The sequence below is a fragment of the Mobula birostris genome, chromosome 7 (assembly GCF_030028105.1).
Source record: "Mobula birostris isolate sMobBir1 chromosome 7, sMobBir1.hap1, whole genome shotgun sequence".
Classification (NCBI taxonomy): domain Eukaryota; kingdom Metazoa; phylum Chordata; class Chondrichthyes; order Myliobatiformes; family Myliobatidae; genus Mobula; species Mobula birostris.
This window is the reverse complement of record NC_092376.1, coordinates 152,823,319-153,331,287: the sequence shown is the minus strand read 5'-3', so window position 1 is coordinate 153,331,287 and position 507,969 is coordinate 152,823,319. Positions and strand designations below refer to the sequence as shown.

Here is a 507,969-nt window from a genome sequence, read left to right as displayed (position 1 = left end):
CAAGTAAATAATGCACAAGTAGAATTTACTATAGACTGCTACCAAGTCAAGCAAACATTATTTATACACAAATTTTGTCAAGATTATCAGGAAGTCTTTCAACTGTAGATGTCCTCACAGCTGACTTTCAGTATTCCAGAATGCCAGATTTGGCATGGGTCAGCAGCAGTGTACAAGAATGCTGTGGTTAATTATAACAGCCACACTTGCCATTACTTTTGAGATCACCCCAGGGCATTCTAGTTTGTCTGACTTTAGAGGGGCAGTGACTTTAATTTTTATTATTCACTTGTAAAATAGACAATACAGGTTTCCTATGTCTGTGTTCTTTCTTAACTGGATTTTATGGAAAATGTAGAAGAGATCAAATGCTAGTTTTTTAGCTCAACTTTTTTTGTTTAGTTTTGTGAGATCTCTTAAAGAAAGAATTTTTTGCTCCCCGTACAAGGTCTGAAGTGGTACACCCCAATACAGATTCTCTATTGCACCCCAGATGATATGAAGCTTAGTCGGTACTGAAAGGGTAGCTTGCAACTGCAGGAGAACAAATTAAAATAGGCAATGGCTCAAAAGGCAAAAAAAAATTGTCCTTGTTACTTGCTACTGGGATTGTTTGCATCTTTCTCCTTAATTCTCTTGGCTCTACCCTTGAGCATGTTGACTCTTGTCAAGATCTAGTTACAGTTCACTAATATTTTGAACATATGAGCCTTTATTGTGGATAATTATAGGTTCTTTAGCCATGGGAAATTATCTAAGGCAGGACTAAAACTGTCTTCGTGGAGATTCTAAAGAAGCACTATTTTCCAACATTGGCCTCTAACATTTTTTAAGATGTTTATTTGTTTACAAAATATTATCTGCAGTGCAGAATGATTTTAAAATGCATTTTAATTTTGCACAAATCAATTAACATTGGTAGCAGATATACAAAAAACATACTAAAATTATTTAGCCCTGATAAAATATCTTGAATGTTGGTTAACTGGTTTTATAGTTTCAAAACATAGTTACTGGGGGAAAAAAGAGGAAAAGGACTTTATAGTTGACTTTAGAGCATGGAATGATCATACGAGGACATGTTGGTTACTGTGGATATCAACTGTTGGGGGGAAAAAATGAGACTGTCAGGATAATTATTAGAATAATGGAAGATTTAGACGTGCAATCTTCTTGTCATGGATAACATATTAAATCACAAAATGCTATGCTTAAAGATTAAAGAACAGGAAATAGAACATGATCGAGCACTTTCTTTTAAAGAAACTAGTAGGGTGAAAGGTGTATGGAAAGATCACCCATAGAGGAAATAGGAAAGAAGCTTTCAATAATTTCCTCCTCCCTGCAGGTAGAGTGAATCTGGTGTACCAACTGAAATTTGTTCAAGGTAAGCTTATTATCAAAGTACATCAACCCTGATGATCATTTTTATGGGCATATTCAATAAATCCATAAAAGAATAATAACTATAATAGAATCTATGAAAGACTGCACCAACTGGGCATTCAACGTGTGCAAAAGATGACAAACTGCAAAAAGAAAGTAATAATAAATAAGCAATAAATACTGTGAACATGAAATAGAGTCCTTGAAAGTGAATCCATGAAGTTATCCCCTTTGGATCAAGGGCATGATGGCTGAAGTGTATTAACTATTCTTGAACCTGGTGATGTGAGTCCTGAGGCTCCTTTACCACCTTCCTGATAGCGGCAGTGAGAAGAGAGCATGAATCGGGTAGTGGGGTCCCTGATGATGGATGCTGCTTTCCTGCAACAATGCTCAGTGTAGATGTGCTCAATGGTGGGGAGGGCTTTATCCATGATAGAATCAGCTTTATCCATTAATTTATGTAGGATTTTCCATTCAAGAGCATTGGTGTTTCCTTACTAGGCTGTGATGCAGCCAGTTAGTATACGCTCCACCACACATTTATAGAAGCAACGCTCTCAAAATGCTGGAGGAACTCAGCAGGCCAGGCAGTACCTATGGAAAAGAGTAAGTAGTCAATGTTTCAAGCCAAGACCCTTCATCAGAACCTGATTTTAGATTACTACTATAATCTTGTGCCTTCTCTAAAAATGTTCTGAAGAAGGTTCTTGGCCTGAAATGTTGACTGTTTACTCTTTTCCATAAATGCTGCCAGGCTTGCTGAGTTACTCCAGCATTTTGTGTGCATTGCAATGGATTTCCAGCATCTGCAGATTTCCTTGTGTTTATGATACATTTAGAGGTTGGCAGATTTTTAGATGCTATGTCAAATCTTTGCCAACTCCTGAGGAATTAGAGGCACTGCTGTGCTGGGCTATGCTATGATGCCTCTGCATTTGATGCAGAGCCTTTCTGTTGTGCCTTGAACAGTTGAAGCACACAAAGGAAATCAGCTGTATCCTGAAGCAGAGACAGCTACTCCATAATTTAAAGCAAGTACTAGCCTTGTACTTGCCCAGAAATGTCCCATTTATCAGGAAAGTCCAACAGAAGCGAGGTATTCAGTTGCTGCAAACAGAACGAGTCAGCCCAACACAAGGGGAAAGTGTCAAAGTAGCATGTAGACCTGTATATTTCCCACTCTGCTTTATCTTGTAGACTCACAGAGAAACCCAAACATTTACTTTAATGGCCAATACAACTGTGAGGCTAAGCATAGCTCCAACAACAGATTTAAGTTAGCTGACAACACCAAATCTAAGGTGGTGCTGAATCAGCATATCGGAGGGGGTTGAAAATCTGGCTGAGTGGTGCCACAACAACAACCTCCCACTAAATGTCAGTAAGACCAAGGAGTTGTTCATTGCCTTCAGGAGGAGAGAACTGAAGGTAAATGAGCCAGCCTTCATCAGGGAGTCAGAGAGAGAGAGAGAGGGGGGGTTAGCAACTTCAAAGTCCTTGATACTATCATTTCAGAGGACCTGTCCTAGGTCAAGCACGTAAGTGCAGTTATGAAGAAAGCATGGCAGCACCTCTACTTCCTTAGAAATTTGCAAAGATATGGCATGACATTTAAAATTTTGACAAACTTGTATAAATGTGTGATTAAGAGTACATTGACTGGCTGCAATATGGCTTAGTATGAAAATACCAAAGCCCTTGAACAGAAAGTCCTACATAAAGTAATGGATAAGGCCCATTTCACCATGGGTAAAGCCCTCCCCACTATTGAGCACATCTACACTGTCACTGGAAAATGGCATCCATCATCAGGGACCCCCACCACCTAGCCCATGCTTTCTTTTTGCTGCTGCCATCAGGAAGAAGGTACAGAAGCCTCAGGACTCACACCACCAGGTTCAGTAACAGTTATTACCCCTCAACCATCAGGCTCTGGAACCAGAGTGAATAAATTCACTCAACTTCACTTGTCCCATTACTGAACCACTCACATTACCCATAGTTGAAAGTTCAAGGTTCATTTTATTGTCAAAGTATGCGTGTACAATACAACTCTGATATTTGTCTTCTCCAGATAGCCATGAAGTACACATGAAAAAGTAAAAGAAACAAAACTTGCAGACCTCAGAATCTCCCACTTGCTCCTGGCAGGAAAAAAACAATAGCAGCAAATTTTCCCCCACCCCCCACAGAGAAAGAACAGCGGCAATAACAATCACTGACCTCCGCAGAAAAAAAACCGGCAATAATAGTCTGCTCCACCATTTCATCACGGCTGTCCCAATTTTCCTCTCATCCACAGTCTCCTGGCTTTCTCCCTGTCCCATCCCTTCATGTTCTGACCATTCAAGAATCTACCAACCTCTGCCTCTATATATATATATATATATATATATAAAGACTTGGCCTCCACAGCTGCATGTGGCAAAAAAATTCCACAGATTCACCACCCTCTGGCTAAAGAAAATCCTCATCTCTGTTCTAAAAAGACAGCCTCTATTCTGAGGCTGTGTCCTCTGGACTTTCCCAAAATAGGAAGAGTCCAGAGTCCTCTCCACATCCACTCTTTCAAGGCCTTTCTCCATTCGATAGGTTAATAAAGTCATCGCTCATTCTTCTGAACTCTGGTGAACACAGGCCCGAAGCCATCAAACACTCTTCATACCACAAGCCATTCAATCCAAGAATCATTTTTACGAACCTCCTTGGCACCCTCTCCAGTTTCAGCACATCCTTTCTAAGATAAAGGGCCCAAAACTGCTCATAATATTCCAAGTGAGGTGAGGCCAAATGACATTTTTTGAATATCAAATATTAAAAAAGTCCTGACGAAGGGTCTCGGCTCAAAATGTTGACCTCTCCATAGATGCTGCCTGACCTGTTGAGTTCCTCCATCATTTTGTATGTTGCTCTGGATTTCCAACATCTGAAGAATCTCTTGTGTTTATGATTTTGTTTTATTGTCTGAGATGCAATGTTAATAATTTTATATGTGTCTTTGAGGAAATTCAAACACAAGTTAATATATAAAGGCCTGAGCAGCAAAATGAAATGCAAGCAAATGGATATTATGAAATTTCATATATGACATACACCTTCTGTCCATGAATCTGTCATTTGTCATCATTTTGATATTTCCTCTAAACATTTAAAATAAAAACTGCTGATGTAAATATTTAAAACATATCTGTACATAAACAACTGAGTGTCGCTGAGTTAAAGCCCTCCTGCTGTTAAGTAATGCTGGGACTGGTACATTTGAATCAGTTGCTTCTTTGATTTCCTCAGTTTTCTTAATGCTCTCTGGAAGAAAACAACTTCATTGAATTTTTTAAACTGTGGTTAACCACATTTTCCAGCTGTGTAACCTGGTTCTTAGACCCTCCTGAAATTTCCATCCAGTTACGCATGTCAAACTCAGTTGTTCATCCGGCCAATCTCTTATCCAGAACTGGCTTGCCCACAGAAGGCAAGGAGTGGTTGTAAACGGGTCATATTCTGCATGGAGGTCGGTGACCAGTGGTGTGCCTCAGGGATCTGTTCTGGGACCCTTACTCTTCGTGATTTTTATAAATGACCTGGATGAGGAAGTGGAGGGATGAGTTAGTAAGTTTGCTGATGACACAAAGGTTGGAGGTGTTGTGGATAGTGTGGAGGGCTGTCAGAAGTTACAGAGGGACATTGATAGGATGCAAAACTGGGCTGAGAAGTGACAGATGGAGTTCAACCCAGATAAGTATGAAGTGGTTCATTTTGGTAGGTCAAGTATGATGGCAGAATATAGTATTAGTGGTAAGACTCTTGGCAGTGTGGAGGATCAGAGGGATCTCGGGGTCCGAGTCCATAGGACACTCAAAGCAGCTGCGCAGGTTGACTCTGTGGTTAAGAAGGCATACGGTGTATTGGCCTTCATCAGTCATGGAATTGAATTTAGGAGCCAAGAGGTAATGTTGCAGCTATATAGGACCCTTGTCAGACCACACTTGGAGTACTGTGCTCAGTTCTGGTTGCCTCACTACAGGAAGGATGTGGAAGCCATAGAAAGTGTGCAGAGGAGATTTACAAGGATGTTGCCTGGATTGGGGAGCATGCCTTATGAGAACAGGTTGAGTGAACTCGGCCTTTTCTCCTTGGAGCGATGGAGGATGAGAGGTGACCTGATAGAGGTGTATAAGATAATGAGACACATTGATTGTGTGGATAGTCAGAGGCGTTTCCCCAGGGCTGAAACGGTTGCCACAAGAGGACACAGGTTTAAGGTGCTGGGGAGAAGGTACAGAGGAGATGTCAGGGGTAAGTTTTTTACTCAGAGAGTGGTGAGTGCGTGGAATGGGCTGCCAGCAACGGTGGTGGAGGCGGATACAATAGGGTCTTTTAAGAGACTTTTCGATAGGTACATGGAGCTGAGTAAAATAGAGGGCTATAGGTAAGCCTAGTAATTTCTACGGTAGGGACATGTTCGGCCTGTATTGTGTTGTAGGTTTTCTATGTTTATTCCAGTCTTCGAAACCTTTTTGTATTTAGGAGCTCTGATTTGACCCCTTCCTGAACTGGGAAAATAAGCTGTTTTTTTTAAAAAAATATAATCAAGGGGCGGTTTTACAATTAAGAAAGCCAATTGGCATTGATGTGCAGTATTACAGCTAAGGAGATGACCGACAGAGGGAATGATGGATTAAAGCATGATTTTTTCCTGTTCAAGTTAAGCAATGGTTGAGAAGGGCTGGTTTTCGAGACTCAGATTGAAAGATGTCTAAGGGTCAGCAGTATGATGTGGGTGAATGGGTTGGGAAGAGAGCACAAAATGTGAAGAGCCTTAGAGGTTTTCACACAAACTGTGGGAAAGCAGCTAAACAGAGCATGTTAGTGGGCGGTATCTGAGCAGCAAGTAGTCATGGAAGAATGAGGAAGAGAGTAGTGTCAAATAAGGTAATAAAATGACAAAAGAATTGATCATCTGACTAAAAGGCAATAGGTTTACAGCAAGAGCCAAAGTTTTTTTAAGAACCAACAGTGAAAAAGGAAAGGAATCACAACTGTAACACGAGGGATTTAGCTTCAGCACCAAACATGAATACAAGTGAATAATATGCAAAGAAAACAGACACAAAACACTAACTGAGAAAGAAACAAAAGGAAAGAACAAGTGAAGAGCAAACTACACAACCCAGGCAACATTGAAAAGACATACACTATATCATTCAATTTACAATATCATGTAAAATGTAAAGAGTGCTTCTTCTCCAAAAACATACATTACTCGTGAAAAATGGGACATTTCCATGTCTTCATTCACTCTACCAAGTCCATCATTATATTTAGTTACACAATTTACAAATGTCAACATACCGTCAGTTTTTCAATTCGTCACTGAAGTGGTTTACTGTACTGTCAGGAAGGAGATGCTGGGAACCAGTTAATACAGCATGAGCATTGAAGGGAATGATCGCAGCTTGCAAGGGGATGAGTATGTGAGCCAACACAACAACGTGCCTGGTGCAAGCTCAGCAAGCTCAAAGGACTCAGACAGACTTCACTAAGTCTTACGTACAAACAACCCAAGGACATGCACGTGTCAAAATGATGAGGTCCTAGGCAGGATAAATTACCCCAGGTGAAATACAACAACTAGTTGTGACGTAATGAATAGTGATTGAGGATGAACAAGCAGAGTAGTGTGTAGCATTTTGAATAGTTGCTAATGTTATGCCAGGGGACTTGTGACCTGTACTTTCAGGAAACGATTTCTCAGAACACAGGAAAAGTCATCCTACTAGTGGTGTAATCTGAAGACTGACTGAGATTTGATTAAAAGGCCATGTGCTAGGCATCGGCGCAAAGTGCTCCACAGCAATCTGGAGAGAGGGATGGGATCTCACTGAGGACTGTGGAAGCAGACGAGTATGGGCCGCGCCACCTTGTGAGTACCTTTTAAGCTGCCATTCAGGGTTGAAGAGACAGAATCGCCAGGGTCTGCTACCCTGGGTTCGTTTGAGTCAGTTAGCAAGGGTGTGGATGAAACCGGCACCGCAAGGTACTACTCAGCATGAGATGATAGTGACACACTCACTTTGGGCGGGTCTTAAAGAGGTGGACTCCCAACAAACAGTCCAAACCTACTGAGGCACAGTGAAAAGCTGGTCTTGAATACTGTTCGTACACACCATTTCATTGCGCAGTGCATTGAGGTACCACAAAGTAAAATAACAACAATGTAGAATACAGTGCAACAGCTATAGAAAAAGTCCAGTGGAGGCAGACAATAAGGTACAAACTTGTCATGAGGTAGACTGCAAACTCAAGAGTCTATTTTGTTGTAAAAGAAATTTCCCTTCCCCCCTCTTCTATTCCGTGCTCTGGCCTCTTACCTCTTCCCAGCTGCCTATCAGTTTCCCCTTATACTTCCTCCCCCCTTTCTCCTATGGTCCACTCTCTTCTCCTATCAGATTCTTTCCTCTCCTGCCCTTTACCTTTCTCACCTGCCTGGTTTCATCTATCACCTTCTAGCTAGCTTTCTTCCCCTCCTCCCACCTTTTTATTCTGGTGCCTTCCCCTTACCTTCCACTCCTCTAGAAGGGTCTTGATCCAGAATGTTGACTGTTTGTTCATTTCCATGGACGCTGCAATTTGGTGGAGGAACCATTATAACAGTGGTGTAGAAGCTGTCCTTGTGTCTATGCATGCGGGCATTTGTATTTTCTGCCCAGTGGGAGAAGGGAGAAGAGAAAATGTCCAGGGTGGGATCTTTGATTGTGCTGACTGCTTTACTGAGACAAAAAGTATGGAGGGAATCCATGGAGGTGAGGTTAGTTTCCATGATGTGCTGAGCTGTGTCCACAACTCTCTGCAGTTTATTGCTATCACAGGCAGAGCAGTTGCTCTATCATGAAGTGATGCATCCAGAATCATATTTATTATTACTGACGTGTCATGAAATTTATTGTTTGGTGGGCAGCAGGACCTAATAAAAACACTACAAGTTACAATAAAAATATAGTGCAAAAGAGGAATGGTAAGGCAGTGTCCATGAGTTCATGGACTGCTTAGGAGTTTGGTAGTGTGTGTTATAGAGTCATAGAAAAGTACAGCACAGAAGCGATCCCTTCAGCCTATCTAGTCCAAGGTAAACCATTCAAACTGCCTACTCCCTTCAACCTACACCCAGACCATAGTCTTCCATATCCCTACCATCCATGTACCTATTCAAACTTATCTTAAATGTTCAAATCAAGCTCGCATGCACCACTTGTGCTGGCAGCTCAGTCCACATCCCTCATTAGTGAAGAAGTTTTCCCTCATGTTCCCCTTAAGCTTTTCACCTTTCACCCTTACCCCATGACCTCTAGCTGTAGTCCCACCCAACCTCTGCGGAAAAACCCTACTTGCATTTACCTATCTATACTTCTCTCAATTTTGTGTACCTCTAATAAATTGACTGCGCCCTTGTGCCATCACTATGATGCGTCCAAACAAAGACCTATCTGCTTTCAAGAAGATCACCCTCCCATTTGATTTCACTTCTCTCTTCTTACACATATCACTGAATATTTTCAGCTTGTTGCTTTTCATTGGGTCATGGAATTTCTTTGCTGGAGGGTCTTCCTCTAGTCTCTCATCCTTGAAGTTTGCATAGCATTGCTCACCTGATGAAGGCATATCTCATATGCCTTCATCAGGTCGGAGGCAATGTCCTTGGGGGCTGTCTTTGCCGTAGAGATGCTAATGAGGTCCCGCTCCTCTGCAAATAGGTTGACCCATTCATATATGAGGCTAACTACTGCTGAAACTGCTTCCTCATCTTTCTGGATTCTTGATGCTGTAGTTCCGCGTGACAAAGCTCTGATTTGTGGCCTTGCACCATCTCCCCTAACTGTTCCAGAAATGCACTGCGGTGCTCAGCTGTTATGTAGTAACGCTTGATAGCTCCAGCATTCAGGTTGAACCGTGATGTGCCTCCAGGAGTCAGTGTGTCTTTGTTCACTGTGGCTTCAATAGCCTGGTCCACAGGGATCTGCCCAAAGGTTTGTCACTTGACAGCTGCACTGAGAATTGGACTGTCTTAAAGGCCTCATACACAGAAGGATTCTTCTCTGGGAGGTTCATCATCTGAGCAAAGTAAGGGGACAGGTATCTGGCATAATTCATCTTATCATAGACAAAGCACCATGGGATCATGGTTCTTATAGCATGGAGGTGCAACTCCCAGTGCCCCTCACAGAAAGCTACCACTGCTGCAATACTATCACATATTTTCTAGCACTAGGGGTGTATACCTTGCCAAAAATCACTATAAGAATTGTCCCCCCAGATGGTACCAGTGGCCCAAATTTGGGGTCCTGGCTCACGGACTATAGGTCCCTTGGAGGAGGAGAAGGGGGAATTGATTTGGGTAATGAGGAAATGGCAGAGGCTTTGAATGATTACTCTGTGTCGGTCTTCATGGTGGAGGACACATCTAACATGCCAAAGGAAGATGTTATGGATGCGATGGGAAGTGAGGACCTCGATACAGTAGCTATCACTATAGAGGTAGTGCTGATCAAAGTTTTGGGCCTTAAGATAGATAAACCCCCTGGTCCTGAAGGAATGCATCCCAGTGTACTGAAAGAAATGACAGAAGTAATAGGAGGGGCTTTGGTGATAAATTATCAAAATCCTCTGGACTCTGGACAGGTCCCAGCAAATTCAAAGACAGTGAATGTCACTCCACCGTTCAAAAAAGATGTAGGCAAAGAGGCAGGTAACTATAGGCAAGTTAGATAAACATCTGTAGTTGGGAAAATGCTTGAAGATATCATTAAAGAAGAATAGTGGAATCTGGAAAGAAATGGATCCATCAAGCAGACATAGCATGGATTCAGCAAAGGTGGGTCCTGTTTGACAAACTTACTGGAGTTCTTTGAGGATATAACGAGCGCAGTGGATAGAGGGGAACAGATGGACATTGGATTTCCAGAACACGTTTGATAAGATGCTGCATACAAGACTTATCCATAAGATAAGGATGCACAGAGTTGGGAGTGATATATTAGCATGGATAGATGATTGGTTAGCTTATAGAAAGCAGAGAGTTGGGATACATGGGTGTTACTCTAGTTGACAATCAGTGGTGAGTGGTGTGCCGCAGGGCTGCTGGGCCCACAACTGTTCACGATATACACATTAACGATCTGGAAGAGGGGGCCGAGTGCAGTGTATCTAAGTTTGCTGATGATACTAAATTGAGTGGAAAAGCAAATTGTGCAGAAGATACAGTGAGTCTGCAAAGCGATATAGATAGGTTAAGTGAGTGGGCAAGGTTCTGGCAGATGGAGTACAAGGTTGGTAAATGCAAAATCATCCACTTTGGAAGGAAAAATGAAAGAGCAGATTTTTATTTAAATGGTAAAAAAATTGAAGCATGCTGCTGTGCAGAGAGACTTGGGAGTGCTTGTGCATGAACTACAAAAGGTTGGTTTGCAGGTGCAGCAGACTATCAAGAAGGCAAATTGAATGTTGGCCTTCATTGCTCGAGGGATTGAATTCAAGAGCAGGAAGGTTATGCTGTACAGGGTACTGGTGAAGCCGTACCTGGAGTACTGCGTGCAGTTCTGGTCTCTTTACTTAAGGAAGGATATACATGCTTTGGAAGCAGTGCAGAGGAGGTTCACCTGGTTGATTCCAGAGATGAGGGGGTTAGACTATGAGGAGATATTGAGTCACCTAGGACTATACTCACTGGAATTCAGAAGAATGAGAGGAGATCTTATAGAAACATATAAAATCATGAAAGGGATAGATAAGATAGAGGCAGGAAAGTTGTTTCCACTGACAGGTGAGACTAGAACTAGGGGACATAGCCTCAAAATTCAGGAGAGTAGATTTAGGATGATGAGGAGGAACTGCTTTTCCCAGAGAGTGGTGAATCTGTGGAATTCTCTACCCAATGAAGCAGTGGAGGCTACCTCAGTAAACACATTTAAGACAAGGTTGGAAAAATTTTTGTCTAGTTGGGGAATTAAGTGTTATGGGGAAAAGGCAGGTAGGTGGAGATGAGTCCATGGCCAGATCAGCCATGACCTTGTTAAATGGCGGAGCAGGCTTGATGGGCCAGATGGCCAACTCCTGCTCCTATTTCTTATGTTCTTATGTCTATCCAAATACTCAAACATCCAGTTTCATAGAAACATAGAAAATGGGTGCAGGAGTAGGACATTCGGCCCTTTGAGCCTGCATCACCATTTATTATGATCATGGCTGATCGTCCAACTCAGAACCCTGCACCAGCCTTCCCTCCATACCCCCTGATCCCCGTAGCCACAAGGGCCATATCTAACTCCCTCTTAAATATACCCAATGAACTGGCCTCAACTGTTTCCTGTGGCAGAGAATTCCACAGATTCACCACTCTCTGTGTGAAGAAGTTTTTCCTAATCTCAGTCCTAAAAGGCTTCCCCTCTATCCTCAAACTGTGACCCCTCGTTCTGGACTTCTCCAACATCGGGAACAATCTTCCTGCATCTAGCCTGTCCAATCCCTTTAGGATTTTATACGTTTCAATCAGATCCCCCCTCAATCTTCTAAATTCCAACGAGTACAAGCCTAGTTCATCCAGTCTTTCTTCATATGAAAGTCCTGCCATCCCAGGAATCAATCTGGTGAACCTTCTTTGTACTCCCTCTATGGCAAGGATATCTTTCCTCACATTAGGGGACCAAAACTGCACACAATACTCCAGGTGTGGTCTCACCAAGGCCTTGTACAAGTGCAGTAGTACCTCCCTGTTCCTGTACTCGAATCCTCTCGCTATAAATGCCAGCATAGCATTCGCCTTTTTCACCACCTGCTGTACCTGCATGCCCACTTTCAATGACTGGTGTATGATGACACCCAGGTCTCGTTGCACCTCCCCTTTTCCTAATCGGCCACCATTCAGAACTTCACATTTATCCACATTAAATTGCATCTGCCATGAATTTGCCCACTTACCTAACCTATCCAAGTCACCCTGCATACTCTTAGCATCCTCCTCACAGCTAACACTGCCGCCCAGCTTCATGTCATCCGCAAACTTGGAGATGCTATATTTAATTCCCTCATCCAAGTCATTAATATATTTTGTAAACAACTGGGGTCCCAGCACTGAGCCTTGCGGTACCCCACTAGTCACTGCCTGCCATTCTGAAAAGGTCCCGTTTATTCCCACTCTTTGCTTCCTGTCTGCTAACCAATTCTCTATCCACATCAATACCTTACCCCCAATACAGTGTGCTTTAAGTTTGCACACTAATCTCCTGTGTGGGACCTTGTCAAAAGCCTTTTGAAAATCCAAATATACCACATTCACTGGTTCTCCCCTATCCACTCTGCTAGTTACATCCTCAAAAAATTCTATGAGATTCGTCAGACATGATTTTCCTTTCACAAATCCATGCTGACTTTGTCCAATGATTTCACCGCTTTCCAAATGTGCTGTTATCACATCTTTGATAACTGACTCCAGCAGTTTCCCCACCACCGATGTTAGGCTAACCGGTCTATAATTCCCCGGTTTCTCTCTCCCTCCTTTTTTAAAAAGTGGGGTTACATTAGCCACCCTCCAATCCTCAGGAACTAGTCTAGAATCTAACGAGTTTTGAAAAATTATCACTAATGCATCCACTATTTCTTGGGCTACTTCCTTAAGCACTCTGGGATGCAGACCATCTGGCCCTGGGGATTTATCTGCCTTTAATCCCCTCAATTTACCTAACACCACTTCCCTACTAACATGTATTTCACTCAGTTCCTCCATCTCACTGGACGCTCTGTCCCCTACTATTTCTGGAAGATTATTTATGTCCTCCTCAGTGAAGACAGAACCAAAGTAATTATTCAATTGATCTGCCATGTCCTTGCTCCCCATAATCAATTCACCTGTTTCTGTCTGTAGGGGACCTACATTTGTCTTTACCAGTCTTTTCCTTTTTACATATCTATAAAAGCTTTTACAGTCAGTTTTTATGTTCCCTGCCAGTTTTCTCTCATAATCTTTTTTCCTAATTAAGCCCTTTGTCCTCCCCTGCTGAACTCTGAATTTCTCCCAGTCCTCAGGTGAGCCACTTTTTCTGGCTAATTTGTATGCTTCTTCTTTGGAATTGATACTATCCCTAATTTCTCTTGTCAGCCACGGGTGCACTACCTTCCTTGATTTATTCTTTTGCCAAACTGGGATGAACAATTGTTGTAGTTCATCCATGCAATCTTTAAATGCTTGCCATTGCATATCCACCGTCAATCCTTTAAATGTCATTTGCCAGTCTATCTTAGCTAATTCACGACTCATACCTTCAAAGTTACCCCTCTTTAAGTTCAGAACCTTTGTTTCTGAATTAACTATGTCACTCTCCATCTTAATGAAGAATTCCACCATATTATGGTCACTCTTACCCAAGGGGCCTCTCATGACATGATTGCTAATTAATCCTTCCTCATTGCTCAAAAGCCAGTCTAGAATAGCCTGCTCTCTAGTTGGTTCCTCGACATGTTGGTTCAAAAAACCATCCCGCATACATTCCAAGAAATCCTGTTCCTCAGCACCTTTACCAATTTGGTTCACCCAATCTACATGTAGATTGAAGTCACCCATTATAACTGCTGTTCCTTTATTGCACACATTTCTAATCTCCTGTTTAATACCATCTCCGACCTCACTACTACTGTTAGGTGGCCTGTACACAACTCCCACCAGGTATTTCTTAGAATACCTTCCAATAACTTCTCCACGACTGACATCAGGCTCACCGGTTTATAATTTCTTGGTTTATTTTTAGAGCCTTTCTTAAACAGAAGAACAACATTAGCTATCCTCCGGTCCTCTAGTACCTCACTTGCCGCTAAAAATAATTTAAATATCTCTGCTAGGGCCCCTGTAATTTCTGCACTTGCCTCCCACAGGGTTTGAGGGAACACCTTGTCAGGTCCTGGGGATTTATCCACTCTAATTTGCCTCAAGACAGCAAACACCTTCTCCTATGTAATCTGTATAGAGTCCATGACTTCACTGCCGTTTTGCCTCACTTCAATAGATGCTATGTACGTCTCCTGCATAAATACAGATGCAAAAAAAAATCCATTTCCAACTTCCCCTTCTTAAATTCCACAATTAATTCCTTGGTCTCACTGACCTTGAGCAGAAGGTTTTTGTTATAACTTACCTCACACTTGTACGCCTCCTCGTCACCATCTTTGATTCTGCCTGCAATACTAGTGTCACTGCAAAATTTATAGACGACTTTTGTGCTGTGCTTATCCACACAGTCATGACAGTAGGGAGAGTAGAGCATCCAGATAGGATGCTTTCTGTTGTGTGTCGTTAAAAATATTTAAGCGTCGATAGAGACATGGCAAATTTCTTTATCCTCCTGAGAAAATAGAAGAGTTGGTGAACTTTCCAATATGGTGAACATCTATACGGTTGGACAAGGACAGTCTGTTGGTGATGTTCACTCCAGGGGCTTGCAGCTCCCAACCCTCTCCACCTCAGCACCATTGATGTAGGCAGGAGTAATGCGCACTTCGTGAAGTCAATGACCAGTTCTTTTGTTTTACTGACATTGAGAGTAAGATACCAAATTATTAAGCTCTCTATCTCCTTCCTGTACTTTGAAACATCATTACTTGGGATGTGGTGGTATCATCTGCTGACTTGTGGATGAATTGCACAAAGAAAAAAAATTTTTGGGAAAAAGCAAAATGGAAATACTGAAACACTTGAGCCTATAGACATTAAGAAAGAGGATGTGCTGGACCTTTTGAAAAGCATTAAGTTAGATAAGTCACAGGGACCAGAAATACCTCCAGGCTACTGTGGGAAGTGAGGGAGGAGATTGCTGGGCCTCTTGCAATGATCTTTGCGTCAACAATAAGCACGGGAGAAGAACCGGAGGAGTGGAGGGTTGCAAATGTTGTTCCCTTGATCAAGAAAGGAAGTAGAGATAACCCCGGAAATTGTAGACCAGTGAGTCTGACTTTAGTGGTGAGCAAGTTGTTGGAGAAGATCCTGAGAGGCAGGATTTATGAGCATTTGGAGGGACATGATATGATTAGGAATAGTCAGCATGGCTTCGTCAAGGGCAGGTCGTGCCTTATGAGTCTAATTGAATTCTTTGAATATGTAACAAAACACATTGATGAAGATAGAGCAGTGGACGTAGTGTATTTAGATTTCAGTAAGGCATTTGATAAGGTTCTCTATGCAAGGCCCCTTCAGAAAGTAAGGAGGCATAGGATCCAAGGAGACCTTGCTTTGTGGATCCAGAATTGGCTTGACTACAGAAGGCAAAGGGTGGTTGTAGATGGTTTGTATTCTGCATGGAGGTCGGTGACCAGTGGTGTTCCTCAGGGATCTGTTCTGAGACCCCTCTTTTTTGTGATTTTTATAAATGACCTGGATGAAGAAGTAGAAGGGTGGGTTAGTAAGTTTTCTGATGACACAAAGGTTGGGGGTGTTGTGGATAGTCTGGAGGGTTGTCAGAGGTTACAGTGAGACATCGATAGGATGCAGAGCTGGGCTGAGAAGTGTCAGATGGAGTTTAACCCAGATAAGTGAGATGTAGTTAATTTTGGTAGGACCAATTTGAAGACAGAATATAATATGAATGGTAAGACTCTTGGCAGTGTGGAGTATCTGAGAGATCTTGGGGTCTGTGTCAATAAGACACTTAAAGCTGTTTCGCAGCTTTTTCAAGTATATAAAGAGTAAAAGACAGGTGAGAGTAGATATAGGACCGATAGAAAATGATACTGGAGAAATTGTAATGGGAGATGAGGAGATGGCAAAGGAACTGAACAAGTATTTTGCATCAGTCTTCACTGAGGAAGACAGCAGGATACCGGACACTCAGGGGTGGCAGGGAAGAGAAGTGTGCGCAGTCACAATTACGACAGAGAAAGTACTCAGGAAGCTAAATAAGCTAAAGGTCGATAAATCTCCTAGACCAGATGGAATGCACCCTCGTGTTCTGAAGGAAGTAGCTGTGGAGATTGTGGAGGCATTAGCGATGATCTTTCAAAAGTCGATAGATTCTGGCATGGTTCCGGAAGACTGGAAGATTGCAAATGTCACTCCGCTATTTAAGAAGGGGGCAAGGAAGCAAAAAGGAAATTATGGACCTGTTAGCTTGACGTCGGTGGTTGGGAAGTTGTTGGAGTTGATTGTCAAGGATGAGGTTACAGAGTACCTGAAGGCATATGACAAGATAGGCAGAACTCAGCATGGATTCCTTAAAGGAAAATCCTGCCTGACAAACCTATTACAATTTTTTGAGGAAATTACCAGTAGGCTAGACAAGGGAGATGCAGTGGATGTTGTATATTTGGATTTTCAGAAGGCCTTTGACAAGGTGCCACACATGAGGCTGCTTAACAAGATAAGAGCCCATGGAATTACAGGAAAGTTACATACGTGGATAAAGCATTGGCTGATTGGGAGGAAACAGAGAGTGGGAATAAAGGGATCCTATTCTGGTTGGCTGCCGGTTACCAGTGGTGTTCCACAGGGATCAGTGTTGGGGCCGCTTCTTTTTACATTGTACATCAATGATTTGGATTATGGAATAGATGGCTTTGTGGCTAAGTTTGCTGACGATACGAATATAGGTGGAGGGGCCGGTAGTGCTGAGGAAACGGAGAGTCTGCAGAGAGACTTGGATAGATTGGAAGAATGGGCAGAGAAGTGGCAAATGAAGTACAATGTTGGAAAGTGTATGGTTATGCACTTTGGCAGAAAAAATAAACGGGCAGACTATTATTTAAATAGGGAAAGAATTCAAAGTTCTGAGATGCAACGGGACTTGGGAGTCCTCGTACAGGATTTCCTTAAAGTTAACCTCCAGGTTGAGTCGGTAGTGAAGAAGGCGAATGCAATGTTGGCATTCATTTCTAGAGGAATAGAGTATAGGAGCAGGGATGTGATGTTGAGGCTCTATAAGGCGCTGGTGAGACCTCACTTGGAGTACTGTGGGCAATTTTGGTCTCCTTATTGAAGAAAGGATGTGCTGACGTTGGAGAGAGTACAGAGAAGATTCACTAGAATGATTCCGGGAATGAGAGGGTTAACATATGAGGAACGTTTGTCCGCTGTTGGACTGTATTCCTTGGAGTTTAGAAGAATGAGGGGAGACCTCATAGAAACATTTCGAATGTTAAAAGGCATGGACAGAGTGGATGTGGCAAAGTTGTTTCCCATGATGGGGGAGTCTAGTACGAGAGGGCATGACTTCAGGATTGAAGGGCGCCCTTTCAGAACAGAAATGCGAAAACATTTTTTTAGTCAGAGGGTGGTGAATCTATGGAATTGTTGCCACGGCCAGCAGTGGAGGCCAAGTCATTGGGTGTATTTAAGGCAGAGATTGATAGGTATCTGAGTAGCCAGGGCATCAAAGGTTATGGTGAGAAGGCGGGGCAGTGGGACTAAATAGGATAAAATGGATCAGCTCATGATAAAATGGCGGAGCAGACTCGATGGGCCGAATGGCCCACTTCTGCTCCTTTGTCTTATGGTCTTATGGTCTTATGTTGTTAAGAAGCCGTATGGTGTGTTGGCATTCATCAACTGTGGGATTGAGTTCAAGAGCCATGAGGTAATGTTACAGCTATATAAGACCTTGGTCAGACCCCACTTGGAGTACTGTGTTCAGTCTGGTCACCTCACTACAGGAAGGATGTGGATATTATAGAGAGAGTGCAGAGGAGATTTACAAAGATGTTGCCTGGATTGGAGGGTGTACCTTATGAGAATAGGTTGATTGTATTTGGCCTTTTTTCCTTGGAATGATGGAGGATGAGAGGTGACCTGACAGAGGTGTATAAGATGATGAGGGGCATTAACCATGTGGATAGCCAGAGGCTTTTACCCAACACTAAAATGGCTAACGCGAAGGAACATAGTTTTAAGGTGCATGGAAATAGGTACCGAGGGGATGTCGGGGTAAGTTTTTCACACAGAGAGTGGTGGGTGCATGGAATGCACTGCCAGTGGCGGTGATGGAAGCGGATACAATAGGGTCTTCTAAAAGCCTCTTAGATAGGTGCATAGAGCTTAGAAAAATAGAGGGCTATGCACCAGGGAAATTCTAGGCAGTCTCTAGAGTAGGTTACCTGGTCGGTACAACTTGTAGACCAAAGGGCCTGTAATGAGCTGTAAATTTTTTTGTTCTATGTTCTATGTATGAAATAATCCAGCAGTTACATAACCTGGATATAACTAACCTAATGTGGCACATTTGTCCAATTCCTTGCCTCATAAGGGTTATCTGAAAACTGGAACAGTCACCCTTTATGATACCACATGTACATTAAAACATACAGTGAAATGTATCATTTATGTCAAATCAAACCAGCAAGGATTGTGCTAGGTAGCTCACTAGTATGGTTACGCTTCTCGTACCAGTGTAGCATGTTCACAAGTCCGTAACCTTAAAGGTAGGTGTTTGGGACGTGGGAAGAAACCGCAGCAGCCAGAAGAAGCCCAGGTCGTTACAGGAAAACTCCTTACAGACAGGGGCAGGATCACACCCCGAGCTTACTACTAGCACTGTAAAGCTTTTACGCTAACTGCATATTTTTAAAGCCGCAACGGCCACAATCACAGGAACAGCACCAGTAAACCAGGCCATGGGAGTGAGACAGAACAAAGGAAAGCCAGCATAAGAAGACCAAGATAGCAAGTGGGTGTGCCAGCAACTTAAACAAATGACACATTTTTTCAGGCTGTTGATGGATAATTTCGGCATAGTACTCCAGAATATTTTACAAGACAGAACTGATTAAGATGGGAAAGTTATGAAACCTTACACAGACAACGAAGGATTAAAACAGTCCAATAGCCATAGCAAGGCAATGGGAAATTCAGAAATCTGCTTCAACTGTAATCACACAGCAGTTGTGATCATCCATGGCCAAAGACGGACAACATCGGGAAATGTGGAAACTCCATTAAACCTGGATGTGAAGTTAAGATCTGCTGAGGGCCAGGATGAGAAAATGCAAGGACTCAGGCAACAGCAAGCCTTCCCAAATGAATGCTTCATCATCTGAGGAGACACATTAAAGAACAATTGATTAAGGTAATCATAAACTAACAGAAACAAATCAGCTGCAGAGGCCCTGGGCCCATTTGATAGCACTGTTAAGGGCCTGCCAGAGTGATATCTAAATAGACACTCAGGCATCAGTGTCCATGAATGGGGAACAAGTTATGACTGATAAAAGTGAGTCATATGTCTTGTAACTAGGCTGTATAATCCTTTCAGTACTGTTATGGATATATGAAGAACTTGAAGGTATGATTTTGGAAATAAATACACAGTGTGAGCTGAACTTGCTGATAAATGTTTAAAAATCTGAACCAATGCAAGGAAAATGACCCAGAACCCAAGCATCACACACAAAACGCAGGTGGAGCTCAGCAGGCCAGGCAACATCTATGGAAAAGAGTACAGTTGACATTTCCGGCTGAGCAGGACTGGAGAAAAAGAAGATGAGGAGTAGAGTCAAAAGGTTGGGAGAGGGGAGGTAGAAACACAAGATGAAACTGAGAGGGAGAGGAGTGAAGTAAAGAGTTCAGAAGTTGATTGTTGAAGGAGATACAGGGCTGGAGAAGGGGGTATCTAATAGGAGAGGACAGAAGGCCCTGGAAGAAAATAAAAGGGGAGGAGCACCAAAGATGGGCAGGCAAGGAGATAAAGTGGGAGAGGGAAAAGTGGATGCGGAATGGTGAGGTGGGGGGGGGGGGGGGGTTGAGCCATTACCGGAATTTTGAGAAACCGATGTTCATGCCTTCAGGTTGAAGCTACCCAGACGGAATATATTCAGAAGAGTTCATACTATTCATGAAGAAAAATGGCATCAAATATTTCAGGTCAGTTCCTCACCACCCAGCAACGAATGGGTTAGCTGAAAGGTTTGTCCAAATGTTTAAGAAGTCCATTAAAACTATGGACAAGCAGGACATTTCTCTACAACACAAGGTGGACAATCTCCTTTTTGTGTATCAGAATTCTGTTCACGCAATGACAAATCAACTACCTGCAATGTTATAATGAGCAGGAATCTGAGATCTCATGTGGACTTCCTAAACCCAGATCTACGGAGCAAAGTGCAAAATAAACAGTTCAGCCTTTTGCCAAGTGAATCATCTAGGAGCTTCAAGTTTGGACAGGAAGTCCTAGTGTGTGATTACTGAGAAGACAAGTGGACACCCAGTAGGATGGCTAAAAGAACTGGACCTCTGATGTACACAGTAGATGTTTGAGATCCGACATGGAGATGTCATGTGGAGCAGATACTGGATGCTCAATTGAAGAATGCACCTGAGTCAACTGCATCCAACAAGATGGACACGTTACAGGCACTGGTGATGATCATGTCACGAACATCAATGTGACACCTGCAGCAGAGAAAAATTTTCTTTGACAAGACACCTGACAAACTTGATGCCACTTCAAAGGCCCAAAGGCACTATCCTGAAAGAAACAGAGCACCATCCAAAAGACTGATTCTTTAGGACAGCAAAGTTAGTTATGGACTATTATTGTGAAAGCATATTTATTTGAGTATGGTTTGTTAAAGGGAAACTGAGTGTTTTGTTACAAATGCAGTTTTATGTTATATTAATCTATAAGGTGTGGAAGTGTAATGTATGGATCTATTTCTTTTAGAGCAATGACTCTCCTTAGCACTACTCATGGATTGATCAATAATCTATTGTCTATGCACATGCATCAATCTGCTCTCTCTTTCTCTCTCTCTTGCTGCAATGTGAATACACCAGTTAAAGCCAATGTAGACAAGTATGCCGTATGCCTTGTTTACAATCTTATTCATTTGTGTAGCCACTTTCAGTAAACTATGGACCTGGACCATAAAATACCTTTTTACCTCAATGCTGTTAAGGAGTCTACCACTAACTTTAGACCTCTTCCTTTCATTTGACATCCCAATGTGTAATACCTAACATTTGTCCAGATCAAACTCCATCTGCCCCTTCTCTGCCCAAATGTGTAATTGATCTATATCTCATTGTAGTCTTTGCTACTGTCCACATCTCCACCAATCTTGGTGTCATCCACAAACTTGCTAATCTACCCAGCTACATAATTACATTGAGGTCCTAGGACTAATTTTTGTGAAACACCACTAGTCACCGACCTCCAACCAGAATTATTCTCCCCGGAATTCAGGCCCTCTAATTCTGGCAACATCCTCATAGATGATTCTGCACTCTTTCCAGTTTAATAAGAAACGGCTAGCAAATATAGTACTCAAAAGTGTTATATCTTAATCCGGAGGGTATAAGAAATAAGGTGCATGATCTTGTTGCACTTTTACAGATTGTCAAGTATGATGTTGTGGACATCACTGAGTTGTGGCTGAAGGATGGTTATACTTGGGAGCTGAATTTTCAAGGCTACAATATTAAGATGGATTGAAAAAAATTTTTTCAAGTATATAAAAAATAAAGGAGAGTTAAGAATGAATATACGATCACTAGAAAATGAAACTGGAGAAATAATAATGGGGGACAAGGAGATGACAGATGAACTAAATGAGTACTTTGCATCGGTCTTCACTGTGGAAGACACTAGAAGTATGCCAGGTGTTGAAGGGTGTGAGGGAAGAAAAGTGAGTGGAGTCACTATTACAAGAGAGAAGGTGCTCAAAAAACTGAAAGACCTGAAGGTACATAAGTCACCCAGACCAGATGAACTGCACTCTAGGGTTCTGACAGAGGTGGTGGAAGACTTGTGAAGGCATTAGTAATGATCTTTTAAAAAATTATCGGACTCTAGGCCAGGCAGCATCTCTAGGAAGAGGTACAGTCGACGTTTCGGGCGGAGACCCTTCATCAGGACTCGGCCCGAAACATCGACTGTACCTCTTCCTAGAAATGCTGCCTGGCCTGCTGCGTTCACCAGAAACTTTGATGGGTGTTGCTTGAATTTCCAGCATCTGCAGAGTTCCTCGTGATTGGACTTTAGGATGGTTTTGGAGGACTGGAAAATTGCAAATGTCACTCCACTCTTTAAGAAAGCAGGAGGGCAGCAGAAATGAAATTATAGATCTGTTAGCCTGACCTGAGTGGTTGGGAAGAAGTTGGAGTCAATTGTTAAGGGTGAGGTTATAGAGTACTTGGTGACACAGGATAAGTTAGGACAAAGTCTGCATAGTTTCCTTAAGGGAAAATCTTGCCTGATGAACCTGTCGGAATTCTTCTGGGAGATTATAAGTAGGATAGATAAAGAGGATGCAGAGGAGGTTGCATACGCGGACTTTTAGAAGGCTTTTGACCAGGTACCATACACGAGGCTGCTTACTAAATTACGAGCCTATAGTATTACAGGAAAGTTACTGGTATGGTTAGGGCATTGGCTGATTGGTAGGAGGCAGTGAGTGGGAATAAAAAGATCCTTGTCTTGTTGGCTGCCAGTGACTAGCAGTGTTCCACCTGGGTGGTGCTGGGACTGCTTCTTTTCATGCTGTATATCAGTGATTCAGATGATGGAATAGATGGCTTGTTGCCAAGTTTGTAGATGATATGAAGATTTGTGAAGGGGAAAGTAAAGTTGAAGAAACATGAAGGCTGCAAAAGGACTTAGACGGATTAGGAGAATGGGCAAGAAAGTGGCAAATAAAATACAATGTTGGAAAATGCATGGACATGCACTTTGGTAGTAGAAGTAAATGTGCAGACTACTTTCTAAACGGGGAGAAAATCCAAAAACCTGAGATGCAAAGGGACTTGGGAGTCCTTGTGCAGAACATCCTCAAGGTTAACTTGCAGGTCGAGTCATTGGTGAGGAAGGCAAATGCAATGTTAGCATATATCTTAAGAGGTCTAGAATACAAGAGTAGGGATGTGATGCTGAGGGTTTCTAAGGCCTCACCTTCAGGACTGTGAACAGTTTTGGGCTCCTCACATCTAAGAAAAGATGTGCTGGCGTTGGAGAGAGTCCAGAGGAGGCTCACAAGGATGATTCCGGAATGAAAGGGTTATCATACAAGGAATGTTTGATGGCTCTGGATCTGTACTCACTGGAATTTAGAAGGATGAGGGAGGATCTCATATAAACCATTCAAATATTGAAAGGCCTAGACAGAGTAGATGTTTCCCATGGTGTGGAAGTCTAGGACAAGAGGCCATAGTCTCAGGATAGAGGGGTGTCTACTTAAAACAGAGATGTGGAGACATTTCTTTAGCCAGAGGGTGGTGAATTTGTGGAATTTATTACAACAGGCAGCTGTGAAGACCAGGTCGTTGGGGTGTATTTAAGGCAGAGATTGATAGGTTCTTGATTGGACATGGCATCAAATGTTAGAGGGAGAAGGCGGGTGGGGGGCTGAGGAGGGGAAAAAAGGGATCAGCCATGATTGAATGGCAGAGCAGACTTGATGGGCCAAATGGCCTAATTCTGCTCCTATGTCTTATGACCTTATGGTCTTTCCCATAACTGGAAGACCAAAACAGTGCACAATACTCCAGGTGTAACCTCACCTACAACTTGTACATAATATTCCAATTTAGTGCACGACTAATGAAAGCTGTCATGCTAATAGCCTTTTTCAGTATCCTGTTTTATTGTGATGTTGCTGTCAATGAACTCTGCACTTCTAGATCACTCTGTTCCATTACACATCCATTACAGGTTTGGTTGTCCAAAATGCAAAACCTCATACTAATCTGTTCCTTACTCCATGACTCACTTCCCTAACTGATCAAGATTTTCCTGTGACATGCAATAAACTTCATCACTACCAACACCTCTCAATTTTGTTCAAGCCTTGTGTATTCATATGCAAATCACTTATATAAATAGACAAACAACAAAGGTTCAAAAATGAACTCCCTGCAGCACACCACTAGACACCAGTTCCTATTCTATGTAACAACCTTCAAGCACCACCCTATCCTTCCTACCTCTGAACCAATTTTGAATACACCAGACTAGTTCTTCCTGGATTCCATGGGACCTAACCTTCTGGATCAGCCTACTATGCACAAGCTCAATGAAGAGCGTGCTAAAGTCCACATACGCAACATCCATTGCCCTAATCTGATCCACCATTTTGGTTACCTCTTCAAAGGAAAACTAAAAGATACATCAAATACTATTTCCCATGTTCATAGCCGTGTTGATGTTTGCTAATCAGACTCTTGTCAATCCATACGTTGGTAGATACCATCCCTCAGAATTCCCTAGAGTAGCTTCCCCATTACTGATGTCAGGCTGACAAGCTGTATCTTGTCGGCTTCTCCTTGCTGCTCATCTTAGACAATATCTTCGGGAACTTCACCTGTGGCTAATGGTGAAGTATCTCTGCAATGGCCTCTGCAGTTTCCTCTCTAGTTTCCCACAAAGCATGAGGGTGGACTTCAAAAATCAAAGTAAATGATTAAAGTACATACATGTCACTATATACTATTCCAGAGATTCATTTTCTTGCAGGCATTCACAGTAAATATTGTTGGATCTCTGTTTAATTCTGATCTTAGAATTCTTCCAGGAGTCAAAAATGGTGAGCAGTCTTAATTCCAAGGTTTCAGTTAAAATTAGAGTACAAACAAAAATCAAACTACTAAGCAAACTAAATAAAGAGCAGAGAAACAATGCTAAGAGTGGAACTGACGTTAAGGTGTTTAAGACAAAGGAATAAGAGATGAACTTTTGAAAAATCCGTCACTTTTATTGACAAGATAAAAGAAATTCCTTAGATAGGAAAAAATTAGTTAATAGGCTACATAGTTAAAACAACTACATCACGTGGGCCATGTGTTAATACTTAGCCAATGAAAAATGAGAAAGGTAATAAACTATTAATTCAGCTGCTATACTGCTTTCTGCCAGTGAGTGTGAAACATGAGTTTGTTGAAAAGTACAATTCTTACAAAAACTATTATTAAAGAAAACAGTGGTTTCCAACAATACAAAGAAACACAAATAGATCCAATGAAATCAATGAAAACCTGTACACAAACGAAGATGGACAAACAACCATTGTGCAAAAGACAACAGATTGTGTAAGTACAAAAAAAGAGAAAAAACAACAAAATAACAATAATAAATAAATAAATATTAAACATTGAGAACCTGAATTGCAGAGTCTTTGAAAGTGAGTCCATAGGTTGTGGAATCAGTTCAATGCTGGGGTGAGTGAAGTCATTCACTTTGGTGCAGGAGCCTGATGATTGAGGGGTAATAACTGTTCCTAATTCTGGTGGTGTGGGACCTAAGGCTCCTGCACCTCCTTCCAGATGGCAACAGTGAAAGGACAGCATGGCCTAGATGGTGGTTAAGCCCTGAAGATTTTCCACCTTAATGCACTGTAAAGCTGCAACTACCTCCTCCTTGGTAATAATGAATGCTCAAAGGTTTCAAAGGTACATATAATGTCAGAGAAATATATACAATATACATTGTGAAATTCTTCTTCTTCGCAACCATCCAGGAAAACAGAGGAGTGCCCCAAAGAATGAATGACAGTTAAACGTTAGAACCCCAAAGCCCCTCCCAGCTCCTCCCTCCCACGCATAAGCAGCAGCAAAGCAACGATCCCTCCTCCCCGCCAGCAAAAAAAAGCATCAGCTTCCCCCACCGAGCACTCAAGCATGCAGCAAAGCAACAATAAAAATACAGACTTGCAGTACCCCAAAGACTACTCGTTTACCCAGTAATTCAACTTAACACAGGCTCTCTCTCTCTCCCTAATAAGGGAAAAAGGGGTGTCCCTGTTTCACAGCGAGAGGGGAGACATAACAAACAACTCACTGATATACGATGTTAAAAGTCTGTTGTGTCATTTTTTCCAAGCTCTGTGCCCAAAGAACTCGGGTCTCTGGGCACACAGTCAGCAGCCAGCTTGCTGCTTTCGATCTTCCATCTCCCACGACACACCAATTTCCTGCAGAGGCACCAACCCTAAGTCTGCTTGCCTCCAGAGCCACGAAATCCCGGAACCCTGAAAGCGCACTAGTCTTCTAGGCCGTGTCCTTGGTATATCAAATAGCAGCCAGTCGTGAGACTTGGAGAACAGGTTCCGTTCCTGCAAAGAACCGAAGTCAGCGTTTAACTCCAGTTCAAAAGAATCCTGAAAGGGAAAAATAGAGATATTAAAGATAGAAATAGAGCTGTTTCTGATGATGCAAGCAAAGCAGTCACTGTTAGCCACCATCGTCCTCCTAAGTTCCAAAATATCTCCACGTGTTTCCCGTATCTCTTGAGCAATCATGATTTTTTGCTTAATAAATACCAAAGAGAAACATACATTAAAAATCCCACCCACTTCTTGTGTCTTGAGATACAGGTGAACCTACTCTCTCCCTAACCACCCTTTTATTCTTAATATAGACAATAGACAATAGGTGCAGGAGTAGGCCATTCGGTCCTTCGACCCAGCACCACCATTCACTGTGATCATGGCTGATCATCCACAATCAGTATCCAGTTCCTGCCGTATCCCCATAACCTTTGATTCTGCTATCTTTAAGAGCTCTATCCATCTCTTTCTTGAAAGCATCCAGAGACTTGGACTCCACAGTCTTCTGGGGCAGAGCATTCCATATATCCACCACTCTCTGGGTGAAAAAGTTTTTCCTCAACCCTGTTCTAAATGGCCTACCCCTTATTCTTAAACTGTGGCCTCTGGTTCTGGACTCACCCATCAGCGGGAACATGCTTCCTGCCTCCAGCGTGTCCAATCCCTTAATAATCTGATATGTTTCAATAAGATCCTCTCTCAGTCTTCTAAATTCTGGAGTATACAAGCCCAGTCGCTCCAATCTTTTGGCATATGACAGTCCCGCCATCCTGGGAATTAACCTTGTGAACCTATGCTGCACTCCTTCAATAGCAAGAATGTCCTTCCTCAAATTTGGAGACCAAAACTGCACACAGTATTCCAGGTGTGGTCTCACCAGGGCCTTGTGCAGCTGCAGAAGGACCTCTTTGCTCTTATACTCAATTCCCCTTGTTATGAAGGCCAGCATGCCATTAGCTTTCTTCACTGCCAGCTGTACTTGCATGCTTGCTTTAAGTGACTGATGTACAAGAACACTTAGATCTCCTTGTACTTCCCCCTTTCCTAACTTGACTCCATTTAGATAATAATCTGCCTTCCTGTTCTTACCACCAAAGTGGATAACCTCACATTTATCCACATTAAACTGCATCTGCCATGCATCTGCCCACTCACCCAGCCTGTCCAAGTCACCCTGCATTCTCATAACATCCTCCTCACATTTCACACTGCCACCCAGCTTTGTGTCATCAGCAAATTTGCAAATGTTACTTTTAATTCCCTCATCTAAATCATTAATATATATTGTAAACAGCTGTGGTCCCAGCACTGAACCCTGCGGTACCCCACTGGTCACCGCCTGCCATTCCGAAAGGGACCCGTTAATCACTACTCTTTGTTTTCTGTCAGCCAGTCAATTTTCAATCCATGTCAGTGCTCTGCCCCCAATACCATGTGCCCTAATTTTGCCCACTAATCTCCTATGTGGGACTTTATCAAAGGCTTTCTGAGAGTCCAGGTACACTACATCCACTGGCTGTCCCTTGCCCATTTTCATAGTTACATCCTCAAAAAACTCCAGAAGATTAGTCAAGCACGAATTCCCCTTCGTAAATCCATGCTGACTCGGAATGATCCTGTTACTGCTATCCAGATGTGTCGTAATTTCATCTTTTATAATTGACTCCAGCATTTTTCCCACCACCGAAGTCAGGCTAGCCGGTCTATAATTCCCTGTTTTCTCTCTTCCTCCCTGCTTGAAGAGAGGGACAACATTAGCCACCTTCCAATCCACAGGAACTGATCCTGAATCTATAGAACATTGGAAAATGATTACCAATGTGTCCACGATTTCTAAAGCCACCTCCTTAAGTACCCTGGGATGCAGACCATCAGGTCCCGGGGACTTATCAGCCTTCAGACCCAACAGTCTATCCAACACCATTTCCTGCCTAATATAAATTTCCTTCCGTTCATCCATTACCCTAGGTCCTTTGGCCACTATTATATCTGGGAGATTGTTTGTGTCTTGCCTAGTGAAGACAGATCCAAAGTACCTGTTCAACTCATCTGCCATTTCCTTGTTCCCCATAATAAATTCATCCGTTTCTGTCTTCAAGGGACCCATTTTGGTCTTACCTATTTTTTCCTTTTCACATACCTAAAGAAGCTTTTACTATCCTCCTTTTTATATATAGTGATAGAACTTATTAGGACTTCCCTTAAATCAGCATTTCACGGGGGTTTCATAACAGTTCTAATAAGCCACATTGCATAATAAGCCAAGCACCAAAGGACAAGAATTAACCTCAGAGGATGAAGATGGACATACAGATATTCTTCTATGAGTGTGGAGGTATTGAAAGAGGCAGGTTTCAAAGTAAAGCCCAAAAGTGGCATGATTGGAACAATCACAGACTATAGACACAAGATGCAATGTTAACTGAGGAACTTGTTTTTGGAAGACATGCTTCATCCCATGGCAGGCCAAATGAAGGGTCTGAACCCTAAATGTCAACTGTCCATTTCCTTTTACAGAAGCTGCATCACCTGCTGAGTTCCTTCAGCAAGATTTTGCTCCAGATTCTAGCTTCTGCAGTCTTGTGTCTCTGTCAAGCTATGTTTGAAAGATTGATGAGGAATTGGTGGTGGAACGGCTTGGGAAGTGATTTGGTTAAACTTTAGCAATGATGCATTCTACATGGTCAGTATAACCTTTGAGAGCCAATTAAGGTCAAATCAACATAACAACCAAAATGGCAAAGACCAGAGAACTTGCAGATGGACTTTACTGGAACTCTTACAGTGAAGGAGCAACAAGGTTACTGTTTAGTCATGATAGGTGGGTGGGAGGATTTCGCACTATGGTACAGGACACAATGTATGCATTCCTACACCACACAGCCTTCACTTAAACTAAAGACAAGATGTACAATGCGTGTACCAGTGGGTACAACTGGGTAGCAATTAAATGAGAATCGTAAAGGGCTATATTAGGAAGGACAACTCTAAGAGCTGAGAAAGCAGGACAGGGCATAAGACAACTGACAGCAGTATAAAGAACAAATGGATTAGTGTCCAAGATATGACCCAAAATGGATTGAGTTTTCCCCTTTGTGCACGTTTATATGAAGTGTTATTGATCTGTGTTACATTTGATTATGTGCATATTAAAAGGGAAAGGCAAAAGGAAACATCGATCACAATGAAAACTGTTCACTGATCCACAGGACCAAGGATCTAGCTCAATATAGGAAGAAGAAGTATAATGTATTATGTGTGTATTAATTTGTTTTACGGATTGGTGATGACTAGAATTGTGCCTTTTCTTAGATAGTGTGGCTATCATGATGGTGCTACGTGATGAACCTAACGATCAGAACAACTCACACAGAAAGAACTATAAAACAGAGAAGGAAGGAATGTAGTTTGTACACCTCTTACAAGAACACTGGCTGGGTTTGTTTCTTTCAAATTGCTATGGATATCAAGAAAAGGGGCGTTAAACATTTGATGTGTGTAAATGTGAGTCCAGTACCATGTGGAATGGCTAAAATCTCTAATGTAAAGAAATACATAAAATCAACAGGTAAAAGGCAAAGTAGTGGGCGTATATATTTTGACATGAGAAGACAGTACTCCAAGATAGACTAATATAAATGCCGTTACTACACCTGGTCTGTTGGCAGCGGAGGAACCCACATTTTTGACTAAGGCAGAGAACCACAAACCTCACATTGGAACTGTCATGTGTTGAAAATCAACAATGCATCCAGGAAAAGAACTGCTATAAATTGTTGAGAGGAAGCAGCCATATGACAATATAAAACATTAAGTTGTACCAGTGTTGCTGAATTTGACAGTGTTGCAACGGCCAAAGTATTGCAGTGAATTTGACAGTATTGAGAATTTGATTGTGACTGGCTTTGTGGTTGTGGACTCACTTTCATGAACTTCAGTTCTGAATGTTATTTGCCCATTTTCCTTGTTTGCACAATCTGCTTTTGTGTCTGCACATTGAACGTTTCTCGTTCTTTTTAAAATGGGTTCTGTTGGGTTTCTTGGTTTTGTTGCTGTCTGTAAGGAGGTGAATCTTAATGGTACATGTGCTTTGATAATAAAGGTACCTTGAACCTTTAAAACAGAATAAGTAAGCCATTGATTCTAAAGGTCCACAAAATTCAAAGTGTTTGCTGCATTCCATCACAAGTGTAATCAATCATTCTTATATTGGTAGGTACAGGAATGTGGAACACCTTCATGTATGAATTAGATAAACAAACTGTGCATTTTAGTGTGGAATAGTTAAAGGAGATAACTGGTGGTTAATGGTGATAGGAAATCAAATGTGCAGACAAGGGTGCAGTTACATACCCAGAAAGTTACACAGCTTTTAAAGTGACTAAAAGTAATGGAAAGCAATGTGAAGGCTACTAAATGCTCGTCAGATGGTGACAAGAGGGCGTACAGGAGTGAGATATGCCAACTAGTGGAGTGGTGTCGCAGCACTAACCTGGCACTCAACATCAGTAAGATGAAAGAGCTGATTGTGAACTTCAGGAAGGGTAAGACAAAGGAACACATACTAATCCTCTTAGAGGTATCAGAAGTGGAGAGAGTGAGCAGTTTCAAGTTCCTGGGTATCAAGATATCTGAGGATGTAACCTGATCCCAACATGTTCATGTAGTTATAAAGAAGGCAAGACAGCAGCTATACTTCATTAGGAGTTTGAAGAGATTTGGTATGTCAACAAATACACTCAAAAACTTCTACAGATGTACCATGGAGAGCATTCTAATAGGCTGCATCACTGTCTGATATGGAGGGGCTACTGCACAGGACGAAAAGAAGCTGCAGAGGGTTGTAAATTTAGTTGGCTCCATCTTAGGTACTAGTCTACAAAGTACCCAGTACATCTTCAAGGAGCAGTGTCTCAGAAAGGCAGCATCCATTATTAAAGACTTCCAGCCCCAGGGCATGTCCTTCCCTCACTGTTACCATCAGTTAGGAGGTACAGAAGCCTGAAGGCACATACTCAGCAATTCAGGAACAGCTTCTTCCCCTTTACCATCTGATTCTTAAATGGACATTGAACCCTTGGACACTATCTCACTTTTTAAATATATATTATTTCTGTTTTTTTTGCATGATTTTTAATCTATTCAACATGGGTATACTGTAATTGATTTACTTATTATTTTTTTTCCTTCTATATTATGTATGGCATTAAACTGCTGCTGCTAAGCTTTACAAATTTCACGACACATGCCAGTGATAATAAACCTGATTCTGATTCTGATTCTGACTGAACGATCAGGACTTAGAACAGAACAAAACAGGAATAGATGAATCTTGTGCCATGCTCATGGTCAATAGGCAATAGGATATTGGGATGTAACCTGGCTCAAATCCAACACCATGAGGTGCCCTAATCGATCAATAATTCCTACCTCTGTATTCCCACACAACAATGAAGTTCAGTCTCAAAGGGATCCTCAACACTGCATAGTACGTTCTAACCTGATGTGAAAGTAGTGTTTTATCTTAGCAGTCTTATCAGGTGCTCAACAATATCCCTGTATCAGGTGGCCTGGTCTGAGCAGAAATCCTTTACAAGCATGTTCTGATGGACATCCATGCTATTAAGAAAAATGCTACTGTTATAGGCTATTCCTAAGCAGTTATCATAGAAGGAGCTGTGTAACCATATGCCCACACCATGTGGGGGGGAGATATGAAGGATGAATATGGTCTTATAAGACAGAGGAATGTGAGTATTAAGTACCAAAGTCAAGGACAGTACTATGCTATCAGCAGATTGGATATCAAAAAGCAGATTTAATACAAATTTACAATACCAAATATTTGCTTTATAACATGGGTCCCTGATATTTTGGGACAGACTGAATTAGCACATATTGGCACATCCCATTTGACCCTCAGGTTTTCATAGATGCACCATACAGAGCATTCCTATCCTGATGAAGTACAGCTTGGTATAGCAACTGCTCTGCACATGACTGCAGAGCAGTTGTAGAGACAGCTCAGCACATCACAGAAGCCAGTCACCCCTCCATCAACTCTTTCTACATGTTGCTGCCTGTGTAAAGCAGTGAACATAATCGAAGAACTCAGACATTCTCTCTTTACCCCACTCCCATCAGGCAGAAGATACAAAAATCTAAAAACACATACCACGAGCTCAAGGGCAGTTTCTGTCTCACTACTATAAAACTAATGAATGGTCCCCAATACGATCCGATGGGCTTTTGACATTACAATCTATTTTGTTATCGTCTTGCACCTTATTGTCTGCCTGCATTGCACTTCCTCTGTTACAAATTATTTTGCATTCTGTTATTGTTTTCCTTTGTACTGCTTCAATGCACTGATGTGTTAAGATAATCCGTACAGATGGCATTTTGCATGTGATACTAATAAACCAATTTACCAATTTATAGAATTTCAAAAGCAGGTCAATATAACTGAAGTTGAGCAAGTACAAAGATCATTTCAGGGCATCTTATTCTCCACCTGCTGGCACACTTACAAAAAGAAGATTATATGCAGAGTCATACACGTGAATATACTAAACAAAATACATTCTGCAGATGCTGGAAATACAGAGTAACACTATGGAGAGGAATAAACAGTTGTTGATTCAGGCCAAGATCTTTCATCAGGATGGAGGAAAGGCCCTGATTAAGTCTCTCAGCCTGAAACAACTGTTTATTCCTCTCCATAAATGCTACCTGACCTGCTGAGAAAATCCAAAATTTTATGCGTTACTTCTACAAGTGAAACACTACCCCTCACATCAGGAGGGGTTGTCTTTCTAAAAGATAGTGCTGAAATGCAACTTTCTTTAATGCAATGCCACATCAACATAATCAATAAATATGTGTAGATTTGTTTACTTTCTTGCCTTCTTAAATTCAATATGGGCAAGTTTTATTTTTTAATCTCAATTTTTCTGGTTTGTGATTTGTGAGTTCCGTAAGGGTAGATTTCCATAACCTCTGAATGGCCATAATATGGAAGTTGTCTGTACAGTGACACTAAGTTTTGAAACAAAACCTGAGTGTTTAAAGAATAATATATTTAAAGAAGAATACATAAAATGTGAGGAGAATAATTGTGGAACTGTGGTCTGAATAGTGAGATCCATTCTTAGATCCAAATTATTTCCCATACCCTGGTAGAGTTACAATTATTTTAACTGTCATTTGGGGAACTGCAGCACACACTGTGTACAAGTAGGAAAACAAAGAAATAGCTAAAGCCTTCATGAAAAGCTGTTATTAGTGCAACATACAAAACACTGGTGAAGCTCAGCAGGTCAGAGAGCATCTATGGAGGGGAATTTGCAATCCACATTTCAGACTGACACCCTTTATAAGGACTGGAAAGGAAGGAGGAAGAAGCCAGGAGCCAGGTTATTATTACTACCATGTCTATAATTGTTACAGGTGCTTGCGTCCCTCTAGCCACATCCCTGATTAATACCAATGTTTAGGGAACTCAGGATTTGTTAATGTTGGTTTACTTAGGCCTGAGTGCAAGGTACCAGAGGTGAGGGAATGAAGTGGGTTAAATTTAATATTTTACAACATCAACTTGCAAAAAGGGACAAACTGTACAAACCAGCCTTGGTCAGATGATGAAAAATAGCTAAATAGCTTAATTATCACAACACACCAATGAATAAGAATTTGAGCGGACATAATTCCAGATGACTGTCTGTAGGTTTAATTTGGTCAACGGGCTCAGACCAGAGTTAACAAGGTCAAAGACCTTGAACCAGAGTTATTAAGTCTTAAATACGAACACCCAAGAACACATGTACTTCAGTATAATAGTCTCAGAAATGATAAGCTACTCCATGAGTTAGTAAAGAAATGTAATTACTACTTGTAATGAAAAATAATCAATGAAAGCCACAGAGAGTCATGGAAACAGGAAATATGGAAAATATTTATTTTATATATAGAAAAATATTGCATATAAAATATAGAAAAATATAACATGGAAACAGGCCCTTCACCCCTCAAATCCATGCTGAGCATTGAGCACCTGCTTCTACAGTAATATTTATCCCATATTCCCACCAGCCCCTCTCCCTGATACTACCTCTCATCTACACACTTGGGACACTTTACTTCCTTTACTACTTTTCCAACTTTAAGAATCATAATATTTGTTATTCGCTAACTAGTAATAATGTCACATGGAGAATACTCTCAATTGAAGAAAAATAAATTAATCATTCACCTTCTCTAGAAATGATTCTCCATCCAGTAACATGCTACTCATATTATACTACTGTTAAATATTCTCTGACAAGCAATGCAACACCTCCCCCTCTTGCCCCTCTTATTCTATCACACCTGAAGCAACGAAATCCTGGAATATTTAGTTGCCAATCACACCCCTCCTGCAACCACGTTTCACTAATAGCTACAACATTATATTTCCAGGTTATCAATCCATGCTCTAAACTCATCCACCTTTCTTATAATGCTCCTAGCATTAAAATAGATGCATTTAAGAAACTCTCCATCTCCCACTCTTTGTTTACTCTTAATGGAGCAAACTTTGTTATCTTTTTCTTCCTTTTCCCCTACATCAACCTCCCCTCTCCTAGTCTCCTTAATTTGATTTCCTCCCCCCAACCATTCTAGTATAAAGTCACCCCAGTAGCCCTCGCAAATCTCCCCGGCAGGATATTCGTCCCCCTATGATTCAAGTGCAACCCGTCCCCTTTGTACAGGTCACCCCCTGTGCCAGTAGTGGTCCCAATGATCCAAGAACCCGAATCCCTGTCAATTCAACTTCTTTACTCAGAGAGTGGTAGCTGTGTGGAACGAGCTTCCAGCAGAAGTGGTTGAGGCAGGTTTGATGTTGTCGTTTAAAGTTAAATTGGATAGATATGTGGACAGGAAAGGAATGGAAGGTTATGGGCTGAGTGCAGGTGGGTGGGACTAGGTGAGAGTAAGAGTTCGGCACGGACTAGAAGGGCCGAGATGGCCTGTTTCCGTGCTGTAATTGTTATATGGTTATATTAATGTAATATGTATCAAAGAATGAATAGTAGGCCAAATGGAAATCCTAATGGAACCACACAGTGCATTGAACACCAGTTTATGGGAATGAATTTCAAGCCACTGATATCGATTTCACTTATAAGCTATGTAGTTATCAAAATTTATTGAAACAATTTTTTCAAGTGCCATTAATACAAAGTAGTGACTCAAATGGGACAGAGGTGATTCTGTCACACAAACATAGTATGGATTCACAAAGGGCAAGTCCTGTTTGACAAACTTACTGGACTTCTTAGAGTATATAATTTTAAGTGCAGTAGATAGAAGGACAGGTGGATGTTGTGTACTTGGATTTCAAGGACAAGCATTTGAAAAGGTGCTGTATAATATAAGAATGCATGGAGTTCACGGGTAATGTATTGGCATGGACAGAGAATTGGCTAGCCAACAGAAGGCAGAGAGTAGGGATAATGGATGTTCCTTTGGTCAGCAATTACTGGTGAGTGGCGTGCCACAGGGGTTGATGCTGGACACACAACTGTTCATGATATACATTAATGATTTGGAAGAGAGAACAGAGTTTAGTGTATCTAACTTTGCTAATGACACTAAATTGAACAGGAAAGCAAATGTGGAGAGGATATGGAGATTCTGCAGAGAGATATGGATGGACTGAGTGTGCAAAGGTCTGACAGATGGATTACAATGTTGGTAAATGCAATGTCATCTACTTTGGAAGGAAAATAGATCAAATTATTATTTAAGTGGTAAAAGATTGCAGCGTGCTGTTGTGCAGAGTCATTTGTGCATGAGTTGCAAAATGTTGGTTTGCTGGAGTGGAACAGATTATTACATGGGTAAATGGAATGTTGCTTCATTGCCAGAGGAACTGAATTTAAGAGCAAGGAAGTTATGCTAAAACTGTGCAGGGTACCGGTGAGGTCACAACTGGAGTACTGCGTGTAGTTCTGATTCCCTTACTTGAAGAAAGATAAAGGAATTTTTGGTGGTGTAGAGGAAGTTCACCAGTTTGATTCCTGAGATGAAGAGCTTAGCCTATGGGGAGATATTGAGTTGACTGGGATTGTACTTGTTGAAATTGAGAAGAATGTGAGGGGATCTTATAGAAACATAGAAATATGAAAGAGATAGGTAAGATAGAGGATAGTGGTTTCTACTGGTAAGTGAGACATATCCTCAAAATTTGGAGAGACACTGTAGCGTTGTGGTTAACACAATGCTTTACAGTACCAGTGAACTGGGTTCAATTCCCACCACTGCTATAAGGAGTTTGTAGGTTCTCCCTGTGACAGCTCGGGTTTTCTCCAGGTGCTCTGGTTTCCTTCCACAGTCCAAAGACATACCAGTTGGTAGGTTAATTGGTCATTGCAAATTGACCCATGATTAGGCTCAGATTAAATCTGGGGATTGCTGGGCGGCGCAGCTTGAAGGGCCAGAAGGGCCTATTCCATGCTGTATCTCAAAAAATAAGATTGGGCGGAATAGATTTAGGATGGAGATGAGGAGAAACTGCTTTTCCTAGAAAGTAGTAAATCTTTGGAATTCTCTGCTCAGGAAAGCAGGAGAGGCTACCTCATTAAATATATTTGAGATAGATAGATTTTTGCATAGCAAGGGAATTAAGGGTTACTGGGAAATATGTGGACTAAGAATGTAGTAGTGGATTATAGAGGTATTGCAGCAGGGAACAAAGAAGTGGGTTCTAAAGAGCAATTTAAAGGAGGAAAGAGGGAGTAAAGCAGGACTTCGGAAATCCAGAGTTGTCAAAAGCATTCCTGCCATTGAGACAACTGTCATAAGAATACAGTCCTGATGAAGGGTTCCGGCCCGAAACATCGACCGATCTTTTCCATGGATGCTGCCCGACCTGCTGAGTTCCTCCAGCATGTTGTGAATGTTGCATAAGAATACAAAAATGTCCAGAATGAGAATAATTCATCTGACCCAACAGAACTATCAAAAACAATGTTCAGACTACATTATTGTTTAATAATGAACTTCGCCACATAGTTCCTTGACTGTGGTTTCCTGTTACTGTCTGCCAGGCAATAGTTGCCTTTATAAGATGAATGACAAAAATAGATAATTTGATTCTTCTTCTTCCTTCTACACAGATGCTAACTATTATACTAAGTATATATAGCTTTCTCCATTTCAGTTCAAATTTCCAGCACCTGCAGTAGTTTGCTTTTGGATTAATTCTAATGAAGCACTGCCATTCAGGCTGACAAAGCCTCCACATCCTATGTTCTGTTTTCAAAGTCAGCATTACTGAATGGGTGCAGTGGAAACTGAAAATCTAAAGGGCAAAATGAAAATGCTGTAAGTATTCAGCAAATTGGGCAGCATTTCCTGGGAAGCTGAGTAAAGGTGTCAGTTCAATGATGCTTCTTCAAATCATAACATTAGAAATAAGTTTTAAGGATGGAAAGTAGGAAAGGTGTGGGAAGGAAAGCATAGTATATATTAATTTTTTCAATATGTGTCTCTTTTTCAATTCCCCACTCTGGCCTCCTACCTCTTCTCCTCACCTGCCTATCACCACCCCTGGTGCTCCTCTTTTCCTTTCTCCCATGGTCCTGTCAGATTCCTTTATCTCCGGCCCTTTGCCCCTTCCACTTCTTCCCAGCTTCTTATTCACCCCCTCCCCCCACATAGCCAGCTTCATGTATCACCATCTAGCTTGCCCTCCCTCCTCTCCCCTCACCTTCTTAATCTGGCATCTCCCCACTACTTTTCCTGTCCTGATGAAGGGTTTCAGCCTGAAACATTGACTGTATATTCATTTCCATAGATGCTGTCTGGCCTACTGTGTTCCTCCAGCATTTTTTGTGTGTTGATATGTATGAAAGATAGGATTCATTGAATACCAAAAGGGTGATGGTGCATAGCGGAAGTAGGTGGTAAGAGGACAAGAAAAGAAACAAAGGATGGGGTTAGAGGAAGTTCAAATGGAAATTTTCATCCTGAATTGTTTAAATCAATATAGGATCTGAAATATGTGTGTGTTGAAAAAAATACACTGAATGAATGTAGCTGAGGTTTTTTCATGCTGAACTAATCCTGTTTTCATCTTAAACAACAGGAATTCTGCAGATGCTGGAAATTCAAGCAACACACATCAAAGTTGCTGGTGAACGCAGCAGGCCAGGCAGCATCTCTAGGAAGAGGTGCAGTCGACGTTTCAGGCCGAGACCTTTTTCATCTTGCTTGTTCTCTCTGCGAGGTTGTCTTGTAACATTTTCACGAGAGCACTTTCTATGCACAGGCTCAGATATTGGATCTTAGTGGGTATTGTAGTCAAACTTCCTTTTCCCCCATGATCCCAGAGGTGAGTGCATTTTTGGAGATGTTGCTGAAAAGTGATTCCTCAAGCAGAGTGGCATCTTTTTATTTCCCCAATGCTGACATGCACCCACATCTGCAGGGTTTAGCCACAGCACCAAACAAGCATCGATTTCTACACCTAATACTTCTCAATGAGCTGGTTTAACCCAATAAATCACTCGAGATTGATCTTTAAATCATGTTTGAGAGAAAAACATTAGTATACCCTGGAGCGTAGGAAAATGAGGGGAGATTTGATAGAAGTATGAGAAGTATAGATAGTGCAAATGCAAGCAGGCTTTTTCCACTGAGGTTGGGTGAGACTAGAATGAGAAGTTGTGGGTTAAGGGTGAAAGATGAAATGCTTAAGGGTAATGTGAGGGCGAACTCCTTCACTCAGAGGGTGGTGTGAATGTGGAATAAACTGCCAAAGGAAATGGTAGATGCAGATTTGATTTCAGTATTTCAAAGAAATTTGGATAAGTACATGGATAGGAAGAGTATGAAGGTCTGGGCGCAGATCAATGGGACTAGGCAGGATAATAGCTCAACAGAGATTAGATGGGCTGAGAGGCCTGTTTCTGTAGCATTCTGTGTTTCTATACTTTGCAAGTAATGTATTGCTTTTTTTACTTCAGTTGTCAGTAGTTAAATGTAGCTTGAACTACTGAAACAAAAAAAAACAAGAAAATCTGCTGGAAATCCTGATACAGTCCTGATGAAGGGTCTCTGCTCAAAATGTCCACTGTTTACTCTTTTCCATAGCTGCTGCCTGGCCTGCAGAGTTCCTCCTGCATTTTGTGTGTGTTACTGAAACAAAAACCTTTTTTTTGCTGGTTGAGAAGAATACATGAGAGTTGAAATAAGGTGTCAATAAGGCTCACAATTATGTAAAATTAGCAGCGTGGCAAAGGGCAGAAAATTGGAGAAGGCTTGATTGGCCAGATAGCCTTCTTTGTTTTTTTTTCAGGAGCTAAAATAGTTCAATGAATCTCATTTAATAATTTGTAAAGTGGATCAAATTTGCATTTAAGAGTAATAAGTCAGAATTATTGTGGAAGAGTGCAAAGGACGCTACAAGCTTGATTCCATTGTATTTTATCACCTTTGATGGGTGCTGGCAGAAGGTGGTAAAAATTCTTTCTGATTTGCATTGTTGTTTTGTGCCTAAATTACCAGCTTAAAAAATGGGCCACTTTGCACACAGCTTCTCCAATAAAACTGTGGCAATATGAACAAGAAGCAGGAGAAATCCCAGAAAGATGAGGTGATATTGTTTTCATTATTTGAATGTAGCCCACAGAACTTTGCTGTGGTTCACCAGCACCAATTTGAAAGGGACACAACAACAACCTCCTACTCAATGTTCGCAAGTGCAAAGAGCTGATTATTAACTTCAGCAGGAAGAAACCGGTAGTCCATGAGCCAGTCCTCACTGAGAAACAAAGGGTGGAGAGGGTCAACATCTTTAAATTTCATGGAGTTATCACTTCAGAGGATCTGTCCTGCGCTCAGCACATCCGTGCAATTATGAAGAAGGCATGGCAGCGCCTCCACCTCCTTAGAATCTAAAATGTTGGCGAACTTCTATAGATGTGAGGTGGAGAGTTTATTGACTGGCTGCATCACAGACTGGTATGGAACTGCCAATGCCCTTGAACAGAATATTCTACAAAAAGTAATGGATATGGCCCAGTCCATCACGGGTAAAGCCCTCCCTGTCATTGAGCACATCTACACAGAGTGTTATGCAGAAAAGTAGCATTGATCAACTGGGGCACCCACCACCCAGATCATGCTCGCTTCTTGCTGCTGCCATCAGGAAGAAGGTACAGGAGCCTCAGGACTCACACCAGCTGGTTCAGGAACAGTTATTACCCTTCAATCATCTGACTCCAGAACCAGAGAGGATATCTTAACTCAAACTTCACTTGTCCCATTACTAAATTGTTCCTACAACCTATGGACACATTTTCAGGGATTCTTCATCTCATACTCTCAATATTTATTGCCTATTTATTATTATTATTTCCTTTCTTTTTGTAGTTGCACAGTTTGTTGCCTTTTGCACACTAGTTGTCTGCCCAGTTGGTGCAGGGTCCTTCATTGATTCTATTATGGTTATTGGATATATTGAGTACGCCCAAAAGAAAATGAGTCTCAGGGCTGTATATGTACTTTGATAACGAATTTACTTTGAACTTTGATTTATATCCATGATTTCTACAGATCCCTGCTGAGGTCACAATATTCAATATTTTTAATTCCTATTTCCAGTATTTTTCCCCAGAGACATTTCTTGGTTGACAAAAAAAATTACAGAATACTCTTAATCATATTAACAAAAGCCAGTAATAAAACATACAACAGCACAAAAGGTTGACAGACATAAATTGTGCTTCCTGTCCTGTTGAAGGATGTTGGCCTGAAACATTGACTCTATTTCTCTCAGTAGATGCTGCCTGATCTACTGAGTTCCTCCAACATTTTGTGTGTGTTATTCTGGTTTTCCAGCACCTATGAATCTCTTGTGTTTACTAAAGAGTAACAAGCCATTTGGTCCATGACATCTATGCTGACCATGACACCAACTTAAACTGCATATTTGCATACACATGACATATATCCTACCATTCCCTATTCACATGTCTGTCTAAATGTCTCTTAAATCTTGCTTTTATCTGCTTTCACCACTTCTCCTGGCAGTATGTTCTGGGCACCAACCACCCTCTGTGTAAACAAAAGACTAGCTTCATAATCGTCTTTTAAACTTTCCATTACTCGCCTTGAAGTTATGGCCTCTAGTATTTGACATTTTCATCTTGGGAAAAAGACTGATTATCCATCCTATCTAGGCCTCTTTTTTTTCCAATGTACTTTTATTAGATTCCCCCTCTTGGCCTCTAATTCTCCAGAGAAAACAATCCAAGTTTGTGCAAACTCTCCTTAGAGTGAATACCCTCTAATCCACACATCTTGGAGCGCCTCTCCTGCTCCCTCACTTAGCTTTTACTTCCTTTCTGTAATGTAGGAGCCATAACTACTCTCTGCACTCCAAATGCAGTCGAATCAATTTTTAAATAAACCCTACCAATGATTTATACAAAATGCACAACATGATGCAGACAGAAATGACTTCCGTTAATTGCAATACACACTGTTCACTGAAACTGCTGCTATCAATAAGTACTCTATTCATAACAGATGTGCAAAGTTTTAAATAAATGGCTACATTAACTCTAGTTTGTGTGCGTGTGCAAAGTATATCTACAACTTATGCTTTAAGCCTCAGAAGAGCGCAGTTATTAATTGAGAACATATCATGAATAAGTTGGAGAAGCAAATGGGCAACTCATTATTGATCTTGCCCATTTTTATATTAAAATAGTTCATGACCACTCATTAGAAAGTATTTCGAAGAGGGGTGAGGACAGTCATGATCAATGTTGTAAAAATAAGAACATGTAAAATAGAAGCACTAATCCCCTCATTCTCTTGTCTCTGCTCTGTCATTCAGTCAGAGCACAGCGGACCTTTTACCTCAGCATCATTTTCCTCTGTTAAACTCAAGACTTTGGAGCTGAAAATGTTGAATGGCCGAATCCCCAAAATTTACTTGCTTTACAGAATTCCAACGATTCATTCAATTCTACAGATTTGCAGTAGATTCTTCTCATTCGCTCTCCTGGTTCTAGAAACCCCAATGACTTGAAACATTCTTTCTCACTATGTCATGCTCCAGAAATTTTGCATATTTCAGTGAGATTACAACTCCTCCTTAATTCTAGAGAGCAGAAATCCAGTTTGATCAGTCTCCCCCTTCGATCAACAATTCACCCCTCCCAAGAATGCATCCAATTCTTTATACTTGTATCAATTCCTCTCACAACAAAGAATATAATTTACTTCCACAATTGCTTGCTCTATTGTAAGTTACTTTTCTATGACCGTGTACAAAGAAACCTAGGTCCTCGTGAAATTCAGCAGGCCAGGCAGCATCTATGGAAAAGAGTACAGTTGACCTTCCAGGCCGAGGCCCTTCAGCAGGTCTTGGCCCAAAACATTGACTGTACTCTTTTCCATAGATGCTGCCTGGCCTGCTGAGTTCCTTCAGTGTTTTGTGTGTGTTGCCTGCATTGCCAGCATCTGCAGATTTTATCTTGTCACCATGAAATTGTCAAATTGCACTATTTAAAAAATATTCTACTTTTTGATTTTTCTATCAAAGTGAATTAGCTCACATTTGGCATGTTCTCAACCATCCTTAACCAAATTCCGTGCATCCTCTTATAACTCACACTACCTTCAGTAAACTTGTAATGCACTGGATTCCCTCAAGTAAACTGTGAAGAGAGGGAACCACAAAGCCAATCACTGCAGCAGTTGTTAGTTTCAGCTGCTGTAGCCAAAATGTATGATTATTCCTACTGTTTTCTGCCCATTATCCAAACCTCAGACCGTATCAGTGTAATTACCTCAATCATAAATCCTTTAATTTTGTGAAATAATCTCCTCTCACTTCAGCTATCCTAACAGCAGTCTACATCTCAACACTGGTGGACATAAAGCCTGCACTCAATGACCCATCATCTGTGGTCAACTGCTTTGAAAGTTGATACCTTGAGGTCCTTTTCATCATTGCTGGTGAAACAGGCCAACTTCAAGAATGCGTTCCTCAAGTTCTACCAACAGTCCCACCAAGGTCCCAAACACCTTCAATCATGGCTACATAACAATCAAAGATGCCTACTGAGCAATTTTCTCACTCACACTTTGGCAACTCAGACCACCAGACTGTGCTTCAGGCTGAAGCTGAAACACGAAGATCCAGCACAGAAGGTCATTCGGTGCCATTCTCAGGATACAGATGAACTTCTACATGATTGCTTAGAGTCAGTAGTCTAGACCATGTTCAAAGATTCAATACTCAGCCTAGATGAGAATATCACCACTGTCACAGATTTCAATAACAAGTATGTTGAGGACACCAGAAGAAACAGGGAAATCCGGGTGTTCCCAAACCAGAAACCATCGATGAACTGGGAGATGCACTCCCTACTAAAGTCTAGGACCAGAGCACTCATATCAATTGACCCTGACCTTTAAGGAAATCAGTATTCAACCTCTGTAAAGCCCTCAGAGATGCCAAGAGTCAATCCCAGACCAACTGTCAGTTGTGGCAGGGCTTGCATCCTTAACAAGTTACAGGACAGAATTACTGACAACACTGCATCCTCTCCTGGTGAGCTTAATACATTTTACACAGGTTCTGATCAGAAGGGGATTGGGATGTCATCACCCACTTCCACAGTCCCTTTGCAGCCATGATTTTTCTCAGCACTGGCTGCATCCCTAGTCTCCCTACTCTACTCCCTATACACTCACGACTGCACGGCCAGATTCTGTTCGAGCTCCACCCACAATTCCCAGGTGATGCAAATGTATCAAGGTTCAAAGTTAATTTATTACCAAAGTACACACATTTCCATATATAACCCTGAGATTTGGTTTCTTGCCTGCATACTCAGTAAATCCAAGAACCATAATAGAATTAATGAAAAACCACACCCAAAAGGGCAGACAAACAACCAATGGGCAAAAGACAACAAACTGCAAAAACAAAAGAGAAAAATAAATAAATATCGAAAACATGAGACGAGGAGTCTTTGAAAGTGAGTCTATAGTTTGTGGGAACAATTCAGTGATGAGGCCTGAAGTTGTGAAGTTATCCCCTCTGGTTCGGGAGCCAAATGGTTGAGGGGGAATAACTCTTTCTGAACCTGGCAGAGTGAGTCCTGAGACACCTGTACCTTCTTCCTGGCAGTAGCGTCGAGAAAAGAGCATGACCAAGGAGGTAGAGGTCCCTAATGACGGATGCGGCTTTCCTGCAACAGCGCCCTGTGCAGATGTGCACAATGGAGAAGAGGGCTTTACTCATGATGGACTGGGCCATATCCACGATGATTCAGAGTACAGGAAGGAGACAGGGAGCCTAGAGACATGGTGTCATGACAACATTCTTTCCTTTAATGTCAGCCAAAGCCTCTCAGAGTCAAACCCTACATCCCCATTGTGAAAGCTGGAAATGGGTAAGGCTAGCCAAAAGAGATCAAGTGAAGTTGTATAGGTCAATCCCTTGTACAATAGATGCAATGGATTACAGAAACATTGATGAACTTCAACCATAACATTGACTTTAGATAATGGAGATGGGAGGTCATCAATGGCCTATGCTCCACTATGAGCCAAGGACCCAAGAAGAAGAATGTCAGCAAAACAAAAGAGCAGGTCATTGACTTCATAGAAGGGACAGTGGCAAATTCACTGAGAGAGGAACAGCTGCTGCAAGTCACTTTAATTCTCCATTCAAATCTTTCCAACCTTGACCTCTTAAGATACTCTATCATTAAAGCCCAATGTTAATTTAAGGAAGAGCATCTCATTTTCTGACACCACAACACAGTGCACATGACTCAACATAGATTTCAACATTATCAGATTATCTTCAATGTTGGATTTCCTGTAACTGCAGTCAGGAAAACATCACAGTTCTTGCACTGTTTATATTTTGTCTTTCCCAAGTTAATCATTCTACTTCACAATACTCTAGCCAGATCAGTTGTGATTAACAAAGTCCTCGCCATCCTCTCAGTTGTTCCACCCCCACCAACCATTATACAACTTTGCATGATCTCCACTTTATTACACACACCACTTTGTCCTCTTTACCCCAACCCTTTAACTGTAAGTTAAAAATATTGATTTCTGATTTTCCAAGTCTTGATGAAAAATTATCATAAAGCTGGCACTGAAGCAGCTCAGCTCTGTGATCAGCAGTCATGAAGCAGTGCACCCTGATGCCTTCCAGAACATTGTGGTGTCTTCAGCCAGGATAGTTTGAAAAAGTCTCTGACAAACTAGCACCAACACGTCACCCGCAGAATCAAAAGGAACCAACACTCGGTCACTGTTACACCTCCATCAAGAACGCTAATGGGGTCATCCCACTCCTAAACTTTGGCAAATCCAAATCAGCTGGCAGTACTTTTACTTCCTGCATAAAGGCAGTACCTAATGACTGCAGTACCAGTGGTGAGAAGCACAAAGGTATGGTCAAGGGAAGCGGATGAGCATTTACAGGACTGCCTTGAATTGGTTGACCGGACCATATTCATGGATTCATCTCTAATCTGAATGAATATGCTATGGTCATTGCCATCTTCATCAAGACCTGAGTGTATGCTGAGTTTTTCCAAACCAGGAACACTGGGTGGATACTGAAAACCTGTGCCAACCAACTGGCTGGAGTTCGCAAGGGCATTTTCAACTTCTCACTGCTGTAGCTGGAGGTGCCCACCTGCTTCAAAACTGCATCAATATACTGGTGCCCAAGAAAACAGGGTAATGCCCAGTATCACTTACACCTACCGTGATGAAGTGCTTTGAGAGTTTATTCAGGGCTAGAATTAATCCTGACTGAGCATGGACCCGGATCCATTGTAATCTGCCTACCAGCACAACGGATCTACAATGGACATGATCTCACCAACCCTCCCCTCAGTTCATTACACCACAGCATAATAATTCTATTTATCGATTACAATTTGGCATTCAACACCATAATCCCCCCAGTATTGATCAACAAGCTTCAAAACCTGGGTCTCTGTACCTCTCTGCAATTGAATCTTCGACTTCTTTCTTGTGAGACCACATCATTGTCAATCCATAATAACATCTCTTCCTCACTGATAATTAATAGATGCACTTACAGGATGCGTGCACAGCCCACTGCTCTACTCTCTCTTTTCTTATGACTGTGTGGGTAGGCAGAGATCAAATGGCGTCTATAAATTTCCCAATGACACTGCAGTTTTGGCACAAAGCGATGAGTCAGCATATAGTTGTGACATAGATTGGCTAGTGGAATGGTGTCACAACAACCTTGCACTCAGTGTCAGCAAGACCAAGGAATTGATTGTTTACTTCAGGAAGAGAAAGTTTGAACAACACACTCTAATCCACATTGAGGGGCCAGCAGTGGAAAGGGTGAGCAGCTTCAAGTTCCTGGGTGTCAACATCATGGTGGATCTATCTTGGGCCCACCATATTGATGCAATTATGGAGGGGGCCTGCCTGAGGCTCTACTTCATTTGGAGTTTGAGGAGGTTTGGTATGTCATCAAAGACTTGAAAATTTTTACTGATGTACAGTGGAGAGTATTCTGACTGGTTACATCACCACATAATATGGAGGCACCAATATGTAGGGTTGAAAGAGGCTGCAGAGAAATGTGGACTCAATCATCTCCATCATGGGCAAACCCTTCCCACCATTGAGCACATATTCATGTGGTGGTACCTTAAGGTGACATTCATCATTAAGGACCCTCATCATATGTGATATGTCCTCTTCTCATTACCATCAGGAAGAAGGCCAAAGACCCTCACTCACCATTTTTGGAACATCTTCTTTCTCTCTGCTATCAGATTTCTGAATGGTCCATGGATACTACCTTGTTAATCGTTTTTGCACTACTGATCTAATTTTGTAACTGAAAGTATTGTTTATATCCTGTGCTGTATTGCTGCCGCAAAACATCAAATTTCAAGACATAAGTCAGTGACAATAAAACCTGATCTGATTCCGCTCTTCACAGATGCTACCTAACCTGTTAGCTGAATATTTACAGCACATTGTTTTTAATTTGAGTCGATACCAAGCCGGCAAATAAGCGAGGAACAGACGCTCCCGCCACGGCAGGCCTGGAACGGCAGACGAGAGAAATCAGCGCAGAGAGACCTGGCGGGCGGGTGCCCGCCATCGCGCCGCAGTTTGATTGACGGGAGGTGAGGCCCCAGAGCGCGCATTGCGCGTGCTGTCGGCGCCCGAAGTTTGTGCTGGAGTTTGACAGAGCGGCGGACGGAGAGCGTGTGCAGCCGCGGCGGGCCTGCTGAATGCCCCTCGGCAAGATATGCAGCCGCACCGCAAAGTGTAAACCGTCGGGCAGAAGTTTCTCCGAAGGTTACGGATAGAAGCGGGCGGGTTCTCTCGTTTATCGCCGCACGGGAATCGGTCCAAAAATCGTAAAGTGAATTCTGGCTGTGAGTCGGTCGCCGTTAAAAATGTGTGGCAACGGGCTCCGGAGTCTGGATTGTGCCCTGGTCTCTTACTCAGCTTGTGAACTTTGACGGAGGCGTCGGTCGGGAGGATATTTAACGCAAACTTCATTGAAGGCGGCTTTCCCAGTCTGATCTCCCTTTTTACCCCCCTCTCTTTCTCCTCTTTCTTTCGGGTTTCGCCGCTCCCGGAGACTTTGCTTTCAGGTGGTAAGGGAGCCCGCGGCTCACAGGGATAATGACTTCCTACGTGGACCTACTTTTCAAGCAGGTTTTGATGAAAAACCCGTCAGAAAGAAGCCAGCAGGTAATTCCTTTAAAATACAACCAGTATTGTTACTTTTGAAGAGAGATATCCTACTTTCGACAGCACGCGCTGGCCGCTTAAAGGGAGTGTCCCTCGGGCTTTAATTTTGAATGTGCCGACTAAAACGTACGATTTGGCGGGTGGGTGGGGATATAGATTGACCTTCGTGTAATCAGTGTTTTGCGAATGAAACTGCTATTTGCAAAATATAGTTACACAATCCAATTGGGGAAAAAAAAGTCCTCCAAGATCAGGAACATTGTTTGTTTCCCTGAACAATCAGTATTTTGCAAACATGTCGATTTAAGGAGTTCTGTTGTGAAAATCAAACCATTGTTAGAACTTATTAAACCCTGGAAACAATACTTCGAAGCTTAATTGTTCTATCCACATTGTCAAAATTTATTTCTGTGCAGTGTAACTGTCAACAGCACAAGTTTATTTTCTTTTATGTGGGTAGAGGTTACTTGTAGCTTTTGCTTTTGTTTGCCGTTCTGGTGAATGTGTTATACTGTATACTAGTTCATTCTTCCTGTGTGAAATTTGCCCTTCAAAGGTTAAACTTTGTGATGCTTGGTTTAATATTAATAATGTGTACTACCACAAGGTTGACATCAGTTCTCCTTTTCTATGATTGATTAATGATTTTTCCAGCAATATGATTCAGTTGCAATAAATTTAGAACTGAATTATAAGTTTATCTTTATTGAACTGCTTTCTATTCCTGCTCTCCAATTAGTGATTGAGGCTGTAATGCAAGTAGATGTGTTTGTGATCCACTATTGAGTTGACTTAATTTCATACTTTAAATCCGTATAACAATACAAACTAGATCTTCAGCAGGTATAATAGGCTAAAAGGCTTCTAGGCAGCATTACAACTTCTAATAGTAAAGGTGGTACACATTATAATTATTTAATCATATCTTTAACAGTTGTAAAGCTTTTATATTTTGTCCATTTAATTTGAATGCCCATCTCCCATGAAAAGTTACATCTGGTATTCAGAATGAAATGAGAGAAAATCTGCAGATGCTGGAAATCTGAGCAACACACACAAAATACTGCAGGAACTCAGCAGGCCAGGCAGCATCTAGGTAAAGAGTACAGTTGACATTTTGGGCCAAACCCCTTCGGCAGGTCTCTCCATCCTGTGTGTTGTTCAAAATGAAATGCTTTTGGTAGGAACATTTTGAAATGACGTAAGGATACTTTCCTTGAGGTAGGAAAGTTTTAATATCTAATTTTTCCTTGGTGTTTACTTGGTGCCAAAAGAAATGAAGGTAATAAGTGAGGTTTTGGATCATACACTTATTACAAGGAAGAAGATGTTTGCAGATTTGAACATATTAAGGTTTTAGTCCCTGGGTCCTGACCAGGTGCACCCTTAGACCTTATGGGAGGTTAGGCAAGAAATCGCAGAAGCTCTTATAGAGATATTTATTTTGTCATTAGTCACTGGTGAAATTCAAGAGGCTGGAGGGTGGCTAATGTTCCACTATTCAAGTAGTGTAGTAAGGACAGCCGCAGAAATTAGAGGCCGGTGAACTGATTTTCTAACTTTTGTAGGGAAGTTACTGAAGGAAATTCTGAAAACAAGGTCTATTATCTCTTGGATAGTCAAGGCCAGATCAGGAATAGCCAGTAAGGTTTGTGTCTTTGGGAGTTTTTTTTTTGAAGAAGCAACTAAGGGGGATAGATGAAGATAGGGTAGAGAATGTTGTCTATATGGACTTTAGATCTGGAAGGTTAGCGTTATATTTTGTAACTTCAAACTAATTCAAAGGAAAACATGGGAATCCAGGAATGTGGGACTAACTTCAAGATTATTTAAAGCAAGGTCTGTATGTATCACGTGGTAGCATGATGATGTATGCAATTCATGTATTTATACATATGAATGTAATGAATTATTCAAATGAACAAGAATGCTTAATTAAACAATATTTATACAAGATCACTTAAATATTAAATACATGACAGTTGCATGAGATTCGGTAGGGAATGGTGAAGCTAGGGAGGTAGATTCACAATTGGGCCTGATAGGAAGCAGAAGATAATGTATTGTTGATTCTTTGACTGGAGGCCTGTGACTAGTGGTATGTCCCAAGGTTTGATGTTATTCATTATTTAGGTAAATGTTTGGATATGAGTGTACATGGCATGATGAGCAAGTTTGATGATACTAAATGGGGCACAATGGTAGTGTAGCCGTTAGCGCAAGGCTGTTATAGCTTGGGGTGCTCAGAGTTCTATTCCGGTGCTGTCTGTAAGGAGTTTATACATTCTCTGCATGACCACATGGGTTTCCCTTGGCTGCTCTGATTTTCTTCCACAGTCCAAGGACATATGGGTTAGGAGTTTAGGCTAACGTTAATAGGTGGGTTGCTGGACAGTGCAGTTCGTTTGGCCGGAAGGGCCTTTTCTGCACCGTATCTCTAAATAAAAATAAATGAGATCTTGTTGTTAGTAAAGCAGATGACATTCAGTTACAAAGAGATCTTGATCAGTCAGGGAGATATACTTGGATACATGTGAGGTGATGCATTTTAGATATTCAAACCAGGGTAGGGCTTATACCGTGAATGGCTTAGACAGGTTAGGAGAATGGGCAAAGAAGTGGCAGATGGAATAAGGTGTGGGGAAGTGTATGGTCAAGCACTTTGGTAGAAGAAATGAAAAAGTTGACTATTTTTTAACTGGAGAGAAAATGGCAAGAGCATTTGATGGCTCTGGGCCTGTATTCACAAGAAGTCAGAAGAATGAGGGGTGACCTCATTTGAAATCTATTGAATGGTGAAAGACCTTGATAGAGTGCATGTGGTTTCTATGGTGGGAGAGTCCAAGACCAGAGGATACAGTCTGAAAGCAGAGGGATGTGTATTTATAGCAGAGGTGGATAGATTCTTGATTGGTTAGGGCATGAAGGTATATGGGGAGAAGGCTTGAGATTGGAGCTGAGGATGAAATGGCAGAACAGACTTGATGGGCCATATAGCCTCATTCTGCTCCTATCTATATCTTATGGTCTTACAGCTACAGAACGGTCTCCTTGTAGTTTACCAGAAGGCATCTCATTACCAGGGACTTCATAAACAGCCTCATCCCAATGAGCAAAGAGCTTTTCCCTGAATTGTAGTTAGGATTTTGTCTATGTAGAGCCTGACACTAAGTAGTCCTGTGAGAAACCAACAGCTAAACGTGACTTTTTCTGGCTTGGCTAAAACCTTGTGACTCTGCTGGGAGAGACTGTAGAGCACTCTACTGAAATTTGATGATCTGCAGAAGTTATGAATGAACCAGGTTCCATTTTCTTCATGATAGCATGCAGGCCATGATCTTAATGAACAGGTCTACATTTGAAAGATTTCAGTGCAATCTGGTGACAAATAAGGAGATGTCTTGTTGTATAAGATGCTGCACCTCACCCCCAACAAGTTTTGTGTTGAATTCACGTACAGATATGGAAAATCTCAACCCACATCACTTGCATTTCAGAATCATGGTTAATGTAATCTCAGTAGTCAAGCGATAATATGTAGACAGTGTACGAGGGGTGATTGATAAGTTTGTGCCTAAGGTAGAAGGAGTCACTTTTAGAAAACCTAGCACATTTATTTTTCCTACATTTGCACACTTAGTCCAGCGGTCGTGGAGCATACGGATCCCCTCTTTGTAGGAGTTGGCACCTTGAACCTCCAGAAGCGTCCACGGCAGGGGTGATTGATAAGTTTGTGGCCTAAAGTAGAAGGAGATGAGGAGAAACTTCAATCTTCCTGCGTTTACACTCAAAAGAGTTGAACTGCACGTGCATGTAACGAGAGCTGTATAACTCATGTCTTTCTACCTTAGACCACGAATTTAGCAATCACCCCTGCTGTGGACCACCTGGAAGTCCAAGACACTCTCGTTACATGCACATGCAGTTCAACTCTTTGAGTGATAATGCAGAAAGTTTGAAGTTAATAACTCATCTCTTTCTACCGTAGGCCACAAAGTTATCAATCACCCCTGCTGTGGACCACTTCTACAAAGAAGGGATCCGTATGCTCCACGACCACTGGACTAAGTGTGTACATGTAGGAGGGGACTATGTTGAAAAATAAATGTGCTAGGTTTTCTAAAATAGACTCCTTCTATCTTAGGCTACAAACTTATCAATCACCCCTCATATTTGATGTTGACAAAATTAAGTATTCTGCCAATTTGTTTTTGCTCTCAGCCAGTAAAAGTTTTAAGGCACAGAAAAATGGAGATGAATTTCCATATTTCAGGATGGATTTGCTGGAGGTGTTCTCTTGTTCTTGTTCCTGCTGCCTTCCATGGTGACAGAAGTCACAGGTTTGTGAGAAGTTGGAGTCGTTGATAAAATGGTTGTTTGTAGATTTAAGAACAAGAAACTTGACATGATCCCAACATTCCTATATGTTTCTGGGACATGGATAATCAGCATGAGATGTTAAAAAGCACGGAGAGATAGATAACACTGGAGTTATTTCATGTCTACTGGTATGATTGGCGAATCAGCATCAATAGCCTCTATCAGGCCAATTTCTCTAATACTGAGATGCTAATCATGCACGTTAGGTTATTTTGGGCAACCAATGCATTAAAGTACCTAACATCAACCTCTTGAAGTAGACACTCTCTTCCAAAGTAAGTGGACAGAGTGAAAGATGCAAGATGTCCTTAAACAGACCTTAGGATATGGGTGAAGGAATGTAGCATTCTCACTGACTCTCAGGAACTATTGGCCTATGATTGCTCAGAGTGTAGGAAAAACATTCAGAAGGCCATGAGAACTTCAATTCCATATGCATAGAAGCTTAGCAAAAATAGCTAAGGAAATGCAGCACCTCCCAAACCACCCATTTCACAAAGCACTATCAGCCCCACCTGCAGCAAAATTTGTGGGTCCTACATTGGTATCATCAGGCATCACATTACCCATCTATTTGCAAGTTAAAACTTATTTTTCATCACTGTTCTCCATTATGAAGAATGGTCTTTGACTTGGAAATGCTAAATCTCTTCCTTCCCCAGATGCTGCTTGAATTCCTTAGTGTTGACTTGCTGAGTGTTGCAGCATTTTTTGTTTCAGATAAGAGTGCAAATTTTAAAAATATGTATCACATAAAAGAATAAAATGTTTTTCTTTTGATGGAAAGTTAAGTTTTTTTTCCTAAAGAAATATCTGATTTTTCAGTTTTATGTACCTATCTGTCCAATTAAACTTTAAAGTTCTGAGGCATATCCTGTGACAAGAAGTCAATGACTGACTGATCAAAAAATGACAAAAAATGTTTCAAGTGGTGTTGTATATTCAAACAAAATCATTAAAACTGGATTGCTCTTGCATTCTTCTTGCACATAAAAGGATAACATTAATAAATATTCTTTATAGTGCTTTGCCAATAGCAGCCTTTGAGATGTTAAAGTTTTAAAAAAATTGTGGAATATCCAACTAGCTAACATAAAAAGTTAAGCCATTGGAACACTCTTTAAGAGTTTTAATATTAAGAATGTTATTTGAACAATATTTAATAAGGAGGGTATAATGAACAGGGTGAAGCAGTGCATGCTTTACATTTGTGAGATAGGATTTGAAAATAGGCTTGGACATATTGGGGCAAAAACCTCTTGTTCTTTTCACTTGTGGGGTTATGTGGATGCTGTTACTGACAAGCACGTATGGTTCAATCGGGTTTGCTAGTTTAGATTAGATTAGATTAGATCAGGTTAGATTATGAGGTCACTTTCAGTCATTTTGAAAATATAAGCTGTATCATGATCCTGAATCTGATGAGAAGTACCAATATTCATTTTACAACATAGTGTGACTGAGTTTGATAACTTGGCTATCTGTAAGGATACATATTTCACAAATTTACTGTATTTCCCATTCTCTTTCACTCAGAATCTGAATATTTTGTACTAGATAAAATGCATTTTATTCAACTGGGTTTGGTGATTTTTAATTGTTGGCATTCATTGACGATTTGGCATCAGCGAGTTTTTGATACATAGATATTTGTCTCTTGACAGTTAAAGCTGTAAAAAACATTCTAAGTTGCTGCGTTACATTTGTGGCACAATAGAATACTATCAGTGATTGACAGAAAGCAGCAATGGTACCAATAAACAAATATTTTGACCAAATACCTAAAGTAGGTTGGCTGTTAAAAGGTGATATGTAGCTGGAATACAAACCTTGCAACGATCAATATCTTCCCACTCCTTCAAGCAGATTGGTTGCCTATATCTTCAGGGGGCATGATGATTAAACTAGATGAATTAATGCTTGTGGACATGGGTCTGTAGTCGTGGAGGACTAGGAAATTTTGCCAATGTAGCCCAATGTTTGTAGCACTATTTGTTAAATGCATATTCACATGATTTAATATAAGATCTCAAAATATGTGTAGTTTTATCTTTAGACACTCTTTTTACAAAGAAATTTATTCCTTATTTGCCTCATATGTGCACATATGATTTCTTCGTTCTTGTTGAGCTGTGATGCAGAGAGTATCTTTTGAGCATCAGATTTGGCACTGCTTATTTTCCAACAGAATTTAAAATGTAATTGGCAACTCTGTTACCACTTTGTTCTTGGCTACCTTTGAGGCAGCTAAAGCTCTACTAAAACAATCAATTGCTGCTGCCCTCTGTATCATTCCATTTTTTACGCCTCAGATAAACATTCTGATATCAGGGTTATAATAAACTTCACTTAACTGAATCATGTTCATGCTTAGTTCTGTCTGGGAAAAGATAGATTCAGAACTTGCAAATAATGTGGCAGGATGTCTGGAATTATTTGCAGTTTGCTGGGAGTGTTGAATCAAACTGCTTCATCCCATTTGAATTTATTTCAAAATAAGCACATTTTTCTGAAACTTGATGGAAGTAGACTCCTAAAGGTAGGTAACACACACAACACACTCCTGTAGGTAGGTGCTTATTGGGTTAATTCAGGAGTCTGTTGCCAGCTATTGGGTTTCATTTGTCAGCATTTTCATTTGGGCAATTGTGAGAACTATGTTTTATGTTGATTTTAAAGAACTGATGAAACAAAAAAAAAATGTACATTAACTACTAAATTAACTACTATGTTTTTGGAATTGTCACATACCCTGCGACGGGAGTCCAGTACTGCTATAAACTAATAATATTTATTAGTAACCACAAAATACAGTAATATAAATGTAGATAAATCAAACAGATAGCAATGATATATATATATATATAAGTATATCAGTAAGTGTGGAAATATAGGTATGAAAAACCAAGCTTCTTTAAGTTTAGGGGTAAAAAGATACAGTCTTACGATGATGAGTAAAGTTCAGTTTGCGGTATTGAGTTGAGTAGTAATGGAGAGAGAGAGGGAGAGATTTGAGTCTTCAGGTGAGCTGACGCCGTCGATCTTCTCATCGCCCTTGTCACCAACTGTGACTTTAACAAAGGGGACTGGTTTTCTGTGGTGGAGCTATCCCCCAGGCGAGGGTGGACACATGGACAACTTCCCACCAGTCAACCCTTTTCCTCTTTCCACTGCAAGAGCGATGGATCGATCCGCCTGATTGATCCTTCAAAACCCACTTTTTCTGCGGGCACAACAATGCTCATTCAGTGTCCAAACATGTGTCTGAGGTCTGTATCATCTGACCTCCTATTTATCTCACCGTACTGGGTACCACCTGTCATTGAAATAACTCCTCCTTCCTCCCTCTGTGAAGAAATGCAAGCAGGCAAAAATCCTTGAAGAAAGTGTCAACAACCTGCAGAAAATCATAACATTGAGTGTCCATTAAATTACACCGCCTTTGGTCACCGTAGCAACTTATGAGCTGCTCAGTGCTGTCTCAAACTCCAACTCAGTAGAAATCCAAAGTTACTTCCAGTGCCTTAAAGTGACAGTCCAACCGTTAGTCTTCATCTCTCTCTCTCTTTTACAAACAAGCTGTTGGTGTTAAATAACTCTCTCTTTTCAAAAGCACAGTTCATAGGGGTACTTCGGCACTAAGATGGACTTTAAATGATGAACAATGGCAATTCTGGAAGATATGTGTATATAACTAGAGCATGCACTTAATATGATATTCTGTTAATACGAAGTTGTATGGAGTCATGTCTTTGGCAGGAGACAATACCTACCAACATGGGTTTCATTGACAGTTGTCTGCAACGTAACATAATATGATTGAGTTTGTAATGCTTGCTTTTGTATATTTAAGACAGCTTCAGAGTCAGTGGATTGCTAATGAAGTATAGCTACTTCTTTTGTAGGTGCACTGGTAATATTAACTAAGAGGGGAATTTTACTGGAATTCCTAAAGCAATGCTTGATTGTTGACTTATGCCATGAGATTTTGTGCAGCAGAATGAGCTCTGATTTTAAAAACTCATTGAAGCTCTACCTGTGAATGTAATATGAAATGAGACTGGATTTATTTTCCAGAAGTTAAGGTGGGACCGAAAAAATATAGCCAGTGATACACTTGGAGATCCAAGACAAAAGGCAGAGTATTCTTTGCAGTAATATTTACAACCAAGAAGACAGTGTATTGACTTAATCAAGAATTGTATTAGCTAGGAATCCAAAATGAATTAGTTTTGAAATTCAATACCTTAATTTCAAAGTATCAAAGTTAAATCTTGAATCATTTAGAATGTAAATCCTTTGAAGTTATTTTTACATTTTTAAAAACCACTCATTTCATTTTCAATTAATGTTTTAATTGACATGTGCACCATTTATATTCCCTTTTGTTTGAAAGCCCCCCAAGGATCAAACATTGGTAGGTGTTTATTTCTGTCTAATTAAGCTCCATACTAATACCTTGTAGGAAACCGCTTTCTTCTTTCAGTTGTTATTACTGGTATACTTGGGCTTATTTCATTAACATGAAGGAATGGGGGAAAAAAAATGAAGACAAAAGAAGCCAGACACCTAATGATTAATATGGTTCTATACTGGCCAAACAGAGCATGAATTATTGTAAGTGCTTCACATATCGTACACTTATTTTAGTTAGTTGAGTTAGTCTGTCCCGAGCCTTATAGGCTCATCAGGCTGGTGCTTATGCCGGTTTCTGTGGCGTGAAGTGACTGAGAGTACGAGACTTCCCCTCGGATAGGACGCCAGTCTATCACGAGGTTAACCCCCAGCATTTTGCCGGTACCCATTTTCAGCTGGGTGGACTGGAGCAGTGTGTGGTTAAGTGCCTTGCTCAAGGATACAACATGTTGTCTCGGCTGGGGCTCAAACTCACGACCTTCAGCTCGCTAGTCCAATGCCTTAACCACTTGGCCACGCGCCGCAACACTTATTTTGGTAATGGACCAATCGGGGGTGGGGGGGGGGGGAAGCTGCTCTAATGCTATATTTCTGATCGTGTGAGACCACATGAATTATTCACAGCCTGGTATGGTAACACCAATGCCCTTGAATGGAAAACCTATAAAATAAAGGAGTGAATACAGCCAGTCCATCACAGGCTAAGCCCTTCCCACCATTGAGCACATTTACAAGAGTCAGAATCAGGTTTATTATCACCGGCATGTGCCGTGAAATTTATTAATTTCACAGCAGCAGTTCAATGCAATACATAATATGGAAGAGAGGGGAAAATAAAGTAAATCAATTACAATATAAAAAAATGAGATAGTGTCCAAGACAGGGGTAGGTAACCTACGGCCCGTGGGCCAGATCCGGCCCACGAAGGTATCTTGACCAGTCTGCGAGCAAATATTGGGATACTATGCTTATCCGGCCTCCGAGCGATTTTTCCTTATTCTGAGTGTTTCACCCGACTACACTGATGGACATGCATGGCGTCTTGTTACACTGGCCCCAGGTTCCATTTCGTTCCAAACCAAACACTGGTATAACAGAAAGGCAGATTACCTTATTAATATGTATTAGATACTCTCCGTGCACGCGCAAGTTTTTAGATGGGATCGTTCAAATTTGTAAACAGAAACAGTGTCACTGTGTTTTAACAAGAAATCCACACTAAATATCCAGATATTTACATGTGATATGATACTTGTTGAATAACTCGCATTTTGAAATAAAATCAAAGAAAAAAATTCCAATGGCAATGAATGCGAAACGCAGCAAGGTAGATGCTGAGTGCCGAAAAAGCCGTGAAAATGAAGGAAATACCCGTGCCGGCTACGAAGTCTCAAAACAGATTGCAGAAAAGATCAAGCCTTTTACAGATGGACAGTTTGTCAAAGAATGTTTACTGGCAGTGGTGGATATTGTTTGTCCTGAAAAGAAATCTTTATTTGCATCATCAACCTGTCAGCAAGAACGATCACACGGTGAGTTGAAGAAATGTCTGCAGATGTTAAAAGTTGTTTAATGGATGCCTGCAATGAATTGCATTTTTTTTCAATTGCGCTTGATGAGAGTACAGATTTGAGAGACACTGCTCAACTTGCAGTGTTTGCGTGAGGAGTGACCTCAACTTTTCAAATTTTTGAAGAATTTATTCAATTAATTCCTATGAAGGACACAGTTACTGGAGCAGACATTTTTGAAGCTTTGTTGAAAATGATGTCAGAAATGAAACTTAATGTGTCGAAGCTAATTGGCATCACAGCTGATAGGGCACCAGTAATGGTGGAACAGAAAAACTGAACTGAGTTTGTTGATTACTAGTTGGCATCCTTGGTTAAGCACAAATGATTTTCTAGCATGTGTTATTCATTAATTTGAGGCAAAACATAACTAGATGTATTTAAATGGATAATTCCCATATTTCAAGTTTTTTATGGCATATATCTTGCCCACCGTCTGCTCATTAATACGCGATCCAGCCCACAGAGGCAAAAAGGTTGCCGACCCCTGGTCCAAGGATTCAATGTCCATTTAGGAATCGGATGGCAGAGGGAAAGAAGCTGTTCCTGAATCACTGAGTGTGTGCCTTCAGGCATCTGTACCTCCTAACTGATGGTAACAGTGAGAAAAGGGCATGCCCTGCGTGCTAGGCATTCTTAATAATGGACGCTGCCTTTCTGAGACACTGCTCCCTGAAGTATCCTGGGCACTTTGTAGGCTAGTACCCAAAATGGAGTTGACTAGATTTACAACCATCTGCAGCTTCTTTCTGTCCTGTGCAGTAGCCCCCCCCCCACCCCCACCATACGACACAGTGACACAGTGAGTCAGAATGCTCTCCACTGCACAACTATAGAGGCTTTTGAGTGTATTTGTTGACATGCCAAATCTCTTCTAACTCCTAATGGAAGTATAGCTGCTGTCTTGCCTTCTTTATGACTACATCAATATGTTGGGACCAGGTTAGATCCTCAGAGATCTTGACACCCAGGAACTTGAAACTGCTCACTCTCTCCACTTCTGATCCCTCTATGAGGATTGGTATGTGTTCCTTTGTCTTAGCCTTCCTGGTCCACAGTCAGCTCTCTTGTCTTACTGACATTGAGTGCCAGTTTGTTGCTGCGGCACCAGGTGTGTTGTTGTTGGAAAGCAGCATCCATCATGAAGAACCCCCACCATTCAGGTCATGCAGTCTTCTGCTGCTGCTAACAGGAAGCAGGTACAGGAGCCTCAAGTCTCACACCACCAGGTTCCGGAATAGTTCTTGCCTCTCAGCTATAAGGCTGCTGAACTAAGGGGGATAACTTCACTCACCCCAACACTAAACAGATTCCACGATTTATAGTCTCACTCTTAAGGACTCTACAGCTTGCGGTCTCAGTATTTTTTTGTTTATTATTTTTTGTATTTCCATTTTGTTTTTTGAACATTGGTTGTTTGTCTTTTTCGTGTATGGTTTTTCATTGATAATATTGTGTTTCTTTCTATTCACTGTGATTGCCTGTAAGAAAATGAATCTCAGGGTAGTATATGGTGCCATATATCTACTTTGAAAATAAACTTACTTTGAACTTTGTTCTACTGATCCCTCCCTACATCTTTGCCCCTGAAATTAACTTGTATTCTCTCTTTCTCAGGTTTGACAGATGGTCTTCGATCTAAAATTGTAATTTTTCTTTTTCTACAAATGCTTCTTGATTGAGTGCTCCAGCATTTTCTGATATTATTTAATACTTAGTTCATCTATTTTTCCTAGTATTCACTGACACAGTAAAGATAAGGGCCTTTTATCTTGGCATAACTTTAAAACAATACACTTGTAATTATGTTCCACAAATGCTGTTACAATTATTTTTATTTTAAACAGAAAGCTAAAATCAAAGGAGTTCCACTTCTGAGAAATGTTTTGTATTGATTGTGCCCATCCTGATATTGCTTTTAGATACTTATAAACCCATAGTTAGTTAAAAGATAATAGAATCTATTTGCATGTTGCATTTAAGCAATTCACATTTTTCATAATTGAAATTCACTTTATACAGAATCTGGTATTTTTTCTCCACCTCTACTGTGTCACTGTCTCTGCTGTGTCCTCCTATTTTGCCAGCAATCTGCATCTATTATTTATCACTTGAAGTACTTGAATCTCTTTCCCATCAGGCAGAAGGACTGTTCAATTGTAGTCATATTATAAATAAACTGGGGCATTTAAACCTTGTTAAGTTTCTATCATTTGCTGAGCATCAGCTCTGAACTGAAGCCTCATCCTGATTGTACAATTGAAATGAAAACCCAAACCTGTTTTACCTTTCATTCATTTGAACAGCTGAATGACCTTGCAGCAACGTAACCTAACTGACAGGCGAAGGTGGGCCAGAGAGAAGTAAACCACATAGAATAGAAAGTGTATTGGTAGATTAGGCACACCAGTCTGTATTTGGATTGTTGTGCCAGAAAAGCTTAAGTTACTGTTTTTTTCCCCTAAGCTAAACAAAAAAATTGTGAAAGGAAATGCAGGTAGACCTGGGTTACATAAACATTCTGTCCTGAAAACTATCTGTAAGTCAATTTCTCCATTTTTCAGGGAAGTCCCTTTCTTATAGCTACCTGTCGCTCTAAATACATTAGCTATAGTTTAATCATTGAATAATCAGCCTAATCCTACCCATAACTGAACCATAAGATATGTACAATATTGAGTTATTGTAAATGCTATTAAACATTTTATTATTGCTGCCTTGTAATATACTAAAAAAGCATGGGAGATTTCCATAAAGTTAGATTACTATAAATCAGGTTTTTCATAACATGAAGTTGTGTATGTATAAAGGGTACAGGTCCTTCTCAGGGTACAAATGCCTAAATTATGGACACCATAAGCAACCATTTGACAAACCAGTAGAATGGGTGAAGGTGGATCTGCTGTGCAGCTGCAGGCATCTTTTGGGGACGTGGGAATGGGACATTTCCAAGTGCCTTCTCTCCCAACCTCCACCCCAAGCGCCAACATTTGGGAGCTGGGCTGAGCTGAGAGAGCTTGCATTACTGAGACTCACTCATTCCCTGAGTCAGTGAGGCCAGATGGCAGCTGTTCTTCCTGTGCTTGTTCTGTCCTGTCACAGTTGGTTTGGTAATCCTCTCCCACACATTGTATTTGTTCATTTACAAATTATAAACAGTTTGGTTCATGAACAATTCTTGGCAATGTAACCTGGGAACTGCCTGTACTTGATGAATGAAATGTAAATTGTAGTTAATGTTTTACTGTAAAGATACGGCAATAAATTTTGGATGCATTGGAGATTCAGAAGCCAAGAGTGGATCAATGTGTACATTTAGGTTTGTTAAAGGGAATTATTAAATATTAATTATGTAAAAAAATCTTAGATTTTTTGTACAATATCCAATGTGTGTCTCTGTCTATCAGATTTTGATTTTTCTTACAGAATCATAGAATTTTATTGCACAAAAATGGACCCTTTTTGCTCACCTTGTCCTTGCCAATTATGATGCCTATCTACTCCAATCCTGTTTGACTGCATTAAGCCCAAATCACTTCAACCCCTTCCCATTGAAGTACCCATCCAAATGCATTTTAAAGTTGTAAATATGCCTACGTCTACCACCTCCACTGATGACTCGTTCCCGATAAACAAGAGCCTCTGTGTGGCAAAACCTGCCCTTCAAGTCTTTCCTAAATTTTTCCCGTCTGTCCTTAAACCTATGCCTTTAGTATTCCACTTCCCTGCCCTGGGAAAAAGATTTTGACTATTTATCCTATCTGTGCTCCTCAATTTTATAAACTTCTATAAGGTTACCCCTCTGTCTTCTCTGTTCCTGTGGGGATAGACCCAGCTTATTCAATTTCTCCTCCAACCCTCATTGCAGCATCTTGGTAAATCGAAGTCAGGGCGTTTTAACAGCATGGAACCAGGCCTTTCAGCCTGGTTCATCCATGCTGGTCAAGGTGCCTTCTTGAGTTTGTCCAATTTGTCTGCGATTAGTTATCTCATTAAGCCCTTCCTATCTGTGTACCTGAACAAGATGGAGTCCTTACCTCGCAGTCTATCTCGATATGACCTTGCACTTCATTGCTTACCTGCATTGCACTTTCTTTGTAACTGTAACACTTTATTCTGCATTCTGTTACTGTTTTACCTTGCATTATCTCAATGCACTGTTGTAATCAATTGATCTGAGTGAATGGTATGCATGACAAATATTTCACTGTGTCTCTGTACCAATTTTGATTTACTAAAATCTTCTGCACCCTCTCTGTTGCTACCACATTCTTCCTTTAGTGTGGTGACCAGAACTGTACACAGTAATCCAAGTGCAGTGTAACCACTGTTAGGTACACCCCAACTTTTAGCCCATGAAGGCAAACATACCAAATGTTGACCTCATTACTTTGTAACCCGTGATGCCACTTTTAGGGAGTTGTGTACCACAAGGTCTTTCTGTACTCCAATGCTCTTTACTCTATATGTGGTACTATAATTTCACCTATTAAACCACATTACCTCACATGTCTGTATTGGATGCCATATGCTATCACTTTGCCGAATCTTGCAGCTGCTCTGTGTCTAATTGTACTATTGGACAACTTTCTTTGTTAGCTACAATTCCACCAATTTTGTCTTTTGCACATTTCAAGAATCGACAGATTCTGACATTGTACCGGATGACTGGAAAATTGCAAATGTTACTCCGCTATTTAAGAAGGGTGGGAGGCAGCAGGAAGGAAACTATAGACCTGTTAGCCTGACATCAGTGGTTGGGAAGTTGCTGGAATCGACTGTGAGGGATGAGATTACAGAGTACCTGGAGGCGTATGACAAGAAAGGCCAAAGCCAGCATGCTTTCCTGAAAGGAAAATCCTGCCTGACAAAGCTGCTGCAGTTCTTTGAGGAAGTTACAAGCAGGGTAGACAAAGAAGATGCAGTAAATATGGTGTACTTGGATTTTCAGAAGGCCTTTGACAAGGTGCCAAGACTTGGATAGTTTAGGGGAATGGACAAAGAAGTGGCAAATGAAATACAATGTTGGAAAGTGTATGGTCATGTACTTTGGTGGAAAAAAATAAGTGGGCAGACTATTATTTAGATGGGGAGAAAATTCAAAATGCAGAGATGCAAAGGGACTTGGGAGTCCTTGAGCAGGATACCCTAAAGGTTAACCTCCGGGTTGAGTTGGTAGTGAAGAAGGCACTTTTTTTTTGTTTGTTAGTTGGGTTTTTTTTGTTTTAGTTAGTAGGGGTCCTTTTTTCCTTCTTTCTTTTTTCAAAAAAAAAGCTTTAAATTTTTGTTTTTTTTAAATTATTATTATTGATATACTGTTTAGTTTGGTTAATAGTTTGACTTATTATACTTATTGATATATTGACTTGATTATTTTAATGTATTTTTCTTTGTCAATTTTCAATAATTAATAAAAAGATTTAAAAATGAGAAGGCAAATGCAATGTTGGCATTCATTTCTAGAGGTATAGAATATAAGAGCAGGGATGTGATTTAGAGGCTCTATAAGGCACTCGTGTGACCACACTTGGAGTATTGTGTGCAGTTTTGGGCTCCTTATTTAGAAAGGGTATACTGACATTGGAGAGGGTTCAGAGAACATTCATGAGAATGATTCCAGGAATGAAAGGGTTACAGTATAAGGAACATCTGGCAGCTCTTGGGCTGTATTCCCTGGAATTCAGAAGAATGGGGGGTGGGGGGGACGGAATCTCATATAAACATTCCAAATGTTAAAAGGCCTGAACAGATTAAATATGGCAAAGTTATTTCCCATGGTAGGGGAGTTTAGGACAAGAGGGCACAACTTCAGGATTAAAGGATGTCCACTTAGAGCAAAGATGCGGAGAAATCTCTTTAGTCAGAGGGTGGTAAATCTGTGGAATTTGTTGCCACAAGAGGCTGTGGAGGCCAAGTCATTGGATGTATTTAAGGCAGAGATAGATAGGTTCTTGATTAGCCGGAGCATCAAAGGGTATGGGGAGAAGGCAGGGGAGTGAGGATGACTGGAAGAATTGGATCAGCCCAATTCTTCCCAAATGGTGGAGTAGACTTGATGGGCCCAATGGCTTACTTCTGCTCCTATATCTTGTGGTCTTAATAAGACCAGCTGGCCTATGTTCATATATTTACAAGGAACAAATGTCCCGGTATTGATCCTTGCAGTACACTGCTTGTTACAGACTTCTCGTCAGTAAAGCACTCATCTAATGCTACCCTCTACCTCCCATCACCAAGCCATTTTGGTATCCTGTTTGCCAACGTGCTACTGATACCCTGTGTCTTAACCTTCTAGATCAGCTGACCATGTGGAACTTCAGCTTTGTTGACTGCTCAGTTATCATCAAATTTCTTAGTAACCTCCTCAAAATCTCAATCAGCTTTGTGAGGCACGATCTTCCTTCCACTTAGATTTACTTGCTAACGGACTGAATTCGTATAGGAGGTTTTGTGTGTTTAAGATCGCTTTAACAAAATTGTTTTATATGTTCTTACGATAAAACAGCATCGACAAATGAATGGCTGTGACTCTGCTGCTGGAAGCACTTGGTTGTACTGCATTTTTTTCAACTAGCCTGAACATGAGCCATATGATCTCCTTTGTAATCAGTTTTCTATGATTCTACTTATAAACTAGTTATAAGTATAGTTAGTTTTGTGTAAGCATTTGTTTAAATTCTTATTCCACTTTGGGGTGCTACAGAGTTCCTAAACACTTTGACAAAGAAGAGCAAGGTTAGTTATTGAGCATGTCTTGATTGCCATTCTTTGAGTCTTTAGGGGGTTAGTGGGCTTGAGTGTTCAATAAAATTAATTTTTGGCTTGTTAGTGGTTTTGGTTATTGTAACCAATATTAGTTTTTTAAAAAAATTCCAATGGAATACAGCATAGGTAACTGTGAGTTTATGCACTTTGGTGGGAGTAGTAAGGGTATAGACTATTTTATAAATGGGGAGAGAATTTGGAAATCAGAAATGCAAAAGGTCTTTGGTGTCCTAGTCCTCAAGTTAACTTGCAGGTTGAGTTTGTAGTAAAGAAAGTAAAAGTAATGTCAGCAGTCATTTCAAAAGGATTAGAACATAGGGATGTACTATGTTGGTCAAACTATTTGGAATATTATGAGTGGTTTTTGGGGCTGTATCAAAGGAAGGATGTACAAGCCTGGAGAGGATCCAGAGGAGCTTCACAAGCATGAACCCAGCAATGAAATGCATAGTATGTGAGGAGTGTTTGATGTCCCTGGGCCTGTACTTGGAGCTCAGAAAGATGGAGATGGCCAATCTTAATTGAAGTCTACCAGGCACTGAAAGACTTGGATAGAGAGGAAGTTTCCATTAGTAGGAGAGTCTGGGATCTGAGGGTATAGTATTAGAATAAAGTGGTGTTACTTTAAAACTGAGTTGCAGAGGAATTTCTTCAACCAGAGGATGATTAATGTGTGGAAATCGTTGCCATTGAGGGTTATGGAGGCCAAGCAGAGATTAATACATTCTTGATTGGTAAGAGGGCTAAGGGTTATCGGAATGGGGCTGGAAAAGAAGAGCCAAAATTGAATGGCTGAGAAATTGGGGATATATATAAAAAAAAATCATTTTGAACCTATGTAACCTTTGGCTAAATGAATAATTGGGACTGAATAGGAATCTTTGAACTGAAGTAAACTCTGCCTTCAGCAGCCAGCTAAGATAGGCTCATTACCAGTTCTCCTCGGCTTGCAAAAAGACATTGAGAGTTTGATAACTTTTTACATTGTACCCTCGTTTGAGTAGGGGGAGGAGGGCTCACCAATAAGGACTGGACAGCACATCCATGTGTAATTAAGCCTTGATCTAGCAGACTCTCTTATCTGTAACTAAGTTTCGCACCAACAGACTTGGTGGGCGTACCAGTTCAAATGACATGTTGCAACAGTAATGTATGGAACTTACTATGTGTAAACATACAGCTGTAACCAGAGAGATGGGGCCCACCTGTCGGATGGTGGCAGTACTTACGTGCCTTCCCTTTGACAACTGGGTCTCAGACTGCTGCAGGAGGGTGCGCAATAAACTGTGGTAACTATAAGAGGCTGGTCTCCGGAGTTTTATTCAGATTCGACTTTAACATGGCAGTGCAGATCTGATAGGTTGAATGGCCTAATTCTGCTCCTATATTTTGTAGTCGTGTGGTCCCGTTTGTTTAGTGAACTAAATTTGGAATTTTTAATTTATTTGTTACGGGTTTGATCTCGTGCTCCAAAATTTTGGAATAGGTTTCCAGATCATATACTCATTTAGCTACTGTGTGCCACCTTCTATCAGACTTCCAGAGCCCAAGGCTTTGTGGAGTTGCACAGAAAATTGGAAAACTCCTGAACAGTTTCTTTTGCTCCTAGAAAGGAAAGGCACTTGAGCATTTCTAAATAAATCTGGGACCTAAAAGTATATTTCAGATTTAAAACAAAATCTTACTGGGTGGTTTTTGTGTAGCATTGCAAAATGATGGAGAGAGCATGTATGTTATCTTTTCTACTGAGCTGATCTATTGCACAGGAAAGTGAAAATAATGCCAATGGATTAATAATTCTTGCAAACTGGGAGATTTCGAAGTAATTTGATTGAGGAGTCAAAGATCCTAATCTCTTTCTATTGTAATCACTGATGGAGAATTTATGATGAGGGATTCTTCCTTGAGATTTCAAAGATGAAGTTAGGGAATAATTTTAATTGTGAAGGGTGGTGGAAGTTTGGAATTCTTTTCCTGCACATAATTGCTGTCGGGCCTGTAGTAAGTTTCAAATCTGATGTCTATGTAGTTTTTAGCGACAAAAGTCTTATGGAATGATATGCAAAAACAGGAATATTGCAAGAAAGTTAAATGTTCTTGTAGTAGTGCACATGCACCGGTCGTGTATGCAGCCTGTTACAGCCGTTCTGACTAGTTTTTTTACTTTTTTAACTTGCGTTATTTGTTGTATTTTTTTTCACGGTAACACGTTGAAGCTGCACCCTCTCTAACATGCTGGTGGAGAGAGTTCTATTTGGGTTTTTAGCACTGGAAATAGTTACATTCGGACACATCTCATTAGCGGGGCAGCAGTATGTTCGCATTGTTTATTCCAGGGACCAGTTGATTGCGCTTAGGCCGAGCGGTTTAGCGAACAGAGCGGCGGACACCCCTGCTGAAATCTGGAGGAAAACACAGAGGTTGCAGAGGGGGATCACAAAGGCGAGGAAAGAGGACCGGGTGGAGACAACAAGAGACTTATGGAGAAGAGGAGTTCGGTGGGTAATAAAATGGACGAGTTGACGGCGCTAGCCAGGCGTCAGAGAACATTTCGGGAGTGCAGTGTTATGTGTTTTACTGAAACGGGGCTGCACGAGGACATACCCGACCAAAACTTTTCCATGGAGGGCTTCCAGACCGTTCGGGCTGACCGGAAGTGCACTGAGAGCGGTAAGCATAAAGGAGTTGGGGGCTTGCTGTTCTGGTTAACAACGGATGGTGCAATCCTGGTCATATTATGATCGAGGAATGTGTTTGTAGACTGGATATTGAACTTTCTGCTGTTGGACTCCGGCCATATTCCACTGAGATACAACACTGGGCGTCATGGGAAGTGGTTCCTGCCTGTGGCCATCGAACTTTGCAGCTCTTCCCGTGGAGGGTCAGACATCCTGAGCCAATAGGCTGGTCCTGGACTTATTTCCATCTGGCATAGTTTGCATATTGTTGTTTGATTGTTTGTGGTTTTTGTATTGCTATATTTATGCTCTATTCTCGGTTGATGCAGCTGTAACGAAACCCAATTTCCCTTGAGATCAATAAAGTATATCTATCTATCTGTAGAACTGTGAAAACTATAGGAACAGAAAATAATTAAAATGTGATACTGGTATTAAATTGTCTACTGCTATTCCACTATTATTTTGTTCGGTGAGATATTTCTTTTGTAAATTGATTAGCTGATTTTTAAAGGAAATCTTTTCTTGCATTTCAATTTTCCGACTCTTCCTCTTTCTCACACTCATCACAAAATGTAAATGTTACCCAAGAGATTGGTTTGGCTGGTGTAGTTTATTGCTTTTGAATACTGAGGTGTATAACAATGATTATGGCTAATATTTACAATTATTTGCCTCCTACCTAATTGATCAATCTTTTCACCCTCCTGTTTTTTTTCATAGCCTACATACGATACACAAGGATTGTTTTCACTGCTACTGTGCTATTAATTAGTTCATTTTTGTGCACTGTCTCTGAAGATAATATACTTAAAGGTGGGCTTAGAGAAAGAGCTGTACGACATGATCTTAAAATGATCAGAAGAAAAGTTAAATTGGATTCATCCGGGAGTTATATGGGCTGATTACATTGCTATAATATTAATTGAAACAAGGTTCACCTTGCCCTGAAACAAGCCCAGTCTTGTGGACGTAATGTTGCTCTGTACTACCAGTATGCATGCTAGGTATTGCCAGAATTTATCCTGCAGTTAATATCAATATGGCATTCAATTATTGTTTTATTTATAATAATGACAACCAGTGAATATTTAAATTTCTGTTCAGTTATGTTTCAAATTCTCTGGAGAACCTTTGGTTCTTGCGTATCAGCAATAGAAGATCAGCAAGGATGTTAGTAGGTGATGAATTTTAATATAAAATTGTCGGCTATGTTCAACGTGAGTACATAGCAATTACAATAGAAAATCACTCTGAATCAAAAGAAAATTACCACCGGGGGGGGGGGGTTTGAGACTAACTTTTGTATCCCAGCTAAACACAGATCAGAGTTTTGAAACTTGTTTGCATTAATCTAAAATGCTCTGTTTTATATTGGTCAGTATGTTAACTAAATTGTTTGATGGGTAATATGAGTAATGCATTTCCTACTTGATCTGATCTTGAGAGAGAAAGCTTGTAGGATGTTTGGTTTTGCTTTTCACATGATGTAGTTTCTTTGATTTGCAGAGCGAAGAGGTTTAGCGTATGTTTTTCATTTATTTTTGGCAATAACCACCACTGTTTCATTCCAACTAACTTATTTTTAGTCTCAATAAAATAGTGCCAATTTTACAGAATGATAGAACCACATTTTCTGGTGCTTATGCAATAAGTGGAATTTTATTGAATATGAAGTTTATTTCTGGAGGCTGTAGATAAAAAAAAACTAATCACATTCAAGTGTGGAACTGCATTGAAGAATTTTGTATTCAAGTTTTTTGGTAGGGTTTCCGATTGAGATATGTTATACTTGTATAGAAAGACAGGACAAAACAAGAGAATAATTTGAGAAATTGCAACCAGGGGGATCCCAGGCTGCCAAAACAAAATTCACAATTGTGGGTAGTGAACTCTGACAGAAATTGAAAAATAACATTTGACTTCACATTAATTTCAATGGCATAAGCACAATACTGGGTATAATAATGACCAACCAACTCTTTGAAAGACCTTGATAGCTACAGTTCCCCATGTGTTTGCTCTGATCTTCAAAGCTGTTGCCTTTAACTTAATCAAAAAAAATCTTACCACCTTTGTCCTTATCTCCAACCAAAAGACATCAATTTCCATGTGTCCTTTGATAATATTCTTTGATAATCAGGGATGCTTTCCCTGACCATCCCCTGACTAGGTCCTTTCATTGTCTTTAAATTGCAAGTCTGCATGGCGAACATCTAACAGAGTATTAGTAGTAATTTTATTGACCCTAAGTACTTTTGTCACTGTCACCAAGTTTGTTGCTTGGTTACTGAGAGCATCCCTATTCCTAGTGAATGTCTGAAGCTGCATCAGATGGTTTATAACGGTTGCTGATTTAGCCTCAATGCTATTTGACCTCATATTGCAGCAGCAGGAAGAGCATTGATTGCCATCTTTATATTACTTTGTTTTGCCTGTGAATTTGTTTAGTTGTATTTGAAACCTTTGCTTATGCCTTTGCATTGTGTCTGACCTGCTGAGTTCATCCAACATTTTGTCTGTGTTACTTTAGACCAGGGGTCAGCAACCTTTTTGCCTCTGTGGGCTGGATTGCGTATTAATGAGTGGACGGTGGGCCAGATAAATGCCATAAAAGAACTTGAAATATGGGAATTATGCATTTAAATACATCTAGTTATGTTTTGCCTCAAATTAATGAATAACGCATGCTAGAAAATCATTTGTGCTTTACCAAGGATGCCAATTAGTAATAAAAGAACTCAGTTTAATTGCAATTTATTTCAATCAAGGCATTTTGTGAATCTATTAAAAGAACACAAAGAATCTTTAAACATAAAGTATGAACATGATGCATTGAAAGGTGGTAAATTAAGTATAATGCAAACAGTCGATAAATCAATGTGAAACTTGACACTGTTTGTTTCTTGAAAGCTTCTCAGTATTGGGTGTAGACTTGTTGATGCCAAGAGCAAGACATTATCCAGGTGGGCAACAGTCAATCTTGTTCTCAAATGGTTCTTGGTGTGCTTCATTTTTGAAAATAATTGCTCACACAGATTCGTGCTGCCAAACAATGATACCATCTTTTTTGCAAGGTCCACTAAGCTAGGATACTTCCCACTTGAATGAATATATTCTCTATAGAAGTCAAGCACTGACATATCTTCAGAATGAAATTTTGATCTCAATATGTCGTCACACTGCATCTCAATCAATTCCATTTGAAAAATTTCTGATGCAGTGTCCACTTCCACGTCAAATGGGGTAGCAAACAGCTTGAGCTCATTTGCATGCAAGCGAAAATCAGCAAAACGAGATGAAAATTCTTTTCTCAATTCTTGGACCTTATTCACAAAAATGCCTGGATCTTGTGCTTTACTTTTTTTGAAAAGTGGGAAAATGTGCACAATTTCCTTTTTGAAGCTGGTATTCCCACAATTGCAGCTTTCTTTCAAAGGCCACAATATGACCATACATCTCATGTATCAGCTGATTTTTTTCCTTGAAGTTATAAATTCAAGTTATTTAAATGAGATGTAATGTCCACAAGAAATGCCAAGATTGCAAGCCAATCAGGGTCATGAAAATGTGAAGCATCCTCATTTTTGCTTTCAAGGAATATTGCCACCTCTTCATGCAATGCAAATACTTTTTCCAGCATTGACCCTTGGCTAAGCCAGTGTACATTGCAGAAATAAGCCAGGTCCCCATGTTCTGCCTCCAACAAACACTGCTGAAACTGGCGACGATTCAATCCATGGGATAGGATCAGATTCACTGCCTTCACAACAATGTCCATGACATCCTTTAATTTCAAAGACTTGGCACATAATGCTTCTTGGTGGATAATGCAATGAATTTTAACCAGTTTCTGTGTGATTACAAGGTTTTCCATTTGTCCTTGCAGCAATCTGATGATGCCTTTTTTCTGTCCCACCATTACTGGTGCCCCATCAGTTGTGATGCCAATTAGCTTCGACACATTGAGTTTCATTTCTGACATCATTTTCAACAAAGCTTCAAAAATGTCTGCTCCAGTAACTGTGTCCTTCATAGGAATTAATTGAATAAATTCTTCAAAAATTTGAAAAGTTGAAGTCACTTCTCGCACAAACACTACAAGTTGAGCAGTGTCTCTCAAGTCTGTGCTCTCATCAAGTGCAATTGAAAAAAAATTGCAATTCGTTGCAGGCATCCCTTAAACAACTTTTAACATCTGCTGACGTTTCTTCAACTTGCTGTGTGATCGTTCTTGCTGACAGGCTGATGATGCAAATAATGATTTCTTTTCAGGACAAACAATATCCACTACTGCCAGTAAACATTTTTTGACAAACCCCATCTGTAAAAGGCTTGATCCTTTCTGCAATACGTTTTGAGACTTCGTAGCTGGCACGGGAATTTCCTTCATTTTCACTGCTTTCCTTGGCAAAAAATGATGTTTGTTTCCCGAAACTAGCCTTCATTCGCTGAACTTTATCTTTCCTTGCTTGCCCAGTAAACTTGTTAAAATTTCTGCTATGGTGGGTCTCATAATGTTGCCTGATATTTTCCACCTTCTTCACAGCAACACTTTCTAGGCAAATGAGACAAACTAGTTTCCCAGTGTAAGGGGTTTCTTTTTTTATGTTACTGCTAAGGCTAATAAAAATGGCTTCTTTGTTATGTTAACTGCTGAGAAAGTGCTTCTCTGTAACAGCTTGTTTGGGTTATAATTACTGATAGAGAAAATTGTATTCATTTGCTAACCAATTGGGATAGATGTTATTCTTGTGTGTAAGCTATTTTCGCGGGCTTTGGAGAAGAAGGCGTGATGGGGACAGAGAGAGGAGACGTGATGCTGTAAGCTGGGTGACTGAACGGACCTCGAGTGGGAGTCCAAGACCCAGGGTTTTCGGCAAGGAGAAGAGACAAGGACAGACTTGTGTGGAGCGTCTGGTCGACCACCGTGGTTGGTCCTAGGTGGTGGGTCGAGGAGGTCGGAGGGGATCGAATGGTGGAAAGAAGACTCCGTTAATTGAGCTCCAACGGTTGTGCACGAAGTGGTTGAACTTTGATAAGCTTGGTGCCTTTTACTTTCCTTTTATATTGTATCTCTATTAATTACATAGATCCAGTAAGATCTATAAAGTGTAATCATTTAATCGCATATGGTGTACTGTCTGATATCTGGCGTGGTGGGGTACATCACACAGCATCTACACAAACTTGATTACCCAGTTTGGTGGGGCCAAATGCTGCTCCCCCTAGATGAAAGCGAGCTGAGCAAGCCTAAGGCTTACCAGGGGCTACACCAGCTTGCTCGACGAAGAAGTAATCTAGTGTCCAAGCGTATCGGAAATTTGGGCTCTCAGTGTCTACCTTCCTGCATTTTGCATTCATTGCCATTGGAATTTTTTTCTTCGATTTTATTTCGAAATGCAAGTTATTCAACAAGTATCATAGCACATGTAAGTATCTCGATACTTAGTGTGGATTTCTTGTTAAAACACAGTGGTGCTGTTTCTGTTTACAAGTTTGAACGATCCCATCTGAAAACTTGTGTGTGCACAGAGAGTATCTAATACATATTAATAAGGTAGTCTGCCTTCCTGTCATTCGTATATACCAGTGTTTGGTTTGGAACAACATGGAACCTGGGGTTAGTGTAACAAGACGCCATGCATGTCCATCAGTGTGTTTGGGTGAAACACTCAGAATAAGGAAAAATCGCTCGTGGGCTGGATAAGCATAGTATCCCAATATCTGCTCGTGGGCTGGATGTGGCCCGTGGGGCGTAGGTTGCCTACCCCTGCTCTAGACAAGATACAAAGGGTTTCTTTGTTTCCTATCAGATAATATCTTCCATACTATTTAATCCTAAACATATGTCCTGAATTGAACTAAATCCTGATCACCCATCACATAGATATTGCTTTCCCACATTACGTCCTGGTTAATTATCACATTTTAAACATAGTTTTTAGGTCCCTCAATGGGTATTCTTTCCATAATATCCTAGCTGGACAATCTCCAAGATAGCTGCGTTCCTCCAATTCTGAACACTTGACCATCCCCAAAGTTTATTCATACTTTTGCTGACTTGTGCCTTCAGTAACATAGGCTTTGAGCTCTCAATTTCCCTTTAAATCTGACAGTTTGTATACCTCTGTTTCATCTCAACAATATTTCTAAGACTCTGCCTTCAATTTGGATTTGGTGGGATTTTCGGTCAAGATGGCGCCTGCATACAGTACTCCTTTGGTTAATGTCTGGATAGATCATGAAACCATATATCTCACTTTTATGTCTTTTACATTTGATTTTTGTCTTGAATGTGATTCTGGAACTATTGGAGCCTGTGATTTGCCATTTGGAGATTGTTTGGGTGTTTCAGTGCTCTGCGGTCTCCAAGAGAATTCTTGGAGACAGAGGCAGTGTGCACGAACCTCGAGGCAAGATGACTGCTGGATGGGGCATGAACCGATGTTCAACTCCATTTTGCCAATTGAAGCTTCCATTATTTGCTGATTAAAGCCATGAAGGAAATAAAAAAAAATTGAGGCGATTGTGGACGGTGAGCGTCAGCTGCCTACCTTTTGATTGCTGGTGGGATCAAGCTGTTGCCGAAAAGGGGAGACTGCCTTTTGATCGCTGGTGAGATCGCTCTGCTACTGGAGAGAGGAGACTGCCTTTTGATCGCTGATTGGATTGCTCTGCTGCTGGAGAGGGAAAGACCAGCTGCTGTGCCTGGAGAATTTTACTCAGGTTCTCTGTGTTTTGGATATGGACTTAGACTATAGACTTTTTTTTCAGTCTTAAAGTATTTTTATATTTGGCTGATCTTTCTCATTTTTTTTGTATGTTGTGGAGGGGGATTGGGGAGGGGTCGATTTGTTTGTTCAGTTTTTTGTGCAGAGAGGAGGGATTTGGGAGTTGATGATCATGCTGCCGTCCTTTCCTTTCTTGGTTTCATGGCTATCCGGACAAGAAAAATTTCAGAGTTGTATACATTGATAGACAATAGACAAAAGGTGCAGGAGTAGGCCATTCGGCCCTTTGAGCCAGCACTGCCATTCACTGTGATCATGGCTGATCATCCACAATCAGTATCCAGTTCCTGCCTTATCCCCATAACCTTTGATTCTGCTATCTTTAAGAGCTCTATCCATCTCTTCCTTGAAAGCATCCAGAGACTTGGCCTCCACTGCTTTCTGGGGCACAGCATTCAACCATTCTCTGGGTGAAAAAGTTTTTCCTCAACTCTGTTCTAAATGGCCTACCCCTTATTCTTAAACTGTGACCTCTGGTTCTGGACTGACTCATCAGCAGGAACATGCTTCCTGCCTCCAGCGTGTCCAATCCCTTAATAATTTTAGGTGTTTCAATCAGATCCCCTCTCATCCTTCTAAATTCCAGTGTATACAAGCCCAGTCGCTCCAATAATAACTCAACCTTTGAATGTTTTACTAATCAAGCTTTTGGTCATGTGCTTTAATCTTCTCAAGGGTCTTGCTGTCTTGATTTTGTTAGATGCTTCCGTAAAGCACCTATTGGATGTTTTACCATGTTGAAAGCACTAATTGTTGAAGAGATTCATGGCCCACTGCAAAGCACATTTGGAATACTTGCTAAAGGATTACTACAATTTCATTAATTGTGAAGGTTTAGGGGAAGAGATAATAGAAATATTTATTCTTTGTGTCAATAGAAATAACCTTTTAGTTAATTTCAAAGTTCTTGAGGGCTATATCTCAACCACAATTGTTTTCCGGTGTACAATAATTATACTGAGACTTGAGAAATATGAATGGAAATCAGAATAAAGTTTAATATCACTAGCATATGTTGTGAAATTTGTTGTATTGCGGCAACATGACGTTATAATGCAGAAAATCTATAAATTACAATAAGAAGTATGTATAGAAATTTAAATTAAATAGGTAGTACAAAGAGAGGGGAAAATACTTATGTAGTGTTCATAGTTTCATTATCCATTTCGAGATCTGATGGCAGAGGGGAAGAAGCTGTTCCTGAAACGTTGTGTGTGTCTTAAGGTTGATAGACAATGAGAAGCGGACATGTCCTTGATGACAGGGGTCTTTAATGATGGATGCTACCTTTTTGAGGCATTGCCTTTTGAAGATGTCCTGGATGCTGGGGAGGCTAATGCCCATGATGGACCAGGCTGATTTTACAATTTTCTGCAGCTTTTCCAGATTCTGTATGGTGGCTCCTCCATACCAGACGGTGATGCAACCAGTTAGGATGTGGTTGTTATGGGGTAAAGGGAATGACTAGAAATATTTAATCAACGGTACTGATGAGAGGTTGTATCTGGTGTCCGGTCTTCAAGTGGTGTTGTAGTTGGGAGCCGTGGAATTATTTTCATGAAGTGTGCAGCATGAAATAAACAATAGTTGTGAATGAAGGTGTTATTAATGTGTCCAGCATTTATTTTTCTTTATTAATTGTTCCCTGATTTAGCATTGGGTGATTTTTGAAAGTAGGGTCAATTATAATGTCGGGACTAGCGTCATGTACAGGGCAAGTATGGATATTAGTGAACTGGGAAAGTTTTCAGTGATAACCTGGTTGTTTCCTGGTAATGCTTACAGATTTATTTAATAAAATATCCATTTGTATAATGGGATTTGAATTTGTGTCTCAGGAACGCATTATGCCATAACCGTCTTGCCTTCCCTATCACCTCAGTCTTGGTTTGTAATATTAATTATTTGCATCTGTTGGAAAACAAATCAATGGAATACTGTCATTGATGTAAGTATTTTCTGACTTGCAGCTTAAAATCAAAATCTTGGAACAATTGAATTGAAAGCAGTTAAGTTGTCACAGAGGATGCAATTGTAGGAATGTGATTTATATTCTTTGCTGCTAACCATTAGTTAATTAGAACTTGTAGATTTTGATCCATGTGGCTAAGCTTGGTTCTGAAATAAGAACAGAAATCGCTTTTGTGTTTGCACGCCAGGAAACATCTGCTCAAAGAGAAATGGGGCTAACTTTTCTCACTTTGAGAGTCCATTGGAACTGGGCCATAAAGTTGGATGTAAGGTTTGTAATTTGCAGGAAACTAGGAATGGTAGAGAAAATTGAGTGACAACAAATTGGAACTAAATGTGAGGATTCTTCCTTAATAAATGTTATAAAATGTTCTTAGAAACTGTCAGCAGCTAACTTGTCTACTCTTGACTTCTTGCCATGAATGCAGAACTTATAGATACTTAATCATTTTGTAAAAGAAGTGATTAAATAGTTAAAAATAGTTTAAAAAGTGCCAAATTTCCCTTGGTTCTTAGAACACTAAAAAGTGATCTGTTAAGTACAAATAATTTCTTCTTTGTTAATGTGTTCGAGCATGGTTTACCCATAAATTGCTAGTCCCCAGCACTCCAAGCTTCATTTCAAAGGCACAAAAACATGTTACCATTTGCGAGGGTTTTCAAACTGTTATGTCTTGCAACCTTATCATCCTTACTGGTAACAGTGATGTCATCCAGGTAACACTGAGTGCCTGGACAACGTCGCAACACCTGGGCCATAGCTTTTGCCAGAGTACTAGTGCTGTTGCTGCTCCAAAAATAAGCTTATTATAGCGTTAAAACCCTTTGTGAGTGCTTATGGTGAGAAACACTTTTTACATCTCCATCTGTAGATAGTCCTCAGCTACTCCACTTTACTGAAGTATTTTTCTCCAGCAAGGTTTGCAAGGATATCCTCTTTTCTGGATAGAGGGTATTGAGCTGCTTTTAGTACTGGGTTGATGCTTACCTTAAAATCACCACAAATCCTAACAGACCCATTCTTTTTTGGTTACTATGATCACTGGCATTGTCCATGGACTCCACTTAACCTTGGAGAGAATTCCTTCAGTGTCTTTCTGATCTAGCTCACTGGCTACTTGATCACGGATGGTATAAGGAACCAAACGGGCTTTATAAAACATGAGTGTGGCATTTTTATTTAACACCATTTAAGCCTTGATATGTTTGAGTTTTCCAATGCCATTATCGATCACTGTGACATCATCTTAATTCACTTTCTGTTGACTCTATTGCAGGGGATCTGAAATGCAAATGGTGGATGAATCTTCAGTCAAGTTGTAGTTGTCTCAGCCATGCGCACACCCCTCCCCTGCCAGTTTTGGTCCTCCCAGTGTGGCTTGATGGTTGTTGTATTTCAATGTTACAAATGTCATTCCAACCAGAATGATCTTTTCTCAAGTATAAGTTCTTAGTTGGATATCTGCAGGCTTCAGTTCAGTATCTTGCCATTCAAACTCACTTTTTGTATTGACTGAAACAGCTGAGCCAGTGTTGAATTAAATTTTAGTTAACTTGCTGTTCACTTCTGGTGTAAGCCATATTGCTTGTGTATTGTTATTTTTCACATTGTAAATCTTAAGGCTACCTAGTCCTGTGTCACTCTCATCATGGTCAGAATTTTCATCAACAGCTTGCATATTGGTGCTCTTTTTGAAACTGCAACTTTTATCTTTTTTCTTCCCTGTGCAGTCCATTTATTTTTGTTTGCCCATCATGCTCTTTATATGTGGCCTACTTTGTTGCATTTTCTGCAAGTCTTGCTTTTAAAACCACATGAGACCATAAGACATGAGTAGAATTAGGCCATTCAGCCCATTGAGTCCGCTCCGTCATTCCACCATGGCTGTTCCCGGATCCCACTCAACACCATACACTTACCTTCTCACCATATCCTTTGATGCCCTGAACAATCAGGAAACTATCAACTTTCGCTTCAAATATACCCATGAACTTGGCCTCTACTGCAGTGTGTGACAGAGCATTCCACAGATTCACTACTCAGACTAAAAAAAAAATCCTCCTTACCTCTGTTCTAAAAGGTCGCCCCTCAGTTTTGAGGCCATGCCCTCTATTTCTGGATACCTCTGCCAGAAGAAACATCCACTCCACATCCACCATATCTAGTCCTTTCAACATTTGGTAGGTTTCAATGAGATCCCCCCACATTCTTCTAAATTCCAGTGAGTACAGGCCCAAAGCTACCTAACACTTCTCATATGTTAGCCCCTTCGTTCCCGGAATCATCCTCGTGAACCTCCTTTGGAATCTCTTCAATGGTAGCACCTCCTTTCTGAGATATGGGGCCCAAAACTGTTGACAATACTCCAAGTGTGTCCTGACTAGTGTCTTATAAAGGCTCAGCATTATCTCCTTGCTGATATATTCTATTCCCCTTGAAATAAATGCCAACATTGCATTTGCCTTCTTTATCACAGACTCAACTTGTAAATTAACCTTCTGGGTGTCTTGCATGGGGACTCCTAAGTCCCTCTGCACCTCTGATGTTTGAACCTTCTCCCCATTTGGGTAATAGTCTGCACTGTAGTCCCTTTTACCAAAATACATTATCATACATTTCCCAACACTGTATTCTATCTGCCACTTTATTTTCCCATTCTTCCAATTTGTCCAAGTCCTCCTGCAATCACATTGCTTCCTCAGCACCACCCACCACTCCACCTATCTTTGTATTATCCACAGACTTTGCCGCAAAGCCATCAATTCCATTATCCAAATCATTGGCAGACATTGTGAAAAGTAGCGGTCCCGATACTGACCCTGGAGTACCACCGCTAGTCACTGGCAGCCACCCAGAAAAGCCTCCCTTTATTCCTTTATTCCTTCTCACTGCCTCCTGCCTGTCAGCCATTGCTCTATCCATGCCAGTATCTTTCCTGTAAAAGCCATAGGATTTTACGTTGTTAAGCAGCCTCATGTGTGGCACCTTATCAAAGGCCTCATGAAAATCTAAGTAAATGACATCCACTGCCTCTACTTAGCCCACCCTGCTTGTTACTACCTTGAAAAGCTCTTAACAGAGTTGTCAGGCAAGGGTTTGCAGTGGTCTGGTGTATGTGAGCCCCTGCCACAATGCTAACCCAATTTGTTTGGCCAGGCTGGGCTCTGTTTAGATGTTGCAATTTTGTTCACACTCACTTTCACTCCTGACTGTAACTCAATTGTGAATCTGTTTGCTGTTTCCATTGATACCACAATTTCAACTGCTCTTTTAAATGTAAGTTGTGCTTCAGTTAGGAGCTGTTTTTGAATGCTTTCTTCTAAGATTCCACAAACTAAATGATCTTTCACTGCATCATTAAGCCAGTTACTGAACTGACGATGTTCAAACAATCTCTTCAATTCAGCCATGAATGCTGAAAGGGACTGCTGCTTCCTTTTGATTCCTCTTATAAAGTGTCTTGCAGTCAACAATGGTTTTGGTTCCAAATGTTCCTGCATTATTTTCACAATATCAGCAAAGCTCATTTCGCCTGAGTTTGGTTGGAGCAGTTGAAGTTATAAGCAAATTGTATGCTCTTCCACCCAATGCACTCAGCAAAACTGGCACGCACTTCTTATTGTTTATTTAATTTACTTAAAAATACAGCTCAATTCGCTCAGTATATATATTCCAATTATCTGTTGTGCAGTCGAACGTGTCTAACCTTCTGATGTAGCCCACCATTCCACCATTTCTGCTTTTTCATAAATAGTACTCACTGTTTATGAACTTGTAAATTTTGTGTTTTCTGCTTTTTCTTAAACTTGAACGTCTTCTCTTGTGAAGAAAGTGCTTTTTTTAAACTCCAGTGTGTTGCTGCATTTATACAGGTAAGTAGTCATCTTGGGTTTGTTTTAAAACTTACTTGTCGCCGCTGTTATGTGTTGTAACTCCATAACATAAACATAATTGAAAGAAAAGCAAGGGAGCTGAGAAATGCGTGTAAACTTCATTTTTACTTTAAGCGAAGGGTGCTGTATGTTGTGGCGTGATGAAGTGTGCCATTCATGTACATTTACATATAATCTGTAATGAATTATTTAAATGAACAAGAATGCTTAAACAATATATTTAAAATATTACCCAAATATTACTGAAATATTAAATGTACAACACCAACTACTTAAGCTGCAGTATGACTCTCTAGGCTATATATGGTGTATATGATTTGAATCACAACATGTAAGAGAAGTTTTATGAGTACAGCGATGGGAACATTGTGGATGGCTATAGTTCAGGTGTGAGTTGATAGGTCTGGGCAGAATAACAGTTTGGCACTGACTAGGGGTGCTCAGTGCTTTATGGCTATGGTTAAGTGATTCATTTCCATTCACTTTAAGGGTATATATTAGAGTACTTTGTGTACTTTAAGGATTTCTTTAAGGTTTGATCGAGGGACGACTGCGCAAGCGCATGGACATCAGTTAGACTGGCGCAAAGAGTTTAAAAGGAGACAGATTTTTCTTCAGCGGTTTGATTGAGGGAAGACTGTGTAAGCACATGGACGTCAGCGACTAAGACCGGCGTGAAGAGTTTAAAAAGGGACAGCTTTACAGAGCAGGAGACAGTAGGAGGGCTTTGGTTCAATGGGGCTTCAGCGATAATGGATCGAGGCCAGGTACATTATCTGTGAAGAATAGAAACAGGAAGTATGTCTGTGAGGCCGGTGTTCTGTACTGGGTGTTAGATATGGGAATCCAGAACCCAGAAGGCCACATCTGTGCCAGGTGCATCGAGTTGTGGCTCCTCAGGGACCGGGTTAGTGAACTGGAGATACAGCTCAATGACCTTCACCTGGTCAGGGAAAGTGAGGAAGTGATAGAGAGGAGTTATAGGCAAGTAGTCACACCAGGGCCTTGGGAGACAGGTAATTGGGTAACAGTCAGGATAGGAAAGGGCAAGAGGCAGATGCTAGAGTGTACCCCTGTGGCTGTCTCCCTTAACAATAAGTACACCCGTTTGAGTACTGTTGGGGGTGACTGCTTACCTCTGGTACAGAGTCTGGCCTTGTGGCTCAGAAGGGTAGGGAAAGGAAGAAGACAGCAGTAATAAGAGACTCTATAGTTAGGGGGTCAGACAGGCGATTCTGTGGACGCACGAGAGAAACACGGATGGTAGTTTGCCTCCCAGGTGCCAGGGTCTGGGATGTTTCTGATCGCGTCCACGATATCCTGAAGTGGGAAGGTGAACAGCCAGAGGTCGTAGTACGTATTGATACCAATAACATAGGTAGGAAAAGGGAGGAGGTCCTGAAAACAGACAACAGGGAGTAAGGAAGGAACTTGAGAAGCAGGGCCTCGAAGGTAGTAATCTCGGCATTACTGCCTGTGCCACGCAACAGTGAGTATAAGAATAGACTGAGGTGGAGGATAAATGAATGGCTGAGGGATTGAAGCAGGGGACAGGGATTTAGATTTCTTGATCATTGGGACCTCTTTTGGGGCAGGCATAACCTGTACAAAAAGGATGGATTGCACTTGAATCTGTGGGGGACCAATATCCTGGCAGGGGGGTTTGCTTAGGCTATTGGCGAAAGTTTAAACTAGAATTGCTAGGGGGTGGAAACTGAACTGAAGAGATGGAGCAAGGGGTTTTTGGCTCACAAATAGAGAAAGCTTGGAGGGAGTATAGGCAGGTGATAGAGAAGGGATGCACTCAGACCAAAGGTTTGAGATGTGCCTATTTTAATACAAGAAGCATCATGAGCAAGGCAGATGAGCTTAGTGCGTGGATCAGTACATGGAGCTATGATGTGGCCATTACAGAGACTTGGATGGCTCAGGGGCAGGAATGGTTACTTAGAGTGTCAGGCTATAGATGTTTCAGAAAGGACAGGGAGGGGGGCAAAAGAGGTGGGAGCGTGTCACTGCTGATCAGAGATAGTGTTACAGCTGCCGATAAGGAGGTAGTCATGGAGGGATTGTCTACTGAGTCTCTATGGGTGGAAACATGGAAGTTAGAAACAAGAAGGGGTCAATAACTCTACTGGGTGTTTTTTGTAGACCACCCATTAGTAACAGGGACATGGAAGAGCAGATAGGGAGACAGATTCTGGAAAGGTGTAATAATAACAGGGTTGTTGTGGTGGGAGATTTTAATTTCCCAAATATTTACTGGCACCTCCCTAGAGCAAGGGGTTTAGATGGGGTGGAGTTTATTAGGTGTGTTCAGGAAGGTTTCCTGACACAATATGTAGATAAGCCTACAAGAGGAGGCTGTACTTGATCTGGTATTGGGAAATGAACCTGGTCGGGTGTCAGGTCTCTCAGTGGGAGAGCATTTTGGAGATGGTAATCACAGTTCTGTCTCCTTTACCATAGCATTGGAGAGAGATAGGAACAGGCAAGTTAGGAAAGCATTTAATTGGAGTAATGGGAAATATGGAGCTATCAAGCAGGAACTTGGAAGCATAAATTGGGAATGGATGTTCTCAGTGATATGTACGGCAGAAATGTGGCAAATGTTCAGGGGATATTTACGTGACGTTCTGCATAGGTACATTCCAATGAGACAGGGAAAGGCTGATAGGGTACAGGAACCGTGGTGTACAAAGGCTGTTCAAAATCTAGTCAAGAGGAAAAGAAAAGCTTAGGAAAGTTCAAAAAACTAGGTAATGATAGAAATCTAGAAGATTATAAGACTAGCAGGAAGGAGGTGAAGAATGAAATTAGGAGAGCCAGAAGGGGCCATGAGAAGACCTTAGTGAGCAGGATTAAGGAAAACCACAAGTCATTCTACAAGTATGCGAAGAGCAAGACGTGAGAGAATAGGACCAATCAAGTGTGACAGTGGAAAAGTGTGTATGGAAGTGGAGGAGCTAGCAGAGATACTTAATGAATACTTTGCTTCACTATTTACTATGGAAAAGGATGTTGGCGATTGTAGGGATGCCATGGAGCAGATTGAAAAGCTTGAGCATTTTGACATTAAGAAAGAGGATGTGCTGGAGCTTCTGGAAGGCATCAAGTTGGATGTCTCTGGGACCAGATGAGATGTACCCCAGGTTACTGTGGGAGGCGAGGAAGGAGATTGCTGAGCCTCTGGCGATGATCTTTGCATCATCAATGGGAACGGGAGAGGTTCCAGAGGATTGGAGGGTTTCAGATGTTATTCCCTTATTCAAGCAAGGGAGTAGAGATAGCGCAAGAAATTATAGACCAGTGAGTCTTAATTCAGTGGTTGGGAAGTTGATGGGGAAGATCCTGAGAGGCAGGATTTATGAACATTTGGAGAGGCATAATATGATCCAGAATAGTCAGTATGGCTTGTCAAAGGCAGGTCATGCCTTACGAGCCTGATTGAACTTTCTGAGGATGTGACTAAACACATTGATGGAGGTAGAGCAGTAGATGTAGTGTATATGGATTTCAGCAAGGCATTTGACAAGATGCTCCATGCAAGGCTTACTGAGAAAGTAAGGAGGCATGGGATCCAAGGGGACCTTGCTTTATGGATCTAGAATTGGCTTGCTCACAGAAGGCAAAGAGTGGTTGTAGACGGGTCATATTCAGCATGGAGGTCAGTGACCAGTGGTGTCCCTCAGGAATCTGTTCTGAGAACCCTTCTGTTCATTTTTATAAATGCCATGGATGAGGAAGTGGATGGATAGGTTAGTAAATTTGCTGATGACACAAAGGTTGAAGGTGTTGTGGATAGTGTGGAGGGCTGTCAGAGGTTACAGTGAGACATTGATAGGATGCAGAACTGGGCTGAGAAGTGGCAGATGGAGTTCAACCCAGATAAGTTTGAGATGGTTCATTTTGGTACGTCAAATATGATGGCAGAATATAGTATTAATGGCTAGACTCTTGGCAGTGTGGAGGATCAGAGGGATCTTGGGATCCGAGTCCATAGGACACTCAAAGTACTGCGCAGGCTTGACTCTGTGCTTAAGAAGGCATATGGTGCATTGGGTTTCATCCACTGTAGGATTGAGTTTAAGAGCTGAGAGGTAATGTTACAGCTATATAGGACCCTGATCACACCCCACTTGAAGTACTATGCTCAGTTCTGTTTACCTCACTACAGGAAGGATTTGGAAACTATAGAAAGGGTGCAGAGGAGACTTACAAGGATGTTGCTTGGATTGGTGAGCATGCCTTATGAGAATAAGTTGAGTGAACTTGGCCTTTTCTCCTTGGAATGGCGGAGGATGAGAGGTGACCTGATAGAGGTGTATAAGGTGATGAGAGGGATTGATCATGTGGATAGTCAGAGGCTTTTTCCCAGGGCTCTAATGGCTAACATGAGAGGGCACAGTTTTTGAGGTGCTTGGAAGTAGATACAGAGGAGATGTCAGGGGTAAGTTTTTTACGCAGAGAGTGGTGAGTGCGTGGAATAGGCTGCCAGCAACAGTGGTGGAGGTGGATACAATAGGGTCTTTTAAGAGGCTCCTGGATAGGTGCCTGCAGCTTAGAAAAATAGAGGTCTGTGGGTAGCCTTAGGTAATTTCTAAGTAAGTACATATTTGGCACAGCGTTGTGGGCTGAAGGGCCTGTATTGTGCTGTAGGTTTTCTATGTTTATGGCACATTGCCTAGATAGAGGCTTTCATTTACATCCCAGAGGTAGTCAGATATCCTGTTAGCCCCTTTTGTGCATTTCCTTTTTAGTAGTCTGAGTATTGAAAGAAATTGAATAGAAGTATCACTTGGAAACTGAAATCCATCAGAGACTCATTTTGTTCATTTTCAGTATAGGCCCAATTTCTTGCCATTTCCCCTTTCCTGCACCCAGCAAAGAATATCCTTGAATTTCAGGAAGGGTGTTAACTCCTGGTTGTACTCAAGTGTTGTGAATGTTTGATGAACTCTTTTATTTTAGCCAAGTTGTTTATTGACTTGAGTGAATGTGTGAAGTGAGTCTTGGTGGATTTTTTGATCATAGTGGAAGAGTGTTATTAACTTTTTTTTAATATAACCTAATCACCACCTCCAGTAAAAAGAGCTTGTAAATAAATTTCCACCAGTTTCCCAGGATGCCACTTTAACCTGTAGCCTGCACTCATTTACTATCTATAAACTTGAATCTGAAAGTGATGAAATTGCCTCTTTCATGGTCTTCTAACATCTGAAACAAAGGCAGTTGGAGAGGGAGCATAAACAGAGAAATATAAAACAATCACAAACTAGAGAAAATCTGCAGATGCTGGAAATCCAAGCAACACACACAAAATACTGGAGGAACTCGGCAGGCCAGGCAGCAGCATCTGTGGAAGAGAGTACAGTTAAATGTTTCAGGCCGAGACCCTTTGGCAAGATTGGAGAAAAAAAGGCCAGGAGTAGATTTAAAAGGTGGGGGAAAGGGAGAGAGAAACACTAGGTGATAGGTGAAACCTGGACAGTGAGGGTTGAAGTAAAGATCTGGGAAGTTGATTGGTGAAAGAGACAGAAGGCCATGGAAGAAAGAAAAAGGTGGGAAGAGCACCAGAGAGAGGAGATGAGGTGAGAGGGACAAGTAGATGGGAAATAATGAAGGGGGAGGGAGTGAGTGCATAACTGGAAGTTTGAGAAATTGATATTCATAAAATCAGATTGGAGGCTACCCAACCAGAATATAAATTGTTGTTCCCCCAACCTAAGTGTGGTCTCATCACGACAGTGGAGGAGACCATCGATGGACATATTGGAATGGGAAGTGGAATTAAAATGGGTGGCCACTGGGAGATCCCACTTGTTTTGGCGGAAAGAGCGTAGATGCTCGGCGAAGTGGTCTCCCATCTACATTGGGTCTCACCAATATACAGAAGGCCACACTGGGAGCACTGAACACAGTAAATGACCCCAACAGACTCGCAGGTGAAATGTCTCCTCACCTGGAAGGACTGTTTATGGCCCTGAATGGTAGTGAGGGCGGTGGTGTAGAGGCAGGTGTTGCACTTGTTCTGCTTGCAAGGATAAGTGCCAGTTAAGAGATCAGTGGGGAGGGACAAATGGACAAGGGAGTTGTGTAGGGAGTGATCCCTGCAAAAAGTGTGGAGTAGGGAAAGATGTGCTTGGTGGTGGGATCAAGGAGGTCGCGGAGGTTTTGGAGAATTGTGCTGGACGCGGAGGCTGGTGGGGTGGTAGGTGAGGATGGGAGGAACCCTATTCCTGGTAGGGTGGCGGGAGGATGTGGTAAGAGCAGACGTGCGTGAAATGGAAGAGATGCGGTTGAGAACAATGTTGATGGTAGAGAAAGGGAAGCCCCTTTCTTTGTTAAAGGAGGACATCTCCTTCATTCTAGAATGTAAAGCCTCATCCTGAGAGCAGATGTGGCAGAGATGGTGGAATTGAGAAAAGGGGATGACGTTTCTACAAGAAGCAGGGTGGGATGAGGTGGTACAAATAGCAGGGTAAACATAATAACAATGAAATGTAGAGCTCTAGAAAATGTCCAGGAAGTCAGGTAATGTTGTGGGGAAAAAGAAAGCTAAGTCAATACTGCATCTGGATTTGTGCTCTATCCTCAGGGTAATGAGGAAAGGAAGTGGAAAAATGAAAGACAGTACAACTACCATTTAAATCTATAGATGGATCAGCTGTGAATAGTAAGTCTTCAACATTCTCAACCAGCAACACCACCAATTTGTCTTTGTCATTCTTTGTCTTCATTTTATCACTTTGGTCTCCCTACTACTCCTTTGCCTTCTCTGCAACTAAAAACTTGAGTTCCTAATTTTGATGTACAGTCATCAACTGAAATGTTAATTATATTTCATCTCCATAGATATGGGCTGATCTGAATTTTATGTTGAAGCGAAAACGTATCTCGCTCAAACAATTTATTCGTAACCCTTTCTGCTGATGTAGTGCCTAGGAAACACCTACAGATGAATGACCTTCCATAATATTAAATTCAAAAGCACTACATTTATATCTACTTGCACTCTCTCATGCTCTTTTTGTACGCTCAGCTTTTACAGTCTGCAAAAAGTGGGGTAGGCATTTATTAGCCAGGGCTGGTCTGTATGCTAAATGGGGGGGGAAAAAAGCTTTGGGACGTGTCCTTCCATGAGAAATTTTCTTTTCATTTATTTTGCAGGATTTTGTATTACCAGATTGAGATACCTGGGACATTCTTTTAATTTTGTTTCTTTCCATGAGAGACAAATTATTATATCTCTGTATATGTGAACGTTAATGGTTTATAATTTATTTCTTCCCATTTCTGTCCATTTTCTTGAAGGCTATGATGCATTCTGCAGCTGATATGGACCTGGGGATAGGATCAGTTTGCTGCTCTGTTAAAAAGAAGTGTTGCTAATATGAGGCAAGGGTATAAGTCGATGTGCATGACTTGTCTTTCTTTTTTTCACACCACCTTCCCAGGACTAGAAACAAATAGATTTAAGTTATTTTTCAAATGACCTGGTTGATCTGTGCGCATCATGTGAATGAATTGATGACAGCGGTTCATAACTTCCCTGTATTTTCCTGTAGTCCCGTAGTTCGCAGTATTTCATTCTGACTGGTCCATGTTATTTTGTTAGATTTAGATTATGGAGGCACGTAGTCCTCTTTTATTGTCATTTAGTAATGCATGCATTAAGAAATGATACATTATTTCCTCCAGTGTGATATCACAAAACACAAGACAGACCAAGACTGAAAAAACTGACAAAACCACATAATTATAACATATAGTTACAAACAGTGCAACAATATCTTAACTGGATGAAGAAGTCCATGAGCACAGTAAAGTTCAAAGTTTCTCAAATGTCCCACATCTCACGCAGATGGGAGAAAGAAGAAAAACTCTCCCTGCCATGCCGACCACAATCCGACTCTGAGTCTTCGGAAAACTTCGAGCTCTGATCAGCTCTCCGACACTGAGTACTGAGCGCCATCTCTGTCCGAAAGATTCGACCTCCTTCTCGGTCGCCAAAAGCAGGCAAGGCCGGGGATTTTGAGGCCTACCCTCCGAAAGATTCCTGACCACAAGTAACGACAGCAGCGAACGGGCGTTTCAGAAATTTCTCCAGATGTTCCTCTGTGCTTTCACGTCCATCTCCATCAAATCAGAATTGTCCACGGCCCCTATTTAACAGATACGATATCATTTTTCACCAGAGGACTGTGCACACGCAGGCGCGCTGCCATCTTCTCCTCCCACCTTATTGTTATTGTTTAATAAAAGGAATTTCATGGTAATTATATGTTTAAGGTCCTGCTCCTATGTAAACGTATAAACATGACTCATTGCCTAATTGTAACAACGATTTTGATACCTTATTCTTACATGTGGCCTCCTATAGCAAGCGCCTCAAGGCACTGGAAAGATACTATCAAAATTATTATATCAAAATCTTCAAGTTCATTAGAGAAATAAATAATCAACATTCCAGGCACTCTTCCTGCATCCCCAGTGTTGAAGTCCTAATTTCATCCATTATAATTTCGCTTATTAGGCTATCTGCTACGCAGGTTATGCCGTTTGTATGCTTAGTATTAAGCTCCCAAAACAATACTCTATTCCAAGCCTCGGGGTGGGGGGGTGGTGGAGGGTAGCAAGGGTAGCAGGAATGCACTATTCTCAGTGAATCCTGATAATCTTAGGCTATCTGCTACGCAGGTTATGCCGTTTGTGTGCTTAGCATTAAGCTCCCAAAACAATATTTTAAGCCTCGGGGTGGGGGTGGGTGGGTGGAGGGTAGCAAGGGTAGCAGGAATGCACTATTCTCAGTGAATCCTGATAATCTTATAATTCTTTTCCCATGTCTACTCAAAGTGGAGAAGGAACATTCAGAATGGTTTTAAGAACCCAGAGGGCATGTATACTTGTTCTATACAAACCCAGCATAAGCGGTGATGGGACAGCTTCCTCACAATAATCTACTTCTTTTCCCCCACTCACCTCATTGGACACCAACAACCCCATTTGTGGTAGAGTGTCTGGGTCCAGTCGGTCACCTCAGAATGCACAGGATGAGGATGAGTGCAAGTCATCCTATATCCAAAGGGTCTGCCAAAAAAGGAGCAAAAGAAAGAAATGGGCATGTTTCTCTTCTCTACCAGGAGTTAACCAGAACAAAAACATGTGTGACTGGTTTGTTCTCATGTGCAACAAGTTCAGAGTTAGTTCAGTTTTCACTTTGGAAGTTGAACAAGTATACCTTGAAGCTAAAATAATTTTTGACTTTTTAAAAATGCACTCTGTTCTTCAGTGCCTTTTGTATTATCTAAAGCATTTGCAATCTTGTATGAGCATTTCATTTTAGCTGAATTGTTTCATATCCTTGTCAGGTTGCAGAATATATTTATGTTGCAAGTGTGACTGCTTGGATTTTTCCCCGGGGGAAGAGCTTGTGGAGAAAATGGTAGCAAAATTCAACTGATGTTGTTAGACCCGTTTTTAATTTCTCTGTCATACTTGCACATCAGATATGTTGCTGAACAAGCTATTCAGCAGAGGGTGGACACTGCATTTTTAGCTACTTATCCTACAGGTTTGTTTAGTTTGTTGTTTTGGTCTTTTGGATCTGCCTCTCCCACAGCTGTTCTCATAATGAGGCATTCCATTCAAGGACGTTTGGGGTTTCCTTTTATTTTTACAGAAGACTGGTTTCCCCCGCACTGCTTTCAATGCAGCCCACACTAATATCTCCTCCATTTCCTGAACATCTGCCTCACCCATTCACCCTCCTCCCAATATTACAGGGATGTGGTTCTCCTTGTCCTTCTCTACCAGCCCACGGGCCTTGGCATCCAACATATCATTCTCTGCGATTTCCAGCATCTCCAGTGAATCCAACCATCAGGCACGTCTTTCTCTCTGCCACCCTTCCCTCCCTACTTTCTGCAGGGATCACAGTCTCGGTGTTTCCTTCGTTTGCTCCTCTCTCTCTATTGATCCCCCTCCAGACACTTATTCCTGCAATTGCACCTGTTCCTACATGTTCTCCCCTCATCATTGTGGGCCTATGAACAGTAGTACCAGGTGAAGCAGCACTTCACTAAAGAATGCATTGGTGTCACTTCATGTAGTGCTCTTGATGTGGCCCCCTCGCCTTCATTCCATCTGTCATAACAGCCAGGATCTTTTGGTGGTTAGTTATTTCAATTCCACTTCCCATTTCCACTTCACGTTTCCACATTGACGTGTTTGTTCATGGCTGGCTCTGCTGCCAAGTTGAGGCTAAACACAGAGCAGAGGAATAATATCTCATATTCTATCTTGCTAGTCTCCAATTTGATGGCATCAACATTGATTGCACTAACTTTAGGTAACCATTCCCCACTGTTTTTCATCCCTCCTACCTCTGTTTTCTCTTCTCACTGACCTCATTACCTCTTTTCCTCTCCCCTGTCCTTGTGACTTGCCTATGATCCACATCTTTGTCTGGTTCCCCACCTCCTTCCCTTATATCATGGTTCATTGTCCTCCCTGTCAGATTCTATCTTCTGCACTTTGCTTCCTCCAGCTATCACTTCCCAGCTTCTCATCATTCCAACTTCTCTCTCCCACCTACGTATTTCCCCCCTTCCCCCCCAGATTCTGTTCATTTCCCATCACAGATGCTACTTGACCTGTTGAGTTCCTCTTGCATTTTTTGTGTTTCTGAACCCTGTGTAAACCTGTGTATTTAACAATCCCATTTTTGAACAATTTACAGGCATTATTGCCATCTGAGGAAGTGAAATAATATGGAAGCCTGTGCTGATTGTAACCCATTCTATTCAAGAAAATGGACACAAATTGCGGGGCAAGAAATGGTCAAATGTAAACAAAAGTTTATTTATTTAAAATGATATGCGACTGTGGCTAAGTATCACTTGTTTAAAATTGCTTCGAAAGAAACTGAAGGCATTTTGCATTGAAATTGAATCATACTGGTAAAGTCAATACGTAGTAGGGTCAAATAGGTAGGGGTGTTTGACTAATTAATGAGAGTGAATTGGCAATCAATGACAGAAGAGGAAGTGTGGATTGATAAGGAGGTCAAAGGGACAGCAGTTGTGAGGGATTGCTATGTTACTTAAATAGATCTCCCTTTCCCAGTGCTGGTCTCCCCTTTGAGTAATACAATATCAGGTTTTTAGTATTGTGGTGTGGGTCATCCACATAAAATTTAAAGATTACTGAAGTGTTATCCAGACATGTACTGTATATTGTTGGGTGGCACTATGGATATCTGTGGTCCTTCAAGCCTTGGACACATAAAAAGGAAAAAAGAGAATTGTGATGATTATTCAATTGTTGCTGATTTTCCAGTACAGTTGTTTACATTGAAGTGAAATGAAGAGTATAATAAAATATGGCACTGTTTTGATAATATAAAATCTATAATACAGAGTAATGCCATTTGGACCATTGATTATGTGATATTGAGATGGAGAATTACATGTAAATGCCTTTGAAAATTCGAAGTGGCTTTTAATGGAAATAAGCAAATGGAATGGTATAAGTTTTAAAGTATGTTGTAATTTCATTGCCTAATTAAATAAGGGATGATTGATTTGGCTATTTTCAATAATTGATCTGTGAGATTATTTTGAAGTTAGTTTTGAAATCATGTCTTAATATTGATCTTTCTGTGATGTACATTTTCTGGATGGTTATTAGTGTGTTAGCAGACTTGACATGCTGGTCTTGGAGCCACAAGCTAGAGCACCTTGAAGTGATTAACCCTATGATCCCTTGTCATCTTTTTGAATTTCCTAGTTGCCATTAGATTATTTGCAAATGTGCTTTGATGATGAAAAGGAACTGACCTGAAATGCCACAATCCCAGTTTGATGAGCTTCCATATGTTTTTGCTGGTTGTTGTATTTTATAAAAGAAAAGCAGCTGCTTGGTGTGAAATTTTTAATTTTATACATTAATATATGATAATTAAGTACTTGGTCTCTGAGAAGTTATAAATATTACTTTCAACTTAATGAGTGTGATTGTTTAAATTGAAGACTTTTGAGAATTAATTTTGCATCTGATGGAACTATTTAAGTTTGAAGTTTAAGTGTAAATAGTAAAGGTGCAAGGAGAGGTAATACTATTCAAACAGGCTATTTTAATTTGGACAAAGAATGGAAAAGGAGAACAAGTATACAATTTACATGTTTTGCTTGGTTTGAGGTTAGTTGAATTTCTTTTCACCTTGTCTAGAGTAATGATTGTGTGAAATTGACCAACTTAAAAACAGTCATGCTGAAGATTTCAGTGAGTAAAGGGTTTGTTGGTTGTTAACACAAACAAAACATTTCACTATGTTTTGATATATAGGTAACAAACTCAAATCTTGAGTAATGGCACTATTAGAAGATTTATTGCGAGCACAACTATTGAAAGTGAAATCGAAATCACTTCTGAGCTGCTGTAATCGCAGGTATTTTTTAAGGGCATCATATAACCTTGTGCATATTGTAAAGTTAAATGCTGCTTAATTTGTATTTTGAAAGAAGAGGCTGATTTACATTAGGCATTTGAGGGTGATGGGATGAGATAGGTTATAAGTGATTTGGGGGAATGAAAAAGAAATGAATGATTTATTATGTTTAAAATGGAATAAAGGTGAGTAACTTCAGGGGAAGAGATGAAAGAATCTATGAATAATCTTATCCAGTGGAAATCTAAATTGTAGGCCATTGAGTCGGTAATGATTCTTGGCCTTGCCAGTAAGGAAAATTGACTGCAACTTGTTGAGTGGATTTTTCTAGCATCATTACTGCATAGGAAACCTTCAATATGTTTTTCTTTTCTGGCAAAAACTTACACATATTCAAAGATTTAGATTAAGTGAGGTAATGCTTTTTGTGAGCATATGGAAACAATCAGCTTCATGGCTGAGGCAGACCATTTATTCTGCCTAGAGGGTGAATGGCACTCACTTCACATCTGGAATAGAGTTCTGACTGGAAATGGCATTCCCATGTCTCCCAACTAAGTGGGAGCTAGAGCTTAGATGTTTTTTAAAAATTGGATATCAAAGCTATTCTGAAAGTAACAACCACTCTCTGTATTTTATTCACCTTTGTTGTGGCATTAAGAGGGTTCTCATAAGCATGACATTGACATAGAAAAGAAAGACCTGCATTTTGTCATGGCTTCAGGCCAAATAAAAAAAATCCTCTAAGTTAGCAAATGTGGATTAAAAAAAATAAAGGCATGGCAGACTACTCAGTCTCTGCAGTGTATCTTATGAAAGTGGCACTTTTTTTGAGTGTTGGACAACTACTGTGTATGTGGAAAAAGAAATTGTCAACAGGAAGAGCTCAAGATCTGGACCTTGAACAATAGCTGTGTGATTGTAATGTGTTTGTGAGGGTGAATTTTGCAGCTTAATTGTTAAGCAGGTAGTAAGGGAATGGGTAACCACTAAACATTTCAGGAAAACCTGGTACTTCGTGCAGGGCCTCACTGAGTGCATCAAGCCCTCTATCTGGTTTTCCTTTCTTGATATTGGAGAAGGCTCCTAAAATGAAAACAGACAGGGTTAAGTTCATAGCACCGTAGTTGACTGAACTATGTGTTGTTAAAAATGTTAAGGTGTAATGAAGGGGGATTTGGAAGTTAAGGGGATAGATATGTGTTCCTGATGATGTAGAGCAGTGAATAAAATATAGCAAGTGCTGAATTGCTGATCAATTTAGACTTTCTCCTGAGTTTCTCACTATTACGGGAGCCAGAAGACACACGCTGTTTTAGGAACAGCTTTTTCCCCTCCACCATCAGAATTCTGAATGGACAATGAACCAACCCATGAACACTCATTATGTTGCTGTCTACTTGCATTATTTATTTAATACATTAAAAAAATATATTTTTAATTGTAATTTATAGTTTTCTATGTATTGCACTGTACTGCTGCCACAAAATAACAAATTTCATGACAAATGTCAGTGATATTGAACCTAATTCTGATTCTAGTCCAGACATCATAATCGTAAATCTTTTCTGCACTCTTTCCAGTTAACCACATCTTTTCTATAACAGGGTGACCAAAACTGCACAGTACTCCAGGTGTAGCCTTACCAATGACTTGTGCAATTGAATTGCAACATAATGTTCTTACTCCTGTACTCGGTGCCATGACTGATGAAGGTCAGCATAGTAAATGCCTTTTCCACCATCCTGGCTGCCTGTGATGTTTTTAATGAACTGTGCACTGTGTCTCTCTCTATCATTACCATTCAGTGTATACAGTACGTACTATGCCAGCTTGACTTACGAAATTGCATCATCTCACACTTGAATGTATTGAAATTCATTTGCTGCTCTTGGGCCACTCCCCTTACTGATTAAGATCCCCATAACCTATGATAACTTCACTGTCAACCACAAACTGGCTGATCATGCCATGTGTATTAGCATCCAAATCCTTTATATAAGGGATAACAAGCATTACAACACTGACTCCTCCGGCACACCACTTGTCACCAGCCTTCATTCTGAGAAATAACCTTCAACTACCACCCTCTGCTTCCTATATCTGAGACATTTTGAATCCACCTTGCTTTGAACCAGAAGTAAGATTATTCATCTTTTCTTTAGTGGGCAAAGGCAACTGATTAATTCAAACCAGACGGTTTGAGGCTTGATTCTTGGGCTAAACTGATTTAGTGTTACCCTATCTAACCTATTCTTTAACTTAACAACACACTCAAAATACTGGAGAAACTCAGCAGGGCAGTCAACATCTATGGAAAAGAGTAAGCAGTCAACACCAACTGTATGCTCATGTCCACAGATGCCACCTGGCCTGCTGAGTTCCTCCTGACCTTGTGTGTGTGTGTGTGTGTGTGTGTGTATTGCTTGGATTTTCAGCATCTGCAGATTTTTTTCATGCCTGCCATTCTTTAACTTGTCTATTTGACAAGACATCCAAGCATGGTCCTTGTCTGTTGGCATTACAAAGGAACTTCAAAGACCATACTTGAAGAAGAACAAGGGAATTCTCCAGATGACCTAGTACAATTTTTCCTCAACTATAACCCGTTCTTAATGAGCTAATAACTTGATAAAGTTAATTTTTTCTGAAAAAAAAGATATATGTGCACAGATTAACTGTTTAGAATGCTTTCATTTTAAAGGGACCAAAACTCAAGTGTACTTTAAGGGAAGTAAATCTTTAAGATCATCCTGTGATTTTTGAGATGGGAATTTTTATGTATGTTACTCTTTTCAGTAAATTTATTTTGAATTGAATTGACTTTATTACTTACATTCTTCACATACATGAAGAGTAAAAATCTTTGTCTCCGTCTAAATGTGCAATCATAGTAATTTATAATAATTTATAATAAATAGAGCAGTTATTGTAACATAGAAATACACTCAAATCAGCGTGAGTTAATCAGTCTGATGGCCTGGTGGGGGAAGCTGTCCTGGAGCCTGTTGGTCCCGGCTTTTATGCTCCAGTACCGCTTCCTGGATGGTAGCAGCTGGAATAGGTTGTGGTTGGGGTGACTCGGGTCCCCAATGATCCTATGGGCCCTTTTGACACTCCTTTCCTTGTAAATGTCCAGAATCATGGGAGGTTCACAACTACAGATGCACTGGGCTGTTAGCATCACTCTCTGCAGAGTCCTGCGGTTAAGGGAGGTACAGTTCCCATACCAGGCAGTAATGCAGCCAGTCAGGATGCTCTCAATTGTTCTCTTGTAGAAAGTTCTTAGGATTTGTGGGCCCATACCAAACTTCCTCAACCATCTGAGGTGAAAGAGGCAGTGTTGTGCCTTTTTCACCACACAGCTGGTATGTACAGATCATGTGAGGTCCTCTGATGTGGATGCCGAGGACCTTAAAGCTGCTTACCCTCTCAACACCAGATCAATTGATGTCAATAGGGGTTAGCCCACCTCCATTTCTCCTGTAATCCACAACCAGCTCCTTTGTTTTTGCGACATTGAGGGAGAGGCTGTTTTCTTGACACCACTCTGTCAGGGAGATGACTTATTCCCTGTAGGCCACCTCGTTATTGTTTGCACTAAAGCCAATCAATGTAGTGTTGTTGGCAAACTTAGATAGCAGATTGGAGCTGTGGGTGGTGATATAGTCATGGGTATACAGGGAGTAAAGGAGGGGACTCAATACACAGCCCTGAGGGGCTCCTGTGTTGAGAGTCAGAGGTGTAGAGGTGAGGTGCTGGTGATCTGACAGGAAGACCAGGATCCAGCTGCACAAGGCAGGGTCAAGGCCAAGGTCTCTGAGCTTCTTGTCGAGCTTGGATGGAATTATGGTGTTGCATGTTGAACTGTGGTCCAAGAACAGCAACCTCAAAGAAGCATCCTTCTTCTCCAGATGTGATAGGACGGTATGTAGAGCAGTGGCTACTGCGTCGTCTGTCAATCGGTTGTGTCGGTAGGCGAATATAAAACTAACAGTTATTATTTGTATCTTTACGGTTAAAACTTAGCTAATATCCAATCTGCTTTACTTGTGATATTATTTGGTTCTGCTATGGATGAGTGACAGAAGAACTGAGAGTCACTTGGGTAGTTATTTGTTTCTTAGTTTGTGGAGTCTGGCTCTGAAGAAATTGGTTTATGTAGTTGCCTGGGGTAGGTTTAATTATGTAAAGTGCTGCATACTTTCAATGCATACAGTGGCATGCAAAAGTTTGGGCACCCCGGTCAAAATTTCTGTTACTGTGAATAGCTAAGTAAAAGATGACCTGGTTTCCAAAAGGCATGAAGTTAAAGATGACACATTTCTTTAATATTTTAAGCAAGATTACTTTTTTTATTTCCATCTTTTTACAGTTTAAAAATAACAAAAAAAGGAAAAGGGCCCAAAGCAAAAGTTTGGGTACTCTGCATGTTCAGTACTTAGTAACACCCCCTTTGGCAAGTATCACAGCTTGTAAACGCTTTCTGTAGCCAGCTAAGAGCCTTTCAATTCTTGTTTGGAGGAATTTTGCCCATTCTTCCTTGCAAAAGGCTTCTAGTTCTGTGAGATTCTTGAGCCGTCTTGCATGCACTGCTCTTTTGAGGTCTATCCACAGATTTTCGATGATGTTTAGGTCGGGGTGTAAACGTAACTTTGGTAGATCAAATAACGACAGCATAAAAAGATCATTACTTATCTTTTCACCCGTTTATTTCTTCAAGCTCAGCCGGCAAGTGAACTTGGGCCCGACATCAGGGAGAGACCCTTTCTCATCTCCCCGGCGGTTCTACAAGTTCACTGCCCGATGTCAGAATTGTCAGAAGTTATAAGACCACCGATACAAAAGAACAATCAGTTTGATAACCATTCCAGTCAAATCAATGGACTATTGATACAAAAGTACAATCAATTTGTTAGACACTCCAGCCATCTTAATTAAAGAAAAGAATGTCCTACCTGGTTTGCTGGAGACACAACTTAATTACAAAGATAAGAACATCCGTCAAATTTGTGCTTTAATTAAGAAAGGAATGTTCTGTCTAATTTCTATCAGGTACTGCTTTTTGTCAAAATCAAAAGGTGTGAAAAGCCCAGAGACATCTGATGTGGATCTGGGCGAACTTTTATCATCTTGCTCCAAAGAAGGCAGCTGTGAGACATTATTCAAACACACTGCAGTCACAGACATAGTCAGTACTTAATCCATTGTGTACAGGAATCTGAGAATACCCCATTCCCTTAAACTTTATCAGGGGGACTGTGAGGGCCATGGCAAAACCTTCAGCTTGCACCTCTTGAGGTAGTCCATTGTGGATTTTGAGGTGTGTTTAGGATCATTATCCTGTTGTAGAAGCCATCCTCTTTTCATCTTCAGCTTTTTTTTTTTACAGACGGTGTGACTTTGCTTCCACAATTTGCTGGTATTTAATTGAATTCATTCTTCCTTCTACCAGTGAAATGTTCCCTGTGCCACTGGCTGCAACACAAGCCCAAAGCATGATCGATCCACCTCCATGCTTAACAGTTGGAGAGGTGTTCTTTTCATGAAATTCTGCACCCTTTTTTCTCCAAACATACCTTTGCTCACTGCAGCCAAAAAGTTCTATTTTAACTTTGTCAGTCCACAGGACTTGTTTCCTAAATGCATCAGGCTTGTTTAGGTCTTCCTTTGCAAACTTCTGACACTGAATTTTGTGGTGAGGACACAGGAACGGTTTTCTTCTGCTGACCCTTCCATAAAGGTCATATTTGTGCAGATGTCGCTGCACAGTAGAACAGTGCACCACCACTCCAGAGTCTGCTGAATCTTCCTGAAGGTCTTTTGCAGTTAAACAGGGGTTTTGATTTGCCCTTCTAGCAATCCTACGAGCAGTTCTCTTGGAAAGTTTTCTTGGTCTTCCAGACCTCAACTTGATCTCTACCGTTCCTGTTAACTGCCATTTCTTAATTACATTACAAACTGAGGAAACGGTTACCTGAAACTGCGCTGCTATCTTCTTATAGCCTTCTGCTGCTTTGTGGGCATTATTTATTTTAATTTTCAGAGTGCCTGGCAGTTGCTTAGAGGAGCCCATGGCTGCTGATTGTTGGGACAAGGTTTGAGGAGTCAGGGTATTTATGAAGCTTTGAAATTTGCATCACCTGGCCTTTCCTAATGATAACTGTGAACAAGCCATAGGCCTAACAAGCTAATTAAGGTCTGAGACCTTGGTAAAAGTTATCAAAGAGCTGAAATCTCTTGGGGTGCCCAAACTTTTGCATGGTTATCCTTTCCTTTCCTTTCACTCTAAAATTGTACAAAACAAAATTAATACACTAATCTTGCTTAAAATATTGAAAAGAATGTTTCATCTTTAACTTTATGACTTTTGGAGATCAGTTCATCTTCTACTCACTTAACTATTCACAGTAACAGAAATTTTGACCGGGGTGCCCAAACTTTTGCATGCCACTGTATTACATTTCCCAACCTTGAAGCAGGTTTTGGATGGTGTTGCAAGGGTAGGGAAGTAAATTGTAATGAAATAAAGTATAGCTGATTTCTTTAGTAGATGAAAATATGTTAAATTGTTAAACAGCAAGCAACTGTGGACAAAGTTTTCCATTTTTCTGCTTCATTTGATCCAATGAAGTTTCAAAATATGTATTCACTGTTGCTTAGCAACAGACGTGGAATTCTTATATATACAATTTGAAAATGAAGTCTCTGACTTGTTTTTGATTTTCTAAAAAAAAGAACAATCTGAGTAATTTAATGTGGGCAAAACTTACAAGTCAGCATTTATTGAAATCCTTTTATAATTTTGGCAGTGATGTTGCAGAGAAAATTCTAATTTTTGACTAAGCTATGATGAAAGAACAGTCTTGGGCGTTCCAGCTCACCTGGTGTATGAAAAGGAGTGGAAATCAGGGAGATTAATTGCTAAAACAAATGAAACAAAAAAGCAAAAGATTATTTGGGAGCAGCTGCAAAGAGAAAGCTTTTAATCTGAAATTGAACTCCATACTGAGTTAGAGAACAGTGTAGTTAATCAATACACTTTGCAAAATTCACTGTTTTTATTTTGTAGCATTATCCTGTTCTTACCTCATGATGTTCATCTTCAAGCCTGTCATCTCAAGTTGGATTCATACCATTGTTTTGATTTTTTTAAATTGCAAATTTTGTGTACTAGAAGGGGGCAAGTCAAATATTAGACCATAAGACAAAGGAGCAGAAGTAGGCCATTCGGCCCATCGAGTCTGCTCTGCCATTTTATCATGAGCTGATCCATTTTATCCTATTTAGTCCCACTGCCTCGCCTTCTCACCATAACCTTTGATGCCCTGGCTACTCAGATACCTATCAATCTCTGCCTTAAATACATCCAATGACTTGGCCTCCACTGCTGGCCGTGGCACATATTCCATAGATTCACCACCCTCCGACTAAAAAAATTTTTTCGCATTTCTGTTCTGAAAGGGCGCCCTTCAATCCTGAAGTCATGCCCTCTCGTACTAGACTCCCCCATCATGGGAAACAATTTTGCCACATCCACTCTGTCCATGCCTTTTAACATTCGAAATGTTTCTATGAGGTCTCCCCTCATTCTTCTAAACTCCAAGGAATACAGTCCAAGAGCGGACAAACGTTCATCATATGTTAACCTTCTCATTCTAGTGAATCTTCTCTGTACCCTCTCCAAAGTCAGCACATCCTTTCTTCAATAAGGAGACCAAAACTGCCCACAGTACTCCAAGTGAGGTCTCACCAGCGCCTTATAGAGCCTCAACATCACATCCCTGCTCCTATACTCTATTTCTCTAGAAATGAATGCCAACATTGCGTTTGCCTTCTTCACTACCGACTCAACCTGGAGGTCAACTTTAAGGGAATCCTGTACGAGGACTCCCAAGTCCCGTTGCATCTCAGAACTTTGAATTCTTTCCCCATTTAAATAATAGTCTGCCTGTTATTTTTTCTGCCAAAGTGCATAACCATACACTTTCCAACATTGTACTTCATTTGCCACTTCTCTGCCCATTCTTCCAATCTATCCAAGTCTCTCTGCAGACTCTCCGTTTCCTCAGCACTACCGGCCCCTCCACCTATCTTCATATCGTCAGCAAACTTAGCCACAAAGCCATCAATTCCATAATCCAAATCGTTGATGTACAATGTAAAAAGAAGCGGCCCCAACACTGATCCCTGTGGAACACCACTGGTAACCGGCAGCCAACCAGAATAGGATCCCTTTATTCCCACTCTCTGTTTCCTGCCAATCAGCCAACGCTCTATCCACGTATGTAACTTTCCTGTAATTCCATGGGCTCTTATCTTGTTAAGCAGCCTCATGTGTGGCACCTTGTCAAAGGCCTTCTGAAAATCCAAATATACAACATCCACTGTATCTCCCTTGTCTAGCCTACTGGTAATTTCCTCAAAAAATTGTAATAGGTTTGTCAGGCAGGATTTTCCTTTAAGGAATCCATGCTGAGTTCTGCCTATCTTGTCATATGCCTCCAGGTACTCTGTAACCTCATCCTTGACAATCGACTCCAACAATTTCCCAACCACCGACGTCAAGCTAACAGGTCTATAATTTCCTTTTTGCTTCCTTGCCCCCTTCTTAAATAGCGGAGTGACATTTGCAATCTTCCAGTCTTCCGGAACCATGCCAGAATCTATCGACTTTTGAAAGATCATCGCTAATGCCTCCGCAGTCTCCACAGCTACTTCCTTCAGAACACGAGGGTGCATTCCATCTGGTCCAGGAGATTTATCGACCTTTAGCCTATTCAGCTTCCTGAGTACTTTCTCTGTCGTAATTGTGACTGCGCATACTTCTCTTCCCTGCCACCCTTGAGTGTCCGGTATCCTGCTGTCTTCCTCAGTGAAGACTGATGCAAAATACTTGTTCAGTTCCTCTGCCATCTCCTCATCTCCCACTACAATTTCTCCAGTATCATTTTCTATCGGTCCTATATCTACTCTCACCTGTCTTTTACTCTTTATATACTTGAAAAAGCTTTTAGTATCCTCTTTGATATTATTTGCTAGTTTCCTTTCATAGTTAATCTTTTCTCTCTTAATGACCTTCTTGGTTTCCTTTTGTAAGGTTTTAAAGACTTCCCAATCCTCTGTCTTCCCACTAATTTTTGCTTCCTTGTATGCCCTCTCCTTAGCTTTAACTTTGGCTTTGACTTCTCTTGTCAACCACGGTTGCATCCTTTTTCCACTTGAAAATTTCTTCTTTTTTGGAATATACCTGTCTTGCAAATTCCTCATTTTTCGCATAAACTCCAGCCACTGCTGCTCTGCCGTCTTTCCCGCCAGTGTCTCTTTCCAGTCAACTTTGGCCAGTTCCTCTCTCATGCCACTGTAGTTTCCTTTACACTGAAACACCGACACATCAGATTTCGGCTTCTCTTTTTCTAATTTCACAGTGAACTCAATCATGTTATGATCACTGCCTCCTAAGGGTTCTTTCACCTCAATCTGTCCAATCACCTCCGGTTCATTACACAATACCCGATCCAGTACAGCCGATCCCCTAGTGGGCTCAACAACAAGCTGTTCTAAGAACCATCTCGCAGACATTCTACAAATTCTCTCTCTTGAGATCCAGTGCCAACCTGATTTTTCCAATCTACTCGCATGTTAAAAATCCCCCACAATTATCATAACACTGCCCTTCTGACAAGCCTTTTCTATTTCCTGTTGTAATTTGTAGTCCACATCCCTGCAGCTGTTTGGAGGCCTATAAATAACTGCCATCAGGGTCCTTTTACCCCTGCTATTCCTTAGCTGAACCATAAAGATTCTGCACCTTCCGATCCTATATCACCTCTTTCTAATGATTTAATATCATTTCTTATCAATAAAGCCACGCCTCACCCTCTGCCTACCTTCCTATCCTTCCGATACACCGTGTCTCCTTGGACGTTCAGCTCCCAGAGACATGCATCCTTTAGCCAGGTCTCAGTGATGGCCACAATATCATACCTGCCAATCTGTAGCTGTACAACAAGATCATCCACCTTATTTCTTATGCTGCGTGCATTTAAGTACAACACCTTAAGAACAGTATTTGATACTTTTTGCTTTGATTTCACTGCAACTTTATTGCACTGCAACTCATCCCAATGGCTACACATTTGCCCCATCACCTGCCTGTCTTTCCTGACATCTTTACTGCTCACTATCTTAGATTTATTTCTGTTTTCCCCTTCCTCCGCTCTATCATTCCGGTTCCCATGCCCCTGCCAAATTAGTTTAAACCCTCCCTAACAGCTCTATTAAACTTCCCCGCCAGGATATTGGTCCCCTTCGGGTTCAGGTGTAACCTGTCCTTTTTGAACAGGTCATACTTCCCCCAGAAGAGATCCCAATTATCCAAGAATCTGAAGCCCTGCCCCCTACACCAGTCTCTCAGCCAGGCATTCATCTGCCTGATCCGACTACTCTTGCCCTCGCTAGCACGTGGCACAGGTAGCAATCCCAAGATTACTACCGTGGAGGTCCTGCTTCTCAGCTTCCTTCCTAACTCCTGGAAATCTCTCTTCAGGACCTCCTCCTTTGTCCTATCTATGTCATTGGTACCAACATGTACCAAGACAACTGGCTGCTCACCCTCCCCCTTTAGAATATTCAGGACCGGATCCGAGGCATCCCGTACCCTGGCACCTGGGAGGCAACACACCATGCGGGTATCTCTGTCAGGCTCACAGAACCTCCTGTCTGTTCCCCTGACTATGGATGTTTTTCTTCAAATCCAATTTATTATCCTTTTCAGCTGGAGGTCTGAAACTTTAAATTGTATTATACCTAGAAACAAGTACAGGTGAGTTCAAAATAATTTATTATCAATGTACATATAAGTCATATACAATTTTGAGATTCATTTTCCTGAGGGCATACACAGCACATCTGTAGAATAGTAACTATAACAAGATCAATGAAAGTTCAGAGTGTAGAAGAGGACAAGCTGTGCAAATGCCAATATAAATAAATAGCATTAAATAACGAAAACATGAAGTAATGATTTAGAGTCCTTAAAGTGAGATCATTGGTTGTGGGAACATCTCGGTGGATGGGCAAGTAGGTATAGCTATCCCCTTTTGTTCAAGAGCCTGATGGTTGAGGAGTAGTAACTGTTCTTGAACATGGTGGAGTGAGTCCTGAGGCTCTTGTATCTTCTACCTGATGGCCTCAGCGAGAAAAGAGCTTACTTTGGGTGGTGACAATCTCTGACGCTGCTTTCCTACAACAGCATTTCATGTAGATGTGCTCAGTGGTTGGAAGGGTTTTACCTGTTGTATACTGGTCCAAATCCACTACCTTCTGTAGGATTTCCGTTCAAAAGCATTGCTGTTTCCATACCAGTCAATACACACTCCACTACACAACTATAGAAGTTTGTCAAAGTGTTAGATGTCATATCGAAACTCTGCAGACTCCAAAGGAAGTAGAGGCGCTGCTGTGCTTTCTTCACAATTGCACTTGTGCTGGGTTGAGGATGGATCCTCTGAAATAGTAACATCCAGGAATTTAAAGTTGCTAACCCTTTCCTCCTCTGACCCTCTGATGAGGACTAGCTCATGGAGCACTGCTTTCCCTCTCCTGAAGTCTACAACCAGTTCCTTGGTGTTGCTGACATTGAGTGACAGCTTTTTGTTATGACACCACTCATCCAAATTTTCAAGCTCTTTCCTGTATGCTGATTCATTACCTCCTTTGATTCAGCCCTTAACAGTGGTGTTATCAGCAAAATTGAATATGGGGGTATTGGAGCTGTGCTTAGCTACACAGTTATAGGTGTAAAGTGAGTAGAGCAAGGGGCTAAAAGCACAGCCCTGTGGTGCAAGCGTGCTGGTGGAGATTGTGGAAGAGATGTTGTTGCCAATCTGAACTGACTGGAGTCTATAGGTGAGGAAATCCAGGATCCAATTGCACAAGGAGATATTGAAGGCAAGATCTTGCAGCTTATTGATTAGTTTGAGGGAGTGATAGTATTGAATGCTGAGCTATAGTTGATAAGGAGCATCCTTGTATGCATCTTTGCTGTCCAGATGTTCCAGGATTGAGTGAAGAGCCAGTGAAGTGGCATCTGCTGTGGACCTGTTGTTCTTGGAGGCAAATCAGAGCAGATCCAAGTCGCCTCTCAGTCAGAAGCTGATATATTTCATCTCTAGCCATAATGGCATCCTATATGGTGCAGGGCAAGCTGTTCATATGCTCTATTGACCAGCAACTTAAAGGGATGATCATTTGATGAGCCTGCTGCATGGATTTTTCTGTTCATTCCAAATGGTAATGTAACTGTTGGCATGATGAGCTTCAGATCCAGATGCTTACTGTTGATTGGCACAGAATCAGTTGCTTTACTTGACCTCACTTTGCCATTTACTTAGGTGGTAAAACAGTAGCCCTTTTTATTCTTTGATTTGTTTGTTAAGTTTGTATGTTTCCTCAACCTCTGCAATCCTAGTGCAATTGGGGGGGGAAAAAGAGAAGCTATTTCCATTTGTGGTTTGCTACATGAACTTGTGATGAATGTGTCAGCATAAAATTCTTGCAATTTTGACCTTGAGGGGACGAAAGAAAATAGGAATTGTCAGTGGGAAAGTGGATTTGAGGCAAGATCAGCCATGTGGGACAGTAGGGCCTCCTACTGCTTGTACTGTTGAGGCAAAAACAGGTAGAGTGGAAAATAGAAATATTAAATTAGAGTACTAAGAATTTCTCCATGTTGGATTCTAGCATCCGCATTTTTTAAAAATAAAGTTTCCCCTTTGCTTATCTGAAGTGTAGAACCTGCATTTTTGATTTTATTATGTTTTTCTAATGTTAATGATATTGTGATTGATTTTACAATGGAGTTGTTGATAGACTCTGCATTGAATCTATGTTGCATATAGTCTGAGGAGCAGTTATTTTTGGATGAGACATTAAACCACACACCCTTGCACATTGAACCCTTGAACACTGCCTCACTTTTTAAATATATTATTTCTGTTCTTTTGCACGATTTTTAATCTATTCAATATACGTATACTATAATTGATTAATTTATTTACTATTACCATTTTTTTCCTTCTATATTATGTTTTGCATTGAGCTGCTGCTAAGTTAACAAATTTCATGACACATGCTGGTGATATTAAACCTGATTCTGATTTAATTGATTATAAAAGACCCTATTTGATGGATTTGAGCCTATACTTGGAGTTCAGAAGAATGAGTGGATCTAATTGAAACATATTAAAAGGTCTAGACAGAGTGGACATGGAGAGCATGTTTTCTTTTGTGCAGGGATTCCCAACCTTTTTTATGCCATGGACCCCTACCATTTATCGGAGGAGTCTGTGGACCCTAGGTTGGGAACCTCTGCTATATGGGAGAATCTAGGAGCAGAGAGCACAACCTCAAAGTACATGCTGTCCTTTAGAATAGAGATGAGGGGGAATTTCTTTAGCCAGAGTGTGGTGAGTTTCTGGAGGCCAAATCATTGGGTATATTTAAAGTGGAGGTTGATAGTCTCTTGATTAATGAGCGTGTCAGGTTATGGGGTGAAGGCAGGATAATGGGTTTGAGAGGGAAAATAAATCAGCCATGATGGAATGGCAGAACATACTCAAGAGCCATAGATAGTTACAGCACAGAAACAGGTGCTTTGACCCATCTAATCTGTGCCAAATCATTTAAAGTGCCTCGTCCTATTGACCTGCGTCTGGACCATTGCTCTCCATATCCCTCCCATCCATGTATCTATCCAAATTTCCCTCAAACGTTGAAATCAAAATCACATCCACCACTTGTACTCACAGCTTGTTCCACACTCTAACTTCTCTCTGAGTGCAGACGTTTCCCCTCATGTTCCCCTTAAGCATTTCACCTTTCACCCTTAACCTATGACCTCTAGTTGTAGTCTCACCCAACCTCAGTGAACACCTCATAATTTTGTATACCTGTATCAAACTTTCCCTCAATCCTCTGTGTTCTAGGGAATAAACTTAGAACCTATGATGACACAAAAGTTGTAGGGTGTTGTGGATAGTGTGAAGGGCTGTCGGAGGTAACAGCGGGACATTGATAAGTTGCAAAACTGGGTGAAGAAGTGGCAGACTGATTTCAACCCATATAAGTGTGATTCATTTTGGTAGGTCAAATATGATGGCAGAATATAGTATTAATGGTAAGACGCTTGGCAATGTGGAGGATCAGAGGGAGCTTGGGGTCTGAGTCCATAGGATACTCAAAGCTGCTGCACAGATTGACTTTGTGGTTGAGAAGGCATATGGTGCATTGGCTTTTGTCAATTGTGGGATTGAGTTTAAGAGCTGAGAGGTAATGTTACAGCTTTCTGGGACCCTGGTCAGACCCCACTTGGAGTACTGTGCTCAGTTCTGCTCACCTCACTACAGGGAGAATGTGGAAACTATAGCAAAGGTGCAGAGGAGATTTTCAAGGATGTTGCCTGGATTGGGGAGCATGCCTTATGGGAATAGGTTGAGTGAACTTAGCCTTTTCTCCTTGGAGCGACGGAGGATGAGAGGTGATCTGATAGAGGTGTATAAGAGGATGAGAGGCATTGATCGTGTGGATAGTCAGAGGCTTTTTTTTCAGGGCTGAAATGGCTAACATGAGAGGACATAGTTTTAAGATGCTTGGAAGTAGATACAGAGGAGCTATTGGGGGCATGTTTTTTACACAGAGGTTGGTGAGTGCATGGAATACGCTACCGGTGACTGTGGTGGAGGCGGATACGATAGGGTCTTTTAAGAGACTCCTGGATAGGTACATGGAGCTTAGAGAAACAGAGGGTATGGGTAACTCTAGGTAATTTCTAAAATGAGTACGTTTGGCACAGCATCGTGGGCCGAAGGGCCTGCTTTGTGCTATAGGTTTTCTATGTTTCTATTCAATCTTTCCTTGTAACTCTGGTCCTTCAGTCCTGGCAACATCCTTGTAAATTTTCTCTGTACTCTTTCAACCTGATTTATATCTTTCCTGTAGGTAGATGACCACAACTGCACACAATTCTTCAAATATACCTCACCAACGTCTTATACAGCTTCTACATAACATCTTGTCTCCTGTACTCAGTACTTTGATCTATGATGGCCATTGTGCCAAAAGCTTTCTTTACGACCCTATCTACCTGTGGTACCACTTTCAATGAATTATGGACCTATAATCCCAGATTCCTGTGTTCTACCGAAATCGTCAGTGCCCTACTGCTCACTGTTTAAGACCTACCCTGGTTGGTCCTTCCAAAGTGCAACACCTCACACTTGTTTATATTAAATTCCATTTGCCATTTTTTTTTTTTTTAAGCCCATTTTTTTCCTACCTGGTCCCCATCCCTCTGTAAGCTTTAATGGTCTTCTTCACAGTCGTGTTGTCATCTGCAAATTTGCTGATCCAGTTAACCACATTATCATCCAGATCATTGATGTAGATGACACACAACAATAAACCTAGCACCAGTCCGTATGGCACTTCACTAGTTCCAGGCTTCCAGTCAGAGAGGCAACCATCTGCAACCACTCTGGCTTCTCCCACAAAGCTAATGTCTAATAATTCCTTATAATCCTCAGGTTCCTACCTCATTTGTTCCTATCTGCCTATACCTGCTATGCAGCTCCTTTTGTTTTTCTTAATCAGGATTTCAATTTAGAAACATGGAAACATAGAAAACCTACAGCACAATACAGGCTCTTCAGCCCGCAATGCTGTGCTGAACATGTACTTACTGTTGAAATTATCTAGGGTTACCTATAGACCTCTATTTTTCTAAGCTCAATGTACCTATCCAAGAGTCTCTTAAAAGACCCTATTGTATCTGCTTCCACTACTGTCACCTGCAGCCCATTCCATGCACTCACCACTCTCTGCGTTTTAAAAAAAAACGAACAACTGACCCCTGACATCTCCTCTGAACCTGCTTCCAAGCACCTTAAAACTGTGCCCTTTCATGTCAGCCATTTTAGCTCTGGGGAAAAAGCCTCTGGTTATCCACACAATCAGTGCCTGTTATCATCTTATACACTCTATCAGATCACCTCTCATCCTCTGTCGCTCCAAGGAGAAAAGGCCAAGCTCACTCAACCTATTCTCGTAAGACATGCTCCCCAATCCAGACAACTTCCTTGTAAATCTCCTCTGCAGCCTTTCCATAGTTTCCACATCCTTCCTGTAGGAACATACAAGCTTTGAAGTCTCAAAATTTCACTTTTGGTGGCCTCTCACTTTCTAAGTATATCTTTGCCAGAAAACAGCTTGTCTTGATCCACACTTACCATATCCTTTCTGATATCATCAAGATGCATTTTAAAATTCAGGATTTCAACCCGAGGAGCAGATCTATCGTTTTCCAATATTATCTTGAAACTAATGGTATTATGATCACTGGATGCAAAGTGTTGCCCTGCACAAATTTCTGTCACCTGCCTCCTCGCATTCCCAAATAGGAGATCAAGTATTGCACACTCTCTCATTAGGACTTCTATATACTGATTAAGGGAATTTTCTTGAGCACATTTGTCAAGCACTGTCCCATCTAATCCTTTTACTGTATATGAGTCCCAGTGATTGTGTGGAAAGTTAAAATCACCTACTATCACAACCTTATGATGTCTCTTGGAACAGTCTGCGATGTCTCTTAAAATTTGTTTTTCTAAATACCTCGAACTGTTGGGAGGTCTACAGTATAACCCCATTAATGTGGTCTCAGTTCCACCCATAGAGTCTCATTAGATGAGTTCTCCAGTCTGTCCTAACTGAACACTGCTGTGACATTTTCACCAACTAATAACTCCACCCTTCTTCCTTTAATCCCTCCCGTTCTGTCTTGTGTATAACAACAGAACCCTGGAATATTGTGCTGCCATTCCTGCCCCTCCTGCAATCAAGTCTCAATAATGGCTACTATATAATTCCAGGTGTTGATCCCTGCCCTGAGCTGATTTGTCTTTCCTTCAATACCTCTTGCATTGAAATACACACAACTCTGAGTGTTAGTCCCACCATGCTCAACCTTTTCCTTCCTAACTTTGTCTGAGATCTTAGAAACGTATGTCTCTACAACCATTCTATTATTTGTTCTGGCAATAAATGGGGCTATATCGTACACTTCCCAATGGTCAGAGGGTTTTAGAAGAACAAATTTTAAGAGACATCAAAGACTGTTCCAAGAAACAGAAGGTTGTGATAGTAGGTGATTTGTTCCCACCGGCCTGTAACTCTAGTTTTACCCCCCCCCCCCCCACCGTGTAGTAATAGCAGACCTTCCCACGATATTATTCCTCCCTCCAGTTTATGTGCAAACTGATTCTTCTATACAGGTCCTACCTGCCCTGGAAGCGAGCACAATAATCCAAAGCTCTGAAGCTTTCCATCCTACACTAACTCCTTAGCTATGTGTTAAACTGTATGATCTTATTTAGAGCCTCTCTAGCACGTGGCACCGATTGCAATCCTGAGATCACAACCCTGCAGGTCCTGTCTTTTAACTTGGCATCTAACTGCCTGAACTCACTTTGCAGAACCTTGCCCTTCTTCCTACCTATGTCACTGGTCTGGTGTAGCCCACGACCTCTGGACCACCCTCCTACCAAGATGTCCTGGACCCTGGCACCCAGGAGTTTACATCCTGTCCAAGAACCTTGTTCTTGTCCACAGAATCTCCTTTCTGTTCCCCTAAATAATGAATCTCCTATCACCACAGCTCACCTCTTTTCCCCCTTCCCTTCTGAGCCATAGAGCCAGTCTCAGTGCCAGAAACCTTACTGCTTTGATTTTCCTCTGCTCGGTTATGCCCCCAAAATAGTATTCGAAGTATTCCTGTTAAGGGGGTTGGCTCTGTACTGGCTGTTTAACCTTTTTCCTGCTTTTGACTATCACCCAGTTTCCTGTATGCTGCACCTCGAGTGTAACTACCTCCTATCTATAACCCTGTCAGCTTCCTGAATGATCTGGTGTTCACCCAGTTTGCATGCCAATTCCTTAACGCAGAGTGAATGCACTTTTTGCAGGTAAGGTTGTCAGGGACACTGGTGGTCTCCTTGCCTTCCTGCTTACCACAAGAGGAGTATTCAACTATCATGCCTGGTATCCCTACTGCTCTAACTGTGCAACTATAAAGAAGAGAACAATAAATAAACTGAAAAATATCTGTCTACTACAACTTTTTACCTTCTCTCACTCGAGCCTTTCCTCACTGAAGCCTCAAAGAGCTCAAGCTTCAAAATTCCCATTCCATCTCTGCTTCAACAAAGATTGCTGCGCTTGCCCCTGCCTTGTTTTAATTTGCAAACACAAAATAATCTGCAGATGCTGGGGTCAAAGCAACACTCACAACACGCTGGAGGAACTCAGCAGGTCGGGCAGCATCCGTGGAAACGATCAGTCAACGTTTCGGGCCGGAACCCTTCATCAGGACTGTAGAGGGAAGAGGCAGAGGCCCTATAAAGAAGGTGGGGGGGAGGGTGGGAAGGAGAAGGCTGGTAGGTTCCAGGTGAAAAACCAGTAAGTGAAAGATAAAGGGGTGGCCTGGAACCTACCAGCCTTCTCCTTCCCACCCTCCCCCCCACCTTCTTTATAGGGCCTCTGCCCCTTCCCTCCACAGTCCTGACGAAGGGTTCCGGCCCAAAACGTTGACTGATCGTTTCCACGGATGCTGCCCGACCTGCTGAGTTCCACCAGCGTGTTGTGAGACCTGTTTTAATTTACAATTGCTAATGAATCCCCTGTTCAAACGCCGAAACTCCCGCGAAGTGCTGCTTTTTAATACACACTTGCTAACTTGAGTCACTCTTGCTCCTGATCTCTGATTTGATGGGCCGAATGGCCAAATTCTGCTTCTTTGCTTTATAGGATTATTTGGAAAAGCTGAGTTTTTATCCCTGGTATTCTTGTTAATATTTATCCCTTCAGTCAATATCACTAACAATACTGCAATTGTTATCACCTGCAACTCTTTGTTGTGTTTCCTGTATACAGTGTGAAACTGTTTTCCCAAAAGTTTTGGATTGCAAATCTTTTTTGGGACTCTGAGGTTGAGAAAGGTACTGTATAACTACATTTTTTTAAATTGATGAGTTTTCTTTATAAAATGGGAGTCAGTAGTATGTTAAGTGAAATAAATCCACAAAGTATTATGTATCTTTGCCTTGTGAAACATTAAAAAGGCCCAATAAATCATTATTTCTACAATAATGAAACTTTTACATTACTAAAATCCCTTTAAAGTATGAAAACATCCATGCACAGAACTGGGATCTGACATAACAGTGCAATTGGGAGATTGGTTAAATAATGAGTGACCATGGAATTTTATTGAAATTGGTTCATTGACACTTGTACCGAGATACAGTGAAAAGCTGTTTATTCAGATGAAATTATTGCACAGTGCATTGAGGTAAAACAATGTAAAGCAATAACAATGCAGAGTGTAACAGCTACAGAGAAAGTGATGCTGGTTGTTGGCATCCGTCTGTCTTGAAGGACAGTTGGTTGATGATCATCGCAAGCCTGGACGGAAGGTATGAAGATCCTGAGATGCCCTGTCATCAAAACCCGCCTCTCGGCCTCTCCAGTGTAGTCCAAAGGAAAGCTTATGAAGTAATATGTTTGGCACCGGCTTGTTGCAGGAGTCGCCAGAAAGATGTTCATTGACGTCCAGCTGCCTTATGGGCTCCACTCCGGATTTGCTAGGGATCTGGTTCATGAGCACCAGGGTGTGTCCAGAGTGGCCTGTGTGCTACATGTGCCTCCCCGTCCTTTGTAGTTTAGCCCGAGTCCGAAAGGAGTTCAGTTTCCGTGTGTTGCCAGCGAGGATGTACTACATGAGGCTTGCTGTTAGAGAGGCTACGTACTGGCAGAGTGACACTTATACATTCAGCTCTCCTTTTTGCAAGACTGCTTGCCGGCAGTGGAAGCTGAAGGTGAGCGTACAAGCACTACCCAGTACACTACCATACTAGATGTATCATAACCATTTTGACACCACAGAGAAAGTGGTGCAGATAAATAATAGGATGCAAGGGTTTGTAATGAGGTAGATTATGCGGTCAGGAGTTCACCTTGTGGTACAAGGGACCAATCAGTAGTCATATAACAGTGCGGCAACAACTGTCCTTGAGCTGTCTTTCAGGCTTTTGAGTTTTCTGCCTGATTGGAGAGGGGAGAAGAGAGTGTCTGGGGTGGGTGGGGTCATTAATTATGCAGACTGGTTTATAGAGGCAGCACAAAGTATTGCTTCAGTCGATGGAGGGAGGGATGCTGGTTTCTGTGATGTGTTAAGCTGTGCTCACAACTCTGCAGTTTCTTGCAGTCACATGTCGAACAGTTGCCATACCAAGCCATGATACATCCAGATAGGATGCTTTCTATGGTGCATCAATTAAAATTGGTAATAGTCGATAGGACTTGTAAATTTATTTAGCCTCCCAAGGAAGTCAAGGCATTGTTGAGCTTTCCTGGCTGTGGTGTCTACATGGTTATACTAGGTGATGTTCACTCCTAGGTACTTTGAAGCTCTTAACCCTTTTGACCTCAGCACCACTGATGTAGACAGGAGTATGTGCACTGTTCCCCATTCTGAAGTCAATGACGAGCTATTTTGTTTTATTGACTTTGAGGAAGAGATTGTTTTTTCATTATACCATGTTGCTACTCTTCTCTATCTTTTTGTACTCCAACACATTTTTGTTTGAGATATGGCCCAGTATGATAGTGTCATTTTCAGACTTGTAGATAGGTTAGAGCAGAATCTGGCCACGTAGTCATGAGTGCACAAGGGAGTAGAGTAGGCTGCTGAGTGTGTAATCTTGTTGAGCATCCGAGTATAAAATAATCATGGTAGAGGTGTTGCTGCTAGTCAGGAAGTCAAGAATCCAGTTCCAGAGGGAGGTGTTGTGTTTCTTAGTGTCTGGAGTTCAGTGATAAGTTTGCTTGGTAATCTAATGTGAGAGGCAGAGCTCTAATCAATGAATAGTAGTTTAGTGTAGGTGTCTTTATTACTCAAATGTTCGAGAGATGACCAGGGAGGTGGCATTCTTCACTGAACTGTTTTGGTGAATTGCAGAGGGTCAAGGTTGTCTGAAAGACTGGAGTTAGTGTGTGCCATGACAAGTGTCTGGAAGCATTGCATGATGATCAGTGTTTGAGCCAGTGATTAGTATTCGTTAAGGCACCTTATGTTGGGTATCAGGGAGATAGTGGTCATCTTAAAGCAGGTGGGACCATTGATTTACTCAGGGAGGGATAAAAATGCCTGCAGATAACCCTGCCAGGTGACCTGGACAGGATTTGAGGATATGGCCAGGGACACCATCTGTGCTAGAAACTTCTGCTGGCTTACTATCTTGTAGACTGATCTTGTATCTGCAATGGTGAATTTGGGTTTGGGTGCTTTGGAGAACATTGAGGTAACTGGTAATGTATAATTTTCTTCTGTTCAAATTGTGCATAGAATGCAATAAGCTCATTGGGAGAGGATGTGCTGTTGTTGACAAACCTTTTATAGATGATCCAAAAGGAACATGTTTGTGAGCAAAGATCTTTCAGAGTGGAATGATAAAATGTGAGTTTGACATGGTGGAATGAGTCTAGAGATGGATGACCAGTCAACTTGCAGCTTCTGGAAGGGTGTATGACCAAATCTGATAGCAGTGACAGGCTGAGTTTAGACTATTAAGGGATTTAAATACAGGGATGAAAATTATACAGTGGAGATATTGAGGAGCTGGGAGTCAATATAAAGTCCCTGCTGCAAGATACAATGAAGACAGTAGTGTCTGTAAAGAGAAGCTCTTTAATAAGGATGGAGGATTTAAACTAAAGATTCTGATTCAGTTTTGAGGAAGTGAGATAGAATTATTGGAAATAGTATAATGCTGTGATGAGAGCTGAAATTGATCATTTCAGCTTTTCCAGTTTTTAATTGACTGTGACTACTGGATATTGAAAATAAAATTGTTCATTGTGTAGTAGAGAAAATTGGTTGGGATTGAAATTTTGTGCAAGAAAATTGAATGGTATTTATAGAATTATGGGTAGGAGAATGAATAACCAATAGTTTGCTGGACTTTGCAATGTCCAGTTTATAGTTCTGATCTGTTCTGACACTGAAATGTTAACTTTTTTCCTGTAATCCTGCTTAAGCTGCTAAATATTTCTTGCAAAATATTTCTTTCAACAGTTTTATTGTTTGATTTTTTAAAAAATAAGGGAAAGCAAAATAAACTAGACGGTCTGAATATTTTTAGCCTTTTAAAAACCTGAGGCATGTTCAGAACTGGATTTATTATGGTTAAAAATGCTTCTGAAATACGCTGACAACAGAAATGAACAAAAGAATTTGGGAAGGAAAACTGATGTGAAAACAGAATTTTGGCAGTTTCGTGTATTTCTTGTGACAGTATGATCAGCTGCTGCTGTAGTAATCAGCTTCACTTCTGTATTTACAGCATTAGATGAATGGTATTTGTGATACTTTAAGTTAGTTCAGAATATTGACTGATCTTGCATTAAATCAGTTGCACATATTGGCAGAGGAAGAGGTCAGGTTTTGCGATTTATACTTGATGTGTTGACCACGAGAGGAATCATGAAACCATCTTTTGTCATTGATTTATATGGCCAGAATATCATTTCTTGAAATGACTTGTAAAGAAATTACACATTTTTATCACCCAGGATCTCTCCAGGCAGATCTTGTTTCTATGTTTTTTAACATCTTAAACAAAATTGATCAAATTCTGATACTGGTCGGTGTGAAAAAGTTGCTGCTCCCACAAATGTATTATTCTTCTGATGAAAATCATTTGGAGGAATGATCTTTATTTTTGTTGAAACAAGTAACTTCAGACAATGCTACACAAATAATTGCTTCAGCCTCAGTGCAATGAAGAATGGAGTAAATGTCGCCGAGCGGCGAGCAGGACCGCCTTGCCCCTCCCCTCTCCTCCAGTCCCAACACCCTGCCTTTTCAATCCATTTGGCCCAGCATTTAAATCATCCAAACATCGGTTCATCTCTTGCTCTACGATCTGGGCCCTATCACATAGATAAGCTCTGAACCTGGACCCCACAGCCACGTTTTGGCCCATACCCACCCTTTCCAAATAGGCCTAGTGCTTATATTGATCAAACCTTGCTCTCAGTTTGGTTAGATGGGCCCTGAATCTCCTCCGCTCTGACTTTGCTCTGCATGCCCCAACTCTGTCTCTAATGTTCCTCGTCCTCACTCCAACTTTCCATCTCAAACACACGCTTTGACCCTCGACTGAGCCTCGCCTTTGCTCACATCTTCATTATTCGTGGTGATCGTTTACTATAATTTTTTTTACAGAAAAAATGCTTTTAATAAAGTATTTGTTTGTATTTCTTGCATTGAAAACTGCCAGTAAGTTGTTGCTTGCCCTCAGCAGCTTCATCTTAAACAAAAGGTCTAATGAAAGTAATTGAAAAAAGTCTGTCTGTGATTAGGAGTACCAAAGCCATGTGAGCTGCTACTGTTAAAGAGGAGGACAGAACAGGGATTTGGGGAATCTATATGGAGAGAGTGAGAAGTTCAGGCAAATTGCAAATCATTAGACTGCAATTTTAATAGATTGCAATTTTCTTGAACTTTCCTGAGCATGATGAAACAAGATGAAGCTTGAAATCACTGAGAATGCAGTAGCATACTCAGTGCAGGACTGAAAGAAGGAAACAATGGCAATATCTAAGTGAGGAAGTTCTCATGGATCCTGGCATAGAAAATGAGGAACTTAATAGTCAAATAACCTGGAACAGGGTCAGATGTTGAAAGCAAAAGATGGTGAGAAATGGAGAGAATGATAAAGTGATGGGGTTGGTAAACTGTTGCTGTGATGGGGTTAGAGAAATGAGCTTTAGTGGCATTTGGCACGTTTACTGAAACAAATTTTAATGTAATGTTTGACTGTTTATAAATACTGTTGTACATTTCTTCATGGAATTCTCGCACCTTGAAGTGCTTACTTACCTTTATTGAATTGGATAAAATCTGCAGTAACATCTTCAGCCATAAGCCTGGACGAGCTTGCTTCTAGGCTACCATGCTGCTTTTCTACATGTAAAGAAGAGTTGCGTGAAAGTGGAATTGAGTTGTTGTATCATTTAATGAGTTACAGTAGGAACTAGGACATACTTAGCTTAGTGCATAAGTGAGATGATTGTAGTTTTGGAGGTTTGCCATCCAGGCGTAAAGCATTGATTTCAGGGAGGGGGTGATGCAATGCACTTGCTGCTGTCTACATCAATAGTGCTGAGGTTGAGAGCTTCAGGGTCCTAGGAGTGAATGCCAATTATAAGTCCTGGTCCAACCATTTAGACTCTTTTACTTCCTCAGGAAATTAAAAACAACTTGGCATATCCTGCTGACCCTTATCAACTTTTATTTATGCACCATAGAAAACATCCTATCCAGATGCATCACTGCTTATACTGCAAGAAATGCAGAGGATGGTGGATACAGCTCAGCGCACCACTGACTCAGCAAAGCAGTCAGCAGAATCAAAGCCCCCACCCACCTTAGACATATTCTCTTCTCCCATCATGCAGAAGATATAAAAGCCTGAAAGTATGTACCACGAGGCTCAGAGATAGCTTCTATCCTGTTATTAAATGGTTGTCCAGTAAGATATGGATTCTTGACCTCTCAATCTACCTGGTTATGATCTTTACCCCTTATTGTCTACCTGCACTGTACTCTCCCTCACTGTTAAGCTTTATTCTGCATTCTGTTATGTTTTATCTGGTACTATCTCAGTGAACTGTGTAATGATTTAATCTGTATGAACAATATTTAAGACATGTTTTCAGTACAGCTCAGTACATGTGACAGTAATATTTCAGGCTCCCTAAGATATACAAGGAGGGTTTCTCTCCCCCCGCCCCCACCAAAGGCCTGTCATCGTTGTGATAGATTCTCCGACTTACTACCTCGCTAAGCATATAACGACCATGCTGTCACCCTTTGTTGGGAGCTCTGAGCTTCACATCATGAATTCGACCAACTTCGTTAAAATGATGACCAACACCTAGCTACACCCAGAAGACATTATGGTCAGTTTCGATGTGGTGTCCCTGTTCATGAGAGTTCACATTAAGGACAGCTTGGTCCTCCTGCGGTTAAGGCTTGGTAAGGGTACCATTGACCTTTTTGAACACACTCTTACATTGACGTACTTGCACTATAAGGGGAACTACTATGAACAAACAGGTAGAGTGGCCATGGGATCGCCTTTGTTGCTGGCTATTACTAATTTTCTACATAGAGGACTTCGAGGAGAGGCCTCTGAGTTCATTACCCAAGTGCCTCAAATCAGTCAGTCAGTGGGTGCCGTCCTGAATCCAGGGTTGGCAACTATGCACCTCCATCTTCTTTGATCTTGTGCTCCTTTTCTGGCCTCAGCATAACTCAGCCCAGTCCATTGCCTCACATTATTGTACCAAGTGGTTCGCTGCCTTCCTCTTCCCTCTTTTCTTCTATCGTCCCTTCCAATAACAATTTCTGCAGTCCACTACCTCTTAACAAGTGCCTGGCTTATTCCAGCTTCCTTTTCTGCACATTCTTCAGCAACTCCTTTTTTCTCCTCGCTCTCTTCAACACTTCCATATTACTGACCTTCATCACCCATCTAATTTTCTGCATTCTTCTTAAACACCACATTTCAAATGCCTCCAGTCGTCGTTGCACTTCTTTGCATAAGGTCCATGATTCGACTCCATCAGCAGACTGCTCCAGACATAGCATTTCCAAATTCTACAATGCAGCCCAAAGTCCAACCTCTTGCCACACAGCTTAGGCTCCAGAACGTTGATCTTACAATCTCAACTCTTCGTCTAATTTCTGTATCACATTTCCCATCCTCTGTGACAATCTGTCCCAAGTACACAAACTTCTTGACTTGCTCTATGCCTACGTTGTTAATTTTGATACTGATTTTGGAGATTTCTTTCTTCCGTGATACTACCATCATCTTCGTCTTTGCAGCATTTATTTTCATTCCAAATCATTCACCTTCAGCATTTATCTTATCTTCTATTCTGAGTAACTCGTCCTCAGTCTCGGCTAACAACACTGAATCATCTGCATACCTCAAGTTGTTCACCATCACTCTACCAATTTGGACACCAGCTTCATCGTTCAACACCCTGAAGATTACCTCTGAGTAAATGTTAAATATTAAAGGGGAGATAATGCAGCCCTGGCGAACCCCTTTTTGGATCTCAACTTCCGGTGAATTCCCACCACTAGTTCTTATCACTGCCTTCTGATGCCAGTACAGACTTGCAATCAGTCGAACATCTTTCCCATCCAGTCCCAGTGAGTTCAGACAATTGACCAGCTGTTCATGATTGATTCGGTCAAAAGCTTTTTCATAATCCAGGAAGCACATGTAAATGTTTTTTTTTTCTCTCTAGACCTCGTTCCACAATCATTCGCAAATTGAAAACCTCTTCACGAGTACCCTTACCCGGTATAAATCCGCTCTGGCACTCATTAATTTCATTAAGAACTGTCCTTTTCATTCTGCTTAGCAGTATTAATAACAAGATCTCGGCGGCGTGACTTATAAGACTTATAGTTCTAAAGTCTGAGCACTTCGTGCTCTTACTTTTCTTTGGGATCATGACAATCTCTGACACCACAAAATCTGTTGGCCACTTTCCTGTTGAGTAGATTGTATTTTGAAGCCTCGTGATCTCCTCAACCTCCGAGTCGCCAAGGCATTTCAATATTTCGGCTGTAATACCATCTACACCACAAACTTTACTAGTTTTTAACTTTCCAATGGCTGCTCTTACTTCCGCTACCAAAATTTCCGGACCTTCCGTGTTCTTCTCACTCACTTGATCATTTCCACCATCGTAGTACAATTCCCTAATGTATTCTATCCATCTACTTTCCACCTTGTCATTCTCAAAGAGTATGTTCCCGTCCTTGTCCTGAATAATGCCAGTCCTTGATTGTTTCTTGTTCCTGTTGATCATCTCTGCAATCTCCGTGTGCATATCCCTTGAATGATGTAACATGTCCATGGTGTCTATCTTTTCATACCATTTGATAAACCATTGTTCTTTAGCTTTTTCACATTCTGCTCTTACTTGTTTGTCCAGTTTCTTGTACTTGGATGTGTCCTTCTTGTGCTTCCTTCTCTCTTCCATGAGCTTCAGAATGCCTCAAATACTACTACAGATACGTTGATGACACCTTTGTAGTGTGGCTTCATGAAGGCCAGGAACTTCAATAGTTCTGTGACCATCTGAATTGTATATGTTGAAATATTCAATTTACGATGGAGATGAAGAAGAATGGTTTTCTCCCATTCCTGGACATTCTAATATGACGGAAACTGGATGGTAGCCTCGGACATGGCATGTATCAGAAACCTCCTCACACAGACCTATACTTCAACAATAACAGCCACCACCATGCCTCCCAGCATAGAGTTTGATTTCTACTTCGATTGACTGTGCAAAAACTATTTCGGACCCGGAGACCTTCTCTGAGGAAATAAGACAATTACGCATGATGTTTCTACAGAATGGCTACATGGTGAAGGAAATCAGTTGGACCCTTAAAAAGTCTGATGGAAAAACCAGGAAACCTAACGACGAGGAGGAAAGTATCGCTACTGCCTGTCTTCCCTATATTTCCACAGTTTCTGGAAGGATTGCCAGGATCCTGAAGAAATACCGGATTAATATCATCCACAAACTTGTAAGGAACTCAAGTCACAGCATACGTGGGTCAAAGTTGACCTGGGACTGAAGTTGACTGGCGTTTACAGAAGTCTTTGTGAATGTGGAGCAGTCAACATTGGCCAGTCGGGACGCACTGTGGAAATGTGTGTCAAGGGGCACATGAGATGTATCCATTTCGGTTACCTGAAGAAATTGGCTTTCACAGGTCACTGCACTTGCAATGGCCATAGGATTGACTTCAATGGCACAAAATTACTGTGCTGCGCCAATGGTTTTTGGGCTGCCTGGTAAAGGAAGCCATTGAAATGAAATGAGAGGAAATTAATTTTAACAAAGATGAAGGTCTCACTCTTAAGTAAGAACTAGAATTCGATTATAAACAAGGTGGGAGAGTGGAAACCTGATTGGATGAGGATTTAATGAGAATCAGGAGGGACAGACCACAGGGGTAGATATGCCACCAGTCTAGACATGCCCAAGCATCATCCCTGAAGAAGATGACAGAGTTTGTCATCGAAACGTTGGTTATAATCGATACCTGTACCCGACGGGAAGCCTGAGAAGGGTTTATTTATAGTAATATTCCAATTCCACAGGTGGACTTCATATTTTTGGGTGATCTTCCCTTTATAGTTTCTAACTTTTTAGTATGCCAGCCCTACAGAGCCAACTTGTAACTTCTGCCAATATCCATAAATAAGACTGTCCAGACAGACCTGTTCTTTCAGATTGCTTTTGCCCCACTGACTTTGTTTCTTCCTGCATTAACTCTTTTCATTCACTTCTGTGATGCTTCAAATGTTCTTTACCTAATCAGCAGTTTTCAGTTTCCTAGTCCCAACCAAGTCATCTTCATCATGGGTTAAAATCCCTCTACACTTCCATATCTCAGCAGGAAGGTGTGAGGACTATCAAATCTTCCTTGACCAGAGGCCCAGTGAGTCACATCCTCTTGCCCCCATCACCAGCAAATTAATATGGCTGAAATTCTCCTCAGTTTAAACAACTGTATAACTTGAATTCTACTGTGCAAAGCAAACTTGTAGCAATGGGTTCTACCATGGGTCCAAGCTCTACTTGTTTTTTTGTATGGGATAAATGGCAGTCTTGGTTTCAGTCCTACTTGAGCCCACTCCAACTATTTTTAACAGTATATGAATGACTATAGTGGTGCTGTTTCCGGAACTCGTGCAGAACTGAAACAATTCATGTCATTTGCTGTCATTTTCCACCCTGTCCTCACCTTCACATAGTCTGTCTCTGACTCTTTCCTTTTGAATCAGTGTCTCGGAGGATAGACTAGTCACAAGCATCCCAGCCCACAGACTCGTGACTATGCCTCTACTGTCCTAGCAAGGCTCCATTCCATTCTGTGATGTCATTTGCTCTGATGATTAGCACCCGCCTTTTCTGTTACTAAAAACTAATTTACTTTCTCTTTTTTGCCAGTTCTCATAGTAAAGGATCTGAAAGATTTTGCGTAGAAACACAAACAAAATGCTGGAGCAACTCAGCAGGTCAGGCAGAATCTATGGAAATGAGTAAACAGTCAATGTTTCAGGTCAAGATCCTTCTTCAGGACAGGAAAGGAAGGGGGAAGACGCCAGATTAAAAAGGTGGGAGGAGGGGAAGGAGGATAGCCAGAGGTGATAGGTGAAGCCTGGTGGGTAGGAAATATAAAGAGCTGGAGAGGAAGGAATCTGACAAGAGAGGAGAGCGGACCATAGGAGGAAGGGAAGGAGGAATGGATCCATGGAGACGTGAATGGCTGATGAGAAATGGTAAGAGTCCAGAGTGGGAAGTAGGAGGGAGGGGGAATTTTTTTTTACTGAATGGAGAAATAAATATTCATGCATCATATTGGAGGCTACCCAGACAGAATACAAGGCATTGCTCCTTCATCCTGAGGGTGGCCTCATCTTGGCATGGGGGGAGGCAATGGACTGACATGGTGAAAAAGGAATGGGAACTAAGATGTTTGGTCACTGGGAAGTTCCTGTATTGGTGGATGGAGCAGAGGTGCTCGATGAAGCGGTTCCCCAATCTAAAATGGGTCTCAGCAATGTAGAGGAGACCGCATCAGAAGCACTGGACATATTAGACGACCCCAGCAGATTTGTAGTTGAAGTATTGCCTCACTGGGAACGATTGTTGGGGTCGTAAATGGAGGTGACAGAGGAGGTGAATGGACAGGTATAGCACTTTGGCCACTTGCAGGATTAAGTGCCAGGAGGTAGATTTGTAGGCAGGGACAAGTGGACAAGAGAATCATGGAGGGAGTGATCCCTGCGGAAAGCGGAGTAAGGTGGGGGCATAAAGATATGTTTGTTGGTAGGATCCCATTGGAGAGGGCAGAAGTTGTGGAGCATGATGTGTTGAATGCGGAGGCTCATGGGGTGGTGGGTAAGGCTAGAGGAACTCTATCACTGTTAAGGTGGCACGAAGATGGAGTGAGTGTGGAGGTTTGGGAAATGGAGGAGATAAAGACAAGGGCAACATCAGTGATAGATGATGGGAAACCTTGTTCTTTGAAGTCAGAGGACTGCTCTGATGTCCTTGAAAGCAAAGCCGCATCCTGGAAACAGATGCAGTGGGGATGAAGAAATGGAGAAAAGGGAATAGCATTGTTACAGGAGACGGAGTGGGAAGAGGTATAGTCAGGATAACCGTGAGAATTGGTGGGTTTATAAAAGATGTCAGTCGACAGTTTGTCTCCAGAAATGCAGACAGAAGTATTGAGAAAGGAGAGGGAGGTGATAGAAATGGACCACGTGAACTTATGGGCAGGGTGGAAGTTGGAGGAAAGGTTGGTGCAATCCACGAGCTCAGCATGGGTGCATGAAAGAGCACCAATTCATTCAGAATCAGGTTTATTATCACCAGCATGTGATGTGAAATTTGGTAACTTAGCAGCAGTAGTTCAATGCAATACATAATCTAGAAGAGAGGAAAAAAAATAAAAATAATAACAATAAATAAGTAAATCAATTACAGTATACATATATTGAATACATTAAAACAAAAATGCAAAAAACGGAAAAACTGTATATTTAAAAAAAGTGAGGTAGTGTCCAAGGATTCAACGTCCATTTAGGAATCGGATGTCAGAGGGAAAGAAGCTGTTCCTTAATCGCTAAGTGTGTCCCTTCAGGTTTCTGTACCTTCTACCTGATGGTAACAGTGAGAAAAGGGCATGCCTGCATGCTACACGTCCTTGATAATGGCCACTGTTGATTGTCAGCAAGGAGGAGATGTTATCACCAATCTGCACAGATTGTGGTCTTCCGGTTAGGAAGTCAAGGATCCAATTGCAGAGGGAGATACAGGGGCCCAGGTTCTGCAACATCTCAATCAGGATTGTGGGAATGATAGTATTAAATACTGAGCTATAGCCGATGAACATCATCCTGACATAGATATTTGTGTTGTCTAATTGGTCTAAAGCCATGTGGAGAGCCATTGAGATTGTGTCTGCCGTTGACCTATTGTGGCGATAGGCAAATTGTAATGGGTCCAGGTCTTTACTGAGGCAGGAGTTCAGTCTAGTCATGACCAACCTCTCAAAGCATTTCATCGCTGTTCGGTGTGAGTGCTACCGGGCGATAGTCATCAAGGCAGCTCACATTATTCTTCTTAGGAACTGGTATAATTGTTGCCTTTTTGAAGCAAGTGGGAACTTCTGCCTGTAGCAGTGAGAGGTTGAAAATGTCCTTGAATACTCCCGCTAGTTGGTTGGCACAGGTTTTCAGAGCCTTGCCAGGTACTTCTTCGGGACCTTCTGCCTTGCGAGGGTTCACTCTCTTTAAAAGCAGCTTAACATCGGCCTCTGAGATGGAGATCACAGGGTCATCAGGTACAGCGGGATCTTCACTGCTGTAGTTGTGTTCTCCCTTTCAATGTGAGCATAGAAGGCGTTAAGTTCATCTGGTAGTGAAGCATCACTGCCATTCATGCTATTGGGTTTCACTTTGTAGGAAGTAATGTCTTGCAGACCCTGCCAGAGTTGCGTGCATCTGATGTCACCTCCAACCTTGTTTGAAATTGTCTCTTCACCCTTGAATAGCCCTCCGCAAATCATAGATGGTTTTCTGGTACATGCTTGGGTCGCCAGACTTGAATGCCACTGATCTAGCCTTCAGCAGATGATGTACCTCCTGGTTCATTCATGGCTTTTGGTTTGGGAACGTACAGTAAGTCTTTGTCATTGTAGCAAAGGAAGGGTTGAGGAGCGTTAGAAAAATGCTGCTGTACCTGCTGTTTTTATTTCAGATTTTCTTCAACTGCCTTTTTATGGCCAATGTGGTGCATTACCTTGCCAGCAGAGATATATTTTCCCTCTATTTTTGCTGTTGAATATAATGCATCACATAATGATTTTACTTTATGGATATAATCTTCTAATATGCCATGTCAGTTGTCAGAGTGAACATTCCCCGAGCTTTCTGAATGGCAATGAGATACTTCTGCTGAAAGTAAGTGGCATGATGCCACACATTAGGAATTAGTTGAAAATTGTCGGTAAACTAGGCCTTTGTTAACGACAATGTGATTGAAACTGAGTATTTCCCATGTAATAAAGATAATTAATTGTTTGAATAAGCCTTGGAATATATTCTTGCAGATCATGAAACGAGTTGTGCATTTTTTGCACTCAACATTGAAATGGTCTGAGAGATGTTTACTATGTTAAAATTGCACAGCAAGGAAAGTCTTGACACTAAAGTAATAATCTGCATTTACTTATAGAAGTAAATCCAGTGCCTTTACTTCCTGAGAAAGCTAAAGAAATTTGGCCTGTCCCCTAAGACCCTCACTAATTTTTATAGATGCATCGTAGAAAGCATTCTTCTGGGGTGCATCACAACCTGGTATGGAAGTTGTCCTGTCCAAGACCGGAAGAAGCTGCAGAAGATTGTGAACACAGCCCAGCACATCACACAAACCAATCTTCTGTCCTCGGACTCACTTCACACCGCACGCTGTCGGAGCAGTGCTGCCAGGATAATCAAGGACACGACCCACCCAGCCAACACACTTTTTGTCCTTCTTCCCTCGGGGAGAAGGCTCAGGAGCTTGAAGACATGTACGACCAGATTTGGTAACAGCTTCTTTCCAACTGTGATAAGACTGCTGAACGGATCCCGACCCGGATCCGGGCCGTACCCTCCAAATATCCGGACCTGCCTTTCAGTTTTTTTTTGCACTACCTTACTTTCCCTTTTCTATTTTCTATTTATGATTTATAATTTAAATTTTTAATATTTACTATCAATTTGTAATCCAGGGAGCGCGAAGCGCAGAATCAAATATTGCTGTGATGATTGTACGCTCTAGTATCAATTTTTTGGTGACAATAAAGTAAAGTGGGTAATTAGAATATTTAACCATTTTTCATCTCCTCTTCAAAGTAAATGCAGTTTGAATTTGAGTTCTGAGTATTTGTCTTGTGATGATGCAGCAAAATTGGATGCTGTCATAAATTATTTAAAATCACTGAGTTCTGATGGTGTAATTGCAGCCTGAAACAGCATTTTTCAGCTTATGGAATTCGAACTCCAAGATGCCTTTTCATTTTTGTTCCTCTGTAATTATGGTCTACGATGTTAACTTACCAATACAATTCAAGAAATTTATTACCAAAGAATGTTTAAATTATATAACCTTGAGATTTGATAGCTCACAAGTAGCCACAAAGTACGAAACCCCAAAGAACCCAATTAAAGAAAAAAATAGAATGAATCTAAAAGACCACCAGTTGGTGCACAAGAAAAATTTTAAAAAAACGATTAATATCATGTAAATAATTCAAGGGAACAACAGTATTCCAAACCAAATTTGAGTCCTCAGATCCAAAGCCTCACTTATCAATTCATCATATCAGCGGACACAGAGCACAGCACCTGGGCAGTCTTCATAGCCTCAGCAATGTGGAGATGACCATTGTGGAGAACAAGCAAAATAGGCTCTCATCCCAACCTACACCCTGGGGCAACGGTTAAATTGACCCAACAACAGAACAGTGAAAGATTCTGTGTCCTGGAGAGAGGAGTGAAGATTGTGGAGAGTGAACAAAATTGGCTCTTGCCTGTGATCTAGGCTGGTGTTTAAATCATCTAATTAGCAAATCATACCTCGCACTTGGACCTGGCTTCTGTGAAAGGCTCTGGGCCAAGACCATGTCGTCCAGAGCAATCAATCCTCGCTCTTGGGCCATCTGTATGCGCATCAGAACTCCATCTGCAACGATTCCGCAATGCACCATCTCAGTTCATCCCCTGAACTTGCCTTGCCAATGCTCACTCCTTACTGTTTGCGGTGATAATTTAACATAATTTATCTCAGAAAATGTATTTTCTAATGATGCTTTTTGTCGGATTTCTTAGCTTTTTGACTACCAGAGAGATTTCACACACATTTGGTAGTACCATCTTTCTTAAAGTATAGACTCTTCCTGAACTGTATTAATTCGACCTATGTTATAACGTGTTTCTTTTGCATTATTGACTCTGTCCTTGATTGAGCACAATACACTATTGCATTAATGAAGTCTTAAGATTTTTATGGTTGAGTAAGTGAGGCTTGTAACCTTGTCTGTTTTTTTTAAAATTCAAGGTAACTGTTGAATGTTGATCAATTGGCAAGAAGTTAAGAGTATTGATGTAAAAAGTAAGAAATTAGCATCTAATCATGTTGAGAGCCAATTTCTAAATAATACCATAAGACAAAGGAGCAGAAGTAGGCCATTCGGCCCATCGAGTCTGCTCCGCCATTTTATCATGAGCTGATCCATTTTATCCTATTTAGTCCCACTGCCCCGCCTTCTCACCATAACCTTTGATGCCCTGGCTACTCAGATACCTATCAATCTCTGCCTTAAATACACCCAATGACTTGGCCTCTACTGCTGCCCGTGGCAACAAATTCCATAGATTCACCACCCTCTGACTAAAAAAATTTCTTCACAGTTCTGTTCTGAAAGGGTGCCCTTCAATCCTGAAGTCACGCCCTCTCGTACTAGACTCCCCCATCATGGGAAACAACTTTGCCACATCCACTCTGTCCATGCCGTTTAACATTCGAAATGTTTCTATGAGGTCTCCCCTCATTCTTCTAAACTCCAAGGAATACAGTCCAAGAGCGGACAAACGTTCCTCATATGTTAACCCTCTCATTCCCGGAATCATTCTAGTGAATCTTCTCTGTACCGTCTCCAACGTCAGCACATCCTTTCTTAAATAAGGAGACCAAAACTGCCCACAGTACTCCAAGTGAGGTCTCACCAGTGCCTTATAGAGCCTCAACATCACATCCCTGCTCCTATACTCTATTCCTCTAGAAATGAATGCCAACATTGCATTCGCCTTCTTCACTACCGACTCAACCTGGAGGTTAACTTTAAGGGAATCCTGTACGAGGACTCCCAAGTCCCGTTGCATCTCAGAACTTTGAATTCTTTCCCCATTTAAATAATAGTCTGCCCGTTTATTTTTTCTGCCAAAGTGCATAACCATACACTTTCCAACATTGTACTTCATTTGCCACTTCTCTGCGCATTCTTCCAATCTATCCAAGTCTCTCTGCAGACTCTCCGTTTCCTCAGCACTACCAGCCCCTCCACCTATCTTCGTATCGTCAGCAAGCTTAGCCACAAAGCCATCTATTCCATAATCCAAATCGTTGATGTACAATGTAAAAAGAAGCGGCCCCAACACTGATCCCTGTGGAACACCACTGGTAACCGGCAGCCAACCAGAATAGGATCCCTTTATTCCCACTCTCTGTTTCCTCCCAATCAGCCAACGCTCTATTCACGTATGTAACTTTCCTGTAATTCCATGGGCTCTTATCTTGTTAAGCAGCCTCATGTGTGGCACCTTGTCAAAGGCCTTCTGAAAATCCAAATATACAACATCCACTGTATCTCCCTTGTCTAGCCTACTGGTAATTTCCTCAAAAAATTGTAATAGGTTTGTCAGGCAGGATTTTCCTTTAAGGAATCCATGCTGAGTTCTGCCTATCTTGTCATATGCCTCCAGGTACTCTGTAACCTCATCCTTGACAATCGACTCCAACAATTTCCCAACCACCGACGTCAAGCTAACAGGTCTATAATTTCCTTTTTGCTTCCTTGCCCCCTTCTTAAATAGCGGAGTGACATTTGCAATCTTTCAGTCTTCCGGAACCATGCCAGAATCTATCGACTTTTGAAAGTTCATCGCTAAAGCCTCCGCAGTCTCCACAGCTACTTCCTTCAGAACACGAGGGTGCATTCCATCTGGTCCAGGAGATTTATCGACCTTTAGCCTATTCAGCTTCCTGAGTACTTTCTCTGTCGTAATTGTGACTGCGCACACTTCTCTTCCCTGCCACCCTTGAGTGTCCAGTATCCTGCTGTCTTCCTCAGTGAAAACTGATGCAAAATACTTATTCAGTTCCTCTGCCATCTCCTCATCTCCCACTACAATTTCTCCAGTATCTTTTTCTATTGGTCCTATATCTACTCTCACCTGTCTTTTACTCTTTATATACTTGAAAAAGCTTTTAGTATCCTCTTTGATATTATTTGCTAGTTTCCTTTCATAGTTAATCTTTTCTCTCTTAATGACCTTCTTGGTTTCCTTTTGTAAGGTTTTAAAAACTACCCAATCCTCTGTCTTCCCATTAATTTTTGCTTCCTTGTATGCCCTCTCCTTTGCTTTAACTTTGGCTTTGACTTCTCTTGTCAACCACGGTTGCATCCTTTTTCCACTCGAAAATTTCTTCTTTTTTGAAATATACCTGTCTTGCACATTCCTCATTTCTCACATAAACTCCAGCCACTGCTGCTCTGCCATCTTTCCCGCCAGTGTCTCCTTCCAGTCAACTTTGGCCAGTTCCTCTCTTATGCCATTGTAATTTCCTTTACTCCACTGAAACACCGACACATCAGATTTCGGCTTCTCTTTTTCTAATTTCACAGTGAACTCAATCATGTTATGATCACTGCCTCCTAAGGGTTCCTTCACCTCAATCTCTCCAATCACCTCCGGTTCATTACACAATACCCAATCCAGTACAGCCGATCCCCTAGTGGGCTCAACAACAAGTTGTTCTAAAAAGCCATCTCGCAGACATTCTACAAATTCTCTCTCTTGAGATCCAGTGCCGACCTGATTTTTCCAATCTACTCGCATGTTAAAATCCCCCACAATTATCATAACACTGCCCTTCTGACAAGCCTTTTCTATTTCCAGTTGTAATTTGTAGTCCACATCCCTGCAGCTGTTTGGAGGCCTATAAATAACTGCCATCAGGGTCCTTTTACCTGTGCTATTCCTTAGCTGAACCCATAAAGATTCTGCACCTTCCGATCCTTTTCTCAACTCTTTCTAATGATTTAATATCATTTCTTACCAATAAAGCCACGCCTCTCCCTCTGCCTACCTTCCTATCCTTCCGATACACCGTGTATCCTTGGACGTTCAGCTCCCAGAGACATGCATCCTTTAGCCATTTCTAAATAAATGTTTTAAATCATTCTCTTTGTGTGTACTGCAGGACACATGATAGGGAGTTCCTGGTATTGCTGGTTTTGTTTTATGGGCCATCATGGAGGATCCTCTGATGTTGAGGAAGCCAAAATATCTCTGGTCCAGCATTTTTTAGTCCAGATCTGAAATAATTAATTAATTCTAATTAAGATTTGAAATCAACTAAGATCTGTACTAATGCAGCTAATTAATCGACCAGTGCAACTTTTTGATTATAACTGACAGTTTCTGAGCTTTGGGAAACTTCAGTTACAGGTAGTAGTCATCCATCTTCCATTTCCCACAACTGTGTCACCATACCTAAATGACCACAACAATAAAATGTGTTACTTAAATCTTACAGGCAAGATGAACTACCTTTTGTAATACCTATTTAAAAAGAAAAGGGAATGCTTTATTCAAATAATTAGAGCAATACAAAAGTTATCCTTTGCCCATAGCATGAAACAGCCCAGACTTGACATTAAGTTGGCTAACCAGCTGAGAGAAGTCTGAGAATAGCTGCTATCAGACAAAAGAATGTTAATTTGGTGCAGGTGGATATTGCTGTTTATCTGTGAGATATAGCTTTCAGGATGCACTCTGACGAGTGATTGTGGGCCATTTTTGAGCACTAACAGCAGCTGCCCATGTGTTGGCAGACTGGCTGGAACCTACTATCTCAGCGCCACTTGCCATTGGACATCTTTCCCATTTTTTAAATATATCAAATAGCTCTTCCCAGTTTGACGTTTGATGTTGGCACAAACCATAGCAAAATCTCTGGGCAGGGGAGAGTTGGGGAGGATGTCAGCATTTATTACATCTATCAGGATGTGATGGGAGATACTATGGATCTCTCAACACATGTAGTGCACTTGCAGAGGACATGGATTTGAGGATGTTCTCTAGTACAGTAAAGGGCAGCTTGAGAACAGAAATTGTCATCAGGTTTTGGCTTATTGATGTGCAGCACAAGCAAATGTCTTCCTTTAAAGTTCACTGATATACACAGCTATGAGTGGTCAGACAGGGTGACAAATGAATAGCACTAAGCAGGGTGCCAAGATGGGAATGAATTTGATACTGGATATAAGGCAAATAAAGAGACTGAAGGGTGGTTTCAATTTTAAATATGTAAAATATTGAAGGGATCAAAAATGAATGAAGTACTATTAAGCTTAGGTGATCTGTTATGGGTTAACTTGCAGATAAAGAGTGGGTAGTACTGAAATAATTATGTGTCATAAAAATCTGTGTATCTATAATAAGCAAAGGCAAGTGATATAGTTAAGTAGCTATGATCAAGAATTCAATTAAAGAAAATGCAAGGATACATGAGAATCCAGCTGACTGGGGAGCCATGAAAAACCACAAAGCATGTATTGTGCTATCAAAAATATCAATGGTGATTGTAAACTTTACATAAATATTGAGAAGTGCTTCAGAATTTGATGGCTCCATTCCAGCATATCAACAATTATAGTTTAGAAAATTGTTGCAGTATTAAATATAGGGTGCAGAAGCAGAGTAATTATGTTACACGCTGAGTACTCCTAGCTGCTGGATTAATAACCTGGAAACATTCAAATTCCAAATTTGACATGAATATGCTGCTTGTGCCTATTCTGATCAATACTTGACACTAAATTCTGTGTAACATTTAATAGTGTCAAAAGTAAAAGTGGACATTCCATTGACTGTTGAATTTGGACTTGGCACAGGCATTCCTAGTCCAGTCAACTCCAAGATGTTTTCATTGTTAACATCAGAGGTTTGTGCCAATATTAAAAGCACAGCTTGAATTAGTCATGATCACAGTCCCAATGCTCCTTCATGCCATACGTGCTTGGAAAAACCATTGAAGTTAGCAAGGATGTATAACTTGATCTGGCTTTCATGCCTATCACGAGAATATTCAAATAGTATTACTTCTGGAAATACTTGGAAAAACATTGTAGTGACCATAATATGATGAGCTTTAATCTACAATTTGAGAGGGAGAAGGGAAACTCGGAAGTGTCAGTATTACAGTTGAACAAAGGGAACTATGGTGCTATGAGGGAGGAGCTGGCCAAAGTTCAATGGAACAATACCCTAGCAGGAATAACAGTAGAACAGCAATGGCAAGTGTTTCTGGGAATAATGCGGAAGGTGCAGGATCAGTTCGTTCCAAAGAGGAAGAAAGATCCTAAAGGGAGTAAGGGGAGGCCGTGGCTGACAAGAGAAGTAATAGACGGTATAAAAATAAAAGAAAAGAAGTATGACATAGCAAAGACGAGTGGAGGATTGGGAAACTTTTAAAGAGCAACAGAAGGTAACTAAAAAGGCAATATGCGGAGAAAAAATGAGGTACGAAGGTAAACTAGCCAAGAATATAAAGGAAGATAATAAAAGCTTTTTTAGGTCTGTGAAAAGGAAAAAAATAGTTAAGACCAAAATTGGGCCCTTGAAGACAGAAGTGGGTGAATTCATTATGGGGAACAAGGAAATGGCAGACGAATTGTACAGGTCCTTTGGATCTGTCTTCACTAGGGAAGACACAAACAATCTCCCAGATATAATAGTGGCCAAAGGACCTAGGATGAACTGAAGGAAATTTATATTAGGCAGGAAATGGTGTTGGATAAGCTGTTGGGTCTGAAGGCTGTTAAGTCCCCGGGACCTGATGGTCTGCATCCCAGGGTACTCAAGGAGGTGGCTTTAGAAATCATGGATGCATTGGTAATCATTTTCCAATGTTCTATAGATTCAGGATCAGTTCCTGTGGATTGGAGGGTGGCTAATGTTGTCCTGACGTCAGTGGTGGGAAAGATGCTGGAGTCAATTATAAAAGATGAAACTATGACACATCTAGATAAGCAGTAACAGATCGGTCCGAGTCAGCATGGATTTACGAGGGGGAAATCGTGCTTGACTAATCTTCTGGAATTTTTTGAGGATGTAACTATGAAAATGGATAAGGGAGAGCCAGTGGATGTAGTGTACCTGGACTTTCAGAAAGCCTTTGATAAGGTCCCACATAGGAGATTAATGGGCAAAATTAGGGCACATGGTATTGGGGGCAGAGTACTGACATGGATTGAAAATTGGCTGGCTGATAGAAAACAAAGAGTAGCAATTAACAGGTCCCTTTCAGAATGGCAGGTGGTGACCAGTGGGGTACCGCAGGGTTCAGTGCTGGGACTGCAGCTGTTTACAATATATATTAATGATTTAGATGAGGGAATTAAAAGTAACATTAGCAACTTTGCCGATGACACAAAGCTGGGTGGCAGTGTGAAATGTGAGGAGGATGTAATGAGAATGCAGGGTGACTTGGACAGGCTGGGTGAGTGGGCAGATGCATGGCAGATGCAGTTTAATGTGGATAAATGTGAGGTTATCCACTTTGGTGGTAAGAACAGGAAGGCAGATTATTATCTAAATGGAGTCAAGTTAGGAAAAGGGGAAGTACAAGGAGATCTAGGTGTTTTTGTACATCAGTCACTGAAAACAAGCATGCAAGTACAGCAGGCAGTGAAGAAAGCTAATGGCATGCTGGCCTTCATAACAAGGGGAATTGAGTATAAGAGCAAAGAGGTCCTTCTGCAGCTGCACAGGGCCCTGGTGAGACCACACCTGGAATACTGTGTGCAGTTTTGGTCTCCAAATTTGAGGAAGGACATTCTTGCTATTGAGGGAGTACAGCATAAGTTCACAAGGTTAATTCCCGGGATGGCGGGACTGTCATATGTCGAAAGATTGGAGCGACTGGGTTTGTATACTCTGGAATTTAGAAGGCTGAGAGGGGATCTTATTGAAACATGTAAGATTATTAAGGGATTGGACATGCTGGAGGCAGGAAGCATGTTCCCGCTGATGGGTGAGTCCAGAACCAGAGGCCACAGTTTAAGAATAAGGGGTAGGCCATTTAGAACGGAGTTGAGGAAAAACTTTTTCACCCAGAGAGTGGTGGATATTATGGAATGCTCTGCCCTGGAATGCTCTGCCCCGGAATGCTCTGCCCCAGAAGGCTGTGGAGTCCAAGTCTCTGGATGCTTTCAAGAAAGAGATGGATAGAGCTCTTAAAGGTAGCAGAATCAAAGGTTATGGGGATAAGGCAGGAACTAGATACTGATTGTGGATGATCAGCCATGATCACAGTGAATGGTGGCGCTGGCTCGAAGGGCCGAATGGCCTACTCCTGCAGCTATTGTCTATTGTCTATAACATTGCTTCAGAGTATTCAGTCTAGTAGCTGTAAGAGCATCGTGAGGAGGGGAGTAAGTGTACCAGTTATACGACTCTTCTGTACTACTTGTGGCATTGAGAATTAGTAACAGGAGTTCACTTCGTTCTTTGAAGCTGCTATCATTCAATAAAATAGGTAATTGCCTTTGGCTACCTGAATACATTGGAACTTGAAATGCTAGTTAAAGCCACTAGGGTGTGCTATAAACATTAACATCTTTGCTTCAGTAACAAGTCACTTTGTTCTACTGGTTATGTTAATATGTTTAGAGAATTTCAAAGAATAAATAAAACATTGAAAGGGCATGTATGATAAACTATATATACTGCTTTATATATATCCTTTGTGGTTGAGGCCAGTATTAAATGCCTGATTTTATTTTCCATTTCGAATTGCCTGGAAAGTAGTTGACATAGTCATGGTGCTCCACAATTTTCAAATACCAACTTAAAAACAAATTATATTTTGCTCATAACCTGATATCAGTGATGTGCTGTATCATAGCACAACGGTAAGTATTTCTAAAAGACTCATTTTTTTTTGAGGGCCAGGCTATTTTCCTTCCTCCACTCCCTATCCATAAGGTGAAGTGGCACGGTAGCGTAGTGGTTAGCCCAACACTTTACAGTACAGGCAAACTGGGTTCAGTTTTTGTCGCTTCTTGTAAGGAGTTTGTATGTTCTCTCCGTGACCATGTTGGTTTCCTTCGGGTGCTGAGACTTCCTCCAACAGTCCAAAGATGCACCGGTTGGTAGGCTAATTTGTCATTGTAAATTATCCTGTGATTAGGCTAGGATTAATCTAGGGATTCCTGGCGGCATGGTTTGAAGGGCCTATTTTGTACTTTATCTCAATAAATAAATAGAATTGAGTAAGTATTGCAATCTGTACCATTTACTGATTTATAAAATTGAGACCATTGGTGAGGAAAACTTTTGTTGTTGCCATGATACATATTTTTGTAAAGTGATATACTCCATAATCAAATTGCAAGTAAATAACTGAATGTTTAAAGTTCAAAATAAATTTATTATCAAAGTACATACTGTATATGTCACCATATACAATCCTGAGATTCATTTTCTTGTGGGCATTCACAGTAAGTACAAGAAACACAACAGAATCAGGGAGAGACTACACCCAATAGGATGAGCAAACTACCAATGTGCAAAGGCAAAAAGAAAGAAAACAATAATATTAAGTAAATAAGCAATAAATATTGAGAACATGAGATGTAGAGTCCTTGAAAGTGAATTCATAGGTTATGGGAACCTGGTGCTGTAAGTACTGAGGCTTCTGTACCACCAACATGACAGCGGGGAGAAGAGAAAGTGGCCTGGATGGTGCATGTCGTTGGTGATGGATGCTGCTTTCCTGCGACAGTGCTCCATGTAGATGTGCTCAATGGTGGGGGAGGGCTTTACCAGTGATGGACTGGACTGTATCTACAACTTTTTGTTGGTTTTTTTGTTCAAGGGTATTGATGTTTCCATACTAGGCTGTGATGCAACCTCTCCACATTCACATCTATAAAATCTATCAGAATTTCAGATGACATGCTGAATCTTTGCAAACTTCTAAGAAAGTAGAGGTGCTGCTGTGCTTTCTTTGTAATGGAACTTCCAGATCCTCTGATGTAATAACACAGAGGAATGTAAAATTGGTGCTTCTCTCCACCTTTGATCCCCTGATGAAGACTGGTTCATAGATCTCCAGTTTCCTCCTCCTGAAGTCAATAATTAACTTGTTTTTCTTGCTGACACTGAAGAGGTTGTTGTTGTGGCACCACTCAGCCTGATTCTCAATCTCTCTCCTATATGCTGGTTCATCACTGAGTTTGATTCTGCGAATGACAGTGGTGTCGTCAGCAAACTTTAGTATAGCATTGGAGCTGTGCTTGGCCTCACTGTCACAAGTATTGGATAGAACAGTGGGCTAAGCACACAGCCTCATGGTGTACCTGTGCTGATGGTGATTATGGAGGAGAAGTTGTTGCCAATCTAAATTGACTAGGGTCTGCAAGTGAAGAAATCCAGGATCCAACTGCACAAGAAGGAATTGAGGCCTAGGTCTTGAAGCTTATTGATTAGTCTGGAGGGGATGAATAGTACTGAATGCCAAGATACGGTCAATGAAGAGCATACTGATGTATGCATCTCCAGTCCAGATGTTCCAGGATTGAGTGAAAAGCCAATGAAATGGCATCTGTTGTTGTCCTGTTATGATTGTAGGCAAATAGGGTTGGATCCAAGTCACTTCTCAGGCAGAAGCTGATATGTTTCATCACCAGCCTCTCAAAGCACTTCATCACCAAGTTCTGGTAACCTGTCCCAGTGACTATAATTGAGGCACTGGTATAATTGTTTCAAACCTGTCTCAAAGGCACTGGTATAGTTGAGACAAACTTGAAGCAGATGGGTACCTCAGACTGATACATGAGTAAAGTTCTGGATCTTTGTTGTACCAAACAGATTTTACGTTGCACTTCCTCTTTAAGTTATTAGCTTATGTGTCCTTAGTTTTTCTTTGCTTATCTTCCAGTTACTTATAGCTGAAACAGTTTATTTTAAAAAGAAATAGCTAGCTTGGGTCCATTTACTGGACTGAAAGGATTGTTTTTCATTTGTGAACAAAACAGCTATTTGCAGTTACATGTTAAATGATGTGAGAAGGAAATTCCATTGTTGTCTGATGATTTTAATCTTGATTTTTGGCTCCAAAAATAACATTATGTAATTAATTTCTTGCAGCATTGCGTTTTTTAGTACAATGCAGTTCCTTGAAGGGTCATTTCTTGTTTTCAGAGCATTTTACTCACTGCAGCTGATACTATCATTGTTCTCTAGCTCTCTTGTCCTCACAAAGGTGCTGTATTAGTCTCCATTAAATTGTCTCTAGTATAAATCAAGGTTGTGTCATTGCTTCAACACACCACTCAATCTTTCACAATGGAATACTGCATTTCACCTCAAGCAAACTTCTTGCTGGAGTGAGCTAATCTATAGGAAAAATGGAAAACTGAAGCTTCATAACTATGTAACCTACTGTAGCAGCTGACTAGAATTTCCTTACCTCCTAGCCCTCTATTTTTCTAAGCTCCATATAACTATCTCAGAGTCTCTTAAAAGACCCCATTGTATCTGCCTCGACCACTTTCGCTGGCAGTGCATTCCACGCACCCACCACTCACCCGTGTGGAAGAACTTGCCTCTGACATCACCCTTATACCTACTTCGAAGCACCTTAAAACTATGCCCTCTCATGTTGCCATTTCAGTCCTGGGAAAAAGCCACACAATCAACGCCTCTCATCATCTTGTACACCTCTATCAGGTCACCTCTCAGCCTTCATCGCTCCAAGGAGAAAAGGCCAAGTTCACTCAACCTATTCTCATAAGGCACACTCTCCAATCCAGGCAACATCCTTGTAAATCTCCTCTGCACTCTTTCTATAGTATCCTGTAGTGAGGTGACCAGAAATGAACACAGTACTCCAAGTGGGGTCTGACCAAGGTCTTATGTGGCTGTAATATTACCCCACGGCTCTTGACCTCAATCCTACGGTTGATGAATGCCAACACACCATACGCCTTCTTAACACTGTCAACCTGCACAGCAACTTTGAGTGCCCTATGGACACGGACCCTAAGATCTCTCTGATCCTCCACACTGCCAAGAGTCTTACCATTAAAACTATATTCTGTTTCAAATTTGATCTACTAAAGTGAACCACTTCACACTTATCCGGCTTGAACTCCATTTGCCATTTCTCAGCCCAGTTCTGCATCCTATCAAACTCACGCTGACAACCCTCCAGACTATCCACAACACCCCAACTTACTAACCCATCCTTCTACTTCCTCATCCAAGTCATTTATAAAAATCACAAAGTGAAGGAGTCTCAGAACAGATCCTTGTGGAACACCACTGGTCACTGTCCTCCATGCAGAATACAAACCATCCACAACCACCCTTTGCCTTCTGTAGTCAAGGCAATTCTGGATCCACAAAGCAAGATCTCCTTGGATTCCATGCCCCATTACTTTCTGAATGAGCTTCGCAAGGGGAACCTTATCAAATGCCTTACTGAAACCCATATATACTACATCCACTGCTCTGCCTTCATTACTGTATTTTGTTACATCCTGAAAGAATTCAATCAGGTTCGTAAGGCATGACCTGCCCTTGACAAAGCCGTGCTGACTATCCCTCATCAGATTATGTCTCTTCAAATGCTCATAAATCCTGCCTCTTAGGATGTTCTCCAACAACTTGCCCACCGCTGAAGTCAGACTCACTGGTCTATAATTTACTGCGTTATCTCTACTCCCATTCTTGAACAAGAGAACAACGTTTGCAACCTTCCAATCTTCTGGTAATTCTCGGGTCCTTATTGATGTAGAGATCGTCGCCAGAGGCTCTGCAGTCTCCTCCCGTGCTTCCTGCTGTAGCCTGGTGTACATCTGGTCATGTCCCGGCAATTTAGCTAACTTAATACCCTTTAAAAGTTCCAGCACACCCTCTTTCTTAATGTCCATACACTTAAGGGTTTCATCCCCACAATTGCCAAGGTCCTTTTCACTGGTGAATACTGAAGCAAAGTATTCATTAAGTACCTCCGCTACCTCCTCCGACTCCATGTTTCCACTATCGTACCTGATTGGTCCTATTCTCACATGATTCATCCTCTTGCTCTTCACATACTTGTAGAATGCCTTGGGTTTTCCTTAATCCTGCTCGTCAAGGCCTTCTCATGGCCCCTTCTTGCTCTCCTAATTTCATTCCCGAGCTCCTTCTTTGCTCCCTTGTAATTTCCTGGAGCTCTAAAAGTACCTAGTTTCTTAAACCTTTCACAAGCTTTTCTTTTCTTCTAACTAAATTTACTACATCCTTTGTATACCGTGGTTCTTTTACCCTACCATCCTTTCCCTGCCTTAATAGAACATACCTATGTAGATGTTCCCTGAACATTTACCACGTTTCTGCCATGCATTTCCCTGAGAACATCTGCTCCCAAGTTCCTGCTTAATAGCATCATATTTCCCCCACACCAATTAATTGTTTTCCCAAATTGTCTGTTCCTATTTCTCTCCAGCTCTACGGTAAAGGCGATAGAGTTGTGATCACTACCTCCAAAATGTTCTCCCACCGAGAGATCTGACACCTGACCAGGTTCATTTCTCAATACCAGATTAAGTACAGCCTCTCCTCTAGTTGGCTTATCTACATATTGCGTCAGGAAACCTTCCTGAACACACCTAACAAACTCCACCCCATCTAAACCCATTGCTCTAAGGAGACGATAGTCAATATTAGGAAAGTTAAAATCACCCATCACAACCCTATTTTCGCACCGTTCCAGAATCCGCCTCCCTGAATGCTCCTCTATGTCTCTGTTACTAATGGGGGATCTATATATATATATATAAAAAACACCCTGTAGAGTTATTGTTCCCTTCCTGTTTCTGACTTCCACCCACAATGACTCAGTAGATAATCCCTCCATGACTTCCTCCTTTTCTGCAGCCGTGATACTATCCCTGATTAACAGTGCCACTCCACCACGTCTTTTGCCTCCCTCCTTGTCCTTTTTTTTAAAACATCTAAAGCCCGACACACTCAGCAGCCATTCCTGCTCCTGAGTCATGCAAGTCTCAGTAATGGCCACAAATCATAGTTCCACGCTTTTCAGTTCATCCACCTTACTTATGATACTCCTTGCATTAAAATAGACACATCTCAAACCACCTAGCTGAGTGCTTCTTTGCTTTATCATCTGCCTATCCTTCCTCATAAACTCCCTACGAGCCATCGCTACTTTGCGCCCAAGGGGGTGTTTCGAATGGATTTCAAAGTTCAAAGTAAATTTATTATCAAAGTCTGTAAAGTCTCTATTACTATCTTAAGATTCAGTTTCTTGGAGGCATTAACAGTAGAACAGATAGGTACAATAGAATCAATAATAAACTACGTATAAAATCTGACAATCATTGTGCAAAAAGAAGACATTGTACAAATAATAAAAACATGAATGAATGAATAGTACTGAGAACATGAGTTGTAGTGTCCTTGAAAGTTAGGCCATAGGTTGTGGAATCATATCAGAGTTGAGGTGAGTGAAATTATCCTCACTGGTTCAGGGTCCTGATGGTTGAGGAGTAATAACTGTTCCTAAACCTGGTACTGTGAGACCTAATCTCTTGTACTTCCTTCCCAATGGCAGCAGCAAGAAGCGAACGTGTCCTCAGTGATGAGGGTCCTTGATGATGGATGCTGCTTTTCTGTGGCAGTACTGCATGTAGATGTGCTCAGTGGTGGGGAGGGCTCTGCTTGTGATGTACTGGGCTGAGTTCACCACATTTTGTAGGCTTTTCCATTCTTGAGCGTTGGTGTTTCCATACTAGGCCATGATGCAACCAGTCAGGATACTCTCCTTTATGAACCTCTGAAAGTTTGACCAAGATTTTTAGATATCATGCCAAATCTGCACAAACTTCTAAGAAAGCAAAGGTGCAGTTGTGCCTTCTTTGTAATGGTTCTTACATGCTGGCTGGTCCCAGAATAGATTCCCTAATATGATAATGCCAAGGAATTTAACCCTCTCCACCTCTGATCCCTTAATGAGGATCGGCTCATGGACCTCCAATTTCTTCTTCCTGTAGTGAATAATTAGCTGTTTGGTTTGCTGTTGTTGAGTGCAATGTTGTTGTTCTGGCATCTTTCAACCAGATATTTAATCTCATGTATTCATCACCACCTTTGATTCAGCCAACAGCATTGGTGTTGTCAGCAAACTTAACTATGGCATTGGAGCTGTATTTATCCAGAGTCATTAGAATAAAGTGAGTAGAGCAGTGGGAAAAACACAAAATCTTATGGTGCATCTGTGTTGGTGATTATAGAGGAGATGTTGTTGCAAATCTACACTGACTGGAATTTGTAAGTCGAGGATCCAGTTGCAAAAGGAGGTATTGAAGCTTAGGTCGAAGAGTTGAGTCATTAGTTTCAAGGGAATGATAGTGTTGAATGATAGGCTATACTCCGTGAAGAGCATCCTGATGTACTGTATTTATCTGCATTGTCAGAGTGTTCCGGAACTGAATGAAGATCCAATGAAATGGCATCTTCTTGACCTGTTAGTACAGTAAGGTAAACAGGTCAGGATTTTTATGCAAGTTTATGTTTTAAAACATCAAATTTTGGTGTAGTCAGATAAAACATGAGTGAGAACCAGCATCTCCATACACTGCAGCAAGTATTGCTGAATAAACATAAATATCCTTGTTCTTTATTTGTAAGGTCCTTCCACCACATCTTGTAACCTGTCTGGAGAGATCTCAGTAGTAATAATAGACATTTTCATACTACTACCAAATATGATAAACAGTTTAATATTAAAGGGCAGTGTACATTTGTTCTTTGAACTATAGTCCATGCTAGATGAGTCTACTGCATTTAAGACTATTATTTTCTGGTCATCAACATGAGAATCTTGCCTAAGGCTTAGTACTGTATTTGATATATCTTCATTCTGCATGTGTGATGCCTGAAGTAGTTACAGTATTTAGATAAATGGCAAACTAGTTTTGAAGGGAATTTATGCAATGCCATTGTCTGTAGTGACTATATTCCTGTTACTTTTCTCTTGAATGACAATTCTCTCTAACCAATTTCTTGATCCTGCTCACTGCTCTGATTCCTGACTTTGTCGACTGGATCCGAGTGGCCTCTCTTGAGAGCAGTCCATGTAGTCATAATACACCTTTTCTTTTCTGTGAAGCGGTATTCAGCTGGCTTCTGCTGAGAAGCCTCATTGAGGGAGATTAACTTCTATAGTCAAAACTTCAAATTGTTGTTAACACAAAATAATCCGCAGATGCTGGGGTCAAAGCAACACTCACAACACGCTGGAGGAACTCAGCAAGTCAGGCAGCATCCGTGGAAGAGATCGGTCGACGTTTCGGGCGGGAACCCTTCGTCAGGACTTTGAAAGGTTGGTCATGACTAGACTGAACTCCTGCCTCAGCAAGGGCTGGACCCATTGCAATTTGCCTATCGCCTCAATAGATCAGCAGCAAATGCAATCTCAATGGCTCTCCACAAGGCTTTAGACCACCTGGGTAACACAAACACCTTTGTCAGGATGCTGTTCATCGATTATAGCTCAACATTTAATACCATCATTCCCACAATCCTGATTGAGAAGTTGCAGAACATGGGCCTCCTTACCTCCCTCTGCAATTGTATCCTCGACTTCCTAGCCAGAAGACCACAATCTGTGTGGATTGGTGAATACATCTCCTCCTCGCTGATGATCAACACTGGTGCATCTCAGGGATGTGTGCTTAGTCCACTGCTCTACTCTCTATATACACATGACTATGTGGCTAGGCATAGCTCAAATACCATCTATAAATTGCTGATGATACAACCATTGTTGGTAGAATCTCAGGAGGTGATGAGATATGCTAAATAGTGGAGTAGTGCTGCAGCAACAACCTGATACTTGACATCAATTAGATGAAAGAGCTGATTGTGGACTTCAGGAAGGGTAAGATGAAGGAACACATATCAATCCTCATAGAGGGATCAGAAGTGGAGAGAGTGTGCAGTTTCAAGTTCCTGGGTGTCAAGGTCTCTGAGGGTCAAACCTGGTCCAAACATATCGATGCAGTTATAAAGAAGGCAAGACAGTGGCTATATTTCATTAGGAGTTTGAAGAGATTTAGTATGTCAACAAATACACTCAAAAACTTCTATGGATGTACCGTGGAGAGCATTCTGACAGGCTGCATCACTGTCTGGTATGGGGGTGCTACTGCACAGGACCGAGAAAAGCTACAGAAGGTTGTAAATCTAGTCAGCTCCATCTTGGGTACCAGCCTACAAAGTACCCAGGACATCTTTAGGGAGCGGTGTCTCAGAAAGGCAGCGTCCATTATTAAGTACCTCCAGCACCCAGGGTATGCCCTTTTCTCATTGTTACCATTTAGGTAGGAGGTACAGAAGCCTGAAGGCACACACTCAGCGATTCAGGAACAGCTTCTTCCCCTCTGCCATCCGATTCTTAAATGGACATTAAACCCTTGGACACTACCTCACTTTCTTTCTTACCTATATAATTTGTTTTTTGCACGATTTTTAATCTATTCAATATATGCACTCTGTGTAAAGTATACTGAATAGGATTTACTTATTTTTTTCTTCTATATTGTATATTGCATTGAACTACTGCTAAGTTAACAGATTTCACGTCACATGTCGGTGATAATAAACCTGATGCTGATTCTGAAATGTACCAGCAATACAATATCACATAAAGCATAACAGTGAAGTTTCAAGTTCAATCCTTGATCTTTGTTAGACATTATAAAATAGGCTGCAGTGATGGTATAATGTTGACCAAGCTGCCCTTGTCAGAAGAAAAAGATAGAGCTTCTCATCAAAATTAAGTGACTAATCATGCAAAGAGATGTTTTGCACATTGGTATGTACTTTGCCTCATCAGATTTTTTTCAATGAAAAGTTGTGTCTGGCTGTGAGATCCATATGTTTTTGTTGGCTGTGAACGCTGAGTAGATTATACGGTATGAAGGCCATGAGCCCGAAAGTGAATAGGATGTAGGGAAATATACACCATATTGGTCAATACGCTTTGGAGAACGGAAGTGAAAATTTAAGCAGGAAAAGGATTTCAATTCTGTCACAACACATTTTTGATTATAAACTACTTTATTGTTAAATAGAAGTAATGCTGAACCTCATCCTGTTTTGACTCTTCTCCTTTCTTGTTGAAAGGTTAGTGGTTCCCTATGTTTGATGTGAAAATTGAAGTAAAATTTTACTTCCGTTTCTTTGTGATAAATCCATTTGATTTATTCCCCAATTTTCTAAGATTGAGCAAATCAATACCAGTGTTTTAAATATTGAATATTGTAAGGTATGTTCGTACAGAAAAAGGAAATTAAACTAAAGCACAAGAATATTGCTGATGTGTTTGTGAAATGGTATCTTGAAGTATCCCATTTAATTGAAGATACTTTTTGGATGAGATACTATAGTGAGATCCATCAGCTTAGAATGGATGGACAGGAGTAAAATGCTGTTCTTTGTGTCCTAGACATAATCTTTTTTATCAGTTTGAAATGAGACACAAATTATCAGATCATAATAACAATACTTGTATTCGATTCTCTGGCTTGTTAAATTCTTTACTCCTTTCCCATCTAATTTTAATAACTCTATGAAATACCAATGTAGCCCTTGGCTACATTGGAATGAAGTGATGAACTGTAGGAATGTATTAAAATCTTTTACAACTTGCCAATAAAGAATATTGGAGTTGACATGAGATTCTAGTACTTAAGAAAATTTCTGATTTTAAAATACAGCTTTGTTTTAAGTTGAGAAAATTCAGTGTTGAAGCAAATAGATGAATGGACAAGGATGTGTTTCTTGTTGCCCCATAAATGCAATATATCAACAAATACAAGGTATAGTCACTGATTTTTCATAGAAGTAATGGGAGGTTTACTTGTTTTCCTTTTGGAAATGAAGGGTGGGAGGTGAAGGAGGTCAGGAAGAAAACAAACAAGTTGCTAATGTTTCATTGAGTGACCCAATAGGCAGTGGAGTGTGGATTCTTGCACAGCTGGCAACATTGCAAGAATCAGTCATTAAGTAAATTCAGGTGCAAAACAGGAGTAGTTGGTTCATTATGTGGCAAAGGATGATGGGTTAAATTTCGCTCAATGCATTCAATTTTAAATACGTAGACAGATTTTGATACTTTATGATCAAGTGTTCTTGCACTAACAACGTACAGAGAGGAGGTAGAGCAGCTGGTAGAATGGTGCAAGCATAACAGTTTGAGTCTCAATGTGGACACGACCAAAGAGATGATTGTGGACTTCAGAAGGTGCAAGGTGACCGCTCCTCACTGCACATACACAGCTTTTCTGTAGAGGGGGTTAGGAACACAAAGTTTTCGGGAGTGCAGATAATGGACAATCTCACCTGGTCCCTCGGCACCACCTCTTTGGTCAAGAAACTATAACAGCATGTCTACTTCCTGAGGAGATTAAGGTGAGTGAAACTCACATTCATTTTTATAGGACCACCATTAAGAGTGTCCTGACCAACTATCCGGTACACAAATTGTAAGGCACCTGACTACAGGTCCCTACGAAGGATTATCAGGACTGTTGAGAGGATCATTGGGTTCTCTCTCCCACCCATCAGAGATATTTATCAGGAGTGCTGCATACGTAAGGCCCTTAGTATTGTCAGTGATCACTCCTGTCAGTCCAACAATCCCCCAGGCGATAAGGCGACTGAACTCCCTGCCACCACCCAAGTCTCATCACACATAAAACTGCGCTGTTTACTTTTTAATTCGTTGTAAATGCACCTTATTCTGTGTTAATTTACTTGTGGTGATATTACTTTATATGTTATGTGTTTGAGTTGTGTGTACTGTGTTGTGCACCTTGATCCGGAGGAATGATGTTTCATTTGCTGGTATACATGTGTATGGTTAAATGACAATTAAATTCTTATTTAATTGTCATTTAACCATATACATGTAATTGTTGAGTCCTGATGAAGAGTCTTGGCCCGAAACGTTGACTGTATCTCTTCCTATAAATGCTGCCTGGCCTGCTGCGTTCACCAGCATTTTTTGTGTGTGTTGCTTGAATTTCCAGCATCTGCAGTTTTCCTCGTGTTTGCGTTTTTAAATTCTTATTATATGTTTATGTTTAACTTGTTTTTTATAAATGGTTGCAGAAAGCACTTGGATTCAGAGTCATAGAATACTATAACACAGAAACAGGCCCTTTAGTCCATGCCAAACTATTAATCTGCCTAGTCCCATCGATCTTCATATGGCCCATAGTCCTCCATACCCCTCCCATCCATATGTCTATCTTAATTTCTCTAAATGTTGACATCAAACCAGCATCCACCACTTCTGCTAGCAGCTTGTTCCACACTCTCTCCATGTTCTGAGTGAAGTAGTTCCCCCTTATGTTCCCTTTGAATAGTTCACCTTTCACTCTTTACCCATCTCCAGTTGTAGTCTCACCCAACCTCAGTGGAAAAAGCCTGCTTGCATTTACCCTATCGATACCCCTCATAATTTTGTATACCTTTATCAAATCTCCTCTCATACTTCTATGCTCCAGGGAATTAAGTCCTAATCTATTCAACCTTTCCTTATAACTTAGCTCCTCAAGTCCTGCCAACATCATTGTGTATCTATTGATAACTTTCATGCCAGTAGGTGACCAAAACTGCACACAATACTCCAAATTAGGCATCACCAAGGTCATATGCAACTTCAACATTACATTGCAACCCCTGTACTCAATACTTTGATTTATGAAGACCAATGTGCCAAAAGCTTTCTTTTACAACCCTATCTACCTATGGTGTCCCTTTCAAGGAATTATGAATCTGTATTCCCAGATCCCTCTGTTCTGCGGCTCTTCTTAGTGCCCTACTGCCTACTGTGCAAGACCTATCCAAGCGCAACACCTCACAATTGTTCGCATTAAATTCCATCTGCCATTTTTCAGCTCATTTTTCCAGCTGGTCCATATCCCTCTACAAACTTCGATAGTCTTTCTCGCCCTCTACTACACCCCCAATCTGAGTGCCTTAGGCAAATTTGCTGATCTAGTTAACCACATTATCATCCAGATCATTGTTACAGATGACAAAGAACAATGAATCCAACATTGATCCCTTCAGTTGCAACATGTGCAGCATACTAGATACAGGCCTCTAGTCAGAGAGGCAACCATCTACTACTGCTCTCTGGCTTCTGCAAAGCCAATGTCTAATCCAGTTTAATATCTCATCTGGAAAGCCAAGCGACTGAACTTTTTTGACCAGCCACCCATGTGGGCCATTGTCAAATGCCTTGCTAAAGTCTACGTAGACACCATCCACTTTCTTGCCTTCATCAGCTTTCCTGGCAGCATCCTCAATAAATTCTGTAAGATTAGTTAAATACGACCTATCCCTCATCAGTCCCTGAACAAACAAATGCTTTTATATCTGGTTCCTTAGAATACTTATAGTTTCCTGGTTTATTCTTGGAGTCTTTCTTAAACGATGGAACAACATTAGTTATCCTCCAATCCTCTAGCACGTCACCCATGGCTGAGGATATTTGCATGATGTCTTTCATGATTTCATATCTCAAAGTACTTTAAAGTGACTAAGGTGAAATTCTTTTCTACACGGACCGTCTAAACTTTTCAGAATTTACTGTAATCAGAACCCATTGTTTTGACCCCATTTTACTTAGGGAATTTCATATTTGTATGGTTTCTGCTTTAGTTTTTATTCACCTTGATTCCAATTAAAAGCATCCCTGGCTTAACAGTATCTAATCATAATGCAGCTTCTTTTGCACTGGGAATGGTGTCATACATTTTCCCTGTAACTGCTCGAATGCAATTGCAGGCTTCCAGGATAATATTCCATTGCTTATTTTCTTATTGTGTATAACTCCTGCTATTATCGCTTATGCCATTTTTGATATAATTCGCAAACATCTCAATCATGTCTTCTGTCAGTAAGTCCAGATCATTGATACACACTACAAAAAATAAGAGACTCCTCCTCATTGGGCTGTGCGGAACTTTAATACTCTCTGGTACCATTATATCACACCTTCGACCACAGCGTTTTGCTGGTAACAGGATGAGTTTGTAGGTGGGAAGAAGTCAAAATTAACTTTAATACAAATGCCTGATAATAATTGGAAATTAAGTTTATGATGTAATATAGATAGCTATGCAAATTTAGTTGGATAGGTCAGAAATAGCAGTCCCTCTGTAAAATTTTCCTGAACAACTTCAACATCTGGCAGGACTGGAAGCAATGTGTTACAAGGTTCTCAGCTGTGGACAGGATTAAGCTGGCTCTGAGATCAGGGTTAACAACCTTTCAAATTCATTGGCTAGAATATGGCTGAGTTAAGCCCCATGCTCGCACTTGTCACCGGATTACATGTGCTTGCCTTGTTTGTATCTGGAAGGATAATTTTGTTGGTAGATAGTAATACAAGAGCGGAGTATCAAATGGCTCGTAGCACCATTGCCTTGGATAATGTAACTGATATATAGGTTGGGCAAAATAGTCTTCTGCCACTCTGGATAAACTTTGCCAGCAATGCTACACTTCCAGCTCTGCAATCTTATGACCGATGTCAGCATTTTTTCAGTGCTTCTAAATGAACTCAATCCTACGGTTCATGAATAGGTAAAATAGGCACTTAAAACATACTTTAACATTCAAAATGAAGTAAATTGGGGGACCAATATCCTGGTGGGGAGGTTTGCTAATGTATTTGAGGAGGGTTTAAACTAAATTTGCAGTGGGGTGGGAACTGAAGTGAAAAGGCAGAGGATGGGGCAGATGACGCACAAATAGAGACAACTTGTAGGGAGTTTGTGAGGAAGGATAGGCAGAAGATAGAACAAAGATGCGCTTACCCAGATGGTTTGAGATGTGTCTATTTTAATGCAACAACTGTCATTACCAAGGTAGATGAACATGGAGTGTGGATCAGTACATGGAATATTAGACTTTGCTCTCTGAGAGGCCGGAATGGCTGCTGATTATGCAAGGCTTTAGCTGTTTCAAAAAAGACAGAGAGAGGGGTAGATGGGGTGAGGGCATGGCATTGTTTATCAGGAATAGTGACACTGTTGTAGAAAAGGTGGAGGTTATGGAGGGATTATCTACTCGGTCAGTATGGGTGGGAGTCAGAAACAGGAAGGGGGCAATAATTTTACAGACCCCCCCAATAGTAACAGGGACGTCGTGGAGCAGATAGGGAGGCAGATTCTGGAATGGTGCAAGAATAATAGGGTTGTTGTGATGGGAGATTTTAACTTTCCTAATATTGATTGGCACCTCCTTAGAGCATGGGGTTTTAGCACGAGTTTGTTGGGTGTGTTCAGGAGGATTTCCTGATGCAGTATGTAGATAAGCCACTAGAGAGGATGTACTTGATCTGGTATTGGGAAATGAACCCGGTCCATGTCAGATCTCTCAGTGAGAGAGCATTTTGGAGGTAGTGATCATAACTCTGTCTCCTTTACCATAGTTCTGGAGAGGGATTGGAGCAGACAATTTCAGAAAACAATTAATTAGGGTAGGAGGAAATATGATGCCAATAGGCAGGAACTTGGGAGTAGATGTTCTCAGGGAAATGCACAGCAGAAATGAGGCAAATGTTCAGGGAACATTTACATGGTGTTCTGCATAAGTATTTTCCATTGAGATAGGGTAAAAGAGCCATGGTGTAAAAAGAAAATCTAGTTAAGAAGAAAAGAAAAGCTTATGAAAGGTTCAAGAAACTGGGTACTGATAGAGTTCTAGAAAATTGCATGGTTGCCAGGAAGGAGGTCAGGAATGAAATTAGGAGAGTTAAAGGCGAAGTAAGAAAGCCTTGGTGAGCAGGGTTAAGGAAAACCCCAAGGCATTCTACAAGTATGTGAAGAACAAGAGGATGAGCCATGTGATGATAGGACCAATCAGGTGCAATAGTGGAAACATGGAGTCGGAGGAGGTAGCACAGATACTTAATGAATACTTTGCTTCAGTAGTCTCCAGAGGAAAGGATCTTATCAATTGTGGGGACGACTTGCAGCGGACTGAAACGCTTGAACATATAGACATTAAGAAAGAAGATGTGCTGGAGCTTTTGAAAAGCATTAAGTTAGATAAGTCACCAGGTCCAGATGAGATATACCTCAGTCTACCATAGGAAGCGAAGGAGGATATTGCTGAGCCTCTGGTGATAATCTTTGCATCATCAATAGGGATGGGAGTATTACAAATGTTGTTGCATTGTTCAAGAAAGTGGATAGGAATAGCCCAGGAAATTGTAGATCAATGAGTCTTACTTCAGTAGAAGGTAAGTTGTTGAAGATCCTGGGAGGCGGGATTTATGAGCATTTGGAGAGCATAATCTGATTAGGGATGGTCAGTATGGCTTTGTCAAGGGTAGGTCATGCCTTACAAGCCTGATTGAATTCTTGGAGGAAGTGACAAAACACATTGATGAAGTGGATATGGATGCAGTCTCTTTGGATTTCAGTAAACCATGATAAGGTTCCCCATGTAAGGCTCATTCAGAAAGTGAAGAGGCATGGGATCCAAGGAGATCTTGCTTTAAGGATCCAGAACTGGCTTGCTCACAGAAGGCGAAGGGTAGTTGCAGATGGTTCATATTCTGCATGGAGGTCAGTGACCAGTGGTGGTTTGCAGGGATCTGTTATGGGACCCTTTGGCTGTGTGCATTTTTTTTATATAAATGACCTGGATGAAGAAGTAGAAGGGTAGGTAAGTAGGTTTCCTGATGACACAACGGTGTTGTGGATAGTCTGGAGGGTTGCCAGAGGTCACAGCGGGAGGTAAGTAGGTTTGCGGATGACACAAAGATGTTGCGGATAGTCTGGAGGGTTGCCATAGGTCACAGCGGGACATCAATAGGATGCAGAACAGGGCTGAGAAATGGCAGATAAGTGTGAAGTAGTCAAATTGAAAGACAGAATATAGTATTAATGGCAAGACTGTTGGCAGTGTGGAGGATCAGAGAAATCTTGGGATCCGTGTCCATAGGACATTCAAAGCTGCTGCACAAGTTGACAGTGTTAAGATGGCGTATGGTGTGTTGGCATTCATCAACCGTAGGATTGAATTCAAGAGTCCTGAAGTAATGTTACGGCTACATAAGACCTTGATCAGACCCCACTTGGAGTATTGTGTTCATTTCTGGTCACCTCACTACAGGATACTATAGAAAGAGTGCAGAGGAGATTTACAAGGATATTGCCTGGTTTGGAGAGTGTGCCTTATGAGAATAGGTTGAGTGAGCTTGGCCTTTTCTCCTTGGAGCGATGCAGGTTGGGAGGTGACCTGATAGAGATGTACAAGATGATGAGAGGCATTGATTGTGTGGATAGCCAGAGGCTTTTCCCCAGGACTGAAATGGCAACATGAGAGGGCATAGTTTTAAGGTGCTTGGAAGTAGGTATAATGGGGATGTCAGAGGCAAGTTTTTTACAGAGAGAGTAGTGGGTGCATAGAATGCACTGCCAGCAAAGGAGGTAGAGTCAGATACAATGGGGTCTGAGATAAGTAGATGGAGCTTAGAAAAATAGAGGGCTATGTGGTAGGGTAATTCTAGGCAGTTTCTTTAGTAGATTGCATGATTGGCACAACATTGTGGGCCGAAGGACTTGTAATGTGCTGTAGATTTCTATGTTCTATGTTGTAAATGTAAAATAATCAATTAAAAGTATGAAAACTTTTTAGCAAACAAATTATTAATAAAACCTTTCTTTCTGATAGTTGTAATATTGACTAACCTGAAGTATACTGAGGGCTACCATAAACCACCTATTTCAGGAATGAAGTAAGCGTGCAGAAGGAAATCACTGGTGGAAAATTAGGGATTTCCATAATCGCAGAAAAATATGAATTTTCTCAATTAGTACGACATGGGTTCACTTATGGTCTCTAGAGTGACCTGTTTAGACTTAGTACATTTCCCCCATGATTGCTAGGACTTCTCTTGAATACTTCGGTGTCAACTCACATCTCACATAAGTCTCATGTATCAGTATCGCGACAGAATGAAGAGAATTACAGAGGGATGAGAGAAGAGCTTGCCTAGGTGGATTGGAGGAGGATACTGCTGGGGATGACGGCAAAGCAGAGATGGCTGAAGTTTCTGGGAATAGTTCACAAGGCACAGGATGGATTATCCCACAGAAAAAGTTGTTCTGAAATGGCGACTGTAGTTGATGAGAGAAGTTAAGGACTGCATAAAAGCCAAGGCAAAGGGCATATAAAGTAGCAAAAGTGAGTGAGAGGTTGGATGAATGGGGAGCTTTTAAAATCCAACAAAAGGCAACTAAAAAAACTATACGAAGGGAAAAGATGAAATATGAGGGCAAACTAGCCAATACTGTAATGTAAAGTGGAATACTAATTTTTTTTTCCCCCAGTTATATTAAGAGTAAAAGGGAGGTAAGAGCTGATATCGGGCCACTGGAAAATGAGGTAGTAATGGGAGACAAGGGAATGGCAGATGAACTTAATAAGTATTTTGCTTCAGTTTTTACTGTAGAAGACACTAGCTATATGCAAGAGGTTCATGAGTGTCAGGGAGCAGCAGTGAGTGCCATTGCTGTTACAAAGGAAAAAGTGTTAGGCAAACTGAAAGGTCTTAAGGTGGATAAGTCACCTGGACCAGATGGACTACATCCCAGAGTCCTGAAAGAAGTTGCTAAAGAGATAATTGATGCATTGGTCATGATCTTTCAAGAATCACTAGATTCTGGAATTTTTTTGGAGGACTGATAAATAACGATCTTTAAGAAGGGAGGGAGGCAGAAGAAAGGGAATTGTAGGCCTGTTAGCCTAACCTCAGTGGTTGGGAAGATGTTGGAGTCTGTTGTTAAGGATGAGGTTATAGAATACTTGGCGACACAGGACAAGATATGACAAAGTCAGCATGGTTTCCTTAAGGGAAAATCTTGCCTGATGAACCTGTTGGAATTCTTTGGGGAGATTACACATAAGGTAGATAAAATGGATGCAGTGGATGTTGTATATTTGGACTTTCAGAAAGCCTTTGACAAGGTGCCACACATGAGGCTGCTTACCAAATTATGAGCCCATGGCATGGTTAGAGCATTGGTTGATCGGTAGGAGGTAGTGAGTGGGAATGAAAGGATCCTTTCCGGTTGGCTGCTAGTGACTAGTGGTGTTCCACAGGGGTCGGTATTCTGTATATCAATGATTTACATGATGAAGTAGATTAGGAGAAAGTGCAGGAGAGTGGCAACTGAAATATAGTGTTGGAAAATGCAGTCATGCACTTCGGTAGTAGAAATAAATATGCATACTATTTTCTAACCGGGGAGAAAATTCAAAAAATCAGAGATACAAAAGGACTTGGGAGTCCTTGTGCAGAACACCCTAAAGACTAACTTGCAGGTTGAGTCAGTGGTAAGGAAAGAAAATGCAATGTTAGCATTCATTTTAAAAGGTTTAGAATGCAAGAGCAGGGATGTGATGCTGAGGCTTTATAAGGCACTGGTGAGGCCTCACCTTAAGTATTGTGAACAGTTTAGGGTTCCCCATCTTAGAAAAGACATGCTGGCATTGGAGAGCATTCAGAGGAGGTTCACAAGGTTGATTCTGGATTGAAAGGGCTATCATACGAGGGATGTTTGGAAGCTCTGGATCTGTACTCGCTGGAATTTAGGAGGATGAGGGGAGACCTCATTGAAACTGAAACCTTTTGAATGTTGAAAGGTCTAGACAGAGTAGATGTGAAAAGGATGTCCCCATGGTGGGGGAGTAAGGCAGCGGTCCCCAACCACCGGGCCGCAAAGCATGTGCTATCGGGCCGCGGGGAAACGATATGATTTGGCGATATGAGTCAGCTGCACCTTTCCTCATTCCCTGTCATGCCCACTGTTGAGCTTGAATGTGCGCGAGGTCATTACCTACGCGTCATCCATGTTAGCATGGGAAGAAGATCAACTCCTCAAGCTTGCAAGTGGCGGCAGGCTGAAAAGTATGTTTGACATAACATCTCTGCTGGCATTCCAGATCAAAGTCAAGGCTAAATATCCTGAGATAGCCACAAAATCACTGAAAACATTGCTTCCATTTCCAACATATCTCTGCGAAGCGGGCTTTTCTGCAATGAATGCAACGAAAACTAAATTGCGGAATAGACTGGACATAAGGAACCCCCTTCGCGTATTGCTGTCTCCCATCACCCTTCGATGGCACCGTCTCGTTGCATGGAAACAAGCCCAGGGCTCCCACTGAGTCAGTGTGTTGCAATGATTTTATATGTTCATACGGGGAAATATGTGCTGTGCGTTTAATATCCAAATGTTACTTAAAATGTTCTGATGCTATTGACTTATAAGTGACTTATTAATTGACTTATCACTATATTCATGCACTGTGTTACATAAAACCTAAAATAACACTAACATATAGTAAAAGCAGGAATGATATGATAAATACACAGCCTATATAAAGTAGAAATAATGTATGTACAGTGTAGTTTCACTGAACAGAATTGCTAAAAACGATTTGTGGACAAAAATGGGCATGTACACGCATGTGCACATAGGTAGTCTTTCTCAGGGTAAACACAACGTATTTGACTGCTACTCTTGTCCGTTGGCAACCCTACCCCTCCAATGCCCCCCCCCCCCCCGGCTCTGCTGGCCCGCAAGAATATTGTCAATATTAAACTGGTCCGCAGTGCAAAAAGGTTGGGGACCCCTGGAGTAAAGGACAAGAGGGCCAAGGGTAGAGGGGTATGCACTTAAAACAGCGTTGCAGAGAAATTTCTTTAGTCAGTGGGTGATGAATTTGTGGAATTTATTACCACTGGCAGCTGTGGAGGCCAGGTTGTTCGGGGTATTTAAAGCAGAGCTTGATAGGTTCTTGATTGGACACAGCATCAAAGATTATGGGGAGAAAGCTGTGGAGTGGGGCTGAGGAGGGGAGAAAATGGATCAGCCATGATTAAATGGAAGAGCAGACTAGATGGGTCAAACAGCCTAAGTCTGCTATGTGTCTTATGCTCTTATGATCTTTTTGAAACCTACCAAATGATGAATGGACTAGATAAGGTGGATGTGGAGAGGATGCTTCCTATGGTGGGGGAATCCAGAATTAGTGGGCACATCCTCAAAACTGAAGGGGGAATGAGGAATTTTTTTAGCCGGAGAGTGGTGAATCGGTGGAATGCTCTGCTGCAGACTGCAGTGGAGGCCAAATCCATGGGCATTTTTAAGGTGGAAATTAATAGTTTCCTGATCGATCTGAAGATCAAAGGATATGGTGACAAGACAGGTGTATGAGGTTGAGCGGGATCCAGGATCAGCCTTGATGGAATGGCAGAGTAGACATGATGGGCTGTATGGCCTAATTCTGTTCCTAGGTCTTATAGCCTTATCCCAGAGAAGGGTGGGTTGGTTAATTGGCCATTGTGGATAAGTTAATGATAGTGAAGATGGGAATGTGAGAACGTGGGAAGAATTAAAAGAAATTCGCTAAGTGACTGCTCAAAGGCCCAACAAATCCACACTGACCAAAGAGCCTGTTTCTGCACTGTATGACTCTATAACTCTAATTGTCTACGTGTGGATGTTAGATTAACTTTGCTTCACTGCATTTTGAACGATTGAGAGAAGAGTAGCACCAGCAAAAGCAGCAAGTGTATATGTTGGAAATGTATGGAAGAGTGGACCTTCTCAAGGAGGTGTATAGCAGGTATAGGCGGGTCGGAACAAACGAGGTAATTATGGAGTATAAAAATGGAAGAAAACACTTCAGAAAGCAATCTGGAGGGCTGAAAGAAGACATGAAGTTCCCCTAGCAAACAAGGTGAAGGAAAATCTTAAGGGATTCTACAGAAATGCTAAAAGCAAAAGGATTGCAAAGTACAAAATTGGTCCTCTAGAAAATCAAAATAGTAATCTACACGTGGAGCAAAAGGATGAGAGAGATCTTAAATGGATTTTTTTGCGTGTGTATTTACTCAGGAGACATACACAGAGTCTAAAGAAGTGGGACAAAGCAGTAGTGAGGGCATGGACCCTATACGGATCATAGAGGAGGACATGTTTGCTGTCTTAAGGCAAATTAGAGTGGATAATTCCCCAGGGCCTGACAAGGTGTTCCCTCGGACCCTGTGGGAGACAAGTGCAGCAATCGCCAGGGCCCTGACAGAGATATTTTACTTGTCTTAGAAACAGGTGAGATACTGAGGATTGGAGGATAGCTAATGTAGTTCCACTGTTTAAAAAAGGCTCTAAAAATAAACCAGAAATTATAGGCCAGTGAGCCTGACAGCGGTAATGGGAAGAATTATTGGAAGGGACTGGATATATGAATATTTGGATAGACATGGACGGATTAGGGATAGTTGGCATGGCTTTGTTCATGGTAGACAGTGTCTAATCAATCTTGTATAGTGTTTTTTGAGGAAGTTACCAGGAAAGTTGATGAAGGCAAAGCAGTGCATGTTGTTTACATGGACTTAAGCAAGGCATTGGACGAGGTCCCACAAGGGAGGTTGGTCAGGAAGATTTGCTTGGCATTCTAGATGAGGTAGTAAATTGGATTAGACATTGGCTTTGTGGGAGAAGCCAAGCAGTGGTGGTAGATGGTTGTCTTTCTGACTGAAGGCCTGCAACCTGTGGAGTGCCGTAGGGCTTGGTGCTGTGTCTGTTGTTGTTTGTCATCTGTATCAATGATCTGGATGATGATATGGTTAACTGGATTAGCAAATTTGCAGATAACACCAAGACTAGTGGTGTAGCAGACAACGAGGAAGACTGTCACAGCTGGCAGTGGATCTAGACCAGCTGGGAAAAATGGGCTGAAAAATGGCAGGTGGAATTTGATGCAGACAAGTACAAGGTGTTGCACTTCGGTAGGACCAACCAATGTAGATCTTACACAGGGAACAGTGGGGCACTGAGGAGTGTGGTAGAACAGAGGAATACAGGTCCATAATTCATTGTAAGTGGTGGCACAGGTAGATAGAAAGCTTTTGGCATGTTGGCCTTCATAAATCAAAGTATTAGGTACAGGAGATGGGATGTTATGTGAAGTTGTATAGGACGTTGGTAAAGCCTAATATGGTGTATTGTGTGACGTTTTTGTCAGCTACCTACAGGAAAGGTTGACAGAATGCAGAGAAAATTTACAAGGATGTTGCTGGGACTGGAGGATCTGAGAAATTAGGCAAAATTGAATAGGTTAGGACTTTATTCCTTGGAACATAGAAGACTGAGGGGAGATTTGATAGAGGTATGCAGAGTTATGAAGGGTATAGATGCAAATGCAACGGTAAATGCAAGCAGTCTTTTTCAACTGGGGTTGGGTTGGACTTGAACTAGAGGTCATATGTTAAAGGGGAAAAGTCAAATGTTTAAGGGGAACGTGAGGGGAAACCTCTTCAGTCAGAGGGTTGTGAGAGTGTGAAATGAATTGCCAGTACAAGTGGTGCATGTGAGCTCGGTTTGGTGGTGTATGGGAAGAGTAATGAGGGATATGGTCTGGGTGCAGATCGATGGGTCTAGACAATTTAAATGGTTTAACGTGGACTCGATGGACTGAAGGGCATGTTTCTGTGCTGTACACTTGCTCCTCAGAAACTTCAATGAAGTGCCTGTCTGGTTCCTTGTAAAACAACTGTACATGAAATTAATACCATGATCCATTTCTATTCCAATTTCTTCTATTCCTATAAATTTTATTCCGGTGTTTCAGTTAGTGCAAGATAGTTATGTAAATAATGTCTGACCATTCGGTTATTTTGTATATTGACACTGCACTGCAGGTGCACAAGTGAAAAACCATCATGTTATTTTCATGTTGAATGAATTTGTTAAATGGGACAAAACGTAACCAGACATTCCAAAAGTTAACAATATTAGACAGTTTTCTTGGTAATTTTATTTGTGCTTGAAAATGTATGTCATGATATGATATTTTTGAGAGATCCTTGAAAGTTGTAATCTGTACTTGAACTGAATTGGTTTATATCTTTTTTGAACAGGATTTAGAAATCATTTACTCACACCTCCATGGCATGGATGTACTTTCTAATTTGAGGGAACACCAACTCAGGTAAGCATTAACAAAAATACTGCATTTAAATGTGTAGGCCATTTGTCTTTTCATGTTCTGTGAATCAGTTGACTCCAGCTACATCTCCGTTACTTGGTTTGATAGATTATGGAAGGGCATTGGACTGAAAGCAAAGAAGAGCAGTGTAAATCAAAGAATTCAGGGCTGATGGAGGGCTAGGACCATGGAATTCTTAGAAATACAGATACTTAAAATTTTATACCAGTAACATTTGTTAATTGTCGGAAAAATAAAAGTGCAGGACTATGTGTTGGTGAGGCATTTGAACATTTTTTTTAGAAATCATGTCTTGGAATATTTCAGGCTACTGTTAGGAGATAGGAGTAGTCAAGAGGTGTAGAGTTTGGAAAGTACTGTATGCATTCTGAGGTGTAGAGTTTGGAAAGTACTGTATGAATTCTGAAGGTGGTTCATAAGGAAATGTCTGTGTCTTTGGTGAACAGGCTAATGGAGTCTCAGGGAAATGGTTGAATAGCTGTTATTGACCTTCAATGGTTGGAGCTGGGATCTGGTCCTGTCTGGTTTATCTTTTATTTTTCAGTCACTTACATACTGTATAATCATGTACAATTATGCAGTATAAAATGCAGCAAGTTTGTTTTTGTGCTGTAAACTTCCGGGGTGCCTAGGCGCGACTCGAGTAGCAGCAGTACTCTCAATGGATACGATTAAATATTCCCGTTTCAGCCTGTTACAGCTAAAAAGCACAACTGCTTCCAAGGTCAGTACAGTCAACAAAGATGTCTTAATGCGTTTAAACAAACTATCGCTGCTTAAAACCGATGGAAACTACACTGTTTGTGGTCAGAGGACACCTTGGAGGAATTGTGGGCGTAGATCACGATTACAAGTGCGTTTAAGGAAACAGGGTTTTAAACTCCCTATACCGACTATCTTGCTGGTGAACGTGCAGTCTCTGTTGAATAAAATCAATGATCTCAGAGCCAGGGTGCTGAATCAGAGAGACATTAGGACCACGTATGTCCTTTGTTTCATGGACCTTCTGTACCAGATGCAACGATTCAGATTGACCATCAGGTTAGATCTATAGAGTCTTTCAAAAGCAGAGGTGGAGGAGTATGCCAAATGATCAGCTCTCCTTGGTGCACAAATATATCAGTGCTGTCCCAATTCTGCTCACCAGACCTGGAATATCTAGCAGTAAATTACCTAGCAGTTTTTACCTACCATGGGCGTTCTCTGTGGTCATTCTGGTAGCAGCTTACATTCCACCTCAGGCCAATGTCAAGCAGGCTTTAGATGATCTGAGTAATGGGATCAACATGCATGAAACAGCACACCCTAACACCTTCACTATTGTTTTGGGAGATTTTAACAAGGCCAGTCTGAAAAAAATCACTAAGCAACTACCATGAACAGATCACTTGTAATACCAGAGGAAACAACACACTGTGACTAGACCATTATTACACCACCATCAAGAATGCCTGCCGTGTTATTCCATGCCCTTGCTTTGGGAAGTCTGATCACCTGGCTGTACTTCTGCTCCCTGAGTGTAGGCAGAGCCTGAAGTCTGCAGCACCAGCAGTGTGGACCAAGAAAATTTGGACAAGGGAAGCACAAGAGTGTCTATAGGACTGCTTTGTATTGGTGGACTGGACTGTATTCAGGGATTCATCTTTGAATCTGGATGAGTATGCTGCAGTTGTTACCGACTTCATTAAAACCTGTGTGGATGAGTGTGTGCCTACAAAGACTTGCTGTACATTCCCAAACCAAAAGCTGTGGATGAACCTGGAGGTATGTCATCTTCTGAAGGCTAGATCTGTGGCATTCAAGTCTGGCAACCCAGGCCTGTACCACAAAATCAGGCATGATTTGTGGAGGGCTATTTCAAAGGCGAAGAGACAATTTCGAACAAGGTTGGAGGTGATATCAGATGCACGGCAACCCTAGCAGGGTCTACAAGACATTACTTCCTATAAAGTGAAACCCAATACTATGAATGGCAGCGATACTTCACTACCAGATTAACTTAATGCCTTCTATGCACATCTTTAAAGGGAGAACACAAATATAACTGTGGAGATCGCTGCTGCACCTGATGACCCTGTGATCTCCGTCTCAGAGGCCGATGTTAGGCTGTCTTTAAAGAGAGTGAACCCTCGTGAGGCAGAAGGTCCCGATGGAGTACCTGGTAAGGCTCTGAAAACCTGTGCCAACCAACGGGAGTATTCAAGGACATTCTCAACCTCTCACTGCTACGGGCAGAAGTTCCTACTTGCTTCAAAAACGCAACAATTATACCAGTGCCAAAGAAGAATAATGCAGGCTGCCTTAATGACTATTGTCCAGTAGCACTCACAGAGACAGTGATGAAATGCTTTGAGAGGTTGGTTATGACTAGACTGAACTCCTGCCTCAGCAAGGACTTGGACCCATTGCAATTTGCCTATCGCCACAATAGGTCAGTGGCTCTCCACACGGCTTTAGACTACCTGTACAACACAAACACCTACGTCAGGATGCTTTTCATCGACTATAGCTCAGCATTTAATACCATTATTCCCATAATCCTGATTGAGAAGTTGCAGAACCTGGGCCTCTGTACTTCCCTCTGCAGTTGGATCCTCGATTTCCTAACCAGAAGACCACAGTCTGTGTGGATCAATGATAACATATCCTGACGATCAACACTGGCGCATTTCGGGTGTGTGCTTAGCCCACTGCTTTACTCTCTATATACACATGACTGTGTGGCTAGGCATAGCTCAAATACCATCTACAAATTTGCTGATGATACAACCATTGTTGGTAGAATCTCAGGTGATGACGAGAGGGTGTAGAGAAGTGAGATGTGCCAACTAGTGGAATGGTGCTGCAGCAACAACCTGGCACTGAACGTCAGTAAGACGAAAGAGCTGATTGTGGACTTCAGGAAGGGTAAGATGAAGGAACACATACCAATCCTCATAGAAGTGGAGAGAGTGAGCAGCTTCAAGTTCCTGGATGTCAAGATCCCTGAGTATCTAACCTGGTCCCAACATATTGATGTAGTCATAAAGAAGTCAGGACAGCGGCTATACTTTATTAGGAGCTAGCATGTCAACAAGTACTCAAAAACTTCTATTGTATACTGTGGAGAGCATTCTGACAGGCTGCATCACCGTCTGGTATAGAGGGGCTATTGCACAGGACCAAAAGAAGCTGCAGAAGGTTGTAAATCTAGTCAGCTCCATCTTAGGCACTAGCCTACAAAGTACACAAGACATCTTTGAAGAGCGGTGTCTCAGAAAGGCAGTGTCTGTTATTAAGGACCTCCAGCACCCGGGACGTGCCCTTTTCTCACTGTTTCCATCAGGTAGAAGGTACAGAAGCCTGAAGGCACACACTCAGCGATTCAGGAACAGCTTCTTCCCCTCTGCCATCCAATTCCTAAATGGACATTGAAGCTTTGGACACTACCTCACTTTTTTTTAATATACAGTATTTCTGTTTTTGCACGTTTTTAAAAAATCTATTCAACATGCGTAATTGATTTACTTGTTTATTTATTATTATTTTTATTTTATTTATTTGTTTTTTCTTTCTGCTAGAGTATGTATTGCTTTGAACTGCTGCTAAGTTAACAAATTTCACGTCACATGCTAGTGATAATAAACCTGATTCTGACTCTATCTTTAATTTGAAGTGTTTTAGATAATTATTTTATCTGCGTTCATCTTAAATGGATTGTTTTGTTTTACTGTATTCTCACTCTGCGTTGAGCAAATGGGGAAACTATTCACCACCACTCTGCATTGAGCAAATGTGGAAACTACTCACCAGGGATACACCCATAGAATTCACTAACATCGGCTTAGAAGAGTTGGAATAACCAGTTTGTTTCTTTTAATAACAACCCCGCACACAGAGATCCGCCAATACTGTAGGAACCCCAGGGGTATTCTTCTGTTCCCTTTCATATAGTGCATTCGTGCACCATTTCATTGGATGATCAGATTGGTCTCAGTTGTTTTTTGATCTGCTTCAGGTTTCACAATTAATAAACCATGTTTAGGAACTGGGATTTGTTTTACAGAAATAATCTGAAATTGATTTACTAGTTCTGTGATCTGTTGGTCTAACTTTCGGGAAGATGGGTTTGTCAGCCTTGGACAGCAGCCCGCCTAGGAGAAGGAAAACCCTGATTTTAAACCTCCGCTGCCTTCCAGCCATACCCATCCATGGGAAAAGCTTCGGGAGTACACCCCGAGAAAGAAATCCGGAGCTGTGGTCCCTAAGGCAGTTTGATGTAGTTTACAACTTCACTCTGGCAACTTCTGTGACGACGCTGGTGCCGAGCTGTATCGGCACTTACCCTTTCCTTGGACTACATCAGTGATGTGGAGAGGGGGAACCTGCTGCATGGGCAGCAGCCGGTTCTTCAAATCTTTCCCCCAGGCTAGCGCCCTGGAAGAGGGCACAGTCCACCAGAGGCACAAACCTAAGATCCCCTGGGATCACAGGCTGCCTATTAGTCTAGCTATGTGGGATTACTGCAACTCAGTGGTGTAAATCCTTTCTGGAGATTTTGTTGATTTTGGTTTTAGGAAAAAAAGAGAAAGCTAATGTTTAGAGATCCTAATTGGAATCCCAAATGGGATGTTGAGAATATATCTGATGCCTTCTGAGGCAACCAGAGCAACTTATTTGAATCTCTTGGTAAATGTTACATTCTTAGTGATCATCCATCTGTTGTGTTCTTCCAGACTGAATATTTGTAGTTCTTGGATATCCAAGTTTCACCCATGAATGCCAGTTCTGAAATGTAGAAGTAAACTGCAATTAGAAACAAAAATGATCAGTCATCTTTTGGACTTCCTCTATTGTTGACCCTGAATTTAGTTTGAAACCATTTATTAATTTATTTCTGGTGTTTAGAAGTTAATTTTCCTCTACAGAAGATTCAAATGTTATCATCTAGCAATGGTATTTACAATAGAATAATGTTAGACCTTCACTATGCTAATGCTTGTCTTTCAGGTTGATGTGCACGACAGTACGTTATGAAAAGCATGACGCCAATGAAGTCTTGTTCTAGTAAGTAGTTGTAATGTCACGTCTTTCGATGTGTTTCTGTCAGTTTTAAACTCACACTTATTTCTATGTTGCAATGTTTCTTCCTGTCCTTGCAGAAACATCCACTGGTTTCGTTGTTACAGTGCAAATAATGCTGAATTATGCAGAATTCACTAAAAAATGCTAATGCTTTCTAGGTGCTTGGGTGAATGTTTGATCTTGAAATATCAATAGATATGTTATTTCTATTGCTATTTCAAGATGTAAAATTAACAGTAGAAGATATAGCTTCCCTCATTGCAGCACTGTGAAATCTGTATTACAGTGGTCTATGAAGTAGCCGCTCAGTTCAACTGATTCCTGTCCAGTATTCGGTCACTCCTAATGTTGTGGGAAATTTGATTTTTGATTATCGACCAGGACTGATGCAGAGGAGTCTTGATTCACCACACTGAGGATTCTGTTGACTGCTGATGTTTAATGTGTATTTTAGGTTTTTAAGCATGATGAGTTTTTGGATTGATGGAAGGAGAAAATTGAACATTAGCCTAACAGTTGGAGAAACAAGGTCTCTTTCTAGTTGAGGAAAGTGTTCTGCATTAATACTTATTCTCATGTAAACTATTTTGTCATAAGAATTACTAAGATTATAGGAGTACAGTACATAGTAAAGTTGCTGTAGTGATCATAGAAACGGAGTATTGAATTCTAGAGCATGAGTGGCAGCTAGCAAAGTTAAATTTGGGTGGTATCAATGATAGACAATGTGATAGACTGGCATCCTATCCGGGGGGTGGGGGGGGGGCGGCGGAGTCTGGTACTCTCAGTCGCTTCACGCTATCGAAACCCGCATAAGCACCGGCCTGATGGGCCACAAGGCTCATGACAGACTTTAATTTAATGATAGACAATCTAAAACTTCAACGTTATTGTAAAATAAAATCTTGTTTCTTAATGTGTCTTTGAAGGTAAGCTGTCATCCTTCTCCAGTCTGTCTCATTCCTCCCTCACGGGTATGATTCGCCCTTAACTATCCTTTGAAATGCTGTTCAAGGAATGGTGAAGGATAGATAGAGCTGCCAGTCTTATCCTCTGACCTCTATTGTCACAAAGTGCTTTGAGAGGCTAGTTATGGCACACATCAACTTCAGTCTCTTAATCAACCTTGACCCTTGACCCATGACCCATTGTGATTTGATCACTGCTAAAACAAGTCCACGGGGAATGCAATCTCCCTGGCCCTATACTGATACCTGGAACATCTGAATAACAAAGGCACCTGATTTATTGACTATAGTTTCAGTACTGCAAACTCCTAGACCGAGGATCCTGAATCCCATTGAAGACCCCTCCTGGATCCTTGACCTTCCGCAGTCAGGAAGGATAGCCAGCAATAGCTCTGCCACTATTATTCTCAATACTGGTGCTCCATAAGGCTGCATCCTTAAAGCCCCTCTACACCCTATAGACTCACGACTGAATGTCCAGATTCTGTCTATACTCCATTTAGGAGCTTGCATGTGACACCACCATAGTGGGCAGATCTCAAACAGTTCTATATCTATGATTTAGTTCTGCTTAAATTTATCTATGTAATTATTCTGTTTCTTTGACAGACTATTTACAAATTTATCAAATCATTCTACAGATTTTCTTTTGTCTTTTAGTGTTTTGTACAATATACTTTAACCTGTTTTCTCCTTTTTGTTTAGTCCTGATAGTATTGCAACCTGCTGGTATATCCTCCTTTCGGGATGTGTATTTATCAAAGAATCAATGTTTCTCCCACGTTGCAGGTAATTTATGCACCTTTCTTTATGTAAAAGACAACCATGTTTAGATTTTGACACTCAAATAATTGCCAGTGAAAAACAAGTGTATTGCAGGATTTAAGAAATATCCACTTTTATTCACTTGAACTACATTGTAAAGGGACCATTGTTGCAATGAAATCTTAACTCGTTTTGCTAAGTTCTGTCTCAGTTCCCATTGCTGTTTATTAGTGTTTTCCTGGTGACCTTTCTCAGGTGAGTTGTCTGAATTTTAAATTAACTAATAAGCCAGAACGGAATTAAAATTTTTGTGCGGGAGAAATGCAGTACATTTCTAACAGCTGGTCTTTTTACCATTTAGTTGCATAAATAGTTGATTTATAATCTCAGTTTTAACTGTTTGTTATTGATGCACGTTCCTTGCTGCAAAGCAGCCAAGGTTTAACTTCCTTACCCAGGTGTCTTCAGTTTATGCTTTATCCCATGGTTATTTATTTGGTTAACACAACTTTTTTTTTGCAGAAAGAGCCTAAGGTACAATCCAAACTATAACAACTCAAAGTACATGCATTTTAATTTAACATGCATAATCAGATATTGATATGTTCAGTCATGTTTAATGGCAATAGTGAACTAGTTCTCACCACTGCTTGCCAGCCCTCGCCACTTCGTTTGCCACCTTTGTCTGGCGCTGTGTCATTCCATTTGCTATGTGTCTGGTGTTACTGTTCACCTTGCCAGTGGCTTACTGTCTTACAGTAAACAGAAAATTATGCAAATACTTAAATTAGGCAGCATCTATGGAGAGAAGAACAGAGGAGATTAAAATTTATTTTTCATTATAAATTAGCACATTGATGTAAATATTACTATCAATGCCAGTATTTATTGCCTTGCACTAAACTGTCCCTCGAAGGTTTCAACCCTAAAGGTATGAAGTCATTCACTTTGGAATGTTGAACTTGAAGACAGAACACAGAATTAATTGCAGGATTCTTAACAGAGGGATCTTGGAATACAGAACATGTCTTATGAGGATAGTTTGAGCAAGCTAGGACTATTCTCTTTAGAGCAAAGGAGAACGAGAGGTGACTCGATACAGGTGTACAAGATGGTGAGAGGCAAAGATTGAGTGGATAGCCAGATACTTTTTCCTAGGATGATATGGCTAATATCAAGAGACGTGATTTTAAGGTGATTGGAGGAAAGTATAAGGGGGATGTCAGAGGTAAGATCTCTACACACAGTGGTGGGTGTGTGGAACACCCTGCCAGGGTTGGTGGTAGATACATTAGGGGTATTTAAGAAACTCTTAGATGGACATATGGATGATAGGAAAATGGAGGGTAATGTAGGAGGGAAGGGTTAGGTTAGTCTAGGTGTAGGTTGAAAGCTCGGAACAACATTGTGGGCTGAATGGCCTCTACTGTGCTATAATGTCCTATGTTTTAAAATTTCATTTCTTTCATTTGTTAACTTATAAACACAGAAAATTATGTGTTGAGAGCCTGAAGTTTGCTTTGTTGCACCCTAAAGAGAGACAACTTGTGGAATTGAGTAGATACTTTGTAGTGTCACAGTAGCATTACAAGTGCACAGATATAAATGTTAGAATAGAAGTAGAAATAATTTTTAAAAAAGTTACCACAGTCATTAATCACTGAATGTGGAAGTCTAAACATAAGGAAGTGAACCTTATTAGAAAAAAAAGGAACATTAAAAGTACCCCAACTTTTGTTTTATTTTTATAATTAAAGTAATGTGAAAATTATTAGTATCTTATTTAATAGTGGAAAAAGCTCTGGTGTATTCCTGATAGCGGAGGCAGAGATGGGTGCCGTGGTAGCAGAGCAGTTAGTTCAACACTGTTACAGCTTGGGGCTTTCCGGAGTTGAGAGTTCAATTCCAGCGCTGTCTGTAAGGAGTTTGTATGTTCTCCCTGTGAATCACGTGGGTTTCCTTCGGGTGCTCTGGTTTCCTCCCAGGGTCCAAAGACATACCAGTTAGTAGGTTAATTTGCCATTGTAAATTGTCCTGTGATTAGCTAGGTTGTGTGGCTTATTTGGGCAGAAGGGTCTGTTTCAGGCTGTATCTCTAAATAAATAAAGGTTTTAAATGATCTGTTGTTAGAATAGAAGTTTTGTTTTTAAGCATTAATGATGATTGTAACAGCATCTTCTGCAACCTGATTTAATTGACCCCTTTTTGACACAGTGGATTCTGCTTATTTGGGACAGTATATTTTTGCCAATTAAGTGGCTGCCCCAATTATGCATAGTTTCGTGGAAATAGTTAAAAAGGTATAAAACTGAGTGTTAGTCCCTAATAGTTATTAACAGATGAATGCATTCAATGTACGCTGGGAGTCCTGATGAAGGATCTTGCTCTAAAATGTTGACTGTTTACTCTTTTGATAGAAGCTGCCTGGCCTGCTGAGTTCCTCCAGCATTTTGTGTGTGTTGCAAAATCAGACACCTAGTGTAGATAATGGACTGCCTTCATACATTACTTTCAAAGATTGCTACCTCCAAATTCTAATTTTCATTGCAACAAATGATTGTCGATACCTTCAAATTCTTCATAGTTCCTAACCTGCTGAAGTAGTGAAATTGCTTCATTTTCACTCTTGTCCATTTGTGGCATCTCCAAGCCTGAACACTTGAAACTGCAGTATTGATGTGAGTAGTTCAGCTGCTGTGTGGTAATATGTGGGCCTCAGGGCTCAATACTGTTTCCATGCCATTCCTTGGGTCTGGCAGTAATATCTCTGTTGGTTGACATAGCATTTGAATCAAGTGATTTTTCTCATCACCTCCATTTGATGGAAGCCACTTTCTCCCATTATTAATAGCCTATCCCAGTCCAACTGCATAGATTCCATAGCCAAGAAAGCTTACCAAAATCTCTGCTTCCTCAGGAATCTAAATAAATTTGGTATTACCCCATTGACCCTTACCATTTTTTATCGATGAACTGTAGAAAGCATCCTATTTGGATGCATAACAGCTTGGTATGCCAGCTATTGTGCCCGAGATTGTAAGAAACTGCAGAGAGTTGAGACAAAGAAATATATCACAGAAACCAGTCTCCCCTCTGTGGACTCTGCCTATACTTATCGTAGCCTCAATAAAGCAGCCAGTAGAATCAAAGATCCCACCACCTGGGCATTCTCTCTTCTCCCCTTTTCTGTCAAGGAGAAGATACAAAAAGCCCAAAAGCATGTACTGTCAAGCTCAAGAAGAGCCTCTATCCCAATAAGGTTCCTTAGTATGATAAGATGGTCTCTTGAACTCACAATCTACCTCATTATGGTCTTTTGGGCAGAAAGTACAGAATCTTGAAAGGGCATACCACCAGACATAGAGTGGTGTAATAAGACTATTCAATAGTTCCCTAGTGCAATAAGATGGACTCTTGATCTCACAATCTACCCCATTATGTACTTGCACTTTAATGTTTACCTACACTGCACATTTTTTTAGCAGTAGCACTTCATTATGCAAAGCTCTTGTTTTGCCTTGTTCTATCTGAATGCATTATGTAATGAATTGATTTGTATGAACAGTGTATAAGACAAGTTTTTCCCTGTATCTCAGTACACGTGACAATATAAACCAATTTTGATTCCATCGATTTTTGGCTGAACATGCTTAAAGTCCTGTTACCATTGCTGAGCTTGTTACTATAGTGAGATCACTGGGGTGAGGAGAGCTTTGCAGTTAGATAAAGAGAGGGGGAGACAGCAGGTTTCATTACATCCATTGGGAGGTGAAGGGAGAGAAGTTGGGATCTGGTCAGTCATTTAAAACATGAAGTAGGTGGTGCCAGTCCCTAACCGTGCACCATCTTGTGGTTCTGTGCAGCCGCAAGACTTATCTAAACCTGCTGGATACCACCCTTCACTGACTTCCTCTCCACATGTATTCATGTGTGATTTGTTGCTTGATCTGCCCAAGTTCCTGGGGCAGAGTAGGAAGGGGAAGTTTCATACCAGGTACCCAATATAACAGTGCTGATAATATGAATGCCTTCTTTTAGACCTTTAATATATTCATCTGTTGGAATGCATCCTGAGCACATGCTGTATCAGTATATATGTGATAATATGGTAACATGAGTATTTGCATCCTGAGCACATGTTTGGATGCCACTATGATATTAAAGTAAGTCAGGAATTAAAAAAAAAAATTGTATATCAATTACAAAAACCATGAAGTGGCTTAGTAGCGTAGCGGTTAGTGCATTTGTTTTACAGTGTCAGCGATCACTGATAGGGTTTTGATTCCCGCTGCTGTCTGTAAGGAGTTTGTACGTTTTTTTCTGTGACTATCGGTTTCTTCTGGGTGCTCCTGTTCCTCCCATATTCCAAAGACATACAGTTAGAATTAGTGAGTTGTGAGCATGCTATGTTGACACTAAAAGTGTAGCGACACTCCAGGACTAATTGTTGTAACAAATTATCTGATTTGCTAATATAGTTCAGGGAAGATTTATCTGGTTTGGCCCATCCATGACTCCAGTTCCATTAACATGATTAATTGCTATTGCCTTGAATTGAGGAGCATATGGGGATGTTCAGATGAATTTGGGGATTTTCATGAAGTTCACATTGCCATGAACATTTTAAGTGAAGTAAAAAAAATTTCAAACTTATCGTGCCTCCAACATGCATATTTTAGCTCTGAATGCAGGTAATCAAGTGCAAAGCTTGTTTTGCCAGTACTTGCAAAATACCCAGGGTGAACCACCAAGTAAGGAGAAATCATTTCAGCCAATTTAAAATCTGCTGCTATATAATTTAGCTATCTGGCAGCATTTTACTTTGAGGTACAGTATCTTATCAATTACATCTAGAAAGCTGAGTAATCAAGATGCAGAATCCTAGGTGACTTTCTTCCTTTATCTTCCACTGCAATCCTTGATAACTTATGGTTGTTAAGGCCACTTGGAGAGTCCCAGTACTTTTCCAGTCGGGCTTTTTTTGTTCTGCACAGCACTATGTCACCAGTAAATTCTTATAAATTTTTAAATAAAATGTTACGGGGTTCTATAGAGACCTGTTTGTAAAAGATTCTACTTGTTTCTGTATTTTAAAGGCAGATTGGGAAATAAGTGTCATTGCATTGGGAATTGTTTTCTTTGAAACTGATTATCACATCAAGAAGGCAGGTGGCGGACTATCATTTGGAAAATAATATTGTATTTTGAAGGAGTTTTGTTAGTTTAAAAATGTATTTTGATAGTAGTAGGACATATTCACACTGAATGTTTGAGTTCCTGGTTTTGAGTAAGGTAAAGAGAGGTTGCATAGAACCTATCCTTCTCTAAGAGGACAGAAGAAACATTGAAACCCAGAGAAATGCTCCAGCACTTTAGATTAGATTAGATTATGAGGACACGCAGTCCTCTTTTATTGTCATTTAGTAATGCATACATTAATAAGTTATAACTTTTGTACTTGGGGAATGACGTGGGAGGTCGCGACTTGATCAGTGTGCTGTTGTATATAAGTGGAGGCAGAAAGTACAAATTGGAAATTCGTTGAAGCAAAAAGGGATAAATTTGAACTAATTAAAGCCTTGCAAGTATTGACTGAATTCAGCAAAATATTTTTTTCTTTTTGTAAATTTGCACATTTAAAATGCAAATTATTTAGTTTGTATTAGGCACCTGGAGTGTAGGAATGAAAGCCATATGTAATAAACCCCTATGCAGGTACCTCCCAGAAATGCAAAGATCCTATAGGAACCTATGTTTCAGTGATTTAAAGCATTTCTTTGTTTCTCATGTCCTTTTGTTTACCAAACAACTCCCCTCCTATAAAGCTCTCTGAGGTTTGACTTTATGAACTTCAGTAAATTCTTCTGTTTTCCTTTGTAACTAGACTGACTTGTAAGCTTATTGACAATGAACTGCAGATCATAAGACCATAAGATGATAAGACATAGGAGCAGAATTAGACCATTCAGCCCGTCAAGTCTGCGCCGCCATTCCATTATGGTTGGTCCTGGATCCCACTCAACCCCATACACCTAACTTCTTACCATATCCTTGGATGCCCTGACTGATCAGGAAACTATCAACTTCCATATTAAATATAGCCACGGACTTGGCCTCCAGCGTAGTCTGTGGCAAGGCATTCCACAGATTCACTACTCTCTGGCTACAAAAATTCCTCCTTATCTCTGTTCTAAAAGGTTACCACTCAGTTTTGAGGCTGTATAATAATAGATTCCAACACTTTCCCAAACACTGAAGTTAGGCTAACTGGCCTATAATTCCTTTCTTTTGCCTTCCTCCCTTCTTAAAGAGTGGAGTGACATGTGTAATCTTCTTGTCCTTCAAGACCGTGCCAAAATCAAGTAATACTTGAAAGAGCATGACCAATGCATTTGTTATCTCTTTAGCAACCTCTCTTTAGGTTCTGGGATGTAGTCCATCTGGTCCAGGTGACTTATCGACCTTAAGACCTTGGAGTTTAGCGAGCACTTTTTCCTTTGTAATAGCAATGGTACTCACACCTGTTGCCTCACACTCATGGACCTTTGGCACCCTGCTAGTGTCTTCCACAGTGAAGACTAATGCAAAGTATCTATTAAATTCATCTGTCATTTCTTTGACCCCCATTACTGCTTCATCACCATCATTTTCCATGGTCCAATATCAACTCTCGCCTCCCTTTTACTCTTTATATAACTGAAAAAAACTTCTGATATGTTGCTTTATATTGTTGTCTAGTTTGCCCTCATATTTTCTCTTTTCCCTTCGATAGCTTTTTTAGTTGTCTTTTGTTGGATTTTAAAAGCTTCCTAATCATCCAACTGCCCACTTACTTTTGCCATTTTATATGACCTTTTCATGGCTTTTATGCAGTCCTTAACTTCTCTTGTCAGCCACGATTGCCTACTCCTGCTGTTTGAGAACAACTACTTCTGTGGGACATATCTATCTTGCGGCTTTTGAACTATTCCCAGAAACCAGCTGTCTCTGCACTGCTGTCATCCCTGCCAGTATCCTCCTCCAAAATACCTGGGCAAGCTCCTCCCTCATGCCTCTGTAATTCCCTTTTATTCCATTACGATACTGATACATGTGACTTGCGCTTCTCCCTCTCAAATTGCAGTATTCAGTTCAATCATATTATCATCAATGGCTCCTAAGGGTTCCTTTACCTTAAGCTCCCTAATACACAACACCCAATCTAAGATAGCCTTTCCTCAAGTAGACTCAAGCACAAGCTGCTCTAAAAAGCCACCGATTAGGCATTCAACAAATTCCCTCTCTTGCAATCTGACACCAACCTGCTCTTCCCACTTCTTTTGCATATTGAAGTCCCCCATTACAATTGTGTCATTACCCTTTTCGCATGTCTTTTCCAGCTCCCTTTGCAATCTCAACCGCACATCTTGGCTACTATTTGGAGGCCTATATATAATTCCCACAATGATTTTTTTTTTACCTTTGCAGTTTTTTACCTCCACCTTGAAGGTTTCAACATTCTCTGACTCTGTCACCTCTTTCTAAATATGAAATTCCATCTGTTACTAACACCACCACCTATGCCTTCCTGCCTGTCCTTTTGATACAAAGTATATCCTTTGATGTTAATCTCCCAACTATGGCCTCTTTTCAGCCACAATTCAGCGATGTCCAACCTCTAATTGCACCACGAGTTCGTCCACCTTATTCTGAATGCTACGTGCATTTAAGTACAGCACCTTCGGTCCTGCATTCTTTGTCCTTTTGGATTTTGCCTTTGTGGTACAATTTAACTCTTAACCACATGACTTGTTACTTGTCATTTCTTCTGGATTCATCCAAGGATCTACCTTTGACTCTTTCACTTCTTTCCATCAAAAATCTCTGTGATAATCAGCTAAAGGTTGGAAGTGACTTTCAACAAAGTGCTATTGGTTTTCTTTTGCTTTGTTTTTTTTTGTATGTAGTTCTCTCCTTCGCAGCATTAGTTGATATGAATTGAAAGTTGCCTTCCCAATGAAGGAGAGAATATCATTCAAAATTAAGATTAGATTAGGCTAGTTTAATGTGAGGGGCAGGTGAAATTTCTTGCATACAACTCAAGAGTAAATACTATACATGGTAATAATGAATACTAATACAAAAGTAATGAAATTGTGCTGAGTGTAGTTGTGCAAACTGGGATGGTACTGTCTTGTGCCTTTTGGACTCCAGAGGTGCATTTTAAGATGAGACACTACAAAATCACTGAAACTGAGAAGTATAATCCAGGATTTTTTCCATATTCTTTCTTAAACTTAAAAAAAATATATATGTATATGCAAAAGGTGCTTTTGAATAGTAGAGAGCTTGGCTTGAATATTTGACTGATTTGGATTTGGGCAATTTCAATATCAATTACAGGTGGCCCCCGTTTTCCGAACGTTTGCTTTACGACACCTTGCTGTTACGAAAGACCTACATTAGTTACCTGTTTTCGCTAACAGAAGGTGCTTTCACTGTTACAAAAAAAAGGCAGCACGTGTCCAAACAGCCAAGCTCCTCCCCCAGAACTGCATTCTAGCTGCCATTGCTTAAACACATGCTTTATTTCGATTTATTTTGTGCATCCGTTAGCAAGATGAGTTCTAAGGTATCGAAAAAGCCTAAAAGACCTTGTAAGGGTGTTACACTTAGCGTAAAACTAGACATAATTAAGCGTTTCGATCGTGGTGAACGAAGTAAGGACATTGTCCACGCATTGAACCTGCCTGTGTCCACCGTTCGCACTATTTATATGCAGAGAGAAAGAATTTTGAAAGCTGCCAATGTTACTGTTGGTTCTGCTTGTAGCAACATGGTCTCTCTTAGTCGGCATCCAATAATGGATAAAATGGAAAGTCTTTTGCTTGAGTGGATTGATGGGTGTACAAAGCGTGGTGTTCCGTTAAGTTTTCTTATACTTAAGGAGAAATCGGTCTGTCTTTTTAATAAGCTGAAACAGAAAGCACTGGACGTTGGTGATGAAAGTGTTGCGAAAGTGGAATTTAAAGGTAGTCATGGGTGGTTTGATCGGTTTCTGAGGCAAGGGCAGCTTCATAGTTTAACGTTTACTGGAGAGGGTACTTTGGCTGATACTGAAGCTGCCGAAAAGTTCCCAGCAGAACGGAAGAAAATAATCACAGAAGGTGGTTATTCGTATAAGCAAATGTTTAACTGTGACGAAACTGCAATTTATTGGAGTCTTCCCGATTCCGGTAAGTGAAACTACACTGTACATACATTATTTCTACTTTATATAGGCTGTGTATTTTTATGTGTAATTTGGTATGATTTGGCAGCTTCATAGCGTAAAGTGTTTCTGCCAAGAGCGTTTGCACTGTGTTTCTGCCGAGAGCGCTTCCGCCGAGAGTGCTGCTGTGAGATTTTCACTGCGCTAGGTAGTGCTGCAGAAAAGTATTTCTACTTTATATAGGCTGTGTATTTATCATATCATTCCTGCTTTTACTATATGTTACTGTTATTTTAGGTTTTATGTGTTATTTGGCATGATTTTGTAGGTTATTTTTTGGGTCTGGGAAAACCCAAAAATTTTTCCCATATTAATAAATGGTAATTGCTTATTCACTTTATGACATTCCGGCTTACAAACCGTTTCATAGGAACGCTGTACCTTCGGATAGTGGGGGAAACCTGTATTTAATTGCTATTATTGATATCAATCAAGTATTCACTCTTGGATATTGGTGTTGCTTATTATTGGCAAACGGGACAATTGTTGTCCTTTCTTAGTTGCCTTGATCATTGCTTGGTTTGAGACACCTACTTTCTGAGGAAAGCTGATGAGAGCTGGACTATACATATCTATACTCACGTTATTCTACATATGCGCAGTAGAGAGCATCCTAAGCAGCTACATTAGTGTATGATATGGAAACTGCACTGTGCTGGACAGGAAGGCTCTGCAATGGGTAGTCAAAATTGCTCAGTGCATCCCTAGCGCCAGTCTACCTGGCATCAAGTATAAATGTACAGAAAAATGCCAGATTAAGGGTTAGTAACATCATGAAAGATCATAGTCACCCTGCTCATAGATTGTTCGTGTCACTTCCATCAGGGTGTAGGCTACATAGTATCCATTCCAGGAGCACCAGACTCAAAAACAGTTACTTTCCCCAAGCAGTAAGACTGATCAACACCACCACCCAGTAACCCACCCCTCCATACCCCCAACCACCACTACTTTATCATTTCCTGTCAGTCATCTTATGTTCAGACATTCCCCTGCCGAGTATTACTTTATGGATATACAATCAATATATGTATATAAGATATGTATATGTATATATATTTATTGTTGTTTAAGAATTCTTATTGTGTTATTCTTATTTTGTTCTCCTTTACACTTATGTACTGGAAATGACATTAGGAAATCTTGATAACAATTGGAGGAGAATTTTTTTGATGTAAGGGTAAGGAAAACCAATCTCCTTGCATAAAACTAAATGCCATTAGGTCATGTTAAACAAATTGCTTCATGATTATTTAAGCTGATTCCAGTTTGCAAATCCAGAATATTTTAAAAGCTAAATTCAAAATTTTGATTTGAGTTCCTCTAGCATTTTGTGTGTATTTTTCAAAATTTGAAGTTGACTTGGTGGGATTTGAACTTGAACTTTCTGGATTATTTGCCTATGTTTTAATTGTCATTTGCTAGAGAGGAGGGAGGATGGATTCTATATTCTACATTGTGTTCTGCGTGAAAAATATTTACTGAAAATGATTCCCATGCAGAGGTAATGTCTCTGGAATATCAGCTCTACAAGTTACCACAATATTGTAGTACATCAGAATACTTTTACTGCTTCAAATTCACTGAATTATTTAAAACTAAGGCAAGTTAGCACAAACTAACTTGTTTAATTGTCTGTCATTGTATTTGTCCTAATATGCAATTGTGTGTTTGCTTAGAGATCAATATATTTTGGAAAATATTGATGTAAATTTTGTGGTAAAGTAGTTTAAGAATGGCTTTGTTTACTTAGTACATGGGAGAGTAGCTTAGCACTTACACACCAGAAACCATGGACAAAAATATGTATAGATGACAGATTTGATTTTATTCGCAAGAATAACCTATTGGGTTAGCTTAAAATGTTCACAGAATTGTGATATCTTTAGTGTTTAATTTAAAAATGCTTCTCTTCAAATTGAATAAATTGTATTGAACGTTATTTCTTCCCAATAGAAAGGTTTATTTTTAGTGTAACAGTTCAGAATCATAGTAGCAATGTATTATTAATACAAAAGTACACATGTTAAAGCATCTTACAAATGAACACCAAATTTAATGTACATGATTAATTTCAGGTCACTAGCTTTTCTTGTGTTTGTCTAAATCCAGTGCATGAGAGAGGAGAGCAGAGCAAGTGCACTTGTTAATTCTGCAGTCAATGGTTGATCTATACAACTTTCAGTATTTTTTTAAGCATCTGTTTATTTTTCTCTTAGTAATCTCCCTGTGTGTGACTCACTGAATTTGGGCTATTATTTCTTGTGTTTAATTACCTTTTGTTGAAAAAAGCAGGGGTTTCTACAAGACAAGGCAAAACACTTACTTGTTTAGGCAACCTAATTTCTCAAGTTTAATATTTTGTTTTTTTTTTCATTTAATCTAGGCATGGTTGGGAAAAGAGGTCAGGCCGTGGGTTGAAAGGGCGTGCCATCCTGCTTTGGAAAATTTAAATCATGGTCACAGTGTATTTGTCGTCTACATTGTATTGATGAGCTGCAGCTGCCAGATAGCAGTTGAAGTCTCAAGCTGGTATGCAGGCAAAATTGTCGACTTCAGAGCAATTTAACCATGTTGTTTTTGAGTCTGTGAGATAATTTTCAGCAGGAAATGCACATGCCTTGCTCCTGGTGAGCAGAGAGCCAATTTCAATGCTGGCTTTCACATTCAGAGAATGGAAGGGGAAAAACTGTAAAAGAGGAAGCTCAAGTCTGGAAAAGAAACAGAGGCAAACCGTGTTTCTGGCCTAAAGCAAGTTACTCAGTTGCAAATGAACTTTCCTGCAACAATTTTGAAGTGAAATTTTATATTCACTTCAGTATTTTTTCCCAAGCTAGTTTTACTTGGACACTCTGTTTTGTCTTCTTAATTCAGCTGGGCTTAATACAGAGTTGTACTATAACAGCGATATTTGCTAACCAAGACCTATAGTACAGTTTGATCTTGGTGAGTTGGTGGTGTACTTCTGCATTCATGAATGGAAGTTATTTCGGAGGAAAATGGTGCTTTAGACGAGGTAAAGAAAATTTACACAAAGTCATCCAGCTAATGGTATGTTTTACTTTATCCTTTTTCAGAGTCCTGTGTGTTGTTTGTAGCTGGAATTTTAATCAAACAGATTCTTCCAGTAACTATTTGCAGTTAATTTGAAAAATTCTGGTTTTGTTAAAATATTTAATGGATCCATTAATGATATATTCTTTTGTAAGATTGACTGCATTGCAGTGAGGATTTATTTTTAAGCATCTGTAACTTTTTATAACCAGAGATTGACTTTGATATTAAAAGAATCAAGGAATAAGGGATTAATGAAGGAAAATAGTGCTGAGGTAAAAGAACAACCGTGATCTTACTGAATGATGGGACACACAAGAGACTGAATTGTCTACTCATGTTCTTAATTAGGATTTCTTTTTGAAGTCAGTACAAATTTTATGAACCTCCATGTGTTGCAGGAATTGCACTCAATGGAGTATTGCTTTTATTTGGGAACCTATTTAATGATTCACATGTGCTTTAAACATAAAGCCATATTCAGAGGTTAGGGTCCTTTTTGCAGAATCTGGTGTTGAGTCACAGGTACAGAATTCTGGATAGATTTAGTAATCTGATAGATTAGTTAAAATGGTTTAAATAAGTATCTTTCATTTGTGCACACAACTTGCCAGTCAGTGTTAGCAAAGCAGTAAGAGTTGTTTGAAATGTTGATACTGCCTTTATAAAGACATTTTCTCATGAGAGAGAGAGAGAGAGAAGAGAACATCTTTCATTGCAAGAATGTCTTTACCTGAATATTTTTCAAACTAATTATCCTTAAAAGGGTACAGGAAAGGTTCACAGGTGTGATGCCTGGACCAGATAGCCTGAGTTATTAGTAGAGATGGGATAGTCTGGGACCTTTCCTTGGAGTACAAGAGGCTGGGGGGTGAACTTATAAAGATTAAAAAAATGGGCTACATAGTCTGTCTTTTCCCCAGGATAGCAAAGTTTAAAACCAGAGGGCATACACTGGTATGCAAAAGTTTGGGCACCCCGGTCAAAATTTCTGTTACTGTGAATAGCTAAGCAAGTAAAAGATGACCTGATTTCCAAAAGGCATAAGGTTAAAGATGACACATTTCTTTAATATTTTAAGCAAGATTACTTTTTTATTTCCATCTTTTACAATTTCAAAATAACAAAAAAGGAAAAGAGCCCAAAGCAAAAGTTTGGGCACCCTGCATGGTCAGTACTTAGTAACACCCCCATTGGCAAGTATCACAGCTTGTAAACGCTTTCTGTAGCCAGCTAAGAGCCTTTCAATTCTTGTTTGGGAGGATTTTTGCCCATTCTTCCTTGCAAAAAGCATCTAGTTCTGTGAGATTCTCGGGCTGTCTTGCATGCACTGCTCTTTTGAAGTCTATCCACAGATTTTCGATGATGTTTAGGTCGGGGGACTGTGAGGGCCATGGCAAAACCTTCAACTTGCGCCTCATGAGGTAGTCCATTGTGGATTTCGAGGTGTGTTTAGGATCATTATCCTGTTGTAGAAGTCATCTTCTTTTCATCTTCAGCTTTTTTACAGATGGTGTGATGTTTGCTTCCAGAATTTGCTGGTATTTAATTGAATTCATTCTTCCCTCTACCAGTGAAATGTTCCCTGTGCCACTGGCTGCAACACAAGTCCAAAGCATGATCGATCCACCCCCATGCTTAACAGTTGGAGAGGTGTTCTTTTCATGAAAGTCTGCACCCTTTTTTCTCCAAACATACCTTTGTTCATTGCAGCCAAAAATTTCTATTTTAACTTCATCAGTCCAAAATACATCAGGCTTGTTTAGATGTTCCTTCGCAAACTTCTGACGCTGAATTTTGTGGTGAGGACGCAGGAAATGTTTTCTTCTGATGACTCTTCCATGAAGGTCATATTTGTGCAGGTGTCGCTGCACACTAGAACAGTGCACCACCACTCCAGAGTTTACTAGATCTTCCTGAAGGTCTTTTGCAGTCAAACTGGGGTTTTGATTTGCCTTTCTAGCAATCCTACGAGCAATTCTCTCGGTAGGTTTTCTTGGTGTTCCAGACCTCAACTTGACCTCCACCACTCCTGTTAACTGCCAATTCTTAATTACGTTACGAACTGAGGGAACGGCTACCTGAAAACGCTTTGCTATCTTCTTATAGTCTTTTCCTGCTTTGTGGGCATCATTTATTTTAATTTTCAGAGTGCCTGGCAGCTGCTTGGAGGAGCCCATGGCTGCTGATTGTTGGGACAAGGTTTGAGGAGTCAAGGTATTTATAAAGCTTTGAAATTTGCATCACCTGGCCTTTCCTAATGATGACTGTGAACAAGCCATAGCCCTAACAAGCTAATTAAGGTCTGAGACCTTGGTAAAAGTTATCTGAGAGCTCAAATCTCTTGTGGTGTCCAAACTTTTGCATGGTGCTCCTTTCCATTTTTTCACTCTAAAATGGTACAAAACAAAAATAATACAGTAATCTTGCTTAAAATGTTGAAAAGAATGTTTCATCTTTAACATTATAACTTTTGGAGATCAGCTCATCTACTCACTTAACTATTCACAGTAACAGAAATTTTGACCAGAGGTGCCCAAACTTTTGCATGCCACTGTAGGTTTAAGTTGAGAAGGGTAGAACTAAAAGGGAATCTGAGGGGCACACTTTTTTTTCACATAGTGTGTCCATATACAACATTTAAAAGAGATTTGGATGGGTTTATGGATTGGAAACATTTAGAGAAAATGGACTAAATACAGGCAAATGGGATAAGCTTAATGAGTTGGGCCAAAGGGCTAATTTCTGTGCTGTATAACTCAGTCTATAAAATGAGCCGGCATTTCCTCATGGCTTCTCTGCTCTATGCCTATATATCTTGCATTTAAGCAGGACATTTGCTGCACTTCTGACAAAGTTACGGTGTTCTAAAGCACTTGTGGTTTTCTGAGTTGTGACAATTCATCTTTATGCTGGTATTGCCTCTGAACAGCAATATGGATTATCCATATAATATGCAGGCAAACATCACATATATTTGTTAATAAAATCTTTTCTGACAACTAATTCTCAGCAAAGCATTGTTAAAATGAACTTTTTCGTGCTTATTCATATTGAAAATATTATTAGGGAACTACAGAAGGTAAGGCCAGTCAAATTCCAAGAAAAAGTTCAAATTTCCAATGAAATGAAAAATACAATGTTGTGTGGTTTAAACATCGACATTTTCTCCCTAATACATCAATATGTGAATTTTCCAGATGTAGGGGGTCCCCATGTTATGAACAACCTGACTTACAGAAATCTGATTATTACACCAATTTTGCCATATACTTTGGAGGAGTTTTCAAACTACTATTTATAATAAAATGTCGTATTCATTAATGATACATTATATTCAGTTGACTTGAGTTGAGGCCTCCGTTGCGTCCTAGTTGTCCAGATACGCAAGCCTGGGCAGTACTATATGAGGGCAAGTTGTTGCCCATACAGAACGCTCTCCCTCTCCACCCATCTGTTGAGCCCAAAGGAATGGCAGATGCTGATATAGTTTGGTCCAGCAGTGTGGCAGGAGTTGCCAGTCAGCATTGAACTGCATGTAGGATTGCCTTAAGGACTCCAGCTCAAGAGTACATTATATTATTCATTACTTTAATTACGTGTATTGTTTGGGTCTTATTCAATAAAATGAAGGAAGTGCCTGTAGAACAGTATAATATAGATAGATACAGAAAATGAGCATTTCTGATTACAAAGAAATCGGCTTCAGGAATGGAACCTTTGCGTGACTGGGTGTTGCCTATATTGTGATAATGTTATGGGTGTCAACCATTCTTGCTGCTTTTTGTAAAATTTTGGTGCATTTCTGGGTTGCTGTTTTGAGTTGAAGTGTCCAATTTCTACCTAAATTTAGGGTGAATGCTCAACTTTCTATAACTAAGGATTTTGATCACCTCAAGTTAAAGGCTGACATTTCACTTGATAATTACTGATAATAGGAAGTGAAATGTCATGCTAGGAAAATAGGAAATTTAAAGATTTGCTTCCTGTGTTGCAAAAAAAAATACATGAACAATGAACTGCAAAGCAAGGTGAAAATATTTTAAACCACATTCATAAAATGTCACCTTCGGGACACTTTCTTCACCGTCTGTAATGGTCCTACCCGTTATTTCATCCTCCGTTGGATTCACGCCTGCAATCGCCGTTTTTTTGACTTTGTCATGTTAGGCAAAGATGGCAAGATCCTACATCTACGGACTCCAGAGCCTGCCGGCCCCGACACTAGCAGGCATGAACTTCAGATTGCGGCCCCTGCCACTGATCTCGGCGGCTCCAACACCTCAGGGCATATTCAAAACCCGGACTCCAGCAACGACCATGGACACCTTCACAGCGATTGCGCAACCACCAACTGCGACGCCAGCCTTGAACTCCAGGCCAGGTCTTTATGTGCTGCTGTTGTGACTCCCGTCTCCCCTACCCCCACCAATACTCTGCAACCCCGTCTCCTTCAGATCCCATCGTCAGCTCCTGGGTCCTCAGAGGCTCCATCTTCCTCTCACCCCAACCCTCCCCTCTCCAGTGACACCCCCAGCCTCCCCCCTCCCCCCTCTGATCCCAGCTCTCAAGATTCCAGCCTTGAACTCCAGGCCGGGTCTTTATGTGCTGCTGTTGTGACTCCCGTCTCCCCTTCCCCCACCACCACTCCACAGCCCCGCCTTCCTCAGATCCCACCGTCAACTCCTGGGCCCTCGGAGGCTCCATCTTCCTCTCACCCCAACCCTCCCCTCTCCATTGACACCCCCAGCCTCCCCCCTCCCCCCTCTGATCCCAGCTCTCATCCGTGCCGGGTCTTTACCATCCCCTCTGACCTTCAACTGTCGGAGGCAGAACGCTCTGTTCTCAGTAAGGGCCTCACATTTGTCCCCCTTCGCCCACACCTCAGTGAGTTCCGTGTTCGCCACGATGCAGAACTTTTCTTCCGCTGTCTCCGTCTCCGTCTCCGAGCCTACTTCTTCGGCAAGGACTCTTCCACCCCCACCGATGACCCTTTCTCCCGTCTTCAACCCTTCTCTTCTTCATGGACACCCCGCTCTGGTCTTCTGCCTGCTCTGGATCTCTTTATCGCTAATTGCCGACGGGACATCAACCGTCTCGACTTCACCGCACCTTGTCCCCATTCCAACCTCACTCCTTCCAAACGCTCTGCTCTCCACTCCCTCCGCACTAATCCTAACCTTATTATTAAACCCGCCGATAAGGGGGGTGCTGTTGTAGTCTGGCGTACTGACCTCTACCTTGCTGAGGCACAGCGACAACTCGCGAATACCTCCTCTTATTTACCCCTCAATCGTGACCCCACTAAGGAGCACCAGGCCATTGTCTCCCACACCATCACTGACTTTATCCGCTCAGGGGATCTCCCATCCACTGCTACCAACCTTATAGTTCCCACACCTCGCACTTCCTGTTTCTATCTCCTACCCAAGATCCACAAACCTACCTGTCCTGGCTGACCTATTGTCTCAGCTTGCTCCTGCCCCACCGAACTCGTTTCTGCAGACCTCGACACTGTTTTATCACCCCTTGTTCAATCCCTTCCGACCTATGTTCGTGACACTTCTCACGCTCTTAAACTTTTCGATGATTTTAAGTTCCCTGGCCCCCACCGCTTTATTTTCACCATGGATGTCCAGTCCTTATATACTTCCATCCCCCATCAGGAAGGTCTCAAAGCTCTACGCTTCTTTTTGGATTCCAGACCTAATCACTTCCCCTCTACCACCACTCTGCTCCGTTTAGTGGAATTAGTCCTTACTCTTAATAATTTCTCCTTTGGCTCCTCCCACTTCCTCCAAACTAAAGGTGTAGCTATGGGCACCCGTATGGGTCCTAGCTATGCCTGCCTCTTTGTTGGGTTTGTGGAACAATCTATGTTCCGTGCCTATTCTGGTATCTGTCCCCCACTTTTCCTTCGCTACATCGACGACTGCATTGGCGCTGCTTCCTGCATGCATGCAGAACTCGTTGACTTTATTAACTTTGCCTCCAACTTTCACCCTGCCCTCAAGTTTACCTGGTCCATTTCCGACACCTCCCTCCCCTTTCTAGATCTTTCTGTCTCTGTCTCTGGAGACAACTTATCCACTGATGTCTACTATAAGTCTACTGACTCTCACAGCTATCTGGATTATTCCTCTTCTCACCCTGTCTCTTGCAAAAACGCCATCCCCTTCTCGCAATTCCTCCGTCTCCGCCGCATCTGCTCTCAGGATGAGGCTTTTCATTCTAGGACGAGGGAGATGTCTTCAGTTTTTAAAGAAAGGGGCTTCCCTTCCTCCACTATCAACTCTGCTCTTAAACGCATCTCCCCCATTTCACGTACATCTGCTCTCACTCCATCCTCCCGCCACCCCACTAGGAATAGGGTTCCCCTTGTCCTCACCTACCACCCCACCAGCCTCCGGGTCCAACATATTATTCTCCGTAACTTCGGCCACCTCCAACGGGATCCCACCACTAAGCACATCTTTCCCTCCCCCCCCCCCTCTCTGCATTCCGCAGGGATTGCTCCTTACACAACTCCCTTGTCCATTCATCCCCCCCATCCCTCCCCACTGATCTCCCTCCTGGCACTTATCCGTGTAAGCGGAACAAGTGCTACACATGCCCTTACACTTCCTCCCTTACCACCATTCAGGGCCCCAAACAGTCCTTCCAGGTAAGGCAACACTTCACCTGTGAGTCGACTGGGGTGATATACTGCATCCGGTGCACCCGATGTGGCCTTTTATATATTGGCGAGACCCGACGCAGACTGGGAGACCGCTTTGCTGAACATCTACGCTCTGTCCGCCAGAGAAAGCAGGATCTCCCAGTGGCCACACATTTTAATTCCACATCCCATTCCCATTCTGACATGTCTATCCACGGCCTCCTCTACTGTAAAGATGAAGCCACACTCAGGTTGGAGGAACAACACCTTATATTCTGTCTGGGTAGCCTCCAACCTGATGGCATGAACATCGACTTCTCTAACTTCCGCTAGGCCCCACCTCCCCCTCGTACCCCATCTGTTACTTATTTTTATGCACACATTCTTTCTCTCACTCTCCTTTTTCTCCCTCTGTCCCTCTGAATATACCTCTTGCCCATCCTCTGGGTCCCCCCCCACCTTGTCTTTCTTCCCGGACCTTCTGTCCCATGATCCTCTCATATCCCCTTTGCCAATCACCTGTCCAGCTCTTGGCTCCATCCCTCCCCCTCCTGTCTTCTCCTATCATTTTGGATCTCCCCCTCCCCCTCCAACTTTCAAATCCCTTACTCACTCATCCTTCAGTTAGTCCTGACGAAGGGTCTCGGCCTGAAATGTCGACTGCACCTCTTCCTAGAGATGCTCTTCCTGGCCTGCTGCGTTCACCAGCAACTTTGATGTGTGTTTCATAAAATGGAGGTTCTTGAGCTAGTTGTGCCACAACTGCTTTAGAACACCACCTAGTGGTTGACCTTTAAATAGCATTGATAGAGATTTAGAATCAGAATCAGGTTTATTATCACCAGCATGTGACGTGAAATTTGTTAACTTAGCAGCAGCAGTTCAATGCATTACATAATCTAGCAGAGAAAAAAAAACAATAGTAATAAGTCAATTATGGTATACGTATATTGAATAGATTAAGAATATGTGCAAAAACAGAAATACTGTATATTTTAAAAAAGAAAGTGAGGTAGTGTCCAAAGGTTCAAAATCCATTTAGGAATCGGATAGCAGAGGGGAAGAAGCTGTTCCTGAATCGCTGAGTGTGTGCCTTCATGCTTCTGTATCTCTTACCTTACGGTAACAGTACGAAAAGTACATGCCCTGGCTGCTGAAGGTCCTTAATAATGAGGCACCGCTCCCTGAAGATGTCCTGGGTACTTTGTAAGCTAGTATCCAAGATGGAGCTGACTAAATTTACAACCTTCTGCAGCTTCTCTCTGTCCTGTGCAGTAGCCCCTCTATGCCAGACAGTGATGCAGCCTGTCAGAATGCTCTCCATGGTACAACTATAGTATTGAGTTTCCATGATTTTTCTGCTTAACAATCCCAGTCATGACATTTGGAAGAAGAGGTTTGATGTGTCCATGTTCAAAATGCTTTGCAGCTTCTACAGAAGCTAAGTGATTATTATTGTCACAAATGGCTATAAAATTGTGCAATGTAATAGTTGTTAATTTTGTTTCAAAGTGATCAAAGTCATGCTGGATAGGTTAATTGGTCATTGTAAATTATTCCACCATTAGGTTTGGCTTCATGGGCTGGGAGGTACTACTTCACACTGTATCACTAAAAAAAGATTGAATATCCCCAAGATACTTTTAGAATAAAAGAAAGACAATATTAGAAAAGGCCTGATATTAAATTATGGGATAGAGAGAAAATGTTGCTTAGAAAATCAAGAAATAGAATCAGTGGGAGTTGTACATAAGGCTTTTCATTCAATTCCTCCGTCATCGCCGCATCTGCTCTCAGGATAAGGCTTTTCATTCCAGGACGAGGGAGATGTCTTTCTTTTTTAAAGAAAGGGGCTTCCCTTCCTCCACCATCAACTCTGCTCTCAAACGCATCTCCCCCATGTCACGTACATCTGCTCTCACTCCATCCTCCCGCCACCCCACTAGGAATAGGGTTCCCCTGGTCCTCACCTACCACCCCACCAGCCTCCGGGTCCAACATATTATTCTCCGTAACTTCCGCCACCTCCAACGGGATCCCACCACTAAGCACATCTTTCCCTCCCCCCCTCTCTCTGCATTCCGCAGGGATTGCTCCCTACACAACTCCCTTGTCCATTCGTCCCCCCCATCCCTCCCCACTGATCTTCCTCCTGGCACTTATCCGTGTAAGCGGAACAAGTGCTACACATGCCCTTACACTTCCTCCCTTACCACCATTCAGGGCCCCAAACAGTCCTTCCAGGTGAGGCAACACTTCACCTGTGAGTCGACTGGGGTGATATACTGCGTCCGGTGCTCCCGATGTGGCCTTTTATATATTGGCGAGACCCGACGCAGACTGGTAGACAGCTTTGCTGAACATCTACGCTCTGTCTGCCAGAGAAAGCAGGATCTCCCAGTGGCCACACATTTTAATTCCACATCCCATTCCCATTCTGACATGTCTATCCACGGCCTCCTCTACTGTAAAGATGAAGCCACACTCAGGTTGGAGGAACAACACCTTATATTCCGTCTGGGTAGCCTCCAACCTGATGGCATGAACATCGACTTCTCTAACTTCCGCTAGGCCCCACCTCCCCCTCATACCCCATCTGTTACTTATTTTTATACACACTTTCTTTCTCTCACTCTCCTTTTTCTCCCTCTGTCCCTCTCACTATACCCCTTGCCTATCCTCTGGTTCCCCCCCTCCCCCTTTTCCTGCTCCCTGGGCCTCCTGTCCCATGATCCTGTCATATCCCTTTTGCCAATCACCTGTCCAGCTCTTGGCTCCATCCCTCCCCCTCCTGTCTTCTCCTATCATTTTGGATCTCCCCCTCCCCCTCCCACTTTCAAATCTCTTACTAACTCTTCCTTCAGTTAGTCCTGACGACGGGTCTCGGCCTGAAACGTCGACTGTACCTCTTCCTAGAGATGCTGCCTGGCCTGCTGCGTTCACCAGCAACTTTGATGTGTGTTCCTTAATAATTGTTGTGTTTCGTGCAGTGTAAATCATGAAATTAGACGTTTGTGTAACAAGATTAATAATTAATTTACAAGAGAGTAAGACAACTTAATTATAGTTTACATATGAAGGGGATAAACTGAATTCTTTGTAATAGTTTGGAGGATGGAATATTCATGGACTTTTATGGTTTTGTAAATAACTATTGTGGATGCACAAAGGAGGAAACAGCTATTTCTTATATTGTATTATATAATGAGGAGGCTTGATTGATGCTGTGGAAATCAAAGGGCCTTTATGGAACAGAGATCAGAATATGATATAATTTTACATCAAAATCAGAAGTAATTTCTAACTGAAATCAGTTTCTCAAATCTGAATAAAGCAAACTATAAGGGTATGAAGTGTCAACTGGCTGCAGTAGATTAGGAAAGAATGCAGTTACTATGAATGGCCTCTGAAAGCATCTGAAGATTTACTGAATGGTTTACAAGAAAATATATAAGATTAAAAGAAACAGTGAGTAGTTCTGCTGGAGCTATCAAGAGAAGTTAAAGAAATATTAGATCAAAGAGTTTAACATGTGAGATGTGTGCTTGATGACTTCAATACTTAATCATGGACAATGTAATAACTATTGCTATTTGGACAGCCTTGTCTTTGCAGTGTTTCTAATAAACAGACATGTTGCATTTATAGTCACTGCATGTACAGTATGCCTTAGTTTCACCACATGTTTTTGGGCAATTTTGTGACCAAAGATCCTTGTAATAGGCAATAAAAACACCAGGATGTGAATGAATTGCATATTAGTTGCACAACCCTTGATTCCTGTCTTGCTTTTAAGTATTGTAGTTTTAGAACTATGCAGAAATGAAAGTTGAATCAGAATCAGGCCAGTGTGTGTCGTGAAATTTCTGAATTTAGCAGCAGCGGTGCAATACAATACATGATAATACAGAAAGACAAAAAAAGTAATCAATTACAGTAAATACATATGTCGCTGGTTGTGTGCTTTTAGGCTTCTGTACCTCCTTCCTGATGGTAACAATGAGAAGGGGTCATGTCCTAGGGGATTGGGGTCCTTAATAATGGATGTCACCTTTCAGAGGCACTGCTCCTTAAGGATGTCTTGGAGGCTGATACCCAAGATGGAGCTGATTTAATTTTACAACTTTCTGTAGCTTTCGGTCACATACAGTAGCCCTCCCACCACCCCCTGCCCCGCCAATACCAGATAGTGATGCAGCCTGTCAGAATGGTCTCCATGATATATCTATAGATACTTGCCAGTGTTTTGGGTGACAAACCAAATCTCTTCAAACTCCTAATGAAATATAGCCTCTGTCTTGCCTTATGGCTGCATTAAATGTTGGGATAAGGTTAGATGCTCAGAGGTCTTGACATCCAGGAACTTGAAATTGCTCACTCTCTCCATTGCTGATACCTCTATGAGGATTGGTTTGTGTTCCTTCGTCTTATTCCTTCCAGAAGTCCACAATCAGCTTTTTCATCTTACTGACATTGAGTGCATGGTTATTGCTGTGACGCCACTAAACTAGTTGGTATATCTTGCTCCTGTACACCTTCCCAACTCCATCTGAGATTCTACCAACTATGAATCAGAATCAGGTTTATTATCACTGGCATGTGACATGAAATGTGTTAACTTAGTAGCAGCAGTTCAATGCAATACATAATATAGAGGAAAAATAAATAAATAAGTAGATCTTATTGTTTATTTTATACAATATACATGTATTGAATAGATTAAAATTGTGGGAAAAAAACAGAAATACTGTATATTTAAAGAAAAGAAGTGAGGTAGTGTCTAAGAGTTCAATATCCATTTAGGAAATCGGTTGTCAGAGGGAAAGAAGCTGTCCCTGAATCGCTGAGTGTGTGCCTTCAGGCTTCTGTACCTCTTACCTGATGGTAACAGTGAGAAAGGGGCATGCCCTGGGTGCTGGAGGTCCTTAATAATGGACGCTGCCTTTCTGAGACACCACTTCCTAAAGATGTCCTGGGTACTTTGTAGACTAGTACCCAAGATGGAGCTAACTAAATTTACAACCCTCTGCAGCTTCTTTTGGTCCTGTGCAGTAGCCCCCTCATACCAGACAGTGATGCAGCCTTAAAGAATGCTTTCCATGGTACATCTATAGAAGTTTTTGAGTGTACTTGTTGATGTACCAAATCTCTTCAAACTCCTAATAAAGTATAGCCGCTGTCTTGCCTCTGTTGTATCATCAGCAAATTTATAGATGGCATCTGAGCTACACCTAACCATACAGTCATGGGAATGGAGGGACTAGAGCAGTGGAATAAACACACACCCCTGAGGTGCGCCAGTGTTGATTGTCAGTGAGGAGGAGATGTTATTACCAATCCACACAAAATGTGGTCTTCTGCTTAAGAAGTCGAATTGTCCAGGTGATCTAAGGCCGTATGATGAGCCATTGAGATTGCGTCTGCCGTAGACCTATTGTAGTGATAAGCAAATTTCAGAGGGTCCAGCTCCTTGTTGAGGCAGGAGTTCATTCTAACCATGACCTACACCGCAAAGCATTTCATCACCATAGATGTGATTGCTACTGGGCGATGGTAGTTAAGGCAGCTCACACTTCGCTTCTTAGGCACCATTATAATTGTTACCTTTTTGAAGCAGGTGGAAACTTCTGATCGTAGCAGTGAGAGGTTGAAATGTCCTTGAATACTCCCAGCAGCTGATTGGCATAGATTTTGAGAATCTTACGGGGTACTTCATTGGGGCTTGCTTTAAGGTTCACCCTCCTTAAAGACAGTCTGACATCAACCTCCAAGACAGAGATGATAGGGTCACCAGGTGCAGCAGGGATCTTCACAGCTGTAGGTATATTCTCCCTTTCAAAGCGGGCACAGAAGGCACTGAGTTCATCTGGTGGTGAAGCATTAGTGCTATTCACCCTATTGGGATTTGCTTTGTAGGAAGTAATGTCCTGAAAACTTTGCCAGGGTTGACATGCATCCAATGTTGCCTCCAAATTTGCTCAGGGTTGTTTCTTCATTCTTGAAATAGCCCTCCGCAAGTCATACCTGGTTTTCTTGTACAGACTTAAATGCCACAAAATTAGCCATTAGCAGATGACAGACCTCCTGGTTCATTCACGAATTTTGGTTTGGGAATGTACAGTAAGTTTTCATAGGCACACACTTATCCACACAGGTTTTAATGAAGTTGGTAACACCTGCGGCATATTCATCTAGATTTGTAGAGTAATCACTGAATACAGTCCAGCACACTGATTCAAAGCAGTCCTGTAAGTGCTCCTGTGCTTGCCTTGTCCATACCTTCTTGGTCCTCACTCTCTGCCTATACTCAGGGAGTAGAAATACAGCCAGGTGATCAGACTTTCTGAAATGAGAGCGTGGAATAGTATGGTAGGCATTCTTGGTGGTGTAGTAGCGGTCCAGTATATTGTTTTCTTTGGTACTACAAGTGATTTGTTGATCAAGCTGGCCTGGTTAAAATCCTCCCAAAATGACGGTGAAGGTGCCAGGGTGTGCTGTTTCATGTATGCTGACCCCATTGCTCAGATGGTCTAGAGCCTGTTTGACATTAGCCTGAGGTGGAATATACACTGCTATCAAAACAATTGCTGAAATCTCCTGCAGCAGCTAAAATGGACAGCACTAATTGCGAGATATTCCAGCTGTAGTGAGCAGAATTGGGATATCACTGATGCATTGTGCACCAAGAGGAGTTGATCACGCGGCATACATCTCCACCTCTGTTTTTGAAAGACTGGACAGGTTTATCCTACATAATGAACATTGCATAATGAACCAGTCGATCTGAATTGTTGGTCCGGTACAGAAGGTGTTATCCAGGATTCTGTGAAACAAAGGACACAAGTGATCGAAATGTTCCTCTGGTACAGCACCCTAGCTTTGAAGTCTTCAATTTTATTTACTAGAGACTGTATGTTTGCCAGCAAGATAGTTGTATTGGGAGTCGAAAACACTGTTTTCTTAAACACACCTGTACCCCTGATTGGCAGCCACATTTCCTTTGAGGAGTCCGATAAGAAGTACAGCCACAATTGGCATTGTTTCTGGCAGCTTTAAGCAGCGATTATTCAAATGCATTGGGGCATTTTATTAACTGTACAGACCTTCGGAGAAGTTTGAATTCTCAGCTTTATCAGGCTGAAATTCGAATACAGGTGTCCCCCACTTTTCGAACGTTCGCTTTACAAAACCTCACTGTTAGGAAAGACCTACATTAGTACCCCATTTTTGCTTTCAGAAGGTGTTTTCACTGTTAAGAGAAAAAATTCAGCGTGCGATAAAAGCCAGCGCGCCCCGAGCAGCTGCTCTCCCCCAGATTCTCAGCGGCATTGCTTAAACACGAGCCTGTCCCTGTGAGCAGCCATTTGCAAGATGAGTTCTAGGTATCGGAAAAGCCTGAAAGAGCTCGTAAGGGTGTTACACTTACGGTAAAACTAGACATAATTAAGCGTTTTGATCGTGGTGAACGAAGTAAGGACAACGTGAGTTTGGCTTGTGGAAGTTGATGAAGATGATGTTGAAGAGGTTTTGGTATCCCATCACCAAGAACTGACAGATGAAGAGCTGATGCAATTGGAAGAAAAAAGGATAACAATCGAAACTGAATGAGTAATGATAAAGTACGACTTTAATTTTGAAAGGGTATGTCGGTTTAGGGGATATTTGCAGGATGGTCTGAGGCCTTATTAAAGAACTGTGTGATAGAAAAATACGTGAGGCTCAGCAGTCTAGCAAGCCTTCCACATCAGCCACAGCAGACGACGAACCTCGACCTTCGACATCAAGGCGGGCAGTCAGAGGAGAAGATGAGCTGCTTGCTCTACTAGAAACAGGCGACGAGATGACACCCCAGTGTCCCACCACCCCAACCCCCAGGCCACGGACAGATACCGATTCGTGGAGAATGCAAAGGTAGCCGGGAGGCACACAGCACATCTTTAAGAAAAACGCCGAAATAAACATGCTAATAATTAGGTGACGACGCAATCGGAAATCGGCACTGATCTGAGCCGATAATTACGGGCGGCACCTAATTAATTAGCATGTTTGTTTCGGCTTTTTTCTTAAAGATGTGCTGTGTACCTCCCAGCTACCGCTGGACCCCTGCGTTCTTCGTGGCAAGGTATCGCTTAGTGGCCTGGGGGGTGTGGGGGCCACTGCCACCCAAACTCCAACGACTCAGTCTAACACACCATCATCAGTGTGCTCGGCGCTGAAATAATTCTGGTAAGTGATACTACACTGTACATACATTATTTCTACTTTATATAGGCTGTGTATTTTTACGTGTTATTTGGTATGATTTGGCAGCTTCATAGCTTAAAGGTTACTGGAGAGCGCTTGCGCTGTGTTTTTGCCAACAGCGCTTGCGTGAGATTTTCTGCCGACGGCGCTTGCGTGAGATTTTCGCTGCAGAGAACAGTTCAGTAATGATTGTGGAAAAGTATTTTTACTTTATATAGGCTGTGTATTTATCATATCATTCCTGCTTTTACTATATGTTACTGTTATTTTAGGTTTTATGTGTTATTTGGCATGATTTGTTAGGTTATTTTTGCGTCTGCGAACGCTCACAAAGTTTTCCCATATAAATGGTAATTGCTTCTTCGCTTTACAACATTTCGGCTTACAAACCGGTTCATAGGAATGCTCTGCCTTCGGATGGCGGGGAAACCTGTATTTAATCATATCTATTGAGCTGCGCTGCATGAGATCACCTTCAAGGTGCCCTGGAAGTAGATAATTAAGGTGGATGTATCCAATTTTGCAAACTTTGCTAAGTGAAGTATCTGGTACAAGAATGTATCAGAAGTCACAATATAATTGACTTGGTTGTTTAAGGCATGCAAAATTAATATATTACACTACTTTCATTTTTTATAACTTACCAAAATTAATGAACTGATCCAAGCCGTCAACAGTTTGCACCAATAAAATAGAACTTAGTGTACATGCACCCAATGTGTTCAGTCTCTATGTCTTACCTGAGTTGTACTTAATGTTGTTGAACAACCTGACCTTGGGTGGCTCTTTTGTACTCATTCAGTTCTCTATATCAGTTTCAGTGACATCTCTGTTCATTCTTCTGAACTCTATTTGTGGATTGTGAATAGCTGAGACCAAGCACTGATTGCTTTTGCTAATCTGAAATAGATCTGTTTTTGTTCCAAATCTTTGCTTTCTGTTTGTTTAAACCGTTTCTTAGTTCATGCCAACATATTGCCCACAATGTGATGTATTCAAATCTTACTGACAATTCTCCTGCATGGGACCTTATTGAAAGCTTTCTGAAAATCCAGTACACCATATCAACTGGATCCCTCTGATCTATACTAATTACATATTTTTTAAAAATCCAATAAAATAGTCAAATATGGTTTCACAAGTCCTTGGAAATTCTGTTCAGTCCTAATATTTTCAAGCTGATCTGGCACTTCAGCAATTTTCTAGCTCGACACTGGGCCTCTCTATTTCTGGCAAGTTTTCCTTAAAATTGTTTAATTTTTCCTCCATTTCCTTATTCCACATTCTGCCTCAGGATGTAAGGGATGCACATTTTTACACCTTGTGATCCATTTGATTTCTTGCCTTTTTAAAAATCAATTTATTGACTGTCCTCTGCAGAGTTCTAAAGTGCTCCCAATCTTAAAGCTTGCTGCTTTTTCTGATAACATTACATTTCTCTTCAGTAAAAGAAAATCGAAAAGTTGCATATGCTGAAAATCTGAAATAAAATCAATGTTGGAAGCACTCTAGCATTTGTGGAAAGAAAAATTGAGTTAATGACACAGGTTGCAGGTGAAGAGACTCTTGTTAGCTTGTTCCAATCTGATTCTAATTAAATATTAAACCATTGCCCATCTTGTTTTTCTTTTTGGCTATCCTTGCTAAATGTAGAACATCCTTGAATATTCTGTTCCCTTGCAACAACATGTGAGATGGTTGGAATTGCTGCCGCCCATTGTTCTAATCGTGGTAGCAGTGTCTTCTTTTAAGCAACAATAGCAGTACTTACTTGAATTTTTCAATCCCAGTGTCAAGTCAAGTTTATTGTCATTTAAGTATACACATGCATACCACCAAGCAAAACAGCATTTCTCCAGACCAGAAAGCACAGTAGTAGACATCACACGTGTACAACACACAATGGCTTAAGAAAGTAAGAATTAGATCTAAAAATAAACAAAGTAAGGTGCATAAATTAAATATTATAGGGTACATTATAAATTATCCCGTGTCACTTCAAATACTCTATGCAAGGTGTTCAGAAGCTGAATGGCTTGAGGGAAGAAGGTGTTTTCCATCTTAACCGTTTCTTGTCTTTATGCAATGGAGTCTCCTGCCTGATGGTAGAATGTCAAAGAAATTACTTACAAGTTTCAAATAATTTCAGGAAAGTTTCACTAATCTTTACAAAGTTGTGCCGAAGCTGTATAATAAATGCTTTAGTAACTACTAATATGTATTTTTATTTAAATGCCTTGAAAATCTGGCTGAGTGCTGCCACAACAACAACTTTTCACTCAATGTCAGCAAGACCGAGGAACTGATTATTGACTTCAGGAATAGGAAATTGGAGGTGCTCATCAGGGGAATCAAAGGTGGAGAGCATAGCAACTTTAAATTGCCTGTTGTTATCATTTCAGAGGACCTGTCCTGGGCCCAGCATGTAAGTGCAATTATGAAGAAAGCACAGCAGCATCTCTACTTCCTTAGAAGTTTGCAAATGTTTGGCATGATATCTAATACTTTGCCAAACTTCTCTAGATGTGTAGAGAAGAATATATTTACTGGTTGCCTCACAGCCTTGTATGGAAACACCAATGCCCTTGAATTGAAAATCCTACAAAAAATATGGGATAGAGCCCTGTCCAACAGGGGTGAAGCACTCCCCTCCATTGCATGAAGCATTATTGCAGGAAAGCAGCATACATCATCAGGAATCCCCACCACCTAGGTCATGCTTTCTTCTCATTGCTGCCATCAGGAAGAAGAATGTAGGAACCTCAGGATTCTCACTGTCAGATTCAGGAAAAGTAATAACTGCTTATCCATCAGGCTCTTGGACCAGTGGGAATAACTTCATTCAACTTCACTTGCCCCATCATTGAACTATTCTCACAACCTATGGACTCACTTTCAAGGACTCTTCATGTAATTTTCTTGATATTTATTGGTTATTTATTATTATAAACTATCTGTACAATATGAGTTAGTCCTGACGAAGGGTCTCAGCCTGAAACGTCGACTGCACCTCTTCCTAGAGATGCTGCCTGGCCTGCTGCGTTCACCAGCAACTTTTATGTGTGTTGCTTGAATTTCCAGCATCTGCAGAATTCCTGTTGTTTATCTGTACAATTTGGTGCCTTTTATGCATTGGTTTGTCGACCCTATAGGATGCATTATTTCATTGGTTCTATTATGGTTCTTGGATTTACTGAATACGCCAGCTAGGAAACGAATCTCGGGCTCATACATGGTGACAAATATGTACTTTGACAATAAATTTACTTTGAACTTTGTAATATTGATCACATTGTAGAGTTGTAGATCTTGGAATAATGGAATTTGACGTATAAAGCTATATGTTCATCATTTCGATTGGATTTGCAATTGTTAGATTAACATAGTTCATTGTATACTAAACACTTAATTAAGTCATAAGCTTTTATTTTGGATTCAGAAAATGATCACTTGCGTGCCACACTTTCCATTCACACATTGCTGAATCTCTTGCTCTTTGTTCTTGTCATTCATAAAATTCATTCTATTTTAAGGACTTTTTGTATCATACAGTTTATAGTAATTATGATTATAGGGTAAACTACTTTTATTTTGCACCTGTTTTGGAAGTTGAGTCATGCTTTTATATTGAGAGCAATTGCTTCCTTTGAACATATTTTTGTACTAATTAAATTTTATGGTATATTTTAATATCTGCATGTAATAGGAATAAGTTCATCACTAAAATACTGCCAAATGTTCAGTACCTGATTTCAACAAAACTGCTGTAAGATGAAGTGGAGACAGAGGCTGTGTTGTGTCCTACTTTCCTGCAGTACTTACACAGAAAAGAGGATAGCCATCTGAATGATAATATGACCTGCAATTAGCTGTGCTTTTCATACAGTCAAATAACCAATAGGAACATATCAAATGAAGCCATATTGACAGTATATGGATATGTAGGAGAAACAAATAAAAGCCTAATCAAAAGTTTTATTTTTAAAGAGGGCTGTAAAGGTGAAGGGAAGAGAATGCTGAGAGGTTTAGACTTTCAACACAGAGATCTGACCCTCAACACAGTTGCCTCTCAGGGTTGTGTCCTAAGTCCCTCCTTTACTCTCTGTATACCCATGACTGTGTCACCACCCACAGCTCCAATCTGCTAAGTAAATTTGCTGATGATACTACATTGATTGGCATAATCTCAAATAATAACGAGGCAGCTTACAGAGAAGAAGTCATCACCCTGGCACAGTGGTGTCAAGAAAACAACTTCTCCCTCGATGTCGTATGAACGAAGGAGCTGGTTATGGACTACAGGAGGAATGGAGACAGGCTAACCCCTACTGACATCAATGGATCTGGGGTTGAGAGGGTGAACAGCTTCAAGTTCCTTGGCAAGCACATCACTGAGGATCTCACGTGGTCTGTACATACCCGCTGTGTGGTTAAAAAAAAAGGACAACAGCGCCCTTTTCACCTCAGACGGTTGAAGAAGTTTGGTATGAGACCCCAAATCCTAAGAACTTTCTACAGGAGCATCCTGACTGGCTGCATCACTGCCTGGTATGAGAGCTGTACTTCCCTCAATCGCAGGACCCTGCAGAGAGTGGTGCGGACAGCCCAGTGCATCTGTAGATGTGAACATCTCACAATTCAGGACATTTACAAAGACGGGTGTGTAAAAGGCCCAAAGGAACATTGCGGACCCGAGTCACCCCAACCACAGACTGTTCCAGCTGCTACTCTAGGAAACGGTACTGGAGCATAAAAGCCAGGGCCAACAGGCTCCAGGATGGCTTCTTCCACTAGGCCATCCGACTGATTAATGCACGCTGATACAGTATATTTCTATATTATGTAGTATGTACAACAGGACAGTCAATATATTACAAATTACTATAAATTGCAAGTTGCACATTTAGAGGGGATGTAACCTAAAGACTTTTACATAGAAACATAGAAAATAGGTGCAGGAGTAGGCCATTCAGCCCTTCGAGCCTGCACCACCATTCAGTATGATCATGGCTGATCATCCAACTCAGAACCCTGCACCAGCCTTCCCTCCATACCCCCTGACCCCTTTAGCCACAAGGGCCATATCTAACTCCCTCTTAAATATCGCCAATGAACTGGCCTCAACTGTTTCCTGTGGCAGAGAATTCCACAGATTCACCACTCTCTGTGTGAAGAAGTTTTTCCTAATCTCAGTCCTAAAAGGCTTCCCCTTTATCCTCAAACTGTGACCCCTTGTTCTGGATATCCTCAAACTGTGACCCCTCGTTCTGGATATCCTCAAACTGTGACCCCTCGTGATTTACTCATGTATATGAACGATGTAAGTTATAGTCAATTCAATTCAGATGTCTTTTTTTGATTTGCACATTTTAACCTCAGAGTTAACATTGTCTTCATCCATTTTAAATACCAGCCTTTTAAGTTTCTCTTGGATCCAGTGTGAAGAATCATTAACTGAAAATGTTGGTTCTGATTTTCTCCCCCAAGTGCTGTCCTACTGAGTATTTCTAGCACTCTGTTCATATTTCAGATTTGCAGTATCTGTTGTTTTCTTTCTAATTGTTCCAGCACTTTTAAATCTTTCCCTCTCTTCTTTTGCATTCACGCATTCATGCATCTCCTTCTACATCAGTTCTAGGTAGGAGTTCTGTGAATAACAGGCCTTCACCATTTTCACAGCCAGCTCTACCACCACTTGTGTTGTTCTTTCTCTTTTGGTCTCCAGCCTACCACAAATGTTCCCTTTGTTCTCTTCTTACTTCTGCCTGTCTGCAGCTTAAAATGTTTAATTTATAACTTGCCTGTCCTAATGAACAGTTGTCAGTCTGTTTTCTTTCTCCTCCCCCCCCCCCCCCCCCCCGCTCCCCATGCACAAATGATGTTCAATATACTGAGTATTTCATACCTTCTGTTTTAAGGGCTGGGCTGCAAAGCATCTTTTGAACTGAGTAGGAGCAAGAGGCTAAAATTGCAAGAGTGCAGAGGTTGAGAATTATGAAGAAGACCAATGCATACCTTTTCAATAGGGGGAAAAATTGTTTCATTGCTCTTAAGTGATGTACTGCACTTTAAGCCAGCCATTTATAGTATATTTTGAAGACAAATTTTGCTGATTATTGTGCCGGCTTACAGAATGTCTATTAAATTTTAACATGTTTGTTTCGTGAATGTTAATTATTTTAATATTTTATTCATTTGTTGCTTCGTGTCAAATGAAGGTTTTGATTGGACTTAGTATTAATAGAAAAATCACGGTCTTTAATAGTTTATGTTCAAAAATTTGCCTTTTGATGGGATGTTGGCTTCTCATCTGTGAAAAATTTTGCTCCTCGGGCTTGTGCATATTGTAATAAGAGCACCTGAATGAAAGCAACCTGATATTAGTAATGTCAGTAAGGTGACTAAATAACCCTGTAAATCTAGAAATGTGATTTGTTGTTTTGTATCTGTCAATTCTGCTCAACATTTTCAATCACTTTTAGTAATTTTTGTGAATTTTTATTCTGTTTTGAGAGAGTGTATGCAGAAGTGGTAGTTTCTCCAGACACCAAGCTTGGGCTCTTGCGTAACATAAAGTGGTAAATATGGGTTAACAGCAGTTGAGTACAGTAGAATATTTTCCAGCCAGCAGGTGGCGTGTAGTCTAGAAACCAGCATTGTTATTAACCCAGGGCAAGATATTTGGTCTCACTTTTGTAAGTAGAGATTTTGGGTTTGTATTTATGATTGTATTCTTGTATTAAGATGGAAAACTAAAACATTCAACAAGTACACAAATATTATACAGTGGTTTCCAGTTAATTGGGCCATCGGTTAATCGGGGCAGCTGCTTATTTTGGGACAACTCTTAAAGAACAAAAATTAATTGAGAACGTTGCTGAGATTCCCTTCATTTATTTGGGACTCTATTCCGCTTAATTGGGACAGGAAACTGTTGCCAAACAGATTCTAACTAGTGTCAGTCGTGTGCATTTGTGTGGCATTTACATACCACACTGTGCTTTGAGTGAATAGTTGTTCATTGTAATTGGATGAGGTGCAGGTGTCAGTGGACCAATGTTTAATAAAAACAAGCCAGAAGAACTAGCTAAGGAGCTCGGTCACAAAGATTTTAAAACAACAGGTGATGGTGTCTTGATGGAAATATAGGTACCATTAAATTCGAGAAGACACACAGTAGGAAAGAGGGTGCTGACGCTGTAAGTGTAGAAACAGAGAAATCTACAAAACTCCCCGAGTTGCTTTGAACATTTTGTGTAGATGATACCTACAATTATGATGAAACATGATTTTTGTTAAAATCATGCCACACCGGATGGTTCTGCACTGGGTGTCTGCTGTGATTTTGTTCTTTCACAGTCAATTAAAACAACACATCAGCATACAGGATGAATTTCTCTGTCGATAACTCTTATGAACTAATACCCAGCTTATAGTACTGTAGTAGTTATAGCAGTATTCTAATTTGTTCTGTTATTTCATTTAAATACACAACTTGTTACTCAGTTAAATAGTAGTTTGTCTTTCTTATACTTAAAATTTTTTTTTCCATGAAACTCTGGATAATTAAAGCAGCCACTTAATTGTGCCACTGTATTTGCAAATTCATTTACATTCAATTTTTAATGATTGGGGCAAAATATGTGTGTGAAATAGCAAATTATTGCTTGAGCAAATAAGTGAATTTAACTATTATTCATCTTCTCAACCACCTGTCTGTTTTTTGGGTGATCCATTATCTGATATCAATGCTGATATCTTCATAACACTACATTTGCTAACACCCCATTGCTGGATGGATCTTGTAGTTTTAATGTGAACAGTGATTGGAATTGTGGATACGTTAGTTTTGATACATATACACTTTTACTTTTGATCAAGAGAGAAGTTTCTGAACATTTTGTTGTTCTGTAATCGGTGTCATTCTGCACACACTATGACCACATCCAACAATTGATAAAAACGGTCGAGAAATGATTGAAACCTTGACCTGGAGATGATATATAAATTAGCATCAAGTTTTCCTATCTGCTGTCTTTGACTTTAACAAATATTCAAAAAATAATTATTTTGTCTCAGATTTTGGAGCTTTTTGATCAGAACTGTAGTAGGAATGATAGTATTAAATGCTGAGCAGTACTCATTAAATGGCAACATGATGGAAGTATTAGTGTTGTTCAGGTGATCCAAGGCCGCATGAAGAGTCAATGAGATTGCATCCACTGTAGACCTGTTGAGATATGCACATTTCAGTGGGTCCAGGTCCTTGCTTAGGCAGGTGTTGATTCTAGACATAACCAAAGCACTTAATCACCATAGATGTGAGTGCTCATAGCTGTATTTTTATTCTCCTTTTTAAAAGCATTGAGCTCATTTAGGAGTGAAAAATTACTGCCATTCATATTAGGTTTTGCTTTGTAGGAAGTAATGGCCTGCAAACCCTGCCAGAGTTGACATCCATCCGATTCCACCTCTAATTTCAATCGGAATTATTCTTTTGCTCTTGTGGTTGCCCTCTGTAGATCGTATCAGGCCTTCTTGTACAGTATTGGATCACCAGACATGAATGCCATAGATCTAGCCTTCAGCAGGCTACAAATCTCCTGGTTCATACACAGCTTTGATTTGGGTATGTACAGTATGTTTTCAGAGGCACACCGTCATCGACACAGGTTTGAATGAAGTCACTGACAACTGTGGCATATTCATTCAGGCTCAAAAATGAATCTCTGAATATCATCCAGCCCACCAACTCAAAATAGTCCTGTAGGCGCTCCTCGGCCTCCCTTGTCCATACCTTCTTGGTCCTATCTACTGGTGCTGTGGTCTTCAGTCTCTGCCTGTACTCAGGGAGTAGAAGTACAGCCAGATAATCAGACTTTCCAAAGTGTGGGCATGGGATAGCAGTGGGTCCAGTGTGTTGGCTTCTCTGGTTCCACAAGTGATATGTTGGTGGTATTTATTTAGAGATATTTTGAAGCTGGCCTGGTGAAAATACCTCAAAATGACGCAGAAAGTATCAGGGTGTGCTAGTTCATGCCTATTGATTATGTTGCTCAGTTCATCGAGAGCCTGTTTGACATTGGCCTGAGATGAAATGTACACCACTACCAAGATGATGGCTGAAAACTTCTGTGGCAGATAAAATGGGCAACAATTGATCGCAAGATGTTTGAGGTCGGGTGAGGAGGACTGGGACAAACCACCACGTTTGTGTACCACGAGAAATTAATCATAAAGCATACTCCAACTCTTCTGCCCTTGAAATAGTCTGCAGTCCTATCTTGGTGATGAATCATAAGGCCAGCAAGCTGTATTGCTACATCTGGAATTGCGGGGATATCCAAGTTTCCGAGAAACAAAAAACAAAACAGTCTCTGATCTCCCTCTGGTATGGCAATCTTGTTTGAGGTCTTCAGTTTAATTTCCAGAGACTGTATATTTGCCAGCAAAATAGGCTGACGAAAGGTCTCAGCCCGAAACGTCGACTGTACCTCTTCCTATAGATGCTGCCTGGCCTGCTGCGTTCACCAGCAACTTTTATGATCTTGCACTTTATTGTTTACCTCCACTGCACTTTCTCTTTAGCTGCCTTACTTTATTCTGCATTCTTTTCTTGATTTGACTTGTTCTGCTTGAATGCATTGTGTAATGATTTGCTCTGTTTTGAGTAGTGTGCAAGGCAAGCTTTCACAGTATCTAGTGCATGTGACAGTGATAAACCAATTTCAATAGAACTCCATGGTCACTTGTTTAACCAAATTCCCTATTTCACTTCCCTTGGTTCATTGCTCAGTTATGTCACATCACAGTTGCAAGGTAATGTTTTCACTGTATCTCAGCGCAATAATAAACTAATTCCATTTCCACCTACATAGCCTCCCTTGACAATCCTCTTAAGTACTGCAGCATTGATGATTTTAAAGGAGATTGTCCAGTGAAATGATATGGGTGCAACTCTCCTCCTTCCTGTCTTTCACCTCTGTAACACCATAGAATTGTACCCAGAGCTGTCTGTCCTGTCTCAACCATGTTTATGCAATAGCTATAATATCCCAATCCCGTTACCTATCCATGCTCTGAGTTCATGTATCTTACCTGTCAGGTTTTTCTTTAAAGTAAATGCCATAGATTGGAGCATCCTATCTCCCTGCCTGTACTACCTACTGGACTTGCTTGAATTCACTTCTATCTTTGCCATAATTTTATTATCCACAACCTCTTTGCTCTGTGTTTCTTGTACAAGACACTTAAATCTTTCTCTATTTAAATAGTTTTGTTTCTTTCATCTTTTTGAAGAAAACAACTTCATGTTTTCAGACATCCAACCCTGCAAAAACTCATTTCAGGGAGGTAGCACCATCAATTTGCAAGAGACTTCCAGGAGAGGTGGGATGTCTGCAATAGAATAGCTCCTTAGCAGCCATCCAGCTAGTTTAAATAACGTTAGCTATGCTAATGAACGAATGACACCTGTTAAACTCACCTCAACATGTCTTTTACATTTTAACCCACCGTGGGGAATAGAAAAGTCACTGTTGCAAACAGTGCATCGAGAAACACTGTCATTATTTTTGATCCCTATTAGGCAGGGGTACACATTAGTGTAGTCTGGGGTGACGTATGTTTTATATTTTTTTTGGAACACTCTGCCACTCTGACTTTTTTTGGAAATCTCTCGCTCTCTGTCACGCGCTCTCTCGCTCGTGGTTGCTTTCACTCGCGTTCGCTTTCTCGCTCTTGCTCTGTCGCGCTTGCTTTCTCGCTCTCGCTCTGTCGCGCTTGCTTTCTCGCTCTCACTCTCCCTTGCGCTTGCTTTCTCGCTCTTGCTCTCGCGCTTGCTTTCTCGCTCTTGCTCTCTCTCGCTCTTCCTTTCTCGCTCTCACTCTCTCTCGCGCTTGCTTTCTGACTCTTGCTCTCTCGCTCTCGCGCGCGCACTCTCGCTCTCTAGTGGTCGCTCTCACTCTCTCTGGCGCTTGCTTTCTTGCTCTTGTGCTCGCTCTCTTGCGCGTTCTCTCACGTTCGCTCTCAAAAAAATTAATTTCCGGGACATTGTATATAATTTGTGGACATCAGGGAGCCACTATTAATTTGCGGGAGACTCCTGGAACTTCCGGGAGAAGTGGGATGTCAGTGTTTTTCCGCATTATACTCCATCTACCAACGTTTAGTCCATTTACTTAATCCAACTCTTTATAAACTTATTATAGCTTGCTTTCTCCCTCACTGCAAATTTGGCTTTCTTCCTTAATAGCATTAATGTATATCATAACCAGCTGCTAATTGCATCCTTAATAATTGATTCTAGTTTTGTTTTTAATTACATCAATCAAGCAAACTGGCCTATAGTTCATTTTTGCTCTGTGCCTCAAACCCTTAATGAATAAACATATCTCAGTAACACACACAAAATGCTGGAGGAACTCAGCAGGCCAGGCAGCATTTATGGAAAAAAGTACAGTCAACATTTCCTCCAGCATTTTGTGTGTGTTGCTCGGATTCCTAGCTGCTGCAGACATTCTTTTGTTTGTGAAACATATCTCAATGACAGTTTTCCCATTCTTTGGTTCATCTTCAGAATATATTGATTTTTTTTTAGAAGATTGCAATCAATGCTTCTACTATTGCTTCAGCCATTGCTTTTAGAATTTTGGGCCTCAAACCATTAGATCAAGGGCATTTATCAGTCTTGAATTTTATTAAATTGCCTAATTCATAGATTCTAGTGATGGTATTTATTTCTTCTCCTGTATTTTTTTCAGCAATCGGTGGATTGTTTTTGGTATCACTTGCTAATAATTCTGAGGAAATATATGCAACTCCTTTGCATTTCCTTATCCCCAATAAATAGTTTGCTAACTTCATTCTGTTCAATTGCTATGTTCACTTTTACTTCGCCCTGTTTTCTTGCAGTTCTGGTAATGATGGCTGAAGCTACAAAGGAATACGTTTTGATATAATGATTGAAGTAATATTCCTGTAAAATGGTTTTATTGCTTATTTTTATTTAAACAACCTCATCTGCAGAAAGAGCTCAAAGAGGAACTAAGGTTGATTGAGGAGAAATCAACGTAGTCACTGAAGCATTCTCTGTCTCTCTGTGCATCAACAATTCCTTCCTGTTTCTTTTGAAAGGTTCCAATCCATTTCCGGAGTTGAATACTTTTTAAGCAGTAAAGCATAGTAGTAAATAGCTATTCCCTTGTAAAAGTGGTTTCCATGATATTTACCTTAAGTGCAAGGAAAATATGAAAATGATAGGAAGTTGAGAGGCAGTGAGGAAAGTAGATGTTAACCTACAAGCAAAAATGGAAACCGGAAGTTGAGCAAGATGGAGCTAATGTTCTGAGTTGGTCTGAACTATGGTAGGTAGAACATGGATCACCATGTGGAATTATGATATTTCAAAGTTCATTTATTAATTTATTAGCCGTTAACGGAAGTTGGTTGCTGGAGGAACAGGACTGGCAGCTCAGAGTTCCATTGTTTTAGACATGATGGAGGGGAGGAATTAAATGAGGCTGGTAGTATCAGGGAAAATGTCTTGACAGAGCTCAGAGAGGGCATACTGGAGGACTTATCTGCTGAGGTAATTTGGGTGGAACTGAGGAATTAAAAAAAGGATGACCACATTAATAAGACTATGTTATAGACCTCCCAATAGTGAGCAGGATTTAATAATAATAAGTACTTAATTGATCCTGAGTGGGAAATACTTTCGTTACAGCAGCATCATTTAAAAACACACTTAGCAGTGTGCTTAACTAATAATAATATATGGAATAATACACACAATAATAATGCACCAATATATAATGTGCAAAAATGTGCAATAATAATATGAAATAATAAAGCAGAGACTATTTACTCTGATGTGTGTTCTCCTGTTGCACAGAGGTGAACTGTTTTATATGTTTATTGCATTTGGTAGGAAAGATTTTCTGTAACAGTCCTTACGACAGTGGAGCTGAATGAGTCTGTTTGAACAGGTGCTCCGCTGCTTATTCAGTAAATCGTGGAAAGGATGTGCCAGATTGTCCATAATGGATAACAGTTTGTTTAGCGACCTCCTCTCCACCACTAACTCAAAAGAGTCTGGCTTGTCACCAAGGATGGATTTAGCCTTTTGGATGTGTGTTTATTTAGTCATTTTGCATCACCAGCACCGATGCTACTCCACCGACATAAAGCAGCAAAGAAGACTGCACTTGCTACAACAGACTGGTAAAAGATCGTCAACATCCTGCTGTACACATTGAGGGATCTCAGCTCACTTAGAAAATAGAGTCTGCTCATCGCCTTCTTATAAACAGCCATGTTGTTGGTTTTCCTGTCAATTCTGTTATTGAGGTGAAGTATTTATACTCCTCCACCACTGCAACCTGTTCTCCAGAATGTATACAGGATTTGTTATAATACTCTTTCTCCTAAAATCAGTCATCATCTCCCCGGTTTTGGCCACATTCAGAAGCAGGTGATTCCTCCCGCACCACTACACAAAATTGTCCACCAGTCCTCTGTACTCCAACTCCTGTCCATCTCTGATCCACCCAGCCATCGCAGAGTCATCAGAGACCTTCTGCAAGTGACAAGACTCAGAGTTGTACTGAAAGTCTGAGGTGTATACTGTGAACAGGAACAGAAGAGGAGCAAATTTGTAGAGAGATAGCAGACAATTGCTGGAAATAGTTGGTGATTTCAATTTTCCACGTATTGACTGGGACTCCATTATTGTAAAAGGCCTGGATGGGGTAACAGGAAAAGACAGAGAGTAATAATAGAGAGTGGTTGTCCCTCTTATTGGAGACCTGTGACTAGTGGTGTGCCACAGGGATTTCGGGCTGAGTCTGTTGTTGTTTATCATCTATATTAATGAGTTAGATGGTAATGTGGTAAATTGCATTGGCAAATTTGGAGGTGGCATCATTTTCTGAACCAGCTGGAAAAATGGGTTGGAAAGTGACAGATGGAGTTTAATGCAGGCAAGTTTGAGGTGTTGCACTTTGCAGGACTAATCACGGTAGGACTTATACAGTGTATGACAGGACACTGACGTGTGGTAGAACAAATGGATCTGAGAATACAGGTCCATAGTTCCTTGAAAGTGGCATCACAGATAGATACGGTCATAAAGAGGCCTTCTTAAGAGCATTGAGTGCAGGCATTGGGATGTTATGTTGAATTTGTATAGATAGGTAGATATACTTTATTAATCCCGAGGGAAATTTGGTTTCGTTACAGCCGCACCAACGGAGAATAGAGCGTAAATACAAAAACCCCCAACAATCAAACAACAAAATGCAAACTATGCCAGATGGAAAATAAGTCCAGGAGCAATCTATTGGCTCAGGGTGTCTGACCCTCCACCGGAGGAGCTGCACGTTCGATGGCCACAGGCAGGAACGACCTCCCATGCCGCCAAGTGTTGTATCATGGTGGAATGTGGCCGAAGTCCAACAGTAAAAAGTTCAATATCCAGTCTGCAAATGCATTCCTCGATCATAATATGCCCCGATTGCACCATATGTTGTTAACCAGATCAGTAAGCACCCAACTCCTTTACGTTTACCGCTCTCAATGCACTTCTGGTCAGCCGGAACGGTATTACCCACCGAACTCCTCTTCTCCATAAGTCTCTGTTGTCTCGACCCGGTCCTCTTTCCTCGGCTTTGTGATCCCCCTCTGCATCCTCTGTGTGTTTTCCTCCGGATTTCAGCAGGGGTGTCTGCCGCTCTGCTCACTAAACCGGCCGGCATTAGCTGGTCCCTGGAATACACAATGCGACCTTGCTTCTGTCCTGCGTGTTGGGATGTAACCATTTCCAGCGCTAAAAAAAACTCAAATAAAACTCTCTCTACCAGCATGTTACAGAGGGTGCAGCTTTGACGTGTTACCGTGAGAAAAAAATACAAAAAATAACGTAAATTAAAAAGTAAGAAGAAGAAAGTAAGAATAGGTCGAAATGGCTGTACCAGGCTGCATGCACAACCGGCGCATGCGCACTTTATGAAGCCAAATTTGGAGTATTGTGTGCAGTTTTGTTCACTTAACCTGCAGATTGAAATCTTATTTACATGAGAAAAATTACAAGGATGTTGCTAGAACTGGAAGACTTGAGTTCCAGGAAATGGTTGAATAAGACAATAAGATATAGGAGGAGAGTGAAGCCATTTGGCCCATCGAGTCTGCTCTGCCATTTCATCATGGCTGATCCATTTTCCCTCTCAGCCCCAATCCCCTGCCTTCTCCCTGTATCTCTTCATGCTCTGACTAATCAAGAATCTATCATCCTTTGCCTTAAAATGTACCCAATTTCTTGGTCGCCACTGCTGCCTTAGCAGTGAATTCCACAGATTCACCACTGTCTGGCTAAAGAAATTCCTTCTCATTTCTGTTTTAAAAGGATGTCCCTCTATTCTGAGATTGTGTCCTCTGGTCTTAGACTCCACCACCATGGGAAACATCAGATCTACTCTATTGAGGCCTTTATTATATGTTAAGAATTTATTTGCTGGAGCATAGGAGAATGAGGGGAGATCTTGCAGAAGTATACAAAATTTTGAGGAACACAGATAGAGTGAATGCCCACAGGCTTCTTTCCCTGAATTTGAGTGAGACTATAACTAGAGTTTATGCAGTAGCTTAAAGGTGAATGGAGAAATATTTAAGGGGAACCTAAAGAGGAACTTCATTCAGAGAGCAGTGTGAGTGTGTGAGTGTGGAATAAGCTACTAATAGAAGTGATAGAGGTGAGTTCAATTTATTATTTAAGAGAAGTTTGAATAGAGAGAGGGCATGGAGGACTGTGGTCTGGATGCAGGTAGATGGGATGAGGCAGAAGACTGAGGGCTGAAGGGTCTGTTTCTGTGGTACAATTGTCTAGCCACAATTGTGTGAAGGTATTTTTTTCTGAGTCCTTCATTGTTGTGTGAATGTGTGATGTATACAAATATGTTGTTTGCTATTATACATTGCATATTGAATATTTTGTTACGTAAAGTATGATGTGACAAGACACAAGAAACTACTTTTAAAAATAAGTATATTAAGGATGTGTATAGTATGGAAAAATAAGTGTAAGATAAAATATAGTATCATACTGAATATAAACACGGGTATAGATATTAAAATTACAGAGAATTTTCAGAATAGAAAAAAATCCATTAACTGGTCTAGGCCAGATTTAATTCCCTTTTTTTAAATGTTTACTATACTTCACTTTAAATGGCTAAATGGCGGCACATTTTACGTTCTCATTATTTTCTGCATTAAAACAATTCTTCCTTTGTATTTGTGGATTTATAAGCATCAATACCTTTTATGCTCTACATACACCTGATGCAATTTATAAACTTAAATTGTTATAGACAAACAAGGTTTTGAATAGAATTGAAATTTATATACGAATTTGAGCATATGATTTGTATCATTTGTGATTTATCTGCCTCTTTTTATAAAGATCTTTTTAAGTATTCTTTTGAATTCTTTTCATCCAAGCTGTTAACGCCATGATCAGTATACTCAACTCCATCATATAAAGCACTCTTTGAGATAGTCATCTTATGTAGTCTTCTTGTATTTGTAACAGGTTTCTGAATTTTAATGTATCCTTGTTTTTTATATTTTATACTATATATGTCAATTTCTTTTGAGATACCTGTGGTGCATTAAACTGATTACATTTAATTCATCTCTTTAACAGGCTGCTTGATCAGAGCAATTTAAAAATTACATAAAATTTAGCTGGCTGAATTATGCCATATGAATGGTCATTCCATGCTGGTTCATGCTGAACACAAGCCTTCACTAATTCTTGTTTAAGTCATATCACTCTTATCAATGTTTTCTATTAGACCACTAGTTTCTGGGAACTATAGGCCAATAAGCTTGACATCTGTGGTAGATAAGTTACTGGAGAGGATTCTGAGGGATAAGATATACACGCATATATAATTTGCAGGGACCCTGGTGGGTATATTTAAAATGCTCTTAGCCGTAGATGAGGTGCTGGAGGATAGAAAATGTTTTTACTTTGTTCAAGAAAAGCCATGAGAATGAGCTGAGAAATTATAGATCAGTGATCCTGATGTCAGTAATGGGTAAATTAGAGGGTATTCTAAGGGCTAGAATAGTTAAGTATTTGGATAAACAGGGCATGGTTAGATCAACTAATGCAGACAAGTTTGTGGTGTTGCCCTTTGGCAGGACAAACTAGGGTAGGACTTGCACACTGAATGGTAGGTCATTGAGATGTGCAGTGGAGCAAAGGGATCTGGGAATACAGATCCATAATTCCTTGAAAGTGATGTCACAGTTGATAGTGCTAAAAGAGAACCTTTCACACATTGACCTTCATTAATCAGAGTTTTGAGTACAGGAGTTGAGGTTATGTTGATGTTGTATAAGATGTTCGTGTGGGCAAATTTGGAGTATAGTATGCAATTCTGGTCCTACCTATAGGAAAGATATCAAAAAAGATTGAAGGAGTACAGAGAAGATTTGCAAGGAATTTGCTGGGTCTAGACGACATAAGTTATAGGGAAGGGTTGAATAGGTTAGGACTTTATTAGGAACATGTGGAATGAGAGGAGATTTAATGGACGTATACAAACTTTTGAGGGGTATAGGTAGGGTAAGTACAGTTGCAAGAAAGTTTGTGAACCCTTTGCAATTACCTGTTTTTCTGCATTAATTGCTCATTAAAAATGTGGTCTGATCTTCATCTAAGTCACAATAATAGACGAACACAATCTGTCTAAACTAATAACACAAACAAACAATTGTACTCTTCATGTCTTTATTGAACACATTGTTTAATCATTCACAGTCCAGGCTAGAAAAAGAATGTGAGCCATGTATTTAATAATTGATGGAACCTCCTTTAGCACCAAATAACCTCCACCAAATATTTCCTGTAGCTGCTGATCAGACTTGTACAACGACGAGGAGGAATTTCAGACCATTCCTCCATACAAAACTGTTTCAGTTCATCAATATTTCTGGGATGAACAAGTCATGCCACAGCATCTCAACTGGGTTAAGGTCTGGACTCTTGTCTTGCAATTGCAAAACACAATTTTTTTAAAAAAACATTTTGTTGTTGATTTACTCTTGTGTTTCAGATCATTGTCTTGTTGCAGCAACTAACTTCTATTAAGCTTCAAGTGATGGACCACTACCCTCACATTCTCCTGTAAAATGTCTTAATACAATTTTGAATTCATTGTTTCCCCCAGCAATTACAAGCTGTCCAAGACCTGAGGCAGCAAATCAGCCCCAAACCATGATGCTCCATCCACCATACTTCACAGTTGGGATGAGATTCTGGTGTTGGTGTGCAGTGTTTTTTTTCTTCCAAACATAGTGGTATGCATTTCTGCCAAAAAGTTGAACATTTGTCTTATCTGTCCACAGAACGCTGTCCCAGAAGTGTGGAACTTCCAGGTGGTCTTTTGCGAACTTGAAATGTGCAGTAATGTTTTTTTTTTGGAGAATAGTAGTTTCCTCTGTGGTGTCCTCCCATGAACACCATTCTTGTTCAGTGTTTTTCTTAGTGGACACATGAATGGAGACTTCAGCCAGTTCCAGAGTTTTCCTCAGAACTTTTGCTGTTACCTTTGGTTCTTTTTCACCACCTTCAGCATTGTGCATTGTGCTCTTTGTGTGATCTTTGTAGGATACCCACTCCTAGGGAGAGTAGCAAAAGTACTAAATTTTCTCCATTTACAGACAATTTCTCTTACTGTGGTCTGATGAACACTCAGGTCTTTAGAAGTGCTTTTGTAGCCTTTTCCAGCTTCGTGCATCTCTACAACTTGTCTTATGAGGTCCTCTGAAAGTTGCTTTGATTGAAGCATGGTGCACCTGAATAGATCTTTCTTGAGAAGAGCAGGCTCTGTCAGTAACCTGACTTTGTGTGTCTTTTTTTCAATAGTGCATGGCACCTCAACAACCCACACCTCCACTCTCATCTTATTGATTGGAACACCTGACTCCAAACAACTTTTGTAGAAGGCATTACCTCAGAGGTTCACATACTCTTTTGAACATAGACTGTGATTGTTTAAATTGTGTACTCAATATTGACAAGAAGAAGTATAGTTGTTTGTGTGTTTAGGCAGATTGTGTTAGTCTCTTATTATAACAGATGAAGATCAGACCACATCTTATGAGTAATTAATGCCGAAAACCAGGTAATTGCAAAGAGTACCCTAGCTTTTTCTTGCAACTATACATGCCATCTATGTTTGTAGGGTTTTTCACCGAGCCTGGAGGTTAGATCACACTTATGTCATCACCAGTCGAGGTGACATAATCAGTGGATAATTAAGTGTTATGTTTGCCAACAGCTCGCATTTATGTTGGTCTGACTCGTTGTTCTGTTTGGTGGTTGTTGTGCTGGCTCCTAGACTCCACTGGGCCCTGGCCAGCTAGATAGATGAATGATCTCCACAGACGCGTATCCCTGGTTATCAGTCATTGTGAGCATTGGTTCCTCAGGTCATAATGCTCACAATGACCAATAACCAGGGATATGGGTCTGTGGAGATCACAGTTATTCAGTTGCCGAGACCCAGTGGGGATTAGCGGCCAGCATGACAACCAAGCAATCAGAACAACAAGTTGGATCAATATTAATGCAAGCACTTGGCAGAAACAACACTAATTTATGCACTGATGATGTCACTTCAACTGGTGACAATGTTTATGACCTAACCTCCAGGCTCAGTGAATAACGCTACAAACATGCAGCTAACCTGAGGTACCAATCTTCTTTTATTTCAAACCTGTAGTCTCTTTCCCTTGAGGTTGAATGAGACCACAAAGGAGAGTTTGAGGAGGGACTTCTTCACTCAGAAGGTGATGCAAATGTGGAGCAAACTGTAGCGGATGTCGTGGATGTGGGTTCAAGTATAATATTTAAATAGAGTTTGGATAGGTACATGCATGACAGAAGTATGGAGAGCTATGATCTGGGGGAAGGTAAAACTGGGCTGAAAAATCAGTCCGAATGGATTAGACAGTTTGCAGAATCTGTTTCGGTGCTGTAGTGCTCTATGATTCTGCATCTGTAAAGACATTTTAATAGAGGAAGCCAGCACAGCTTTGACTTTGACTCAGAGAGGAGTTTCATTAGGAATTTGAAGAGATTTCTTTGTCACCTAAAACACAAACTTCTAGAGATGTACTGTGGAAAACATTCTGACGGGCCGCATCACTGTCTGGTATGGGGGTGGGAGACTACCGCACAGGACCGAAAGAAGCTCCAGAGTGTTGTAAAATTTGTCAGCTCCATCTTGGTTATCAGCCTCCGTAGTATCCAAGACATCTTCAAGAGGTGGTGTCTCAGAAAGATGATGTCCATTATTGAGGACCCCCATCACCCAGGGCATACCCTCTTCTCATTGTTACAGTCTGGGAGGAGGTACAGAGGCCTGAAGGCACACGCTCAGCGATTCAGGTACAGCTTCTTCCCCTCTGCCGTCAGATTCCGAAATGGACATAACCACTACCTCATTTTTTAAAGTGCTGCTGCAAAGATAACAAATTTCACAATACCTGCTGGTGATACTAAACTTGATTCTGATTCTTTGTGCTCGGAAGATCATGTCAGACAAACTTGATTGAGTTTTTCTTTTGGCGTGCTGGCCTTTAGCAGTCAGGGCATCAAATGTCAGGGTGGTTATGTTGCATTTGTATAAGATGCTACTGAGGCTGCACTTGAGGTATTGTGTTTAGTTTTAGCCACTGCTATAAAAAAAGATGTTATTAAATTGGAAAGAGTACAGAAAAGCTTTAAAAGGATATTTTTAGAAATTGAGAGACTGAGTTATAGGAAGAGGTTAGTCAGGCTAGGTCTTTATTTCTTGGAGCATAGGAGACTGAGAGGTGATATTATAGAAGTGTTATAGCATAGATAGGGTGAATATACACAGTCATTTTTCTTGGGCTGGGGAGTCAAGAACTAGAGGGTACTTGATGAGGGTGAGTTGAGAAAGGTTTAATAGGAACTTGAGAAGCAATGTTTGTTCTTACAGAGGGTGATTACATATACAGTGGCATGCAAAAGTTTGGGCACCTTGGTCAAAATTTCTGTTACTGTGAATAGTTAAGTGAGCAGAAGATGAACTGATCTCCAAAAGTCATAAAGTTAAAGATGAAACATTCTTTTCAACATTTTAAGCAGAGTGTATTATTTTTGTCTTGTACCATTTTAGAGTGAAAGAAAGGAAAGGAGCACCATGAAAAAATTTGGACACCCCAAGAGATTTGAGCTCTCAGATAACTTTTACCAAGGTCTCAGACCTTAATTAGCTTGTTAGGGCTATGGCTTGTTCACAATCATCGTTAGAAAAGGCCAGGTGATGCAAATTTCAAAGCTTTATAAATACCCTGACTCCTCAAACCTTGTCCCAATAGTCATCAGCCATGGGCTCGTCTAAGCAGCTGCCTAGCACTCTGAAAATTAAAATAAATGATGCCCGCAAAGCAGGAGAAGGCTGTAAGAAGATAGCAAAGTGTTTTCAGGTAGCCATTTCCTCAGTTCATAATGTAATTAAGAAATGGCAGTTAACAGGAATGGTGGAGGTGAAGTTAACCAAGAAAACTTTCCGAGAGAACTGCCTGTAGGATTGCTAGAAAGGCAAATCAAAACCCCCCGTTTGACTGCAAAAGACCTTCAGGAAGACTCAGCAGACTCTGGAGTGGTGGTGCACTGTTCTACTGTGCAGCGACACCTGCATAAATATGACCTTCGTGGAGGAGTCATCAGAAGAAAACCTTTCCTGCGTCCTCAGCCAGTGGCACGTGGAACATTTCACTGGTAGAGGGAAGAATGGATTCAGTTAAATACCAGCAAATTCTGGAAGCAAACATCACACCGTCTATAAAAAAAGCTGAAGATGAAAGGAGGATGGCTTCTACAACGGGATAATGATCCTAAACACATTTCAAAATTCACAATGGACTACCTCAAGAGGTGCAAGCTGACAGTTTTGCCATGACCCTCACAGTCCCCCGACCTAAACATCATCGAAAATCTGTGGATAGACCTCAAAAGAGCAGTGCATGCAAGATGGCCCAAGAATCTCACAGAACTAGAAGCCTTTTACAAGGAAGAATGGGTGAAAATCTTCCAAACAAGAATTGAAAGACTGTTAGCTGGCTACAGAAAGCGTTTACAGGCTGTGATACTTGCCAAAGGGAGCGTCACTAAGTACTGACCATTGCAGGGTGCCCAAACTTTTGCTTTGGGCCCTTTTCCTTTTTTGTTATTTTGAAACTGTAAAAGATGAAAATTAAACAAGTAATCTCGCTTAAAACATTAAAGAAATGTGTCATCTTTAATTTCATGCCTTTTGGAAATCAGGTCATCTTTTATTTGCTTAGCTATTCACAGTAACAGAAATTTTGACCAGGGGTGCCCAAACTTTTGCATGCCAGGGTATGTTGTGAGCCGCCTGAGAAGTGGTTGAGGCTTGTACATTAACAACTTTTAAAAACACACAGTTGGAAAGATATATGGATTGGAAATGTTTAGAAGGCTGTACGCTCACTTGGAAAGACACCTTGGTCACAATGGACCTGTTGAGCTGAAAAGACTCTAGGACTCCGTGCTTTCAAGATTGGTCTGGAATAGGCAGGTTGTCTTGAGGAAAGGTTGCACAAGTAGCTTTCTGTCCATTGGAATTTAGAAGAGAGAGAGGATTTAATTGAAATGTACAAGATCTGAAGAGGTCTTCGCAGGTTGGAGATGATGTTTCTCTTGGGGAATCTAGAAATGAGAATAACTGTTTAAAAATGAAGGGTTGCAAATTGAAGACAAAAGTTGTGTAGAATTCTTTGAGTTAATGCAACACTTTCTCAGAGGACAGTGAAGACATAGTATTTGGGTATTTTAAAATCAGATATATAGATTCTTGAGAGGCTGTGAGGTAACTTAGGATGGACTGGAATGCAGAATTGATGTTTTGGTTAGATAAGTCATGGCCTTAATGGATAGCAGAGCAAGCTATGGCTCCTGATTCATGCATTCAGCCTCGCATGCGTATCTGAATTCCTTTTCATTGACGTGTATGTTTTACTTTGTTTGGAATATGACAGTCAGGATGTTGGCTTTGGTTGAGAGCACCCCAGTTAATACATCTAAAGATTGAGTGTAATGTATTGTTAAAGATACCATCAACGAAATCAGATTTCGTTTATGACACGTCAACTCAGTGGGCTTGGATGGTACTTGACCATTTGGGAATAAGTTTGAAACATCTGAATAACATGTTGATAATTTACATTTAATTAATGCTTTTAATATACAAAAGTATTGTAGGATGCTGTGGAGTATGATCAAACATATCTGGTGCTTTGATGAATGTAAGCCCTCTGGTTTTACAATAGTATTTCCCTGTCTTGGGTTACATCGCAATTTGGGGTCACAAACAAAGAGATGTGGTTGCAAAGACATTGATAGTGTAATGTTAGCAAAATCTTTTTCAGTCATCAGTATAAAGTTTTATGCCATTTTTGTGAGCATAATGGTATTTCTCTTTTGAACAAATTTTAAACAAATTTGTTTAATTACAGTATTACAGCATTATGAGAATTGAGACTTAAAAGCTAATGGCATCATGAGTTTGCAGTAAAGAAGACAGAATACATACTGTGATTTCTGATTTCTCTTCAGATGCCCTTAAGTATTTGTGCAAGCAATCAGTCTGTCATACTGTGTTCACACACCTGTGTTTACCCATGCTACTAAGCAAGTAAGAAGTACCTGGAACAGCAGGTGGTGTTTTTGTCATGTTTTCGTGATCCTTGCTTTATTGTGAAATATTTAATTATTATGTATGTAACTCAGTGGTTTGATTAAAGATTTTTTAATGTTATTTCATATACACACATGTAAGGATAGCAATATAATTGTTACTCTAGATCAGATGCAGTGCAAAAAAACCCCACAGAAGATAAGAAATAATAATTTAAAAACTCACAATAAATCTAAATGCATAGGTAAGCTTATATACAATGTATGACCATAAGATGATGCTAGCCTGTACATAAGGTGACTAATGAGAAATAATAAAGTGGAATTAGTGGGTGGTGGTGTTGATCATGCTTGAGGAAGATAACTGCTTTTTGAGTCTGATGGTCTTGACATGGATGCTACATAGTCTCATGCCTGATGGGAGTGGGACAAGCAGTTCATGCATAGAGTGGGTGGGATCCTTCATGATATTACTAGCCCATTTCTGGCAGCTTTCTGTATATATGTCCTTGACGACAGATTGACTGGTGTCGGTGATGCAGTGATGGTTTACATAAGAAGGACTAAGCAGAAGTGCGGCATTTGGCCCCTATTTGCTCATAAAAAAAAATAAAAAAGATTAAGGCATTGATGCCAAGGGCGAAGGATAAACTGATGTTCAGCTCACTTCTCCCAATCAGTCAAGATCTCCTATCTGAGCCCATCCCATCTGCCTGTGTATAACTTGCCTCCCTCTCTTCTCACTGCCATCATTGGGCAGGAGGTGTTGGAGTCTTGGGTCCCAGCTGCCAGTTCAGGAGTAGTTGTTGCCTGCAGTAGTCAGGCTCCTGGACTGGATTCACTTCCCTTATTAACTGTGGACTTGCTTTCGGGGACTCTGAAGTTCATGTTGTTTGTATCATTTGTTTCCTTTTTGTTTGATGATTTGTTCTTGCTTTACACATGGATTTCTGTTGGTCTTTGTTGTGTGGTTTTTTTTGTGCATTCTGTTGTTTCTTTGATTTGTGGCTGCCTAAAGGAAGATAAATCTCAAGGTTTCACATGCTATATATTCCTTGATAATAAATTTACTTTGAACTTTGAGGCTTGCTCTGCTATTCAGTAACATGAAGGCTGAACCTTTACCTCAGAATAATTTCTGTACTATTACCTTGAGTCCCTAATATCCAAAAATCTGTCATTCTCTGTCTTGAATATACTCTGATAAAGCAGCCACAAGCCACTAGTAGTAAATTACAAAGAAACAAGACTTGGATAGCTCAGGGGCAGGAATGGCTACTTGGAGTACTAGGCTTTAGCTGTTTCAGAAAGGTCAGGAAGGCAGGCAAAAGAGGTGAGGGCATGGCACTGCTGATCAGAGATAGTGTCACAGCTGCAGAAAAGGAGGAAGTCATGGAGGGATTGTCTACTGAGTCTCTATGGATTGAAGTTAGGAATGAGAAAGGGTTAATAACTCTGCTGGGTGTTTTTTATAGACCACCCAATAGCAACAGGGACATCAAGGAGCAGATAGGGAGACAGATTCTGGAAAGATGTAATAATAACAGGATTGTCGTGGTGGGAGATTTTAATTTCCCCAGTACTGATTGGCACCTCCCTAGAGCAAGGGGATTAGCTGGGGAGGAGTTTGTTAGGTGTGTTCTGGAAGGTTTCCTGACATAATATGTAGATAAGCCTACAGAAAGAGGCTGTACTTGATCTGGTATTGGGAAATGAACCTGGTCAGGTGTCAGATCTCTCAGTGGGAGAGCATTTCAGAGATAGTGATCACAATTCTATCTCCTTTACCATAGCATTGGAGAGGGATAGCAACAAACAGTTAGGAAAGCGTTTAATTGGAGTAAAGGGAAATATGAAGCTATCAGTCAAGAACTTGGAAGCATAAATTGGGAACAGATGTTCTCAGTGAAATGTACGGCAGAAATGTGGTAAACGTTCAGGGGATACTTGTGTGGCGTTCTGCATAGGTACATTCCAATGAGACAGGGAAACATGGTAGGGTACAGGAACCATGGTGTACAAATGCTGTTGAAAATCTAGTCAAGAAGAAAGAAAAGCTTATGAAAGGTTCAAAAAAACTAAGTAATGATAGAGATCTAGAAAATTATAAGGTTAGCAGTAAGGAGCTTAGGAATGAAATCAGGAGAGCTAGAAGGGGCGATGTGTAGGCCTTGGCGAGCAGAATTAAGGAAAATCCCAAGGCATTCTACAAGAGCAAGAGGATAAGACGTGAGAGAATAGGACCAAGCAAGTGTGACAGTGGAACAGTGTGTATGGAACCAGAGGAGATAGTGGAGGTACTTAATGAATACTTTGCTTCAGTATTCACTATGGAAAAGGACATTGGCGATTTTCGGGATGACTTACAGCGGACTGTAAAGCTTGAGCATATTGATGTTAAGAAAGAGGATGTGTTAGAGCTTTTAGAAAGCATCAAGTTGGATAAGTCATCAGGACCGGATGAGATGTACCCCAGGCTACTGTGGGGGGTGAAGGAGAAGATTGCTGAGCCTCTGGCAGTGATCTTTGCATCTTCAATGGGGATGGGAGCGGTTCCAGAGGATTGGAGGGTTGCAGATGTTGTTCTCTTATTCAAGAAAGAGAGTAGAGGTAGCCCAGGAAATTATAGACCAGTGAGTTGGTAAGATGATGGAGAAGATCTTGAGAGGTAGGATTTATGAACAGTTGGAGAGGCATAATATGATTAGGAATAGTTAGCATGGCTTTGTCAAAGGCAGGTCATGCCTTACGAGCCTGATTGACATTTTTTGAGGATGTGACTAAAAACATTGATGAAGGTAGAGCAGTAGATGTATATATGGATTTCAGCAAGGCATAATAAGGTATCCCATGCACAGATTATTGAGAAAGTAAGGAGGCATGGGATCCAAGAGGACCTTGCTTTATGGATCCAGAATTGGCTTGCCCACAGAAGGCAAAGAGTGGTTGTAGACGGGTCATATTCTGCATGGAGGTTGTTGACCAGTGGTGTGCCTCAGGGATTTGTTCTGGGACCCTTACTCTTCGTGATTTTTATAAATGACCTGGATGAGGAAGTGGAGGGATGAGTTAGTAAGTTTGCCGATGACAGAAAGGTTGGGGGTGTTGTGGATAGTGTGGAGGGCTGTCAGAAGTTACAGCGGGACTTGGATAGGATGCTAAACTGGGCTGAGAAGTGACAGATGGAGTTTAACCCAGTTAAGTGTGAGGTGGTTCATTTTGGTAGGTCAAATATGATGGCAGAATATAGTATTAATGGTAAGACTCTTGGTAGTGTGGAGGATCAGAGGGTCTTGGGATCCGAGTCCATAGGACACTCAAAAGTTGCAGCACAGGTTGACTGTGTGGTTAAGAAGGCATATGGTGTATTGGCCTTCATCAACCATGCAATTGAGTTTAGATTATGAAAACACTCAGTCCTCTTTTGTTGTCGTTTAGAAATGCATGCATGCATTAAGAAATAATACAATGTTTCTCCGGAGTGATATCACAGAAAACAGGACAAACCAAAGACTAACACTGACAGAACCACATAATTATAACATATAGTTACAGCAGTGCAAAGCAATACCATAATTTAATGAAGAACAAACCTTGGGCACGGTAAAAAAAAAAGTCTCAGAAGTCCCCAAGTTGATCGATTCCCAAGTCCCCGATAGCAGGCGGCAAAAGGGAGAAACTCCCTGCCATAAACCTCCAGGCACCGTCAACTTGCCAATGCCTTGGAAGCAGCTGACCACAGCCAACACTGAGTCCATCCGTCCAAAAACTTCGAGCCTCCGACCAGCCTCTCCGATACAGCCTCCCGAGCGCCATCCTCTGCCGAGCACCTTTGACCTAGCCCCGGCAGCTGAAACAAGCAAAGCCGAGGATTCAGGGCCTTCTGCTCTGGAGATTCCCGTTACTACACAGTAGCAGTGGCAGCGAAGCGGGCATTTCAGAAGTTTTCCAGATGTTCCTCCGTACTCTCATGTCCATCTCCATCAAATCAGAATTGTGCACAGCCCCCTACTTGACAGATAACAGATATTCATCACCGGAGAGGCTGCGCACGTTGCCGTCACGCCGCCATCTTCTCCTCCTAAGAGTTCAAGAGCTGAGAGGCAATGTTGCAGCTATATAGGACCTTGGTCAGACCCCACTTGGAGTACGTGCTCATTTCTGGTCACCTCACTATAGGAAGGATTTGGAAACTTTAGGAAGGGTACAGAGGAGATTTACAAGGATGTTGCCTGGATTAGGGAACATGCCTTAAGAGAATAGATTGAGTGAACTTGGCCTGTTCTCTTTGGAGCGACGGAGGATGAGAGGTGATCTGATAGAGTTGTATAAGATGATGAGAGGCATTGATCTTGTGGATAGCCAGAGGCTTTTTCCCAAGGCTGAAATGGCTAACACAAGGGGTCATAGTTTTAAGGTGCTTGGAAGTAGGTACAGAGGGGATGTCAGGGATAAGTTTTTCACATAGAAAGTGGTGGGTACGTGGAATACGCTGCCAGGGATGATGGTGGAGCCAGATACAATAGGGTCTTTTAAGAGACTCGTGCATCTATACATGGAGCTTAGAAAAATAGAGGGCTATGGGTAAAACTAGTTCATTTCTTAAGTGAGTACATGTTCGGCACAGCATTGTGGGCAGAAGGGCCTGTATTGTGCTGTAGGTGTTCTGTATTTCTATCTTTGAAATGACAGGACCGCACATAGCCTCCTGGCTTGAGAGGAGGAGATTAAAATTAAAAGCACTTGGTTAAGGTGAAACACTGATTTAGTGAAGTGACCTAATTTTCCACTCAGAAAATGTTCAGTGACATATCTCTCACACTTATTCTTTTAGTTATAAATATCATTAGTAATCTCATTGGTATTAATTACAATTTGTAACTTAATAAGGCTTGTAACGGGGGTACTGTTTTTCACACAGTAACTTTACAGATAGTCAGGATTCCCACAGCAGTATATGCAGACATAGAAGTCCTGAATTTCTGCATTGTTGTTCACTCTATTATTCTGAGTATGTTCAGTGGTGGAAGTGGTGTGTAAACCTCTGAGGTTCCCAGAATATCTACTGGGAAATTCACATGACTTCATTAATTTCTTTGGAAATGAATTGCTGTAAATTAAATAAATTTATGTTTTTAAGCTATTTTAAATGAGATTAAGTGTTTTAAGTTTTTTTTTTGTGATGACTGGTCTTTAAGTTTTTTTTAACCATCCAAAATCCTTCCAATTTTAGATAGCCAATTGAGGCTCAGACATTGGTTGATCTACATAAACACTTCAGTAAGATTGATGATTGGTACTTCAGTGGGATTGATGTACTACTTTGAGCTTTACTGATTATATTAAAGCCACTATACTTGCGTTTCATATTGAAAGTCTATTTGCATTAAGAAGAGGTTTAGGAGATTGGTGATTCTGAGTGGCTTGGAGCTTTGGACATATTTTTGGGCCAGTGCTGAATGGATGAGTAACTGTATCACATAACTGCCTATATTATAGTCTTCATCTCAGTCTGTGTATCTTTTTATGACCATGAATAATTTGTGTTGCTGATAAGTTTGATTTATATATTTTCCTTTTCTTTTACATGTAGTTTTGGCAAGCAATCTGCTGGAAGTCTGAGACGAGGTTGTGAATGTATCGTTTTAGAAACTTCAGAAATGATTGTGGTAAGAATAATTTGAAATATAGGATTTCTTTTACATGACATCTTGTGTTTCTGTAAATATGATTTAGCTATTTAAGATATTGGCAACATGTATTTTTGTGGCATTTATAGGCTTTAAACCAACCTTTACAGTCAACCCTTTGTTGCCTCTGGCCCCAAACATGCAAGGGTTCCCTTAGCTATGAATCACCTGACTTAAAGAAATGTAACTGCACACATTCTCCCTTACATTTTTAAAGGAATTTTTAAGCTAGTAATATTCACAGTAAATTTCATAGCGTTGATTAATGACGGTGCATAATATATTTCATTCAGTTTAATTATGAGTAGCAAAGGGTGATTGTTCAGTGAAATGTAAGTATTATTGCAAGAGTACATAACGCGCTACCAACAGGTTACCACAGAAACTGATGTTTCTGACTTATGGAGAAATGGGTTTATGGACAATTCTTAAGAATAATACTCTTATGTAATCTGGTGACTGCTTGTACATGCCAGAAGTTAACGAGTGTTTAACTATCTTTGTAAAAATCTATCTTTTTTTCCGATTTTCATTTTCCATTTTAAGTGTCCGGATGCTACTTGCTTTATAAACCAGGTAGTTTTGCATTTTTCAATCATAACTCAAGTCTTGTTTTGAGACCCTGGAGAGAGACCAATAAGAGATGAGCATTTCTGGCTGATAGCAAGTACCTCCAGTAACTGAGTCAGCCCATTTTTAAAAATTATTATATGGTGATCTTGCAGAATCAGTAGGAATACCACAGTTTCCTGATTTTCCCTGATTTTTCATTTACAGCATGAATCCTAATCAGCTTTTAAAATATCAGGTTAGTGACATAATGTGGAAGAAAAATATCAGTTAGTCTTCCTCTCTTGAATTAATGGATTCATAGTTAAAACATGAGAGGTCAGCCTTTGACTCTACAGTAAATGCATCTATTAATCTTTTAATATGCTGAAAATCACAATGTAAATGAAAATGAAAATAAAAACTACATATGCTGAAAATCTGAAATAAAAAGAAAGCACTAGGGATTTTTCAATTTGGTTTTTTGTTGGCTTTTCCAAAATATGAAAATAATTTAAATCTGCTGCTACACTGCCATGTCCCTGAATTCTTTCTTCCAATCACTGTGATGTCAGTGTACCAATTTGCCTGAAGTCAACTGCTTTGACCGTTTGATATCAGCTTCAAGTATGAATTGAACTTTGTTTTTCTGATATCTGCAATAAATATGACTTTTTTTTTTAGTCTTTAAAATTTTGGTAAAATTTGCTCTGCCTTTCTGTTGTGTACCAAGTGAAAAGGATCTGATTGGCTTATAATTTTGCTCATAAAATGACCTTGTGACTAATTTTCTTAGCTGTCCAGAATGATCAGTGTGGATGTGATGGGCCGAATGGTCTGTTTCCACGCTGAACACCCCTATGACTATTATGACCTATCCTTTAATTCGTATACTTGCTAGCCTGTGGCAGTTGAAGTTCCAGAGATTACAATGATAGAAGTACTGTTCTTAAATCTGCTACCAAGTTCCCTGGCTTTGTGTTACAGAACCTCATTCTTTGTCTTACCTGTGTGACAATATCAATACGAACCAAGATTTCTTCCTCTTTAGGATTTCCTGTAACAGCTTTGTGAAATCTTTGACCTTGATACAAAAGTGGCAAGACACCATCCTGGGTTCACATTGACAGCTGCAGAAACACTTGTCTAATCCCCTCACTGTAGCATCTCTTACCACAATTGCTTTTGTACTCTTATGGCTGAGCTATCCATAGTGCTTTAAATCATGCTATCTGGCCACATATCCCAATACAGTAGTGCATTCACCTACCACAATTTTACTACACAGAGAAAGTGTGAGGTTTTCCATCTAACTGCCTGTCTCCTTTCCTCTGCCTCATGGTCATCAATTCCTTTCTGATTGCCTGACTGCCCTGTGTATTAGTAGAGAATGGACTGCATTGCTTTCCTGCAAAGAAATGTTGAATTATTTGTACTTTTTCCACCAGAAGAGTCCTGTGAGCATATAAGCATGTTATTATTGATGTTTGGATAAACTACATGTCAGTGTTCAATTTGTTCTTTTTGTATATCTTGGCCTTGAAATTTCTATCGTAGCTAATTAAAAGACCTACTTAAAAATAACTGTCCCTTGCCGGAAAAAAAACATTCTGGGCCACCAATAAATGGTAACTATGCAAAAATAATATTTGGTCATTAGTATACTGCATGTGGCTTTCAAAAAGTAGATATTATCTTTGATGAAAGCCATGAGATGCTTGACAAATTTCCTGCAAATATCCTGTTTATTTCCATTGACAATGGAAACAAACATCTGTAGAGTATTGCAATGGCTGATGTAGAAACTACGTAACAGTGCAATTGATTTTTTTCTTTTTGAAAACAATTGGGGCTATGTGATGCTCTGTGTCTTGACTCTGCATGTACAATATGAACCTGTTGCATGCCTTGAAGGAGACTAAAATTTGATGTATCTTAAGTGTTTTGTAGCCAAACTTATTTGATTTTGTTAATACAAATGTGCAGTGTTAAAACTTGACCAAACTGAACCAGACTACATAGTACATTCTGTGTTCTGTATCATATGTGAAAGTTCACTGTCAAATACAGTTTTTGGGTCAAGTGGGTTAAGACCGGATAATTGAATAAGGATACTGGCTGAATGGACAGCATAATGGATAGCACAAATAGAAACTATTTATTTTTTAATTCACTATGGGATGTGAGTATTCCTGACCAAGTTGTACAGAATATAGATATCAAATTTTAAAAATTCTTCTTGTCCTACTGCTGGTGTTCTGCTGCTTTTTGAATGCAGTTATCCGTATTTACATATGTATTTGTTGAAATTTTTTAACCAGAGAAGAAAAATCCTGTTACAATATGTCTTGAGTCCTATTCCCTTCTATTTTATCTGATCATGTTTGTTGCTGTTCTTGATGCCATACTGGGGCTAAATGCATACCACTTTAAAATAATTAATATTGGACTGGCAGTGGGCTGTTTCCTGCTGACATTAAAACAAGTCATCACATTTAAATTTGAGCTGGTCACTGTGATAACCAGATGTAGACATCTATTTATTTAATTAAAAAAGTTGAATTTCATGAATTTCATGTTTCTTGGCTCAGATGCTAGTTACCAGATTCTTTAACATAATAACAATAAGATATAGGAGCAGAATTAGGCCATTTGGCCCATTTAGTCAGCTCCTCTGTATGTTATTTTTAAAAATAAATTTGACCAATCATGAAAAGGTTGTAATTTTATATTGCCACATTAGCTTTTTGGAATTCTCGATGAAGTTAAACATCCAAGTTGACGGATTGGGGAATTCAGTGGCAGAATGTAATTGAGAAAATACCATCAAGCAGCTGACTGCAACTTCAGCACCTTCACTTTTGTATGAAAATCTCCAAAATGCTTTTGGTTACATGAGAGTTGAATATCAATTGCTCAGAGAACTGATGATTTTTCCCTATAAAATCAGGACCTGTAACTCAACAAATTGAGTATGCATCAGCTCACAACTGAAAAGTTAGGAAGATATTTTTATATTTAAAGCTGGTATTGCCTTGTATTCTTTTTTCCTTCATAGAAGAAACAAATCATGGAGCATTTAAAGGGACCATTATGAGGTCAGATTACTTAATTAGAGATAAGAAACAGCCTTTAAGTTTTTGTTTTGCTGTGAAGGACCAGATTGAACATGACTAAACAGGAAGATAATTGTATCTACTGAATATGCTGAATTTAGATTTTCATGGTAGGAAATTGAAGAACTAGTTGATAACTGAAAAGAATTTGACAAATAAATGTTACATTGAACAAAATATAGTTCATAATAGAAAAAAAATGTTCAGTACTCTCAAAACAAGCATGTGATTTTTGCATTGATAAACCGTTATTTACAGTTTCCTGAAAGGAAGGAAGCTGTGGCCTCCAGCTCATTGAAACACAATTTTTCGCATTTGTAGTGCGGCTGTGCTTGTGTGGTTTCTATTTCACGAGCTCCTTTCTCGTGTATAGTTTAATGTTTTTTTCATATTTCTCATGAATCTTTTAAGATTCCATAGACTCTCTTTGATATGGAAGAACTGGATGTTCAATCAGGATCCTGAACATGTATTTCAGGTTGAAAATGTGAGTGAGAATGAAGAGAAAAATCTACAGAGGGAAGTTACAAACCGGCAGTCTCGTCGCCGCTTCAGAAAGATTAACCTGAAAGGGGAGCGACAAACAATCACAGATAATGTGGATTCATACCATTCTGACGGACCCCAACAGACCAGCACTTGTAACATGGTAAAGCCCTTTCACATTATGTACTTAATATGCTCTTCTTCAATGAACTTTGAGCTAAGTTTAAAACTAACATTCAGGATTCTGGTAATGACACTACTTTTGAATTTTTTAGTAAAGTTATTTCCTGTTTAAATAAATTGTATCTGAACTGAAAGTTCAGTTAAATTTTGAAGGATGGACTTCCAAGCAGAGATTGCAACATATTTAAAACTGCCTTTTTTTTAAAGTGCCTATCAAGATGAGTATTCAGTAAGTCAAGAAGGTACTTCAGTGGTGTGACTAATTTCACACAGCATTTGATCTTTCAAATGGGGTTTTCCATTTTGAAATAACCTTTCATATTCACGAACATCCAGTGGCTATTTTCCTACTTTCTGTCTCAAGTTATAGAAGAGCCATAATAAATTCCACTAAAATTGCAGCTGACCAATCAGAATAAAAAGGTAGATAATCAGCTGGTGCATAGCGTCTTTGAAATGAAAGGCATGGTTTGAATCTCTGATTTGTGGGAACCCTTGCATAAGCCGATTTTTCCTGGACATTTGTTTTCACCGATGCCCTCCCCCAAATACACTGAACCTTAACAGCAAAGAAGAATGCTGTTCTAGCAGCGTTTGCCTGGTTTAAGTAATTGTAGAGATTTCATTGACCATACCAGGGCAGGAAAGTATACTTCAGGATAGTAATGCACCTTCAAAGATTTTTTTAAAGATTTGCACAGTTCAGCCATCTTCTGTGTCCACAAATACTTTTTGTTTACAGCCAGTGGTTACTTTAGAAACGATGTTTTGCTGAACAGTTTTACAAATAGCAAATTGAATAAATGATTGAGGCATAACCTCGGTGGCCTCTTTGTTAGATACAACTGTACACCTGCTCATGCAAATATCAAATCAGCCAATTGTGTGACAACAATTCAATGAATAAGAACGTGCAGGCATGGTCAAGAGGTTCGGTTGTTGTTCAGAGCAAACAACAGAATAGGTAAGAAATGTGATCTGAATGACTGTTGATGTCAGACAGGGTGGTTTCAGTATCTCAAAAACTGCTAATCTCTTGGGATTTTCAAGCACAACGGTCTATAGAGATTGCAGAGAATGCTGCTAAAAATATTAAAAACATTCGTGAGCGACTGTTATATGGGTGACAATGTCTTGTTGATGAGAGAGGTCTGTGGAGAATGGCCAGACTGGTTCAAACTTACAGGAGGGTTTTAAAAAAAGCTGCTTTTTTAAAGGTACCTATCAAGATAAGCATCCAGTGAGTCAAAAAGGTACTTCAGTGGTGTACCCTTCAGCAACATCAATAAGCACACTTTACTACAGTAGTAGTGCAGATGAGCGTCTCTGAATGTACAGTACATCAAACCTTGAAGTGGATGGGCTTATAACATCAGAAAATCACATCAAGCTCCATATCTGTACCTATAAGACCATAAGAACATAGGAGCAGAATTAGGCTATTTGGCACACCGAGTCTGTTCTGCGATTCGATCGTTTTTTTCCCCTCCTTAGCCCCAGTCCCCAGCTTTCTCCCTGTAACCATTGATGCCGTGTCAATCAAGAATTGATCAAGCTCTGCCTTAAATAATGACCAGGCCTCCACAGTTGCCTGTGGTAATAAATTCCATAAATTCACCAATATTGAATTGAATCTTTACATCCTTCACATATATGAGGAGTAAAAATCTTTACGTTGTGTCTCTGTCTAAGTGTGCAATGTGCAATCATAGTAATTTATAATAATTTATAATAAATAGAACAATCAGTGTAATATGGAGTACACTCAAATCAGCGTGAGTTCATCAGTCTGATGGCCTGGTGGAAGAAGCTGTCCCAGAGCCTGTTGGTCCTGGCTTTTATGTTATGGTACTGCTTCCAGATGGTAGCAGCTGGAATAGATTGTGGTTGGGGTGGTTTGGGTTCCCAATGATCCTACGGGCCCTTTTTACACACCCGTCCTTGTAAATGTCCTGAATCATGGAAGGTTCACAACTACAGATGCGCTGGGTTGTCTGCACCACTCTCTGCAGAGTCCTGCGATTAAGGGAGGTACAGTTCCCATACCAGGCAGTGATGATGTCAGTCAGGATGCTCCCAATTGTGCCCCTGTAGAAAGTTCTTAGGATTTGTGGGCCCATACCAAACTTCCTCAACCATCTGAGGTGAAAGAGGTGCTGCTGCGCCTTTTTCACCACACAGCTGGTGTGTACAGACCACATGAGGTCCTCGGTGATGTGGATTCCGAGGAACTTGAAGCTGTTTACCCTCTCAACCCCAGATCCATTGATGTCAATAGGGGCTAGCCCATCTCCATTCCTCCTGTAATCCACAACCAGCTCATTTGTTTTTGTGACATTGAGGGAGAGGTTGTTTTCTTGACACCACTCTGTCAGAGAGATGACTTCTTCCCTGTAGGCTACCTTGTTATTGTTTGAGATAAGGCCAATCAATGTAGTGTGGCTGACAAATTTAATTAGTAGATTGGAGCTGTGGGTGGCGATACAGTCATGGGTGTACAGGGAGTAAAGGAGTCGACTCAGAACGCAGCCCTGAGGGGCTCCTATATTGAGTGCCCCTCTGTGGCCACTGAGTGTATATTATGCTCTGGACATTATGAGAGCACGTGTGTGTTCTTCTTTATCTACATGACCTCGACAGCCTTTTATCTTCCATAAGACTAAGACATGGGAGTAGAATTAGGCCACTTGGCCCATCGAGTCTGTTCCACCATTCCATCATGGCTGATTTTTTATCCCTCTCAACCCATTCTTCTGCCTCCTCAAAATCCAAAGTACATTTATTATCGAAGTATGTATACATTATACAACCTTGAGATACATTTCCTAACAGGCAGCCACGAAATAAACAACCCCAAAAGAACCCATTTTAAAAAAAGACCGTCAAATGCCCGATGTGCAGAGGGGAAAAAAAACAGATCATGCAAACAATAAAAGTAAACAAGTGACATTCAGAACTCAAGTCCACAAAGAGAGTTTGGCCACGGACCCTTAGTTCAGCGCAGAACAGAGCAGTAAGCATTCTACAAATTCCTCCTCTTGGGGTCCAACACCAACCTGATTTTCCCAATCTACCTGCATATTGAAATCCCCCATTACTATCTGTTTGGGGACCTTTTTATATATCTTCCATCAGAGTCTTTTTATCCTTACAGTTTCTTAACTCTATGGACAAGGATTCTATATCTCTGATCCTGTGTCACCTCTTTCTAAGAACTTGATTTCATTTTTGCGAACAGAGCCACCCCACCCCCTCTGCCTACCTGTCTATCCTTTCGATACCGTGTGCATCCTTGGATGTTAAGCTGCCAAATATGATCTTCTTGGGTAAATTTAAGGAGTCCCTGGTAAGATTTTGCAGCACACTGTGATGATCAGCAGTAGTTAAAACTTAGATTGTGATCCAAGCTGGATTGCATCTAGCTTTCTGATGAGTTGCACAAAGGCTGCAAGGAGTCCAGTTCACAAAGCATACCCTCCTTCTGACAGAGCAACAGGATGGCCATGGATCTGGGATACACTATAACTCATCTCTTGGAGTCTTCCAGGATCCTGTTGTTGCCTGAATTGGGGAGCATGCCTTGTGAGAATAGGTTGAGTGAACTCGGCCTTTTCTTCTTGGAGCAATGGAGGACGAGAGGTGACCTGAACTTTGGTATGAAAATGAACACAGATGTGCTGGAGTCTGGTTTGCTGACATCATGGGACATAACAAGCCTTGGTTCCATCTGCATGAAAGAAGAGAGGAAATTTGTGGAGCGGTGTGGGTGATACTGGGGGGGAGAGAGAGGATAGACAAAAAGGAGCATGGTTTGAGGAGAAGGTGAAGGGTAAAGAGAGAAGGACCCCAAGGATACAGGAGATAGATAAGTGAGTGACTGTCAGGAGTGGGAAGGGAGAACATCAGATAGTGGAGAGCACCCCTGTGGGTGTCCGTCTCAACAATGTATTCCATTTGAAGTACTGTTTAGGGAGGGGGGAGTCCTACCTGGGGGAAGCAACAACACTCGTGCTTCTGACACTGAGTCTGGCCTTGTGGCTCAGAAGGGTAGGGAAATGAAGAGGATGGCAGCAGTAATAGGGGATTCTGTAGTTAAGGGGACAGAAAGGTGTTTCTGTTGACGTGAAAAAGAAACATGGGTGGTAGTTTGCCTTACAGATGCGAGGGTCTGCAATGTTTCAGAATACATCCACAAAATCTTGAAAAGGAAGGGTGACCAGCCAGAAGTCATGGTGCATATTGGTATCAACAACGTAGGTAGAAAAAGGAATGAAATCCTGAAAATAGAATTCAGGGAGTTAGGAAGGAGGCTGATAAGCCTAACCTCAAGGGTAGTAATCTTGGGATTACTGCCTGTGCCACGTCACAGTGAGGATAGGATTAGAATGAGGTGTCAGATAAATGAGTGGCTGAAGAATTGGAGTATGGGGCTGGGATTCAGATTTCTGGATAATTAGGACGTCGTCTGAAACACCTCTGACCTGTAATACAGGGACAGGTTGCACTTGAATCTGAGGAAGACCAATATTCTTGCTGACAAGTTTCCTAGAGCTGTTTGGAGTGGTTTAAACTAATATGGCAGGGGAATGGGAACCAGTATGATAGAGCTGAGGATGAAGCAGCAGGTTTACAAATAGATGATGGGTGGAACCTGAATGTAAGGAAGGACAAGCCAATGATTGGGTACAACTACAGACTGAGCAAAGGGGCAAGAATGCAGCACTGAAGGTGCTGTATTTAACTGTGTGTAGCATTCAGAATAAGGTGGATGAACCTGTGGTGCAGTTAGAGATTGGCTGGTATGACGTTGTGGACATCACTGAGTCGTGGCTGAAAGAAGGGCATTGTTATGAGCTTAACATCAAAGGATATATTTGTATGAAAAGGACAAGCAGGAAGGCATAGGCGGCAGAGTGGCTCTGTTGGTAAGAGATGGAACTACATCTTTAGAAAGAGGTGACATAGGGTCAGAACGTTGAATCTTTGTGGATGGAGTTAAGGAACTGCAAGGGTGAAAACAAAACACATTATGGGAATCATATGTAGGCCTCCAGATAATAGCCAAATTGAGGTTGGAAAGGGAGCTGGAAAAGCCTTGTGATAAGGGTAATGTCACAATTGTAACAGGGGACTTCAATCTGCAAGTGGATTGGGAAAATCAAATTATTGTTGGTGCACGAGAGGGAATTTGTTGAGTGCCTTCAAGATGGCTTTTTAGAGCAGCTTGTGCTTGAGTCTGTTGGGGGAAAGGCCATCTTAGATTGGCTGTTGTGTAACAACCTTATTTTATTAGGGAGCTTAACATAAAGGAACCCTAGGAGGCAGTGATCATAATATGATTGAATTCATACTGCAGTTTGAGAGAGAGAAGCATAAGTCACATGTATCAGTATTGCAATGGAATAAAGGGAATTACAGAGACATGAGAGAGGAATCCTGTGCCTTGTGAACTATTCCCAGAAACTTCAGCCACCTCTGCTCTGGTGGATTGGAGGAGGATACTGGCAGGGATGATGGCAGAGCAGAGGTGGCTGAAGTTTCTGGGAGTAGTTCACAAGGTACAGGATTGGTATGTCCCAAAGAAGTAGTTATTCTTAAATGGCAGGAGTAGGCTGACAAAAGAAGTTAAGGTCTGCATAAAAGCCAAGAAAAAGTGAGTGGGAAGTTGGATAATTGGGAAGCTTTTAAAATCCAACAAAAGGCAGCTAAAAAGTTATAAGAAGTGAAAAGATTGAATATGAAGGCAAGCTAGCCAATAATATAAAGCAGGATACCAGAATTTTTCTCATTATATTAGTTATATAAAGAGTAAGAGGGAGGTGTGCGTTGAAATCAGACCACTGAAAAATGCTGCTGGTGAGGTAGTAATGAGGAACAAAGAAATGACAGGTGAACTTAATGGGCACTTCGCATCAGTCTTCACTGGAAGACACTAGCAGTGTGCCAGAGGTAGGTGAGAGTTGGGGAGCAGGAGTGAATACCATTGCTATTACAAAGGAAAAAGTGCTAGCAAGCTAAAAGGTGTTACGGTGGATAAGTCACCTGGACAAGATGGACTACATGCCAGAGTTGGGAGTGAGGTGACTGAAGAGGTAATGGCTGCATTGGTCATGATCTTTCATGAATCACTTGGTTGTTTGTATGGTCCTGGAGGACTCAAAAATTGTAAATGTCATTCCACTCTTCAAGAAGGGAAGAAGGCAAAAGAGAGGAAATCAAAGGCCAGTTAGCCTAACCTCAGTGGTTGGAAAATTACTGGAATCTATAATTAAGGATGAGGTTTTGGGGTACTTGGAGACCAATGATAAAATAAGTCAAAGTCATCATAGTTTCTGCAGAAGGGAAATCTTGCCTGACAAATCTGTTAGAGTTCTTTGAGGAAGTAACCAGCAGTGTGGACAAAGGAGAGGCAGTAGATGTTATTTACTTGGATTTTCAAAATGCATTTGATAAGGTGCCACACTTGAGGCTGCTTAACAGGATAAAATCCTATGGCTCCAGGGGAAAGATAGAGGGATGGCTCACAGACAAGAGGCAGCGAGTGGGTTTCAAGGGGGCCTTTCCTGGTTGGCTGCCAGTGACTAGTGGTGTTCCTCAGGGTTCAATATTGGGACTGCTACTTTTCACATTGTTTGTCAGATAATGGAATTGACGGCTTTGCGGCAAAGTTTGTGGATGATATGAAAATAGGTGGAGGGGTTGATAGTGCTGAGGAAGCAAGGCGATTGTAGAAGGACTTAGAAAAATTGGAAGAACGTGCAAAAAAAAGTGACAGATGGAAAACAGTGTTGGGAAATGTATGATACATTTTGCTAAAAGGAATAATTGTGTGGACTATTATCTAAATGGGGAGAAGGTTCAAGCATCAGAGATGCAGAGGCACTTGGGAATCCTTGTGCGAGACTCCTAGAAGTTTAATTTACAGTTTGAGTCTGTGGTAAAGAAGGTAAGTGCAATGTTTGCCCTTATTTCAAGGAGAATAGAATATAAAAGCAAAGAGATAATGCTGAGCCTTTATAAGACATTAGTCGGGCTGCACTTGGAGTATTGTCAACAGTTTTGGGCCCCATATCTCAGATAGGAGAGTCCAGAGGAGGTTCACGAGGATGATTCCGGGAACAAAAGGGTTAACATATGAGGATCGTTTGTCAGCTTTGGGCCTGTACTCACTGGAATTTAGAAGAATGCTGGGGGATCTTATTGAAACCTACTGAATGTTGAAAGGACTAGATAAGGTAGATGTGAAGAGGATGCTTTCTGTGGTGGGGGTATCCAGAACCAGTGGGCACGGCCTCAAAATTGAAAGGCGACCTTTTAGGATGGAGGTAAGGAGGATTTTTTTTTAAGCCAGAGAGTAGTGAATCTGTGGAATGCTGTTCCACAGACTGCGGTGGAGGCAAAGTCCATTGGGTATATTTAAAGTGGAAGTTGATAATTTTCTGACCGGTCAGGGCATCAAAGGATATAGCGAGAAGGCAGGTGTAAGGGGTTGAGTGGGATCTGGGCTCAGCCAGGATGGAATGGTGGAACAGACTCAATGGGCTGAATGGCCCAATTCTGTTCCTGTCTTATGGTCTAAGGACACCTTTGTCTACCACATGCAACTTCAGTATTTCCACTTGTTCCTTCTTCTCCATCCTTTACCAGACCCCTTCCTCTCCCTCACTAGGCACTCCCGCTCTTAAATCCCTCTTTTCACTAGGGCAGTTCAATTGTCTACCCCCACCCCCTCTTCCTTGGCTCTTCATGAGATTTCTCCAGACTCCTTTTGTTTTGTTTTTGTCATTTCCTCAACAAGGAATACCCTGCCCCTGCCACTGCTCTTCCATCCCTCTCCCTTCCCCACCCCATCCTGCCAAGTACAAAAGTGTACACCTCTCACTGAGTTATTGAACGCAGCTGAATTGTCTAATTATTGGTAATACAATTAGTGTATTTAATAGTCATTATGTTTTCTTTGAAAGATGACCAGCAGAAGTGGTTGCCCAGGGAACAGGATGGGGAAGCCCATCATAATTAAGCATCAGGTGATTATTGAAGGCAGTGTGTTTTGCCGTCCTGATACAAATGATTATGAATCCTTGTAGATGAGACACTGCAGACATGATGGGGGAGGTAATATTTACCTGGTAGATAATTTGTTAATCAAGTGTAATGCTCCCTGTTTGTCAGTATTGGAACTGCAGAATGGTTATTTTCATATTTTGTCATGCTTTGGAGGCTGTGTAAAGATAATGAGGGGCTGAGTCATTTACCATGGAGTACCCAGTTTCTGATCCTCCTGCCATGACATAGTATTCAAGTTGCTGGTCCAATCAAATATCTGCTCTATGGCAGGATGTTAATTAGGAGGAAGTGTTAATGGTTAAAATTTGATTTATGGGTCAGTTATCATTCCATGCTTGAATATTGTCCAGTAGACAAGTATGGACCATTTCATTAACTGTCATTGTAAGATTGCACTCATTATTTTCCCTACACTCCACCCCTTCTCTTACGCATGCCTATACCAACACTTGAGGTAATTGTGGAGGGGTCAGTGATAAGCCAGTTGAAGGCTGAGAGGACTAAAATATTGTCTGGGATAATTGTTTTTGTTTTGCCTGCAACAAATGGAGTGCTTTCCTTTTGATTTCCATTCATTCTGTCTGGAGTTTCTTAATGATACTTAGTTGTAAAAGGTCACCTGTTCTATTACACTGGCTGATGTTTGGACCAAAATTCTATATCTATATCTATATCATTCTTGTAGGTAATGCTATAACTATACAGGTCAATGGTTTCACCTGATTGTATTGGTGAAGATGAAGTAGGTTATTCAAGTCAAGTCACTTTTTATTGTCATTTCGACCATAACCGCTGGTACAGTACACAGTTAAAACAAGATGACATTTTTCAGGACCATGGTGCTACATGAAACAATACAAAAACTACACTGAACTACGTAAAACAACACAAAAACTACTCTAGACTACAGACCTACCCAGGACTGCATAAAGTGCACAAAACAGTGCAGGCATTACAATAAATAATAAACAAGACAATAGGCACAGTAGAGGGCAGTAGGTTGGTGTCAGCCCAGGCTCTGGGTATTGAGGAGTCTGATGGCTTGGAGGAAGAAACTGTTACATAGTCTGGTCGTGAGAGCCTGAATGCTCTGGTGCCTTTTGCCAGATGGCAGGAGGGAGAAGAGTTTGTATGAGGGGTGCGTGGGTCCTTCATAATGCTGTTTGCTTTACGGATGCAGCGTGTGGTGTAAATGTCTGTAATGGCGGGAAGAGAGACCCCAATGATCTTCTCAGCTGACCTCACTGTCTGCTGCAGGGCCTTGCGATCTGAGATGGTGCAATTTCCGAACCAGGCAGTGATGCAGCTACTCAAGATGCTCTCAATACAACCTCTGTAGAATGTGGTGAGGCTGGGGGGTGGGAGATGGACTTTTCTCAGCCTTCGCAGAAAGTAGAGACGCTGCTGGGCTTTCTTGGCTATGGAGCTGGTATTGAGGGTCCAGGTGAGATTCTCCGCCAGGTGAACACCAAGAAATCTGGTGCTCTTAACGATCTCTACGGAGGAGTCGTTGATGTTCAGCGGAGAGTGGTCGCTCCGTGTCCTTCTGAAGTCAACAACCATCTCTTTTGTTCACATTCAGAGACAGGTTGTTGGCTCTACACTAGTCCATTAGCCGCTGCACCTCCTCTCTGTATGCTGAATCATTGTTCTTGCTGATGAGACCCACCACGGTTGTGTCATCGGCGGCGAACTTGATGACGTGGTTCGAGCTGTGTGTTGCAGCACAGTCGTGGGTCAGCAGAGTGAACAGCAGTGGACTGAGCACACAGCCCTAGGGGGGCCCCGTGCTCAGTGTGATGGTGTTGGAGATGCTGCTTCCAATCTGGACTGACTGAGGTCTCCTAGTCAAGAAGTCCAGGATCCAGTTGCAGAGAGAGGTGTTCAGGCCCAGTAGGCTCAGCTTTCCAATCAGTTTCTGAGGGATGATTGTGTTGAATGCTAAACTGAAGTCTATGAACAGCATTCGAACATACATGATTCCTTCATGTAGTGATGGAAATTTACCTGAAATGTGCCTCCACTCTGCATAACTGAACTCAATATTTCCTGTGTGTTCTGTTTTTAAGTATAGAGGATCAATGTTGACATAAGCTTAATTAATTTAATCAATTGATCTTTTTCATCTAGGTTATGGTGAATAATTTGTGATAAATTAAGTATTAATTGGAACAGTAATTTGAGTACAGTGACTGTTACAGGATTTTATTTTGATTTTGAAATTGCTGTTAATTTCTCTTTATATTGCAATTAGAAAAGCTTCAGTTTCAAAGAAAATATCCTAGCAGAGGAGCATTAAATAAGAAACATCTGGCTTGTACAAAATAAAATATATCAGTAGTTTAGTAGGTTCCAGTAGTGGTATAAGTGCAGCATTGGTTAAATAAGTATGATCAAATCAGACAACTTGAAATACCAAAACATCTGTATTGTTAAAAATTTAAAGATGTTATGCTGTGGAAGATTTACTAGCACTTTTTTTTATCAATCCACTCTTAGGCTTTATTCTTTATTTCTCCTCAACCTAACATTGAAGGGTCCTTTAAAGTTTGGTTGATGCTATTATTACATCCCTAATTTGTATTAGTGGACATATTCAAAGTTCAAAGTAAATTTATTATCAAAGTACATATACTACATGTCACCATATGTAACTCTGGGCTGACTGATTTCTTGTGGGCATATTCAATAAATCCATAATAAAATCAATGAATGTCCACACCAGGCTGGGTGCGTGCAAAAGACAACAAACTGCAAATACAAAAAGAAAGAAATTATAGTAATAATAAGTAAGCGATAAGCATGAAGAACATAAGATGAAGACTCCATAGGACTTGAAAGTGAGTCTGTAGATTATGGAAACGTTTCACTGATGGGGCAAGTGAAATTATCCCTTACGTTGAAGAGCCTGATGGTTGAGGGGTAATAACTGTTCCTGAACCAGGTGGTGTGCGTCTTGAGGTTCCTATATTCTTCTCTCTGATGGCAGCAGCGAGAAGAGAAGAGAACATGAGCTGGGTGGAGGGGGTCCCTGATGATGGATGCTGCTTTCCTGCGACAGTCCTTCATGTAGATGTGTTCAATGTTGTGAGGGTTTTACCTGTGATGGAGTGAGCCATATCCAGTGCTTTTTGTAGGATTTTCCATTCAAGGGCATTGGTGTTTCCATACCAGGTTGTGATGCAGCCAGTTAATATATTCTCCACCACACATCTATAGAAGTTTGTCAAAGTTTTGGATGTCATTCTGAATCTTAGCAAACTCTTAAGGAAATAGAGCCAATGCCGTGCTTTCTTCATAATGCACTTATTTGCTGGGTGCAGGACAGGTCCTCCACAATAATAACACTGAGGAATTTAAAGTTGCTCTGGTCCTCCAATCAGGACTGGCTCATGGACCTCTCGTTTCCTCCATCTAAAGTCAATAATCAGCTCTTTGGTCCTGCTGACATTGAGTAAAAGGTTGTTGTTGTGGCACCACTCAGTCAAATTGATAACCATCCCCCACATATGCTGATTCATCATCACCTTTGATTCAGCTTACGATAGTGGTGTCATTTGCAGACTTGAATATGGCATTGGAGTTGTGCTTAACCACACAGTCACAAGTGTAAAGCGAATAGAGCAGAGGGCTAAGCACCTGTGCTGAACGATAATACAGTCAAAATGAAAAGATCTGTATTTGCTTGGACCCAAAATTTGTATGGTTCTCTGTTCACCGAAGTTTGTTGTTTCTATTCCTGCAACTTGGAGTGGATCAGACTACTAGAACACTAAGTCTCCTGATCCATCACTACTAAAGATATTGTGAGGAGTTGAAACATTACATGCAGACCATCAAAACAGTAACCAACAAAAAAAAAGAGATGTGGTCATAGGTCACGTTGACAAAGTGACCTAACAGGCACTTATCTTCAGCTTCAATGTAAAATAAATTCCTGATGTTTTTGGCTTCAGCTATTTATCAGTTCTCATTTTATGTAGTTTTATTACTCCATTCCATTCATAGTACTGGTTTTTAGTAATTATTGAGCTATGCAGGTGATCACTCTAATTTTGAGACATTTTATTTGTATCTTCAGTAACTCAAAGTTGAATTAAAACTAATTCAACCTAATGTGTAAGTACTTAGGCCATGGATAACCACTATGGGTGACTATTAGCAGATGTACCTTTGCATTTTGAACTAGCCAAATGGCTTATGGAATAATTTTAGGATGTTTTCTAAAATGGGTACCATGCAAAGTAAAGGTTGATTTATTACGTTTATTGGAGTTATTCTTTTTATTTCTTTCTGCAAAATAGGATGGCCTTCCTCATGCCATCTCATTTTATCACCAGATTCCATGGCGCCCATTCTACAAAACTGCCAGACCATCACCTGAATTATTTCTATATATTCTGTAGCTTTCATGTAGATGTGTTTTACTGCTTTATAGATTGGATGATTTTTGTAGTTGCTGCTGTTTCACATTCTTGTGGTTAATCATGTAACTAGGGCAATAAAACAACCGGAAACAAAAGCAAAATCTGCATTTGTGTCTTATCTTTTCCAGACACATGTTATAATTTTGTATTTGCAGCGTTTTGCACTGTAGCATAGAGTGGTGACATGTCTGCGGTTTGAAGTTTCCTGTGGTGTCTGACAAGAACCATTTTATGTAGAAAAGGATTGTTGCAATATTTGCAAATTGAAAGCAATCTTTTCAGAAAAAGTGTCAACCTTTCCTCGTGTGATTGAGTACTTGACTGCTACATTTGTGATTCTGTATAATCCTATGGTCAGAAACATTTTGTTCCACCTCCCAACCCATGACCTCCTACTAGATTGGGCTGCAATTGCATAATAGTTCCACCTTCTCTTTGCACTTCTCTGACATGGAAACAAAACCTTAATCATCTCTGGGTCTAAATTTCAGAACTATCAGCAGTGTATCTTCAATACATTCATTGCACTTGAACAAGAAGTTGGCAGAACACCTTTTTCTGAAGGCTATTTGAGATATATAATAAGTGTTCATCTTGCCAGTGAAACTATTTCCTGTGAATTCATGGAACAGTTTTCTGAATTGAAATGCCCAATCAAACCTTTTGGTTGATGAGTGACAACTATATGCAATAACTTCCATTTATTGTCGACTTAGTTCAGTGTCTCATGTTAAAATCTATTGGGTTAGACTGATAAACTGAGTAACATTTATTGGTAGATTAATTAAAACACAAATTATTAGACTGATTAATCAAGCAGCCTTATAGAAAACTATGAGCATTGTGATTTTGTTTAATTTATAACTCAAAGCCTTTATGCAACACACACAAAATGCTGGAGGAACTCAGCAGGCCAGGCAGCATCTAGGCAAAGAGTACAGTCAATGTTTTGGGCCAAAATGCCAACTGTACTCTTTTCCTAGATGCTGCCTGGCTTGCTGAGTTCCTCCAGCATTTTGTATGTGTTGCTTGGATTTCCAGCACCTGCAGATTTTCTCTTGTTTGTGATTCAAACCCTTTATGGTTCACTTGCAGTTAAAATTATGTTAGGAACATTTGGTCTTTTTAATCTTTATTTTTACTGCACTGTGAGCTGCTAAATTAATTATTAAATTATCTTGTATGTTTTAGTAAAATATCTGCACTATATATTTTAGGTTTAGAACCTTTCTGTGCAAGTCAGATGTGGAGTGACTGTCTAGATTTCTGTTATTTGTATTATAGTGCAGGTGGAGAAAGAAAGATTTCCTTCTTACCTCCTGTAAATCTTAAAATAGCATTGGTTGAGGTCTGGGAGCTAACCTTTTTTTTGCCCTTTCTGTTGCAAAAATTTTGTTATTTGCCTAGGCTTTAAATTGGAGGCCTTTGCCAAAATACCAATGGAAAAATATGTCATGAATGATTTGCCACTTTACAGAAGCATGCCAATAATTGAAACTGATTCTAAAAAGACATTCAGAGTCTATAAGCATTGAACAAGGTAGAGAAGGATATAAAGGAGAAGTGAAATAGCTGGAATGGGAAGAGCATTCTAGAACTTGTGTCCTAGATCGGGGTCCCCAACCTTTTACACTGCGGACCGGTTTAATATTGGCAATATTCTTGCAGACCGGCCAACTGGGGTGGGGGGGGGGGTGTTCAAGTTCAACAGAGCGTGACGGAATGAAGAAAGGTGCAGCTGATTCATGTTTCATATTGCCAAATCATATCGTTTCCTCGCGGCCTGGTAGCACATGCTTTGCCACCTGGTGATGGTCCGCAGCCTGGTGGTTGGGAACCACTGTCCTCGATTGCCAAAGTAATGTTGAAAGGTTAATCCTGGTGTTTTAAAGGACTCTGGGCTTGTTGGAGGATTGAGGAATGTTACAAGGTAAATAAGTAAGGTAATAGTTTTCCAGATTCGTTCAAATTATTAATTTTGGAGATAACATTGTCACATTTGAAGATTTTGGGAGCAGATAGTTTTCACTGTGTTACAATTCAGGTGGACGTAGATCAGTGGTCCCAAATGTCTGGGCCGCAGATCGATACATGGCCGTGAAGCATGCAGCGGTAGCTGGAACGCACCCAGCACATCTTTAAGAAAAAAGCCGAAATAAACAGGCTAATTACGACTGACATTTACGTGCCGGGCAGCACCTAATTAATTAGCTTGTTTATTTCGGCTTTTTTTTCTTAAAGATGTGTTGGGTGTGTTCCGGCTACTGCTGCATGCTTCGCGGCAATGTATCGGTCCGCAGCCCAGAGGTTGGGGTCCACTGACCTAGATGGTAGGGGTTTATCGAATTTAAGTTCAGCAAGTGGTCAGTGTGTTCAGGCTATGGGCAGTCAAATTTAAGTCTGTCATTAGAAGGATGGAAATGGTGCTGATAGTATTCAGTTTGTTACAAGAGCAGCAACAAACCGAAAGTATGCTCCATTGCTTAACCTTTCTATTCCTTGTTGCAATTAGCATAGAACTTCAACCTCCCTTCGTACATTTATAAGCAAATTGATGAATGATTTACATATGGATCTGCAAAAATGGCTGCGATTTTCAGTTTGTCTTCTTATTGTGATTCATGAGTTGCTGATTCTATTTTAAGAAGTTACATCATCTTGGTTGTGATGACAACTGTGCTCCCTCTTCAGGGGAATATCATATTCTCATTATATGCTGTGCTGCAAATCTCACTGATGCTTATAATTGGGCCTGTTCATGATGTGTTGGTGAGCACTTGAAGAAGAACACTTAGGACCACTGGGCCTGAAGGCTGAATTATATTTTGCTGCTGGGGAAGTAAGGCAGTTCTGTGTTGAAAAGGCAAGGGAATGGGTGGAGTATATTTTTGGACAGGAATTCCTGAATTTTACAAATAATGAGAGCTCTGCTTTCTTTGACTTTACATAATAATAAAAAAAAGATAAGCATTCATTTTTGGGTGTTGCTAGTGTAAGAGATTTCCAAAGAATTGCAATCAAGATTTCAGAATCCCAGGGAAACAATTTAATATTGGCTTTAGTAAGGTTAGGTTTACAATTACATCTGGCTTTCCAATGACCATTTCAGGCAGTTGTTTCAGAGAACAATATTGATGTTTGTGCAAAAAAACCTATTAGAAGACTAAATTATTTATATGGGAGTTATTTTCAAATGCTTTTAAAATAAAGTCAAAAATAGTATATTCTTTCCTAATCAATAAAGTGATAGCATCATCAAAACTGCTTTTCTGTGACTATTGTTTTGAATTTATTCTTTCTTGCATTATGCAGGCCATCACCTCATTATACTGTAATGATTTCAGATTTTATTAATGTATATGTTTAATGAGAAATGGTAGAAACTATAGTTATTTTATTGTTCACATGCTGGTATTCTGAACTGTTGTTTTCTCTAGCATTTCACCACCAGAAATGCTGCACCTTTACAAAATTTCATGTATACCACTAAAGCAAAGGAATAGTACAGCTTCAATATTTAGCTGCCCTTTTGAAGACCAAATCTTGATAAAATTACATTGGCACTGTAATTTGTTTCCACTTATAAGTTAACTTGCCCTGAAACATTTGACATAGTAGCCACCATGCCAGATGTGCACACAGGGCTAAAGAGGGTTCAAAGTGATGAGATCTTTAGGTTGCAGTTATGTAGAGTTACCAAATCATATAGCATGGAAATGGGCACGTCAGCCAATCTGGACCATGCCAAGCAGCATGTCCATCCAAGCTAGTCCCATTTGCCAGCATTTGGCCCATAACCTTCTAAACCTTTCCCATCCATATATCTGCCCAACTGTCTTTTAAACGTGACTATTGTACCTTCTTCAACGCTTCCTCTAGCAGCTCATTTTACATCTTGACCACCCTCTGTGTTTGTCTCTGTGGATGAATAAATAAATAAATAAAGTTGACCCTCCAGTTCCTGTAAAATCTTACCCCTCTCACACTTTAAACTTATGCCCTCTAGTTCTTGATTTCTCCAGCCCTGGGAAAAGGACTGCATTTATTCACTCTAGCTGTGCCCCTCGTGATTTTGTACAAAGATCACCTTCCTGAGAGCACACACTAAATGCTGGAGGAACTCAGCAGGTCAAGCAGCATCAGTGGAAATGAAAAAAAAAAGACTTTTTGGGCCAAGACACTTCTTCGGGACCGGAAAGGAAGAGAGACGACGCCAGAGTACAAAAGTGGCGGGGGGTGGGGGGGGGGTGGAAGGGAAAGAGAACCAGCTACAAGATTAATAGGTGAAGCCTCTCTCCCCTTTCTCCATCTGCTTCCATTTCTGGAGATAAACTGTCTACTGACATTATTTATAAACCTACTGATTCCCTCAGTTACCTTGACTATACACCTTCGCACCGTGTCTCCTATAAAAATGCTATTCCTGTTTTGGAGTTCCTTTGTCTCCACTACATCTTTTCCCAGAATAAGGCTTTCCTTTCCAGAACATCAGAAATGTTCTCCTTCAACAAAAAAATGGGGTTTCCCTACTTGCACCATTGATGTTACCCTCACCTGCTTCTCCTCCATTTCCCAGACATCTTCGTTCTCCCATCTTCCTACCACTTTCACAGCAATAGAGTTTCTCTTGTGCTTACCTACAACTCCATGAGCTTTTGCATCCAACACATCATTCTCTGCATCTTGTGCCATCTTCAACAGGATCTCACTGCCAAACATGTCTTTACCTCACCCCCTACTCTCTGCTTTCTGCAGAATTTTTCCCTCCATGATTCCCTTGTTCATTTGTCTCTCCCCACTAATCTCCCCTCTGGCACATGTCCCTGCAAGAGACAGAAATGCTACACCTGCCTGTTCACCTCCTCCCTTAGCTCCATTCAGGGGCCCAAACAGTCCTTCTACGTGGGGCAACACTTCACCTGGGAATCTGTTGGATCATCTATTGTATTCAGTGCTCCCAATGCGACCTCCTCTGCATTGGTGAGACCTGACGTAAATTGGGGCTTGATTTTGTTGAGCACCTTTGTCCCATCTGCCAAAAGCAGAATTTCCCAGAGGCCAACAACTTAAATTGCTATCTCCATTCCTATTCTGAACATGTTGGTCCATGGTCTTCTAGCTGGTCCTGCTTCCCCTCCCCCCCACCTTTTTATCCTGGTGCCTTCCCCCTTTTCCAGTCCTGAAGAAGGGTCTCAGACCGAAATAATTTCCATAGATGCTGCCTGACTTGCTGAGTTCCTCCAGCATTTTATGTGTGCTGCTCCGGATTTCCAGCATCTGCAGAATCTCTTGTGTTTATCCTTTTAGCTTCCTACCTACCAGAAGAAAGTACTAGCCTGACCAAGCTGTCCCTGTAATTCAATCCCTCGAGTCTTGCGACATACTTGCAGATCTTTTCTGCACACTTTATAGTTTCACAACTTTCTTTACTGTAGTAGGATGACCCTGTGACGGGGAAGGTTAGATTGATCTTATATGAGCGGTGCTTGACAGGTTCAAGGCCTAAGGTGGGAGATGAGTTATACAGCTCTCATTACATGCACATGCAGTTCAACGCTTTGAGTGATTATGCAGAAAGTTTGAAGTTAATAACTCATCAGGGGTGATTGATAAGTTTGTGGCCTAAGGTAGAAGGAGATGAGTTATTAACTTCAAACTTTCTGCATAATCGCTCAAAGAGCTGAACTGCATTTGCATGTAACAAGACCTGTATAACTCATCTCCTTCTACCTTAAGCCACAAACTTATCAATCACCTATCCGTGGACACTTCCTGGAGGTCCAAGATCCGTATGCTCCACAACCACTGAACTAAGTGTGTAAATGTAGGAGGGGACTATGTTGAAAAATAAATGTGCTAGGTTTTCTAAAATTGACTCCTTCTACCTTAGGCCACAAGCTTATCAATCACCTCTGGTAGTAAGATAAAAGGTTGGCACAACCTTGTCTGCTGAAGGGTCAGTACTATGCTGTAATGTTCTATCTACAAACTGAATATAATATTCCTAATGTAGCCTCACCGCTATCTTGTACATCTGCACTGTGGCCTTCCACCTTTTATACTCACTGTCCTGACTAATGAAGACTTGTGTCAAAAGCCTTTGTTCTGTTTAGCTTGGAAGAAAAGTGAGGTGTGGAGATTTGTCTCTTAGTTTTTTGGAGTGGTAAATTCTCCATCAACTGTTTTCCTTGTGGCACTTAGCAATGTAGGTAGAAGATTCAGGGGTAGAAATGTTAATCTTAGAACTTCCAAATCTATTGGCTTAGATTCCACTGCAAACTCTTGGCTGCCCTCTCCTTTTAGACCCATGGGCCCCAGGCTGAACTGTACATCTTTGGAATGTGGGAAGAAACCAACCAAAACATCCAAGGAAACCCACATGGTCACAGTGAGAACATACAAAGTCCTTTTAGGCAGCAGCAGGAATTGAACCCAATGATGATAGCTTAGCTATCACTGCACTGACCACTTCTTTCAATCTTAGTGCGGTCTATGGTCGTTTATACCAATGAGCACAGGATCTGTGAAACCATTGACTTAATGTGAGATTGTGGGGTTTTGATGAGCAAATAAGAATAAAATAACATTTCAAAATGATCTGTGATTTATTTTAGTCATCGAATAATGTGGTTGTTAAATAACAAGACAGCCCAGGAACAGGGCCTTTGTCCTACAATATCTGTGCTGAATATGGTAGAAATTAAACTTGTTATTTTCTACCCAACATGATCCACTATATTCCTGATATATTCATGTGCCTATCTTAAAACCTCTTAAACACCACTATCATATCTGCTACCATCGCTAACTCCTACAGCCTGTTCCAGGTGTCTCTTATTCATTGTATTTTTTAAAAAAAACAAACATCCCCTTTAAACTTTCCCATTTTCAGCATGTCCTGTAATATTTGTGATTAGAGATGGACCATATCCTTCTATTTTTTGAAGGGCCTATTTCTCATTTGGAGTCTTAACAGACATGCTCTTGAGTAGAATTATAATTAGTATCTTGTTTTACTAATACACAGAGTAACATAAATCGATATGGAATTTTCAGTGAGGCAGAATTTAACATTTGTTCTTTTTTAAGTAGTGTTCCAGCTGAGGTGTTTGATGCATGATTTTAAAATGTTGATAAGGTACTGAGGGGGGAAAAATTGTGTATCCCTGAAGAACCTGTGGCTTGAAAGACATTACAGAGACATAGGAAGGCCACTGCAGAATTTGGAAATAAGGCTAAGAGTTCTAAAAATGATGCATTAATTAACTGGGAATCAATGCTGGGTCAGCAAGCACAAGGTTGAAAAATGCAACTGAATGCAAACTTCTATACAGGGAAAATACTCAAATACTCTTCTGGAACCTAGAACTCTTTTTACTCTATACATTATGTCAGGTGGGTCAGTTACAATTGCAAAACTAAGAAAACAGATGATAGAGACACAACAATGTAGCACAGCGTTCCAATGGCATGTATATATTTAAGAATTTTAAGCTTTGTTTCTTATATATTTTGTTTTTCATTATAATTAGATATTTCTGAATGTTTAATTTGAAAGTTAGTGTTATTGGCATAAAGAAACCAGAAAGAGATGGCACTGGAGACTACTCAATCCATACTAATCATCAACCACGCATTTGTACTAATCTCTGTTTGATGTTTTTCCACATTCTCATCAATTCTACCACTCACCTATATGCTAGTATAAATTTACAGTGCCAATTAACCTATCAACATGATCGTCCTTCAAAAGTGAGCAGGAACCCAGGACCTGAAGGAAGCACAAGCAGTGACAAGGAGTATATGCAGACGCCACACATACAGAACCTGATGTTAGGATTTGAACACAGGTCTCTGGTGTTGAGGTACTGGCACAGAGTTGCGCCACTGTGCCATGTGTGCTTAACGTTACAATGTTTCTGCAGAAATGACATGGAGTGCTAGCGTACATGTTGTGTTATAATTTCTAGAGTTAGACAAATCCACAACCTTTTAACTGTTGAACTAAAGAAACATTTTTCTTATGATGAATTTTATAAATAGTGCCTTGATTTATTGCACCTTGGGTTGAAAAATTTGTTAAATAATTAGCCACAGGCCAAAAACAGTTTACTAATCTAATAGCTCAGATAGGTTCAGATAGCTACTGTCACAATTTTGGAGATCTCCACAGTTCTGTTCCCTACCCTGGAACAATCTGTCAGTGATCGATGCTTACCCAGGTGTCATTTTACTTGAATTCCAGTTTACTTAGAGTTAAATTAAAATGCAGGATCTATACTGTAACTGGTAAAGTACTTGCATACAAAGTATAAGAGCAAGAGTTATGATTTAAATTACAGTTTATTCTGAGGTTAGAAAATAGGTGAAGTATTATTCCAAAATGAGGTCTTATTTTTTATTACATTGCTAGTGGCAGGCTGCAGTGCAACATATACAATCTCCTGGTAAATACTCCAGAGAACTGCATTTGCTGATGTTTGATTGGTGCATTGAGGAAAAGGATGATGTCATCTCACTTGAGCGCAACTGACAGGAAATAAAATTTAGTGTCCATTATTTAGCTTTGAGTATGGCATCTGAAAGCAGATGATCAGAAAGAAATTTGTTAATGGACATTTGCATAGTGTTTTGTGCACTTCTTAGAAGGAGGTATATTAAATATGTACAGTGCTTTATTTAGATTTTGCCTGGCAGAATCTTTGTTGCAGAATTCTGATAAATAATACTTACCATCATTATGTAAGCTAATTGATAGCTGAGTAGGCTCTGCACAAAAATTATATTGGAAAACATGTGGAATACATTCATAGTTACAGAACGGAGGAAAAACTCTACTCAGCAAAATCCATAGGAACAAAAGGAACGAAATGTTAATGTTTAAAAACAAACTAACCTTATTAACTATCTAATATAGCATGGATAGAAAGTGTGACTGCTGCTGTGTGAATCTGTTTGACTAGTGTTTTGCAGGAATTGTTCTTTTTATTGATTGATCTGTTTAGATTCATGTTTTCACTGTTAACTTTGAACTTGGAAGCACGTATTTATTTATATAAAGACTTTTAGGAATTTAGATTTTCAGATTTTTTTGAAATACAGCTCAATGCTCAATGTTTGTTAACTGGCTATTGTAGCAGAAAACCGCATGGATACATAATTTTGCACGGCATAATCTGATAGCCACAGTAAATCATCTATTGTCTGTGCCATTAGGGAGTATATTATTACAGGTATTTTTTAAAAACATCTAATTTGCTTGTCCTTTTTTGTTCATAAATTAGCACTGTTACTAATCTGATGTGAGCAGGATTTTCCTTTTTTCTAAGGACCACTATATATAATTTTCTGAAGCTCTATTTACATTGATTCTGATAACCATTGTGTCTGCAGCTTCAGATTGCTGAGCTGATTGATCTGCTGCAGTTTCCAATGAGGCCTCTTGGAGATGATGTCATTGCTGTAGCTGTATTCTCCTCCCACCTTTTTTTTTCTTGCCTGGTATTAGATATTTCATCTTGCTGTGAAGCATCCAATCAATAACTACTTTTCCTGAGGGACCTGCTGAGGAAACAAGCAAAGATACTCGATAGGAAATGGTTCTGTGTCATGTGATTTTATTCTAGCTGAAGATCCACAGCGTATCATTTGCACTACGGAATGCAGAAGTTCGCGCTGGAAAACAGGGGTTGGATTATTTGTGACATTTTGCTGCTGCATTAAAGCACCAAGAAATACTAAAGTAGCTTGCACATCCTCCAGTGGTGTTGTGCAGTATCCTTGTACTAGCAGGTTCATAAAGGCAGCCTGGATATTCGGCTACCTCAACTACAATGGGCTCGCATTTCCAGAAGTGACTTCCTCCTTGCTCTTTTCCAAAATCTCTGCTTTTCCTCTTTTTCCTCCCCCCTTCTACTTACAAAAGGAAACTTGTTTTCATTATCCTGGAAATGGCTTTCCTTGTACGTTGCTATGCCAACTGCTTGCAGCCTTGGTCCTCCAAAGTAAGCACAGTTGTTTGTTTACCACTGAGTATTATCTTTTGCAAAGAAGTTAATTTTGAATTTTATGTCTTTTGCATGCTGTGTTGGTGATATCTTTTGTTACCTGTGAGATTTGTTATTCTGTTGTAATTGAGTAATAATATGTCAATGCTGGCTTACTGTTAGATTAATTACTAAAATCTAGTTAGCTGAAGGGAGGCCAGCAGTGATGCTCTGTCAGTTGCAAGCAGTTGTTGGTTAGATGTGTTTCCATGCTCATTTACATCATTTCTGATTTTTAAGTGTTCCACTAGAAAGAAAAATACTAGAATCCAATGGAAGATTTACTGGCTGGTTTTACTACTGTTTTCTTGAAATGAAGCTATGACTAGTTAGCTTGTTACCTTTTTTAAAAACTGTTTCCCCATTTTACTCTGTCAACTATTACAGAAAATTAGTTTTAAACATTTTTTTGCAGGTATACATAATACTCTTAGATGTCAAAGCTCTTAAGCTTTGCTGCTTGCTTGAGTGGTTTCTGGATCAATTTTTTGTTAAGTTTGCTGTGTGTATCATCCTTCTTGCACTTCAAGACTAGAGCATAAAATTTGCGGCTTAAAAGGAGGCTGTCTGAAATTGACAACATGATTTTATTATGGATTTGATTTGGATCTGTGGAGTCTTACCCAACAAGATGTTGTGATCGGTACAAGGAGCAAAAAAAATTATTTCTGTAGTTAAGTTTGCAGTGGTGTATTTACACACTAATGCTCTCTGCACTCTATTCCAATTAGAACTATTTTTTAAGTGTATTGAGCTGTGTGCCACTCATGTACCTTGCTTCTCTCACCACCCACATTATTTTTAATTGCTGCATGTGTCTGTAGCCAATTTGTTCCTCTGTTTATCTGCTCATCATATTAGAAACCTGAATTAATTATGTTTGAAAATTAATTGTTGATGCAGGTAAAGTTAACTTTGAATCTAGTGATGAATGCATCTTAAGCAGTTAATTGCAAGTAATGAAAAGCATGTAGCATTTGAGATTTGTAGCTGTCAAGTTGATATGCTTCTAATTTGTGCTTTGGCACAATATACATCGTGTATAAAAATAAAAGTCAATTGTCACATGGTTGTCATGTGTAGTGCAGAACTGTGTATAAATAAGGACCAGCTTCCTGAATGTGGAGCAGACTTGATGGGCTAAATGTCCTAATTTTGCTCCTTTGTCTTTTGGTCCAGAGCTCCACCCTTGTTTAGGAATGTTTTAAAACAAACACAAGCCTCTCTGTCTTTGGTTCTGATTTGTGTCCATTTGTGGCAAACTCATGAATGACTTCACAAGAGAAGTCTTTGAGGGTGAAAGTATGCCAATTAATGTTTTAAAAGCAATTACACATTGCATAAAACAAATGTCAAACTTATGGAAACCATAAATAGAAAATAAAAGCAACTGTTAGAAATAATCAACTGTCTCTGCAGTGTCTGGAGTGGAAAAACTAGATGACGTTTAAAGTCAATGCCTTTTCATCAGAGTTAGAAATTATCGTCAGATGCAGAGAAGTTGTAGGTAGAGTTGGGGCAGAAAAGAACAAAGGAGAAGGTGCCTAAATGGAAGGAATTGAGGAATAATAAATGATTTAAGAAAAAAGGAGTTACAACAGAAGACAGAAGGGTGTAGTAATGAGGGATAAAGGTCAAAGATTTTAGAAAAGATAGGAGGTAGTGGGGGCGAGATGGGAGGGAATATCACAGCTGCCCTCGGGGACTATAATGAAGGGCTCACCCACTGACTCTCTATAGATAGAACTCAAAAATGGTGCAATCACTCTGATAGAATAATACTAATTATAATACAGCCCCTCTCTCCCCCCCCCCCCCAAATAGCTACTGGGACATGGAGAAACAAATATGTAGGCAGATTAAGGTGTAAAATCAACAGGTTTGTGTAGTTCCCAAATATAGACTGGGACTTCCTTAGTACAGGAGGTTTAGACGAGGCAAAATTTGATAGTGCACCCAGAAGGGTTTCTTAAATCGACTTGTGGATATACCAACAAGTAGAGGAACTATACTGGAGCTGGTGTAGGGTAATGAACCTGGCTAGGTGACTGAACTATCATTGCGAGAACAGTTAGGGAACAGTAATTACAACTCCTTAAGTTTTAAGATAAGGATAAGCCATCCCATCTTTTGTAAATAGGGGCGCCAAATATTCAAAAATGTTTCATATTTATCTCTTAAATTATAAGTAATTTTTTCGAGTGGAATAGAACTAGCCATTTCATTGTTCCAATGATTCATACTTAAATACGGATCAGATTTCCAAGTAACTGCTATAGCCTTCTTAGCTACTGCCAGTGCAATTTTTATGAATTCTTCCTGATATTTATTCAATTTAAGTTTCGGTTTTATCCCTTCAATATCACCTAATAGAAATAATACAGGGTTATGTGGAAATTGAGTTCCAGTAATTACAAAAGATAGGATGGCATATTTAGTTGCTCCAATGATAAACATCTTGGTCCCTTGGGGAAAGTAATAAATAAATATGCTAATTTATTTTGAATCCCATGGAGCATGTGGAAACCTTTCAATATCCAGGCGGTTCTCTTTTTTTTCTTCTTTCTTTCTTTCTTTCTTTTCTTTTTAGGTAGGAGTATATATCGGGGAGAAGGGTTAAGGGGAGGCGGGAGGGTAGATATTATCTTTTCATGTATTCACTTTGAAAACTCAATAAAAATTATATTAAAAAAAGACAAGGATAAGCATGGAAAATAGGAGAATATTACATTGGAACAGGATAAATTATGAGAGTATTAGGCAGAAGAGTTAATTGAAATAACTGGTTTAGGGGAAGTCCACATCTGATATGTGGATGGTGTTTAAAGACCAGCTACACAAAGTACAGGATAGCTATATTCCAATAAGAAAGAAAGGACAAGGATAACAAGGCAAGAGAATCTTGGATGTGAAGAGAGGGGGTGAATTTAGTCAAGAAGGAAAATAAGGTTTAGGAAGTAAAAACAAACAGGGCTTGTGAGGATTATAAAGAAGTTAAAGAAGAACTCAAGAAGGAATTAGGAAAGCCAGGAGGTGCCATGAAAAGTCCTTGGCAAATAGGGTTAAAGAGAATTCCAAGGCAGTCTATTAATACATCAAGAGCAAGGGGATCACTCAGGAGAGTGGTTAAGATTTCTCAAGGATAAAAAGGGAATATATGGGAAGATGGAGGATGTAGGTGAGGTCCTAAATGAGTACTTTGCATCAGTATTTACCAAAGAGAAGGACATAGAGGATAGGGAGAGAGATGTGGAGAATGTTTTTTCACCAGCAGCATTTCATCTTTTATATATATATATATATAGCTGCACAGACCAACCATTGCTCTGAGCAGGAAATTTTTACACGCCTGATAACTGTGCAACATATTATGTTTTTTTGTAATATACATATCAACCAAACACAACTCACAACTCACAACACAAGTAAATGATGTCAGGTAGTCAAAACAACTTACAGGTATAATGGCAAAAGTAAAATGTTTTGACTAAACGGTGTCGGTGTTTAGCGGGCTGGTGGTTTATTAATAATGAGCTATTGACTTCCATTCTGTGTTTATTGTTACAAGTTGTAACAGTGTTGCTGCTTGAAACACTGACAATGTAAATACATTGAACCTTTAAAATGTTTCATAGTAAAGGTTGGATTATATTCATTAACACATTAATTACAGGGTATTTCACAATTATTAATTGATTTCAAAATTATATTAACATTCTACAGAAGGCAACAAAGGCTATGTGCGTGGGAACATTTCAGTTACCCCATGGCCACGCATCCACACAGCATAGACGGAACAGTATTTGCCAGGGTATTTTGAGAAAAAGAAGGTAGTATTGGTAGTGTTGGGTCTCAAAAGAGCATTAAGGTGGATAAGTCCTCTGAGCTTGATGGAATAAATCCCAGTTTTTTGAGAGAGGCAAGGGAAGAGATTACTGGGACCTTGACCATTATCTTCATGTCCTCTCCTAGCTACAGGTAAGGTCCTGGAGGTTTGGCAAGTAGCTGATGTTCCGTTATTCAAGAAGTGAAATGGGGATAATCGTGCAATCTTAGACCAGAGAGGCTCATGTCAGTGGTAGGGAAGTTACTAGAGAGGATTATTAAGGATAGGTTTAAGTGCGTTTTGAAAACTATGGCCTAATAGAGAGAGCCAGTATGGCTTTGTGCAAACTACGTTGTGTCTTATTAATTTGATTGAGTTTTTCGAGAGGGAAAATAAAGGTGATTGATGAAGGTAGAGTTGTGGATGTTGTCTACACAGATTTTCGTAAGGTGTTTGAGGCTCATCTAGTAGATCAAGATGGATAGGACCCACAGCGAATTTGCTATTTAGGTGCAGCATAGGCTTGGCCTTAGAAGACAGGGTAGCGGTTGATGTGACTTATTCTGTCTAGAGTTCTGCGATTAGTGGGTATTCCACAGAAAACTGTATTGAGACTTGCAAAGATTGTTGGTGTGGTTGATAATGAAGGAGACTGCCAAAGGATAAAGTGGCATATGTATCAGTTGCAGATAATGGCAAAGTGATGGCACGAGGGTGACACAGTAGCATGGTGGTTAGTGAGAGGCTTGGGGTATTGGTGTTTGGAGTTCATTCCCAGTGTTCTCTGTAAGGAGTTTGTATGTCTTCCCCTTGGAATGTGTGGGTTTTCTCGGGTGCTCCAGTTTCCTCCCAGAGTCCAAAGACCTACTGTGTAGGTTAATTGAACATTGTAAATTGCCCCGTGATTGTGCTAGGGTTAAATCAGGGTTGCTGGGTGACGTGGCTTGAACTGCCTATTCTACGCTGTATCTCTTTAAAAAAAAATAAATGGAGTTTAACCCAGCCAAATGTGAAGTTTTGCACTTTGAGAGATCAGATGTAAAATGATAGTACACTACTAATGAAAAGAACCTTAGCAATGTTGCGGCCCAAGTCCATAGCTGCCTGAAGTGGTTACACAGTTTAATAGAGTGGTAGCAAAGACAAATAGGATGCTTGCCTTTATTAGTTGAGGAACTGAGTTCAGGTGTTGGGAGGTGTTGCAGATTTATAGAACTGCAGTTCGCTGCATCTTGAGTATTTCATTCTGTTCTGGTTGCCTCATTTTGGGAAGAATGTGAAGGCTTTGAGGGTATAGAAGAGGTTTATCAGGAAGCTGCTTTGATTAGAGGTGTTTGCTATAACGAGCCATTGGGCAAACTTGGATTGTTGTTTTTTGAGTGGCAAAGGCTGAGGCAAGATCCACTAGAGGTTTATAAGATTGAGGGGCATTGACAGAGTAGGCAGAACAGTATCTTTTTCCTCGAGTTAAAATCTCTAATACCAGAGGGCATGCATTTAAGATGAGAGGGTGTTAACTTCAAAGGAAATGTGTAGGGCAAGTTTTTTTTGCACAAGGAGTGCTGGGGCTTGCAATGTGCTGCCTGGGGTGGTGGTGAAGCCATAAATAATTGAAGCATTCTAGAGGCTCTTAGATGAGCAAATGAACATGCAGGAAATGGAAGAATATGGGTGTTACGTAGGCAGAAGGGTTTAATTAGGTATTTGACTATTAATGTAATTAGTTTAGCAAAACATTGTGAGCCGAAAGATCTGTGCTGTCCTGTTATGTGTTCTATGGATCGGTAAGTGGCCCTAGAGATGATTATGGGAATCCCCATATCATCTCAGCTGGTTAAAGCTGGTGTTTAATGGTTGAAAGCTGTGGTCTGCCTATTTCAAATATAAGATTTTGTTTTGCAGGCATAATTTGAGCATCAGTGGAAAAGCATAGGAAGCTGAGCATAGAGAGATCAAAGTGGGTGTTGGACAAAAAAACTAAAATCAGAAATATACAGAGGGGTGATATTCTATGGTATGGTTATGGTATTGGGTTTTATCTCCTGAACTGTATGAGAGAATGCACTGTGTGCAGGCAATGTTGTACGCAAGTTGAAAAGTAGAACATTTTTGTGTGATTTCACCTGAAAATGGTTTGGAAATAACAATCTAAGAGGAGACAATGCGCTTTCTAAAACTGCCTGGAACTGTGCCATGGGAAGAGGAGGTACTGATGGTGTTAGAGAACCAGAATATCATGAAGGGAAAGTTCACTGGAAAGATGTAAAATAAAGTAGCTTGTGTGCCGTGCACTCTATAATTTCAAATATCACACCAATTCCCTGTGAATGAATTAAAGTATCACTGGGGAAAATTGTTATACCATAATTAACAATCTGTTGGAGCTGGCAAAATTTAAACAACATCTATGTAATGGAGAAATACTTGCCTGTGTTTCATCTTTAAAAACTTGTGAACTAATGGTTAAAATGTGTCATTGGAATTTCTAATGCACAACCTAGAATAGCATTGAAATTACAACACACATGCAAACCAAGTTTCATGATAATTACATTCCACACGAGCTGCCATTTAATTTCATGTGCTATTGTGTTCTTGTTTTCATTACCTCCCTGTGAACACCTAAATGTTGACAACATTTCAATTTCCTCTGGAAATATTCTATTCATTCATGATGAGTTTTTTAAAGTCACCTGCAGATCACAAAAGTAGCCCAAGTTTTTTCCTCCACATATTTGGGATGCTGTGGATTACAACATTGTATGTGTGTTACTTTGTGTTCATATTTTGCTGTGTATTCCTTCATGTTCTCTGGACCTGAACATTGAATTTACTAAAATGTTATAGTAAAAGCACTGATCTGGCAATCTTGGGACTTCAGTATAGCAGACTATCAGATTTTCAGGACTGTTGGATATTGCTCCTATTAATACCCTTATTTCATTTTTTAACCTGTTAGACAATTGAACAATACATCTAGTCAGCCAGTTGAAACATAGAAACATAGAAAACCTACAGCACAATACAGGCCCTTCGGCTCACAAAGCTGTGCCAAACATGTCCTTACCTTAGAACTACCTAGGCTTACCCATGAGTTAGAGAATAGGAAAATTACAAGCACTTTGGGTCCTGCTGTAAACCTCAGAACCCACCACTCAACCACATAGTACAGATAATTTATGGTGGCCAACAAACCTACCAGCCTACATATTGGGTGTTCCTGATCTCTGGTGCTCCAGGCTTCAGCTATGCACATGGCCAATAGTCCAAGCCCAGGTTGCTCTCCAGATCCATGGCGTTGCCCACACATCATGTTTGCATTCTTGTCCATAGACTTGCATTTGGGATTCATAAGTAAGGCATATACCAGATCATTAGATTTCCAAACAATCAGGTGGACTGTCGACATTTCACTGTATATACTGCTGCTGTTATGTTTCACCTTTTTGTATTCTGTACTTGTTCCCAATCTCCAGTGTTGGCATTTTTTCTTTCACTTTTTATGTCACATGGCTTAGTTTGCCCATATCTCATTTCTTTTAAGGAAATGATGGTGAGCAATAAGTGTGCAAAAAATTATTACCTTTGTAGATTCTCCGCAAAATCTGGTTAAGTAACCTATAGTGCTGTTGACAACTAGTTCTAGGATTTTGATTTTGTGGCAGTGAAGGGGCATAAAATAGTTTGAACTGAGGTTAATATTTGACTTGAAAATTGTGGCATTCCCAAGTGTCTGCTTCTGTTGTCTTTCTAGCCTCTGGAAGCCATTAACCTCTGTTGGTTTGTGAAAATGAGTCTCAAAATTGCTGGTTTGTACATTTTACTCCTCTACCATTAACATGTTATTATTAATTTAGACGTTATTTTTATCATACTCAATCTTGCAAGCAGTGACATGCAATTCCATCTATCATTCCACCCTGAAAACCTAGAAGGCATAATTTTAGAATAAGTGGTTAACAATTTAAGGCTGACGTTAGGACTGAGAAATATTTTCATCTAAATAGTTATGAATATTTGTAATCTTGTACATCATGCAGCTTTAAATATTAAGTCAGTGAATGTTTTCCAGGGCAGATCAATGGATTCTTACTTAGAATGCAGGGGAATTGTGGACCTACGACAATCATATCAACTACCAGTGCAAGTTGAAGGGGACTCCATATTCCAGCTATAACTGTGCTCTTATTTGTTCCATTCATTCACTCTGCCTTATTTTCTAATCCCTTTTGAGCTTGCCTACCCTTTATCCAAAAAAAAAGAACAAAACCATGTTAATTAAGATGGGACAGAAGTGTATTTTTATAAATATTAGTGATATCTACATGCATAACAAATATGTACTTCATAATTTAAGTGAATATATTTGGTGAAGAACACTGCACCTTTGCATAATAACTTGAAAAGTTGGACCATGATTTTTAATTTATTTTTTCATGTATATTTCAAAAATTATAGACTAGGACATGGATCTGAATGACAGTGAAATCTATGAACTGGGGAGAATAGGAAAACAGTTACTCTTCTGCTTTTATGTTGCTGACCTCTTAGGAATTATGTTTCTTTGTGGAGAATAGTTTTGTATGTTTTTGTATGTGATGTACGAGAATGCTTAATCATGTTGAATTACAGTGTTATTTTTATTGCTATCAAACATGTAAAGTGTTAAAATTGAAAAATAATGAGTTGGAATTAATATAGTGATTTAAGATGTTATTCAAGAAAAGTAATTTAATTGATAGCCTGAATGAATGTGCTTTTCATCAAATCAGGTGGTAATACTCTGTTGGTTTCCTCTCCTTTCCTCAGACAGCCCTTTATCACATTTCTCTCTTTCATAATCATCCTCCGTACTTACAAACTGCCGGCCTAGTTTCCCCTTTCTATTCTCAAGAACCTTGAAACTCTCAACATTCAAAGCTGTGGTCACTTTCTCACAGCATTCTTTTTATTTATTGAGATTTAATCCCCAAAATACAAGGTGAAGTGGTTATATATCTGTTAATTCTCCTCAGTCTCTGAAGTTTACAACATCCTCCTCCAGTGTCACCCTATTGATCAGTTTGCTTGGACAATTCATGCATGTCTGCAGTTTTACCTGTAATGTAATCTTAGTTAGAACACAGTTAGGGGTTGGAGACTTTTTTTTTAAAAAAATCAGGAAATTCTGGAAAAACTCAGCAGGTTAGACAGGACTTGTGGATAAAGCAATGATATTGATGTTTCAATGTTGATGATCTTTCTTCAGAACTAACCCTTTTCATCAGAACAATCCATGTTAGATCGAATTTGGTCTTGAAAGCATCAAAAACTCTTTGTGGTAAACACTGGGGGAAAATTGAGGCTATCAAATTAAAATCCATCCACAAATTCAGAATGCTCACTATTGATTTCATTCCCCATTTTTCTTGCATTATCTTAGCTTGAACCAAATTATTGATAACCTCTATTCAAACCTGAAGAGACTGATTACTCCTGCCTTAACATAGTCTTTTCCTTCTTCCAGCCTAACTTTACTGAATTTCTCAGTCAAATCTGTACCATTTCCAGATTGTGGTCATAATATCTGGTAATTTAAATCTTCTCAGGCATCTTAAGTTCAACAATTTAAGATCAAAACCACTGCACAATTTTCTTTTTGGAATGCAGCCATGGTAATGGCACATATGATTTGCATTTACACCTTCTGCAGTTGAATTTTTTACTTTACCCCATTTTCCCTTTGGTTATTTAATCTCTCCCTTCGTCAATTTAGCACAGATCTTATTTCTGTCTTCTGTAGTTCTATTGATAGGTCATTGATTTGAAACATTAACTTTGTTTCTCACCATTGAAGCTGCTTAATCAAATAAAAAAATGTTATTTTAGGTTTTATCAAAATCTGGCTAGCCAACAATTTTAAAACGGTGCTGCCAGTATCATCTTTCATCTCTTTAACAATAATTCTTAAGCTTACTAAACTAGTTGACCCCCAATTCCCACTAAACCTTCAATTTCAAGTTTATATCCTTACAGCTGTCTTGTCCTTATTTCTCCAATGGCATTGGTTTTATAACTTCATCAGAACTCTTAGCTACTTCAATACCTTCACTCTCCTTTACCTTCTGTGGACACTATTTTGTTACAGATCCCAGATCTGGAAAGCTCTTTGCTTCCTCTAGATTCAATGGCACTTGCAAAAAAAAATATTTTTTTCATTTGATTATACAGCAAAATGCTTCATGATCTAACTTTGTTACAGATTATATAAATATACAATGCGTGAAGCTATTGTTGGAATTTTGTTCTGATTTAATAGAAAGTCTGACTGAATTTCAAAACAGTCTTGATGCCCTTTTTTGATATCTCATCTGTCAGATAATCTGAATTGTTCTCAAGTGCATTCTGATCATAGATTTTATGCATATCAATAGTGTGGTTTTAACTTGTTAGCAGATTCTGTCATGAAATTGGAAAACAACTTGAAGAAATCGAATTATTTTATGTTGGTATCTACATCAATTCATTCCTAAGTGAATTATTTTTCTACATTAACAGTTATTGTACCTCAGGATTTCATAATATCTCCAAAATTAGTGACAGATATTTTTCCTCATTCAGTTAAAATGTTGCAGGAGACTCTGCCTTGTTGCAGCAAATGCTAGTGTATTTTGTATTTGGTCAGGCAAGTATTGAAACTAAGCTAATTTGGTGGAAACAGTGAGTGGTGCAAATATTTTGAAATTTTAAATGGTCCTCTGAAACTTTTGCTAAGGTTATAGATAGCCATTGAATAGCAGATCATTTGGAGTTTTGCCACAGAAAGTGATAAACCATTCAATTTACTGCATCTTTGGTGTTCACTGTCATGAAGACAATATACTGTAATGCAATTTTCCTATTCTGTTATGTTTTAAATATATATTTAGTGACCCATTGTGTTTTAGTGTCCTACGTGTTGTTTTTCCTTTGTTATCAACAAGTTTAAAACAGTTCATTTTATTGTCCTTCAAGTTTCTCCTTGGAAGCTCTGGTGAAAGTGCAGAAGAGGTTACTAGGATTTTGCCTGGATTAGAGAATATTAGCTATAAGGAGAGCTTGGATAAACTTGGATTATTTTCTCTGGCATATTGGATGCTGAGGGGGTCAACTGATACAAGTATTATAAAATTATGAGAAGATTAGTCAGGGTAGATAATTGGAGACTTTTTCTCAGGTGAAAATATCAAATACTAGAAAGCATAATGTTAACATGGGGGGGTGACAGTTTAACGGAGATCTACATGGCAAATTGTTTTCTCTCAGAGAATGGTAAGTGACTAGAAAGCGATTTCATATGAAAACTGATATGACAGCAGTGTTTGAAAGGCATTAAGATAGGTAACTGACCAGATGAGGAATTGAGGGTGAGAGACAGATGTGCATTTACAAGCAGATGTACAGTTTAGATTGGCGTTATGATCGGCATAGATGTCATGGGTCAAAGGGCCTATTTCTGTGCAGTACAGTTAGGACATCTGCTCCCACTCTACCTTATAACAGCTTTTCTACATGTTTACATCTCTATTGAAGAATCAAATTTCTTCACAATACATGGAAGTTTAAATCTGTAACATAAGTTGTATGTTTCATGTAGATTTTAGTTCTTATGAATTGTGGAAAATATACAAAATTAAATCATTAGTTCAGTATTGTTGCACCTTCAGCTATGAAATTCTTGTTTAAAATATTTGAGCAGCTATGATTTTCTGTTTTCCTTTACCTTGTCGTCTATTGACTGACATATTGATCTTGCCATTGATTTACTATGCCTAAATAGGTCAGCAACTGATTTTTTTTTGTTGCAAGGGTTCTGATTTATTGCCAGCATTTTTAGAATCATACTGTGCTTTGTTCATTATTCTAGTTTCTGGTTCATTGGTAATAAAGCAGATTTTGCTTTTTACTGTGGGATTTTCAGCTTCTCAGCCATTTTGATCAACATTTTACAAACCCCATTCAACATTTTCGGTTGTTCACAAAAATATGCGACAACTATCCTGGAAACAGACACACTAAATTATGATTTGTGTCTGCTTTCTCAGTTTGAGGTGGGGTGCATCCTAATGTGAAAGAATATTAAAGATGGAAAAGACCACATTTACCCATCCCAGCTAAATGAGGGAAAGAGAGTCACAATAAGCAGAGCACAGAATAGGCCACTGACCATAAGCGCCACCATTTATACTCATCCTCCATTAATCTCACTTTTTAAAAAATTCTCCCCACACATTCCCATTAACTCTACCAAATTCACACAAGGGACAACTTACTTTGGAGGTACTTGGGGAGATGGCAGTATATTAACATGTACTGGCAGCAATGCAGGATTATGGGAATACAGAGAAATGTAGTTTTGATTGTTTCTGTTGAGAAATAATATGAAGCATATTTTAAAAGTAAATGTCACCTTTGAATGACCTACCATAATGTATGAAATTCCACCTTATCTAGAGATATTGTCCAGTTTTGTTGATCATGAGACTAAATACAACATCAAATGAACAGAAAAGTTCAGTATATGCATTGCCTGTTTATCTCTGCAGTCAACCAAAGCATCCTTTGTGAATTGGTCATATTTGGGTGAAGAGTGTGGAGAAATGACTTTGTGCAAGGTCTGTTCAGTAGTGCAAGGTATCTTCGAACCTGTACTGCTGAATTCTTTAGTGGCAGGCCTTGAACAAAGCTTGGTTAATTTACCACCACCATATAGTTTAATACACGTATCTGGTCAGCCTTCAACTTCTAGGCAGAGTACTTTTGCATTTTTAGATTTGTTGTAATCAAAATTGATCTCTAGCTAATCTTTGGAGCCTTGTATGTTGTCATTACTAGAAAATAACCTGGAGCAAGGAAGCACAGTTGAGTATGTTCAGAGAAAGCTGTGCCATTTTTTATGATATTTGATTAGTCATCAACATTGATGTCTTTATTCTTAAACTGGCTATGAATCTTTATTAGGGAAGCAGTGTTGCCTGCTGTGTTAGGAGACTGGGCTAAACTGTAATTGGAATGAAACATAGATGCACTACTATATGTTTTGTTTAAGTATGAGATCAATCTCACTATAACTACATAGCCTGTCTTTACAGATCCCTAGGTTGCATCACCCATGTGTCGTACTGCTGTTCCTATTTGGCTCCTACACCCCGAATGAACAACCCCAATACTTTTTCTTCTCCTTTTACACAGGAGTTGCACATTGTTATGTGAAAGCCTTATAAATTCTTATCATAGTATCTCCAAATTTGCACACAATGATTCATGTCTCAAATCTTGCTGATAGTGTTGCTAAACCATGCAGTTATTGTAAACGCACTGCATATCCCAATGCAAAACCTTTTATGGATACATTTACAAGAAATGCTGGGGATTTTTTTTTAGAAAGTGCATCATTCTGTCTAGGCTGAGCAAAAATGTGGCTGTTGTTAAGGGCCAATGCAGGTGGTCATTACAGTAATGAGATTATCTAATGAGATGTTCTGTTTTGGACAACTGCTGCCAGAAGAGCAATTAATCCCTCTTGTTACTTTAATGGTGCTAATTATCCACCTATTCCATTTATAATGAATAGAAATAAAAGAGAAGTGTCTGTGGACAAATAGATTTTATGTTGTATTTTTAAGATTTCACTATTTAAGGTTTTAAGTCCATTTATTTTCAAATTATGACTGTCAAACTATTTATGAAACCAGTCTTGATGATACTTTGTATCTTTATGCTGAATTTTTTTCCCCTTGAGAGGGTGAAGAAATATTTGTATTCTTAATTTGGTATGACGCCATTGCTTTAAATATTGGTAGGTAATATTTAAACAATGTGTTTAGATGCCCTTTGGATATCATTGCTTGCTACTGGACACATTTACTGGTTTTAATTGCTTAATTTCATTGCACTATTTGTTAATTAATGCATTTAGTCGTACTGTTTTAAGTCCATCAGTCATAAGCACCTTGCCAATGGGTTAGTTATTCTGATTAGAAATTTTTTTTCTTTATTAGTTGGGACAGTTTTAAGTGAATTTCAAACCTCCACATCCACTGGTTTGGAAGTTGGAATATCATTAATTGAATAGTGTACCTTTAAATAGTGGGAAATCCTTGTCTAGCCTATACTAAATTCAATTGAAACTTCTAACTGTCAGTGTTGACAGTATGAAATAAAGTCAAAAGATGCTAGAAATATTCAGGTAGTCAGGCAGCATTTGCAGAAAGAGAAACAGTCATGTTTCAAGTCAAGGACTTGTTATGCTGGAGATTCATGTTGCAGGCAGAGTAGTGGATGGATGAGACATGGAATATTAGGTTAATGTGAAGATAAACTGTTGATGAAGTGGGCTGATGGATATATGAAGATAGAAATAATACAAACAAGGGCAGTTTAAGTCTAATGCATGGGAAGTTAGAGAGAGAAAGCACAAATGTAAAAGCTGTGGGAATTCCCATATGTCACATATATTCCCACTGTCCATCTATCCCACCCCATCCTCTAAATGACTTAAAAACAACTTGTTTTCATTCTTTCCCAGTTCAGTCAGTATCCTGTACCAGAAGCATTAACTCTGTTTCTCTTTCCACAGATGCTGCGTGACCTCCAGAATGTTTCCAGCATATTTGTTTTTATTTAATGAACTCAACTCAGCCTACTTGTATTAGAGAGTTCTAAATAATGTCAGCAGAGTTCTCAATATAAAATACTCAGTTTTCACATAGTGATACCATTTGCAAGTTTCACATTTTTTGCTGCTTGGATGATATAGTACCAATAATCTGAAATTAATGTTTGTGTTAGATTGAACATTATTGCAGATAACAGGTATTATATAAGTGCACATGAAAAGTAGCTGGTGAGAAAAGATAATTTAATTCACCCAGCAGATATTCAAAGTATACAAACTCCACCCCGATTTAAAAAAAAAGATCCTGTGACAGATGAAAGAAAACCTTTAAAAAGCATGATGATACAGTGGTACAGCAAGTAAAGCCTCTCTCAAATAGTACCAGAGGCCTAGGTGCCCTTTGGAGTTGCATATTCTTTCTGTGACCATGTGGGTTTCCTTGTGTTTCAGTTTAATCTCAAAAACATGTGAGTTGATAGGAGAATTGTGTGCTTTAAACGTGTAGGTGAGTAGTATAATCTGGGATGAGGGGAGGATAAACACAGATTATTGTAGGATTAGCATGTGTTGTGTTGTTTGTCCTTCGTAGTCGAAGATGACCATGGCTTCAAAGTCAAATGGGAGATTGGTGGCTGTGGGTCCGGAGGTGACTGATGAGGCCATTCCGGGCCCTGAAGGCTTGCCCACATGTGGGACACAAGTGGGTGGGTGCTGTCGTGGCAGTGGATGCTGCTCGGGCCTTGCGCACAACACGCTTTTGTTGCGCCTCGATGATGCGCCTGACTTCAGCTGCACAGGCACCTGTGGTGACCTTGCTGCGCCAAGCTGGACAGTCGAGGGCAAGCGTCTCCCACGTGTTGATGTCAACATCCAGGCCTTTGAGGGACGCTTTCAGGCAGTCTTTGTACCGTTTCTTCTGCACCCCGACTGAGCGCTTGCCCTGACACAGTTCTCAGTACAGCAGCTGCTTAGGCAATCGGCTGTCTGGCATTCTGACCACATGTCCAGCCCACCTGGCTTGGGCTTTCAGCAGGAGGGTGTAAGATTAGCATAAATGGGTACTTAATGTTTAGCATGGATTTATTCATAGTTATAGTCATACTTTATTGATCCCGGGGGAAATTGGTTTTCGTTACAGTTGCACCATAAATAATAAATAGTAATAGAACCATAAATAGTTAAATAGTAATATGTAAATTATGCCAGTAAATTATGAAATAAATCCAGGACCAGCCTATTGGCTCAGAGTGTCTGACCCTCCAAGGGAGGAGTTGTAAAGTTTGATGGCCGCAGGCAGGAATGACTTCCTATGACGCTCTGTGTTGCATCTCAGTGGAATGAGTCTCTGGTTGAATGTACTCCTGTGCCCACCCAGTACATTATGTAGTGGATTGGAGACAATGACCAAGATGGCATGCAACTTGGACAGCATCCTCTTTTCAGACACCACCGTGAGAGAGTCCAGTTCCATCCCCACAACATCACTGGCCTTATGAATGAGTTTGTTGATTCTGTTGGTGTCTGCTACCCTCAGCCTGCTGGCCCAGCACACAACAGCAAACATGATAGCACTGGCCACCACAGACTTGTAGAACATCCTCAGCATCGTCCAGCAGATGTTAAAGGACTTCAGTCTCAGGAAATAGAGACGGCTCTGTCCTTTCTTGTAGACAGTCTCAGTGTTCTTTGACCAGTCCAGTTTATTGTCAATTCGTATCCCCAGGTATTTGGGGTGGAAGGACCTAGTTCCTCTCTGTACCTCTCTGTTTATTAATTGTTGGGAGAACACTCTGTTCTGTAAACGATGGAGGTAATCAAAGCAAGTGGTGAATCAGCTGAAGCTGACACACAGCTGGGGTAATTTTTGGATGGCTTTAACATTCTGTGAGAATAATGTGGGAAGGTGTTGGAGTAATCAGACTGAGAGATAACATGAGTTTCAACAAAAGATTAACTGAGTCAGGGTTTGAGAGTACTCGGCAATATAGTGGATATTAATAATGGTACAAATTTGTCCAAATACCATATTGGGGGAGGGGGATCTTTTGAGATCAAGTTGGATGGATTACTTACACAAGAACTTCTGCATTTGCTGGAAATCCAGAGCAACATACACAAAATGCTGGAGGAACTCAGCAGGTCACGCAGCATCCATGAGTATGAACAGGTCACGACCCTGCTACAGGACTGGCAGGAAGGGTGAAGATACCAGAATAAACAGGTAAGGGAGGGGAATAAGCATAGCTAGAAAGTGATGGATGAAGCCAGGTGAGTGGAAAGGGTGAGTTGGAGAGGAGAGTGGACCATACAAGAAAGGGAAGGAGGATGAGCACTGGGGGAGATGACAGGCAGGTGAGAAGAGGTAAGGGGTCAGAGTAGGGAAGAGAAGAAGGGGGAAGATTTTTTTAAATCCGAAAGAGAAAATAATATTCATGCCATCAGGTTGGCGGCTACCCAAATGTGCTGGTCCTCCACCCTGATGCTAAAATTTAGACTTCTAATGAATGGCTGCATTGAAATTAATATTCTTTCAAGTCTGAAATCTTACTAATTTTCAATATTGTCTCATTGTAGTTTAACATAATACTGACATATGTTTTGGGTGAGTGTGTTTTAGTATCAAAATTAAATTTCTATTGGGGTTGTATTGGTAATTATTATATAATGCAGTTTAATAGGGAGATCACAATATGATAATGTTTTTATGAATTGGTACAATGATAGTGTAATTCATCACATAAACTTGGTACTAGTTAGCACCAGTGATTTTGAATGTGATTCTAACAAGTTATGGCTATTAGTTGATTCATAACGTGGCCTGACTGGTGTATGATATCACTTACAGAGTAATGTTACCAAGACCTGCTAAATGCTTTATGAAGTATTTTTCTCTTTGGAGAAAAGACAGCTGATGATATTAGCATACTGTGACCAATTTAACAACTAACTGGTTTGCCAGCTGCCTTGGGGTCAGCCTTCAGCTACTGACATATGGAAGATGCTCTTGGTTTTTTTTTTGTTGTGCCATGATCTACTGTACAATACTATTACCAAATAGTAATTATTAAAAAACTGTTAAAGTTGGCACTATTTTTCATTCCAACATAATAGGATTAGATACTGCAAATAGTAGCGAATAAAAATCCCAAAACCTAATTCAATAGTCTTTCCATTGATTATATTTTGCTGAAATGCTGGGAATGAGTTACATTGTTGTAATTTGATAGGGGCTTAAGACATGACAGATATTTCTAAAAGTGCTGTTTGAGTGGGTCATCGCTATTGAACCCAAAGATGTGATTATGGCCTTGAATGCATTGGTGTCAGTTATCATTTTATTGGAAAATGTATTTAATGCATTTCTTTTTGTCTCTGAGCTGTAATGCAAAGCTTTCAATTGGTATTGTATGTGCTGTGATCTGAGGTTAATTTTTCACTGAGATATTGTTGAATTGCAGAATTTAATTTCTAATGCTACCATCGCCTATATGATTTTTACAATAGATTGACAGATAACTTTATTGATCCCAAAGGAAATTTCAGTGTCACAGTAGCATTACAAATGCACAGATATACAAATATTAGAAAAGAAGTATGAAAGAATAAAAAATAAGTTACTTCAAACAGTCTAAAGGGAGGGGGGCATCACTTTCCCAGCTATAGGTTGACTCTTTACAGAGCCTAATGGCCGAGGGTAAGAATGACTTTATGTAGCACTTTTTTGGAGCAGCATAGTTGTCTTAGTCTATTACTAAAAGTGCTCCTCTGTTCAACCATAGGTGAGAAACATTGTCAAGATTTGCCAGGAGTTTCCATAGGGTCCTTTGTTCTACCACAGCTTCCATGTGTCTAGTTTGACTCCTGTAACAGAGCCAGCCTTTTTAAATCAGTTTATCGAGCCTATTGGCATCACCTGTGTTGATGCCATTGCCCCAGCACACCACCGCGTAGAAGATTGTATTAGCAACAACAGACTGGTAGAACATGTGAAGGAGAAGCCTGCATACTCCAAAAGACCTCAGTCTCCTCAGGAAGTAGAGGTGCTCTTGCCCTTCTTGTATACAGCCTCTGTGTTGGTGCAGTACTCAAGTCTGTCATTCAGGTGCACCACCAGGTACTTCTAGGTCCTCACCATCAATATTAACAGAGAACAATGCAGGATTAATCTTCCTATTGTCCACCACCATAGCCCTGTATTCGACCTCCTGTCCTCCCTTTATACACTCAACTATTGCTGAGTCATCAGAGAATTTCTGCAGATGACATGACTCAGTGTTGTATCTGAAGTCCGAGGTACACAGGGTAAATGGGAAGGGAAGTAATACAGTCCCCTGTGGGGCCCAAGTGCTGCTTATAGCCATGTCTGACACACAGCTCTGAAGCCACACAAACTGCAGTCTGCCAGTCAGGGTAGTCATTATCCAGGATAGTGGAAGTGCCAACCTGCTCTGAACAGAGCTTTTCCCCCAACAATGAGGGCTTTATGATACTGAAGGCACATGAGAAATCAAAAATCATGATCCTCACAGTGCTGCCCTGCTTATCCAAATGGGAGTAGGCCCTGTTCAGCAGGTGGATGACAGCATTATCGACTCCAGTGTGCTCCTGCTGGTATACTGCAGGGGACTGAAGGCTGATCTGACCAATGATCGGATGTGAGCCAGAACCAGCCTCTCTAAGGTCGTCATGATGTTTGAGGTCAGGGCCACTGTACAGTAGTCATTCAAAACTTTCAGTTGGCCCATGGGTACTGGGATCATACATGATGTTTTCCACACAGGCGCAACCTTTCCAGGCTGAGACTCAGAATGAAAATGCGCTGGAGAATTACTCAGTACACTCCTTGGGTCCCAATGTTTTGCTGTGTCTGAGTTTCCCCAGAGCCCTTCTCACCTGCTTAGTAGTGAAGGTTAGTTCACAGTAACTGGGGAGTTGGTGGAAGGTGGGGGCTGCGGCAGATGAAGATCGGAACAATAGAAGTTGGTATATGGAGATGTGGATGGCAGGTGCAGGGCAAGGAGGGGATGTAGACAGTGGTAGCCTGTGTTGTTCGTGCACATGTTGATCTGGAGGAGAGAGGAGGAGAGGCATTCGTGCCAGGGGGAGGGGGTGTGAACAGGAGGGAAATTGTCAAACCTGTTAAAGAATTGGTTTAACTCATTAGCCCATTCACAGCTCCATTCCAAGTCTCCACGGCTTGGCTGATTGAAGCCAGTGATGTTCTTCATGCCTCTCCACACCTCCTGTGTGCTACTCTGCCCAAGCTTGTTCTCCAGCTCTCTCCCATATTCCTCTTTAGCCACCTTGATCTTCTCCTTTAGCTTCCTCTGTACATGTTTCAATTCCTCCCTGTCTCCTGATCTAAATGCTCTTTTTTTGTGATTGAGAAGAGCCTTTAGATCACTGGTGACCCATGGTTTGTTGTTAGGGAAGCAGCAAACAGTCCTTGATGGTATCTACATTAACAGCCACCTTTTCATGTAAAATTTGCCGTATTCCCACAGAATCTGGCATGGGTACAGAAACACTTAGTTTTCTGGCTTTTGTTCTATTCCTTGCTTTTACTCCACATCTTTGCATTTATGCTCATTTGCTATGCGTACTCAGTCTGGTGAGCCTGATGCTATTAATGCTTCAGGACTCTGATGTTTCTTAAATACACCAGGAGCAGTTTAAGGCATCCATTAGTCTTGTGAGACCATGGATCTGTGCCTGGAAAGTCTTCACTCTCCAGGGCGCAGGCCTGGGCAAGGTTGTATGGAAGACCAGCAGTTGCTGCAAGTCTCCCCTCTCCACGACACTAATGTTGTTATGCATTAGGACCCATACAGCTTGGCACCAGTGTCGTCGCAGAGCAATGTGTGATTAAGTGCCTTGCTCAAGGACACAACACATTGCCTTGGCTGGGGCTTGAGCTCACGACCTTCAGGTCGCTATTCCAGTGCCTTAACCACTTGGCCACATGCCCACCAGGAGCAGTTATGTCACAAACATCAATTAAGGCTCCTTATGTAACAATTTTCGGATAGTTATTTGAAAAATAAAAAGTTGCAGTTAGTACAAATCTGAAATCAAATTAGTTTTCTGGTTTATGGTACGTATTTAATCTAGTGTAAAATCAGAAGAAACCTGAAAAAAAGAAAAATTGAAAAGAATGGTGACATTTATATTTTTGAATATGTCATCTTAGCATTGTTCTGTGTGTGTGACAGACAGCTCAAGACAGATTTGAACACAGAAGTGCTTAAAGTGAGATTTAAAGCATGTAAGTGATTGAATCAATGCAATCCTGTCCAATTATATGCAAATTAGTTAAATAAGTATAGCTTATTTAAAATCAGTAATAGAAAATAACTTAGAAGTGAGAAACCTTGCAGTCATTGACGACATGCGAAGTCTCTAAATATGCCAAAATACTCATTGTCCAAATGTGCTTGCCAGTGATTTGACTGGTTGGCACCAACAATACATACAGCTATGGTGTTTACCATGTGTATTTTTATATTTAGGATCTCACACTTATTTTGTACTGAGGTAATCACAAAGTGCTCATAGTTACTACATAAAAATTAATTCATCAATGAATGCTGAGTATGATTTACTATAGGTTTACTGGCTTTTTCTGCATGTTTTGCACACAACAAAATGAATTAATAATGTTCAATACATAATCAACTTGATAGTGAAGGAATATAATGGGAAAGCAAAGACAAATCTAAAGATGATAGGAGTCTGGATAAATTAACTATTTGCTGGAAATGCTCAGTGAGTTTGGAAATTTTTATGGATAGAGCATGAGAAAGTGGTTCAGGTCAAAAACTATTGATGTGAAAAATTGGAAATTGAACATACTTTGAGGAGGAACAAAACAAACAAAGATCATGTCTATTATAGGGTGAAGACCAAGTTTGATTAAGTGCCAAAATGACGCTGAAAGAGTAGTAAAGTTTTTGAGAATGTGATTAAATGCATTGATGAAGGTAGAATAGTAGATGTAGTGTATATGGATTTCAGCAAGGCATTTGACAAGATGCTCCATGCAAGGCTTATTGAGAAAGTAAGGAGACATGGGATCCAAGGGGACATTGCTTTGTGGATCCAGAGCTGGCTTGCCCACTGAAGGCAAAGAGTGGTTTTAGACGGGTCATATTCTGCATGGAGGTCGGTGACCAGTGGTGTGCCTCAGGGATCTGTTCTGGGACCCTTACTCTTCGTGATTTTTATAAATGACCTGGATGAAGAAGTGGAGGGATGGGTTAGTAAATTTACTGATGACACGAAGGTTGGGGTGTTGTGGATAGTGTGGAGGACTGTTAGAGATTACAGCGGGACATTGATAGGATGCAAAACTGGGCTGAGAAGTGGCAGATGGAGTTCAACCTAGATAAGCATGAAGTGGTTCATTTTGGTAAGTCAAGTATGATGGCAGAATATAGCATTAATGGTAAACCTCTTGACCGTGTGGAGGATCAGAGGGATCTTGGGGTCCAAGTCCATAGGACACTTGAAGCTGCTGCACATGTTGACTCTGTGGTTAAGAAGGCATATGGTGCATTGGCGTTCATCAGTTGTGTGATTAAGTTTAGGAGCCGAGAGGTAATGTTGCAGCTATATAGGACCCTGGCCAGACCCCACTTGGAGTACTGTGTTCAGTTCTGGTCGCCTCACTACAGAAAGGGTGTGGAAACCATAGAAAGGGTGCAGAGGAGATTTACAAGGATGTTGCCTGGATTGGCGAGCATGCCTTATGATGATAAGTTGAGTGCCTTTTCTCCTTGGAGTGACGGAGGATGAGTGGTGACCTGAGAGAGGTGTTTAAGATGATGAGATGATTATCGCCTGGTAGCACTCACATCGACAGTGATGAAATGCTTTGAGAGGTTGATTATGACTAGGCTGAACTCCTGCCTCAGCAGGGACCTGGATCCATTGCAATTTGCCTATCACCACAATAGGTCAACGGCAGACGTAATCTCAATTGGTCTCCACATGGCTTTAGACCACCTGGACAACACAAACAACTATGTCAGGATGCTGTTAATCGACTATAGCTCAACATTTAATACCATCATTCCCACAATCCTGATTAAGAAGTTGCAGAACCTGGGCCTCTGTACCTCCCTCTGCAATTGGATCCTTGACTTCCTAACCAGAAAACCACAGTCTGTGCACATTGGTGATAACATCTCCTCCTTGCTGAAGATCAACACTGGCGCACCTCAGGGGTGTGTGCTTAGCCCACTGCTCTACTCTGTATACACATGACTGGCTCGGCATAGCTCAAATACCATCTACAAATTTGCTGATGATGCAACCATTGTATGTAGGATCTCAGGTGGTGATGAGAGGGCATACAGGAGTGAGATATGCCAACTAGTAGAATGGTGCTGCAGCAACAACCTGGCACTCAACATCAGTAAGACGAAAGAGCTGATTGTGGACTTCGGGAAGGGTAAGACGAAAGAACACATACCAATCTTCATAGAGGGATCAGAAGTGGAGAGAGTGAGCAGCTTCAAGTTCCTGGGTGTCAAGATCTCTGAGGATCTAACCTGGTCCCAACATATAGATGTAGTCATAAAGAAGGCAAGACAGCAGCTATACTTTATTAGGAATTTGAAGCAATTTGGCATGCAAACAAATGCACTCAAAAATTTCTATAGTTGTACCTTGGAGAGCATTCTGACAGGCTGCATCACTGTCTGGTATGGAGGGGCTACTGCACAGGACCGAAAGAAGCTGCAGAAGGTCGTAAATCTAGTTAGCTCCATCTTGGGTACTGGTCTACAGAGTACCCAGGACATCTTTAGGGAGCGGTGTCTCAGAAAGGCAGCGTCCATTATTAAAGACCTCCAGCACCCAGAAGCCTGAAGGCGCACACTCAGCAACTCAGGAACAGTTTCTTCCCCTCTGCCATCCGATTCCTAAATGGACTTTGAAGGTTTGGACACTACCTCACTTTTTTAAATATACAGTGTTTCTGTTTTTGCAAATTTAAAAAAAATCTATTCAATATATGTAGTTGATTTACTTTTTATTTATTATTATGTTTTATTTTATTATAATTATTATTTTTTCTCTCTCTGCTAGATTATGTATTAAACTGCTGCTGCTAAGTTAACAAATTTCACGTCACATGCCAGTGATAATAAATCTGATTCTGATTCCTGATTGTGTGGATAGTCAGAGGTTTTTTCCTAGGGCTGAATTGGCTCGCAAGAGAGGGCACAGTCTTAAGGTACTTGGAAGTAGCTACAGAGGAGATGCCAGGGCTAGGTTTTTTTACACAGGAAGTGATGAGTGCGTGGAATGGGCTGCCGGTGATGATGGTGGAGGTGGGTACAAAAGGGTCTTTTAAGAGATTCCTGGACAGGTACATGGAGCTCAGAAAAATAGAGGGCTATGGTTAACACTAGGTAGTTTCTAAGGTCATGACAAGTTTGGCACAGCTTTATGGGCCGAAGGGCTGTATTGTGCTGAAGGTTTTCTATGTTTCTAAATGATTGTGAACTGCAATAGAGGTGTCATGTGTTGAAGAACAAGGAAGGAACAGAGTTAAAGCAGAACAAAGTAGGTTCTGGGGCAAGAGCAAGTTGAAACCATGGATTTACTAGGATAGTTCTCCTTGGAGATGAAGTAGATTCTGTGAAGCTGAGGAACTATGGAACAGGAGGCTATGCAGGAAAATTAAAGGAAATTATGTCACAGTATGGAATACAGTGGTCAGGTAAGATTCAGAGGAGGAGGAGGAGGGGTATGAGAGGTATCAAAGAGCTGTCATTCAGATTTTGGAAGAGGTCATTTTGCCAAATAACAGTGTCACTGCCATTTGATAACCTGCTGAAGACTTGAATAAAGAGTCTTTACCATCCTCTCTTAAACAATATTACCAGCACTGCTGTCCTTCATTCCCTACTATCAGTAATTTCCTCTGCTCTTTCCACCATTCTCAGTTCTTGACAACTTAAAACATTGAGTTTCTAACTTCTCCAGTGTTGATAAAGGTCATGGCCCTGAATCATTAAATTGTTTTCTCACTAACCAAACTGAACTATTTTTTAGTGGAAATGCATTTCTAATTAGACTGGGAGTATGTTCTTGGCTGAAGTTGGAAAAAGGTGAGTGTAATCTCCTATTCAGAAGAATCAATAAAAATCCAGATACTGCAAATATTGGCTATGTAATAGAAGTCTTTCCAATAGAATTCACAGCCAAAAATAAGCTCCCATTGGTGACCAAATAAGTTTTGTTATTCTTTTTACCGACATTTTTTTCCCAAGCCAGTTGCAGAGCTTATTGATCATTGTAATCTCTTCCTGGAATTTCAGTTGAAATTTTGTGTTTCCAATAGACAAGTATAGAGAAGACGTACAAGATTAGTAATTCATCCATATGAGTCCATTAAAATAAATTTGCACTGGACTGTTCAAAATTGGCTTGGCCTGAAGTGAAGCAACCTTATTCAGATTTTTGTGTGTCCCAGTGTCCAGGAAACTTGTGTTTTGTTTTGTTCTCCCTTGCATTTTTTTCTGGCATAAAACTCCCACACTTCAGCTGTAATGCAATACACACAATTTCTCTGTGCTAAGATTTCACTGGTTTGGAAAAAGATCCCTACTCTCAGAACAATCAGGTTTTATTGACCCTATTTCCCTTGCTATTTAAAGACAAACATTTATATAGCATTATTTGTCCTTGTTTGAATCTGTGATGAGCTATGCCTTTAAAAACAGAATTGACTATTTTGGACACTTTTGTATTAGGGATGTCACCTAACTATACTCAAAGAGGTGGCTTTATTTGCTTATCTTCATTCCACAGAAGCAATAGAGCAGGCAAAAGTGCCTGACTGTGTTGAAGACTTTCCCAGCGCAGTTATTCATGGACTGCACTAATGACCTCTCAAACTATCTGTGTCTGACTGATGGTTTGAGAGGGCTGTAGTCTTGAAAGATCTTTGTTGTCCCCTTGAAGAAAGAGCCTGTTTTCTCAGTTCTTTGGAGCACTTCACCATTGAAGAATCAATTCATTCATAACACTCTCATTTATCTTCTTTGCATGTGCACTAACATATCTGTTAACCCTTTGCAATACCCTTTCCCTTCTGTACAACTTATCTTCCAACGTATCTTTGTGTAATCAGCATTATTCGCAGTCATACCTTTAGTGCCTTCATCAAAGCCATTTATAAAAAAAAATTGAAATATTGAAACCTCAACACAGATTTGTGCACCTCAACTCATTAAACATTGTCAAGCACAAATTAAAACCTATTATAAATGCTGTCTGTGATTAGCCAGCCAATTTTCTATCTATGCTACTATGTTATCTTCTACCCCCATAGGCTTTTATTTTCCGGATAGCCTTTCTAGTGGAACTTTACCAAATATCATCTGGCAATCTAAATACCTCTGTCCAGGGCATGTGGTATTTCAAAGTATCTCTAATAAATTGATCGGACATGCTTTCCCCTTGGCAAGCCATGACTTTGTGTAATTACTATATCCAGTAAGCTACATGTTAAGCTATGGGCTTTAGTTTGTAGTTTTGTCTCCGCTTTCTCTTGAGCCTTCGCTCTCCTTTTTGATTTCACATTTATTCCCAACTTTGATCCCTTACACATGTTAGTTTAAAGTCCTCTCTACTTCCACTGCTATGGAGCTCACCAGAAAACTCAAACCAATGTGGTTTTAATGTACGTACATCATCCTAATTTTACAATTCATACTTTCTCCAGTCCTGGAATCGATTGCCATGAATTAAAACACACTTTGACTGCACCAGTTTTTAGTCATGTATTCATTTCTCGATTCTTCCCCTAAGCCTATTTGATGATGTCTCAGAGAACTTCTTGGTGTTGCTGATTAATTTGTTGTCAAGCTCCTCTGACTGTATGGAACTACTTTAACAAACAAGAGAAAATCTGCAGATGCTGGAAATCCAAGTAACACACACAAAATGCTGGAGAAACTCAGTAGGCCAGGCAGTATCTATGGAAAAGAGTACAGTTAATATTTCGGGCCAAGAACCTTCATCAGGACTGGAGAAAAAAAAATCAGGAATCAGAGTTAGTGGGTGGGGGGAGGGGACAAAGAAATACAAGGTGATAGGTGAAACTGGGAACAGGGAGGGATGAAGTGAAGATTTGGGAAGTTGATTGATGAAAGAGATACAAGGCTGGAGAAGGGGGAATCTAATAGCAGAGAACAGAAGGCCATGGAAGAAAGAAAAAAAAAGGAGGAGCACCAGAGGGAGGCAATGAGCAGGCAAGAAGATAATGAGTGGGGGAACAGGGGATGGGGTATGGGGGGGGGCATTACCAAAAGTTCAAGAAATCAATATTCATGCTATCAGGTTGGAGGCTACCCAGACGAATATGTGTTGCTCCTCCAAGCTGATTGTGGCCTCATCACGCCGGTAGAGAAGGCCATTAATGGAAGTCAGAATGGGAAATGGAATTAAAGTGGGTGGCCACTGGGAGACCCTGCTTTTTCTGGTGGACAGAGCTTAGGTGCTCAGTGAAGCGGTTTCTCAATCTTTGTTGGCTCTCACTAATATACAAGAGGCCACCCAGGAGCACCGGGTACAGTAGATGGAGGGACTCTTTTGGGTCCTGAATGGTAGTGATGGAGGAGGTGTAGGGACAGGTGTAGCTCTTGTTTTGCTGCAAGGATAAGTGCCAGGAGAGTGATCAGTTGGGAGGGATGAATGGACAAGGGAGTCACGTAGGGAGCAATCCCAGCGGAAAGCAGAAAGTGGGGTGGTGGGGCGGAAAAATGTGCTTGGTGGTGGGATCCTGTTGGAGATGGACTACTTTCCTTTGCCATACCTTTGTATATGTACCTTGCATACTGAATTCACTGTCTCCCACTCTAATTTCCTCTCGAGCCTAGTTAAAACATTCTACAGCATCGGATGTTCCAGATTGTTAGCTGTTTTGGTTCTGAGAATGAATGAATATCCTCCTTGCTACAGTGCATATAAGCAGTATTCAACCCATCCCCCATCCCTTGAAGTGTTCATGTTTTACTGTTTTACATCATTGAATCACAGTGGATTTCATTTGGCTTTATTGACACTGATCAACAGAAAAGACTCTTCCGTGTCAAAGTGAAAATTGCTACAATTTGGTGTAAATTTATTACAATTATTAAACACAAAATAATTGATTGCATAATTACTGAATCCCTTAACTCAGTATTTAGTAGATGCACCTTTGGCAGCAATTACAACTTTGAGTCTGTGTGAATAGGTCTATGTCAGCTTTGCAGATCTGAACACTGCAATTTTTTCCCCATTCTTCTGGCAAATTCTAGCTGAGATTTCATGTGAGCTTTTTTCAACAGTAACTTTCTCTTTGCCACTCTCCCATAAAGCTGTGACTGGTGAAGTACCTAGGCAATTGTTGTTGAATGTGCAGTCTCTCCCTTCTCAGCCACTGAAGCTTGAGATTCCTCCAGAGTTGTCATAGGTCTCTTGGTGGCCTACCTCATTAGTCCTCTTCTCGCACAGTCACTCTGTTTTTGAGGACGGCCTGCTGTAGGCAGATTTACAGTTGTGCCATATTCTTTCCATTTCATGATGAATGACTTAACTGTACTCCAAGGGATATTCAGTGACTTGGAAATTTTCATGTATCCATCTTTTGACTTGTGCTTTTCAATAATCTTTTTGTGGAGTTGCTTGGAATGTTCTTTTCTCTTCATGGTGTAGTTTTTGCTGGAATACTGACTCACCAGCAGTTTGACCTTCCAGATACAGGTGTATTTTTATGACAATCAATTGAAACACCTTGACTGCACACATGTGATCTCCATTGAGCTAATTATGTGACTTCTAAAACCAGTTGGCTGCACCAGTGCCATATTAAAAGGGGTGAATACTTATGCAATCAATGATTTTGTATTTGTAATTAATTTAGATCACTTAGTAAAGAGCGGTTTTCAGTTTGACACGAGTGTTTTTTTTGTTGATCAGTGTCAAAAAAAAACAAATTGAATCACAGCGGTTTTAATGTAAAACAATAAAACATGAAAACCTCCGAGGTAGGGGGAGGGTTAAGAAGTTTTATGGGCACTGTATGTAAAGCCCTTCTACCACAACATTCTTGTTTATTCTTCCCTCTTCAATGACTTTCTGACCCTTGGTGTAATGGTCAGTTAATGCATTCACCCTGTAAGCTTCTATCCAAATAAACTGAGAAACCATAAACCCATTGGAAACCTCAAAGGTGCGTGCCCCTGCACTCTTGGTTCTTATCAAAGTTCAAAGTAAATTTGTTATTAAAGAATATATTTGTCACTATATACAACCCTATATTCATTTTCTTGTGGGCATTCACAGTAAGTGCAAGGAACATAATAGAATCAATAAAAGACCACCTCCAAAATGATGGATAAACAACCAATGTGCAAACTGCAACAAGCTGTGCAAATACAAAAAGAATAAAAATAGATAAATAAGCAATAAATATCAAGAATATGAGATGGAGAGTCCTTGAAAGTGAGTCCATAGATTGAGGGGTGAATGAGGTTAAATTATCCTCTCTGGTTCAAGAGCCTGATGATTGAGGTATTATATCTGTTCCTGAACCTGGCAGTGTGGGTCCTAAGGCTCCTATACCTGCTTGCTTACAATTATACTCTTCTGTCCCTGACTACAGATTTAAATCCAAAGACCATATCTTCTGTATTGTGAGCACTTCCTGATAACCATCAACTTCACCTTCCCTGATGTGTTCTAGAGTTTAAAGATCATCTTCCAGCTCAGTGATTTGAGTTGAAGCTCCTCAAACTACAAATATTTATGAACTTAATATGTAGGAATAGGTCATTTCAGCCTTCCAACTCATCTGAGATATTCATCAAGATCACATTCATCAAGAAGGAAATGAAGTAGCCGATGAAAAGCAATTGCAAGTTTTACTGAGTGCATTAGGTAGAAAGGCATATAGTTTGCTTAGAAGTTTGACTGCTCCAACTAGACCAGTCGAGATGAGCATTGCTGATATCGTGAAAGTAATGCATGAAAATATAGTACCAAAACTATTGTTGAATGCAGAATGCTTTAGGTTTCATAAGCAGAATGAAACGGAAGAGGGGGCTATTTCAGCGTACATGGCTGAATGGAAGAGATTATCTGAACATTGTCAGATCAACAGTGAGCTTAATGATGAGAGATAATTCAGTTTGTTGAATCTTGCAAGAAAGCATTTAAAACTGGCTTCTAACTGAAGCATAACTCGCATTTAAAAGAGCAGTTGAAATTGTTGTATCAATTGAAATAGCAGACAGAAATTGATTTGTATTCAAAAATGAAAGAAGCCATAGAAAAATAGAGGGCTGTGGGTAACCCGAGGTAATTTCTGAAGTAAGTACATGTTCAGCACAGCATTGTGGGCCAAAGGGCCTGTATTGTGCTGTAGGTTTTCTGTGTTTCTATGAGCGTGAACAAAATTGCCATGTCTAAAAAGAAACCTACTTGGCCAAATGGATTGTGTTACTGTTGTGGCAGGGCTCACATACATCAGACCATTGCAGGTTTAAAAGTGAAACGTGCTGAAAATGCAACAAAGTAGGACACATACAAAGAGCATGTTGGGCAGATAAAAATAAATGGACTGCGCATGAAGGACAAAGAAATAAAATGTCAAATTGCAGTTTCAAAAAGAACACTAATCTGCATGCTCTTGATGAAAAATATGATAATATCAAGAATGACACAAGACTGGGTAGACTTGAGATTTGCAACATGAAAGCTAACAATAGACAAGCAATATGGCTTACCCCAGAAGTGAACAGCAAATTAATTAAAATGGAATAGGACACTGGCTCGGTTGTTCCCTGCCATTCCACAAAGTAAATCATAGAAAAGTACAATGCAGAAGCAGGCTCTTTGGCACATTTAGTCCATGTGGAAGCAAGTTTCTCCTCATATTCCCCTTAAACTTTTCACTTTTCACCCTTAACTCATGACCTCCGGTTGTAGTCCACCCAACTTCAGTGGAATAAGCCTGCATGCATTTATCCTATCTATACCCCTTGGAATTTTGTACATCACTATCAAACCTCCCCTCAATCTTCAACGTTCCAAGGAATAAATTCCTCACCTCTTATTATTTCCTAATAACCTGGGTCGTGCAGTCCCAGTACATCCTTGTAAATTAGCAATCCTCCAGTACCTCACCTGTTGCTAATGATTTAAATATCTCTGCTAGGGTCCCTGCAATTTTTGCACTTGCCTCCCACAATGTCCGAGGGAACACCTTATCAGGCCCCGGGAATTTATCCGCCCTAATTTCCTTCTTTCTGCGTCCACTTCCTGAGTAAGTACTGATATAGAAATCCATTTTAAGATCTCCTCCACCTCTTTTGGTTCCACACATAGACTACCACTCTGATCTTCCAGAGGACCAATTTTGTCCCTTGCTCTTGCTCTTAACATATCTATAGAATCCCTTAGGATTTTCCTTCACCTTGTCTGCTAGGGAAACCTCATAGATTCTTTTAGTCCTCCTGATTTCTTTCTTAAATTTTCTCTTGTATTTCTTATACTCCATAATTACCTCATTTGTTCCTACCTGCCTATACTTGCTATGCACCTCCTTTTTTTTCCTTAACCAGGGCCTCAATATCTCTTGAAAACCAAAGTTCCCTAAACATGTTGTCATTACCTTTTGTTTTGACAGATACATACAAGCGTTGTACTTTCAAAATTTCTATTTCAAAGGCCTCCTACTTACAAGTACATCTATGCCAGAAAACAACCTGTCCCAATCCACACTTGCCAGATCCTTTCTGACTGTATCAAAATTGGCTTTTCTCCAATTTAGAATCTGAACCTGCAGAGTAGACCTATCTTTTTGCATATCTACTATGAATCTAAGGGCATTATGATCACTAGATGCAAAATGTTCCCATACACAGTCCTTCTGTCACCTGCTGTGTGCCATTCCCTAATAGCAGATCAGGTATCGCACGCTCTCGTGTTGGGACTTGTGTGTACTGATTAAGGAAACTTTCCTGAATATATTTGTCAAACTTTGTCCCATCTGGTCCTTTTACAGTATGGGACTCCCAATTAATATTTGAAAAATTAAAATCACCTACTATAACAATCTTATATTTTTTGTAATAGTCAGTGAAAATCCTTACCCAAGTTTTACGCAGCCTGTTGGGTTCCTTATACTATCCATGATAAAGTAATCAGTGACCTTAATTGGATTGGAGGCTGAAGGAATTCTTTCCAAGGTTGAGTGGAGCCCATGGACAACACCAGTAGTCCTGGTAGCCAAGAAGAATGAGTCTGTCAGGATCTGTGGTGATTTAAAGGTCTGGAAGTAGATCATTGCCCTCTGCTCAGGATAGAGGATATCTTTGCAAACCTTTCTGGAAGGAAGAACTTCGGCAAAGTGGACTTAGTTGAGGCCTAGCTACAGATGGAGATGGAAGAAGAGTTCAAAGTGTTTCTCACCATAACCATGTAGGGCTATATTGCTATACTAGGCTTATTTTTGGAGTAGCATCTGCACCTGCTCTCTGGTGGAAAGCTATGGACCAGGTGCTGCAAGACTGTCTAGGCACTCAGTGTTACCTGGATGATATTGTTACTAGTAAGAGTGACAAGGACATCTTCAAAATATCAAGAAATTGTTAAGAATATTAGAAGATTATGGGCTTGGAGCATGATGCAACAAGTATGAATTCTTTAAACCAAGCACCACTTACTATAGTCATACTATTGACGCATAATGATTACATAAGTGTGCTGAGAAAATTTATGCAGTGCTGGATGCTCCAAGTCCAAAGGACGTGTCACAGAATGTGCTTGGCATCTAATAATTGAATTTGCATAGCATATCAGTTTAACAAATCGTTCTTCAATATCACAACCAAAGCAAAACAAACTTTTGCTTATCTGTTATAGCTTAGGAGGAGTCTATTTAGCCCTTTAGGACCATAATGGCTGCCAACAGAGGATTCCTGTGTGACCCATTCCCTTTCTCCTCCTCTCCCTCCTATTGCCCTGCAACTTTGCTTTTTTTTTGCTACTTAGCTACACTAAGGGATAATAAAACTGAGCACCTAATAGAAGCTTATGTGGCCATGGGAGGACACAAAACCATTGTATACAAAACACCTCAGGTCAACCTTACATCTGGATCCTTGAATCTATGAAGTAATATATTAATTGCTATGGCAACTGTCCTTCCTTGTGTGTAATAAAACAAATGACTGTTGTTTACTGAAGCTAATATCTATTTTTCCATTAATATTTTACTTATAGTTTGCTTCTCACTTTTTTCTCCCTCACTGCTGAACACAAAATGTTTCCACCATAGATTTCCAACTGATTATTTTTGATTGTCTTTTTTTTCTTTTACATTTTCTTATGCATCCAATTCCATTCTAGAAGTAGGGATGCTTAAAAGTCACTAAAATTTTGTGTCCAAAATTACATTTGGGTTAATATTCACTGTATTAGTTATATGCTCCATTTCCTCTATCAATATTGCTCTCTGTTTTATTCACAGATACTAGAAGTATGTATTTTCTAATTGACATAGATAAAGAATTCTGACATTAACAACAGAAGAATCTGAAAGTTAAAAGAATTAGTTGGCGGCTCACAAAGAGTGAGCACTCAGTTCTATCAGATTACATCCCATATGGTTAGGATATAAATTATTCCCACATGTTCAAGCATTTTGGCTCAGCAAGATAGAAGACTGCACAGGCCACAGGCTGAAGAGGCAAATGACAGAATTTGCTTAGCAACTGCATAAATAATGTTTTATTGTCTGATTATATTAGCTTCCTCTACAAGACAAATTGGGTGTAGGCATACCTTTCCTTTGCCCTCTCTCCCCATTTGAGTTATAGCCTTTGGTTTTTTTTATCACCATCATCAATACCAAAGGTCATTTGAAACTGTGCATAGATGTGCTGGCAGCTTTATAAGCAAGATAGTGCTGGCGACATATGATGGTGTTTAGCAGGCTGCTCACAAACTTTCCAGATGGTGTACTAGATATACTACTTCTTAACCACGATCCCCTCATCCGCAGTCTGTAATTTCCCTTTAAGGAATGTACTTTTCGGCAAATTTGACCCTCAAGAATGCAGGTGCGGCCATCACTAGGGGCAGGTGCTGTGACGAGGCCCAAGAGCAGAAAATGAACCCAGCTCCTCTCCATTACTCTGTGCCAACTGAAGTGTTGAGGCCCAAGAGTGGAAAAAAACTGGTGTTCAATGCTGCTTGCCTGCATTTGTCCTTCTCTTCTTGCTACCACCGTCGGGAGAGAGGTGCAGGTGTCTTGGGTTCCATGTTGCTAGGTTTGGGAGCAGCTGTTGCCCTGTAGCCATCAGGCTTCACTCAGCTCAGCGCTGAACTGACTCTGCAGCCATGGATTTACCTTCGGGGACTCGGAAGCTTATGTTCTGAGTATTATTTGTTTACCTTTTTTTTACTATTTGCACAATTTATCCTCTTGCACATTGAATGTATGTTGGTCTTTGTTCTGTGGTTTTTGTGGATTCTATTGTGTTTCTTTTTTTTGTGGGTGCCTGCAAGAAGATGAATCTGCAGTTTTGTATGAATGAATTTGAACTTTGAAATTGAGTATGTATTAGGAGTGACTTGCAAACAGAATCAAGTATTGACATTATAAAAATGCATAGATTTGAAATAATTGTAGGTGCAGAGAAATTTTCCATGTCTTATGGTCTATAAATACACTTGCATCATAGTTCAGGCATGCGTGGTTGCTCAAAACATTGAGCTTTGCTTCTGAAATTTGGTTGCATTGAGAATAGGATCAAATTTCAAAAGCAGTGTCCAACATCTTAATGTTACCACATCAGATGTTTAGCACATTCAACAGAAGATGCATTCTGTGTTTTATTACAAAATCACTTCTATTTTTTCCAATTTCCAATTTCATGGGTTCTGTTACTGCTGTTCTAACCTCACCAAATGAATGTTGTTAAGCATGTTCTTGTCCCTTACTGCCTCCCAAATACTCTAGATATGATGTATTAGTTGCACCTCCAGCCACAGCTGGTCTGAGATAATATAAAATATATTTTTAATTTGATGTGAATAAGTGATCTTGTGGATTAGGAACAGTGGAAAATAAGGAAGAAACAGTAGGTTAAAAGGATAACAGATGGGTTCAGGATGGACAATGAGTGTAACAATTTTGTATGGGATAGATTCAGTTAGACCATCAACCCAGTTTACTGTTTTTGTTTACTTGGAGCAAGACCATAGACATTTGTATTCTTCTGGGAGAGTTTGCATCCACCCAAAGGCAAATAGGACATTCAAGATCTCTGCTAATAGACGAGATATCAAGAAATGCAGCTCTGCTTGATGTTAACCAAGATGATACAGTCATATCTCTGGATTGAGGCTCAATTTTGTGGTCCTTTGCCCCACTAGTTCTACCTTTTTAATAATAATTTCAAACCAGGGTGAAGCGCAGGAGGATAAGGCCCTCCTCCATTGAGATTCTTGTTGGCAAATGTACAGTCACTTGAAAATAAAATTGACGATCTCAGGGCAAGGCTGCTGTATCAGAGGCAGATCTCAATTACTTATTACAGTGAGACCTTGTCAACAGCGAATGTGTCTGACGCAGCTATCCAACCAGAAGGTTTTATGATTTTCAGAATGGATCAAACCTCGAATTCTGGTAAGGGAAAAGGTGGTGGTTTGTGCTTTTTAGTCAATTCTCATTGGTGCATGGACATTGGGGTTATGACAACAACTTGTTTCCCTGACTTAGAACAACTAATGATTAAATGTAGACCATTCTGCTTGCCTCAGGAGTTCTCATCCATGATCCTGACTGCAGTTTACATACTACCAGCAGCTGATTATAAGCAAGCTCTCGTGAAACTGCATGATGCTGTCTGTAAACAAGAAACGGCCTATCCTGATGCATTTCAAATTTAACAACTTTAACCGGGCCTGTTTGAAGAAAACCTTGCCCAATCATCTCCAGCACATACCCTGTTGCACCAGAAGTCCCAACACTCTAGAACACTGCTACACTACAGTTCCTTCCCAAGGCCGTCAGATCATTTGGTTGTATTCCTGCTACCTGCATGCAGACAGAACCTAAAGAGCAAGGCTCCAGTAATCAACACAGCTAAGAGGTGGTTATGGGATGCTAAGGGACAGTTACAGCATTGCCTTGAGTCAATGGACTGATTCATATTCGAGGACTCATCTGAGAACCTGAATGACTACACCAGGTTGTTACAGACTACTAAAACATCTCTGGATGAGTGTATCCCCTCAAAATCGTTCAGGATTTCCCCCAATCAGAAGCTCTGGATGAACAATGAAATCCAGTACCTGCAGAGAGCCAGATCAGAGGCATTTAAGCAGGTCATCAAGAATGCTACAAGAGGTCTGGGTACGATCTCCGGAAAACCATCTCTCAGGCAAAGTGGAGATTCTGGACTTGACAGGAATCAACGAAGGATGCTCGACAGCTGTGGCCAAGTTTGAATGCTATAACCTCCTACAAAGTTAAATCTTGTGACATAGGGGACAGTAGAGCTTTGCTTCCAGATGAGCTTAATGCTTTCTATGCTTGCTTTGACCACTAGAATAGGGAGGAACTATTGCATACCTCTATGTTTCCATCAGCATAGTTGCACCACAGGGCTGTGTGCTTAGTCCCCTGCTCTGTTTGCTTTTCACCTATGACTGTGTGGCTAAACACAGCTCCAATGCCATATTTAAGTTTACTGATGATACCACTGTTGTGGGCTTTATCAAAGGGGGTGATGAATCAGTATACAGGAGGGAGATTGAAAACTTGGCTGAGTGGTACAATAACAACAACCTCTCACTCAATGCCAATAAGACCAAGAAATTGATTTTAGGCTTCAGGAGAGGGAAACCAGAGGTCCATGAGCCAGTAATCATTGGAGGATCAGAGGAGGAGAGGATCAGTAACTTGAAATTTCTGGGTCTCAGAAGACCTGCCCTGGACCCATCATATAAATATTATTGTGAAGAAACCACTTCTTTAGGAGTCTGTGGAGGTTTGACATGTCAATGAAAACAGTGGCAAACCTCTATAAATGTGTGGTGGAAAGTTTGCTGAGTGCATTATGGCGTGGTATGGAAACACCCATGCCTTTGGGTGGAACATCCTACAAAAGATAGTGGATTCAGCCCAGTACATCACCAGTAAACCCCTCCCAACCTTTGAGTACCTCTACATGAAATATTGCTGTAGAAAAGTAGCATCAATCATCAAAGATCCTCACCACCCAGGCCATGTTCTTTTCTTGCTGCTGCCATCAGGTAGAAGGTAAAAGTGCCTCAGGGCTCACACCACCAGGTTCAAGAACAGTTGCTACTACTCAACCATCAGGCTCTTGAATGAAAGGGGTTCAAGACTACACTTCTTTAAGGACTCTGCTATTTCGATGGATGTTATATTGTTATTTCATGCTCATTATTTATTGCTATTTATTCATACAGTATCTATATTTGCAGTTTGTTTACAGTTTAAAGTTACTGATCTATAGATGTGCCCAGTATGCTCACAGAAAAATAATACCAGTCTTTTATGTGGTGACATTTATGTACTTCGATAAATTTTACTTTGAACATTCAAGATCTCATCCAATGGACAAGATAACAAAAAAATGCAATTTTGCTTGATGTTAACCAAGATGATATAGTCATATCTCTGGACTGGGCTCAATTTTGTTGTGCCTTGCCCCTCTAATTTTACCTTTTAGTAACTAATTTCCAACTATATAGTGCACCTTAAGAGCATCACTTATGTAGTTGTGGTATTCCTCAACAAGACATAACCCATAAAGCAAATTAACTGCCAAATTCAAAAGAGGGTAATATACTGTAATCCAGGATAACAAAATGCATGTTGGAAATTAATGGTTTAAACATAGCACTGAGTCGTGAATTCTTCAGGGCGTCAATATTAAAACCATTCCAGAACTGAATGCATTTTATAAGTTGAGATTTTTTTTAATACTTTACTGCCTATTTTTGTTAATTTCTGAATAAAATTTCAAGAATTGCACTTCATTTTTATTGGCAGTGATAGGTGAAGGGAAGCAAATGAAGTCTATAAATACTGGAAGATAGATTAGTTTGTAGGAGTTACAGCCCTTACCCTTTAGAATCTTGATGCTGTGGATTGACAGATGACAGGTATTGGCTTACTTACACATGCTAATATCCACTGTCAAATTTTGCAGTCCTGTACCTTGGTAGCTTACAATCTCAAGTACAGTGAGTTGCTTTAGATTCAGATGCAAAATGCAAATTAATTCTGATAACTGTAAATTAGAGAATATTTTTAAATTTACAGTATATTTATATTTTACAATACAGAATAGGCCCTTCCATTCCTTCAAGCTACACTGCCAGCAACTCTAGCCTAATCAAGATTTAACCCTTGCTGAATCATGAGACAATTTACAATGATCAATTAACCTACTAACCAATATTTCTTTGGACTGTGGGAGGAAACCAAAGCATCAAGAGGAAAACCATGCATTCCACTGTACAAACTCCTTGTCGAGGACACTGGAATCGAATTCCAAACCCCAGTGCCCCGAGCTGTAAAAGCGTCGTGTTAAGCACTATGTTACCATGGTGCTCCAATTCTATGACGGAAGCTGTATTTGTTACTAAACTGTAAATAATACTTTGAATTCATGCTTCCTGGTGATTATGTGCTTTGTTCATAGAATTGTTGGCGATAATTCTAGGTATTAACATTTGACTTTATTTTGACTGCAGTAAAAAAACAATGTAAACTGAAATTAAATTGGGTGGTGGGGATAGGGAGGGGAATAACTGCGTAGTAGTAGTAATCTTGATTATGTTACCAAGCCCTTGGAGTATATACACTGTAGAGCATGTAGCTTGGAAATAACTTTCTCTGTGACACTTGCCATCTGTTTATGGGTTGTTCAGAGAAATGAAACATTCCACTGTTTTGAATGAAGTTTAGCTGCTCCATAAAAGTGTTCCACAGCATGTTTTCACAATACCTTTAGTGGAAAGAAACAGAACTGAACAGATTTAGGAGTAGCAGTTTCAATCTCTGCTCCTTGCTGGGTTAGCTGATCTTAGCAGATGAGCAGTGGGGGAAATGTGGGGTAAATAGTATCACAGCTTGCTGTCTACCATAGGAGACACTTGACTCCTATGTTTCATTCAAGGACAGGGTTGTATTCTGTAATGGTTGACCAGTACTTAAAGGCCACTTTTATTGTGAAATCATTTGGAAGTGATAGTTCTGTCACTGGGAGCAGATGATAAATCAACTGAAATTAACTCATTATGTTATTATATGTTTTTTAAAAGAAGTGCTTCCATAGTGTTTAAAGGCTCAGTTGTTTTGCCCTCCAGGTTTCGTATCCTGGCAGCAATTCCTATCTGCATTCGTAAGTAAAAAAATGAGTGCTCAAATGAGTTTGCAGTACATTTGCCATGACCCCAAACAACAATATGATTATTTACAATAAGAAAATTAGCATGCAACAAAGGTGCGGCCCTGTGCCAAAGTCTTAGGCACATATATATAGCTAGGGTGCCTAAGACTTTTACATAGTATTGTATTTGTCATGGCATGGGAGGGTTGTGAGACAGGTGTAGAGTAGAAGTGTGGTAAGGATGCAGACATACTCAACCCTAAGACCAGGTAAGGTCACTTGATTTCAAATAATTGATTTATTGATCATTACAGAATGTCTCTCTAGTGCTTCTCGCTCCATCCTCTCTCCCTTCCCCATTTGCCAACTTTGATTCTCCACTCCCTGCCCCCTTCCCACTCTCAGTCTACAGTAGAGACTCATATCAGAATCAGTTTTATTATCACTCACATATGTCGTGAAATTAGGTTTTTATTTGCAGCAGCGGTGCAGTGCGATACATAAAATTACTACAGTACTGTGCAAAAGTCTTAGGCACCCTAGCTATATAGTAGTAGTAGTAGTCATAGTCATACTTTATTGATCCGGGGCCGGGGGGGGGAAATTGGTTCAATATGTGCCTAAGACTTTTGCACAGTACTTTCTCACTGTATGTATCTAGGTTGGTAATTAAGTACCCTTTTAAAACATTCCTCTTTTGATTAAATAATTAGCTAAGGATATTTAGCAAGTCCCCAGTGACTTTCATCACTTTTTAAATATGCACCATAGAGAGCCTTCTGTTGAATGCAACACTGCTTGGTGTGGCAACTGTTCTGCCCAAGACCACAAGAAATTGCAAAGAGTTGTGAGTACAGCTCAGTCTCTCCCAACAACAGTTTCCTCTTCATTGACTCTCTCTGCACTTCTCGCTGCCTTAGGAAAGCAGCCAACAAACCTCTCCCAACCTGGTCATTTTCTCTTGTTCTCCCTTTCATCAGGCAGAAGATGCAAGAGCTCCAAAACACGTATCACCAGCCTCAAGGATAGCTTCTGTCCCACTGTTACAAGGCTCTTGAACAGACCATTTGTACGATAAATGCGATATCTTAATCTACCTCCTTATGGCCCTTGCATCTTATTTGTGTACTGTACCTGTACTGTACTTTCTCTGTAACTGTAACATTGTATTCTTCATTCTGTTATTTTTTCCGCTTTGTACTACCTCTATGTACTTTATGTTAGGAATGATCTGTTGGGATTGCATGCAGAATGAAGATTTTCACTGTCTCTCAATGCAAGTGCAAGAATAAACCAACTACCAGGTTAATTGATAAAAAGCTTCTCATAGATGAGTCAAGCCACGAATCATATTCACAAATTGTGTCGTAGGGACCACACGCTGGAAAACTCCAGTACAATCCTGAATACATCCTGTCTCACTGGCAGGACAGAATCACCATAGGTCGAGGTACAGTGTACTGGCAGTGGGAATAGACCTACCAATATCCAGCATTGTCTCAATATCTCATGAGTCTTTGTCGCTTCAAGACAAGCATGAGCAAAGAAGCCTCTTCCTGATTGCTACTTGTCATCATCCCACAGATAACAAATCAATGTTGAAGAAACTTGAAAGAAGCATTGAAAGTGGTAAGGTCAGAAAATATGCTCTGGCTGGAGTACTTTGTCTGTCAACAAAGATGGCTCACTTGCACCAGCACTGATTGAAGAGCTGATTTTTGAAAAGCTTAGTTATTGTGTTGTGTCTGTGCACTTAATGAGTTATCCATTTGGATGTCCCCCTTATCAATCCAGAGGTTGCATTTTTCCAAGTTACCATTAGTAACAGTTTCTCAAAACATCTTAAAGAACAAAATGTTGTCATTACACTAATGACAACTACCGTTGCCTTGTGAGGCCTTAGAATTGTGCTGAATGGCATGATCTTAGAAGAGATCTAAAACCTCATACAGGACTTTCATGAACTGGCGCGTGCAGTGTCCTGATTTAGAATGACCCTTGCCTTGGATTACTAGGTATCAATGTATTTCAGTCTTGTATAAGAACTTAAGTATTTTGTGTCATTCTTCACTGTGGAAGACACCAGCGGTATGCCAGGAACTCAAGAGTGTCGGGCAGAAGTGAATGTAAGTACTATTATTAACAAGTTGATGCTTGTCACCTGGACGAGATGGATACACCCCAGGGTTCTGAAAGAGGTTGCTGAAGAGTTGTGGAAGCCTGAGTAGTTTTCTTTCAAGAATCACTAGATTGTGGAATTATTATGGGGGACTGGAAAATTGCAATTGTCATTCCACTCTTCAAGAAGGGAGGGAGTCAGAAGAGAGGAAATTATAGGCTAGGTAGCCTGACTTCAGTGGTTGGGAAGGTGTTGAAGTCCATTATTCAGGATGAGGTTTCAAAGTACCAGACATCCCACCCTGCAAAAACTCATTTCAGGGAGGTATCACCACCATTTCAGGGAGGTAGCCCCCCGCAACACCATATTCTCCCCCCCACACTTTGTTTAGTGATTTTGTCTAATCTGTAAACCAAGTTGGGTATATGCAGCAAATGTGACATTAAAATATGTGCTTATATTATATTATCATGTTTATTCTATTACAACTTTAAGCAAGTCTACAGGGAGTTTGGCCTCATCATGTAGGACATCAATAGCATAGCTCCTTAGCAGCTAGCCAGTTAGTTTAAATAACGTTAGCTATGCTGTAATGACACCTGTTAAACTCACTTCAACATGTCTTTTACACTTTAACCAACCATGGGCAATAGAAAAGTCACTGTTGCAAACAGTTCAGCGAGCAACACTGTCATTATTATTGAGGTCGACTGTAAAGCCCGCCCACAGAGAAGACTGATAGGTCTACTTAGCAGGGGTCCCCGACATAGTTTGCACCGCAGACCGGTTTAATATTGACAATATTCTTGCGGACTGGCCAACCGGGTGGGGGGGGGGGGGCGGTGTTAATCACGACCAGAACATAGATAGTTGGATAGATAGATATACTTTATTAATCCCGATAGGTTAAAACATTTTAAGTAACATTTGGATATTAAACACACAGCGCATATTTTCCCCGTATGAACATATAAAATCATTGCAATACACCAATATCGCTGAATCAGTGCGAGCCCTGGGCTTGTTTTCCTGCAACAAGACGGTCCCATCGAGGGGTGATGGGAGACAGCGATACTCGAAGGGGGTTCCTTATGTCCAGTCTATTCCACAATTTAGCTTTTGTTGCATTCATTGCAGAAAACTCCGCTTCGCAGCGATATGATGTTGGAAATGGAAGCAGCGTTTTCAGTGCTTTCGTGGCTATCTCAGGATACTTAGCCTTGACTTTAATCCGGAATGCCAGCAGCGATGTTATGTCAAACATACTTTTCATCCCACCGTCATTTACAAGCTCGAGGAGTTGATCTCCTTCCCGTGCTGACATGGATGACGCGCGGGTAATGATCTCACGTGCATTCAAGTTCAACAGTGCGTGACAGGGAATGAGGAAAGGTGCAAATGACTCATATTGTTTCATATCACTAAATCATATTGTTTCCTCACGGCCCGGTGTTTGGGGACCACTCTTAGCACGAAGGGAGACCATTCAGGATGCTCGCTCTCCCACTCCCTCTCAAAAAAAATCTACTTCCAGGATATTGTATATAATTTCCGGGCGTCAGGGAGCCACTATTGATATGCAGGAGACTCCCGGATCTTCCGGGAGAGGTGGGATGTCTGAAGTACTTGGAGGCACATGATAAAGTAGGCCAAAGAGAGCATATTTTCCTAAAGGGGAAATTGTCTGACAATTTGTTGGAATTCTTTCAGGAAATAATAGGTAGGATAGACAAATAGGTAGGATAGACAAAGGAGAGTCAATGGATGTTTTTGGATTTTTAGAAGGGCTTTGACAAGGTGCAACATATGGGGATGCTAAACAAGATGAGAGCGAGTGGTATTACATGAAACATACTAGCATGAATACTAGCACTGGCTGACAGGAAAGAGGCAAAGAGTGGGAATATAGAGGCCTATTCTGGTTGGCTGCTAGTGACTAGTGGTGTTCTGTGGGGGATGATGTTATGACCTCTTCTTTTCATGTTATTCGTTATTAATTTGGATGATGGAAATGATGAGTTTGTGGCCGAGTTTGTGGACGATATGAAGGTAGGTGTTTGATTGGCAGGTAGCTTTAATGAATCAGAGTCTGCAGAAGGAATTGGACAGATTGAGAGAATGGGCCAAGAAGTGGCAGATGGAGTATAGTGCAGGGGAAGTGTATGATCATGCAGTTTGAAATAAAGGCATAGACAATTTTCTAAATGGGGAGGAAATTCAGAATGGACTTGGGAGTGGCTCCGAAGTTTCCAGGGCGTGGAGTTGCCGTTGTAGATAGGCCAAGGTAAATCGTGAGTTTTGTGCTTAGTTTCAGGTTCTTTGAATCTTTTTACAGTTGGTCAAAAGGTGTACAGGCGAACTGAATATGGTGGTACAGTAAATCTGATTGTTATTTTCTGCCTTTGCTGAAAGGTGGTTCCTGGAAGATGGAAAGTGCTCCATATTCTTCAAGGCACCGCACACGTTTTTTAAGGCCTCATACACTGTCTATTTTTATATTAACATATTAATAGATATGAATAGTATGTCCGAAGATTGTTTCTGATTATTGGATATTTATAAATTTACAAGAAACAGATTTGATTTGCCCATTCTACATATCTCTCCCACGCACCTCAAAGTCAAACGCAAGTTTAATTTGTATGTTGTTTGCTTCATACAGACAACAGAAATGTTTCCGTTAGATAGTCACTGGAAACATTTTTAGACTCCATACGAAGAATGCACAGAAATAAACTGCATGGATATATTTTGTAAAATATCCTTATCTAAAATGGACAACTTCTTGGTTAAGACTATTAAGTCTTAAATGCTTTTCTCTTTCGATACTACTTTATAATTTTACATTCTGCGTGCATTCAGAGATCATTGTGACTTATGGAAAATGCATAAATCTACTTCATTAATAACATTTGTGCCAATATATATTGGGGAAGGAGGGACTTAGAAACTGATAACAATAATTGAAGATGTATATTTCGATTAATGCTAAATTTATTGTTTTTAAAATGTGCAGCAGAATTCGTGAATTTTCTGTGCGCTTTAAAAATATACAATCTAATTTAGATACTAAATTTCAAAAATAAACAGAAGCGTAATGGAATTTAATTACTCTGCATCTATCACACTAAATCTTGAAATTACTATGGTGAAATTATGAATAATAGTGTCAGAATAGCACAGTTCATCCTGATTTAAGAAACTTCTAATAATTGGCTAAATTTCAAACAAGGGAAATTCTGCAGATGCTGGGAACCCAAGCAACACACACAAAATGCTGGAGGAACTCAGCAGGCTAAATTTGTCAGTTGCAACAGTACAAAGTCCTTGATTCTAAATTGTAAACGGGTAAATTTTCTTTTGAAATAGTGCACTTGTCTTCATGTGCCTTTTCCTTGTTGCTTACAATCACGCACTTGGAATTTTTTGAATGCTTTCATAATTATGCTATGTATAGCATCTTTATTTTAAAATCACATGAAGCAGCCCTGTCATATGAGAGTGCAGATTCAAAATGTGATGATAGTTATTAAGGACAAGGCATATGTATGCTAATGACTTCATTACTATCAGCTTTCCAAAATTATTCTCTCTGTTGCCAGCATACTCCAAGTTAAAAAGGTTTTGAAGCAGAATAGAAGAAGGGAGGAATTGTCCTTTGTGATTCTGATTTGAATTGGTTCACAATGGAGGATATCAAAAACTTGGGCTGGGTTTTGGTGTCTGAAGATGTGAGCAAGATTTTCCCCCCTCTACCATTGCCAAGGACATGACTAATCTTCTTTATTATTATGTACAAATTTCACAGTATCGCGGGTTGTGTGGAGTGACAGATTTTCTTCCTAATCTCCTGCCACTTTCTAGGCGGCAACCTTCAAAACTTCAGAATACAAAATTAAAGGCCCCAAGCAATTATTTAATTTTGGCATGTGGGAACTTTCTACTCCTTAGGATCTTTTGCCACCTTGAAATCTTTTGTGCCATCTAATTTGGTACATTCTCATTTAGCACTGTTGTTTACATACATTAACTGCTGATTCAGGAATGAATTTGGAGTTGATGAGATGAATTTGAAGGAGCAAACAAAGTCCTGTCCTCCAGAAACTCGTATCTAAAAGGAGATTTCTCTTCGAAGATCTCTGTACCACAAGCAAAGTACAGGAGTATTGTCATAGACAAGTCCAGTCCACCCATCATGTTTAACTCATAAACACAGATGTTGCAGATGCTGGAAATCCAGAGTACCAGATACAAAATACTGGAGAAACTCAGCAAGACAGGCAGTATCCAGGAAAAGGAACAAACAGTTTATTTTTTCGGGCTGTTTCAGTCCTGATGAAGTGTCTCAGCCAGAAATGTTGACTGTTTATTCCTTTTCATAGATGCTTCCTGACCTGCAGAGTTCCTCCAGCATTTTGTATATTTAGCTCTTAAGAGTTGTGCTCTTTGGGCTGTGTGAATGTACAGCCTTTTAAGACTATGATATTATCTAGTCATTGTGATCTATTGGATTCTGAGATCTTTGTTTTGAGGTTTTTCAGAAGCGTTACCAGAATATTGAAATAAAGGAAGGAAGATGAGCAGAGAGAGAAAGAGACCAAGAATCACAAATACAGAGACCAAACCAGTCTGCTCTGCTCCTCCGATGCCCAATTGCTGATAATAGACATTCCGTTCAAATTCCATTGCTTGAATCAACCACTCAGCCACTATTCAAGTAATGTGATATCTACCACTGTACCACTGAAACCAAGAAGTTTCCAGAAAAATGTGGAGGAACTGTAACTGTTAAAAAACACTCATTCTCATTCTCATTCTCATTCTCATTCATATTCATTCTCATTCTCATTCTCTCTCTCTCTCTCTCTCTCTTACATGCACTCTCACTAATGCACTGTCACACTCTCTCACACGCACTCTCTCGCACTCACTCTCGCTGTCTCACACACACGCTCTCTCTCTCACACACACGTATATGTATTTCTTTTGTGTGTGGGTGGGTGTGTGTGTGTGTATATATATATATATATATATATATATATATATATATATATATATATATATAATTATATAATTTGTATAATTATATAAAAATGCAAACAAGCATAAGTTAACCTGCAATGAAGGTAACAATTGCACAGTCCAATCCAACATTCTCCCCACCCCCCCCACCCCTCCAACCAAGCCTTTAATTCTACAAACGTAAATCACACATTTAGACCAGAAGGCTTAGGAGCAGAATTAAACCTTTTGGCCCATCATGTCTGCTCTGCCATTCAATCATGGCTGATCCTTCCTTCCCCTTCTCAACCTCATTACCTGGCCCTCTCCCCGTAACTTTTGATGCCGTGTCCAACCAAGAACCTCTCAATCTCTGCCTTGGATACACCCAATGACCTAGCATCCACAGCTGCCTGTGGTAACAAATTCCACAAATACACCACCCTCTAACTGAAGAAATTTCAACACGTCGATTTTAAAAGGATGCTCCTCCGTCCTGAGGCTGTGCCCTCTTGTCCTAGACTCACTCATCAAGGAAAACATCCTTTTCCCATTTGCTCTGTCTAGGTCTTTCAACATTCGAAAGGTTTCAATGAGATATCACCCCCCCCCCCCCCAAATTCCAGGGAGTGCAGACCCAGAGTCATCAAACATTCTTCGTATAATAACTCTTTAATTCCCTGAATTATCCTCGTGAGCCTCCTCTGAGCCCTCTCCAATGCCAGCAGATCTTTTCTTAGATGAGTCCAAATCTGTTCACAATACTTAAGGTGAGGCCTCACCAGTGCCTTATAAAGCCCCAGCATCACATCCCTGCTCTTCTATTCTAAACCTCTTGAAATGAATGCTGGCATTGCATTTGCCTTTCTCCCCACCAACTCAACCTGCATGTTAACCTTTAGGGTGTTCTGCACAAGAACTCCCAAGTCCCTTTGCATCTCAGAGTATTGTTTTTTCTCTCCATTTAGAAAATAGTCTGCACATTTATTTATACTATCAAAGTGCATGACCATGCATTTTCAAACATCGTATTTGATTTGCCACTCTCTTGCCCATTTTCCTAATCTGTCTTCTGCAGTTCTTCTGCAGCCTTCCTGTTACCTCAACACTATCATCTGCAAACTTGGCAATAAAGCCATCTATTCCATCATCTAAATCATTGATATACAGCATAAATAAGAAGCAGTCCCAGCACCGACCCCTGCGGAACACCTCTAGTCACTGATCCTTTTATTCCCACTCACTGCCACCTACCAATCAACCAGTGTTCTAACCATACCAGTAACTTTCCTGTAATGCCATGAGTTTTTCACTTTGTAAGCATTCTCATGTGTGGCACCTGAGAAATATACAATGTCCATTGCATCCCTTTATCTATCCTATGTGCAATCTCCTCAAAGAATTCCAATAGGTTCATCAGGCAAGATTTTCCCTTAAGGAAACTATGCTGACTTTGTCCTATCCTGTCCTGTGTCACCAAATACTCCATAACCTCATCCTTATCAATTGACTCCAACATCTTCCCAACCACTGAGGTCAGGAAAGCTGCTTTATAACTTCTTTTCTGCTGCCTTCCTCTTTGCTTAAAGAGTGGAATGACATTTGCAATTTTCCAGTCCTCTGGAACCATGCCAGAGTCCAATGATTTTTGAAAGATCATTACTGATGCCTCTACCACTTCCTCTTTCAGAAACCTTGGCTGCAGTTCATCAGGTCCAGGTGACTTATGTACCCTTAGGTTTTTCAGCTTTTTGAGTATCTTCTCTTTTGTAGTAGAAACTGCACTCACTTCTCTTCCCTCACAACCTTCAATATCTGGCACACTGCTAAGGTCTTCCACAATGAAGACAAATACAAAATACTAATTTAGTTCATCTATCATCTCCTTGTCCCCCATTATTATTTCTCCAGTCTAATTTTCTCGTGGTCCTATATCCACTCTCATTTCCTTTATTTCGTACATACTTGAAAAAGCTGTTAATATCCATTTTGATATTGTTTGCTAGCTTGCTTTCATATTTCATCTTTTCCCTCCTAATGATGCTTTTAGTTGACCTGTGTAGTTTTTAAGAGCTTCCCAATCTTCTAACTTCCCGTTTTTTTGCTTTGTTGTATGCCCGCTCTTTTGTTTTTATATTAGCTTTGACTTCCCTTGTCAGCCATGATTGTACTATTTTGCCATTTGAGTACTTCTTTGTTTTTGGAATACATCTATCCTGTATCTTTCTCATTTAGAATCATTAAACCTGAATATTCAAAGGCAGAAAAACTTGTGATTCCTATGTTATGTATGAAATAATCAAAAATTCACCAAAGCTATAGAAGTATTGAAAGGTATTCATGAGATTTTGCCATTGTTGGGTAGGTTGTTTTCGTGAGTAGGTACACTAACGTGAGTTTGAACTATTCTATGCATTATTTCTCTTGTACAAGTAAAAAAGACATAAATAATGACAAGACATATCAGGACAAATATTATGACTTGCAATATTGGGTAGCCCCAGCTTCTGACTTAATTGAACCCACTCAGATAAATCCCATCCGTCAGATTAATGTATTTCAGTTGTCTTTACGAGTATGATCAGCCACCTTCAGACCCATCAGTTATAACACTCCTTGCCTGCATAACTGCATGTGCCCCCCCCAATAACTGCTAAGAGATCTAAAGCCATACGGTTTTGAAGAACTATTGTATACACAGTGACTACTTCTGTTACTTTTTCCCAAGACACCAACAGTGTCATTGCCTACTCTTTCAAATGCTGCAGCAGCATTTTTGATTTCTCTTATATTTATTGCAACACCATAAAATGGGAATATAATTTATGCAAAATGAGCTCCTGAGATGTCTAATTTTCTTCCAGACTGGGGATGTAAAGATAGAATCTATGTATATGTGATAAGCAGGAAAGACATAACCCAAATATCAAGATCCTAACCAACTACATGGAAGAGAGATATAAGCCCCATTTCTGCACCCAAAGTATGTATTATTCAATTAACTTAGACCAATTCTTATTGCTTGTTGGGAACCTTGCTGAACTGTCATATTTTTCTGATGGACGTTGTCAATAAAAACTCCAGAATCATTACCCCATTTAGGGCAACATAAAGTATAATTCCATAAACTCTGCCCTACTGGAATGGTACTTTCTGAACTCAAGTAAAAGGAAGCTTTATAGTAAACACGTGAAAATAGTTAATAGCCTTGTCATGAACATTGGATGCAAATATGGAGATATCCCAGGATATGAGTAGGGTCTAATTTGATTTCCTAAATCATGCTGATTATATAACTGATGTAGTTCAAGATGGTATGTGGGAAACATGATCATCCTATATTTGTCTCCCCTGACAATAATGAAGCATGGGCACAATGTCAATGTCACTACTGCTGGATTGTGGTAATGAATTTTGCTACAGAAGAGGGTGCATGCTTGTTCTGGATCTAAAGGAATGCCTAGCAGTAGTGAATATTTTGAAGTGTGTTGTATATATTGACATACACAAAAACCAGAGGCATTAACAGCATCAGCAAATTCATGTGATACTTACAAGTATACATTATGAGTCATTTCAATTGGCACATGATGAATAGGGAAACATTGTAGAAATATAATAACTATAACTTATTCTATAACTAATATTAGAATAAACGTCATAATTATTGACTCTGGTTGAAGTCTTCTGGCTGGTTAGTGATTTGCTCACCATAACCCAGCAGCTTAGGCACGGTCAGAGATTACTGGCACATTAATCTCATCCTTGTTGCCCCTATCTTGTACCAGTTCAGCTTGCTTACAGTATCCAGCATGTATCCACTTACTTTTTTTTTGACGGATTTGAAGGATGTAAGTAATAAAGTCAATTCAATTGAATTATACCTTCTACTCTCACCACTGAATTGGTAATTAACAGCACTTGATAAGGACCTTCCCATTGAGTTCTTAGTGGTTATTTACAGTCTGTGTTTCTTAATCAGGACTCTCTCACCGAAATTCAGGGTACATCCTTCTGTTCGATCACTCTAAGTGGCAGAAACCTGTTGAGAGGCAGACAGTAGCTTGGATTAATTTCACATATTAGATAACTAAACTGTCTGCCATAATGTGTATATCGCCCTCTGAGATCAAGAGCTCCCAGTAGAGATATAGGACTCACTGTTACTAATTTGAATGGCTTTAATTTTTTTTTCATTTTTGGGGTTGATCTGATGCTACATAAGACCATAGGGAGAGCCATAGGCCATGGTACACCTTCCTCATGATACTTTGCTGTCGTTTGATGATTCCATTCATTTGTTTGACTTGCCCTGATGACTGTGAGTGCTTTGTACAATGAAAAGACCATTCAGTGTTCATCAGTCAATATAATTGTGGGAAAACACTCCCAGTGGAATGTGTTTTTTGCCCGAGTTGATGTGACATGGCAATTCCCATCTAGGAATTTTGTCCTTGATTAGAATTTTTACTGTGTGTGGCAGTGACTTTCTTGGCTGGATTTGCTTCCATCTATCTTGAAAACTGTCCACTATTACCAGTATGTCTGACTATCCTTGATACTTTGGTAAAGTAATTTAGTCCACTTGTAAGTGTAAAAATGGACCAGGTGGGGCAAGAGCATATAAAAGTGGTAGCTGCTCCACTGCTGCATGATTCTGGCATGTCATGCATCTTTCAAATGTTTGCTGTGTCTGTGCCCTAAACCTTGAATTCCACCACCATTGGGAGAATCATTTTTCCACTCCAATATATCCTTGAGAGTGTATCTGCTGTGCCAGTTAAGGAAACAAAGTAGTTGGAGCTACTAGTCTAATATTATTTCATTACTGTTTAACCTTCCACCATTTTCCATTTAGAACCACTTTGCTTGGTTAGACCATTGAACTAGCATCTATTGAGTATCATGTATGTTCGTCTGTGATACAGAGGCTGACTTTGTTTCCATAATTTCAGTTGTTGAGTTCATTGCATATATTCTTGGTACCTCTTTTAATTCTTTGACTTGTTTTGCTAGTTGTACTTGCTTTATTTCTTTTACACCTTCCTGTGCTGCCTCTTTTGTAATTTCACCTGTGAATGCATTTCCATGGTTTTCCATTATAGTCGCTTTGGAGTGGCTTTTACATTTTAATACAGCAGCTTCTGATAGCAGTTGCATGAAATTCATGAGCTTTTATACTAGTTGGCCATTGTTCATTGGGGTTCCTACAGCTGTAAGAAATCTCCTTTGTCTCCGTAATTTCCAAAATCATGAACAAACCCAAAAGCATAATGAGAATCAGTGTGGATATCAGCTGATCTTCCTTCTGCTATTTTACAGGCTTCAGTCAGAGCTTTCAGTTCTGCCTGCTGTTCAGAGCTATCAGGAGCCATGCTTCCTGATACCAGCACTTCTGTTTCAGAAACAATGGCCTATCCAGCCATTCAAATTACTCCCTTAATCGTTGAGGAGCCATTGGTGCACAGAATCAGAACTGAATTCAATAGCGGTGTTTCTTTGTAATAATGTTATTACTCTTACATAATCATGGTCATCATAAGACATGGGAGCAGAATTAGGCCATCTGGCCCATTGAGTCTGCTCCCCCATTCAATCATGGCTGATCCTTTTCTCTTTCTCCTCCTCAACCCCAGTTCCCAGCCTTTTCCCTGTAACCTTTGATACCATGTCCAATCAAGAATCTATCAATCTCTGCCTTAAATACACCCAACGACCTGGCCTTCACAGCTGCATGTGGCAAACAATTCCACAAATTCACCACCCTCCAGCTAAAGAAATTTCTCCGTATCTCTATTTTGAAAGGGCGCCCCTCTATCCTGAGGCTGTGCCCTCTTTTTCTAGCATGGGAAACAACCTTTCCACATCTACTCTGTTTAGGCCTTTCAACATTCGAAAGGTTTCAATGAGATCTCCCCTCATCATGGTCTAACATCTCTACAGACTTCTGTTTTAAAAGTATGATAAATGTAAACCTAGGCCTAAGAGATAAATTCAGAGAGAAATTGTTCAGACAAAATATCATGATCTGTTGAAGGTGGTGTTATTTTCTTCTGCATGTTATTATATTACTATAGCTAGGAAGATAGATTTTTCTATTTTGTTTTACCTATCCTGTGTAATAATAATTATCATAAGTACCAGGAAAAAAAAGTACATTTTAAAAGACAGTTAACATTAATTTAACATGCAGTGAACTTTATAAACTGAAAATATATTTGCTGAATGTTTTTGAGTAAATTGATCGTGTGAATGGCACAAAAAGAAAAAGTAAAATTGGTATTCAAATCCATATTTTGACGCATTTGTAATACAGCCATCTGGCTGGAATATATTGTTTAAATATATTGTCTTTCAAAGTGTTTATTTTTGAATGACTGTAGATGGTGCAAACTGCAGACTGAGTTAAAAATACTGTAGCATTTTATCAAATAATTGGAAGTGCTCTACCTATTAAGTATTCTAATTAAGGTATGCTTTTTTTCTCAACTCAGGGAGTTGCACATTCTCATTTCTCCATGATAGATCAAGGTTGACACTAATGTTATAATCCTACTTAAATAGGTAGGGAAAGAAATAGGAAAGTCATTGTATCAAGTGATTTTTGTAACAGATTTTTATCACTTTTAGGGATTATGGAGGTCAATGGAATTTTGTGTGCTCCTAACTAGTGTTTTTTTTAGTCGTTCGAGTTTTCTCATGGATGCTAGTATTATGGTTATAATTGCTGGATAAAGTAAGATTAATTTTAGGTTCATGGTATAAGCAAAACCATTATTTCACACATTTGAGGAATACTGTCTTTTTAAAAAAAAGTTTATAGAAATTTTTTAACAACTTGGATACAAATAAGACAAATTTGGTTTTTAAAAGCTGCCGTTTTTCACATTTGTGCTTTCATAATTGTAAAATGTATCTAATGGTAAAGGGGAATACTATAGTGTTGCAGTATTACTACAAAGGTGTTGCTGAGAACCATGAGAGTTACTTGTATTAAATAGTTTTGTTATTTGTAGAGTGAGCTATTTCTTCAGATTTAACTGTTGACATTTGCAATGCTCACTATTGGCATAACTTAAACTTGTATTTTTTTCATGTAGTGTTTGGCATATGCCAATGCTGTTGTTCTCACACCCAAGCCAGGTTTTTCCTGTTGGTTCCACCCAATTAACAACAATAAATTAGACTTGAATGGATTAGAACAAAGGGGCAGAAACAGTTATGTTAAACTTTAGTTTTGTGTTATATACTGTTTCCTGTGAGCAAGAAATTCTGGCCGTACAGCTCATATCGTGAATAAAAGCGTAGGTTATAACTGAACACACATAAAAGTTGCTGGTGAACGCAGCAGGCCAGTTAGCATCTCCAGGAAGAGGTGCAGTCGACATTTCAGGCCGAGACCCTTCGTCAGGACTAACACCAGCAACTTTTATGTGTGTTGCCTGCTGCGTTCACCAGCAACTAAGTGTGTTGCTTGAATTTCCAGCATCTGGTTAATTCCTGTTGTTTGCGTTATAACTGTACTCTAATTTTGATGCTGCCAACCATGCATATTCAGAAATGGTCAGCTGCGAAACAGCGGAGAATTTGCAGTCACCGAGAATTGCTGCTGATCTCCAGAGTTCGTACTTGGGTAGCACATTCCCTGCCCTTGCCCCTTCACTTTCCCCCTTCACTTTCCCCCTCCACTCTCCCCCTCCACTCTCCCCCTCGGCAACAACACCCTTCCCTCCAACCATCAAAAGTCAAAACTTGAATATTAAGCAAAGTTTATCTATCTATCTATCTATCAACCTGATTACTAGAAGCAAGACTCTTGCAGCTATCATGGAATCATTTGGGGGAGTGAGTGTTTGGTGATAGTGGGACAAAATTCAGATGTTGGTAAGTGGCAGAACAGATTTCATCTACATTTTTATTGGATTTTGAAGTGTTTTAGGACATTATAGAAGTGAAAAGTACTGTTTAAAGCAAGTCTTCTCTTGCAAAAAGGTGTCCAAAATTGCCCTGCAAACTAGAGGCTGGAAAAATGCTTTCAAGATAGAAATTACAAAAGGAGGAAAGGTACACTGAGGCAGATTTAGAAAGGGACAGCAGTGTACTGGCTGAAGAGGAAACTGTGAAAATGCAGTATCAGAGATAAATTTGCCAGGGGAAAGGATGTGCTTGTCATTATGTTTGGAATAGGTGAGGCATTAGAGAGCATAAAGGTTATGAGCATAAGCTCAATGCAAAATGTTTGGAATGTTATACATCGGTTATACAGCTCAATTCCATCATAAAATGTGATTGGGATTTCATAAGTGCTTAGCATAATTTTAAAAATTATTTACATGCACCAGATGTACCTTTCAGGAAGCACAAGAGGACACATATGGTTGATGTAAATGCAATGCCCATTTGGCACTTTCTCCTAAGTGAGTAATTAACCTAGTGTGGATTTTCACAGCGGGGTGAAATCCTGAATGTGTGCTATTTTAAAGAAGTAGTCATGTGCTTGCAGATTTCTTGGGAATTGTCTAAGAAGAGAGTGCTGAAGCATAGCTGAATATCGTGGACCAAGTTTGGGTAACTTTGAAACAAAATGAGAAAATGCTGGAAATACTCAGCAGGTTAGGTTGCATATGTGGGAAGAGAAATGGAATCAGCATTTCAGGTCAGGGACTCTTCATCAGAACAGAACGGTGACAAAAGAAGCTCCTGATGTGCAAAATGCATCTAATTATAAAGAGGGGAATTAAGTTGGCAGGCAACACGAGGCTTAGGGATGTCACTGTGGACTCAGTGCAAGTGTTTTATAAAGAGATCACCCAGTCTGCATTCAGGGTGATCGGCTAGCTTTTATTTGTTATAGGAGCATTAATTTTTCTAGCAGGCCTCAAATAAGATCAAGAATAAGAGGAAAAGGACAAAGAACAAGGCCTGTTGGCTGGGAACACTGCAAGAGCAGGGCCAGAATGGCTCGGATAACAGTCTTCTGGGAGCCAGGGTCTTATGTTAAATTGTCTGAGAATCTGAAGACTAAAATTATCAAAATCACCTAATGACAGAGATCACCTTTAAGCCATGAATCTGCACATAGAATTTTTCAGCCTTGTGACATAGTTACTGACTGAATTAGGCAACACACATGAAAGTTGCTGGTGAACGAAATTACTTGTGACTGAATTACTTTGTCTTTGAATCAACAGCAGTTGATGATTTCTAATTTTGTTCACTGGTATATAGAGAGGGTCATTAATATTCTCTACTCAAGGGGAGAGGAATTTATTGTCCCTGGACATCAACATTTGTTGTAAGCAGACAGGTTTGCATGTTTCTCAATGGTAAAGGTAATCATAGCATTTAGAGTGCTTCAGCCTCCTCATGATCCAGAAGATCATGAACACTAAGGTAATTATTTCCTGAAGGTAATGTATTGTTTTATGACCTCCAATAAAGCTTCTAATGATAACATCATGCATCCAGGAAGCTCCTGATTCTTTCCATTTGTAGCTGCTTTTATACTGCTAACCTGTGGACAGGGAAATTTTTGATAGCCATAGGGTCATATTGAAAGTTTAAAATATTCTTATTGCGGCCCTCAAGATAAAGTTCTGCTATCTGGGTAGCTTAGGAAGTGATCTCCAGTATTCTGGAGAGAGGACTTAATTCTTCATCAACATATATGCTTTGTAATCTGTCTTTCATGAAGGAAGTATCTTGCCCACTGTGCAGATATAACGAAGGGGAGGAAGGCAGTAGATGGCGTCAAAGAGAGAACTCTGCCAAATTACAAGGAATACAAAGGGCCCCACTTCAAGTTCAGGTTTATTCTCTTCTGACTGTACACATATACAACGAAATGAAACAATGTACCTCCTGACCACTGCTTATCCACACAACATATATCACACACAGCACATAAACCATAAGTATTATTCTATAAAAAATAATTAACTATAATTCCATGCATGTAGTAAAGAGCAGCACAGGTAAACAGTAAACTGTCCAGTAAAATGCTGGCTGTCCAGTACCGATACCTGGTGGCATGGTATACATTAGTCTCAAAGCTTGAAGGAAGAAGCTGTTGCCCACTCTGACGGTCCTAGTCCTGATGCTTTTGCACCTCCTTGCTGATGGTAATGAGTCATGGAGATTGTGGGATGGGTGGTAGGGATCCTCAACAGTGCTTTTGGCCCTTTGTCTGCAATGCTCCTGGTAAATGTCACAAATAGTGGGGAGGGAGACCCCGATGATCCTCTCAGCAACTTTACTATCCTCTGTAGGGTCTTGCAGTCTGATGCCTTGCAGCTTCTGTACCATACGGTGATGCAGCCAGAAAGGGCACTCTTGATAATTCTTCTGTACAAAGTTGTTAAAGTGGGAGTAGGGAACCTTGGATGCCTCAGTCTCCTTAGGAAGTGTAGTCGCTGCTGTGCCTTATAGTCTAGTGAGAAGGTATTGTGGGTCCGGGTTAGGTCAACTGTTATGTGCAGACCAAGGAACTGTGTGCTCTTCACTCTTTCTGTGGCAGAGCCATTGATATCCAATGGAGAGTGATCAATCTGTGCCTTCCTGAGTTCCATAATCATCTCTTTTGTCCATGTTCAGGCTCAGGTTGTTGTTCTTGCACCAGTTTAGTAGGGAAAGAAGTAAACAGTTTGTGCCTTATTGAAATTGGGATGAAACGTTGAATATTAGAAAAACCTTTGGAACAAGGACGATTTAAGCGTCAGGCCAAATTGAAAAGGCCAGGGTGTCAAGACTGGAGGCAAGGCGAGGGACGGTTCTGTTCACTGATCCACGATGATTACTCAGCTCTGATTTTCCAAGTGACAGTGTTTATGTCTCAAAATGGGCTTTGTATCGCATTATCTGTCAAGCAGTGTTGCAAAAGGTATTTCTCATTTCAATAGTGAGTAGCTGACAAAGGGAAGTGATACTATTGTGGCATTAAGGCATTGTCTTGGTATGACAGCCAACATTTTATGCAGTGAAACTGATAATGAAATTTTAGTGTATGAAATTTATTTTTAGCTCTGGAAGTAGGTAAGTTGGCTGCTAGACAGGCTGTATAGGCTCTTCCTAAACAGTGCACATAAAACATACCAAGGTGCTCTGCATTCAGCATTTCAGATTTGGTGTTTCTGTTGGACAAAAGATAAGAAATTGCACAACACTCTTCATCATACTTATTTTGTTTCAGCCATTTCCTTCAATTTTACTACTTAATTTTCCACTTGTTTGTCTTTTTTTTGCTGACTGCTAATAAGCATTTGTATTGTCTTGTGTCTATTGTGTGTATTGTCTGCCATTTAGTGCAAAAACTGGTGAACACTGGCTGGTCATTCTCCTACAGGCACATGTCACTTGAGTCCAATCATATCCTTCCTTGAAAACTCCATTGGGTTGTTGAATAGTGATTAGGATTGAAAATCAAAGATGAGATCTGAAGGTACTGACTTAACTTCTTGCCGAGCCCTGCATTAGAACAGTGAACTAAGCACAGTTCATGTATCATGTTAAGTATTTCCCCGGTCTGTGTACCCAACTGGGCAAGTTCACTTAAGATACAGGAGGTGACTTACATACAGAATTCTATGCCTATATGCTAGAAGGAAAACTGTCCAATTATATACATAAAATAGCTTATTTACAATGCTTATTACTAGAGAGGAGAATGACAGGATGGCAGTGTTTGGGACCTGCAGGAAAGAAATTGCTGTAAAGTGAGTCCAGCCTTTATTACTGCCAGTCTCTTCTTTCATCAACTTACCTCTTTTCCTCCAAATTTTATAACTATTTTCTTAATTTTAGTTTATTTTGTTTAAAATATGTGTGGGCTCTTCTCATTTTGTAAAGTTAGACCAGAATTCCTTATTGATGCGTTGTGTATATTATTAGTATCAAATTTAAAAGAACTTGCCATGTGTTTGTGTCACACATGCATATTCAGTGGCTCCATGTGTATGTACATGATCTGGCCTTTCATTTATTGTGCAAATTAAATTTAGTTGAAAGTTCAGGTTTATGAAAATCTAAACTGGATATATAATGGAGACTATGTGAGCAAATGAAGTCCATTCTTTTGGCCCCTGATAACTGATCTATATACGATAGCTAGAGAGCCCTATTGAACTGGAGGAAGTTGGAAGTTGTGATCTGTCATTTCGGTGTCACATCTCAAAGTTTAAAGTACATACCTGTTTCAGAAATGCAGAACTTAGGTATGAGCATCTGAACCAGAGAGAAAAAAAAATGAAGAGACATAGCTTCAGCCCCTCTGGAATATGGAATGTTTGTGTGAATTTGTTCCCAGCTCAGCGTATGCAGCTAATCTAATTCAGTAAAGTGCTTCCATGACAGTTACTGTTAATTATTAAAATGTATGTTATTCATGAGAAAGGAGGTAAATATTTAAATTTTTAATTCACATAAATTGGAAATTTTGAAGTAACATAATTACACAAATCATGTAGTTGAAACCCAGTGTTTGCTGTTCCCTATTGCTATGTGCATATAAAAATTATTTGCCAATCCTTTCATGTTTTTGCTCCCCATTTAGTTTCTCAGCTTGCTGATCTGCAACATCCTTCTTCCATTTTCACTCTATATTTCCATCTCTGTTTCTTCTACTTTATATTTATTATCCAGTTTGCAACTTTCTAGCAACAGTAACTGGATGTGGTAACATTTTCATTGTGGAAAGAGGTTGGTTCTCTTTAGTGACTTAATTTCTAAATCCATAAAGGAATTGCCATATCTAGTTCCTTTCCTATCAATACCACCACCACCCACCATCTTCACCCAAGATATTTTTAATAGTTAAAATACATAGCAGAACAAATACAATCAAGCAAAAAATAGTTGGAGTTTTGGAAGCATGAAGTGTCTGTAGTTTATATGGTCAAACTTGCAAGGCTGAGGTTCCAATGATCTTAAAAAATATGCTGCTTCGTTGAGGTCATGGTAGTAAATATGTTGATTCTGATTTGTGATGGTTAAATGCCTAAAATTTCCTTAAACCTATTTGTATTGGAATGCGAACTTTCGTTTCAATAATATTAACGGAATTTTGTACCTACGCATCCAGCAGAATCCATTCCATGCATCAACATAAGGGCACACATCAACACTGATCTATTAGCTAATTAGTTTTTTTACTAAAATCATTCACCCCTACAAAACCTGAAATCATTTAAAAGACGATTATTAAAGGTCAGCAAGCTTTTCTAATGCTCTTTAATTTATGTTTTAGTTTATTTTATTAAATTAATGATTTTTTTCTCCCTTCCTCCTGATAATTTTTACAGCTTCCTGCAGATCTTTCCAAGATGCACCTCACAGATAATCCACATCCACAAGTGACACTTGTCCCTTCCAGCCAGTCTGGGTGCAGTATTGCCAGTGACTCTGGGAGCAGCAGCCTATCAGATATCTATCAGGTAAAGTTGCAATGAGGAAAAACAATATCATTATTTTTCAGTAATTATTTATGCTAGCATACAACAAAGCAAAATTTTGCATTGTAAAATACTTTTGTGATTTAGGTACTTCGCAGATTTCCGAAAATAGTTAATAAGTCTGAAAAAGATACTTTAAAAGGGTTGACTAAAATCCAATTTGATGATTAGGGCTTAAAAGGAAAAAGGTAGAAAGGTATAATTAGGCAGAAATGTTTAGATTGATTTCTTCTATAGAGAATGTCTGGAGGTTCAGAGTTATAGATTCATACTGCAAAGAAACAGGTCATTCAGTTGAGGTGCAGTGTGAAGGTTGAGGGAGAAATTGGTGGTGATGCGTAAGAATCCAGAGACACAAAAATTGTTTACAGAGATAAATGCTGGTTTGGAGAATAGCTCAAAAATTTAATCAGAACTGGCTTGAGGGATTTAATAAAGGGAAGATAGGATTTAAATGTAGCTTAAAAGACAGGAAGCCAGTTAGAATAATGAGGAAGGGGTGATGGTTGACTAGGATTTAAATGGGGCAGTATTTATGTTGCAGAGTTCGGTCAAGTTAGTATTTCAAGCAGAATGAAAGTTGGAAGCCAAAGAATGCCAGCTGAATGTGAATGAATTTATGATATATTTAAAGAAATTAATGATGGAATAGTGGGTGAGGAGTCTTTGTTGATAGAAAAAGTGAAGTTTAAGGCTCACTAGAAAGTTTTGTTGGGTGTCCAGATTACAACCTTCTGATAATCCCAGAGTGAGAGATGGGAACTGGCTTGAGATCAAGGATTCTGACAGGCATTGAGGGAGATTGTTTTTGTATCTAGTGTTCAGCTGGAGGAAATTAAGAATCACCAAAACAACATGAAAGTTGTTAACTCTCAGAAAAAATTTTGGAGGAATAATGCACATGCGGTTTCCTGTACTTTGTCATATATGTTGATTACTCAACTAGATACTAATATAAAATGAACAACCACGCTTTTCTGGGAAATCTTGTACAACGATATGCTGATATTGATTGACTGAAGTCAGAACTGAACAAGCATTAAGAATCAGGTTTATTATCACTGACCTATGACATGAAATATGTTGTTTTGCAGCAGCAGTATGTTGCAAGACATAAAATTTATAAATTGCAAAAAAAAAGTGCCAATAAAGGAATAACCAAGTAATGTTCATGGACAATTAAGAAATCTGTTAATGGAGGGGAAAATCTTCCTGGATTGTTGAGTTTGGGTCTTGAGGCTCCTGTACCTTCTTTCTGAAGGTATTCAGATTGTAATAAAGGCATAGACTGTTTTCTAAGTGGGGACAAAATTAAAAAAAATAGAGGTGCAAAGGGACTTGGGAATCCTCGTGCAGAATTCCTGAATGGTTAATTTGGAGGTTGAATTTGTGGTAAAGAAGGCAAATTCATGCTAACATTCATTTTGAGAGGACTAGAATGTAAGAGCAAGGATGTAATGCTGAGGCTTTGTAAGGCATTGGTCAAACTGCACTTGGAGTATTGAGCGGTTTTAGGCCCCTTATCTAAGAACAGATGTGCTAGCATTGTGGAGGGTCCAGAGGAGGTTCACAAGAATGATTCCAGGAATAAAAGGGTTAATGTATGAAAAACATTTGATGGCTCTGGGCCTGTGCTCACTGGACTTCAGAAGGACGAGGGGGATCTCATTGAAACCTATCGCATTTTGAAAGACTAGATAGAGTAGATGTGAAGAGCAGTTTCCTATAGTTTGGGACCAGAGGACACAGCCTCAGAATAAAGGGACATCCATTTAGAACAGATATGAGGAGGAATTTCTTAGCTAGAGGGTGGTAAATCTTGGAATTAGTTGCCACAGATAGCTTTGGAGGCTGTCGATGAGTATATTTAAGACAGAGGTGGTTAAGTTCTTTTTAGTCAGGGTGTCAAAGGTTATGGGGAGAAGGCAGGAGAATGGAGTTGAGTGGGATTATAAAACAGCCATACTGGAATGATGTAACAAACTTGATGGGCTGAATGGCCTAAAACTGGCATTAATGAGAGAAGTGCATGTACCTGATGATGAGGGTCCTTAATGATGGATGCCACCTTCTTGAGGCACAGCTTCTTCAAGATGCTGTCACTGGGGAAGGTTGTGCCTGTGATGCTGCTGGCTGAGTCGATAACTCTCTGAAATCTTTTGTGATCCTGTGTATTGGAGGCTTCCTACAGGCTGTGGTCAACCAGTCACAATGCTCTCCATCATATATCTGAAGAAATTTGCAAGAGTCTTTGGTGACATAACAAATCTCCTAATGAAGTAAAACTTTTTTTTTCTTGATTGCATCATTGTGTTGGGCCCAGGATAGATCCTCTCTGATGTTGATACCCAGGAGCATGAAGCTGCTCCATTGATCCCTTAATGAGGGCTAATGTGTGTTCTCCTGACCACCCCTTCCTCAGTCCTACAGTTAGTTCCTTGGTCCTGCTGTCGTTGAATGTGGTGTTATCGTTATGATACAACTCAATCAGCTGATTGATCTCACTCCTGTTAGCCTCCTCAGCCCTATCTAAGGTGAAAAACCAAGAAATAAAAGGAGCTGAATCAGCTAATATTCAAAAGTGATGTAGAAATTCTATGCTTAATTAGTACACACCTGTTTGACCTCATCAATTTCAAGTTCATGTTCATTTTATTGTCATTCAACTGTATACCTGTACATCTTTACTGCCAAATGAATCAACGTTCCTCCAGACCAAGGTGCACAATATATGCGAAAATACATAACACAAAGTAATATTACCAAAAATATTATCAACAAAAATATAAAGAGCGTATACAGTATTTATCACTCTTCCTAAGAAAGCTGGAGCAATAGAATGTGAATTACATAGGACCATAAGTTTAATGAGTCATATCACCAAGATACTTCTAAGAATTTTGATGACAAGAGCTAAAGGTAAGATACAAGCTGAAATAAGCAAAGAACAATGTGATTTTGTGAAAGACAAAGGTACAAGAAACACAATATTGGTTAAGGGTACTATCAGAACGAGCTATTCAAGTGCAAAAATATTTGTTTGTTTTATCAACTACACAAAAGCATTTGATAAAGTGAAGCACAATAAGTTATTTGAAATATTACAGGAAACTCTAGATCTAGATTCGAAAGACCTCCGCCTAATCAGAAATCTGTACTGGGAACAAACTGCCGCTGTAAGAATAGATGGAGAAGTGAGTCAGTTTACGAAAATCAAGAGAGGTGTTAGACAAGGGTGCGTTTTCTCCCCTGATTTATTTAATGTGTGCAGTGAAACAATATTACAAAAAATAAGAGACATCTTGGGAATCAAAGTTGGCGGTGAAAGCATCACTAATTTCAGACATGCGGATGACACTGTGTTAATTGCAAGTACGGAGGAAGAACTACAAAACTTAATTGATATAATTGTTGAAGAAAGTGCAAAAATGGGTCTATCTATCAGTTGCAAAAAGACAAAAGGTATGGTGATATCCAAAAAGAAGGAGAATCCTATCTGCAGGCTGAGAATAAATGGGGAAGACATAAAACAAGTAAAGAAATTTTGCTACTTAGGAAGCTGGGTGACATCAGATGGCTGGTGTGACTTGGACATCAAAAGAAGAATAGGGATGGCAAAAGACACCTTTACAAGAATGAAGAGTGTACTGACCAATGCTAAACTATGCATGACAACCCGCCTCAGAGTACTGAAATGTTACGTTTATCCAGTTATGTTATATGGCTCAGAATGTTGGACAATATCTAGTAACATGAGGAAATGAATTGTAGCAGCAGAGATGTGGTTTTTGAGGAGGGTGTAAAGAATATCAAGGATGAAATGAATATCTAATGAGGGTGTCATGAACAGAGCAAACAAAAGGAGAAATAATGTATGAGATCATAAAAAGACAACGTAACTTCATTGGACATGTGATTAGGAAAGGGAAGTGAAAAAGCACGGTAATTAAGGGAAAGATTGAAGGGAAGAAAGCAAGAGGAAGACAAAGACAAATGATGATGGACACAGCAGCCAGAGAATTGGAAATGAATACCAATGAATTGATCCACTTGACCTGAAACAGGAGTGTGTGGGCCATGGCATTCAAAGCTCAGACTGGGCATGGCACCTGATGATGATGATGATGATGATGATATACAAGTTAAAAAGTAAGCATTATGACACTGCCAGTGCTTCATACATAATGAGACTGTGTGATAAGGTTCATATGTGCCATAATGCTCCATCAAGCTGGCTACCAACCGCCGTAAAACAAGAAGAAGAAGGAGATTCATATGTGGTGGCAGGGAGTTCAGTAGCAAACAGTGCAGACAATGCAGCCAATTTATTTTGCCTGTTCATAAAATTTTAGCATCCAGCTACTGTTAACCATGCTGTTGCTTCCTTTATCCCCTCACTAGGGAATTTAGTTTCGTAAGTACCGCTTCTTAAAACCAGCCTGTATCTCTTGCAAGAATGACTGTGGCTATTTCTAGTGGTAGATGTCATTAAGGAGGTGATTGCAATGTAACAAAAGACATGTTTGTGTTAGTTGAGAGAGAACCATTACCATGGTTTTCAGTGCTGCTTTGAGGTCTTGGTGGAACGGAAGGCATAGAAATTCGGCTTTTGTTGTGTTTGTATGAGTGGTCACTCCTGAAATCTGTTCAATGAGAGTTATAGAGTTACACAACACAGAAATGGGCCAACAGCCTACCAAGAGCACACTCTCCATCAAATGACCATTTGCACAAATTGTACACCAATCCCATTTTATTTTCTCCCCATTCTAATGAATCCCTAGCAACCCAAATCCAAATTCCACCACTTGCTAAAAACTGGGTGCAATTTACAATGACTGATTAACCTCCCAGTGCATATGGCTTCACGATGTGGGAGGAAACGGGAGCAGCTGGAAGAAGCCCATGTTGTCACAGGGAGAACATGTAGACTCTAAGCAGCACTGGAGATCAGGATTAAGTCCAAGCCACTGGAGATTTATGACAGCACCGCTACCATCTGCACCTTTGGAGTGATAGTGGAATTAATATTTTTGGAAGTGGAATGCAAACATGAAAGTGGAATGCTGCTACACTATGTGTTTAGTACATATTCACCAGTGATGAATTTCTGCCGAAGTGGAAAGGACATCTTGCAGGAAATTCATAAGTGGGGTGCATGGGTAGTTAGAATCATAAGTACTCCCTGAAATGCTGGATCCCTTCAACTGTATTGGTAATCACAGAAGCTGTTGTTGCACTATAATTCCATCACACTTCAAGAAATTCCAACTGAACTCTTGGTTAACATTGATAAACTCCATCATATTCTCATTTATTTAACTCTTCCTGTGATAACCACGTCTTAGTTTCGCACATCCTGTCACCTCTTCAACAATGACAGGTACATCACCTTAAACTTTGTGCACATCCTTCTCTCTGTCCGAGTGTAACATCAGAGTAAGGTAACTGAGAGTCAGCATCTTTCTATTAGCCAATGGAGTAGAACTGGAAAGGAGTATTGAGGTGAAGAAAGTCATGTATAAGAAAGGCATTAATAAGATAGATGAGATTGATTAATTCACATTTGGCATTCTTTGAATTCCAGTATTTCACTTGGAATGTTTAATTTGTATTAGGTTGTACTATAGCATTTTGGCTAATCAAATGATGTGATGGAAGGCACCTGAAGAAAGGAAAGATAAAAACTTATGATAAATAAACAATTACGTTGTAGAAACATAGAAAACCTACAACACAATACAGGCCCTTCAGCCTACAAAGCTGTGCCGAACATGTCCTTACCTTAGAAATTATCCAGGGTTACCCTTAGCCCTCTGTTTTTCTGAGCTCCATGTACCTGCCCAGGAGTCTCTTAAAAGACCCTATCATATCCACCTCTATCACTGTCGCCGGCAGCCTATTCCATGCCCTCACCACTCTCTGTGTTTTTTAAAAAAAACTTACCCCTGACATCTCCTCTATACCTGCTTCCAAACATCTTAAAGCTGTGCCCTCTCAGGCAAGCGATTTCAGCCCTGGGAAAAAAGCCTCTGATTATCCACACGATCAATACCTCTCATCATCTTATATACCTCTTATTAGGTCACCTCTCATCCTCCTTCGCTCCAAGGAAAAAAGGCCCAGTTCACTCAACCTATTCTCTTAAGACAGGCTTCCCAATTCAGGCAACATCTTTGTAAATCTCCTCTGCGCCCTTTCTGTGGTTTCCACATCCTTCCTGTAGTGAGGTGACCGGAACTGAGCACAGTACTCCAAGTGGGGTCTGACCAGGGTCCTATCTAGCTGCAATATTACCTCTTGACTCCTAAACTCAGTCCCATGATTGATGAAGGCTAATGCACCGTATGCCTTCTTAAACAGAGAGTCAACCTGCACAGCAGCTTTGAGTGTCTTATGGACTCAGACCCCAAGACCTCAGATCCTCCACACTGCCAAGTGTCTTATCATTAATATTATATTCTGCCATCATATTTGACCTACCAAAATGAACCACCTCACACTTATCTGGGTTGAACTCTATTTGCCACCTTTCCCTCAACCTATGTTTGTTCAGTGGCTTCACCTGGAATAGATTTGCCAAAGCATCTTATGGTGAAGTTATGCAACACACAGCAGACTGCCTCAAATCTGAAGACCTTCTACTAGCCTCATTCAGTGGGGCTTTGGCGTGGAGCTGATGCTTGAACATACTGAATACCAGTTCTACAGATTCTTATGGCTGCACTCTCTCCTGATATGCTCCATATATGCCTGAATTATGAACTGGAATCATGTCATTTAGTTGCAGATGGTTTTTAATATTCAAATACAAATCGCACAGATATCTACAATGCAATGAAAGTACTGTTACTGTTTTGGGGATATTTGCATTTATCACGTCTGTTCAGCAAATTTATTAGTGTTGAGGAAAAATCTAGTTGGATGAATGTATGTGCCGTATGGCACTTAAAAAAGAATAATGTTGTAGTGAATGGGCTTCAGATTAATATAGCAGGTATAAAAGACAATCTTTCAGGTCCTGGTTTCCTGCAAATTCTAGCACCTTCAATGTTGCCAGGAAGCATCAAACATGGGATAACAAATAATTACTGGTTGAAATTTATTAGTACCTAATCTCCATAATGACTGTTGGGGAATAGCTAATTTTCTGCTAATAAATAAATGTTCTGTGGTGTAAGGTGAACTTGGGGAGTTGGTTGCAACACACACAAAATGCTGGAGGAACTCAGCAGGGCAGGCAGCATTTATGGAAAAGAGTACAGTTGATGTTTCTGGCTGAGACCCTTCAGCAAGTCTCGGTCCAAAGCGTCGACTGTACTCTTCTCCATAGAAGCTGCCTGGTCTGCTGAGTTCCTCTGATATTTTGTGTGTGTTGCACTGATTTCCAGCATCTGCAGATTTCTCTTGTTTGTGATTGGGGAGTTGGTTAACTTGTTCAGCGATAAGTTGCTATTGTTGCTGTCACACCTACATTGCACATGGATTCTAGTCCTTTCTCAATACCTACAGTGGGTGATACTAGTGTCGTTATCAATATGTTAGCTTTGTAACTTGCATTGCAACTGTACACTTGTGCAATGCCATATCTGAACCAATGTGGCATTTGTAGTACCCAAACAGCAAATGATATGCAGCTGAATTTTGCAGCCAGTTTGAAGTTTGCTCATAGTTGGTTCTGATTTTTAGAAAACTTAAGTTACCTGGTGTTGGGTGCACTCAAGTCTATCATAGTTAGCCCAGGAGTAAATGTCCAATTCAGCCCGAGTAACAGAAGAGTTCTATGTCAGAGTAATGTTGCTTTTTCCTTTCATTTCTTTTGCAAGATGTTGTAATATCTTAAGAGAATCCACTGTTTGGGTTGCCAGGAGCTCATTTTGTTTTGGATTCTTCCAGTAAGCACAGTTCGAGGTTCCTAATTCTTCAGCCTAAATTGGTGCATGAAAGCATTTCTTGCCATTTGACACTTGCAATGCTCATTGTGCAGCTTCTGTGCCAATTTATTCTGTCACAGTATTACTGGCTTAGTTGCCTTAGAGTCAGACTCAGGCTTAGAGGATTTTGTTATCTCCACTTAAGAATGCTAAGTACGGGTATTTAAGTTGAACTAACAAAACTGACTGCATTCTTAGAATGTATTCCTTAATGAAACCTTTTGGTCACCAATTTAATTTGAGAGGAGCATAATATACTAATGCCGACTGGTGGCACAGTGACATCAGCGCCAGACTCCGGAGCGAAGGTTCCCAAGTTCAAACCCAGTTGGGCCGCTCCCAGGCACGCTTTCCATCTATGATGGGTTGAGTGTCGAGCTCGCAACTCGGCCTCGTAAAAGAAAAGACTGCGCTGTGAGAAGGACATAGGGGACCACTCACAGAATCCTTCCTCCAAGACAACCACTTGAAAAAGTGGTCGCCGAGGCGCTGGCAAATTATGGCACACAAAAAAAAATATACTAAGTGAGCACATATTAATGTTAGGTAAACTGAATTTTATATTACCTTGGATAAATGAGGACATCAACTTAATTTTAAAAATCATTGATTTTTGATGTGGCATTATGACTACAGATTCCTTTGACTAATGCTTAAAGATGCTTAATTTGAAATGTCATGTTGATATTCGATGAAGTAATCTATTGCTGGCTTAAGGAATCTAAAATACCACTGCAACCTTTAGCATTATGTTCTAATGACATCACACTAACATCACACTTACACAAAGGCTTTTGATTTGTATTAATTTAAAAGATTCAGAGTTTCTTCTATACCTAAAGTAAAGAGATTTTTAAATGTGCATGAAGTGGCCATTTGATATTGCTACCTGCAGGGAAATACTGAGAAGAGTTTTGCCAATGGACCAGATTGTATTTTGCAGATTGGGATACTTGTCAATTTCCAGTTCACAATTATCATCATCTGTTAGACTGTGTTCTAAATTATGTCGGTTGAAGCTTGGTCTCAGGAGAAATGACAGTCGAAAATCCTTATTTATGTTGCAATAAGTTGTAATCCTTTTTCATTCCAAATGAAACATGGATAGATTAGGCTGTTAGCTTTCTAACATGGAGGTGTGAAAGATAAAATGATGAAGCAACTTCAGACAGGAAGAAGTATTGTTCATACAATTAATCAAGTTAGGGTATTGATTCCAATTAAATTGATGTTATACTGCATAAACAAATGCTGAAGGATGATACTGTCACACAAAATACTCAGTGGTGATAAAAATACACTGGTTGCTGGTTTTATAAGCATAAAATACTTAATAACATTTTTATTAGCGTACTGGACACTCCACATGTTTTTCATGTTCTCTTTGTATCACCGGAGATGTAATAGTGAAAGGCTTCTACTTATCTCTTTGTTTCTTCCTGACGTTTGAATATTATTAATTAACTAGTGATACTGGATTTTATCTTTTGGATTTCAGTGACTTAGGAGAATCTTTGAAACTAGAGTAATGTTTTCATTTACTTGATCTTAAACTAACTAGTAGTTTAATTTCCTTGCAAACGAGCACCCCACCTTCAAGCTACATTGTTTATATTCAGTGCTTTAAAAATCAAAGGAAATGATGTCAAAATCCTTATTGAGTCTGATATGAGTTTAGCATTCCTGGAAACTTGACCTAGGGCATTCCACATTCACTCAATCTTTAACACAATGATCACGATTAAAACTTGTTAATATGTTCAGTAAAATTCCTTGGGGGAAAAAGAAGTAAAATATATCAATAATGTTACTTTCACTAACATATCTTGAGTATAATCTTTAGGACAAGAAATAGTTAAGATTAAATATAAATTTTAACTAGTTAATTTGTTTTCACTAAGATATCCTAAAAATTGTTTCTTCTGTGAATTGTCATGTAAACGTCAATGTTCCACACTACTCTTCCTGAAGTTTCTAATTATGGATGGCTGGATAAGCTTCCTGTTGCTTTGATTGGTAGCAATGAGATCAGATTCCTCTCATCTCAGCTGTATGCCTCTCCTAAAGGTTAAGCGGGAAAAAAAGCATCTTCATGCCCTGCTGAGAAAAAAATTAAAATACATCTTCCAGTAGTAGCCATTACCCAGTTGGCTTATAATATTTAAATAAACAGGAGAGTATTTATTCAGACAGTGCTGGAATTGAAAGAGATAAACAGGCTGCTTGAAGACCTGCAGATCTCTGCAGATGCTTGTAAAAACAGTATCTGCAGAGACAGAAGGTGGAAGTTGGTGTTTCAGGTCAAGACCCTAAATGAAAATTCAGCATATCTAAAGTAGTTTCCTATATTTTTGGGTGGGGTGGAATGAAGTTGGGAATAAATCTATTTCTAGATTCATATAACCTGCATAAGCTTGTATTTCCTGTATGTAATCCTCTTTACATGATTAATGCTGCTGATAATTGTGATTGTTTATTGAATTCCCCTGTCACTTTTAAAGAGTCATTTAGTCTTGCTTTCTAAATGATAATATTTGCGCCTGTTTTTAGTATTGAGCCAAAGCTTTTAATTAATGATAGAGTATTCCTCTTATATAAGGTTTCGGAGGATTGGAGGGTTGCGGATGTTGTTCCCTCATTCAAGAAAGGGAGTAGAGATAGCCCAGAAAATTATAGAGCACTGTCTCTTACTTCAGTGGTTGGTAAGTTGATGGAGAAGATCCTGAGAGGCAGGATTTATGAACATTTGGAGAGGCATAATATGATTAGGAATAGTCAGCATGACTTTATCAAAGGCAGGCCGTGCCTTACAAGCCTGATTGAATTTTTTGAGGAGGTGACTGAACACAGTGATGAAGGTAGAGCAGTAGATGTAGTATATATGGATTTCAGCAAGGCATTTGATAAGGTATCCCATGCAAGGCTTATTGAGAAAGTAAGGAGGCATTGGATCCAAGGGGACATTGCTTTGTGTATCCAGAACTGGCTTGCCCACCGAAGGCAAAGCGTGGATGTAGATGGGTCATATTTTGCATGGAGATAGGTGACCAGTGGTGTGCTTCAGGGATCTGTTCTGGGACCCCAACTCTTCGTGATTTTTATAAATGACTCGGATGAGGAAGTGGAGGGATGGGATAATAAATTTGCTGATGACACAAAGGTTCGGGGTGTTGTGGATAGTGTGGAACGCTGTCAGAGGTTACAGCAGGACATTGATAGGATGCAAAACTGGGCTGAGAAGTGGCAGATGGAGTTCAACCCAGATAATCAGAATCAGGTTTATTATCACTGGCATATGACATGAAATTTGTTAACTTAGCAGCAGCAGTTCAATGCAATACATAATCTAGCAGAGAGAGAAAAAAAATAAAGTAAAATAATACATAATAAACAAGTAAATCAATTAGGTATATTGAATAGATCTTCTAAAATGTGCAAAAACAGAAATACTGTATATTAAAAAAGAGTGAGGTAGTGTCCAAAGCCTTCAATGTCCATTCAGGAATCAGATGGCAGAGAGGTAGAAGTTGTAAGCTACTGCCCAAGGTGGAGGTGACTAGATTTACAACTTTCTGCAGCTTCTTTCAGTCCTGTGCAGTAGCCGCTCCATACCAGATAGTGATGCAGCCTGTCAGAATGCTCTCTCCAAGGTACCACTCCAGAAGTTTTTGAGTGTGTTTGTTGACATGCCAAATCTCTTCAAGCTCCTAATAAAGTATAGCCGCTTTCTTGCCTTCTTTATAACTATATCAATATGTTGGGACCAGGTTAGATTCTCAGATATCTTGACACCCAGGAACTTGAAACTGCTCACTCTCTCCACTTCTGATCCCTCAATGAGGATTGGTACGTGTACCTTCGTCTTACCCTTCCTGAAGTCCACAATCAGCTCTTTCGTCTTACTGATGTTGAGTGACAGGTTGTTGCTGTGGCACCACTCAACTAGTTGGCAAATCTCACTCCTGTATGCCCTCTCATCACCACTTGAGATTCTACTAACAATGATTGTATCATCAGCAAATTTGTAGATGGTATTTGAGCTGTGCCTAGCCACATGGTCATGTGTATACACAGAGTAGAGCAGAGGGCTAAGCACACACCCCTGAGGTGCACCAGTGTTGGTCATCATATGTTATCACCAATCCGCACAGACTGGTTTTCCGGTTAGGAAATCGAGGATCCAATTACAGAGAGAGGTACAGAGGCTCAGGTTCTGCAACTCCTTTATCAGGATTGTGGGAATGATGGTATTAAATGCTGAGCTATAGTTGATGAACAGCATCCTGACGTAGGTGTTTGTGTTGTCCAGGTGGTCTAAAGCTGTGTGGAAAGCCATTGAGATTGCATCTGCCATTGACCTATTGTGGCAATAGGCAAATTGCAATGGGTCCAGGTCCTTGCTGAGGCAGGAGTTCAGTCTAGTCATAGCCAACCTCTCAAAGCATTTCATCACTGCCGATGTGAGTGCTACCGGGCGATAGTCATTAAGGCAGCCCACATTATTCTTCTTTGGCACTGGTATAGTTGTTGCCTTTTTGAAGCAAGTGGGAACTTCTGCCCATATCAGTGAGAGGTTGTAAATGTCCTTGAATACTGTGAAGTGTTCATTTTGGTAGGTCAAATATGATGGCAGAATATAGTATTAATGGTAAGACTCTTGACAGTGTGGAGGATCAGAGGGGTCTTGGCGTCTGAGTCCATAGGACACTCAAAGCTGCTGTGCAGGTTGACTCTGTGGTTAAGAAGGCATACGGTGCATTGTCCTTCATCAATCGTGGGATTGAGTTTAGGAGCTGAGAGGTAATGTTGCAGGTATATAGGACCCTGGTCAGACCCCACTTGGAGTACTGTGCTCAGTTCTGGTCACCTCACTACAGGAAGGATGTGGAAACCATAGAAAGGGCGCAGAGGAGATTTACAAGGATGTTGCCTGGATTGGGTAGCACATTTTAAGAGAATAGGTTGAGTGAACTCGGCCTTTTTTCCTTGGAGTGACGGAGGATGAGAGGTGACCTGATAGAGGTGTATAAGATGATGAGAGGCTTTGATCGTGTGGATAGTATGAGGCTTTTTTCTCAGGGCTGAAATGGCTAGCACAAGAGGGCATAGTTTTAAGGTGCTTGAAAGTAGATACAGAGGAGCTATTGGGGTAAGTTTTTTTTTTGCAGAGAGTGGTGAGTGCATGGAATGGGCTGCTGGTGACGGTGGTGGAGGCAGGTACGATAGGATCTTTTAAGAGACTCCTGGATAGGTACATGGAGCTTAGAAGAATAGAGGGCTGTAGGTAACCCTGAGTAATTTCTAAGGTCAGGACATATTGGGCACAGCTTTGTGGGCCGAAGGGCCTGTATTGTGCTGTGGGTTTTCTATGTTTCTAACATGTATAAATTTAAAAGATCTTGCATTAGCAATATATTTAGGAAGTCCATTGAATTCTGGTTTATTGGTCCATCACTTAATCAGGGCAGCTGTTAATTTGGGACAACTCTTCAAGAAAAAAAACTAATTGTAAAAATTGCCTTTGTTTATTTGGGACATTCTGCTACTTAACTGGGACAAGAGACTGTTGTTGAACTGTTTCTAACTAGCATCAGTCACGTGAACTACACCATGATGAGAGCCAGCAGTTTTAAATAGTGTCAATTGCATGTATTTGTGTTTAAAAAGTAGTGATTTTTGTCACTGATGGAGCCAGTAGTGAGAGGAGTGGGGTTGGCACACTGAGCCAGGAGAGGATAGATCCAAGCAGATGGAGGAAAGTAGCAGATGGAACCAGGTGAGGGAAGGTAAGGGTGAAGGTAGAGATGGCTGCTGGAGAATAATAAGTGTTTTGGAATCTAATAAGGAAAGTAATGTGGAAACCATTAAGAGAGCATTGAACTGCAGATGGGACCATATTGAGTGTGAAAACCATGTTGAAAAGTATGGGGGAGTAGGTGCATGGAACCATGAGGGGAGGGTGATGAAAATGAGTGTTGGGGATTGGAGGGGGTAGGGAGTTATGGGAACAAAATGGGCAGACTGGAGGTTGATTGGAAGGAGAGAGGGGTGGTGTGGAGAAAAACACAAATAGTAAACTTTACTGAAAATGGTAACAATTTGTGGTTAATACCATTGGGTTGTAGACTACCCATGCAGATTAGAACTGTGTTCTTCCTCTAGCTTGGGTCGGGCCTCACCCCGCTGCGGAGAAGGCTGGGAGCAGCAAGATCAGGCACAGACTAGGTGACAGATTTGCTGAGCAGCTGATCTATCAATGAGCTCAGTGCTCGAACACATGCTATTTCACTGCCCTTTCCCCTTCCACACTGATCTGTCCATCCTTAGCCTCCACTGCCAGGGTGAGGCTCAAGGCAAACTGGAGGAACAATACCTCATATTCCACCTGACTAATCTACAATGTAATGCTATGAATACTGAATTTTCCAACTTCAGGTAACCCCTACCTTGTGGTACATTCGATTGTGTGTGCAAGTGTTTCCAGCATCTGCAGAATTTCTCATGTTTATGACCTACAACCTCTACCTCCTGTTTTCTACTTCCCACTATTGACACAGTTCAATAACAGGTTTTTTGTTGTATTTGGTCCCATCTGCCTTTTACCTTTCCCAGTGGTTCTTATTATCATCTTCTTTACCAGATTCCAGCACTAGTTGCCTTTGTGTTCCTACATCACCCAACCCCTTGCACCCCCTTTCCCCAACCGGAATCCATCTGTTCTTTGTTGTCATCCATGTAACATTCAGCTACCGATGTCTTTCAACTCCACTTCCATTACCTGGCTCCATCTGGTCTTTGCTTCACTTCGTTCATCCACTTCACCACTATCTCACCACTTTCCCTCTCCTTTTATATTGGCTAACTTCTTCCTCCATTCTCAGTCCCAATGCAGAGTCTCAGCCTGAAACATTAAATTCCTTTCCACCAAAATTTTTACTGTATCTGCTAAGTTCCTCTAGCAAATCATATATATGATAAGTCAAAATATTTATTAGCAGATCACAACATGCATAGTCAGACGGTTCCTCTTACTAAAGCCTACTGTTCTTGGAATTATCTTGGGTAAAATGATGTTCAAAGAGCCTATGAGTTACTCTGTCCCTAATGTTAAGACCGGTGGCCCAGCTGTTTCTGCCCTTGTACAAACCTCTTCTTTGCCCACTACTCCAAATATCCCAAGATTATCTCCTTGGTCTTAACGCATTCCCTTTGAGCTTGTGGGAGACTTCTACCTGAAAGAATAGTGCAAGGATAATAAAGGTTAAAGTGAACAAGATCAATAATGTCATATTAATATTGCTTGATTCTGTATCTACTGAGGTAATGTAAAGCTTTGGTAATTAGTTTATGATTGCAAGTGAATGGAATAATTCTTCTTTGGACTATAGACAGAAAGTGGAGATGGAAAAAAAGAAAGTAATAGTGTTAAAGCCGGCTAAGGAAGAGCCTGGGCTGTGGTCATTGGGAATAAAGTAACAAGTGTTGTTGAGACTGAGGAATGAGGTATAAATATAGGTTTCAAAGTTTAAATGGTGGGAGAAGTTATGAGTAGACAGGAAGAAATCAAATCAGAGGTAGAGGATGGTAGGTTAAATTTGGTAGTGTAAGCCACAGCTTAGTGCAGGTTGCTGATGCATTGCATCCTCCTATTGCTTTGATCTGTTAATTAAATTAACGTAATCACACATTGTGTTTCTGATGAGCTTACTTAACCAAAATCTGACTTTACACAAATTCTCCTAGACATTTTCTAGCATTTTTCAAGTCACTGCTACTACTATTACTATTAATAATAATACATTACTCTGTGGTATTCATAAATGATTTGATACAGTATGCATTCCATTTGTTTAATCATGAGTAGTGATAGGATGATTATTCAAAGGAACAATTATTGAAAGTATGTGTAGAGTAATATGTTCAAGTTCAAGCTCAATTTATTGGCATTTCAACCATATACACATATACCCCCAAACAAAGCACCGTTCCTCTGGATGAAGGTGCACAACACAGTATATATAACCCACACACAACACAACAATAAAGTAATATTACCACAACTAAGTTAACAAGTAATAATGTGCATTAGATAATATAGGTGGTTTTAGAAAAAACAATGCTCTGACTTCGACAGATCATCTTGGGGTTCTTAGGAATGGAACCTTTGCATAACTAGGGGACTGCCGGCAAAACAAAAACAAATTGCCTTTTCCAGCTATTTCAGCTATATGTTAATATGAAAATAATTCTGAATATCTAAAACTTGATGATGGTTTCAAAGCCCTTTAGGTGATCATTAAAATTTAATTGTACTATTTCAAATTATTGATTCTTAGAAAGAGGTTGGCAGATTCAGCATATGGGGGAATACACAGGAATGTGGCAAAACAAAGTGTCATTCCTTTGAAATGAAGAAAGTCTAAGTTGTGTTCAGTTATGATTGTAATGGTATGAAAGCTGATGAATAAATTTTTAACATAGCATATTATTCCAAGTTTATCGATTTAAGCCTGCATTCATATCTTAAATGTTTTGTTAATGCTGAGATACCAACAAATATTTTCAGTATCTTGAGAAGTTTAATTTAAAACAGCTCCTGATATTATCACATGCAGTGTAAGTCTGCTTTACGTGCAGAAGAGCAGACTAGATTTTTACTTAATCTTTAAATTATAGAGCAGTAAACACAATAGTCTTAAATTTGACTTGAGCTTAATCCGTCTGCAAAATTAATTGTGTAAGAGCAAGTTAATGTTAGCTCACCTCCTTTCATAGAAAATAAGATAGTTTGTAATTAACTGCTCTCAACTATGCTAAATCAATTTTTTATAGTTTATTTTGTTTACATTATGTTCTGAACCCATCATAGTTCAAGGGCAATTAGTGTTCTTGTCATTAATGTTGAGATTCTAAGAAAAATGAATAAAATAATACCTTTTCAAGAAATTATGACCTAGATCATATGCCTTTTTAAAATATTGCAAGTGCTTTAAAATCTGTGATTAAGTACATTTGACTGGATACCAGAGTATGTTTTCTATTTTAGGTAAGTGACATTAACATTTCCATTGACATCAAATAAAGACCATTTCAATTAAAACCCTGTTTTAAAAATTATATCAAATAAAACCAAATTTAGTCCTTCTGTGAAAAGTGCCATTTTGTGCTGTATCAGAGCAAAAAATTCAGTTTCATACTGAATCTTAAAAACAAATATTATAAATCAAAATAATCAAAAATCCAGTTCAATACGAGGGAAAAATGTATTTGGCATCAATATTGATTAGTGCTGAACGATAGCAGAAAATTTTTAATCGGTACTGGTTTTATTATTGACGCTACTGAATGATTTGAATTTCATGTCTTCTGACAATATTAGTATGTTGTTTTATATTTAACATTTCAATTGAAACAATTTTTTTCAGAATCAGATTCACTGAATAGTCTTTGTTAATTTGTCCCTTTTAAAAAAGGATGGTACGTGAAGTTACTCAATGTTCAGTCACTATCCTTTATAACAATCTTTTGACTAACAGAATCAACCAAATGAAATCACAGGGATTTGTACCGTAAATTTTCATACAAGGCAGAAGTAAAAACACAAAAGTATTCTACAAGCTAATGTTCACTGATTCAACATGAAAAAAATAGCTTATGCTTCTAGATCTAATAATTATACGCATTGAAACTTCACAAAAAATCTTAATTATCATGCAGACCAGTCAATGTGGAAATTACATTTATTAAAATTGCTTATAATTCCATTGTATGGACACTAATTATTTTAGCACAGCGGTCCCCAACCACCGGGCCGCGAGGAAGCGATATGAGTCAGCTGCACCTTTCCTCATTCCCTGTCATGCCCAGTGTTGAGCTTGAACGCACATGAGGTCATTACCCATGCGTCATCCATGTCAGCACGGGAAGGAGATGAGCTCCTCCAGCTTGTAAATGACGACGGGCTGAAAAGTATGTTTGACATAACATCTCTGCCAGCATTCTGGATCAAAGTCAAGGCTGAATATCCTGTGATAGCCACGAAAGCACTGAAGACGTTGCTTCTATTTCCAACATTCTTCTGCAAAGCGGAGTTTTCTGCAATGAATGCAACGAAAACTAAATTGCAGAATAGACTGGACATAAGGAACCCCATTCGAGTATCGATGTCTCCCTCGATGGGACCATCTTGTTGCAGGGAAACAAGCCCAGGGCTCCCACTGATTCAGTGATATTGGTGTGTTGCCATGATTTTATATGTTCATACGGGGAAAATATGTGCTGTGTGTTTAATATCCAAATGTTACTTAAAATGTTATGATGCTATTGACTTATATTAACCATATAACAATTACAGCACAGAAACAGGCCATCTCTGCCCTTCTAGTCCGTGCCGAATGCTTCTCTCACCTAGTCCCACCGACCTGCACTCAGCCCATAACCCTCCATTCCTTTCCTGTCCATATACCTATCCAATTTTTCTTTAAAGGATAATATGGAACCTGTTTCTGCCACTTCTACTGGAAGTTCATTCAACACTTACTTCACACACCCCTGATAATTGACTTATCACTATATTCATGCGAGGAAAATATGCACTGTGTGTTTAATATTAAATTCGTTAGATAAACCCTTTTAGAAATGAAATTGAGTGTGTTAGCCACTTATCAGTGATATTCCAGTCATGATTAACACCCCTCCCCCCCGAACAGAATCGCCAAAAACGATTTGCAGAGAAAAAAATCGGCAGGTACACGCATGCACACTGGTGCCCGCGTGAATATTGTCAATATTAAACTGGACCGCAGTGCAAAAAGGTTGGGGACCACTGTTTTAGCAGACTGGGAAGAAAGCTACTTTGAAACATAGTTATGACAAAGCATTAAATATAACTTATAATAGCCTACTTTCATTTCTCAGCAAGCATAGTAAAAATATTTATTAGTTCTCCACTAACATTTGTATAAACCCACAGCCACCTAAACTTCACTTCTTCCAACTCTATCTCTTGTAACGATTCTGTCCCCTACTTCCACTTTCTCCATTTTTGCATCTGCTATCAAGATGAGGCCTTCCATTCCAGGGCATCTGAAATGTCACATTTCCTTCATTTCTTGGTCATCTCCTCTCATCTCACCTCCCTCTAAACAGGACAGTGATAGAGTTCCCCTTGTCTCCATATCCAACATATTCTTCATCAATTCTGTCAGCTGCAGTGAGATCCCATCACCAGGCATATCTCCTTCCCACCCCTTTCTGGTTTCCATAGGGATCATTCTCTCTGTTCATCCCTCACCACCCGTCTCTGAATGGCCTCTGTTACTTACCACTGCATAAGCAGGAGGTGCAAGACCTATTTCTGCATTTCATTTTCTATCACCATTCAGGGATTTAAACAACTCTTCTAGCTGAGGCAAAGAATCACATGCACCTTCTCTAACCACATCTACTGCATTCCATGCTCCAGATTTGCAGAATACCTGTACTTTATCTGGAGGGACCATCCTAAGCTCCCAGATGCATACCATTTCAATACCCTCTTCCCATTTCGATACTGACTTGTCCATCTGCTGCATTCTCCACAGTCAGTGAGACTCAACACAAAAACTAAATTAACAGGACCTTATATTCTGTTTACATAGTTTCAAATCATTGGTATAAACATAGAATTTTTTAATTTCAGGGTTCATTCAGTCCTTTCAGGTGAGGCAAAACTTCACCTATGAGTCTGTCAGGGTCATCTACTGTATCTGGTGCTTCCTATGTGACCTCCTTTACATTGGTGAGACCCAGTATAAATTGGGGGACCACATAGTTGAGCACTTATACGCCATCTGCAAAAACAAAAAGGAATTTCCCAGTAGTCAGTCATTTTAATACTATCCGCATTCCCTGTTTGGCATGTTGGTCCAGGCAAGGATGATGCCACTCTTAGGTTGGAGGAACAACACCGTATATTCCATATAGGTAGCCTCCAACCTGACAGCACGAACATCAGTTTCTCCTTCCAGTAGTTTTTTGTTCTTTTCTCCTTCCCTCCTTTTCTATTCCCTTCTCTAACCTCTTACTCTGGTCTCCTCATCTATCATCTCTCCCTGGTGCCCCTCATCCTTTCCTTTCTCCATGGTCCACTCTCCTCACCTTCTCCAGCCGTTTGCCTTTCCAGTTATCATCTCCCAGCTTCTTACTTCTTCCCCTTTCCCCCACCAGTCTGGCTTCAACATTCACCTTCTGGCTTGTCCACCTTCCGCTTCCCTCTCCTCCTTGTTCTGCATCTTTCCCCTTCCTTCCAGTCCTGATGAAGAATATTGGCCCAAAACATCAACTGCTGATTCATTTCCATCAACGCTGCCATCCTCCAGCATGTTAAATCTTGTGTGTGTTTCTCCCTCCCCCAGCAGTCCCCACCCTCATCTCTCCTTCCAATCGTCTGCTGGTCTACCAACCTAGTACCCACACAAACCCGTGTTTCTCTCCATCTGGTTGTGGTTTTATCTTCTGTTCACTTTTCGTCTAATGATTCCCATTATTTTCTTCCTTGTTTATCAGATTCCAAAACTCTTTGGCTTTGTGTCTCTGCTTATCAACCTTCTAGTTATTACTACACTCACCTTCCCTCCCAGCTCGATCTGCAGTTTATTTTTGTCTTCCTCCGTCTATCATTCATTTGTCTCCATCTCCCATCTCCACTCTGACCTTTTGCTACCTGGCTTGATATTCCTGTTATCCCACACCCTTCCTCAGTCCACCAAGCAACTACTGGGCTCTGTCTCAGCATTCCCCCTTTTCTCTTTATACTGGCTATTGTCTCTCTGCACTCTCAGTTCTGAATGCAGGGTCTCAACCCAAAATGATGACAAATTCCTTTTTTCCATGGATGCTGTTGACCCACTGATTTCTTTCAGTGTTAGTTGCTGACTAATATTTAAGTTGAAATCTAGAATTCAGAATTTTTATCATATTTTAGAAAGCTATGAATAGCTCTGCCCTCCCCTTACCTTTGAGTGGAAAATTCACTCATTTATCGTCAATGGACTGTTTTTTGAGGTGTGCGTTAGACATGCAGTTCAATAAGTCTCTGAGCTTATCATAAGAAATGTTTTATTTGAATAATTAGATACCGATATTTTTAGTTGTGTTTAAGGACATGAATAGTCAATAGTTTGACTGATTTTTTTCTAATTATTTGAGGATTATAATAAGGAAACGATGTAGGAGAACTGTGTCACTGGTGTCTTTAGATTCCCAAAAGCTATTTGACAAGGTGTAGGAGGCTGGTACACTAATAAAAATACCATGGTATTGGAGGAGGTATGTTAGAATGGATTAAAAACAGGTTATTTTCTAGAACAAGAGAGTCTCTTGGTTTCAGGTCACAGGCATAGTTGAGTCTGGAGCTTGGAATCAGGGGGTCTTAGGGACCTGCATACATAGCAGGGAGCTCTGTTCGGTTTAGAACTTAAACCTCTGGTTTTCAGTTTTTCCTGGTTCCTAGATGCTCTTCATGATCATTTCACAAAGGTTCCGTTTATTATCGAAATGTACAAATCTGAAATTCTCCAGATTGCCACGAAAGAAAAAAAAAAGAATGGCAGCACGAACATCAACCCAAAATCCCTTCTCCCCACACAAGGAAAGAAACAAAAATAGAACAGGCACATCGACCCCCAAATCCTCCTCCCCTGCACACGAAAAAAAAGGAAGACTGGGTGAAAAAGACATAATATTAAATAAAAACTAAGACTGAAAAAAAGTCTATACTCCAGGTCCATATCCAAACTGCAGAAAACCTGGGTAACATTCTCTGGGCACAGTGACAGACCTTTCTGTCTCTGCCAATAGAGTGATCACATCAGCAATCAAAAGGTAGTCACTCATCTCTGGTAGCAGAGTGATCAAAAGGCAGTCTCCCGTCTCCAGTAGCAGAGCAATCTCACCATTGCTTAAAAAGGCAGGCAGCTGGCGCTCACCTTTTGCATTCGCGTTGATGTTTCAATCTCCCTGGTTGCTTTAATTGATGAACAATGGAAGCTTTATTCAGCGAAATGGAGTCAAACATTGGCTTGCACCCTGTCCTGCAGCCTTCCTGCCACGAGTTTCACGCAGACTGCCTCAGGAGCACTGAAACACACAAACGATCTCCAGACTTCAAATCACAGGCTTCAGCAGTTCCAGAATCCCATTCAAGATGGAAAAACATACGTAAAAGACATAAAAGAAATGATATATATGGTTTCATAATCTATCCAGAAGATGTCGACTGAAGAAGAGTCGCACGCAGGCACCACGGGCCACGTTTTTAATAATTAGTTGGTAATCCTGGAGTCTCCAGCTGCGATTGGTAAACCTGGAGCTCTAGTGAGCAGCTAGATTGGGCAGAAGTGGGGCTTTTGTGATAGCACTGGTGGGACAAATGGACCCATCCTGCGGAGATCATTGTTAAATGGTTGATATCTGTCACATAATGGAGAAAATTTGATCTTTTCATTTGCATGAGCAAGGAAGCAGATGAAGAAGATCCCACAATAGATTGGTCAATGCCAGCTTTATTTCTCTAAAGTAGATTTTTTTTAAAAAAAATTAATGTACTTTAATATGGGCATATATAAATTACATGCAAATATTTATTTTTTACAGGCTACAGAGAGTGAAATGGGGGATGTGGATCTTACTGGTCTTCCGGAAACAGCTGTAGATTCTGAAGAAGAGGAAGAGGATGAAGAGGACATTGACCGTGCCTCTGATCCATTGATGAGCAGGGATGTTGTTAGGGAATGTCTGGAGAAAGATCCTGCAGACCGAACTGATGATGACATTGGTACAATTAAGAGAGATTCTACTTCTACTGTCTTCCATTTTAGTCTTACCCATTGCTTGATTCTATTGTACACTTTTTAGTGGTTTCCAGACGGAACTATTTGAATACTGAGCAAAAAGATCCTGCAAATTTCATTTCTTTACAAAATGTCAGTCAAGGTTGAGAGGAGATAGAACAAACCTTGCCCACTACTTATGATTTCTTACTTTGGCAGGTAACTGAATCCCACCTGTCATAGTTGCCTGTCAAACCATCAGTGTGCCTTTAACATTCTGAATTATTTATAAATTAAAAATTAATGAAACTGTGATAGAATTAAAATAATTTTTTTTAAAAGTAAAATATTCTTACTATAATGTCCTGTGTGATAGGCTTGGTCTATTGGATTCAGGGTGAGGTAGCCACTTGGATACAAAATTGGCTTGATGGAAGGAAACAGTGTGTTTGTTAAAGGTTACTTTTTTTAAGATTCGAGGTCTATGGATCAGTTGTAAGTTATGGGAAGTGGTTCTGGATCCACTTTTATTTGTCAGCTATATTAACAATTTGGGTGAGAATGCAGGTAGCATGATTAGTTAAGATTAAAGATTATGATTAGCTTTATTTGTCCTGTGTACAATGAAACAGGAAAATATACAGTGAAATGCGTCTGCGTTAGCAGCCAACAATGTGCAGCCTGCAAATGTCGCCATGCTTCCAGTAGCAACATAGCATGCCCACAGCTTAAGCCTAACCTAGTAGACAAAGATAAGGTAGTGAAGGAGGTGTATGGGATGCTTGCATTCATCAGCATTAAATAAAAGATCGGGCATCATGTTGCATCTGTACAGGACATTGGGGAGTCTACATTGGGAACATTGTTTGCAGTTCTGGTCACTATACTATAGGAAGGATCTGATTACACTTATAAGAGTGCAGAAAATATTGAATAGGATGTTATTGGGGCTCAAGGGTTGAAGGAGAGACTGGATCTGATTTCCCTGGAGCAAAAGAAGCTGAGGGGTGATTACATAGAGGTTTATAAAATCAAGAGGAACAGATAAGATGGATGGGCAGTCTTTTCAGAGTACAGGAATTGAAATCTAGGTGTACACAGGTTTGGGATGAAGAGGGATCAGGGAACCTGACTGGTGAGTGTTTCTATGCAGAGTGGTGAGTATCTGAAGCAAACTGTCTGAGGTAGGTAACAGGTACAACAATAGGTAAGTTTTAGAGGGATATGCATGCTAGTAGGACTAGCTTAGGAAGACATCTTTCTCTTTTTAAATCTTTATTAATTTTCAAAATTATAAACTCAATAACAAAGTTGGTACAAAGAGATTGGAATACTGTTAATCAGCATATACAAAAAGGATTTTAAGTAACATAGGTATAGTAGACTTCCAAACTCATAATGAAATCAGTCATAAAAGAAATAAAATGAAAAAATATATATAAACAAAAAAAATCCCCGAAGGAAAAAGAAAAAATAAACAAAAAAAAAACAGAACAAAACAGGGCTAGACCAATATCTTGAATCAGACACGTTCAGTAATGTCATCAACTCTGCTCCTTTATTCATATAATTTAAGTTTAAAAAAAAGATTCGGAAAGGTCAGATTACATCATGTGAAAATGTTACATAAAAGGTTTCCAAGTTTCTTCAAATTTAACCAAAGGGTCAAAAATATCACTTCTAATTTTTTCTAAATTTAAACTTAATATAGTTTGAGAAAACCATTGGAATGTAGTAGGAGGATTGACTTCCTTCCAGTTCAACAAAATAGATCTCCTAGCCATTAAAGTAACAAATGCTATCATCCGACAGGCTGAAGAAGACAAAGATCTATGTTCTACCATTGTCAATCCAAAAATTGCCGTAATAGGATGGGGTTTTAAATCAAAACATAGAACTGTTGAAATAATATCAAAAATATCTTTCCAATATTTTTCCAAAAGAGGACATGACCAAAACATATGAGTTAAAGAAGCCACCTCAGAGTGACATCTATCACAAGTAGGGTTTATATGGGAATAAAAACAAGCTAGTTTATCTTCGGACATATGGGCTCTGTGTACTACTGTAAATTGTATTAATGTATGTTTAGCACATATAGAAGAAGTACTAACTAATTGAAAAATTTTATCCCATTTCTCTATAGGTAGACAAAGTTGAGGTTCCCTTTCCCATTCGTTTTTAATTTTATCAGATACACCTGGCTGTAATTTCATAATTATATCATAAATAATTGCTATTATTCCCTTCTGAAAAGGAATTAAACCTAAAATTTTATCAATAATGCCAGTAGGATTTGAAGTCAGAAAGGTAGGCAATGTAGTATTTAAAAAAAATTATTTGTAAGTATCTTAAAAAAAAATGGGATCTAGGCAAATCAACTTTCTTAGATAACTGTTCAAAAGACATAAAACAGTTATCCCGAAATAAATCACGAAAACATATTAGGAAGACATCTTTGTCGGCATGGAAAAGTTGGGCCAAAGCTCACTTCCGTGCTGTGTAACTCCATGACTTCTATGAGTTAGTCAACCAAACAGTTAATTTAAAAATATCAATTATTGATATTCAACTAATCTACTACAGTTTAGTAATGCAATTAATGATTACTTTTTTTAATAGCTGGACAACTCCACTGGTAAGGTAAAGAACAGTGGTGCATTGTATCCATTCTCCAGTAGGTAAAATGTCTCTAAGGATACCCATATTTTCTCGTATATTCAATGGTCACCAGAGATCATATATCATTAAGTATACTTTTAATAATTTGCAAATGTGTGCAAATAAAATTTTGGTTAAATCTGTGTTTGTCAATTTTCAGAACAATTGCTGGAATTTATGCACCAGTTACCTGCTTTTGCCAACATGACCATGTTTGTCAGAAGAGAACTGTGCTCAGTAATGATATTTGAAGTAGTGGAACATGCAGGAGCCATAATAATAGATGACGGGAAAGAGGTAAATACTGAACTAGGTTGTGTTTTTGTTTGCATTTATAATTCACTGAAGATTCACATAGCAAATTATTTTCATTTTTAGTTAAAAGAACAAATTTATTTCAGTTTATTGATTTCCATTCCCAAGAAATTTTTCCTAATTTAATGGACTTCATTGCTTCAAAAAATGACTTGCATGGAAAAATTCAAAGTAAAGTTTGTTATCAAAGTTCATGTAAAATAATTATATACAACCCTCTTGAGTGCCTAATTCTTCCAGAATATATAAGTTATTATTTACAGCAATTGCATTAAAATATGATTTATGCTGTCTCTCCAAATGTTATGCAAATTCCTTTATCTGTGGTGTTCAAAATTTTTCCTGTACAGACCTTGACATGTTCAAATTCTGGTACTTTTTCTTTCAGCTGAATTGATAATACAATAAATTCAGAGTTAAAAGCAGACAATAGGAAGCTAACCTTGGTACTATGCAAACATCTGATGTTTTGCAAAGCAGAACACTATTTTATTTCATGCATGGTGCTTTTTCTGAGGGAAAACTAAATTTTTCTCTCAGAATCTTTATCTAAAAGCCATGAACTTCTATTCTTACTTTTTTGTATCAAACCTTTCTTTCAAATCAATGTATTAAACTGACTGATCATAGTTGCTACAAGATGATGGAACAGGGCTGCTGAATAAGCTGCCACTGTAAATTATTTTATTAATTGTAATTCAATGTTATTCTGACTCATTGAATATGAATCTTCAGGCTCCTGTGCCTCTCCACCGTGATGTTTTTGATATTGTTTGAGCTTAAGAAAGCACAAAATCTCCCTTAGTCAATTTTCCTAATCCACCAAGTACAAGGCAGCCAGCCAGCCATGCATCAAGCTGCAAGGAAGCATGTGACAGCATTTCAGAGATACCAGTCTCTGTCTAAGTATCTTATAATTCTGACTACTATTAGCAAAAATGCTGATATTGGGCCTCCATCTTTTAAAAATCAGATATCTTTACATTATCAAGTTTTCTTCATATTTGTGCAAAATCTTGTTATAATAATAGTAACAAGAAATGTATGCAGTTAGAAACCATTGTGATTCATTATGAACATAGAACTTAGAACATAGTATAGTACAGCAGTTTTAAATGCCTCAATTTACTTTTAAGAGAAAGACCAGTGAGTATTAACAAAGCTAAATTTGTGTCAAATGAGAATGTTTTTGATGTTACTATTAATAGTAGAATGCAGAAACCTCACACTTGCCCTCCCCATTTGTCTGGAGTATAATAGTTCAATGATTTTAATGCTTTTAAATTTATTTTTTTGTAAACTGACTCACTTTTATACATCTTAAAATAACTGATTTTCTTCAAAGTCTGTTTTGCTCTACTTACAGCTGGAGGCATGGTATGTTATTCTAAATGGCTCAGTGGAAATCATGGACTCCCATGCAAAAACTGAAACACTTTGCATGGGAAATAGTTTTGGCATTGTTCCTTCCTTGGAGAAACAATATATGAAAGGAGTTATTAAGACTAAAGCAGATGATTGTCAGGTAAGCACATGATTCTAGAGCACTTTATCATTGCAATTTAACAAGGTCATTTTTAATTTAGCCACACTTAGTGGGTTTATAATGATGATCGTTTCCTATGCAACTGACAAGAAAGCGAAATCTTGAATACAGTTGGGCTCTTCACATTGGTAAATTATGCATTTGGGGAATCAAAAGCTACAGTGTCTGTCAGTTCCCTGAATCAAAGTTAAGAACCTGCATCCGGTGTATTCTGATAACTTCTGATTCATATTCCACTTAAGCTGCTCAAAGGCAGCCAATTTTATCATTGATGAACTTCTCAGAGTTATAAGACAAGATAACTTAAGGGAGTGAGGATGACAGCCCTGGATTGGGAGGTGGCATGGAAGAAAATGCACGGTGCATCCAAATTTTATGATCTCCAGGTGCAGTGGAAATATATTAACTGGCAGGATGAATATCAGTGCAAACACATGTCTTTATTCCTGGTATGAAAGAGATCTGCTTTCTTGTTGCATCTATTATCAGTATACAGTCAGAGCATTTACACGAGTCATATATGCATTACAGCGTAAAACAGGTCATTCAGCCCACCTGGTTCATGCTGACCTATTAATCTGCCTTGTCCTATCGACCTGTACCCAGACTGTAGCCCTCCATACCCCATGCATCCATATACCTATCCAAATTTCTCTTAAATGATGAAATCGAACCCACATTCATCACTTTTGCTGGGAGTTCGTTCCACACTCTCTGAGTGAAGAAGTTCCATCTTCATATTCTCTTTAAATATTTCACTTTTCACCTTTAACCCTCACCCCTAGTTCTATTCTCACCCAATCTCAGTGAGAAAAGCCTGCTTGCATTTACCCTATTTATATACCTCATAATTTTGTATACCTCTATCAAATCTCCTCTCCTTCCACGCTCTGGGGAATGAAGTCCTAATATATTCAGCCTTTCCCTGTCACTCAGGTCCTCAAGTCCTGGCAGCATCCTTGTAAATTTTCTCTGCACTCTTTCAATCTTTTTGACATCTTTCCTGTAGGTGGGTGACCAAAAGTGCACATGGTATTCCAAAATGAGCCTCACTAGTGTCTGTTACAACTGTAACATAATATCCCAATTCCTGTATTCAGTACTTTGAATTATGAAGGCCAATGTGCTAAAAGCTTTCTTTGCATCCCTATCTACCTGTGACACCACTTTCAAGGAATTATGGATCTATATTCTCAGATCCCTTTGATCTACTGCACTCCTTAGGGCCCTACCACTGGCTGTCTTAAGTACTACCCTGAGTTCTCCTCCCAAAGTGAAACACCTCACACTTGTCTGCATTAAATTCTATGAGGCATTCTTCAGCCCATTTTTGCAGCTGGTGCAGATTCCGCTGCAAGCTTTGATACTCCTCCCTGTCCAACACACCTTCAGTCTTAGTGTCCAATGTCTAATCTAATTTACTACCTTATCTCCAATGGCAAGTTATTGAATCTTCTTGACCAACCTCCTCTAAGGGGCTTTGTCACAGGCTTTGCTGAAGTCATGCAGACGACATGTTGTCTACTGCCTTGGCTTCTTTATCTTTCTCTTAAATCTTTATCTTTATATATGACCTACCACGCACAAAGCCATATTGACTATCCTTCATCAGCTTTGATACTCTTCGCTGTCCAACACACCTTCAGTCTTAGTGTCCAATGTCTAATCCAATTTACTATCTTTTCTTAAATATCGCAATGCAATTAGCTGTCCTCCAGTTCTCTGGCACCTGAACCAAGTTTTAAATATCTCTGTTAGAGCCCCTGCAATTACTGTACTAGTCTCCTACAGGGTTCACGGGAACTCTTCGTCAGGCCTTGGTGATTTATCCACCCTAATCTGCTTCAAAACAGTAAATGCCTCCTTGTCTGTTATCTGTATAGAGTCCATGACCTCTTGTCTCACTTCTATGGACACTGTGTCTCCTGAGTAAATTCAAATGCAAGAAATCCATTTAAGATCTCCCCCATCTTGTTCGGCTCAATGCATAGATGACCACTCTGACCTTCCAGAGGGCCAATTTTGTTATTATGTCTGTAGAAACCTTTGGGATTCTCCTTCACCTTGTCTGCTAGAGGAGCCTCATACCTTGTTTTAGCCATCATGATTTCATTCTTAAGTGATATGTAACATTTTGTATACTCAAGTACCTCATATGCTCCTTCCTGCCTGTACGTACCTGCTATACACCTTCTTTATCTGAAACAGAGATTCAATATCTCTTGAAAGACAAGATTCTCTACAACTGCATTCTTTGCGTTTTATTCTGATAGGAACATTTGAACTCTATACTCTCAAATCTTACTTTTGAAGACTTCCCACTTGTCAAGTACACAATTGCCAGCAAACAACCTGACCTAATCCACACTTATCAGATCCTTTCTGATACCATCAAAATTGGCCTTTTCCCAATTTAGAATCTCAACCCAAGTACCAAACCTAACCTTCTTCATAATTACCTTGAAAATAATTGCATTCTGATCATGAGATGCAAAGTGTTCCCCTGTTCAAACTTCTGTCACCTGCTCTGTTTCAGTCCCTAATAGGAGATCTAATACTGCACTCTTTCTAGTTGGGGCATCTATGTACTTATTAAGGAAACTTTCCTGTGCACATTTGACAAACTCCATCCCATCCAGCCCTTTTACAGTATGGAAGTCCCAGCGAATATGTGGAAAGTATTATCACAACCTTGGTGTTTCTTGCAGTAGTTTGCAATCTCTCTACAAATTAGCTCCACTAAATCCCACGGACTTTTGGCTGGTCTATAATCCCTTTCTTATTCCTCAGTTCCACCTATGTATCCTCAGCAGATGAGCCCTTCCACCTGTCTGATCTGAGCACTGCCGTGACATTTTCCCTAAGTAGTAATGCCTCCCCTCCCCCTTTAATCCCTCCAGGTCTGTTATGTCTAAAACAACAGGACCCCAGAACACTTGAGCTGTCAATCCTGCCTCTCCTGCAACCAAGCCTCACTAACGGCTACAGTGTCATAATTCCAAGTGCTGATCCATGCGCTAAGCTCATCCATCTTTCTTACAGTTCTCCTTGCATTGAAGTATACACAATTCAGAACGTTAGTCCCGCTGTGCTCAACCTTTCTACTTCCACCTCCCAGTGCAGCACTATCAAACCTTCCCACAGGGGTATTAGTCCCCTTCCAGTTTAGGTGCAAGCCATCCCTTTTCTGCAGGTCCCACCTTTCCCTGGAAGAGAGCCTAATGAGCCAAAGATCTGAAAACCTCCCTCCTGCACTGTCTCCTTAACCTGTGTGATCTGTGTGTGATCTTCCTATTCTGGCCTCAGTAGCAATGGGCTTGGGTAGTAATCCTGAGATCACAACCCTGGAGGTCCTGTCCTGTAACTTTGCACCTAACTCCGTGATCTCACTGTGCAGGACCTCATCACCCTTCCGACCCAAATCGTTGGCACCAATATGGACCACAGTCTCTGGCTGCTCACTCTCCCACTTAAAAATGCTGTGGATGTGATCTGAGATGTCCCTGACCCTAGCATCCTGGAGGCAACATACAATCCAGGAATCTCATTCTCTTCCACAGAACTGCTGTCTGTTCCCCTAACCAATGAATTCCAAATCACTACAGCTTGCCTCTTCTTTCCCTTCCCTCCTGAGCCACAGAGCCAGACTCAGTGCCAGAGGCTGTAACATTCTTCTGCTAAAGTCATACCCCGTACCTCCCCAGCAGTATCCAAAGTGGAATGCCTGTTGTTCAGGGGAATAACCACAAGGAATCGCTATCCCCTTCCCCCCTCCCCCTTTCTGATAGTCACCCAGTTACCTGTGTCCTGCACCTTGGGTTTAAATACTTCACTGTATCGCCTGTCCATCAACCCCTCACCTCCGCAAATGATCCGGAGCTCGCACGGTTCCTTCTCCAATTCTTTAAAGTGCCTGAGAGAAGCTGCAGCTGGATGCACTCCTTGCAGGTGTAGTCATCAGAGAGACACTGGATGTCTAAGTGCCTTCCCACATCTTGCAAGAGGAGCATTCAACTATCCAGCTTCGCATCCCCCACTGCTCTAACTATGGAATAAAAAAGAAAGAAAAATTGAACAAAGTATATCTTTCTAGAAACTCCACCTCTAAGAGCCAAAGCCTTCAACTCCTCACTCTAATGTTGGCTCACTTCCGCAATGGCAGCTCCACTTAAACCTAGCTGCTTTTTATTGACCCTTGGCAAGTGCTCAATTATACAATCCAACGTCTCCAAGGGAACTGAGGCATGCAGAATGTCCTGACTCTCCCCACACGCTTCTTTTGAAATCTGTTTCCCGCTACGCATCCCAATGTCTCCAAGGGAACTCTGGTGCACAGAACGTCCCAACTGCGCTTGCTTGTATCTTTTGAAATCTCCCTCCCACTTGACAATCCAGTGGACCCCTTTCTCTCACTTTTCCCTTTGACTGTAATTCACCAAGAAAAGATCAAGATGAAGATAGATTCTTTATCAGTGCTAGAAGTAGTATGTGCACTGCCCACTTCATATTTCATTTTGTCCTTTATTACGAGACCAGCAAAGGTGAACAATTTAAAGCAAAATAACAAAATAAGTGTTGCAATTAGTGAAGTTAGCAATCAACCAAAAATATCATACCCCAGTTGCCTCCAGCTCTCAACAAAATTAAACCAAGCTACGACAAAGTGTGAATATGTAACTATACTCATTTGCTTCTACCACACCCCAACCCATGTGACAAATTAGTCATAATAAATATGCAAGACAAAATACAATACAGACAGAAAACAAATACCTGGCTCCTGCAAATAATTACATCTTTAGCATTTAGTTTTGTAAGATGCAGTTTTGAAATTTAGTAGCAAAATGTATGTTTTCAGAACCTTTCATTTTGGAATGGTCAAAAGAAACTTTGTAGATATTTAGCTGTTGCTAGCACAAAGACAAGAGTCTCCAATCATTGCATAGTCCAGTGTCAGTGGGGGTTTCATAATGCTTTTCGTAAATAATGTTAAAACATTGTGAGTTGTGTTTATTTTGTTGTGAGATCTGAAAGAGTTGTTTAAGTATACACTAATTTACTGGCATCTTGATCCATTTTATTCATGTTTCATCAGTCACCAGAGTGAAACAGTCTTGATAGTTGCTTCCACCTGTGCTCTGTTGTGCCATTTTAATATTTGGGAAAGATGTGCTGATTTTCCAGTACTGTCATTAAATACTGAACTGTATGAAATGTGAGCATATGTGGAATAGTTTTTCTTCCAGTGCAGAACTTGGTATGTTTAAAGTTATATACATTAAAAATTTGCTAATTATTACCAAAGGTTGATTAATGAAATAACTTCAATATGTTTTATTTTTGCTTTTCTTGTACCAGTTTGTAAGTGTAGCTCAACAGGATTATTGCCGAATTCTGAACCAGGTAGAGAAAAATACTCACAAGGTGGAGGAGGAAGGAGAGATAGTAATGGTGAAAGAGCATAGAGAGCTGGATCGTACTGGAACCAGGAAAGGACACATAGTTATAAAGGTAAATGAGAGATTCATTTGCAATTCAAGCATTAAAGAGGAAACAAGAAGGGATATTTCACATTTATCTCTTGTCATTACAACTCTTGGATAAACCCTTGGCTGCAATATGGTACTATTCTAGGTGTAATTAGACCTTGTGGCTAAATTTACATTTTAGCACAATATATTCTTGCATATGCACCATAATGCAGATTTATTATGACAAGTGGTGTCAGATTAGGCTTGAAATACATTTTAACGGTAGATTAAAAATGATCAAAAAACTAGTATACATCTTACAAATGCCCTGTTTAAATATATATTTTTTTTCAGTCTAATGTTTGACTTGAGTAAATCCACTTTCTTTGTGAAGCTATTTGAAAGCTTCTCTTTCTAATTAGAGCTTCAATTGTAATCTAATTTCCTTTCCACACTGCTGAGTGTTAGATTATTTTATTTCTAAAGCACTTTGCAATTTTTGATATATTAATGGCAGCAAAGCAGAAGATTTTGTTGAACAGATAGATAGTATTTTTAGAATGTACTATTGTCTGAGCCTTTAAACTGCTTAAATATTATGGATAATGTGATTTTAGTTAAATGACGTGGTTTATTTTATTCCTCCTGTTATTTTGATTTACTTATGTAGTGCAAACGACATGATCTGGAAACATAGAAACATAGAAAATAGGTGCAGGAGTAGGCCATTCAGTATGATCATGACTGATCATCCAACTCAGAACCCTGTACCTGCCTTCTCTCCATACCCCCTGATCCCTTTAGCCACAAGGGCCATATCCAACTCCCTCTTAAATATAGCCAATGAACTGGCCTCAACTGTTTCCTGTGGCAGAGAATTCCACAGATTCACCACTCCCTGTGTGGAGAAGTTTTTCCTCATCTCAGTCCTAAAAGGCTTCCCCTTTATCCTCAAACTGTGACCCCTCGTTCTGGACTTCCCAACATCGGGAACAATCTTCCTGCATCTAGCCTGTCCAATCCCTTTAGAATTTTATACTTTTCAATAAGATCCCCCCTCAATCTTCTAAATTAGTCGATCCAGTCTTTCATCATATGAAAATCCTGCCATCCCAGGAATCAATCTGGTGAACCTTCTTTGTACTCCCTCTATAGCAAGAATGTCTTTCCTCAGATTAGGGGACCAAAACTGCACACAATACTCCAGGTGTGATCTCGCCAAGGCCTTGTACAACTGCAGTAGTACCTCCCTGCTCCTGTACTCGAATCCTCTTGCTATGAATGCCAGCATACCATTCGCCTTTTTCACTGCCTGCTATACCTGTATGCCCACTTTCAATGACTGGTGTACAATGACACCCAGGTCTCGTTGCACCTCCTCTTTTCCTAATCGGCCACCATTCAGATAATAATCTGTTTTCCTATTTTTGCCACCAAAGTGGATAACCTCACATTTATCCACATTAAATTGCATCTACCATGAACTTGCCCACTCACCTAACCTATCCAAGTCACCCTGCATCCTCACTACCGCCCAGCCTCGTGTCATCCACAAACTTGGAGATGCTGCATTTACTTCCCTCGTCTAAGTCATTAATATATACTGTAAACAACTGAGGTCCCAGCACTGAGCCTTGCGGTACCCCACTAGTCACTGCCTGCCATTCTGAAAAGGTCCCGTTTGTTCCCACTCTTTGCTTCCTGTCTGCCAACCAATTCTCTATCCACATCAATACCATACCCCCAATACCGTGTGCTTTTAAGTTTGCACACTAATCTCCTTTGTGGGACCTTGTCAAAAGCCTTTTGAACATCCAAATATACCACATCCACTGGTTCTCCCCTATCCACTCTACTAGTTACATCCTCAGAAAATTCTATGAGATCCGTCAGACATGATTTTCCTTTCACAAATCTGTGCTGACTTTGTCCGATGATTTCACCGCTTTCCAAATGTGCTGTTATCACATCTTTGATAACTGACTCTAGCATTTTCCCCACCACCGATGTCAGGCTTACCTGTCTATAATTCCCCAGCTTCTCTCTCCCTCCCTTTTTAAAAAGCAGGCTTATATTAGCCACCCTCCAATCTGCAGGAACTAATCCAGAATCTGAAGAGTTTTGAAAAATTATCACTAATGCATCCACTATTTCTTGGGCTACTTTCTTAAGCACTCTGGGATGCAGACCATCTGACCCTAGGGCTTTATCTGCCTTTAATCCCTTCAATTTACCTTACACCACTTCCCTACTAACTTGTATTTCCTCAGTTCCTCCATTTCACTAGACCCTCGGTCCCCTACTATTTCTGGAAGATTATTTATGTCCTCATTAGTGAAGACAGAACCAAAGTAGTTATTCAATTGGTCTGCCATGTCTTTGTTCCCCATAATCAATTCACCTGTTTCTGACTGTGAGGGACCTATATCTGTCTTGACCAATCTTTTTCTTTTCACATATCTATAAAAGCTTTTGCAGTCATTTTTTATGTTCCCTGCCGGCTTTCTCTCATAATTTTTTTTCCCTTTCCTAATTAAGCCCTTTGTCCTGCTCTGCTGGACTCTGAATTTCTCCCAGTCCTCAGTTGTGCCGCTTTTTCTGGCTAATTTGTATGTTTCTTCTTTGGAATTGATACTATCCCTAATTTCCCTTGTCAGTCACGGGTGCACTACCTTCCCTGGTTTATTCTTTTGTCAAACTGGGATGAACAATTGTTGTAGTTCATCCATGCGATCTTTAAATGCTTGCCATTGCATATCCATCGTCAACCCTTTAAGTATCATTTGCCTGTCTATCTTAGGTAATTCATGTCTCATACCTTCAAAGTTACCCTTCTTTAAGTTCAGAACCTTTGTTTCTGAATTAACTATATCACTCTCCATCCTAATGAAGAATTCCACCATATTATGGCCACTCTTACCCAAGGAACCTCGCACGACAAGATTGCTAACTAACCCTTCCTTATTCTCAATACCCAGTCTAGAATGGCCTGCTCTCTATTTGGTTCCTCGACATGTTGGTTCAGAAAACCATCCCGCATACATTCCAAGAAATCCTCTTCCTCAGCACCCTTACCAATTTGGTTCACCCAATCTATATATAGATTGAAGTCACCCATTATAACTGCTGTTCCTTTATTGCACACATTTCCAATTTCCTATTTAATGCCATCCCCAACCTCACTACTACTGTTAGGTGGCCTGTACACAACTCCCACCAGTGTTTCTGCCCCTTAGTGTTATGCAGCTCTACCCACATCGATTCCACATCCTGCCGGCTAATGTCCTTCCTTTCTATTGCGTTAATCTCCTGTCTAACCAGCAATGCCACCCCACCTCCTTTTCTTTCATGTCTATCCCTCCTGAATATTGAATATCCCTGAACGTTGAGCTCCCATCCTTGGTCACCTTGGAGCCATGTCTCTGTGATCCCAGCTATATGATATTCATTATAACTATCTGCACATTCAATTCATCCACCTTGTTATGAATGCTCCTTGCATTGACACACAAAGCCTTCAGGCTTGCTTTTACAACACTCTTAGCCCTTATACAATTATGTTGAAAAGTAGCCCTTTTTGATTTTTGCCCTGGATTTGCCGGCCTGCCACTTTTACTTTTCACCTTATTACTTTTTGCTTTTACCCTCATTTTACACCCCTCTGTCTCTCTGCACTTGTTTCCATCCCCCTGCCACATTAGTTTAAATCCTCCTGAACAATAGTGGCAAATGCTCCCCCTAGGACATTGGTTCCAGTCCAGCCCAGGTTCAGACTGTCCTGTTTGTACCGGTCCCACCTCCTCAAGAACTGGTTCCAATGTCCCAGAAATTTGAATCCCTCACCCTTGCACCATTTTTCAAGCCACATATTCATCTGAAATATCCTCCTATTTCTACTCTGACTAGCACGTGGCACTGGTAGTAATCCAGAGATTGTTACCTTTGTGGTCCTACTTTTTAGTTTGTCTCCTAACTCCCTAAATTCACCTTGTAGGACCTCATGCCGTGTTTTTCCTATATCGTTGGTACCTATGTGCACCACGACCACTGGCTGTTTTTGCTATTTTTCCATGGCATTCTCTATTTCAAGTGTTCTTAAACTCTTCCAGGTCAGGACCTAATGGAAAGGTGGAGAAGGGGCAAGTAAGAGGAAGAGCTAGAAAGACGAGGTTCTTGGAGGTAGTAGGAGGTTGGTGAAGGAAGAGGGTGGGTTGCTGCCACAGTTTCCTGCAGTATCAGTCTTTTGTAAGTTGTGTGGAGCTAGGAGGCGGCAGCATCAATGTGGCTTGCATACCCCTGAGATTTCCAGTCAAGTTTTCATCTTGGAACTATACAACTGCAAATCTTTAAAAAGGCAAAAGAATTTCATGACTCTGCACTTTGATACTAGCTAGAAAGATGATGGGTTTGTGACACATTGATGAGAACCTCTAATCAATTCTGTTTGTGGCATTATTAACCAAGGAGGGAGGCCTGTTCATGGGTCTCTACAGATGCTGCATTTAGAGTTTGTGCAATGCTTCTGATTCCTTCTTGAGAAATAGAACCACATACTCCCTTGCTGTTATGACAAACATGTAAATATCATTCTCAAAAGTACCAACTATGTTATTTCCTTTTAGAATAATGTGGCAATGATATGCAGTCTTAATTTAATGATTTTAGTAACTGCATTCTTCCATTGCCATGTGATACAGATGTTTAAATTTGGGTACTTTTGGATATATACAGTGATAAATTTGCATGTAGCTCAATCTGCAGTACCTTTGAATTCAGTTTAATATTTGTTCTTTTCAAAACAAGATACAGTATGTTCTTGCATTTTTACAGTACTTTTCAAATTTTAAAGGCAGAATATTTTTTAGATTTCACTCCTGGAATAGTGTTTACAAGGCGAGCATAGATTGTGCTTAGATCATAAAGTGCATGAGCTGGCCAATGAAGTGCTCATGAAGTTGAGTAATTGCTGTTGTAATACAAGATTAATTGGCAGCCGGTCAATGTTCAGAAATGTGCTACCAATAGCAATAAAAGGTGGTCAAACATTGACCAAGATATCAATAGAAATTATTACTTCTTTGAATTTGAATAGGACCATGTAGTCTTTTATGTCTTTCTGACCAATGTACATTTAATATCTGATTTGAGAGATGGTACCTCAAGCAGTGCAGCAATCCCTCGGTACTATAATGAAAGCCACTCTCAGATTATGCATTACCCTCTAATGTGTGGTTCAAATCATAGAAGTGAGTCAGAAGTATGTGGACTGTCACTGGACTGAGGATAACATTGTGCTTCCACATTTGATCTGTTTGATGGTTGAATCATGGAAGGACAGATAAGAGACAGGTAGCCATTTAGCCCATGTTTAAACAAAAGCAATCTACTTAATTTACTTTCCTGCTTTCATTCTACAGGTAACAGCATTCACATGCACATCCAGGTTTTTTTTTAAATGCTTAAATTTTTTGGATGTCTTTTCCCTTCTGGTATTGAGGTCCAGTCCTCCAAAAACTCTTATTACGAAAATTCCTCTTTCTCCCATGATCATAAATCAATTATTTTCAATCTATGTTTTAAATTTGGTGTTATTTCTTTTTTAGTTTATGGTTCACCCATAGTCAAAACAATTTACAATGTTATAATGTTGCAACTCCTTAACCTGATTATGGAAACACTGTTCATTGATGGCAGCTTGAAATTTATACAAAGGATGACTTGCATTTCTCAGGGACTTCGGACAACCTTGACCATGCCATCTGCTGTAACCAGAAAAGAACAGCATTTGTATAATCTGATGTATTTTTAACAATTCTGAGTGGAAACCAAGAAGCAAAGTTTCAAACAAATTCGTGGAAAAAGCAAGATCTCAATGCAGATAGTGCCATTCTTGGCTCAGGCTTATCCCGCAATTCTTTTGTTTTAAAAATATTAGTTTCTGATGAAGAGGCTAAAAAGATGTTCTCTTGGCCATATTGTTGCACTAAACTTACAGCCTTACAGAGTGGCATAACTGAGGACTGTGTGGTTTGAGCGTTCATTTAACAGAATTAAAATATATCTTTGTCTCACATGTTAATTGAACTTTTGGTTAATACTTCAATTGGAGATTTTTCTGAAAGAGAGAAAAAGTTTAAAGTTAAGGGAAATGGAAAATATGACAGTTGAAATAGTTTTATTAACATTGTATTAATCTTTCAGGGAACACCAGATAGACTTATTCGACACTTAGTTGAAGAACATTCCATTGTAGATCCCACGTACATAGAGGATTTCCTGTTGACATGCAGAACGTTTCTGTCAAGTCCCATGGAAGTTGGAGAGAGATTGCTCGAGTGGTTTAATGTTGATAGCCTTAGGGATAAGGTCAGTCTGAACACTTAAGTAATTTGTAGTAAATGGAAAATAGAATTAATCTTTAAAGAATGTTCCTTTTAGTCTGCATATATAACTTCTTGTATTCTAGGTCTCGATAATAAAAATGATGCTGCAGTCACTAGGTCTTAGCCTGAAAGGTCAACGATTTATTTCCCCTCTGCAGATGCTGCATGACTTGCTGATTTCCTCCAGAATTTTGTGTGTGTCGTTCAAGATTTCCAGCACCTACAGAACCTGTGTGTACGTGTGTGTGTGTGTGTGTGTGTGTGTGTGTGTGTGTGTGTGTGTATGTATATAAGGGCTTTATTTCAATTCATTAGCATATTTAATCTTAATTCTGTGCTCTGCTTTTCACCAATTCTTTTCAAAACAATTAAACAATTCTTTTGTAGGTCACACGAGTTGTGCTGTTATGGGTGAATAATCATTTCAATGATTTTGAAGGAGATCCTGCCATGACCAATTTTTTAGAGGAATTTGAAAACAAGTTAGAAACAGCGGTAAGCAATATATGCAATTGATAATTATGAATGGGGAATAGTTCGAAGTAAGCATCTCCTGTGCCAACGAGCATTTCACATTTCTTCAGTAATATTGTTCCCAAGTACAGGCACTTTAATTGTGCTATTTATGATGAAATAAACTGTTAAAGTAATTTTTGATCATTTCCATTCCAATCACCTCAGCAAGATTACTGTCTTTTAAGATTACCAGCTATCAATTCTGTTTATTATTATTTATCACATGTCAGAATCAGGTTTATTATCACCGGCATGTGTCGTGAAATTTGTTAACTTAGCAGCAGCAGTTCAATGCAATACATGAAATAGAAGAAAAAAAACACGAAATAAAATAATGATAATAACAAATAAATAAATTACTGTATACATATATTGAATAGAAAAGTTGTGCAAAAACAGAAATAATATATATTAATGAAGTGAGGTAGTGTCCAAAGATTCAATGTCCATTTAGGAATCGGATGGCAGAGGGGAAGAAACTGTTCCTGAATTGTTGAGTGTGCGCCTTCAGGCTTCTGTACCTCCTACCTGATGGTAACAATAAGAAAAGGGCATGTCTTGCATGCTGGGGGCCCTCAATAATGGATGCTGCCTTTCTGAGACACCGCTCCTTGAAGATGCCCTGGATACTTTGTAGGCTAGTACCTGAGATGGAGCCGACTAGATTTACAACCTTCTGCAGCTTCTTTCAGTCCTGTGCAGTAGCCTCCATACCAGACGGGTAATGCAGCCTGTCAGAATGCTCTCCACGGTACATCTATGGAAACTTTTGAGTGCGTTTGTTGACATAGTAAATCTCTTCAAACTCCTAATGAAGTATAGCTGCTGTCTTGCTTTCTTTATGACTGCATCGATATGTTGGGACCAGGTTAGATCCTCAGAGATCTTGACACCCAGGAACTTGAAACTGCTCATTCTCTCCACTTCTGATCCCTCTATGAGGCTTGGTATGTGTTCCTTCGTCTTACCCTTCCTGAAGTCCACAATCAGCTAGCTCTTTCATCTTACTGACGTTGAGTGCCAGGTTGTCGCCGTGACACTACCTCACTAGTTGGCATATTTCGCTCCTGTACGCCGTCTCATCACCACCTGAGATTCTACCAACTATGGTTGTATCATCAGCAAATTTATCAATGGCATTTGAGCTATGTCTAGTCGCACAGTCATGGGTATATAGAGAGTAGAACAGTTGGCTAAGCACACACCCCTGAGGTGCACCAGTGCTGATGTCAGCGAGGAGGAGATGTTATCACCATTCCACACAGATTGTGGTCTTCCGCTTAGGAAATTGAGGATCCAATTGCAGAGGGAGGTTCAGAGGCCCAGGTTCTGCAACTTCTCAATCAGGATTGTGGGAATAATGGTATTAAATGCTGAGGTATGGTCGATGAACAGCATCCTGACATAGGTGTTTGTGTTGTCCAGGTGATCTAAAGCAGTGTGAAGAGCCACTGAGATTGCATCTGCCATTGACCTATTGTGGCAATAGGCAAATTGCAGTGGGTCCAGGTCCTTACTTAGGCAGGAGTTCAGTCTAGTCATGACCAACCTCTCAAAACATTTCATCACTGTCGATGTGAGTGCTACCGGGCGATAGTCATTAAGGCAGCCCACATTAGTCGTCTTAGGCAACTGGTATAATTGTTGCCTTTTTGACGCAAGTGGGAACTTCCACCTGTAGCAGTGAAACGTTGAAAATGTCCTTGAATACTCCCGCCAGTTGGTTGGCACAGGTTTTCAGGGCCTTACCAGGTACTCCATTGGGAGCTTCTGCCTTGCGAGGGTTCACTCTCCAAACTGTGAACTGTTACTCCAATTGGATAATTGAAGTAAGCTAGTTTCCCCATATAATTCACTGTGCATTAATTCTTTGCTTAATATTTTTTCTTCTTTTTTGTCTCTGTAGCTAGTGAACTTGATTGACATACATTTATAAAAATTATGTGATGTGAACAGAATAAAAACACCAGTGTTTCTCAGTATTCGTAGGGACAAGTTTACATTTGTGAAGTGAAATGTAAGAAATGGTATTTTAATTTTCAGAAAATGAAAGGACATCTCAGATTGCTGAATATTGCTTGTGCTGCTAAAGCCAAATGGAGGCAGATAACTTTGCTAAAACCTTCCAGGGAGTCCCCATTATACTTTAGTCTACAAGGTGGCAGCGAGAGAGGATTCGGCATCTTTGTGGAAAGTGTAGAGCCTGGTAGTAAAGCTGCTGAGGCTGGACTTAAACGAGGTGACCAGGTAAAGACCACAGTATTTGAAAATACTGCTATTTGTAACAGTAAAACCACTTGAATTCTGAGTTTTTTGTAAAAAAAAGTATTTAATTATTGGACAAAGAGACTGAATATACTCCCCCTCATTTAAGCTGAATATCCCTGTTTGTGTTTACCATTCCATTTGTTCAGTTCTAAAAATAAATTGTGCATCAAGTCTCAAGTGGCTGCTGAAACACTTGTTTATTTGGATTCCTATTTGGTGAAAGATGAACTGTGACTATTTCTTTGGAATGTCAGAGCAATAATATAAAACTGACTTAATTTGTACAGGAAATTCAACTTCTGCTTCTACCTTTGCCCCAAACCAAGTATTTTACATCTGATTTTGAAGCTGTTTGCAGATAGCACATTTAATTTGCATTGCTTTGAAACTTCCTTAATGCAACATTTCATGAGATATTCCACCTTTCCTTGGTCTCCCTCGTCACAACAAACTTTACAGTTTACTTGCTCTAATCCATTGGTCACCTATGCAAAGGGAGTTGATCTCAATCCAGATAATTATTGAGCAAGAGGGTGAGTCTGGGTCAGAGTGCTTTATAAGTGTGAGAGAGAGAGAGAGAGAGAGAGAGTGAGTGCAGACACAAGAAGAGAGTGATACAATGGAATATACACTCAGTGGCCACTTTGTTAGATACCCCAGTACACCAGCACACTAATGCAAATATCTAACAATTCAATCATGTAGCAGCAACAACATGTCAAACCTTGAAATGGATAGGTTACAGCAGCAGAAGACCACTCCTGTACCTAATAAAGTGGTCACTGGGTAGCTAACTAACATCTAATATCCAATTTTACTTGAAGTCATGGGTGGATGTTAGTGGTTGGAATTAGATTAATAACTACAATGGCTATAATGCCAACAGGTGAAAACCTGTAGGAATGGAAAATGCATTGATTCCTCTCTTGTATTTTTAAAATAACTGATAAATTGTTTTCAGATTATGGAAGTCAATGGACAGAATTTCGAAAATATCCAATACACAAAAGCTCAAGAAATTCTGAGAAATAACACACATCTGTCCATCACAGTAAAAACTAACATATTTGGTGAGTATATTTAGATTCAGGATGTGAGTGAGAATTGTTGAATGCATGGTTATAAGACCCTATGTTATCAAGTTGGAGTATTCCTGTTGGTACTTAATTCTTTATTATTAGGTCTGCACTTAAAACTATATCTAGGGTATCCTAAAGGGCTATGATGTCAAAATGTGAAATAGTATATTTAAAATATAATCACTGTTTTAACCTAGTGTTCACATTATCTCTTTAGATTCAAAAAGTTATGCATTGTAGCTTTACCTTTGAAGCTCTAGCTTAAAATCAAAGCTGGCATTTCAGTACAATTATAAGAATGTAGCATTAATGAGAGAAATGCTTCATTTGGAGATGTTAAACTGAGGTCCTATCTATTAATTTAGAATCAATGTAAAATATCCCACAACTACTACCAAAAGATCTCAATGTCCTGGCCAACTTTCATCTTTTAACTGAGAGTGTTTTTTTAAATCATTCTACTATTACTATTTTTTTCACTTTTGCCTTCCAGTTTTTAAGGAACTCTTAAGCAGGTTGATGCAGGAGAAAAAGAATGGAGTTCCTCACATTCCTAAAATTGCTGAAAAAAAGGGGAATCGTTATTCACATCCAGATTTGCACAGAGATTTAGAACAGATGTTCCCTTCAGATAAAAGTAACAAGAAGATGAAAGCCAACACAGTGTCAGGCAGTCGAAACAAAATCAGAAAAATACTTGACAAGACACGTTTCAGCATCTTGCCACCAAAGCCATTCAGGTAAGTGCGATGAAATTTTGATTGGCGAATGCCCTGTTCTCTTTATGGTATATAATGCAGAGCAACCAGGAAAAAGGAGCAATGCACCTATTAAATAAAACACAGATAAATAATGGTTAGCGCTAAATTTCTGTGGAAGGATAGAATAACGTTATTTCATTGTATCTTTCTTTCTGTAAAATTCCCTGGGCTAGTTACTATGACATGGTTCAGTTTGATTGACTTGGCAAAGCAGGAGGTTGGGATCTGAATGGCTCAGTCATTTGCACTCCAGAGAACACATAACTACATAATACAATTTGAAGCAACTTAGACTAAATTATTTGTGTGAAACCTGGGGAATATCATTGGATATGTGCAGTATTTGTTAAGTTTTTAATCGAAGGTTTGTTTCCATGAGAATAACTTGTATATAAGCATCATTACTTAAATAAGTTTGATAGTTCAATGTCTGTTGGGCCAAGGTATTTAGATGCTTTCAGCCTGAATCACAGATTCTGTTTTTTTCTGGGAGGCTGAAGAATGTCATGCAAAATGATGAGCATGGAGACTCTGCACAGCATATTTAAAATATAGAATTTGGATTCACACTTTGTAAGCTAGCAGCCTAAGTAATAAACTTCTAGGAATATTTTATTCAATTTCCCTTTTAAAAGCTTTGTAATTTTACTCAAGAAGTTTAAGTTTGAAAAGTGATGATAGTTGAGACCAAACAACAAGAACTTACCAAATGCAGTATAAGAGAATTGTGATTAGCTTAAAATGTACAAATCTCATTAAAACATAGAAAGTTATTAAATGGCTTTGACGTAGTAGGTGTGGAAATGATATTCTTATGTTTAGTATCTTTACAAGCTGTATTCATTATCTGAAAATAAGGATTTGCCAGTCAGGGTAAATAAAAAGAAATTCCAGTACTGAGCAGGCTGTGAATTTGAATTTACCCCCCAAGACTGCGGTGGAGGCTCAAGCATTGTAAAATATATTCAAGGTAAAAATCATTTGATCTTTAGATATGAAGGAAATCAAGGAATAATAATAGAAGAAAGTAGCACTCAAGTGAAAGGTCAGCCATAGTGTTATTTAGTAGGCACTTGGGACAAAATAGCCTTCTCTGACTCTTAATTCTTAAATTCTTAAATGCTGACAAATGGAACAATGTTAAGACCAGAGGCATCTGGTTTAGTAGAAGGACCAGATTGAATTCCTGGGCCTCATGTTAACCTAGAAGCCCGTAGACATGGGTGGCAAGTGATAATTTTAGATTTTGGAAGTCTGGAGAATCAGAGATCATGCCAGATTGAATAGCAGGATTTGTATAGCAACTTTCTTTCACAGTCATTTGCCAGTTATAGCCATCCATATTGAAAGCAACTATTGATCGGGAGGTCTAAAGTGCCATTAGGAATTTGAGAGCAGAACACAATTAGAAAGGCTGGAGCGGAGACTGACTGGTGGCCGGATGAAAGAGCATGTCCCAGAGCAGGTGAGAGTATTGGAAGCCAGAGGGAAGATTGGAGCTTAAATTTGAATGGTGAGGCCAGAGAGGCTGGAAGCTTCATGCGGTAGATTAGAAGAGTTGGACAGATCAGAAGTGTTGGATGGGGAAATGCATGGTCCCTATCAGAGGTTGCTGACGCGGGTAAATAAGCATGGTAGGCAGAGTACAGCATGCGAATATGACTGGAGCAATTAATGCTGCTGGGGATTGATGGATAAGGATAATCTGTTTTGTTGTATCTTGTTAGAAGGAACAGTAGTTGATATTTTCTGTGGTTGAATGTTCACACATTTCAATTTCTGTGCTGTAATAACAATAACATGAAATTTATTCACAGAAATCTGAAATTTAAGATATCAGTAATTGTATTTGGGATTACTTGTTCATTGATAATGGCCATTTTTGCTTCGGATTAATCTAGGTAATTTATAGGATGTATCAGCAGATGGATGCAGTAGTATTCTGAGAAGTTACAAAACCCTGTAGGATAAGTTTTAAATCTTAAATGAAGCATCAGGTAAATATACAGAATGGGGCAGTACATCTTAATATCCTATGTTCTCACCCACTTTGAAGTATTTTCATGAAATACTTCCAGCATATGCTCTCAAGATGGAATTATTGATCTGAGGGTTTTTGGGAAATGATCTAAAATTTGGAAAAATATTCCTGGGGACTCAAAATGCAACAAAAAGACGATCACTTCTGTTTTCCACAGTTCACCATTGCAATACCACTGGTGTGACAGGACTAAATTTCTGAAACATGATTTCTGCTTTTCAAGTTTGTTGACTGAGATCATGGTATGAATGCAAAGCTCATTCTTCAAATTCATTTGAATCAGAATCAGGTTTAACCAGCATATGTCATGAAATTTGTTGCTTTTATGGCAGCAGTATAATGTAATACATATTAATAGGAAAAATGTGAATTATAGAAGTATGTATGTGTGTGTATAAAGACTCAATGATCAAGGGGAAGCTGTCCCTCAATCACTGAGTATTTGCCTTCATGCACTTCTTACCTCTTTCCTGATGGTAGCAGTGTCAACAAGGCATGACCCTGGTCATGGGAGTCCTTAATAATGGATGCCACTTTTCTGAGGCATCGTTCCTTGAAGATTTCCCGGATACTACACGGATAGAGCTGACTAAGTTTACAACTCTCTGCAGTTTATTTCTATCCTGTGCAGTAGCTCCCTCCCATTCCAGATGGTGATGCAGCCAGTTAGATTGCTCTCCACTGTACATCTGTTGAAATTTGTGAGTGCCTTTGGTGACATGATAAAATAAATCTAAGCATGGTTTCTGTGAAGGGAAATCCTGCCTGACAAATCTGTTGGAGTTATTTGAGGAAGAAACAAGCAGGGTAGACAAAGGAGAGGCAGTGGATGTCATTTACTTGGATTTTCAGAAGGCATTTGGTAAGGTGCCACACATGAGGCTGCTTAACAGGATAAAATCCTATGGAGTTACAGGAAGGATACTAGCATGGATAGCAGAATGGCTAACCAGCAAGTGGGAATAAAGGAGGCCTTTTCTGGTTGGCTGCCAGCGCTAATACTGTTCCTCAGGGGTCAGTACTGGGACCACTACTTTTCACATTGTTTGCCAGTGATTTAGATAATGGAATTGATGGCTTTGTGACAGAGTTTGCGAATGATACGAAAATAGATGGAGCAATAGCTAGTGCCGAGGAAGTAATGCGATTGCAACAGAACTTGGACAAATCAGAAGAATGGGCAAAAAAAGTTGCAGATGGAATGCAGGATTGGGAGATGTATGATGATCCATTTTGGTAAAAGGAGCAATAGTGCAGACTATTATCTAAATGGGGAGAAAGTTCAAACCTCAGAGGTGCAGAAGGACTTAGAAGTCCTCATGCAAGACTGCCAGAAAGTTAGTTTACAGGTTGAGTCTGTGATAAAGAAGGCAAATGCAATGCTAGCATTTATTTCTAGGAGATTAGAATATAAAAGCAAGGAGATAATGCTCAGCCTTTATAAGACACTAGTCAGGCCGCTCTTGGAGTATTGTCAACGGTTTTGGGCCCCATATCTCAGAAAGGATGTGTTGTCATTGGAGAGAGTCGAGGGAAGGTTCGCAAGGATGATTCCAGGAATGAAGGGGTTAACATATGAGAAGCGTTTGGCAGATATCTGTACTCACTGGAACTTAGAAGAATGTGAGGGGGTGGGGTTCTCATTGAAACCTACCAAATGTTGAAAGGACTAGTTAGTGTTGATGTGGAGAGGGTGTTTCCTATGGTGGGGATATCCAGAACTAGAGGGCACAGCCTCAAAATTGACCTTTTAGAACAGAGGTAAGGAGAATTTCTTTTAGCCAGAGATTAGTAAATCTGTGGAATGCTCTGCTATAGACTGCAGTAGAGTTGAAGTCCGTGAGCCTGTGCGTATATTTAAGGTGGAAATTGATTGTTTCCTGATCCTTCAGGGCATCAAAGAACATGATGAGATGAGAGATGTATGGATTGAGTGGGATCCAGGATCAGCCATGATGGAATGGCGGAGCAGACTCTGAGCAGAATGGCCTAATTCTGTTCCTATCTCTTATGGTCTTGTGGACACACCAATTCTGCTCAGACTCCTATTGTAGCTGCATTGATACATTAGGTCCCAGATAGGTACTTAGTGATATTGACACCAAGGAACTTGAAATTGCTCACTCTTTCCCCTTCTGATCGCTATGAGGACTGGTGTGTGTTCCCACGTCTCACCCTTTCTGAAGTCCACAATCAGTTCTTTGGTCTTACCGACATTGAGTGCAAGGTTGTTGCTGTGACACCACTCAAGCAGCTGATGTGTCTTCCTCCTGTACACCCTCTCGTCACCATCTGAAATTCTGCCAAAAGTGAACATGAGAAAATCTGCAGATGCTGGAGGTCCCTCTTCCCTCCGGGAGAAGGCTCAGGAGCTTGAAGACTCGTACGGCCAGATTTGGGAACAGCTTCTTTCCAACTGTGATAAGACTGCTGAATGGACCCTGACCCGGATCTGGGCCGTATCCTCCAAATATCCGGACCTGCCTCTCGTTTTTTTTGCACTACCTTACTTTCCATTTTTCTATTTTCTATTTATGATTTATAATTTAAATTTTTAATATTTAATATCGATTTGTACTCTAGGGAGCGCGAGGTGCAGAATCAAATATCGCTGTGATGATTGTACGCTTTAGTATCAATTGTTTGGTGACAATAAAGTAAAGATCCAAGCAACACACACAAAATGCTGGAGGAACTTAGCAGGCCAGGCAGTATCTATAGCAAAAAGCATAGTCAACGTTTCGGGCTAGTCCTGAAATAGACGCTGACTTGCCTGTTGAGTTCCTCCAGCATTTTGTGTGTGTTTCTGCCAACAATTGCATCGTCAGCAAATTTATAGGTGGCATTTGAACTCTGCCTAGCCCCACAGGCAAATGTGTATCGGGAGTAGAGCAGTGGGCGAAGCACAGCTCCCTGAGGTGCGCCAGTGTTGATTGTCAGTGAGGTGGAGGTGGTCTTCTGTTAGGATGGCAAAAACAATTTAAGAATAGTTTAAATGCTGTAAATCTACATGTATAGAAGTTTAAGGCATCCACACATGTTCAGTTATATCAAGCACTCCACCAAGCATTAATTTGTTTCATTATAACATCTTGTAAAAGATCTCCTAGATTTTCGTGGTTGTCCTGCAGATGGTCAATTATTCTGAGAATTCTATTTTACTTTTTGTGATCAGAAACAATTTACTTACCGCCATTACGTCACTTGCTCTTAGTGCAGCAATGAAGGTTCTCTTCATTGCTGTTTCCATAACAGTTTTCTTTGACCAGTCAGGTTTGTTAGCCCTGAGCAGAAACCCCAAAGCTGGAGGACCGGTGGACTGCGCTAGTCTGACCTTTACCCTGATATGGCATGGGTAACTCTACCAAGAGCCAAAGCATAAAGCCCTGATTCCAGCCAGCATAGCTTTCTGGGCCATTGGGGCACACAAGCCTCCAAATCACAACGAGGTTGTAGTCCTCTTGGAGGTACCAAAAACAAGCTACTGTATTTGTTTAAAAAAGTCTTCCATCAAATTCTTCTGTTTTCTTTTAAATTTGCTTTGCTGGCTGTGTCTAAAGGCTGATTTATAATTCTGTGTCAACACACCGCCATAAGGTCTGCGTCGCCGCAAACCCTACGCAAAGCCGATGCGGAACCCTACGTGAGAGCTTGCGTTGCCACGACGCGCACATCTCCTAAAATGTAACCACACGTCGCGGCAACGCAGACCGTAAGAACTGTGATTGGTCCACTTGGTAGCATCGCATGTCATCCTACGCTGCAATAGTTTCCCATTGGGCGACTGAAGGCAGGGAAGGAACTCTGGCTGCAATGCTTTCCATAAAGCTTTACAGACCTCCGAAATTATGGAGGACACATTTTGCACAAAAAAAAGACGCTTGCGTCTTGTTTACCCTGAGACTACCATGACCATGAAACCTTGCGCGGGCAGGTGAGTGCGCATGCGTAACGTGCGCGATTTGCCGAGTGACGCAGACACACCAATGCACAGGTATAAATACTCCCAACGTGCGTAGGCTATGGCGTCCAGTTAATGCAGAAGTATAAACCAGGCTTAAGAGGGAAATATTTTGGAAATATTTTCTTGTTATTTCTCCAAGGCCTCCATATTCTGTTCTGTTACAATGTTCATGATGTAACAGTATTATCTTGCATTTCTAACATTACACCAGCCTCTTGGTCGTTGTTCACGTGCTCAAAAATGTGATTTTGTATGATTCATCTTTCTAAAATTATGGTTAATGCCTTTTTTAAAAATGAGGTGGTGTTGCAATTTATTTATTTATTGAGATACAGTGCGAAATCGGCCCTTCCTGCCCTTCGAGCCACACCCAGCAATCCTTAATTTATTCCTAGCCTAATCATGGGACAATTTACAATGTCCAATTAACCCATCAGTCAGTATGTGTTTGGATTGTGGGGGGAATCTAAGCGCCTGGAAGAAACCCACATCGTCACAAAGAGAACATCCAAACTCCTTACAGGTAGTGGCAGGAATTGAACCCAGGTGGCTTGTAGTGGCTACCCACTACACCACCACACCACCCCAATATGGATATTTAAATATATTTTCAACATAAACCGAGTTGTTCTTTTCCCAAATAAGGGTAGAATTAAAACTTTTTTTCTTGTTTTTCTTAATTCATTTTTAAGATAATATCTGAATCCTTTATAAGTTTATTCTTAGTCCTCAATTCTTGATTATCTAAACTGGTTAGTTCCTGCCCTTAACTCTTCATAGTAAGACCTTTCTAATACTGTTGAAATTACTGTTGGTTTATGTAATCATTTGTGAATGTAGGGAAATGTTCAGGTGTTTATCCATGTCTTTTGTATGCTTTTTGTAATGTAATTCATCTCATTATATTAAATGTTGTCTTCTTTCTGTGATTGCATAACCCATACAGGGGACTATTTTGGTAAGATATTTAATTTATTAAAAACTTTGCCTACAACTCATTTAAAGGCTCAATTGCCTGAAGCTTTGTTTTTATGCAGTTTAGGAAAATGATTTCCTTTTGTTCTGTTGAAGATTTGTTCAGTTATCTTTCTTTTCAAGTAGTCAAGCCCCAGAACTCCTGGAGGTGTCATCCATAATTTTGTACTTTTTTTGTTAGACATCTTGTGACATTCACTTGTACTTTTGTAAAAGATAATCCATTACACTTCTGATATACAGACTTGGGTAGCATCACCTATTTCTTTGTTCTGGCCCAATTCCACAGAATTTTTTTTTAATATAAATTTGCTCTGCAATGTCATTCTGTATTGGACATAATGTATTTGTGGAAGAAATAAGTGTCAATTGCATTTTGCTCTAACCTCATTCTCATGCATTTTAGTAACTGTTCTTAATAACAACTAAACAATGTCTGCCTGTGCTGTGTCATCCTTCATTTTTAAACATTTAGCATCATAGTGCTGTTTTCATAGACTCCCTAAAATATGCATCGTCCCTTTGGAGCTGAACGAGGGCAGACAAGTAACCTGGTTTCTGGCCTACTGCCAGTGTTGATCTGCAATCATTCATCAGAAGTACCCAAAAACAGCCCAGGGTGACTCTCACTTTGCTTTGCTTCACCCTCCTGTGTATGGCATTGCCTATGCCCAATAAATATTCTTCATTGTTGGCGTGATTGCATTGAAAGTGTGAAATGTAATTTCTGGCGCAACACAATTTCATAGATAAATTTAGTAGCCTGAAAGTTGGACACTGAAGACTGCAGTTCTATCCCATTAAGAATTATTGCTATTGTTATTATTTCTTGCATACAGCTTATCACAAACACCAATTTGTTTTATTCTTTCTTTAATGGTTCACAGTGATGCTGGAGTGAGCCAGTCTCAGGATGATAGCATCGTTGGAACAAGGCAGTTCAGGCACAGCGTTGCTATAATGCCATTCCCTGGAACTCTTTCTTCTAGCAGCCCTGACCTGTTGCAGCCTGCTACTAGTATACTCGATTTTGCAAATCCTGCAGGTAAGAAAAATTTATTTGGCTTTTTATATGACTCGTGCAACTTTTTTTCGATTTCATCTTTCAAAAATTAATGTCATTAAAATACTTCCATTCTCCTTTTAAACATACAGTACTTAAGTATATTTGAACCCATTAGGTGAAGGAAAAATCTTGATCACTTTGCGAGCCATCACACAGTCCTGAAACTCTTAATTGCAGTTACTTTTGCTGTGTAGCCTAGATGTTGAAGAATATACAGTATGAGCTTGAATTTCCATCCAAGGATTTTTTATTACATGCAGGCTTCACTTCTAATGCCAATTGACCATATTTAAAGCAGTTTTTTTTCATGTTGTACCCTAAGTAGAATTCAATTTAAGTAATGAAGATCATCAAACTTTTGCAAGGATATTGAGCAAACAAAAGGGTAATTAGAATATTTTTCAGTATCATTTTTTAAAAACTGTTGACCTGAAATAAATTGAAGGATAATTCGAAAAAAAACTTCTGTCAAGTTGCAGATATTAGAGGAATTGAAAATTATCAAGTTTTTTATTAATTATGAAATTATAGCATTCCTTTCTTTTGATATGAGGTACTCCATTGGCAGTAATTCTTTTGAATAGTTGAAATTTAGGAGTATGTAAATGGTTAGTGGGAATGTAGTTCTATGTAGCTCTCATATAACTCATATTCTAGGTGTCTAAATTTTACATTTAAAAGTGGATTTTAATGTTTTCAAATAAATCAAAGGATCCATTAAATTGTAACACTAGTTTGAACGGGAAATGAGACCATAAGATATAGGAGCAGAAGTAGGCCATTTGGCCCATCGAGTCTGCTACTATTTGGGAAGAATTGGGCAGATCTAATTCTTCCAGTCATCCCCACTCCCCAGCCTTTTCCCCATACCCTTTGATGCCCTGGCTAATCAAGAACCTATCTATCTCTGCCTTAAATGCGCCCAGTGACTTGGCCTCCATAGCCGCCTGTGGCAACAAATTCCACAGATTTACCACCCTCTGACTAAAGTAATTTCTCCGCATCTCTGTTCTAAATGGATGTCCCTCAATCCTGAAGTTGTGTCCTCCTGTCCTAGACTCCCCTACAATGGGAAATAACTTTGCCATATCTAATCTGTTCAGGCCTTTTAACATTTGGAATGTTTCTATGAGATCCCCCCTCATTCTCCTGAACTCCAGGGAATACAGCCCAAGAGCTGCCAGATGTTCCTCGTACGGTAACCCTTTCATTCCTGGAATCATTCTCTCCTCATCTAAATAATAGTCTGCCCATTTATTTCTTCCACCAAAGTGCATGACCATACACTTTCCAGCATTGTATTTCATTTGCCCATTCCCCTAAACTATCTAAGTCTCTCTGCAAGCTCTCTGTTTCTTCAACACTACCTGCTCCTCCACCTATCTTTGTATCATTAGCAAATTTAACCACAAATCCATTAATCCTATGGTCCAAATCATTGAGATACATCATAAGAAGCAGTGGTCCCAACACCGACCCCTGTGGAACTCCACTGGTAACCTGCAGCCAGCTAGAATAGAATCCTTTTATTCCCACTCTCTCTTTTCTGCTGATCAGCCAATGCTCCACCCACGCTAGTGACTCTCCTATAATTCCATGGGTTTCTTATCTTGCTAAGCAGCCTCATGTGTGACTCCTTGCCGAGGCCTCCTGAAAATCCAAGTACATCTACTGCAAAAATTCCAAATTTGCTTGTTCTTCCTGTATAAAAATATAGTTTGACTCAAAGGAGGAGTAACTTGTAAAGTGTCTTAATAATTTACCACCTTTAAAGTAACACTTCCTTTGTTCTCCCTTCAGAAATTATAACCAGACATCTGCATATAGCATGTTGCTGTTGGTTTTCATATGGATTTTTTTCTACAAATTAAAAATTAATAACTTCTCAGTAAAATCAATGAGTCTAATTTCTTATGATATTTGTTTCCTTTAAGTTCTATGAAACATTTTTTACAAGCATTTAGTTCAAGCTTTATGAAGCCTGAACTAAATGCAATCTAATAGTAGTGATGCATTTATTTCAGCCTTTGCAATTTGGTCAGATTGATGTCAGTGTTTTGGCTTGAGTTCAAAATGTAAATTTTTGTTCTGCTTGGTTTGATAATTTAATAATTGAAATGTAATTATTTCTAGAATATGTATTAACTTAAATTGATCTATATAGTCTATAACTTTTTGTCTGTTCCTCTATTTTGTACCCATATCAGCTGCAGGTTTTTATAGTGAGTATTCATCTGCTCTTTTGTGTTTATATTTAATGCATGTTTGTTTTCTTCTGTGATGTATTCTGTTTGTTGCAGCTTCATGTACGTAACTAGAGGTCACAGATAATTAAATTGTGTTATTTTTATTTAGTTTTGCTGGGACAGGTTTCTTTTAAAAGTATAGATTTGATGCCATTGTGCTTTGCATTACCTATGAAGTGCAAGAGGAGTTAGAGTTCTCTGCCTCACATCCTATACCTCCCCTTCACTTGTTGTTAATCTCAGACAAGTTGTTGTGCAGAGGCACTAGGTTAACCTGATATTTTCCCAAAAGGGATCATATAAACCAGGCAGATTTGATTTGATTTGGACAGGTACATGGATGAGGGGTGTATGGAGGGATATGGTCCAGGTGCAGGTCAGTGGGACTAGGCAGAAAAATGATTTGGCACAGCCAAGAAGGGCCAAAAGGCCTGTTTCTGTGCTGTAATGTTCTATGGTTCTATGGGTACAAGCAGCAATACCATTGCAAGTCTAGGACCCAAATTATTAGTCATCACTCTGCTACACAAAGTGTATGCCAACTGACACTGGAAAGAAAATGTAATTGCATTATATTTAAATTTATAAAATTGCTTTCTTTATTTCCTCAGAGAATTTGTTTACATAGAAAATAGGTGCAGGAGTAGGCCATTCGGCCCTTCGAGCCTGCACCGCCATTTATTATGATCATGGCTGATCATCCAACTCAGAACCCCGCCCCAGCCTTCCCTCCATACCCCCTGACCCCCGTAGCCACAAGGGCCATATCTAACTCCCTCTTAAATATAGCCAATGAACTGGCCTCAACTGTTTCCTGTGGCAGAGAATTCCACAGATTCACCACTCTCTATGTGAAGAAGTTTTTCCTAACCTCGGTCCTAAAAGGCTTCCCCTCTATCCTCAAACTGTGGCCCCTCGTTCTGGACTTCCCCAACATCGGGAACAATCTTCCTGCATCTAGCCTGTCCAATCCCTTTAGGACCTTATACGTTTCAATCAGATCCCCCCTCAATCTTCTAAGTTCCAACGAGTACAAGCCCAGTTCATCCAGTCTTTCTTCATATGAAAGTCCTGCCATCCCAGGAATCAATCTGGTGAACCTTCTTTGTACTCCCTCTATGGCAAGGATGTCTTTCCTCAGATTAGGGGACCAAAACTGCACACAATACTCCAGGTGTGGTCTCACCAAGGCCTTGTACAACTGCAGTAGTACCTTCCTGCTCCTGTATTCGAATCCTCTCGCTATAAATGCCAGCATACCATTCGCCTTTTTCACCGCCTGCTGTACCTGCATGCCCACTTTCAATGACTGGTGTATAATGACACCCAGGTCTCGTTGCACCTCCCCTTTTCCTAATCGGCCACCATTCAGATAATAATCTGTTTTCCTGTTTTTGCCACCAAAGTGGATAACTTCACATTTATCCACATTAAATTGCATCTGCCATGAACTTGCCCACTCACCCAACCTATCCAAGTCACCCTGCATCCTCTTAGCATCCTCCTCACAGCTAACACTGCCACCCAGCTTCGTGTCATCCGCAAACTTGGAGATGCTGCATTTAATTCCCTCATCCAAGTCATTAATATATATTGTAAACAACTAGGGTCCCAGCACTGAGCCTTGCGGTACCCCACTAGTCACCGCCTGCCATTCTGAAAAGGTCCCATTTATTCCCACTCTTCGCTTCCTGTCTGCTAACCAATTCTCCACCCACACCAATACCTTACCCCCAATACCGTGTGCTTTAAGTTTGCACACTAATCTCCTGTGTGGGACCTTGTCAAAAGCCTTTTGAAAATCCAAATATACCACATCCACTGGTTCTCCACTCTACTAGTTACATCCTCAAAAAATTCTATGAGATTCGTCACACATGATTTTCCTTTCACAAATCCATGCTGACTTTGTCCGATGATTTCACCGCTTTCCAAATGTGCTGTTATCACATCCTTGATAATTGACTCCAGCAGTTTCCTCACCACTGACGTTAGGCTAACTGGTCTATAATTCCCCGGTTTCTCTCTCCCTCCTTTTTTAACAAGTGGAGTTACATTAGCCACCCTCCAATCCTCAGGAACTAGTCCATAGTTTAGTATATGTTCCATAATGTAAATGCTCATTGTGGCTGCATTTTAAAAAATCATTGTATCTCTGCATTGTTAATTGAAATATATTCTTGGGTCACTAATTGCTTTCCTATTTCACTTTTCCTTAAACCTTCAGTATACAAATGTCAGAAAGGAAGAGGAGTTTTCATTTGTACACCAAAGAAAAATTGGAACAACACCCACTTTCCAATTTTTAAAACTGGTGTTTTGTTTTGGTGAAGTTCTAATATTGAGGATAAAACACTTTACAAAATCAGACTGTGACAGTACTTTGCTTATGTGCTCTGGTTGGAATATAGATTAGGCCTGTATTACATCTATTTTTATGCTATTGTTGTGCAGTCAGCACAATAGCAGTATAAGATAGTACACATTGCACTATTGTGCGTCTGCTGGCAATACTAAAATAAAATTGTCAGATTCAACAAAGCTGAATCAATAAAATAACCCAGGGAGCTGATTCAAGAAAATAACCCAGGGAGGAAAACTTAATCCACTCTGGCACTGCAAGACGAGTTCACTTTATAGAAGTTTTAAAATTTTGACTAGCGATTGGAAATACATTATTTCTAGTTTTTGAGAGATTTAAAATGGGGAGCCAGAGATGCAATTTTTTTAATGAGCTAGGAGCAAGATAACCTTCTCACACAGAGAATTTCCTTATTGTGGAGTTAAGCAAGACAAACGATGTCAGCATTTGAACTGATTTTTAAGTTGGTATTTAATAGAATAACATCCACTTCAGTTGCTAGGATAGCCCAACCATTGATAGTATCCTCCTTCAGGCCAGCATTGAGGCTCTGATTGCATTCAATCAATTTTGGAAGAGGACAACATTGTTTGCATACTTGACACCAGTCCCCTTAAACTTGTCCTCTAATCAGAGCTCTGTCATGGCAGACATGTCTTGGAGGGCAAGAAAAAAAACTTGAATATTTCCAAATTTAGCTCAAGAACAACATGACACCCTTACCAACTCATGAGAATTCTTGTATTGTGACTGATCAAAATAAAGAAAGAACCAAGAAAGATTCTAAGCACCTTTTGTCCCTGAATGGAACATGCAGAAACTATGTCTAAACTACTCATCTACCACTCTATCAGACTACCTTAGAACTAGAAATGTGTGACTTTACTGTCTATTTCTATATTTTTCTGGTTAGTATCCCTTCATAGTATTTTCTCCTTTCTTTAGTCCTTCTTTGCTGGATTTTGAGTTTATCCAAATTTTTGTACTTAACGATATAAATTTTCTCAGAGAAAAGTACCCGTTGGGAAACAATAGTCATAGCATAATAGGTTTGGCATTCAGCAAAAAGTACTGCATGAATAAAGGGAATTAGAATGGAATGAAGGAAGAATTCTCTAAATTGAACTGGTAAATTGATTAGCAGATAAAACAAAAGACAAGCAGCAGTAGACACTAAAGTGGATAATACATTATATACTGTATGCCTCAATGAGAAGGAATGATTCTGAGAAATGGAGAATGATCAAACCATTTCAAATGAAGGAAGTAGAGGGAAGAGAAAATGTATAATGTATAATTTTGCTGCAAAGATTAGGATAAATTCAGACTCCAGCAAACAAGGCCATAGAAAAGAAGAATGTAAATTGAGAACAAACTGGAAGAAATATAACAACTAACAATGAGGGTTTCTTTAAGTTCAAAGAAAGTAAATTATTAATAATCTCTCTAGTATCACTAGATTCTAGAATGGTTCTGGAGGGTTGGAAAATTGCAAATATCTCTCCACTCTTTAAGAAGGGAGGGAGGCAGAAGTAAGAAACTTATAGGCCAATTAGCCTGACTTCATTGATGTTGGATACTATTATAGAGGATGAGGTTTTTGGAGTACTTGAAGGCGCATGATAAAGTAGGCCAAAGTCAGCATGGTAGATCTTGCCTGACAAATCTTTTGGAATTCTTTGAGGAAATAACAGACAGGATAGACAAAGGAGAATCAATAGATGTTGCTTACTAAGATTTTCTGAAGGTCTTTGACAAGGTGATGCACATGAGGCTGCTGAACAAGATGAGACTCTACAGTATGATAGGAAAGATACTAGCATGGATAGAAGGTTGGCTGAATGGCAGAAGGCAAAGAGTCAAAATAAAGGGGACCTATCTGTTGACTGCCGGTGACAAATGAGCTTCTGCAGGGGGTCGGTATTGGTGCTACTTCTTTTCACATTAACTCAAGCTTTGTGGCGAATTTACTGATGATACAAAGATATGTGGAGGGACAGGTTATGTTGAGGAAGCAGGGAGTTTGCAGAAGGACTGGGGCAGAATGGGAGAATTGGCAAAGAAGTGACTGATGGAATATAGTGCAGGGAAGTATATGGTCATGCACTTTGGCAGAAAGAATCAAGATGTAGACTATTTTCAAAAATCAAAGGTGAAAGGTATTTGGGAGTCTTTGTGCAGGATTCCTTAAAGGTTAATCTGCAGGTTGAGTTAGTGGTAAGGAATACGTACGCAATGTTAGGATTAATCTAGAGAGGGCCAGAATACACAAGCAAGGATGTGATGCAGAGACTTTATAAGGCATTTAGTTAGACCACATTTGGAGTGTTTGGGAAAGAGTTCAGGTCCCAGTGTAGACTACCCCTGTGGCCATTCCCCTGAGCAAAAGGTATATTTCTTTGGATATTTGGGGGGGGGGGGGGCGCGGTGGGAATGACCTAACAGTGGAATATCACAGTGGTCGGGTCGGGTCTCTGGCACTGAACCTGCTCTGCGACTCAGAAGAGAAGGAGGGAGAAAAGGCACACAGTGGTGATAGAGGATTTGTTAGAGGAATGGACAGGAGGTTCTGTGGGCGAGAACGAGATTTCTGGATGGTATGTTGCTGCCGGGTGCCAGAGTTCGGGATATCTTAGATCGAGTCCTCAGCATTAAATAAGAAGGTGAACAGCAGAAAGCTGATGGTCCATGTAGGTACCAAAGTCATGGGTAGGATGAAGGCAGAGGTTCTGCATAGGGAATGTAGAGAGCTAGGTGCTAAGTTAAAGGGCCGGACCTCCAGGGATGTGACCTAAGGATTACTACCTATGCCACGTGCTAGGGCAGCCAGAACTAGGAGGATTATACAGATTAATATGTGGCTGAGGACTTGATGTAGGAGGGCATAAGATTTTTGAATCATTGGGCTCTCTTCCAGGGAAGGTGGGACCTGAACAGAAGGGACAGTTTGCACCTGAACTGGAGAGGGACTAATACCCTGGGGGAAAGGTTTATTAATGCTGCACGATGGGGTTTAAACTAGAATCCTAGTAGTGTGCCAAGCAAAAAGTATCATAGGAAAGGCCAATGATAGTGCTGAAGATTAGGTTGCTGGTTTACAAACAGAGGCAATGTGTAGTGTGGAGAGGCTGTTGATAGGGCAGAATTTCAGTCAATGGGATGAGTTGCAGCATAAAAGGTGGACAAAATCGAAAAGGGTGAATACAGGACTGAAGGTGTTGTATTTGAATATGCACAGTATACAGAATAAGGTAGGTGAACTTGCAGTACGGCATCACCGAAACATGACTGAAAGATGATAGCTGGGAACTTAATATCCAAGAATGCACATTCTCTCGAAAGGATAGACAGGAAGGTAGAGGGGGTGGCATTGCTCTGTTAGTAAAAAATCAAATCAAATCAAATCATTAGAAAGAGGGGACAGAGGTGTTGAATCATTGTGGATTGAGCTAAGGAATTGCAAGGGTAAAAAGACCCTGATGGGAGTTGTATACAGACCCCAAACAGTAGAAAGGATGTGGCCTACAAATTGCAATGGTAGATAGAAAATGCATACCAAATGGGCAATGTTACAATAGTCATAGACGACACCAGTATCCAGGTAGATTGGAAAAGTCAGATTTGTACTGGATTACAGGAGGGGGATTTTCTAGAATACCTGCAAGATGACTTCTTTTAGAGCAGCTCATGGTTGAACCCACAAAAGGATCAGCTATTCTGGATTGGGTGTTGTGCAGTGAATCAGATTTGATTAGAGAGCTTAAGGTAAAAGTGATCATTATATGATCGAATGCACCCTGAAATTTGAGGAGAAGCTAAAGTCAGATGTATCAGTATTACAGTGGAGTAAAGGGAATTACAGAGACATAAGAGAGGAGTTGGCCAGAATTTATTTGAAAAAGAACACTGGCAGGGATGATGACAGAGCAGCAATGGCTGGAATTTCTGGAAGCAATTTGGAAGGCACAGGATATATAGAGGAAGAGGAAGAAGTACTTTTAAAAAAAAATATGACGCAACCTTGGCTGACAAGAGAAGTCAAAGGCAACATAAAAGCCAGAGAGGGCATATCATAGAAGAAAAATTACTGGGAAGTTAGAAGATTGGGAAACTTTTAAAAAAAAACAACAGAAGCCAAGTAAAAAAAAGTCATTAAGAAGGTAAAGATAGAATACAAAAGTAAGCTAGCCAATAATATTATAGAGGATACCAAAAGTTTCTTCAGATACATAAAGTGTAAAAAGAGAGGCAAGAGCGGATATCGGACTGCTGGAAAACAATGCTGGAGTGGTAGTCATGGAGGACAAGGAGATGGCAGATGAACTGAATAAGTATTTTGCATCACTCTTCACTGTGGAAAACACGAGCAGTATATTGGAAGTTCTAGGTGTCAGGGACATGAAGTGTGTGAAGTTATCATAACTAGAGAGAAGGTTTTTGGGAAACTGAAAGGTTGAAAGATAGGTAAGTCACCTGGAACAGATGGTGTACACCACAGAGTTCTGAAAGAGGTAGCTGAAGAGATTGTGGAATATTAGTAATGATCTTCCAAGAAAGCACCAGATTCTGGAATGGTTCTAAAAGATTGCAAATGTCACTCCACTCTTCAAGGCAGAGAGAGAGAGGGGGGCAGAAGAAAGGAAACTATAGGCCATTTAGTCTGACCTCAGTGATAGGGAAGATGTTGGAGTTGACTATTAAGCATGAGGTCTCAGGGTACTTGGAGGCACATGATAAAGTAGGTCGTAGTCAGCATGGTTTCCTTGAGGGAAGATCTTGCCTGCCAAATCTCAAAGATTTCAAAGGTACATTTAATGTCAGAGAAATATATGCAATATACATCCTGAAATTCTTCTTCTTTGCAGCCATCCATGAAAACAGAGGAGTGCCCCAAAGAATGAATGACAATTAAATGTTAGAACCCCAAAGCGCCCCTGCAGCTCCCCCGACTCATGCATAAGCAGCAGCAGAGCGACGAACCCCCTGCTGCCACCTGCAAAAAAAGCATCAGCGCCCCCCACCGAGCACCCAGTCATACAGCAAAGCTTCAATAAAGACACAGACTTTCAGAACCCCAAAGACTACTCATTCACCCAGTAATTCGACATACCACAGGCTCTCACTCTCTCTCCCTTATAAAGGAAAAAGAGATGTCCCCATTTCACAGCGAGAGGGGAGATGCTCGCTGACTTACGATGTTAGAAGTCTGTTGCATCGCTTTTTCTGAGCTCTGTGCCGAAAATACTCGGGTCTCTAGGCACATAGCCAGCAGCCATCTTGCTGCTTTCGATCTTCTGTGTACTCCCACGACACATCAGGTGGTGGCACTAAACCTGGAGTCCACCCTCCTCCAGAGCCACAAAATCCCAGAACCCTGAAAGTGTGCTAATCTTCTAGGCCGCATCTTTGGTATATCGAATAGTGGCCAGTCATGAGACCCTGAGAGCGGGTCCCGTCCCCGCAAAGAACTGAAGTCAGCGTGCAACTCCAGGTCAGGGTCTTCAAAACAACCTTGAAAAGGGAAAATAAAGATACTAAAGATAGAAATAGAGCTGTTTCCAAAGATGCATGCAAAGGAGTCGCCATTAGGTGCCATCGCCTCCTAAGCTCCACCCCCTCAAAATCTGTTGGAATTCTTTGAAGAAATAACAAGCAGGATAGATAAAGGAGAATCAGTTGATGTTGTGTACTTGGATTTTCAGAAGGCCTTTGACAAGATCCCACACATGAGGTTGCTTAACAAGCAACAAACCCATGGAATTATAGGAAAGATTCTCGAATGGATAAAGCAGTTAGTGACTGGCAGGAGGCAAAATGTGGAAATAAAGGGAGCCTTATCTAGCTGGCTGCTGGTGACTAGTGGTGTTCCATAGAGGTCTGTGTGGGACCAATTCTTTTTACATTATATGTCAGTGATTTGGAGGATGGAATTAATTAAAGGCTTTGTAGCAAAGTTTGCAGATGATATGAAGATAGGTAGTTTTGAGGAAGTGGAGAGGCTCCAGAAGGACAAATTAGGAGAATGTGCAAAGAAATGGCGGATGGAATAGTGTCTAAAGGTGTATGGTCCTGTACTTTGGTAGAAAGTGAATGGGTTAACTATTTTCTAAATTGAGAGAAAATACAAAAAAAACTGAGGTGCAAAATTACTTGGGAGTCCTTGTGCAGGATTGCCTAAAGATTAATCTGCAGGTTGATCCTGTGGTGAGGAAGGCAAATATAATGTTAGCATTCATTTCAAGAAGACAAAAATTTAAAAGCAAGGATGTAAAGTTGAAACTTTATAAAGCACTGGCGAGGCCTCACTTGGACACTTATCTTGGAAAGGATGTGCTGAAACCGGAGAGGGTTCAAAGGAGGTTCATGAAAATAATTCCAGGATTGAATGGCTTGTCGTATGAAGAGTGTTTGATGGCTTTGGGTCTGTTTTCACCAGAATTCAGAAGAATGAGGATGTTCTCATTGAAACTTATGGAATGGTGAAAGGGTTTGATAGTGTGAACATTGTGAGGAAAGTCTAAGACCAAAGGGCGCAGTCTTGGAATAGAGATGTGTCCTTTTAGAACAGAGATGAGCAGGAATTTCTTTAGCCAGAGCGTGGTGAATCTGTGGAATTCTTTGCCACAGGCAGCTGTGGAGGCCAAGTCTTTATGTACATTTCAGGCAGAGGTGGATAGATTCTTGATTGGTCTGGGCATGAAGGGATGCGGGGAGAAGGCAGGAGATTGGGGCTGAGAGGGAATTTGGATCAGCTGTGATAAAATGGCAGTGCAGACTCGATGGGCCAAATGGCCCAATTCTGTTCCTATTTCTTATGGTCTTATTGTAAGTGGTTTTGAACCCCTTATCTAAGAAAAAACAATGTTGGCATTGGAGGGGTTCAGAGGAGTTCACGAGAATGATTTTGGGAATGTAGTGGTTAACACATGAGGAGCATTTGATGCATCTAGCTAGGCCTGTACTCATTGGAGTTAGAAGAATGAAGGGAGAACTCTGATGCCTATTGAATATTGAAAGGTCTAGACAGAGTGGATTTGGAGAAGATATTGAGCTGACTGAAGGACCAAAATGCATAGCCTCAGAATAGAGGGCCAACCATTTAGAACAGAAATAAGAAGGAATTTATTTAGCTAGAGTGTGGTGAATCTGTGGATGCCACGGATGACTGTGTAGGCCAAGTCATTAAGTATGTTTAAAGCAGAGGTTAATAGGTTCGTAGTTGTGGCATCAAAAGTTACAGGGGGAGCACAGGAGAATGGGCTTGAGAATGATATTAAATCAGCCATGGGCCAAGTAGTCTAATTTTGCTCCTATGTCTTACGGTCTTCAAGGCAGATGGAAGTTTTAGAGGAACGAAGCAAATGTATCATTGCGAAATTTAAGGATCATAAAAATAGTAATTAGGAAGGCAATGTGTAAGGAGTATACAAGTTGTTTATGGAGATAAAGTACATGGACAGAAAACAAATCTGCAGGTGCTGAAAACCTTTAACAAATTAACAGATTAAAACATTCTCTGGTCTGGTATTTTGCAGTCCAACAACTCCGGTACTCTGGCATGTTTTGAACCTATAGTACAGATGTGTACTAATTAACTAATTCTAAATATGATCTAACTAAACCCCAAAAATAAGTAAGTTCTGTACTAATCTGTAGTCAATTAACATATTAGTGTAACTTTAGCAGCAGCCGGCAGCATTTCCAACCAGCACAAACTTCAGTCTACTGACAGATCATGGAATCTCGTGTGACCCAGTGAGTGTCTGTACTTGGGAAACGATAAAACAAATTATTTCATAAAGGAGAAAGCCTGCACAAAGCTGCAGGACAACAGGATTTTCAGGTTTTCATGCACAAAATGCAAAGGTGCTAATGGAGGTCTTGTCCCGAAGTAAAGGCCAACCTTACATTAGCATTTGTAAGTTTAGCTTGCAACATGAAAGTAGGGGAATCATGCTGTGTTACTGAGGCCACGTCTGATTATTTTCCAGCTTTTAAATATGGTTGTCTCCAGGTTATTCAAGCATGTGAATTCATCAAGTTAATCCAATCCTGCCTTCAACTATGTCCACCCTTAGCAGAGAATACGGCAAATCGTCATTATACCCTAAGCAGATGTCTGACTGAGATCAGTTAAATTGAAAATCAAGCTAGAATGGCAAGATTTATTCATTAAACCATCAGATAAACTTCACTCTTATTTTCTACATACAGAAGCTAATTTTGGCACAGTCAGGTAGCCCTATTATAAATCTGTTTTGATTTTCAGATCCACAGACAGTTTAATTTTCAATCTGGTGATTTATTTTTCTTTTTCAATTCACCTTTATATTTTCTCCACCTTTGCCTTTTTATCTTAATGCTGTTCTCTTGTCTACTAAATTTGCTGCTATGTGGTCTCTTGGCAATAGCTCACTATTACCTTGCCTAAATGGCTTTGCTTAATGTCCTTACACAATCAATTGCTATTATCTGGCTATTACACTGCGTTGTTTAGCATAGTCAAGATTGACTCTTGTCTGTGCACATTTCCACTGTCGGTTGTTAATTATTTGACTTGAGTTAGAAATGTCCACACCCCGAACAGATGAGATCTGGATTGCTCTGTATTTGATACCGATTAAAATCAAATCACGGATATTTCAGAAAATCATGAATAACAATTTAATTAGTAAATTGTTTTGAAGTTTACTAGATCAGATTTCTGGTAGTTTTCCAATATGACTAATTTAGGAATCAGGCATGCGAGTTCCATGGGTGAGTTGCAAATGCTAAATCTGTAAGGTAAATTAATTTCTCTTAACCCATTCCGGTAGTAATAAAATTATTCAAAAATAATGTAATGCTCTTTATTAAATAAACTTTTAAGCAACAATCTGGATATTTCTTTGATAAAGCAGTAATGTCATGTAATCAAGAATGTTTTGCCAGCATTGACAGAATTCTCCAACTACTCGTGTCAGTTGACTTGAGAGGTAGGCAAAATAAAATTTGCTCTTTATATGTTTGCAATTTTTAATATTTTAAAACAGATGTACCTGATCAAGTCATCCGAGTTTTTAAGGCTGATCAACAAAGTTGCTACATTATCATAAGCAAAGATACCACAGCCAAAGAAGTTGTTGTCCACGCTGTACATGAATTTGGCCTGACTGCACCTTCCGAAAACTATTCTCTCTGTGAAGTTTCTATAAGCTGTGAAGGTGTAATCAAGCAAAGAAGACTTCCTGATCAGTTGTCTAAACTTGCTGACAGGATCCAGCTAAATGGCAGGTAAGAACATACTTTTCATCAGAATCAAAAATTCCAAGTTACTTTTTGTGCCAGATATTAGAAGATGAATGCATGCAATTTCTACAAGACTAATTTTTCCTGGGTGTTTTGATAATTTGTTGACATTTTATTTTCTGACAAATTATGAATTATGTACTGAAAAGGGAAAGAAATCACTTTTTTAAAATCGGTCACTTTAAGGTTATTTTCCTTGAGTCAGTGCCAGCATGGAGTTTGGAGGTTAAGAGGGAAGAAGGTGATAAGCAAAGTGGAAACAGCAGATAATCAATTATGAATAATTTTGAATTACAAATTTAATATGCCAGTACTGCATTTAATATCTGTTTATTTCACTTAGGTACTATCTGAAAAATAATATGGAAACAGAGACTCTTTGCTCAGATGAAGATGCCCAGGAATTATTAAGAGAAAGTCAGATCTCTCTGCTGCAACTTAGCACCATTGAAGTAGCTACTCAATTGTCAATGAGAGACTTTGAATTGTTCCGGAACATTGAGCCCACTGAGTATATTGATGACCTCTTTAAAAGGGAGTCAAAAACTGGAAATGTACATCTCAAGCAGTTTGAGGATGTTATCAATCAGGAAACCTTCTGGGTTGCTACTGAGATTTTGAAGGAAACTGTGCAGTGGAAAAGGATGAAGATAATGAAGCATTTCATTAAAATTGCCTTACACTGCAGAGAGTGCAAGAACTTTAACTCCATGTTTGCTATTATCAGGTAGGAATTAATTGTTTTTATCAGTTCAAAGGCAATATGATGTGCATTGGTGATGTGGGTTCCTTAAAGTTGTTATAGCTGGTGGGGGGGGGGCAGGGGGGTGGTATTAGATATAGGCTTCCAGTGCCTACTATTTGCTCCCAATTGCGTGTCCAGCTCCTGGCCTTCAAGCCTGGCAGAAACATCTCTATTGACAGGAGAATTGAATTGAATGATCTTTATTGTCATTATACATAGCTACAATGAAACTGTTTGGCTTCCTCTCGCGCAATTAAATAAAGCGGTAGATAAAAACAAGACAGTAATAGAAAAACAGTATTAAATAGATAAGTAGAAGGGGTAAAGGCAGGTTACTAGCACCTTAAAAACACTCACCTTGGTCAGATGGGGCTTAATTGGCAGCTCATCTAGGAGAAGGAAAACTCTGATCTCAAACTTCCACTGCCTTGCAGCTATACCCACTCATGGGGAAGGCTTCGGGCGTAAACCCTGAGTAAAATTCTGGCGCCTAACTGGCTAAGGCACTGCTACGTTGAGTTCATTGCTGACTGGGAACTCCTATGACACCTCTGGTGTCAAGGTGTATCAGTCTCTGCTGTTGCTTTGGATTCATCAACTGCGTAGAGAGACGGAGCCTGCTACATGAGCACCAGCTTGCTCTCTATATCATACTGCTCTGGTTTGTACTGGCTTGCATATCATGTAAACAGCTAAGATGCAACATCCATGGTTGGGTTCAACCAATGCAGGGCTGCAGGTACTGTGTTATGTGAACTTTAAATATCTATTATGTATGTTAAAGTGATTAATTAGATTGCATTATTGCACTATAAGGGCAATTTTAACCTATATTGAACTCTGTTACTACAAATAGTAAAACACCATGAGTTTTTTTTTTGGGTTTTCTTTTAGAAGTTGCTGAGGTTAATCTTCAAGAATATTTTCAGTTGTTTAGTGGAAAAAGCAATTCTAGAGAATTTCTCTGCACATCTTGATTGTGGTATTCATAAACATACAGTAGTTCAGTTGACAGCAGCAAACCTCAACAATGAGTCTTACTCTAACCTTGTTAAAGAACCACTGATTGAGTAATTGATTCCCCATATATCCATCTGTTCTTCTCCAATGTGGTGCTATTTTATGCCAAATTGAGATTAATCTCAGTGTTGTGCATACATGGCCACCAGCAGTGGAAATGATGTTGGCAAATTAACTTGTGTTGGATCCTTATTGGTAACGTGAGGCTTCATCCTTTAGTCAAAAGACAAAAGTTTAATTAAACCACTAAATTTCTATTGTGGCTTTATTGGGAAAGAACAGTCAAATTAATTTCATAATTAAAGACCTACTTTAAGCTGTAGCCATTCCAATTGTTTTCACCATTTCAGTTATTAAGTTGTTCAGCAAAGCTAAATTAACATTCACTTTTAGCAGCCAATACTATTTGATTACAGTGAATATGCCTGAAATAAAGACAAAAAAATAAAATTGCTCTCGCTGCAGCTGAAAGAGCCCCCAAATTTAAGTTTATCATTGTTGAAGGCATTCAAACACATGCCGTGAAAATTAGCCTTTTGCAGCAGCAGCACAGAGCATTACAAGATGAGGACAAACATAAGTAAACATAAACTTAAGTTAATGTAAATTATACACAGCTTACATATGTGCAAAAATGAAGATTTAGAAAATGGATATAGTCTGAGGTAGTGTTAAGGTTTTTCGGGTCAGTTCAGAAACCTAATGGCAGTGGGGAAGAAGCTGTTGTTGAACCTTGTGGTCTAGGTCTTCAGACTCCTGTGTCTCCTGTCTGTTAGCATCATTGAGAAGAGGGCATGGCCCAAATGTTAGAGGTCCCTGCTGATAGGTGCCTCCTTCCTGAGACACCACTTCTTGCTGATGTCCTTGATGGCGAGGGGAGCTGTACCCATGATGGAACTGACTGAGTCCGCCACTCTGTAGCCACTTGGATCCTGTGCTTTGAAGATTCCATACTGGGCTGTTTTGCAATCAGTCGGAATGCTTTCCACTGTAGATCTGTACAAGTTTGCCAGAGACTTTGATGACATGCCAGATCTTCTTATACATTGATCTCTGTCTTTACTTTGAAGTGACATTTATGAGTACAGTTTTAACCATATTTTCTATGTCAAAATGCTAGTAAAAGTTTCAAATCAATTTTGATTTCTCCACAGTGGTTGATTGTAGGATTATGTGAGAAAGGATTTTATGTGATCTGTTGCTCAGCAAAGGTTTCACTTGCTACATTGGAGTATGGAGAATGAATTTGGAAACTTTCAACCATGGACCAGGAAAGGAAGTGACATATAAGTCTTTTTCATTGGGTCATGGGGTAGAAAGAGAGGTGCTGTACATTGAGTAGAAAAAAAACTCTTCAGCATCTGTCTTCTTCCATCTAACAATAATGGTCTTTTGGTGACTGACTTGTATGTTTTGGCTTGTGTGTTTTCAGTTTGCCAAAGCAAGCATTGTTTGCTTTTGATTGCCTGCATCAATTCAAAGAGATTGACTAGATTGTGGCTTCTTTCATAATCTCCTGTGAAAGTTGAGGATTTACATAGCTATCATCGTGCAAATTTTTGCTATAGAAAGAGCTCTTTAGGAACCACATTCCTTCATTAACCAGAGAACTGTAAAAATAAAGATTAGCTGCATTTGTCACATGGATATTAAAATATTAAAACTTAGACTGACATGTGTTGAGTGGGTTAAATCAAAATAGCAAGGATTGTGCTGACCAGCCCACAATTGGTCACAGGTTCAAAGGTCCAATTTAATGTCAGAGAAATTTACACAGTATACATCCTGAAATGCTTTTCCTTCTGGCGCCAACATTGAATGCCCACAACTCACTATCCCTAACTATATGTCTTTGGAATGTGAGAAGATGCCTGGAGAAAACCCATGCAATCACAGGGAGAATGTACAAACTCCTTACAGACAGCGGCAGAATTGAATCCTGGTTGCGAGTGTTGCAAAAGTGAAGTGTTAACTGCTACTTTACCCTGCTGCTCAACCACACCCGTGATAACATAATGGTTAGTGTCCTGTTATTACAGCATCAGTGACCTGTGTTCAATTCTGGTGCTGTCTGTAAGGAATTTTGTTTGAATGTAGTCAAAGAGACAGAAAAGTACAGCACATAAACAGGCCCTTTAGCCCACCTAGTCTGTACTGAACCATGTAAACTGCATATTCCCATTGACTTGTACCAGGGACTTGTCCTTAGTATCTCTACCATCCATCTACTTATCCAGACTTCTCTTAAACATTGCAATCGAGCTCACATACACTTGTTGCACCAGCAGTTTGTTCCACACTCCCATGACCCTCTGAGTGAAGAAGTTTCCCCCCCATGTTCCTCTTAAAAGTTATCACCTTCCCCTCTGAACACAAGACCTCTAATTGTAATCTCACCCAACCTCAGTGGGAAAAGCTTGCTTACGTTTGCAATATCTGTACCCCTCATAATTTTGTATACCTCCATCAAATCTCCTTTCAATCTTCTATGTTCCAAGGAACAAAATCCTAACCTATCCAATCTTTCCTTTTGGCTCAGGTCCTCCAGACCTGACAATATCCTTGTAAATTTTCTCTGTACTCTTTCAACATTACTTACATCTTTCCTGTAGGTAGGTGAGCAAAACTACACATAATTCTCCAAATTAGGCGTCACCAACGTCTTATATAACTTCAACATAATATCCAGTCTCCTGTACTCAGTACTTTGATTTATGAAGGCCAGAGTGCCAAAAGGTTTCTTTACGACCCTATCCACCTGTAAAACCAGTTTCAATGTATTATGGACTTGTATTTCCAGATCTCTTTGTTCTACCACACTCCTCAGTGCCTTATCCTAAAGTTCACTGTGTAAGACCTACTGAGGTTGAACATCTCGCACTTGTCTGCATTAAATTCTGCTATTTTTCAGCCCATTTTTCCAGCTGGTCCAGATCCTGCTGCAAGTAATAATAGTCTTCCTTGCTGTCCACTGCACCCCCAATTTTGGTGTCAACCACAAATTTGCTGATCCAGTTAACCACATTATCATCCAGATCATTGCAATAGTTGATGAACAATAACAAACCCAGCACCAATCTTTGTAACACTCCACTAGTCACAGACTTCCATTCAGAGGGACAACCATCTACTACCACTCTCTGGCTTCTCCCACAAAGCCAAAGTCTAATCCAATTCGCTACCTCATCTTGAATGCCGAGTGACTGAACGTTCTTGACCATCCTCCCATGTGGGACATTGTCAAACGCCTTGCTAAAGTCCATGTAGGCAACAACCTCTGCCTTGCCTTCATCAGCTTTGCTGGTTCCCATTATAACACAACTCACCATCACAAAGTCATGCTGACTATCCTTAATCAGTCCATGTCTATCCAAACACTCATATATCCAGTCACTTAGAATACCTTCCAATAATTTTTCCACTACTGATGCCAGGCTCACCAGCCTATAATTGCCTGGTTTATTGTTAGCCTTCCTTAAAACCATGGTACAACATTGGTTATCCTCCAGTCCTCCGGTTCCTCACCTTTGATTAAGGATGACTTAAATACCTTTGCTAAGACCCAGTCAATTTCTGCACTTGGCTCTGACAGGGTCGGAAGGAGCACCATGTGAGGCCTTGTGGCTTTATTCCCTCCAAGTTTGCCTTAAAACAGCAACACCTCCTCCTCTGTAATCTGTATAGGGTCCATGAAGTTGATGCTGCTTTGCCTCACTTCTATGGACTCTGTGTCCATCTCCTGAGGAAATACAGGTACAAAAAAAAATTTAATATCTCTCCCTTCTCTTTTGATTCCATGCAAAGATTACATTCTGATCTTCCAGAGGACCAGTTTGTTCCTTACAATCTTATTGCTCTTAACATATCTGTAGAATCCCTTAGGATTCTCTATCACCTTGTCTGCTAGGGCAATCTCATGGCATCTTTTAGCCCTCCTGATTTTCAAAGTGTTCTCTTGCTCTTCTTATACTCCGTAAGCACTTCATTTGTTCCTGCTAGACACTTTTTTTTAAACCAGGGCTTCAATACCTCTTGAAAACCATGGTTCCTATTATTTTGACAGTCACATACAAGCTTTGTACTCTCAAAATTTCACTTTTGAAGGCCTCCCACTTACCAAGTACACTTTTGCCAGAAAACAACCTGTCCCAATCCACATTTGCCTTTCTGATACCATCAAAATTGACCTTCTCCAATTTAGAATCTCAAATCTCGGACCAGACATATCTTATTGCATATTTACTTTGAAACTAATAGCATTGTGATCACTTGGTGCGAAGTATTCCCCTACAGAACCTTCTGTCAACTGCCCTGTAACATTCTCTAACAGCAGATCAAGTATTGCACACTCTCTCATTGGGACTTCTACGTATTGATTAAGGAAACTTTAGTGAACATTACCTGACTAGCTCTATCCCATCTAGTCCTTTTACAGTGTGGGAATCTCAGTCAATATGTGGAAAGTCAAAATCACCTTCTTTAACAACCTTGCAACAGTCTGAAATCTCTACAAATTTGTTCCTGTAAATCCTTCAGACTGTCTGGTAGTCTGTAGTTTAGCCCCATTAATGTGGCCATACCTTCCTTATTCCTAAATTCCACTTATAACACTCACTAGGTGAGTTTTCCAGTCTGTCAATCTGCTGTGTCATTTTCCCTGATGAGTATCGCCACCCCTTCTCCTTTAATCCCTCCTGTTCTGTCATGTCTAAAACAATGGAATCCTGGAATATTGAGCTGCCAGTCCTGCCCCTCCTGCAGCCAAGTCTCATTAATAGCTACAATATGATAATTCCAGATGTTGATCCATACCCTGAGCTCATCTGCCTTTCCTGTAATACTAGTTGCATTGAAAATGTGATCCTGTTTTAGCTGTTATCACAGTAAAGAATTATGTAAAGGACAAGAACTTGAAATAGGAATAGTGATGTGATTTGATTTAGTATCCACACATATGCAGCTGAATACCGAAATCAAGAAACTGCATTCTTTCCCTTTCACTACATCACATGGCTTAAAAAGACATGGAGTTAAATGTAAGAACCTAAGAAATAGGGCCAAGAGTGGGACTTTAGGGCATTTGACCTTGCACCAAAAATCATTTCCACTGAATATAGAACATAGAAGAGTACAGCATTGTGTGGGCCCTTCTGCCTGCAATGCTGTACCGACCTTTAAACGTACTCCAGAATCAATCTAACCCTTCCCTCCTGCACAGGCATTTTTTTTTCATAAATCCATGTGCCTATCTAAGAGTCTTCTAAATATCCCTAATGCATAAGCCCCTACTAACACCCCTGGCAGTGCATTCCAGGCACTTAATGCTCTCTGTGTTTAAAAAAAAACAAACTTCCTCTAACATCCCCCTTCTACTTTCCTGCACTCACCTTAAGTCATATTTGTCATTTCCACCTTGGAAAAAAAAGGTGTTGGATGTCCATTTTATAATCTTACACACTAATGTGCCCTGAAAAATTGGGCTTTGCCTTTCAAATATATGGGAAATTTTTAAGGCAATGTTAGTTGTTTATCTCCATAAATATAAGAAATAAAGTTACCACTTTAATTTGATTACAGAGATGCATAGTTGCTTTCATTTTTCGCAGGAGTCCCAGGTGCCTTTTGAGGATTCTGCAATGTCTTTACTGTATGTGCTATAACTTACTGTGAAAATCATGAGAAAGGTTATTGGCAAGTGTAATTGCAACAAGTTCTCCAATTCAAGGCATTGTGTATGTGTTATTGAGAAGGTGCAATGAAATAACTAATGTTTAATGAAATACCGTGGCCAACTTCAAGGAGTGAGCGTTTCTCAATTGCATCTTAGAGGAGCTCAGCTAAGATCTTTAAGCCGTACTTTGGCTGCACTAGCATATTGTTGAGTATGCATTGTTTTACAAGTACCCATTTTCACTCCACCATTATTCAAATTATGCATCAAATTTTATTTTTTTGGCACTGATAAGGATGAGCTTGTTTAGCTTGTCAAAAAATTTGCTTTAATGAAGGTGTAAAAGTTGGTGTTGTACCATGTCAATGTTTCGGTTAATCTTGATGGGATTAGCAGTTATTTTACTGTCTTCAGGAGAACATTTCATAGTCATGTTATGGAAATGAGACTAATTGGAAATGGCAAGCTTTATTGCAATTGCACTCAGTCTCATCTTTATCTGAAAAATACTCCAGTATTAGCAGCCAGTATTGTTATTCTTTAAGCTCGTGTTCTTTAGCAGTTTAAGAAGTTCAAGATGGGATGAGATTAAAGGGAACAGTTTATAACATTGCCAAAAAGGATCAGTAAATCAAAGCAGTGAAAGGAATTCAGAATTTATTCAAAGTTCTAAGTAAGTTTTAAGGAATATAAAAGTGGATAAGTCTCCTGGTCTGGACAAGATATTCCCTAGGACCTTGAGGGAAGTTGGTGTGGAAATAGCAGGGGCCCTGACCGAAATATTTCAAATGTCATTTGAAATGGGGATGGTGCTGGAGGATTGGTGTATTGCTCATGTGGTTCCATTGTTTAAAAAAGGTTCTAAGAGTAAACCTAGCAATTATCAGCCTGTGAGTTTGACATCAGTGGTGGGTAAATTGATGGAAAGTATTCTTAGAGATGGTATATATAATTGTCTGGATAGACAGGGTCTGATTAGGAACAGTCAACATGGATTTGTGTGTGGAAGGTCATGTTTGACAAATCTTATTGAATTTTTTGATGAGGTTACTAGGAAAGTTGACGAGGGTAAAGCGGTGGATGTTGTCTATATGGACTTCAGTAAGACCTTTGACAAGGTTCCACACGGAAAGTTTGTTAGGAAGGTTCAATCGTTAGGTATTAATATTGAAGTAGTAAAATGGATTCAGCAGTGGCTGGATGGGAGGCGCCAGAGAGTTGTGGTGGATAACTGTGTGTCAGATTGGAGGCCGGTGACTAGTGGTGTGCCTCAGGGATCTGTACTGGGTCCAATGTTGTTTGTCATATATATTAATGATCTGGATGATGGGGTGGTAAATTGGATTAGTAAGTATGCAGATGATACTAAGATAGGTGGCGTTGTGGATAATGAAGTAGGTTTTCAAAGCTTGCAGAGAGATTTAGGCCAGTTAGAAGAGTGGGCTGAAAGACGGCAGATGGAGTTTAATGCTGAAAAATGTGAGGTGCTACATTTTGGTAGGACTAATCAAAATAGGACATGGTAAATGGTAGGGCAATGAAGAATGCTGTAGAACAGAGGGATCTAGGAATAATGGGGCATAGTTCCCTGAAGGTGGAATCTCATGTGGATAGGGTGGTGAAGAAAGCTTTTGGTATGCTGGGCTTTATTAATCAGAGCATTGAGTATAGGAGTTGGGAAGTAATGTTGAAATTGTGTAAGGCATTGGTAAGGCCAAATTTAGAGTATTGTGTACAGTTCTGGTCACCGAATTATAGGAAAGATATCAATAAAATTGAGAGAGTACAGAGGAGATTTACTAAAATGTTGCCTGGGTTTCATCTCCTAAGTTACAGAGAAAGGTTGAAGAAGTTAGGTCTTTATTCTTTGGAGTGTAGAAGGTTGAGGGGGGACTTGATAGAGGTGTTTAAAATTATGAGGGGGATTGATAGAGTTGACATGGATAGGCTTTTTCCATTGAGAATGGGGAAGATTCAAACAAGAGGACATGAGTTGAGAGATACAGGGCAAAAGTTTAGGGGTAACATGAGGGGGAACTTCTTTACTCAGAGAGTGGTAGCTGTGTGGAACGAGCTTCCAGCAGAAGTGGTTGGGGCAGGTTCGATGTTGTCATTTAAAGTTAAATTGGATAGATATATGGACAGGAAAGGAATGAAGGATTATGGGCAGAGTGCAGGTTGGTGGGACTAGGTAAGAGTAAGAGTTCGGCACAGACTAGAAGGGTCGAGATGGCCTGCTTCCGTGCTGTAATTGTTATATGTTACATGGTTATATAAATTTATTATCATGCATATACGTTTGTCTGTCAGACTCACGGTGGAGCTCTGCATGTCTACGTCAATAAGAGCCGGTGTGTGAATGCCTCAGAAGTAACTGCTTACCACAGATCGTTTCAATGGTGACATACAGTCCCTTCTTTCGAAGGGAGGTCACTGCCATTCTTCCTCACCCCCCCCCCCCCCCATCTTAGTGCAGGGGAAATGCTGCAGAAGCTCTACGGTGCCATTTGCGACCTTGAAACCACTCACCCTGATGGTTTCTTCATTGTTGTTGGTGACTTCAATGATGCCAACTGAAAAGCAGTCCTGCCAGAGTTCTACCAGCATGTCAACTTCACAACCACAGGAGAAAATATTTTATACCTGGTCTATACCAATGTTTGTGGAGCCTACAAGACTGCCCTGGCCTCACCTTGGATACTCAGACCACCTATCCATTTTGCTCGTCCTCGCAACAAATGGTGAGGTACTTTCCAGCAACACCTAGAGCAAGGCGAAAGAATGATCCTGAGTCAGTTTGAGGAGCAGAGAGCTAAACGGAGAGCACAGTGGATACCGGACAACAATTCCAAGACATCCTACACATGCAGCAACTGTGGCAGAGCCTGCCATTCTAGGAATGGCTTCAATAGCCACAGTCAACGCTGCTGGACAAACCAGTGACTTCCAGAAGCACAGTACCCATGGTCGACCACAACGGACGGAGGCCACACACATGCATACAGACCACTGGTTAAACAAGTCAAACCAGTTTACAGGAAGATCAGGACCTGGCCAGAAGGTGTCACCTCAGCTCTGGAGGACTGTTTTGAAAACACTGAATTGAGCATATTCAGGGAGCCGGCTCCCTGCGATCATCACATTAACATTGATTAATCTGTGGGACAGGTGACTGGCTACATAGGAAAATGCATTGAGGACGTTACACTGATTATGCATTACACTGCCAGTGCAAACCAGTAACCATAATTGACTGCACAAGTTTGTGCATTGCTTAGGGATTGGGACGCTGCCTTCAGATTGGGAGATAGGATGACTCCAAGGATCAAGAATGCAAAGTGCGAGTAGTCATGGAAAATTCTCAGACACCTTTGTGACACTGGGGGCATGTGGCAAAGTATACAAACCATAACAGATTACATGTCCACTCTGCAACACCTCCCTTCCTGATAGGCTGATGTCTTCTATGCATGTTTTGATGCATTGAATGATGGCAATACAGAAGAACCTGAAAGCCAGGATCAGGGAGGTTAAAGACAGGTACAGGAGGAAGCTTGAGTGGAAGCTCCAGCAGAACAACATGAGAGAGGTCTGGAGGGGGATGAGGACCATCACTGGGTTCCGGCAAACTAGCAACAGAGGAGCTGAAGGCAGTGTGGACAGGGCCAACGAACTTAACCTGTTCTTTAACAGATTTGACATTGTGGCCCCTGCCCATCCCCCACATTAGCCATCTGTTGTCGTGCCCCAACCAACACATATTCCATTCTCCCCTCCTACCCCTCCTCACAGTCCCCCATCCTGCTCTCATGACTATACCCCTTCCCCACATGAAACCACCACAGTGGGCTTCACAGCTGAACAGGTGAGAAGACAGCTGAAATGTCTCAACCCAAGCAAGGCTGCAGGACCGAATGGTGTCAGTACCAGGGTGCTCAAAGCCTGTGCCCCTCAGCTATGTGGAGTACTTTGCCATGTCTTCAGCCTGAGCCTGAGGCTCCGGAGGGTTCCTGTGCTGTGGAAGACGTCCTGCCTCGTCCCTGTGCCGAAGACGCCACGCCCCAGCGGCCTTAATGACTACAGATCGGTGGCATTGACCTCCCACATCATGAAGACTCTGGAGAGACTTGTTCTGGAGCTGCTCCGGCCTATGGTCAGGCCAGACTTAGATCCCCTCCAGTTTGCCTACCAGCCCCGACTAGGAGTTGAGAATGTCATCGTCTACCTGCTGAACCGTGTCTACGCCCAACTGGACCAGTGCGTTTAACACCATCCGCCCTACTCTGCAGGGGGAGAAGCTGACAGCGATGCAGGTGGATGCTTCCCTGGTGTCATGGATTCTTGATTACCTGACTGGCAGACCACAGTACGTGTGCTTGCAACACTGTGTGTCCGACAGAGTGATCAGCAGCACTGGGGCTCCACAGGGGGCTGTCTTGTCTCCCTTTCTCTTCACCATTTACACCTCGGACTTCAAATACTGCCCAGAGTCTTGTCATCTTCAGAAATTTTCTGATGACTCTGCCATAGTTGGATGCATCAGTAAGGGAGATGAGGCTGAGTACAGGGCTACAGTAGGAAACTTTGTCACATGGTGTGAGCAGAATTATCTGCAGCTTAATGTGAAAAAGACTAAGGAGCTGGTGGTAGACCTGAGGAGAGCTAAGGTACCGGTGACCCCTGTTTCCATCCAGGGGGTCAGTGTGGACATGGTGGAGGATTACAAATACCTAGGGATACGAGTTGACAATAAACTGGACTGGTCAAAAGAACACTGAGGCTGTGTACAAGAAGGGTCAGAGCCGTCTCTATTTCCTGAGGAGACTGAGCTCCTTTAACATCTGCCGGATGATGCTGAGGATGTTGTACAGGTGTGTGGTAGCCAGTGCTATCGTATTTGCTGTTGTGTACTGGGGCAGCAGGCTGAGGGTGGCAGACACCAACAGAATCAACAAACTCATTCGTAAGGCCAGTGATGTTGTGGGGATGGAACTGGACTCTCTCACGGTGGTGTCTGAAAAGAGGATGCTGTCCAAGTTGCATGCCATCTTGGACAACATCTCCGATCCACTACATAATGTACTGGTTGGGCACAGGAGTACATTCAGCCAGAAACTCATTCCACCGAGATGCAACACAGACGTCATAGGAAGTCATTCCTGCCTGTGGCCATCAAACTTTACAACTCCTCCCTTGGAGGGTCAGACACCCTGAGCCAATAGGCTGGTCCTGGACTTATTTCCTGGCATAATTTACATATTACTATTTAACTATTTATGGTTTTATTACTATTTAATTAATTATGGTGCAACTGTAACGAAAACCAATTTCCCCCGGGATCAATAAAGTATGACTATATGACATCAAGGAAAGCCTGAGAAAATGGCACCATGTCTGGCCACAGCTGTAGTGAGGAGGCTCCTAGGCAGGGTAAACCCATGCAGAGCTGCAGCACCATGCGCCATATCTGCCTAGAGCTGAGGTGTGGTCCAGCTAACAAGGTCTTAACAGCAGACCATCCAGTTCATCTGGCAAAATGCCTCATCGCCAGATCTCACCAACAGGCACAAAGACCTCGCCTGGCTGGCGGTGAGAGGGGCCCTCCCAGTCAGATCCCTCCTGTACGCCCGGAACGGTTCCTCCACACCCCACTGCCAACGGGAGGACTGTAATGGGGTGGAGTCGGTGGCTCACCTCTTTGCACACTGTGGGTTCGCAAAGAAGGTGTGGAAGAGAATGGAAGGGACAGTACTAAGATTCATGCCCAGCAGCTGCGTTACCAAGGACTCCGTGATCTACGGGCTGTTCCCGGGGACGCACACGGAGACCAACATCTGGTGCTGCTGGCAGATCATCAATTTGGTGAAAGACGCTCTTTGGTCGGCCCGAAACTTGATGGTCTGCCAGCTGACGGAGATGTCCGTGACTGAATGCTGCAGACTGGCACACTCTCGTCTGCAGGAGTACGTTCTGAGGGATGCACTCAACCTTGATGCAGCCACCGCGAAGGCCTGGTGGGGAAGGACCACAGTTTAACGTTCATCACCCGTAGGAGGGGGAGAGGTTGGGTGGGGAGGAGACCTACCCTCATCAGCGGTGTGGACAGATAATCAACATGGTGCCCAAGGAGTTGGTGGAATTGTTAATTTGGGAAAGTATTAGAGCCATTGCCTGCCTTTATTGTTGAAAATTTTGATTGTTAATAAGTCTTAACTCTTGACCAAGGGTTGAGAGTAAACGCATGATTTACTGTAAACATCTTTCATTTGTAAATGAACAGAGAGTCAACGCAAAATTTTTATTGTTAATAACTGTATTGAATAAGGACTCACAGTCAACGAATGGTTTTCTTTTCCTGTATGTAATTATTTTTATTTTGTAATATTTCTGAATATTTTGGGGGAAAAAAAACAAGATCTTAACAGATACCTTCAATATCCCTTTGCAATAGTCCACTCTCCCTGCAGGCTTCAGGGCAGCCACCATCATTCTGGTGGCCAAGAGAGTGATGGTAACTGGCCTAAATGATTACAGCCAGTTGCACTGACCTAAACAATCAGGAAATACTTTGAGAGGCTGGTAACGAATCGTATAAAATCCCACCTTCCAGCTACATTGGACCCTTTCCAGTTTGCCCCCCACTGAAATCAGTGTGCTAATGATACCATAGACTCATCTATCCACACTGTCCTGTCTATCTCGAAAGCGATTCCTCATATTTCAGGTTGTTGTTTATCGACTTCACCTCAGCATTTAATATGCTCATCCCTCAGAGCCTGGTGGGACTCAATACACCTCTTCATAACTGGATCTTGATGGAAAGACCCCAGTTAATCCGAGTTGGCATAAGATTTCTAGCTCCATCATGCTGAGCGTTGGTGCCCCCCAGGGCTGTGTGTCAGCTCATTGTTGTTCACACTGCTGACTCATGATTGCATTACCAGATTCAGCTCAAACTGCATTAACAAGTTTGCTGATGACACAACAGTAGTTGAGAGGAGGTAGAGAGGCTTGTCAAATGGTGTGCGAACAATAATCTGAGTCTCAGTGTGACAGGACAAAAGAAATGATTCTGGACTTCAGGAAAGCACAGGTTAACCACTGTCCATTGCATATCAATGGTGTTGCTGTGTGGAAAGAGAGAGAGAGAGAAGAGCATTAAGTTCCTTGATGTGCACATAATGGACAAGCTAGCCTGGACCCACTACACCACCTCATTCATCAAGAAGGCACAGCAATGTCTACACCTTTTGAGAAGATTGAGGCAGCAAGACTGCCTGCCCCCATTGTAGCAACTTTCAACAGGAGCACCATTAAGACTGCATCGTTGTGTAGATCTTACAGAGGACAGTAGAAGCTGCTGAGTGAATCATTACTCCCCCTCACATGCCCATCAACTTCTCCAACTTCTCCTTACAGTATTAATTTCCAGTGGCCACTTAACACACCAAAACAATTTTGGGAAAACTAGTGATTCAGAACTTTGTCAGAGGTAGGTTTTAAGGAATTTCTGAGAACAAAGAGAAGTCAGGGTATTTTAGGGAAACAATTTCAGAGGTTTTGGTTTTGCAGCTGAAACCTGCGTAACAACTAACGTTGAAATGATTGCGTCTGAAAGAACCAGTACTCTGCATCCAGGGAACTTGGAAGATTAATACGTAAAAAGGTTTAAAAAAAAAAGTGGTGAAACATTGAGGTTTTCCAAAATACCAAGTTTTAAAGTAAAGCAATATTATACAGGGGCTGAAGAAGGTTAACGACCCAACAACGTTTACAAAACTTGGATTGAATCACACTTGGAATACTGTATACAGGTTTCTCCCACCATCCGAAGGTAGAGCGTTCCTATGAAATGGTTCGTAAGCCGGAAGGTTGTAAAGCGAAGAAGCAATTACCGTTTATTTATATGGGAAAAATCTGTGAGTGTTCGCAGACTCAAAAATAACCTACCAAATCATGCCAGGTAACACATAAAACCTAAAATAACAGTAACATATAGTAAAAGCTCGAATGATATGATAAATACACAGCCTATGTAAAGTAGAAATACTTCTCTACAATCATTGCCTGCATTGTTCTCCGTAGCGAAAATCTTGCACAAATGTTCTCGGCAAAAACATGACGCAAGCACTCTCAAGGAACCTTTAAGCTATTAAGCTGCCAAATCATACCAAATAACGCATAAAAATACACGGCCTATACAAAGTAGAAATAATGTATGTACAGGTAGTATCACTTACCGGAATCGGGAAGACAACGCAGAGCACACTGATGATGGTGTGTTAGGCTGAGTCGTTGGAGATTGGGGTGGTGCAGTGGCCCCCACCCTCCGGGCCACCGACCGATCCACGAGGCATGCAGGGGCACAGTGGTGGCTGGGACGCACCCAACACATCTTTAAGAAAAAAGCCGAAATAAACAAGCTAATTAATTAGGTGCCGCCCAGCACGTAAATGTCGGCCCAGATCAGAGGCGACGCAGTTAACAATAGCCTCTGATCTGGGCTGATATTTACATGCTGGACAGCACCTAATTAATTTACTTGTTTATTTTGGCTTTTTTCTTAAAGATGTGCTGGGTGCCTCCCGGCTACCGCTGCATTCTCCACGAATTGGTATCTGTCTGCCGCCCGGGGGTTGGGGTGGTGGGACACTCGGGTGTCATCTCATTGTCGTCTGTTTCCATCAGGGCAGGCAGCTGATCTTCTCCTATGACTGTCTGCCTCGATTTCAAAGGTCGAGGTTCGTCGTCTGCTGAAGGCTTGCTTGACTGCTAGCCTCGCGCATTTTTCTATCATCTTGTAAATATGCCCTAGACTGATGTACCCTTTCAAAATTAAGGTCATACTTTTCTGCAATCATAGCAGCGAAAATCTCATGCAGTTGTATCACGTTCAGTTCCTGGACGACTTCACCCTTGGTCCGTTTGCTACTGCATTTGGTTTCGATTGTTACCCTTTCGTCTTCCAATTGCATCAGCTCTTCATCTATCAGTTCTTGGTCATGGGATGCCAAAACCTCTTCAACATCATCTTCGTCAACTTCCACAAGCCAAACTCACTTTGTCCTTGCTTCGTTCGCCACGATCGAAACGCTTAATTATATCTAGTTTTACGCTATGTGTAACACCGTTATGAGCTCTTTTAGGCTTTTCCGATACCTTAGAACTCATCTTGCTAACGGCTGCTCACAGGCACGTGTTTAAGCAATGCCAGCTAGAATTCCATTCTGGGGGAGGAGCGGCTGCTCGGGGTGTGCGCTGCTTTTTTTTGCGTGCTGCTTTTTCCACGCGCTGCCTTTTTTCGTAACACTGAAAACACCTTCTGTTAGCAAAAATAGGTAACTAATGTAGGTCTTTCGTAACAGTGAAGTTTCGTAAAGCGAACGTTTGAAAAGCAGGGGACTCCTGTACTGTTCAGGTCGCCACACTGCTGGAATGGTGTGGTAGCAATAAAGAGTGCAGAACACATTGACTAGCTTGGAAGGCTGTATTTATGAGAAGAGATTAGATTGGCTGGATTTATCATCACTGGAATGTAGCAGGCTGAAGATGTTTACAAAGATAAAACAGAGTCAAAATAATTTTTCTCAGGGTCAGAGAGTCTAGAACAAGAGGGCACAAGATTAAAGTGAGAGGGGAGGAGAGATATTTAAAGGATAATCTGAGGGATAAGTTTTTCACACAGCGAAGTGAGTATCTGGAATGAGTTTGAGGAGGTGGTGGAGGCAGATAAAATTACGAAATTTAAAAGACATTTAGACAAACACAAGGCTATTAAGGGGTGTGGAATTAAGGTCTAATGTAGCAAACAAAATTAGCATAGGTAGAAATCATGGTTGGTGAGCTGAAAAGGCCAAATGCTAAGCCAAAATGGCCTGTTACTCCCTTGTATGTTTCTATGATTCTGGGATCAGTAATCATTGAACAAGGTTTAATATGTGACAGTATGACTTCAAGTTTAGGAATAGATGCAAGAAAGGCTATGAAAGCTTTGAAAAGATTGGAGAAAATAAAGATTTAGTGGTTTGATTTGCCAACAACCTTTACTTTCTATCTTGCTTTCCACTTAATTCAACTTATCCTGCTCTTTCCTTTTTATAACTATTAGCAATCTTACCTTTTTGACTTTGCAAAAGTCATTGAACAGAACACTAATTCTGTATCTGTTTCTCTAGATGTTGTCTAATTTACTGAGTAATTGAAATGAAAACAAAGTACTGACTACATTGGGAACGATGATTTGTATCATCTGCTTTGTACCTTAACAGTGAAAACAGGCATTGATAACAGTGGTCAATTCTGATAATGAATTAATTTTTAGAAAGGAAAATTATGATGATTACTAATTCTGCTTTACTATTCATATGTGTTCAGAGTGAAAAAAGTTTGATCTTTTTCATAAATACTTGGGCTTCGTATTGAGAATATAGTTTCAAGACTTGTGGACACCATCCTTCATAGCACTACAGAGGAGGAGTGTGAAAGGAAGATATTAATAAATGTTCAGAATGTTCATATGTTGGCAGACGTTTTTCTTCATGAAAGAATGATACCTGTTTTGACAGTGGGCATGAGAGTGCATACTCCTTGGAAAATACCTGCCAAAATAGGGGTAAAAGAACTGGGGGATCAATGAAACAACTGCACTAATTACTGAAAGATAGTACTGCTGGTTTATAAAGCCATTATAAAGGGTGAAAAGGGAATCAAATACCTAAGGTGGTTTCACATATGATAGAATTGAAAAGCACAGATGCTACATGAAGGTTTATTTGGCAAAGCTTTGAGTATAGTTCATTGTTTTGGTCTGTATAGCCTGGAAAGGTTAAAGCAAAAAGGTCAATATATACCAAAATGAGAAAACAGAGAAAATATGAAACTGGAAAGGCTGAACAGTTTTGAGGACCATTCTCTTTTAAAAAAAACAAAACCAATGGGCATTTTGAAGCCATTATTAAGATGGTGCGGGCGTTTGAGAGGATAGATCTGATAATGTTTGTACTGAAACAGTGACATTAAATATGTAAGTTCTTAATAACTCGGTAGGAATTTCTGGAGATATTTATTACCTAGGGATTCATTCAAGCATACAACTCTGTTCTGTGTTTGCAAAGAATAGTATAAATGCATTCAATGGCAGACAAGTAAGTGGAAGGGAGAAAGTAATAGAAAGTTATTAAGTTAGATAAAGATTAATGGGAAACTACTCACTTGGAGCATAAACCATGGAATGTACCTGTTTGACCAAAAGGCTTGTGTTTGCACTGTAAATAATGTCATACTTTGTAATTAATGCATCTTAGATTAAAAAATCTGAATGATAATGTGTTTATTGGGTGTTACTATATTTGAAAATCAGAATATGTAAGTGTTCCAAAGGTTTTCATCATCTTTTTTTTTATTTGTCAGTGGGTTAAATCTTGCACCAGTTGCACGTCTTAGAGGCACTTGGGAAAAGCTTCCAAGCAAGTATGAAAAGCTGCTACGAGACCTTCAAGATCTCTTTGATCCCTCGAGAAACATGGCAAAATACAGAAATGTTCTCAGCAGTCAGAGTCTGCAGCCACCCATCATTCCACTGTTCCCTGTAGTCAAAAAAGATCTCACTTTTCTGCACGAAGGTATTCCTTTATTCAAGTCAGAATTGCTCATGTAGATAATTCACAGCATGCGATCAACTGCTTGTTAAGTGTTTAACTCTTGCAGTGGCACCCTCAGCCTTTGTGTGACAATGTGGAGTTTCCATTATTCTCAGGATGCTGATTAAACCACTGGTCACATACTAATTTTCTAACTGTGTGGGTTTGTTTATTCAGAGAGGTGAGGGTTAGGCTGCCAGTCACAACTCTGTCAAATGCTGGAAAATATGAGTGACCTTCACAACTTGGTGAGCATGACACCCATGACACTAGAATTTAAATACAAAGAGAAACATTTCTTAAGAGGCTATGGGCGTATCAAATTTTTGAAGCAAACTGTGCAGTTGTCAGGTAGATGAAACTTGACAGATTTGTTTCTGTTTGACAGCTATAGGGTGATGGTTAACCTAATAGGGCAATGTTTAACCTAATAGCTACAAATTTGTTGTATTGCTTCTGCACAATGTTTGTTCAGCAGAGCAAGAATTTCACATGTGACATGAAATGAAACAAATCCAGGAAGTCTAATTTTTCTGCCTTTATGTGATATGCTTTGCACAAAATAGCTCAATTAATTGTCTCTAGTCAGATTTGCAATTGCTCAATGTGTCAACATTCCAATCGTTCTAAAAATCCTAAATATATTGATATTCTGATCTCACTAATATATACATTCAACTAAATTAAATATTTTGTGATCATTTGCCCATGATTTTTTTGGGATTAGGATTAATTAGAGTAATTGGGACCTGCTGTTGATCTAGATTATTTAATCAATTACTGGGTCATAAAGTTCATCATCTTTTCGGCTTGCATTTTACAGGTACTGACAGTTTTTCAATTGAAACAGTTACTGCTCCAAATTTGGGGGCGCCACGGTAGCATAGTGGTTAGTGCAATGCTGTTACAGCTCAGGACGTCTGGCATCCTGTGTAAGCAAGTTTGTTCATTCCTTCCTGTGTGCACAGAGGTTTCTTCTGGGTAATCTGGTTTCCTCCCACAGTCCAAACATGTACCAGCTAATAGGTTAATTGGTCATCGTAAAATTATCCCTCAATTAGGCTAGGGTTAGAGGTTGCTGGGTGGTGCAACTCAAAGGGTTGGAAGAGCTACTTGGCCCTGTATCTCTGCAATGTCTTAGGCGCGTGTATATGTAGCTAGGGTTCCACATTACTGTAGTAATTTTATGTAGTGCACTGTACTGCTGCCACAAGAAAAAACAAATTTCTTGACATGTGAGTAATGATAAGCTGGGTTCTGATATGGGTCTCTATTGTGGACTGAGAGTGGGATGGGGGCAGGGAGAGGGAATCATAGTTGGGGATAAAGGGAAGGGAGGGGGAGGGAGGTGGAAGCACTAGACAGACATTCAGTAATAAAACAATTGTTTGGAATCAAATTACCTTGCATAGTGTCTCAACGCTTGGTGTGTCTGCATTCATGTCACCCCCCCCCCCCACCGTCCCTGGCACTGCTCTGCTACCAGTTCCACATTCCTCCCATGGCATCCACCCTCACCAATCCCAACATCATTTTCCCCACCAGATTTACAAACTCTCTGCCCCACGTTGACAAACACAATACTGTGCAAAAGTCTTAGGCACCCTAGCTATATATACGTGCCTAAGACTGTGGTACGGTACTGTAAAAAAAAATTCCATAAGATATTCCCTCTGCATTTTTTACTAATAATGTCACACATACAAAATCCTGGGGGCATGTTATTTGTGTACTAAGGGGAAATGAGCAATACTACAAAATAAAAATTATTTTCACCAGAATACCTTATCATCATGGTCATCCTAGAACTCCACCTTCAGTCATCAATTTGCTTGGTGCAATACAGTGTCACCTCCATATATAATGTCTCATTATATCACACTTTTGGATCGACAGCAGATAATATGGTCCACCAAGAATTAAATTACGCAAATACCAGTTTCACTTGGTACACAGGTATTTTATAATTTTAAATTTGCACTTCAATATGATTTACAGATCTATACGGGATCAAGAACATAAAATATGACAGTACAGGCCCTTCGCCCTGGCCTTTGATAATGTAACCTACTTTAAAATCAATCTAATCCTTCCCTCCCCTATAGCCCTCCATTTTTCTGTTATCCACGTGACTAAGAGTCTGTATATTGTCCCTAATACACCTGCCTCTACTACCACCCCTAGCAGCGCGTTCTGCTCACTGAGCCTGTAAGTAAAAAGCTTACCTCCAATATTACATCTATTATGATTAAAATTATGATCCCTTGTATTCTCTATTTCTGCCCTGGGGAAAAAGTCTGGCTGTCCATTCGATCTATGCTTATTATCATCTTGAATATCTCTGTCAAGTTGCCTCTCATCCTCCTTTGCTCCAAAGAGATAGATTGTTTGCTCAATCTGTCCTCATAAGACATGCTCTCTAATCCAGGAGCATCCTGGTAAATCTCCTGCGCCCACAAAAACATCAACATCCTTCCGAGATGAGCTGACCAGAATGCAATATAATATTTCAAGTGTGGTCTAATCAGGGTTTTACAGTGCTACAGCGTTATCTCATGGAGTTTGAACTCCGTCCCCTGACTAATGAAGGCTAACACTCCATACATTGTCTTAAGAACCTAACAAAGTTCAGCAGCAACTTTGAGGGAACTGTGGATGTGGACCTCAATTCCCTCTGTTCCTCCACACTGCTAGGAATCCTGCCATTAACCTTGTATTTGGCCATCAAAATCGTGCAAACTGCCTTATATTCTTCCACACCGAATCACTTCACACTTTTTTGGGTTAAACTCCATCTGCCACTTCTCAGCTCAGCTCTGCATTCTATCAATGTCCTGTTGTATTCCCTCAACAACCTTCTGTACAATCCACACCACCACCAACCTTCGTTAAGAATCAACTGTGTGTGCTGAATAGGTAGTTTGCTCTAACAATATTCTGTAAGATGCTGAAAATTTCTGCATGGTTTGTCCAAGTGGAGCTGCATTAGATTCTTAAGCAATAAGTAAACTGCTGTACAAGCACAGCAGTTCAAGTGGAATCTGTGGAGTTAAAAGTGAAGTGTAATGTTTCAAGTCAAGGGAGGTGATGGGTAAGAGGAAAAATATCCAGTGTAAAGAAATGCAGGGGAAGAGTAAGACAGAGGCTGTGGATAATAGGTGGAAACAGATGAAGAGGGAAGATCAGGGACGGGGAGTGATGGAAATGGTGAAAAAAGGAAGTGACGCTGGGTGGACTGAGTGAAAAGAAAGGGTGTCTGCAAAGTGGTTAACTAGAGCGAGCCTGGCCTTGCCAATGCAACCAAATTGCGAGCATTGAATACAATAGACCAGGTTGGAGGATGTGCCCATGAATCTCTGCCACACCTAGAAGGCCTATTTAGGTCTGTGGATGGTGGTGAGGGAAGAGGTAAAGGGACAAACTGTACACCTTCTAAAGTGCCAGAGGACGGGTGGGGTGGGGGGGAGGTAGGTGGGAAGGGGAGAGCAGACAAGAGAGTGGTCCTTGTAGAAAGGGAGTAAAATGTGACTGTGGCAGGATCCCATTGTAGTTAGTGAAAGATAACATACTGGATATGGAGGCTAAAAGATGAGGAGCAAGAGAAGTCTAGCTCTGTCCTGTCTGGGGAGAAGGGAGGTAGGAGTGTGTACAGAAAATAGAGGAAATGCATGTGAGTGCTCCATCAATCAGTGTGAAACCAAATTTCCAGAGCAAAGGGGAGATTTTGACATCCTCGAGCAGAATGCCTTGTTTTGAGAACAGCTGCAGCAGAGATAGACAAATTGGGAGAAAAAGGGCAATGGCATCCTTCCAGGAGTCAGGCTGTGAGGAAGTGACTAGGATGAGTGTGGCAGTTGGCCTTCGAGCTACTAGCTCCTTCAATGCTGGCAAGTCAGATTCTCTGCTTTTTCTTTGAAGGCCCTTGATCTTGCATTCTTGTATACTTTGTTATAAATTGGGATTGTCATCCAGTGGCAAAATTATCTTTCTTTTTCTGTGAAGGAAATGACTCCAAAGTGGAAGGTTTGGCAAATTTTGAGAAGCTGCGGATGATCGCCAAGGAGATTCGCCATGTTGTCCGCATGACTTCAGTTAACATGGATCCAGCTGTAATGTTCAGGAATAGGTTAGTAATTGTCAAGAAACCAACAAAGGATTACATTTTTATAAATGTGGTCAGGGCAATGCAAGCCTTGAATGTTTTAGTTTTGGGGAAGTGTGTTGAAAATTTATTACATTCTGCGAGGTATTTCCTGTTTAATAGGACTCTATACATGTAAATCTCATATACTGTAGTACAATCTATAAAGATAATGCTTCCAGTTTCTTTGAGAGAGTTACAGCATACAGCTTAATGCTAATCACAGTATGCGTTGCCAACTGATTTTCTGGTTATCTATTGTTTTATGTTTTCATTCTTCTCTGCCACACAGTGTGGAAAGAAAAGCTATTACTTCAAAATTTAAACTTGCTTTTAACGTAGAACATGGAACAGAACAGTACAGCACAATACAGCCCTTCGGCCATGTTGTCCCAACTGTTTAACCTACTCTAAGATCAATCTAACATTTCCCTCCCACATAACCTTCTGTTTTTTTCATACATTTGCCTATCTTAAGAGCTTCTTATTGTCCACAATGTATCTGCCTCTACTACTACCCCGGCAGTGTGTTCCATGCTCCTACCACCCTTTAAAATAAACAACTTACCTCTGACATTTACCCCTACATTTTCCTCCAATCATCTTATAGTTATGCCCCCTCATATTATCTATTTCATCCTGGGAAAATGTCTCTGGCTGTCCACTGTCTGTGTCTCTTATCAACTTATACACCTCTATCAAGTCACCTCTCATCCTCCAAAGAGCAAAGCCCTAGTTCACATAATCTATCCTTTTCTCTCCAATCCAAGCAGTATTCTGATAAATCTTCTCTGAACCCTCTCTAGAAGCTTCCACAGCCTTCCTATAATGTGGTGACCAAAACTGAACACAATATTCTGAGTGAATATGTATGGAACCAGAATTTTATAGAGCTATCTTCCGCTTCTTGAACTCATTTCCCCCGACTAATGATGGGCAACACACCATACGTCTTCATAACCACCATGTTGACTAGTGTGGCGACTTTGAGGGAGCTATAGACGTGGACTCCAAGAAGATAGCCAATTATTTTCAGCAATAACCTATCAAGAGTTGTTGGAAATTCCCCCACAGCCTCTGTTTTAAACTAGTGTGTGTACTGCTTTTAGTTTGCTCATTACACATTCAGTTTCAGTCAGCCACCTATTTTCTCAGTCCCGTGGTTAACGTAGCAGGATGCATAGAGGTAAGTATAACCAATGGCCAGTACTTATGCACCCGTTCAGCATGAATATCCATTGACGCATTTCTTTTTCTCTTTTGTTTTTCTCCATTCCCTTTCATTGTCCTGAAGAAGATAGGATGGAAATGTTTGTAAAATGGTTGAGATTGATGGCAAAAGTGGTCAATTGTAATTGCTACATTGAAATTTCACAGGGACTGATAATTGTGTTCTTTGGCATTCACCCAATTAGTGCTGGTACTTTGAATCTGATTATTTTTCTGACTTTGAGATAATGCATTTAGATTTTAAATGTTGAGCTTGCTTTTGAACTAAATGATAGCAATAAAAATAACATTAGAATTTGCTGTTAATTAAGCATTTAAGAGAAAAGTTTTTTTTAAATCAAACTGAACCTGAGTATGAAAATAATTGCTGTAGTAAATAATTACCCAAAGAGCTTGACAGTTCAACATGAGCAATAACATGCCCAACTTCAAAGACTAAACACTTTAAAAATACTAGCAATGCTAAATAAGATATTACAATCTAACATCACTTCACTTTGTAAACTGCATTAAGCACCTTTATTTTCATTTAAACAGTGGCAAATGGCTACAAAATAAATTGAAGATCAACTGAATTACAGTGCTTATAGTTACAGAATATTTTTACATGGTTCATAATAAATTACTCCACTTCATTCCATCTGAATATACGTGGTCTAAATAAATGAAATGCTGTGCTTATTACAGATGCATTGACTTCAATTACTTTTTTTTTACTGTGAAACCATGACTGTTTTCCAGTGCTTTTTTTCTCAACTTGGCAGTGGTTGGTAGGGAGCAAAGGGAGTGTGGGATCTTTAACGAGGCAGTTACTCATTTTCTTCATTAATGCTAGTTTTTACTTCGCTGTTGTTGAAATTACCCTCAGAAGAGAAACAGCAATTTATTCAATTTGAAATGCAGTTTACAAAGTGATTTAAAAACTTGATCATTGTGATTGAGCCACAGAATGATATGGTTTTTATTCATTTAATGGCCCTTTTTGTCATTTTTTTCCATCCTAGTTTAATTGGTCACCAAGTTTAGTATCCATAAAGTTTGTCATTTTTATATCGTCGGCTATATTAACTCCCATGAAAATATTAGGGCTTCAAGAAATGAAACTTATTCCACTGACTTACAATTTTAAATGTTTTATAAATAAAAGAATATCTCCTCTTTCTTATTGGTGTCTTTCAGCTTGTCATTTTTTGCTGGATAGTAGCAACTTGAAAGCAGGTCTGTTGAGGCAATTTTTAAGGGGGTACCCATTGTAGTTTTATTTTGCACAAAGAGATACCAACTTTTTTTTTTGCTGGTGTTTTAGCATAAAACTAAGAGAAGCCCAGTATCTTGGGACAATTTTCTTCCCATCCAGATGATGCTTCAAGGTTCTTGTCAATAATGCCTTTGGTGGCCATTATACTTAAAATATAATTGTCCCAAATCATGATGTAATGAAAGTGGATCACGCTACTGTTGATTTATAATACTGCTGATCGTTATAGTTAGATTATTGGGTTAATTGAATGGAATGCACTCTTAGGGAATAACTTCAGTCAAGGGGACTTTGAAACTAGTCCAAAATAAAGTCAACCTCAAAGGTGGGAAATAGGTTTTGCAGAATCTGGAATATTCTGTAATTCTGCTTCAATCTTGCACTACTTCTCACTTTAATACCTACAAGGCCACAAGAGAATGTGATTTGTATTAAAATTTTTATAGTGCATATCTTGGGATTTTTTTCTTTCACTCCATTAAAGTCCAGCTTTCAGTCTGGAATAGTTGCAGGATTATAACCATTCACCAGTTTCTATGTAACATATCAGTAGTACGTCGACCCAAGAATCTGCAGATGCTGAAATCTTGAGCAAAAAATAAACTGCTGGAAGAATTTAGCAGGTCAAGCAGAGTCTGTGAAGGTAAAATGGGTTTGTTACTGTTTCAGTTGGGAAGGTGTTTGGGTAAAGGGGAACACAATCAATATACAGAAGTGAGAGGGAGGGGTGATACAGAGACTGTAAGGTGATAGATGGAGCAATGTGGGAAGATAAGCAGGTAGAGCCATGGGGGAGGTGGGAGAGATGAGACACGGGCTGAGTACTGTAGGTGATAAGTGGAAATACAAGAAGGAGAAAAAAGCAGTTTTTTTAGGGAGATGTAGACAGGTTGAGGGGAGGGCAATGGAAATGGTTAAGACTGAAGCTAGAACATGACAGCAAATGCAGTCTTCCTGCGTTCCTTTCAGACTACTATCCAGGGTCTGCCAGCCTTTATTAATTATTTTTTTCTATTCTCCTCACTCATTACCTAGACACATCACCCTCCCCCGCCTGACTCCATCTGCAAGTCTTCCACATTCCTATCTATCTGGATTTCTTCTCCTTGGTTTACCTCTCCTATCTCTTCCTCACCTGGTTCCTTTACCTGAATCCACCCATCACCCAATAACCTCTGAATTTACCCTTTCCAATCCTGTCACTGCTATATACTGGCTTTCCTCCCTCTGCATTGTCAGTAATGATGCAGAAAATTGACGTGAAATATCGACTCTATGGCCCCACAGATGCTGCATGACCTGCAGAGATCATCCAGCTGTTTATTTTTTGATATCAATAGTATGTTCTGATTAGATCAGATCTTTTTGATTTGATAATATGAATAGTAGTGCCAGTTTTATAGAACTCTCTGTTCCCTTGTACTGCACTCTTCCCCTCGTCCTCTTTCTCTTCTGAACTGGTTTATCTTTTCTACCTTTCTCTCTGAACACATGCTTCAATGTTCATGGCTCTCACTTACAGGAAGAAGAGATGGAGGAGTTTGGGGTAAGTAGTCTGTGCATAGGTGCTGAGGTTTTGGCACATAACAGCTCTGCATCCTCCTCACAACTGCCTGCCCTGTAAAACAGCATGTCTCACTTAACCTAATACCCATCCCACCTGTCCCCTTATAATATTGTTATATTACAGAATAACTTCTAAACTACTTCAACTAAATGCCTTTTACAACAAAACAATGCATGCAATTTTTAAAAAAATATATAAACTCTAAACATTTTTTAAGACTGTGCCTGGGCTTTATGCATTTATTTTGCAAGTGAAGAGCATTTTGCAGTAAATTTTGTTTTGCAGTGGTAATAGCGATGGACAACTTTAGATCCATTTTATATGATTTTTTTAACTGTGTCTGAGCTTGTGCATTTATTTTGCAAGAAAAGAGTATTTTTCAGTAAATTTTGTGCTTTGCAACTGTATTAGTGGTGAATAATTTTATATTTATTTGATATGATAGTGTTGATATTTCTGATGAGTGATGGAACTTTTAATAAATGGCACATATAGCTTAGGTGTAGCATGATTAACTGAAAGTAAATCTTTTCACTATATTCCTCATGATTTTATTGGGACTATTACTGATGCAGTATTATATTACTATTTCCCACATAGCATTATGTTAAGTAAATCAAAACATGCTGAAAATATTCAAGGGGCAGGAAGCATCTGTGAAGAGTTAAGTTTTCAGGTCAATTATTCATCACACTACTCTTTATATCCACTCCAATAATACTGTGGTTAATGTTAAAATAACAATACTACCACCGGGAGCAAGGTTGAAATTGGTCTTGATCAGTTCGACATCAATTAAAATTGTGATTTATGTTGATTAAATGTCTTAATTAAAAGTCTGTAATTTACAGTCTCAGTTTTTGGATAAAGCAGAAAGACCAGTGACATCAAGTTGGAGCTATTTTATGCAAAAATAAAAGGAGAATGTAGGCTGTTTATATCAAGTGAAGAGTTTCAAGACAAAAAGATTTTAATTAATATACTGACATTGAATCCATTTCGAAACAACCTCAGCCACTTTATAGTTGGTCAAATATTTAATAAAGTGCAAAAACTGTAGTAATATAGGAAATGCATATATAGGATTCCCCCAGTCATTAATAACCCCCATAATTTGACTTTTTGGAAATATAGATTCATATCCTTCCCTGCTTTTCTTTGCAGTAATGCCATGTCAACTTTTTTGTCTATTGAAGAGAGCAAACAGAGTCAAGGTTTAATGGTACTTCTGACAGTATAGCAATGTAGCAGGTGAGGAGAAAAATGTAGAGGATAAAACAAGCAATCTAGTAGGAAGAGCAAACGGAAACAGGTTTAGAAGCATGGGAAATCTGGTAGGCTCAACTGAATTTACTTTAATGCAAGGAACCTCATGGGTCAGTCAGATAGGCTTAGGGCATGAATCAACAGTTGGAATAATGACGTTACTACAATTATGGAAATGTGATTGAAGAAAGGGCAAGATTTGAAGCTTAATTTTCCCTGGCAACGCAGTTTCAGACATGACAGAAGAGGACAATTCTCACTAACAGCAGTATTTAGAGAGGGTGTTCTAGAGGTATGATCCAGTGAGACCATATAGATAGAATTTAGGAATCAGAGAAGGAGAAATCACTTTACTGGAGTTATTCTTTAGACCCCCCAATAATAGATAGGAGTTAAAGGAGCAGTTTGATAAGCAATTTGCAAAAAAAAAGTGTAACAGCAATAGTGTTAGAGTAGTATGGTATTTTAACTTCCCCAGCATTGACTGGGATTGCCTGAGTGAAAGAGACAGAATTTGTTAAGAATGTTTTAGGCCATAGGGTGCAGGAGCAAAAATAGGCCTTTCGGCCATTGTTTATGCTTCTCCATTTAACCCCAGTCACCCACCTTCTCCCTGTATTCCCTTGCAATCAAGAACCTATTAATCTGTGTCTTTAAAAAAACCAAATGACCTTGTTATCTGTGTGGTAGTTATCCCACAGATTTACCACCCTCTGGCTGAAGAAATTCCTCCTCTTCTCCGTTGTAAAGGGGCATTCCTTTATTCTGAGGCTGTACCATCAGACCTTAGACTCTCCCACTAATGGAAACATCCTCTCCATATCCACACACCCTTCAGTATTTAGAAGATTTCCATGCAATACACCTTATCCTTCTAAATTCCACTGAGTTCAGGCCCAGACCCATTAAAAGTTCCACATATGTTAAGCCTTTCATTCATACAATCATTCTCATGAACCACTAGACACTAGAATACTACAGCACAGTACAGGCCCTTCGGCCTTCAAATGTTGTGCTGACCCATATATTCCTTTAAAAAAGTACTAAACCCACACTACCCCGTAATCCTCTATTTTTCTTTCATCCATGTGCCTGTCCAAGAGGCTCTTAAATACCCCTAATGTTTTAGCCTCCACCACCATCCCTGGCAAGTGATTCCAGGCACCCACACATTCTGTGTAAAATAAAAAAAAAAAAAAACAACAAACAACAATTTACCCCTGATGTCTCCCGTAAACTTCCCTCCCTTAACTTTGTACATATGCTCTCTGGTGTTTGCTATTCATGCCCTGGGAAACAGGTATTCCTCTCACAATCTTGTAGACCTCTATCAAGTTCCAGCTCATCCTTCTACGCTCCAAAGAGAAAAGTCCCAGCTCTGCTAACCTTGCTTCATAAGACTTTTCCAGTCCAGGCAACATCCTGGTAAATCTCCTTTGCACTCTCTCCATAGCTTCCACATCCTTCCTATAATGAGGTGACCAGAACTGAACACAATACTCTTAAGTGTAGTCTTACCAGAGATTTGTAGAATTGCAACATGACCTCTCTACTCTTGAACTTAATCCCCTTATTAATGAAGCCTAGCATTCCATAGGCCTTCTTAACTATCCTGTCAGCCTGTGCAGTGACCTTGAGGGATGTATGGATTTGAACCCCGAGGTCATCCACACTCTTAAGTAACCGGCCATTAACCCTGTACTCAGCCTTTTGGTTTGTCCTTCCAAAATGCATCACCTCACATTTACCTGGATTGAACTCCATCTGCCACTTTTCTGCCCAACTCTGTATCCTCTTGTAACCTTCGACAACCTACAGCTCCATCCACAACTCCTCCAATCTTCGTGTCATCCGTAAACTTATTCACCCATCCTTCCGCCTCTTCATCCAAGTCATTTATAAAAATCACAAAGAGCAAGGGTCCCAGGACAGATCCTTGTGGCACTCCACTAGTCACTGACCTCCAGGCAGAATACTTTCCTTCCGCTACCACCCTCTGCTTTCTTCCTTTAAGCCAATTTTTTATCCAACCAGCCAAGGTTCCACTGTTCCCATGCGTCATGACTTTCTGGATGAGTCTTTCGTGGGGGACCTTGTCAAATGCCTTGCTAAAATCCACATCTACCACCCCACCTTCATCAATTTCTTTTGTTACCTCTTCAAAAAACTCAATTAGGCTTGTGAGGCATGTCCTTCCATTCACAAAGCCATGTTGACTATCCTTGAGTAGACTGTACTTCTCCAAGTGCTCGTAGATCTTATTCTTAAGAATCCTTTCCAATAGTTTGCAGACCACCGACATGAGACTCACTGGTCTATAGTTCCCAGGATTCTCCCTATTACCTTTTTTAAACAAGGGAACCACATCTGCCATTCTCCAATCCTCCGGCACCTCCCCTGCAGCCAAAAAGGATTCAAGGATCATAGCTACTGCTCCAGCGATCTCTTTTCTCACTTCCCACAGCAACCTGGGGTATATCACGTCCGGCCCTGGGGACTTATCAATCTTGATGTTTTTAAGAAGATCCAACACTACTTCTTCCTTAATCTCCACATTGTCCAGCACTCAGGCCTGTTCTATCAAGGACCTTTTCACTTGTGAATACTGAAGCAAAGTATTCATTTAGGACCTCCCCAATCTCCTCCGCTTCCAGGCACATTGCCTTCTCTATCCTCTAGCGGCCCCACCTTCATTCTTGTCATTCTTCTGTTCTTCACATACGCATAGAATGCCTTGGGGTTCTCCTTAATCCTACATGCCAAGGCCTTCTCATGCCTTCTTCGAGCCCCTTTCTTAAGCTCCTTCCTGACTACCCTATATTGCTCATGAACCCCTCCTGCTTCTTATATCTAACTTATGCTTCCTCCTTCCTCTTGATGAGTTGCTTCACGTGTTTCATCAGCCACAGTTCCCTTTTCCTACCATTTTTTCCTTGTCTTAGTGGGACAAACCTATCCTGAACCCAGCACAAGTGGTCCCTAAACTTCCTCCACATTACTTCTGTGCTTTCACCCTTGAACATCTGTTTCCAATTTACTCTCGCTAGTTCCTGCCTCATCCTTTCATAGTTAGCCCTTCCCCAGTTAAGCACTTTCCCATTTTGTCTATTTTTATCCTTTTCCATAGCTATGCTGAAGCTAAGGGAGTTGTGGTCACTCTCACCAAAATGCTCCCCCACCAAGAGGTCTGCCACCTGACCAGGTTCATTACCCAGAACTAAACCCAGTATGGTCTCTCCTCTGATTGACTGGTCCACATACTGTGTCAGGGATCCTTCTTGAGCACATCTGACGAATTCAGCCCCATCTATCCCCCTTGCAGTCAGGAGGTGCCAGTCAATATGAGGGAAGTTGAAATCACCCATAACTACAACCCTGTATTTCCTGCACCATTCTCAAATCTGCCTGCTTATCTGCTCCTCGGTGTCCTGAGGGCTATTTGGGGGCCTATAGACTACTCCCAGCACAGTGATTGATCCCTTCCTATTTCTGACTTCCACCCACACCGACTCAGTGGACACTCCCTGTTCAGCGTCCTCCCTTTCTAAAGCCATGATGCTACCCCTGACCAGTAATGCTACTCTTTCCCCCCCCCCCCACTTTTCTACCTCCCATCCTATTCCTTTTAAAACACCTAAACCCCCGGACACACCTCTGGACACTCTCCAGGGCCAGTTTATTTTTCCTTGAACATGAGGACCAAAATTCCTCGTGATATTCTAAATGCGGTCTAATCAGCGCTCTTTAAAATCTCTGCAGTACATCCTTGTTTATATATTCTAATTGTCTTGAAACAAATGCCTACATTTAATTTGCCTTTCTCACACTACCAACTCGACCTTCGGGTTAACCGTAAGGGAATTCTGAACTAGTATTTTTGAACCTCTAGTTTCTGAATTCTTTCCCCATTTAACTAATAGTCTACACCTTTATTCTTCCTACCAACTTGCATAACTGCTCACTTTGCAATGCTGTATTCCATCTGCCACTCTGCACTTTCCTAACCTGCCTAAGTCTTTCTGCATGTTCCATGCGTTCTCCACACTGCCCGACTCTCCATCCATCCTGGTACTATCCTCAAACTTGGCCACAATGCTATCAGTTCCTTCATCCATAACGTTAATGTAAATATTGATAAGTTGTGGTCCTAACTCTGATCCCTGCAGAACCCCACGAGTCACTAGAAGCCATCCTGAAAAGGATCCCTTTACCCTCACTCTCTTCCTTATGCTAGTCAGCTAATCCAATCTCGTCCCTTGCTTGTAACACAATTGGTACTTACTTTCTTCAGAAGTCTCGTGTGTCAATGGCCTTTTGAAAATCCAAGTAAATGATGTTCAGTGATTCTCTTTGGTCAACTTGCTTGTTGCCTCTTCAAAGAATCCTAATAGATTTGTCAGGCAAGATTTCCCCTTAACGAATCAATGCTGACTGTACTGTTTGTTGAGACAATATGTAGAAAGCCAAACTGGAAATGGGGCAGTATTCAATTATTCAATCGTATCTCAAGAAATGAAACTGGGAAGGTGGTGGATGTATTGGCAGGGAAATGCTTAGAAAAAGGTGAACAAAATTCTGTGTAAATTACAGGGTAGGTATAGAAAAAGATGAATTTGGACCTCAAAGAAAGGAGGTGGAGAAAAGAAATAGGGAACAGATGCTTGCAGCTTGCAGAGGAGGTTTACCAGGATGTTGCCTGGTTTGGAAAACAAGTCTTATGAGGCAAGGTTAACAGAGCTGGGACTTTTCTCTTTGGAGTGTAGAAGGGTGAGAGGGGACTTAATAGAGGTCTACAAGAGTATGAGAGGCATACCTGTTTCCCAGGGCATGAATAGCAAACACCAGAGGGCATATGTACAAAATTAAGGGAGGGAAGTTTAGGGGAGACATCAGGGGTAAGTTTTTTACACAGAGGGTGTGGGTGCCTGGAATGACTTGCCAGGGATGGTGGTGGAGGCTAAAACATTCAGGGTATTTAAGAGCCTCCTGGATAGGGACATGGATGAAAGAAAAATAGAGGGTTACGGGGTAGTGTGGGTTTAGTACTTTTTTTTAAGGAATATATGGGTCGGCACAACATTGAGGGCCGATGGGCCTGTACTGTGCTGTAGTATTCTAGTGTCTAGTTGACAAGTGGGAGTCTTTAAAAGGAGAGTTAAGAGTTCAGGGCCACCATATTCCAGTAAAGCTGAAAGAAAGATGGTATTAAAGGTTAGATTGGGGAAGGGCGTGGGAGGAGAGAAAGCAAACATATAGTGTGTGCAGAGAGAACTTAAGAAATAAGCTAGGAGAGCAAAAAAGGGCGATGGTAAGTTTAAGGAGACTCCCAAGTAATTCTGTAAGTTTATCAGAACCAAGATGTTTGCTAGGGACCACTTAAGGAATAAAGGAATAATTTATGTCGGAAATAGGGAAGGCCTAAACCATTTAGGCCTATTGTAGGCAAATAGGCTTAACCTAGATCGGCAAAAAATGTCAAGGTAGATGTGGTGGACCAAGGGCCCACTAATATAATGTACAGTTTCATGACTCAGTGTCTCTATCTGTATGCTGCCTTTGAAATCAGGAGGAAAGTACCAGGTGCACTAATCTTGAATAAATCTATAATTTGTCTACTATTGTCCAGATTGACAGTTTAATTTAGTTTTTTTGAGCATGATTAGTACGTTTGTACATATTTTAAAGAGCAATGGTTTGTTGCTCTTTCTATTGAATGTTTAAATGTTCTCAAAGGCTGAATTGATTACAAATACATAGTTAATGTTGAAATGTGAGAAACATTTATTGCTCTGATTTAAGTGTTTAAAAAAAAATTAAAACAAAATTTAGAGTTTACCAATACCAAGAAGGACCAAGGACTGAAACTAATAATGTCACCCTTGCGCACGAGGGGGGCTCACTGGCACTATCAGTTGCCATCCAGTAACACAAGCTATCATGGGGGATCATGTGTGTGCACGCACATTATCCTAACGATACTTGCCCCTCTGAGAGCAGTCCTGTATACTTCTCTGTATTTCATATTTGTTGGTTGATTCTGAATAAATCATAGAACTGGAAGAAAACTAGCCTGCTTTGTTTTATATTCCGACAATGTCCTCATGTTGTAAAGTTAGTGGAATTCTTTTGAAACTGGGTATCTCTTTAAGTATATAAAGGCAGGAGAGATAAAGCAAGTACAACAAAGTCCATTAGCATCAAATAAATTAATTAATTAAGGTCAAGAACACGTCATTCCCCAGGCTATGACAGACCCCCATTCCTGTGAATTGTAACCCTGACAGTTCACAAGACAGAACTGTAGCCATGAACTAAATTCTCACATGACAGAAAATACCTGCAGAGGTAGGTTGTTCCATAGAAATACGTATTCCAAGAAGCATTTTAAATCTTGTTCTGGTATTCTTGATCATAAACTAGATGTTAATAGAGTCATAGAACACTACAGCACAGAAACAGGCCCTTAGGCCCATCTAGTTTGTGCCGAACCATTTAACTGTCTCGTCCCTACAACCTGCAGCTGGACCGTGACCCTCTGTACCCCTCTCATCCCTGTACCTATCCAAAAGGTGGTGGGAGGGGAGAGAGAAACACCAGGTGACAGGTGAAACCTGGAGGGAGAAGGATGAAGTAAAGAGCTGGGACGTTGATTGGTGAAAGAGACAGAAGGCCATGGAAGAAAGAAAGAAAAAGGGGTGGGGGGAGAAGGAGCACCAGACAGAGGTGATGAGTGGACAAGGAGATAAGGTGAGGGAGGGAGGGAAAAGAAGATGGGAAATGGTGAAGCGGGGGGGGGCATTACTAGATGTTTGAGAAATCGATGTTCATGCCATCAGGTTGGAGGCTACCCAAGCGGAATACAAGGTGTATAAGGTGCTGTTCCTCCAACCTAAGTGTGGCCTCATCACGACAGTGGAGGAGGCCATGGATGGATATATCAGACTAGGAAGTGGGATTAAAATGGGTGATAAATTTAGCCTGAGTTTATCTTGCACTAATAATGATATTCCTTTAAAACATTTTACTATAAGCGAGGTTTTAAATGCAAATGATGATTGTACAAAGGACAGTCAGTGGCCTGAAAGGGATGCCTCCAGATGAGGCCCTCCGTTGGTCAGGGTCAAGCTTGAATGTTGTGTTCTAGCTGTCTACATCATATGCAAGCCAGGGCAGGAGGATATGGAAAGCAAGCTATTGTCCATGCAGTAGATTCCCCTTCTCCAGGCAGCTGATGAATCTGAAGGAACAACAGAGACTGGTAACAGGATAGCATTAGCTACATTGCAGGAGTTGCCAGTCAGCTTTGAACTCAATGCAGAACTTCCTTGCGGATTCCAGCTCCAGATTTTGCCTTGGATTTACTTCCAAAGCCTTCACCACAAGCGGGTGTACCTGTAAGGCAGTGGAGGTTTGAGATCAAGAGTTTTCCTTCTCCTAGAGGAGCTGCCAACCATGGCTGATGAGTCCTATTTGACCGAGGCAACTGGTTTTGAGGCACTTTGCCCTTTCCCCTTTCAGTAGAAACAGTTCCGCCAGACTTAGTAGCTAAGCCTCACGAGAAGGCCAGGAGCTGGACTTGGTCGTCACAAGCATTTTGAGACACACACCATTGGAAGCATTTAATAGGTTATGAGACCTTATCCCCACTACCTCCCCTGGCTATAACAATCTCAAGGAGCCATCTCTTGATAGGGTTGGCAAAATGGACATCAGCGTGCTTACGAGAATGTACTCTTATGTTTGATGTGGCAAAGGTCTAGCTAGTATTAAGAATAGTTGACTGCAGACCCAGAGCAGATGGCAAATCCACCTCACCTGTTTCCCAAATACTTGTTCCTACGTACGGGATGTGCAAAAGTCAGGAGTTCGTTAACTGAGGACTTTTATCTGTTTTTGATTGTGATGGTTGAGGAAAGGAGTGTGTTCAAGAACTTCCTAATCATCATTATGAGTATTAAACTGATCGCCAGGTAGTTTGCAGAGTCATATCCTGTAGTTCAGTAAATAAAAGCAAATCTCCTATTAATTCGCATAGACTATGTTACCTGTATAAATTTTCTTTAGTATGGTCAAGAGGAACTATATTCCTTAAAATTTTTCTCGGTATCCTGTTATCTATTAACTCATTGCAATTATTCCTGTGCCATTGTAAGGTCTGTTATTCACAAATCTTTCTCTGTTGTTACTGTGGGCATGTGATGCTGATGAAGTGGCGGCAGGTGCCATGAACTAACATCCTCCACTCATTCACTGCATGCGCTAGTTTCTATAACCGCTGAGAAAACCTGGCTGCATTTTGATTTCCGCTTCTTCCCTTTGGACAGGTCATTAAGTCAAGGCAGCACAAATTCCAACGTGTTAGATTCAGTCCAAGGCGGAGGTCATAAGAAGCGAGTACGCCGAAGCTCCCTGCTCAATGCTAAGAAGCTTTATGAGGACGCACAAATGGCTCGAAAGGTTAAGCAGTATCTCTCAAACCTAAACGTGGAGACAAATGAAGAAAACATTCAAATGATGTCGTTGCAATGTGAGCCAGCCTATAGCACATGTGAGTGAACTCCAGTGATTAATTGTTTTGAATTGTTAATGAAAAAACATTTAGCAATTTATTATTTGAAAATAATTTTAAGCAGGAATAGTTTTTGCCATTCGTGATATTCAGTTTTATTCAGATACAGAAGACTTTTTTTCCAGAAATAAATATAGAACAATTAACTTCCACCATTTATTTGGGCTTGGGATTTATTAAATTAGAATCATCAACAGCAAATTATCCATTTATGTACAACAGCTGTTTTTTTTCTTCCCTCTCCTCAATTTCTTGACCCACTTTTGAAAGAGAATTCAATAGACAAAGATTAATATCAGTATTTGCCCAATTAGGTAACAATTTATCCTTTACTAATATAATGACGGTTAGCAATCTCAAGAGAATCATGCCAACTGTCTGCCTTCCCTTATATCAAATATCAAATACAATCACATTTAGATGGTGGTTATGGTGAAATCTGGCTTATTGTCCATTCTAATTCAATTATAGCGTGTTCTCCATATCATCAATGGTAGGGAATCATACATCAAGCTGTTTGATCTGCATCGTTCACCTCTCAACCAACTAGATTTACTGAACTAAGAGGATAGCACCGTATCCTGTACACCTGGCCAATATTTACGTTTAACTTGACATTAATAAAATAAGTTGGTCATTCTCAGCTTGCCTGTGTGTAAATGATCAATTATAGTTCACTTTCAGTCAAAAGTAGTTCTAAAGTAACTACTTAAGTATGATCACAGGATATGATAACTGCTTAAATATGATAACTGAGGATATTTTCTTAAGTTGACACAGCATAACTGTATAACAGAGCTACAAGATTATACCCTCACATATTTCTTTCTTTTCACAAGATGAGGTACAGTATTATGGAAACCTGTAAGTTTTGACTCAGTTGAAGAGAATTTGAAACCCGTGTATATCTTGCTGTTTCTTATTCATGTGCCACATAGTAGCTTATTGTCGTTGGAACTCCCAGGAACAGGAGCCAGTTTTCTATTCAACCTCTCAACTCAAGCAGATGTATTGCTAAAACTGTGAGGGAAATATGAAATACCAAAATATATTCAAATGAACATTGATTTTACGTACTGTTTTGTATGCTGAAGCTACACTTCCAGAATCACAGATGAGGAGATTAAAGGCTAAACTGCAAAGTGGTCTGACTTTTCATACGTGATGGAAGCGAAAGCAATAACACATTAATGTTGTGTGAAAGTGCTGTTAGATTGTTGCCCATTGGCTGCAAGAGCATACTGCCAACAAACACAAGATGCTGGAGGAACTCAGCAGGCCAGGCAGCATCTATGGGAAAAAGTACAGTCGACACTTCAGACTGAAACCCTTTGACAAGACTGGAGGGAAAAAAGCTGAGGAATAGATTTAAAAGGTGGGTGGAGGAGAGAGGCAAACACCAGGTGATAGGTGAATCCTGGAGGGAGAAAGAGCTGGGAAGTTGATTGGTGAGATAAGGTGAGAGGGAAAGGGGATGGGAAATTGAGAAGGTTGGAGGAGGGGGAGTTGATGGGCGTTACCGGAAGTTTAAGAAATCAATTTTCTTGCCATCAGGTTGGAGGCTACCCAAATGGAATATAAGGTGTTGTTCCTCCAACTTAAGTGTGGCTTCATCACGACAGTGGAGGAGGACATGGATGGACATAATCGGAATTTGAATAGGAAGTGGAATTAAAATGGATGGCCACTGGAGATCCCATTTGGTTTGGCAGACAGAGCATAGATGCTTGGCATAGCGGTCTCCCAATCTACGCCAGGTCTCACCAATGTACAGGATGCCACACCGGGAGTACCGAACACTGTAAATGACCCCCAACAGACTCACAGGTGAAATGTCGCCTCACCTGGAAGTACTGTTTAGGGCCCTGGATGGTAGTGAGGGAGAAGGTGTAGGGGCAGCTGTAGCACTTGTTCTGCCAGTGCTACATGGGATAAGTGCCAGGAGGGACGGATGGACAAGGAAGTTGCAGAAAGTGGGGGGTAGGGAAAGATGTGCTTGGTGATGGGATCCTGTTGGAGGTGGCAGAAGGTTTAGAGAATTATGTGCTGGACGCAGAGGCTGGTGGGGTGGTAGGTGAGAACGAGGAACCCTATCCCTGGTAGGGTTGCAGGAAGATGGGGTAAAAGTAGACATGCATGAAGTGGAAGAGATATGCTTGAGGGCAGCATTGATGGTGGAGGAAGGAAAGCCCCTTACTTTGAAAAAGGACATCTCCTTCATTCTAGAATGAAAAGCCTCATCCTGAGAGCAGATGCAGCGGAGACGGAGTAATTCAGAAAAGGGGATGGCATACTGCCATCAGGTGGTCGTGTCTCTAGTGGGATGTGTGGCAAGGAAATAAAACCAAGTGAATTTTCAGTGGAGATAAAGTTTAATTGGAGCATAATGCTGTATTAAACTGTAAGCTTAATGAGAATTAATAATAATTTTATATTTATTTACAACTGTGTCATGCTAGAGCCAGTATAAGTGAATATTTCATATTAAACTAAAGTATGTTAATGAAATCAATAATTCTGAATGGAATTGTTAAGTAATACTGATGCAGTCCAAACATTCATAATAAAATTGGTTCATTTCTTAAGTTAGCAAGAAATAACAATTTTCTGTTCAAACAAAAATTATACTGCCTGCTATTAATTGCTTTTGTTTTGTAACAGTAAGCAAGAACTTTGGTGAACGGCGGTCATATAAAAGCTCAGACATGTCCCCAGTAATTACAAGGTCATCTGGTCAGCACGGAAAGCACCAAGTACAGCAACGAATGAGCCAAACCTTGCAATTGCCAGCAGTACCTTCAAGCAACTCACGCAAAAAAGTACCAACTCCATCATTTGGTAATTGTTTTATCCATTTTTGTTCTAATAGGTACTTCTTGTTATTGAGTTCCATTCTCATGAAATGTTTACATCCTGTAAGTGTAAAGGAGAATTGCATAACTTTCTTATAGTTTTAAAGGAATAGCTATACTGTAACAAAAATCTAGGAAGCAACAGAGGTCATTAATTTCCAGAATGGAAAAATATATATATTTTTTAAATTTTTTGTTTTAGTGACTTCATGTTTAATAATTTTGTAAATGTCTCTGAATGACACTTTCATTTAAAGACTTAAAGTCCATAACACTTTCACAGTAAGCAAAGTTCTCCACTAGCTTTGCTTTTAGTTCGCAGTATTTCAGAGCCTGGGATTCCACACTATGATGTTTGTGTTACAGTTGTCCTTTGGGACATATTGCTTACCTTCAGAGTGCAGAAGGAGGTTGACATAGGTTCTCTTTTACTGACCCAAGTAAGGGCAAAATATTTACATTGATAAGCCTCTATAAGACAGCAAGTTGTCTGCTCACCGCCTGTCACACTTCAGTAAAATGAGTATGTGAGGTTCAGGGTCAAATTAAGATCTTTATAATTTGACCATCATACTTACAAGCATGAGTACAAAAGCAGGAAAGTTAGTTTAGCTCCTAGCAAACACCCAGTGCTAGAACATTGTGTCCAGTTGTAGTTGCCAAATTTTGGAATTTATCTGAAACACCCAAGAGGATACCAAAACAAATCATTTTAGTTTTGAGTGGTTTCAGCTATCAGGATTCGAATGGAGAAACGAGGACCATTCTCACTGAAGCAGAGGATGTTGAGGGGAAGTTTATAATAGTGTCCTTATGGAGGCTTATCAAATTAAACATCTTAATGAGGTTAGCAGAATTTTGTAGAGCTGAATTTCACCAGAGTGGATGCATGTCTTGGAATTATCAACCAAGGTCCCAGCACACTTGCATTTAACCTGGGCCAGTGAAAGATTTCAGAGAGATTTAGATGGAATAAACCAGAATGAAGCTGTTTTCATTAGCGGATAGTTCAAAAACTGGAGGATACAGGTTTAAAATTTCAACCAGGGCCATGTGAAAAATATCTTTATTTTTGCAGCAAGTCTTTATGGTCTGGAACTCACTGACTCAACAGGTGGTGGAAATAGAATCAATGGGGCTTTCAAATGAAAATTGGAAAGAGACAAAGAACAAGCTTTCATGCAGTAGGGCAAGAACAGGGCACTGGGGCTGACCAGATTGCTGTCCTAGCAGCTGCCATAGATCTGATGGACTGAGTGGCTGCTCCTGTACTGTCATTTTTATATGATCTGTTCTGACCTAGATCAGTCTTTTCATTCATGTGTTCTAAAAATGAAACCTAATAGAATTATAGTTTTTTTTTACTAAAATTGAGTAAGTTCAATAACTTATTCCTGGTCACAAGAGATTCTGCAGATGCTGGAAATCTTGACCAACACACACAAAATGCTAGAGGAACTCAGCATTCATGGATGGAGATAAACAGTTCGGGCCAAGACCCTTCATCAGGATTGGAAAGGAAAGTGGCAGAAGCCAGAATAAGAAGGGAGGGGGATGGGGAAGGAGTACTAGCTGTCAGGTGATAGATTAAACCAGGTGAGAGAGGAAGGTAGATGAATTAAAAAGTTGGGAGGTAATAGGTGGAAGAAGTAAAGGGACGAAGAAGAGGATATCTGATAGGAGAGGACAAATTCCTGGTACTTTGGTGCAGCATCACTGAAACCATCCTGAAAGGTTAATTACAATGACTACATGTGGTGCTTGAAATGTCATTAAGTTGTAGTGGTTATGAAAATGAACGTGAGTAACGAATAAACTCTTCTCAGGCTTCTAGTTGGGTACAGATATTGTTTACAAATTTCTTCAGGGATGATGCCTGAGCAAGTTTAGTCCGATGGTATTTTTTAAATGTGCGTAGTTAATTTAACAGCATTCACTTTGCTTTGATCTACATCTTATAAAACATAGATTTATGAGTGTGAATGGGGTATTGTTGTGTTAGTTTGTTCCCAGGCCACTACAGTCAGGCAGCATGCTGACTCTTTTAACAAAAAATAATGTTCAGTTGAGTTCCTGGGTCTTCTCATGCTTTTGAATATTACTCTGCTGCTGCCTTGAGTCAACTAAAGCTTATAGGAAGGGCCTATGAATGTGGCTTTAAAATCAAAACTTAAAAAAATGTAACAATATAAATTAAAAAAGGGTATGCCACCTTAGGCAGCATTTTGTGGAGAATGAATCATAATCTTTCAGTTACAGGACCATTCAGTAGGCTGATAGCAATAACTCTGTTTCTGTATGAACAGAATGTTGCCTGACCTGTTGAGTATTTCCAGCAGTTTGATTTCATTTCAGACTTTCAACATTGATTTTTTTTTAATTCAACTATAACTGTTCTATTAATTTTATTTCCCTAGGTACCAATTCACCACAGTCCTTGAAGAAGACTTCGGTTATGTCTGAGGAAGTACTAGCAGATAGAAGCAAGAAGAATACTGATGACACTATGTCAACAGCATCCTCACAACTGTCTTCTCCTCCTGTATCTCCTCAAAATCCCTCACGCAAAGGTAATCTTTAGCCGTAGTGCATTGGTTTTACATCAGCAAACCTTAATATTTAATAATTAGCCCCATTTTATATAGCTGATTCTTAAAAGAAATGGGAATACAGTAAAACTCCAATTTCCTGCTATCCAAGCATTCGGAAATCCTGCCATTTCAGCATCTGACTCATTTGGTAATGTCTCCTGTGCTCCCTCCAACGGTCTAGAGTCCTAGCTGCTGTTTATCTTTTCAGTTCCCTGGAAAGTTTATGCTGTAGCGGTGTGCTACACACAGCGCTAGAATAACCACACGGAGTTGGTGAGTTAGAGTTAAACTTCGCGGCCCGCTTTAAAGCCTTCCCGTTCCCGCCCTCCCTGGGCGGGATTGCTGTGGGGAATGCATATTCCCAGACCCTTTCTGCGCGTGGGATTTTCCCCCTGCTGGTGAAGATGGCCTGGCGCCCTTTTTGGGACCGGCCCTCTGCCTGCGCGCGCTGTTGTGAGCCGGTTCGTGTGTGCCAGAAAGTGGGTCGCCACATAACGCCCCCCCCCCAGAACCGGTGATACCTCCCCCAATGTCCACAGTCTGGATCGGCCTCTGTTTGGGAGGTCTGCCCCCGCGCCGCGGTGCCTGAGCCTGGACCTGGTGAATTCATCGTCGGTCAGCGTGATGGAGTCCAGGTGTGGGGCCGGCCCTCTGCCTGCGCGCGCTGTTGTGAGCCGGTTCGTGTGTGCCAGAAAGTGGGTCGCCAGATAACACCCCCCCCCCCCCCCCCCAGAACCGGCGATACCTCCCCCAATGTCCACAGTCTGGATCGGCCTCTGTCTGGGAGGTCTGCCCCTGCACCGCGGTGCCTGAGCCTGGACCGGTTGCGCCAAGTCCACATGGGCCGGTTTGAGTCGGTCCACTGTGAATACCTCCTCTCTCCCCCCAATGTCCAGCACGAACGTGGACCCGTTGTTCCTGATCACCTTAAACGGTTCCTCATAGGGCCGCTGTAGCGGTGCCCGGTGTCCGCCCCGTCATACAAAAAGAAACTTACAGTTCTGCAGGTCTTTGGGTACGCAGGTCAGGCTCTGTCCGTGCTGTGAGGTGGGTATGGGGGCCAGGTTACCGAGCCTCTCCCGTAGTCTGTCCAGGACTGCTGTGGGTTCTTCCTCTTGCCCCCTTGGGGCTGGTATGAACTCTCCTAGGACGACCAGGGGCGCGCCGTACACCAACTCGGCCGACGAGGTGTGTAGATCCTCCTTGGGCGTCGTGCGGATTCCGAGCAGGACCCAGGGAAGTTCATCCACCCAGTCAGGCCCCTCCAGGCGGGCCATGAGAGCCGATTTCAGGTGACGGTAGAAGCGCTCCACTAGTCCGTTCGACTGTGGGTGGTAGGCAGTTGTGTGGTGTAGCTGTGTTCCTAAAAGGCTGGCCATAGCCGACCACAGGCTGGAGGTGGACTGGGCGCCCCTGTCGGAGGTAATGTGGGCCGGTACCCCAAAGCGTGCTACCCAGGTTGCGATCAGTGCTCGGGCACAGGATTCGGAGGTGGTGTTGGTGAGCGGGACTGCCTCTGGCCATCTGGTGAAGCGGTCTATCATCGTTAGGAGGTACCGCGCTCCTCGCGACACTGGCAGGGGCCCCACGATATCCACATGGATGTGGTCGAACCTCCGGCGGGTGGGTTTGAACCGCTGCGGCGGAGCCTTGGTGTGCCGCTGCACCTTGGCCGTTTGGCACTGCATGCACGTTTTGGCCCATTCACTGACCTGCTTATGAAGTCCATGCCACACGAACCTGTTGGCGACCAGCCGGACGGTTGTCCTGATGGAGGGGTGTGCTAAGTTGTGAATGGACTCGAAAACCTGCCGGCGCCAGGCTGCTGGGACGACGGGGCGGGGTTGGCCGGTAGCTACGTCACATAGTAGGGTCCTCTCACCTGGGCCTACGGGGAGGTCTTGAAGCTGTAAACCGGAGACTGCAGTCCTGTAACTGGGGATCTCAGTGTCTGCCTGCTGTGCCTCTGCCAGCGCTGCATAGTCCACTCCCTGGGACAGGGCCTGTATGGTAGGTCTGGAAAGTGCGTCCGCCACGACGTTGTTCTTTCCAGAGACATGCCGGATGTCCGTCGTGTACTCGGAGATGTAGGACAGATGTCGCTGCTGGTGGGACGACCAGGGGTCGGACACCTTAGTGAACGCAAAGGTAAGCGGTTTGTGGTCTGTGAACGCGGTGAAGGGCCTACCTTCTAAGAAGTACCTGAAATGCCGGATTGCCAGGTATAGTGCCAATAGCTCCCGGTCGAAAGCACTGTATTTGAGTTCGGGTGGTCGTAGGTGTTTGCTGAAGAACGCCAGGGGTTGCCAGCGACCCTCGATGAGTTGTTCCAGCACTCCACTGGCCGCTGTGTTGGATGCGTCCACCGTGAGGGCAGTAGGAACGTCCGTTCTTTTTTTTTTTTTTAACAAAATTCTTTATTACAAATGTCGGTGCTATACAATATTTACAAACCCAGTGAATAACACATTTACTACACTACAAACAGACAATACATGTTAAACCAATATATTGCCATCCTCATCAATGATGGCATTTACACCCCGCGGAGCCCAACGGTCCCGGAACATCTCGACGGTCGCCGTGGACTGCGCGTTCTGGGGTGCACTAGCATTGCGGCGTTTGCTAAGGCTTCTTTGGTTTTAATGAAAGCGGTTGCGGCCTCTTCGTCCCAGGTAATGTCCTTGCCCTTACCCGACATCAGGGTGAACAGGGGGCGCATGGTTCGGGCTGCTGAGGGGAGGAAACGGTGGTAAAAATTCACCATACCCACGAATTCCTGCAAGCCCTTGATTGTGTTGGGTCGGGGGAAGTGGCGGACCGCGTCTACCTTGGCGGGCAGCGGGGTTGCCCTGTCTTTAGTAATCCTGTGGCCCAGGAAGTCGATGGTGTCGAGTCCGAACTGGCATTTGGCTGGATTGATTGTAAGGCTGAATTCGCTCAGGCGGGTGTAGAGCTGGCGGAGGTGGGACAGATGCTCCTGCCGACTACTGCTGGCTATGAGGATGTCGTCCAAATAGATGAATGCAAAGTCCAGGTCGCGTCCCACCGTGTCCATTAGCTGCTGGAAAGTCTGTGCGGCATTCTTTAGACCAAACGGCATTCGGAGGAATTCGAAAAGTCTGAATGGGGTGATAAGTGCTGTTTTGGGGATGTCGTCCGGATGTACAGGGATTTGATGGTATCCCCGGACGAGGTCTACCTTGGAAAAGATCCTTGCGCCGTGTAGGTTTGCTGCGAAGTCTTGAATGTGCGGCACAGGGTAGCGGTCTGGCGTTGTAGCCTCGTTCAGTCTGCGGTAGTCACCGCATGGTCTCCAGCCCCCTGTTGCCTTGGGTACCATGTGAAGGGGGGAGGCCCATGGGCTGTCGGACCGTCGTATGATCCCTAATTCTTCCATCTTCTTGAACTCCTCCTTCGCCAGTTGGAGCTTGTCCGGGGGAAGCCTTCGAGCACGGGCGTAGAGGGGTGGTCCCTGGGTCGGGATGTGGTGCTGTACTCCGTGTCTGGGCATGGCTGCCGTGAACTGCGGTGTCAGTACTGTTGGGAAATCCGCCAGGACCCTGGTGAATTCATCGTTGGACAGCATGATGGAGTCCAGGTGTGGGGCTGGCAACTGTGCTTCACCCAGGGAGAACGTTTGAAAATTCTTGGCGTGGACTAATCGCTTCCCTTGCAGGTCGACCAGCAGGCTGTGGGCTCGTAGAAAATCTGCCCCCAGCAGTGGTTGGGCCACGGCGGCCAGTGTGAAGTCCCACGTGAACCGACTGGAGCTGAACTGTAGCCGCGCACCGTGCGGGTGCCGTAGGTTCGTATTGTGCTGTCATTAGTGGCCCTCAGGGTGGGTCCCGGTTCTCTGTTGCGGGTGTCGTAACTCGTTGGAGGTAAGACGCTGATCTCCGCTCCGGTGTCGACCAAAAAGCGGCGTCCCGACTGCTTGTCCCAGACGTACAGGAGGCTGTCCTGATGGCCAGCCGCCGTAGCCATCAGAGGCGGCTGGCCCTGGCGTTTCCCGGGAATTTGCAGGGTGGTCTGCAGTGGCCGGCCTCTGTGCCCCACCGCTGGTGGTAGAAACACCATTGTTCGTTGGGCTCCTCACTCCCGTCGCCGGGTTTTGTAGGCTCTGCTGCCGGGCCTGGTCTGGTCTGTCATTGGGCACGCGGCTTGGTGATCTGTGTGACGGATGCCCCTCTCTCTTTCCTGGCATTCCACAGCGCACCTGCTCGGGCTGCCACCTCCCGGGAGTTGCTGAAATCTGCGTCGGACAGCAGCAGGCATATGTCCTCGGGCATTTGCTCTAGGAACGCTTGCTGAAACATGAGGCAGGGTTTGTGTCCTTCAGCCAGGGCCAGCATCTCGTTCATTAATGCTGACGGCGGCCTGTCTCCCAAACCATCCAGGTGCATTAAGCGGCGTGCTCGTTCGCGCCGTGAGAGTCCGAAAGCCCTTATGAGCAGGGCTTTGAATGCTGTGTATTTGCTGTCCTCCGGGGGCGACTGTATAAACTCCTCAACTTGTGCAGCAGTCTCCTGGTCGAGAGAGCTCAGCTCGTAGTAGTAGCGAGTGGACTCCGAGGTTATCTGCCGAATGTGGAATTGTTCTTCTGCTTGTTCGAACCATAATTGGGATCGCAGCGTCCAGAAGCTTGGCAGTTTTAACGAAACTGCATGAACAGAGGCAGCGTCGGTCATCTCTGGTCCAAATATCGTTTGGGCCGTCGGGGTCACCAATTGTAGCGGTGTGCTACACACAGCGCTAGAATAACCACACGGAGCCGGTGAGTTAGAGTTGCGATGAAAGAGATTTATTCAAACTTCGCGGCCTGCTTTGAAGCCTTCCCGTTCCCGCCCTCCCTGGGCGGGATTGCTGTGGGGAATGCATATTCTCAGACCCTTGCTGCGCGCGGGATTTTCCCCCTGCTGGTGAAGATGGCCTGGCGCCCTTTTTGGGGCCGGCCCCTCTGCCTGCGCGTGCTGTTGTGAGCCGGTTCGTGTGTGCCAGAAAGTGGGTCGCCACAATGTTAAGATATTTATGATGAATAAGGACTTACAAAAAAGCAAATTAATAGTGCTTTGGAGTATTAATAGGAATAACATTCAATAAACCAGAAAAAAGGCTTGTTCAGCAACAGCAGAATTCTGGAATATTGAACTTCACTGTACATTTAGATCAATTAAAGAAAGCCACAGAGCCATTGATTGGATATCAACTTTAGTTTTTTTTTGTTTTTAGCCATTTGATTCAGAACAGATTATTTCTCATAAAGATGTTAAATTTATGGTGAAGCTCTGAAGAGAGGTTTGAGATGTGCTATTGTGAAGCTTCATTCTGTTTTAACACTTGCTGGTACTAATTAGTTGTTTTCAGCTATTAATTAACAAATATTTTGTTCCATATCTTGCTGCAGTAAGGTATCTCACTGTGCATCCTGTCAGAATTGTTTCTGTACTCTTCAGTGCATGCTGAAGTAGAGCATCTGGAATCTCATTGAGCAGTGGTCTTATCTAGAGAGCCTTAACAATTAATAAACATGGAGACAACAGAAAGCGTACATTGGAATCAAAATTAGAATCAAATCAATACAAGATACAGGATGGGATGATAAGAAATGACCATGTTTAACTTTAATTTCTGTAGCTATGTTGAATTAACAATTGAAAAGACTTGAACTGTTTGTTGCCAGACTTCATGTTGATTGGTAGGTCAATGCAAAGTATCCATCTAAAATTAAGTGGAAAATAATGTCAAAGTGCCTATTGTGCAAAGCAAGTTCAAAGATTCAAGACATTCAAAGTACATTTATTATCAAATAATGTATAAATTATACATCCTTGAGATCTATTTGCTTACAGGCAGTCACAAAGCAAGGAACCTGAAAAATCTCAGTTTTTTAAAAAGGCCAACCCTCCCCCCCACCCCCACGTGCCCACCAAGGAAGAGGGGGAAAAAAACAAACCAATCATACAAACAATAGAAGCAAGCAACGACAGCAGCATACAGAACCAAATTAAGTCCTTAGATCCAAATCCCTGGAGCAAGCCCAAAGCCAGTTCATCATATTAATGGGGGAAATCGCACAAAGGTCACAGACATGAAGCACAGCAGCCAGGGACAGTCACACAGCCTTGGTGTCACGGAGAGAGGAGCCAACAGACTATCTGGGCCAGCATTTAAATTATCTGATCCACATAATAAAACCTGGGTCCCACCACGCTGAATCATTCCAGGTCTAGATTTTGCTGCCGGGGAAGTCATTCTCAACCTCTCCAAATCAGTTCAGCGTCCAAAGCGATCCAACCTTGCCCAACTCTTGACATTCTGTCTTTCCAGTCTATCTGGGCCAGCACTGAGATTATCCAAACTTCATATTGTACCTCGCATTAGGACTTGGGCCTCACAGTGGGGAATCACTCTGGGCCTGGAACACACCGCCTGGCAATTCGTTTTGGACCTGGACTTCACTGCCAAAGAAGTCGTTCTTGATCTCTCCAAATTGGCTTGGCACTTAGAGCGATCCACCTGTGCACCCAAGTTAGTTGGGTGGGCATCAGAACTCCCTGTTCTGTCTTCTCCCCTCCAAATTGTCCACTCCAACCAGTCTGCTCCAACCCTAAGTGCATCGATTTTGCAGCGCACCAGCAGGGCCCATCTCTCAAGTTTGCTTTGCCCTCACTTACCTCTTCATTGTTTGACGTGATAGTTTACCACAATTTATTTCAAAAGAAGTGTTATTAATAATGTTTTTAATTGAATTCCTTTGCTTTCGAACCACCAGTAAACCTTTGCACGTCTTCTGTAGCACCATCTTAAGCTTGAGGTTGGTTTAATGATAGAACAAAATCTGTTGATTTTCAATGCACACCAATTTCCATACTTAACCATGTGTAGATAATGTATTACCTTTTCCATTAAGGTTTACCTCATTAAAATGCAGTAAACAGTCTAAATTTAAAGAAAAACTATGAGGGTTAGTTTAGCTAATTTTTGTTTTAGACAGATTCACTTTTAATTTATGAACTTTTGTATACTAAACATTGCTATTAATTACGCTATTAATCGTGATAAAGGTTTAGCTTTATTTATGCAGAGTTGTTGGCAAAACAAAATAATGTTTCAGGTGACCATTAAGATATTTTAATTTCCTGGCATTTATTTGGCAAGAATCTAAGGTATAAAGAATGGTATTCTGTTTTCTTTCTGTGTAAATAATGAGAAAAAAATTTGCATGGCTTCGACCATAGAAGTCTGTTTATCAGCCTGTTTATCACTATATCACTCAGCAGATTTATTCAGATTAGGGAAGGCATGACAGCCAAGGGGTTTGTAACTTTAAGTTTCAATCTACACAGATGGTGAGACCTTGCAATTTTATCCTAGTATTTCTGAGTTCGAAGGACAAATTATTACGTGGGGTTACTATCAGATATTCTTATAGGAAGTTTGAAACTTCTTGAGCACTTCTGTGATAAAGCTGTTAACTCAAACAGCCAATTAGAAGTCGATGTCAAAGTTCATTTTCAGTAATGATTGCATGCCCTAAGTATCAAATTATGATTTATAATTGTGTAGACTTATCCCAGCATCATGTTCAGAAAACGAAAAGACAACATTTCAGTGGTGCAGAAAATGATGAACTTTTCATTAGAATTTGAATTACATAATCTGTATTCTCTTTTAGATGTTCATAAAATGTAGGTTTCAGCTGTATGATTCATAATAGGTGGCAAAAGATACTCAAAAAACATTATTATGTTTTGATTCTGTTTAATTGTTATATATACTAGACAAAAACATTTGACTGAGGCACCCTGGTATTATGACAGCTTGTGCCACAAAAAAGAAAAATGGCCTCAGAAGTTTAGGTATTTATGTTGTTGAATAAAGATTTTTTTAACATCTTTCATCCCTTTTTCTACTAGGTTGTATTCCATTGTGGTCACAATATTCAAGTCCACCAAAAGTATCTACTTGCTCCTCTTCTCTTGCTAGTGAGGTCAGGCAGAAGAGCACTGTGGCACATACCTATGGCATAGGTGGTGTCTACTTGCAAAAGAAAATTCAGCAGATTACAGGCATGAGCGAGGTCATGAATGCTAGAAGCGAAAAAGAACATGAATCAAAGTGTAGAAAGAGAATAAGGTCGCCCTTCAGGAGATTCCGAGAAAGAAGCTCTTCCAGAGATAGACAGGTTTCATCAGACAAAAAGGAAGCAGAAGGAACTGCAAGACATGTAACAGGTGTTTCAGATAAAAGTTCTGCACCAACTGTAGGGACAAATCAAGGCAGCTCCAGCAACAACTCCAGCAGTCGAACTTTTAAATGGCTGTACCCTAAGATGATGAGGAGTAAGAGAAGGAAAACTATATGAATGTTTCTCTATCTCCTATGTATAGTGGCTTGTCTGAATAAAAGGGAAAAGAAGGAACAGCTCCTGTAAAATGTTCCTTTTGTAATAGTAGATGGAAGTGCCTTTCTTGAGACTGGCACCAAAAGTGGAGCATTTTTTCACTTGTAAGCTAATTCTAATGGAAACTTTGTGTAAGGGGGGGGTTTCTCTAAATAGCCTAGAGTTTACATACTGTAGCTATGTTTCTTCTGTCTACCTGGATGAAATGGCACTTGTGCATGAAATAGTACTGTTTCAATGAAAACAGTCAATCGTTTAGAAGCTGCTAAAACTTAAGCATTGTCATTTTAAGGGGATGTGTGATATATTGAGGATGAAACTGCCTCTCAGTTTTTTAAAAACAATTGGGTTAAACTGGCATTTGCTCTTCAATATGTTAGTATATTGTTTGAATATAAAGAGCAAGTGCTAAAAGAATATTTGACTCCAAGGTTCAACATAGCATAGTATGCTATCTGATTATGTACTATCTAACCAAGTATGACTATAATAACCAGAAAGAATTTTTTTTTAATCCATTTTCCCCTTCACAGCAACCTTGCTTCCACTATTTCCTGACTTGGGTAAAAAGGCCATTTAGCAGCCTGCTTCCTCCCAGGCTGGATTGTTGTCTTTATTCACTGAGACACCACGGAAGCACTGGAGCTTCCAATCAAGTATAATGCCATGTCTAATGGTAACATTTTTTTTCCCTAAAAGAAGGGTGTATATGAATTTGATTTTTTTGTTGGAAGCCACGCACAATAAATTTCTGCATACTTCTTTTCAGATGAGAAAAAGTTTCGCTGGACTGGCTGGCAATTCTGATAGTGCTGCTCAATCACCTGCCCCAAACCTAATTGTAATTCAAAATTAGGCATGATGCATCATACAAATAGACTCTTCCATCATTTACACCCATTAAGATTTTACATCTGTGACAGAGCTTAATTTGTTGAAGTTATTTCTCCAATTTTTGTGCTTCTTGACAGTCAGTTTTATTTTTGAACTATTTCATTAACAAGTAGTATTCACTCAATACATCCATCCTATATTATAATAGAAATATCTCAAAGAAAGAATATTGTACTGTCAACAATGGATTGACCATGTGCAGGACTCACTCAATTATAGTATACCTAGTATAATCACTGTTGTCCTGTTGTACCAAAGTCCAGAGTGTAACTTTAATCTGGTCTATTGTAGCCTTGGGGTACTAAATTATTTTTGTACACTCTGCTTTTAGACTATTATGTCACCTACTAAAATTTTTCTGTGTAAATTTTAAATGCTAAATATTATAGTGGTATGATGCCTGCTTGCTGGAGTTTTTAACTTAGGATCCCTTTTCACTTCAAGAAGCAAGTCTAATGGGGTTGATAATATGGAAAACTGTCTTTTTTCACACTGGTTAGTTATTTTGGAATTTATGTACATAGTTGAAGCAAGTGTTGAATGTAAGAATTTCCCTACCTACTCCACATATTAGTTGCAAATGAGTTTTTGCACATGGTCAAGAAGTTACATGAGTTTATGTCAACTGTTGGTTCATAAAAACTTTCAGTTAAAGATTATTTTGGGAACACAAATGTGAATTTCGATTTGAGGAACACTGTTGAAATAAGGTAGAGATAGCTTTATTCTGGAATGATCTTAATGGCAGTTATAATCTGAACATCTTGTTCGATTTCCTTAACTGAGGGATTACAGAGACCACAATTCAAACCCCAATGTAGTAGCTGGAATAAATTAAATTAAAATTAATTAAATGATGAACATGAAGCAGTTTGATCATCGTATGACCTATCAGTTCATTAAACAACTTGAAGGAGAGAAATATGAAATCCTTATCCTGTTGTTCAGTATGTGATTCCAGATCCAATGTAGTTACCTTTTGAAATAGCCTAGCAACATACTTTCATTACATCCATCTGGGACTGGCCAACAGGATTTGTCAGCAATTTGAATAAATGAATTTAGGAAAAAAACATTTCTTAGAAGTGCATGAGTTGGCAGATTTTGCTAGCTCTAGTACTTTGGCCCCATTCTTATAGATTCTCACATCCCTGAAGAAGGACATTAAACTGAAGTTAGATGCTGCAAAATCTAAATGCCAACAGCCTGTACTGGATTCTAGTGGAAAACAATTAAAGTCAATATGTAGACTTTGGTGATAATATGTATAGAATATTCCAGAGTAGGAATGTAAAGTGGAAAGAGCTTATTAACTTTATTATGAACATTACAATAACTGCAAGTTTTCTGTCTGAATATGGCAATTTCACTTCTTGTGGCTGTGTATTAAAAATAAGATTAGCTTTCCTGGCCGCCTCTTTACCTTTACTACAACACTGTTCTTTATTGGGCTCCACAACATATATCATATACAGTGTATTATTCCTGTGCTTTTTGGTTTGTGTAGAATCCTTTTAAGCGATTTATAAGATTTAATTCCTACATCAGCACATAAGTTTGTCCCCACATTTTGGCAGTAGTGCTTATAGACATAAACCAAATGATTGAACACACTCAAATGGAAGTAAAGTTATTCTAGTTAATCATAAACACAAGAGATTCTGCAGATGCTGGAAATCCAGAGTAACACACACAAAATGCTGGAGGAATTCAGCAGGCCAGATGGCATCTATGGAAATGAATAAATAGTTGACATTTTAGACTGAGATGTCAACTGTATATTTGAGCCTACACGTCAATTCCTGAAAGGACACCTGATGAAGGATCTCAGCCCAAAGCTTCGGCTGTTTATTCATTTCCATGTATGCTGCCTGATCTGCTGAGTTTATGTGTATTACCCCAGTTGAATTTTTTTTTGTGTAAGATGCTGTCAATTATGTAAAACTTCCTGAAAAATGAGTAGCTTTACTTATGAACATCTCCTGCAATCTTTCTACTGATCAATATTTTTCATTACACTTTCAAAACTAAGGTGAGCAGTAAAAGTTAGTTTTGCGAGAAACATCCACATTCTGAAAATTGAAAAAACAATAACGTATATTATGGATCATTGCAAAATACTAAGCCTGTATCAGGTAGATCTGCAGACTTACTATAATGTTTTCCTGCACCTTCTGTCATTACCTTAACATAGAATAGTACAGCACAGTACAGGCTCTTCGGCCCACAATGTTGTGCCGACCCTCAAACCCTGCCTCCCATATAAGCCACCTTAAATTCCTCCATATACCGGTCTAGTAGTCTCTTAAATTTCACTAGTGTACCTGCCTCCACCACTGACTCAGGCAGTGCATTCCATGCACCAACTACTCTCTGAGTAAAAAACCTTCCTCTAATATCCCCCATGAACTGTTGTGAATGCCAGTTTGTAATAATTCAAGTTGTGTGTGAAATTGCTTTAAACACTACTTTTTTTTCAAAGATTGTGAAATTGTGGGTACAATTATAGATAAGACAAGAAAAGGTGGATTAAGGTCAGGTAAACTGCAGCAATTTCTAAAATCTGAAGTATGACTTAATACCATCTACTTTTTAGTTTAATGGAGGCAAGACGGGGGTACGGAGTAATTCAGTCCTAGGAAGTATTGTGAATTTTCTTGCGTATTAAGTTTGACTAGCTTGATATTCCAAGTCTCGTTCAAAGTGGATGAGAACAACTTTGAATGAAAATTATTTATGTGGCAATAAAAAGAGAAAACACATACAAGAAGTGTTCTTCGGACCAGCTGGTGGAGATAAAAGTAGGATTAGATGTATTAGTGGTACTTTGCACAGAGCTGGTTGTGTGTGTGTGTGTGTGGGGGGGGGGGGGTACACCAGCTTTCCATGTTAGCTGCTTCCATACCCTTAGGCACCTACTCTTTCCCCCAAGTTCTCACTAACAATAGGCTCATTTTATACAACACACATAAAGGTTGCTGGTGGAACGCGGCAGGCCAGGCAGCATCTCTAGGAAGAAGTACAGTTGACGTTTCAGGCCGAGACCTTTCATCAGGACTAACTGAAAGAACAGCTAGTAAGAGATTTGAAAGTGGGAGGGGGAGGGGGAGATCAGAAATAATAGGAGAAGACAGGAGGGGGAGGGATAGAGTCAAGAGCTGGACAGTTGATTGGCAAAAGGGATATGAGAGGGCTCATTTTATACTTGGCCCTTTTCTTTATAACATCCTTCACTAGCCTCCACCTCCCAAATGGAAGCTAGCTTTGCCAATAAGACATCTTATTGGCATCCTGTCAAAATGGGGAAGAAGTGTCCTTCAGTGCAAACACTCCATGGTAAACTGGGAATATGGAATTCCAGGTTTCCTAAATGAAATGTATCCCAGTTCCTATCCACTGTTTTCAGTCTTGTTTAGAAAACTCCTATCAGTAGCAGAGACAATCCATCTCTTAATAATTGATGAGTTATTGAAAGTGACCAGAGCAATTTGATTGTTTTTAAATGTAAGTGCACAAACCTTAACCTGTCCAATCTTATTAATCTGATGGTTACTCCAGTATTTCCCCATACTCTACAAAAAAGATAATTGTAGTATCAAACATGCATCTTGAAAGCAAATGGATGATTTTATTCTTATATTTTATGTTTAATTTTAGTCCTGGCTCCAATCACAAGAATTGACAATTTCTCCGACTCAAGTCACAGTGAGATCTCATCACGCTCCAGCATTGTCAGCAATTGCTCTGTTGATTCCATGTGCATTGCTATGCAGGATGAGAGATGTTTGTCGCAGTCAATCAGTGTCCCAGATGCAGCAGAACCAGCTGGAGGGAGAAACGTACAACAGGCTAACAAATCTACACAACCCAACGCAAGGTAAGATCAGTAAGAGGCTTTTATTTATGTAGCACAACTCAGTTTGATTTTTTGACATTCTCTATCCCACTGACTCTAGAACATTACTTTTGCGCATAATCAAGAATGAGATAAGTCAACTTTTTTTTGGGCACACAAAAAAAATGAGGGCTTCAGTGATTGGTCTGAAAAGTAAATGAATGAGATGAATTTATTAGTATGAATTTCTTCTCAGCACTTAGACAAAATAAGACATTTTTTAAAAGATTTCCTTTCATTGTAGGTCTTAAGGCAATGGTAAGATAAACAAAAAAAAATGGTCATTTTTGAAATTTCTGAAATTGGTGGAGGATCACAGGTAGTGACTCTCAACCTCAATCAAATGACAGCTGTCTCATTCTTGAATGTTAGATTTTGTCAGAACTTTTAATTTGAATTATTTATTAATAGATAATTCATATTGGTCTATGAGACTTATTTGCATTTGGTGTGGCTTTTCCTCTGTGGGACTGCATCAAAAGAGTAGCTAGAAATTATTTATTTGAAACTATTCTGTCAACTGAGTCACCAGTCTACCATTCTTTTGGTAATTTGTTTTGGATCACTTGATGTTAACTTGTTATCACTCTCCAGTCCTCCATAACAAAAAGAAAAGAAAGCACCTCAGATAGACAGAAAACAACTTTGAAATGTTATTTTGTACAGTATAGACTATATTCATCGAAGGTAACATAAACAGTGGTATTTAGTTTAGTTTATTATTTGTCTTTTTTGCATTTGTTATAATGTGTTTATTCTCATTGATCAAAGGTACAATGAGTAGTCTCATGGTCTAATTACTAACATGATTTACTTGTTTATAAATACATTTAAGTAGAATATCTGAATGTTATGTCATAGATATTCATTGTTAAATTTGTAAGTTTATTTTGAAACTCTCACACTAGTCATAATTGCGTAGCATGACCACCATCACATTTGAGATCTACTGTACATGGGATAATTGAGGACAGAATTGTGATAATTTCATCACCGTTCTTCACAACATTACATAAAACACGTTGATATCATTTTGCAACTTTGTGTAACTCGCTCTTCTGTACAGTATTTAAAATGGATTTGAAATTAATCATTGCCCCATATTTTATGATAATTATTTTTTAGTCATATTATTAGTCAATGGTGAGAGAGAAACTTGGTGACTAGGTTAAGAATGGGTAACTGAGAGCAAACTAATGGCTTTGGTTGATGCTCTTTCTGAACAAAGTTAGACGCAAAATGAACTAACTTCATTCTGTGACATCTGTACAATGTCCATTGCCAAATGCAATATATCCACTATTAGTAATCTGTTATTCAGTTTAAGTAACCTTAATGAAGTAAATTAAAGATGAATTTTAAAATCCAGTTTTTTTCGCAGGGATCAGGAATAAATGTTTATTTTAAGGCATTTCATTGACATCAGAGTTCCATCTCACCACTTTTCCCTCTTGTCTATCCCTTCCCTCATTGTTTCAATGAGGTGAAAATTATTACTTTTGAAAGTTCCCCAATTCTACAAAACAATTGGGGAATCTGGGTTTTATCCATAAATGGTTAATCACCAACAAGGCTAAAAATTGGTCAACCGTAATAGTGACACATTTGTTTTCCCCTTCAGTTCTTCTGTAATTTTAAGTACTGAAAAGCGAGGGTGCCTGGTTATGGAAACAGCAGTCACATCTTCAAGTAATGAAGAGTTGGCCCGCGAACACTATGATCACATCTCAATTGATGCAGCGGACAGTGGCCGTGGAAGCTGGACTTCATGCTCCAGCAACTCCCATGACAACATCCAGACAATTCAAACTCAGAAAAACTGGGACCTACTAAATGCTTCTAAATATACTCATACTTTAGATGGACCAGTTGCAGAAATTGAACTGACAGAATCTTGGACCACAGGCTGTCACTTATACTCTGGAGACCTGACTAAAAGCCCTAGTCCGATTCAGTCTAAAGACAGCATTGAATGTGTTCATTCCAGGGAAAGCTGGATGCCTTCAACATATTCCCACTTGGACAAGTTTGAAAGAGACTGTGGAACCGTAAACCGAGTAGGATTGCCTGAGACTACAGCTGAAACACCTGGGCGCAGTGAGAATGTTTCAAATTCTAAACCAAACATTGACCCCTCTTGCAAAGCTGTCACTTCAAGCACAGAAAAGGGTCTCATAGGTAAGAAAAGTAATATGTAAATATCTGACATTCGTACTGTAAGTCAGATGTAAAGTGATAACATTGGTTGTTATGTATTAAGAATGCCAGGTTGGCATGGGTCAGAAACAGCATACATGAACACTGTGGTTAATTATACCAGCCACTTACTATTACTTTTGAGTTTATATCAGGGTGTTCCAGTTTGTCTGACTAGAGGAGCGGTGGCCTTAATTTTTGTTGTGCAATTGTGAAATAGACAGTGCAGATTTCCTATGTTTTTGTTCCCTTTCTCAACTGTATTTTATGGAGAATGTAGAAGAGATCAAATGCTAGTTTTTCAGTGGAATTTATGGCTACCTTATTTTGTTTAATTTTGTGAGTTTTCTTAAAATAAGAATTTTGCTCCCACATATCAAGTCTGAAGTAGTACATCCCTATGCACATTCTCTATTGCACCCCAGATGATGTGAAACTGAGAAATTGGTCCTGAAAGGGTAGCATACAACTGTGCAGGAGAACTAATTAAAATGGGCAATGGCTCAAAAGGCAAAAAAGGTGTCCTTGTTGCTGCTACTGGGATTATTTGCATCTTTCTCCTTGAGCATGTTGACTCTTGTCAAGGTCTAGTTACAGTTCACTAATATTTTGAATATGTGAACCTTTACTGTGGATAATAATAGGCTCTTTAGCCATGGGAAAGTATCCAAGGCAGGAGTAAAGCTGTTTTCATAGATTTCTGTAGAGATCTTAGTTTCCATAGATGGACAATTTCCAACTTTGGCCTCTAATGTGATTCTTTAAGATATTTAATTGTTTCAAAATACATTATCTGCAGTACAGAGCTATTTTAAAATGCATTTTAACGTTACATCCATCAATTAACAAATGAATTTAACATTGGTAGCAGATATACAATAAATATATTGAAAGTATTTAGACTTGATGAAACATCTGGAATGATTTGGTTTTACACTTTCAAAAAAAAATAGTTATGGAGCTATTGTAGATAAAAGGAAAAAGACTTCACGGTTGACTTTAGAGCATGGAATGATCCTACAAGGACAAGTTACATACTGTGGATGCCAACTCTTGAAAAAAGAAGAATGCCAGGATAAGTATTAAAATTATGGAAGTTTTAGACCTGTGCATGCTTCTTGTCATGGATAACATATTAAAGCACAAAATGCTATGCTTAAAGATTAAAGAACAGGAAAATAGCACTTGAATGAATGAGCATTTTCCTTTATAGAAACTAATAGGGTGAAAGGTGTATGGAAAGATCACCCATAGCTGAAATAGGAAAGAAGCTTTCAATAATCTCCTCTACCCTGCAGGTAGAATGAATCTTATGTACCAATTGAAATTTGTTCAAAGTAAATTTATTATTAAAGTACATATATGTCACCTTATACAACCCTGAGATTCATTTTCTTGTGGGCAATCTCAGTAAATACAACAAACACAAATGAATCAATGGAAGACCATACCCAACAGGATGGACAGCAACCAGTGAACAAAAAAACTACGCAAATACAAAAAGAAGGAGAAAAAATAATATTAGATAATTAAGTAATAAATATAGAGAACATGAGATGAAGAGTCCTTGAAGGTAATTCCATAGGTTGTGGGAACAGTTCAGCGAATTGATTATGGGGAGCAAGGACATGGCAGACCAATTGAATAATTACTTTGATTCTGTCTTCACTAAGGAGGACATAAATAATCTTCCAGAAATAGTAGGGAACAAAGGGTCCAGTGAGATGGAGGAACTGAGGGAAATACGTGTTAGTAGGGAAGTGGTGTTAGGTAAATTGAAGGGATTAAAGGCAGATAAATCCCCAGGGCCAGATGGTCTGCATCCCAGAGTGCTTAAGGAAGTAGCCCAAGAAATAGTGGATGCATTCGTGATAATTTTTCAAAACTCTTTAGATTCTGGACTAGTTCCTGAGGATTGGAGGGTGGCTAATTTAACCCCACTTTTTAGAAAAGGAGGGAGAGAGAAACCAGGGAATTATAGACCGGTTAGCCTAACATCAGTGGTGGGGAAACTGTTAGAGTCAGTTATCAAAGATGTGATAACAGCACATTTGGAAAGCGGTGAAATCATCGGACAAAGTCAGCATGGATTTGTGAAAGGAAAATCATGTCTGACGAATCTCATAGAATTTTTTGAGGATGTAACTAGTAGAGTGGATAGAGGAGAACCAGTGGATGTGGTATATTTGGATTTTCAAAAGGCTTTTGACAAGGTCCCACACAGGAGATTAGTGTGCAAACTTAAAGCACACGGTATTGGGGGTAAGGTATTGATGTGGATAGAGAATTGGTTGGCAGACAGGAAGCAAAGAGTGGGAATAAACGGGACCTTTTCAGAATGGCAGGCAGTGACTAGTGGGGTACTGCAAGGCTCAGTGCTGGGACCCCAGTTGTTTACAATATATATTAATGACTTGGATGAGGGAATTAAATGCAGCATCTCCAAGTTTGCGGATGGCACGAAGCTGGGCGGCAGTGTTAGCTGTGAGGAGGATGCTAGGAGGATGCAGGGTGACTTGGATAGGTTTGGTGAGTGGGCAAATTCATGGCAGATGCAATTTAATGTGGATAAATGTGAAGTTATCCACTTTGGTGGCAAAAACAGGAAAACAGATTATTATCTGAATGGTGGCCGATTAGGAAAAGGGGAGGTGCAACGAGACCTGGGTGTCATTATACACCAGTCATTGAAAGTGGGCATGCAGGTACAACAGGCGGTGAAAAAGGTGAATGGTATGCTGGCATTTATAGCAAGAGGATTTGAGTACAGGAGCAGGGAGGTACTACTGCAGTTGTACAAGGCCTTGGTGAGACCACACCTGGAGTATTGTGTGCAGTTTTGGTCCCCTAATCTGAGGAAAGACATCCTTGCCATAGAGGGAGTACAAAGAAGGTTCACCAGATTGATTCCTGGGATGGCAGGACTTCTATATGATGAAAGACTGGATGAACTAGGCTTATACTTGTTGGAATTTAGAAGATTGAGGGGGGATCTGATTGAAACGTATAAAATCCTAAAGGGATTGGACAGGCTAGATGCAGGAAGATTGTTCCCGATGTTGGGGAAGTCCAGAACGAGGGATCACAGTTTGAGGATAAAGGGGAAACCTTTTAGGACTGAGATTAGGAAAAACTTCTTCACACAGAGAGTGGTGAATCTGTGGAATTCTCTGCCACAGGAAACAGTTGAGGCCAGTTCATTGGCTATATTTAAGAGGGAGTTAGATATGGCCCTTGTGGCTTAAGGGATCAGGGGGTATGGAGGGAAGGCTGGTGCAGGGTTCTGGGTTGGATGATCAGCCATTATCATACTGAATGGCGATGCAGACTCGAAGGGCCGAATGGCCCACTCCTGCACCTATTTTCTATGTTTCTATGGGGTGAGTGAAGTTATCTCCTTTGGTTCAAAAGCCTAATGATATTGTTGAACTAGGAAGTATTAAGATATGAGTATATGAATTAGGAGAACAAATAAGGCTTTATCATTTAAAAATATCATCAGTAAAGCTTCTGAAAAGATATACGATTAAATGAAGCTTCCCATCCGTACTCAGCAGGAAGAAGGATATGGAGGCTGGAGAGTTGAGAGGGATTTGCTGACATTCAGAAACACGGCTGTTTCAGGAAGGAGGAAATGCTAAGCATATTGCAGCTTATTGAGGTGGATATATCCCCAGGGCATGACAGGTTCAATCACAGATTGATAAATGAAGCAAGGGAAGAAATAGTTATGTTTCTGACAGAGATTTTTGCATCTTCGTTTAGTGCAGCTGACCTGTCAGCAGAAATGCAATTAACAGAAGATGATTGAGACAGAAGAATGATTAAAAAAAAATGAAATGACAATAGGAAATAGGGGAAGCACTCATCAGGACAGTCCGGAGAATCTAGGAGAAAAAGTTTCAGGACTGAGGTATTTTAAGTATCTGCAGTTTATTTTGGTTTTCATTTACGTACAAAAAGATGCTTAAATTGCAGTCTAGAAATCTGAAATAAAAGTAATTAATGAAAATATCAAGCAGGACCTGGCAGCATCTACTGGTAGAAGCAAAACTGCCTTTCTGACCTTGCATCAGAATGACCAATTATGGTACAAACTGGATAGGCTGGTTATCTGAAGTAGTTGAATTCAATGTTGAGACCAAACCTAGGCTGAAGGTAAAATGCTGCTCCTCAAGCTTATATTAGGGTTCGCTGGAATCATGTAAAAGACCAAAGACTGAGATCAGAGCAGAATGGAGAATTAAAATCAAAGTTTGGATGATCACTTCATTCTAAGCAAAGGTCTTTTACAAAGTAGTCACCTAGTCTATGTTTGGCTGAAGTTATTTAAGCTATCCATCCTCTCTCAGCAAGCACATGTAAATCTGTGCAGTAAGTTCCTCTTGATCTCCACCCTATCACAGGCTTTCCCTTTGTGCTGTTCACCCACCCTCTCTTTTTCTGCAACTTAAAGCTTGTTTGTTTATTGCATGAAATGTTAACTTTGAACTGGATTGTGCAGAGAAGTGCTTTGGGGCTAGTGACAATAATTTTCTTAGTTTTAAAGTAATTATGGAAGCAGTAGTCCTAAATTGTGTAATGCTAATTTTTTTGGTGTTAGATAAGAGCTTGGAAAGGTTTATTAGCAAGTAAAAGGGGGAATATCAAGTGATGAGACTCTGGTTAGGGAAAAGGAGGAGGCGTATCTCATGTTTAGGCATCTAGGAGCAAGTGAGTCCTTTGAGGAATATAATGACTGAAGGAAATTTTAAAAATGTCAAAACAGAGACATGATAGATAAGGTAAAGGAGAATCCTAAATTGATTGATACCTATATGAAGAACAAAAAATTAACGAGAGAGTGAGGGAGACCCCTAAAGGATCAGTGTGGTAATCCATGTGTGGAGCACATGCAGAGAGCGATCTTGAATGAATACTACCTGTCTATATTTACTGTTGTGAAAGGCATAGAAACGGACATGTTGATCGAGGTGTATGTGAGGATGTTGTGTTAAGCAAGGAAAGAAATTGCTGGGGCACCAGCATAGCATTTTTGTATCTTAGCCACTGATGAAGTACCAGAAGACTTGGAGGATGGCTAATATTGTGTCTTTATTTAAGAAAGTCTGCTAGGACAAACCAGAGATGTACAGATCAGTAAGTTTAAAGCAATGGTGGGTAATTTACTGGAAGGGATTTTGGGAAACAACATGGGGTTATACGAGGAAAAGGGACTGTTTAGGGATAGTCATTATGCCTTTGTTTGTGGGAAATGATGCCTCATAAATTTGACTGAGTTTTCTTGAAAATTACCAAGAAAATTGGCAAGGGCAAGAGAATGATAGACATTGTATGTCTTTGACAAGGTTCCACAGAGTAGGGTGGTTCAGGAGGTTAAAGGGCATGAGATTCAGAGTAAGCTAGCGAATTGATTACAAATTGGCTTGGTGGCAGGAGGTGGGGGATTGCTTGTCAGTCGGAGGATTCTGAACAGTGGTGTGCAGCAGAGGTTGATGCTGGGTGCCTTGTTGATTGTCATACTGTATATGCTAAAGACATGGATGAGAACGTAGGTGACAGGATTAGTAAGTGTGCAAATACACCCAAAATACTGAAGAAGGTTGTCTAACACTGTGACAAGATATAGATCAGTTACAATAGTAAGCAACAAAACAGTAGATGGAATTTAACTCAGGTAATTGTGAAGTTATGCATTTTAGGAAGTTAAGCCAAGACAGACGTACAGTGAATAGCATGGCCCTGGGGAGTGTTAATGAACAAAGAGACTTTGGCGCCTAAGTACATAATTCCCCGAACATGGAGAGGAAGGCTTACAGTATGAATGCTTACCTTCATAGGTATTGACATAGAGAACAAGAATTGAGATGTCACGTTACATTTGTGAAAAACATTACTTGTACAGCTCTTGGAGTATTGTGTGCAGTTATGGTTACCATTCTGTAGGAAGAATGTGATTTTATCTAGAGAGGGTGCAGGAAAGATTCACAGGAACGGTTCTTAGACTAGAGGGCTTAAGTTGTAAGGAAAGATTAGATAGGCTGGAACTGATTTCCGTGGAATAGTGAAGGCCTCATCTAGGTATGACCTCAAATAGGTTTCTAAATTTATGAGAAGCATAGATAGTGACAGCCATTTCCCCTGTTTCCCCCCTCTTCCCCCCCCCCCACGGAAGTTGAATCTCAAACTAGAGGATACGTGTTTAAATGAGGAGAAAAATTAAAAGGGGATCTGAAGGGGAGGATTTTCACACAAAGGGTGGGGGTATGTAGAGCGAGCTCCCAGGGGTGGTGATGGGAGCAGATAGTTTAAAAGGCATTTGAAAACTTTCCCTTTCCCTTTAAAATTTTAGAGGGATTTGTGACAAATTCTGGTAAATTGGATTAGTTTAAATGTGGATCTCGTTTGGAGTTTTCATTATGCGTAACTCTGTGAATCTATTGTTTTATTTTGAGTGTCTTTATTGTTTTTCTTAATTTTTCAGTTTTTATGTAGCTATGGAATATTTTTGAATGTTAGAAATGTTCAATTTTTTGCAGTGCGTTAAGCTAAGGTATTATTTAGCAGGTTGTTAGTGTTTGTTCTAGTTATTGTGTGGGTGTAGCTTGCAATTACCTCAGCACCCCCATGATAGGATTGTTGCACAAGTGGCCAACTTTGTCTAAAAAAAAATTCCCATGCTGAAATCAAATAACAAATATGATTTATAAGCAAGCTTGGTACACCAAATTTTAAAATCCTGAACTATATTTTATCTGTAGATAGCTGGCAGTGAAGCATAGGACAGTAATTTATTCAGTTCTCTTTAGTAACATCATTCTTGCTATTTGAAGTTTATAGTTTTGTTTATGGCATGTATGTAAATGTGCATCTGGAATACTCTGGAGAATGTGCTAATAAAGCTGAAAGGTAAAGAGATGATCATGTCATTGGGTATAACATAGTGTTATGCCACTTGATATATCACAATATAACAACAGTCAATTGTTCAGTTGTAGGAATGGTAAGATAGTATAATTACAGTCAAACATTATAATACTGGTTAGAAGGGGTTGGGTGGCTCTGTTGGTTAAAAAAAATGAATTCAAATCCTTAGCAAGAAATTACATAGGATCAAAAAGTGTAGAATCCTCTGGATAGAGTAAAAAGACCCTGATGGGAGTTATATACAGGCTTCCAAATGGTAGCCAGGATGTAAGATGCAGGAGATAGAAAAGGCATTTAAGAAAGGCAGTGTTACAGTAATCATGGGAGTCTTCAATATGCAGGTAGACTGGTAAAATCAGATTGACACTGGATCCCAAGAGCAGGAATTTCTAGAATGCCTACAAAATGGTGTTTTAGAATAGCTTGTGGTCGAGCGCAAAAGGAAAAAGGAAATTCTGGATTTGGTGTTGTGCAATGAACCAGATTTGATTAGTGAGCTTAAGGCAAAGAACTCTTGGTAGGCAGTGATCGTAATGTGACAAAATTCACACTGCAGTTTGAGAGAGAGAAGCTAAACATGTATTAGTACAGAGGCATGAGAGAAGAGCTGGCCAAGGCCAATTGGAAGGGGGCCTAAGCAAGGATGGCAGTAGAGCAAGCATGGCAGGAGTGACATAAGGACCTTATTGAACTTGAGTTCTGAATGTTATTTGCTTACTTTTATTGTTTGCATGATATTTTTTCCGTACATTAGGTATTTGATGGTTTCCTTTTTTAATGGGCTCTATTGTGTTTCTTTGTTTTGTGGCTGCCTAAAAGGAGATGAACCTCAAGGTTGTATATAGAATATATTCTTCGATAATAAATGTACCTTGAACTTTGAACATTGAATGGCTGCAAAGTATATTTCTCAAAAGGAAAAAGAGGGCTTGGTAAGTTTTAGAGCAGAGAGAAATAAAATAGCATTTAATTTTTGAAGATTAATATAGGATTTTTGGATGAATGAAAAGGAGAAATTGGTCAGTAGTCAGAGGACATTGGCTTAGATTAACTTGAAAAACAAATCAGAAAAGAAGTGAAATTGAATGATTTGTTACAAGCTATAGTGTATTGGCTGAAATGGTTGTAGAAACTGATTTTGAAGCGGTAACCCACTTAAACAAAACTCCAGAGCTATGGGAGGAGGTGCAACTTTAATATAACTAATTGGACAACACATTGGACAACAACATAGTGAACTGAATGGCAGTTGCCAATATCCGATCTTAAGTATTTATTTTCTATATTTAAAGTAGAAGCTAATTTTGATGGTGAACCTGATATAAGCAAATTCTTTATGTGCTATTCTAATAAGGTTAGTGTTTTAGATTAGACTTGTCTTAATTTTTTTAACTTCCTAACATTTCATATATTTATATTTTTAATCTTTTTCACTTTTCCTTTCATAAACCTCATTAATGTAACAATGATTATCTCTTATACTAGTGTATTGTGTTACTGCAGCACAAAGGGATGGTAGGTATAGAGAGCCACCACCCACTCCTCCAGGCTACGTGGGAATTCCGATAGCACAGATGAAGGAAGGAGGACATCACCATCCACACTTAAAACCTCCAGATTACAGCGTTGCATTGAAAAGGTCTCGGATGGTAACACAAAATACTGACCCAAGTAGACTGATGCAGACTCCCATTGCTTGTCAACCGACGTCAAGCAACCAACCTAAAATTCTGGGAATACCTCAATGGGATAAACTGCCTGAGTCTGACCCTGCACAGCTTAACCACCAGGGTTTGCAAGGTGATGAAGATGATGGTAAGTTGCCCATTCCTCAGAAATTTAGAGGTAAAATAGGTAGGATTTAGCACTACTCATTTGTCTAAGTTGAATTTAGTCATTTTTGGTATTAGCTGAAGTCATCTTTAGAAAATAACAGAGAATGTTTTACTAAAATCAGAAAATGTAGTTATCTTTAAACATGCATCAGTATGTTCTATGATTTTGTCTGCACCTGGAATAAATAAGCATTTCTGCTTTTAAGTATTCATCAACTATGAATATTTGTATATGGGTGCTATGAGTGTTTAACTTAGTGTTCTGTTAAAACCAATCTAGGCATATTGCAATAAAGTCCTCAAACAGGGTCTAACAAGACCTGATTTTCATTCCTATCATTTGCTCCATCCAGTTCTGACTGACATAGGCTTTACGTACTCCAATGAGAAATCAACAAAGGTCACACCTTTCCATGACCATACTGTAGGTTCCAAATACACCACACTCCCCGGAGTTTTATCCATGAGTAAAAATTCATCAAACTGATCTAACCAACAGATGTTTGAAACTCTTTCTGAAAATCTGAAAATTTGTCAATTTTGTTGAATTTCTATGGATTCAGGTTTTTTTAAAAATTATACTTCTTGATGTCTGTTCATTTTTCCATTAGCACACAGATTTGGTTTTTACCCTGTTGAATATTGGTTTCACATTTGAAATCCAAATACAATTTAATTTTTGCATTTAATATTCTGAGATTACTGGTGTTGTTTTCAGTTTAATTCAATTCTGTGAAGTACTAAGAATTGTATCACGTCTATAATAATAGAATAACTCAGTCACAGAAATGTACTTGTCTCTTATGTTTAAGCATATTTTTGCAATCCTTTTCTTCAGCAGGTGTCAAGTTTTTTCTGTTAATAGTCTAGAAGACTGTTGTAAACATGTTTGTCTTTGTCTGCCTTTCTTTGGTTTATTGTTATCACATGTACCGAGATACAGTGAAAAGCTCATATACTGTTCACATAGATCAATTCATTGTAGTGCATTAAGCTAGCACAAAGTAAAAAAAAACAAAATATAGATAAGGCACAACAGCTACAGAGAAAGTGCAGTGCAAGTAGACAAAATATGTTCAGACTTTATAAAGTACCAGTGAGGCCCCCCCCCCCCCCCGGAGTATTGTGAGCAGGTTTCGGCCCCTTGCCTTAGAAACAATGTGCTGAAACTGGAGAGGATTCAAAGGCTGTTCACGAAAATGATTCCAGGATTGAATGGCTTGTCATATGAAAAGCATTTGATGGCTCTGGGCCTGTATTCACTGGAATTCAGAAGAATGAGAGGTGACCTAATTGAATACCTATTGAATGGTGAAAGGCCTTGATAGAGTGGATATGGAGAGGATGTTTCCTATGGTGAGAGAATCTGAGACCAGAGAACACAGCCTCATAATAGAAGGGTCCCTTTAGAATGGAGATGAGGAGGAATTTCTTTAGCCAGAGAGTGGTGAATCTGTGGAATATTTTGTTGCCACAGGCAGCTGTAGAGGTCAAGTTTTTATGTATGTTTAAGGCAGAAGTTGATAGCTTCTTCATTGGTCAGGGCATGAAGGGATACAGTGAAAAGGCAGGAGATTAGGGCTGAGAGAAAAATGGATCAGCCATGTTGAAATAGCAGAGCAGACTCAGTGGGCCAAATGTCCTAAATCTGCTCCTATATCTTATGGTCTAATAATGTGCAAGAACATAATGAGGTAGATTGTGAGGTCAGGAATCTGTTTTATCGTGCTACAAATAACAGAATTTCTGGAGCTTATTAGATCGTCAATTTAATAACCTCCAGAGTGAGCATCATTATAAACATTGCAAGACAATAGCCACATGCTAGACACTACAATGATCCAATATTGAATTAACCTACCCTCTACAGTCAGCAATAAAGGTAGTTTGCAAGGCTTTGATTAGTCTCATTTTGGAATCTTAAGTTACTTTGATTTCAAACCCCAAAACCATTCAGATTACTATATTATTTGTAATTACTTCTGAATGGGATAACATTAAGTTCTATTCAATAAATGGTCCCATGTGCTGCTTTTAATAGAAATGCCTTATGGTTTTGATTTAACCTCAATACAGAAAGATTATATTAATGATTGTTTTATTATAATTATGAAATAATAAATTATATCTTCTACTTTTCAGAAGACGAGCTAGTTTCTGCAGTTTGATGCTTGGATAATTTTGGGTTCTCATTGCAACAGTGAAGCACTGGAGCTACAAGGACCACAGTACTTTATGTTCTCAGAATGCAGGCAGCTGCTTTTCTTGTGTTTTCTGCCTTAAAGTACATCATCTTTGCATCATGTTCTGCATGTGGCAAAATCATGAAGGCCTATCCATTTTGTCTTTGAGTGAGAAGTAATTCAATCAAATACAGTTTAGTTTTCCATGTTGGTAAAGCTGCATACACTCCTGTTATCTGAACTACAGTATTTGGTAATCTTAATCATGCCAAATGCTTTTTAATTTTGGGAGTCTTAGTTATTAGATGTTAGGCCTTAATGTAGTTTAAATTAATGAATTGTATTGTAATTTAATCTGTGCATAATTAGACTATGAGCATAAATAGTGTACAAATAACTAGACTGATCAGGGGAAACAGATTGTAAATTGTTTTACCATACATAGGTGGTGATCAACTAAGGGCTGTAAGTTATAGCTTGTGCTGACCTGAGATTTGTATGACATACAGGGTATTCCATTTTCCTTTGGTCCTTGTTCCATATTGTGTTTATTTCATAGTTTAGTAATTTACATCACAATACAAATTAGCATCTATTCGGTTTAATGGGAGCTCCGTTGACTCGGGATTGCAGTTAGGTTTTGCAACATTGGGAATGGTTGTTCTCATAATGCTTTGTGTGGTCAGAGATGGAATAGATTGTGTGGCATAAACTCCGTTATGAACTTCTATTATGCTGTGTTTGCACAAATGACAGGAATCAGGATTATACAGCTCAGGCCATATGTTGAGGGTTTGTTTATAAATCGCTTATGGGGAAGCAAATCAGATAAATGGTTTCTGAATCAGAGCTGTGCTGCAGGAATGCTGATCAGTAGAAGTGTTTATGTTGCTCAGTTACTTAAAATTCAATCTAAATATGCCACAATTTGTTTGTGCTATTGAGCAAGCAAAAAAAAACCGTGTTTTATTTTTAGAATTGTTTAGTATACAATTTTGTCTCATTAGTTTTTAATTATTGCATCTTCTTCCTTACTTCCAAAAACTTACTGTTAGAGATTGTTCAACATCAAAATTACTCTTCAAAACCTTGAAAATCTAGCAGCCTGTAATTAGTTATTTGTTGGTCTAGTTATTTGTATGTGTATATGATCATATATGAGACTGGAAAAACTATTTTCATCAAGACTAACCTCTAAACAAAATCTTAGTTTCTTACATTGGCTAGTAGTTGTGTAATGACATTACTTGACTTTTTTTTAAATCATTCACTGTGGCATTGTCTTTGCACCTTAACTGGTGAGGAAAGTTTACAAGGTAAGCAAGAAACAAGGTAAAGTTATTGTTTTTGTTTCAGAATTAATTTTAGTTTTCCAGATTGTGATTGGCCATTATTATGGTCAGGAATCTTGGGCATGATCCCTTGTGCCTTTATTTAGTTGTAGGGGCAGCAAGGTCTTTTAAAATAAGTGGTAAATTGAAACAAGTACAGTATTATGATTGCCAGAAGCGTCCTTCTTGAAGGACCAAAACACCTCCTGCCCCTTAAATGTAAATAAAAGGAAATATAGAAGAGATAAATGAGGAAAAGCAAATCTTGATTAATTTTCTTTATATCCAGTTTACAGTGTGGCTTGCACCTGCTTGTCCTACTGTGACTGATTAAAAAAATTAACTGATCATATTGATCAGTTTGTTCAAAAATTTGTGTAATATTCATAGCAAATCTTTTCTGTGCTTTATTTAAATTTAATTTAAAATTCTTCAGCGTTAGGTGATTGTTTGCAATTTTTCCCCACAATGTCATTTGTTAATGGTAATTTGGGCTTTATTTTTGATATACATATATATAAATATATATTAAAAAAACTGGAGTGCACTTCATGGACTACGTATTCTTATCAAAATGGGCGTTAAGCGTATTGAATAAGCTGCACAATCATTGTAAACATACAGGTATTAGAGTAATATTCTGTAATGTCCATTCACAAAGAAGAAATATAATTGTAAAGAGTATGTAATATTAACTAATGTTTTCTCCTACTTTTGATACTACTTGTAACTTATGTCTTTTAGAAAGACAGTTTGTGTCTGTATGCTTTTTTATACTTTTATCAGTGTACATATTTGTTATATTTTTGTTGAACAAATGTTATAAAATGTATTGTTTATTTCTTGAGATTTCATTAAAGTGAACGAGTAAACCAATAAAGAGCAGTGATGTATGATCGTAGACCTTTTTGATAAGAGTTTTTTTCTGCTCAATTTATGAGAGAATGTTAGTTCTTGTGTCTCTCAGAGAAGGTTCTGTTTCTTTGCCAACTTGCTTCAGTTTGGTACATTCTGAAGTTCACACAGTTAAGCCACGATATCATAAATTTTTAACTCACCAGCCAGGCATAATTCATCAGCAGCAGTGATTATTTGATTGACTCAAATGCTTTTAATTTTATCACCAATTTCAAGCAATAATCTCTTGGTTCTACCAGCCTTACACTATGGTTTATACCTCCTAATTAATTGCAAGACCTGCTAAGGAAGCCAAGAACATTTGAAGTTGAGTTCTTTCTGATTAGAAACAGAATATTTTTAACTAACTGCTTCTGTTCAAACTCGATTAAGCATGGCTCTAGTGTGTTCAGGATTTTCACTTCAAGAAAATATCTTGCAAATCCATTGCTTGTGGTAGTTTTAAGAGCTGTGTACTTCAGTGAGAAATTGGCCAACTCTGCTGGGTTTTGAATATCACTTCAATCCACTTTGAGTCACTATTGATAAAGGCCATGAAATTATTATTACTTTTTTTTTACAGAAATCTCTGTACTTTGTAAAAAGGTTTAATTCCCCATTGTGATGACTGAGTTTTCCGTAGCTCGTTCCTACAACTTTGGAAAATGCTGAATTTGCGTAGAAATGATTTGAGGAGTTTTCAACAGAAGGGAGGCAAATAAATATACTTGAAATTGTTTTCACACTATTTTCAAACCTGTATTTTACTGTTTGTTCATAATTATTTTCCTTCAAGAGTTGTTGGAATTAATATCACTCTGTAGTTTCTCCCAATGCATTCCTGTACGTGACAGCTCACTGACATAATTGTGGAACAGCTTCACTTTGTTGTCAGCACTCTGGTGAAATTTTGTCTATTTTATTGTTTATCCCTACATCTTTTTCAACACTGCATTTGTCTGCCAATTTAAATGCAATTAATGAAAAGTCCTCATTTATTTACACATTAAATTTGTTCACATTTTTTCCAAAATTAGAGTTATTATGTAGAAACCTTGATGGATCTGCAATGGTGTTCCACTTGAACGACCTGTACTATGAGAGAAAAAAGTTATAAGTGAACTTCCAAACTATGAAGTCCTCATTCCTCTTGTCATACATAATTGCCTCTGACATTGCTTTTCTGTTTTATTTTAGCTCTCGACCTTCAGGCTGTTGAAATTCAACATTTTGGCTGTGCAAACCTGATGAGTTTTGTGTTATTAACATTACAATAATAGTGATTGTATGAATGGATCTCACCATTATGATAAAGATTCAATGACTTGGACTTTGCTACAGCTGTTACTGTGGCTTCAGCTAATTTGTTAATGCTGATAAAATTCTCTATTTTCTTGAATGCCAAAATGCATTCTACACCACATTATCACAGTGATTTTACATGCCCATTCAAATATCAGACTTTTGCAAACACAGCAGCTTTGACTGAATTGATACATCTACCAGGCACATTATACACTATCTAGGAAAAGCACCAAATCTATTGTGCAAAGATAGGTTCTTTAATGAAACAATACAAAGTATATTTTTTAAAATCGAAGTATATATATCATATGCCATATTGAGATTCATCTTCTTGCAAGCAACCACAAAACAAAGAAACAATAGAATACACACACACACACACACACACACGTGTGCGCGCACAACAAAGATTGTCAAACATCAAACATCCAATGAGCGATAATGGACAAATCATGCAAACAATTTTTAAAAAATAAGTAAACAATGCACAGGATTGCATAGTCCCTGAAAGTGTGTGCACGGCCACAGAGTCAGTTTAGCGCTGCAGCCAGTCCAGGGGCTGGATGGCTGCTGGCCACAGCTGCAGAGCCAGTTCAGAGCTAAGGCAATTACTGATGGCTGCAAGCCACAGCTGCAGAGTCAGTTCAGAATTGAGTGACTAAAGCTCGTGGAGTAGTGAACTCAATACCAGTTTGTCCTTCACCTTCAGCCTTGACACCTTAATGATTTTTATCTGGCTCGCCATTTAAATCAGCTGAACATAACTTTGTTTCCCGCTCTTGGGCCTGTGCTCCGCTGCTTCAATCTGGCCCAAAGTCAGCTCCAGCAATGGCAACCAAAGTTCATCCAACTTCCAAACTGAAATCATATTAATTGTCAGCTCTGGTTGAGTGTAGTCTCTTCCACTGCCATACTCTCCTTTCAGTAGTTCATTTACAGTCCAACTCAGCATTGGTTCTAATTGCATAGGGTCCATCGTTAACTCAGCAAATCACTTACAACAGCTCCAATGCTTCAGGCAAATTCATGCCTATCATCAGCTCAGTGTCTGGCAAAAGAATATGCTTCAGGTGAGACCTTAACTGTAGATCTCTCCGATGAGGAATGCTCCCTTTGGGGACAGGTATGCTTTCCTGCATATAGATGTTAGGGTGTTCACAATAGTTTACACTATTTAAGCCACCCACTTCCAATCCTGAAATAATGTAGTTACCAACCTTCTCTTGACCCATGGTGTGTAAGAGAATGCTCATTCCTTTTCCTGTCAGATTGAACTTGTTCATGAGCCTCACTGTACAGATCATTGCTGTACTTCCTTTATCTAGGAAAGCATATGTAACCTCCATTGTGTTACTCTTCTTAGACTTCACCTGAACTGGAATTATAGGACGTTTACAATCATGATGACAAGTGCCCGTAAGGCCATCAGACACCAATGCATTACTCACTGCTGTGTTTGAATCTTTTGTGTTTTGCTCTGTATCTACACCCTTTTCATCAATTGCAGGCTCAGTTTTAGCTTCGCTTTCCACAGTAGCCACAGCAGCGGCAAAGCTGCTTCCTTGAATTGGTGACTTTAGTTTTGTTCACACCAGTTTTGTTACATCACAATGCTGGTGATGTAGCATTGTGTAAATTCCCAAACAACGGGTATGTAGCAAGCTTTACTTTTGTCAGTAAAATCAACAATGCCAGTGAAAGTAATCTTACTGTTGTGCCCTTCTTGCAGTTCATAAACCACCATTCTCCATTTATCCCTAAGCATATAGGGCAATTTCCTTACTACAATCATTATATAAGCAGGCAAGTCCAGTTTATGCATGTCCTGCACTACTTCAATGACGTTGCAACAGCCTCTAAGAAAAATATTGTAGTCTTGAAGAGCTTTTATGTCTTCCAATTTGATACGATGACAAGAAAGAGCTTTTCACAGTACGCTGCACCAATTTTGTGCTCATCACCAAAGTGTTCCTGTAGTCATGCTTCCCTGGCTCACTGGCAACTTTTGACAAGCTTTCTAGGGTAACCTTCAGTGAACTGTTGAGAAATTAGAGGCGGTCACCATAATCATAAGTCTTCAATGTTTTTTTTGAAAGCCCTCATAAGTGAATGCTACTGCAACGGGTCAGCATGGAAGATTTGAATCGCCCTTTTAGGCAGAGATGCAATGCGTTTTCGTTGCACCACTAAGCTAGCTATTTCCTTTTGCGACCTTATGGCCTCCAACACACTAGACTTTTAACATCTGAAACACGAGTGTCACCATACTGTAAATTAATGTCCTCAGAAACACCTTGTGGTATTGGATTATGGCATAGATCAGAGTGCCTCCTTATTGCAGGTTGAGAATGAGCACCCTGAACTACCCCTTGGGGTCCAAACTTGTGGCTCATAGACATTTGAGTAACAAATGTATGCACATTGACATCGAGTATGTTGGATTTTCTGTATGGCATATCAACATAGGAACTAACACCATCGAAATCTACTGCTGGAGCACTTTTAGCACCCACAGCTCTTGAAGCCTTCAAAGCTTTCGCATTGACCACCTTGGCTGCAATTTCTTCCTGCAAATTAAGCTCTCCAATATTGTTTGTAGCTACTCCTGGTTTTTCCAAAGCTGTTCTTCCATCTACTCCTTCCCTCTCCAAAGCTGTTCTTCCATCCACTCTGCCTGTTCTTCCAATGCATGTTCATCCCTTAGTATCTGTTGTCTTACACATAACTCGGGTAAATCCGCCTCCATTCTAATACATGCCAAGGAGCTATCAGATGCATGGGATGCTCTGCTACCAATAGTACCTGCTGCACACATGTTAGACACACAGTCTTCAGTGTGTATGTCATCCTGAAAATCATCAGCTTTATACCTAGCCGTGCCGTGGGACTTTGTAAATATTTTCATTTACTCCAACAACCTGACCTTCAACATCCAATGTTAGTTTTAATTATTGTTCAGCCTCCACTGTGACTGTATTAATAAGTGTCTGGACATTTGCAAAACTTTTGGTCTGTTTATCTTGCCCTAAGATAGGCATTAAAGACAACCACAAGTAATGTTGCTTAGCAACATCTTCACAAAGGTTGCACTTGTGAGACATCTTGCTCTTCTGATTCCAGCTTGACTCGTGTTGTTTTCCAATTGCACAATCCAGACAAAACAATGGCATTCAATTCAGATGTCAGCAATCAAAATATTTTAACACTTCAACAGAACCAAGTGCTGAACTCTTAACCAAATATCACACTATAGAGCTTACGGTTCAGTGATGACCATTCCAGACTGCGTTCCAATATGAAATGCACAGCATGAATCAACAAAACACTGTTACTTGCCACAAGCTGCTCCTGGCTGTGGTGCTTCTAATTTCGCTGACATGTTGGAATGCTGATGTTCGTTTGGTATAACTGTCAAAAATTTTTTGTTGACAGAATGTAGTAGCTATTCTAACAAACCAATGCCACTGCTGGTGACCTAGCCCGGGTTGTTTTCCTTGTATGACACACCATTTGATCAATCCACTAATAATGTTCCAAAAAGTCAAGGAATTTTATTCAATCCTTCATTAGCAACTAACAAAACAAACAAACTTGAAGCGATGTAATTACGTATAATTAAGTGGTCAACAAAAGATATGACACCCAGTGTTCCCCAGAACCAGACTGCCCAGAACAAAGCACAAATACATAACTTATTCCCTTTGCTTTTACCACACCACCACTCACATAAATGTGCAACGCAGAATGCAATGCAGTTAGAAAACAGATACATGGCTCCTATAAACATGTTTATTTTTTGGGAATAAGGCTGAAATGTGCTGTTATTTTCCAGTTCCTGACCCTGATCCTTATTTGCAAACTGACAATCCCTCTCCTCTGCAGTCACAGTGTCTCATTCTGTTGCAAACCAATCTGTTTTGTGAATCTCTATATGCAACCAGAGATCTTCTGAAGGGCCTCCACTGGCTTGCCCTTGCGTGTTTACTGTGTAAGGCCACCTCAGCACATTGTGCCTTGGTTATGTGAAATAAGATTTGCTGCAGCAAACCCTTACACATGACACCTTGATCTACCACACCTCACCAGCTTAATGTACCTTTCCAGACTCAATGCTATATTGCAGTATCTTCAAAGATTTAAAAAAAATCTAAGTAAGACATATTCTTCCAAACTTTAACCTTCAGTTATAAATTTGTGTGTTATTCTGCAGAAACTAATGCATTTTTTGGCAATTCCTTTGGTGAAATACAGTTGTCTTTAAAGGATCAAATGTGCTCAACAGAATTCTCTAGTTTTGCTTATTCTTTATCACTAAAACTAGGATTCCTTATAAAACTGCAAGTTCTATAATCGTAATCTTATTCCCCCAGTAAATTAGCCTTCATTTTACAGCTCCCTATAGATATGCCAAAAAAATGCAGGTGAGATTGGCATTTAGTTACTATGAAAGTTGCATACTTGTGGTTGGCAATCACTTATGATAAAGCTACCAGCAGGTTTGAGGAAGACTACATATCCATTTTGGCAGTTCTCACATCAATACTATCCATGACAATTGTATTACGACCATTTATCATACCTATGATGAAATGGGTTTATCAGAAGTAAGCAGTAATGGAAACAAAAGGAGGAGAACGTGTTTACTAGGTATTCATATATTACATTCATATATTACATTTATCCTGGAAGATAATTGGATAGAATTCCCCCAAACATACTTATTGCAGGTTTATTGCTATAGTAATAGCAGGAAACAGCCCCAAGGAGATACCAGCTGAGAAATGGCAATAGAAAGGAACTTTACCACAAGGAAGATGGGGAAAACGTTTTTGCCTGCTTGACGAGTCCAGAAGCAAAGATTACAATAGCGCAGCCTAGCAACCCAGCAAAGCCTAATCTTGCTATAGATTCATGCTGCAGTGTGGAAATGGGGATCTTTGGATCACTGAGTCTGTGTCAAGTAGAAAGGCCCATCTACACTAATCCTTCACTTTCTGTTTTTAAATTCTCTCCATCTTCCCATCAGCTCCCCCCAGATTGTAGGCTACATGCTAGGATAATTTACAGTGACCAATTAGCCCTCAAATCGGTACGCCTTGTCATTTGTGAGGAAATCCAAGCAGTCGCAGAGCACTGGAAGTCACAATTGAACTTGGTTACTGGAGCAGTGAGCTTCTACTAGCTGCTTCATTCAGCCACGTACTCAATAGTTTAATAAATTCCCAGCCAAGCAGTAGACTAAACACAAATGGATAGGCATTCATCAGATTAAAATCACATTGAAGCCTCTGCGAACTTCTTAGTCATGATGCTAAGGGGAATGATTCATACAAATAGAGAACTTCATAGGATAGGGTAAGTTCTGGTAATCCAGTGTCACATTAGGGTTTCATTCCCAAAAGCTGTCTATAGACTTTTTTTTTCTGTGAGAAGCATTCATTTTCTATAGTTACCGATATCACTCTGCATAGATTTCCTAAAAATTTTAATTTAGTTCAGTATCTTCTATGTTCACTTTTACACTCTAATTAAACTAAGTAGGTCATATAGTGTAGGAATTCTCAAGCTTTTCTTTTTACCCCTCCACCACTAACCAAGGGGTCAGTGGGCCCCAGGTTGAGAACTCCTGATATAGTGTATCCAGTTGTTAATAAATACAGCAAGATATTTATTATTAATATCTTTAAACATTCTCTAAAAAAAATTATGGTAACATTTGTGTGGTCAGATATCTGTAAATCAGATCCTGCATAACCTGGGGAATCCTAACTGCTGAGTAGCATTCACAGGCTACAGTGCAGAAGTTTCAGAGAACCATCAGTGAAAAATGTAGAAGTTATCAGAGCTGATATCAGAAAACATTATTTCATTCAAAGAGTAATCACTATCTGGAGATCCCCAAAAAATTTCCTGCATTCTGTTCATGAGTGCCAGCCTGGATTATGTATACAGTTCCTGGAAAGGAGAAAATAGGGCCAAACTAAAACATATTTCAAGTTATCTTTCTGATTTGTTTTCCTGAAATATAATCAGTTTCAAACATGAGACTTTGTTTAAGGAATAACAAATGCCTGGGCATATGGAAATGGCAGAGCCCAGGTCCAAAAGCAAGGGGCAGTCCAAGATTTGGACGATTAAAGCAGAAGGCTAGATTGAAAAGGTCACGGTATCGAGACTAAAGGTGAGAGATGGACCAATTTACCTTGCTGCTCCGCAAGGTTTACTTGTCTCTGTGCTGACCTGAGGCTGTGGCTGGCTACTAATGGGCTCCTAAATTGGCTACAGTGATGACTGGCTTTATGGCTGTGGACTCACTTTCGTGAACTTCAGTTCTGAATGTTAATTGCTCGCTTTTATTGTTTGCACAATTTGTTTTCTTTTCTGCACATTGGATGTTTGACTGTTTTTTTAATGGGCTCTACTGGGTTTTGTGGCTGCCTATAAGGAGACAATCTCAAGGTGGTATAAATTATACATACCTTGATAATAAATGTAAGTTGTACTTTGTATTTGTAGTTTGATATAAAGGATATAATCCATCGGTCCCATGTGTCAGTAGGAAGAAACTGTGTTGCGACTTTTAATATTTAAATTATCCGAACAGCCACAGAACAAAGTTCCCTTCCATACACTTCCTTCCCAAACTCCATGCTATCATTCCCGCCACCCCCACTCCATGTGGAGTTCAAGGTTTATTTTGGTACCTTCCAATCCTGCTTCTGTGGAAAATTATCAGCAGAGGCTTCACGCAGAAACTAAACTCAGATTTATCAATGTAGTATAAACACAAGAGATTCTGCTGTTGCTGGAAATCCAGAGTAACACACACAAAATGCAGGAGGAACTCAGCAGCTATAGTGAAGAATAAAGACCCCCCATAGATGCTGTCTGACCTGCTGAGTTCTGTCTGTATTTTATGTTTACCGATGCATGCATTTTATTTAAAAAGAAAAAGTTGGCTAAGATTTCAGTTCCATTTCAAATAGGCACAGCTGGATTACAAAAGTTGTCTGTGCACAGACTGAAAGGGGCTGTATTTATTTTTAACTGTTATTTTAGCAGACACTGGAGTATAATAATTAAAATGGTAGACTAGTGTAATGACTTGCGATAATACAGGCAAGCAATAAAGGTAATTTTGGATACTGTGAAGACGTGTGAAGGTAAGTGGAATAATATCTTTGGAAAATATAAGTTTATGAGGCAATCTCACTAAACCTTTTGAGACTTCTAAGGGCATTAGTTCATGTAATTCTTTTGTAATAGCCAGGAGCTCAATATCCAGTTAAATATGACCAGCAAGTTGAGCACAGCCTTTCTACTCAATGTAAAATAGGACTGTTGAATAAATTATTAGTTATCATGTTTGCTGTTGCGTGCTGGGGCAGCAGGCTGAGAGTAGAAGACACCAACAGAATTGACAAACTCGTTCGTAAGGCCAGTGATGTTGTGGGGATGGAACTGGACTCTCTCACGGTGGTGTCTGAAAAGAGGATGCTGTCTAAGTTGCATTCAATCTTGGTCAATGTCTCCCATCCACTACATAATGTACTGGTTGGGCACAGGACTACATTCAGCCAGAGACTCATTCCACCGAGATGCAACACAGAGCGTCATAGGAAGTCATTCCTGCCTGTGGCCATCAAACTTCACAACTCCTCCCTTGGAGGGTCAGACATCCTGAGCCAATAGGCTGGTCCTGGACTTATTTCATAATTTACTGGCATAATTTACATATTACTATTTAACTATTTATGGTTCTATTACTATTTATTATTTATGGTGCAATTTCCCCCGGGATCAATAAAGTATGACTATGACATTAAGTCAGGCAGTGTGAAGTGGTCAAGGATCAATTTTCTTTTTCTGGAAAATGTAATGTTTAAGACAAATGTTCAGAAGGCAGATAAATAAGTGTGCTTGATGAGCAAGATGAATTTATTTGCCCTAATAACTGTGCCCTGAATATACTTTAATGCCAATACCCGAATGCTAAAGATAGCTGAATTCCTGTGAATCAGCATGTTTGCTTTGCATGCATCATACCAAAACTATGCAAATAGCTTCCTTTTAAGCTATGCTCATCTCTGTGGGAGGTGTTAGACCTCCTCGCTGTGAGAGACTGATATATGGACCCTGTGTCCAGATGCATATTAACCTTGTTAATGAATGGAAAAACCAGCATAATCAAACATTCATGAAAAATGAAGTATAAATCTATCTTTTATCTCATCACTCAGAAGCTGAAGGATAACCTGTCCTTGTTGGGTCTCAACACCTCTATCTGTAACTGGTTCCTGGACTTCTTGACAGAAGAGCCCCTGTCAGTCCATGTGGGCAGAAATAGTTCTTACCTCCATCAGACTGAGCGCCAGCACTCCTGAGTGTTGCATGCTCAGCCCACTGCTGTTCACGCCGCTGACGCGTGACAGCACTGCTAGATCTAGCTCAAACTGAATTATCAAGTTCGCTCATGACACATTAGTGGCTGACCTCATCAGCAACGATGATGAAACAACGTACAGAGAAGAGGTCGAGCAGCTGGTAAAATGGTGCAAGCACAACTTCAAAGGTTCGAAGGTTCATTTTATCATCCAATGTGGTTAGTGAGAGGCTGAATTGAGACATAAAATTATGAGGGGTTTTATAAATAGTAAAGGGCCTATTTTACCAGTAAGGGTGTCAAAGTGTGGAAGAAGGTTTAGAAGAGAGATAAGGAGAAAGGTTTTCACATAGAGGGTAAAGAAGGTTTGGATCTCATTGTCTGAAAGAATGATAGAAGCCAACCCCATTTAAAGGATACGGTACGAGGATGTATATTTGAACAGCCATGGCCTGCAGGATTATGGATCGTGTTGGAAGATGGAACTAGGATGATGGATTGAATGGACTGATTACATAAGTTTTCTATGATTGTGTTTTTATAATGAGCATACAACACCTGTTATCATAAATTCTTGTCTTCACTGTGACTTATTGCATCATTTTTTTCTATACTCCCAGTCTCTAATTCAATTTAGGAAGGATGTGAAGGTCCTGGAGATGTGCAGAAAAGATTAACTAGGTTGGTTCTGGGCAGAAGGGGAAGTGCTGTGGGATATGTCTGTAGAAACTGAGGTTGTTCTCTCAATATTCAAAGGGACAGCCCAACAGCTTAGACTAGGAAGGTTCAGTTGAAGTAGCAGCAAGGCCAACAGCAACGTGATTGATGCAGGAAGTAGACTAACAGCCTCACCAAGTCGGGATAATTGAATACAGTAGCAAACTCGCCTACGTCCATATCAACTCACCCTCAATTTGTGTTTTCAATCCAGCTCCAACGTATCACAACTCACATTCATTTGTAGATACAAACATTCAAGAGTCAAGATTGTTTAATGTCAGTTCCAGTACACACATGTAAAGGAGAAAGAAATAACTGTTACTCCGGATCTGATGCAGCACAAACAAAAGCACAATAAGATAAAGAACACAGTATTAAAAAGAAACACATGAGATAGCTTGTATGCATACATTGATTGTATGTCTATAAATTGATGCTAGGCACAGGAATGTCTGTACATAAGGTGGGTCTGACAGGAAATGATAAAAAAATGGTGATGGGAGATGTGATAGGGATGGGTTAGTTGATCAGCCTAACTGCTCGATGGCAAGTAACTGTTTTTCAGTCTGGTGGTCCTGGCTTGGTTGCTACCTAGCCTCTTCCCTGATGGGAGTGGGACAAACACCCCATGAGCAGGGTGGGTAGGTGTGATCCTTCATGAAGTTACTGGCCCTTTCCAGCACCCTTCTGTATGATGTTGTGTAGGCTGGTGCGGGTGGTGCGTTGGGCTGTTGCAGAGCCCTCCTCACTGCAGTGCAGTTTCCAGACTACACAGTGATGCAGCATGTTAGGATGCCCTCTACTGCGCATCTGTAGAAGGATGTGAGTATAGATGTGTATAGTCCAGCTCTCATTAACCCCCTCAGAAAGTTGAGCCATCGCTCACCTTTCCTGATTGTGTTGAATGTGTTCTGCAACCATGAGAGTTTGTATGTGATGTGCACTTGCAGAAGATTGAAACTGCTTTGCCATTTTGCCAAATTAAAGAGGGGTGTGAGTGGTTTGAGTTCTCCTGAAGTTGATAACCATCTCCTTTGTCTTGTTGAAATTAAAGAAAAAGTGATTTCTAAACACAAAATACTCTGCAAATCCTGGGGTCAAAGCAACACTCACAACATGCTGGAGGAACTCAGCAGGTCGGGCAGCATCCGTGGAATCTACCAGTCAACGTTTCCGGCCGGAACCCTTCGTCAGGACTGAAGAGGGAAGGGGCAGAGGCCCTATAAAAAAGGTGGGGGGTGGGTGGGAAGGAGAAGGCTGGTAGGTTCCAAGTGAAAAACCAGTAAGGGGAAAGAAGTGATTTGCCTGGCACCAGCCTCAAACTTATCCACTTTTTATGCAGCCACACTTCCCATCCATCCATCAACGATCAACAATTCTCACCCGCACTCACTCTCATCCTCAATCATGTTGAGTCTTACCATCTATACTTGCACAAGAAGCTGGAGAAAACATAAAACCCACAGCTGCATTAGAAATTTATGGCACCCTTGGCTACAAGTGTTGAGAGCTGACTTTGCATGCAAAATCAAAGGCACTCAGCTTACAGAGAGTATATTGACAGAGAGTATATATACAGAGAGTATAATGATACTTAAAGAGTTGACGGTAGATATGCAATGGCAAGCATTTAAAGATGGCACCTATTTTCTATGTTTCTATGACAGTTTCAACAGTGAGTGAAATATGATGCCTGATACACTCTTACTATTAGTGACTCATATATTTCATCTTGAGAGGATTTTCCTGTGTGCAGTAGGTTTCAATAGATTAAGTGGGTGATGAGGCCTCAGAGATGATGATTGTGCACTGTCCTGAGAGTAATTCAGACCATACAGTAGCACAGATATGTATACTTCACTGGGACAGATGGCTGGATTTTCACCTGGTTACTTAACACTTCACAAGTAAGTATGGGCAGATGGTGGAACAGGAACGTGGATAGAGCATGTCTGTCAAAGGAACATGAACATGTTGCCTGTTGATGGAGAGAAGAATTATTAAATAGTAGTAGATAATGTGTCTGGCCTGTGAAGTCAAACCTCCATAATTCAGAGCTTGCTGATGCTTTGCCTCTCGCTGCACTTCCTGTTATTGGCCCTCAGTGACATTGCTTCATTATCTTTGACATAAATGAGGTGAAACTCAGACTCCTGCAATTCCATTCATTTTCAGCTCAACTTGCCCGAAGACAGAAATCACGGTCCATTTGTTCAGTACTGTCCTTTGTTACTTGATAGATTGAAGCACAAGCACCAATCATCACAGCAAGGTTGACTCTCATCTATCCTGGCCAATTCAAAGTTGCATCCGAACTGTACAGCTTCAGATCAGTACGGATCCTGCCATGAAATAATAGCCTTGCGAACAATAAAGTGAAAATTACAACTGAGGAGGTGCTCAGAAAGCTTAATGGTCTGAGGATGGATAAATCTCCTGGACTTGATGGAATGCACTCTCAGGTTCTGAAGGAAGTAGCTGTAGAGATTGTGGAGGCATTAACATTGATTTTTCAAGAATTGATAGATCCTGGCATTGTACCAGATGACTGGAAAATTGCAAATGTTACTTCGCTATTTAAGAAAAGTGGGAGGCAGCAGAAAGGAAACTATTGACCTGTTAGCCTGACATCAGTGGTTGAGAAGTTGTTGGAATCGATTGTTAGGGATGAGATTATGGAGTACCTGGAGGCACATGACAAGATAGGCCAAAGCCAGCATGGTTTCCAGAAAGGAAAATCCTGCCTGACTAACCCATTGCAATTTTTTGAAGAAATTACAAGCAGGGAAGTCAAAAGAGATGTAGTAGATGTCATGTATTTGAATTTTCAGAAGGCCTTTGACAAGGTACCGCACATGAGACTGTTTAGCAAGATAAGAGCCCATGGAATTACAGGGAAGTTATTAGCATGGGTGGAGCATTGGCTGATCAGCAGAAAACAGAGAGTGAGAATAAAGGGATCCTATTCTGGCTGGTTGCCGGTTACCAGTGGAGTTCCACAGGGGTTGGTGTTGGGACCGCTGCTTTTTATGATGTACGTCAATGATTTGGACTACGTGATTAATGGATTTGTGGCTAAATCTGCTAATGATACAAAGATAGGTGGAGGAGTGGGTAGTGTTGAGGAAACAGAGAGCTTGCAGAGAGATTTAGATAGTTTAGGGGAATGAGCAAAAAAGTGGCAAATGAAATACAACGTTGGAAAGTGTATGGTCATGCACTTTGGTGGAAGAAGTAAACAGGCAGTCTATCATTTAGATGGAGAGAGAATTCAAAATTCAGAGATGCAAATTGACTTAGGAGTCCTTGTGCAGGATACCCTAAAGGTTAATCTCCAGGTTGAGTCGGTGGTGCAGAAGGTGAATGCAACGTTGGGATTCGTTTCTAGAGGTATAAAATATAAAAGCAGGGATGTAATGTTGAGGCTCCATAAGGCACTCATGAGACCACACTTGGAGTACTGTGTGCAGTTTTGGACTCCTTATTTTAGAAAAGATACACTGACATTAAGAGGGTTCAGAGAAGATTCATGAGAATGATTCCTGGAATGAAAGTGTTACTGTATAAGGAACATCTGACAGCTCTTGAGCTATTCCCTGTAGTTCAGGAGAATGAGGGGGGATCTCATAGAAACAATCCGAAATAAAAGACCTGAACAGATTAGATATGGCAAAGGTATTACCCATGCTAGGGGAGTCTAGGACAAGAGGGAACAACTTCAGGATTGAAGGACGACCATTTAGAATAGAGGAATTACTTTAGTCAGAGGGTGGTAAATCTGTGGAATTTGCTGCCACGAGTGGCTGTGGAGGCCAAGTCATTGGGTGCATTTAAGACAGAGATAGACAGGTTCTTGATTAGTCAGGGCATCAAAGGGTATGGGGAGAAGGCAGCGGAGTGGGGATGACTGAAAGAATTGGATCAGCCTAATTCTTCCCAAATGGCGGAGCAGATTCAATGGGCCAAATGGCTTACTTCTGCTCCTATATCTTATGGTCTTATGGTCTAATAGCGTGATTCATGATGTTGATAAATCTATTTGCAACGCCAACTGGTTGGCTTTGAATTCTTTGTGGCAATGTGTTAAAGTAGCTAAAGCAATGAGCTTTCATGGATAGCAACACACATCAAAGTTGCTGGTGAATGCAGCAGGCCAGGCAGCACCTCTAGGAAGAGGTACAGTCGACGTTTCGGGCCGAGACCCTTCGTCAGGACTAACTGAAGGAAGAGCTAGTAAGAGATTTGAAAGTGGGAGGGGGAGGGGGAGATCCGAAATGATAGGAGAAGACAGGAGGGGGAGGGATGGAGCCAAGAGCTGGACAGGTGATTGGCAAAAGGGATATGAGAGGATCATGAGACAGGAGGCCCAGGGAGAAGGAAAAGGGGGAGGGGGTGAGAAACCCAGAGGATGGGCAAGGGGTATAGTCAGAGGGAGAATAAGGAGAGAGAGAGAAGGAATGTGTGTATATAAATAAATAACGGATGGGGTACGAGGGGGAGGTGGGGCATTAGCAGAAGTTAGAGATGTCTCTCTCCTTTTTCTCCCTCTGTCCCTCTCACTATACCCCTTGCCCATCCTCTGGGTTTCCCCCCTCCCCCTTTTCCTTCTCCCTGGGCCTCCTGTCCCATGATCCTCTCATATCCCTTTTGCCAGTCACCTGTCCAGCTCTTGGCTCCATCCCTCCCCCTCCGGTCTTCTCCTATCATTTTGGATCTCCCCCTCCCCCTCCCCTTTCAAATCTCTCACTAGCTCTTCCTTCAGTTAGTCCTGACAAAGGGTCTCGGCCTGAAACGTCGACTGTACCTCTTCCTAGAGATGCTGCCTGGCCTGCTGCGTTCACCAGCAACTTTAATGTGTGTTGCTTGAATTTCCAGCATCTGCAGAATTCCTCGTGTTTAAGCTTTCATGGATAGAATGGTTATTCCCCCTAATCCTCAAGTACTCCAGTGCACTAAATTGATTCATATTTTGACATCACCCTGCAATATCTGGTTAACAACATCTGACATCTAAAATAAGCAAAAGCTGGTCGAGGTAATGGTAGCTCCGTTCAAATTCCTTTGATATCCACCGACTATTTCTCAGTCAATAGCCTAGTGCCTGCCCATTACTGGCTCAATTAGTAGTGACAGAGGCACGAATAGGTTAGAATATGCTAAGGAGCTTTGTTCTCTGTAGTCCAAATGTAGGTGTAAATCTGAGAGGCTGTCTCTGAAGTAATGTAAAGAAACTTTATATTTTACTCTTAGTGGCTACTTTATTAGGTACCTCCTGTAAGACCATAAGATATAGGAGCAGAATTATGTCATTTGGCCCATCTAGACTTCTCCGTCATTTCATCATGGCTGATCCATTTTCCCTCTCAGCCCCAATCTCCTGCCTTCTCACCATAACCCCTCATGCCATGACCAATCAAGAATCTATCAACCTCTCCTTAAATATACCCAATGACTTAACCTCCAGAGCTGCCAGTGGCAATGAATTCCACAGATTCACCACTCTAGGTCTGAAGAAATTCCTCCTCATCTCTGTTCTGAAAGGACGTCACTCTATTCTGAGGCTGTGTCTTCTGGTCTTAGACTCCCCCACCACAGGAAATGTCCTCTCCTCATTCACTCTATTGAGGCCTTTCAATATTCGTTAAATTTCAATGAGGTCACCTTTCATTCTTCTGAATTCCAGTGAGTACAGGCTCAGAACTATCAAACACTCTTCTTATGACAAGCCTTTCAATCGCAGAATCATTTTCGTAAACCTCCTTTGAACCCTCTCCAATATCAACACAGTGTTTCTTAGATAGAAGGCTCAAAACTATTCACAATACTCCAAGTGAGGCCTCACCAGTGCTTCATAAAGCCTCAACATTACATATTCTAGTCCTCTTGACATGAATGCTAACATCACATTTATCACATTTATCTTCCTCACCACCAACTCAACCTGCAAATTAACCCTTATGGAATCCTGCACAAGGACTCCCAAGTTCCCCTGCGCCTCAGATTTTTGAATTTTCTCTCTATTTGGAAAATAGTCTACCCTTTTATTTATCCTACCAAAGTGCATTGCCTGACCATGTATTCCACCTGCCACATCTTAGCCATTCTCCTAATCTGTCCAAGTCGTTCTGTTAACTCTCTACTTCCTCAAAACTGCCTGCCCTTCCACCTCCTTCATATCATCTGCAAACTTTGCCATAAACCATCAATTCTGTCATCCAAATCATTGACATATAACTTAAGAAGAAGCAATCCCAACACAGACCCTTGTGGAACACCACTTCGGTACCTAATAAAGTGGTCACAGAGCATACCTTTGTTGTCTTTTGCTGCTGTAGCTCATCCACGTCAAGGTTTGATGTAGAGATGCTCTTATCAACACCACTACTGTAATGTGTGGTTTATTTATTTTGAGGTATGGTGCAAAACAGGCCCTAACGGGCTGCACAACCCAACAACCCATTTGTTTAACCCTAGCCTAATCACAAGACAACTTACAATGACCAATTAGCTGGTTTGTCCTTGCACTGTGGGAGGAAATCCAAACATTCACGGGGAGAATGTGCAAACTCCTCACAGAGGATGCCAGAATTGAACTCTGATGCCCTGAGCTGTAATAGTGTCACTCTGACTACTCTGCTACCATAACTACTTGAGTTACTGTCGCTTTCCTATTGGCTTGAACCAGTCTGGCTCTTTCTCATTAACAGAGCATTTTCACCAACGGAATTGCCACTCACTGGATATATTGTGTTTTATGCACCATTCTCTGTAAACTCTAGAGACTGTTGTGCATGAAAATCCCAGGAGATCAGCAGTTTCTGAGATACTCAAACCACCCCATCTGGCACCTACAATCATTCCATGGTCAGAGACACTTAGATCATATTTCTTCCACATTCTGATGTTTCACCTAAACAACAGATGAACCTCTTGATCATGTCTGCATGCTTTTATGTGTTGAGTTGCTGTCATGTCATTGGCTGATTAGATACAGTATTTGCATTAACCAGCAGGTGTACAGGTATACCTAAAAAAGTGGCCATTTGTGTGTCTCAGAAAATGTTTGTGATAAGCTTTAATCTGAGCCTCATTGAAAAAGTATATTTAAATACATTCCAGGCCCCACACACAAAATGCTGGAGGAACTCAGCAGGCCAGGCAGCGTCAATGGAAAAGAATGAACAGTCAACATCTTGACCTGAGACCTTTCATCAAGACTAGAGAAAAAGGATGAGAAGTCAGGGTAAGAAGGTTGGGGGGGGGGGGTGGGGGAGGAAGAAGTACAAGGTGGTAGATGACAGGTGAAACCCAGAGAGGGGGACAGGTGAAGTAAAGAGCTGGGAAGTCGATTGGTGAAAAAAGATAAAAGGCTTGAGCATGGGGAATCTGATAGGAGAGGACAGAAGGCTGTAGAAGAAAGGGAAGGGGGAGGGAGGAACACCAGAAGGAGGTGATGGGCAGGTAAAGAAATAAGGTGAAAGAGAGAAAAATGGGCAGGAAATGGTGAAGTGTGGGTGTGGGGGGGTTCATACCATCAGGGTGGAGGCTACCCAGATGGAATGTAAGGTGTTGCTCCTCCAACCTGAGTGTGGCCTCATCTTGGCAGTAGAGGAGGTCATGGACTGACGTGTCAGAAAGAGAATGGGAAGTAGATTTAAAATGGGTGACCACAGGGAGTTCCTGCTTTTTCTGGCAGATGAAGCGGTCTCCCAATCTAAGCTGGGTCTCACTGATATACAGGAGGCCACACTTGGAGCACTGCACACAGTATATGACCCCAACAGACTCACAGGTGAGGTGTCGCCTCACCTGGAAGGACTGTTTAGGGCTCTGAATGGTAGTGAGGGAGCAGCTGTATGGGCAGGTGAAGCACTTGTTCCACTTGCAAGGATAAGTGCCAGGAGGGAGATCAATGGGGAGGGACGAATGGACAAGGGAGTCACGTAGGGAGCGATCCCTGTGGAAATCAGATGTGGGTGGTGGGAGGGGGAGGGAGAGAGAGATGTGCTGGTGGTGGGATCCCTTTAGAGGTGGCAGAAGTTACAGAGAATTACTGTATGTGCTGGGTGCAGAGGCTGATGGGGTGGTAAGTGAGGACAAGAGGAACCCTATCCCTGGTTGGGTGGTGGGAAGATGGGTTGAGGGCAGAAGTGCAAGGAATGGAAGGGTTATGGGATAGGGTGGTATTGATGCTGGGGGGATAGGAAGCTTTTTCTTTGAAGAGGAGGACATCTCCTTAGTTCTGGGATGAAACATCGCATCTTGAGAGCTGATGTGGCGGAGACGGAGCAACTGAGAGAAGGGATGGCATTTTAAATACATTTCCACAGTTTTAGTTGTCACTGATTAGTGAACACGGTTTCAAGCGTTCATGAGTATAAAGCCAGTGAGAAAACTTCCGATAACATGAAATGTAAGAGGCTGCCAGTATAGTGCTGAGGGGTGCAACCTCACTGCATGGTCCAATGGCCTGGTGGCCACAGGAGAAATTGTGGAATTGGGATCGTTAGGATCTGGCTGGATCCAATTGGTTAGTGCAGCTGAAGGTTGGTACACAAGCAGGTCTGATCAACTGATCCAAACCTTTTCAACATATACTAAATGCTAGGGAAACACAGCATGTCAGTCAGCATCAATGGAGGGAAATGAAAAGTCAACGTTTCAGGCTGAGATTCTTCATCAGAATTCTGATTGTTATCTCTGTCCATTCATTAACAAGCTTCAGATTGCAGATGAATAGAAAAACAAACTTCTTTTCTGTTAACACAAACAACTAATGCCCCACCTCCCCCTCGTACCCCATCTGTTACTTATTTTTATACACACATTCTTTCTCTCACTCTCCTTTTTCTCCCTCTGTCCATCTGAATATACCCCTTGCCCATCCTCTGGGTCCCCCCCCCCCTTGTCTTTCTTCCCGGAGCTCCTGTCCCATGATCCTCTCATATCCCCTTTGCCAATCACCTGTCCAGCTCTTGGCTCCATCCCTCCCCCTCCTGTCTTCTCCTATCATTTTGGATCTCCCCCTCCCCCTCCCACTTTTAAATCTCTTACTCACTCTTCCTTCAGTTAGTCCTGACGAAGGGTCTTGGCCTGAAACGTCGACTACACCGCTTCCTACAGATGCTGCCTGGCCTGCTGCGTTCACCAGCAACTTTGATGTGTGTTGCTTTCTTTTCTGTTAAAACATCTTTGTTGGGCTAATATATTATCGCTGGTGAGATTGCTCTGCTATGGAGAGGGAGAATGTTACCCAGGTTTTCTGCATTTGGATATGGACTTGGACTATAGACACTTTTTAGTGATAGAGCTTTTTTACATTCTGTGCTTTTTGCCCGATCTTTCTGGCTTGAACCTTTGAACCTGGAGAGATAGTGCAACAAACACAGAATGCTGGAGGAACTCAGCAGGACAGGCAGAATCTATGGAGAGGAATGAACAGTTGACATTTCAGGCCAAGACCTTTCATCAGGACTGGAAAGGAAGGGTGAGAAGAGCACCACAGTAGTGTAGTGGTTAGCATGATGCTATTACAGCTCAGGGTGCTTGAGTTCTGCATTCAATTCCAACGTCATCTATAAGGAGTTTGTACTCCTACACATGGAATGCCTAAGTGGGTTGGGAAGAAATTACTGGAAGAGAAATTAATGCTCATATTATCAGGTTACACGCTGATTTCGGTTCTTGCAGGAATGAGACCTGCTCTCAGGGTTTCACGAGTGGCTGTTATTTGATATGCCAAGGATGCGGCCTAAGAGATTAGCTCGCTTTCGGAGTTCCGGGATCTCATGGCTCTGGAGACGGGTGGACCGAAGGTTGATGTCCCTGCAGGAATCCGGTGTGCCGTGGGAGATAGAAGATCAAAAGCAGTGAGCTGGCTGCTGGCTGTGTGCCCAGAGACTCGATTTCTTTGGGCACAGAGCTCGGAAAAAGCGACGCAACGGACTTTTAACATCGTAAATCAACGAGTTGTTTGATACGTCTCCCCTCTCGCTGTGAAACAGGGACACCTCTTTCTCCCTTATTAGGGGGAGAGAGAGAGAGAGAGCCTGTGGTATGTTGAATGCCGGGTGAACGAGTAGTCTTTGGGGTACTGCAAGTCTGTGTCTTTGCTGATGCTTTGCTGCATACTTGAATGCTCGGCGGTGGGTGCTGATGCTTTTTTTTTCTGGTTGGGGAGGGGGATTGTTGCTTTGCTGCTGCTTACACATGGGAGGGGGAGCTGGGGGGTGGTTTGGGGTTCTAACATTTAACTGCCATTCACTCTTTGGGGCACTCTGTTTTCGTGGATGATTGTGAAGCAAAAGTATTTCAGGATGTATATACTTTTACATTTCTCTGACATTAAATGTACCTTTGAACTTTGAAAGGAAGGCTGCCTGAACTAAATTGTCATAGGAGTAAATTTTTGGACTATAAACATGTTTAGAGAGAGTGAGAAGCAGCTGCATTTCACAGGTAAAGCCTTGTATGGGAATCCTTGCTGGAAGTCTGAGGCAGAATAACCTGAGGGATCAGCACTGGCGAATTTTGTCTGAAGTCATCCAGAGTTAGAGAATAAGAAATTTTAAGAATCAAAGAGGTAATGTATAAATCAACTGTAAACGGGATTGACCACTTGCAGGGATGGTTCTAGCAGCTGTATTTAAGAGTTACAGCACACAAGATACAGCATTCAGTGTCTTATAGAGTGCAATAATCTGTAACATTTATATCGTACCTTTGACAATTTCATTGCCGGCTGGTGGAGTAGTGGCATCAGCGCCAGACTTTGGAGCGAGGGCTCCCGAGTTCGAATCCAGCTGGCTCCCTTGCACACTTTCCATCCGTGCTGGGTTGAGCGTCAAGCTAGCAATTCGACCTCGTAAAAATAAGAAAGCCTGCTAAAAAATGCCGTTATGAAGGCATCCCGATGACTCCATTTGGAGTTAAGGGCTTTCTTCGTCTTCTTTGACAATTTCGTATACGTAATGGTCACATTTATATTATTTTTGTGGCTTTTGGCTGGATTTTAATAATTTGCTTAAAGAATTTTAAATAATGTTTCTCTATGAATCTTTTCTAATTTTCTCCACTTGCATGGGTTCAGATTACACTCAGAAATAAAACAATAGTCGTGGAAACTACCTACATGCTACAGTATCTATTAATTCTATGGATTTTTATAAATTTGACTGTCATGAGCACAACAGTGGAATACAAGTGATCACGTTGAATTGATCATAAAATTAAGAATATTTATCTTCTACTGTGGTAGTGTCATATCATTAATTCTTTAGCCCTTTTGCATTTTAAACAATTAATCACCTGAAGCAATCAGTCTGCCGGTTACTCATTGTGTTGTGGTGTATTAAGTTTTGTAAAAATATTAGATGCAAGTGTGAATTCCATGTGATTCTTCAACTCTGTGTGAGTTTGCAGCATGTGAGGTATCTGTACAGTTAAACACTGGAGGTTTGTTAAATGTTTGCTAATAGTGACTGGATTCTTTTTGGCCTCAGGTACTAGAGGCATGAGAACAAAAGCCCAAAGAATTTATCTGCCTCTGCATATCTTTCAATGTTTGTGAATTGAATCCCTATTTATTGAGCCATCTTTCACTCGCTACCTGGAACTTCTCCTAGATTGAGGAATTACAATAGATTAGTGCTGAGGACGGACCCAGGGTGATTTCATGAGTCGGAATTTCGAGCTCCCCTGACCACAGCAACAATCAAGTGGAGATGAAGAATCATGAGCCTTGAAATCTTTGTAACTCACTATGAAGCATTTAGTATGGTTTATTTGTGCTCTCTGTTTTATGCTAATAAATTAGGCTTACAGGACTTGTGCACTTATTACCACATCTCCTCGACAATTGAATTGGTTTGGGTCTTTTGGGTCTGATCATCCCAGCCCCTTACACTTGTTAAAGATGAAAGTCACAAACCTTCTAATATTGAATATCGATTCTTAACTTGTAGAATGTATTAATCTTCTTAACCATTACTTTGAAGATGCCATACAAAACTGCGCGCAAATCCTCCAATGCTGGGGATTTATTTGCCATTAATTTTCCTGTGGTCTTGTAATATTCCATAATTTATTGTTCTTTTTATGTAAGCACCAAAAATACTCGCCAGTAACCAGATGCAACTTTAATAAGGAAATATTTCATGTTACTTAATAAATTGCTTTGAGGCAGGGTAATTTATGGATTAACAAGGCAACAAGTAAATTTTGAGCCTTATATCTTGGAAGGGATTGTTTACTTTAATTATAAGCTTTCAGACATTAGGTCTTAAAATATTTATGAAGATTTAGTAATTCTACTGTTCAAGTTATTATACCAATAGATTTGATATCAATTCTCATCCTTCCCATGAATTTTTATACTTTTTCCATCATCCATTTAAGTCACCTTACAATGAGCATCAAACAACAGGAATTCTGCAGATGCTGGAAATTCAAGCAACACACATAAAAGTTGCTGGTGAACGCAGCAGGCCAGGCAGCATCTCTAAGTAGAGGTGCAGTAGCCGTTCCAGGCCGAGACCCTTCATCAGGACAATGAGCATCAGTTATGGTATATTGTGTCCGCATACATTTCAGGGAATTTGTATTCCCTGCAGACAGCATTTTTGGCAAAATTAAATATGAAGCTGAATAGATTGTGTATCATTTCGGTTCCAAATATCTTGCATGCCAACGTATATTTTTACAACGTGGAACAGAAAGAAAATTTACAGCAAGATTAAGTAGAACAAAATTAATAAAGTGAAGTAACAAACTGAAAAAATATTATTGAATTTAAATGATGAAACTAAACTGGCAAGCAAATCAGGAAACTTCAGTCACCCAAAAAGAGACTGAGTAGCAATGGGGAATACTTAAAATGGATTTAAGTAGAGAGCAGGAAGGTATAAACAAATGAACCAACAATGGGATTTGATGGATGAAAGAGGAGATGATGACATGAGAATAGGAAAAAGCAAGAAAATGTTAACAACGGAAAACAAAAAATTACATTTACAACAAAAATAAAGAAAATAGTGAAATATATTCTGCAATCATTAAATAACAAAAGAGAAAGAAATCAGAAACCTTTGGCTTCAAACTGATACACACAATAAACTCAGGGGTAATTGCAATGAAATGGAAGAAACACACAAAAAGGGTGATATTTGCCAGGATGACTAATATGAGCACAACAGTAGGTAAGGATGGCAGAGGTCGTGGACTCTGCCCAATACATCACAGACACGTCCCTCCCACCATCAATAGTATCTACACGACGTGCTGTCTCAAGAAGCCAACAGTCACAACCAAAGATCCCTATCATCGGGTCATGCCATCTCTTGACAGCTACTATTGTGCAGGAGGTACAGAAGCCTGACGTGCTGGAAAATCACTTTCAAATAAGCTACTTCCCTTCAACCATCTGGTTCTTGAACCAAATAGTCAAACTCTAATCACTACAGTTTAGCAGCTCTATGATCTCTTTGCATTAAAATAGAATTTGTTTCCTTTTTTGATCTAATGGTGTTCTTTCTTGTAAGTATTGTTCTACTTGTGAATGCTGGTCCACGATTTTCTTTGCACCTGTGCATACATGTACGTACTTGCTGACATGACAATAAACTCAACTTTGATATGCATATTTTAAAGAAAGACAAATCTAAAATATTAAATGGATGATTGTTGCAAATTTAACTCAAATTCAGGTAGGGTAAAATTCTGTTTCAAATGGTTTGTGTCTGTACATATTTAAAAATAGATAACAGAGACACTATACACAAATAGCTACCTACAGTTGGGTATAATTAGTTTGACATCAGTAGTAGCAAAGATTATAGAATCCAGTCTGAAAGGTAAAACAGAAAATACATCCAAAAAGCAAAATTGGAGGACTTTCAAAACGAAAGTGTGAGCTTTTCCAGTCCACAAAATTCTTTGAAATACTGTAGTGAAAGAAAGTGGTCAGCGTGGTGACATAGTTGGATTTTCAAAGGGCTTTCATTTCATTCTGCATTTCTGCAAAATCTGAATGAATGACAAGGGGACAATAGAATAGTACATAGCAAACTGGCTACAAACTGAAACAAACACTGAGTTAAAGCTGGTTAAAAGAGGCTACAAAATACAAAGTAAAATTTATTATCAGAGGTATATACATGTCATTACATACAATCCTGAGATTCTTTTTCTCGTGGGCATACTTAACAAATCTATGGAACAGTAACTCATTTCTGTTCTAAAGGGACACCACTGAACTCTGAGGCTGTGCCCACTGGTCCTCAACTCCCTGGGAACATTCCCAGGGAAGACCATTAAAAAAATAGAGGAAATGTGAATAGAATTAAAAGACTAACTCGTAAATAAATACCATTGTAAACAATTGAGGATATGTATTATTTTGTGGGAAGAAATGGAGTTCACATACTGTATTCCTTGGAAAGTTGAATTTTATTCATTTTTAAAATCTTTCTTATTAATTATTATTAAAGATCAACAAAAAATACATTACAGGCATCAAGTCAGTATGTCAATATGTACAATGAAGAATTAAGTTAGCAAATGACTGATTAACAAAGCTAAGCAATATATCAATAATAATAAGAAAAAATAAGTGTTAAGAATATTCTTTTTGAAAGAAAAAGAAGGAAAAAAAAACCCTACTAGCTAAGTTAGTAGGAAAGTTGATTTTTAAGTGGGGTAAAGGAGCAAGGGGAATGTTGGGTACAGATACAGCAATTACCAAAAATATTGACATTGGCTGCAAAAGTTCTGTAAAAGCAAGTTTGGATTTGCTGTTAAAGCAATGCAGTTTATAAGCAGGAAAACAATGTTAAAGTCATGTCTAATCCAGCACCCTTGGATGCTTTCAGTCTTTTTGCAGAATCCACTATGTACTAACATATCACCATGATACAAATGACATTACAGCTCATGAAGAGGCAGTAAACCAAGATCTTGTTTGACCTCTCAGACAATATACATGTTTCCGTTACTGTATACCACTTCGAAGGAGGCACTCTCAGTGATGAACAATTATTTACTTACCTCAATTAATCTGAATTTGGAAAAAAGGAACAGTTGATCTGTTCATTAATTGTGTTTGAGGATTTGCATAATTGGTTGTTCTTCAACAGGCAACCCATCCAAAATAGTTTAAAAGTTTTAAAATGCTTTGGGATATTCTAACTAAAAGATTCTTTATAAATACAAGTAATTTATTTCCCCTCTCATAGAATAAGAAAGTTAATAGCTATAATTTGTCTGAGTGGTTGAAACCACTGTTTCTTACTTTAAGACTTTTCTGAGCATTAGAAAACATCCTCTCCAACCCAATAACCTCAGTAAATCATTAAATAGCTTTTACTGAAGGGGATATTTATATTTCCTGGAAGGTTGGTCAAGAATGCATTATCATTAAAAGCTGTTATATTAGTGGTATTATTTTTATAAGTGGCTAAGAAATGCAAGGAAGTGAATCTTAAGGTAGTATATGATGACGTATAGAGTATGCACTTCGATAATAAATTTACTTCGAACTTTGAAGACCAAAGCCACATACCTTCATATATCAAATTGCTTTTCCTATTGAATATTAAATTGGCATTTGATAGATTTTAATATTTACCATTTTAAAATTTTTTCTATTAAAACAATGGATCAATTGCAGTCTATCTACATTAAGCTCTTCTTCAGTTGACACAGAATCTTCACTCTGAAACATTAACTCTACTTCTCTTTCCATGGATGCTGCCTGACCTGCCATTTGTGGTTTGTATGTCAGATTTTTAAAAATTATTTTCAGGACTTCCAGGCTGGAGTCAAAAATTATAGTGTTAGCTAGTCCTTGGCCAGGTTTTCAGGTCTTGTCCAATTTAACCTCTATCAAGTCCAATCCAGAAGTACTGCAAGGACGAATGGACTGGTGCAACAACATAGCTAGAACAAATGCTGGTTTACAGCCCGACCAGGCAGATTTAATCCAGACTTCCAGTGCTGTTGTATGAATTTTCTATATTCTCCCTGTGACCTTGTGGGTTTTCTCAGGGTGTTGCAGTTTTTCCCACAATGCAAAGACATGCAGGTTTGTAGCTTAATTGGCCACTGTAAATTGCCCCTGGTGTAAAGGTGAGCGCTTGAAGGGAATCAATGGGAATGCAAGGAGAATAAAAGGAGATTAGTGTAGGATTGCTGCTTGATGGTTGGTGCAGAGTCAGATGATCAAAGAGCTTGGTTCCATGCTGTATGATGCTCAGAAGGAGCTATAAAAGAAAACCAGAAGATTAAAAAAAAATTAAATTTCATTTAAATTTTCAATAGCAATTAACTTCTCTAAGCAGTTAGACACCACACTTGTTAGATTACATTTTCAGATCCAGGGAGGTTGCTTGACAGTAATTATTACCTATCATGCTGTTAAATATTCACATTGTCCTAATGCACACAACCTGCATTCTAATGACGTCTTGATAGGAGCTTGTGACCAAGCCATTGCTTTGAATGAATCAATGAAATACCGTAACACTTGCAGAAGTGCACTATCTCCAACACTGATCTTGAAATATCCACATTTTAATATATCAGTAATGTCATTAGAACTTGTTTACTGATATATTCCATTTTGCCTGTGGTCACCTTATGCCATGCTGTTTTTGTTGTTTGTATGAATTCTAGACCATCTTGAAAAGATAACAAAAACTTTATGGGAAGGGTGATTTATTGAAAGTGTAGATAAATAATATCCAAAGAAATATTTTCAATTATATTTTCAAATAATTGAAAACTCATTTTTAATTATTTAAAAAATCTGTGCAGCGCAGGAGACTGCTAAATAAGAGCCCATAGCATTACAGAGAAAGATAGGAGCATGGATATAAGATTGGCTGACTGGCTGGTGACAAAATATGGGAACATAAGGGATCATTTTTGGTTGGCTGCTGGTGACTAGTGGTGTTCCACAGGAGTCAATGTTGGGACCGCATCTTTTCACGTTTCGTGTCAATAATTTGGGTGATGGAATTGGTGGCTTTGGCTTTGTGGCCAAGTTGGCTGATGATAGGAAAATAGGTGGCAGGGTTGGTAGTGTTGAGGAAGCAAGGGGTCTGCAGAAGGATTTAAACAGGTTAGGAGAATGGGCAACAAAGTAACAGATGGAATATAGTATAAGTCTTGCTTTTTGGTAGAAGTAATGAAGACAGAAACCGTTTTCTATATGGGGAGAAATTTCAGAAATCAGAGGTGCAAAAGGACTTGAGAGTCCTTGTACACCATTCATTAAAAGTTAACTTGCAGGTTGAATCGGTGGTCAGGAAGGCAAATGCATTGTTAGCATCCATTTTGAGAGGATTACAATATGAAAGCAATGCTGAGGCTTTATAAGCCATAGGTCTGACTGCTGTGTTGCTTGAATTTCCAGCATCTGCAGAATTCCTGTTGTTTGTATATATCCCATAGTTGGTTTTCCTCTTACCATTGTGTACAGGTGAGGGCCCATCTCCAAAAAAAAATTAAATGGAGTTTTTCCTTTGTTTGTGCCTTTGCTCTCATGTGTAACTTTATCTGATTTCCTTCCAACTCCCCCCTTTTGTTTTGATACAAATGGTGCCTTGGGATCATTTGCTATCATATCCTGATATCTGTGCGGTTCCCCAGAACAATGAAGATTATCGGCAAAAAAGTGAGAAACCTTAATACACTCTACAATTACATCTCAATCCTGCAGTGTTAGGGCTGACTGACCAAGTCATTTTAATTCAACCATTTAGCACCAGCTAGATAAATGTGTGCTTTAAGATGACAAGGGAATCAATGCCAAACTGCTTTTTGGATAAGCTGGATATTCAAACTGAGCCTTCATTTGTAATTTACATGACAAACACTATGATTGCATCAAAACTATTTTCAAAGAAATTCAAACTCAAAATCAATATGTTTAAAATCTTGAGCAATATCTTTTTTGTTCTGTAAAAAGAAAACCAGAAATGAAACCAGAAAATATAAAGCCAGAAATCAGTAAAGAACAATGCGGCTTTGTGGAAAACACTGGAACCAGAAATGCAATTTTCATGCTACGATGATCTGTGAACGAGCCATCCAGGTACAAAAAGACATCTACCTATGTTTCATTGACTATACAAAAGCTTTCGACACTGTCAGACAGCAAGATCTTCTGAAAATGCTTCAAGATCTTGACATAGATGGGAAAGATATACGTTTCTGAAGAAACTTATACTGGGACCAGACAGCATCCATCAGAATAGAGGGAAAAGCGAGTGAGTATGTGAATATCATGAGAGGAGTCAGGCAAGGTTGTGTCTTTTCACCAGACTTATTCAACCTGTATAGTGAAAATATCTTGAGAATTATCAAAGACATCAAAGGATTCACAATTGGAGGCCATAATATAAATAACATCAGATATGCTGATGACATCGTACTAATAGCTGACTCAGAAACAAAACTTCAAGAACTACTCACTATAGTGGCAGCAGAAAGTAATTGCAGAGGCCTCTCAATCAACACCAAGAAGACAGAAAGCATGGTCATCTCCAGAAAGACAAACATCCCACAATGTGTGATCAAGATCGGAAATACAAACATCAAACAAGTGAACAAATTCAAATATCTTGGCAGTCTAATAACAAGTAATGGCAGGTGTGACACAGGTATCAAATACAGAGTAGCAATGGCGAAAGAAGCTTTCCAAAAAATGAAGGCCATATAGTCATACTCATACTTTATTGATCCCGGGGGAAATTGGTTTTCGTTACAATTGCACCATAAATAATAAATAGTAATAGAACCATAAATAGTTAAATAATAATATGTAAATTATGCCCATAAATTATGAAATAAGACCAGGACTAGCCTATCGGCTCAGGGTGTCTGACCCTCCAAGGGAGGAGTTGTAAAGTTTGATGGCCACAGGCAGGAATGACTTCCTATGATGCTCAGTGCTTGTTGAAGCCGTTGCCTGGGGTGTGGCCGCTGTCGCATGCAAACAGCTACAGGGAGCCACAGGTGAGAGCTGAGTGCCAGGTGGGGACCAAAGGTGGACTAACCACCCTGAAAAGGACGTGACATGTTCCCCCACCAGAGGTGCTACCCCTCCCTGACACCCATACACCCCAATTTATATATAGAGTTATATATAGAGTTTGATGGAAACTTGGCTACACAAGCATGGGTGTACAGTGAGTACAGCAGTGGGCTGAGTACACAGCCTTGTGGGACACCGGTGCTCAGAGTGATTGTAGAGGAGAGCTTGTCTCCTATTTTTACAGCCTGGGTCCTGTCTGTGAGGAAGTTGAAGATCCAGCTGCAGATCTGAGTGCTAAGGCCCAGGTTCTGGAGCTTAGGAATCAGTTTATTTGGAATGATGGTATTAAAGGCAGAGCTGTAGTCAATGAAAAGGAGCCTTACATATGCGTCTTTATTCTCCAGGTGTTCTAAGGAGGAATGTAGGGCCAGAGAGATGGCATCTGCCATTGACCTGTTGCTCCGGTAGGTGAATTGCAAAGCGTCGAGGTTGACCGGTAGGCTGTGGTTGATGTGTGTCATAACCAATCGCTCGAAGCACTTCATAGCAATTGATGTCAGACCCACAGGTCGATAGTCATTCAGGCATGCCACCTTGCTCTTCTTCAGCACTGGGATTATCGTTGCCTTCTTAAAACACGAGGGGATCTTAGACTGACCCCAGATTGCATTACTGATGATGTGTCCCAGTGTACACTTGGTTCATTAAGCCAAATGGTGTTGAACCACGATAATGAAAGGCATGGGCCAGATTAAATTGGCTCCACTACACTACCCTATTTGACATAGCACCTCATACCTCACCACAGAAAAAACCACAACCTGATGTCTCCCAGCCCAGCATAGACATCCGCCAGCCCTACCCTCAAACCTAATCCAGGTTACGTGACACTGAATCTCAAGTGACGAGATCAAGAAGTACAAGAGGGCTGATTTGTCCACTGCCTGCATACTCTCAACTTAACCCTAACCCTCTCTTTAAATCACTGCACTTTTTCCTCAATCACTCTACTTCATTCTTAGCTACTTGGGCTTCTTTTCTTGTTCACTCTTTTCTTTAACCAGTTTTTCACACTGTAACTGAAACTGGTACATACAGTATGTATCAAATCCATTCTCCTCTACCCCTGTAAATGTGTAAGCCTCTCTTTAAGGTTTCCTACCTCATTGCAAAACCTTTTGCTTTCCTTTCCTAATCCAAGGAGGAGGAGAAGATGGCGATGCGACGCAGCTTGCAGCGGCCACTCCGGTGAATGATGTCTGTTATCTGTCAAGTAGGATGCCGTGCACAATCCTGACCTGATGGAGACAGACGTGAGAGCACAGAGGAACATCCGGTGAAACTTCTGAAATGCCTGTTTTGCTGCCGCTGCTACTGTGTGATCCAGAATCTCCGGAGGAAAAGGCCCCGAGTCCTCGGCTTTGCTTGTTGCTCAGCGGCTGGGGTGGGGTCGAAGCGCTCGGCAGAGATAGTGCTCGGTTCTCAGTGTCGGAGGGCTAGTCGGAGGCTCGAAGTTTTTGGACGGGCTCAGAGTCGGCTGCGGTCGGGTGCTTCCAATGCATCGGCAAGTTTGCAGCGTTTGGGGTTCATGGCAGGGAGAGTTTCTCCCGTCTACCGTCTGCGTGAGATGATGGGGCTATCGGGACTTGAGACTTTTTTTTTACCGTACCCATAGTCTGCTCTTTATCAAATTACGGTATTACTTTGCACTGTTGTAACTATATGTTATAATTATGTGGTTTTGTCAGTTTTAGTCCCGGTTTGTCCTGTGTTCCTGTGATATCTATCTGGAGGAACATTGTATCATTTTTTAATACATGCATTTCTAAATGACAATAAACGAGGACTGAGTGTCCTCATAATCTATTCTAATCTGTCCCATTCTACTTTAACTTTCTGCCGATATTCTGTTTTCCTTTTCTGATCTGTGTCCTATATTTTAACTTTCTGCTGATATTCTAAGCTTTCATTTTCTGATCTTTCTTGCTCTCTTTTTGCTTTTTGAGATTCTATCCAATCCTCAATTAAACTGCTAACAGCCATTGGCTTCTGTAATTATTTAAATTCTGTATCTGACAATTTCCCTTCAGTAATCTTCCAAAGAGCTTCCCCAGCGGTTTTCCTTCAGCACCACTGTGACCAGCATACTCCCTGTATTGCACAAAACTATTTGCCCATTGTGTATTTTTGGAGGAATCCCCTCCAATGAAAACAATCCATATCCTCCAGACCTGCCGACTTCCCTGATTTCTTAATCCTGGTTTAGTAACAGCTACCCAGCCCCACATCTCTCAGTAACTCACAACGTGGTCGGACTCGACTCTCCTACTGACTTAATGGACAGAATTTATCCTTGAGCCCCCAACAGTGAATCAATTTTGTTACAAGGATTACCCTCAATAATAATAATCAATTAGGCACAGAGAGAATCTGCATTTACTAACAAGTAGCTTTATTGACTCGTTTCACAAGCACGTGAAGTTACACAAACGGATACCTGCGTGCACACCTACTGGGTTTTCCTTACCCTTCATCAACAGTCAAAGAAGAGAAAAGCTCATACCTGGAACAAAGTGCCTACGCTGGCCAGGCATTCCTTGTGGTCCCGAGGTGATCTCCACGTGTCTGGAAAGAGGTCCCCCACATCCGCAATGGTTGGTCTTCAGAATTGTTGCTGCCTGAGCTCCAGAAATTCTCATTCTTATCCTTTCCCTTGACAGATTTATCTATCATACTGCAATTTTGTTGACTGACCTGTGTCAGCATCTGATTGGGTGTAGCCCAGGGCTATGAGCAGTATTGCTCTCTCCTCGACTTAGGTGATTTGTATTGTTCTGTCCAGCTCAGACTGGTTCAAACCAGTCTAACCAGGTCACCCAAACACTGGACACAGACAACCAGATCACAGGCTGTTCTTTCTTCAAATCTTCCATTTTACATAATAAACAGCTTCTTATCTGAGCAACACACACATGTTGCTTGGATTTCCAGCATCTGCAGAACTTCTCTTGTTTGAGTCTTATCTGAGAGTGGTCTCAGAAGTAACAGATCATTAGCTAAAAACTCCTTGTGACCACTTTCAATGCTCTGATTAAGTTATACCAGAGCAAGAACCAATTCACCACACAGTTCACAAAATGACAGCTGTAAGGACAATCTCACAAAATGGCGGCCCCCATTCCTGCCATCACATGGCAAGAACAAACACTTGCTTCATTCACTTCCACCACTCTTGCATCATTACAGTTCACTGATTTATAGTTCTTTCTGGCCAACAGCTTCAAGCAGGGCTTTCAGTTCAGTGTGCTGCGCAGAGCCACCAGGAGTCATGCTTCCTGATACCAGCTGTTTCAGAAACAAAGGCCCATCCAGCCATTCGAATTCCTCCCTTAATTGCTGAGGAGCCATCGGTGTGCAGAATCAGATCTGAATCCAATAGAGGTGCTTCACTGTAATAATTTGCATGAGTATTGCATGTTACTATTCTTGCACAGTCAAGGTCATCATAATCTAACAGATCAAACAGACTTTTTAAATAGCATAATAAATTTAAACCTAAAAGACGAATTCTGTGAGAATTCGTTCCAGAAAAAAATCATAATCGGTTGAAGATTGTGTTATTTTCTCCTGTATGTTACAGTATTTTTATAGACTGGAAGCTAGAATTTCTATTTTGTTTCACCTATCCTGTAAAATAATAACCATCACAAATGCCAAAAAAACAAAGTCCATTTTAAAATACAGTTACATTAAATTAACATTTAGTGAACTTTATAAACTGAAAATATATTTGCAAGAGATGTTTTTTGAGTAAATTGATCTGTTCACAACTAGTAGAAATTTGTTATGCACAGCTCTGATCATCTAGGAATTGATAGAGCTGTCAACCCTTTCTGTTAAGTTTGAGAAATACTCTTTTCTGAGCAAAGGTGAAATCCAAAAAGGTTATTCAAGGTGATCCAAACTAAAGATTTCAAAGAAGCATTAGAGATTTCTTCTGTGTTGACTCTGCATGTTGATCATGTATGTGTGTGCAACAAAAAGCAAAAGAAAAAGTAAAATTGGTATTCAAACCCATATTTTGATAATTTGCAATATAGCCATCAGTCTTGTATATATTGTTTCAAAGTACAATGTCCTTCAAAGCGCTTATCTATTTTTGAATGACTGTGGATGGTGCAAACTGCTGACTGAGTTAAAAGTACTGCAATAATTTTTCAAGTAATTGGCACCTCCCTGCCTATTAAATATTCTAATTAAAATATGCTTTCTTTCTCAACTCATCTCCCAACAATTTGCACATTCTCATTTCTCCGTAATAGATCAAGGTTAACACTAATGCAGTAATCTCATTTAAAGAAATAGGTAGGAAAGAAAATAGGAAGGCCATTGTAAGAAGTGAATTTTGTTACAGATTTTTGTTGCATTATAGTTTCTTACAGGTCAATCGAAGCTTGTGTGCTCCAAACTACTTTGATTTATTTCTTTGAGTTTTCTCATGGACACCAGCATTACGGTCATAATTGCTGGATAAAGTGGGATTAATTTTAAATTCATGGCATATAGGAATATCTTTAACAACTTGAATTCAAATGAGACAGACAAATTCAGTATTTTAAAAGCTGTCTTTTTGCACATTGTGCTTTCATAATTGGCTGGAGGAGAAGAGAGCACAGCCCTCCGATGAAAAATGATATCGTATCTGTTAAATAAGGGCCGTGGACAATTCTGATTTGATGAAGATGGATGTGAAAGCACAGAGGAACATCTGGAAAAATTTCTGAAACGCCCGCTTGCTGCTGTCGTTACTGCGCAGTCGGGAACCTTTCGGAGGGTAGGCCGCAAAATCCCCGGTTTTGCCTGCTGTTGGCGACCGAGAAGGAAGTCGAATCGTTCGGATAGTGATGGCGCTCAGTACTCGGTGTCGGAGAGCTGATCAGAGCTCGATGTTTTCGGATGACGCAGAGTCGGACCATGGTCGGGCATGGCAGGGAGAGTTTTTCTTCCTTCTCTCTGTCTGCGTGAGATGTGGGACATTTGAGAGACTGAACTTTTACTGTGCTCGTGGACTTCTTCATCAAGTTATGGTATTGTTGCACTGTTGTAACTATATGTTATAATTATGTGGTTTTGTTAGTTTTTTTTCAGTCTTGGTCTGTCCTGTGTTTTGTGATATCACACTGGAGGAAATAATGTATCATTTCTTAATACATGCATTACTAAATGACAATAAAAGAGGACTGCGTGTCATCATAATCTAATTGTAATATGTATCTAATGATAAAGTAGAATATTATCATGCTGCAATATTACTACAAAGGCATTTGCTGAGAAACATGAGAGTTTCTCATATTAAATGGTTTTGTTATTTTGATATTAGTAGACAAAACAATTTCAAGAGATTTGTGGTTGACATTTGCAATGCTCACAATTTAAACTTGCATTTCTTTTCATGTAGTGTTTGCCATATGCCAATGCTATTGTTCTCACATACAAGCGAAGATTTTCCTGTTGGTTCCACCCAATTAACAACAATAAATTAGACTTGAATAGATTAGAACAAAGGGCAGAACAGTTATGTTAAACTTTAGTCTTGTGTTATTTCCTGTGAGCAAGAAATTCCGGCAGTACAGCTCTTATCTTGAATAAAAGCATAGGTGTAACTCTACACTCTAATTTTGTTGCTGCCAGCCATGTATATTCAGAAACGGTCAGCTGTGAAACAGCGGAGAATTTGCAGTCACCGAGAATTGCTGCTGATCTCCAGAGTTCGTAATTGGGTAGCACATTCCCTGCCCTTCCCCCTTCACCTTCCCCCCTCGGCAACAACACCCTTCCCTCCAACCATCAAAAGTCAAAACTTGAAAATTAAGCCAACCTGATTATTAGAAGCAAGGCTCTTGCAGATATCACGGAATCATTGCAGGAGTGAGGGTTTGGTGGTAGTGGGACAAAATTCAGATATTGGTAGGTGGTGGAACAGATTTCATCTACATTTTTATTGGATTATGAAGTTTTTTGGTGCATTCTGAAAGTAACATTAAAAGAGCCATTTAAAGCAAATATTCTCTTGCAAAAAGGTGTCCAAAACTGCCCTGCAAATGAGAAGCTATTGAAGTGAAGCAGGTCAGTTTAGCAGATAACAGTAATGGGAAAATGTTTTGAATGTAGAAATTGTAAAGGTAGGAAAGAAACGCTGAGGGAGATTTAGAAAGGGTCGGCGTGTACTGGCTGAAAGAGGAATCTGTGAAAGAGTGTTGTACCAGAGATAAATGTGCCAGAGGAAATGATCTTCTTGTTATTATGTTTGGAATAGGTGAGGCAACAGAGAGTATAAAGGTTATGAGCATAAGCTCAATGCAAAATGTTTTGAATGTTATACACCGGCTATGTAGCTCAATTCCATCATAAAATGTGACTGGCATTTCATAAGTGCTTAGCACAATTTTAAATCACATTTACATGCACCAGAAGTACTTTTTGACTCTTAAAGTCCAACCCTACATTCCTGTCATGAAAGGTGGAAATGGGTAAGGCTGGCCAACTGGGCTATGGTGAAGCTATGTAGGCAGGCTATGTAGGATACTATAGATTGCAGAAACATTGACGAACTCCAACCATACCATTGAATTCAGAGGATGATGGCCTATGCTCTGCTAGGAGCTAAGGGGCCCAACAAACAGCAAGATGTACCTTTCAGGAAGCACCTGAGAACACATATGGTTGATGTAAATGCAATGCCCAGTTGGTGCTTTCTCATAAATGAGTAATTAACCTAGTGTGGATTTTCACAGCAGGGTGAAACCCTGAATATGTGCCATTTTAAAGAAGTTGTCCTGTGTTTGCAAATGTCTTGGGGATTGACTGAGAAGAGAACGCTGAAACATGACTGTATATCATGGACCAAATTTGTGTAAATTTAAAACAAAAACAGAAGATGCTGGAAATACTCAGCAGGTTAGGCTGCATATGTGGGAAGAGAAACGGAATTAGCACTTCAGGCGAAGGCCTCTTCATCAGAACACAAGGGGAGAGGAATTTATCCCCTCTGGACAGCAACATCTGTTGTAAGTAGGCAGTTTTGCCTGTTTTTTAATGGTAAAGGTAATCACAGCACTTAGGGTGCTCCATGCTCCTCATGATCCAGAGAATCTTCATAAACTCAAAGATGATCATTTTCTGAAAGTAATGTATTGTTTTATGACATCCAATAAAAGCTTACTTATTTACTTATCGGGATACAGCATGGAATAGGCACTTCTGGTTCTTCAAGCTGCGCTGCCCCGATTTAATCTGAGCCTAATCCAGGACGATTTTACAATGATCCATTAGCCTACCAACTGGTAGGTCTTTGGACTGTGGAGGAAACTGGGGCATCCGGAGGGAAACCCACACTGTCATGGGGGGGAGTTTACAAACCCCTTACAGGCAGTGGTGGCCATCTGTGCTGTAAGGCATTGTGCTATTGTGCCACTGAACATCACTCAGCCAGGAAGCTCCTGATTCTTTCACTTTGTATCTGTTGTTAGACTGACAACTTGCTAGGCAGGGAGGTTTTCCATAGCCATAGGGTCACATTGGAAGTTTAAAATATATTTTCATTTGGTTCCTCAAGAGAAGGTTCTGCTTGGAAAGTGTTCTCCAGTATTCTGGAGAGAGGGTTTAATTCTTCATCATTATATGTGCTTTGTATCCCATGTGTCATGAAGGAAGTATCTTGCCTTCTGCACAGACATTGCAGATATAATGAAAGTAGGGGAGGAAGACAGTAGATGATGTCAAAGACAGAACTCTGCCAAACCAATGATCAGGAACTACCTCATAGCACTGAGAATTACGAAGGTCCCACATTCCCAGTTTCATAGTGAAAGAGAGAAGCAGTCTGTGACTAATTAGGCTTGTAATGAAATGCAGAATGTTAGAAAAGCCTTTGGAGTGACGAATAAGGATCAGGTATACCAGAAGCTTCACATTATTTTTAAATAGATTTAGCATTGATTTTGCTGTTCCATTGCTGTCAGATACTGTGTAACTAAAAAGCTGGGAAATGCCAGATAACCTGGTTACTTCAATGCTGCAAGGAAATGTGTGATTGTCATTAAACATGTTATGAAATGATTTTCCTGAGCTGCTTATTTTGAAGTATTTCCAGTTGTGATATTTAAATTCAATCTCATTTGGGTTAAATACCTTTTTTCTCCCCCAAGTATCAGATTTTGTTTCAAAATGGCCTTTGTATTGCGTCATCTGTCAAGTCATCTTGCAAAAGTGTTTCTCTTTTCCAGGGTGAGTAACTAACAAAGGGAAGTGATACTGTTGTGGCATTAAGGCATTTTCTTGGGTATGACAGCCAACATATCTATATTATGCAGTGAAACTGACAGGGCAGACTATGTATGAAATTTATTTTTAGCTCTGTTCTAAGGTAAGAAAAGTGGCTGTTAGACAGGCTTTATGGTTTACGGGCTCTTGATAAACAATGCACATATATAAAAAAAATTGCTTGCCAAATTGTTCTGCATTCAGGGTTTCAGATTTGGCATTTCTGAAAGATAGATAAAAATTTCACAACACTTTTTCTTACTTTTTTGTTTCAGCCATTTCCTTCAATTTTACTGCATCATTTTCCCCTTGTTTGTCTTTATCTGATCACTGCTAATATACATTTATGTTATCTTTATGTGTTTATCAAAAATCTACCATTCAGTGCAAAAACTGGCTGTTCATTCCCTTGCAGAACACGTGTCACTTGAGTCCAATCATATCCTTCGCTGAAAACTCCATTCAGTTGTTGAATAGTGATTAGGATTGAAAATCAATAGACAATAGACAGTAGGTGCAGGAGTAGGCCATTCGGCCCTTCGAGCCAGCACCGCCATTCACTGTGATCATGGCTGATCATCCACAATCAGTATCCAGTTCCTGCCTTATCCCCATAACCTTTGATTCCACTATCTTTAAGAGCACTATCCATCTCTTAAGACCATAAGCCCATAAGAGAAAGGAACAGAAGTAGGCCATTCAGCCCATCAAGTCTGCTCCGCCATTTTATCATGAGCTGATCCATTTTCTCCTATTTCGTCCCACTCCCCCGCCTTCTCACCATAACCTTTGATGCCCTGGCTACTCAGATACCTATCAATCTCTGACTTAAATACACCCAATGACTTGGCCTCCATTGCTGCCCGTGGCAACAAATTCCATAGATTCACCACCCTCTGACTAAAAAAATTTCTTTGCAGTTCTGTTCTGAATGGGCGCCCTTCAATCCTTAAGTCTTGTCCTCTCGTACTAGACTCCCCCATCATGGGAAACAACTTTGCCACATCCACTCTGTCCATGCCTTTTAACATTCAAAATGTTTCTATGAGGTCTCCCCTCATTCTTCTAAACTCCAAGGAATACAGTCCAAGAGCGGACAAACGTTCCTCATATGTTAACCCTCTCATTCCCAGAATCATTCTAGTGAATCTTCTTTGTACCCTCTCCAACGTCAGCACATCCTTCCTTAAATAAGGAGACCAAAACTGCCCACAGTACTCCAAGTGAGGTCTCATCAGCGCCTTATAGAGCCTCAACATCACATCCCTGCTCCTATACTCTATTCCTCTAGAAATGAATGCCAACATTGCATTCGCCTTCTTCACCACTGACTCAACCTGGAGGTTAACCTTAAGGGTATCCTGTACAAGGACTCCCAGATCAGAACTTGCATCTCAGAACTTTGAATTCTTTCCCCATTTAAATAATAGTCTGCCCGTTTATTTTTTCTGCCAAAGTGAATAACCATACACTTTCCAACATTGTACTTCATTTGCCACTTCTCTGCCCATTCTTCCAAGCTATCCAAGTCTCTCTGCAGACTCTCCGTTTCCTCAGCACTACCGGCCTCTCCACCTATCTTCGTATCGTCAGCAAACTTAGCCACAAAGCCATCTATTCCATAATCCAAATTGTTGATGTACAATGTAAAAAGAAGCGGCCCCAACACTGATCCCTGTAGAACACCACTGGTAACCGGCAGCCAACCAGAATAGGATCCCTTTATTCCCACTCTCTGCTTCCTGCCAATCAGCCAACGCTCTATCCACGTACGTAACTTTCCTGTAATTCCATGGGCTCTTATCTTGTTAAGTAGCCTCATGTGTGGCACCTTGTCAAAGGCCTTCTGAAAATCCAAATATACAACATCCACTGCATCTCCCTTGTCTAGCCTACTGGTAATTTCCTCAAAAAATTGTAATAGGTTTGTCAGGCAGGATTTTCCTTTAAGGAATCGATGCTGAGTTCTGTCTATCTTGTCATATGTCTCCAGGTACTCTGTAACCTCATCCTTGACAATCGACTCCAACAACTTCCCAACTACCGATGTCAAGCTAACAGGTTTATAATTTCCTTTTTGCTTCCTTGCCCCCTTCTTAAATAGCGGAGTGACATTTGCAATCTTCCAGTCTTCCGGAACCATGCCAGAATCTATTGACTTTTGAAAGATCATCGCTAATGCCTCCGCAATCTCCACGGCTACTTCCTTCAGAACACGAGGGTGCATTCCATCTGGTCCAGGAGATTTATCTACCTTTAGCCTATTCAGCTTCCTGAGTACTTTCTCTGTCGTAATTGTGACTGCGCACACTTCTCTTCCCTGCCACCCTTGAGTGTCCACTATACTGCTGATGTCTTCCTCAGTGAAGACTGATGCAAAATACTCGTTCAGTTCCTCTGCCATCTTCTTATCTCCCATTACAATTTCTCCAGCATCATTTTCTATTGGTCCTATATCTACTCTCACCTATCTTTTACTCTTTACATACTTGAAAAAGCTTTTAGTATCCTCTTTGATATTATTTGCTAGCTTCCTTTCATAGTTAATCTTTTCTCTCTTAATGACCTTCTTGGTTTCCTTTTGTAAGGTTTTAAAAACTTCCAAATTCTCTGTCTTTCCACTAATTTTTGCTTCCTTGTACGCCCTCTCCTTTGCTTTAACTTTGGCTTTGACTTCTCTTGTCAACCACGGTTGCATCCTTTTTCCACTTGAAAATTTCTTCTTTTTTGGAACATACCTGTCTTGCACATTCCTCATTTCTCGCATAAAATCCAGCCACTGCTGCTCTAATGTCTTTCCCGCCAGCGTCCCTTTCCAGTCAACTTTGGCCAGTTCCTCTCTCATGCCACTGTAATTTCCTTTACTCCACTGAATACCGACACATCAGATTTCCGCTTCTCTTTTTCTAATTTCACAGTGAACTCAATCATGTTATGATCACTGCCTCCTAAGGGTTCCTTCACCTCAATCTCTCTAATCAGTTCATTACACAATACCCAATCCAGTACAGCCGATCCCCTAGTGGGCTCAACAACAAGCTGTTCTAAAAAGCCATCTTGCAGACATTCTACAAATTCTCTCTCTTGAGATCCAGTGCTGACCTGATTTTCCCAATCCACTCGCATGTTAAAATCCCCCACAATTATCATAACACTGCCCTTCTGACAAGCCTTTTCTATTTCCTGTTGTAATTTGTAGTCCACATCCCTGCAGCTGTTTGGAGGCCTGAATATAACTGCCATCAGGGTCCTTTTACCCCTGCTATTTCTTAGTTTAACCCATAAAGATTCTGCACCTTCCGATCTTATATCACCTCTTTCTAATGATTTAATATTATTTCTTACCAATAAAGCCACGCCTCCCCCTCTGCCTACCTTCCTATCCTTCCGATACACCGTGTATCCTTGGACGTTCAGCTCCCAGAGACAGGCATCCTTTAGCCACATCTCAGTGATGGCCACAATATCATACCTGCCAATCTGTAGCTGTACAACAAGATCATCCACGATATTCCTTATGATGTGTGCATTTAAGTATAATACCTTAAGACCAGTATTTAATACTTTTTGCTTTGATTTCACTGCAACTTCATTGCACTGCAACTCATCCCAATGGCTACAAATTTGCCCCATCACCTGCCTGTCTTTCCTGACATCTTTACTGCTCACTATCTTAGATTTATTTCTGTTTTCCCTTTCCTCTGCTCTATCATTCCAGTTCCCATCCCCCTGCCAAATTAGTTTAAACCCTCCCTAACAGCTCTATTAAACTTTCCCGCCAGGATATTGGTCCCCTTCGGGTTCAGGTGTAACCTGTCCTTTTTGAACAGGTCATACTTCCCCCAGAAGAGATCCCAATTATCCAAGAATCTGAAGCCCTGCCCCCTACACCAGTCTCTCAGCCACGCATTCATCTGCCTGATCCGACTATTCTTGACCTCGCTAGCACGTGGCACAGGTAGCAATCCCGAGATTACTACCCTGGAGGTCCTGCTTCTCAGCTTCCTTCCTAACTCCTGGAAATCTCTCTTCAGGACCTTCTCCTTTGACCTATTTATGTCATTGGTACCAACATGTACCAAGGCAACTGGCTGCTCACCCTCCCCCTTTAGAATATTCAGGACCCGATCCGAGACATCCCGTACCCTGGCACCTGGGAGGCAACACACCATGCGGGTATCTCTGTCAGGCTCACAGAATCTCCTGTCCGTTCCCCTGACTATGGAATCCCCTATGACTACCGCATTTCTCTTCTCCTTCCTTCTCTCCTGCACAACAGCGCCAGGCTCAGTGCCAGAGACCCGGTCACCGTGGGCGTCACCTGTCAGGTCATCCCCCTCAACAGCATCCAGAACAAGATATTTGTTGCTGAGGGGGACAGCCACAGGTGTGCTCTCCACTATCCGGGTATTTCCCTTCCCTCTCTTGACAGTGACCCAGTGTTCTGACCCCTGTAGCTTAGGGATGACTACCTAGCCCCTGTCTATCACCTCTTCACTTTCCCTGAATCCAGAGACCTGGCCTCCACAGCCTTCTGGGGCAGAGCATTCCATATATCCACCACTCTCTGGGTGAAAAAGTTGTTCCTCAGCTCTGTTCTAAATGGCCTACCCCTAATTCTTAAACTGTGGCCTCTGGTTCTGAACTCACCCATCAGTGGGAACATGCTTCCTGCCTGCAGCGTGTCCAATCCCTTAATAATCTTATATGTTTCAATAAGATCCCCTCTCAGCCTTCTAAATTCCAGAGTATACAAGCCCAGTCGCTCCAATCTTCCAACATATGACAGTCCTGTCATCCTGGGAATTAACCTTGTGAACCTACGCTGCACTCCCTCAATAGCAAGAATGTCCTTCCTCAAATTTGGAGACCAAAACTGCACACAGTACTCCAGGTGTGGTCTCACCAGGGCCCTGTACAGCTGCAGAAGGACCCCTTTGCTCTTATATTCAATTCCCCTTGTTATGAAGGCCAGTATGAGATGAGGTCTCAAGTTACTGGCTTAACTTCTTACCTAGCACTGGTTTAGATCAACTAATTGAGCACAGTTCAAGTATCTGGACTGTCTACCCATCTGGGCAAATTCACAAAAATACAGGAGGTGGCTTGAAAGCAAAATTCTATGCCCATAAATTTGAAGGAAAAATGTGCAATTGTAAATAGTAGCTTATGTACAGTGCTTATTACTAGAATAGCAAATAACAGGTATGTCCCCCCCCCCCCCACCTAAATCCTACCACTTGCCAAACGGAGTAAAATACAACGGCTGATTACCCTCCCAGTGCACATGTCTTCACGATGTGGGAGGAAACAGGAGCAGCTGGAAGAAGCCCATGTTGTCATAGGGAGGACATACAGACTCCAAGCAGCACTGGAGATCAGGATCGAGTCCAAGCCACTGGACCTTTACGGCAGCAACTCTACCATCTGCACCATTGGAGTGATAGTGGAACTAATATTTTGGAAATGGAGTGCTGCCATATTATGTGTTTAGTACATATTCACGAGTGCACATCCTTCTCTCTGTCCGAATGTAACATCAAGGCAAGGTAACCGAGAGTCAGCATCTTTCCATTAGCCAATGGAGTAGAACTGTATAGGAGTATTGAGATGAAGAAAGTCATGTATAAGAAAGGCATTAATGAGATAGACGAGATTGATTAATTCTCATTTGGCATTCTTTGAATTCCAAGATTTAGCTTGGAATGTTTAATTTGTATTAGGTTGTACTATAGCATTGTGGCCAAACAAATGATGTGATGGAAGGCAACTGAAGAAAGGAAAGATGAAAACTTCTGATAAATAAACAATTAAGTTGTGTTTATTACTCAGTGCTCATACGGTTTGGCTATAGGTGGTCCAGCTAAAAAGTGGGTGTCTAGGGTGGCTCTCCCATCTTATCCACTCAGTTTTGTTCGGCACCTTCACCATGAGTAGATTGTGCCAAGGAATCTTGTGGTGAATTTGTCTGACACACAGCAGACTGCTTCAAATCTGGAGACCTTCTACAGGTATCCTTCAACGTAGCTTTGACAGTTGAGTGGATGCTTGAATGTTCCAACTACAGTTCTGCAGATTCGCAAGGCAACACAACTCTCCTGATAAACTTGATATGGGCGTGAATTGTGAACTGGGGTCAAGGGTCATGTTTACATTCTGGTTCAAGTTTAATTGTCATTCAACCATACACAGGAGTACAGCCAAACAAAACAGTGTTCCCTGGGGCCAAGATGTAATACACAGTATTACAGTCACACACATACACAGCACATATAGCACATATAAGTATGTTAACAGAAAAAATACAATTAAAAAAGATATATAAAAATAATAAAGCCTAGGTCCCAGATTGTCATGGCCTATAGAATGACAGAGCATGGATGCTGTACTGGAGCCATGTTTTTGCAAGGACAATCCACAGCAGTTCCTCATTTCAGGCAAATGCAGTCACGGATGAAGGCATTCCAGCCTGTAATTGCAGGAGCAAACACTAGAGGGCAATACTGATGGTAAGGGCCAGCCCCCAACCCAATGCAGAATCCAGCGGCGCATAGCCAGTTCCAGTGTCTCCTTTGCTAGCAAACGCAACAGATGGTTCTGAGGCATGTGGGACTTGTCCATGCAACAGCCAAGGCAACGCAGCAACATGCATCCCTGTACGGGGTGAGAAAGCAGCTCAACTTGACACCTGCTCTTTATGGAACTCACACTTCTCAGGCTTGGTGTAAATGTTATTCTCGAGAAACCATCTGAGAACCCTCCAGACATGTGCTCCTGCAACATTACCCAGAGCACATCGTTGACCAGGGCCTGAAGTGCTGCAGAGGCATCGTCCAGACCAAAAGGCATCATGAGGTATTTGTAGTGGCCAGTGGAGGTGTTCAATGCTGTCGTCCACTTGCCCCCTTCTCGGATACAAGCCAGCTTGTAAGCATTACGCATATCTATCTTGGAGAATATGGTTGCTCCTTGGAGGTGTTGAAACGCAGAAGCAAACCAGGGAAAGAGGGTAGCGGTTCTTCACCGCGATGTTTTTGAGGGGCCAGTAATCAATGCTGCGACTAAGCTTGACATACTTCTTGCTTACTAAATGGAAGCCTAGCCCTGCAGATTGGGCAGATAAGTCCCAAGGCTAATGCCTCTTTCATGTATTCTTCCATAAACAGCATTTCTGAATGAGAGAGGGAAAGGAGCTGGCACTGGGGAGGACTAGTGCCAGGTAAGAGATCCATGACACAGTCATGTGGCCGGTGTAGCGGCTGGGAAGTGGCCTTCTTCTTACTGAAGACCTCAAGTTGTTCAGCATATTCAGCTAGAACACCAGACAGATCCATACTAGCAGTTGGCACAGGTGGGGATACGCCGATAGAGGGTTGAACTGAACCCAGACAGGTAGACAGATATGCCATCCCCCTCTTGGAGTGCCTTTAGGGACCAATCAAACTGTGGATTGTGCTGAGATAGCCAAGAAAGGTGAAGCACTAAGTTCAGGTGAATCAACAAGATAGGAGAGCTGTTCCCTATGGTTGCGCTGTAGAAGAAGTTGGAGGTGTTCTGTGGAAAGATTGATCTTGCCAATACCCAGAGTCCAACCATCCAGAGCCTTGGCACTGATATTCTCTGTCAACTGCAAGCATGCAGAACTTTAATGTGCAGTACATCACTGTCCCTTTCCCTTGCCTCCTGACCCTGTACTGGAAGATCACTCTCTTGAAATCAATCACGAAGTGCCTTAAGGACGGGCCTGCGTGGGAAACTTGTTCTCGTAGACTGTTGGCCAGGCTGTGTGGGGGGTCCGTCTAAGTTTCATCATGTAAGCCAGGAGATGCAGAGTGGGACTTGTCCTGAGTGCAGGCTGCTGAATTGTGGCAGTGAGAACAGCAATGGCTGCCACCTGACTCCAGCTGTCTGTGGCGAGTTGTTGAACTGGCACTGCAAGCCTGTCACCTGCTCTTCCTGTTTGGACTGGGCTTGCCACTCTGCCATTTCTGCCAAACCAGGCTCCATTAACTTTAACCTCTCTAGCTGACCAACAATCTTCGGTCTGGCCGCTCTGCAATTAGTTGTTGCACCGTCTGAGTCACATCAGCCAAACCAGCCTGTACTGGCTTTAGCCTCTCTCCTACCTGCCAACAAAATTCATGGCTGAGATCAGCTGATCTCTCTCCGCTGGGTCCATTTTAGTTGGTCGAGACTTGCTGACGCAAATGTGTGGCTATAGACAAGTGCAGAGGGAGGCACTGAAGCAGATGAACAATTCACTGCTTTTTAAAAACATCTGTGCAGGAAAAAGAAAAAAAAAACAATGCTAAGCCAACAGGACCGTTAACTAAAATGCTCTAGCTGAAAGCTAACACCAACACTGTGGCTAGAAAGCAACAACTTGCTGCTACATGAACAATGCTGCTTTAAAGCTTCAATCAAAATGGTATTCTTCTTCCCCGGGACAATGATGAAGGCAAGCAGGGAGCATAGATGTTGCTGTGCCTTTGGTCAAGTCTCGATATGATTGAACGAGAGGAAAGGTGTTAAGTACCACCACAATGAAGCTCCAATTGGCTGGAACATGCATACTCGTGAGCATGAGTGCCAAACCTATTCTGCAGCCCACCTGCGAGTACATGCAGACCCCAGGGGAGAGTCCGTAGTTGTGACTGAACAAATACAGTATGTAATGCCAGTGTAAAGTGAATTTTATATAAGCTTCGATAAGTGAGGACATCAACTTAATTTAACATATCATTGATTTTCGATGTGGCATTATGACTACGGATTTCTCTGACTAACGTGCTTGAGCTGAAATGTCATGTTGATATTCAATGAAGTAATCTATTGCTGGCTTAAAGAATCTAAAATACCCCTGTAACCTTTAGCAATATGTTATAATGACATCACACCAACATCACACACAAAGGCTTTTGATTTGCAATCATTTAAAAGATTCAGAGTTTTTTTCTATACCTAAAGTAAAGAGATTTTTAAATGTGTATGAAGTGGCCATTTGATATCGCTACCTGCAGGGAAATACTGAGAAGAGTTTTGCCAATGGACCAGATTGTATTTTGCAGATTGGGATACTTGTCAATTTCCAGTTCACACCTGCCATCGTCTGCTAGGCTATGTTCTGAATTATGTCAGTTGGAGCTTGGTCTTGGGAGAAATGACAGTCAAAACTCCTTATTTATGTTGCAATATGGTTATTTGCTTCAGGTTCTCCCAGTAAATGTGATGAAAGCTGTAATTTTTTCATTCCAAATGAAGCATGGATAGATTAGGCTGTTAGCTTTCTAACATATGGAGGTGCGAAAGATAAAATGATGAAGCAACTTCAGACAGGAGGAAGTATTGTTCATACAATTAATCATGTTAGGGTATTGATTCCAATTAAATTGATGTTATACTGCATAAACAAATGCTGAAGGATGATATTGTCCCACAAAATACTCAATGGTGATAAAAATACACTGTGGTTGCTTGTTTTATAGGCACAGAATACTTAATAACATTTTTATTAGCGTACTGGACACTCCACATGTTTTTCATGTTCTCTTTGTATCACTGGAGATGTAATCGTGAAAGGCTTCTACTTATCTCTTTGTTTCTTCCTGACGTTTGAATATTATTAATTAACTCGTGATACTGGATTTTATCTTTTGGATTTCAGTGACTTATGAGAATTTTTGATGACAGTCATTGAAACTAGAGTAATGTTTTCATTTACTTGATCTTAAACTAACTAGTAGTTCAATTTCCTTGCAAACGAGTACCCCATCTTCAAGCTACATTGTTTATATTCAGTGCTTTAAAAATCAAAGGAAATGATGTCAAAATCCTTATTGAGTCTGATATGAGTTTAACATTCCTGGAAACTTAATGGACCCAGGGCATTCCAAATTCACTCAATCTTTAACACAATGATCATGATTAAAGCTTGTCACTATGTTCAGTAATGTTCCTGGGGGGAAAATAAGTAAAATATATCAAAAATGCTACTATCACTATCATATCTTGAGTAAGGTCTTTACAACGAGAAGTAGTTTAGATTAAATATAAATTTTAACTGGTTAATTTGTTTTAACTCAGGCATCCTAAAAATTATTGTATCTTCAGGTGTTCAAATTGACTTATCCGATAGACGTCAATGTTCCACACTACTCTTCCTGAAGCTTCTAATTACGGATGGCTTGGATTGGCTTCTTGTTGATTTGATTAGTAGCAATGAGATCAAATTCCTCTCATCCCAGCTGCATGCCTCTCCTCAGGGTTAAGCAGGAAAAGAGCATCTTCATGCCCTGCTGAGAAAAGGATAAATTAAGTCTTCTAGCAGTAGCCATTACCCAGATGGCATATAACATTTAAATAAAGATGAGAGCACTTATCCAGACAAAAAAAAAACTGAGATAAACATGCTGCTGGAAGAACTCAGCAGGACAAGCAGCATCTACAGAGACAAAAGGTGTAGGTCAATATTTCCGGTCAAGACCCTATACAAAAATATTTATCCAGCATGTTGGAAGGAATTTCCTATTTTTGGGTGGTAGGGGAAACTGAAGTTCAGTATAAATCTATTTCTTGGTTGATCCATATAACCCATGTCGTAGGCCTGTATTTCCTTTAAGTAATCCTTCTTATATGATTAAGGCTGCTGATAATTGTTGTCACATATTGGTTCTCCTGTAATTTTATAAAGTTATTTAGCTTATTCTTTCTAAATGATAAAACCTGAGCCTGCTTTTAGTATTTCCAAAGCTTTTAATTATTGATAGTGTTGCTCTTATATAACAGATGTAAATTTAAAAGATCTTGCATTGCTAACATTAACAATATGTTTACCAAGCAACACACACAAAAACTGCTGGTGAACACAGAAGGCCAGGCAGTATCTATAGGAAGAGGTACAGTCGACGTTTCGGGCCGAGACCCTTCGTCAGGACTAACTGAAAGAAGAGATAGTAAGAGATTTGAAAGTGGGAGTGGGAGGGGGAGGGGGAGATCCGAAATGATAGGAGAAGAAATCATTTCAGATCTCCCCCTCTCCCTCCCACTGCAATTGGAACCAGATGGAAGGAAACCATGATGAAAAGTATGAGGGAGTAGGTGCGTGGAACCATGAGGGGAGGGTGATGAAAATGAGTGTTGGGGATTGGAGGGGGTAGGGAGTTATGGGAACAAAATGGGCAGACTGGAGGTTGATTGGAAGGAGAGAGGGGTGGTGTGGAGAAAAACACAAATAGTAAACTTTACTGAAAATGGTAAAAATTTGTAGTTAATACCATTGGGTTGTAGACTACCCATGCAGAATATAATGTGTTCTTCCTCTAGCTTGGGTCGGGCCTCACCCCGCTGCGGAGAAGGCTGGGAACAGCAAGATCAGGCACAGACTAGGTGACAGATTTGCTGAGCAGCTGATCTATCAATGAGCTCAGTGCTCGAACACATGCTATTTCACTGCCCTTTCCCATTCCACACTGATCTGTCCATCCTTAGCCTCCACCGCCAGGGTGAGGCTCAAGGCAAACTGGAGGAACAATACCTCATATTCCACCTGACAAATCTACCATGTAATGCTATGAACATTGAATTCTCCAATATCAGGTACCCCTACCTCATGTTTTCTACATCCTCTCCCCCTTTATGATCTTCCTCAATTCTTTTTATTTTTGCTCTTTTTTCTATACTACTATCCGTACATTTCAATTACTGAATTCACTCTTGCATTTGGTCTCATCTGCCTTTTACCTTTCCCAATGGTTCCTATTCTCACCTTCCTTACCTACCATATTTCAGCACTGGTTGCCTTTGTGTTCCCACATCACTGACCTTGCACCCCCTTCCCCATTCTGGATCCATCACTTACCTTTGTCTTTTAACTCCATACCCACTACCTGGCTCCATTTGCCCATCACCCTTCGCTTCTCCCTGGTTCATCCATCCTCTGCTGGTCTCTATCTGACCTCTCCCCCTCTCCCTTTATACGGGCTGACAATGCAGAGTCTCAGCCGAAAACATCATATTCTTTTTTTTGCCAGAATTGCTGCTCGATCTGCTAACTTCCTCTAGTAAATCGCATATATGTTAAGTCAAAATATTTATTGCCAGATTGCAACATAGATAGTCAGACTGTTCCGCTTAGTGAAACCTACAGTTTTTGGATCATCTTGGATAAAATTATGTCCAAAGAGCTACCTTGTCCCTAATGTTAAGACCAGTGGCTCTAATGTTTCTGCCCTTGTACAAATGTCTTCTTTTCTTTGCCCACTAATCTAAATATCTCAAGATTTTCTCTTCAGTCTCAACACATTCCCTTTGAGCTTGTGAGATTGATTTTAGATTTCTACTTGAATAGAAGAGTGCAAAGGCAGTAAGGACTGAGGTGAACAAGGTCAATAATGTTATGTTAATCTTGCTTGCTTCTATATCTATTGCGGTATTGGAAAGCCTTGATAATTGATGTACGATTGCAAGTGCATTGGATAACTCTTCTTTGGACTAATAGACAGAAAGTGGAGATGGGAATGGAAAGGAAAGTAACAGTGTTAAAGTCGACAAAAAAATAGCCTTGGCTATGGCCAATGGGAATGAAGTCGTCAGTGTTGTTGAGACTGAGGAGTAAGAGGTAAATATAGATTTCAAAGCTTACATGGTGGGAGAAATTAAGAGTAGACAGGAAGAAATGAAATCTGAGGTAGAGTATGGTATGGCAATTATAATTTGGTGGTGTAAGCCACAATGTAGTGCATGTTGCTGATTCATTGTGCTATCATATTATTGTGATCTGTTAATTAAATTAAAGCTTTGGAACAAATGAGTTTAGTTAACCAAAATCTGACTTTACGCAAATTCTCCCAGACATTTTCTTGCGTTAATAATGAACCTCTTCCCAGAAACAGAAGGGTTCCTTGTGGCAATACAGGATCAGGTGGCTAACACAGAAAATTATCAAAAATACATAATAAAATACCGACAAATTCAAGATGATAAATGTAGAAAATGCCGAGAAAAGCCAGAAACAATCTAACACATTATAGGATCCTGTAGCAGTTTAACACAATTTGATTACTTACACAGGCACATAAAGTGGTAAGCATCATTCCTCAAAGTCTTGTTTTAAAATAAACTCATAAATGAAATCACACTTTACTGTAAGTACAAGCCTGATCCAGTTTTAGAGTCAGAATACCACAAGTTATATTATGGCCGATCAGTTGTTACGGATCAATAATAACCATCCAGATATAATAATAGAGGATAAACAAGCAAAAACAACTTATTTAATAGGTATATCCATTCCAAACACACATAACTTACAGACTTCAATAAGTGAAAAATGCCAGAAATATGCTGAATTAAAGGAGGAAATTGAAAGACTTTGGAACATGAACAGGGTATACATTGTTCGGATAGTAATATCTACAGCTGGTATCATCCCAAAGGCACTACACAATAGCATTAAACAAATAGGGCTGCACAGTAATATCCATGTAAATCTTCAGAAAACCACAATACTAAACACCACTAGAATGGTCTGAAAGTTCTTAGCAACTGACAAATGAGCGTGCTTGGCTATGTCCATATCTCTAGTTTTACCCACTTTAGCTGAGAAAAAAAATACATTATTCTGTGGTATTTATGCACCAGTGACCAACTTTTGCCAACATGACCATGTTTGTCAGAAGGAAACACTGCTGAGTAATGATATTTGAAGTAGTGGAAAATGCAGGAACCATAATAATTGACAATGGAAAAGAGGTAAATACTGAACTTGGTTGTGTTTTTGTTTGCATTAATAGTTCATGGAAGTTTCACATTATCAAATCATTTTAATTTTTAGCTAAAAGAGTAAGTTTATTTCAGTTTATTGATTTCCATCCCCACTATATTTTTTCCTAATTTAAGGAAAGGGTATTCCTTTCTCGGGGATGTTGCTAATGTTTGCTCGGTGGTGGACTGTGCTGATGCTTCTTGCTGAAGTAAGTGGGAGGGGGGAGGGTTGATGCTTTACTGCTGCTTGGGTGTGGGAGGGGGAGCGGGGGGCTTTGGGGTTCTAACATTTTTACTGCTACTCATTCTTTGAGGCACTCTACGGTTTTTGTGGATGTCTGCAAAGAACAAGAATGTCAGGTTGTATATTGTATGCATTCTCTGATATTAAATGGAACTATTGAACAAATTTAAGGAACTTCATGCTTCAGAAATGTCTTCTTGCACTCAAAAGTTCAAAGTAAACTTATTATCAAAATACATATATGTCATGATATACAACTTTCCTAAGTTTGCTGACGATACAAAGATAGGTGGAGGGGCCGGTGGTGCTGAGGAAACGGAGAGTCTGCAGAGAGACTTGGATAGATTGGAAGAATGGGCAGGCAAGTGACAAATGAAGTACAATGTTGGAAAGTGTATGGTTATGCACGTTGGCAGAAAAAATAAATGGGCAGACTATTATTTAAATGGGGAAAGAATTCAAAGTTTGGAGATGCAACGGGACTTGGGAGTCCTCGTACAGGACTCCCTTAAAGTTAACCTCCAGGCTGAATCAGTAGTGAAGAAGGCGAAGGCGATTGAAGGGTGGCTAATGTAACCGCACTTTTTAAAAAAGGAGAGAGAGAGAAACCAGGGAATTATAGACTGGTTAGCCTAACATCGGTGGTGGGGAAACTGCTAGAGCCAGTTATCAAAGATGTGATAACAGCACATTTGGAAAGCAGTGAAATGATCGGACAAAGTCAGCATGGATTTGTGAAAGGAAAATCATGTCTGACGAATCTCATAGAATTTTTTGAGGATGTAACTAGTAGAGTGGATAGGAGAGAACCAGTGGATGTGGTATATTTGGATTTTCAAAAGGCTTTTGACAAGGTCCCACACAGGAGATTAGTGTGCAAATTTAAAGCACACGGTATTGGGGGTAAGGTATTGATGAGGATAGAGAATTGGTTGGCAGACAGGAAGCAAAGAGTGGGAATAAACGGGACCTTTTCAGAATGGCAGGCAGTGACTAGTGGGGTACCGCAAGGCTCAGTACTGGGACCCCAGTTGTTTACAATATATATTAATGACTTGGATGAGGGAATTAAATGCAGCATCTCCAAGTTTGTAGATGACACGAAGCTGGGCGGCAGTGTTAGCTGTGAGGAGGATGCTAAGAGGATGCAGGGTGACTTGGATAGGTTAGATGAGTGGGCAAATTCATGGCAGATGCAATTTAATGTGGATAAATGTGAAGTTATCCACTTTGGTGGCAAAAACAGGAAAACAGTTTATTATCTGAATGGTGACCGATTAGGAAAAGGGGAGGTGCAATGAGACCTGGGTGTCATTATACACCAGTCATTGAAAGTGGGCATGCAGGTACAGCAGGCGGTGAAAAAGACGAATGGTATGCTGGCATTTATAGCAAGAGGATTTGAGTACAGGAGCAGGGAGGTACTACTGCAGTTGTACAAGGCCTTGGTGAGACCACACCTGGAGTATTGTGTGCAGTTTTGGTCCCCTAATCTGAGGAAAGACATCCTTGCCATAGAGGGAGTACAAAGAAGGTTCACCAGATTGATTCCTGGGATGGCAGGACTTTCATATGATGAAAGACTGGATGAACTAGGCTTATACTCGTTAGAATTCAGAAGATTGAGGGGGGATCTAATTGAAACATATTAAATCCTAAAGGGATTGGACAGGCTAGATGCAGGAAGATTGTTCCCGATGTTGGGGAAGTCCAGAACGAGGGGTCACAGTTTGAGGATAGAGGGGAAGCCTTTTAGGACCGAGATTAGGAAAAACTTCTTCACACAGAGAGTGGTGAATCTGTGGAATTCTCTGCCACAGGAAATAGTTGAGGCCAGTTCATTGGCTATATTTAAGAGGGAGTTAGATATGGCCCTTGTGACTAAAGGGATCAGGGGGTATGGAGGGAAGGCTGGTACAGGGTTCTGAGTTGGATGATCCGCCATGATCATACTGAATGGCGGTGTAGGCTCGAAGGGCCGAATGGCCTACTCCTGCACCTAGTTTCTATGTTTCTATGTTGGCATTCATTTCTAGAGAAATAGAGCATAGGAGCAGGGATGTGATGTTGAGGCTCTATAAGGTGCTGGTGAGACCTTACTTGGAGTATTGTGGGCAGTTTTGGTCTCCTTATTTAAGGAAGGATGTGCTGACGTTGGAAAGGGTACAGAGAAGATTCACTAGAATGATTCTGGGAATGAGAGGGTTAACATATGAGGAACGTTTGTCCGCTCTTGGACTGTATTCCTTGGAGTTTAGAAGAATGAGGGGAGACCTCATAGAAACATTTTGAATTTTGAAAGGCATGGACAGAGTGGATGTGGCAAAGTAGTTTCCCATGATGGGGGAGTCTAGTACGAGAGGGCATGACTTAAGGATTGAAGGGCGCCCATTCAGAACAGAACTGCGAAGAAATTTTTTTAGTCAGAGGGTGGTGAATCTATGGAATTTGTTGCCACGGGCAGCAGTGGAGGCCAAGTCATTGGGTGTATTTAAGTCAGAGATTGATAGGTATCTGAATAGCCAGGGCATCAAAGGTTATGGTGAGAAGGCGGGGGAGTGGGACTAAATGGGAGAATGGATCAGCTCAAGATAAAATGGCGGAGCAGACTCGATGGGCCAAATGGCCAACTTCTGCTCCTTTGTCTTATGGTCTTATGGTCTTTCCTGAGTTCTCTGAGCTTTCCTGAGCTCATTCTTCTAGAATATATTACAGAAATTATTATTTACTGCAATTGTGTTAATGTGTGATTTATGCTCTCTATCCAATTGTCCTGAGAATTCCTTCCTATGTGTTGCTCAAAGTTTCTCCTGTGCGACCTTGACATGTTCAAAATCTGTTCTTTTTTCTTTCAGCTTAATTGACAATGCAATAAATTTTGAGCTAGAAGTAGACAATAGAAAGATAATCTTGGTATTAAGCAAACATCTGATGGTAATTTTGCAAAACAGAACACACTTTTCAAAATTGATAAATCATGCTCTTTCTTCAGAAGAACTAAATTTTTCTCTCAATCTTTTTCTAAAAGCCATGAATATCTATTTTTACTTTTCTTTCGAATCATTGTATTAAACTGAGTGTAGTTGCTGCACAATGATAGAACAGGTCAGCTAAGTAAGTTGCCACTTCAAAGTATTTTACTAATTGTATTTCAATGTAAATTAATTCCTCCTCACAGTTAATAGGTTTCAGTAGGTGCATTTAATGTCAGAGAAATGTATACAATACACATCCTGAATTTATTTTTTCTTTGCTGACATCCATGAAAACAGGGGAGTGCCCAAAGAATGAATGACAGTTAAAAAGTTAGAACCCCAAACCCCTCCCACACACAAGCCGCAGCAAAGGCAACTACCACCCCCACCCCCACCAGCAAAAAAGCATCAGCACCCTCCACTGAGCACTTAAGCGTGCAGCAAAGCATCAATAAAGACACAGACTTGTGGTACCCCAAAAACTACTTGTTCATCCAGTAATTCAACATACCATAGGCTCTCTCTCTTCCTAAGAGGTGTCCGCATTCACAGCAAGAGGAGAGACGTAACAAACAGCTCACTGACTTACGATGTTAAAAGTCTGTTGTGTCGCTTTTTCTGAGCTCTGCGCCTGGAGAGTTGGCACCAAAAAGGCGCAGCTCTCCAGGTACACAACCCCTGGCAGCTAACCCACTGCCCCTGATGTTACATGTTCTTTCATGATGCTTCAGTCAGGGGCACCGGGCTAGAATCAGCACGTCCCTAGAGCCACAAAATCCCAGAACCCTGAAGGCACGCTTGTCTTCCAGGCTGTGTCCTTTGGATATTAAAAAGTGGCCGGTTGTGAGGCCCTGAGAGCAGGTCCCATTCCCACAAAGAACCAAAGTCACAGTGCAACTCCAGGTCAGGTCTTCAAGAGACCCCCCCACCCCCCACTCCCTGAAACGGAAAAAAAGAGGTATCAAAGGTAGAAATAAAGCTGTTTCCGAAGATGCAAACAAAGGAGTTGCCATTTAGCGCCATCTTAAGACAGTGACTCTGCTAAAGAGAATCAAAATTATATTTATTATCCGTCTTATATGATGTGAATTTTATTGTCTTGTGGCAGCAGTGCAGTGCAAAGACATAAAATTACTATAAATTACAAAATAAATAAATAGTGCACAAAAAGGGAATAATGAGGTATTATTCATGGACTGTACTGATATCTGGAAGGGAAGAAGCCTTTTCCGAATCATTGAATATGAATCTTTAGGCTCCTATACCTCCTTCCTGATGGCAGTAACAAGCAGAGGATCTTGATGCTCTACTGTGATGTTTTTGGCATTGCTTGAGTTTAAGAAAGTACAATTTATAACTCACTTAATCAATTTTCCTAATCCACCAAGTACAAGGCAGTCAGCCAGCCATGCATCAAGCTGCAAGGAAGCACGTGACTGTATTTCAGAGATACCAGTCTCTGTCTCAGAGTCTTAAAATTCTGAATATTTTATGAGCAAAAATGCTGATATTGGGCCATCATTTAAAAATGAGATATGTTTACATCATCAAGTTTTCTTCACATTTGTGCAAAAGTTTGTTCTCATATTAGTAGTATCAAGAAATGTATGCAGTTAGAAACCTTTGTGATTTATCATGCAGGGAGTTTTAACTGCCTCAAATTACTTTTAAAGGATTCTGTGTATTAGCACAGCTAAACTTGTGTCAAATGAGAATGCTTTTGATGTTACTATTAATAGCAGAATGCAGAAACCTTGCACTTGCCCTCCCCATTTGTCCGGAGTATTATAGTTGAGGAATGATTCATAGAATACCTTTAAATTTTTGTTTTGTTTGAAAAAGGATTCACTTTCATACATCTTAAATAACTCAAAGTCAGTTCTGTCTTACTTAAGCCGAGAGGTGGGGTGTAGAGTTTTTGCTGACCGATCGTTCTGCAGAACCTACTCCCTCCTTGGCATAGCAGGGGCAGCAAAGTGAAGAGCCATCAGGACCATACAGAGGCGACTGAGTGTGCCTCCATATTGGTTATGGATCAAGAAGTGTGATCCGTGGACCAGTGCTGCTGGGACACAAGCCGGGGCCTAATCAACTGATTAAGCTGGGTCACCTGATCAAGCTGGGTCACCTGAGCGAGGAAGTCTGATGTTGAAAGACCCAAAACACCCGATGACACCAGGTTACATCACTGATGATGTATCCCAGCCCATCCTAGGATGTATCTCAGCATCGCAGACTGGTGCATGGTATGTTATTCTACAAACATAGATGGCTCTGTGGAAATCATTGACTCCCATGCAAAACTGAAACACTTTGCATGGGAAATAGTTTTGGCATTGTTCCTTCCTTGGAGAAACAATATATGAAAGGAGTTATTAAGACTAAAGCAGATGATTGTCAGTTAAGCACATGATTCCAGAGCACTTTAACAATCATTGCAATTTAACAAGATAATTTTTAATTTAGTCACACTTAGTGGGTTTATAATGATGATTGTTTCCTATACAACTGACGAGAAAGCAAAATCTTGAATACAGCTGGGCTCTTCACATTGGTAGATAATGCTTTTGGGGAATCAAAAGCTACAGTGTCTGTCAGTTACCTGACTCAAGATTAAGAACCTGCATCCGGTGTATTCTGATAACTTCTGATTCATATTCCACTTAACCCGCTCAAAAGCAGCAAACTTTATCAGTGTTGATGAACTTCTGAGAGTTATAAGGCAAGATAACGTAGGGAATGAGGATGACAGCCCTGGATTGGGAGGTAGTGTGGAAAAAAATGCAAGGTGCATCCAAATTTTATGATCAGCAAGTGATCAAGAAATAAATATATTAAATGGCGGGATGAATATCAGTGTAAACATTCCTTATTCCTGGTATGGCAGAGATCTGCTTTCTTGTTATAACTATTATCAGTGCACAGTCACAGCATTTATACTGGTCATAGAGTCATAGAAAAGGACAGCGCAGAAACAGGCCCTTCAGCCCATCTAGTCCATGCTGAAATATTAATCTGCCTACTCCCATCAACCTGCACCTGCACCATGGCCCTCTATACCCTTCCCAACCATGTATCTATCCAAACATCTCTTAAATATTGACACCACACCCACACCCACCATTCTGCTGGCAGCTTATTCCACACTCTCACCACCCTCTGCGTAGAGGAGTTCCCTGTCATGTTCTCCTAAAAACATTTCACCTTTCACTCTTAACCCATCACCTCAAGCTCTAGTCTCACCAACCTCAGTGGAAAAAGCCTGATTGCATTTACCCTATCTATACACCTCATAATTTTGTATACTTCTATCAAATGTCCCGTCACTCTTCTACACACTAGGAGTAAAGTCCTAACCTATTCAGTCTTTCCCTATAACCCTGGTCCTCAAGTCCTGGCAAAATCCTTGCAAACTTTCTCTGATTTCTTTCGATCTTATTGACATATTTCTTGTAGGTGGGTTACCAAAACTACGCACAATACTCAAAATTAGGCCTCACCAACGTCTTATATAATTTCAACATAATATCCCAACTCCTGTACTCTTAACGTTGATTTATGAACATAGGTAAATTCCATCAGCCACTTTCCAGTCCATTTGTCCAGCTGGTCCACATCCTGCTGAAAGCATTGATAGCCTTTCTCCCTGTCCACTACACTCCTGATCTTGGCGTCATCCACAAATTTGCTGATCCAGTTTATGACATTATCACCCAGATTATAGATGACAAACATCAATGGACCCAGCACCAATCCTTGCGGTGCACCATCAATCAAAGGCCTTCTGTCAGAAGCAACCATCTACTGCCACTCTCCAGCTTCTCCTGCGAATTCAATGTCTAATCCAATTCACTACCTCATCTTGCATGCTAAGCAACAGCAACCTTCTTGACCGAGCTCCAATGCACAACCTTGTCAAAGGCCATGCTAAAGTCCATGTAGACACTATCCACTACCCTGGCTTGAAAAACTCTTTAAGATTAGTTAGAAACTACCTACCATGCACAAAGGCATGTTGGCTATTCCTAATCAGTCCCTGTCTATCCAAACACATATATATCTGGTCCCTTCATATGTCTTCCAATAACTAACCACTACTGATGTCAGGCTCGCTGACCTACAACCATGGATTATTCATAGAGTGTTTCTACAACTGAACAACATTAGCTATCCACTAACTTTCTGGCACCTCGTCCATGACTAAAGACATTTTAAATATTTCTGCACAAACTTCCTACAGGATACAAGGAAACACCTTGTCAGGTCCTGAGATTTACCCCCCCTAATTTCTGAATTTGTCTCAAGATACCTCTTCCTCTTTAATCTGTGCATGGTCCATGACCTCACTGCTGCTAGACCTCACCTCTATAGGCTCCGTGTTCCTCTCCAGAATAAATGCAGGTGCAAAAAAATCAACTTAAGATTTCCTCCATTTTTTTCAGTTCCATGCATAGAGGACCACTCTGATTTTAGTTAACCAATTTTGTTCCTTGCTATCCTTTTGCAGTTAATATGTCTGTAGAAGCCCTTGGGATTCTCCTTCACCTTGTCTGCTAGAGCAACTTTATGCCTTCTTTTAACCATCCTGATTTCCTTCTTAAGTGTCCTCTTGAATTTCTTAATACTCCTCAAGTACCACAATTGTTCTTGCTGTGTACTTCCTTCTTTTTCTTATCCAGGGCCTCAATTTCTCTCAAAATCCAAGATTCCCTGTGCTTGCTATATTTACCTTTTATTCTGACAGGAACATACAAACTCTCTCTTTCTCTCAGAATTTCACTTTTGAAGGCCTCCCATTTATGAAGTGCACCTTTGCCAGCAGACAACCTGTCCCAATCCACACTTGCTAGTCCTTTCTGATACCATCAAAATTAGCCTTTCCCCAACTTCAAACCTTAACCTGAAGAGCAGACCTATCCTTGTCAATAATTATCTTGAAACTAATGGCATTGTGATCACTAGATGCAAAGTGTTCCCATATGTAAACCTCTGCCACCTGCCCTTTCTCATTCCCAAAGAGGAAATCTAGTATCACACACTCTAGTTGGGACCTCTGTGTACTGATTAAGTAATCTTTTCTGAATACCATAAGACCATAAGATATAGGAGCAGAATTAGGCCATTTGACCCATCAAGTCTGCTCCACTATTTTATCTTGGCTGATCCATTTTCCCCTCAGCCCCAGTCTCCTGCCTTCACCCTGTAATCCTTCATGCCTTGAACAAACAAGAATCTATCAACCTCTGCCTTAAATATACATAAAGACTTGGCCTCCATAGCTGCCTGCAGCAAAGAATTCCACAGATTCACCACTCTTTGGCTAAAAAAAATCCTCCTAGTCTCTGTTCTAAAAGGATACCCCTCCATTCTGAGGCTGTGTCATCTGGTCTTAGACATTCCCACCTTAGGAAACATCACTCTATCAAGGACTTTCACCATTTGATAGGTTTCAATTAGGTCACCCATCACTCTTCTGAATTCCAGTGAATACAGGCCCAGAGCCATCAAATGGTCTTCATATGACAAGCAGTTTAATCCTGGAATCATTTCTGTGAACCTCATTTGAACCCACTCCAATTTCAGCACATCATTTCTAAGAAAAAGGGTCCAAAACTATTGGCAATACTCCAAGTGAGGCCTCACCAGTGCTTTATAAAGTCTCAACATTACATGCTTGCTTTTATATTCTAGTACTCCTGAAATGAATGCTAACATTGCATTTGCCTTCCTTACCATAAACCTAAACTGCAAATTAACCACTGGGGAATCCTGTATAAGGGCTCCCAAGACCCTTTGCACCTCAGAATTTTGTATATTCTCTTCCATTTAGAAAATAGTTAACCCTTTCGTTTCTTCTACCAAAGTGCATGATCATACACATCCCGACAATGTATTCTATCTGCCATTTCTTTGTCAATTCTCCTAATCCGTCTAAGTCCTTCTGTAGCCTCTCTATTTCCTCAAAACTACCAGCCCCCCCATCTATCTTCGTATCATCTGCAAACTTTGCAACAATTCCATTATCCAGATAATTGACATATAATGTAAAAGGAATTGGTCCCAATACAAACCCCTGTGGAGCACCAGCAGCCAACCAGAAAAGGCTTCCTTTATCCTCACTCATTGCCTCCTGTCAATCAGCCACTGCTTTATCCATGCTAGAATCTTTCCTGTAATATACTGGGTTCCTAGCTTGTTAAGCAGCTTCATATGTGCACCTTGTCAAAGGCCTTCTGAAATCCAGTTTGTCTGCCATTTCCTTGGCCCCTTTTACCACCATTACAACATCGTTTTCCAGTAGTCCGATATCCATTCTTGCCTCTCTTTTACTCTTTATGCATCTGAAGAAACTTTTAGTATCCTTTTTAGTATTACTGGCCAGCTTACTTTTGTAGAGTACTTCTTCCTCTTTGGAATATATATATCCTGTGCCCTCCGAATTGCTTCCACAAATTCCAGCCATTGTTGCTCTGCTGTCATACTTGCTAGTGTACTTTTCCAATTAATTCTAGCAAACTGTTATCTCATGCCTCTGTAATTTTTGTTAATTCACTATAGTACTGATACATCTGACTTTAGCTTCTCCTTCTCAAATTTCAAGGTGAATTCGATCATATTATGATAACTTATGCCTAGAGTTCTTTTACGTTAATCTCTCTAATCAATTTGGGTTCATTGCACAACACCCAATCCAGAATAGTTTAACCCCTAGTGGGCTTAACCACAAGCTGCTCTAAAAAGCCATTTCATAGGCATTCTAGAAATTCCCCATCTTAGAATCCCACACCAACCTGATTTTCCCAATCTACCTGCATAATGAAATTCCCCATGACTGTTGTAACATTGCCCTTTTGGCATGCATTTTCTATCTCCCTTTGTAATTTGTAGGGGTCTGTATATAACTCCCATCAGTATCTTTTTACCCTTGCAGTTGCTTAGCTCTATCCATGATTCAACACCTTCCGACCCTATGTCACCTCTTTCTAGTGATTTAGTTTCATTTTTTACCAATCCCTCTGCCTTCCTGCTTGTCCTTTGGATACAATGTGTACCCTTCGACGTTAAGCTCCCAGCTATAATCTATTTTCAGCCATGATTCAGTGCGATGCCTGCAATATCATACATGTCAATCTGTAACTGTGCAATAAGTTCATCTATATTATTCCGTATACTGCGCACATTCAAATATAACACAATTAGTCCTGTATTCACTCTTTTCGATTTTGTCCACCTTTCATGTTGCAACTCATCCTGTTGACTGCAATTTTGCCCAATCATCAGCCTCTCCTTGCTTAGAGTCTCACTACACATTGCGTTTGTTTGTAAACCAACTGCCTCATCTTCAGCACTATCACTCCAGTTCCCATCCCCTGCCAAATTAGTTAGACAAACTCTATCCCATAGGGACCTTTTACAATTTGGGAGTCCCAGTCAACATGTGGAAAATTAAATTAACTTACCACAATCTTATGTTTCTTGCAACAGTCTGCCAATCCTGCCCCTCCAGCAACCAAGTCTCACTAACGGCTATGATGTTATAATTCTGTATGCTATCCATGTCCTGAGCTCGCCTGCCTTTCTTACAATGCTCCTTATATTGAAATATACACAACTCAAAATATTAGTCCCACCATGCCCAACATTTCGATTCCTGATATTGCATGTAGGCTTAACGATGTTTTCTCCCTCAATTATTCCACAATCTGCTCTGGTGCTTTGGTTTCCATCCCCCTGTAGTTTAAAGTCCACCCCACTCCCCACGCGCTATACACCACTGGCAAGCCCTCCTGCAAGGATATTAGTCACCTGCAGCTCAGGTGCAAACTGCCCCTTCATTAAGGTTCCAATTTCCTTGAAAGAGAGCCCAAAGAACCAAAAATCTGAAGTCCTCTCTGTTGCCCTACCACCTTAGTCACTTGTTTAATTGTATGATATTTCTACTTCTGGCCTCACTAGCATTGGGCAAGGGTACCAATCCTGAGATCACAACCCCGGACGTCCTATTCTGTAACTTAGCACGTAACTCCCTGATCTCACTTTGTAGGATCTTGTCATCCTTCCTACCCAAGTCATTGGTACCACATGGGCACGACCTCTGGTTACTCACCCTCCCACTTAAGAATATGGGTGACTTGAAAGTCTCCGGGAGAACTGTGACGTGCGCATGCTTCTTTCTCTTGAACTTGCAATCCATTGTCTCCAAGGGTCTGCATCCATTAGCTTCATAGAACATAGAATAGTACAGCACAGTACAGGCCCTTCGGCCCACAATGTTGTGCTGACCC

The 507,969-nt window shown here is 40.4% G+C and overlaps 1 protein-coding gene and 1 long non-coding RNA gene across 10 annotated transcripts; one reads left to right on the top strand and one right to left on the bottom strand.

The window, feature by feature from the left end:
• The first annotated feature begins 47,550 nt into the window (after window positions 1–47,550).
• On the top strand, window positions 47,551–444,933 carry LOC140200510 (rap guanine nucleotide exchange factor 6-like). Of its 9 annotated transcripts, none has more exons than XM_072263945.1 (30): window positions 47,551–48,237; window positions 158,261–158,331; window positions 163,339–163,395; window positions 165,087–165,170; window positions 221,707–221,782; window positions 225,947–226,117; window positions 307,992–308,123; window positions 330,710–330,890; window positions 333,707–333,843; window positions 335,228–335,386; window positions 340,766–340,918; window positions 347,080–347,244; window positions 347,649–347,756; window positions 349,821–350,024; window positions 351,007–351,115; window positions 351,618–351,864; window positions 359,753–359,910; window positions 362,139–362,153; window positions 373,572–373,812; window positions 374,171–374,554; window positions 392,673–392,884; window positions 396,905–397,028; window positions 401,054–401,077; window positions 410,689–410,912; window positions 413,595–413,771; window positions 416,203–416,355; window positions 429,335–429,554; window positions 431,194–431,750; window positions 440,181–440,510; window positions 442,676–444,933. In XM_072263945.1, exons 1-30 carry the CDS (start codon window positions 48,169–48,171, stop codon window positions 442,696–442,698), a joined length of 4,965 nt encoding a protein of 1,654 aa, XP_072120046.1. In that variant the 5' UTR covers window positions 47,551–48,168; the 3' UTR covers window positions 442,699–444,933. The 9 variants fall into 9 exon arrangements, with proteins under 9 accessions (XP_072120046.1, XP_072120045.1, XP_072120052.1 ...); XM_072263944.1 differs by having other exon boundaries at window positions 442,673–444,933; XM_072263952.1 differs by having other exon boundaries at window positions 47,552–48,237; window positions 431,560–431,750; window positions 442,673–444,933.
• LOC140200514 (uncharacterized) lies at window positions 161,910–184,821 on the bottom strand. The gene is made up of 3 exons (XR_011886646.1): window positions 184,722–184,821; window positions 165,791–165,944; window positions 161,910–163,116 (listed from the first exon to the last, which is right to left on the bottom strand). It is a non-coding gene; the product is annotated as an uncharacterized lncRNA (long non-coding RNA).
• Window positions 444,934–507,969: the final 63,036 nt, after the last annotated feature.

What these genes read in the sequence shown, in the direction of transcription:
- LOC140200510 (XM_072263944.1), top strand. Translation starts at nt 48,169, where the DNA reads ATGACTTCCTACGTGGACCTACTTTTCAAGCAGGTTTTGATGAAAAAC. An exon ending in CGTCAGAAAGAAGCCAGCAG is followed by an intron (nt 48,238 to 158,260) that starts GTAATTCCTTTA and finishes TTTTTTGAACAG; the next exon opens with GATTTAGAAATCATTTACTC. An exon ending in AAACTTCAGAAATGATTGTG is followed by an intron (nt 221,783 to 225,946) that starts GTAAGAATAATT and finishes CATGTATTTCAG; the next exon opens with GTTGAAAATGTGAGTGAGAA.